The following is a 576,716-nucleotide window of genomic DNA, read 5'->3' as shown; positions in this document are numbered from 1 at the left end:
TGGAGGAAAAGTTGCGAAATCTAGAAGAGAGGTTAACTACCTTGAAAATCATTAAGGAAGGTGAAGAGTTCTTAGACAGAGCAGAATTATCTCTTCATGATTCAGAAAGAGAAGAAATTCGAACTGCACCTGACGAAACAGAGGAATGGAAGCTTGTGACCCACCGAAGCAGGAGGATCGAGAGGCAGTTAGCACCCATACTGCTCAGGAACCAGTACCAGGCTCTCTCGCAGGAGCACCATGAAGAAATACAGCAAGATAAGACTTTGCCAGCAATGAATAACCTTGTAAGCCCTCAGAATCCTCCTGGATGGAGAAAGAAGAATGTTGTGAAGAAAAAACGGAGAGTGGTGGTCATGGGGGATTCCCTGTTAAGAGGAACAGAGGCCGCTATCTGCAGACCAGACATAACCTCAAGAGAAATGTGCTGTCTTCCAGGAGCAAAAATTAAAGATGTGTCTGACAGGATATCAAGACTCTTCAGACCTACAGATCACTACCCATTCCTGCTAATACATGTGGGGACAAATGACACCGCAAGAAAGGACCTGGAAACCATCTGCAGTGACTTTGAAGACTTAGGCAAGAAAGTGAAAGAATTGGGAGCGCAGGTGGTCTTCTCATCCATCCTCCCAGTGGATGGCCATGGAACAATGAGGTGGAATAAGATTCTACAGGTGAACAACTGGCTACGTCGATGGTGCCGTCAACAAGGATTTGGATTTCTGGATCACGGAATGAATTACCTATACGATGGACTACTTGCTAGAGATGGGGTGCACCTTACGAAGACTGGAAAACATGTATTTGGAAGTCGCCTTGCTACACTCATCAGAAGAGCTTTAAACTAGAACAATGTGGGAAGGGAAGCAAAAGGCCAGAAAAAGCCATACAGCTGACAAATACTATTGAGATCTCTGCTACTGGAAGTGGAAAGGAAGAACAAAGACAAAACAATTTAAATAATAAAAATATGGGAGGAAGAGAAACCAATCACAAACTAAAATGTTTTTATACAAATGCACAAAGCATGGGCAACAAACAAGGAGAATTGGAACTACTAATGCAGGAAAAGGAATATGATGTCATTGGAATCACTGAAACTTGGTGGGACGATACACATGATTGGAATAAAAGGCTAAAAGGATACAACTTATTTGCAAGAAACAGACTTGATAAACGAGGAGGAGGTGTTGCATTGTATGTTAGAAAAGCGTATATCTGCACAGAGATGGAAGCTTCAGAGACTGGGAGTTCTGTGGAAACTGTTTGGGTAAGAATACAAGGAGAGAACAACGGAAAGGACACCATTGTAGGCATTTACTACAGGCCACCTGGGCAAGCTGAAGATATGGATGAACTCTTTATGTATCAAATGACCAAGTTCTCCAAAAAATATGACGTAGTGGTCATGGGAGATTTCAACTATCCAGACATTTGTTGGGAATCTCTCTCAAGTAAAACTAACAGGTCAAGCAAATTCTTATCCTCTCTTGCTGACAACTTTATCTTCCAAAAGGTAGGGGAGAAAACAAGGGGATCTGCTACTTTGGATCTAATCCTTATAAACAGGGAGGAAATGGTTGAGGAGGTAAAGGTGGCTGGGACCCTAGGAGGCAGCGATCATGCTATTATAGAATTTTGGATAACTAGAGGAGGAAGACATGTGAAGACTCAAACTTCAAGGTTAGATTTTAGAAAGGCAGATTTTAAGAGACTCAGAAAGAGAATAGGAGGGATCCAATGGCTGGATGTCCTTAAGGACAAAAATGTCCAGGAAGGATGGGAAATTTTTAAAAATGAGATTCTCAAAGCACAATCGTTAACAATCCCGAAAAGTAGGAAGAATGGGAAGCATTTAAGGAAACCAGGATGGATGAACACAGAACTTAAACACATGCTAAAAAGAAAGAAAGAAATGTTTATTAAATGGAAAGAGGGAGGCATATCTAAAGAAGATTATAATGCAGTCTGCAGATCCTGCAGGGCACGTATCAGGTAAGCTAAAGCTGACAATGAATTAAGGCTTGCAAGAGATGTCAAAAGCAATAAAAAAGGATTTTGGGGGTATGTCAAAAGTAAAAGAAAAGTCAAAGATGCTATAGGATTTTTACAGGATGAAAATGGAGAAATGGTAAGAGAGGATGTTGAGAAGGCCGAACTTTTTAATTCCTATTTTGCATCTGTTTTCTCTCAGAAAGAAAATGTAACATCAACTGATCTTCACTGTCCTTTTAAAGGAATAGAGGAATCCAAGTTATCTGTAAACAGAAAGATTGTGAGGGAATATTTAGCTAACATAAATGAGTTCAAGTCACCAGGTCCAGATGAATTACACCCCAGAGTACTGAAGGAGATCGTAGAAGAAATTTTAGAACCACTCTCCATAATCTTTGAAAATTCTTGGAGAACAGGAGAAGTCCCAGAAGACTGGAGAAGAGCAAATGTTGTTCCTATCTTCAAAAAGGGGAAGAAGGTGGACCCAGGGAACTATAGGCCGGTGAGTCTGACTTCTATTCCAGGAAAGATCTTTGAACAAATTATTAAACAACATGTATGTAAGTACATGGATAAGAATGAAGTGATTAACCAGAGTCAGCATGGGTTTGTAACTAACAAGTCATGTCAGACTAACTTAATTTCCTTCTATGACAGAATCACTGACTGTGTGGATCAGGGAAATGCTGTAGATATAGTATATCTTGACTTCAGCAAAGCATTTGACAAAGTATCTCACACCATCCTTATTGAAAAAATGACCAAGTATGCAATGGACCAGGCAACTGTTAGGTGGATTCATAACTGGCTTAGTGATCGGACTCAAAGGGTGGTTGTAAATGGCTTCACATCCAGCTGGATGAATGTCTCAAGTGGGGTACAACAGGGCTCCGTCCTGGGACCTGTATTGTTCAACATCTTTATCAATGATTTAGATGAAGGAATTGAGGGTAAACTGATTAAATTTGCTGATGACACAAAGCTAGGAGGGATAGCTAATACTAGAGAAGAGAGAGAGAGGATTCAAAATGACCTAAATAAACTGGAGCAGTGGGCAGCAACCAACAGAATGGTTTTTAACAGGGAAAAATGCAAAGTACTACATCTGGGCAATAAAAATGAAAAAAGCATATACAGAATGGGAGGAATAGAGCTAAGCAACAGTACATGTGAAAAAGACTTAGGTATACTAATAGATCATAGACTAAACATGAGTCAACAGTGTGATGCAGCAGCAAAAAAGGCAAATACAATTCTGGGATGTATTAACAGAAGCATACAGTCTAGATCACGTGAAGTCATTATCGGTCTTTACTCCTCTTTGGTCAGACCTCATCTGGAATACTGTGTACAGTTTTGGGCACCACATTTTAAAAAAGACATAGACAAACTGGAGCAAGTTCAGAGAAGAGCGACCAGAATGGTGACTGGTCTGCAAACCATGTCCTATGAGGAACGGTTGCAGGATTTGGGAATGTTTAGCTTGCAAAAAAGAAGACTGAGAGGAGACTTAATAGCTGTCTACAAATATGTCAAGGGCTGTCACATTGTAGAAGGATCATCTTTATTCTCATTTGCACAAGGAAAGACTAGAAGCAATGGGATGAAACTAAATGGGAGGAGACACAGATTAGATATTAGAAAAAACTTTTTGACAGTTAGGGTGATTAATGAGTGGAACAGGCTGCCACGAGAGGTGGTGAGATCCCCTTCAATGGACGTCTTCAAACAGAGGCTGGACAGACATCTGTCTGAGATGATCTAGTGAATCCTGCTTTGAGCAGGGGGTTGGACCAGATGACCCAGGAGGTCCCTTCCAACTCTACCATTCCATGATTCTATGATTCTATGATATATCCCACGGGGTAAAATTGAAAAAAGCTGAAAAAATTTTTTTAGACTTAGTCATTTTTCCGGCGTTTATCAGACTTTCAGACAGGGGAAATGTCAGTGAGCGTTCCGATTTCAGTTCCAGTGCGATTCGCCCAATGAGTCCTTGATATTTAGTCGTTTACAGCCAATTTTCTGGATTTTTGAAAATTTCACTTTTTTGTGAAAATATCCACTAAATGAGGGAATAATATGTGTGAGGGTACCCCAGGAGAGTTCCAAATGTGTGTGGGTAGAATATACAGTGCCTACAAGTAGTATTCAACCCCCTGCAGATTTGGCTGGTTTGATAAGATGCAAATAAGTTAGAGCCTTCAAACTGCAAACGAGAGTAGGTTTTATGAACAGAAGCATAAATCTTACAAACCAAAAAGTTATGTTGCTCAGTTGAATTTTATTAAATTTTAAACATAAAAGTGTGGGTCAATTATTATACAACCCCTATGTTTAATATTTTGTGGAATAACCCTTGTTTGCAATTACAGCTAATAATCGTCTTTTATAAGACCTGATCAGGCCGGCACAGGTCTGTGGAGTTATCTTGGCCCACTCCTCCATGCAGATCTTCTCCAAGTTAATTAGGTTCTTTGGGTGTCTCATGTGGACTTTATTCTTGAGCTCCTTCCACAAGTTTTCAATTGGGTTAAGGTCAGGAGACTGACTAGGCCACTCCAACACCTTGACTTTTTCCCTCTTGAACCAGGCCTTGGTTTTCTTGGCTGTGTGCTTTGGGTCGTTGTCTTGTTGGAAGATGAAATTACGACCCATCTTAAGATCCTTGATGGAGGAGCAGAGGTTCTTGGCCAAAATCTCCAGGTAGGCCGTGCTATCCATCTTCCCATGGATGCGGACCAGATGGCCAGGCCCCTTGGCTGAGAAACAGCCCCACAGCATGATGCTGCCACCACCATGCCTGACTGTAGGGATGGTATTCTTGGGGTCATATGCAGTGCCATCCAGTCTCCAAACGTCACGTGTGTGGTTGGCACCAAAGATCTCGATCTTGGTCTCATCAGGCCATAGAACCTTGAACCAGTCTGTCTCAGAGTCCTCCAAGTGATCATGAGCAAACTGTAGACGAGCCTTGACATGACGCTTTGAAAGTAAAGGTACCTTACGGGCTCGTCTGGAACGGAGACCATTGCGGTGGAGTACGTTCCTTATGGTATTGACTGAAACCAATGTCCCCACTGCCATGAGATCTTCCCGGAGCTCCTTCCTTGTTGTCCTTGGGTTAGCCTTGACTCTTCGGACAAGCCTGGCCTCGGCACGGGAGGACACTTTCAAAGGCTGTCCAGGCCGTGGAAGGTTAACAGTAGTTCCATAAGCCTTCCACTTGCGGATGATGCTCCCAACAGTGGAGACAGGTAGGCCCAACTCATTGGAAAGGGTTTTGTAACCCTTGCCAGCCTTGTGACCCTCCACGATCTTGTCTCTGATGGCCTTGGAATGCTCCTTTGTCTTTCCCTTGTTGACCATGTCTGAGTGCTGTTCACAAGTTTGGGGAGGGTCTTAAATAGTCAGAAAAGGCTGACAAAAGAGTTCTTTAATCCACACATGTGAAGCTCATTATTCTTGGTGCCTGAACTACTTCTTAATACTTTAGGGGGACCAAACAGAATTCTTGTGGTTTGAGGGGTTGAATAATAAATGACACTCTGAATTAACTTTTAACGTTTTAAAAAAAAAAAAAAATTTGCTGCAGTGCATTTCCCACTTCCAGGCTGATCTACAGTACAAATGTCACAATGCCAAGTTAATTCCGCATGTGTCAACCAGCTAAATCTGCAGGGGGTTGAATACTACTTGTAGGCACTGTATATCCCACGGGGGTTAAATTGAAAAAAATTGAAAAAAAATTTTTTTGGACTTAGTCATTTTTCTGGCGTTTATCAGACTTTCAGATAGGGGAAATGTCAGTGAGCGTTCCGATTTCAGTTCCAGAGCGATTCGCCCAATGAGTCCTTGATATTTAGTCGTTTTCAGCCAATTTTCTGGATTTTTGAAAATTTCACTTTCTTGTGAAAATATCCACTAAATGAGGGAATAATATGTGTGAGGGTACCCCAGGAGAGTTCCAAATGTGTGTGGGTAGAATATATATCCCACGGGGGTAAAATTGAAAAAAGTTGAAAAATTTTTTTGGACTTAGTCATTTTTCTGGCGTTTATCAGACTTTCAGATAGGGGAAATGTCAATGAGCGTTCAGATTTCAGTTCCAGAGCGATTCACCCAATGAGTCCTTGATATTTAGTCGTTTTCAGCCAATTTTCTGGATTTTTGAAAATTTCACTTTTTTGTGAAAATATCCACTAAATGAGGGAATAATATGTGTGAGGGTACCCCAGGAGAGTTCCAAATGTGTGTGGGTAGAATATATATCCCACGGGGGTAAAATTGAAAAAAGTTGAAAAAAAATTTTTTTGGACTTAGCCATTTTTCCGGCGTTTATCAGACTTTCAGATAGGGGAAATGTCAGTGAGCATTCCGATTTCAGTTCCAGATCGATTGGCCCAATGAGTCCTTGATATTTAGTCGTTTTCAGCCAATTTTCTGGATTTTTGAAAATTTCACTTTTTTGTGAAAATATCCACTAAATGAGGGAATAATATGTGTGAGGGTACCCCAGGAGAGTTCCAAATGTGTGTGGGTAGAATATATATCCCACGGGGGTAAAATTGAAGAAAGTTGAAAACATTTTTTTTTGGACTTAGTCATTTTTCCGGCATTTAGCAGACTTTCAGATAGGGGAAATGTCAGTGAGCGTTCCGATTTCAGTTCCAGAGCGATTCGCCGGATGAGTCCTTGATATTTAGTCGTTTTCAGCCAATTTTCTGGATTTTTGAAAATTTCACTTTTCTGTGAAAATATCCACTAAATGAGGGAATAATATGTGTGAGGGTACCACAGGAGAGTTCCAAATGTGTGTGGGTAGAATATATATTCCATGGGGATAAAATTGAAAAAAGTTCAAAAAAAAATTTTTTTGGACTTAGTCATTTTTCTGGCGTTTATCAGACTTTCCCCCCCCCCACGGGAAATGTCAGTGAGCGTTCCGATTTCAGTTCCAGAGCGATTCGCCCAATGAGTCCTTGATATTTAGTCGTTTTCAGCCAATTTTCTGGATTTTTGAAAATTTCACTTTTTTGTGAAAATATCCACTAAATGAGGGAATAATATGTGTGAGGGTACCACAGGAGAGTTCCAAATGTGTGTGGGTAGAATATATATCCCACGGGGGTAAAATTGAAAAAAGTTGAAAAAAAATTTTTTTGGACTCAGTCATTTTTCTGGCGTTTATCAGACTTTCAGATAGGGGAAATGTCAGTGAGCGTTCTGATTTCAGTTCCAGAGCGATTCGCCCAATGAGTCCTTGATATTTAGCCGTTTTCAGCCAATTTTCTGCATGTTTGAAAATTTCACTTTTTTGTGAAAATATCCACTAAATGAGGGAATAATACGTGTGAGGGTACCCCAGGAGAGTTCCAAATGTGTGTGGGTAGAATATTTATCCCACGGGGGTAAAATTGAAAAAAAATTTTTTTTGGACTTAATCATTTTTCGGGCGTTTATCAGACTTTCAGATAGGGGAAATGTCAGTGAGCATTCCGATTTCAGTTCCAGAGCGATTCGCCCAATGAGTCCTTGTTATTTAGTAATTTTCAGCCAATTTTCTGGATTTTTGAAAATTTCTCTTTTCTGTGTAAATATCCACTAAATGAGGGAAAAATATGTGTGAGGGTACCCCAGGAGAGTTCCAAATGTGTGTGGGTAGAATATATATCCCACGGGGGTAAAATTGAAAAAAGTTGAAAAAATTTTTTTTTTGGACTTAGTCATTTTTCCGGCGTTTATCAGACTTTCAGATCGGGCAAATGTCAGTGAGCGTTCCGATTTTAGTTCCAGAGCGATTCGCCCAATGAGTCCTTGAAATTTAGTCGTTTTCAGCCAGTTTTCTGGATTTTTGAAAATTTCACTTTTTTGTGAAAATATCCAATAAATGAGGGAATAATATGTGTGAGGGTACCCCAGGAGAGTTCCAAATGTGTGTGGGTAGAATATATATCCCACGGGGGTAAAATTAAAAAAAGTTGAAAAAAATTTTTTGGGGACTTAGTCATTTTTCCGGCGTTTATCAGACTTTCAGATAGGGGAAATGTCAGTGAGCATTCCGATTTCAGTTCCAGAGCGATTCGCCCAATGAGTCCTTGATATTTCGTCGTTTTCAGCCAATTTTTCTGGATTTTTGAAAATTTCACTTTTTTGTGAAAATATTCACTAAATGAGGGAATAATATGTGTGAGGGTACCCCAGGAGAGTTCCAAATGTGTGTGGGTAGAATATATATCCCACGGGGGGAAAATTGAAGAAAAGTTGAAAAAAATGTTTTTGGACTCAGTAATTTTTCTGGCGTTTATCAGACTTTCAGAGAGGGGAAATGTCAGTGAGCGTTCCGATTTCAGTTCCAGAGCGATTCGCCCAATGAGTCCTTGATATTTCGTCGTTTTCAGCCAATTTTTCTGGATTTTTGAAAATTTCACTTTTTTGTGAAAATATCCACTAAATGAGGGAATAATACGTGTGAGGGTTCCCCAGGAGAGTTCCAAATGTGTGTGGGTAGAGTATATATCCCACGGGGGTAAAATTGAAAAAAAAATTTTTTTGGACTTAATCATTTTTCCGGCGTTTATCAGACTTTCAGATAGGGGAAATGTCAGTGAGCGTTCCGATTTCAGTTCCAGAGCGATTCGCCCAATGAGTCCTTGTTATTTAGTAATTTTCAGCCAATTTTCTGGATTTTTGAAAATTTCTCTATTCTGTGTAAATATCCACTAAATGAGGGAATAATATGTGTGAGGGTACCCCAGGAGAGTTCCAAATGTGTGTGGGTAGAATATATATCCCACGGGGGTAAAATTGAAAAAAGTTGAAAAAATATTTTTTTTGGACTTAGTCATTTTTCGGGCGTTTATCAGACTTTCAGATAGGGCAAATGTCAGTGAGCGTTCCGATTTCATTTTCAGAGTGATCCTCCCAATGAGTTCTTGATATTTAGTCGTTTTCAGCCAATTTTCTGGATTTTTGAAAATTTCACTTTTTTGTGAAAATATCCACTAAATGAGGGAATAATATGTGTGAGGGTACCCCAGCAGAGTTCCAAATGTCTGTGGGTAGAATATATATCCCACGGGGGTAAAATTGAAAAAAGTTGAAAACATTTTTTTTTGGACTTAGTCATTTTTCCGGCATTTATCAGACTTTCAGATAGGGGAAATGTCAGTGAGCATTCCGATTTCAGTTCCAGAGCGATTTGCCCAATGAGTCCTTGATATTTCGTCGTTTTCAGCCAATTTTTCTGGATTTTTGAAAATTTCACTTTTTTTGTGAAAATATCCACTAAATGAGGGAATAATATGTGTGAGGGTACCCCAGGAGAGTTCCAAATGTGTGTGGGTAGAATATATATCCCACGGGGGTAAAACTGAAAAAAGTTGAAAAACTTTTTTTTTGGACTTAGTCATTTTTCCGGCGTTTATCAGACTTTCAGATAGGGGAAATGTCAGTGAGCGTTCCGATTTCAGTTCCAGAGCGATTCGCCGGATGAGTCCTTGATATTTAGTCGTTCTCACCCAATTTTCTGGATTTTTGAAAATTTCACATTTCTGTGAAAATATCCACTAAATGAGGGAATAATATGTGTGAGGGTACCCCAGGAGAGTTCCAAATGTGTGTGGGTAGAATATATATCCCACGTGGGTAAAATTGAAAAAAGTTGCAAAAAAATTTTTTTGGACTTAGTCATTTTTCCGGCGTTTATCAGACTTTCAGATAGGGGAAATGTCAGTGAGCATTCCGATTTCAGTTCCAGAGCGATTCGCCCAATGAGTCCTTGATATTTAGTCGTTTTCAGCCAATTTTCTGGATTTTTGAAAATTTCACTTTTTTGTTAAAATATCCACTAAATGAGGGAATAATATGTGTGAGGGTACCACAGGAGAGTTCCAAATGTGTGTGGGTAGAATATATATCCCACGGGGGTAAAATTGAAAAAAGTTGAAAAAATATTTTTTTTGGACTTAGTCATTTTTCAGGCGTTTATCAGACTTTCAGATAGGGCAAATGTCAGTGAGCGTTCCGATTTCATTTTCAGAGTGATCCTCCCAATGAGTCCTTGATATTTAGTCGTTTTCAGCCAATTTTCTGGATTTTTGAAAATTTCACTTTTTTGTGAAAATATCCACTAAATGAGGAAATAATATGTGTGAGGGTACCCCAGGAGAGTTCCAAATGTGTGTGGGTAGAATATATATCCCACGGGGGTAAAACTGAAAAAAGTAGAAAAACTTTTTTTTTGGACTTAGTCATTTTTCCGGCGTTTATCAGACTTTCAGATAGGGGAAATGTCAGTGAGCGTTCCGATTTCAGTTCCAGAGCGATTCGCCGGATGAGTCCTTGATATTTAGTCGTTCTCACCCAATTTTCTGGATTTTTGAAAATTTCACATTTCTGTGAAAATATCCACTAAATGAGGGAATAATATGTGTGAGGGTACCCCAGGAGAGTTCCAAATGTGTGTGGGTAGAATATATATCCCACGGGGGTAAAATTGAAAAAAGTTGAAAAAAAATTTTTTTGGACTTAGTCATTTTTCCGGCGTTTATCAGACTTTCAGATAGGGGAAATGTCAGTGAGCATTCCGATTTCAGTTCCAGAGCGATTCGCCCAATGAGTCCTTGATATTTAGTCGTTTTCAGCCAATTTTCTGGATTTTTGAAAATTTCACTTTTTTGTGAAAATATCCACTAAATGAGGGAATAATATGTGTGAGGGTACCACAGGAGAGTTCCAAATGTGTGTGGGTAGAATATATATCCCACAGGGGTAAAATTGAAAAAAAAGTTGAAAAAAAATTTTTTTAGACTCAGTCATTTTTCTGGCGTTTATCAGACTTTCAGATAGGGGAAATGTCAGTGAGCGTTCCGATTTCAGTTCCAGAGCGATTCGCCCAATGAGTCCTTGATATTTAGTCGTTTTCAGCCAATTTTCTGGATTTTTGAAAATTTCACTTTTTTGTGAAAATATCCACTAAATGAGGGAATAATATGTGTGAGGGTACCCCAGGAGAGTTCCAAATGTGTGTGGGTAGAATATATATCCCACGGGGGTAAAATTGAAAAAAGTTGAAAAAAATTTTTTTTTTGACTTAGTCATTTTTCCGGCGTTTATCAGACTTTCAGATAGGGGAAATGTCATTGAGGGTTCCGATTTCAGTTCCAGAGCGATTCGCCGGATGAGTCCTTGATATTTAGTCGTTTTCAGCCAATTTTCTGGATTTTTGAAAATTTCACTTTTCTGTGAAAATATCCACTAAATGAGGGAATAATATGTGTGAGGGTACCCCAGGAGAGTTCCAAATGTGTGTGGGTAGAATATATATCCCACGGGGGTAAAATTGAAAAAAGTTAAAAACATTTTTTTTTGGACTTAGTCATTTTTCCGGCATTTATCAGACTTTCAGATAGGGGAAATGTCAGTGAGCGTTCCGATTCCAGTTCCAGAGCGATTCGCCGGATGAGTCCTTGATATTTAGTCGTTTTCAGCCAATTTTCTGGATTTTTGAAAATTTCACTTTTTTGTGAAAATATCCACTAAATGAGGGAATAATATGTGTGAGGGTACCACAGGAGAGTTCCAAATGTGTGTGGGTAGAATATATATCCCACAGGGGTAAAATTGAAAAAAAGTTGAAAAAAAATTTTTTTGGACACAGTCATTTTTCTGGCGTTTATCAGACTTTCAGATAGGGGAAATGTCAGTGAGCGTTCCGATTTCAGTTCCAGAGCGATTCACCCAATGAGTCCTTGATATTTAGTCGTTTTTAGCCAATTTTCTGGATTTTTGAAAATTTCACTTTTTTGTGAAAATATCCACTAAATGAGGGAATAATATGTGTGAGGGTACCACAGGAGAGTTCCAAATGTGTGTGGGTAGAATATATATCCCACGGGGGTAAAATTGAAAAAAAGTTGAAAAAAAATTTTTTTGGACACAGTCATTTTTCTGGCGTTTATCACACTTTCAGATAGGGGAAATGTCAGTGAGCGTTCCGATTTCAGTTCCAGAGCGATTCGCCCAATGAGTCCTTGTTATTTAGTAATTTTCAGCCAATTTTCTGGATTTTTGAAAATTTCTCTATTCTGTGTAAATATCCACTAAATGAGGGAATAATATGTGTGAGGGTACCCCAGGAGAGTTCCAAATATGTGTGGGTAGAATATATATCCCACGGGGGTAAAATTGAAAAAAGTTGAAAAAATATTTTTTTTGTACTTAGTCATTTTTCGGGCGTTTATCAGACTTTCAGATAGTGCAAATGTCAGTGAGCTTTCCGATTTCATTTTCAGAGTGATCCTCCCAATGAGTCCTTGATATTTAGTCGTTTTCAGCCAATTTTCTGGATTTTTGAAAATTTTACTTTTTTGTGAAAATATCCACTAAATGAGGGAATAATATGTGTGAGGGTACCCCAGGAGAGTTCTAAATGTGTGTGGGTAGAATATATATCCCACGGGGGTAAAATTGAAAAAAGTTTAAAAAAAATTTTTTGGGACTTAGTCATTTTTACGGCGTTTATCAGACTTTCAGATAGGGGAAATGTCAGTGAGCATTCCGATTTCAGTTCCAGAGCGATTCGCCCAATGAGTCCTTGATATTTCGTCGTTTTCAGCCAATTTTTCCGGATTTTTGAAAATTTCACTTTTTTGTGAAAATATCCACTAAATGAGGGAATAATATGTGTGAGGGAACCCCAGGAGAGTTAAAAATGTGTGTGGGTAGAATATATATCCCACGGGGGTAAAATTGAAAAAAGTTGAAAACATTTTTTTTTGGACTTAGTCATTTTTCCGGCATATATCAGACTTTCAGATAGGGGAAATGTCAGTGAGCGTTCCGATTTCAGTTCCAGAGCGATTCGCCCAATGAGTCCTTGATTTTTAGTCGTTTTCAGCCAATTTTCTGTATTTTTGAAAATTTCACTTTTTTGTGAAAATATCCACTAAATGAGGGAATAATATGTGTGAGGGAACCCCAGGAGAGTTCCAAATGTGTGTGGGTAGAATATATATCCCACGGGGGAAAACTGAAAAAAGTTGAAAAATTTTTTTTTTGGACTTAGTCATTTTTCCGGCGTTTATCAGACTTTCAGATAGGGGAAATGTCAGTGAGCGTTCCGATTTCAGATCCAGAGCGATTCGCCGGATGAGTCCTTGATATTTAGTCGTTCTCAGCCAATTTTCTGGATTTTTGAAAATTTCACTTTTCTGTGAAAATATCCACTAAATGAGGGAATAATATGAGTGAGGGTACCCCAGGAGAGTTCCAAATGTGTGTGGGTAGAATATATATCCCACGGGGGTAAAATTGAAAAAAGTTGAAAAAAAATTTTTTTGGACTTAGTCATTTTTCCGGCGTTTATCAGACTTTCAGATAGGGGAAATGTCAGTGAGCATTCCGATTTCAGTTCCAGAGCGATTCGCCCAATGAGTCCTTGATATTTAGTCGTTCTCAGCCAATTTTCTGGATTTTTGAAAATTTCACTTTTTTGTGAAAATATCCACTAAATGAGGGAATAATATGTGTGAGGGTACCACAGGAGAGTTCCAAATGTGTGTGGGTAGAATATATATCCCACAGGGGTAAAATTGAAAAAAAGTTGAAAAAAAATTTTTTTGGACTCAGTCATTTTTCTGGCGTTTATCAGACTTTCAGATAGGGGAAATGTCAGTGAGCGTTCCGATTTCAGTTCCAGAGCGATTCGCCCAATGAGTCCTTGATATTTAGTCGTTTTCAGCCAATTTTCTGGATTTTTGAAAATTTCACTTTTTTGTGAAAATATCCACTAAATGAGGGAATAATATGTGTGAGGGTACCACAGGAGAGTTCCAAATGTGTTTGGGTAGAATATATATCCCACGGGGGTAAAATTGAAGAAAAGTTGAAAAAAAATTTTTTTGGACTCAGTCATTTTTCTGGCGTTTATCAGACTTTCAGATAGGGGAAATGTCAGTGAGCGTTCCGATTTCAGTTCCAGAGCGATTCGCCGGATGAGTCCTTGATATTTAGTCGTTTTCAGCCAATTTTCTGGATTTTTGAAAATTTCACTTTTTTGTGAAAATATCCACTAAATGAGGGCATAATATGTGTGAGGGTACCCCAGGAGAGTTCCAAATGTGTGTGGGTAGAATATATATCCCACGGGGGTAAAATTGAAAAAAAGTTGAAAAAAAATTTTTTTGGACTCAGTCATTTTTCTGGCGTTTATCACACTTTCAGATAGGGGAAATGTCAGTGAGCGTTCCGATTTCAGTTCCAGAGCGATTCACCCAATGAGTCCTTGATATTTAGTCGTTTTCAGCCAATTTTCTGGATTTTTGAAAATTTCACTTTTTTGTGAAAATATCCACTAAATGAGGGAATAATACGTGTGAGGGTACCCCAGGAGAGTTCCAAATGTGTGTGGGTAGAGTATATATCCCACGGGGGTAAAATTGAAAAAAAAATTTTTTTGGACTTAAATTATTTTTCCGGCGTTTATCAGACTTTCAGATAGGGGAAATGTCAGTGAGCGTTCTGATTTCAGTTCCAGAGCGATTCGCCCAATGAGTCCTTGATTTTTAGTCGTTTTCAGCCAATTTTCTGGATTTTTGAAAATTTCACTTTTTTGTGAAAATATCCACTAAATGTGGGAATAATATGTGTGAGGGTACCCCAGGAGAGTTCCAAATGTGTGTGGGTAGAATATATATCCCACGGGGGTAAAATTGAAAAACGTTGAAAACATTTTTTTTTGGACTTAGTCATTTTTCCGGCATTTATCAGACTTTCAGATAGGGGAAATGTCAGTGAGCGTTCCGATTTCAGTTCCAGAGCGATTCGCCCAATGAGTCCTTGATTTTTAGTCATTTTCAGCCAATTTTCTGTATTTTTGAAAATTTCACTTTTTTGTGAAAATATCCACTAAATGAGGGAATAATATGTGTGAGGGTACCCCAGGAGAGTTCCAAATGTGTGTGGGTAGAATATATATCCCACGGGGGTAAAATTGAAAAAAGTTGAAAATATTTTTTTTTGGACTCAGTCATTTTTCCGGCATTTATCAGACTTTCAGATAGGGGAAATGTCAGTGAGCGTTCCGATTTCAGTTCCAGAGCGATTCGCCGGATGAGTCCTTGATATTTAGTCGTTTTCAGCCAGTTTTTCTGGATTTTTGAAAATTTCACTTGTTTGTGAAAATATCCACTAAATGAGGGAGGGTACCCCAGGAGAGTTCCAAATGTGTGTGGGTAGAATATATATCCCACGGGGGTAAAATTGAAGAAAGTTGAAAACATTTTTTTTTGGACTTAGTCATTTTTCCGGCATTTATCAGACTTTCAGATAGGGGAAATGTCAGTGAGCATTCCGATTTCAGTTCCAGAGCGATTCGCCCAATGAGTCCTTGATATTTCGTCGTTTTCAGCCAATTTTTCTGGATTTTTGAAAATTTCACTTTTTTGTGAAAATATCCACTAAATGAGGGAATAATATGTGTGAGGGTACCCCAGGAGAGTTCCAAATGTGTGTGGGTAGAATATATATCCCACGGGGGTAAAATTGAAAAAAGTTGAAAACATTTTTTTTTTACTTAGTCATTTTTCGGCGTTTATCAGACTTTCAGATAGGGGAAATGTCAGTGAGCATTCCGATTTCAGTTCCAGAGCGATTCGCCCAATGAGTCCTTGATATTTCGTCGTTTTCAGCCAATTTTTCTGGATTTTTGAAAATTTCACTTTTTTGTGAAAATATCCACTAAATGAGGGAATAATATGTGTGAGGGTACCCCAGGAGAGTTCCAAATGTGTGTGGGTAGAATATATATCCCACGGGGGTAAAATTGAAAAAAGTTGAAAAAATTTTTTTTTTGGACTTAGTCATTTTTCGGCGTTTATCAGACTTTCAGATAGGGGAAATGTCAGTGAGCATTCCGATTTCAGTTCCAGAGCGATTCGCCCAATGAGTCCTTGATATTTTGTCGTTTTCAGCCAATTTTTCTAGATTTTTGAAAATTTCACTTTTTTGTGAAAATATCCACTAAATGAGGGAATAATATGTGTGAGGGTACCCCAGGAGAGTTCCAAATGTGTGTGGGTAGAATATATATCCCATGGGGGTAAAATTGAAAAAAGTTGAAAACATTTTTTTTTGTACTTAGTCATTTTTCTGGCATTTATCAGACTTTCAGATAGGGGAAATGTCAGTGAGCATTCCGATTTCAGTTCCAGAGCGATTCGCCCAATGAGTCCTTGATTTTTAGTCGTTTTCAGCCAATTTTCTGTATTTTTGAAAATTTCACTTTTTTGTGAAAATATCCACTAAATGAGGGAATAATATGTGTGAGGGTACCCCAGGAGAGTTCCAAATGTGTGTGGGTAGAATATATATCCCACGGGGGTAAAATTGAAAAAAGTTGAAAAAATTTTTTTTTTGGACTTAGTCATTTTTCCGGCGTTTATCAGACTTTCAGATAGGGGAAACGTCAGTGAGCATTCCGATTTCAGTTCCAGAGCGATTCGCCCAATGAGTCCTTGATATTTCGTCGTTTTCAGCCAATTTTCTGGATTTTTGAAAATTTCACTTTTTTGTGAAAATATCCACTAAATGAGGGAATAATATGTGTGAGGGTACCCCAGGAGAGTTCCAAATGTGTGTGGGTAGAATATATATCCCACGGGGGTAAAATTGAAAAAGGTTGAAAAAAATTTTTTTTTGGACTTAGTCATTTTTCGGCGTTTTTCAGACTTTCAGATAGGGGAAATGTCAGTGAGCGTTCCGATTTCAGTTCCAGTGCGATTCGCCCAATGAGTCCTTGATTTTTAGTCGTTTTCAGCCAATTTTCTGTATTTTTGAAAATTTCACTTTTTTTGTGAAAATATCCACTAAATGAGGGAATAATATGTGTGAGGGTACCCCAGGAGAGTTCCAAATGTGTGTGGGTAGAATATATATCCCACGGGGGTAAAATTGAAAAAAGTTGAAAACATTTTTTTTTGGACTTAGTCATTTTTCTGGCGTTTATCAGACTTTCAGATAGGGGAAATGTCAGTGAGCATTCCGATTTCAGTTCTAGAGCGATTCGCCCAATGAGTCCTTGATATTTCGTCGTTTTCAGCCAATTGTTCTGGATTTTTGAAAATTTCACTTTTTTGTGAAAATATCCACTAAATGAGGGAATAATATGTGTGAGGGTACCCCAGGAGAGTTCCAAATGTGTGTGGGTAGAATATATATCCCACGGGGGTAAAATTGAAAAAAGTTGAAAAAAAATTTTTTTGGACTTAGTCATTTTTCCGGCGTTTATCAGACTTTCAGATAGGGGAAATGTCAGTGAGCATTCCGATTTCAGTTCCAGAGCGATTCGCTCAATGAGTCCTTGATATTTCGTCGTTTTCAGCCAATTTTTCTGGATTTTTGAAAATTTCACTTTTTTGTGAAAATATCCACTAAATGAGGGAATAATATGTGTGAGGGTACCCCAGGAGAGTTCCAAATGTGTGTGGGTAGAATATATATCCCACGGGGGTAAAATTGAAAAAAGTTGAAAAAATTTTTTTTTTGGACTTAGTCATTTTTCAGCGTTTATCAGACTTTCAGATATGGGAAATGTCAGTGAGCATTCCGATTTCAGTTCCAGAGCGATTCGCCCAATGAGTCCTTGATATTTCGTCGTTTTCAGCCAATTTTTCTAGATTTTTGAAAATTTCACTTTTTTGTGAAAATATCCACTAAATGAGGGAATAATATGTGTGAGGGTACCCCAGGAGAGTTCCAAATGTGTGTGGGTAGAATATATATCCCACGGGGGTGAAATTGAAAAAAGTTGAAAACATTTTATTTTGGACTTAGTCATTTTTCCGGCATTTATCAGACTTTCAGATAGGGGAAATGTCAGTGAGCGTTCCGATTTCAGTTCCAGAGCGATTCGCCCAATGAGTCCTTGATTTTTAGTCGTTTTCAGCCAATTTTCTGTATTTTTGAAAATTTCACTTTTTTGTGAAAATATCCACTAAATGAAGGAATAATATGTGTGAGGGTACCCCAGGAGAGTTCCAAATGTGTGTGGGTAGAATATATATCCCACGGGGGTAAAATTGAAAAAAGTTGAAAAGAATTTTTTTTTGGACTTATTCATTTTTCGGCGTTTATCAGACTTTCAGATAGGGGAAATGTCAGTGAGCATTCCGATTTCAGTTCCAGAGCGATTCGCCCAATGAGTCCTTGATATTTCGTCGTTTTCAGCCAATTTTTCTAGATTTTTGAAAATTTCACTTTTTTGTGAAAATATCCACTAAATGAGGGAATAATATGTGTGAGGGTACCCCAGGAGAGTTCCAAATGTGTGTGGGTAGAATATATATCCCACGGGAGTAAAATTGAAAAAAGTTTAAAAATTTTTTTTTGGGATTTAGTCATTTTTCCTGCGTTTATCAGACTTTCAGATAGGGGAAATGTCAGTGAGCATTCCGATTTCAGTTCCAGAGCGATTCGCCCAATGAGTCATTGATATTTCGTCGTTTTCAGCCAATTTTTCTAGATTTTTGAAAATTTCACTTTTTTGTGAAAATATCCACTAAATGAGGGAATAATATGTGTGAGGGTACCCCAGGAGAGTTCCAAATGTGTGTGGGTAGAATATATATCCCACGGGGGTAAAATTGAAAAAAGTTGAAAACATTTTTTTTTGGACTTAGTAATTTTTCCTGCATTTATCAGACTTTCAGATAGGGGAAATGTCAGTGAGCGTTCCGATTTCAGTTCCAGAGCGATTCGCCCAATGAGTCCTTGATTTTTAGTCGTTTTCAGCCAATTTTCTGTATTTTTGAAAATTTCACTTTTTTGTCAAAATATCCACTAAATGAGGGAATAATATGTGTGAGGGTACCCCAGGAGAGTTCCAAATGTGTGTGGGTAGAATATATATCCCACGGGGGTAAAATTGAAAAAAGTTGAAAAAAATTTTTTTTTGGACTTAGTCATTTTTCCGGCGTTTATCAGACTTTCAGATAGGGGAAATGTCAGTGAGCATTCCGATTTCAGTTCCAGAGCGATTCGCCCAATGAGTCCTTGATATTTCGTCGTTTTCAGCCAATTTTTCTAGATTTTTGAAAATTTCACTTTTTTGTGAAAATATCCACTAAATGAGGGAATAATATGTGTGAGGGTACCCCAGGAGAGTTCCAAATGTGTGTGGGTAGAATATATATCCCACGGGAGTAAAATTGAAAAAAGTTTAAAAAATTTTTTTTGGGACTTAGTCATTTTTCCGGCGTTTATCAGACTTTCAGATAGCGGAAATGTCAGTGAGCATTCCGATTTCAGTTCCAGAGCGATTCGCCCAATGAGTCCTTGATATTTCGTCGTTTTCAGCCAATTTTTCTGGATTTTTGAAAATTTCACTTTTTTGTGAAAATATCCACTAAATGAGGGAATCATATGTGTGACGGTACCCCAGGAGAGTTCCAAATGTGTGTGGGTAGAATATATATCCCACGGGGGTAAAATTGAAAAAAGTTGAAAAAAATTTTTTTTTGGACTTAGTCATTTTTCGGCGTTTATCAGACTTTCAGATAGGGGAAATGTCAGTGAGCATTCCTATTTCAGTTCCAGAGCGATTCGCCCAATGAGTCCTTGATATTTCGTCGTTTTCAGCCAATTTTTCTAGATTTTTGAAAATTTCACTTTTTTGTGAAAATATCCACTAAATGAGGGAATAATATGTGTGAGGGTACCCCAGGAGAGTTCCAAATGTGTGTGGGTAGAATATATATCCCACGGGAGTAAAATTGAAAAAAGTTTAAAAAAATTTTTTTGGGACTTAGTCATTTTTCCGGCGTTTATCAGACTTTCAGATAGGGGAAATGTCAGTGAGCATTCCGATTTCAGTTCCAGAGCGATTCGCCCAATGAGTCCTTAATATTTCGTCGTTTTCAGCCAATTTTTCTGGATTTTTGAAAATTTCACTTTTTTGTGAAAATATCCACTAAATGAGGGAATAATATGTGTGAGAGTACCCCAGGAGAGTTCCAAATGTGTGTGGGTAGAATATATATCCCACGGGGGTAAAATTGAAAAAAGTTGAAAACATTTTTTTTTGGACTTAGTCATTTTTCCGGCATTTATCAGACTTTCAGATAGGGGAAATGTCAGTGAGCATTCCGATTTCAGTTCCAGAGCGATTCGCCCAATGAGTCCTTGATATTTCGTCGTTTTCAGCCAATTTTTCTAGATTTTTGAAAATTTCACTTTTTTGTGAAAATATCCACTAAATGAGGGAATAATATGTGTGAGAGTACCCCAGGAGAGTTCCAAATGTGTGTGGGTAGAATATATATCCCACGGGGGTAAAATTGAAAAAAGTTGAAAACATTTTTTTTTGGACTTAGTCATTTTTCCGGCATTTATCAGACTTTCAGATAGGGGAAATGTCAGTGAGCGTTCCGATTTCAGTTCCAGAGCAATTCGCCCAATGAGTCCTTGATTTTTAGTCGTTTTCAGCCAATTTTCTGTATTTTTGAAAATTTCACTTTTTTGTGAAAATATCCACTAAATGAGGGAATAATATGTGTGAGGGTACCCCAGGAGAGTTCCAAATGTGTGTGGGTAGAATATATATCCCACGGGAGTAAAATTGAAAAAAGTTTAAAAAAATTTTTTGGGGACTTAGTCATTTTTCCGGCGTTTATCAGACTTTCAGATAGGGGAAATGTCAGTGAGCATTCCGATTTCAGTTCCAGAGCGATTCGCCCAATGAGTCCTTAATATTTCGTCGTTTTCAGCCAATTTTTCTGGATTTTTGAAAATTTCACTTTTTTGTGAAAATATCCACTAAATGAGGGAATAATATGTGTGAGAGTACCCCAGGAGAGTTCCAAATGTGTGTGGGTAGAATATATATCCCACGGGGGTAAAATTGAAAAAAGTTGAAAACATTTTTTTTTGGACTTAGTCATTTTTCCGGCGTTTATCAGACTTTCAGATAGGGGAAATTTCAGTGAGCATTCCGATTTCAGTTCCAGAGCGATTCGCCCAATGAGTCCTTAATATTTCGTCGTTTTCAGCCAATTTTTCTGGATTTTTGAAAATTTCACTTTTTTGTGAAAATATCCACTAAATGAGGGAATAATATGTGTGAGGGTACCCCAGGAGAGTTCCAAATGTGTGTGGGTAGAATATATATCCCACGGGGGTAAAATTGAAAAAAGTTGAAAACATTTTTTTTTGTACTTAGTCATTTTTCCGGCATTTATCAGACTTTCAGATAGGGGAAATGTCAGTGAGCGTTCCGATTTCAGTTCCAGAGCGATTCGCCCAATGAGTCCTTGATTTTTAGTCGTTTTCAGCCAATTTGCTGTATTTTTGAAAATTTCACTTTTTTGTGAAAATATCCACTAAATGAGGGAATAATATGTGTGAGGGTACCCCAGGAGAGTTCCAAATGTGTGTGGGTAGAATATATATCCCACGGGGGTAAAATTGAAAAAAGTTGAAAAAATTTTTTTTTTGGACTTAGTCATTTTTCCGGCGTTTATCAGACTTTCAGATAGGGGAAATGTCAGTGAGCATTCCGATTTCAGTTCCAGAGCGATTCGCCCAATGAGTCCTTGATATTTCGTCGTTTTCAGCCAATTTTTCTGGATTTTTGAAAATTTCACTTTTTTGTGAAAATATCCACTAAATGAGGGAATAATATGTGTGAGGGTACCCCAGGAGAGTTCCAAATGTGTGTGGGTAGAATATATATCCCACGGGGGTAAAATTGAAAAAAGTTGAAAACATTTTTTTTTGGACTTAGTCATTTTTCTGGCGTTTATCAGACTTTCAGATAGGGGAAATGTCAGTGAGCATTCCGATTTCAGTTCCAGAGCGATTCGCCCAATGAGTCCTTGATATTTCGTCGTTTTCAGCCAATTTTTCTGGATTTTTGAAAATTTCACTTTTTTGTGAAAATATCCACTAAATGAGGGAATAATATGTGTGAGGGTACCCCAGGAGAGTTCCAAATATGTGTGGGTAGAATATATATCCCACGGGGGTAAAATTGAAAAAAGTTGAAAACATTTTTTTTTGTACTTAGTCATTTTTCCGGCATTTATCAGACTTTCAGATAGGGGAAATGTCAGTGAGCGTTCCGATTTCAGTTCCAGAGCGATTCGCCCAATGAGTCCTTGATTTTTAGTCGTTTTCAGCCAATTTGCTGTATTTTTGAAAATTTCACTTTTTTGTGAAAATATCCACTAAATGAGGGAATAATATGTGTGAGGGTACCCCAGGAGAGTTCCAAATGTGTGTGGGTAGAATATATATCCCACGGGGGTAAAATTGAAAAAAGTTGAAAAAATTTTTTTTTTGGACTTAGTCATTTTTCCGGCGTTTATCAGACTTTCAGATAGGGGAAATGTCAGTGAGCATTCCGATTTCAGTTCCAGAGCGATTCGCCCAATGAGTCCTTGATATTTCGTCGTTTTCAGCCAATTTTTCTAGATTTTTGAAAATTTCACTTTTTTGTGAAAATATCCACTAAATGAGGGAATAATATGTGTGAGAGTACCCCAGGAGAGTTCCAAATGTGTGTGGGTAGAATATATATCCCACGGGGGTAAAATTGAAAAAAGTTGAAAACATTTTTTTTTGGACTTAGTCATTTTTCCGGCATTTATCAGACTTTCAGATAGGGGAAATGTCAGTGAGCATTCCGATTTCAGTTCCAGAGCGATTCGCCCAATGAGTCCTTGATATTTCGTCGTTTTCAGCCAATTTTTCTAGATTTTTGAAAATTTCACTTTTTTGTGAAAATATCCACTAAATGAGGGAATAATATGTGTGAGAGTACCCCAGGAGAGTTCCAAATGTGTGTGGGTAGAATATATATCCCACGGGGGTAAAATTGAAAAAAGTTGAAAACATTTTTTTTTGGACTTAGTCATTTTTCCGGCATTTATCAGACTTTCAGATAGGGGAAATGTCAGTGAGCGTTCCGATTTCAGTTCCAGAGCAATTCGCCCAATGAGTCCTTGATTTTTAGTCGTTTTCAGCCAATTTTCTGTATTTTTGAAAATTTCACTTTTTTGTGAAAATATCCACTAAATGAGGGAATAATATGTGTGAGGGTACCCCAGGAGAGTTCCAAATGTGTGTGGATAGAATATATATCCCACGGGGGTAAAATTGAAAAAAGTTGAAAACATTTTTTTTTGGACTTAGTCATTTTTCCGGCGTTTATCAGACTTTCAGATAGGGGAAATGTCAGTGAGCATTCCGATTTCAGTTCCAGAGCGATTCGCCCAATGAGTCCTTGATATTTCGTCGTTTTCAGCCAATTTTTCTGGATTTTTGAAAATTTCACTTTTTTGTGAAAATATCCACTAAATGAGGGAATAATATGTGTGAGGGTACCCCAGGAGAGTTCCAAATGTGTGTGGGTAGAATATATATCCCACGGGAGTAAAATTGAAAAAAGTTTAAAAAATTTTTTTTGGACTTAGTCATTTTTCCGGCGTTTATCAGACTTTCAGATAGGGGAAATGTCAGTGAGCATTCCGATTTCAGTTCCAGAGCGATTCGCCCAATGAGTCCTTAATATTTCGTCGTTTTCAGCCAATTTTTCTGGATTTTTGAAAATTTCACTTTTTTGTGAAAATATCCACTAAATGAGGGAATAATATGTGTGAGGGTACCCCAGGAGAGTTCCAAATGTGTGTGGGTAGAATATATATCCCACAGGAGTAAAATTGAAAAAAGTTTAAAAAAATTTTTTGGGGACTTAGTCATTTTTCCGGCGTTTATCAGACTTTCAGATAGGGGAAATGTCAGTGAGCATTCCGATTTCAGTTCCAGAGCGATTCGCCCAATGAGTCCTTAATATTTCGTCGTTTTCAGCCAATTTTTCTGGATTTTTGAAAATTTCACTTTTTTGTGAAAATATCCACTAAATGAGGGAATAATATGTGTGAGAGTACCCCAGGAGAGTTCCAAATGTGTGTGGGTAGAATATATATCCCACGGGGGTAAAATTGAAAAAAGTTGAAAACATTTTTTTTTGGACTTAGTCATTTTTCCGGCGTTTATCAGACTTTCAGATAGGGGAAATTTCAGTGAGCATTCCGATTTCAGTTCCAGAGCGATTCGCCCAATGAGTCCTGGATATTTCGTCGTTTTCAGCCAATTTTTCTGGATTTTTGAAAATTTCACTTTTTTGTGAAAATATCCACTAAATGAGGGAATAATATGTGTGAGGGTACCCCAGGAGAGTTCCAAATGTGTGTGGGTAGAATATATATCCCACGGGAGTAAAATTGAAAAAAGTTTAAAAAATTTTTTTTGGGACTTAGTCATTTTTCCGGCGTTTATCAGACTTTCAGATAGGGGAAATGTCAGTGAGCATTCCGATTTCAGTTCCAGAGCGATTCGCCCAATGAGTCCTTAATATTTCGTCGTTTTCAGCCAATTTTTCTGGATTTTTGAAAATTTCACTTTTTTGTGAAAATATCCACTAAATGAGGGAATAATATGTGTGAGGGTACCCCAGGAGAGTTCCAAATGTGTGTGGGTAGAATATATATCCCACGGGAGTAAAATTGAAAAAAGTTTAAAAAATTTTTTTTGGGATTTAGTCATTTTTCCGGCGTTTCTCAGACTTTCAGATAGGGGAAATGTCAGTGAGCATTCCGATTTCAGTTCCAGAGCGATTCGCCCAATGAGTCCTTAATATTTCGTCGTTTTCAGCCAATTTTTCTGGATTTTTGAAAATTTCACTTTTTTGTGAAAATATCCACTAAATGAGGGAATAATATGTGTGAGGGTACCCCAGGAGAGTTCCAAATGTGTGTGGGTAGAATATATATCCCACGGGGGTAAAATTGAAAAAAGTTGAAAACATTTTTTTTTGTACTTAGTCATTTTTCCGGCGTTTATCAGACTTTCAGATAGGGGAAATGTCAGTGAGCATTCCGATTTCAGTTCCAGAGCGATTCGCCCAATGAGTCCTTGATATTTCGTCGTTTTCAGCCAATTTTTCTAGATTTTTGAAAATTTCACTTTTTTGTGAAAATATCCACTAAATGAGGGAATAATATGTGTGAGGGTACCCCAGGAGAGTTCCAAATGTGTGTGGGTAGAATATATATCCCACGGGAGTAAAATTGAAAAAAGTTTAAAAAATTTTTTTTGGGACTTAGTCATTTTTCCGGCGTTTATCAGACTTTCAGATAGGGGAAATGTCAGTGAGCATTCCGATTTCAGTTCCAGAGCGATTCGCCCATTGAGTCCTTGATATTTCGTCGTTTTCAGCCAATTTTTCTGGATTTTTGAAAATTTCACTTTTTTGTGAAAATATCCACTAAATGAGGGAATCATATGTGTGAGAGTACCCCAGGAGAGTTCCAAATGTGTGTGGGTAGAATATATATCCCACGGGGGTAAAATTGAAAAAAGTTGAAAACATTTTTTTTTGGACTTAGTCATTTTTCCGGCGTTTATCAGACTTTCAGATAGGGGAAATTTCAGTGACCATTCCGATTTCAGTTCCAGAGCGATTCGCCCAATGAGTCCTGGATATTTCGTCGTTTTCAGCCAATTTTTCTGGATTTTTGAAAATTTCACTTTTTTGTGAAAATATCCACTAAATGAGGGAATAATATGTGTGAGGGTACCCCAGGAGAGTTCCAAATGTGTGTGGGTAGAATATATATCCCACGGGAGTAAAATTGAAAAAAGTTTAAAAAATTTTTTTTGGGACTTAGTCATTTTTCCGGCGTTTATCAGACTTTCAGATAGGGGAAATGTCAGTGAGCATTCCGATTTCAGTTCCAGAGCGATTCGCCCAATGAGTCCTTAATATTTCGTCGTTTTCAGCCAATTTTTCTGGATTTTTGAAAATTTCACTTTTTTGTGAAAATATCCACTAAATGAGGGAATAATATGTGTGAGGGTACCCCAGGAGAGTTCCAAATGTGTGTGGGTAGAATATATATCCCACGGGAGTAAAATTGAAAAAAGTTTAAAAATTTTTTTTTGGGATTTAGTCATTTTTCCGGCGTTTCTCAGACTTTCAGATAGGGGAAATGTCAGTGAGCATTCCGATTTCAGTTCCAGAGCGATTCGCCCAATGAGTCCTTAATATTTCGTCGTTTTCAGCCAATTTTTCTGGATTTTTGAAAATTTCACTTTTTTGTGAAAATATCCACTAAATGAGGGAATAATATGTGTGAGGGTACCCCAGGAGAGTTCCAAATGTGTGTGGGTAGAATATATATCCCACGGGGGTAAAATTGAAAAAAGTTGAAAACATTTTTTTTTGTACTTAGTCATTTTTCCGGCGTTTATCAGACTTTCAGATAGGGGAAATGTCAGTGAGCATTCCGATTTCAGTTCCAGAGCGATTCGCCCAATGAGTCCTTGATATTTCGTCGTTTTCAGCCAATTTTTCTAGATTTTTGAAAATTTCACTTTTTTGTGAAAATATCCACTAAATGAGGGAATAATATGTGTGAGGGTACCCCAGGAGAGTTCCAAATGTGTGTGGGTAGAATATATATCCCACGGGAGTAAAATTGAAAAAAGTTTAAAAAATTTTTTTTGGGACTTAGTCATTTTTCCGGCGTTTATCAGACTTTCAGATAGGGGAAATGTCAGTGAGCATTCCGATTTCAGTTCCAGAGCGATTCGCCCATTGAGTCCTTGATATTTCGTCGTTTTCAGCCAATTTTTCTGGATTTTTGAAAATTTCACTTTTTTGTGAAAATATCCACTAAATGAGGGAATCATATGTGTGACGGTACCCCAGGAGAGTTCCAAATGTGTGTGGGTAGAATATATATCCCACGGGGGTAAAATTGAAAAAAGTTGAAAAAAATTTTTTTTTGGACTTAGTCATTTTTCGGCGTTTATCAGACTTTCAGATAGGGGAAATGTCAGTGAGCATTCCTATTTCAGTTCCAGAGCGATTCGCCCAATGAGTCCTTGATATTTCGTCGTTTTCAGCCAATTTTTCTAGATTTTTGAAAATTTCACTTTTTTGTGAAAATATCCACTAAATGAGGGAATAATATGTGTGAGGGTACCCCAGGAGAGTTCCAAATGTGTGTGGGTAGAATATATATCCCACGGGGGTAAAATTGAAAAAAGTTGAAAAAATTTTTTTTTTGGACTTAGTCATTTTTCCGGCGTTTATCAGACTTTCAGATAGGGGAAATGTCAGTGAGCATTCCGATTTCAGTTCCAGAGCGATTCGCCCAATGAGTCCTTGATATTTCGTCGTTTTCAGCCAATTTTTCTAGATTTTTGAAAATTTCACTTTTTTGTGAAAATATCCACTAAATGAGGGAATAATATGTGTGAGAGTACCCCAGGAGAGTTCCAAATGTGTGTGGGTAGAATATATATCCCACGGGGGTAAAATTGAAAAAAGTTGAAAACATTTTTTTTTGGACTTAGTCATTTTTCCGGCATTTATCAGACTTTCAGATAGGGGAAATGTCAGTGAGCATTCCGATTTCAGTTCCAGAGCGATTCGCCCAATGAGTCCTTGATATTTCGTCGTTTTCAGCCAATTTTTCTAGATTTTTGAAAATTTCACTTTTTTGTGAAAATATCCACTAAATGAGGGAATAATATGTGTGAGAGTACCCCAGGAGAGTTCCAAATGTGTGTGGGTAGAATATATATCCCACGGGGGTAAAATTGAAAAAAGTTGAAAACATTTTTTTTTGGACTTAGTCATTTTTCCGGCATTTATCAGACTTTCAGATAGGGGAAATGTCAGTGAGCGTTCCGATTTCAGTTCCAGAGCAATTCGCCCAATGAGTCCTTGATTTTTAGTCGTTTTCAGCCAATTTTCTGTATTTTTGAAAATTTCACTTTTTTGTGAAAATATCCACTAAATGAGGGAATAATATGTGTGAGGGTACCCCAGGAGAGTTCCAAATGTGTGTGGATAGAATATATATCCCACGGGGGTAAAATTGAAAAAAGTTGAAAACATTTTTTTTTGGACTTAGTCATTTTTCCGGCGTTTATCAGACTTTCAGATAGGGGAAATGTCAGTGAGCATTCCGATTTCAGTTCCAGAGCGATTCGCCCAATGAGTCCTTGATATTTCGTCGTTTTCAGCCAATTTTTCTGGATTTTTGAAAATTTCACTTTTTTGTGAAAATATCCACTAAATGAGGGAATAATATGTGTGAGGGTACCCCAGGAGAGTTCCAAATGTGTGTGGGTAGAATATATATCCCACGGGAGTAAAATTGAAAAAAGTTTAAAAAATTTTTTTTGGACTTAGTCATTTTTCCGGCGTTTATCAGACTTTCAGATAGGGGAAATGTCAGTGAGCATTCCGATTTCAGTTCCAGAGCGATTCGCCCAATGAGTCCTTAATATTTCGTCGTTTTCAGCCAATTTTTCTGGATTTTTGAAAATTTCACTTTTTTGTGAAAATATCCACTAAATGAGGGAATAATATGTGTGAGGGTACCCCAGGAGAGTTCCAAATGTGTGTGGGTAGAATATATATCCCACGGGAGTAAAATTGAAAAAAGTTTAAAAAATTTTTTTGGGGACTTAGTCATTTTTCCGGCGTTTATCAGACTTTCAGATAGGGGAAATGTCAGTGAGCATTCCGATTTCAGTTCCAGAGCGATTCGCCCAATGAGTCCTTAATATTTCGTCGTTTTCAGCCAATTTTTCTGGATTTTTGAAAATTTCACTTTTTTGTGAAAATATCCACTAAATGAGGGAATAATATGTGTGAGAGTACCCCAGGAGAGTTCCAAATGTGTGTGGGTAGAATATATATCCCACGGGGGTAAAATTGAAAAAAGTTGAAAACATTTTTTTTTGGACTTAGTCATTTTTCCGGCGTTTATCAGACTTTCAGATAGGGGAAATTTCAGTGAGCATTCCGATTTCAGTTCCAGAGCGATTTGCCCAATGAGTCCTGGATATTTCGTCGTTTTCAGCCAATTTTTCTGGATTTTTGAAAATTTCACTTTTTTGTGAAAATATCCACTAAATGAGGGAATAATATGTGTGAGGGTACCCCAGGAGAGTTCCAAATGTGTGTGGGTAGAATATATATCCCACGGGAGTAAAATTGAAAAAAGTTTAAAAAATTTTTTTTGGGACTTAGTCATTTTTCCGGCGTTTATCAGACTTTCAGATAGGGGAAATGTCAGTGAGCATTCCGATTTCAGTTCCAGAGCGATTCGCCCAATGAGTCCTTAATATTTCGTCGTTTTCAGCCAATTTTTCTGGATTTTTGAAAATTTCACTTTTTTGTGAAAATATCCACTAAATGAGGGAATAATATGTGTGAGGGTACCCCAGGAGAGTTCCAAATGTGTGTGGGTAGAATATATATCCCACGGGAGTAAAATTGAAAAAAGTTTAAAAATTTTTTTTTGGGATTTAGTCATTTTTCCGGCGTTTCTCAGACTTTCAGATAGGGGAAATGTCAGTGAGCATTCCGATTTCAGTTCCAGAGCGATTCGCCCAATGAGTCCTTAATATTTCGTCGTTTTCAGCCAATTTTTCTGGATTTTTGAAAATTTCACTTTTTTGTGAAAATATCCACTAAATGAGGGAATAATATGTGTGAGGGTACCCCAGGAGAGTTCCAAATGTGTGTGGGTAGAATATATATCCCACGGGAGTAAAATTGAAAAAAGTTTAAAAAATTTTTTTTGGGACTTAGTCATTTTTCCGGCGTTTATCAGACTTTCAGATAGGGGAAATGTCAGTGAGCATTCCGATTTCAGTTCCAGAGCGATTCGCCCAATGAGTCCTTAATATTTCGTCGTTTTCAGCCAATTTTTCTGGATTTTTGAAAATTTCACTTTTTTGTGAAAATATCCACTAAATGAGGGAATAATATGTGTGAGGGTACCCCAGGAGAGTTCCAAATGTGTGTGGGTAGAATATATATCCCACGGGAGTAAAATTGAAAAAAGTTTAAAAAAATTTTTTTGGGATTTAGTCATTTTTCCGGCGTTTCTCAGACTTTCAGATAGGGGAAATGTCAGTGAGCATTCCGATTTCAGTTCCAGAGCGATTCGCCCAATGAGTCCTTAATATTTCGTCGTTTTCAGCCAATTTTTCTGGATTTTTGAAAATTTCACTTTTTTGTGAAAATATCCACTAAATGAGGGAATAATATGTGTGAGGGTACCCCAGGAGAGTTCCAAATGTGTGTGGGTAGAATATATATCCCACGGGGGTAAAATTGAAAAAAGTTGAAAACATTTTTTTTTGTACTTAGTCATTTTTCCGGCGTTTATCAGACTTTCAGATAGGGGAAATGTCAGTGAGCATTCCGATTTCAGTTCCAGAGCGATTCGCCCAATGAGTCCTTGATATTTCGTCGTTTTCAGCCAATTTTTCTAGATTTTTGAAAATTTCACTTTTTTGTGAAAATATCCACTAAATGAGGGAATAATATGTGTGAGGGTACCCCAGGAGAGTTCCAAATGTGTGTGGGTAGAATATATATCCCACGGGAGTAAAATTGAAAAAAGTTTAAAAAATTTTTTTTGGGACTTAGTCATTTTTCCGGCGTTTATCAGACTTTCAGATAGGGGAAATGTCAGTGAGCATTTCGATTTCAGTTCCAGAGCGATTCGCCCAATGAGTCCTTGATATTTCGTCGTTTTCAGCCAATTTTTCTGGATTTTTGAAAATTTCACTTTTTTGTGAAAATATCCACTAAATGAGGGAATCATGTGTGTGACGGTACCCCAGGAGAGTTCCAAATGTGTGTGGGTAGAATATATATCCCACGGGGGTAAAATTGAAAAAAGTTGAAAAAAATTTTTTTTTGGACTTAGTCATTTTTCGGCGTTTATCAGACTTTCAGATAGGGGAAATGTCAGTGAGCGTTCCGATTTCAGTTCCAGAGCAATTCGCCCAATGAGTCCTTGATTTTTAGTCGTTTTCAGCCAATTTTCTGTATTTTTGAAAATTTCACTTTTTTGTGAAAATATCCACTAAATGAGGGAATAATATGTGTGAGGGTACCCCAGGAGAGTTCCAAATGTGTGTGGGTAGAATATATATCCCACGGGAGTAAAATTGAAAAAAGTTTAAAAAAATTTTTTTGGGACTTAGTCATTTTTCCGGCGTTTATCAGACTTTCAGATAGGGGAAATGTCAGTGAGCATTCCGATTTCAGTTCCAGAGCGATTCGCCCAATGAGTCCTTAATATTTCGTCGTTTTCAGCCAATTTTTCTGGATTTTTGAAAATTTCACTTTTTTGTGAAAATATCCACTAAATGAGGGAATAATATGTGTGAGAGTACCCCAGGAGAGTTCCAAATGTGTGTGGGTAGAATATATATCCCACGGGGGTAAAATTGAAAAAAGTTGAAAACATTTTTTTTTGGACTTAGTCATTTTTCCGGCATTTATCAGACTTTCAGATAGGGGAAATGTCAGTGAGCATTCCGATTTCAGTTCCAGAGCGATTCGCCCAATGAGTCCTTGATATTTCGTCGTTTTCAGCCAATTTTTCTAGATTTTTGAAAATTTCACTTTTTTGTGAAAATATCCACTAAATGAGGGAATAATATGTGTGAGAGTACCCCAGGAGAGTTCCAAATGTGTGTGGGTAGAATATATATCCCACGGGGGTAAAATTGAAAAAAGTTGAAAACATTTTTTTTTGGACTTAGTCATTTTTCCGGCATTTATCAGACTTTCAGATAGGGGAAATGTCAGTGAGCGTTCCGATTTCAGTTCCAGAGCAATTCGCCCAATGAGTCCTTGATTTTTAGTCGTTTTCAGCCAATTTTCTGTATTTTTGAAAATTTCACTTTTTTGTGAAAATATCCACTAAATGAGGGAATAATATGTGTGAGGGTACCCCAGGAGAGTTCCAAATGTGTGTGGATAGAATATATATCCCACGGGGGTAAAATTGAAAAAAGTTGAAAACATTTTTTTTTGGACTTAGTCATTTTTCCGGCGTTTATCAGACTTTCAGATAGGGGAAATGTCAGTGAGCATTCCGATTTCAGTTCCAGAGCGATTCGCCCAATGAGTCCTTGATATTTCGTCGTTTTCAGCCAATTTTTCTGGATTTTTGAAAATTTCACTTTTTTGTGAAAATATCCACTAAATGAGGGAATAATATGTGTGAGGGTACCCCAGGAGAGTTCCAAATGTGTGTGGGTAGAATATATATCCCACGGGAGTAAAATTGAAAAAAGTTTAAAAAAATTTTTTGGGGACTTAGTCATTTTTCCGGCGTTTATCAGACTTTCAGATAGGGGAAATGTCAGTGAGCATTCCGATTTCAGTTCCAGAGCGATTCGCCCAATGAGTCCTTAATATTTCGTCGTTTTCAGCCAATTTTTCTGGATTTTTGAAAATTTCACTTTTTTGTGAAAATATCCACTAAATGAGGGAATAATATGTGTGAGAGTACCCCAGGAGAGTTCCAAATGTGTGTGGGTAGAATATATATCCCACGGGGGTAAAATTGAAAAAAGTTGAAAACATTTTTTTTTGGCCTTAGTCATTTTTCCGGCGTTTATCAGACTTTCGGATAGGGGAAATTTCAGTGAGCATTCCGATTTCAGTTCCAGAGCGATTCGCCCAATGAGTCCTGGATATTTCGTCGTTTTCAGCCAATTTTTCTGGATTTTTGAAAATTTCACTTTTTTGTGAAAATATCCACTAAATGAGGGATTAATATGTGTGAGGGTACCCCAGGAGAGTTCCAAATGTGTGTGGGTAGAATATATATCCCACGGGAGTAAAATTGAAAAAAGTTTAAAAATTTTTTTTTGGGATTTAGTCATTTTTCCGGCGTTTCTCAGACTTTCAGATAGGGGAAATGTCAGTGAGCATTCCGATTTCAGTTCCAGAGCGATTCGCCCAATGAGTCCTTAATATTTCGTCGTTTTCAGCCAATTTTTCTGGATTTTTGAAAATTTCACTTTTTTGTGAAAATATCCACTAAATGAGGGAATAATATGTGTGAGGGTACCCCAGGAGAGTTCCAAATGTGTATGGGTAGAATATATATCCCACGGGGGTAAAATTGAAAAAAGTTGAAAACATTTTTTTTTGTACTTAGTCATTTTTCCGGCATTTATCAGACTTTCAGATAGGGGAAATGTCAGTGAGCGTTCCGATTTCAGTTCCAGAGCGATTCGCCCAATGAGTCCTTGATTTTTAGTCGTTTTCAGCCAATTTGCTGTATTTTTGAAAATTTCACTTTTTTGTGAAAATATCCACTAAATGAGGGAATAATATGTGTGAGGGTACCCCAGGAGAGTTCCAAATGTGTGTGGGTAGAATATATATCCCACGGGGGTAAAATTGAAAAAAGTTGAAAAAATTTTTTTTTTGGACTTAGTCATTTTTCCGGCGTTTATCAGACTTTCAGATAGGGGAAATGTCAGTGAGCATTCCGATTTCAGTTCCAGAGCGATTCGCCCAATGAGTCCTTGATATTTCGTCGTTTTCAGCCAATTTTTCTGGATTTTTGAAAATTTCACTTTTTTGTGAAAATATCCACTAAATGAGGGAATAATATGTGTGAGGGTACCCCAGGAGAGTTCCAAATGTGTGTGGGTAGAATATATATCCCACGGGGGTAAAATTGAAAAAAGTTGAAAACATTTTTTTTTGGACTTAGTCATTTTTCCGGCGTTTATCAGACTTTCAGATAGGGGAAATGTCAGTGAGCATTCCGATTTCAGTTCCAGAGCGATTCGCCCAATGAGTCCTTGATATTTCGTCGTTTTCAGCCAATTTTTCTAGATTTTTGAAAATTTCACTTTTTTGTGAAAATATCCACTAAATGAGGGAATAATATGTGTGAGGGTACCCCAGGAGAGTTCCAAATGTGTGTGGGTAGAATATATATCCCACGGGAGTAAAATTGAAAAAAGTTTAAAAAAATTTTTTTGGGACTTAGTCATTTTTCCGGCGTTTATCAGACTTTCAGATAGGGGAAATGTCAGTGAGCATTCCGATTTCAGTTCCAGAGCGATTCGCCCAATGAGTCCTTGATATTTCGTCGTTTTCAGCCAATTTTTCTGGATTTTTGAAAATTTCACTTTTTTGTGAAAATATCCACTAAATGAGGGAATAATATGTGTGAGGGTACCCCAGGAGAGTTCCAAATGTGTGTGGGTAGAATATATATCCCACGGGGGTAAAATTGAAAAAAGTTGAAAACATTTTTTTTTGTACTTAGTCATTTTTCCGGCATTTATCAGACTTTCAGATAGGGGAAATGTCAGTGAGCGTTCCGATTTCAGTTCCAGAGCGATTCGCCCAATGAGTCCTTGATTTTTAGTCGTTTTCAGCCAATTTGCTGTATTTTTGAAAATTTCACTTTTTTGTGAAAATATCCACTAAATGAGGGAATAATATGTGTGAGGGTACCCCAGGAGAGTTCCAAATGTGTGTGGGTAGAATATATATCCCACGGGGGTAAAATTGAAAAAAGTTGAAAAAATTTTTTTTTTGGACTTAGTCATTTTTCCGGCGTTTATCAGACTTTCAGATAGGGGAAATGTCAGTGAGCATTCCGATTTCAGTTCCAGAGCGATTCGCCCAATGAGTCCTTGATATTTCGTCGTTTTCAGCCAATTTTTCTAGATTTTTGAAAATTTCACTTTTTTGTGAAAATATCCACTAAATGAGGGAATAATATGTGTGAGGGTACCCCAGGAGAGTTCCAAATGTGTGTGGGTAGAATATATATCCCACGGGGGTAAAATTGAAAAAAGTTGAAAACATTTTTTTTTGGACTTAGTCATTTTTCCGGCGTTTATCAGACTTTCAGATAGGGGAAATGTCAGTGAGCATTCCGATTTCAGTTCCAGAGCGATTCGCCCAATGAGTCCTTGATATTTCGTCGTTTTCAGCCAATTTTTCTAGATTTTTGAAAATTTCACTTTTTTGTGAAAATATCCACTAAATGAGGGAATAATATGTGTGAGGGTACCCCAGGAGAGTTCCAAATGTGTGTGGGTAGAATATATATCCCACGGGAGTAAAATTGAAAAAAGTTTAAAAAAATTTTTTTGGGACTTAGTCATTTTTCCGGCGTTTATCAGACTTTCAGATAGGGGAAATGTCAGTGAGCATTCCGATTTCAGTTCCAGAGCGATTCGCCCAATGAGTCCTTGATATTTCGTCGTTTTCAGCCAATTTTTCTGGATTTTTGAAAATTTCACTTTTTTGTGAAAATATCCACTAAATGAGGGAATAATATGTGTGAGGGTACCCCAGGAGAGTTCCAAATGTGTGTGGGTAGAATATATATCCCACGGGGGTAAAATTGAAAAAAGTTGAAAACATTTTTTTTTGTACTTAGTCATTTTTCCGGCATTTATCAGACTTTCAGATAGGGGAAATGTCAGTGAGCGTTCCGATTTCAGTTCCAGAGCGATTCGCCCAATGAGTCCTTGATTTTTAGTCGTTTTCAGCCAATTTGCTGTATTTTTGAAAATTTCACTTTTTTGTGAAAATATCCACTAAATGAGGGAATAATATGTGTGAGGGTACCCCAGGAGAGTTCCAAATGTGTGTGGGTAGAATATATATCCCACGGGGGTAAAATTGAAAAAAGTTGAAAAAATTTTTTTTTTGGACTTAGTCATTTTTCCGGCGTTTATCAGACTTTCAGATAGGGGAAATGTCAGTGAGCATTCCGATTTCAGTTCCAGAGCGATTCGCCCAATGAGTCCTTGATATTTCGTCGTTTTCAGCCAATTTTTCTAGATTTTTGAAAATTTCACTTTTTTGTGAAAATATCCACTAAATGAGGGAATAATATGTGTGAGAGTACCCCAGGAGAGTTCCAAATGTGTGTGGGTAGAATATATATCCCACGGGGGTAAAATTGAAAAAAGTTGAAAACATTTTTTTTTGGACTTAGTCATTTTTCCGGCATTTATCAGACTTTCAGATAGGGGAAATGTCAGTGAGCATTCCGATTTCAGTTCCAGAGCGATTCGCCCAATGAGTCCTTGATATTTCGTCGTTTTCAGCCAATTTTTCTAGATTTTTGAAAATTTCACTTTTTTGTGAAAATATCCACTAAATGAGGGAATAATATGTGTGAGAGTACCCCAGGAGAGTTCCAAATGTGTGTGGGTAGAATATATATCCCACGGGGGTAAAATTGAAAAAAGTTGAAAACATTTTTTTTTGGACTTAGTCATTTTTCCGGCATTTATCAGACTTTCAGATAGGGGAAATGTCAGTGAGCGTTCCGATTTCAGTTCCAGAGCAATTCGCCCAATGAGTCCTTGATTTTTAGTCGTTTTCAGCCAATTTTCTGTATTTTTGAAAATTTCACTTTTTTGTGAAAATATCCACTAAATGAGGGAATAATATGTGTGAGGGTACCCCAGGAGAGTTCCAAATGTGTGTGGATAGAATATATATCCCACGGGGGTAAAATTGAAAAAAGTTGAAAACATTTTTTTTTGGACTTAGTCATTTTTCCGGCGTTTATCAGACTTTCAGATAGGGGAAATGTCAGTGAGCATTCCGATTTCAGTTCCAGAGCGATTCGCCCAATGAGTCCTTGATATTTCGTCGTTTTCAGCCAATTTTTCTGGATTTTTGAAAATTTCACTTTTTTGTGAAAATATCCACTAAATGAGGGAATAATATGTGTGAGGGTACCCCAGGAGAGTTCCAAATGTGTGTGGGTAGAATATATATCCCACGGGAGTAAAATTGAAAAAAGTTTAAAAAATTTTTTTTGGACTTAGTCATTTTTCCGGCGTTTATCAGACTTTCAGATAGGGGAAATGTCAGTGAGCATTCCGATTTCAGTTCCAGAGCGATTCGCCCAATGAGTCCTTAATATTTCGTCGTTTTCAGCCAATTTTTCTGGATTTTTGAAAATTTCACTTTTTTGTGAAAATATCCACTAAATGAGGGAATAATATGTGTGAGGGTACCCCAGGAGAGTTCCAAATGTGTGTGGGTAGAATATATATCCCACGGGAGTAAAATTGAAAAAAGTTTAAAAAAATTTTTTGGGGACTTAGTCATTTTTCCGGCGTTTATCAGACTTTCAGATAGGGGAAATGTCAGTGAGCATTCCGATTTCAGTTCCAGAGCGATTCGCCCAATGAGTCCTTAATATTTCGTCGTTTTCAGCCAATTTTTCTGGATTTTTGAAAATTTCACTTTTTTGTGAAAATATCCACTAAATGAGGGAATAATATGTGTGAGAGTACCCCAGGAGAGTTCCAAATGTGTGTGGGTAGAATATATATCCCACGGGGGTAAAATTGAAAAAAGTTGAAAACATTTTTTTTTGGACTTAGTCATTTTTCCGGCGTTTATCAGACTTTCAGATAGGGGAAATTTCAGTGAGCATTCCGATTTCAGTTCCAGAGCGATTCGCCCAATGAGTCCTGGATATTTCGTCGTTTTCAGCCAATTTTTCTGGATTTTTGAAAATTTCACTTTTTTGTGAAAATATCCACTAAATGAGGGAATAATATGTGTGAGGGTACCCCAGGAGAGTTCCAAATGTGTGTGGGTAGAATATATATCCCACGGGAGTAAAATTGAAAAAAGTTTAAAAAATTTTTTTTGGGACTTAGTCATTTTTCCGGCGTTTATCAGACTTTCAGATAGGGGAAATGTCAGTGAGCATTCCGATTTCAGTTCCAGAGCGATTCGCCCAATGAGTCCTTAATATTTCGTCGTTTTCAGCCAATTTTTCTGGATTTTTGAAAATTTCACTTTTTTGTGAAAATATCCACTAAATGAGGGAATAATATGTGTGAGGGTACCCCAGGAGAGTTCCAAATGTGTGTGGGTAGAATATATATCCCACGGGAGTAAAATTGAAAAAAGTTTAAAAAATTTTTTTTGGGATTTAGTCATTTTTCCGGCGTTTCTCAGACTTTCAGATAGGGGAAATGTCAGTGAGCATTCCGATTTCAGTTCCAGAGCGATTCGCCCAATGAGTCCTTAATATTTCGTCGTTTTCAGCCAATTTTTCTGGATTTTTGAAAATTTCACTTTTTTGTGAAAATATCCACTAAATGAGGGAATAATATGTGTGAGGGTACCCCAGGAGAGTTCCAAATGTGTGTGGGTAGAATATATATCCCACGGGGGTAAAATTGAAAAAAGTTGAAAACATTTTTTTTTGTACTTAGTCATTTTTCCGGCATTTATCAGACTTTCAGATAGGGGAAATGTCAGTGAGCGTTCCGATTTCAGTTCCAGAGCGATTCGCCCAATGAGTCCTTGATTTTTAGTCGTTTTCAGCCAATTTGCTGTATTTTTGAAAATTTCACTTTTTTGTGAAAATATCCACTAAATGAGGGAATAATATGTGTGAGGGTACCCCAGGAGAGTTCCAAATGTGTGTGGGTAGAATATATATCCCACGGGGGTAAAATTGAAAAAAGTTGAAAAAATTTTTTTTTTGGACTTAGTCATTTTTCCGGCGTTTATCAGACTTTCAGATAGGGGAAATGTCAGTGAGCATTCCGATTTCAGTTCCAGAGCGATTCGCCCAATGAGTCCTTGATATTTCGTCGTTTTCAGCCAATTTTTCTGGATTTTTGAAAATTTCACTTTTTTGTGAAAATATCCACTAAATGAGGGAATAATATGTGTGAGGGTACCCCAGGAGAGTTCCAAATGTGTGTGGGTAGAATATATATCCCACGGGGGTAAAATTGAAAAAAGTTGAAAACATTTTTTTTTGGACTTAGTCATTTTTCCGGCGTTTATCAGACTTTCAGATAGGGGAAATGTCAGTGAGCATTCCGATTTCAGTTCCAGAGCGATTCGCCCAATGAGTCCTTGATATTTCGTCGTTTTCAGCCAATTTTTCTAGATTTTTGAAAATTTCACTTTTTTGTGAAAATATCCACTAAATGAGGGAATAATATGTGTGAGGGTACCCCAGGAGAGTTCCAAATGTGTGTGGGTAGAATATATATCCCACGGGAGTAAAATTGAAAAAAGTTTAAAAAAATTTTTTTGGGACTTAGTCATTTTTCCGGCGTTTATCAGACTTTCAGATAGGGGAAATGTCAGTGAGCATTCCGATTTCAGTTCCAGAGCGATTCGCCCATGAGTCCTTGATATTTCGTCGTTTTCAGCCAATTTTTCTGGATTTTTGAAAATTTCACTTTTTTGTGAAAATATCCACTAAATGAGGGAATAATATGTGTGAGGGTACCCCAGGAGAGTTCCAAATGTGTGTGGGTAGAATATATATCCCACGGGGGTAAAATTGAAAAAAGTTGAAAACATTTTTTTTTGTACTTAGTCATTTTTCCGGCATTTATCAGACTTTCAGATAGGGGAAATGTCAGTGAGCGTTCCGATTTCAGTTCCAGAGCGATTCGCCCAATGAGTCCTTGATTTTTAGTCGTTTTCAGCCAATTTGCTGTATTTTTGAAAATTTCACTTTTTTGTGAAAATATCCACTAAATGAGGGAATAATATGTGTGAGGGTACCCCAGGAGAGTTCCAAATGTGTGTGGGTAGAATATATATCCCACGGGGGTAAAATTGAAAAAAGTTGAAAACATTTTTTTTTGGACTTAGTCATTTTTCCGGCGTTTATCAGACTTTCAGATAGGGGAAATGTCAGTGAGCATTCCGATTTCAGTTCCAGAGCGATTCGCCCAATGAGTCCTTGATATTTCGTCGTTTTCAGCCAATTTTTCTGGATTTTTGAAAATTTCACTTTTTTGTGAAAATATCCACTAAATGAGGGAATAATATGTGTGAGGGTACCCCAGGAGAGTTGCAAATGTGTGTGGGTAGAATATATATCCCACGGGGGTAAAATTGAAAAAAGTTGAAAACATTTTTTTTTGTACTTAGTCATTTTTCCGGCATTTATCAGACTTTCAGATAGGGGAAATGTCAGTGAGCGTTCCGATTTCAGTTCCAGAGCGATTCGCCCAATGAGTCCTTGATTTTTAGTCGTTTTCAGCCAATTTGCTGTATTTTTGAAAATTTCACTTTTTTGTGAAAATATCCACTAAATGAGGGAATAATATGTGTGAGGGTACCCCAGGAGAGTTCCAAATGTGTGTGGGTAGAATATATATCCCACGGGGGTAAAATTGAAAAAAGTTGAAAAAATTTTTTTTTGGGACTTAGTCATTTTTCCGGCGTTTATCAGACTTTCAGATAGGGGAAATGTCAGTGAGCATTCCGATTTCAGTTCCAGAGCGATTCGCCCAATGAGTCCTTGATATTTCGTCGTTTTCAGCCAATTTTTCTGGATTTTTGAAAATTTCACTTTTTTGTGAAAATATCCACTAAATGAGGGAATAATATGTGTGAGGGTACACCAGGAGAGTTCCAAATGTGTGTGGGTAGAATATATATCCCACGGGGGTAAAATTGAAAAAAGTTGAAAACATTTTTTTTTGGACTTATTCATTTTTCCGGCGTTTATCAGACTTTCAGATAGGGGAAATGTCAGTGAGCATTCCGATTTCAGTTCCAGAGCGATTCGCCCAATGAGTCCTTGATATTTCGTCGTTTTCAGCCAATTTTTCTGGATTTTTGAAAATTTCACTTTTTTGTGAAAATATCCACTAAATGAGGGAATAATATGTGTGAGGGTACCCCAGGAGAGTTCCAAATGTGTGTGGGTAGAATATATATCCCATGGGGGTAAAATTGAAAAAAGTTGAAAAAATTTTTTTTTTTGGACTTAGTCATTTTTCGGCGTTTATCAGACTTTCAGATAGGGGAAATGTCAGTGAGCATTCCGATTTCAGTTCCAGAGCGATTCGCCCAATGAGTCCTTGATATTTCGTCGTTTTCAGCCAATTTTTCTAGATTTTTGAAAATTTCACTTTTTTGTGAAAATATCCACTAAATGAGGGAATAATATGTGTGAGGGTACCCCAGGAGAGTTCCAAATGTGTGTGGGTAGAATATATATCCCACGGGAGTAAAACTGAAAAAAGTTCAAAAAAATTTTTTTGGGACTTAGTCATTTTTCCGGCGTTTATCAGACTTTCAGATAGGGGAAATGTCAGTGAGCATTCCGATTTCAGTTCCAGAGCGATTCGCCCAATGAGTCCTTGATATTTCGTCGTTTTCAGCCAATTTTTCTGGATTTTTGAAAATTTCACTTTTTTGTGAAAATATCCACTAAATGAGGGAATAATATGTGTGAGGGTACCCCAGGAGAGTTCCAAATGTGTGTGGGTAGAATATATATCCCACGGGGGTAAAATTGAAAAAAGTTGAAAACATTTTTTTTTGGACTTAGTCATTTTTCCGGCGTTTATCAGACTTTCAGATAGGGGAAATGTCAGTGAGCATTCCGATTTCAGTTCCAGAGCGATTCGCCCAATGAGTCCTTGATATTTCGTCGTTTTCAGCCAATTTTTCTGGATTTTTGAAAATTTCACTTTTTTGTGAAAATATCCACTAAATGAGGGAATAATATGTGTGAGGGTACCCCAGGAGAGTTCCAAATGTGTGTGGGTAGAATATATATCCCACGGGGGTAAAATTGAAAAAAGTTGAAAAAAATTTTTTTTTGGACTTAGTCATTTTTCGGCGTTTATCAGACTTTCAGATAGGGGAAATGTCAGTGAGCATTCCGATTTCAGTTCCAGAGCGATTCGCCCAATGAGTCCTTAATATTTCGTCGTTTTCAGCCAATTTTTCTGGATTTTTGAAAATTTCACTTTTTTGTGAAAATATCCACTAAATGAGGGAATAATATGTGTGAGAGTACCCCAGGAGAGTTCCAAATGTGTGTGGGTAGAATATATATCCCACGGGGGTAAAATTGAAAAAAGTTGAAAACATTTTTTTTTGGACTTAGTCATTTTTCCGGCATTTATCAGACTTTCAGATAGGGGAAATGTCAGTGAGCGTTCCGATTTCTGTTCCAGAGCAATTCGCCCAATGAGTCCTTGATTTTTAGTTGTTTTCAGCCAATTTTCTGTATTTTTGAAAATTTCACTTTTTTGTGAAAATATCCACTAAATGAGGGAATAATATGTGTGAGGGTACCCCAGGAGAGTTCCAAATGTGTGTGGGTAGAATATATATCCCACGGGGGTAAAATTGAAAAAAGTTGAAAACATTTTTTTTGGGACTTAGTCATTTTTCCGGCGTTTATCAGACTTTCAGATAGGGGAAATGTCAGTGAGCATTCCGATTTCAGTTCCAGAGCGATTCGCCCAATGAGTCCTTGATATTTCGTCGTTTTCAGCCAATTTTTCTGGATTTTTGAAAATTTCACTTTTTTGTGAAAATATCCACTAAATGAGGGAATAATATGTGTGAGGGTACCCCAGGAGAGTTCCAAATGTGTGTGGGTAGAATATATATCCCATGGGGGTAAAATTGAAAAAAGTTGAAAAAAAATTTTTTTTTTGGACTTAGTCATTTTTCGGCGTTTATCAGACTTTCAGATAGGGGAAATGTCAGTGAGCATTCCGATTTCAGTTCCAGAGCGATTCGCCCAATGAGTCCTTGATATTTCGTCGTTTTCAGCCAATTTTTCTAGATTTTTGAAAATTTCACTTTTTTGTGAAAATATCCACTAAATGAGGGAATAATATGTGTGAGGGTACCCCAGGAGAGTTCCAAATGTGTGTGGGTAGAATATATATCCCACGGGAGTAAAATTGAAAAAAGTTTAAAAAAATTTTTTTTTGGACTTAGTCATTTTTCGGTGTTTATCACACTTTCAGATAGGGGAAATGTCAGTGAGCATTCCGATTTCAGTTCCAGAGCGATTCGCCCAATGAGTCCTTAATATTTCGTCGTTTTCAGCCAATTTTTCTGGATTTTTGAAAATTTCACTTTTTTGTGAAAATATCCACTAAATGAGGGAATAATATGTGTGAGAGTACCCCAGGAGAGTTCCAAATGTGTGTGGGTAGAATATATATCCCACGGGGGTAAAATTGAAAAAAGTTGAAAACATTTTTTTTTGGACTTAGTCATTTTTCCGGCATTTATCAGACTTTCAGATAGGGGAAATGTCAGGGAGCGTTCCGATTTCTGTTCCAGAGCAATTCGCCCAATGAGTCCTTGATTTTTAGTTGTTTTCAGCCAATTTTCTGTATTTTTGAAAATTTCACTTTTTTGTGAAAATATCCACTAAATGAGGGAATAATATGTGTGAGGGTACCCCAGGAGAGTTCCAAATGTGTGTGGGTAGAATATATATCCCACGGGGGTAAAATTGAAAAAAGTTGAAAACATTTTTTTTTGGACTTAGTCATTTTTCCGGCGTTTATCAGACTTTCAGATAGGGGAAATGTCAGTGAGCATTCCGATTTCAGTTCCAGAGCGATTCGCCCAATGAGTCCTTGATATTTCGTCGTTTTCAGCCAATTTTTCTGGATTTTTGAAAATTTCACTTTTTTGTGAAAATATCCACTAAATGAGGGAATAATATGTGTGAGGGTACCCCAGGAGAGTTCCAAATGTGTGTGGGTAGAATATATATCCCACGGGGGTAAAATTGAAAAAAGTTGAAAACATTTTTTTTTGGACTTAGTCATTTTTCCGGCGTTTATCAGACTTTCAGATAGGGGAAATGTCAGTGAGCATTCCGATGTCAGTTCCAGAGCGATTCGCCCAATGAGTCCTTTATATTTCGTCGTTTTCAGCCAATTTTTCTGGATTTTTGAAAATTTCACTTTTTTGTGAAAATATCCACTAAATGAGGGAATAATATGTGTGAGGGTACCCCAGGAGAGCTCCAAATGTGTGTGGGTAGAATATATATCCCACGGGGGTAAAATTGAAAAAAGTTGAAAAAAATTTTTTTTTGGACTTAGTCATTTTTCGGCGTTTATCAGACTTTCAGATAGGGGAAATGTCAGTGAGCATTCCGATTTCAGTTCCAGAGCGATTCGCCCAATGAGTCCTTAATATTTCGTCGTTTTCAGCCAATTTTCCTGGATTTTTGAAAATTTCACTTTTTTGTGAAAATATCCACTAAATGAGGGAATAATATGTGTGAGAGTACCCCAGGAGAGTTCCAAATGTGTGTGGGTAGAATATATATCCCACGGGGGTAAAATTGAAAAAAGTTGAAAACATTTTTTTTTGGACTTAGTCATTTTTCCGGCATTTATCAGACTTTCAGATAGGGGAAATGTCAGGGAGCGTTCCGATTTCTGTTCCAGAGCAATTCACCCAATGAGTCCTTGATATTTCGTCGTTTTCAGCCAATTTTTCTGGATTTTTGAAAATTTCACTTTTTTGTGAAAATATCCACTAAATGAGGGAATAATATGTGTGAGGGTACCCCAGGAGAGTTCCAAATGTGTGTGGGTAGAATATATATCCCACGGGGGTAAAATTGAAAAAAGTTGAAAACATTTTTTTTTGGACTTAGTCATTTTTCCGGCGTTTATCAGACTTTCAGATAGGTGAAATGTCAGTGAGCATTCCGATGTCAGTTCCAGAGCGATTCGCCCAATGAGTCCTTTATATTTCGTCGTTTTCAGCCAATTTTTCTGGATTTTTGAAAATTTCACTTTTTTGTGAAAATATCCACTAAATGAGGGAATAATATGTGTGAGGGTACCCCAGGAGAGCTCCAAATGTGTGTGGGTAGAATATATATCCCACGGGGGTAAAATTGAAAAAAGTTGAAAAAAATTTTTTTTTGGACTTAGTCATTTTTCCGGCGTTTATCAGACTTTCAGATAGGGGAAATGTCAGTGAGCATTCCGATTTCAGTTCTAGAGCGATTCGCCCAATGAGTCCTTAATATTTCGTCGTTTTCAGCCAATTTTTCTGGATTTTTGAAAATTTCACTTTTTTGTGAAAATATCCACTAAATGAGGGAATAATATGTGTGAGAGTACCCCAGGAGAGTTCCAAATGTGTGTGGGTAGAATATATATCCCACGGGGGTAAAATTGAAAAAAGTTGAAAACATTTTTTTTTGGACTTAGTCATTTTTCCGGCATTTATCAGACTTTCAGATAGGGGAAATGTCAGTGAGCGTTCCGATTTCAGTTCCAGAGCAATTCGCCCAATGAGTCCTTGATTTTTAGTCGTTTTCAGCCAATTTTCTGTATTTTTGAAAATTTCACTTTTTTGTGAAAATATCCACTAAATGAGGGAATAATATGTGTGAGGGTACCCCAGGAGAGTTCCAAATGTGTGTGGGTAGAATATATATCCCACGGGGGTAAAATTGAAAAAAGTTGAAAACATTTTTTTTTTGGACTTAGTCATTTTTCCGGCGTTTATCAGACTTTCAGATAGGGGAAATGTCAGTGAGCATTCCGATTTCAGTTCCAGAGCGATTCGCCCAATGAGTCCTTAATATTTCGTCGTTTTCAGCCAATTTTTCTGGATTTTTGAAAATTTCACTTTTTTGTGAAAATATCCACTAAATGAGGGAATAATATGTGTGAGAGTATCCCAGGAGAGTTCCAAATGCGTGTGGGTAGAATATATATCCCACGGGGGTAAAATTGAAAAAAGTTGAAAACATTTTTTTTTGGACTTAGTCATTTTTCCGGCGTTTATCAGACTTTCAGATAGGGGAAATTTCAGTGAGCATTCCGATTTCAGTTCCAGAGCGATTCGCCCAATGAGTCCTTGATATTTCGTCGTTTTCAGCCAATTTTTCTGGATTTTTGAAAATTTCACTTTTTTGTGAAAATATCCACTAAATGAGGGAATAATATGTGTGAGGGTACCCCAGGAGAGTTCCAAATGTGTGTGGGTAGAATATATATCCCACGGGGGTAAAATTGAAAAAAGTTGAAAACATTTTTTTTTGGACTTAGTCATTTTTCCGGCGTTTATCAGACTTTCAGATAGGGGAAATGTCAGTGAGCATTCCGATTTCAGTTCCAGAGCGATTCGCCCAATGATTCCTTGATATTTTGTCGTTTTCAGCCAATTTTTCTGGATTTTTGAAAATTTCACTTTTTTGTGAAAATATCCACTAAATGAGGGAATAATATGTGTGAGGGTACCCCAGGAGAGTTCCAAATGTGTGTGGGTAGAATATATATCCCACGGGGGTAAAATTGAAAAAAGTTGAAAACATTTTTTTTTGGACTTAGTCATTTTTCCGGCGTTTATCAGACTTTCAGATAGGGGAAATGTCAGTGAGCATACCGATTTCAGTTCCAGAGCGATTCGCCCAATGAGTCCTTGATATTTTGTCGTTTTCAGCCAATTTTTCTACATTTTTGAAAATTTCACTTTTTTGTGAAAATATCCACTAAATGAGGGAATAATATGTGTGAGGGTACCCCAGGAGAGTTCCAAATGTGTGTGGGTAGAATATATTTCCCACGGGAGTAAAATTGAAAAAAGTTTAAAAAATTTTTTTTGGGATTTAGTCATTTTTCCGGCGTTTATCAGACTTTCAGATAGGGGAAATGTCAGTGAGCATTCCGATTTCAGTTCCAGAGCGATTCGCCCAATGAGTCCTTAATATTTCGTCGTTTTCAGCCAATTTTTCTGGATTTTTGAAAATTTCACTTTTTTGTCTAAATATCCACTAAATGAGGGAATAATATGTGTGAGGGTAACCCAGGAGAGTCCCAAATGTGTGTGGGTAGAATATTTATCCCACGGGGGTAAAATTGAGAAAAGTTGAAAACATTTTTTTTGGACTTAGTCATTTTTCCGGCATTTATCAGACTTTCAGATAGGGGAAATGTCAGTGAGCGTTCCGATTTCAGTTCCAGAGCGATTCGCCCAATGAGTCCTTGATTTTTAGTCGTTTTCAGCCAATTTTATGTATTTTTGAAAATTTCACTTTTTTGTGAAAATATCCACTAAATGAGGGAATAATATGTGTGAGGGTACCCCAGGAGAGTTCCAAATGTGTGTGGGTAGAATATATATCCCACGGGGGTAAAATTGAAAAAAGTTGAAAACATTTTTTTTTTGGACTTAGTGATTTTTCCGGCGTTTATCAGACTTTCAGTTAGGGGAAATGTCAGTGAGCATTCTGATTTCAGTTCCAGAGCGATTCGACCAATGAGTCCTTAATATTTCGTCGTTTTCAGCCAATTTTTCTGGATTTTTGAAAATTTCACTTTTTTGTGAAAATATCCGCTAAATGAGGGAATAATATGTGTGAGGGTACCCCAGGAGAGTTCCAAATGTGTGTGGGTAGAATATATTTCCCACGGGAGTAAAATTGAAAAAAGTTTAAAAAATTTTTTTTGGGATTTAGTCATTTTTCCGGCGTTTATCAGACTTTCAGATAGGGGAAATGTCAGTGAGCATTCCGATTTCAGTTCCAGAGCGATTCGCCCAATGAGTCCTTAATATTTCGTCGTTTTCAGCCAATTTTTCTGGATTTTTGAAAATTTCACTTTTTTGTCTAAATATCCACTAAATGAGGGAATAATATGTGTGAGGGTAACCCAGGAGAGTCCCAAATGTGTGTGGGTAGAATATTTATCCCACGGGGGTAAAATTGAGAAAAGTTGAAAACATTTTTTTTGGACTTAGTCATTTTTCCGGCATTTATCAGACTTTCAGATAGGGGAAATGTCAGTGAGCGTTCCGATTTCAGTTCCAGAGCGATTCGCCCAATGAGTCCTTGATTTTTAGTCGTTTTCAGCCAATTTTATGTATTTTTGAAAATTTCACTTTTTTGTGAAAATATCCACTAAATGAGGGAATAATATGTGTGAGGGTACCCCAGGAGAGTTCCAAATGTGTGTGGGTAGAATATATATCCCACGGGGGTAAAATTGAAAAAAGTTGAAAACATTTTTTTTTTGGACTTAGTGATTTTTCCGGCGTTTATCAGACTTTCAGTTAGGGGAAATGTCAGTGAGCATTCTGATTTCAGTTCCAGAGCGATTCGACCAATGAGTCCTTAATATTTCGTCGTTTTCAGCCAATTTTTCTGGATTTTTGAAAATTTCACTTTTTTGTGAAAATATCCGCTAAATGAGGGAATAATATGTGTGAGGGTACCCCAGGAGAGTTCCAAATGTGTGTGGGTAGAATATATATCCCACGGGGGTAAAATTGAAAAAAGTTGAAAACATTTTTTTTTGGACTTAGTCATTTTTCCGGCGTTTATCAGACTTTCAGATAGGGGAAATGTCAGTGAGCATTCCGATTTCAGTTCCAGAGCGATTCGCCCAATGAGTCCTTGATATTTCGTCGTTTTCAGCCAATTTTTCAGGATTTTTGAAAATTTCACTTTTTTGTGAAAATATCCACTAAATGAGGGAATAATATGTGTGAGGGTACCCCAGGAGAGTTCCAAATGTGTGTGGGTAGAATATATATCCCATGGGGGTAAAATTGAAAAAAGTTGAAAACATTTTTTTTTGGACTTAGTCATTTTTCCGGCGTTTATCAGACTTTCAGATAGGGGAAATGTCAGTGAGCATTCCGATGTCAGTTCCAGAGCGATTCGCCCAATGAGTCCTTTATATTTCGTCGTTTTCAGCCAATTTTTCTGGATTTTTGAAAATTTCACTTTTTTGTGAAAATATCCACTAAATGAGGGAATAATATGTGTGAGGGTACCCCAGGAGAGTTCCAAATGTGTGTGGGTAGAATATATATCCCACGGGGGTAAAATTGAAAAAAGTTGAAAACATTTTTTTTTGGACTTAGTCATTTTTCCGGCGTTTATCAGACTTTCAGATAGGTGAAATGTCAGTGAGCATTCCGATATCAGTTCCAGAGCGATTCGCCCAATGAGTCCTTTATATTTCGTCGTTTTCAGCCAATTTTTCTGGATTTTTGAAAATTTCACTTTTTTGTGAAAATATCCACTAAATGAGGGAATAATATGTGTGAGGGTACCCCAGGAGAGCTCCAAATGTGTGTGGGTAGAATATATATCCCACGGGGGTAAAATTGAAAAAAGTTGAAAAAAATTTTTTTTTGGACTTAGTCATTTTTCGGCGTTTATCAGACTTTCAGATAGGGGAAATGTCAGTGAGCATTCCGATTTCAGTTCCAGAGCGATTCGCCCAATGAGTCCTTAATATTTCGTCGTTTTCAGCCAATTTTCCTGGATTTTTGAAAATTTCACTTTTTTGTGAAAATATCCACTAAATGAGGGAATAATATGTGTGAGGGTACCCCAGGAGAGTTCCAAATGTGTGTGGGTAGAATATATATCCCACGGGAGTAAAATTGAAAAAAGTTTAAAAAAATTTTTTTGGGACTTAGTCATTTTTCCGGCGTTTATCAGACTTTCAGATAGGGGAAATGTCAGTGAGCATTCCGATTTCAGTTCTAGAGCGATTCGCCCAATGAGTCCTTAATATTTCGTCGTTTTCAGCCAATTTTTCTGGATTTTTGAAAATTTCACTTTTTTGTGAAAATATCCACTAAATGAGGGAATAATATGTGTGAGAGTACCCCAGGAGAGTTCCAAATGTGTGTGGGTAGAATATATATCCCACGGGGGTAAAATTGAAAAAAGTTGAAAACATTTTTTTTTGGACTTAGTCATTTTTCCGGCATTTATCAGACTTTCAGATAGGGGAAATGTCAGTGAGCGTTCCGATTTCAGTTCCAGAGCAATTCGCCCAATGAGTCCTTGATTTTTAGTCGTTTTCAGCCAATTTTCTGTATTTTTGAAAATTTCACTTTTTTGTGAAAATATCCACTAAATGAGGGAATAATATGTGTGAGGGTACCCCAGGAGAGTTCCAAATGTGTGTGGGTAGAATATATATCCCACGGGGGTAAAATTGAAAAAAGTTGAAAACATTTTTTTTTTGGACTTAGTCATTTTTCCGGCGTTTATCAGACTTTCAGATAGGGGAAATGTCAGTGAGCATTCCGATTTCAGTTCCAGAGCGATTCGCCCAATGAGTCCTTAATATTTCGTCGTTTTCAGCCAATTTTTCTGGATTTTTGAAAATTTCACTTTTTTGTGAAAATATCCACTAAATGAGGGAATAATATGTGTGAGAGTATCCCAGGAGAGTTCCAAATGCGTGTGGGTAGAATATATATCCCACGGGGGTAAAATTGAAAAAAGTTGAAAACATTTTTTTTTGGACTTAGTCATTTTTCCGGCGTTTATCAGACTTTCAGATAGGGGAAATTTCAGTGAGCATTCCGATTTCAGTTCCAGAGCGATTCGCCCAATGAGTCCTTGATATTTCGTCGTTTTCAGCCAATTTTTCTGGATTTTTGAAAATTTCACTTTTTTGTGAAAATATCCACTAAATGAGGGAATAATATGTGTGAGGGTACCCCAGGAGAGTTCCAAATGTGTGTGGGTAGAATATATATCCCACGGGGGTAAAATTGAAAAAAGTTGAAAACATTTTTTTTTGGACTTAGTCATTTTTCCGGCGTTTATCAGACTTTCAGATAGGGGAAATGTCAGTGAGCATTCCGATTTCAGTTCCAGAGCGATTCGCCCAATGATTCCTTGATATTTTGTCGTTTTCAGCCAATTTTTCTGGATTTTTGAAAATTTCACTTTTTTGTGAAAATATCCACTAAATGAGGGAATAATATGTGTGAGGGTACCCCAGGAGAGTTCCAAATGTGTGTGGGTAGAATATATATCCCACGGGGGTAAAATTGAAAAAAGTTGAAAACATTTTTTTTTGGACTTAGTCATTTTTCCGGCGTTTATCAGACTTTCAGATAGGGGAAATGTCAGTGAGCATACCGATTTCAGTTCCAGAGCGATTCGCCCAATGAGTCCTTGATATTTTGTCGTTTTCAGCCAATTTTTCTACATTTTTGAAAATTTCACTTTTTTGTGAAAATATCCACTAAATGAGGGAATAATATGTGTGAGGGTACCCCAGGAGAGTTCCAAATGTGTGTGGGTAGAATATATTTCCCACGGGAGTAAAATTGAAAAAAGTTTAAAAAATTTTTTTTGGGATTTAGTCATTTTTCCGGCGTTTATCAGACTTTCAGATAGGGGAAATGTCAGTGAGCATTCCGATTTCAGTTCCAGAGCAATTCGCCCAATGAGTCCTTGATTTTTAGTCGTTTTCAGCCAATTTTCTGTATTTTTGAAAATTTCACTTTTTTGTGAAAATATCCACTAAATGAGGGAATAATATGTGTGAGGGTACCCCAGGAGAGTTCCAAATGTGTGTGGGTAGAATATATATCCCACGGGGGTAAAATTGAAAAAAGTTGAAAACATTTTTTTTTTGGACTTAGTCATTTTTCCGGCGTTTATCAGACTTTCAGATAGGGGAAATGTCAGTGAGCATTCCGATTTCAGTTCCAGAGCGATTCGCCCAATGAGTCCTTAATATTTCGTCGTTTTCAGCCAATTTTTCTGGATTTTTGAAAATTTCACTTTTTTGTGAAAATATCCACTAAATGAGGGAATAATATGTGTGAGAGTATCCCAGGAGAGTTCCAAATGCGTGTGGGTAGAATATATATCCCACGGGGGTAAAATTGAAAAAAGTTGAAAACATTTTTTTTTGGACTTAGTCATTTTTCCGGCGTTTATCAGACTTTCAGATAGGGGAAATTTCAGTGAGCATTCCGATTTCAGTTCCAGAGCGATTCGCCCAATGAGTCCTTGATATTTCGTCGTTTTCAGCCAATTTTTCTGGATTTTTGAAAATTTCACTTTTTTGTGAAAATATCCACTAAATGAGGGAATAATATGTGTGAGGGTACCCCAGGAGAGTTCCAAATGTGTGTGGGTAGAATATATATCCCACGGGGGTAAAATTGAAAAAAGTTGAAAACATTTTTTTTTGGACTTAGTCATTTTTCCGGCGTTTATCAGACTTTCAGATAGGGGAAATGTCAGTGAGCATTCCGATTTCAGTTCCAGAGCGATTCGCCCAATGATTCCTTGATATTTTGTCGTTTTCAGCCAATTTTTCTGGATTTTTGAAAATTTCACTTTTTTGTGAAAATATCCACTAAATGAGGGAATAATATGTGTGAGGGTACCCCAGGAGAGTTCCAAATGTGTGTGGGTAGAATATATATCCCACGGGGGTAAAATTGAAAAAAGTTGAAAACATTTTTTTTTGGACTTAGTCATTTTTCCGGCGTTTATCAGACTTTCAGATAGGGGAAATGTCAGTGAGCATACCGATTTCAGTTCCAGAGCGATTCGCCCAATGAGTCCTTGATATTTTGTCGTTTTCAGCCAATTTTTCTACATTTTTGAAAATTTCACTTTTTTGTGAAAATATCCACTAAATGAGGGAATAATATGTGTGAGGGTACCCCAGGAGAGTTCCAAATGTGTGTGGGTAGAATATATTTCCCACGGGAGTAAAATTGAAAAAAGTTTAAAAAATTTTTTTTGGGATTTAGTCATTTTTCCGGCGTTTATCAGACTTTCAGATAGGGGAAATGTCAGTGAGCATTCCGATTTCAGTTCCAGAGCGATTCGCCCAATGAGTCCTTAATATTTCGTCGTTTTCAGCCAATTTTTCTGGATTTTTGAAAATTTCACTTTTTTGTCTAAATATCCACTAAATGAGGGAATAATATGTGTGAGGGTAACCCAGGAGAGTCCCAAATGTGTGTGGGTAGAATATTTATCCCACGGGGGTAAAATTGAGAAAAGTTGAAAACATTTTTTTTGGACTTAGTCATTTTTCCGGCATTTATCAGACTTTCAGATAGGGGAAATGTCAGTGAGCGTTCCGATTTCAGTTCCAGAGCGATTCGCCCAATGAGTCCTTGATTTTTAGTCGTTTTCAGCCAATTTTATGTATTTTTGAAAATTTCACTTTTTTGTGAAAATATCCACTAAATGAGGGAATAATATGTGTGAGGGTACCCCAGGAGAGTTCCAAATGTGTGTGGGTAGAATATATATCCCACGGGGGTAAAATTGAAAAAAGTTGAAAACATTTTTTTTTTGGACTTAGTGATTTTTCCGGCGTTTATCAGACTTTCAGTTAGGGGAAATGTCAGTGAGCATTCTGATTTCAGTTCCAGAGCGATTCGACCAATGAGTCCTTAATATTTCGTCGTTTTCAGCCAATTTTTCTGGATTTTTGAAAATTTCACTTTTTTGTGAAAATATCCGCTAAATGAGGGAATAATATGTGTGAGGGTACCCCAGGAGAGTTCCAAATGTGTGTGGGTAGAATATATTTCCCACGGGAGTAAAATTGAAAAAAGTTTAAAAAATTTTTTTTGGGATTTAGTCATTTTTCCGGCGTTTATCAGACTTTCAGATAGGGGAAATGTCAGTGAGCATTCCGATTTCAGTTCCAGAGCGATTCGCCCAATGAGTCCTTAATATTTCGTCGTTTTCAGCCAATTTTTCTGGATTTTTGAAAATTTCACTTTTTTGTCTAAATATCCACTAAATGAGGGAATAATATGTGTGAGGGTAACCCAGGAGAGTCCCAAATGTGTGTGGGTAGAATATTTATCCCACGGGGGTAAAATTGAGAAAAGTTGAAAACATTTTTTTTGGACTTAGTCATTTTTCCGGCATTTATCAGACTTTCAGATAGGGGAAATGTCAGTGAGCGTTCCGATTTCAGTTCCAGAGCGATTCGCCCAATGAGTCCTTGATTTTTAGTCGTTTTCAGCCAATTTTATGTATTTTTGAAAATTTCACTTTTTTGTGAAAATATCCACTAAATGAGGGAATAATATGTGTGAGGGTACCCCAGGAGAGTTCCAAATGTGTGTGGGTAGAATATATATCCCACGGGGGTAAAATTGAAAAAAGTTGAAAACATTTTTTTTTTGGACTTAGTGATTTTTCCGGCGTTTATCAGACTTTCAGTTAGGGGAAATGTCAGTGAGCATTCTGATTTCAGTTCCAGAGCGATTCGACCAATGAGTCCTTAATATTTCGTCGTTTTCAGCCAATTTTTCTGGATTTTTGAAAATTTCACTTTTTTGTGAAAATATCCGCTAAATGAGGGAATAATATGTGTGAGGGTACCCCAGGAGAGTTCCAAATGTGTGTGGGTAGAATATATATCCCACGGGGGTAAAATTGAAAAAAGTTGAAAACATTTTTTTTTGGACTTAGTCATTTTTCCGGCGTTTATCAGACTTTCAGATAGGGGAAATGTCAGTGAGCATTCCGATTTCAGTTCCAGAGCGATTCGCCCAATGAGTCCTTGATATTTCGTCGTTTTCAGCCAATTTTTCTGGATTTTTGAAAATTTCACTTTTTTGTGAAAATATCCACTAAATGAGGGAATAATATGTGTGAGGGTACCCCAGGAGAGTTCCAAATGTGTGTGGGTAGAATATATATCCCACGGGGGTAAAATTGAAAAAAGTTGAAAACATTTTTTTTTGGACTTAGTCATTTTTCCGGCGTTTATCAGACTTTCAGATAGGGGAAATGTCAGTGAGCATTCCGATGTCAGTTCCAGAGCGATTCGCCCAATGAGTCCTTTATATTTCGTCGTTTTCAGCCAATTTTTCTGGATTTTTGAAAATTTCACTTTTTTGTCTAAATATCCACTAAATGAGGGAATAATATGTGTGAGGGTACCCCAGGAGAGTTCCAAATGTGTGTGGGTAGAATATTTATCCCACGGGGGTAAAATTGAGAAAAGTTGAAAACATTTTTTTTGGACTTAGTCATTTTTCCGGCATTTATCAGACTTTCAGATAGGGGAAATGTCAGTGAGCGTTCCGATTTCAGTTCCAGAGCGATTCGCCCAATGAGTCCTTGATTTTTAGTCGTTTTCAGCCAATTTTATGTATTTTTGAAAATTTCACTTTTTTGTGAAAATATCCACTAAATGAGGGAATAATATGTGTGAGGGTACCCCAGGAGAGTTCCAAGTGTGTGTGGGTAGAATATATATCCCACGGGGGTAAAATTGAAAAAAGTTGAAAAAATTTTTTTTTTGGACTTAGTGATTTTTCCGGCGTTTATCAGACTTTCAGATAGGGGAAATGTCAGTGAGCATTCCGATTTCAGTTCCAGAGCGATTCGCCCAATGAGTCCTTAATATTTCGTCGTTTTCAGCCAATTTTTCTGGATTTTTGAAAATTTCACTTTTTTGTGAAAATATCCACTAAATGAGGGAATAATATGTGTGAGAGTACCCCAGGAGAGTTCCAAATGTGTGTGGGTAGAATATATATCCCACGGGGGTAAAATTGAAAAAAGTTGAAAACATTTTTTTTTGGACTTAGTCATTTTTCCGGCGTTTATCAGACTTTCAGATAGGGGAAATTTCAGTGAGCATTCCGATTTCAGTTCCAGAGCGATTCGCCCAATGAGTCCTTGATATTTCGTCGTTTTCAGCCAATTTTTCTGGATTTTTGAAAATTTCACTTTTTTGTGAAAATGTCCACTAAATGAGGGAATAATATGTGTGAGGGTACCCCAGGAGAGTTCCAAATGTGTGTGGGTAGAATATATATCCCACGGGGGTAAAATTGAAAAAAGTTGAAAACATTTTTTTTTGGACTTAGTCATTTTTCCGGCTTTTATCAGACTTTCAGATAGGGGAAATGTCAGTGAGCATTCCGATTTCAGTTCCAGAGCGATTCGCCCAATGAGTCCTTGATATTTTGTCGTTTTCAGCCAATTTTTCTGGATTTTTGAAAATTTCACTTTTTTGTGAAAATATCCACTAAATGAGGGAATAATATGTGTGAGGGTACCCCAGGAGAGTTCCAAATGTGTGTGGGTAGAATATATATCCCACGGGGGTAAAATTGAAAAAAGTTGAAAACATTTTTTTTTGGACTTAGTCATTTTTCCGGCGTTTATCAGACTTTCAGATAGGGGAAATGTCAGTGAGCATTCCGATTTCAGTTCCAGAGCGATTCGCCCAATGAGTCCTTGATATTTTGTCGTTTTCAGCCAATTTTTCTAGATTTTTGAAAATTTCACTTTTTTGTGAAAATATCCACTAAATGAGGGAATAATATGTGTGAGGGTACCCCAGGAGAGTTCCAAATGTGTGTGGGTAGAATATATATCCCACGGGAGTAAAATTGAAAAAAGTTTTAAAAAATTTTTTTGGGATTTAGTCATTTTTCCGGCGTTTATCAGACTTTCAGATAGGGGAAATGTCAGTGAGCATTCCGATTTCAGTTCCAGAGCGATTCGCCCAATGAGTCCTTAATATTTCGTCGTTTTCAGCCAATTTTTCTGGATTTTTGAAAATTTCACTTTTTTGTGAAAATATCCACTAAATGAGGGAATAATATGTGTGAGGGTACCCCAGGAGAGTTCCAAATGTGTGTGGGTAGAATATATATCCAACTGGGGTAAAATTGAAAAAAGTTGAAAACATTTTTTTTTGTACTTAGTCATTTTTCCGGCATTTATCAGACTTTCAGATAGGGGAAATGTCAGTGAGCATTCCGATTTCAGTTACAGAGCGATTCGCCCAATGAGTCCTTGATTTTTAGTCGTTTTCAGCCAATTTTCTGTATTTTTGAAAATTTCACTTTTTTGTGAAAATATCCACTGAATGAGGGAATAATATGTGTGAGGGTACCCCAGGAGAGTTCCAAATGTGTGTGGGTAGAATATATATCCCACGGGGGTAAAATTGGAAAAAGTTGAAAAAATTTTTTTTTTGGACTTAGTCATTTTTCCGGCGTTTATCAGACTTTCAGATAGGGGAAATGTCAGTGAGCATTCCGATTTCAGTTCCAGAGCGATTCGCCCAATGAGTCCTTGATATTTCGTCGTTTTCAGGTAATTTTTCTAGATTTTTGAAAATTTCACTTTTTTGTGAAAATATCCACTAAATGAGGGAATAATATGTGTGAGGGTACCCCAGGAGAGTTCCAAATGTGTGTGGGTAGAATATATATCCCACGGGAGTAAAATTGAAAAAAGTTTAAAAAATTTTTTTTGGGACTTAGTCATTTTTCCGGCGTTTATCAGACTTTCAGATAGGGGAAATGTCAGTGAGCATTCCGATTTCAGTTCCAGAGCGATTCGCCCAATGAGTCCTTAATATTTCGTCGTTTTCAGCCAATTTTTCTGGATTTTTGAAAATTTCACTTTTTTGTGAAAATATCCACTAAATGAGGGAATAATATGTGTGAGAGTACCCCAGGAGAGTTCCAAATGTGTGTGGGTAGAATATATATCCCAAGGGGGTAAAATTGAAAAAAGTAAAAAAAAATTTTTTTTTGGACTTAGTCATTTTTCGGTGTTTATCAGACTTTCAGATAGGGGAAATGTCAGTGAGCATTCCGATTTCAGTTCCAGAGCGATTCGCGCAATGAGTCCTTAATATTTCGTCATTTTCAGCCAATTTTTCTGGATTTTTGAAAATTTCACTTTTTTGTCTAAATATCCACTAAATGAGGGAATAATATGTGTGAGGGTAACCCAGGAGAGTCCCAAATGTGTGTGGGTAGAATATTTATCCCACGGGGGTAAAATTGAGAAAAGTTGAAAACATTTTTTTTGGACTTAGTCATTTTTCCGGCATTTATCAGACTTTCAGATAGGGGAAATGTCAGTGAGCGTTCCGATTTCAGTTCCAGAGCGATTCGCCCAATGAGTCCTTGATTTTTAGTCGTTTTCAGCCAATTTTATGTATTTTTGAAAATTTCACTTTTTTGTGAAAATATCCACTAAATGAGGGAATAATATGTGTGAGGGTACCCCAGGAGAGTTCCAAATGTGTGTGGGTAGAATATATATCCCACGGGGGTAAAATTTAAAAAAGTTGAAAACATTTTTTTTGGACTTAGTCATTTTTCCGGCGTTTATCAGACTTTCAGATAGGGGAAATGTCAGTGAGCATTCCGATTTCAGTTCCAGAGCGATTCGCCCAATGAGTCCTTGATTTTTAGTCGTTTTCAGCCAATTTTCTGGATTTTTGAAAATTTAACTTTTTTGTGAAAATATCCACTAAATGAGGGAATAATATGTGTGAGGGTACCCCAGGAGCGTTCCAAATGTGTGTGGGTAGAATATATATCCCACGGGAGTAAAATTGAAAAAAGTTTAAAAAAAATTTTTTGGGACTTAGTCATTTTTCCGGCGTTTATCAGACTTTCAGATAGGGGAAATGTCAGTGAGCATTCCGATTTCAGTTCCAGAGCGATTCGCCCAATGAGTCCTTAATATTTCGTCGTTTTCAGCCAATTTTTCTGGATTTTTGAAAATTTCACTTTTTTGTGAAAATATCCACTAAATGAGGGAATAATATGTGTGAGGGTACCCCAGGAGAGTTCCAAATGTGTGTGGGTAGAATATATATCCCACGGGGGTAAAATTGAAAAAAGTTGAAAACATTTTTTTTTGGACTTAGTCATTTTTCCGGCGTTTATCAGACTTTCAGATAGGGGAAATGTCAGTGAGCATTCCGATTTCAGTTCCAGAGCGATTCGCCCAATGAGTCCTTAATATTTCGTCGTTTTCAGCCAATTTTTCTGGATTTTTGAAAATTTCACTTTTTTGTCTAAATATCCACTAAATGAGGGAATAATATGTGTGAGGGTACCCCAGGAGAGTTCCAAATGTGTGTGGGTAGAATATTTATCCCACAGGGGTAAAATTGAGAAAAGTTGAAAACATTTTTTTTGGACTTAGTCATTTTTCCGGCATTTATCAGACTTTCAGATAGGGGAAATGTCAGTGAGCGTTCCGATTTCAGTTCCAGAGCGATTCGCCCAATGAGTCCTTAATTTTTAGTCGTTTTCAGCCAATTTTATGTATTTTTGAAAATTTCACTTTTTTGTGAAAATATCCACTAAATGAGGGAATAATATGTGTGAGGGTACCCCAGGAGAGTTCCAAATGTGTGTGGGTAGAATATATATCCCACGGGGGTAAAATTGAAAAAAGTTGAAAAAATTTTTTTTTTGGACTTAGTGATTTTTCCGGCGTTTATCAGACTTTCAGATAGCGGAAATGTCAGTGAGCATTCCGATTTCAGTTCCAGAGCGATTCGCCCAATGAGTCCTTGATATTTCGTCGTTTTCAGCCAATTTTTCTGGATTTTTGAAAATTTCACTTTTTTGTGAAAATATCCACTAAATGAGGGAATAATATGTGTGAGGGTACCCCAGGAGAGTTCCAAATGTGTGTGGGTAGAATATTTATCCCACGGGGGTAAAATTGAGAAAAGTTGAAAACATTTTTTTTTGGACTTAGTGATTTTTCCGGCGTTTATCAGACTTTCAGATAGGGGAAATGTCAGTGAGCATTCCGATTTCAGTTCCAGAGCGATTCGCCCAATGAGTCCTTAATATTTCGTCGTTTTCAGCCAATTTTTCTGGATTTTTGAAAATTTCACTTTTTTGTGAAAATATCCACTAAATGAGGGAATAATATGTGTGAGGGTACCCCAGGAGCGTTCCAAATGTGTGTGGGTAGAATATATATCCCACGGGAGTAAAATTGAAAAAAGTTTAAAAAAAATTTTTTGGGACTTAGTCATTTTTCCGGCGTTTATCAGACTTTCAGATAGGGGAAATGTCAGTGAGCATTCCGATTTCAGTTCCAGAGCGATTCGCCCAATGAGTCCTTAATATTTCGTCGTTTTCAGCCAATTTTTCTGGATTTTTGAAAATTTCACTTTTTTGTGAAAATATCCACTAAATGAGGGAATAATATGTGTGAGGGTACCCCAGGAGAGTTCCAAATGTGTGTGGGTAGAATATATATCCAACGGGGGTAAAATTGAAAAAAGTTGAAAACATTTTTTTTTGTACTTAGTCATTTTTCCGGCATTTATCAGACTTTCAGATAGGGGAAATGTCAGTGAGCATTCCGATTTCAGTTACAGAGCGATTCGCCCAATGAGTCCTTGATTTTTAGTCGTTTTCAGCCAATTTTCTGTATTTTTGAAAATTTCACTTTTTTGTGAAAATATCCACTGAATGAGGGAATAATATGTGTGAGGGTACCCCAGGAGAGTTCCAAATGTGTGTGGGTAGAATATATATCCCACGGGGGTAAAATTGGAAAAAGTTGAAAAAATTTTTTTTTTGGACTTAGTCATTTTTCCGGCGTTTATCAGACTTTCAGATAGGGGAAATGTCAGTGAGCATTCCGATTTCAGTTCCAGAGCGATTCGCCCAATGAGTCCTTGATATTTCGTCGTTTTCAGGTAATTTTTCTAGATTTTTGAAAATTTCACTTTTTTGTGAAAATATCCACTAAATGAGGGAATAATATGTGTGAGGGTACCCCAGGAGAGTTCCAAATGTGTGTGGGTAGAATATATATCCCACGGGAGTAAAATTGAAAAAAGTTTAAAAAATTTTTTTTGGGACTTAGTCATTTTTCCGGCGTTTATCAGACTTTCAGATAGGGGAAATGTCAGTGAGCATTCCGATTTCAGTTCCAGAGCGATTCGCCCAATGAGTCCTTAATATTTCGTCGTTTTCAGCCAATTTTTCTGGATTTTTGAAAATTTCACTTTTTTGTGAAAATATCCACTAAATGAGGGAATAATATGTGTGAGAGTACCCCAGGAGAGTTCCAAATGTGTGTGGGTAGAATATATATCCCACGGGGGTAAAATTGAAAAAAGTTAAAAAAAATTTTTTTTTGGACTTAGTCATTTTTCGGTGTTTATCAGACTTTCAGATAGGGGAAATGTCAGTGAGCATTCCGATTTCAGTTCCAGAGCGATTCGCCCAATGAGTCCTTAATATTTCGTCATTTTCAGCCAATTTTTCTGGATTTTTGAAAATTTCACTTTTTTGTCTAAATATCCACTAAATGAGGGAATAATATGTGTGAGGGTAACCCAGGAGAGTCCCAAATGTGTGTGGGTAGAATATTTATCCCACGGGGGTAAAATTGAGAAAAGTTGAAAACATTTTTTTTGGACTTAGTCATTTTTCCGGCATTTATCAGACTTTCAGATAGGGGAAATGTCAGTGAGCGTTCCGATTTCAGTTCCAGAGCGATTCGCCCAATGAGTCCTTGATTTTTAGTCGTTTTCAGCCAATTTTATGTATTTTTGAAAATTTCACTTTTTTGTGAAAATATCCACTAAATGAGGGAATAATATGTGTGAGGGTACCCCAGGAGAGTTCCAAATGTGTGTGGGTAGAATATATATCCCACGGGGGTAAAATTTAAAAAAGTTGAAAACATTTTTTTTGGACTTAGTCATTTTTCCGGCGTTTATCAGACTTTCAGATAGGGGAAATGTCAGTGAGCATTCCGATTTCAGTTCCAGAGCGATTCGCCCAATGAGTCCTTGATTTTTAGTCGTTTTCAGCCAATTTTCTGGATTTTTGAAAATTTAACTTTTTTGTGAAAATATCCACTAAATGAGGGAATAATATGTGTGAGGGTACCCCAGGAGCGTTCCAAATGTGTGTGGGTAGAATATATATCCCACGGGAGTAAAATTGAAAAAAGTTTAAAAAAAATTTTTTGGGACTTAGTCATTTTTCCGGCGTTTATCAGACTTTCAGATAGGGGAAATGTCAGTGAGCATTCCGATTTCAGTTCCAGAGCGATTCGCCCAATGAGTCCTTAATATTTCGTCGTTTTCAGCCAATTTTTCTGGATTTTTGAAAATTTCACTTTTTTGTGAAAATATCCACTAAATGAGGGAATAATATGTGTGAGGGTACCCCAGGAGAGTTCCAAATGTGTGTGGGTAGAATATATATCCCACGGGGGTAAAATTGAAAAAAGTTGAAAACATTTTTTTTTGGACTTAGTCATTTTTCCGGCATTTATCAGACTTTCAGATAGGGGAAATGTCGGTGAACGTTCCGCTTTCAGTTCCAGAGCGATTCGCCCAATGATTCCTTGATTTTTAGTCGTTTTCAGCCAATTTTCTGTATTTTTGAAAATTTCACTTTTTTGTGAAAATATCCACTAAATGAGGGAATAATATGTGTGAGGGTACCCCAGGAGAGTTCCAAATGTGTGTGGGTAGAATATATATCCCACGGGGGTAAAATTGAAAAAAGTTGAAAAAATTTTTTTTTTGGACTTAGTCATTTTTCCGGCGTTTATCAGACTTTCAGATAGGGGAAATGTCAGTGAGCATTCCGATTTCAGTTCCAGAGCGATTCGCCCAATGAGTCCTTGATATTTCGTCGTTTTCAGCCAATTTTTCTGGATTTTTGAAAATTTCACTTTTTTGTGAAAATATCCACTAAATGAGGGAATAATATGTGTGAGGGTACCCCAGGAGAGTTCCAAATGTGTGTGGGTAGAATATATATCCCACGGGGGTAAAATTGAAAAAAGTTGAAAACATTTTTTTTTGGACTTAGTCATTTTTCCGGCGTTTATCAGACTTTCAGATAGGGGAAATGTCAGTGAGCATTCCGATTTCAGTTCCAGAGCGATTCGCCCAATGAGTCCTTAATATTTCGTCGTTTTCAGCCAATTTTTCTGGATTTTTGAAAATTTCACTTTTTTGTCTAAATATCCACTAAATGAGGGAATAATATGTGTGAGGGTACCCCAGGAGAGTTCCAAATGTGTGTGGGTAGAATATTTATCCCACAGGGGTAAAATTGAGAAAAGTTGAAAACATTTTTTTTGGACTTAGTCATTTTTCCGGCATTTATCAGACTTTCAGATAGGGGAAATATCAGTGAGCGTTCCGATTTCAGTTCCAGAGCGATTCGCCCAATGAGTCCTTGATTTTTAGTCGTTTTCAGCCAATTTTCTGTATTTTTGAACATTTCACTTTTTTGTGAAAATATCCACTAAATGAGGGAATAATATGTGTGAGGGTACCCCAGGAGAGTTCCAAATGTGTGTGGGTAGAATATATATCCCAGGGGGGTAAAATTGAAAAAAGTTGAAAAATTTTTTTTTTTGGACTTAGTCATTTTTCCGGCGTTTATCAGACTTTCAGATAGGGGAAATGTCAGTGAGCATTCCGATTTCAGTTCCAGAGCGATTCGCCCAATGAGTCCTTGATTTTTAGTCGTTTTCAGCCAATTTTCTGGATTTTTGAAAATTTAACTTTTTTGTGAAAATATCCACTAAATGAGGGAATAATATGTGTGAGGGTACCCCAGGAGCGTTCCAAATGTGTGTGGGTAGAATATATATCCCACGGGAGTAAAATTGAAAAAAGTTTAAAAAAAATTTTTTGGGACTTAGTCATTTTTCCGGCGTTTATCAGACTTTCAGATAGGGGAAATGTCAGTGAGCATTCCGATTTCAGTTCCAGAGCGATTCGCCCAATGAGTCCTTAATATTTCGTCGTTTTCAGCCAATTTTTCTGGATTTTTGAAAATTTCACTTTTTTGTCTAAATATCCACTAAATGAGGGAATAATATGTGTGAGGGTACCCCAGGAGAGTTCCAAATGTGTGTGGGTAGAATATTTATCCCACGGGGGTAAAATTGAGAAAAGTTGAAAACATTTTTTTTGGACTTAGTCATTTTTACGGCATTTATCAGACTTTCAGATAGGGGAAATGTCAGTGAGCGTTCCGATTTCAGTTCCAGAGCGATTCGCCCAATGAGTCCTTAATTTTTAGTCGTTTTCAGCCAATTTTATGTATTTTTGAAAATTTCACTTTTTTGTGAAAATATCCACTAAATGAGGGAATAATATGTGTGAGGGTACCCCAGGAGAGTTCCAAATGTGTGTGGGTAGAATATATATCCCACGGGGGTAAAATTGAAAAAAGTTGAAAAAAATTTTTTTTTTGGACTTAGTGATTTTTCCGGCGTTTATCAGACTTTCAGATAGCGGAAATGTCAGTGAGCATTCCGATTTCAGTTCCAGAGCGATTCGCCCAATGAGTCCTTGATATTTCGTCGTTTTCAGCCAATTTTTCTGGATTTTTGAAAATTTCACTTTTTTGTGAAAATATCCACTAAATGAGGGAATAATATGTGTGAGGGTACCCCAGGAGAGTTCCAAATGTGTGTGGGTAGAATATTTATCCCACGGGGGTAAAATTGAGAAAAGTTGAAAACATTTTTTTTTGGACTTAGTGATTTTTCCGGCGTTTATCAGACTTTCAGATAGGGGAAATGTCAGTGAGCATTCCGATTTCAGTTCCAGAGCGATTCGCCCAATGAGTCCTTAATATTTCGTCGTTTTCAGCCAATTTTTCTGGATTTTTGAAAATTTCACTTTTTTGTGAAAATATCCACTAAATGAGGGAATAATATGTGTGAGGGTACCCCAGGAGCGTTCCAAATGTGTGTGGGTAGAATATATATCCCACGGGAGTAAAATTGAAAAAAGTTTAAAAAAAATTTTTTGGGACTTAGTCATTTTTCCGGCGTTTATGAGACTTTCAGATAGGGGAAATGTCAGTGAGCATTCCGATTTCAGTTCCAGAGCGATTCGCCCAATGAGTCCTTAATATTTCGTCGTTTTCAGCCAATTTTTCTGGATTTTTGAAAATTTCACTTTTTTGTCTAAATATCCACTAAATGAGGGAATAATATGTGTGAGGGTACCCCAGGAGAGTTCCAAATGTGTGTGGGTAGAATATTTATCCCACGGGGGTAAAATTGAGAAAAGTTGAAAACATTTTTTTTGGACTTAGTCATTTTTACGGCATTTATCAGACTTTCAGATAGGGGAAATGTCAGTGAGCGTTCCGATTTCAGTTCCAGAGCGATTCGCCCAATGAGTCCTTAATTTTTAGTCGTTTTCAGCCAATTTTATGTATTTTTGAAAATTTCACTTTTTTGTGAAAATATCCACTAAATGAGGGAATAATATGTGTGAGGGTACCCCAGGAGAGTTCCAAATGTGTGTGGGTAGAATATATATCCCACGGGGGTAAAATTGAAAAAAGTTGAAAAAAATTTTTTTTTTGGACTTAGTGATTTTTCCGGCGTTTATCAGACTTTCAGATAGCGGAAATGTCAGTGAGCATTCCGATTTCAGTTCCAGAGCGATTCGCCCAATGAGTCCTTGATATTTCGTCGTTTTCAGCCAATTTTTCTGGATTTTTGAAAATTTCACTTTTTTGTGAAAATATCCACTAAATGAGGGAATAATATGTGTGAGGGTACCCCAGGAGAGTTCCAAATGTGTGTGGGTAGAATATTTATCCCACGGGGGTAAAATTGAGAAAAGTTGAAAACATTTTTTTTTGGACTTAGTGATTTTTCCGGCGTTTATCAGACTTTCAGATAGGGGAAATGTCAGTGAGCATTCCGATTTCAGTTCCAGAGCGATTCGCCCAATGAGTCCTTAATATTTCGTCGTTTTCAGCCAATTTTTCTGGATTTTTGAAAATTTCACTTTTTTGTGAAAATATCCACTAAATGAGGGAATAATATGTGTGAGGGTACCCCAGGAGCGTTCCAAATGTGTGTGGGTAGAATATATATCCCACGGGAGTAAAATTGAAAAAAGTTTAAAAAAAATTTTTTGGGACTTAGTCATTTTTCCGGCGTTTATGAGACTTTCAGATAGGGGAAATGTCAGTGAGCATTCCGATTTCAGTTCCAGAGCGATTCGCCCAATGAGTCCTTAATATTTCGTCGTTTTCAGCCAATTTTTCTGGATTTTTGAAAATTTCACTTTTTTGTCTAAATATCCACTAAATGAGGGAATAATATGTGTGAGGGTACCCCAGGAGAGTTCCAAATGTGTGTGGGTAGAATATTTATCCCACGGGGGTAAAATTGAGAAAAGTTGAAAACATTTTTTTTGGACTTAGTCATTTTTCCGGCATTTATCAGACTTTCAGATAGGGGAAATATCAGTGAGCGTTCCGATTTCAGTTCCAGAGCGATTCGCCCAATGAGTCCTTGATTTTTAGTCGTTTTCAGCCAATTTTCTGTATTTTTGAAAATTTCACTTTTTTGTGAAAATATCCACTAAATGAGGGAATAATATGTGTGAGGGTACCCCAGGAGAGTTCCAAATGTGTGTGGGTAGAATATATATCCCAGGGGGGTAAAATTGAAAAAAGTTGAAAAATTTTTTTTTTTGGACTTAGTCATTTTTCCGGCGTTTATCAGACTTTCAGATAGGGGAAATGTCAGTGAGCATTCCGATTTCAGTTCCAGAGCGATTCGCCCAATGAGTCCTTGATTTTTAGTCGTTTTCAGCCAATTTTCTGGATTTTTGAAAATTTAACTTTTTTGTGAAAATATCCACTAAATGAGGGAATAATATGTGTGAGGGTACCCCAGGAGCGTTCCAAATGTGTGTGGGTAGAATATATATCCCACGGGAGTAAAATTGAAAAAAGTTTAAAAAAAATTTTTTGGGACTTAGTCATTTTTCCGGCGTTTATCAGACTTTCAGATAGGGGAAATGTCAGTGAGCATTCCGATTTCAGTTCCAGAGCGATTCGCCCAATGAGTCCTTAATATTTCGTCGTTTTCAGCCAATTTTTCGAAAATTTCACTTTTTTGTCTAAATATCCACTAAATGAGGGAATAATATGTGTGAGGGTACCCCAGGAGAGTTCCAAATGTGTGTGGGTAGAATATTTATCCCACGGGGGTAAAATTGAGAAAAGTTGAAAACATTTTTTTTGGACTTAGTCATTTTTCCGGCATTTATCAGACTTTCAGATAGGGGAAATGTCAGTGAGCGTTCCGATTTCAGTTCCAGAGCGATTCGCCCAATGAGTCCTTCATTTTTAGTCGTTTTCAGCCAATTTTATGTATTTTTGAAAATTTCACTTTTTTGTGAAAATATCCACTAAATGAGGGAATAATATGTGTGAGGGTACCCCAGGAGAGTTCCAAATGTGTGTGGGTAGAATATATATCCCACGGGGGTAAAATTGAAAAAAGTTGAAAAAAATTTTTTTTTGGACTTACTCATTTTTCCGGCGTTTATCAGACTTTCAGATAGGGGAAATGTCAGTGAGCGTTCCGATTTCAGTTCCAGAGCGATTTGCCGGATAATTCCTTGATATTTAGTTGTTTTCAGCCAATTTTCTGGATTTTTCAAAAAATTTCACTTTTTTGTGAAAATATCCACTAAATGAGGGAATAATATGTGTGAGGGTACCCCAGGAGAGTTCCAAATGTGTGTGGGTAGAATATATATCCCACGGGAGTAAAATTGAAAAAAGTTGAAAAAAATTTTTTTGGGACTTAGTCATTTTTCCGGCGTTTATCAGACTTTCAGATAGGGGAAATGTCAGTGAGCGTTCCGATTTCAGTTCCAGAGCGATTCGCCGGATGATTCCTTGATATTTAGTTGTTTTCAGCCAATTTTCTGGATTTTTGAAAATTTCACTTTTTTGTGAAAATATCCACTAAATGAGGGAATAATATGTGTGAGGGTACCCCAGGAGAGTTCCAAATGTGTGTGGGTAGAATATATATCCCACGGGAGTAAAATTGAAAAAAGTTGAAAAAAATTTTTTTGGGACTTAGTCATTTTTCCGGCGTTTATCAGACTTTCAGATAGGGGAAATGTCAGTGAGCATTCCGATTTCAGTTCCAGAACGATTCGCCCAATGAGTCCTTAATATTTCGTCGTTTTCAGCCAATTTTTCTGGATTTTTGAAAATTTCACTTTTTTGTGAAAATATCCACTAAATGAGGGAATAATATGTGTGAGGGTACCCCAGGAGAGTTCCAAATGTGTGTGGGTAGAATATATATCCCACGGGGGTAAAATTGAAAAAAGTTGAAAACATTTTTTTTTGGACTTAGTCATTTTTCCGGCATTTATCAGACTTTCAGATAGGGGAAATGTCAGTGAGCATTCCGATTTCAGTTCCAGAGCGATTCGCCCAATGAGTCCTTGATTTTTAGTTGTTTTCAGCCAATTTTCTGTATTTTTGAAAATTTCACTTTTTTGTGAAAATATCCACTAAATGAGGGAATAATATGTGTGAGGGTACCCCAGGAGAGTTCCAAATGTGTGTGGGTAGAATATTTATCCCACGGGGGTAAAATTGAGAAAAGTTGAAAACATTTTTTTTGGACTTAGTCATTTTTCCGGCATTTATCAGACTTTCAGATAGGGGAAATGTCAGTGAGCGTTCCGATTTCAGTTCCAGAGCGATTCGCCCAATGAGTCCTTAATTTTTAGTCGTTTTCAGCCAATTTTATGTATTTTTGAAAATTTCACTTTTTTGTGAAAATATCCACTAAATGAGGGAATAATATGTGTGAGGGTACCCCAGGAGAGTTCCAAATGTGTGTGGGTAGAATATATATCCCACGGGGGTAAAATTGAAAAAAGTTGAAAAAAATTTTTTTGGGACTTAGTCATTTTTCCGGCGTTTATCAGACTTTCAGATAGGGGAAATGTCAGTGAGCATTCCGATTTCAGTTCCAGAACGATTCGCCCAATGAGTCCTTAATATTTCGTCGTTTTCAGCCAATTTTTCTGGATTTTTGAAAATTTCACTTTTTTGTGAAAATATCCACTAAATGAGGGAATAATATGTGTGAGGGTACCCCAGGAGAGTTCCAAATGTGTGTGGGTAGAATATTTATCCCACGGGGGTAAAATTGAGAAAAGTTGAAAACATTTTTTTTGGACTTAGTCATTTTTCCGGCATTTATCAGACTTTCAGATAGGGGAAATGTCAGTGAGCGTTCCGATTTCAGTTCCAGAGCGATTCGCCCAATGAGTCCTTAATTTTTAGTCGTTTTCAGCCAATTTTATGTATTTTTGAAAATTTCACTTTTTGTGAAAATATCCACTAAATGAGGGAATAATATGTGTGAGGGTACCCCAGGAGAGTTCCAAATGTGTGTGGGTAGAATATATATCCCACGGGGGTAAAATTGAAAAAAGTTGAAAAAAATTTTTTTTTGGACTTAGTCATTTTTCCGGCGTTTATCAGACTTTCAGATAGGGGAAATGTCAGTGAGCGTTCCGATTTCAGTTCCAGAGCGATTCGCCGGATGATTCCTTGATATTTAGTTGTTTTCAGCCAATTTTCTGGATTTTTGAAAATTTCACTTTTTTGTGAAAATATCCACTAAATGAGGGAATAATATGTGTGAGGGTACCCCAGGAGAGTTCCAAATGTGTGTGGGTAGAATATATATCCCACGGGAGTAAAATTGAAAAAAGTTGAAAAAAATTTTTTTGGGACTTAGTCATTTTTCCGGCGTTTATCAGACTTTCAGATAGGGGAAATGTCAGTGAGCATTCCGATTTCAGTTCCAGAACGATTCGCCCAATGAGTCCTTAATATTTCGTCGTTTTCAGCCAATTTTTCTGGATTTTTGAAAATTTCACTTTTTTGTGAAAATATCCACTAAATGAGGGAATAATATGTGTGAGGGTACCCCAGGAGAGTTCCAAATGTGTGTGGGTAGAATATATATCCCACGGGGGTAAAATTGAAAAAAGTTGAAAACATTTTTTTTTGGACTTAGTCATTTTTCCGGCATTTATCAGACTTTCAGATAGGGGAAATGTCAGTGAGCATTCCGATTTCAGTTCCAGAGCGATTCGCCCAATGAGTCCTTGATTTTTAGTTGTTTTCAGCCAATTTTCTGTATTTTTGAAAATTTCACTTTTTTGTGAAAATATCCACTAAATGAGGGAATAATATGTGTGAGGGTACCCCAGGAGAGTTCCAAATGTGGGTGGGTAGAATATATATCCCACGGGGGTAAAATTTAAAAAAGTTGAAAAAAAATTTTTTTGGACTTAGTCATTTTTCCGGCATTTATCAGACTTTCAGATAGGGGAAATGTCAGTGAGCATTCCGATTTCAGTTCCAGAGCCATTCACCCAATGAGTCCTTGATATTTAGTCGTTTTCAGCCAATTTTCTGGATTTTTGAAAATTTCACTTTTTTTGTGAAAATATCCACTAAATGAGGGAATAATATCTGTGAGGGTACCCCAGGAGAGTTCCAAATGTGTGTGGGTAGAATATATATCCCACGGGGGTAAAATTGAAAAAAGTTGAAAACATTTTTTTTTGGACTTAGTCATTTTTCCGGCATTTATCAGACTTTCAATTAGGGGAAATGTCAGTGAGCGTTCCGATTTCAGTTCCAGAGCGATTCACCCAATGAGTCCTTGATATTTAGTCGTTTTCAGACAATTTTTAGGATTTTTGAAAATTTCACTTTTCTGTGAAAATATCCACTAAATGAGGGAATAATATGTGTGAGGGTACCCCAGTAGAGTTCCAAATGTGTGTGGGTAGAATATATATCCCACGGGGGTAAAATTGAAAAAAGTTGAAAAAAATTTTTTTTTGGACTTAGTCATTTTTCCGGCATTTATCAGACTTTCAGATAGGGGAAATGTCAGTGAGCATTCCGACTTCAGTTCCAGAGCGATTCGCCCAATGAGTCCTTGATTTTTAGTTGTTTTCAGCCAATTTTCTGTATTTTTGAAAATTTCACTTTTTTGTGAAAATATCCACTAAATGAGGGAATAATATGTGTGAGGGTACCCCAGGAGAGTTCCAAATGTGGGTGGGTAGAATATATATCCCACGGGGGTAAAATTGAAAAAAGTTGAAAAAAAATTTTTTTGGACTTAGTCATTTTTCCGGCATTTATCAGACTTTCAGATAGGGGAAATGTCAGTGAGCATTCCGATTTCAGTTCCAGAGCCATTCACCCAATGAGTCCTTGATATTTAGTCGTTTTCAGCCAATTTTCTGGATTTTTGAAAATTTCACTTTTTTTGTGAAAATATCCACTAAATGAGGGAATAATATCTGTGAGGGTACCCCAGGAGAGTTCCAAATGTGTGTGGGTAGAATATATATCCCACGGGGGTAAAATTGAAAAAAGTTGAAAACATTTTTTTTTGGACTTAGTCATTTTTCCGGCATTTATCAGACTTTCAATTAGGGGAAATGTCAGTGAGCGTTCCGATTTCAGTTCCAGAGCGATTCACCCAATGAGTCCTTGATATTTAGTCGTTTTCAGACAATTTTTAGGATTTTTGAAAATTTCACTTTTCTGTGAATATATCCACTAAATAAGGGAATAATATGTGTGAGGGTACCCCAGTAGAGTTCCAAATGTGTGTGGGTAGAATATATATCCCACGGGGGTAAAATTGAAAAAAGTTGAAAAAATATTTTTTTAGACTTAGTCATTTTTCCGGCATTTATCAGACTTTCAGATAGGGGAAATGTCAGTGAGCATTCCAATTTCAGTTCCTGAGCGATTCACCCAATGAGTCCTTGATATTTAGTCGTTTTCAGCCAATTTTCTGGATTTTTGAAAATTTCACTTTTTTGTGAAAATATCCACTAAATGAGGGAATAATATGTGTGAGGGTACCCCAGGAGAGTTCCAAATGTGTGTGGGTAGAATATATATCCCACGGGGGTAAAATTGAAAAAAGTTTAAAAAAATTTTTTTGGGACTTAGTCATTTTTCCAGCGTTTATCAGACTTTCAGATAGGGGAAATGTCAGTGAGCATTCCGATTTCAGTTCCAGAGCGATTCGCCCAATGAGTCCTTGATATTTCGTCGTTTTCAGCCAATTTTTCTGGATTTTTGAAAATTTCACTTTTTTGTGAAAATATCCACTAAATGAGGGAATAATATGTGTGAGGGTACCCCAGGAGAGTTCCAAATGTGTGTGGGTAGAATATATATCCCAGGGGGGTAAAATTGAAAAAAGTTGAAAACATTTTTTTTTTGGACTTAGTCATTTTTCCGCCATTTATCAGACTTTCAGATAGGGGAAATGTCGGTGAACGTTCCGATTTCAGTTCCAGAGCGATTCGCCCAATGATTCCTTGATTTTTAGTCGTTTTCAGCCAATTTTCTGTATTTTTGAAAATTTCACTTTTTTGTGAAAATATCCACTAAATGAGGGAATAATATGTGTGAGGGTACCCCAGGAGAGTTCCAAATGTGTGTGGGTAGAATATATATCCCACGGGGGTAAAATTGAAAAAAGTTGAAAAAATTTTTTTTTTGGACTTAGTCATTTTTCCGGCGTTTATCAGACTTTCAGATAGGGGAAATGTCAGTGAGCATTCCGATTTCAGTTCCAGAGCGATTCGCCCAATGAGTCCTTGATATTTCGTCGTTTTCAGCCAATTTTTCTGGATTTTTGAAAATTTCACTTTTTTGTCTAAATATCCACTAAATGAGGGAATAATATGTGTGAGGGTACCCCAGGAGAGTTCCAAATGTGTGTGGGTAGAATATTTATCCCACGGGGGTAAAATTGAGAAAAGTTGAAAACATTTTTTTTGGACTTAGTCATTTTTCCGGCATTTATCAGACTTTCAGATAGGGGAAATGTCAGTGAGCGTTCCGATTTCAGTTCCAGAGCGATTCGCCCAATGAGTCCTTGATTTTTAGTCGTTTTCAGCCAATTTTATGTATTTTTGAAAATTTCACTTTTTTGTGAAAATATCCACTAAATGAGGGAATAATATGTGTGAGGGTACCCCAGGAGAGTTCCAAATGTGTGTGGGTAGAATATATATCCCACGGGGGTAAAATTGAAAAAAGTTGAAAAAATTTTTTTTTGGACTTAGTCATTTTTCCGGCGTTTATCAGACTTTCAGATAGGGGAAATGTCAGTGAGCATTCCGATTTCAGTTCCAGAGCGATTCGCCCAATGAGTCCTTAATATTTCGTCGTTTTCAGCCAATTTTTCTGGATTTTTGAAAATTTCACTTTTTTGGAAAATATCCGCTAAATGAGGGAATAATATGTGTGAGGGTACCCCAGGAGAGTTCCAAATGTGTGTGGGTAGAATATATATCCCACGGGGGTAAAATTGAAAAAAGTTGAAAAATTTTTTTTTTTGGACTTAGTCATTTTTCCGGCGTTTATCAGACTTTCAGATAGGGGAAATGTCAGTGAGCATTCCGATTTCAGTTCCAGAGCGATTCGCCCAATGAGTCCTTAATATTTCGTCGTTTTCAGCCAATTTTTCTGGATTTTTGAAAATTTCACTTTTTTGTGAAAATATCCACTAAATGAGGGAATAATATGTGTGAGGGTACCCCAGGAGAGTTCCAAATGTGTGTGGGTAGAATATATATCCCAGGGGGGTAAAATTGAAAAAAGTTGAAAACATTTTTTTTTTGGACTTAGTCATTTTTCCGCCATTTATCAGACTTTCAGATAGGGGAAATGTCGGTGAACGTTCCGATTTCAGTTCCAGAGCGATTCGCCCAATGATTCCTTGATTTTTAGTCGTTTTCAGCCAATTTTCTGTATTTTTGAAAATTTCACTTTTTTGTGAAAATATCCACTAAATGAGGGAATAATATGTGTGAGGGTACCCCAGGAGAGTTCCAAATGTGTGTGGGTAGAATATATATCCCACGGGGGTAAAATTGAAAAAAGTTGAAAAAATTTTTTTTTTGGACTTAGTCATTTTTCCGGCGTTTATCAGACTTTCAGATAGGGGAAATGTCAGTGAGCATTCCGATTTCAGTTCCAGAGCGATTCGCCCAATGAGTCCTTGATATTTCGTCGTTTTCAGCCAATTTTTCTGGATTTTTGAAAATTTCACTTTTTTGTCTAAATATCCACTAAATGAGGGAATAATATGTGTGAGGGTACCCCAGGAGAGTTCCAAATGTGTGTGGGTAGAATATTTATCCCACGGGGGTAAAATTGAGAAAAGTTGAAAACATTTTTTTTGGACTTAGTCATTTTTCCGGCATTTATCAGACTTTCAGATAGGGGAAATGTCAGTGAGCGTTCCGATTTCAGTTCCAGAGCGATTCGCCCAATGAGTCCTTGATTTTTAGTCGTTTTCAGCCAATTTTATGTATTTTTGAAAATTTCACTTTTTTGTGAAAATATCCACTAAATGAGGGAATAATATGTGTGAGGGTACCCCAGGAGAGTTCCAAATGTGTGTGGGTAGAATATATATCCCACGGGGGTAAAATTGAAAAAAGTTGAAAAAATTTTTTTTTGGACTTAGTCATTTTTCCGGCGTTTATCAGACTTTCAGATAGGGGAAATGTCAGTGAGCATTCCGATTTCAGTTCCAGAGCGATTCGCCCAATGAGTCCTTAATATTTCGTCGTTTTCAGCCAATTTTTCTGGATTTTTGAAAATTTCACTTTTTTGGAAAATATCCGCTAAATGAGGGAATAATATGTGTGAGGGTACCCCAGGAGAGTTCCAAATGTGTGTGGGTAGAATATATATCCCACGGGGGTAAAATTGAAAAAAGTTGAAAAATTTTTTTTTTTGGACTTAGTCATTTTTCCGGCGTTTATCAGACTTTCAGATAGGGGAAATGTCAGTGAGCATTCCGATTTCAGTTCCAGAGCGATTCGCCCAATGAGTCCTTGATTTTTAGTCGTTTTCAGCCAATTTTATGTATTTTTGAAAATTTCACTTTTTTGTGAAAATATCCACTAAATGAGGGAATAATATGTGTGAGGGTACCCCAGGAGAGTTCCAAATGTGTGTGGGTAGAATATATATCCCACGGGGGTAAAATTGAAAAAAGTTGAAAACATTTTTTTTTGGACTTAGTCGTTTTTCCGGCGTTTATCAGACTTTCAGATAGGGGAAATGTCAGTGAGCATTCCGATTTCAGTTCCAGAGCGATTCGCCCAATGAGTCCTTGATATTTTGTCGTTTTCAGCCAATTTTCTGGATTTTTGAAAATTTCACTTTTTTGTGAAAATATCCACTAAATGAGGGAATAATATGTGTGAGGGTACCCCAGGAGAGTTCCAAATGTGTGTGGGTAGAATATATATCCCACGGGAGTAAAATTGAAAAAAGTTTAAAAAATTTTTTTGGGGACTTAGTCATTTTCCGGCGTTTATCAGACTTTCAGATAGGGGAAATGTCAGTGAGCATTCCGATTTCAGTTCCAGAGCGATTCGCCCAATGAGTCCTTGATATTTCGTCGTTTTCAGCCAATTTTCTGGATTTTTGAAAATTTCACTTTTTTGTGAAAATATCCACTAAATGAGGGAATAATATGTGTGAGGGTACCCCAGGAGAGTTCCAAATGTGTGTGGGTAGAATATATATCCCACGGGAGTAAAATTGAAAAAAGTTTAAAAAATTTTTTTGGGGACTTAGTCATTTTCCGGCGTTTATCAGACTTTCAGATAGGGGAAATGTCAGTGAGCATTCCGATTTCAGTTCCAGAGCGATTCGCCCAATGAGTCCTTAATATTTCGTCGTTTTCAGCCAATTTTTCTGGATTTTTGAAAATTTCACTTTTTTGTCTAAATATCCACTAAATGAGGGAATAATATGTGTGAGGGTACCCCAGGAGAGTTCCAAATGTGTGTGGGTAGAATATTTATCCCACGGGGGTAAAATTGAGAAAAGTTGAAAACATTTTTTTTGGACTTAGTCATTTTTCCGGCATTTATCAGACTTTCAGATAGGGGAAATGTCAGTGAGCGTTCCGATTTCAGTTCCAGAGCGATTCGCCCAATGAGTCCTTGATTTTTAGTCGTTTTCAGCCAATTTTCTGTATTTTTGAAAATTTCACTTTTTTGTGAAAATATCCACTAAATGAGGGAATAATATGTGTGAGGGTACCCCAGGAGAGTTCCAAATGTGTGTGGGTAGAATATATATCCCACGGGAGTAAAATTGAAAAAAGTTTAAAAAAAAATTTTTGGGACTTAGTCATTTTTCCGGCGTTTATCAGACTTTCAGATAGGGGAAATGTCAGTGAGCATTCCGATTTCAGTTCCAGAGCGATTCGCCCAATGAGTCCTTAATATTTCGTCGTTTTCAGCCAATTTTTCTGGATTTTTGAAAATTTCACTTTTTTGTCTAAATATCCACTAAATGAGGGAATAATATGTGTGAGGGTACCCCAGGAGAGTTCCAAATGTGTGTGGGTAGAATATATATCCCACGGGGGTAAAATTGAAAAAAGTTGAAAAAATTTTTTTTTTGGACTTAGTCATTTTTCCGGCGTTTATCAGACTTTCAGATAGGGGAAATGTCAGTGAGCATTCCGATTTCAGTTCCAGAGCGATTCGCCCAATGAGTCCTTGATTTTTAGTCGTTTTCAGCCAATTTTATGTATTTTTGAAAATTTCACTTTTTTGTGAAAATATCCACTAAATGAGGGAATAATATGTGTGAGGGTACCCCAGGAGAGTTCCAAATGTGTGTGGGTAGAATATATATCCCACGGGGGTAAAATTGAAAAAAGTTGAAAACATTTTTTTTTGGACTTAGTCGTTTTTCCGGCGTTTATCAGACTTTCAGATAGGGGAAATGTCAGTGAGCATTCCGATTTCAGTTCCAGAGCGATTCGCCCAATGAGTCCTTGATATTTCGTCGTTTTCAGCCAATTTTCTGGATTTTTGAAAATTTCACTTTTTTGTGAAAATATCCACTAAATGAGGGAATAATATGTGTGAGGGTACCCCAGGAGAGTTCCAAATGTGTGTGGGTAGAATATATATCCCACGGGAGTAAAATTGAAAAAAGTTTAAAAATTTTTTTTGGGGACTTAGTCATTTTCCGGCGTTTATCAGACTTTCAGATAGGGGAAATGTCAGTGAGCATTCCGATTTCAGTTCCAGAGCGATTCGCCCAATGAGTCCTTAATATTTCGTCGTTTTCAGCCAATTTTTCTGGATTTTTGAAAATTTCACTTTTTTGTCTAAATATCCACTAAATGAGGGAATAATATGTGTGAGGGTACCCCAGGAGAGTTCCAAATGTGTGTGGGTAGAATATATATCCCACGGGGGTAAAATTGAAAAAAGTTGAAAAAATTTTTTTTTTGGACTTAGTCATTTTTCCGGCGTTTATCAGACTTTCAGATAGGGGAAATGTCAGTGAGCATTCCGATTTCAGTTCCAGAGCGATTCGCCCAATGAGTCCTTGATATTTCGTCGTTTTCAGCCAATTTTTCTGGATTTTTGAAAATTTCACTTTTTTGTGAAAATATCCACTAAATGAGGGAATAATATGTGTGAGGGTACCCCAGGAGAGTTCCAAATGTGTGTGGGTAGAATATATATCCCACGGGGGTAAAATTGAAAAAAGTTGAAAACATTTTTTTTTGGACTTAGTCATTTTTCCGGCGTTTATCAGACTTTCAGATAGGGGAAATGTCAGTGAGCATTCCGATTTCAGTTCCAGAGCGATTCGCCCAATGAGTACTTGATATTTCGTCGTTTTCAGACAATTTTTCTGGATTTTTGAAAATTTCACTTTTTTGTGAAAATATCCACTAAATGAGGGAATAATATGTGTGAGGGTACCCCAGGAGAGTTCCAAATGTGTGTGGGTAGAATATATATCCCACGGGGGTAAAATTGAAAAAAGTTGAAAAAAATTTTTTTTTGGACTTAGTCATTTTTCGGCGTTTATCAGACTTTCAGATAGGGGAAATGTCAGTGAGCATTCCGATTTCAGTTTCAGAGCGATTCGCCCAATGAGTCCTTGATATTTCGTCGTTTTCAGCCAATTTTTCTAGATTTTTGAAAATTTCACTTTTTTGTGAAAATATCCACTAAATGAGGGAATAATATGTGTGAGGGTACCCCAGGAGAGTTCCAAATGTGTGTGGGTAGAATATATATCCCACGGGAGTAAAATTGAAAAAAGTTTAAAAAAAAATTTTTGGGACTTAGTCATTTTTCCGGCGTTTATCAGACTTTCAGATAGGGGAAATGTCAGTGAGCATTCCGATTTCAGTTCCAGAGCGATTCGCCCAATGAGTCCTTAATATTTCGTCGTTTTCAGCCAATTTTTCTGGATTTTTGAAAATTTCACTTTTTTGTGAAAATATCCACTAAATGAGGGAATAATATGTGTGAGGGTACCCCAGGAGAGTTCCAAATGTGTGTGGGTAGAATATATATCCCACGGGGGTAAAATTGAAAAAAGTTGAAAAAATTTTTTTTTTGGACTTAGTGATTTTTCCGGCGTTTATCAGACTTTCAGATAGGGGAAATGTCAGTGAGCATTCCGATTTCAGTTGCAGAGCGATTCGCCCAATGAGTCCTTGATTTTTAGTCGTTTTCAGCCAATTTTCTGTATTTTTGAAAATTTCACTTTTTTGTGAAAATATCCACTAAATGAGGGAATAATATGTGTGAGGGTACCCCAGGAGAGTTCCAAATGTGTGTGGGTAGAATATATATCCCACGGGGGTAAAATTGAAAAAAGTTGAAAAAATTTTTTTTTTGGAGTTAGTCATTTTTCCGGCGTTTATCAGACTTTCAGATAGGGGAAATGTCAGTGAGCATTCCGATTTCAGTTCCAGAGCGATTCGCCCAATGAGTCCTTGATATTTCGTCGTTTTCAGCCAATTTTTCTGGATTTTTGAAAATTTCACTTTTTTGTGAAAATATCCACTAAATGAGGGAATAATATGTGTGAGGGTACCCCAGGAGAGTTCCAAATGTGTGTGGGTAGAATATATATCCCACGGGGGTAAAATTGAAAAAAGTTGAAAAAAATTTTTTTTTGGACTTAGTCATTTTTCGGCGTTTATCAGACTTTCAGATAGGGGAAATGTCAGTGAGCATTCCGATTTCAGTTCCAGAGCGATTCGCCCAATGAGTCCTTGATTTTTAGTCGTTTTCAGCCAATTTTCTGGATTTTTGAAAATTTCACTTTTTTGTGAAAATATCCACTAAATGAGGGAATAATATGTGTGAGGGTACCCCAGGAGAGTTCCAAATGTGTGTGGGTAGAATATATATCCCACGGGAGTAAAATTGAAAAAAGTTTAAAAAAATTTTTTTGGGACTTAGTCATTTTTCCGGCGTTTATCAGACTTTCAGATAGGGGAAATGTCAGTGAGCATTCCGATTTCAGTTCCAGAGCGATTCGCCCAATGAGTCCTTAATATTTCTTCGTTTTCAGCCAATTTTTCTGGATTTTTGAAAATTTCACTTTTTTGTGAAAATATCCACTAAATGAGGGAATAATATGTGTGAGGGTACCCCAGGAGAGTTCCAAATGTGTGTGGGTAGAATATATATCCCACGGGGGTAAAATTGAAAAAAGTTGAAAACATTTTTTTTTGGACTTAGTCATTTTTCCGGCGTTTATCAGACTTTCAGATAGGGGAAATGTCAGTGAGCATTCCGATTTCAGTTCCAGAGCGATTCGCCCAATGAGTCCTTGATATTTCGTCGTTTTCAGCCAATTTTTCTGGATTTTTGAAAATTTCACTTTTTTGTGAAAATATCCACTAAATGAGGGAATAATATGTGTGAGGGTACCCCAGGAGAGTTCCAAATGTGTGTGGGTAGAATATATATCCCACGGGAGTAAAATTGAAAAAGGTTAAAAAAAAAATTTGGGGGACTTAGTCATTTTTCCGGCGTTTATCAGACTTTCAGATAGGGGAAATGTCAGTGAGCATTCCGATTTCAGTTCCAGAGCGATTCGCCCAATGAGTCCTTAATATTTCGTCGTTTTCAGCCAATTTTTCTGGATTTTTGAAAATTTCACTTTTTTGTCTAAATATCCACTAAATGAGGGAATAATATGTGTGAGGGTACCCCAGGAGAGTTCCAAATGTGTGTGGGTAGAATATTTATCGCACGGGGGTAAAATTGAGAAAAGTTGAAAACATTTTTTTTGGACTTAGTCATTTTTCCGGCATTTATCAGACTTTCAGATAGGGGAAATGTCAGTGAGCGTTCCGATTTCAGTTCCAGAGCGATTCGCCCAATGAGTCCTTGATATTTCGTCGTTTTCAGCCAATTTTTCTGGATTTTTGAAAATTTCACTTTTTTGTGAAAATATCCACTAAATGAGGGAATAATATGTGTGAGGGTACCCCAGGAGAGTTCCAAATGTGTGTGGGTAGAATATATATCCCACGGGGGTAAAATTGAAAAAAGTTGAAAAAAATTTTTTTTTGGACTTAGTCATTTTTCGGCGTTTATCAGACTTTCAGATAGGGGAAATGTCAGTGAGCATTCCGATTTCAGTTTCAGAGCGATTCGCCCAATGAGTCCTTGATATTTCGTCGTTTTCAGCCAATTTTTCTAGATTTTTGAAAATTTCACTTTTTTGTGAAAATATCCACTAAATGAGGGAATAATATGTGTGAGGGTACCCCAGGAGAGTTCCAAATGTGTGTGGGTAGAATATATATCCCACGGGAGTAAAATTGAAAAAAGTTTAAAAAAAAATTTTTGGGACTTAGTCATTTTTCCGGCGTTTATCAGACTTTCAGATAGGGGAAATGTCAGTGAGCATTCCGATTTCAGTTCCAGAGCGATTCGCCCAATGAGTCCTTAATATTTCGTCGTTTTCAGCCAATTTTTCTGGATTTTTGAAAATTTCACTTTTTTGTGAAAATATCCACTAAATGAGGGAATAATATGTGTGAGGGTACCCCAGGAGAGTTCCAAATGTGTGTGGGTAGAATATATATCCCACGGGGGTAAAATTGAAAAAAGTTGAAAAAATTTTTTTTTTGGACTTAGTGATTTTTCCGGCGTTTATCAGACTTTCAGATAGGGGAAATGTCAGTGAGCATTCCGATTTCAGTTCCAGAGCGATTCGCCCAATGAGTCCTTGATTTTTAGTCGTTTTCAGCCAATTTTCTGTATTTTTGAAAATTTCACTTTTTTGTGAAAATATCCACTAAATGAGGGAATAATATGTGTGAGGGTACCCCAGGAGAGTTCCAAATGTGTGTGGGTAGAATATATATCCCACGGGGGTAAAATTGAAAAAAGTTGAAAAAATTTTTTTTTTGGAGTTAGTCATTTTTCCGGCGTTTATCAGACTTTCAGATAGGGGAAATGTCAGTGAGCATTCCGATTTCAGTTCCAGAGCGATTCGCCCAATGAGTCCTTGATATTTCGTCGTTTTCAGCCAATTTTTCTGGATTTTTGAAAATTTCACTTTTATGTGAAAATATCCACTAAATGAGGGAATAATATGTGTGAGGGTACCCCAGGAGAGTTCCAAATGTGTGTGGGTAGAATATATATCCCACGGGGGTAAAATTGAAAAAAGTTGAAAAAAATTTTTTTTTGGACTTAGTCATTTTTCGGCGTTTATCAGACTTTCAGATAGGGGAAATGTCAGTGAGCATTCCGATTTCAGTTCCAGAGCGATTCGCCCAATGAGTCCTTGATTTTTAGTCGTTTTCAGCCAATTTTCTGGATTTTTGAAAATTTCACTTTTTTGTGAAAATATCCACTAAATGAGGGAATAATATGTGTGAGGGTACCCCAGGAGAGTTCCAAATGTGTGTGGGTAGAATATATATCCCACGGGAGTAAAATTGAAAAAAGTTTAAAAAAAATTTTTTGGGACTTAGTCATTTTTCCGGCGTTTATCAGACTTTCAGATAGGGGAAATGTCAGTGAGCATTCTGATTTCAGTTCCAGAGCGATTCGCCCAATGAGTCCTTAATATTTCTTCGTTTTCAGCCAATTTTTCTGGATTTTTGAAAATTTCACTTTTTTGTGAAAATATCCACTAAATGAGGGAATAATATGTGTGAGGGTACCCCAGGAGAGTTCCAAATGTGTGTGGGTAGAATATATATCCCACGGGGGTAAAATTGAAAAAAGTTGAAAACATTTTTTTTTGGACTTAGTCATTTTTCCGGCGTTTATCAGACTTTCAGATAGGGGAAATGTCAGTGAGCATTCCGATTTCAGTTCCAGAGCGATTCGCCCAATGAGTCCTTGATATTTCGTCGTTTTCAGCCAATTTTTCTGGATTTTTGAAAATTTCACTTTTTTGTGAAAATATCCACTAAATGAGGGAATAATATGTGTGAGGGTACCCCAGGAGAGTTCCAAATGTGTGTGGGTAGAATATATATCCCACGGGGGTAAAATTGAAAAAAGTTGAAAAAAATTTTTTTTTGGACTTAGTCATTTTTCGGCGTTTATCAGACTTTCAGATAGGGGAAATGTCAGTGAGCATTCCGATTTCAGTTCCAGAGCGATTCGCCCAATGAGTCCTTGATATTTCGTCGTTTTCAGCCAATTTTTCTAGATTTTTGAAAATTTCACTTTTTTGTGAAAATATCCACTAAATGAGGGAATAATATGTGTGATGGTACCCCAGGAGAGTTCCAAATGTGTGTGGGTAGAATATATATCCCACGGGAGTAAAATTGAAAAAGGTTAAAAAAAAAATTTGGGGGACTTAGTCATTTTTCCGGCGTTTATCAGACTTTCAGATAGGGGAAATGTCAGTGAGCATTCCGATTTCAGTTCCAGAGCGATTCGCCCAATGAGTCCTTAATATTTCGTCGTTTTCAGCCAATTTTTCTGGATTTTTGAAAATTTCACTTTTTTGTCTAAATATCCACTAAATGAGGGAATAATATGTGTGAGGGTACCCCAGGAGAGTTCCAAATGTGTGTGGGTAGAATATTTATCCCACGGGGGTAAAATTGAGAAAAGTTGAAAACATTTTTTTTGGACTTAGTCATTTTTCCGGCATTTATCAGACTTTCAGATAGGGGAAATGTCAGTGAGCGTTCCGATTTCAGTTCCAGAGCGATTCGCCCAATGAGTCCTTGATATTTCGTCGTTTTCAGCCAATTTTTCTGGATTTTTGAAAATTTCACTTTTTTGTGAAAATATCCACTAAATGAGGGAATAATATGTGTGAGGGTACCCCAGGAGAGTTCCAAATGTGTGTGGGTAGAATATATATCCCACGGGGGTAAAATTGAAAAAAGTTGAAAACATTTTTTTTTGGACTTAGTCATTTTTCCGGCGTTTATCAGACTTTCAGATAGGGGAAATGTCAGTGAGCATTCCGATTTCAGTTCCAGAGCGATTCGCCCAATGAGTCCTTGATATTTCGTCGTTTTCAGACAATTTTTCTGGATTTTTGAAAATTTCACTTTTTTGTGAAAATATCCACTAAATGAGGGAATAATATGTGTGAGGGTACCCCAGGAGAGTTCCAAATGTGTGTGGGTAGAATATATATCCCACGGGAGTAAAATTGAAAAAAGTTTAAAAAATTTTTTTTGGGACTTAGTCATTTTTCCGGCGTTTATCAGACTTTCAGATAGGGGAAATGTCAGTGAGCATTCCGATTTCAGTTCCAGAGCGATTCGCCCAATGAGTCCTTAATATTTCGTCGTTTTCTGCCAATTTTTCTGAATTTTTGAAAATTTCACTTTTTTGTGAAAATATCCACTAAATGAGGGAATAATATGTGTGAGGGTACCCCAGGAGAATTCCAAATGTGTGTGGGTAGAATATATATCCCACGGGAGTAAAATTGAAAAAAGTTTAAAAAAATTTTTTTGGGACCTAGTCATTTTTCCGGCGTTTATCAGACTTTCAGATAGGGGAAATGTCAGTGAGCATTCCGATTTCAGTTCCAGAGCGATTCGACCAATGAGTCCTTAATATTTCGTCGTTTTCAGCCAATTTTTCTGGATTTTTGAAAATTTCACTTTTTTGTGAAAATATCCACTAAATGAGGGAATAATATGTGTGAGAGTACCCCAGGAGAGTTCCAAATGTGTGTGGGTAGAATATATATCCCACGGGGGTAAAATTGAAAAAAGTTGAAAACATTTTTTTTTGGACTTAGTCATTTTTCCGGCATTTATCAGACTTTCAGATAGGGGAAATGTCAGTGAGCGTTCCGATTTCAGTTCCAGAGCGATTCGCCCAATGAGTCCTTGATTTTTAGTCGTTTTCAGCCAATTTTCTGTATTTTTGAAAATTTCACTTTTTTGTGAAAATATCCACTAAATGAGGGAATAATATGTGTGAGGGTACCCCAGGAGAGTTCCAAATGTGTGTGGGTAGAATATATATCCCACGAGGGTAAAATTGAAAAAAGTTGAAAAAATTTTTTTTTTGGACTTAGTCATTTTTCCGGCGTTTATCAGACTTTCAGATAGGGGAAATGTCAGTGAGCATTCCGATTTCAGTTCCAGAGCGATTCGCCCAATGAGTCCTTGATATTTCGTCGTTTTCAGCCAATTTTTCTAGATTTTTGAAAATTTCACTTTTTTTGTGAAAATATCCACTAAATGAGGGAATAATATGTGTGAGGGTACCCCAGGAGAGTTCCAAATGTGTGTGGGTAGAATATATATCCCACGGGGGTAAAATTGAAAAAAGTTGAAAAAAATTATTTTTTTTTGGACTTAGTCATTTTTCCAGCGTTTACCAGACTTTCAGATAGGGGAAATGTCAGTGAGCATTCCGATTTCAGTTCCAGAACGATTTGCCCAATGAGTCCTTGATATTTCGTCGTTTTCAGCCAATTTTCTGGATTTTTGAAAATTTCAATTTTTTGTGAAAATATCCACTAAATGAGGGAATAATATGTGTGAGAGTACCCCAGGAGAGTTCAGAATGTGTGTGGGTAGAATATATATCCCACGGGGGTAAAATTGAAAAAAGTTGAAAAAAATTTTTTTTTTGGACTTAGTCATTTTTCCGGCGTTTATCAGACTTTCAGATAGGGGAAATGTCAGTGAGCATTCCGATTTCAGTTCCAGAGCGATTCGCCCAATGAGTCCTTGATATTTCGTCGTTTTCAGCCAATTTTTCTGGATTTTTGAAAATTTCACTTTTTTTGTGAAAATATCCACTAAATGAGGGAATAATATGTGTGAGGGTACCCCAGGAGAGTTCCAAATGTGTGTGGGTAGAATATATATCCCACGGGGGTAAAATTGAAAAAAGTTGAAAAAAATTTTTTTTTGGACTTAGTCATTTTTCGGCGTTTATCAGACTTTCAGATAGGGGAAATGTCAGTGAGCATTCCGATTTCAGTTCCAGAGCGATTCGCCCAATAAGTCCTTGATATTTCGTCGTTTTCAGCCAATTTTTCTAGATTTTTGAAAATTTCACTTTTTTGTGAAAATATCCACTAAATGAGGGAATAATATGTGTGATGGTACCCCAGGAGAGTTCCAAATGTGTGTGGGTAGAATATATATCCCACGGGAGTAAAATTGAAAAAGGTTAAAAAAAAAATTTGGGGGACTTAGTCATTTTTCCGGCGTTTATCACACTTTCAGATAGGGGAAATGTCAGTGAGCATTCCGATTTCAGTTCCAGAGCGATTCGCCCAATGAGTCCTTAATATTTCGTCGTTTTCAGCCAATTTTTCTGGATTTTTGAAAATTTCACTTTTTTGTCTAAATATCCACTAAATGAGGGAATAATATGTGTGAGGGTACCCCAGGAGAGTTCCAAATGTGTGTGGGTAGAATATTTATCCCACGGGGGTAAAATTGAGAAAAGTTGAAAACATTTTTTTTGGACTTAGTCATTTTTCCGGCATTTATCAGACTTTCAGATAGGGGAAATGTCAGTGAGCATTCCGATTTCAGTTCCAGAGCGATTTGCCCAATGAGTCCTTGATTTTTAGTCGTTTTCAGCCAATTTTATGTATTTTTGAAAATTTCACTTTTTTGTGAAAATATCCACTAAATGAGGGAATAATATGTGTGAGGGTACCCCAGGAGAGTTCCAAATGTGTGTGGGTAGAATATATATCCCACGGGGGTAAAATTGAAAAAAGTTGAAAAAAATTTTTTTTTTGGACTTAGTCATTTTTCCGGCGTTTATCAGAGTTTCAGATAGGGGAAATGTCAGTGACCATTCCGATTTCAGTTTCAGAGCGATTTGCCCAATGAGTCCTTGATATTTAGTTGTTTTCAGCCAATTTTCTGGATTTTTGAAAATTTCAATTTTTTGTGAAAATATCCACTAAATGAGGGAATAATATGTGTGAGAGTACCCCAGGAGTGTTCCGAATGTGTGTGGGTAGAATATATATCCCACGGGGGTAAAATTGAAAAAAGTTGAAAAACATTTTTTTTTTTACTTAGTCATTTTTCCGGCGTTTATCAGACTTTCAGATAGGGGAAATGTCAGTGAGCATTCCGATTTCAGTTCCAGAGCAATTTGCCCAATGAGTCCTTGATATTTAGTCATTTTCAGCCAATTTTCTGGATTTTTGAAAATTTCAATTTTTTGTGAAAATATCCACTAAATGAGGGAATAATAAGTGTGAGGGAACCCCAGGAGAGTTCCAAATGTGTGTGGGTAGAATAGATATCCCACGGGGGTAAAATTTTAAAAAGTTGAAAAAATTTTTTTTTTTGGACTTAGTCATTTTTCCGGCGTTTATCAGACTTTCAGATAGGGGAAATGTCAGTGAGCATTCCGATTTCAGTTCCAGAGCGATTTGCCCAATGAGTCCTTGATATTTCGTTGTTTTCAGCCAATTTTCTGGATTTTTGAAAATTTCAATTTTTTGTGAAAATATCCACTAAATGAGGGAATAATATGTGTGAGAGTACCCCAGGAGAGTTCCGAATGTGTGTGGGTAGAATATATATCCCACGGGGGTAAAATTGAAAAAAAATTTTTTTTTTGGACTTAGTCATTTTTCCAGCGTTTACCAGACTTTCAGATAGGGGAAAGGTCAGTGAGCATTCCGATTTCAGTTCCAGAGCGATTCGGCCAATGAGTCCTTGATATTTAGTCGTTTTCAACCAATTTTCTGGATTTTTGAAAATTTAACTTTTTTGTGAAAATATCCACTAAATGAGGGAGTAATATGTGTGAGGGTACCCCAGGAGAGATCAGAATGTGTGTGGGTAGAATATATATCCCACGGGGGTAAAATTGAAAAAAGTTGAAAAAATTTTTTTTTTTAACTTAGTCATTTTTCTGGCGTTTATCAGACTTTCAGATAGGGGAAATGTCAGTGAGTGTTCCGATTTCAGTTCCAGAGCGATTCGCCCAATGAGTCCTTGATATTTATTCGTTTTCAGCCAATATTTTGGATTTTTGGAAATTTCACTTTTTTGTGAAAATATCCACTAAATGAGGGAATAATATGTGTGAGGGTACCCCAGGAGAGTTCCAAATGTGTGTAGGTAGAATATATATCCCACGGGGGTAAAATTGAAAAAAGGTGAAAAAAATTTTTTTTTTGGACTTAGTCATTTTTCCGGCGTTTATCAGACTTTCAGATAGGGGAAATGTCAGTGAGCATTCCGATTTCAGTTCCAGAGCGATTTGCCCAATGAGTCCTTGATATTTAGTCGTTTTCAGCCAATTTTCTGGATTTTTGAAAATTTCAATTTTTTGTGAAAATATCCACTAAATGAGGGAATAATATGTGTGAGAGTACCCCAGGAGAGTTCCGAATGTGTGTGGGTAGAATATATATCCCACGGGGGTAAAATTGAAAAAAGTTGAAAAAAATTTTTTTTTGGGACTTAGTCATTTTTCCAGCGTTTATCAGACTTTCAGAGAGGGGAAATGTCAGTGAGCGTTCCGATTTGAGTTCCAGAGCGATTCGGCCAATGAGTCCTTGATATTTAGTCGTTTTCAGCCAATTTTCTGGATTTTTGAAAATTTCAATTTTTTGTGAAAATATCCACTAAATGAGGGAATAATATGTGTGAGAGTACCCCAGGAGAGTTCCAAATGTGTGTGGGTAGAATAGATATCCCACGGGGGTAAAATTGAAAAAAGTTTAAAAAAATTTTTTTTTTTGGACTTAGTAATTTTTCCGGCGTTTATCATACTTTCAGATAGGGGAAATGTCAGTGAGTGTTCCGATTTCAGTTCCAGAGCGATTCGCCCAATGAGTCCTTAATATTTCGTCGTTTTCAGCCAATTTTTCTGGATTTTTGAAAATTTCACTTTTTTGTCTAAATATCCACTAAATGAGGGAATAATATGTGTGAGGGTACCCCAGGAGAGTTCCAAATGTGTGTGGGTAGAATATTTATCCCACGGGGGTAAAATTGAGAAAAGTTGAAAACATTTTTTTTGGACTTAGTCATTTTTCCGGCATTTATCAGACTTTCAGATAGGGGAAATGTCAGTGAGCATTCCGATTTCAGTTCCAGAGCGATTTGCCCAATGAGTCCTTGATATTTCGTCGTTTTCAGCCAATTTTCTGGTTTTTTGAAAATTTCAATTTTTTGTGAAAATATCCACTAAATGAGGGAATAATATGTGTGAGAGTACCCCAGGAGAGTTCCGAATGTGTGTGGGTAGAATATATATCCCACGGGGGTAAAATTGAAAAAAGTTGAAAAAAATTTTTTTTTTGGACTTAGTCATTTTTCCAGCGTTTATCAGACTTTCAGAGAGGGGAAATGTCAGTGAGCGTTCCGATTTGAGTTCCAGAGCGATTCGGCCAATGAGTCCTTGATATTTAGTCGTTTTCAACCAATTGTCTGGATTTTTGACAATTTCACTTTTTTGTGAAAATATCCACTAAATGAGGGAATAATATGTGTGAGAGTACCCCAGGAGAGTTCCGAATGTGTGTGGGTAGAATATATATCCCACGGGGGTAAAATTGAAAAAAGTTGAAAAAAATTTTTTTTTTAACTTAGTCATTTTTCCGGCGTTTATCAGACTTTCAGATAGGGGAAATGTCAGTGAGCATTCCGATTTCAGTTCCAGAGCGATTTGCCCAATGAGTCCTTGATATTTAGTCGTTTTCAGCCAATTTTCTGGATTTTTGACAATTTCCCTTTTTTGCGAAAATATCCACTAAATGAGGGAATAATAAGTGTGAGAGTACCCCAGGAGAGTTCAGAATGTGTGTGGGTAGAATATATATCCCACGGGGGTAAAATTGAAAAAAGTTGAAAAAATTTTTTTTTTTGGACTTAGTCATTTTTCCGGCGTTTATCAGACTTTCAGATAGGGGAAATGTCAGTGAGCATTCCGATTTCAGTTCCAGAGCGATTTGCCCAATGAGTCCTTGATATTTAGTCGTTTTCAGCCAATTTTATGGATTTTTGAAAATTTCACCTTTTTGTGAAAATATCCACTAAATGAGGGAATAATATGTGTGAGAGTACCCCAGGAGAGTTCCGAATGTGTGTGGGTAGAATATATATCCCACGGGGGTAAAATAGAAAAAAGTTGAAAAACATTTTTTTTTTTACTTAGTCATTTTTCCGGCGTTTATCAGACTTTCAGATAGGGGAAATGTCAGTGAGCATTCCGATTTCAGTTCCAGAGCGATTTGCCCAATGAGTCCTTGATATTTCGTCGTTTTCAGCCAATTTTCTGGATTTTTGAAAATTTCACTTTTTTGTGAAAATATCCACTAAATGAGGGAATAATAAGTGTGAGAGTAACCCAGGAGAGTTCAGAATGTGTGTGGGTAGAATATATATCCCACGGGGGTAAAATTGAAAAAAGTTGAAAAAAATTTTTTTTTTGGACTTAGTCATTTTTCCGGCGTTTATCAGACTTTCAGATAGGGGAAATGTCAGTGAGCATTCCGATTTCAGTTCCAGAGCGATTTGCCCAATGAGTCCTTGATATTTAGTCGTTTTCATCCAATTTTCTGGATTTTTGAAAATTTCAATTTTTTTTGAAAATATCCACTAAATGAGGGAATAATAAGTGTGAGGGTACCCCAGGAGAGTTCCAAATGTGTGTGGGTAGAATATATATCCCATGGGGGTAAAATTGAAAAAAGTTGAAAAAAAATTTTTTTTTGGACTTAGTCATTTTTCCGGCGTTTATCAGACTTTTAGATAGGGGAAATGTCAGTGAGCATTCCGATTTCAGTTCCAGAGCGATTTGCCCAATCAGTCCTTGATATTTAGTCGTTTTCAGCCAATTTTCTGGATTTTTGAAAATTTCAATTTTTTGTGAAAATATCCACTAAATGAGGGAATAATATGTGTGAGAGTACCCCAGGAGAGTTCCGAATGTGTGTGGGTAGAATATATATCCCACGGGGGTAAAATTGAAAAAAGTTGAAAAAAATTTTTTTTTTGGACTTAGTCATTTTTCCAGCGTTTATCAGACTTTCAGAGAGGGGAAATGTCAGTGAGCGTTCCGATTTGAGTTCCAGAGCGATTCGGCCAATGAGTCCTTGATATTTAGTCGTTTTCAACCAATTGTCTGGATTTTTGACAATTTCACTTTTTTGTGAAAATATCCACTAAATGAGGGAATAATATGTGTGAGAGTACCCCAGGAGAGTTCCGAATGTGTGTGGGTAGAATATATATCCCACGGGGGTAAAATTGAAAAAAGTTGAAAAAAATTTTTTTTTTAACTTAGTCATTTTTCCGGCGTTTATCAGACTTTCAGATAGGGGAAATGTCAGTGAGCATTCCGATTTCAGTTCCAGAGCGATTTGCCCAATGAGTCCTTGATATTTAGTCGTTTTCAGCCAATTTTCTGGATTTTTGACAATTTCACTTTTTTGCGAAAATATCCACTAAATGAGGGAATAATATGTGTGAGAGTACCCCAGGAGAGTTCCGAATGTGTGTGGGTAGAATATATATCCCACGGGGGTAAAATTGAAAAAAGTTGAAAAAAATTTTTTTTTGGACTTAGTCATTTTTCCGGCGTTTATCAGACTTACAGATAGGGGAAATGTCAGTGAGCGTTCCGATTTCAGTTCCAGAGCAATTTGCCCAATGAGTCCTTGATATTTAGTCGTTTTCAGCCAATTTTCTGGATTTTTGAAAATTTCAATTTTTTGTGAAAATATCCACTAAATGAGGGAATAATAAGTGTGAGAGTACCCCAGGAGAGTTCAGAATGTGTGTGGGTAGAATATATATCCCACGGGGGTAAAATTGAAAAAAGTTGAAAAAATTTTTTTTTTTGGACTTAGTCATTTTTCCGGCGTTTATCAGACTTTCAGATAGGGGAAATGTCAGTGAGCATTCCGATTTCAGTTCCAGAGCGATTTGCCCAATGAGTCCTTGATATTTAGTCGTTTTCAGCCAATTTTATGGATTTTTGAAAATTTCACCTTTTTGTGAAAATATCCACTAAATGAGGGAATAATATGTGTGAGAGTACCCCAGGAGAGTTCCGAATGTGTGTGGGTAGAATATATATCCCACGGGGGTAAAATAGAAAAAAGTTGAAAAACATTTTTTTTTTTACTTAGTCATTTTTCCGGCGTTTATCAGACTTTCAGATAGGGGAAATGTCAGTGAGCATTCCGATTTCAGTTCCAGAGCGATTTGCCCAATGAGTCCTTGATATTTAGTCGTTTTCATCCAATTTTCTGGATTTTTGAAAATTTCAATTTTTTTTGAAAATATCCACTAAATGAGGGAATAATAAGTGTGAGGGTACCCCAGGAGAGTTCCAAATGTGTGTGGGTAGAATATATATCCCACGGGGGTAAAATTGAAAAAAGTTGAAAAAAAATTTTTTTTTGGACTTAGTCATTTTTCCGGCGTTTATCAGACTTTTAGATAGGGGAAATGTCAGTGAGCATTCCGATTTCAGTTCCAGAGCGATTTGCCCAATCAGTCCTTGATATTTAGTCGTTTTCAGCCAATTTTCTGGATTTTTGAAAATTTCAATTTTTTGTGAAAATATCCACTAAATGAGGGAATAATATGTGTGAGAGTACCCCAGGAGAGTTCCGAATGTGTGTGGGTAGAATATATATCCCACGGGGGTAAAATTGAAAAAAGTTGAAAAAAATTTTTTTTTTGGACTTAGTCATTTTTCCAGCGTTTATCAGACTTTCAAATGGGGAAATGTCAGTGAGCGTTCCGATTTCAGTTCCAGAGCGATTTGCCCAATGAGTCCTTGATATTTAGTCGTTTTCATCCAATTTTCTGGATTTTTGAAAATTTCAATTTTTTGTGAAAATATCCACTAAATGAGGGAATAATAAGTGTGAGGGTACCCCAGGAGAGTTCCAAATGTGTGTGGGTAGAATATATATCCCACGGGGGTAAAATTGAAAAAAGTTGAAAAACATTTTTTTTTTTACTTAGTCATTTTTCCTGCGTTTATCAGACTTTCAGATAGGGGAAATGTCAGTGAGCATTCCGATTTCAGTTCCAGAGCGATTTGCCCAATGAGTCCTTGATATTTAGTCGTTTTCAGCCAACTTTCTGGATTTTTGAAAATTTCACTTTTTTGTGAAAATATCCACTAAATGAGGGAATAATAAGTGTGAGAGTACCCCAGGAGAGTTCAGAATTTGTGTGGGTAGAATATATATCCCACGGGGGTAAAATTGAAAAAAAATTTTTTTTTGACTTAGTCATTTTTCCGGCGTTTATCAGATTTTCAGATTGGGGAAATGTCAGTGAGCGTTCCGATTTCAGTTCCAGAGCGATTCGGACAATGAGTCCTTGATATTTAGTTGTTTTCAGTTAATTGTCTGGATTTTTGACAATTTCACTTTTTTGTGAAAATATCCACTAAATGAGGGAATAATATGTGTGAGAGTACCCCAGGAGAGTTCCGAATGTGTGTGGGTAGAATATATATCCCACGGGGGTAAAATTGAAAAAAGTTGAAAAAAATTTTTTTTTTGACTTAGTCATTTTTCCGGCGTTTATCAGATTTTCAGATTGGGGAAATGTCAGTGAGCGTTCCGATTTCAGTTCCAGAGCGATTCGCCCCATGAGTCCTTGATATTTGGTCGTTTTCAGCCAATTTTCTGGATTTTTGAAAATTTCACTTTTTTGTGAAAATATCCACTAAATGAGGGAATAATAAGTGTGAGAGTACCCCAGGAGAGTTCAGAATGTGTGTGGGTAGAATATATATCCCACGGGGGTAAAATTGAAAAAAGTTGAAAAAAATTTTTTTTTTGGACTTAGTCATTTTTCCGGCGTTTATCAGACTTTCAGATAGGGGAAATGTCAGTGAGCATTCCGATTTCAGTTCCAGAGCGATTTGCCCAATGAGTCCTTGATATTTAGTCGTTTTCAGCCAATTTTATGGATTTTTGAAAATTTCACTTTTTTGTGAAAATATCCACTAAATGAGGGAATAATATGTGTGAGAGTACCCCAGGAGAGTTCCGAATGTGTGTGGGTAGAATATATATCCCACGGGGGTAAAATTGAAAAAAGTTGAAAAACATTTTTTTTTTTACTTAGTCATTTTTCCGGCGTTTATCAGACTTTCAGATAGGGGAAATGTCAGTGAGCATTCCGATTTCAGTTCCAGAGCGATTTGCCCAATGAGTCCTTGATATTTCGTCGTTTTCAGCCAATTTTCTGGATTTTTGAAAATTTCACTTTTTTGTGAAAATATCCACTAAATGAGGGAATAATAAGTGTGAGAGTACCCCAGGAGAGTTCAGAATTTGTGTGGGTAGAATATATATCCCACGGGGGTAAAATTGAAAAAAGTTGAAAAAAATTTTTTTTTTGGACTTAGTCATTTTTCCGGCGTTTATCAGACTTTCAGATAGGGGAAATGTCAGTGAGCATTCCGATTTCAGTTCCAGAGCGATTTGCCCAATGAGTCCTTGATATTTAGTCGTTTTCATCCAATTTTCTGGATTTTTGAAAATTTCAATTTTTTTTGAAAATATCCACTAAATGAGGGAATAATAAGTGTGAGGGTACCCCAGGAGAGTTCCAAATGTGTGTGGGTAGAATATATATCCCACGGGGGTAAAATTGAAAAAAGTTGAAAAAAATTTTTTTTTTGGACTTAGTCATTTTTCCGGCGTTTATCAGACTTTTAGATAGGGGAAATGTCAGTGAGCATTCCGATTTCAGTTCCAGAGCGATTTGCCCAATGAGTCCTTGATATTTAGTCGTTTTCAGCCAATTTTCTGGATTTTTGAAAATTTCAATTTTTTGTGAAAATATCCACTAAATGAGGGAATAATAAGTATGAGGGTACCCCAGGAGAGTTCCAAATGTGTGTGGGTAGAATATATATCCCACGGGGGTAAAATTGAAAAAAGTTGAAAAACATTTTTTTTTTTACTTAGTCATTTTTCCGGCGTTTATCAGACTTTCAGATAGGGGAAATGTCAGTGAGCATTCCGATTTCAGTTTCAGAGTGATTTGCCCAATGAGTCCTTGATATTTCGTCGTTTTCAGCCAATTTTCTGGATTTTTGAAAATTTCACTTTTTTGTGAAAATATCCACTAAATGAGGGAATAATAAGTGTGAGAGTACCCCAGGAGAGTTCCGAATGTGTGTGGGTAGAATATATATCCCACGCGGGTAAAATTGAAAAAAGTTGAAAAAAATTTTTTTTTTGGACTTAGTTATTTTTCCGGCGTTTATCAGACTTTCAGATAGGGGAAATGTCAGTGAGCATTCCGATTTCAGTTCCAGAGCGATTTGCCCAATGAGTCCTTGATATTTAGTCGTTTTCAGCCAATTTTCTGGATTTTTGAAAATTTCAATTTTTTGTGAAAATATCCACTAAATGAGGGAATAATAAGTATGAGGGTACCCCAGGAGAGTTCCAAATGTGTGTGGGTAGAATATATATCCCACGGGGGTAAAATTGAAAAAAGTTGAAAAACATTTTTTTTTTTTACTTAGTCATTTTTCCGGCGTTTATCAGACTTTTAGATAGGGGAAATGTCAGTGAGCATTCCGATTTCAGTTCCAGAGCGATTTGCCCAATCAGTCCTTGATATTTAGTCGTTTTCAGCCAATTTTCTGGATTTTTGAAAATTTCAATTTTTTGTGAAAATATCCACTAAATGAGGGAATAATATGTGTGAGAGTACCCCAGGAGAGTTCCGAATGTGTGTGGGTAGAATATATATCCCACGGGGGTAAAATTGAAAAAAGTTGAAAAAAATTTTTTTTTTGGACTTAGTCATTTTTCCAGCGTTTATCAGACTTTCAGATAGGGGAAATGTCAGTGAGCATTCCGATTTCAGTTCCAGAGCGATTTGCCCAATGAGTCCTTGATATTTAGTTGTTTTCAGCCAATTTTCTGGATTTTTGACAATTTCACTTTTTTGTGAAAATATCCACTAAATGAGGGAATAATATGTGTGAGAGTACCCCAGGAGAGTTCCGAATGTGTGTGGGTAGAATATATATCCCACGGGGGTAAAATTGAAAAAAGTTGAAAAAAATTTTTTTTTTGACTTAGTCATTTTTCCGGCGTTTATCAGATTTTCAGATTGGGGAAATGTCAGTGAGCGTTCCGATTTCAGTTCCAGAGCGATTCGCCCCATGAGTCCTTGATATTTAGTCGTTTTCAGCCAATTTTCTGGATTTTTGAAAATTTCAATTTTTTGTGAAAATATCCACTAAATGAGGGAATAATATGTGTGAGAGTACCCCAGGAGAGTTCCGAATGTGTGTGGGTAGAATATATATCCCACGGGGGTAAAATTGAAAAAAGTTGAAAAAAATTTTTTTTTTGGACTTAGTCATTTTTCCAGCGTTTATCAGACTTTCAAATGGGGAAATGTCAGTGAGCGTTCCGATTTCAGTTCCAGAGCGATTTGCCCAATGAGTCCTTGATATTTAGTCGTTTTCATCCAATTTTCTGGATTTTTGAAAATTTCAATTTTTTGTGAAAATATCCACTAAATGAGGGAATAATAAGTGTGAGGGTACCCCAGGAGAGTTCCAAATGTGTGTGGGTAGAATATATATCCCACGGGGGTAAAATTGAAAAAAGTTGAAAAACATTTTTTTTTTTACTTAGTCATTTTTCCTGCGTTTATCAGACTTTCAGATAGGGGAAATGTCAGTGAGCATTCCGATTTCAGTTCCAGAGCGATTTGCCCAATGAGTCCTTGATATTTAGTCGTTTTCAGCCAACTTTCTGGATTTTTGAAAATTTCACTTTTTTGTGAAAATATCCACTAAATGAGGGAATAATAAGTGTGAGAGTACCCCAGGAGAGTTCAGAATTTGTGTGGGTAGAATATATATCCCACGGGGGTAAAATTGAAAAAAAATTTTTTTTTGACTTAGTCATTTTTCCGGCGTTTATCAGATTTTCAGATTGGGGAAATGTCAGTGAGCGTTCCGATTTCAGTTCCAGAGCGATTTGCCCAATGAGTCCTTGATATTTAGTCGTTTTCAGCCAATATTTTGGATTTTTGAAAATTTCACTATTTTGTGAAAATATCCACAAAATGAGGGAATAATATGCGTGAGGGTACCCCAGGAGAGATCCAAATGTGTGTGGGTAGAATATATATCCCAAGGGGGTAAAATTGAAAAAAGTTGAAAAAAAATTTTTTTTTTGGACTTAGTAATTTTTCCGGCGTTTCTCAGACTTTCAGATAGGGGAAATGTCAGTGAGCGTTCCGATTTCAGTTCCAGAGCGATTCGGACAATGAGTCCTTGATATTTAGTTGTTTTCAGTTAATTGTCTGGATTTTTGACAATTTCACTTTTTTGTGAAAATATCCACTAAATGAGGGAATAATAAGTGTGAGAGTACCCCAGGAGAGTTCAGAATGTGTGTGGGTAGAATATATATCCCACGGGGGTAAAATTGAAAAAAGTTGAAAAAAATTTTTTTTTTGGACTTAGTCATTTTTCCGGCGTTTATCAGACTTTCAGATAGGGGAAATGTCAGTGAGCATTCCGATTTCAGTTCCAGAGCGATTTGCCCAATGAGTCCTTGATATTTAGTCGTTTTCAGCCAATTTTATGGATTTTTGAAAATTTCACTTTTTTGTGAAAATATCCACTAAATGAGGGAATAATATGTGTGAGAGTACCCCAGGAGAGTTCCGAATGTGTGTGGGTAGAATATATATCCCACGGGGGTAAAATTGAAAAAAGTTGAAAAACATTTTTTTTTTTACTTAGTCATTTTTCCGGCGTTTATCAGACTTTCAGATAGGGGAAATGTCAGTGAGCATTCCGATTTCAGTTCCAGAGCGATTTGCCCAATGAGTCCTTGATATTTCGTCGTTTTCAGCCAATTTTCTGGATTTTTGAAAATTTCACTTTTTTGTGAAAATATCCACTAAATGAGGGAATAATAAGTGTGAGAGTACCCCAGGAGAGTTCAGAATTTGTGTGGGTAGAATATATGTCCCACGGGGGTAAAATTGAAAAAAGTTGAAAAAAATTTTTTTTTTGGACTTAGTCATTTTTCCGGCGTTTATCAGACTTTCAGATAGGGGAAATGTCAGTGAGCATTCCGATTTCAGTTCCAGAGCGATTTGCCCAATGAGTCCTTGATATTTAGTCGTTTTCATCCAATTTTCTGGATTTTTGAAAATTTCAATTTTTTTTTAAAATATCCACTAAATGAGGGAATAATAAGTGTGAGGGTACCCCAGGAGAGTTCCAAATGTGTGTGGGTAGAATATTTATCCCACGGGGGTAAAATTGAAAAAAGTTGAAAAAAATTTTTTTTTTGGACTTAGTCATTTTTCCGGCGTTTATCAGACTTTTAGATAGGGGAAATGTCAGTGAGCATTCCGATTTCAGTTCCAGAGCGATTTGCCCAATGAGTCCTTGATATTTAGTCGTTTTCAGCCAATTTTCTGGATTTTTGAAAATTTCAATTTTTTGTGAAAATATCCACTAAATGAGGGAATAATAAGTATGAGGGTACCCCAGGAGAGTTCCAAATGTGTGTGGGTAGAATATATATCCCACGGGGGTAAAATTGAAAAAAGTTGAAAAACATTTTTTTTTTTACTTAGTCATTTTTCCGGCGTTTATCAGACTTTCAGATAGGGGAAATGTCAGTGAGCATTCCGATTTCAGTTTCAGAGTGATTTGCCCAATGAGTCCTTGATATTTCGTCGTTTTCAGCCAATTTTCTGGATTTTTGAAAATTTCACTTTTTTGTGAAAATATCCACTAAATGAGGGAATAATAAGTGTGAGAGTACCCCAGGAGAGTTCCGAATGTGTGTGGGTAGAATATATATCCCACGGGGGTAAAATTGAAAAAAGTTGAAAAACATTTTTTTTTTTACTTAGTCATTTTTCCGGCGTTTATCAGACTTTCAGATAGGGGAAATGTCAGTGAGCATTCTGATTTCAGTTCCAGAGCGATTCGGCCAATGAGTCCTTGATATTTAGTTGTTTTCAGCCAATTTTCTGGATTTTTGACAATTTCACTTTTTTGTGAAAATATCCACTAAATGAGGGAATAATATGTGTGAGAGTACCCCAGGAGAGTTCCGAATGTGTGTGGGTAGAATATATATCCCACGGGGGTAAAATTGAAAAAAGTTGAAAAAAATTTTTTTTTTGGACTTAGTCATTTTTCCAGCGTTTATCAGACTTTCAAATGGGGAAATGTCAGTGAGCGTTCCGATTTCAGTTCCAGAGCGATTTGCCCAATGAGTCCTTGATATTTAGTCGTTTTCATCCAATTTTCTGGATTTTTGAAAATTTCAATTTTTTGTGAAAATATCCACTAAATGAGGGAATAATAAGTGTGAGGGTACCCCAGGAGAGTTCCAAATGTGTGTGGGTAGAATATATATCCCACGGGGGTAAAATTGAAAAAAGTTGAAAAACATTTTTTTTTTTACTTAGTCATTTTTCCTGCGTTTATCAGACTTTCAGATAGGGGAAATGTCAGTGAGCATTCCGATTTCAGTTCCAGAGCGATTTGCCCAATGAGTCCTTGATATTTAGTCGTTTTCAGCCAACTTTCTGGATTTTTGAAAATTTCACTTTTTTGTGAAAATATCCACTAAATGAGGGAATAATAAGTGTGAGAGTACCCCAGGAGAGTTCAGAATTTGTGTGGGTAGAATATATATCCCACGGGGGTAAAATTGAAAAAAAATTTTTTTTTGACTTAGTCATTTTTCCGGCGTTTATCAGATTTTCAGATTGGGGAAATGTCAGTGAGCGTTCCGATTTCAGTTCCAGAGCGATTTGCCCAATGAGTCCTTGATATTTAGTCGTTTTCAGCCAATATTTTGGATTTTTGAAAATTTCACTATTTTGTGAAAATATCCACAAAATGAGGGAATAATATGCGTGAGGGTACCCCAGGAGAGATCCAAATGTGTGTGGGTAGAATATATATCCCAAGGGGGTAAAATTGAAAAAAGTTGAAAAAAAATTTTTTTTTTGGACTTAGTAATTTTTCCGGCGTTTCTCAGACTTTCAGATAGGGGAAATGTCAGTGAGCGTTCCGATTTCAGTTCCAGAGCGATTCGGACAATGAGTCCTTGATATTTAGTTGTTTTCAGTTAATTGTCTGGATTTTTGACAATTTCACTTTTTTGTGAAAATATCCACTAAATGAGGGAATAATATGTGTGAGAGTACCCCAGGAGAGTTCCGAATGTGTGTGGGTAGAATATATATCCCACGGGGGTAAAATTGAAAAAAGTTGAAAAAAATTTTTTTTTTGACTTAGTCATTTTTCCGGCGTTTATCAGATTTTCAGATTGGGGAAATGTCAGTGAGCGTTCCGATTTCAGTTCCAGAGCGATTCGCCCCATGAGTCCTTGATATTTAGTCGTTTTCAGCCAATTTTCTGGATTTTTGAAAATTTCACTTTTTTGTGAAAATATCCACTAAATGAGGGAATAATAAGTGTGAGAGTACCCCAGGAGAGTTCAGAATGTGTGTGGGTAGAATATATATCCCACGGGGGTAAAATTGAAAAAAGTTGAAAAAAATTTTTTTTTGGACTTAGTCATTTTTCCGGCGTTTATCAGACTTTCAGATAGGGGAAATGTCAGTGAGCATTCCGATTTCAGTTCCAGAGCGATTTGCCCAATGAGTCCTTGATATTTAGTCGTTTTCAGCCAATTTTATGGATTTTTGAAAATTTCACTTTTTTGTGAAAATATCCACTAAATGAGGGAATAATATGTGTGAGAGTACCCCAGGAGAGTTCCGAATGTGTGTGGGTAGAATATATATCCCACGGGGGTAAAATTGAAAAAAGTTGAAAAACATTTTTTTTTTTACTTAGTCATTTTTCCGGCGTTTATCAGACTTTCAGATAGGGGAAATGTCAGTGAGCATTCCGATTTCAGTTCCAGAGCGATTTGCCCAATGAGTCCTTGATATTTCGTCGTTTTCAGCCAATTTTCTGGATTTTTGAAAATTTCACTTTTTTGTGAAAATATCCACTAAATGAGGGAATAATAAGTGTGAGAGTACCCCAGGAGAGTTCAGAATTTGTGTGGGTAGAATATATATCCCACGGGGGTAAAATTGAAAAAAGTTGAAAAAAAATTTTTTTTTTGGACTTAGTCATTTTTCCGGCGTTTATCAGACTTTCAGATAGGGGAAATGTCAGTGAGCATTCCGATTTCAGTTCCAGAGCGATTTGCCCAATGAGTCCTTGATATTTAGTCGTTTTCAGCCAATTTTCTGGATTTTTGAAAATTTCAATTTTTTGTGAAAATATCCACTAAATGAGGGAATAATAAGTATGAGGGTACCCCAGGAGAGTTCCAAATGTGTGTGGGTAGAATATATATCCCACGGGGGTAAAATTGAAAAAAGTTGAAAAACATTTTTTTTTTTTACTTAGTCATTTTTCCGGCGTTTATCAGACTTTCAGATAGGGGAAATGTCAGTGAGCATTCCGATTTCAGTTCCAGAGCGATTTGCCCAATGAGTCCTTGATATTTCGTCGTTTTCAGCCAATTTTCTGGATTTTTGAAAATTTCACTTTTTTGTGAAAATATCCACTAAATGAGGGAATAATAAGTGTGAGAGTACCCCAGGAGATTTCAGAATTTGTGTGGGTAGAATATATATCCCACGGGGGTAAAATTGAAAAAAGTTGAAAAACATTTTTTTTTTTACTTAGTCATTTTTCCGGCGTTTATCAGACTTTCAGATAGGGGAAATGTCAGTGAGCATTCTGATTTCAGTTCCAGAGCGATTCGGCCAATGAGTCCTTGATATTTAGTTGTTTTCAGCCAATTTTCTGGATTTTTGACAATTTCACTTTTTTGTGAAAATATCCACTAAATGAGGGAATAATATGTGTGAGAGTACCCCAGGAGAGTTCCGAATGTGTGTGGGTAGAATATATATCCCACGGGGGTAAAATTGAAAAAAAAATTTGTTTTTGGACTTAGTCATTTTTCCAGCGTTTACCAGACTTTCAGATAGGGGAAATGTCAGTGAGCGTTCCGATTTCAGTTCCAGAGCGATTCGCCCAATGAGTCCTTGATATTTAGTCGTTTTCATCCAATTTCCTGGATTTTTGAAAATTTAAATTTTTTGTGAAAATATCCACTAAATGAGGGAATAATAAGTGTGAGGGTACCCCAGGAGAGTTCCAAATGTGTGTGGGTAGAATATATATCCCACGGGGGTAAAATTGAAAAAAGTTGAAAAACATTTTTTTTTTGACTTAGTCATTTTTCCGGCGTTTATCAGACTTTCAGATAGGGGAAATGTCAGTGAGCATTCCGATTTCAGTTCCAGAGCGATTTGCCCAATGAGTCCTTGATATTTCGTCGTTTTCAGCCAATTTTCTGGATTTTTGAAAATTTCAATTTTTTTGTGAAAATATCCACTAAATGAGGGAATAATATGTGTGAGAGTACCCCAGGAGAGTTCCGAATGTGTGTGGGTAGAATATATATCCCACAGGGGTAAAATTGAAAAAAGTTGAAAAAAAATTTTTTGTTTGGACTTAGTCATTTTTCCAGCGTTTACCAGACTTTCAGATAGGGGAAATGTCAGTGAGCGTTCCGATTTCAGTTCCAGAGCGATTCGCCCAATGAGTCCTTGATATTTAGTCGTTTACAGCCAATATTTTGGATTTTTGAAAATTTCACTTTTTTGTGAAAATATCCACTAAATGAGGGAATAATATGTGTGAGGGTACCCCAGGAGAGTTCCAAATGTGTGTGGGTAGAATATATATCCCACGGGGGTAAAATTGAAAAAAGTTGAAAAACATTTTTTTTTTTACTTAGTCATTTTTCCGGCGTTTATCAGACTTTCAGATAGGGGAAATGTCAGTGAGCATTCCGATTTCAGTTCCAGAGCGATTCGGCCAATGAGTCCTTGATATTTAGTTGTTTTCAGCCAATTTTCTGGATTTTTGACAATTTCACTTTTTTGTGAAAATATCCACTAAATGAGGGAATAATATGTGTGAGAGTACCCCAGGAGAGTTCCGAATGTGTGTGGGTAGAATACATATCCCACGGGGGTAAAATTGAAAAAAGTTGAAAAAAATTTTTTTTTTTGGACTTAGTCATTTTTCCAGCGTTCATCAGACTTTCAGATAGGGGAAATGTCAGTGAGCGTTCCGATTTCAGTTCCAGAGCGATTTGCCCAATGAGTCCTTGATATTTAGTCGTTTTCATCCAATTTTCTGGATTTTTGAAAATTTCAATTTTTTGTGAAAATATCCACTAAATGAGGGAATAATAAGTGTGAGGGTACCCCAGGAGAGTTCCAAATGTGTGTGGGTAGAATATATATCCCACGGGGGTAAAATTGAAAAAAGTTGAAAAACATTTTTTTTTTTACTTAGTCATTTTTCCGGCGTTTATCAGACTTTCAGATAGGGGAAATGTCAGTGAGCATTCCGATTTCAGTTCCAGAGCGATTCGGCCAATGAGTCCTTGATATTTAGTTGTTTTCAGCCAATTTTCTGGATTTTTGACAATTTCACTTTTTTGTGAAACTATCCACTAAATGAGGGAATAATATGTGTGAGAGTACCCCAGGAGAGTTCCGAATGTGTGTGGGTAGAATATATATCCCACGGGGGTAAAATTGAAAAAAGTTGAAAAAAATTTTTTTTTTTGGACTTAGTCATTTTTCCAGCGTTTACCAGACTTTCAGATAGGGGAAATGTCAGTGAGCGTTCCGATTTCAGTTCCAGAGCGATTCGCCCAATGAGTCCTTGATATTTAGTCGTTTTCATCCAATTTCCTGGATTTTTGAAAATTTCAATTTTTTGTGAAAATATCCACTAAATGAGGGAATAATAAGTGTGAGAGTACCCCAGGAGAGTTCCGAATGTGTGTGGGTAGAATATATATCCCACGCGGGTAAAATTGAAAAAAGTTGAAAAAAATTTTTTTTTTGGACTTCGTTATTTTTCCGGCGTTTATCAGACTTTCAGATAGGGGAAATGTCAGTGAGCATTCCGATTTCAGTTCCAGAGCGATTTGCCCAATGAGTCCTTGATATTTAGTCGTTTTCAGCCAATTTTCTGGATTTTTGAAAATTTCAATTTTTTGTGAAAATATCCACTAAATGAGGGAATAATAAGTATGAGGGTACCCCAGGAGAGTTCCAAATGTGTGTGGGTAGAATATATATCCCACGGGGGTAAAATTGAAAAAAGTTGAAAAACATTTTTTTTTTTTACTTAGTCATTTTTCCGGCGTTTATCAGACTTTCAGATAGGGGAATTGTCAGTGAGCATTCCGATTTCAGTTCCAGAGCGATTTGCCCAATGAGTCCTTGATATTTCGTCGTTTTCAGCCAATTTTCTGGATTTTTGAAAATTTCACTTTTTTGTGAAAATATCCACTAAATGAGGGAATAATAAGTGTGAGAGTACCCCAGGAGATTTCAGAATTTGTGTGGGTAGAATATATATCCCACGGGGGTAAAATTGAAAAAAGTTGAAAAACATTTTTTTTTTTACTTAGTCATTTTTCCGGCGTTTATCAGACTTTCAGATAGGGGAAATGTCAGTGAGCATTCTGATTTCAGTTCCAGAGCGATTCGGCCAATGAGTCCTTGATATTTAGTTGTTTTCAGCCAATTTTCTGGATTTTTGACAATTTCACTTTTTTGTGAAAATATCCACTAAATGAGGGAATAATATGTGTGAGAGTACCCCAGGAGAGTTCCGAATGTGTGTGGGTAGAATATATATCCCACGGGGGTAAAATTGAAAAAAAAATTTGTTTTTGGACTTAGTCATTTTTCCAGCGTTTACCAGACTTTCAGATAGGGGAAATGTCAGTGAGCGTTCCGATTTCAGTTCCAGAGCGATTCGCCCAATGAGTCCTTGATATTTAGTCGTTTTCATCCAATTTCCTGGATTTTTGAAAATTTCAATTTTTTGTGAAAATATCCACTAAATGAGGGAATAATAAGTGTGAGAGTACCCCAGGAGAGTTCCGAATGTGTGTGGGTAGAATATATATCCCACGCGGGTAAAATTGAAAAAAGTTGAAAAAAATTTTTTTTTTGGACTTCGTTATTTTTCCGGCGTTTATCAGACTTTCAGATAGGGGAAATGTCAGTGAGCATTCCGATTTCAGTTCCAGAGCGATTTGCCCAATGAGTCCTTGATATTTAGTCGTTTTCAGCCAATTTTCTGGATTTTTGAAAATTTCAATTTTTTGTGAAAATATCCACTAAATGAGGGAATAATAAGTATGAGGGTACCCCAGGAGAGTTCCAAATGTGTGTGGGTAGAATATATATCCCACGGGGGTAAAATTGAAAAAAGTTGAAAAACATTTTTTTTTTTTACTTAGTCATTTTTCCGGCGTTTATCAGACTTTCAGATAGAGGAAATGTCAGTGAGCATTCCGATTTCAGTTCCAGAGCGATTTGCCCAATGAGTCCTTGATATTTCGTCGTTTTCAGCCAATTTTCTGGATTTTTGAAAATTTCACTTTTTTGTGAAAATATCCACTAAATGAGGGAATAATAAGTGTGAGAGTACCCCAGGAGATTTCAGAATTTGTGTGGGTAGAATATATATCCCACGGGGGTAAAATTGAAAAAAGTTGAAAAACATTTTTTTTTTTACTTAGTCATTTTTCCGGCGTTTATCAGACTTTCAGATAGGGGAAATGTCAGTGAGCATTCTGATTTCAGTTCCAGAGCGATTCGGCCAATGAGTCCTTGATATTTAGTTGTTTTCAGCCAATTTTCTGGATTTTTGACAATTTCACTTTTTTGTGAAAATATCCACTAAATGAGGGAATAATATGTGTGAGAGTACCCCAGGAGAGTTCCGAATGTGTGTGGGTAGAATATATATCCCACGGGGGTAAAATTGAAAAAAAAATTTGTTTTTGGACTTAGTCATTTTTCCAGCGTTTACCAGACTTTCAGATAGGGGAAATGTCAGTGAGCGTTCCGATTTCAGTTCCAGAGCGATTCGCCCAATGAGTCCTTGATATTTAGTCGTTTTCATCCAATTTCCTGGATTTTTGAAAATTTAAATTTTTTGTGAAAATATCCACTAAATGAGGGAATAATAAGTGTGAGGGTACCCCAGGAGAGTTCCAAATGTGTGTGGGTAGAATATATATCCCACGGGGGTAAAATTGAAAAAAGTTGAAAAACATTTTTTTTTTGACTTAGTCATTTTTCCAGCGTTTACCAGACTTTCAGATAGGGGAAATGTCAGTGAGCGTTCCGATTTCAGTTCCAGAGCGATTCGCCCAATGAGTCCTTGATATTTAGTCGTTTACAGCCAATATTTTGGATTTTTGAAAATTTCACTTTTTTGTGAAAATATCCACTAAATGAGGGAATAATATGTGTGAGGGTACCCCAGGAGAGTTCCAAATGTGTGTGGGTAGAATATATATCCCACGGGGGTAAAATTGAAAAAAGTTGAAAAACATTTTTTTTTTTACTTAGTCATTTTTCCGGCGTTTATCAGACTTTCAGATAGGGGAAATGTCAGTGAGCATTCCGATTTCAGTTCCAGAGCGATTCGGCCAATGAGTCCTTGATATTTAGTTGTTTTCAGCCAATTTTCTGGATTTTTGACAATTTCACTTTTTTGTGAAAATATCCACTAAATGAGGGAATAATATGTGTGAGGGTACCCCAGGAGAGTTCCAAATGTGTGTGGGTAGAATATATATCCCACGGGGGTAAAATTGAAAAAAGTTGAAAAAAAATTTTTTTTTTGGACTTAGTCATTTTTCCAGCGTTTACCAGACTTTCAGATAGGGGAAATGTCAGTGAGCGTTCCGATTTCAGTTCCAGAGCGATTCGCCCAATGAGTCCTTGATATTTAGTCGTTTTCATCCAATTTCCTGGATTTTTGAAAATTTCAATTTTTTGTGAAAATATCCACTAAATGAGGGAATAATAAGTGTGAGGGTACCCCAGGAGAGTTCCAAATGTGTGTGGGTAGAATATATATCCCACGGGGGTAAAATTGAAAAAAGTTGAAAAAAATTTTTTTTTGGACTTAGTCATTTTTCCGGCGTTTATCAGACTTACAGATAGGGGAAATGTCAGTGAGCGTTCCGATTTCAGTTCCAGAGCAATTTGCCCAATGAGTCCTTGATATTTAGTCGTTTTCAGCCAATTTTCTGGATTTTTGAAAATTTCAATTTTTTGTGAAAATATCCACTAAATGAGGGAATAATAAGTGTGAGAGTACCCCAGGAGAGTTCAGAATGTGTGTGGGTAGAATATATATCCCACGGGGGTAAAATTGAAAAAAGTTGAAAAAATTTTTTTTTTTGGACTTAGTCATTTTTCCGGCGTTTATCAGACTTTCAGATAGGGGAAATGTCAGTGAGCATTCCGATTTCAGTTCCAGAGCGATTTGCCCAATGAGTCCTTGATATTTAGTCGTTTTCAGCCAATTTTATGGATTTTTGAAAATTTCACCTTTTTGTGAAAATATCCACTAAATGAGGGAATAATATGTGTGAGAGTACCCCAGGAGAGTTCCGAATGTGTTTGGGTAGAATATATATCCCACGGGGGTAAAATAGAAAAAAGTTGAAAAACATTTTTTTTTTTTTGCTTAGTCATTTTTCCGGCGTTTATCAGACTTTCAGATAGGGGAAATGTCAGTGAGCATTCCGATTTCAGTTCCAGAGCGATTTGCCCAATGAGTCCTTGATATTTAGTCGTTTTCAGCCAATTTTCTGGATTTTTGAAAATTTCAATTTTTTGTGAAAATATCCACTAAATGAGGGAATAATATGTGTGAGAGTACCCCAGGAGAGTTCCGAATGTGTGTGGGTAGAATATATATCCCACGGGGGTAAAATTGAAAAAAGTTGAAAAAAATTTTTTTTTTGGACTTAGTCATTTTTCCAGCGTTTATCAGACTTTCAGATAGGGGAAATGTCAGTGAGCATTCCGATTTCAGTTCCAGAGCGATTTGCCCAATGAGTCCTTGATATTTCGTCGTTTTCAGCCAATTTTCTGGATTTTTGAAAATTTCAATTTTTTGTGAAAATATCCACTAAATGAGGGAATAATATGTGTGAGAGTACCCCAGGAGAGTTCCGAATGTGTGTGGGTAGAATAGATATACCACGGGGGTAAAATTGAAAAAAGTTGAAAAATTTTTTTTTTTTTCGACTTAGTAATTTTTCCGGCGTTTATCATACTTTCAGATAGGGGAAATGTCAGTGAGCATTCCGATTTCAGTTCCAGAGCGATTCGGCCAATGAGTCCTTGATATTTAGTTGTTTTCAGCCAATTTTCTGGATTTTTGACAATTTCACTTTTTTGTGAAAATATCCACTAAATGAGGGAATAATATGTGTGAGAGTACCCCAGGAGAGTTCCGAATGTGTGTGGGTAGAATATATATCCCACGGGGGTAAAATTGAAAAAAGTTGAAAAAAATTTTTTTTTTGACTTAGTCATTTTTCCGGCGTTTATCAGATTTTCAGATTGGGGAAATGTCAGTGAGCGTTCCGATTTCAGTTCCAGAGCGATTCGCCCCATGAGTCCTTGATATTTAGTCGTTTTCAGCCAATTTTCTGGATTTTTGAAAATTTCACTTTTTTGTGAAAATATCCACTAAATGAGGAAATAATATGGGTGAGGTTACCCCAGGAGAGTTCCAAATGTGTGTGGGTAGAATATATATCCCACGGGGGTAAAATTGAAAAAAGTTGAAAAAAATTTTTTTTTTGGACTTAGTCATTTTTCCAGCGTTTATCAGACTTTCAAATGGGGAAATGTCAGTGAGCGTTCCGATTTCAGTTCCAGAGCGATTTGCCCAATGAGTCCTTGATATTTAGTCGTTTTCATCCAATTTTCTGGATTTTTGAAAATTTCAATTTTTTGTGAAAATATCCACTAAATGAGGGAATAATAAGTGTGAGGGTACCCCAGGAGAGTTCCAAATGTGTGTGGGTAGAATATATATCCCACGGGGGTAAAATTGAAAAAAGTTGAAAAACATTTTTTTTTTTACTTAGTCATTTTTCCTGCGTTTATCAGACTTTCAGATAGGGGAAATGTCAGTGAGCGTTCCGATTTCAGTTCCAGAGCGATTCGCCCCATGAGTCCTTAATATTTAGTCGTTTTCAGCCAATTTTCTGGATTTTTGAAAATTTCACTTTTTTGTGAAAATATCCACTAAATGAGGGAATAATAAGTGTGAGAGTACCCCAGGAGAGTTCAGAATGTGTGTGGGTAGAATATATATCCCACGGGGGTAAAATTGAAAAAAGTTGAAAAAAATTTTTTTTTTGGACTTAGTCATTTTTCCGGCGTTTATCAGACTTTCAGATAGGGGAAATGTCAGTGAGCATTCCGATTTCAGTTCCAGAGCGATTTGCCCAATGAGTCCTTGATATTTAGTCGTTTTCAGCCAATTTTATGGATTTTTGAAAATTTCACTTTTTTGTGAAAATATCCACTAAATGAGGGAATAATATGTGTGAGAGTACCCCAGGAGAGTTCCGAATGTGTGTGGGTAGAATATATATCCCACGGGGGTAAAATTGAAAAAAGTTGAAAAACATTTTTTTTTTTACTTAGTCATTTTTCCGGCGTTTATCAGACTTTCAGATAGGGGAAATGTCAGTGAGCATTCCGATTTCAGTTCCAGAGCGATTTGCCCAATGAGTCCTTGATATTTCGTCGTTTTCAGCCAATTTTCTGGATTTTTGAAAATTTCACTTTTTTGTGAAAATATCCACTAAATGAGGGAATAATAAGTGTGAGAGTACCCCAGGAGAGTTCAGAATTTGTGTGGGTAGAATATATATCCCACGGGGGTAAAATTGAAAAAAGTTGAAAAAAATTTTTTTTTTGGACTTAGTCATTTTTCCGGCGTTTATCAGACTTTCAGATAGGGGAAATGTCAGTGAGCATTCCGATTTCAGTTCCAGAGCGATTTGCCCAATGAGTCCTTGATATTTAGTCGTTTTCATCCAATTTTCTGGATTTTTGAAAATTTAAATTTTTTTTGAAAATATCCACTAAATGAGGGAATAATAAGTGTGAGGGTACCCCAGGAGAGTTCCAAATGTGTGTGGGTAGAATATATATCCCACGGGGGTAAAATTGAAAAAAGTTGAAAAAAATTTTTTTTTTGGACTTAGTCATTTTTCCGGCGTTTATCAGACTTTTAGATAGGGGAAATGTCAGTGAGCATTCCGATTTCAGTTCCAGAGCGATTTGCCCAATGAGTCCTTGATATTTAGTCGTTTTCAGCCAATTTTCTGGATTTTTGAAAATTTCAATTTTTTGTGAAAATATCCACTAAATGAGGGAATAATAAGTATGAGGGTACCCCAGGAGAGTTCCAAATGTGTGTGGGTAGAATATATATCCAACGGGGGTAAAATTGAAAAAAGTTGAAAAACATTTTTTTTTTTACTTAGTCATTTTTCCGGCGTTTATCAGACTTTCAGATAGGGGAAATGTCAGTGAGCATTCCGATTTCAGTTTCAGAGTGATTTGCCCAATGAGTCCTTGATATTTCGTCGTTTTCAGCCAATTTTCTGGATTTTTGAAAATTTCACTTTTTTGTGAAAATATCCACTAAATGAGGGAATAATAAGTGTGAGAGTACCCCAGGAGAGTTCCGAATGTGTGTGGGTAGAATATATATCCCACGCGGGTAAAATTGAAAAAAGTTGAAAAAAATTTTTTTTTTGGACTTAGTCATTTTTCCGGCGTTTATCAGACTTTCAGATAGGGGAAATGTCAGTGAGCATTCCGATTTCAGTTCCAGAGCGATTTGCCCAATGAGTCCTTGATATTTAGTCGTTTTCAGCCAATTTTCTGGATTTTTGAAAATTTCAATTTTTTGTGAAAATATCCACTAAATGAGGGAATAATAAGTATGAGGGTACCCCAGGAGAGTTCCAAATGTGTGTGGGTAGAATATATATCCCACGGGGGTAAAATTGAAAAAAGTTGAAAAACATTTTTTTTTTTTACTTAGTCATTTTTCCGGCGTTTATCAGACTTTCAGATAGGGGAAATGTCAGTGAGCATTCCGATTTCAGTTCCAGAGCGATTTGCCCAATGAGTCCTTGATATTTCGTCGTTTTCAGCCAATTTTCTGGATTTTTGAAAATTTCACTTTTTTGTGAAAATATCCACTAAATGAAGGGAATAATAAGTGTGAGAGTACCCCAGGAGATTTCAGAATTTGTGTGGGTAGAATATATATCCCACGGGGGTAAAATTGAAAAAAGTTGAAAAACATTTTTTTTTTTACTTAGTCATTTTTCCGGCGTTTATCAGACTTTCAGATAGGGGAAATGTCAGTGAGCATTCTGATTTCAGTTCCAGAGCGATTCGGCCAATGAGTCCTTGATATTTAGTTGTTTTCAGCCAATTTTCTGGATTTTTGACAATTTCACTTTTTTGTGAAAATATCCACTAAATGAGGGAATAATATGTGTGAGAGTACCCCAGGAGAGTTCCGAATGTGTGTGGGTAGAATATATATCCCACGGGGGTAAAATTGAAAAAAAAATTTGTTTTTGGACTTAGTCATTTTTCCAGCGTTTACCAGACTTTCAGATAGGGGAAATGTCAGTGAGCGTTCCGATTTCAGTTCCAGAGCGATTCGCCCAATGAGTCCTTGATATTTAGTCGTTTACAGCCAATATTTTGGATTTTTGAAAATTTCACTTTTTTGTGAAAATATCCACTAAATGAGGGAATAATATGTGTGAGGGTACCCCAGGAGAGTTCCAAATGTGTGTGGGTAGAATATATATCCCACGGGGGTAAAATTGAAAAAAGTTGAAAAACATTTTTTTTTTTACTTAGTCATTTTTCCGGCGTTTATCAGACTTTCAGATAGGGGAAATGTCAGTGAGCATTCCGATTTCAGTTCCAGAGCGATTCGGCCAAGGAGTCCTTGATATTTAGTTGTTTTCAGCCAATTTTCTGGATTTTTGACAATTTCACTTTTTTGTGAAAATATCCACTAAATGAGGGAATAATATGTGTGAGAGTACCCCAGGAGAGTTCCGAATGTGTGTGGGTAGAATACATATCCCACGGGGGTAAAATTGAAAAAAGTTGAAAAACATTTTTTTTTTTACTTAGTCATTTTTCCTGCGTTTATCAGACTTTCAGATAGGGGAAATGTCAGTGAGCGTTCCGATTTCAGTTCCAGAGCGATTCGCCCCATGAGTCCTTAATATTTAGTCGTTTTCAGCCAATTTTCTGGATTTTTGAAAATTTCACTTTTTTGTGAAAATATCCACTAAATGAGGGAATAATAAGTGTGAGAGTACCCCAGGAGAGTTCAGAATGTGTGTGGGTAGAATATATATCCCACGGGGGTAAAATTGAAAAAAGTTGAAAAAAATTTTTTTTTTGGACTTAGTCATTTTTCCGGCGTTTATCAGACTTTCAGATAGGGGAAATGTCAGTGAGCATTCCGATTTCAGTTCCAGAGCGATTTGCCCAATGAGTCCTTGATATTTAGTCGTTTTCAGCCAATTTTATGGATTTTTGAAAATTTCACTTTTTTGTGAAAATATCCACTAAATGAGGGAATAATATGTGTGAGAGTACCCCAGGAGAGTTCCGAATGTGTGTGGGTAGAATATATATCCCACGGGGGTAAAATTGAAAAAAGTTGAAAAACATTTTTTTTTTTACTTAGTCATTTTTCCGGCGTTTATCAGACTTTCAGATAGGGGAAATGTCAGTGAGCATTCCGATTTCAGTTCCAGAGCGATTTGCCCAATGAGTCCTTGATATTTCGTCGTTTTCAGCCAATTTTCTGGATTTTTGAAAATTTCACTTTTTTGTGAAAATATCCACTAAATGAGGGAATAATAAGTGTGAGAGTACCCCAGGAGAGTTCAGAATTTGTGTGGGTAGAATATATATCCCACGGGGGTAAAATTGAAAAAAGTTGAAAAAAATTTTTTTTTTGGACTTAGTCATTTTTCCGGCGTTTATCAGACTTTCAGATAGGGGAAATGTCAGTGAGCATTCCGATTTCAGTTCCAGAGCGATTTGCCCAATGAGTCCTTGATATTTAGTCGTTTTCATCCAATTTTCTGGATTTTTGAAAATTTAAATTTTTTTTGAAAATATCCACTAAATGAGGGAATAATAAGTGTGAGGGTACCCCAGGAGAGTTCCAAATGTGTGTGGGTAGAATATATATCCCACGGGGGTAAAATTGAAAAAAGTTGAAAAAAATTTTTTTTTTGGACTTAGTCATTTTTCCGGCGTTTATCAGACTTTTAGATAGGGGAAATGTCAGTGAGCATTCCGATTTCAGTTCCAGAGCGATTTGCCCAATGAGTCCTTGATATTTAGTCGTTTTCAGCCAATTTTCTGGATTTTTGAAAATTTCAATTTTTTGTGAAAATATCCACTAAATGAGGGAATAATAAGTATGAGGGTACCCCAGGAGAGTTCCAAATGTGTGTGGGTAGAATATATATCCAACGGGGGTAAAATTGAAAAAAGTTGAAAAACATTTTTTTTTTTACTTAGTCATTTTTCCGGCGTTTATCAGACTTTCAGATAGGGGAAATGTCAGTGAGCATTCCGATTTCAGTTTCAGAGTGATTTGCCCAATGAGTCCTTGATATTTCGTCGTTTTCAGCCAATTTTCTGGATTTTTGAAAATTTCACTTTTTTGTGAAAATATCCACTAAATGAGGGAATAATAAGTGTGAGAGTACCCCAGGAGAGTTCCGAATGTGTGTGGGTAGAATATATATCCCACGCGGGTAAAATTGAAAAAAGTTGAAAAAAATTTTTTTTTTGGACTTAGTCATTTTTCCGGCGTTTATCAGACTTTCAGATAGGGGAAATGTCAGTGAGCATTCCGATTTCAGTTCCAGAGCGATTTGCCCAATGAGTCCTTGATATTTAGTCGTTTTCAGCCAATTTTCTGGATTTTTGAAAATTTCAATTTTTTGTGAAAATATCCACTAAATGAGGGAATAATAAGTATGAGGGTACCCCAGGAGAGTTCCAAATGTGTGTGGGTAGAATATATATCCCACGGGGGTAAAATTGAAAAAAGTTGAAAAACATTTTTTTTTTTTACTTAGTCATTTTTCCGGCGTTTATCAGACTTTCAGATAGGGGAAATGTCAGTGAGCATTCCGATTTCAGTTCCAGAGCGATTTGCCCAATGAGTCCTTGATATTTCGTCGTTTTCAGCCAATTTTCTGGATTTTTGAAAATTTCACTTTTTTGTGAAAATATCCACTAAATGAAGGGAATAATAAGTGTGAGAGTACCCCAGGAGATTTCAGAATTTGTGTGGGTAGAATATATATCCCACGGGGGTAAAATTGAAAAAAGTTGAAAAACATTTTTTTTTTTACTTAGTCATTTTTCCGGCGTTTATCAGACTTTCAGATAGGGGAAATGTCAGTGAGCATTCTGATTTCAGTTCCAGAGCGATTCGGCCAATGAGTCCTTGATATTTAGTTGTTTTCAGCCAATTTTCTGGATTTTTGACAATTTCACTTTTTTGTGAAAATATCCACTAAATGAGGGAATAATATGTGTGAGAGTACCCCAGGAGAGTTCCGAATGTGTGTGGGTAGAATATATATCCCACGGGGGTAAAATTGAAAAAAAAATTTGTTTTTGGACTTAGTCATTTTTCCAGCGTTTACCAGACTTTCAGATAGGGGAAATGTCAGTGAGCGTTCCGATTTCAGTTCCAGAGCGATTCGCCCAATGAGTCCTTGATATTTAGTCGTTTACAGCCAATATTTTGGATTTTTGAAAATTTCACTTTTTTGTGAAAATATCCACTAAATGAGGGAATAATATGTGTGAGGGTACCCCAGGAGAGTTCCAAATGTGTGTGGGTAGAATATATATCCCACGGGGGTAAAATTGAAAAAAGTTGAAAAACATTTTTTTTTTTACTTAGTCATTTTTCCGGCGTTTATCAGACTTTCAGATAGGGGAAATGTCAGTGAGCATTCCGATTTCAGTTCCAGAGCGATTCGGCCAAGGAGTCCTTGATATTTAGTTGTTTTCAGCCAATTTTCTGGATTTTTGACAATTTCACTTTTTTGTGAAAATATCCACTAAATGAGGGAATAATATGTGTGAGAGTACCCCAGGAGAGTTCCGAATGTGTGTGGGTAGAATACATATCCCACGGGGGTAAAATTGAAAAAAGTTGAAAAACATTTTTTTTTTTACTTAGTCATTTTTCCGGCGTTTATCAGACTTTCAGATAGGGGAAATGTCAGTGAGCGTTCCGATTTCAGTTCCAGAGCGATTCGCCCAATGAGTCCTTGATATTTAGTCGTTTTCATCCAATTTCCTGGATTTTTGAAAATTTCAATTTTTTGTGAAAATATCCACTAAATGAGGGAATAATAAGTGTGAGGGTACCCCAGGAGAGTTCCAAATGTGTGTGGGTAGAATATGTATCCCACGGGGGTAAAATTGAAAAAAGTTGAAAAACATTTTTTTTTTTACTTAGTCATTTTTCCGGCGTTTATCAGACTTTCAGATAGGGAAAATGTCAGTGAGCATTCCGATTTCAGTTCCAGAGCGATTTGCCCAATGAGTCCTTGATATTTAGTCGTTTTCAGCCAATTTTCTGGATTTTTGAAAATTTCAATTTTTTGTGAAAATATCCACTAAATGAGGGAATAATATGTGTGAGAGTACCCCAGGAGAGTTCCAAATGTGTGTGGGTAGAATATATATCCCACGGGGGTAAAATTGAAAAAAGTTGAAAAACATTTTTTTTTTTACTTAGTCATTTTTCCGGCGTTTATCAGACTTTCAGATAGGGGAAATGTCAGTGAGCATTCCGATTTCAGTTTCAGAGTGATTTGCCTAATGAGTCCTTGATATTTCGTCGTTTTCAGCCAATTTTCTGGATTTTTGAAAATTTCACTTTTTTGTGAAAATATCCACTAAATGAGGGAATAATAAGTGTGAGAGTACCCCAGGAGAGTTCAGAATTTGTGTGGGTAGAATATATATCCCACGGGGGTAAAATTGAAAAAAGTTGAAAAAAATTTTTTTTTTGGACTTAGTCATTTTTCCGGCGTTTATCAGACTTTCAGATAGGGGAAATGTCAGTGAGCATTCCGATTTCAGTTCCAGAGCGATTTGCCCAATGAGTCCTTGATATTTAGTCGTTTTCAGCCAATTTTCTGGATTTTTGAAAATTTCAATTTTTTGTGAAAATATCCACTAAATGAGGGAATAATATGTGTGAGAGTACCCCAGGAGAGTTCCAAATGTGTGTGGGTAGAATATATATCCCACGGGGGTAAAATTGAAAAAAGTTGAAAAACATTTTTTTTTTACTTAGTCATTTTTCCGGCGTTTATCAGACTTTCAGATAGGGGAAATGTCAGTGATAATTCCGATTTCAGTTCCAGAGCGATTTGCCCAATGAGTCCTTGATATTTAGTTGTTTTCAGCCAATTTTCTGGATTTTTGACAATTTCACTTTTTTGTGAAAATATCCACTAAATGAGGGAATAATATGTGTGAGAGTACCCCAGGAGAGTTCCGAATGTGTGTGGGTAGAATATATATCCCACGGGGGTAAAATTGAAAAAAAATTTTTTTTTTGGACTTAGTCATTTTTCCAGCGTTTACCAGACTTTCAGATAGGGGAAATGTCAGTCAGCGTTCCGATTTCAGTTCCAGAGCGATTCGCCCAATGAGTCCTTGATATTTAGTCGTTTTCAGCCAATTTTCTGGATTTTTGAAAATTTCAATTTTTTGTGAAAATATCCACTAAATGAGGGAATAATATGTGTGAGAGTACCCCAGGAGAGTTCCGAATGTGTGTGGGTAGAATATATATCCCACGGGGGTAAAATTGAAAAAAGTTGAAAAAAATTTTTTTTTTGACTTAGTCATTTTTCCAGCGTTTACCAGACTTTCAGATAGGGGAAATGTCAGTGAGCGTTCCGATTTCAGTTCCAGAGCGATTCGCCCAATGAGTCCTTGATATTTAGTCGTTTACAGCCAATATTTTGGATTTTTGAAAATTTCACTTTTTTGTGAAAATATCCACTAAATGAGGGAATAATATGTGTGAGGGTACCCCAGGAGAGTTCCAAATGTGTGTGGGTAGAATATATATCCCACGGGGGTAAAATTGAAAAAAGTTGAAAAACATTTTTTTTTTTACTTAGTCATTTTTCCGGCGTTTATCAGACTTTCAGATAGGGGAAATGTCAGTGAGCATTCCGATTTCAGTTCCAGAGCGATTCGGCCAATGAGTCCTTGATATTTAGTTGTTTTCAGCCAATTTTCTGGATTTTTGACAATTTCACTTTTTTGTGAAAATATCCACTAAATGAGGGAATAATATGTGTGAGAGTACCCCAGGAGAGTTCCGAATGTGTGTGGGTAGAATATATATCCCACGGGGGTAAAATTGAAAAAAGTTGAAAAAAAATTTTTTTTTTGGACTTAGTCATTTTTCCAGCGTTCATCAGACTTTCAGATAGGGGAAATGTCAGTGAGCGTTCCGATTTCAGTTCCAGAGCGATTTGCCCAATGAGTCCTTGATATTTAGTCGTTTTCATCCAATTTTCTGGATTTTTGAAAATTTCAATTTTTTGTGAAAATATCCACTAAATGAGGGAATAATAAGTGTGAGGGTACCCCAGGAGAGTTCCAAATGTGTGTGGGTAGAATATATATCCCACGGGGGTAAAATTGAAAAAAGTTGAAAAACATTTTTTTTTTTACTTAGTCATTTTTCCGGCGTTTATCAGACTTTCAGATAGGGAAAATGTCAGTGAGCATTCCGATTTCAGTTCCAGAGCGATTTGCCCAATGAGTCCTTGATATTTAGTCGTTTTCAGCCAATTTTCTGGATTTTTGAAAATTTCAATTTTTTGTCAAAATATCCACTAAATGAGGGAATAATATGTGTGAGAGTACCCCAGGAGAGTTCCAAATGTGTGTGGGTAGAATATATATCCCACGGGGGTAAAATTGAAAAAAATTGAAAAACATTTTTTTTTTTACTTAGTCATTTTTCCGGCGTTTATCAGACTTTCAGATAGGGGAAATGTCAGTGAGCATTCCGATTTCAGTTTCAGAGTGATTTGCCCAATGAGTCCTTGATATTTCGTCGTTTTCAGCCAATTTTCTGGATTTTTGAAAATTTCACTTTTTTGTGAAAATATCCACTAAATGAGGGAATAATAAGTGTGAGAGTACCCCAGGAGAGTTCAGAATTTGTGTGGGTAGAATATATATCCCACGGGGGTAAAATTGAAAAAAGTTGAAAAAAATTTTTTTTTTGGACTTAGTCATTTTTCCGGCGTTTATCAGACTTTCAGATAGGGGAAATGTCAGTGAGCATTCCGATTTCAGTTCCAGAGCGATTTGCCCAATGAGTCCTTGATATTTAGTCGTTTTCAGCCAATTTGCTGGATTTTTGAAAATTTCACTTTTTTGTGAAAATATCCACTAAATGAGGGAATAATAAGTGTGAGGGAACCCCAGGAGAGTTCCAAATGTGTGTGGGTAGAATAGATATCCCACGGGGGTAAAATTGAAAAAAGTTGAAAAAAATTTTTTTTTTTGGACTTAGTCATTTTTCCGGCGTTTATCAGACTTTCAGATAGGGGAAATGTCATTGAGCATTCCGATTTCAGTTCCAGAGCAATTTGCCCAATGAGTCCTTGATATTTCGTCGGTTTCAGCCAATTTTCTGGATTTTTGAAAATTTCAATTTTTTGTGAAAATATCCACTAAATGAGGGAATAATATGTGTGAGGGTACCCCAGGAGAGTTCCAAATGTGTGTGGGTAGAATATATATCCCACCGAGGTAAAATTGAAAAAAGTTGAAAAAAAATTTTTTTTGGACTTAGTCATTTTTACGTCGTTTATCAGACTTTCAGATAGGGGAAATGTCAGTGAGCATTCTGATTTCAGTTCCAGAGCGATTCGGCCAATGAGTCCTTGATATTTAGTTGTTTTCAGCCAATTTTCTGGATTTTTGACAATTTCACTTTTTTGTGAAAATATCCACTAAATGAGGGAATAATATGTGTGAGAGTACCCCAGGAGAGTTCCGAATGTGTGTGGGTAGAATATATATCCCACGGGGGTAAAATTGAAAAAAAATTTTTTTTTTGGACTTAGTCATTTTTCCGGCGTTTATCAGTCTTTCAGATAGGGGAAATGTCAGTGAGCATTCCGATTTCAGTTCCAGAGCGATTTGCCCAATGAGTCCTTGATATTTAGTCGTTTTCAGCCAATTTTCTGGATTTTTGAAAATTTCAATTTTTTGTGAAAATATCCACTAAATGAGGGAATAATATGTGTGAGAGTACCCCAGGAGAGTTCCAAATGTGTGTGGGTAGAATATATATCCCACGGGGGTAAAATTGAAAAAAGTTGAAAAACATTTTTTTTTTTACTTAGTCATTTTTCCGGCGTTTATCAGACTTTCAGATAGGGGAAATGTCAGTGAGCATTCCGATTTCAGTTCCAGAGCGATTTGCCCAATGAGTCCTTGATATTTAGTCGTTTTCAGCCAATTTGCTGGATTTTTGAAAATTTCACTTTTTTGTGAAAATATCCACTAAATGAGGGAATAATAAGTGTGAGGGAACCCCAGGAGAGTTCCAAATGTGTGTGGGTAGAATTGATATCCCACGGGGGTAAAATTGAAAAAAGTTGAAAAAAATTTTTTTTTTTGGACTTAGTCATTTTTCCGGCGTTTATCAGACTTTCAGATAGGGGAAATGTCATTGAGCATTCCGATTTCAGTTCCAGAGCAATTTGCCCAATGAGTCCTTGATATTTCGTCGGTTTCAGCCAATTTTCTGGATTTTTGAAAATTTCATTTTTTTGTGAAAATATCCACTAAATGAGGGAATAATATGTGTGAGGGTACCCCAGGAGAGTTCCAAATGTGTGTGGGTAGAATATATATCCCACCGAGGTAAAATTGAAAAAAGTTGAAAAAAAATTTTTTTTGGACTTAGTCATTTTTACGGCGTTTATCAGACTTTCAGATAGGGGAAATGTCAGTGAGCATTCTGATTTCAGTTCCAGAGCGATTCGGCCAATGAGTCCTTGATATTTAGTTGTTTTCAGCCAATTTTCTGGATTTTTGACAATTTCACTTTTTTGTGAAAATATCCACTAAATGAGGGAATAATATGTGTGAGAGTACCCCAGGAGAGTTCCGAATGTGTGTGGGTAGAATATATATCCCACGGGGGTAAAATTGAAAAAAAATTTTTTTTTTGGACTTAGTCATTTTTCCAGCGTTTACCAGACTTTCAGATAGGGGAAATGTCAGTCAGCGTTCCGATTTCATTTCCAGAGCGATTCGCCCAATGAGTCCTTGATATTTAGTCGTTTTCAGCCAATTTTCTGGATTTTTGAAAATTTCAATTTTTTGTGAAAATATCCACTAAATGAGGGAATAATATGTGTGAGAGTACCCCAGGAGAGTTCCGAATGTGTGTGGGTAGAATATATATCCCACGGGGGTAAAATTGAAAAAAGTTGAAAAAAAAATTTTTTTTTGGACTTAGTCATTTTTCCAGCGTTTACCAGACTTTCAGATAGGGGAAATGTCAGTGAGCGTTCCGATTTCAGTTCCAGAGCGATTCGCCCAATGAGTCCTTGATATTTAGTCGTTTTCATCCAATTTCCTGGATTTTTGAAAATTTCAATTTTTTTGTGAAAATATCCACTAAATGAGGGAATAATATGTGTGAGAGTACCCCAGGAGAGTTCCGAATGTGTGTGGGTAGAATATATATCCCACGGGGGTAAAATTGAAAAAAGTTGAAAAAAATTTTTTTTTTTGGACTTAGTCATTTTTCCAGCGTTCATCAGACTTTCAGATAGGGGAAATGTCAGTGAGCGTTCCGATTTCAGTTCCAGAGCGATTTGCCCAATGAGTCCTTGATATTTAGTCGTTTTCATCCAATTTTCTGGATTTTTGAAAATTTCAATTTTTTGTGAAAATATCCACTAAATGAGGGAATAATAAGTGTGAGGGTACCCCAGGAGAGTTCCAAATGTGTGTGGGTAGAATATATATCCCACGGGGGTAAAATTGAAAAAAGTTGAAAAACATTTTTTTTTTTACTTAGTCATTTTTTCAGCGTTTACCAGACTTTCAGATAGGGGAAATGTCAGTGAGCGTTCCGATTTCAGTTCCAGAGCGATTCGCCCAATGAGTCCTTGATATTTAGTCGTTTTCATCCAATTTCCTGGATTTTTGAAAATTTCAATTTTTTGTGAAAATATCCACTAAATGAGGGAATAATAAGTGTGAGGGTACCCCAGGAGAGTTCCAAATGTGTGTGGGTAGAATATATATCCCACGGGGGTAAAATTGAAAAAAGTTGAAAAACATTTTTTTTTTTACTTAGTCATTTTTCCGGCGTTTATCAGACTTTCAGATAGGGAAAATGTCAGTGAGCATTCCGATTTCAGTTCCAGAGCGATTTGCCCAATGAGTCCTTGATATTTAGTCGTTTTCATCCAATTTTCTGGATTTTTGAAAATTTCAATTTTTTGTGAAAATATCCACTAAATGAGGGAATAATAAGTGTGAGAGTACCCCAGGAGAGTTCAGAATGTGTGTGGGTAGAATATATATCCCACGGGGGTAAAATTGAAAAAAGTTGAAAAAAAATTTTTTTTTTGGACTTAGTCATTTTTCCAGCGTTTACCAGACTTTCAGACAGGGGAAATGTCAGTGAGCGTTCCGATTTCAGTTCCAGAGCGATTCGCCCAATGAGTCCTTGATATTTAGTTGTTTTCATCCAATTTTCTGGATTTTTGAAAATTTCAATTTTTTGTGAAAATATCCACTAAATGAGGGAATAATAAGTGTGAGGGTACCCCAGGAGAGTTCCAAATGTGTGTGGGTAGAATATATATCCCACGGGGGTAAAATTGAAAAAAGTCGAAAAACATTTTTTTTTTTGGACTTAGTCATTTTTCCGGCGTTTATCAGACTTTCAGATAGGGGAAATGTCATTGAGCATTCCGATTTCAGTTCCAGAGCAATTTGCCCAATGAGTCCTTGATATTTCGTCGGTTTCAGCCAATTTTCTGGATTTTTGAAAATTTCAATTTTTTGTGAAAATATCCACTAAATGAGGGAATAATATGTGTGAGGGTACCCCAGGAGAGTTCCAAATGTGTGTGGGTAGAATATATATCCCACCGAGGTAAAATTGAAAAAAGTTGAAAAAAAATTTTTTTTGGACTTAGTCATTTTTACGTCGTTTATCAGACTTTCAGATAGGGGAAATGTCAGTGAGCATTCTGATTTCAGTTCCAGAGCGATTCGGCCAATGAGTCCTTGATATTTAGTTGTTTTCAGCCAATTTTCTGGATTTTTGACAATTTCACTTTTTTGTGAAAATATCCACTAAATGAGGGAATAATATGTGTGAGAGTACCCCAGGAGAGTTCCGAATGTGTGTGGGTAGAATATATATCCCACGGGGGTAAAATTGAAAAAAAATTTTTTTTTTGGACTTAGTCATTTTTCCGGCGTTTATCAGTCTTTCAGATAGGGGAAATGTCAGTGAGCATTCCGATTTCAGTTCCAGAGCGATTTGCCCAATGAGTCCTTGATATTTAGTCGTTTTCAGCCAATTTTCTGGATTTTTGAAAATTTCAATTTTTTGTGAAAATATCCACTAAATGAGGGAATAATATGTGTGAGAGTACCCCAGGAGAGTTCCAAATGTGTGTGGGTAGAATATATATCCCACGGGGGTAAAATTGAAAAAAGTTGAAAAACATTTTTTTTTTTACTTAGTCATTTTTCCGGCGTTTATCAGACTTTCAGATAGGGGAAATGTCAGTGAGCATTCCGATTTCAGTTCCAGAGCGATTTGCCCAATGAGTCCTTGATATTTAGTCGTTTTCAGCCAATTTGCTGGATTTTTGAAAATTTCACTTTTTTGTGAAAATATCCACTAAATGAGGGAATAATAAGTGTGAGGGAACCCCAGGAGAGTTCCAAATGTGTGTGGGTAGAATTGATATCCCACGGGGGTAAAATTGAAAAAAGTTGAAAAAAATTTTTTTTTTTGGACTTAGTCATTTTTCCGGCGTTTATCAGACTTTCAGATAGGGGAAATGTCATTGAGCATTCCGATTTCAGTTCCAGAGCAATTTGCCCAATGAGTCCTTGATATTTCGTCGGTTTCAGCCAATTTTCTGGATTTTTGAAAATTTCATTTTTTTGTGAAAATATCCACTAAATGAGGGAATAATATGTGTGAGGGTACCCCAGGAGAGTTCCAAATGTGTGTGGGTAGAATATATATCCCACCGAGGTAAAATTGAAAAAAGTTGAAAAAAAATTTTTTTTGGACTTAGTCATTTTTACGGCGTTTATCAGACTTTCAGATAGGGGAAATGTCAGTGAGCATTCTGATTTCAGTTCCAGAGCGATTCGGCCAATGAGTCCTTGATATTTAGTTGTTTTCAGCCAATTTTCTGGATTTTTGACAATTTCACTTTTTTGTGAAAATATCCACTAAATGAGGGAATAATATGTGTGAGAGTACCCCAGGAGAGTTCCGAATGTGTGTGGGTAGAATATATATCCCACGGGGGTAAAATTGAAAAAAAATTTTTTTTTTGGACTTAGTCATTTTTCCAGCGTTTACCAGACTTTCAGATAGGGGAAATGTCAGTCAGCGTTCCGATTTCATTTCCAGAGCGATTCGCCCAATGAGTCCTTGATATTTAGTCGTTTTCAGCCAATTTTCTGGATTTTTGAAAATTTCAATTTTTTGTGAAAATATCCACTAAATGAGGGAATAATATGTGTGAGAGTACCCCAGGAGAGTTCCGAATGTGTGTGGGTAGAATATATATCCCACGGGGGTAAAATTGAAAAAAGTTGAAAAAAAAATTTTTTTTTGGACTTAGTCATTTTTCCAGCGTTTACCAGACTTTCAGATAGGGGAAATGTCAGTGAGCGTTCCGATTTCAGTTCCAGAGCGATTCGCCCAATGAGTCCTTGATATTTAGTCGTTTTCATCCAATTTCCTGGATTTTTGAAAATTTCAATTTTTTTGTGAAAATATCCACTAAATGAGGGAATAATATGTGTGAGAGTACCCCAGGAGAGTTCCGAATGTGTGTGGGTAGAATATATATCCCACGGGGGTAAAATTGAAAAAAGTTGAAAAAAATTTTTTTTTTTGGACTTAGTCATTTTTCCAGCGTTCATCAGACTTTCAGATAGGGGAAATGTCAGTGAGCGTTCCGATTTCAGTTCCAGAGCGATTTGCCCAATGAGTCCTTGATATTTAGTCGTTTTCATCCAATTTTCTGGATTTTTGAAAATTTCAATTTTTTGTGAAAATATCCACTAAATGAGGGAATAATAAGTGTGAGGGTACCCCAGGAGAGTTCCAAATGTGTGTGGGTAGAATATATATCCCACGGGGGTAAAATTGAAAAAAGTTGAAAAACATTTTTTTTTTTACTTAGTCATTTTTTCAGCGTTTACCAGACTTTCAGATAGGGGAAATGTCAGTGAGCGTTCCGATTTCAGTTCCAGAGCGATTCGCCCAATGAGTCCTTGATATTTAGTCGTTTTCATCCAATTTCCTGGATTTTTGAAAATTTCAATTTTTTGTGAAAATATCCACTAAATGAGGGAATAATAAGTGTGAGGGTACCCCAGGAGAGTTCCAAATGTGTGTGGGTAGAATATATATCCCACGGGGGTAAAATTGAAAAAAGTTGAAAAACATTTTTTTTTTTACTTAGTCATTTTTCCGGCGTTTATCAGACTTTCAGATAGGGAAAATGTCAGTGAGCATTCCGATTTCAGTTCCAGAGCGATTTGCCCAATGAGTCCTTGATATTTAGTCGTTTTCATCCAATTTTCTGGATTTTTGAAAATTTCAATTTTTTGTGAAAATATCCACTAAATGAGGGAATAATAAGTGTGAGAGTACCCCAGGAGAGTTCAGAATGTGTGTGGGTAGAATATATATCCCACGGGGGTAAAATTGAAAAAAGTTGAAAAAAAATTTTTTTTTTGGACTTAGTCATTTTTCCAGCGTTTACCAGACTTTCAGACAGGGGAAATGTCAGTGAGCGTTCCGATTTCAGTTCCAGAGCGATTCGCCCAATGAGTCCTTGATATTTAGTTGTTTTCATCCAATTTTCTGGATTTTTGAAAATTTCAATTTTTTGTGAAAATATCCACTAAATGAGGGAATAATAAGTGTGAGGGTACCCCAGGAGAGTTCCAAATGTGTGTGGGTAGAATATATATCCCACGGGGGTAAAATTGAAAAAAGTCGAAAAACATTTTTTTTTTGACTTAGTCATTTTTCCGGCGTTTATCAGACTTTCAGACAGGGGAAATGTCAGTGAGCATTCCGATTTCAGTTCCAGAGCGATTCGCCCAATGAGTCCTTAATATTTCGTCGTTTTCAGCCAATTTTTCTGGATTTTTGAAAATTTCACTTTTTTGTCTAAATATCCACTAAATGAGGGATTTTTGAAAATTTCACTTTTTTTGTGAAAATATCCACTAAATGAGGGAATAATATGTGTGAGGGTACCCCAGGAGAGTTCCAAATGTATGTGGGTAGAATATATATCCCACGGGGGTAAAATTGAAAAAAGTTGAAAACATTTTTTTTTGGACTTAGTCATTTTTCCGGCGTTTATCAGACTTTCAGATAGGGGAAATGTCAGTGAGCATTCCGATTTCAGTTCCAGAGCGATTCGCCCAATGAGTCCTTGATATTTCGTCGTTTTCAGCCAATTTTTCTGGATTTTTGAAAATTTCACTTTTTTGTGAAAATATCCACTAAATGAGGGAATAATATGTGTGAGGGTACCCCAGGAGAGTTCCAAATGTGTGTGGGTAGAATATATATCCCACGGGGGTAAAATTGAAAAAAGTTGAAAACATTTTTTTTTGGACTTAGTCATTTTTCCGGCATTTATCAGACTTTCAGATAGGGGAAATGTCAGTAAGCGTTCCGATTTCAGTTCCAGAGCGATTCGCCCAATGAGTCCTTGATATTTCGTCGTTTTCAGCCAATTTTCTGGATTTTTGAAAATTTCACTTTTTTGTGAAAATATCCACTAAATGAGGGAATAATATGTGTGAGGGTACCCCAGGAGAGTTCCAAATGTGTGTGAGTAGAATATATATCCCACGGGGGTAAAATTGAAAAAAGTTGAAAAAAATTTTTTTTTTGGACTTAGTCATTTTTCGACGTTTATCAGACTTTCAGATAGGGGAAATGTCAGTGAGCATTCCGATTTCAGTTCCAGAGCGATTCGCCCAATGAGTCCTTAATATTTCGTCGTTTTCAGCCAATTTTTCTGGATTTTTGAAAATTTCACTTTTTTGTGAAAATATCCACTAAATGAGGGAATAATATGTGTGAGAGTACCCCAGGAGAGTTCCAAATGTGTGTGGGTAGAATATATATCCCACGGGGGTAAAATTGAAAAAAGTTGAAAACATTTTTTTTTGGACTTAGTCATTTTTCCGGCATTTATCAGACTTTCAGATAGGGGAAATGTCAGTGAGCGTTCCGATTTCAGTTCCAGAGCTATTCGCCCAATGAGTCCTTGATTTTTAGTCGTTTTCAGCCAATTTTCAGTATTTTTGAAAATTTCACTTTTTTGTGAAAATATCCACTAAATGAGGGAATAATATGTGTGAGGGTACCCCAGGAGAGTTCCAAATGTGTGTGGGTAGAATATATATCCCACGGGGGTAAAATTGAAAAAAGTTGAAAAAAATTTTTTTTTGGAATTAGTCATTTTTCCGGCGTTTATCAGACTTTCAGATAGGGGAAATGTCAGTGAGCATTCCGATTTCAGTTCCAGAGCGATTCGCCCAATGAGTCCTTGATATTTCGTCGTTTTCAGCCAATTTTTCTGGATTTTTGAAAATTTCACTTTTTTTGTGAAAATATCCACTAAATGAGGGAATAATATGTGTGAGGGTACCCCAGGAGAGTTCCAAATGTATGTGGGTAGAATATATATCCCACGGGGGTAAAATTGAAAAAAGTTGAAAACATTTTTTTTTGGACTTAGTCATTTTTCCGGCGTTTATCAGACTTTCAGATAGGGGAAATGTCAGTGAGCATTCCGATTTCAGTTCCAGAGCGATTCGCCCAATGAGTCCTTGATATTTCGTCGTTTTCAGCCAATTTTTCTGGATTTTTGAAAATTTCACTTTTTTGTGAAAATATCCACTAAATGAGGGAATAATATGTGTGAGGGTACCCCAGGAGAGTTCCAAATGTGTGTGGGTAGAATATATATCCCACGGGGGTAAAATTGAAAAAAGTTGAAAAAAATTTTTTTTTGGACTTAGTCATTTTTCCGGCGTTTATCAGACTTTCAGATAGGGGAAATGTCAGTGAGCATTCCGATTTCAGTACCAGAGCGATTCGCCCAATGAGTCCTTAATATTTCGTCGTTTTCAGCCAATTTTTCTGGATTTTTGAAAATTTCACTTTTTTGTGAAAATATCCACTAAATGAGGGAATAATATGTGTGAGAGTACCCCAGGAGAGTTCCAAATGTGTGTGGGTAGAATATATATCCCACGGGGGTAAAATTGAAAAAAGTTGAAAACATTTTTTTTTGGATTTAGTCATTTTTCCGGCATTTATCAGACTTTCAGATAGGGGAAATGTCAGTGAGCGTTCCGATTTCAGTTCCAGAGCGATTCGCCCAATGAGTCCTTGATTTTTAGTCGTTTTCAGCCAATTTTCTGTATTTTTGAAAATTTCACTTTTTTGTGAAAATATCCACTAAATGAGGGAATAATATGTGTGAGGGTACCCCAGGAGAGTTCCAAATCTGTGTGGGTAGAATATATATCCCACGGGGGTAAAATTGAAAAAAGTTGAAAAAATTTTTTTTTTGGACTTAGTCATTTTTCGGCGTTTATCAGACTTTCAGATAGGGGAAATGTCAGTGAGCATTCCGATTTCAGTTCCAGAGCGATTCGCCCAATGAGTCCTTGATATTTCGTCGTTTTCAACCAATTTTTCTGGATTTTTGAAAATTTCACTTTTTTGTGAAAATATCCACTAAATGAGGGAATAATATGTGTGATGGTACCCCAGGAGAGTTCCAAATGTGTGTGGGTAGAATATATATCCCACGGGGGTAAAATTGAAAAAAGTAAAAAAAAATTTTTTTTTGGACTTAGTCATTTTTCGGCGTTTATCAGACTTTCAGATAGGGGAAATGTCAGTGAGCATTCCGATTTCAGTTCCAGAGCGATTCGCCCAATGAGTCCTTGATTTTTAGTCGTTTTCAGCCAATTTTCTGTATTTTTGAAAATTTCACTTTTTTGTGAAAATATCCACTAAATGAGGGAATAATATGTGTGAGGGTACCCCAGGAGAGTTACAAATGTGTGTGGGTAGAATATTTATCCCACGGGGGTAAAATTGAGAAAAGTTGAAAACATTTTTTTTGGACTTAGTCATTTTTCCGGCATTTATCAGACTTTCAGATAGGGGAAATGTCAGTGAGCGATCCGATTTCAGTTCCAGAGCGATTCGCCCAATGAGTCCTTGATTTTTAGTCGTTTTCAGCCAATTTTATGTATTTTTGAAAATTTCACTTTTTTGTGAAAATATCCACTAAATGAGGGAATAATATGTGTGAGGGTACCCCAGGAGAGTTCCAAATGTGTGCGGGTAGAATATATATCCCACGGGGGTAAAATTGAAAAAAGTTGAAAAAATTTTTTTTTTGGACTTAGTGATTTTTCCGGCGTTTATCAGACTTTCAGATAGGGGAAATGTCAGTAAGCGTTCCGATTTCAGTTCCAGAGCGATTCGCCCAATGAGTCCTTGATATTTCGTCGTTTTCAGCCAATTTTCTGGATTTTTGAAAATTTCACTTTTTTGTGAAAATATCCACTAAATGAGGGAATAATATGTGTGAGGGTACCCCAGGAGAGTTCCAAATGTGTGTGAGTAGAATATATATCCCACGGGGGTAAAATTGAAAAAAGTTGAAAAAAATTTTTTTTTTGGACTTAGTCATTTTTCGACGTTTATCAGACTTTCAGATAGGGGAAATGTCAGTGAGCATTCCGATTTCAGTTCCAGAGCGATTCGCCCAATGAGTCCTTAATATTTCGTCGTTTTCAGCCAATTTTTCTGGATTTTTGAAAATTTCACTTTTTTGTGAAAATATCCACTAAATGAGGGAATAATATGTGTGAGAGTACCCCAGGAGAGTTCCAAATGTGTGTGGGTAGAATATATATCCCACGGGGGTAAAATTGAAAAAAGTTGAAAACATTTTTTTTTGGACTTAGTCATTTTTCCGGCATTTATCAGACTTTCAGATAGGGGAAATGTCAGTGAGCGTTCCGATTTCAGTTCCAGAGCTATTCGCCCAATGAGTCCTTGATTTTTAGTCGTTTTCAGCCAATTTTCAGTATTTTTGAAAATTTCACTTTTTTGTGAAAATATCCACTAAATGAGGGAATAATATGTGTGAGGGTACCCCAGGAGAGTTCCAAATGTGTGTGGGTAGAATATATATCCCACGGGGGTAAAATTGAAAAAAGTTGAAAAAAATTTTTTTTTGGAATTAGTCATTTTTCCGGCGTTTATCAGACTTTCAGATAGGGGAAATGTCAGTGAGCATTCCGATTTCAGTTCCAGAGCGATTCGCCCAATGAGTCCTTGATATTTCGTCGTTTTCAGCCAATTTTTCTGGATTTTTGAAAATTTCACTTTTTTTGTGAAAATATCCACTAAATGAGGGAATAATATGTGTGAGGGTACCCCAGGAGAGTTCCAAATGTATGTGGGTAGAATATATATCCCACGGGGGTAAAATTGAAAAAAGTTGAAAACATTTTTTTTTGGACTTAGTCATTTTTCCGGCATTTATCAGACTTTCAGATAGGGGAAATGTCAGTAAGCGTTCCGATTTCAGTTCCAGAGCGATTCGCCCAATGAGTCCTTGATATTTCGTCGTTTTCAGCCAATTTTCTGGATTTTTGAAAATTTCACTTTTTTGTGAAAATATCCACTAAATGAGGGAATAATATGTGTGAGGGTACCCCAGGAGAGTTCCAAATGTGTGTGAGTAGAATATATATCCCACGGGGGTAAAATTGAAAAAAGTTGAAAAAAATTTTTTTTTTGGACTTAGTCATTTTTCGACGTTTATCAGACTTTCAGATAGGGGAAATGTCAGTGAGCATTCCGATTTCAGTTCCAGAGCGATTCGCCCAATGAGTCCTTAATATTTCGTCGTTTTCAGCCAATTTTTCTGGATTTTTGAAAATTTCACTTTTTTGTGAAAATATCCACTAAATGAGGGAATAATATGTGTGAGAGTACCCCAGGAGAGTTCCAAATGTGTGTGGGTAGAATATATATCCCACGGGGGTAAAATTGAAAAAAGTTGAAAACATTTTTTTTTGGACTTAGTCATTTTTCCGGCATTTATCAGACTTTCAGATAGGGGAAATGTCAGTGAGCGTTCCGATTTCAGTTCCAGAGCTATTCGCCCAATGAGTCCTTGATTTTTAGTCGTTTTCAGCCAATTTTCAGTATTTTTGAAAATTTCACTTTTTTGTGAAAATATCCACTAAATGAGGGAATAATATGTGTGAGGGTACCCCAGGAGAGTTCCAAATGTGTGTGGGTAGAATATATATCCCACGGGGGTAAAATTGAAAAAAGTTGAAAAAAATTTTTTTTTGGAATTAGTCATTTTTCCGGCGTTTATCAGACTTTCAGATAGGGGAAATGTCAGTGAGCATTCCGATTTCAGTTCCAGAGCGATTCGCCCAATGAGTCCTTGATATTTCGTCGTTTTCAGCCAATTTTTCTGGATTTTTGAAAATTTCACTTTTTTTGTGAAAATATCCACTAAATGAGGGAATAATATGTGTGAGGGTACCCCAGGAGAGTTCCAAATGTATGTGGGTAGAATATATATCCCACGGGGGTAAAATTGAAAAAAGTTGAAAACATTTTTTTTTGGACTTAGTCATTTTTCCGGCGTTTATCAGACTTTCAGATAGGGGAAATGTCAGTGAGCATTCCGATTTCAGTTCCAGAGCGATTCGCCCAATGAGTCCTTGATATTTCGTCGTTTTCAGCCAATTTTTCTGGATTTTTGAAAATTTCACTTTTTTGTGAAAATATCCACTAAATGAGGGAATAATATGTGTGAGGGTACCCCAGGAGAGTTCCAAATGTGTGTGGGTAGAATATATATCCCACGGGGGTAAAATTGAAAAAAGTTGAAAAAAATTTTTTTTTGGACTTAGTCATTTTTCCGGCGTTTATCAGACTTTCAGATAGGGGAAATGTCAGTGAGCATTCCGATTTCAGTACCAGAGCGATTCGCCCAATGAGTCCTTAATATTTCGTCGTTTTCAGCCAATTTTTCTGGATTTTTGAAAATTTCACTTTTTTGTGAAAATATCCACTAAATGAGGGAATAATATGTGTGAGAGTACCCCAGGAGAGTTCCAAATGTGTGTGGGTAGAATATATATCCCACGGGGGTAAAATTGAAAAAAGTTGAAAACATTTTTTTTTGGATTTAGTCATTTTTCCGGCATTTATCAGACTTTCAGATAGGGGAAATGTCAGTGAGCGTTCCGATTTCAGTTCCAGAGCGATTCGCCCAATGAGTCCTTGATTTTTAGTCGTTTTCAGCCAATTTTCTGTATTTTTGAAAATTTCACTTTTTTGTGAAAATATCCACTAAATGAGGGAATAATATGTGTGAGGGTACCCCAGGAGAGTTCCAAATCTGTGTGGGTAGAATATATATCCCACGGGGGTAAAATTGAAAAAAGTTGAAAAAATTTTTTTTTTGGACTTAGTCATTTTTCGGCGTTTATCAGACTTTCAGATAGGGGAAATGTCAGTGAGCATTCCGATTTCAGTTCCAGAGCGATTCGCCCAATGAGTCCTTGATATTTCGTCGTTTTCAACCAATTTTTCTGGATTTTTGAAAATTTCACTTTTTTGTGAAAATATCCACTAAATGAGGGAATAATATGTGTGATGGTACCCCAGGAGAGTTCCAAATGTGTGTGGGTAGAATATATATCCCACGGGGGTAAAATTGAAAAAAGTAAAAAAAAATTTTTTTTTGGACTTAGTCATTTTTCGGCGTTTATCAGACTTTCAGATAGGGGAAATGTCAGTGAGCATTCCGATTTCAGTTCCAGAGCGATTCGCCCAATGAGTCCTTGATTTTTAGTCGTTTTCAGCCAATTTTCTGTATTTTTGAAAATTTCACTTTTTTGTGAAAATATCCACTAAATGAGGGAATAATATGTGTGAGGGTACCCCAGGAGAGTTACAAATGTGTGTGGGTAGAATATTTATCCCACGGGGGTAAAATTGAGAAAAGTTGAAAACATTTTTTTTGGACTTAGTCATTTTTCCGGCATTTATCAGACTTTCAGATAGGGGAAATGTCAGTGAGCGATCCGATTTCAGTTCCAGAGCGATTCGCCCAATGAGTCCTTGATTTTTAGTCGTTTTCAGCCAATTTTATGTATTTTTGAAAATTTCACTTTTTTGTGAAAATATCCACTAAATGAGGGAATAATATGTGTGAGGGTACCCCAGGAGAGTTCCAAATGTGTGCGGGTAGAATATATATCCCACGGGGGTAAAATTGAAAAAAGTTGAAAAAATTTTTTTTTTGGACTTAGTGATTTTTCCGGCGTTTATCAGACTTTCAGATAGGGGAAATGTCAGTGAGCATTCCGATTTCAGTTCCAGAGCGATTCGCCCAATGAGTCCTTAATATTTCGTCGTTTTCAGCCAATTTTTCTGGATTTTTGAAAATTTCACTTTTTTGTGAAAATATCCGCTAAATGAGGGAATAATATGTGTGAGGGTACCCCAGGAGAGTTCCAAATGTGTGTGGGTAGAATATATATCCCACGTGGGTAAAATTGAAAAAAGTTGAAAACATTTTTTTTTGGACTTAGTCATTTTTCCGGCATTTATCAGACTTTCAGATAGGGGAAATGTCAGTGAGCGTTCCGATTTCAGTTCCAGAGCGATTCGCCCAATGAGTCCTTGATTTTTAGTCGTTTTCAGCCAATTTTCTGTATTTTTGAAAATTTCACTTTTTTGTGAAAATATCCACTAAATGAGGGAATAACATGTGTGAGGGTACCCCAAGAGAGTTCCAAATGTGTGTGGGTAGAATATATATCCCACGGGAGTAAAATTGAAAAAAGTTTAAAAAAAAATTTTTGGGACTTAGTCATTTTTCCGGCGTTTATCAGACTTTCAGATAGGGGAAATGTCAGTGAGCGTTCCGATTTCAGTTCCAGAGCGATTCGCCCAATGAGTCCTTGATATTTCGTCGTTTTCAGCCAATTTTCTGGATTTTTGAAAATGTCACTTTTTTGTGAAAATATCCACTAAATGAGGGAATAATATGTGTGAGGGTACCCCAGGAGAGTTCCAAATGTGTGTGGGTAGAATATATATCCCACGGGGGTAAAATTGAAAAAAGTAAAAAAAAATTTTTTTTTGGACTTAGTCATTTTTCGGCGTTTATCAGACTTTCAGATAGGGGAAATGCCAGTGAGCATTCCGATTTCAGTTCCAGAGCGATTCGCCCAATGAGTCCTTGATATTTCGTCGTTTTCAGCCAATTTTTCTGGATTTTTGAAAATTTCACTTTTTTGTGAAAATATCCACTAAATGAGGGAATAATATGTGTGAGGGTACCCCAGGAGAGTTCCAAATGTGTGTGGGTAGAATATATATCCCACGGGAGTAAAATTGAAAAAAGTTTAAAACATTTTTTTTTGGACTTAGTCATTTTTCCGGCGTTTATCAGACTTTCAGATAGGGGAAATGTCAGTGAGCGTTCCGATTTCAGTTCCAGAGCGATTCGCCCAATGAGTCCTTGATATTTCGTCGTTTTCAGCCAATTTTTCTGGATTTTTGAAAATTTCACTTTTTTGTGAAAATATCCACTAAATGAGGGAATAATATGTGTGAGGGTACCCCAGGAGAGTTCCAAATGTGTGTGAGTAGAATATATATCCCACGGGGGTAAAATTGAAAAAAGTTGAAAAAAATTTTTTTTTTGGACTTAGTCATTTTTCGACGTTTATCAGACTTTCAGATAGGGGAAATGTCAGTGAGCATTCCGATTTCAGTTCCAGAGCGATTCGCCCAATGAGTCCTTAATATTTCGTCGTTTTCAGCCAATTTTTCTGGATTTTTGAAAATTTCACTTTTTTGTGAAAATATCCACTAAATGAGGGAATAATATGTGTGAGAGTACCCCAGGAGAGTTCCAAATGTGTGTGGGTAGAATATATATCCCACGGGGGTAAAATTGAAAAAAGTTGAAAACATTTTTTTTTGGACTTAGTCATTTTTCCGGCATTTATCAGACTTTCAGATAGGGGAAATGTCAGTGAGCGTTCCGATTTCAGTTCCAGAGCGATTCGCCCAATGAGTCCTTGATATTTCGTCGTTTTCAGCCAATTTTTCTAGATTTTTGAAAATTTCACTTTTTTGTGAAAATATCCACTAAATGAGGGAATAATATGTGTGAGGGTACCCCAGGAGAGTTCCAAATGTGTGTGGGTAGAATATATATCCCACGGGAGTAAAATTGAAAAAAGTTTAAAAAAATTTTTTTGGGACTTAGTCATTTTTCCGGCGTTTATCAGACTTTCAGATAGGGGAAATGTCAGTGAGCATTCCGATTTCAGTTCCAGAGCGATTCGCCCAATGAGTCCTTCATATTTCGTCGTTTTCAGCCAATTTTTCTGGATTTTTGAAAATTTCACTTTTTTGTGAAAATATCCGCTAAATGAGGGAATAATATGTGTGAGGGTACCCCAGGAGAGTTCCAAATGTGTGTGGGTAGAATATATATCCCACGGGGGTAAAATTGAAAAAAGTTGAAAACATTTTTTTTTGGACTTAGTCATTTTTCCGGCATTTATCAGACTTTCAGATAGGGGAAATGTCAGTGAGCGTTCCGATTTCAGTTCCAGAGCGATTCACCCAATGAGTCCTTGATTTTTAGTCGTTTTCAGCCAATTTTCTGTATTTTTGAAAATTTCACTTTTTTGTGAAAATATCCACTAAATGAGGGAATAATATGTGTGAGGGTACCCCAGGAGAGTTCCAAATGTGTGTGGGTAGAATATATATCCCAGGGGGGTAAAATTGAAAAAAGTTGAAAAATTTTTTTTTTTGGACTTAGTCATTTTTCCGGCGTTTATCAGACTTTCAGATAGAGGAAATGTCAGTGAGCATTCCGATTTCAGTTCCAGAGCGATTCGCCCAATGAGTCCTTAATATTTCGTCGTTTTCAGCCAATTTTTCTGGATTTTTGAAAATTTCACTTTTTTGTGAAAATATCCACTAAATGAGGGAATAATATGTGTGAGGGTACCCCAGGAGAGTTCCAAATGTGTGTGGGTAGAATATATATCCCACGGGGGTAAAATTGAAAAAAGTTGAAAACATTTTTTTTTGGACTTAGTCATTTTTCCGGCATTTATCAGACTTTCAGATAGGGGAAATGTCAGTGAGCGTTCCGATTTCAGTTCCAGAGCGATTCGCCCAATGTGTCCTTGATATTTCGTCGTTTTCAGCCAATTTTCTGGATTTTTGAAAATTTCACTTTTTTGTGAAAATATCCACTAAATGAGGGAATAATATGTGTGAGGGTACCCCAGGAGAGTTCCAAATGTGTGTGGGTAGAATATATATCCCACGGGGGTAAAATTGAAAAAAGTTGAAAAAAAATTTTTTTGGGACTTAGTCATTTTTCGGCGTTTATCAGACTTTCAGATAGGGGAAATGTCAGTGAGCATTCCGATTTCAGTTCCAGAGCGATTCGCCCAATGAGTCCTTGATATTTCGTCGTTTTCAGCCAATTTTTCTAGATTTTTGAAAATTTCACTTTTTTTGTGAAAATATCCACTAAATGAGGGAAAAATATGTGTGAGGGTACCCCAGGAGAGTTCCAAATGTGTGTGGGTAGAATATATATCCCACGGGAGTAAAATTGAAAAAAGTTTAAAAAATTTTTTTTGGGACTTCGTCATTTTTCCGGCGTTTATCAGACTTTCAGATAGGGGAAATGTCAGTGAGCATTCCGATTTCAGTTCCAGAGCGATTCGCCCAATGAGTCCTTGATATTTCGTCGTTTTCAGCCAATTTTTCTAGATTTTTGAAAATTTCACTTTTTTGTGAAAATATCCACTAAATGAGGGAATAATATGTGTGAGGGTACCCCAGGAGAGTTCCAAATGTGTGTGGGTAGAATATATATCCCACGGGGGTAAAATTGAAAAAAGTTGAAAAAAAATTTTTTTGGGACTTAGTCATTTTTCGGCGTTTATCAGACTTTCAGATAGGGGAAATGTCAGTGAGCATTCCGATTTCAGTTCCAGAGCGATTCGCCCAATGAGTCCTTGATATTTCGTCGTTTTCAGCCAATTTTTCTAGATTTTTGAAAATTTCACTTTTTTTGTGAAAATATCCACTAAATGAGGGAAAAATATGTGTGAGGGTACCCCAGGAGAGTTCCAAATGTGTGTGGGTAGAATATATATCCCACGGGAGTAAAATTGAAAAAAGTTTAAAAAATTTTTTTTGGGACTTCGTCATTTTTCCGGCGTTTATCAGACTTTCAGATAGGGGAAATGTCAGTGAGCATTCCGATTTCAGTTCCAGAGCGATTCGCCCAATGAGTCCTTAATATTTCGTCGTTTTCAGCCAATTTTTCTGGATTTTTGAAAATTTCACTTTTTTGTCTAAATATCCACTAAATGAGGGAATAATATGTGTGAGGGTACCCCAGGAGAGTTCCAAATGTGTGTGGGTAGAATATTTATCCCACGGGGGTAAAATTGAGAAAAGTTGAAAACATTTTTTTTGGACTTAGTCATTTTTCCGGCATTTATCAGACTTTCAGATAGGGGAAATGTCAGTGAGCGATCCGATTTCAGTTCCAGAGCGATTCGCCCAATGAGTCCTTGATTTTTAGTCGTTTTCAGCCAATTTTCTGTATTTTTGAAAATTTCACTTTTTTGTGAAAATATCCACTAAATGAGGGAATAATATGTGTGAGGGTACCCCAGGAGAGTTCCAAATGTGTGTGGGTAGAATATATATCCCAGGGGGGTAAAATTGAAAAAAGTTGAAAAATTTTTTTTTTTGGACTTAGTCATTTTTCCGGCGTTTATCAGACTTTCAGATAGAGGAAATGTCAGTGAGCATTCCGATTTCAGTTCCAGAGCGATTCGCCCAATGAGTCCTTAATAGTTCGTCGTTTTCAGCCAATTTTTCTGGATTTTTGAAAATTTCACTTTTTTGTGAAAATATCCACTAAATGAGGGAATAATATGTGTGAGGGTACCCCAGGAGAGTTACAAATGTGTGTTGGTAGAATATATATCCCACGGGAGTAAAATTGAAAAAAGTTAAAAAAAATTTTTTGGGGACTTAGTCATTTTTCCGGCGTTTATCAGACTTTCAGATAGGGGAAATGTCAGTGAGCATTCCGATTTCAGTTCCAGAGCGATTCGCCCAATGAGTCCTTAATATTTCGTCGTTTTCAGCCAATTTTTCTGGATTTTTGAAAATTTCACTTTTTTTGTGAAAATATCCACTAAATGAGGGAATAATATGTGTGAGGGTACCCCAGGAGAGTTCCAAATGTATGTGGGTAGAATATATATCCCACGGGGGTAAAATTGAAAAAAGTTGAAAACATTTTTTTTTGGACTTAGTCATTTTTCCGGCGTTTATCAGACTTTCAGAAAGGGGAAATGTCAGTGAGCATTCCGATTTCAGTTCCAGAGCGATTCGCCCAATGAGTCCTTGATATTTCGTCGTTTTCAGCCAATTTTTCTGGATTTTTGAAAATTTCACTTTTTTGTGAAAATATCCACTAAATGAGGGAATAATATGTGTGAGGGTACCCCAGGAGAGTTCCAAATGTGTGTGGGTAGAATATATATCCCACGGGGGTAAAATTGAAAAAAGTTGAAAAAAATTTTTTTTTGGACTTAGTCATTTTTCCGGCGTTTATCAGACTTTCAGATAGGGGAAATGTCAGTGAGCATTCCGATTTCAGTTCCAGAGCGATTCGCCCAATGAGTCCTTAATATTTCGTCGTTTTCAGCCAATTTTTCTGGATTTTTGAAAATTTCACTTTTTTGTGAAAATATCCACTAAATGAGGGAATAATATGTGTGAGGGTACCCCAGGAGAGTTCCAAATGTATGTGGGTAGAATATATATCCCACGGGGGTAAAATTGAAAAAAGTTGAAAACATTTTTTTTTGGACTTAGTCATTTTTCCGGCGTTTATCAGACTTTCAGATAGGGGAAATGTCAGTGAGCATTCCGATTTCAGTTCCAGAGCGATTCGCCCAATGAGTCCTTGATATTTCGTCGTTTTCAGCCAATTTTTCTGGATTTTTGAAAATTTCACTTTTTTGTGAAAATATCCACTAAATGAGGGAATAATATGTGTGAGGGTACCCCAGGAGAGTTCCAAATGTGTGTGGGTAGAATATTTATCCCACGGGGGTAAAATTGAGAAAAGTTGAAAACATTTTTTTTGGACTTAGTCATTTTTCCGGCATTTATCAGACTTTCAGATAGGGGAAATGTCAGTGAGCGATCCGATTTCAGTTCCAGAGCGATTCGCCCAATGAGTCCTTGATTTTTAGTCGTTTTCAGCCAATTTTCTGTATTTTTGAAAATTTCACTTTTTTGTGAAAATATCCACTAAATGAGGGAATAATATGTGTGAGGGTACCCCAGGAGAGTTCCAAATCTGTGTGGGTAGAATATATATCCCAGGGGGGTAAAATTGAAAAAAGTTGAAAAATTTTTTTTTTTGGACTTAGTCATTTTTCCGGCGTTTATCAGACTTTCAGATAGAGGAAATGTTAGTGAGCATTCCGATTTCAGTTCCAGAGCGATTCGCCCAATGAGTCCTTAATAGTTCGTCGTTTTCAGCCAATTTTTCTGGATTTTTGAAAATTTCACTTTTTTGTGAAAATATCCACTAAATGAGGGAATAATATGTGTGAGGGTACCCCAGGAGAGTTACAAATGTGTGTTGGTAGAATATATATCCCACGGGAGTAAAATTGAAAAAAGTTAAAAAAATTTTTTTGGGGACTTAGTCATTTTTCCGGCGTTTATCAGACTTTCAGATAGGGGAAATGTCAGTGAGCATTCCGATTTCAGTTCCAGAGCGATTCGCCCAATGAGTCCTTGATATTTCGTCGTTTTCAGCCAATTTTTCTGGATTTTTGAAAATTTCACTTTTTTGTGAAAATATCCACTAAATGAGGGAATAATATGTGTGAGGGTACCCCAGGAGAGTTCCAAATGTGTGTGGGTAGAATATATATCCCACGGGGGTAAAATTGAAAAAAGTTGAAAAAAATTTTTTTTTGGACTTAGTCATTTTTCCGGCGTTTATCAGACTTTCAGATAGGGGAAATGTCAGTGAGCATTCCGATTTCAGTTCCAGAGCGATTCGCCCAATGAGTCCTTAATATTTCGTCGTTTTCAGCCAATTTTTCTGGATTTTTGAAAATTTCACTTTTTTGTGAAAATATCCACTAAATGAGGGAATAATATGTGTGAGAGTACCCCAGGAGAGTTCCAAATGTGTGTGGGTAGAATATATATCCCACGGGGGTAAAATTGAAAAAAGTTGAAAACATTTTTTTTTGGACTTAGTAATTTTTCCGGCATTTATCAGACTTTCAGATAGGGGAAATGTCAGTGAGCGTTCCGATTTCAGTTCCAGAGCGATTCGCCCAATGAGTCCTTGATTTTTAGTCGTTTTCAGCCAATTTTCTGTATTTTTGAAAATTTCACTTTTTTGTGAAAATATCCACTAAATGAGGGAATAATATGTGTGAGGGTACCCCAGGAGAGTTCCAAATGTGTGTGGGTAGAATATATATCCCACGGGGGTAAAATTGAAAAAAGTTGAAAAAAATTTTTTTTTGGAATTAGTCATTTGTCCGGCGTTTATCAGACTTTCAGATAGGGGAAATTTCAGTGAGCATTCCGATTTCAGTTCCAGAGCGATTCGCCCAATGAGTCCTTGATATTTCGTCGTTTTCAGCCAATTTTTCTGGATTTTTGAAAATTTCACTTTTTTTGTGAAAATATCCACTAAATGAGGGAATAATATGTGTGAGGGTACCCCAGGAGAGTTCCAAATGTATGTGGGTAGAATATATATCCCACGGGGGTTAAATTGAAAAAAGTTGAAAACATTTTTTTTTGGACTTAGTCATTTTTCCGGCGTTTATCAGACTTTCAGATAGGGGAAATGTCAGTGAGCATTCCGATTTCAGTTCCAGAGCGATTCGCCCAATGAGTCCTTAATATTTCGTCGTTTTCAGCCAATTTTTCTGGATTTTTGAAAATTTCACTTTTTTGTGAAAATATCCACTAAATGAGGGAATAATATGTGTGAGAGTACCCCAGGAGAGTTCCAAATGTGTGTGGGTAGAATATATATCCCACGGGGGTAAAATTGAAAAAAGTTGAAAACATTTTTTTTTGGACTTAGTCATTTTTCCGGCATTTATCAGACTTTCAGATAGGGGAAATGTCAGTGAGCGTTCCGATTTCAGTTCCAGAGCGATTCGCCCAATGAGTCCTTGATTTTTAGTCGTTTTCAGCCAATTTTCTGTATTTTTGAAAATTTCACTTTTTTGTGAAAATATCCACTAAATGAGGGAATAATATGTGTGAGGGTACCCCAGGAGAGTTCCAAATGTGTGTGGGTAGAATATATATCCCACGGGGGTAAAATTGAAAAAAGTTGAAAAAATTTTTTTTTTGGACTTAGTCATTTTTCGGCGTTTATCAGACTTTCAGATAGGGGAAATGTCAGTGAGCATTCCGATTTCAGTTCCAGAGCGATTCGCCCAATGAGTCCTTGATATTTCGTCGTTTTCAGCCAATTTTTCTGGATTTTTGAAAATTTCACTTTTTTGTGAAAATATCCACTAAATGAGGGAATAATATGTGTGAGGGTACCCCAGGAGAGTTCCAAATGTGTGTGGGTAGAATATATATCCCACGGGGGTAAAATTGAAAAAAGTAAAAAAAAATTTTTTTTTGGACTTAGTCATTTTTCGGCGTTTATCAGACTTTCAGATAGGGGAAATGTCAGTGAGCATTCCGATTTCAGTTCCAGAGCGATTCGCCCAATGAGTCCTTGATTTTTAGTCGTTTTCAGCCAATTTTCTGTATTTTTGAAAATTTCACTTTTTTGTGAAAATATCCACTAAATGAGGGAATAATATGTGTGAGGGTACCCCAGGAGAGTTACAAATGTGTGTGGGTAGAATATTTATCCCACGGGGGTAAAATTGAGAAAAGTTGAAAACATTTTTTTTGGACTTAGTCATTTTTCCGGCATTTATCAGACTTTCAGATAGGGGAAATGTCAGTGAGCGATCCGATTTCAGTTCCAGAGCGATTCGCCCAATGAGTCCTTGATTTTTAGTCGTTTTCAGCCAATTTTATGTATTTTTGAAAATTTCACTTTTTTGTGAAAATATCCACTAAATGAGGGAATAATATGTGTGAGGGTACCCCAGGAGATTTACAAATGTGTGTGGGTAGAATATATATCCCACGGGGGTAAAATTGAAAAAAGTTGAAAAAATTTTTTTTTTGGACTTAGTGATTTTTCCGGCGTTTATCAGACTTTCAGATAGGGGAAATGTCAGTGAGCATTCCGATTTCAGTTCCAGAGCGATTCGCCCAATGAGTCCTTAATATTTCGTCGTTTTCAGCCAATTTTTCTGGATTTTTGAAAATTTCACTTTTTTGTGAAAATATCCGCTAAATGAGGGAATAATATGTGTGAGGGTACCCCAGGAGAGTTCCAAATGTGTGTGGGTAGAATATATATCCCACGGGGGTAAAATTGAAAAAAGTAAAAAAAAATTTTTTTTTGGACTTAGTCATTTTTCGGCGTTTATCAGACTTTCAGATAGGGGAAATGCCAGTGAGCATTCCGATTTCAGTTCCAGAGCGATTCGCCCAATGAGTCCTTGATATTTCGTCGTTTTCAGCCAATTTTTCTAGATTTTTGAAAATTTCACTTTTTTGTGAAAATATCCACTAAATGAGGGAATAATATGTGTGAGGGTACCCCAGGAGAGTTCCAAATGTGTGTGGGTAGAATATATATCCCACGGGAGTAAAATTGAAAAAAGTTGAAAACATTTTTTTTTGGACTTAGTCATTTTTCCGGCATTTATCAGACTTTCAGATAGGGGAAATGTCAGTGAGCGTTCCGATTTCAGTTCCAGAGCGATTCACCCAATGAGTCCTTGATTTTTAGTCGTTTTCAGCCAATTTTCTGTATTTTTGAAAATTTCACTTTTTTGTGAAAATATCCACTAAATGAGGGAATAATATGTGTGAGGGTACCCCAGGAGAGTTCCAAATGTGTGTGGGTAGAATATATATCCCAGGGGGGTAAAATTGAAAAAAGTTGAAAAATTTTTTTTTTTGGACTTAGTCATTTTTCCGGCGTTTATCAGACTTTCAGATAGAGGAAATGTCAGTGAGCATTCCGATTTCAGTTCCAGAGCGATTCGCCCAATGAGTCTTTAATATTTCGTCGTTTTCAGCCAATTTTTCTGGATTTTTGAAAATTTCACTTTTTTGTGAAAATATCCACTAAATGAGGGAATAATATGTGTGAGGGTACCCCAGGAGAGTTCCAAATGTGTGTGGGTAGAATATACATCCCACGGGGGTAAAATTGAAAAAAGTTGAAAACATTTTTTTTTGGACTTAGTCATTTTTCCGGCATTTATCAGACTTTCAGATAGGGGAAATGTCAGTGAGCGTTCCGATTTCAGTTCCAGAGCGATTCGCCCAATGAGTCCTTGATATTTCGTCGTTTTCAGCCAATTTTCTGGATTTTTGAAAATTTCACTTTTTTGTGAAAATATCCACTAAATGAGGGAATAATATGTGTAAGGGTACCCCAGGAGAGTTCCAAATGTGTGTGGGTAGAATATATATCCCAGGGGGGTAAAATTGAAAAAAGTTGAAAAATTTTTTTTTTTGGACTTAGTCATTTTTCCGGCGTTTATCAGACTTTCAGATAGAGGAAATGTCAGTGAGCATTCCGATTTCAGTTCCAGAGCGATTCGCCCAATGAGTCCTTGATATTTCGTCGTTTTCAGCCAATTTTTCTGGATTTTTGAAAATTTCACTTTTTTGTGAAAATATCCACTAAATGAGGGAATAATATGTGTGAGGGTACCCCAGGAGAGTTCCAAATGTGTGTGGGTAGAATATATATCCCACGGGGGTAAAATTGAAAAAAGTTGAAAAAAATTTTTTTTTGGACTTAGTCATTTTTCGGCGTTTATCAGACTTTCAGATAGGGGAAATGTCATTGAGCATTCCGATTTCAGTTCCAGAGCGATTCGCCCAATGAGTCCTTGATATTTCGTCGTTTTCAGCCAATTTTTCTGGATTTTTGAAAATTTCACTTTTTTGTGAAAATATCCACTAAATGAGGGAATAATATGTGTGAGGGTACCCCAGGAGAGTTCCAAATGTGTGTGGGTAGAATATATATCCCACGGGGGTAAAATTGAAAAAAGTTGAAAACATTTTTTTTTGGACTTAGTCATTTTTCCGGCATTTATCAGACTTTCAGATAGGGGAAATGTCAGTGAGCGTTCCGATTTCAGTTCCAGAGCGATTCGCCCAATGAGTCCTTGATATTTCGTCGTTTTCAGCCAATTTTCTGGATTTTTGAAAATGTCACTTTTTTGTGAAAATATCCACTAAATGAGGGAATAATATGTGTGAGGGTACCCCAGGAGAGTTCCAAATGTGTGTGGGTAGAATATATATCCCACGGGGGTAAAATTGAAAAAAGTTGAAAAAAAATTTTTTTTGGACTTAGTCATTTTTCGGCGTTTATCAGACTTTCAGATAGGGGAAATGTCAGTGAGCATTCCGATTTCAGTTCCAGAGCGATTCGCCCAATGAGTCCTTGATATTTCGTCGTTTTCAGCCAATTTTTCTAGATTTTTGAAAATTTCACTTTTTTTGTGAAAATATCCACTAAATGAGGGAAAAATATGTGTGAGGGTACCCCAGGAGAGTTCCAAATGTGTGTGGGTAGAATATATATCCCACGGGAGTAAAATTGAAAAAAGTTTAAAAAATTTTTTTGGGGACTTCGTCATTTTTCCGGCGTTTATCAGACTTTCAGATAGGGGAAATGTCAGTGAGCATTCCGATTTCAGTTCCAGAGCGATTCGCCCAATGAGTCCTTAATATTTCGTCGTTTTCAGCCAATTTTTCTGGATTTTTGAAAATTTCACTTTTTTGTCTAAATATCCACTAAATGAGGGAATAATATGTGTGAGGGTACCCCAGGAGAGTTCCAAATGTGTGTGGGTAGAATATTTATCCCACGGGGGTAAAATTGAGAAAAGTTGAAAACATTTTTTTTGGACTTAGTCATTTTTCCGGCATTTATCAGACTTTCAGATAGGGGAAATGTCAGTGAGCGATCCGATTTCAGTTCCAGAGCGATTCGCCCAATGAGTCCTTGATTTTTAGTCGTTTTCAGCCAATTTTCTGTATTTTTGAAAATTTCACTTTTTTGTGAAAATATCCACTAAATGAGGGAATAATATGTGTGAGGGTACCCCAGGAGAGTTCCAAATGTGTGTGGGTAGAATATATATCCCAGGGGGGTAAAATTGAAAAAAGTTGAAAAATTTTTTTTTTTGGACTTAGTCATTTTTCCGGCATTTATCAGACTTTCAGATAGGGGAAATGTCAGTGAGCGATCCGATTTCAGTTCCAGAGCGATTCGCCCAATGAGTCCTTGATTTTTAGTCGTTTTCAGCCAATTTTCTGTATTTTTGAAAATTTCACTTTTTTGTGAAAATATCCACTAAATGAGGGAATAATATGTGTGAGGGTACCCCAGGAGAGTTCCAAATGTGTGTGGGTAGAATATATATCCCAGGGGGGTAAAATTGAAAAAAGTTGAAAAATTTTTTTTTTTGGACTTAGTCATTTTTCCGGCGTTTATCAGACTTTCAGATAGGGGAAATGCCAGTGAGCATTCCGATTTCAGTTCCAGAGCGATTCGCCCAATGAGTCCTTGATATTTCGTCGTTTTCAGCCAATTTTTCTAGATTTTTGAAAATTTCACTTTTTTGTGAAAATATCCACTAAATGAGGGAATAATATGTGTGAGGGTACCCCAGGAGAGTTCCAAATGTGTGTGGGTAGAATATATATCCCACGGGAGTAAAATTGAAAAAAGTTGAAAACATTTTTTTTTGGACTTAGTCATTTTTCCGGCATTTATCAGACTTTCAGATAGGGGAAATGTCAGTGAGCGTTCCGATTTCAGTTCCAGAGCGATTCACCCAATGAGTCCTTGATTTTTAGTCGTTTTCAGCCAATTTTCTGTATTTTTGAAAATTTCACTTTTTTGTGAAAATATCCACTAAATGAGGGAATAATATGTGTGAGGGTACCCCAGGAGAGTTCCAAATGTGTGTGGGTAGAATATATATCCCAGGGGGGTAAAATTGAAAAAAGTTGAAAAATTTTTTTTTTTGGACTTAGTCATTTTTCCGGCGTTTATCAGACTTTCAGATAGAGGAAATGTCAGTGAGCATTCCGATTTCAGTTCCAGAGCGATTCGCCCAATGAGTCCTTAATAGTTCGTCGTTTTCAGCCAATTTTTCTGGATTTTTGAAAATTTCACTTTTTTGTGAAAATATCCACTAAATGAGGGAATAATATGTGTGAGGGTACCCCAGGAGAGTTACAAATGTGTGTTGGTAGAATATATATCCCACGGGAGTAAAATTGAAAAAAGTTAAAAAAATTTTTTTTGGGACTTAGTCATTTTTCCGGCGTTTATCAGACTTTCAGATAGGGGAAATGTCAGTGAGCATTCCGATTTCAGTTCCAGAGCGATTCGCCCAATGAGTCCTTAATATTTCGTCGTTTTCAGCCAATTTTTCTGGATTTTTGAAAATTTCACTTTTTTGTGAAAATATCCACTAAATGAGGGAATAATATGTGTGAGGGTACCCCAGGAGAGTTCCAAATGTGTGTGGGTAGAATATATATCCCACGGGGGTAAAATTGAAAAAAGTTGAAAAAAATTTTTTTTTGGACTTAGTCATTTTTCGGCGTTTATCAGACTTTCAGATAGGGGAAATGTCATTGAGCATTCCGATTTCAGTTCCAGAGCGATTCGCCCAATGAGTCCTTAATATTTCGTCGTTTTCAGCCAATTTTTCTGGATTTTTGAAAATTTCACTTTTTTGTCTAAATATCCACTAAATGAGGGAATAATATGTGTGAGGGTACCCCAGGAGAGTTCCAAATGTGTGTGGGTAGAATATTTATCCCACGGGGGTAAAATTGAGAAAAGTTGAAAACATTTTTTTTGGACTTAGTCATTTTTCCGGCATTTATCAGACTTTCAGATAGGGGAAATGTCAGTGAGCGATCCGATTTCAGTTCCAGAGCGATTCGCCCAATGAGTCCTTGATTTTTAGTCGTTTTCAGCCAATTTTCTGTATTTTTGAAAATTTCACTTTTTTGTGAAAATATCCACTAAATGAGGGAATAATATGTGTGAGGGTACCCCAGGAGAGTTCCAAATGTGTGTGGGTAGAATATATATCCCAGGGGGGTAAAATTGAAAAAAGTTGAAAAATTTTTTTTTTTGGACTTAGTCATTTTTCCGGCGTTTATCAGACTTTCAGACAGAGGAAATGTCAGTGAGCATTCCGATTTCAGTTCCACAGCGATTCGCCCAATGAGTCCTTAATAGTTCGTCGTTTTCAGCCAATTTTTCTGGATTTTTGAAAATTTCACTTTTTTGTGAAAATATCCACTAAATGAGGGAATAATATGTGTGAGGGTACCCCAGGAGAGTTCCAAATGTGTGTGGGTAGAATATATATCCCACGGGGGTAAAATTGAAAAAAGTTGAAAAAATTTTTTTTTTGGACTTAGTCATTTTTCGGCGTTTATCAGACTTTCAGATAGGGGAAATGTCATTGAGCATTCCGATTTCAGTTCCAGAGCGATTCTCCCAATGAGTCCTTAATATTTCGTCGTTTTCAGCCAATTTTTCTGGATTTTTGAAAATTTCACTTTTTTGTGAAAATATCCACTAAATGAGGGAATAATATGTGTGAGAGTACCCCAGGAGAGTTCCAAATGTGTGTGGGTAGAATATATATCCCACGGGGGTAAAATTGAAAAAAGTTGAAAACATTTTTTTTTGGACTTAGTCATTTTTCCGGCATTTATCAGACTTTCAGATAGGGGAAATGTCAGTGAGCGTTCCGATTTCAGTTCCAGAGCGATTCGCCCAATGAGTCCTTGATATTTCGTCGTTTGCAGCCAATTTTCTGTATTTTTGAAAATTTCACTTTTTTGTGAAAATATCCACTAAATGAGGGAATAATATGTGTGAGGGTACCCCAGGAGAGTTCCAAATGTGTGTGGGTAGAATATATATCCCACGGGGGTAAAATTGAAAAAAGTTGAAAACATTTTTTTTTGGACTTAGTCATTTTTCCGGCATTTATCAGACTTTCAGATAGGGGAAATGTCAGTGAGCGTTCCGATTTCAGTTCCAGAGCGATTCGCCCAATGAGTCCTTGATATTTCGTCGTTTTCAGCCAATTTTCTGGATTTTTGAAAATGTCACTTTTTTGTGAAAATATCCACTAAATGAGGGAATAATATGTGTGAGGGTACCCCAGGAGAGTTCCAAATGTGTGTGGGTAGAATATATATCCCACGGGGGTAAAATTGAAAAAAGTAAAAAAAAATTTTTTTTTGGACTTAGTCATTTTTTGGCGTTTATCAGACTTTCAGATAGGGGAAATGTCAGTGAGCATTCCGATTTCAGTTCCAGAGCGATTCGCCCAATGAGTCCTTGATATTTCGTCGTTTTCAGCCAATTTTTCTAGATTTTTGAAAATTTCACTTTTTTTGTGAAAATATCCACTAAATGAGGGAAAAATATGTGTGAGGGTACCCCAGGAGAGTTCCAAATGTGTGTGGGTAGAATATATATCCCACGGGGGTAAAATTGAAAAAAGTTTAAAAAATTTTTTTTGGGACTTAGTCATTTTTCCGGCGTTTATCAGACTTTCAGATAGGGGAAATGTCAGTGAGCATTCCGATTTCAGTTCCAGAGCGATTCGCCCAATGAGTCCTTAATATTTCGTCGTTTTCAGCCAATTTTTCTGGATTTTTGAAAATTTCACTTTTTTGTGAAAATATCCACTAAATGAGGGAATAATATGTGTGAGGGTACCCCAGGAGAGTTCCAAATGTGTGTGGGTAGAATATATATCCCACGGGAGTAAAATTGAAAAAAGTTTAAAAAAATTTTTTTGGGACTTAGTCATTTTTCCGGCGTTTATCAGACTTTCAGATAGGGGAAATGTCAGTGAGCATTCCGATTTCAGTTCCAGAGCGATTCGCCCAATGAGTCCTTGATATTTCGTCGTTTTCAGCCAATTTTTCTGGATTTTTGAAAATTTCACTTTTTTGTGAAAATATCCACTAAATGAGGGAATAATATGTGTGAGGGTACCCCAGGAGAGTTCCAAATGTGTGTGGGTAGAATATATATCCCAGGGGGGTAAAATTGAAAAAAGTTGAAAAATTTTTTTTTTTGGACTTAGTCATTTTTCCGGCGTTTATCAGACTTTCAGATAGGGGAAATGCCAGTGAGCATTCCGATTTCAGTTCCAGAGCGATTCGCCCAATGAGTCCTTGATATTTCGTCGTTTTCAGCCAATTTTTCTAGATTTTTGAAAATTTCACTTTTTTGTGAAAATATCCACTAAATGAGGGAATAATATGTGTGAGGGTACCCCAGGAGAGTTCCAAATGTGTGTGGGTAGAATATATATCCCACGGGAGTAAAATTGAAAAAAGTTGAAAACATTTTTTTTTGGACTTAGTCATTTTTCCGGCATTTATCAGACTTTCAGATAGGGGAAATGTCAGTGAGCGTTCCGATTTCAGTTCCAGAGCGATTCACCCAATGAGTCCTTGATTTTTAGTCGTTTTCAGCCAATTTTCTGTATTTTTGAAAATTTCACTTTTTTGTGAAAATATCCACTAAATGAGGGAATAATATGTGTGAGAGTACCCCAGGAGAGTTCCAAATGTGTGTGGGTAGAATATATATCCCACGGGGGTAAAATTGAAAAAAGTTGAAAACATTTTTTTTTGGACTTAGTCATTTTTCCGGCATTTATCAGACTTTCAGATAGGGGAAATGTCAGTGAGCGTTCCGATTTCAGTTCCAGAGCGATTCGCCCAATGAGTCCTTGATATTTCGTCGTTTGCAGCCAATTTTCTGTATTTTTGAAAATTTCACTTTTTTGTGAAAATATCCACTAAATGAGGGAATAATATGTGTGAGGGTACCCCAGGAGAGTTCCAAATGTGTGTGGGTAGAATATATATCCCACGGGGGTAAAATTGAAAAAAGTTGAAAACATTTTTTTTTGGACTTAGTCATTTTTGCGGCATTTATCAGACATTCAGATAGGGGAAATGTCAGTGAGCGTTCCGATTTCAGTTCCAGAGCGATTCGCCCAATGAGTCCTTGATATTTCGTCGTTTTCAGCCAATTTTCTGGATTTTTGAAAATGTCACTTTTTTGTGAAAATATCCACTAAATGAGGGAATAATATGTGTGAGGGTACCCCAGGAGACTTCCAAATGTGTGTGGGTAGAATATATATCCCACGGGAGTAAAATTGAAAAAAGTTTAAAAAATTTTTTTTGGGACTTAGTCATTTTTCCGGCGTTTATCAGACTTTCAGATAGGGGAAATGTCAGTGAGCATTCCGATTTCAGTTCCAGAGCGATTCGCCCAATGAGTCCTTGATTTTTAGTCGTTTTCAGCCAATTTTTCTGTATTTTTGAAAATTTCACTTTTTTGTGAAAATATCCACTAAATGAGGGAATAATATGTGTGAGGGTACCCCAGGAGAGTTCCAAATGTGTGTGGGTAGAATATATATCCCACGGGGGTAAAATTGAAAAAAGTTGAAAACATTTTTTTTTGGACTTAGTCATTTTTCCGGCATTTATCAGACTTTCAGATAGGGGAAATGTCAGTGAGCGTTCCGATTTCAGTTCCAGAGCGATTCGCCCAATGAGTCCTTGATATTTCGTCGTTTGCAGCCAATTTTCTGTATTTTTTAAAATTTCACTTTTTTGTGAAAATATCCACTAAATGAGGGAATAATATGTGTGAGGGTACCCCAGGAGAGTTCCAAATGTGTGTGGGTAGAATATATATCCCACGGGGGTAAAATTGAAAAAAGTTGAAAACATTTTTTTTTGGACTTAGTCATTTTTCCGGCATTTATCAGACTTTCAGATAGGGGAAATGTCAGTGAGCGTTCCGATTTCAGTTCCAGAGCGATTCGCCCAATGAGTCCTTGATATTTCGTCGTTTTCAGCCAATTTTCTGGATTTTTGAAAATGTCACTTTTTTGTGAAAATATCCACTAAATGAGGGAATAATATGTGTGAGGGTACCCCAGGAGAGTTCCAAATGTGTGTGGGTAGAATATATATCCCACGGGGGTAAAATTGAAAAAAGTAAAAAAAAATTTTTTTTTGGACTTAGTCATTTTTTGGCGTTTATCAGACTTTCAGATAGGGGAAATGTCAGTGAGCATTCCGATTTCAGTTCCAGAGCGATTCGCCCAATGAGTCCTTGATATTTCGTCGTTTTCAGCCAATTTTTCTAGATTTTTGAAAATTTCACTTTTTTTGTGAAAATATCCACTAAATGAGGGAAAAATATGTGTGAGGGTACCCCAGGAGAGTTCCAAATGTGTGTGGGTAGAATATATATCCCACGGGGGTAAAATTGAAAAAAGTTTAAAAAATTTTTTTTGGGACTTAGTCATTTTTCCGGCGTTTATCAGACTTTCAGATAGGGGAAATGTCAGTGAGCATTCCGATTTCAGTTCCAGAGCGATTCGCCCAATGAGTCCTTAATATTTCGTCGTTTTCAGCCAATTTTTCTGGATTTTTGAAAATTTCACTTTTTTGTGAAAATATCCACTAAATGAGGGAATAATATGTGTGAGGGTACCCCAGGAGAGTTCCAAATGTGTGTGGGTAGAATATATATCCCACGGGAGTAAAATTGAAAAAAGTTTAAAAAAATTTTTTTGGGACTTAGTCATTTTTCCGGCGTTTATCAGACTTTCAGATAGGGGAAATGTCAGTGAGCATTCCGATTTCAGTTCCAGAGCGATTCGCCCAATGAGTCCTTGATATTTCGTCGTTTTCAGCCAATTTTTCTGGATTTTTGAAAATTTCACTTTTTTGTGAAAATATCCACTAAATGAGGGAATAATATGTGTGAGGGTACCCCAGGAGAGTTCCAAATGTGTGTGGGTAGAATATATATCCCAGGGGGGTAAAATTGAAAAAAGTTGAAAAATTTTTTTTTTTGGACTTAGTCATTTTTCCGGCGTTTATCAGACTTTCAGATAGGGGAAATGCCAGTGAGCATTCCGATTTCAGTTCCAGAGCGATTCGCCCAATGAGTCCTTGATATTTCGTCGTTTTCAGCCAATTTTTCTAGATTTTTGAAAATTTCACTTTTTTGTGAAAATATCCACTAAATGAGGGAATAATATGTGTGAGGGTACCCCAGGAGAGTTCCAAATGTGTGTGGGTAGAATATATATCCCACGGGAGTAAAATTGAAAAAAGTTGAAAACATTTTTTTTTGGACTTAGTCATTTTTCCGGCATTTATCAGACTTTCAGATAGGGGAAATGTCAGTGAGCGTTCCGATTTCAGTTCCAGAGCGATTCACCCAATGAGTCCTTGATTTTTAGTCGTTTTCAGCCAATTTTCTGTATTTTTGAAAATTTCACTTTTTTGTGAAAATATCCACTAAATGAGGGAATAATATGTGTGAGGGTACCCCAGGAGAGTTCCAAATGTGTGTGGGTAGAATATATATCCCAGGGGGGTAAAATTGAAAAAAGTTGAAAAATTTTTTTTTTTGGACTTAGTCATTTTTCCGGCGTTTATCAGACTTTCAGATAGAGGAAATGTCAGTGAGCATTCCGATTTCAGTTCCAGAGCGATTCGCCCAATGAGTCCTTAATAGTTCGTCGTTTTCAGCCAATTTTTCTGGATTTTTGAAAATTTCACTTTTTTGTGAAAATATCCACTAAATGAGGGAATAATATGTGTGAGGGTACCCCAGGAGAGTTACAAATGTGTGTTGGTAGAATATATATCCCACGGGAGTAAAATTGAAAAAAGTTAAAAAAAATTTTTTTGGGACTTAGTCATTTTTCCGGCGTTTATCAGACTTTCAGATAGGGGAAATGTCAGTGAGCATTCCGATTTCAGTTCCAGAGCGATTCGCCCAATGAGTCCTTAATATTTCGTCGTTTTCAGCCAATTTTTCTGGATTTTTGAAAATTTCACTTTTTTGTGAAAATATCCACTAAATGAGGGAATAATATGTGTGAGGGTACCCCAGGAGAGTTCCAAATGTGTGTGGGTAGAATATATATCCCACGGGGGTAAAATTGAAAAAAGTTGAAAAAATTTTTTTTTTGGACTTAGTCATTTTTCGGCGTTTATCAGACTTTCAGATAGGGGAAATGTCATTGAGCATTCCGATTTCAGTTCCAGAGCGATTCTCCCAATGAGTCCTTAATATTTCGTCGTTTTCAGCCAATTTTTCTGGATTTTTGAAAATTTCACTTTTTTGTGAAAATATCCACTAAATGAGGGAATAATATGTGTGAGAGTACCCCAGGAGAGTTCCAAATGTGTGTGGGTAGAATATATATCCCACGGGGGTAAAATTGAAAAAAGTTGAAAACATTTTTTTTTGGACTTAGTCATTTTTCCGGCATTTATCAGACTTTCAGATAGGGGAAATGTCAGTGAGCGTTCCGATTTCAGTTCCAGAGCGATTCGCCCAATGAGTCCTTGATATTTCGTCGTTTGCAGCCAATTTTCTGTATTTTTGAAAATTTCACTTTTTTGTGAAAATATCCACTAAATGAGGGAATAATATGTGTGAGGGTACCCCAGGAGAGTTCCAAATGTGTGTGGGTAGAATATATATCCCACGGGGGTAAAATTGAAAAAAGTTGAAAACATTTTTTTTTGGACTTAGTCATTTTTCCGGCATTTATCAGACTTTCAGATAGGGGAAATGTCAGTGAGCGTTCCGATTTCAGTTCCAGAGCGATTCGCCCAATGAGTCCTTGATATTTCGTCGTTTTCAGCCAATTTTCTGGATTTTTGAAAATGTCACTTTTTTGTGAAAATATCCACTAAATGAGGGAATAATATGTGTGAGGGTACCCCAGGAGACTTCCAAATGTGTGTGGGTAGAATATATATCCCACGGGAGTAAAATTGAAAAAAGTTTAAAAAATTTTTTTTGGGACTTAGTCATTTTTCCGGCGTTTATCAGACTTTCAGATAGGGGAAATGTCAGTGAGCATTCCGATTTCAGTTCCAGAGCGATTCGCCCAATGAGTCCTTGATTTTTAGTCGTTTTCAGCCAATTTTTCTGTATTTTTGAAAATTTCACTTTTTTGTGAAAATATCCACTAAATGAGGGAATAATATGTGTGAGGGTACCCCAGGAGAGTTCCAAATGTGTGTGGGTAGAATATATATCCCACGGGCGTAAAATTGAAAAAAGTTGAAAAAATTTTTTTTTTGGACTTAGTCATTTTTCCGGCGTTTATCAGACTTTCAGATAGGGGAAATTTCAGTGAGCATTCCGATTTCAGTTCCAGAGCGATTCGCCCACTGAGTCCTTGATATTTCGTCGTTTTCAGCCAATTTTTCTGGATTTTTGAAAATTTCACTTTTTTGTGAAAATATCCACTAAATGAAGGAATAATATGTGTGAGGGTACCCCAGGAGAGTTCCAAATGTGTGTGGGTAGAATATATATCCCACGGGAGTAAAATTGAAAAAAGTTTAAAAAAATTTTTTTGGGACTTAGTCATTTTTCCGGCGTTTATCAGACTTTCAGATAGGGGAAATGTCAGTGAGCATTCCGATTTCAGTTCCAGAGCGATTCGCCCAATGAGTCCTTGATATTTCGTCGTTTTCAGCCAATTTTTCTGGATTTTTGAAAATTTCACTTTTTTGTGAAAATATCCACTAAATGAGGGAATAATATGTGTGAGGGTACCCCAGGAGAGTTCCAAATGTGTGTGGGTAGAATATATATCCCACGGGGGTAAAATTGAAAAAAGTAAAAAAAAATTTTTTTTTTGGACTTAGTCATTTTTCGGCGTTTATCAGACTTTCAGATAGGGGAAATGTCAGTGAGCATTCCGATTTCAGTTCCAGAGCGATTCGCCCAATGAGTCCTTGATTTTTAGTCGTTTTCAGCCAATTTTCTGTATTTTTGAAAATTTCACTTTTTTGTGAAAATATCCACTAAATGAGGGAATAATATATGTGAGGGTACCCCAGGAGAGTTACAAATGTGTGTGGGTAGAATATTTATCCCACGGGGGTAAAATTGAGAAAAGTTGAAAACATTTTTTTTGGACTTAGTCATTTTTCCGGCATTTATCAGACTTTCAGATAGGGGAAATGTCAGTGAGCGATCCGATTTCAGTTCCAGAGCGATTCGCCCAATGAGTCCTTGATTTTTAGTCGTTTTCAGCCAATTTTATGTATTTTTGAAAATTTCACTTTTTTGTGAAAATATCCGCTAAATGAGGGAATAATATGTGTGAGGGTACCCCAGGAGAGTTCCAAATGTGTGTGGGTAGAATATATATCCCACGGGGGTAAAATTGAAAAAAGTTGAAAACATTTTTTTTTGGACTTAGTCATTTTTCCGGCATTTATCAGACTTTCAGATAGGGGAAATGTCAGTGAGCGATCCGATTTCAGTTCCAGAGCGATTCGCCCAATGAGTCCTTGATTTTTAGTCGTTTTCAGCCAATTTTCTGTATTTTTGAAAATTTCACTTTTTTGTGAAAATATCCACTAAATGAGGGAATAATATGTGTGAGGGTACCCCAGGAGAGTTCCAAATGTGTGTGGGTAGAATATATATCCCACGGGAGTAAAATTGAAAAAAGTTTAAAAAAATTTTTTTGGGACTCAGTCATTTTTCCGGCGTTTATCAGACTTTCAGATAGGGGAAATGTCAGTGAGCATTCCGATTTCAGTTCCAGAGCGATTCGCCCAATGAGTCCTTCATATTTCGTCGTTTTCAGCCAATTTTTCTGGATTTTTGAAAATTTCACTTTTTTGTGAAAATATCCGCTAAATGAGGGAATAATATGTGTGAGGGTACCCCAGGAGAGTTCCAAATGTGTGTGGGTAGAATATATATCCCACGGGGGTAAAATTGAAAAAAGTTGAAAACATTTTTTTTTGGACTTAGTCATTTTTCCGGCATTTATCAGACTTTCAGATAGGGGAAATGTCAGTGAGCGATCCGATTTCAGTTCCAGAGCGATTCGCCCAATGAGTCCTTGATTTTTAGTCGTTTTCAGCCAATTTTCTGTATTTTTGAAAATTTCACTTTTTTGTGAAAATATCCACTAAATGAGGGAATAATATGTGTGAGGGTACCCCAGGAGAGTTCCAAATGTGTGTGGGTAGAATATATATCCCACGGGAGTAAAATTGAAAAAAGTTTAAAAAAATTTTTTTGGGACTCAGTCATTTTTCCGGCGTTTATCAGACTTTCAGATAGGGGAAATGTCAGTGAGCATTCCGATTTCAGTTCCAGAGCGATTCGCCCAATGAGTCCTTCATATTTCGTCGTTTTCAGCCAATTTTTCTGGATTTTTGAAAATTTCACTTTTTTGTGAAAATATCCGCTAAATGAGGGAATAATATGTGTGAGGGTACCCCAGGAGAGTTCCAAATGTGTGTGGGTAGAATATATATCCCACGGGGGTAAAATTGAAAAAAGTTGAAAACATTTTTTTTTGGACTTAGTCATTTTTCCGGCATTTATCAGACTTTCAGATAGGGGAAATGTCAGTGAGCGTTCCGATTTCAGTTCCAGAGCGATTCACCCAATGAGTCCTTGATTTTTAGTCGTTTTCAGCCAATTTTCTGTATTTTTGAAAATTTCACTTTTTTGTGAAAATATCCACTAAATGAGGAAATAATATGTGTGAGGGTAACCCAGGAGAGTTCCAAATGTGTGTGGGTAGAATATATATCCCACGGGAGTAAAATTGAAAAAAGTTTAAAAAATTTTTTTTGGGACTTAGTCATTTTTCCGGCGTTTATCAGACTTTCAGATAGGGGAAATGTCAGTGAGCATTCCGATTTCAGTTCCAGAGCGATTCGCCCAATGAGTCCTTAATATTTCGTCGTTTTCAGCCAATTTTTCTGGATTTTTCAAAATTTCACTTTTTTGTCTAAATATCCACTAAATGAGGGAATAATATGTGTGAGGGTACCCCAGGAGAGTTCCAAATGTGTGTGGGTAGAATATTTATCCCACGGGGGTAAAATTGAGAAAAGTTGAAAACATTTTTTTTGGACTTAGTCATTTTTCCGGCATTTATCAGACTTTCAGATAGGGGAAATGTCAGTGAGCGATCCGATGTCAGTTCCAGAGCGATTCGCCCAATGAGTCCTTGATTTTTAGTCGTTTTCAGCCAATTTTCTGTATTTTTGAAAATTTCACTTTTTTGTGAAAATATCCACTAAATGAGGGAATAATATGTGTGAGGGTACCCCAGGAGAGTTCCAAATGTGTGTGGGTAGAATATATATCCCAGGGGGGTAAAATTGAAAAAAGTTGAAAAATTTTTTTTTTTGGACTTAGTCATTTTTCCGGCGTTTATCAGACTTTCAGATAGAGGAAATGTCAGTGAGCATTCCGATTTCAGTTCCAGAGCGATTCGCCCAATGAGTCCTTAATATTTCGTCGTTTTCAGCCAATTTTTCTGGATTTTTGAAAATTTCACTTTTTTGTGAAAATATCCACTAAATGAGGGAATAATATGTGTGAGGGTACCCCAGGAGAGTTACAAATGTGTGTGGGTAGAATATATATCCCACGGGGGTAAAATTGAAAAAAGTTGAAAACATTTTTTTTTGGACTTAGTCATTTTTCCGGCATTTATCAGACTTTCAGATAGGGGAAATGTCAGTGAGCGTTCCGATTTCAGTTCCAGAGCGATTCGCCCAATGAGTCCTTGATATTTCGTCGTTTTCAGCCAATTTTCTGGATTTTTGAAAATTTCACTTTTTTGTGAAAATATCCACTAAATGAGGGAATAATATGTGTGAGGGTACCCCAGGAGAGTTCCAAATGTGTGTGGGTAGAATATATATCCCACGGGGGTAAAATTGAAAAAAGTTGAAAAAAAATTTTTTTTGGACTTAGTCATTTTTCGGCGTTTATCAGACTTTCAGATAGGGGAAATGTCAGTGAGCGTTCCGATTTCAGTTCCAGAGCGATTCGCCCAATGAGTCCTTGATATTTCGTCGTTTTCAGCCAATTTTCTGGATTTTTGAAAATTTCACTTTTTTGTGAAAATATCCACTAAATGAGGGAATAATATGTGTGAGGGTACCCCAGGAGAGTTCCAAATGTGTGTGGGTAGAATATATATCCCACGGGGGTAAAATTGAAAAAAGTTGAAAAAAAATTTTTTTTGGACTTAGTCATTTTTCGGCGTTTATCAGACTTTCAGATAGGGGAAATGTCAGTGAGCATTCCGATTTCAGTTCCAGAGCGATTCGCCCAATGAGTCCTTAATATTTCGTCGTTTTCAGCCAATTTTTCTGGATTTTTGAAAATTTCACTTTTTTGTGAAAATATCCACTAAATGAGGGAATAATATGTGTGAGGGTACCCCAGGAGAGTTCCAAATGTGTGTGGGTAGAATATATATCCCACGGGGGTAAAATTGAAAAAAGTTGAAAACATTTTTTTTTGGACTTAGTCATTTTTCCGGCATTTATCAGACTTTCAGATAGGGGAAATGTCAGTGAGCGTTCCGATTTCAGTTCCAGAGCGATTCGCCCAATGAGTCCTTGATATTTCGTCGTTTTCAGCCAATTTTCTGGATTTTTGAAAATTTCACTTTTTTGTGAAAATATCCACTAAATGAGGAAATAATATGTGTGAGGGTAACCCAGGAGAGTTCCAAATGTGTGTGGGTAGAATATATATCCCACGGGAGTAAAATTGAAAAAAGTTTAAAAAATTTTTTTTGGGACTTAGTCATTTTTCCGGCGTTTATCAGACTTTCAGATAGGGGAAATGTCAGTGAGCATTCCGATTTCAGTTCCAGAGCGATTCGCCCAATGAGTCCTTAATATTTCGTCGTTTTCAGCCAATTTTTCTGGATTTTTGAAAATTTCACTTTTTTGTGAAAATATCCACTAAATGAGGGAATAATATGTGTGAGGGTACCCCAGGAGAGTTCCAAATGTGTGTGGGTAGAATATATATCCCACGGGGGTAAAATTGAAAAAAGTTGAAAACATTTTTTTTTGGACTTAGTCTTTTTTCCGGCATTTATCAGACTTTCAGATAGGGGAAATGTCAGTGAGCGTTCCGATTTCAGTTCCAGAGCGATTCGCCCAATGAGTCATTGATTTTTAGTCGTTTTCAGCCAATTTTCTGTATTTTTGAAAATTTCACTTTTTTGTGAAAATATCCACTAAATGAGGGAATAATATGTGTGAGGGTACCCCAGGAGAGTTCCAAATGTGTGTGGATAGAATATATATCCCACGGGGGTAAAATTGAAAAAAGTTGAAAAAATTTTTTTTTTGGACTTAGTCATTTTTCGGCGTTTATCAGACTTTCAGATAGGGGAAATGTCAGTGAGCATTCCGATTTCAGTTCCAGAGCAATTCGCCCAATGAGTCATTGATTTTTAGTCGTTTTCAGCCAATTTTCTGTATTTTTGAAAATTTCACTTTTTTGTGAAAATATCCACTAAATGAGGGAATAATATGTGTGAGGGTACCCCAGGAGAGTTCCAAATGTGTGCGGGTAGAATATATATCCCACGGGGGTAAAATTGAAAAAAGTTGAAAAAAATTTTTTTTTGGACTTAGTCATTTTTCCGGCGTTTATCAGACTTTCAGATAGGGGAAATGTCAGTGAGCATTCCGATTTCAGTTCCAGAGCGATTCGCCCAATGAGTCCTTGATATTTCGTCGTTTTCAGCCAATTTTTCTGGATTTTTGAAAATTTCACTTTTTTGTGAAAATATCCACTAAATGAGGGAATAATATGTGTGAGGGTACCCCAGGAGAGTTCCAAATGTGTGTGGGTAGAATATATATCCCACGGGGGTAAAATTGAAAATAGTTGAAAACATTTTTTTTTGGACTTAGTCATTTTTCCGGCGTTTATCAGACTTTCAGATAGGGGAAATGTCAGTGAGCATTCCGATTTCAGTTCCAGAGCGATTCGCCCAATGAGTCCTTGATATTTCGTCGTTTTCAGCCAATTTTTCTGGATTTTTGAAAATTTCACTTTTTTGTGAAAATATCCACTAAATGAGGGAATAATATATGTGAGGGTACCCCAGGAGAGTTCCAAATGTGTGTGGGTAGAATATATATCCCACGGGGGTAAAATTGAAAAAAGTTGAAAACATTTTTTTTTGGACTTAGTCATTTTTCCGGCATTTATCAGACTTTCAGATAGGGGAAATGTCAGTGAGCGTTCCGATTTCAGTTCCAGAGCGATTCGCCCAATGAGTCCTTGATATTTCGTCGTTTTCAGCCAATTTTCTGGATTTTTGAAAATTTCACTTTTTTGTGAAAATATCCACTAAATGAGGAAATAATATGTGTGAGGGTAACCCAGGAGAGTTCCAAATGTGTGTGGGTAGAATATATATCCCACGGGAGTAAAATTGAAAAAAGTTTAAAAAATTTTTTTTGGGACTTAGTCATTTTTCCGGCGTTTATCAGACTTTCAGATAGGGGAAATGTCAGTGAGCATTCCGATTTCAGTTCCAGAGCGATTCGCCCAATGAGTCCTTAATATTTCGTCGTTTTCAGCCAATTTTTCTGGATTTTTGAAAATTTCACTTTTTTGTGAAAATATCCACTAAATGAGGGAATAATATGTGTGAGGGTACCCCAGGAGAGTTCCAAATGTGTGTGGGTAGAATATATATCCCACGGGGGTAAAATTGAAAAAAGTTGAAAACATTTTTTTTTGGACTTAGTCGTTTTTCCGGCGTTTATCAGACTTTCAGATAGGGGAAATGTCAGTGAGCATTCCGATTTCAGTTCCAGAGCGATTCGCCCAATGAGTCCTTGATATTTCGTCGTTTTCAGCCAATTTTTCTGGATTTTTGAAAATTTCACTTTTTTTGTGAAAATATCCACTAAATGAGGGAATAATATGTGTGAGGGTACCCCAGGAGAGTTCCAAATGTTTGTGGGTAGAATATATATCCCACGGGGGTAAAATTGAAAAAAGTTGAAAACATTTTTTTTTGGACTTAGTCTTTTTTCCGGCATTTATCAGACTTTCAGATAGGGGAAATGTCAGTGAGCGTTCCGATTTCAGTTCCAGAGCGATTCGCCCAATGAGTCATTGATTTTTAGTCGTTTTCAGCCAATTTTCTGTATTTTTGAAAATTTCACTTTTTTGTGAAAATATCCACTAAATGAGGGAATAATATGTGTGAGGGTACCCCAGGAGAGTTCCAAATGTGTGCGGGTAGAATATACATCCCACGGGGGTAAAATTGAAAAAAGTTGAAAAAATTTTTTTTTTGGACTTAGTCATTTTTCCGGCGTTTATCAGACTTTCAGATAGGGGAAATGTCAGTGAGCATTCCGATTTCAGTTCCAGAGCGATTCGCCCAATGAGTCCTTGATATTTCGTCGTTTTCAGCCAATTTTCTGGATTTTTGAAAATTTCACTTTTTTGTGAAAATATCCACTAAATGAGGGAATAATATGTGTGAGGGTACCCCAGGAGAGTTCCAAATGTGTGTGGGTAGAATATATATCCCACGGGGGTAAAATTGAAAAAAGTTGCAAAAAAATTTTTTTTGGACTTAGTCATTTTTCGGCGTTTATCAGACTTTCAGATAGGGGAAATGTCAGTGAGCATTCCGATTTCAGTTCCAGAGCGATTCGCCCAATGAGTCCTTGATATTTCGTCGTTTTCAGCCAATTTTTCTAGATTTTTGAAAATTTCACTTTTTTTGTGAAAATATCCACTAAATGAGGGAAAAATATGTGTGAGGGTACCCCAGGAGAGTTCCAAATGTGTGTGGGTAGAATATATATCCCACGGGAGTAAAATTGAAAAAAGTTTAAAAAATTTTTTTTGGGACTTAGTCATTTTTCCGGCATTTATCAGACTTTCAGATAGGGGAAATGTCAGTGAGCGTTCCGATTTCAGTTCCAGAGCGATTCGCCCAATGAGTCCTTAATATTTCGTCGTTTTCAGCCAATTTTTCTGGATTTTTGAAAATTTCACTTTTTTGTGAAAATATCCACTAAATGAGGGAATAATATGTGTGAGGGTACCCCAGGAGAGTTCCAAATGTGTGTGGGTAGAATATATATCCCACGGGGGTAAAATTGAAAAAAGTTGAAAACATTTTTTTTTGGACTTAGACTTTTTTCCGGCATTTATCAGACTTTCAGATAGGGGAAATGTCAGTGAGCGTTCCGATTTCAGTTCCAGAGCGATTCGCCCAATGAGTCCTTGATATTTCGTCGTTTTCAGCCAATTTTTCTGGATTTTTGAAAATTTCACTTTTTTGTGAAAATATCCACTAAATGAGGGAATAATATGTGTGAGGGTACCCCAGGAGAGTTCCAAATGTGTGTGGGTAGAATATATATCCCACGGGGGTAAAATTGAAAAAAGTTGAAAACATTTTTTTTTGGACTTAGTCATTTTTCTGGCGTTTATCAGACTTTCAGATAGGGGAAATGTCAGTGAGCATTCCGATTTCAGTTCCAGAGCGATTCGCCCAATGAGTCCTTGATATTTCGTCGTTTTCAGCCAATTTTTCTGTATTTTTGAAAATTTCACTTTTTTGTGAAAATATCCACTAAATGAGGGAATAATATGTGTGAGGGTACCCCAGGAGAGTTCCAAATGTGTGTGGGTAGAATATATATCCCACGGGGGTAAAATTGAAAAAAGTTGAAAACATTTTTTTTTGGACTTAGTCATTTTTCCGGCGTTTATCAGACTTTCAGATAGGGGAAATGTCAGTGAGCATTCCGATTTCAGTTCCAGAGCGATTCGCCCAATGAGTCCTTGATATTTCGTCGTTTTCAGCCAATTTTTCTGGATTTTTGAAAATTTCACTTTTTTTGTGAAAATATCCACTAAATGAGGGAATAATATGTGTGAGGGTACCCCAGGAGAGTTCCAAATGTGTGTGGGTAGAATATATATCCCACGGGGGTAAAATTGAAAAAAGTTGAAAACATTTTTTTTTGGACTTAGTCTTTTTTCCGGCATTTATCAGACTTTCAGATAGGGGAAATGTCAGTGAGCGTTCCGATTTCAGTTCCAGAGCGATTCGCCCAATGAGTCCTTGATATTTCGTCGTTTTCAGCCAATTTTCTGTATTTTTGAAAATTTCACTTTTTTGTGAAAATATCCACTAAATGAGGGAATAATATGTGTGAGGGTACCCCAGGAGAGTTCCAAATGTGTGTGGGTAGAATATATATCCCACGGGGGTAAAATTGAAAAAAGTTGAAAAAATTTTTTTTTTGGACTTAGTCATTTTTCCGGCGTTTATCAGACTTTCAGATAGGGGAAATGTGGGAAATGTCAGTGAGCATTCCGATTTCAGTTCCAGAGCGATTCGCCCAATGAGTCCTTGATATTTCGTCGTTTTCAGCCAATTTTTCTGGATTTTTGAAAATTTCACTTTTTTGTGAAAATATCCACTAAATGAGGGAATAATATGTGTGAGGGTACCCCAGGAGAGTTCCAAATGTGTGTGGGTAGAATATATATCCCACGGGGGTAAAATTGAAAAAAGTTGAAAACATTTTTTTTTGGACTTAGTCATTTTTCCGGCGTTTATCAGACTTTCAGATAGGGGAAATGTCAGTGAGCATTCCGATTTCAGTTCCAGAGCGATTCGCCCAATGAGTCCTTGATATTTCATCGTTTTCAGCCAATTTTTCTGGATTTTTGAAAATTTCACTTTTTTGTGAAAATATCCACTAAATGAGGGAATAATATGTGTGAGGGTACCCCAGGAGAGTTCCAAATGTGTGTGGGTAGAATATATATCCCACGGGGGTAAAATTGAAAAAAGTTGAAAACATTTTTTTTTGGACTTAGTCATTTTTCCGGCGTTTATCAGACTTTCAGATAGGGGAAATGTCAGTGAGCATTCCGATTTCAGTTCCAGAGCGATTCGCCCAATGAGTCCTTGATATTTCGTCGTTTTCAGCCAATTTTTCTGGATTTTTGAAAATTTCACTTTTTTGTGAAAATATCCACTAAATGAGGGAATAATATGTGTGAGGGTACCCCAGGAGAGTTCCAAATGTGTGTGGGTAGAATATATATCCCACGGGGGTAAAATTGAAAAAAGTTGAAATCATTTTTTTTTGGACTTAGTCATTTTTCCGGCGTTTATCAGACTTTCAGATAGGGGAAATGTCAGTGAGCATTCCGATTTCAGTTCCAGAGCGATTCGCCCAATGAGTCCTTGATATTTCGTCGTTTTCAGCCAATTTTTCTGGATTTTTGAAAATTTCACTTTTTTTGTGAAAATATCCACTAAATGAGGGAATAATATGTGTGAGGGTACCCCAGGAGAGTTCCAAATGTGTGTGGGTAGAATATATATCCCACGGGGGTAAAATTGAAAAAAGTTGAAAATATTTTTTTTTGGACTTAGTCTTTTTTCCGGCATTTATCAGACTTTCAGATAGGGGAAATGTCAGTGAGCGTTCCGATTTCAGTTCCAGAGCGATTCGCCCAATGAGTCATTGATTTTTAGTCGTTTTCAGCCAATTTTCTGTATTTTTGAAAATTTCACTTTTTTGTGAAAATATCCACTAAATTAGGGAATAATATGTGTGAGGGTACCCCAGGAGAGTTCCAAATGTGTGTGGGTAGAATATATATCCCACGGGGGTAAAATTGAAAAAAGTTGAAAAAAATTTTTTTTTGGACTTAGTCATTTTTCCGGCGTTTATCAGACTTTCAGATAGGGGAAATGTCAGTGAGCATTCCGATTTCAGTTCCAGAGCGATTCGCCCAATGAGTCCTTGATATTTCGTCGTTTTCAGCCAATTTTTCTGGATTTTTGAAAATTTCACTTTTTTGTGAAAATATCCACTAAATGAGAGAATAATATGTGTGAGGGTACCCCAGGAGAGTTCCAAATGTGTGTGGGTAGAATATATATCCCACGGGGGTAAAATTGAAAAAAGTTGAAAACATTTTTTTTTGGACTTAGTAATTTTTCCGGCGTTTATCAGACTTTCAGATAGGGGAAATGTCAGTGAGCATTCCGATTTCAGTTCCAGAGCGATTCGCCCAATGAGTCCTTGATATTTCGTCGTTTTCAGCCAATTTTTCTGGATTTTTGAAAATTTCACTTTTTTGTGAAAATATCCACTAAATGAGGGAATAATATGTGTGAGGGTACCCCAGGAGAGTTCCAAATGTGTGTGGGTAGAATATATATCCCACGGGGGTAAAATTGAAAAAAGTTGAAAACATTTTTTTTTGGACTTAGTCATTTTTCCGGCGTTTATCAGACTTTCAGATAGGGGAAATGTCAGTGAGCATTCCGATTTCAGTTCCAGAGCGATTCGCCCAATGAGTCCTTGATATTTCGTCGTTTTCAGCCAATTTTTCTGGATTTTTGAAAATTTCACTTTTTTGTGAAATATCCACTAAATGAGGGAATAATATGTGTGAGGGTACCCCAGGAGAGTTCCAAATGTGTGTGGGTAGAATATATATCCCACGGGAGTAAAATTGAAAAAAGTTTAAAAAAATTTTTTTGGGACTTAGTCATTTTTCCGGCGTTTATCAGACTTTCAGATAGGGGAAATGTCAGTGAGCATTCCGATTTCAGTTCCAGAGCGATTCGCCCAATGAGTCTTTAATATTTCGTCGTTTTCAGCCAATTTTTTCTGGATTTTTGAAAATTTCACTTTTTTGTGAAAATATCCACTAAATGAGGGAATAATATGTGTGAGGGTACCCCAGGAGAGTTCCAAATGTGTATGGGTAGAATATATATCCCACGGGAGCTAAATTGAAAAAAGTTTTAAAAAAATTTTTTGGGACTTAGTCATTTTTCCGGCGTTTATCAGACTTTCAGATAGGGGAAATGTCAGTGAGCATTCCGATTTCAGTTCCAGAGCGATTCGCCCAATGAGTCCTTAATATTTCGTCGTTTTCAGCCAATTTTTCTGGATTTTTGAAAATTTCACTTTTTTGTGAAAATATCCACTAAATGAGGGAATAATATGTGTGAGGGTACCCCAGGAGAGTTCCAAATGTGTGTGGGTAGAATATATATTTTTCCGGCATTTATCAGACTTTCAGATAGGGGAAATGTCAGTGAGCGTTCCGATTTCAGTTCCAGAGCGATTCGCCCAATGAGTCCTTGATTTTTAGTCGTTTTCAGCCAATTTTCTGTATTTTTGAAAATTTCACTTTTTTGTGAAAATATCCACTAAATGAGGGAATAATATGTGTGAGGGTACCCCAGGAGAGTTCCAAATGTGTGTGGGTAGAATATATATCCCACGGGGGTAAAATTGAAAAAAGTTGAAAACATTTTTTTTCGGACTTAGTCATTTTTCCGGCATTTATCAGACTTTCAGATAGGGGAAATGTCAGTGAGCGTTCCGATTTCAGTTCCAGAGCGATTCGCCCAATGAGTCCTTGATTTTTAGTCATTTTCAGCCAATTTTCTGTATTTTTGAAAATTTCACTTTTTTGAGAAAATATCCACTAAATGAGGGAATAATATGTGTGAGGGTACCCCAGGAGAGTTCCAAATGTGTGTGGGTAGAATATATATCCCACGGGGGTAAAATTGAAAAAAGTTGAAAAAAATTTTTTTTTGGACTTAGTCATTTTTCCGGCGTTTATCAGACTTTCAGATAGGGGAAATGTCAGTGAGCATTCCGATTTCAGTTCCAGAGCGATTCGCCCAATGAGTCCTTAATATTTCGTCGTTTTCAGCCAATTTTTCTGGATTTTTGAAAATTTCACTTTTTTGTGAAAATATCCACTAAATGAGGGAATAATATGTGTGAGGGTACCCCAGGAGAGTTCCAAATGTGTGTGGGTAGAATATATATCCCACGGGGGTAAAATTGAAAAAAGTTGAAAACATTTTTTTTTGGACTTAGTCATTTTTCCGGCATTTATCAGACTTTCAGATAGGGGAAATGTCAGTGAGCATTCCGATTTCAGTTGCAGAGCGATTCGCCCAATGAGTCCTTGATATTTCGTCGTTTTCAGCCAATTTTTCTGGATTTTTGAAAATTTCACTTTTTTGTGAAAATATCCACTAAATGAGGGAATAATATGTGTGAGGGTACCCCAGGAGAGTTCCAAATGTGTGTGGGTAGAATATATATCCCACGGGAGTAAAATTGAAAAAAGTTTTAAAAAAATTTTTTGGGACTTAGTCATTTTTCCGGCGTTTATCAGACTTTCAGATAGGGGAAATGTCAGTGAGCATTCCGATTTCAGTTCCAGAGCGATTCGCCCAATGAGTCCTTAATATTTTGTCGTTTTCAGCCAATTTTTTTGGATTTTTGAAAATTTCACTTTTTTGTCTAAATATCCACTAAATGAGGGAATAATATGTGTGAGGGTACCCCAGGAGAGTTCCAAATGTGTGTGGGTAGAATATTTATCCCACGGGGGTAAAATTGAGAAAAGTTGAAAACAATTTTTTTTGGACTTAGTCATTTTTCCGGCATTTATCAGACTTTCAGATAGGGGAAATGTCAGTGAGCGTTCCGATTTCAGTTCCAGAGCGATTCGCCCAATGAGTCCTTGATTTTTAGTCATTTTCAGCCAATTTTCTGTATTTTTGAAAATTTCACTTTTTTGTGAAAATATCCACTAAATGAGGGAATAATATGTGTGAGGGTACCCCAGGAGAGTTCCAAATGTGTGTGGGTAGAATATATATCCCACGGGGGTAAAATTGAAAAAAGTTGAAAAAAATTTTTTTTTGGACTTAGTCATTTTTCCGGCGTTTATCAGACTTTCAGATAGGGGAAATGTCAGTGAGCATTCCGATTTCAGTTCCAGAGCGATTCGCCCAATGAGTCCTTAATATTTCGTTGTTTTCAGCCAATTTTTCTGGATTTTTGAAAATTTCACTTTTTTGTGAAAATATCCACTAAATGAGGGAATAATATGTGTGAGGGTACCCCAGGAGAGTTCCAAATGTGTGTGGGTAGAATATATATCCCACGGGGGTAAAATTGAAAAAAGTTGAAAAAAAATTTTTTTTGGACTTAGTCATTTTTCTGGCGTTTATCAGACTTTCAGATAGGGGAAATGTCAGTGAGCATTCCAATTTCAGTTCCAGAGCGATTCGCCCAATGAGTCCTTAATATTTCGTCGTTTTCAGCCAATTTTTCTGGATTTTTGAAAATTTCACTTTTTTGTGAAAATATCCACTAAATGAGGGAATAATATGTGTGAGGGTACCCCAGGAGAGTTCCAAATGTGTGTGGGTAGAATATATATCCCACGGGGGTAAAATTGAAAAAAGTTGAAAACATTTTTTTTTGGACTTAGTCATTTTTCCGGCATTTATCAGACTTTCAGATAGGGGAAATGTCAGTGAGCGTTCCGATTTCAGTTCCAGAGTGATTCGCCCAATGAGTCCTTGATTTTTAGTCGTTTTCAGCCAATTTTCTGTATTTTTGAAAATTTCACTTTTTTGTGAAAATATCCACTAAATGAGGGAATAATATGTGTGAGGGTACCCCAGGAGAGTTCCAAATGTGTGTGGGTAGAATATATATCCCACGGGAGTAAAATTGAAAAAAGTTTAAAAAAAATTTTTTGGGACTTAGTCATTTTTCCGGCGTTTATCAGACTTTCAGATAGGGGAAATGTCAGTGAGCATTCCGATTTCAGTTCCAGAGCGATTCGCCCAATGAGTCCTTAATATTTCGTCGTTTTCAGCCAATTTTTTCTGGATTTTTGAAAATTTCACTTTTTTGTGAAAATATCCACTAAATGAGGGAATAATATGTGTGAGGGTACCCCAGGAGAGTTCCAAATGTGTATGGGTAGAATATATATCCCACGGGAGCTAAATTGAAAAAAGTTTTAAAAAAATTTTTTGGGACTTAGTCATTTTTCCGGCGTTTATCAGACTTTCAGATAGGGGAAATGTCAGTGAGCATTCCGATTTCAGTTCCAGAGCGATTCGCCCAATGAGTCCTTAATATTTCGTCGTTTTCAGCCAATTTTTCTGGATTTTTGAAAATTTCACTTTTTTGTGAAAATATCCACTAAATGAGGGAATAATATGTGTGAGGGTACCCCAGGAGAGTTCCAAATGTGTGGGGGTAGAATATATATTTTTCCGGCATTTATCAGACTTTCAGATAGGGGAAATGTCAGTGAGCGTTCCGATTTCAGTTCCAGAGCCATTCGCCCAATGAGTCCTTGATTTTTAGTCGTTTTCAGCCAATTTTCTGTATTTTTGAAAATTTCACTTTTTTGTGAAAATATCCACTAAATGAGGGAATAATATGTGTGAGGGTACCCCAGGAGAGTTCCAAATGTGTGTGGGTAGAATATATATCCCACGGGGGTAAAATTGAAAAAAGTTGAAAACATTTTTTTTTGGACTTAGTCATTTTTCCGGCATTTATCAGACTTTCAGATAGGGGAAATGTCAGTGAGCGTTCCGATTTCAGTTCCAGAGCGATTCGCCCAATGAGTCCTTGATTTTTAGTCATTTTCAGCCAATTTTCTGTATTTTTGAAAATTTCACTTTTTTGAGAAAATATCCACTAAATGAGGGAATAATATGTGTGAGGGTACCCCAGGAGAGTTCCAAATGTGTGTGGGTAGAATATATATCCCACGGGGGTAAAATTGAAAAAAGTTGAAAAAAATTTTTTTTTGGACTTAGTCATTTTTCCGGCGTTTATCAGACTTTCAGATAGGGGAAATGTCAGTGAGCATTCCGATTTCAGTTCCAGAGCGATTCGCCCAATGAGTCCTTAATATTTTGTCGTTTTCAGCCAATTTTTCTGGATTTTTGAAAATTTGACTTTTTTGTCTAAATATCCACTAAATGAGGGAATAATATGTGTGAGGGTACCCCAGGAGAGTTCCAAATGTGTATGGGTAGAATATTTATCCCACGGGGGTAAAATTGAGAAAAGTTGAAAACATTTTTTTTTGGACTTAGTCATTTTTCCGGCATTTATCAGACTTTCAGATAGGGGAAATGTCAATGAGCGTTCCGATTTCAGTTCCAGAGCGATTCGCCCAATGAGTCCTTAATATTTCGTTGTTTTCAGCCAATTTTTCTGGATTTTTGAAAATTTCACTTTTTTGTGAAAATATCCACTAAATGAGGGAATAATATGTGTGAGGGTACCCCAGGAGAGTTCCAAATGTGTGTGGGTAGAATATATATCCCACGGCAGTAAAATTGAAAAAAGTTTAAAAAAATTTTTTTGGGACTTAGTCATTTTTCCGGCGTTTATCAGACTTTCAGATAGGGGAAATGTCAGTGAGCATTCCGATTTCAGTTCCAGAGCGATTCGCCCAATGAGTCCTTAATATTTCGTCGTTTTCAGCCAATTTTTCTGGATTTTTGAAAATTTCACTTTTTTGTGAAAATATCCACTAAATGAGGGAATAATATGTGTGAGGGTACCCCAGGAGAGTTCCAAATGTGTGTGGGTAGAATAAATGTCCCACGGGGGTAAAATTGAAAAAAGTTGAAAACATTTTTTTTTGGACTTAGTCATTTTTCCGGCATTTATCAGACTTTCAGATAGGGGAAATGTCAGTGAGCATTCCGATTTCAGTTGCAGAGCGATTCGCCCAATGAGTCCTTGATATTTCGTCGTTTTCAGCCAATTTTTCTGGATTTTTGAAAATTTCACTTTTTTGTGAAAATATCCACTAAATGAGGGAATAATATGTGTGAGGGTACCCCAGGAGAGTTCCAAATGTGTGTGGGTAGAATATATATCCCACGGGAGTAAAATTGAAAAAAGTTTAAAAAAATTTTTTTGGGACTTAGTCATTTTTCCGGCGTTTATCAGACTTTCAGATAGGGGAAATGTCAGTGAGCATTCCGATTTCAGTTCCACAGCGATTCGCCCAATGAGTCCTTAATATTTCGTCGTTTTCAGCCAATTTTTCTGGATTTTTGAAAATTTCACTTTTTTGTGAAAATATCCACTAAATGAGGGAATAATATGTGTGAGGGTACCCCAGGAGAGTTCCAAATGTGTGTGGGTAGAATATATATCGCACGGGGGTAAAATTGAAAAAAGTTGAAAACATTTTTTTTTGGACTTAGTCATTTTTCCGGCATTTATCAGACTTTCAGATAGGGGAAATGTCAGTGAGCATTCCGATTTCAGTTGCAGAGCGATTCGCCCAATGAGTCCTTAATATTTTGTCGTTTTCAGCCAATTTTTTTGGATTTTTGAAAATTTCACTTTTTTGTCTAAATATCCACTAAATGAGGGAATAATATGTGTGAGGGTACCCCAGGAGAGTTCCAAATGTGTGTGGGTAGAATATTTATCCCACGGGGGTAAAATTGAGAAAAGTTGAAAACAATTTTTTTTGGACTTAGTCATTTTTCCGGCATTTATCAGACTTTCAGATAGGGGAAATGTCAGTAAGCGTTCCGATTTCAGTTCCAGAGCGATTCGCCCAATGAGTCCTTGATTTTTAGTCATTTTCAGCCAATTTTCTGTATTTTTGAAAATTTCACTTTTTTGTGAAAATATCCACTAAATGAGGGAATAATATGTGTGAGGGTACCCCAGGAGAGTTCCAAATGTGTGTGGGTAGAATATATATCCCACGGGGGTAAAATTGAAAAAAGTTGAAAAAAATTTTTTTTTGGACTTAGTCATTTTTCCGGCGTTTATCAGACTTTCAGATAGGGGAAATGTCAGTGAGCATTCCGATTTCAGTTCCAGAGCGATTCGCCCAATGAGTCCTTAATATTTCGTTGTTTTCAGCCAATTTTTCTGGATTTTTGAAAATTTCACTTTTTTGTGAAAATATCCACTAAATGAGGGAATAATATGTGTGAGGGTACCCCAGGAGAGTTCCAAATGTGTGTGGGTAGAATATATATCCCACGGGGGTAAAATTGAAAAAAGTTGAAAACATTTTTTTTTGGACTTAGTCATTTTTCCGGCATTTATCAGACATTCAGATAGGGGAAATGTCAGTGAGCGTTCCGATTTCAGTTCCAGAGCGATTCGCCCAATGAGTCCTTGATTTTTAGTCGTTTTCAGCCAATTTTCTGTATTTTTGAAAATTTCACTTTTTTGTGAAAATATCCACTAAATGAGGGAATAATATGTGTGAGGGTACCCCAGGAGAGTTCCAAATGTGTATGGGTAGAATATATATCCCACGGGAGTAAAATTGAAAAAAGTTTAAAAAAAATTTTTTGGGACTTAGTCATTTTTCCGGCGTTTATCAGACTTTCAGATAGGGGAAATGTCAGTGAGCATTCCGATTTCAGTTCCAGAGCGATTCGCCCAATGAGTCCTTAATATTTCGTCGTTTTCAGCCAATTTTTCTGGATTTTTGAAAATTTCACTTTTTTTGTGAAAATATCCACTAAATGAGGGAATAATATGTGTGAGGGTACCCCAGGAGAGTTCCAAATGTGTGTGGGTAGAATATATATCCCACGGGGGTAAAATTGAAAAAAGTTGAAAACATTTTTTTTTGGACTTAGTCATTTTTCCGGCAGTTATCAGACTTTCAGATAGGGGAAATGTCAGTGAGCATTCCGATTTCAGTTCCAGAGCGATTCGCCCAATGAGTCCTTAATATTTTGTCGTTTTCAGCCAATTTTTCTGGATTTTTGAAAATTTGACTTTTTTGTCTAAATATCCACTAAATGAGGGAATAATATGTGTGAGGGTACCGCAGGAGAGTTCCAAATGTGTATGGGTAGAATATTTATCCCACGGGGGTAAAATTGAGAAAAGTTGAAAACATTTTTTTTTGGACTTAGTCATTTTTCCGGCATTTATCAGACTTTCAGATAGGGGAAATGTCAATGAGCGTTCCGATTTCAGTTCCAGAGCGATTCGCCCAATGAGCCCTTAATATTTCGTCGTTTTCAGCCAATTTTTCTGGATTTTTGAAAATTTCACTTTTTTGTGAAAATATCCACTAAATGAGGGAATAATATGTGTGAGGGTACCCCAGGAGAGTTCCAAATGTGTGTGGGTAGAATATATATCCCACGGGGGTAAAATTGAAAAAAGTTGAAAAAAAATTTTTTTTGGACTTAGTCATTTTTCCGGCGTTTATCAGACTTTCAGATAGGGGAAATGTCAATGAGCATTCCGATTTCAGTTCCAGAGCGATTCGCCCAATGAGTCCTTAATATTTCGTTGTTTTCAGCCAATTTTTCTGGATTTTTGAAAATTTCACTTTTTTGTGAAAATATCCACTAAATGAGGGAATAATATGTGTGAGGGTACCCCAGGAGAGTTCCAAATGTGTGTGGGTAGAATATATATCCCACGGCAGTAAAATTGAAAAAAGTTTAAAAAAATTTTTTTGGGACTTAGTCATTTTTCCGGCGTTTATCAGACTTTCAGATAGGGGAAATGTCAGTGAGCATTCCGATTTCAGTTCCAGAGCGATTCGCCCAATGAGTCCTTAATATTTCGTCGTTTTCAGCCAATTTTTCTGGATTTTTGAAAATTTCACTTTTTTGTGAAAATATCCACTAAATGAGGGAATAATATGTGTGAGGGTACCCCAGGAGAGTTCCAAATGTGTGTGGGTAGAATAAATGTCCCACGGGGGTAAAATTGAAAAAAGTTGAAAACATTTTTTTTTGGACTTAGTCATTTTTCCGGCATTTATCAGACTTTCAGATAGGGGAAATGTCAGTGAGCATTCCGATTTCAGTTGCAGAGCGATTCGCCCAATGAGTCCTTGATATTTCGTCGTTTTCAGCCAATTTTTCTGGATTTTTGAAAATTTCACTTTTTTGTGAAAATATCCACTAAATGAGGGAATAATATGTGTGAGGGTACCCCAGGAGAGTTCCAAATGTGTGTGGGTAGAATATATATCCCACGGGAGTAAAATTGAAAAAAGTTTAAAAAAATTTTTTTGGGACTTAGTCATTTTTCCGGCGTTTATCAGACTTTCAGATAGGGGAAATGTCAGTGAGCATTCCGATTTCAGTTCCACAGCGATTCGCCCAATGAGTCCTTAATATTTCGTCGTTTTCAGCCAATTTTTCTGGATTTTTGAAAATTTCACTTTTTTGTGAAAATATCCACTAAATGAGGGAATAATATGTGTGAGGGTACCCCAGGAGAGTTCCAAATGTGTGTGGGTAGAATATATATCGCACGGGGGTAAAATTGAAAAAAGTTGAAAACATTTTTTTTTGGACTTAGTCATTTTTCCGGCATTTATCAGACTTTCAGATAGGGGAAATGTCAGTGAGCATTCCGATTTCAGTTGCAGAGCGATTCGCCCAATGAGTCCTTGATATTTCGTCGTTTTCAGCCAATTTTTCTGGATTTTTGAAAATTTCACTTTTTTGTGAAAATATCCACTAAATGAGGGAATAATATGTGTGAGGGTACCCCAGGAGAGTTCCAAATGTGTGTGGGTAGAATATATATCCCACGGGAGTAAAATTGAAAAAAGTTTTAAAAAAATTTTTTGGGACTTAGTCATTTTTCCGGCGTTTATCAGACTTTCAGATAGGGGAAATGTCAGTGAGCATTCCGATTTCAGTTCCAGAGCGATTCGCCCAATGAGTCCTTAATATTTTGTCGTTTTCAGCCAATTTTTTTGGATTTTTGAAAATTTCACTTTTTTGTCTAAATATCCACTAAATGAGGGAATAATATGTGTGAGGGTACCCCAGGAGAGTTCCAAATGTGTGTGGGTAGAATATTTATCCCACGGGGGTAAAATTGAGAAAAGTTGAAAACAATTTTTTTTGGACTTAGTCATTTTTCCGGCATTTATCAGACTTTCAGATAGGGGAAATGTCAGTAAGCGTTCCGATTTCAGTTCCAGAGCGATTCGCCCAATGAGTCCTTGATTTTTAGTCATTTTCAGCCAATTTTCTGTATTTTTGAAAATTTCACTTTTTTGTGAAAATATCCACTAAATGAGGGAATAATATGTGTGAGGGTACCCCAGGAGAGTTCCAAATGTGTGTGGGTAGAATATATATCCCACGGGGGTAAAATTGAAAAAAGTTGAAAAAAATTTTTTTTTGGACTTAGTCATTTTTCCGGCGTTTATCAGACTTTCAGATAGGGGAAATGTCAGTGAGCATTCCGATTTCAGTTCCAGAGCGATTCGCCCAATGAGTCCTTAATATTTCGTTGTTTTCAGCCAATTTTTCTGGATTTTTGAAAATTTCACTTTTTTGTGAAAATATCCACTAAATGAGGGAATAATATGTGTGAGGGTACCCCAGGAGAGTTCCAAATGTGTGTGGGTAGAATATATATCCCACGGGGGTAAAATTGAAAAAAGTTGAAAACATTTTTTTTTGGACTTAGTCATTTTTCCGGCATTTATCAGACATTCAGATAGGGGAAATGTCAGTGAGCGTTCCGATTTCAGTTCCAGAGCGATTCGCCCAATGAGTCCTTGATTTTTAGTCGTTTTCAGCCAATTTTCTGTATTTTTGAAAATTTCACTTTTTTGTGAAAATATCCACTAAATGAGGGAATAATATGTGTGAGGGTACCCCAGGAGAGTTCCAAATGTGTATGGGTAGAATATATATCCCACGGGAGTAAAATTGAAAAAAGTTTAAAAAAAATTTTTTGGGACTTAGTCATTTTTCCGGCGTTTATCAGACTTTCAGATAGGGGAAATGTCAGTGAGCATTCCGATTTCAGTTCCAGAGCGATTCGCCCAATGAGTCCTTAATATTTCGTCGTTTTCAGCCAATTTTTCTGGATTTTTGAAAATTTCACTTTTTTTGTGAAAATATCCACTAAATGAGGGAATAATATGTGTGAGGGTACCCCAGGAGAGTTCCAAATGTGTGTGGGTAGAATATATATCCCACGGGGGTAAAATTGAAAAAAGTTGAAAACATTTTTTTTTGGACTTAGTCATTTTTCCGGCAGTTATCAGACTTTCAGATAGGGGAAATGTCAGTGAGCATTCCGATTTCAGTTCCAGAGCGATTCGCCCAATGAGTCCTTAATATTTTGTCGTTTTCAGCCAATTTTTCTGGATTTTTGAAAATTTGACTTTTTTGTCTAAATATCCACTAAATGAGGGAATAATATGTGTGAGGGTACCCCAGGAGAGTTCCAAATGTGTATGGGTAGAATATTTATCCCACGGGGGTAAAATTGAGAAAAGTTGAAAACATTTTTTTTTGGACTTAGTCATTTTTCCGGCATTTATCAGACTTTCAGATAGGGGAAATGTCAATGAGCATTCCGATTTCAGTTCCAGAGCGATTCGCCCAATGAGTCCTTAATATTTCGTTGTTTTCAGCCAATTTTTCTGGATTTTTGAAAATTTCACTTTTTTGTGAAAATATCCACTAAATGAGGGAATAATATGTGTGAGGGTACCCCAGGAGAGTTCCAAATGTGTGTGGGTAGAATATATATCCCACGGGGGTAAAATTGAAAAAAGTTGAAAACATTTTTTTTTGGACTTAGTCATTTTTCCGGCATTTATCAGACTTTCAGATAGGGGAAATGTCAGTGAGCGTTCCGATTTCAGTTCCAGAGCGATTCGCCCAATGAGTCCTTGATTTTTAGTCGTTTTCAGCCAATTTTCTGTATTTTTGAAAATTTCACTTTTTTGTGAAAATATCCACTAAATGAGGGAATAATATGTGTGAGGGTACCCCAGGAGAGTTCCAAATGTGTGTGGGTAGAATATATATCCCACGGCAGTAAAATTGAAAAAAGTTGAAAAAAATTTTTTTGGGACTTAGTCATTTTTCCGGCGTTTATCAGACTTTCAGATAGGGGAAATGTCAGTGAGCATTCCGATTTCAGTTCCAGAGCGATTCGCCCAATGAGTCCTTAATATTTCGTCGTTTTCAGCCAATTTTTCTGGATTTTTGAAAATTTCACTTTTTTGTGAAAATATCCACTAAATGAGGGAATAATATGTGTGAGGGTACCCCAGGAGAGTTCCAAATGTGTATGGGTAGAATATATATCCCACGGGAGTAAAATTGAAAAAAGTTTAAAAAAAATTTTTTGGGACTTAGTCATTTTTCCGGCGTTTATCAGACTTTCAGATAGGGGAAATGTCAGTGAGCATTCCGATTTCAGTTCCAGAGCGATTCGCCCAATGAGTCCTTAATATTTCGTCGTTTTCAGCCAATTTTCTGGATTTTTGAAAATTTCACTTTTTTTGTGAAAATATCCACTAAATGAGGGAATAATATGTGTGAGGGAACCCCAGGAGAGTTCCAAATGTGTGTGGGTAGAATATATATCCCACGGGGGTAAAATTGAAAAAAGTTGAAAACATTTTTTTTTGGACTTAGTCATTTTTCCGGCAGTTATCAGACTTTCAGATAGGGGAAATGTCAGTGAGCATTCCGATTTCAATTCCAGAGCGATTCGCCCAATGAGTCCTTAATATTTTGTCGTTTTCAGCCAATTTTTCTGGATTTTTGAAAATTTGACTTTTTTGTCTAAATATCCACTAAATGAGGGAATAATATGTGTGAGAGTACCCCAGGAGAGTTCCAAATGTGTATGGGTAGAATATTTATCCCACGGGGGTAAAATTGAGAAAAGTTGAAAACATTTTTTTTTGGACTTAGTCATTTTTCCGGCATTTATCAGACTTTCAGATAGGGGAAATGTCAGTGAGCGTTCCGATTTCAGTTCCAGAGCGATTCGCCCAATGAGACCTTGATTTTTAGTCATTTTCAGCCAATTTTCTGTATTTTTGAAAATTTCACTTTTTTGTGAAAATATCCACTAAATGAGGGAATAATATGTGTGAGGGTACCCCAGGAGAGTTCCAAATGTGTGTGGGTAGAATATATATCCCACGGGGGTAAAATTGAAAAAAGTTGAAAAATTTTTTTTGTTGGACTTAGTCATTTTTCCGGCGTTTATCAGACTTTCAGATAGGGGAAATGTCAGTGAGCATTCCGATTTCAGTTGCAGAGCGATTCGCCCAATGAGTCCTTGATATTTCGTCGTTTTCAGCCAATTTTTCTGGATTTTTGAAAATTTCACTTTTTTGTGAAAATATCCACTAAATGAGGGAATAATATGTGTGAGGGTACCCCAGGAGAGTTCCAAATGTGTGTGGGTAGAATATATATCCCACGGGGGTAAAATTGAAAAAAGTTGAAAACATTTTTTTTTGGACTTAGTCATTTTTCCGGCATTTATCAGACTTTCAGATAGGGGAAATGTCAGTGAGCGTTCCGATTTCAGTTCCAGAGCGATTCGCCCAATGAGTCCTTGATTTTTAGTCGTTTTCAGCCAATTTTCTGTATTTTTGAAAATTTCACTTTTTTGTGAAAATATCCACTAAATGAGGGAATAATATGTGTGAGGGTACCCCAGGAGAGTTCCAAATGTGTATGGGTAGAATATATATCCCACGGGAGTAAAATTGAAAAAAGTTTAAAAAAAATTTTTTGGGACTTAGTCATTTTTCCGGCGTTTATCAGACTTTCAGATAGGGGAAATGTCAGTGAGCATTCCGATTTCAGTTCCAGAGCGATTCGCCCAATGAGTCCTTAATATTTCGTCGTTTTCAGGAAATTTTTCTGGATTTTTGAAAATTTCACTTTTTTTGTGAAAATATCCACTAAATGAGGGAATAATATGTGTGAGGGTACCCCAGGAGAGTTCCAAATGTGTGTGGGTAGAATATATATCCCACGGGGGTATAATTGAAAAAAGTTGAAAACATTTTTTTTTGGACTTAGTCATTTTTCCGGCAGTTATCAGACTTTCAGATAGGGGAAATGTCAGTGAGCATTCCGATTTCAGTTCCAGAGCGATTCGCCCAATGAGTCCTTAATATTTTGTCGTTTTCAGCCAATTTTTCTGGATTTTTGAAAATTTGACTTTTTTGTCTAAATATCCACTAAATGAGGGAATAATATGTGTGAGGGTACCCCAGGAGAGTTCCAAATGTGTATGGGTAGAATATTTATCCCACGGGGGTAAAATTGAGAAAAGTTGAAAACATTTTTTTTTGGACTTAGTCATTTTTCCGGCATTTATCAGACTTTCAGATAGGGGAAATGTCAGTGAGCGTTCCGATTTCAGTTCCAGAGCGATTCGCCCAATGAGTCCTTAATATTTCGTCATTTTCAGCCAATTTTTCTGGATTTTTGAAAATTTCACTTTTTTGTGAAAATATCCACTAAATGAGGGAATAATATGTGTGAGGGTACCCCAGGAGAGTTCCAAATGTGTGTGGGTAGAATATATATCCCACGGGGGTAAAATTGAAAAAAGTTGAAAAAAATTTTTTTTTGGACTTAGTCATTTTTCCGGCGTTTATCAGACTTTCAGATAGGGGAAATGTCAATGAGCATTCCGATTTCAGTTCCAGAGCGATTCGCCCAATGAGTCCTTAATATTTCGTTGTTTTCAGCCAATTTTTCTGGATTTTTGAAAATTTCACTTTTTTGTGAAAATATCCACTAAATGAGGGAATAATATGTGTGAGGGTACCCCAGGAGAGTTCCAAATGTGTGTGGGTAGAATATATATCCCACGGGGGTAAAATTGAAAAAAGTTGAAAACATTTTTTTTTGGACTTAGTCATTTTTCCGGCATTTATCAGACTTTCAGATAGGGGAAATGTCAGTGAGCGTTCCGATTTCAGTTCCAGAGCGATTCGCCCAATGAGTCCTTGATTTTTAGTCGTTTTCAGCCAATTTTCTGTATTTTTGAAAATTTCACTTTTTTGTGAAAATATCCACTAAATGAGGGAATAATATGTGTGAGGGTACCCCAGGAGAGTTCCAAATGTGTGTGGGTAGAATATGTATCCCACGGCAGTAAAATTGAAAAAAGTTGAAAAAAATTTTTTTGGGACTTAGTCATTTTTCCGGCGTTTATCAGACTTTCAGATAGGGGAAATGTCAGTGAGCATTCCGATTTCAGTTCCAGAGCGATTCGCCCAATGAGTCCTTAATATTTCGTCGTTTTCAGCCAATTTTTCTGGATTTTTGAAAATTTCACTTTTTTGTGAAAATATCCACTAAATGAGGGAATAATATGTGTGAGGGTACCCCAGGAGAGTTCCAAATGTGTATGGGTAGAATATATATCCCACGGGAGTAAAATTGAAAAAAGTTTAAAAAAATTTTTTTGGGACTTAGTCATTTTTCCGGCGTTTATCAGACTTTCAGATAGGGGAAATGTCAGTGAGCATTCCGATTTCAGTTCCAGAGCGATTCGCCCAATGAGTCCTTAATATTTCGTCGTTTTCAGCCAATTTTCTGGATTTTTGAAAATTTCACTTTTTTTGTGAAAATATCCACTAAATGAGGGAATAATATGTGTGAGGGTACCCCAGGAGAGTTCCAAATGTGTGTGGGTAGAATATATATCCCACGGGGGTAAAATTGAAAAAAGTTGAAAACATTTTTTTTTGGACTTAGTCATTTTTCCGGCAGTTATCAGACTTTCAGATAGGGGAAATGTCAGTGAGCATTCCGATTTCAATTCCAGAGCGATTCGCCCAATGAGTCCTTAATATTTTGTCGTTTTCAGCCAATTTTTCTGGATTTTTGAAAATTTGACTTTTTTGTCTAAATATCCACTAAATGAGGGAATAATATGTGTGAGAGGACCCCAGGAGAGTTCCAAATGTGTATGGGTAGAATATTTATCCCACGGGGGTAAAATTGAGAAAAGTTGAAAACATTTTTTTTTGGACTTAGTCATTTTTCCGGCATTTATCAGACTTTCAGATAGGGGAAATGTCAGTGAGCGTTCCGATTTCAGTTCCAGAGCGATTCGCCCAATGAGACCTTGATTTTTAGTCATTTTCAGCCAATTTTCTGTATTTTTGAAAATTTCACTTTTTTGTGAAAATATCCACTAAATGAGGGAATAATATGTGTGAGGGTACCCCAGGAGAGTTCCAAATGTGTGTGGGTAGAATATATATCCCACGGGGGTAAAATTGAAAAAAGTTGAAAAAAATTTTTTGTTGGACTTAGTCATTTTTCCGGCGTTTATCAGACTTTCAGATAGGGGAAATGTCAGTGAGCATTCCGATTTCAGTTGCAGAGCGATTCGCCCAATGAGTCCTTGATATTTCGTCGTTTTCAGCCAATTTTTCTGGATTTTTGAAAATTTCACTTTTTTGTGAAAATATCCACTAAATGAGGGAATAATATGTGTGAGGGTACCCCAGGAGAGTTCCAAATGTGTGTGGGTAGAATATATATCCCACGGGAGTAAAATTGAAAAAAGTTTAAAAAAAATTTTTTGGGACTTAGTCATTTTTCCGGCGTTTATCAGACTTTCAGATAGGGGAAATGTCAGTGAGCATTCCGATTTCAGTTGCAGAGCGATTCGCCCAATGAGTCCTTGATATTTCGTCGTTTTCAGCCAATTTTCTGGATTTTTGAAAATTTCACTTTTTTGTGAAAATATCCACTAAATGAGGGAATAATATGTGTGAGGGTACCCCAGGAGAGTTCCAAATGTGTGTGGGTAGAATATATATCCCACGGGAGTAAAATTGAAAAAAGTTTAAAAAAAATTTTTTGGGACTTAGTCATTTTTCCGGCGTTTATCAGACTTTCAGATAGGGGAAATGTCAGTGAGCATTCCGATTTCAGTTCCAGAGCGATTCGCCCAATGAGTCCTTAATATTTCGTCGTTTTCAGCCAATTTTTCTGGATTTTTGAAAATTTCACTTTTTTGTGAAAATATCCACTAAATGAGGGAATAATATGTGTGAGGGTACCCCAGGAGAGTTCCAAATGTGTGTGGGTAGAATATATATCCCACGGGGGTAAAATTGAAAAAAGTTGAAAACATTTTTTTTTTGGACTTAGTCATTTTTCCGGCATTTATCAGACTTTCAGATAGGGGAAATGTCAGTGAGCGTTCCGATTTCAGTTCCAGAGCGATTCGCCCAATGAGTCCTTGATTTTTAGTCGTTTTCAGCCAATTTTCTGTATTTTTGAAAATTTCACTTTTTTGTGAAAATATCCACTAAATGAGGGAATAATATGTGTGAGGGTACCCCAGGAGAGTTCCAAATGTGTGTGGGTAGAATATATATCCCACGGCAGTAAAATTGAAAAAAGTTTAAAAAAATTTTTTTGGGACTTAGTCATTTTTCCGGCGTTTATCAGACTTTCAGATAGGGGAAATGTCAGTGAGCATTCCGATTTCAGTTCCAGAGCGATTCGCCCAATGAGTCCTTAATATTTCGTCGTTTTCAGCCAATTTTTCTGGACTTTTGAAAATTTCACTTTTTTGTGAAAATATCCACTAAATGAGGGAATAATATGTGTGAGGGTACCCCAGGAGAGTTCCAAATGTGTATGGGTAGAATATATATCCCACGGGAGTAAAATTGAAAAAAGTTTAAAAAAAATTTTTTGGGACTTAGTCATTTTTCCGGCGTTTATCAGACTTTCAGGTAGGGGAAATGTCAGTGAGCATTCCGATTTCAGTTCCAGAGCGATTCGCCCAATGAGTCCTTAATATTTCGTCGTTTTCAGCCAATTTTTCTGGATTTTTGAAAATTTCACTTTTTTTGTGAAAATATCCACTAAATGAGGGAATAATATGTGTGAGGGTACCCCAGGAGAGTTCCAAATGTGTGTGGGTAGAATATATATCCCACGGGGGTAAAATTGAAAAAAGTTGAAAACATTTTTTTTTGGACTTAGTCATTTTTCCGGCAGTTATCAGACTTTCAGATAGGGGAAATGTCAGTGAGCATTCCGATTTCAGTTCCAGAGCGATTCGCCCAATGAGTCCTTAATATTTTGTCGTTTTCAGCCAATTTTTCTGGATTTTTGAAAATTTGACTTTTTTGTCTAAATATCCACTAAATGAGGGAATAATATGTGTGAGGGTACCCCAGGAGAGTTCCAAATGTGTATGGGTAGAATATTTATCCCACGGGGGTAAAATTGAGAAAAGTTGAAAACATTTTTTTTTGGACTTAGTCATTTTTCCGGCATTTATCAGACTTTCAGATAGGGGAAATGTCAGTGAGCGTTCCGATTTCAGTTCCAGAGCGATTCGCCCAATGAGACCTTGATTTTTAGTCATTTTCAGCCAATTTTCTGTATTTTTGAAAATTTCACTTTTTTGTGAAAATATCCACTAAATGAGGGAATAATATGTGTGAGGGTACCCCAGGAGAGTTCCAAATGTGTGTGGGTAGAATATATATCCCACGGGGGTAAAATTGAAAAAAGTTGAAAAAAATTTTTTGTTGGACTTAGTCATTTTTCCGGCGTTTATCAGACTTTCAGATAGGGGAAATGTCAGTGAGCATTCCGATTTCAGTTGCAGAGCGATTCGCCCAATGAGTCCTTGATATTTCGTCGTTTTCAGCCAATTTTTCTGGATTTTTGAAAATTTCACTTTTTTGTGAAAATATCCACTAAATGAGGGAATAATATGTGTGAGGGTACCCCAGGAGAGTTCCAAATGTGTGTGGGTAGAATATATATCCCACGGGAGTAAAATTGAAAAAAGTTTAAAAAAAATTTTTTGGGACTTAGTCATTTTTCTGGCGTTTATCAGACTTTCAGATAGGGGAAATGTCAGTGAGCATTCCGATTTCAGTTGCAGAGCGATTCGCCCAATGAGTCCTTGATATTTCGTCGTTTTCAGCCAATTTTCTGGATTTTTGAAAATTTCACTTTTTTGTGAAAATATCCACTAAATGAGGGAATAATATGTGTGAGGGTACCCCAGGAGAGTTCCAAATGTGTGTGGGTAGAATATATATCCCACGGGAGTAAAATTGAAAAAAGTTTAAAAAAAATTTTTTGGGACTTAGTCATTTTTCCGGCGTTTATCAGACTTTCAGATAGGGGAAATGTCAGTGAGCATTCCGATTTCAGTTCCAGAGCGATTCGCCCAATGAGTCCTTAATATTTCGTCGTTTTCAGCCAATTTTTCTGGATTTTTGAAAATTTCACTTTTTTGTGAAAATATCCACTAAATGAGGGAATAATATGTGTGAGGGTACCCCAGGAGAGTTCCAAATGTGTGTGGGTAGAATATATATCCCACGGGGGTAAAATTGAAAAAAGTTGAAAACATTTTTTTTTTGGACTTAGTCATTTTTCCGGCATTTATCAGACTTTCAGATAGGGGAAATGTCAGTGAGCGTTCCGATTTCAGTTCCAGAGCGATTCGCCCAATGAGTCCTTGATTTTTAGTCGTTTTCAGCCAATTTTCTGTATTTTTGAAAATTTCACTTTTTTGCGAAAATATCCACTAAATGAGGGAATAATATGTGTGAGGGTACCCCAGGAGAGTTCCAAATGTGTGTGGGTAGAATATATATCCCACGGGGGTAAAATTGAAAAAAGTTGAAAAAAATTTTTGTTGGACTTAGTCATTTTTCCGGCGTTTATCAGACTTTCAGATAGGGGAAATGTCAGTGAGCATTCCGATTTCAGTTGCAGAGCGATTCGCCCAATGAGTCCTTGATATTTTGTCGTTTTCAGCCAATTTTTCTGGATTTTTGAAAATTTCACTTTTTTGTGAAAATATCCACTAAATGAGGGAATAATATGTGTGAGGGTACCCCAGGAGAGTTCCAAATGTGTGTGGGTAGAATATATATCCCACGGGAGTAAAATTGAAAAAAGTTTAAAAAAAATTTTTTGGGACTTAGTCATTTTTCCGGCGTTTATCAGACTTTCAGATAGGGGAAATGTCAGTGAGCATTCCGATTTCAGTTGCAGAGCGATTCGCCCAATGAGTCCTTGATATTTCGTCGTTTTCAGCCAATTTTCTGGATTTTTGAAAATTTCACTTTTTTGTGAAAATATCCACTAAATGAGGGAATAATATGTGTGAGGGTACCCCAGGAGAGTTCCAAATGTGTGTGGGTAGAATATATATCCCACGGGAGTAAAATTGAAAAAAGTTTAAAAAAAATTTTTTGGGACTTAGTCATTTTTCCGGCGTTTATCAGACTTTCAGATAGGGGAAATGTCAGTGAGCATTCCGATTTCAGTTCCAGAGCGATTCGCCCAATGAGTCCTTAATATTTCGTCGTTTTCAGCCAATTTTTCTGGATTTTTGAAAATTTCACTTTTTTGTGAAAATATCCACTAAATGAGGGAATAATATGTGTGAGGGTACCCCAGGAGAGTTCCAAATGTGTGTGGGTAGAATATATATCCCACGGGGGTAAAATTGAAAAAAGTTGAAAACATTTTTTTTTTGGACTTAGTCATTTTTCCGGCATTTATCAGACTTTCAGATAGGGGAAATGTCAGTGAGCGTTCCGATTTCAGTTCCAGAGCGATTCGCCCAATGAGTCCTTGATTTTTAGTCGTTTTCAGCCAATTTTCTGTATTTTTGAAAATTTCACTTTTTTGCGAAAATATCCACTAAATGAGGGAATAATATGTGTGAGGGTACCCCAGGAGAGTTCCAAATGTGTGTGGGTAGAATATATATCCCACGGGAGTAAAATTGAAAAAAGTTTAAAAAAAATTTTTTGGGACTTAGTCATTTTTCCGGCGTTTATCAGACTTTCAGATAGGGGAAATATCAGTGAGCATTCCGATTTCAGTTGCAGAGCGATTCGCCCAATGAGTCCTTGATATTTCGTCGTTTTCAGCCAATTTTTCTGGATTTTTGAAAATTTGACTTTTTTGTCTAAATATCCACTAAATGAGGGAATAATATGTGTGAGGGTACCCCAGGAGAGTTCCAAATGTGTATGGGTAGAATATTTATCCCACGGGGGTAAAATTGAGAAAAGTTGAAAACATTTTTTTTTGGACTTAGTCATTTTTCCGGCATTTATCAGACTTTCAGATAGGGGAAATGTCAGTGAGCGTTCCGATTTCAGTTCCAGAGCGATTCGCCCAATGAGACCTTGATTTTTAGTCATTTTCAGCCAATTTTCTGTATTTTTGAAAATTTCACTTTTTTGTGAAAATATCCACTAAATGAGGGAATAATATGTGTGAGGGTACCCCAGGAGAGTTCCAAATGTGTGTGGGTAGAATATATATCCCACGGGGGTAAAATTGAAAAAAGTTGAAAAAAATTTTTTGTTGGACTTAGTCATTTTTCCGGCGTTTATCAGACTTTCAGATAGGGGAAATGTCAGTGAGCATTCCGATTTCAGTTGCAGAGCGATTCGCCCAATGAGTCCTTGATATTTCGTCGTTTTCAGCCAATTTTTCTGGATTTTTGAAAATTTCACTTTTTTGTGAAAATATCCACTAAATGAGGGAATAATATGTGTGAGGGTACCCCAGGAGAGTTCCAAATGTGTGTGGGTAGAATATATATCCCACGGGAGTAAAATTGAAAAAAGTTTAAAAAAAATTTTTTGGGACTTAGTCATTTTTCCGGCGTTTATCAGACTTTCAGATAGGGGAAATGTCAGTGAGCATTCCGATTTCAGTTGCAGAGCGATTCGCCCAATGAGTCCTTGATATTTCGTCGTTTTCAGCCAATTTTCTGGATTTTTGAAAATTTCACTTTTTTGTGAAAATATCCACTAAATGAGGGAATAATATGTGTGAGGGTACCCCAGGAGAGTTCCAAATGTGTGTGGGTAGAATATATATCCCACGGGAGTAAAATTGAAAAAAGTTTAAAAAAAATTTTTTGGGACTTAGTCATTTTTCCGGCGTTTATCAGACTTTCAGATAGGGGAAATGTCAGTGAGCATTCCGATTTCAGTTCCAGAGCGATTCGCCCAATGAGTCCTTAATATTTCGTCGTTTTCAGCCAATTTTTCTGGATTTTTGAAAATTTCACTTTTTTGTGAAAATATCCACTAAATGAGGGAATAATATGTGTGAGGGTACCCCAGGAGAGTTCCAAATGTGTGTGGGTAGAATATATATCCCACGGGGGTAAAATTGAAAAAAGTTGAAAACATTTTTTTTTTGGACTTAGTCATTTTTCCGGCATTTATCAGACTTTCAGATAGGGGAAATGTCAGTGAGCGTTCCGATTTCAGTTCCAGAGCGATTCGCCCAATGAGTCCTTGATTTTTAGTCGTTTTCAGCCAATTTTCTGTATTTTTGAAAATTTCACTTTTTTGCGAAAATATCCACTAAATGAGGGAATAATATGTGTGAGGGTACCCCAGGAGAGTTCCAAATGTGTGTGGGTAGAATATATATCCCACGGGGGTAAAATTGAAAAAAGTTGAAAAAAATTTTTTGTTGGACTTAGTCATTTTTCCGGCGTTTATCAGACTTTCAGATAGGGGAAATGTCAGTGAGCATTCCGATTTCAGTTGCAGAGCGATTCGCCCAATGAGTCCTTGATATTTCGTCGTTTTCAGCCAATTTTTCTGGATTTTTGAAAATTTCACTTTTTTGTGAAAATATCCACTAAATGAGGGAATAATATGTGTGAGGGTACCCCAGGAGAGTTCCAAATGTGTGTGGGTAGAATATATATCCCACGGGAGTAAAATTGAAAAAAGTTTAAAAAAAATTTTTTGGGACTTAGTCATTTTTCCGGCGTTTATCAGACTTTCAGATAGGGGAAATGTCAGTGAGCATTCCGATTTCAGTTGCAGAGCGATTCGCCCAATGAGTCCTTGATATTTCGTCGTTTTCAGCCAATTTTCTGGATTTTTGAAAATTTCACTGTTTTGTGAAAATATCCACTAAATGAGGGAATAATATGTGTGAGGGTACCCCAGGAGAGTTCCAAATGTGTGTGGGTAGAATATATATCCCACGGGAGTAAAATTGAAAAAAGTTTAAAAAAAATTTTTTGGGACTTAGTCATTTTTCCGGCGTTTATCAGACTTTCAGATAGGGGAAATGTCAGTGAGCATTCCGATTTCAGTTCCAGAGCGATTCGCCCAATGAGTCCTTAATATTTCGTCGTTTTCAGCCAATTTTTCTGGATTTTTGAAAATTTCACTTTTTTGTGAAAATATCCACTAAATGAGGGAATAATATGTGTGAGGGTACCCCAGGAGAGTTCCAAATGTGTGTGGGTAGAATATATATCCCACGGGGGTAAAATTGAAAAAAGTTGAAAACATTTTTTTTTTGGACTTAGTCATTTTTCCGGCATTTATCAGACTTTCAGATAGGGGAAATGTCAGTGAGCATTCCGATTTCAGTTCCAGAGCGATTCGCCCAATGAGTCCTTAATATTTCGTCGTTTTCAGCCAATTTTTCTGGATTTTTGAAAATTTCACTTTTTTGTGAAAATATCCACTAAATGAGGGAATAATATGTGTGAGGGTACCCCAGGAGAGTTCCAAATGTGTATGGGTAGAATATATATCCCACGGGAGTAAAATTGAAAAAAGTTTAAAAAAATTTTTTTGGGACTTAGTCATTTTTCCGGCGTTTATCAGACTTTCAGATAGGGGAAATGTCAGTGAGCATTCCGATTTCAGTTCCAGAGCGATTCGCCCAATGAGTCCTTAATATTTCGTCGTTTTCAGCCAATTTTTCTGGATTTTTGAAAATTTCACTTTTTTTGTGAAAATATCCACTAAATGAGGGAATAATATGTGTGAGGGTACCCCAGGAGAGTTCCAAATGTGTGTGGGTAGAATATATATCCCACGGGAGTAAAATTGAAAAAAGTTTAAAAAAAATTTTTTGGGACTTAGTCATTTTTCCGGCGTTTATCAGACTTTCAGATAGGGGAAATGTCAGTGAGCATTCCGATTTCAGTTGCAGAGCGATTCGCCCAATGAGTCCTTGATATTTCGTCGTTTTCAGCCAATTTTCTGGATTTTTGAAAATTTCACTTTTTTGTGAAAATATCCACTAAATGAGGGAATAATATGTGTGAGGGTACCCCAGGAGAGTTCCAAATGTGTGTGGGTAGAATATATATCCCACGGGAGTAAAATTGAAAAAAGTTTAAAAAAAATTTTTTGGGACTTAGTCATTTTTCCGGCGTTTATCAGACTTTCAGATAGGGGAAATGTCAGTGAGCATTCCGATTTCAGTTCCAGAGCGATTCGCCCAATGAGTCCTTAATATTTCGTCGTTTTCAGCCAATTTTTCTGGATTTTTGAAAATTTCACTTTTTTGTGAAAATATCCACTAAATGAGGGAATAATATGTGTGAGGGTACCCCAGGAGAGTTCCAAATGTGTGTGGGTAGAATATATATCCCACGGGGGTAAAATTGAAAAAAGTTGAAAACATTTTTTTTTTGGACTTAGTCATTTTTCCGGCATTTATCAGACTTTCAGATAGGGGAAATGTCAGTGAGCGTTCCGATTTCAGTTCCAGAGCGATTCGCCCAATGAGTCCTTGATTTTTAGTCGTTTTCAGCCAATTTTCTGTATTTTTGAAAATTTCACTTTTTTGCGAAAATATCCACTAAATGAGGGAATAATATGTGTGAGGGTACCCCAGGAGAGTTCCAAATGTGTGTGGGTAGAATATATATCCCACGGGGGTAAAATTGAAAAAAGTTGAAAAAAATTTTTTGTTGGACTTAGTCATTTTTCCGGCGTTTATCAGACTTTCAGATAGGGGAAATGTCAGTGAGCATTCCGATTTCAGTTGCAGAGCGATTCGCCCAATGAGTCCTTGATATTTCGTCGTTTTCAGCCAATTTTTCTGGATTTTTGAAAATTTCACTTTTTTGTGAAAATATCCACTAAATGAGGGAATAATATGTGTGAGGGTACCCCAGGAGAGTTCCAAATGTGTGTGGGTAGAATATATATCCCACGGGAGTAAAATTGAAAAAAGTTTAAAAAAAATTTTTTGGGACTTAGTCATTTTTCCGGCGTTTATCAGACTTTCAGATAGGGGAAATGTCAGTGAGCATTCCGATTTCAGTTGCAGAGCGATTCGCCCAATGAGTCCTTGATATTTCGTCGTTTTCAGCCAATTTTCTGGATTTTTGAAAATTTCACTGTTTTGTGAAAATATCCACTAAATGAGGGAATAATATGTGTGAGGGTACCCCAGGAGAGTTCCAAATGTGTGTGGGTAGAATATATATCCCACGGGAGTAAAATTGAAAAAAGTTTAAAAAAAATTTTTTGGGACTTAGTCATTTTTCCGGCGTTTATCAGACTTTCAGATAGGGGAAATGTCAGTGAGCATTCCGATTTCAGTTCCAGAGCGATTCGCCCAATGAGTCCTTAATATTTCGTCGTTTTCAGCCAATTTTTCTGGATTTTTGAAAATTTCACTCTTTTGTGAAAATATCCACTAAATGAGGGAATAATATGTGTGAGGGTACCCCAGGAGAGTTCCAAATGTGTGTGGGTAGAATATATATCCCACGGGGGTAAAATTGAAAAAAGTTGAAAACATTTTTTTTTTGGACTTAGTCATTTTTCCGGCATTTATCAGACTTTCAGATAGGGGAAATGTCAGTGAGCATTCCGATTTCAGTTCCAGAGCGATTCGCCCAATGAGTCCTTAATATTTCGTCGTTTTCAGCCAATTTTTCTGGATTTTTGAAAATTTCACTTTTTTGTGAAAATATCCACTAAATGAGGGAATAATATGTGTGAGGGTACCCCAGGAGAGTTCCAAATGTGTATGGGTAGAATATATATCCCACGGGAGTAAAATTGAAAAAAGTTTAAAAAAATTTTTTTGGGACTTAGTCATTTTTCCGGCGTTTATCAGACTTTCAGATAGGGGAAATGTCAGTGAGCATTCCGATTTCAGTTCCAGAGCGATTCGCCCAATGAGTCCTTAATATTTCGTCGTTTTCAGCCAATTTTTCTGGATTTTTGAAAATTTCACTTTTTTTGTGAAAATATCCACTAAATGAGGGAATAATATGTGTGAGGGTACCCCAGGAGAGTTCCAAATGTGTGTGGGTAGAATATATATCCCACGGGAGTAAAATTGAAAAAAGTTTAAAAAAAATTTTTTGGGACTTAGTCATTTTTCCGGCGTTTATCAGACTTTCAGATAGGGGAAATGTCAGTGAGCATTCCGATTTCAGTTGCAGAGCGATTCGCCCAATGAGTCCTTGATATTTCGTCGTTTTCAGCCAATTTTCTGGATTTTTGAAAATTTCACTTTTTTGTGAAAATATCCACTAAATGAGGGAATAATATGTGTGAGGGTACCCCAGGAGAGTTCCAAATGTGTGTGGGTAGAATATATATCCCACGGGAGTAAAATTGAAAAAAGTTTTAAAAAAATTTTTTGGGACTTAGTCATTTTTCCGGCGTTTATCAGACTTTCAGATAGGGGAAATGTCAGTGAGCATTCCGATTTCAGTTCCAGAGCGATTCGCCCAATGAGTCCTTAATATTTCGTCGTTTTCAGCCAATTTTTCTGGATTTTTGAAAATTTCACTTTTTTGTGAAAATATCCACTAAATGAGGGAATAATATGTGTGAGGGTACCCCAGGAGAGTTCCAAATGTGTGTGGGTAGAATATATATCCCACGGGGGTAAAATTGAAAAAAGTTGAAAACATTTTTTTTTTGGACTTAGTCATTTTTCCGGCATTTATCAGACTTTCAGATAGGGGAAATGTCAGTGAGCGTTCCGATTTCAGTTCCAGAGCGATTCGCCCAATGAGTCCTTGATTTTTAGTCGTTTTCAGCCAATTTTCTGTATTTTTGAAAATTTCACTTTTTTGCGAAAATATCCACTAAATGAGGGAATAATATGTGTGAGGGTACCCCAGGAGAGTTCCAAATGTGTGTGGGTAGAATATATATCCCACGGGGGTAAAATTGAAAAAAGTTGAAAAAAATTTTTTGTTGGACTTAGTCATTTTTCCGGCGTTTATCAGACTTTCAGATAGGGGAAATGTCAGTGAGCATTCCGATTTCAGTTGCAGAGCGATTCGCCCAATGAGTCCTTGATATTTCGTCGTTTTCAGCCAATTTTTCTGGATTTTTGAAAATTTCACTTTTTTGTGAAAATATCCACTAAATGAGGGAATAATATGTGTGAGGGTACCCCAGGAGAGTTCCAAATGTGTGTGGGTAGAATATATATCCCACGGGAGTAAAATTGAAAAAAGTTTAAAAAAAATTTTTTGGGACTTAGTCATTTTTCCGGCGTTTATCAGACTTTCAGATAGGGGAAATGTCAGTGAGCATTCCGATTTCAGTTGCAGAGCGATTCGCCCAATGAGTCCTTGATATTTCGTCGTTTTCAGCCAATTTTCTGGATTTTTGAAAATTTCACTGTTTTGTGAAAATATCCACTAAATGAGGGAATAATATGTGTGAGGGTACCCCAGGAGAGTTCCAAATGTGTGTGGGTAGAATATATATCCCACGGGAGTAAAATTGAAAAAAGTTTAAAAAAAATTTTTTGGGACTTAGTCATTTTTCCGGCGTTTATCAGACTTTCAGATAGGGGAAATGTCAGTGAGCATTCCGATTTCAGTTCCAGAGCGATTCGCCCAATGAGTCCTTAATATTTCGTCGTTTTCAGCCAATTTTTCTGGATTTTTGAAAATTTCACTTTTTTGTGAAAATATCCACTAAATGAGGGAATAATATGTGTGAGGGTACCCCAGGAGAGTTCCAAATGTGTGTGGGTAGAATATATATCCCACGGGGGTAAAATTGAAAAAAGTTGAAAACATTTTTTTTTTGGACTTAGTCATTTTTCCGGCATTTATCAGACTTTCAGATAGGGGAAATGTCAGTGAGCGTTCCGATTTCAATTCCAGAGCGATTCGCCCAATGAGTCCTTGATTTTTAGTCGTTTTCAGCCAATTTTCTGTATTTTTGAAAATTTCACTTTTTTGCGAAAATATCCACTAAATGAGGGAATAATATGTGTGAGGGTACCCCAGGAGAGTTCCAAATGTGTGTGGGTAGAATATATATCCCACGGGAGTAAAATTGAAAAAAGTTTAAAAAAAATTTTTTGGGACTTAGTCATTTTTCCGGCGTTTATCAGACTTTCAGATAGGGGAAATGTCAGTGAGCATTCCGATTTCAGTTCCAGAGCGATTCGCCCAATGAGTCCTTAATATTTCGTCGTTTTCAGCCAATTTTTCTGGATTTTTGAAAATTTCACTTTTTTGTGAAAATATCCACTAAATGAGGGAATAATATGTGTGAGGGTACCCCAGGAGAGTTCCAAATGTGTGTGGGTAGAATATATATCCCACGGGGGTAAAATTGAAAAAAGTTGAAAACATTTTTTTTTTGGACTTAGTCATTTTTCCGGCATTTATCAGACTTTCAGATAGGGGAAATGTCAGTGAGCGTTCCGATTTCAGTTCCAGAGCGATTCGCCCAATGAGTCCTTGATTTTTAGTCGTTTTCAGCCAATTTTCTGTATTTTTGAAAATTTCACTTTTTTGCGAAAATATCCACTAAATGAGGGAATAATATGTGTGAGGGTACCCCAGGAGAGTTCCAAATGTGTGTGGGTAGAATATATATCCCACGGGAGTAAAATTGAAAAAAGTTTAAAAAAAATTTTTTGGGACTTAGTCATTTTTCCGGCGTTTATCAGACTTTCAGATAGGGGAAATGTCAGTGAGCATTCCGATTTCAGTTGCAGAGCGATTCGCCCAATGAGTCCTTGATATTTCGTCGTTTTCAGCCAATTTTCTGGATTTTTGAAAATTTCACTGTTTTGTGAAAATATCCACTAAATGAGGGAATAATATGTGTGAGGGTACCCCAGGAGAGTTCCAAATGTGTGTGGGTAGAATATATATCCCACGGGAGTAAAATTGAAAAAAGTTTAAAAAAAATTTTTTGGGACTTAGTCATTTTTCCGGCGTTTATCAGACTTTCAGATAGGGGAAATGTCAGTGAGCATTCCGATTTCAGTTCCAGAGCGATTCGCCCAATGAGTCCTTAATATTTCGTCGTTTTCAGCCAATTTTTCTGGATTTTTGAAAATTTCACTTTTTTGTGAAAATATCCACTAAATGAGGGAATAATATGTGTGAGGGTACCCCAGGAGAGTTCCAAATGTGTGTGGGTAGAATATATATCCCACGGGGGTAAAATTGAAAAAAGTTGAAAACATTTTTTTTTTGGACTTAGTCATTTTTCCGGCATTTATCAGACTTTCAGATAGGGGAAATGTCAGTGAGCGTTCCGATTTCAATTCCAGAGCGATTCGCCCAATGAGTCCTTGATTTTTAGTCGTTTTCAGCCAATTTTCTGTATTTTTGAAAATTTCACTTTTTTGCGAAAATATCCACTAAATGAGGGAATAATATGTGTGAGGGTACCCCAGGAGAGTTCCAAATGTGTGTGGGTAGAATATATATCCCACGGGAGTAAAATTGAAAAAAGTTTAAAAAAAATTTTTTGGGACTTAGTCATTTTTCCGGCGTTTATCAGACTTTCAGATAGGGGAAATGTCAGTGAGCATTCCGATTTCAGTTCCAGAGCGATTCGCCCAATGAGTCCTTAATATTTCGTCGTTTTCAGCCAATTTTTCTGGATTTTTGAAAATTTCACTTTTTTGTGAAAATATCCACTAAATGAGGGAATAATATGTGTGAGGGTACCCCAGGAGAGTTCCAAATGTGTATGGGTAGAATATATATCCCACGGGAGTAAAATTGAAAAAAGTTTTAAAAAATTTTTTTGGGACTTAGTCATTTTTCCGGCGTTTATCAGACTTTCAGATAGGGGAAATGTCAGTGAGCATTCCGATTTCAGTTCCAGAGCGATTCGCCCAATGAGTCCTTAATATTTCGTCGTTTTCAGCCAATTTTTCTGGATTTTTGAAAATTTCACTTTTTTTGTGAAAATATCCACTAAATGAGGGAATAATATGTGTGAGGGTACCCCAGGAGAGTTCCAAATGTGTGTGGGTAGAATATATATCCCACGGGGGTAAAATTGAAAAAAGTTGAAAACATTTTTTTTTGGACTTAGTCATTTTTCCGGCATTTATCAGACTTTCAGATAGGGGAAATGTCAGTGAGCGTTCCGATTTCAGTTCCAGAGCGATTCGACCAATGAGTCCTTGATTTTTAGTCGTTTTCAGCCAATTTTCTGTATTTTTGAAAATTTCACTTTTTTGTGAAAATATCCACTAAATGAGGGAATAATATGTGTGATTGTACCCCAGGAGAGTTCCAAATGTGTGTGGGTAGAATATATATCCCACGGGAGTAAAATTGAAAAAAGTTTAAAAAAAATTTTTTGGGACTTAGTCATTTTTCCGGCGTTTATCAGACTTTCAGATAGGGGAAATGTCAGTGAGCATTCCGATTTCAGTTCCAGAGCGATTCGCCCAATGAGTCCTTAATATTTCGTCGTTTTCAGCCAATTTTTCTGGATTTTTGAAAATTTCACTTTTTTGTGAAAATATCCACTAAATGAGGGAATAATATGTGTGAGGGTACCCCAGGAGAGTTCCAAATGTGTGTGGGTAGAATATATATCCCACGGGGGTAAAATTGAAAAAAGTTGAAAAAAATTTTTTTTTGGACTTAGTCATTTTTCCGGCGTTTATCAGACTTTCAGATAGGGGAAATGTCAATGAGCATTCCGATTTCAGTTCCAGAGCGATTCGCCCAATGAGTCCTTAATATTTCGTTGTTTTCAGCCAATTTTTCTGGATTTTTGAAAATTTCACTTTTTTGTGAAAATATCCATTAAATGAGGGAATAATATGTGTGAGGGTACCCCAGGAGAGTTCCAAATGTGTGTGGGTAGAATATATATCCCACGGGGGTAAAATTGAAAAAAGTTGAAAACATTTTTTTTAGGACTTAGTCATTTTTCCGGCATTTATCAGACTTTCAGATAGGGGAAATGTCAGTGAGCGTTCCGATTTCAGTTCCAGAGCGATTCGCCCCATGAGTCCTTGATTTTTAGTCGTTTTCAGCCAATTTTCTGTATTTTTGAAAATTTCACTTTTTTGCGAAAATATCCACTAAATGAGGGAATAATATGTGTGAGGGTACCCCAGGAGAGTTCCAAATGTGTGTGGGTAGAATATATATCCCACGGGAGTAAAATTGAAAAAAGTTTAAAAAAATTTTTTTGGGACTTAGTCATTTTTCCGGCGTTTATCAGACTTTCAGATAGGGGAAATGTCAGTGAGCATTCCGATTTCAGTTCCAGAGCGATTCGCCCAATGAGTCCTTAATATTTCGTCGTTTTCAGCCAATTTTTCTGGATTTTTGAAAATTTCACTTTTTTGTGAAAATATCCACTAAATGAGGGAATAATATGTGTGAGGGTACCCCAGGAGAGTTCCAAATGTGTATGGGTAGAATATATATCCCACGGGGGTAAAATTGAAAAAAGTTGAAAACATTTTTTTTTTGGACTTAGTCATTTTTCCGGCATTTATCAGACTTTCAGATAGGGGAAATGTCAGTGAGCGTTCCTATTTCAGTTCCAGAGCGATTCGCCCAATGAGTCCTTGATTTTTAGTCGTTTTCAGCCAATTTTCTGTATTTTTGAAAATTTCACTTTTTTGCGAAAATATCCACTAAATGAGGGAATAATATGTGTGAGGGTACCCCAGGAGAGTTCCAAATGTGTGTGGGTAGAATATATATCCCACGGGGGTAAAATTGAAAAAAGTTGAAAAAAATTTTTTGTTGGACTTAGTCATTTTTCCGGCGTTTATCAGACTTTCAGATAGGGGAAATGTCAGTGAGCATTCCGATTTCAGTTGCAGAGCGATTCGCCCAATGAGTCCTTGATATTTCGTCGTTTTCAGCCAATTTTTCTGGATTTTTGAAAATTTCACTTTTTTGTGAAAATATCCACTAAATGAGGGAATAATATGTGTGAGGGTACCCCAGGAGAGTTCCAAATGTGTGTGGGTAGAATATATATCCCACGGGAGTAAAATTGAAAAAAGTTTAAAAAAAATTTTTTGGGACTTAGTCATTTTTCCGGCGTTTATCAGACTTTCAGATAGGGGAAATGTCAGTGAGCATTCCGATTTCAGTTGCAGAGCGATTCGCCCAATGAGTCCTTGATATTTCGTCGTTTTCAGCCAATTTTCTGGATTTTTGAAAATTTCACTGTTTTGTGAAAATATCCACTAAATGAGGGAATAATATGTGTGAGGGTACCCCAGGAGAGTTCCAAATGTGTGTGGGTAGAATATATATCCCACGGGAGTAAAATTGAAAAAAGTTTAAAAAAAATTTTTTGGGACTTAGTCATTTTTCCGGCGTTTATCAGACTTTCAGATAGGGGAAATGTCAGTGAGCATTCCGATTTCAGTTCCAGAGCGATTCGCCCAATGAGTCCTTAATATTTCGTCGTTTTCAGCCAATTTTTCTGGATTTTTGAAAATTTCACTTTTTTGTGAAAATATCCACTAAATGAGGGAATAATATGTGTGAGGGTACCCCAGGAGAGTTCCAAATGTGTGTGGGTAGAATATATATCCCACGGGGGTAAAATTGAAAAAAGTTGAAAACATTTTTTTTTTGGACTTAGTCATTTTTCCGGCATTTATCAGACTTTCAGATAGGGGAAATGTCAGTGAGCGTTCCGATTTCAATTCCAGAGCGATTCGCCCAATGAGTCCTTGATTTTTAGTCGTTTTCAGCCAATTTTCTGTATTTTTGAAAATTTCACTTTTTTGCGAAAATATCCACTAAATGAGGGAATAATATGTGTGAGGGTACCCCAGGAGAGTTCCAAATGTGTGTGGGTAGAATATATATCCCACGGGAGTAAAATTGAAAAAAGTTTAAAAAAAATTTTTTGGGACTTAGTCATTTTTCCGGCGTTTATCAGACTTTCAGATAGGGGAAATGTCAGTGAGCATTCCGATTTCAGTTCCAGAGCGATTCGCCCAATGAGTCCTTAATATTTCGTCGTTTTCAGCCAATTTTTCTGGATTTTTGAAAATTTCACTTTTTTGTGAAAATATCCACTAAATGAGGGAATAATATGTGTGAGGGTACCCCAGGAGAGTTCCAAATGTGTATGGGTAGAATATATATCCCACGGGAGTAAAATTGAAAAAAGTTTTAAAAAATTTTTTTGGGACTTAGTCATTTTTCCGGCGTTTATCAGACTTTCAGATAGGGGAAATGTCAGTGAGCATTCCGATTTCAGTTCCAGAGCGATTCGCCCAATGAGTCCTTAATATTTCGTCGTTTTCAGCCAATTTTTCTGGATTTTTGAAAATTTCACTTTTTTTGTGAAAATATCCACTAAATGAGGGAATAATATGTGTGAGGGTACCCCAGGAGAGTTCCAAATGTGTGTGGGTAGAATATATATCCCACGGGGGTAAAATTGAAAAAAGTTGAAAACATTTTTTTTTGGACTTAGTCATTTTTCCGGCATTTATCAGACTTTCAGATAGGGGAAATGTCAGTGAGCGTTCCGATTTCAGTTCCAGAGCGATTCGACCAATGAGTCCTTGATTTTTAGTCGTTTTCAGCCAATTTTCTGTATTTTTGAAAATTTCACTTTTTTGTGAAAATATCCACTAAATGAGGGAATAATATGTGTGATTGTACCCCAGGAGAGTTCCAAATGTGTGTGGGTAGAATATATATCCCACGGGAGTAAAATTGAAAAAAGTTTAAAAAAAATTTTTTGGGACTTAGTCATTTTTCCGGCGTTTATCAGACTTTCAGATAGGGGAAATGTCAGTGAGCATTCCGATTTCAGTTCCAGAGCGATTCGCCCAATGAGTCCTTAATATTTCGTCGTTTTCAGCCAATTTTTCTGGATTTTTGAAAATTTCACTTTTTTGTGAAAATATCCACTAAATGAGGGAATAATATGTGTGAGGGTACCCCAGGAGAGTTCCAAATGTGTGTGGGTAGAATATATATCCCACGGGGGTAAAATTGAAAAAAGTTGAAAAAAATTTTTTTTTGGACTTAGTCATTTTTCCGGCGTTTATCAGACTTTCAGATAGGGGAAATGTCAATGAGCATTCCGATTTCAGTTCCAGAGCGATTCGCCCAATGAGTCCTTAATATTTCGTTGTTTTCAGCCAATTTTTCTGGATTTTTGAAAATTTCACTTTTTTGTGAAAATATCCATTAAATGAGGGAATAATATGTGTGAGGGTACCCCAGGAGAGTTCCAAATGTGTGTGGGTAGAATATATATCCCACGGGGGTAAAATTGAAAAAAGTTGAAAACATTTTTTTTAGGACTTAGTCATTTTTCCGGCATTTATCAGACTTTCAGATAGGGGAAATGTCAGTGAGCGTTCCGATTTCAGTTCCAGAGCGATTCGCCCCATGAGTCCTTGATTTTTAGTCGTTTTCAGCCAATTTTCTGTATTTTTGAAAATTTCACTTTTTTGCGAAAATATCCACTAAATGAGGGAATAATATGTGTGAGGGTACCCCAGGAGAGTTCCAAATGTGTGTGGGTAGAATATATATCCCACGGGAGTAAAATTGAAAAAAGTTTAAAAAAATTTTTTTGGGACTTAGTCATTTTTCCGGCGTTTATCAGACTTTCAGATAGGGGAAATGTCAGTGAGCATTCCGATTTCAGTTCCAGAGCGATTCGCCCAATGAGTCCTTAATATTTCGTCGTTTTCAGCCAATTTTTCTGGATTTTTGAAAATTTCACTTTTTTGTGAAAATATCCACTAAATGAGGGAATAATATGTGTGAGGGTACCCCAGGAGAGTTCCAAATGTGTATGGGTAGAATATATATCCCACGGGAGTAAAATTGAAAAAAGTTTAAAAAAAATTTTTTGGGACTTAGTCATTTTTCCGGCGTTTATCAGACTTTCAGATAGGGGAAATGTCAGTGAGCATTCCGATTTCAGTTCCAGAGCGATTCGCCCAATGAGTCCTTAATATTTCGTCCTTTTCAGCCAATTTTTCTGGATTTTTTAAAATTTCACTTTTTTTGTGAAAAGATCCACTAAATGAGGGAATAATATGTGTGAGGGTACCCCAGGAGAGTTCCAAATGTGTGTGGGTAGAATATATATCCCACGGGGGTAAAATTGAAAAAAGTTGAAAACATTTTTTTTTGGACTTAGTCATTTTTCCGGCATTTATCAGACTTTCAGATAGGGGAAATGTCAGTGAGCGTTCCGATTTCAGTTCCAGAGCGATTCGACCAATGAGTCCTTGATTTTTAGTCGTTTTCAGCCAATTTTCTGTATTTTTGAAAATTTCACTTTTTTGTGAAAATATCCACTAAATGAGGGAATAATATGTGTGATTGTACCCCAGGAGAGTTCCAAATGTGTGTGGGTAGAATATATATCCCACGGGAGTAAAATTGAAAAAAGTTTAAAAAAAATTTTTTGGGACTTAGTAATTTTTCCGGCGTTTATCAGACTTTCAGATAGGGGAAATGTCAGTGAGCATTCCGATTTCAGTTCCAGAGCGATTCGCCCAATGAGTCCTTAATATTTCGTCGTTTTCAGCCAATTTTTCTGGATTTTTGAAAATTTCACTTTTTTGTGAAAATATCCACTAAATGAGGGAATAATATGTGTGAGGGTACCCCAGGAGAGTTCCAAATGTGTGTGGGTAGAATATATATCCCACGGGGGTAAAATTGAAAAAAGTTGAAAAAAATTTTTTTTTGGACTTAGTCATTTTTCCGGCGTTTATCAGACTTTCAGATAGGGGAAATGTCAATGAGCATTCCGATTTCAGTTCCAGAGCGATTCGCCCAATGAGTCCTTAATATTTCGTTGTTTTCAGCCAATTTTTCTGGATTTTTGAAAATTTCACTTTTTTGTGAAAATATCCATTAAATGAGGGAATAATATGTGTGAGGGTACCCCAGGAGAGTTCCAAATGTGTGTGGGTAGAATATATATCCCACGGGGGTAAAATTGAAAAAAGTTGAAAACATTTTTTTTAGGACTTAGTCATTTTTCCGGCATTTATCAGACTTTCAGATAGGGGAAATGTCAGTGAGCGTTCCGATTTCAGTTCCAGAGCGATTCGCCCCATGAGTCCTTGATTTTTAGTCGTTTTCAGCCAATTTTCTGTATTTTTGAAAATTTCACTTTTTTGCGAAAATATCCACTAAATGAGGGAATAATATGTGTGAGGGTACCCCAGGAGAGTTCCAAATGTGTGTGGGTAGAATATATATCCCACGGGAGTAAAATTGAAAAAAGTTTAAAAAAATTTTTTTGGGACTTAGTCATTTTTCCGGCGTTTATCAGACTTTCAGATAGGGGAAATGTCAGTGAGCATTCCGATTTCAGTTCCAGAGCGATTCGCCCAATGAGTCCTTAATATTTCGTCGTTTTCAGCCAATTTTTCTGGATTTTTGAAAATTTCACTTTTTTGTGAAAATATCCACTAAATGAGGGAATAATATGTGTGAGGGTACCCCAGGAGAGTTCCAAATGTGTATGGGTAGAATATATATCCCACGGGAGAAAAAATTGAAAAAAGTTTAAAAAAAATTTTTTGGGACTTAGTCATTTTTCCGGCGTTTATCAGACTTTCAGATAGGGGAAATGTCAGTGAGCATTCCGATTTCAGTTCCAGAGCGATTCGCCCAATGAGTCCTTAATATTTCGTCCTTTTCAGCCAATTTTTCTGGATTTTTTAAAATTTCACTTTTTTTGTGAAAAGATCCACTAAATGAGGGAATAATATGTGTGAGGGTACCCCAGGAGAGTTCCAAATGTGTGTGGGTAGAATATATATCCCACGGGGGTAAAATTGAAAAAAGTTGAAAACATTTTTTTTTGGACTTAGTCATTTTTCCGGCATTTATCAGACTTTCAGATAGGGGAAATGTCAGTGAGCGTTCCGATTTCAGTTCCAGAGCGATTCGACCAATGAGTCCTTGATTTTTAGTCGTTTTCAGCCAATTTTCTGTATTTTTGAAAATTTCACTTTTTTGTGAAAATATCCACTAAATGAGGGAATAATATGTGTGATTGTACCCCAGGAGAGTTCCAAATGTGTGTGGGTAGAATATATATCCCACGGGAGTAAAATTGAAAAAAGTTTAAAAAAAATTTTTTGGGACTTAGTAATTTTTCCGGCGTTTATCAGACTTTCAGATAGGGGAAATGTCAGTGAGCATTCCGATTTCAGTTCCAGAGCGATTCGCCCAATGAGTCCTTAATATTTCGTCGTTTTCAGCCAATTTTTCTGGATTTTTGAAAATTTCACTTTTTTGTGAAAATATCCACTAAATGAGGGAATAATATGTGTGAGGGTACCCCAGGAGAGTTCCAAATGTGTGTGGGTAGAATATATATCCCACGGGGGTAAAATTGAAAAAAGTTGAAAAAAATTTTTTTTTGGACTTAGTCATTTTTCCGGCGTTTATCAGACTTTCAGATAGGGGAAAAGTCAATGAGCATTCCGATTTCAGTTCCAGAGCGATTCGCCCAATGAGTCCTTAATATTTCGTTGTTTTCAGCCAATTTTTCTGGATTTTTGAAAATTTCACTTTTTTGTGAAAATATCCACTAAATGAGGGAATAATATGTGTGAGGGTACCCCAGGAGAGTTCCAAATGTGTGTGGGTAGAATATATATCCCACGGGGGTAAAATTGAAAAAAGTTGAAAACATTTTTTTTTGGACTTAGTCATTTTTCCGGCATTTATCAGACTTTCAGATAGGGGAAATGTCAGTGAGCGTTCCGATTTCAGTTCCAGAGCGATTCGCCCAATGAGTCCTTGATTTTTAGTCGTTTTCAACCAATTTTCTGTATTTTTGAAAATTTCACTTTTTTGCGAAAATATCCACTAAATGAGGGAATAATATGTGTGAGGGTACCCCAGGAGAGTTCCAAATGTGTGTGGGTAGAATATATATCCCACGGGAGTAAAATTGAAAAAAGTTTAAAAAAATTTTTTTGGGACTTAGTCATTTTTCCGGCGTTTATCAGACTTTCAGATAGGGGAAATGTCAGTGAGCATTCCGATTTCAGTTCCAGAGCGATTCGCCCAATGAGTCCTTAATATTTCGTCGTTTTCAGCCAATTTTTCTGGATTTTTGAAAATTTCACTTTTTTGTGAAAATATCCACTAAATGAGGGAATAATATGTGTGAGGGTACCCCAGGAGAGTTCCAAATGTGTATGGGTAGAATATATATCCCACGGGAGTAAAATTGAAAAAAGTTTAAAAAAAATTTTTTGGGACTTAGTCATTTTTCCGGCGTTTATCAGACTTTCAGATAGGGGAAATGTCAGTGAGCATTCCGATTTCAGTTCCAGAGCGATTCGCCCAATGAGTCCTTAATATTTCGTCGTTTTCAGCCAATTTTTCTGGATTTTTGAAAATTTCACTTTTTTTGTGAAAATATCCACTAAATGAGGGAATAATATGTGTGAGGGTACCCCAGGAGAGTTCCAAATGTGTGTGGGTAGAATATATATCCCACGGGGGTAAAATTGAAAAAAGTTGAAAACATTTTTTTTTGGACTTAGTCATTTTTCCGGCATTTATCAGACTTTCAGATAGGGGAAATGTCAGTGAGCGTTCCGATTTCAGTTCCAGAGCGATTCGACCAATGAGTCCTTGATTTTTAGTCGTTTTCAGCCAATTTTCTGTATTTTTGAAAATTTCACTTTTTTGTGAAAATATCCACTAAATGAGGGAATAATATGTGTGATTGTACCCCAGGAGAGTTCCAAATGTGTGTGGGTAGAATATATATCCCACGGGGGTAAAATTGAAAAAAGTTGAAAACATTTTTTTTTGGACTTAGTCATTTTTCCGGCGTTTATCAGACTTTCAGATAAGGGAAATGTCAGTGAGCATTCCGATTTCAGTTCCAGAGCGATTCGCCCAATGAGTCCTTAATATTTTGTCGTTTTCAGCCAATTTTTCTGGATTTTTGAAAATTTCACTTTTTTGTCTAAATATCCACTAAATGAGGGAATAATATGTGTGAGGGTACCCCAGGAGAGTTCCAAATGTGTGTGGGTAGAATATATATCCCACGGGGGTAAAATTGAAAAAAGTTGAAAACATTTTTTTTTGGACTTAGTCATTTTTCCGGCGTTTATCAGACTTTCAGATAGGGGAAATGTCAGTGAGCATTCCGATTTCAGTTCCAGAGCGATTCGCCCAATGAGTCCTTAATATTTCGTCGTTTTCAGCCAATTTTTCTGGATTTTTGAAAATTTCACTTTTTTGTGAAAATATCCACTAAATGAGGGAATAATATGTGTGAGGGTACCCCAGGAGAGTTCCAAATGTGTGTGGGTAGAATATATATCCCACGGGGGTAAAATTGAAAAAAGTTGAAAAAAATTTTTTTTTGGACTTAGTCATTTTTCCGGCGTTTATCAGACTTTCAGATAGGGGAAATGTCAATGAGCATTCCGATTTCAGTTCCAGAGCGATTCGCCCAATGAGTCCTTAATATTTCGTTGTTTTCAGCCAATTTTTCTGGATTTTTGAAAATTTCACTTTTTTGTGAAAATATCCACTAAATGAGGGAATAATATGTGTGAGGGTACCCCAGGAGAGTTCCAAATGTGTGTGGGTAGAATATATATCCCACGGGGGTAAAATTAAAAAAAGTTGAAAACATTTTTTTTTGGACTTAGTCATTTTTCCGGCATTTATCAGACTTTCAGATAGGGGAAATGTCAGTGAGCGTTCCGATTTCAGTTCCAGAGCGATTCGCCCAATGAGTCCTTGATTTTTAGTCGTTTTCAGCCAATTTTCTGTATTTTTGAAAATTTCACTTTTTTGCGAAAATATCCACTAAATGAGGGAATAATATGTGTGAGGGTACCCCAGGAGAGTTACAAATGTGTGTGGGTAGAATATATATCCCACGGGAGTAAAATTGAAAAAAGTTTAAAAAAATTTTTTTGGGACTTAGTCATTTTTCCGGCGTTTATCAGACTTTCAGATAGGGGAAATGTCAGTGAGCATTCCGATTTCAGTTCCAGAGCGATTCGCCCAATGAGTCCTTAATATTTCGTCGTTTTCAGCCAATTGTTCTGGATTTTTGAAAATTTCACTTTTTTGTGAAAATATCCACTAAATGAGGGAATAATATGTGTGAGGATACCCCAGGAGAGTTCCAAATGTGTGTGGGTAGAATATATATCCCACGGGGGTAAAATTGAAAAAAGTTGAAAAAAATTTTTTTTTGGACTTAGTCATTTTTCCGGCGTTTATCAGACTTTCAGATAGGGGAAATGTCAATGAGCATTCCGATTTCAGTTCCAGAGCGATTCGCCCAATGAGTCCTTAATATTTCGTTGTTTTCAGCCAATTTTTCTGGATTTTTGAAAATTTCACTTTTTTGTGAAAATATCCACTAAATGAGGGAATAATATGTGTGAGGGTACCCCAGGAGAGTTCCAAATGTGTGTGGGTAGAATATATATCCCACGGGGGTAAAATTGAAAAAAGTTGAAAACATTTTTTTTTGGACTTAGTCATTTTTCCGGCATTTATCAGACTTTCAGATAGGGGAAATGTCAGTGAGCGTTCCGATTTCAGTTCCAGAGCGATTCGCCCAATGAGTCCTTGATTTTTAGTCGTTTTCAGCCAATTTTCTGTATTTTTGAAAATTTCACTTTTTTGCGAAAATATCCACTAAATGAGGGAATAATATGTGTGAGGGTACCCCAGGAGAGTTCCAAATGTGTGTGGGTAGAATATATATCCCACGGGAGTAAAATTGAAAAAAGTTTAAAAAAATTTTTTTGGGACTTTATCATTTTTCCGGCGTTTATCAGACTTTCAGATAGGGGAAATGTCAGTGAGCGTTCCGATTTCAGTTCCAGAGCGATTCGCCCAATGAGTCCTTGATTTTTAGTCGTTTTCAGCCAATTTTCTGTATTTTTGAAAATTTCACTTTTTTGCGAAAATATCCACTAAATGAGGGAATAATATGTGTGAGGGTACCCCAGGAGAGTTACAAATGTGTGTGGGTAGAATATATATCCCACGGGAGTAAAATTGAAAAAAGTTTAAAAAAATTTTTTTGGGACTTAGTCATTTTTCCGGCGTTTATCAGACTTTCAGATAGGGGAAATGTCAGTGAGCATTCCGATTTCAGTTCCAGAGCGATTCGCCCAATGAGTCCTTAATATTTCGTCGTTTTCAGCCAATTGTTCTGGATTTTTGAAAATTTCACTTTTTTGTGAAAATATCCACTAAATGAGGGAATAATATGTGTGAGGGTACCCCAGGAGAGTTCCAAATGTGTGTGGGTAGAATATATATCCCACGGGGGTAAAATTGAAAAAAGTTGAAAAAAATTTTTTTTTGGACTTAGTCATTTTTCCGGCGTTTATCAGACTTTCAGATAGGGGAAATGTCAATGAGCATTCCGATTTCAGTTCCAGAGCGATTCGCCCAATGAGTCCTTAATATTTCGTTGTTTTCAGCCAATTTTTCTGGATTTTTGAAAATTTCACTTTTTTGTGAAAATATCCACTAAATGAGGGAATAATATGTGTGAGGGTACCCCAGGAGAGTTCCAAATGTGTGTGGGTAGAATATATATCCCACGGGGGTAAAATTGAAAAAAGTTGAAAACATTTTTTTTTGGACTTAGTCATTTTTCCGGCATTTATCAGACTTTCAGATAGGGGAAATGTCAGTGAGCGTTCCGATTTCAGTTCCAGAGCGATTCGCCCAATGAGTCCTTGATTTTTAGTCGTTTTCAGCCAATTTTCTGTATTTTTGAAAATTTCACTTTTTTGCGAAAATATCCACTAAATGAGGGAATAATATGTGTGAGGGTACCCCAGGAGAGTTCCAAATGTGTGTGGGTAGAATATATATCCCACGGGAGTAAAATTGAAAAAAGTTTAAAAAAATTTTTTTGGGACTTAGTCATTTTTCCGGCGTTTATCAGACTTTCAGATAGGGGAAATGTCAGTGAGCGTTCCGATTTCAGTTCCAGAGCGATTCGCCCAATGAGTCCTTGATTTTTAGTCGTTTTCAGCCAATTTTCTGTATTTTTGAAAATTTCACTTTTTTGCGAAAATATCCACTAAATGAGGGAATAATATGTGTGAGGGTACCCCAGGAGAGTTACAAATGTGTGTGGGTAGAATATATATCCCACGGGGGTAAAATTGAAAAAAGTTGAAAACATTTTTTTTTGGACTTAGTCATTTTTCCGGCATTTATCAGACTTTCAGATAGGGGAAATGTCAGTGAGCGTTCCGATTTCAGTTCCAGAGCGATTCGCCCAATGAGTCCTTGATTTTTAGTCGTTTTCAGCCAATTTTCTGTATTTTTGAAAATTTCACTTTTTTGCGAAAATATCCACTAAATGAGGGAATAATATGTGTGAGGGTACCCCAGGAGAGTTCCAAATGTGTGTGGGTAGAATATATATCCCACGGGAGTAAAATTGAAAAAAGTTTAAAAAAATTTTTTTGGGACTTTATCATTTTTCCGGCGTTTATCAGACTTTCAGATAGGGGAAATGTCAGTGAGCGTTCCGATTTCAGTTCCAGAGCGATTCGCCCAATGAGTCCTTGATTTTTAGTCGTTTTCAGCCAATTTTCTGTATTTTTGAAAATTTCACTTTTTTGCGAAAATATCCACTAAATGAGGGAATAATATGTGTGAGGGTACCCCAGGAGAGTTACAAATGTGTGTGGGTAGAATATATATCCCACGGGAGTAAAATTGAAAAAAGTTTAAAAAAATTTTTTTGGGACTTAGTCATTTTTCCGGCGTTTATCAGACTTTCAGATAGGGGAAATGTCAGTGAGCATTCCGATTTCAGTTCCAGAGCGATTCGCCCAATGAGTCCTTAATATTTCGTCGTTTTCAGCCAATTGTTCTGGATTTTTGAAAATTTCACTTTTTTGTGAAAATATCCACTAAATGAGGGAATAATATGTGTGAGGGTACCCCAGGAGAGTTCCAAATGTGTGTGGGTAGAATATATATCCCACGGGGGTAAAATTGAAAAAAGTTGAAAAAAATTTTTTTTTGGACTTAGTCATTTTTCCGGCGTTTATCAGACTTTCAGATAGGGGAAATGTCAATGAGCATTCCGATTTCAGTTCCAGAGCGATTCGCCCAATGAGTCCTTAATATTTCGTTGTTTTCAGCCAATTTTTCTGGATTTTTGAAAATTTCACTTTTTTGTGAAAATATCCACTAAATGAGGGAATAATATGTGTGAGGGTACCCCAGGAGAGTTCCAAATGTGTGTGGGTAGAATATATATCCCACGGGGGTAAAATTGAAAAAAGTTGAAAACATTTTTTTTTGGACTTAGTCATTTTTCCGGCATTTATCAGACTTTCAGATAGGGGAAATGTCAGTGAGCGTTCCGATTTCAGTTCCAGAGCGATTCGCCCAATGAGTCCTTGATTTTTAGTCGTTTTCAGCCAATTTTCTGTATTTTTGAAAATTTCACTTTTTTGCGAAAATATCCACTAAATGAGGGAATAATATGTGTGAGGGTACCCCAGGAGAGTTCCAAATGTGTGTGGGTAGAATATATATCCCACGGGAGTAAAATTGAAAAAAGTTTAAAAAAATTTTTTTGGGACTTAGTCATTTTTCCGGCGTTTATCAGACTTTCAGATAGGGGAAATGTCAGTGAGCGTTCCGATTTCAGTTCCAGAGCGATTCGCCCAATGAGTCCTTGATTTTTAGTCGTTTTCAGCCAATTTTCTGTATTTTTGAAAATTTCACTTTTTTGCGAAAATATCCACTAAATGAGGGAATAATATGTGTGAGGGTACCCCAGGAGAGTTACAAATGTGTGTGGGTAGAATATATATCCCACGGGAGTAAAATTGAAAAAAGTTTAAAAAAATTTTTTTGGGACTTAGTCATTTTTCCGGCGTTTATCAGACTTTCAGATAGGGGAAATGTCAGTGAGCATTCCGATTTCAGTTCCAGAGCGATTCGCCCAATGAGTCCTTAATATTTCGTCGTTTTCAGCCAATTTTTCTGGATTTTTGAAAATTTCACTTTTTTGTGAAAATATCCACTAAATGAGGGAATAATATGTGTGAGGGTACCCCAGGAGAGTTCCAAATGTGTGTGGGTAGAATAGATATCCCACGGGGGTAAAATTGAAAAAAGTTGAAAAAAATTTTTTTTGGGACTTAGTCATTTTTCCGGCGTTTATCAGACTTTCAGATAGGGGAAATGTCAATGAGCATTCCGATTTCAGTTCCAGAGCGATTCGCCCAATGAGTCCTTAATATTTCGTTGTTTTCAGCCAATTTTTCTGGATTTTTGAAAATTTCACTTTTTTGTGAAAATATCCACTAAATGAGGGAATAATATGTGTGAGGGTACCCCAGGAGAGTTCCAAATGTGTGTGGGTAGAATATATATCCCACGGGGGTAAAATTGAAAAAAGTTGAAAACATTTTTTTTTGGACTTAGTCATTTTTCCGGCATTTATCAGACTTTCAGATAGGGGAAATGTCAGTGAGCGTTCCGATTTCAGTTCCAGAGCGATTCGCCCAATGAGTCCTTGATTTTTAGTCGTTTTCAGCCAATTTTCTGTATTTTTGAAAATTTCACTTTTTTGCGAAAATATCCACTAAATGAGGGAATAATATGTGTGAGGGTACCCCAGGAGAGTTCCAAATGTGTGTGGGTAGAATATATATCCCACGGGAGTAAAATTGAAAAAAGTTTAAAAAAATTTTTTTGGGACTTAGTCATTTTTCCGGCGTTTATCAGACTTTCAGATAGGGGAAATGTCAGTGAGCATTCCGATTTCAGTTCCAGAGCGATTCGCCCAATGAGTCCTTAATATTTCGTCGTTTTCAGCCAATTTTTCTGGATTTTTGAAAATTTCACTTTTTTGTGAAAATATCCACTAAATGAGGGAATAATATGTGTGAGGGTACCCCAGGAGAGTTCCAAATGTGTATGGGTAGAATATATATCCCACGGGAGTAAAATTGAAAAAAGTTTAAAAAAAATTTTTTGGGACTTAGTCATTTTTCCGGCGTTTATCAGACTTTCAGATAGGGGAAATGTCAGTGAGCATTCCGATTTCAGTTCCAGAGCGATTCGCCCAATGAGTCCTTAATATTTCGTCGTTTTCAGCCAATTTTTCTGGATTTTTGAAAATTTCACTTTTTTTGTGAAAATATCCACTAAATGAGGGAATAATATGTGTGAGGGTACCCCAGGAGAGTTCCAAATGTGTGTGGGTAGAATATATATCCCACGGGGGTAAAATTGAAAAAAGTTGAAAACATTTTTTTTTGGACTTAGTCATTTTTCCGGCATTTATCAGACTTTCAGATAGGGGAAATGTCAGTGAGCGTTCCGATTTCAGTTCCAGAGCGATTCGACCAATGAGTCCTTGATTTTTAGTCGTTTTCAGCCAATTTTCTGTATTTTTGAAAATTTCACTTTTTTGTGAAAATATCCACTAAATGAGGGAATAATATGTGTGATTGTACCCCAGGAGAGTTCCAAATGTGTGTGGGTAGAATATATATCCCACGGGGGTAAAATTGAAAAAAGTTGAAAACATTTTTTTTTGGACTTAGTCATTTTTCCGGCGTTTATCAGACTTTCAGATAAGGGAAATGTCAGTGAGCATTCCGATTTCAGTTCCAGAGCGATTCGCCCAATGAGTCCTTAATATTTTGTCGTTTTCAGCCAATTTTTCTGGATTTTTGAAAATTTCACTTTTTTGTCTAAATATCCACTAAATGAGGGAATAATATGTGTGAGGGTACCCCAGGAGAGTTCCAAATGTGTGTGGGTAGAATATATATCCCACGGGGGTAAAATTGAAAAAAGTTGAAAACATTTTTTTTTGGACTTAGTCATTTTTCCGGCGTTTATCAGACTTTCAGATAGGGGAAATGTCAGTGAGCATTCCGATTTCAGTTCCAGAGCGATTCGCCCAATGAGTCCTTAATATTTCGTCGTTTTCAGCCAATTTTTCTGGATTTTTGAAAATTTCACTTTTTTGTGAAAATATCCACTAAATGAGGGAATAATATGTGTGAGGGTACCCCAGGAGAGTTCCAAATGTGTGTGGGTAGAATATATATCCCACGGGGGTAAAATTGAAAAAAGTTGAAAAAATTTTTTTTTGGGACTTAGTCATTTTTCCGGCGTTTATCAGACTTTCAGATAGGGGAAATGTCAATGAGCATTCCGATTTCAGTTCCAGAGCGATTCGCCCAATGAGTCCTTGATTTTTAGTCGTTTTCAGCCAATTTTCTGTATTTTTGAAAATTTCACTTTTTTGCGAAAATATCCACTAAATGAGGGAATAATATGTGTGAGGGTACCCCAGGAGAGTTCCAAATGTGTGTGGGTAGAATATATATCCCACGGGAGTAAAATTGAAAAAAGTTTAAAAAAATTTTTTTGGGACTTAGTCATTTTTCCGGCGTTTATCAGACTTTCAGATAGGGGAAATGTCAGTGAGCGTTCCGATTTCAGTTCCAGAGCGATTCGCCCAATGAGTCCTTGATTTTTAGTCGTTTTCAGCCAATTTTCTGTATTTTTGAAAATTTCACTTTTTTGCGAAAATATCCACTAAATGAGGGAATAATATGTGTGAGGGTACCCCAGGAGAGTTACAAATGTGTGTGGGTAGAATATATATCCCACGGGAGTAAAATTGAAAAAAGTTTAAAAAAATTTTTTTGGGACTTAGTCATTTTTCCGGCGTTTATCAGACTTTCAGATAGGGGAAATGTCAGTGAGCATTCCGATTTCAGTTCCAGAGCGATTCGCCCAATGAGTCCTTAATATTTCGTCGTTTTCAGCCAATTTTTCTGGATTTTTGAAAATTTCACTTTTTTGTGAAAATATCCACTAAATGAGGGAATAATATGTGTGAGGGTACCCCAGGAGAGTTCCAAATGTGTGTGGGTAGAATATATATCCCACGGGGGTAAAATTGAAAAAAGTTGAAAAAAATTTTTTTTGGGACTTAGTCATTTTTCCGGCGTTTATCAGACTTTCAGATAGGGGAAATGTCAATGAGCATTCCGATTTCAGTTCCAGAGCGATTCGCCCAATGAGTCCTTAATATTTCGTTGTTTTCAGCCAATTTTTCTGGATTTTTGAAAATTTCACTTTTTTGTGAAAATATCCACTAAATGAGGGAATAATATGTGTGAGGGTACCCCAGGAGAGTTCCAAATGTGTGTGGGTAGAATATATATCCCACGGGGGTAAAATTGAAAAAAGTTGAAAACATTTTTTTTTGGACTTAGTCATTTTTCCGGCATTTATCAGACTTTCAGATAGGGGAAATGTCAGTGAGCGTTCCGATTTCAGTTCCAGAGCGATTCGCCCAATGAGTCCTTGATTTTTAGTCGTTTTCAGCCAATTTTCTGTATTTTTGAAAATTTCACTTTTTTGCGAAAATATCCACTAAATGAGGGAATAATATGTGTGAGGGTACCCCAGGAGAGTTACAAATGTGTGTGGGTAGAATATATATCCCACGGGAGTAAAATTGAAAAAAGTTTAAAAAAATTTTTTTGGGACTTAGTCATTTTTCCGGCGTTTATCAGACTTTCAGATAGGGGAAATGTCAGTGAGCATTCCGATTTCAGTTCCAGAGCGATTCGCCCAATGAGTCCTTAATATTTCGTCGTTTTCAGCCAATTGTTCTGGATTTTTGAAAATTTCACTTTTTTGTGAAAATATCCACTAAATGAGGGAATAATATGTGTGAGGGTACCCCAGGAGAGTTCCAAATGTGTGTGGGTAGAATATATATCCCACGGGGGTAAAATTGAAAAAAGTTGAAAAAAATTTTTTTTTGGACTTAGTCATTTTTCCGGCGTTTATCAGACTTTCAGATAGGGGAAATGTCAATGAGCATTCCGATTTCAGTTCCAGAGCGATTCGCCCAATGAGTCCTTAATATTTCGTTGTTTTCAGCCAATTTTTCTGGATTTTTGAAAATTTCACTTTTTTGTGAAAATATCCACTAAATGAGGGAATAATATGTGTGAGGGTACCCCAGGAGAGTTCCAAATGTGTGTGGGTAGAATATATATCCCACGGGGGTAAAATTGAAAAAAGTTGAAAACATTTTTTTTTGGACTTAGTCATTTTTCCGGCATTTATCAGACTTTCAGATAGGGGAAATGTCAGTGAGCGTTCCGATTTCAGTTCCAGAGCGATTCGCCCAATGAGTCCTTGATTTTTAGTCGTTTTCAGCCAATTTTCTGTATTTTTGAAAATTTCACTTTTTTGCGAAAATATCCACTAAATGAGGGAATAATATGTGTGAGGGTACCCCAGGAGAGTTCCAAATGTGTGTGGGTAGAATATATATCCCACGGGAGTAAAATTGAAAAAAGTTTAAAAAAATTTTTTTGGGACTTAGTCATTTTTCCGGCGTTTATCAGACTTTCAGATAGGGGAAATGTCAGTGAGCGTTCCGATTTCAGTTCCAGAGCGATTCGCCCAATGAGTCCTTGATTTTTAGTCGTTTTCAGCCAATTTTCTGTATTTTTGAAAATTTCACTTTTTTGCGAAAATATCCACTAAATGAGGGAATAATATGTGTGAGGGTACCCCAGGAGAGTTACAAATGTGTGTGGGTAGAATATATATCCCACGGGAGTAAAATTGAAAAAAGTTTAAAAAAATTTTTTTGGGACTTAGTCATTTTTCCGGCGTTTATCAGACTTTCAGATAGGGGAAATGTCAGTGAGCATTCCGATTTCAGTTCCAGAGCGATTCGCCCAATGAGTCCTTAATATTTCGTCGTTTTCAGCCAATTTTTCTGGATTTTTGAAAATTTCACTTTTTTGTGAAAATATCCACTAAATGAGGGAATAATATGTGTGAGGGTACCCCAGGAGAGTTCCAAATGTGTGTGGGTAGAATATATATCCCACGGGGGTAAAATTGAAAAAAGTTGAAAAAAATTTTTTTTGGGACTTAGTCATTTTTCCGGCGTTTATCAGACTTTCAGATAGGGGAAATGTCAATGAGCATTCCGATTTCAGTTCCAGAGCGATTCGCCCAATGAGTCCTTAATATTTCGTTGTTTTCAGCCAATTTTTCTGGATTTTTGAAAATTTCACTTTTTTGTGAAAATATCCACTAAATGAGGGAATAATATGTGTGAGGGTACCCCAGGAGAGTTCCAAATGTGTGTGGGTAGAATATATATCCCACGGGGGTAAAATTGAAAAAAGTTGAAAACATTTTTTTTTGGACTTAGTCATTTTTCCGGCATTTATCAGACTTTCAGATAGGGGAAATGTCAGTGAGCGTTCCGATTTCAGTTCCAGAGCGATTCGCCCAATGAGTCCTTAATATTTCGTCGTTTTCAGCCAATTTTTCTGGATTTTTGAAAATTTCACTTTTTTGCGAAAATATCCACTAAATGAGGGAATAATATGTGTGAGGGTACCCCAGGAGAGTTCCAAATGTGTGTGGGTAGAATATATATCCCACGGGAGTAAAATTGAAAAAAGTTTAAAAAAATTTTTTTGGGACTTAGTCATTTTTCCGGCGTTTATCAGACTTTCAGATAGGGGAAATGTCAATGAGCATTCCGATTTCAGTTCCAGAGCGATTCGCCCAATGAGTCCTTAATATTTCGTCGTTTTCAGCCAATTTTTCTGGATTTTTGAAAATTTCACTTTTTTGTGAAAATATCCACTAAATGAGGGAATAATATGTGTGAGGGTACCCCAGGAGAGTTCCAAATGTGTGTGGGTAGAATATATATCCCACGGGGGTAAAATTGAAAAAAGTTGAAAAAAATTTTTTTTGGGACTTAGTCATTTTTCCGGCGTTTATCAGACTTTCAGATAGGGGAAATGTCAATGAGCATTCCGATTTCAGTTCCAGAGCGATTCGCCCAATGAGTCCTTAATATTTCGTTGTTTTCAGCCAATTTTTCTGGATTTTTGAAAATTTCACTTTTTTGTGAAAATATCCACTAAATGAGGGAATAATATGTGTGAGGGTACCCCAGGAGAGTTCCAAATGTGTGTGGGTAGAATATATATCCCACGGGGGTAAAATTGAAAAAAGTTGAAAACATTTTTTTTTGGACTTAGTCATTTTTCCGGCATTTATCAGACTTTCAGATAGGGGAAATGTCAGTGAGCGTTCCGATTTCAGTTTCAGAGCGATTCGCCCAATGAGTCCTTGATTTTTAGTCGTTTTCAGCCAATTTTCTGTATTTTTGAAAATTTCACTTTTTTGCGAAAATATCCACTAAATGAGGGAATAATATGTGTGAGGGTACCCCAGGAGAGTTCCAAATGTGTGTGGGTAGAATATATATCCCACGGGAGTAAAATTGAAAAAAGTTTAAAAAAATTTTTTTGGGACTTAGTCATTTTTCCGGCGTTTATCAGACTTTCAGATAGGGGAAATGTCAGTGAGCAATCCGATTTCAGTTCCAGAGCGATTCGCCCAATGAGTCCTTAATATTTCGTCGTTTTCAGCCAATTGTTCTGGATTTTTGAAAATTTCACTTTTTTGTGAAAATATCCACTAAATGAGGGAATAATATGTGTGAGGGTACCCCAGGAGAGTTCCAAATGTGTGTGGGTAGAATATATATCCCACGGGGGTAAAATTGAAAAAAGTTGAAAAAAATTTTTTTTTGGACTTAGTCATTTTTCCGGCGTTTATCAGACTTTCAGATAGGGGAAATGTCAATGAGCATTCCGATTTCAGTTCCAGAGCGATTCGCCCAATGAGTCCTTAATATTTCGTTGTTTTCAGCCAATTTTTCTGGATTTTTGAAAATTTCACTTTTTTGTGAAAATATCCACTAAATGAGGGAATAATATGTGTGAGGGTACCCCAGGAGAGTTCCAAATGTGTGTGGGTAGAATATATATCCCACGGGGGTAAAATTGAAAAAAGTTGAAAACATTTTTTTTTGGACTTAGTCATTTTTCCGGCATTTATCAGACTTTCAGATAGGGGAAATGTCAGTGAGCGTTCCGATTTCAGTTCCAGAGCGATTCGCCCAATGAGTCCTTGATTTTTAGTCGTTTTCAGCCAATTTTCTGTATTTTTGAAAATTTCACTTTTTTGCGAAAATATCCACTAAATGAGGGAATAATATGTGTGAGGGTACCCCAGGAGAGTTCCAAATGTGTGTGGGTAGAATATATATCCCACGGGAGTAAAATTGAAAAAAGTTTAAAAAAATTTTTTTGGGACTTAGTCATTTTTCCGGCGTTTATCAGACTTTCAGATAGGGGAAATGTCAGTGAGCATTCCGATTTCAGTTCCAGAGCGATTCGCCCAATGAGTCCTTAATATTTCGTCGTTTTCAGCCAATTTTTCTGGATTTTTGAAAATTTCACTTTTTTGTGAAAATATCCACTAAATGAGGGAATAATATGTGTGAGGGTACCCCAGGAGAGTTCCAAATGTGTATGGGTAGAATATATATCCCACGGGAGTAAAATTGAAAAAAGTTTAAAAAAAATTTTTTGGGACTTAGTCATTTTTCCGGCGTTTATCAGACTTTCAGATAGGGGAAATGTCAGTGAGCATTCCGATTTCAGTTCCAGAGCGATTCGCCCAATGAGTCCTTAATATTTCGTCGTTTTCAGCCAATTTTTCTGGATTTTTGAAAATTTCACTTTTTTTGTGAAAATATCCACTAAATGAGGGAATAATATGTGTGAGGGTACCCCAGGAGAGTTCCAAATGTGTGTGGGTAGAATATATATCCCACGGGGGTAAAATTGAAAAAAGTTGAAAACATTTTTTTTTGGACTTAGTCATTTTTCCGGCATTTATCAGACTTTCAGATAGGGGAAATGTCAGTGAGCGTTCCGATTTCAGTTCCAGAGCGATTCGCCCAATGAGTCCTTGATTTTTAGTCGTTTTCAGCCAATTTTCTGTATTTTTGAAAATTTCACTTTTTTGCGAAAATATCCACTAAATGAGGGAATAATATGTGTGAGGGTACCCCAGGAGAGTTCCAAATGTGTGTGGGTAGAATATATATCCCACGGGAGTAAAATTGAAAAAAGTTTAAAAAAATTTTTTTGGGACTTAGTCATTTTTCCGGCGTTTATCAGACTTTCAGATAGGGGAAATGTCAGTGAGCATTCCGATTTCAGTTCCAGAGCGATTCGCCCAATGAGTCCTTAATATTTCGTCGTTTTCAGCCAATTTTTCTGGATTTTTGAAAATTTCACTTTTTTGTGAAAATATCCACTAAATGAGGGAATAATATGTGTGAGGGTACCCCAGGAGAGTTCCAAATGTGTATGGGTAGAATATATATCCCACGGGAGTAAAATTGAAAAAAGTTTAAAAAAAATTTTTTGGGACTTAGTCATTTTTCCGGCGTTTATCAGACTTTCAGATAGGGGAAATGTCAGTGAGCATTCCGATTTCAGTTCCAGAGCGATTCGCCCAATGAGTCCTTAATATTTCGTCGTTTTCAGCCAATTTTTCTGGATTTTTGAAAATTTCACTTTTTTTGTGAAAATATCCACTAAATGAGGGAATAATATGTGTGAGGGTACCCCAGGAGAGTTCCAAATGTGTGTGGGTAGAATATATATCCCACGGGGGTAAAATTGAAAAAAGTTGAAAACATTTTTTTTTGGACTTAGTCATTTTTCCGGCATTTATCAGACTTTCAGATAGGGGAAATGTCAGTGAGCGTTCCGATTTCAGTTCCAGAGCGATTCGACCAATGAGTCCTTGATTTTTAGTCGTTTTCAGCCAATTTTCTGTATTTTTGAAAATTTCACTTTTTTGTGAAAATATCCACTAAATGAGGGAATAATATGTGTGATTGTACCCCAGGAGAGTTCCAAATGTGTGTGGGTAGAATATATATCCCACGGGGGTAAAATTGAAAAAAGTTGAAAACATTTTTTTTTGGACTTAGTCATTTTTCCGGCGTTTATCAGACTTTCAGATAAGGGAAATGTCAGTGAGCATTCCGATTTCAGTTCCAGAGCGATTCGCCCAATGAGTCCTTAATATTTTGTCGTTTTCAGCCAATTTTTCTGGATTTTTGAAAATTTCACTTTTTTGTCTAAATATCCACTAAATGAGGGAATAATATGTGTGAGGGTACCCCAGGAGAGTTCCAAATGTGTGTGGGTAGAATATATATCCCACGGGGGTAAAATTGAAAAAAGTTGAAAACATTTTTTTTTGGACTTAGTCATTTTTCCGGCGTTTATCAGACTTTCAGATAGGGGAAATGTCAGTGAGCATTCCGATTTCAGTTCCAGAGCGATTCGCCCAATGAGTCCTTAATATTTCGTCGTTTTCAGCCAATTTTTCTGGATTTTTGAAAATTTCACTTTTTTGTGAAAATATCCACTAAATGAGGGAATAATATGTGTGAGGGTACCCCAGGAGAGTTCCAAATGTGTGTGGGTAGAATATATATCCCACGGGAGTAAAATTGAAAAAAGTTGAAAAAAATTTTTTTTTGGACTTAGTCATTTTTCCGGCGTTTATCAGACTTTCAGATAGGGGAAATGTCAATGAGCATTCCGATTTCAGTTCCAGAGCGATTCGCCCAATGAGTCCTTAATATTTCGTTGTTTTCAGCCAATTTTTCTGGATTTTTGAAAATTTCACTTTTTTGTGAAAATATCCACTAAATGAGGGAATAATATGTGTGAGGGTACCCCAGGAGAGTTCCAAATGTGTGTGGGTAGAATATATATCCCACGGGGGTAAAATTGAAAAAAGTTGAAAACATTTTTTTTTGGACTTAGTCATTTTTCCGGCATTTATCAGACTTTCAGATAGGGGAAATGTCAGTGAGCGTTCCGATTTCAGTTCCAGAGCGATTCGCCCAATGAGTCCTTGATTTTTAGTCGTTTTCAGCCAATTTTCTGTATTTTTGAAAATTTCACTTTTTTGCGAAAATATCCACTAAATGAGGGAATAATATGTGTGAGGGTACCCCAGGAGAGTTACAAATGTGTGTGGGTAGAATATATATCCCACGGGAGTAAAATTGAAAAAAGTTTAAAAAAATTTTTTTGGGACTTAGTCATTTTTCCGGCGTTTATCAGACTTTCAGATAGGGGAAATGTCAGTGAGCATTCCGATTTCAGTTCCAGAGCGATTCGCCCAATGAGTCCTTAATATTTCGTCGTTTTCAGCCAATTGTTCTGGATTTTTGAAAATTTCACTTTTTTGTGAAAATATCCACTAAATGAGGGAATAATATGTGTGAGGGTACCCCAGGAGAGTTCCAAATGTGTGTGGGTAGAATATATATCCCACGGGGGTAAAATTGAAAAAAGTTGAAAAAAATTTTTTTTTGGACTTAGTCATTTTTCCGGCGTTTATCAGACTTTCAGATAGGGGAAATGTCAATGAGCATTCCGATTTCAGTTCCAGAGCGATTCGCCCAATGAGTCCTTAATATTTCGTTGTTTTCAGCCAATTTTTCTGGATTTTTGAAAATTTCACTTTTTTGTGAAAATATCCACTAAATGAGGGAATAATATGTGTGAGGGTACCCCAGGAGAGTTCCAAATGTGTGTGGGTAGAATATATATCCCACGGGGGTAAAATTGAAAAAAGTTGAAAACATTTTTTTTTGGACTTAGTCATTTTTCCGGCATTTATCAGACTTTCAGATAGGGGAAATGTCAGTGAGCGTTCCGATTTCAGTTCCAGAGCGATTCGCCCAATGAGTCCTTGATTTTTAGTCGTTTTCAGCCAATTTTCTGTATTTTTGAAAATTTCACTTTTTTGCGAAAATATCCACTAAATGAGGGAATAATATGTGTGAGGGTACCCCAGGAGAGTTCCAAATGTGTGTGGGTAGAATATATATCCCACGGGAGTAAAATTGAAAAAAGTTTAAAAAAATTTTTTTGGGACTTAGTCATTTTTCCGGCGTTTATCAGACTTTCAGATAGGGGAAATGTCAGTGAGCGTTCCGATTTCAGTTCCAGAGCGATTCGCCCAATGAGTCCTTGATTTTTAGTCGTTTTCAGCCAATTTTCTGTATTTTTGAAAATTTCACTTTTTTGCGAAAATATCCACTAAATGAGGGAATAATATGTGTGAGGGTACCCCAGGAGAGTTACAAATGTGTGTGGGTAGAATATATATCCCACGGGAGTAAAATTGAAAAAAGTTTAAAAAAATTTTTTTGGGACTTAGTCATTTTTCCGGCGTTTATCAGACTTTCAGATAGGGGAAATGTCAGTGAGCATTCCGATTTCAGTTCCAGAGCGATTCGCCCAATGAGTCCTTAATATTTCGTCGTTTTCAGCCAATTTTTCTGGATTTTTGAAAATTTCACTTTTTTGTGAAAATATCCACTAAATGAGGGAATAATATGTGTGAGGGTACCCCAGGAGAGTTCCAAATGTGTGTGGGTAGAATATATATCCCACGGGGGTAAAATTGAAAAAAGTTGAAAAAAATTTTTTTTGGGACTTAGTCATTTTTCCGGCGTTTATCAGACTTTCAGATAGGGGAAATGTCAATGAGCATTCCGATTTCAGTTCCAGAGCGATTCGCCCAATGAGTCCTTAATATTTCGTTGTTTTCAGCCAATTTTTCTGGATTTTTGAAAATTTCACTTTTTTGTGAAAATATCCACTAAATGAGGGAATAATATGTGTGAGGGTACCCCAGGAGAGTTCCAAATGTGTGTGGGTAGAATATATATCCCACGGGGGTAAAATTGAAAAAAGTTGAAAACATTTTTTTTTGGACTTAGTCATTTTTCCGGCATTTATCAGACTTTCAGATAGGGGAAATGTCAGTGAGCGTTCCGATTTCAGTTCCAGAGCGATTCGCCCAATGAGTCCTTGATTTTTAGTCGTTTTCAGCCAATTTTCTGTATTTTTGAAAATTTCACTTTTTTGCGAAAATATCCACTAAATGAGGGAATAATATGTGTGAGGGTACCCCAGGAGAGTTACAAATGTGTGTGGGTAGAATATATATCCCACGGGAGTAAAATTGAAAAAAGTTTAAAAAAATTTTTTTGGGACTTAGTCATTTTTCCGGCGTTTATCAGACTTTCAGATAGGGGAAATGTCAGTGAGCATTCCGATTTCAGTTCCAGAGCGATTCGCCCAATGAGTCCTTAATATTTCGTCGTTTTCAGCCAATTGTTCTGGATTTTTGAAAATTTCACTTTTTTGTGAAAATATCCACTAAATGAGGGAATAATATGTGTGAGGGTACCCCAGGAGAGTTCCAAATGTGTGTGGGTAGAATATATATCCCACGGGGGTAAAATTGAAAAAAGTTGAAAAAAATTTTTTTTTGGACTTAGTCATTTTTCCGGCGTTTATCAGACTTTCAGATAGGGGAAATGTCAATGAGCATTCCGATTTCAGTTCCAGAGCGATTCGCCCAATGAGTCCTTAATATTTCGTTGTTTTCAGCCAATTTTTCTGGATTTTTGAAAATTTCACTTTTTTGTGAAAATATCCACTAAATGAGGGAATAATATGTGTGAGGGTACCCCAGGAGAGTTCCAAATGTGTGTGGGTAGAATATATATCCCACGGGGGTAAAATTGAAAAAAGTTGAAAACATTTTTTTTTGGACTTAGTCATTTTTCCGGCATTTATCAGACTTTCAGATAGGGGAAATGTCAGTGAGCGTTCCGATTTCAGTTCCAGAGCGATTCGCCCAATGAGTCCTTGATTTTTAGTCGTTTTCAGCCAATTTTCTGTATTTTTGAAAATTTCACTTTTTTGCGAAAATATCCACTAAATGAGGGAATAATATGTGTGAGGGTACCCCAGGAGAGTTCCAAATGTGTGTGGGTAGAATATATATCCCACGGGAGTAAAATTGAAAAAAGTTTAAAAAAATTTTTTTGGGACTTAGTCATTTTTCCGGCGTTTATCAGACTTTCAGATAGGGGAAATGTCAGTGAGCATTCCGATTTCAGTTCCAGAGCGATTCGCCCAATGAGTCCTTAATATTTCGTCGTTTTCAGCCAATTTTTCTGGATTTTTGAAAATTTCACTTTTTTGCGAAAATATCCACTAAATGAGGGAATAATATGTGTGAGGGTACCCCAGGAGAGTTCCAAATGTGTGTGGGTAGAATATATATCCCACGGGAGTAAAATTGAAAAAAGTTTAAAAAAATTTTTTTGGGACTTAGTCATTTTTCCGGCGTTTATCAGACTTTCAGATAGGGGAAATGTCAATGAGCATTCCGATTTCAGTTCCAGAGCGATTCGCCCAATGAGTCCTTAATATTTCGTCGTTTTCAGCCAATTTTTCTGGATTTTTGAAAATTTCACTTTTTTGTGAAAATATCCACTAAATGAGGGAATAATATGTGTGAGGGTACCCCAGGAGAGTTCCAAATGTGTGTGGGTAGAATATATATCCCACGGGGGTAAAATTGAAAAAAGTTGAAAAAAATTTTTTTTGGGACTTAGTCATTTTTCCGGCGTTTATCAGACTTTCAGATAGGGGAAATGTCAATGAGCATTCCGATTTCAGTTCCAGAGCGATTCGCCCAATGAGTCCTTAATATTTCGTTGTTTTCAGCCAATTTTTCTGGATTTTTGAAAATTTCACTTTTTTGTGAAAATATCCACTAAATGAGGGAATAATATGTGTGAGGGTACCCCAGGAGAGTTCCAAATGTGTGTGGGTAGAATATATATCCCACGGGGGTAAAATTGAAAAAAGTTGAAAACATTTTTTTTTGGACTTAGTCATTTTTCCGGCATTTATCAGACTTTCAGATAGGGGAAATGTCAGTGAGCGTTCCGATTTCAGTTTCAGAGCGATTCGCCCAATGAGTCCTTGATTTTTAGTCGTTTTCAGCCAATTTTCTGTATTTTTGAAAATTTCACTTTTTTGCGAAAATATCCACTAAATGAGGGAATAATATGTGTGAGGGTACCCCAGGAGAGTTCCAAATGTGTGTGGGTAGAATATATATCCCACGGGAGTAAAATTGAAAAAAGTTTAAAAAAATTTTTTTGGGACTTAGTCATTTTTCCGGCGTTTATCAGACTTTCAGATAGGGGAAATGTCAGTGAGCATTCCGATTTCAGTTCCAGAGCGATTCGCCCAATGAGTCCTTAATATTTCGTCGTTTTCAGCCAATTGTTCTGGATTTTTGAAAATTTCACTTTTTTGTGAAAATATCCACTAAATGAGGGAATAATATGTGTGAGGGTACCCCAGGAGAGTTCCAAATGTGTGTGGGTAGAATATATATCCCACGGGGGTAAAATTGAAAAAAGTTGAAAAAAATTTTTTTTTGGACTTAGTCATTTTTCCGGCGTTTATCAGACTTTCAGATAGGGGAAATGTCAATGAGCATTCCGATTTCAGTTCCAGAGCGATTCGCCCAATGAGTCCTTAATATTTCGTTGTTTTCAGCCAATTTTTCTGGATTTTTGAAAATTTCACTTTTTTGTGAAAATATCCACTAAATGAGGGAATAATATGTGTGAGGGTACCCCAGGAGAGTTCCAAATGTGTGTGGGTAGAATATATATCCCACGGGGGTAAAATTGAAAAAAGTTGAAAACATTTTTTTTTGGACTTAGTCATTTTTCCGGCATTTATCAGACTTTCAGATAGGGGAAATGTCAGTGAGCGTTCCGATTTCAGTTCCAGAGCGATTCGCCCAATGAGTCCTTGATTTTTAGTCGTTTTCAGCCAATTTTCTGTATTTTTGAAAATTTCACTTTTTTGCGAAAATATCCACTAAATGAGGGAATAATATGTGTGAGGGTACCCCAGGAGAGTTCCAAATGTGTGTGGGTAGAATATATATCCCACGGGAGTAAAATTGAAAAAAGTTTAAAAAAATTTTTTTGGGACTTAGTCATTTTTCCGGCGTTTATCAGACTTTCAGATAGGGGAAATGTCAGTGAGCGTTCCGATTTCAGTTCCAGAGCGATTCGCCCAATGAGTCCTTGATTTTTAGTCGTTTTCAGCCAATTTTCTGTATTTTTGAAAATTTCACTTTTTTGCGAAAATATCCACTAAATGAGGGAATAATATGTGTGAGGGTACCCCAGGAGAGTTACAAATGTGTGTGGGTAGAATATATATCCCACGGGAGTAAAATTGAAAAAAGTTTAAAAAAATTTTTTTGGGACTTAGTCATTTTTCCGGCGTTTATCAGACTTTCAGATAGGGGAAATGTCAGTGAGCATTCCGATTTCAGTTCCAGAGCGATTCGCCCAATGAGTCCTTAATATTTCGTCGTTTTCAGCCAATTTTTCTGGATTTTTGAAAATTTCACTTTTTTGTGAAAATATCCACTAAATGAGGGAATAATATGTGTGAGGGTACCCCAGGAGAGTTCCAAATGTGTGTGGGTAGAATATATATCCCACGGGGGTAAAATTGAAAAAAGTTGAAAAAAATTTTTTTTGGGACTTAGTCATTTTTCCGGCGTTTATCAGACTTTCAGATAGGGGAAATGTCAATGAGCATTCCGATTTCAGTTCCAGAGCGATTCGCCCAATGAGTCCTTAATATTTCGTTGTTTTCAGCCAATTTTTCTGGATTTTTGAAAATTTCACTTTTTTGTGAAAATATCCACTAAATGAGGGAATAATATGTGTGAGGGTACCCCAGGAGAGTTCCAAATGTGTGTGGGTAGAATATATATCCCACGGGGGTAAAATTGAAAAAAGTTGAAAACATTTTTTTTTGGACTTAGTCATTTTTCCGGCATTTATCAGACTTTCAGATAGGGGAAATGTCAGTGAGCGTTCCGATTTCAGTTCCAGAGCGATTCGCCCAATGAGTCCTTGATTTTTAGTCGTTTTCAGCCAATTTTCTGTATTTTTGAAAATTTCACTTTTTTGCGAAAATATCCACTAAATGAGGGAATAATATGTGTGAGGGTACCCCAGGAGAGTTACAAATGTGTGTGGGTAGAATATATATCCCACGGGAGTAAAATTGAAAAAAGTTTAAAAAAATTTTTTTGGGACTTAGTCATTTTTCCGGCGTTTATCAGACTTTCAGATAGGGGAAATGTCAGTGAGCATTCCGATTTCAGTTCCAGAGCGATTCGCCCAATGAGTCCTTAATATTTCGTCGTTTTCAGCCAATTGTTCTGGATTTTTGAAAATTTCACTTTTTTGTGAAAATATCCACTAAATGAGGGAATAATATGTGTGAGGGTACCCCAGGAGAGTTCCAAATGTGTGTGGGTAGAATATATATCCCACGGGGGTAAAATTGAAAAAAGTTGAAAAAAATTTTTTTTTGGACTTAGTCATTTTTCCGGCGTTTATCAGACTTTCAGATAGGGGAAATGTCAATGAGCATTCCGATTTCAGTTCCAGAGCGATTCGCCCAATGAGTCCTTAATATTTCGTTGTTTTCAGCCAATTTTTCTGGATTTTTGAAAATTTCACTTTTTTGTGAAAATATCCACTAAATGAGGGAATAATATGTGTGAGGGTACCCCAGGAGAGTTCCAAATGTGTGTGGGTAGAATATATATCCCACGGGGGTAAAATTGAAAAAAGTTGAAAACATTTTTTTTTGGACTTAGTCATTTTTCCGGCATTTATCAGACTTTCAGATAGGGGAAATGTCAGTGAGCGTTCCGATTTCAGTTCCAGAGCGATTCGCCCAATGAGTCCTTGATTTTTAGTCGTTTTCAGCCAATTTTCTGTATTTTTGAAAATTTCACTTTTTTGCGAAAATATCCACTAAATGAGGGAATAATATGTGTGAGGGTACCCCAGGAGAGTTCCAAATGTGTGTGGGTAGAATATATATCCCACGGGAGTAAAATTGAAAAAAGTTTAAAAAAATTTTTTTGGGACTTAGTCATTTTTCCGGCGTTTATCAGACTTTCAGATAGGGGAAATGTCAGTGAGCATTCCGATTTCAGTTCCAGAGCGATTCGCCCAATGAGTCCTTAATATTTCGTCGTTTTCAGCCAATTTTTCTGGATTTTTGAAAATTTCACTTTTTTGCGAAAATATCCACTAAATGAGGGAATAATATGTGTGAGGGTACCCCAGGAGAGTTCCAAATGTGTGTGGGTAGAATATATATCCCACGGAAGTAAAATTGAAAAAAGTTTAAAAAAATTTTTTTGGGACTTAGTCATTTTTCCGGCGTTTATCAGACTTTCAGATAGGGGAAATGTCAATGAGCATTCCGATTTCAGTTCCAGAGCGATTCGCCCAATGAGTCCTTAATATTTCGTCGTTTTCAGCCAATTTTTCTGGATTTTTGAAAATTTCACTTTTTTGTGAAAATATCCACTAAATGAGGGAATAATATGTGTGAGGGTACCCCAGGAGAGTTCCAAATGTGTGTGGGTAGAATATATATCCCACGGGGGTAAAATTGAAAAAAGTTGAAAAAAATTTTTTTTGGGACTTAGTCATTTTTCCGGCGTTTATCAGACTTTCAGATAGGGGAAATGTCAATGAGCATTCCGATTTCAGTTCCAGAGCGATTCGCCCAATGAGTCCTTAATATTTCGTTGTTTTCAGCCAATTTTTCTGGATTTTTGAAAATTTCACTTTTTTGTGAAAATATCCACTAAATGAGGGAATAATATGTGTGAGGGTACCCCAGGAGAGTTCCAAATGTGTGTGGGTAGAATATATATCCCACGGGGGTAAAATTGAAAAAAGTTGAAAACATTTTTTTTTGGACTTAGTCATTTTTCCGGCATTTATCAGACTTTCAGATAGGGGAAATGTCAGTGAGCGTTCCGATTTCAGTTTCAGAGCGATTCGCCCAATGAGTCCTTGATTTTTAGTCGTTTTCAGCCAATTTTCTGTATTTTTGAAAATTTCACTTTTTTGCGAAAATATCCACTAAATGAGGGAATAATATGTGTGAGGGTACCCCAGGAGAGTTCCAAATGTGTGTGGGTAGAATATATATCCCACGGGAGTAAAATTGAAAAAAGTTTAAAAAAATTTTTTTGGGACTTAGTCATTTTTCCGGCGTTTATCAGACTTTCAGATAGGGGAAATGTCAGTGAGCATTCCGATTTCAGTTCCAGAGCGATTCGCCCAATGAGTCCTTAATATTTCGTCGTTTTCAGCCAATTGTTCTGGATTTTTGAAAATTTCACTTTTTTGTGAAAATATCCACTAAATGAGGGAATAATATGTGTGAGGGTACCCCAGGAGAGTTCCAAATGTGTGTGGGTAGAATATATATCCCACGGGGGTAAAATTGAAAAAAGTTGAAAAAAATTTTTTTTTGGACTTAGTCATTTTTCCGGCGTTTATCAGACTTTCAGATAGGGGAAATGTCAATGAGCATTCCGATTTCAGTTCCAGAGCGATTCGCCCAATGAGTCCTTAATATTTCGTTGTTTTCAGCCAATTTTTCTGGATTTTTGAAAATTTCACTTTTTTGTGAAAATATCCACTAAATGAGGGAATAATATGTGTGAGGGTACCCCAGGAGAGTTCCAAATGTGTGTGGGTAGAATATATATCCCACGGGGGTAAAATTGAAAAAAGTTGAAAACATTTTTTTTTGGACTTAGTCATTTTTCCGGCATTTATCAGACTTTCAGATAGGGGAAATGTCAGTGAGCGTTCCGATTTCAGTTCCAGAGCGATTCGCCCAATGAGTCCTTGATTTTTAGTCGTTTTCAGCCAATTTTCTGTATTTTTGAAAATTTCACTTTTTTGCGAAAATATCCACTAAATGAGGGAATAATATGTGTGAGGGTACCCCAGGAGAGTTACAAATGTGTGTGGGTAGAATATATATCCCACGGGAGTAAAATTGAAAAAAGTTTAAAAAAATTTTTTTGGGACTTAGTCATTTTTCCGGCGTTTATCAGACTTTCAGATAGGGGAAATGTCAGTGAGCGTTCCGATTTCAGTTCCAGAGCGATTCGCCCAATGAGTCCTTGATTTTTAGTCGTTTTCAGCCAATTTTCTGTATTTTTGAAAATTTCACTTTTTTGCGAAAATATCCACTAAATGAGGGAATAATATGTGTGAGGGTACCCCAGGAGAGTTCCAAATGTGTGTGGGTAGAATATATATCCCACGGGAGTAAAATTGAAAAAAGTTTAAAAAAATTTTTTTGGGACTTAGTCATTTTTCCGGCGTTTATCAGACTTTCAGATAGGGGAAATGTCAGTGAGCGTTCCGATTTCAGTTCCAGAGCGATTCGCCCAATGAGTCCTTGATTTTTAGTCGTTTTCAGCCAATTTTCTGTATTTTTGAAAATTTCACTTTTTTGCGAAAATATCCACTAAATGAGGGAATAATATGTGTGAGGGTACCCCAGGAGAGTTACAAATGTGTGTGGGTAGAATATATATCCCACGGGAGTAAAATTGAAAAAAGTTTAAAAAAATTTTTTTGGGACTTAGTCATTTTTCCGGCGTTTATCAGACTTTCAGATAGGGGAAATGTCAGTGAGCATTCCGATTTCAGTTCCAGAGCGATTCGCCCAATGAGTCCTTAATATTTCGTCGTTTTCAGCCAATTTTTCTGGATTTTTGAAAATTTCACTTTTTTGTGAAAATATCCACTAAATGAGGGAATAATATGTGTGAGGGTACCCCAGGAGAGTTCCAAATGTGTGTGGGTAGAATATATATCCCACGGGGGTAAAATTGAAAAAAGTTGAAAAAAATTTTTTTTGGGACTTAGTCATTTTTCCGGCGTTTATCAGACTTTCAGATAGGGGAAATGTCAATGAGCATTCCGATTTCAGTTCCAGAGCGATTCGCCCAATGAGTCCTTAATATTTCGTTGTTTTCAGCCACTTTTTCTGGATTTTTGAAAATTTCACTTTTTTGTGAAAATATCCACTAAATGAGGGAATAATATGTGTGAGGGTACCCCAGGAGAGTTCCAAATGTGTGTGGGTAGAATATATATCCCACGGGGGTAAAATTGAAAAAAGTTGAAAACATTTTTTTTTGGACTTAGTCATTTTTCCGGCATTTATCAGACTTTCAGATAGGGGAAATGTCAGTGAGCGTTCCGATTTCAGTTCCAGAGCGATTCGCCCAATGAGTCCTTAATATTTCGTCGTTTTCAGCCAATTGTTCTGGATTTTTGAAAATTTCACTTTTTTGTGAAAATATCCACTAAATGAGGGAATAATATGTGTGAGGGTACCCCAGGAGAGTTCCAAATGTGTGTGGGTAGAATATATATCCCACGGGGGTAAAATTGAAAAAAGTTGAAAAAAATTTTTTTTTGGACTTAGTCATTTTTCCGGCGTTTATCAGACTTTCAGATAGGGGAAATGTCAATGAGCATTCCGATTTCAGTTCCAGAGCGATTCGCCCAATGAGTCCTTAATATTTCGTTGTTTTCAGCCAATTTTTCTGGATTTTTGAAAATTTCACTTTTTTGTGAAAATATCCACTAAATGAGGGAATAATATGTGTGAGGGTACCCCAGGAGAGTTCCAAATGTGTGTGGGTAGAATATATATCCCACGGGGGTAAAATTGAAAAAAGTTGAAAACATTTTTTTTTGGACTTAGTCATTTTTCCGGCATTTATCAGACTTTCAGATAGGGGAAATGTCAGTGAGCGTTCCGATTTCAGTTCCAGAGCGATTCGCCCAATGAGTCCTTGATTTTTAGTCGTTTTCAGCCAATTTTCTGTATTTTTGAAAATTTCACTTTTTTGCGAAAATATCCACTAAATGAGGGAATAATATGTGTGAGGGTACCCCAGGAGAGTTCCAAATGTGTGTGGGTAGAATATATATCCCACGGGAGTAAAATTGAAAAAAGTTTAAAAAAATTTTTTTGGGACTTAGTCATTTTTCCGGCGTTTATCAGACTTTCAGATAGGGGAAATGTCAGTGAGCATTCCGATTTCAGTTCCAGAGCGATTCGCCCAATGAGTCCTTAATATTTCGTCGTTTTCAGCCAATTTTTCTGGATTTTTGAAAATTTCACTTTTTTGCGAAAATATCCACTAAATGAGGGAATAATATGTGTGAGGGTACCCCAGGAGAGTTCCAAATGTGTGTGGGTAGAATATATATCCCACGGGAGTAAAATTGAAAAAAGTTTAAAAAAATTTTTTTGGGACTTAGTCATTTTTCCGGCGTTTATCAGACTTTCAGATAGGGGAAATGTCAATGAGCATTCCGATTTCAGTTCCAGAGCGATTCGCCCAATGAGTCCTTAATATTTCGTCGTTTTCAGCCAATTTTTCTGGATTTTTGAAAATTTCACTTTTTTGTGAAAATATCCACTAAATGAGGGAATAATATGTGTGAGGGTACCCCAGGAGAGTTCCAAATGTGTGTGGGTAGAATATATATCCCACGGGGGTAAAATTGAAAAAAGTTGAAAAAAATTTTTTTTGGGACTTAGTCATTTTTCCGGCGTTTATCAGACTTTCAGATAGGGGAAATGTCAATGAGCATTCCGATTTCAGTTCCAGAGCGATTCGCCCAATGAGTCCTTAATATTTCGTTGTTTTCAGCCAATTTTTCTGGATTTTTGAAAATTTCACTTTTTTGTGAAAATATCCACTAAATGAGGGAATAATATGTGTGAGGGTACCCCAGGAGAGTTCCAAATGTGTGTGGGTAGAATATATATCCCACGGGGGTAAAATTGAAAAAAGTTGAAAACATTTTTTTTTGGACTTAGTCATTTTTCCGGCATTTATCAGACTTTCAGATAGGGGAAATGTCAGTGAGCGTTCCGATTTCAGTTTCAGAGCGATTCGCCCAATGAGTCCTTGATTTTTAGTCGTTTTCAGCCAATTTTCTGTATTTTTGAAAATTTCACTTTTTTGCGAAAATATCCACTAAATGAGGGAATAATATGTGTGAGGGTACCCCAGGAGAGTTCCAAATGTGTGTGGGTAGAATATATATCCCACGGGAGTAAAATTGAAAAAAGTTTAAAAAAATTTTTTTGGGACTTAGTCATTTTTCCGGCGTTTATCAGACTTTCAGATAGGGGAAATGTCAGTGAGCATTCCGATTTCAGTTCCAGAGCGATTCGCCCAATGAGTCCTTAATATTTCGTCGTTTTCAGCCAATTGTTCTGGATTTTTGAAAATTTCACTTTTTTGTGAAAATATCCACTAAATGAGGGAATAATATGTGTGAGGGTACCCCAGGAGAGTTCCAAATGTGTGTGGGTAGAATATATATCCCACGGGGGTAAAATTGAAAAAAGTTGAAAAAAATTTTTTTTGGGACTTAGTCATTTTTCCGGCGTTTATCAGACTTTCAGATAGGGGAAATGTCAATGAGCATTCCGATTTCAGTTCCAGAGCGATTCGCCCAATGAGTCCTTAATATTTCGTTGTTTTCAGCCAATTTTTCTGGATTTTTGAAAATTTCACTTTTTTGTGAAAATATCCACTAAATGAGGGAATAATATGTGTGAGGGTACCCCAGGAGAGTTCCAAATGTGTGTGGGTAGAATATATATCCCACGGGGGTAAAATTGAAAAAAGTTGAAAACATTTTTTTTTGGACTTAGTCATTTTTCCGGCATTTATCAGACTTTCAGATAGGGGAAATGTCAGTGAGCGTTCCGATTTCAGTTCCAGAGCGATTCGCCCAATGAGTCCTTGATTTTTAGTCGTTTTCAGCCAATTTTCTGTATTTTTGAAAATTTCACTTTTTTGCGAAAATATCCACTAAATGAGGGAATAATATGTGTGAGGGTACCCCAGGAGAGTTACAAATGTGTGTGGGTAGAATATATATCCCACGGGAGTAAAATTGAAAAAAGTTTAAAAAAATTTTTTTGGGACTTAGTCATTTTTCCGGCGTTTATCAGACTTTCAGATAGGGGAAATGTCAGTGAGCATTCCGATTTCAGTTCCAGAGCGATTCGCCCAATGAGTCCTTAATATTTCGTCGTTTTCAGCCAATTGTTCTGGATTTTTGAAAATTTCACTTTTTTGTGAAAATATCCACTAAATGAGGGAATAATATGTGTGAGGGTACCCCAGGAGAGTTCCAAATGTGTGTGGGTAGAATATATATCCCACGGGGGTAAAATTGAAAAAAGTTGAAAAAAATTTTTTTTTGGACTTAGTCATTTTTCCGGCGTTTATCAGACTTTCAGATAGGGGAAATGTCAATGAGCATTCCGATTTCAGTTCCAGAGCGATTCGCCCAATGAGTCCTTAATATTTCGTTGTTTTCAGCCAATTTTTCTGGATTTTTGAAAATTTCACTTTTTTGTGAAAATATCCACTAAATGAGGGAATAATATGTGTGAGGGTACCCCAGGAGAGTTCCAAATGTGTGTGGGTAGAATATATATCCCACGGGGGTAAAATTGAAAAAAGTTGAAAACATTTTTTTTTGGACTTAGTCATTTTTCCGGCATTTATCAGACTTTCAGATAGGGGAAATGTCAGTGAGCGTTCCGATTTCAGTTCCAGAGCGATTCGCCCAATGAGTCCTTGATTTTTAGTCGTTTTCAGCCAATTTTCTGTATTTTTGAAAATTTCACTTTTTTGCGAAAATATCCACTAAATGAGGGAATAATATGTGTGAGGGTACCCCAGGAGAGTTCCAAATGTGTGTGGGTAGAATATATATCCCACGGGAGTAAAATTGAAAAAAGTTTAAAAAAATTTTTTTGGGACTTAGTCATTTTTCCGGCGTTTATCAGACTTTCAGATAGGGGAAATGTCAGTGAGCATTCCGATTTCAGTTCCAGAGCGATTCGCCCAATGAGTCCTTAATATTTCGTCGTTTTCAGCCAATTTTTCTGGATTTTTGAAAATTTCACTTTTTTGCGAAAATATCCACTAAATGAGGGAATAATATGTGTGAGGGTACCCCAGGAGAGTTCCAAATGTGTGTGGGTAGAATATATATCCCACGGGGGTAAAATTGAAAAAAGTTGAAAAAAATTTTTTTTGGGACTTAGTCATTTTTCCGGCGTTTATCAGACTTTCAGATAGGGGAAATGTCAATGAGCATTCCGATTTCAGTTCCAGAGCGATTCGCCCAATGAGTCCTTAATATTTCGTTGTTTTCAGCCAATTTTTCTGGATTTTTGAAAATTTCACTTTTTTGTGAAAATATCCACTAAATGAGGGAATAATATGTGTGAGGGTACCCCAGGAGAGTTCCAAATGTGTGTGGGTAGAATATATATCCCACGGGGGTAAAATTGAAAAAAGTTGAAAACATTTTTTTTTGGACTTAGTCATTTTTCCGGCATTTATCAGACTTTCAGATAGGGGAAATGTCAGTGAGCGTTCCGATTTCAGTTTCAGAGCGATTCGCCCAATGAGTCCTTGATTTTTAGTCGTTTTCAGCCAATTTTCTGTATTTTTGAAAATTTCACTTTTTTGCGAAAATATCCACTAAATGAGGGAATAATATGTGTGAGGGTACCCCAGGAGAGTTCCAAATGTGTGTGGGTAGAATATATATCCCACGGGAGTAAAATTGAAAAAAGTTTAAAAAAATTTTTTTGGGACTTAGTCATTTTTCCGGCGTTTATCAGACTTTCAGATAGGGGAAATGTCAGTGAGCATTCCGATTTCAGTTCCAGAGCGATTCGCCCAATGAGTCCTTAATATTTCGTCGTTTTCAGCCAATTTTTCTGGATTTTTGAAAATTTCACTTTTTTGTGAAAATATCCACTAAATGAGGGAATAATATGTGTGAGGGTACCCCAGGAGAGTTCCAAATGTGTATGGGTAGAATATATATCCCACGGGAGTAAAATTGAAAAAAGTTTAAAAAAAATTTTTTGGGACTTAGTCATTTTTCCGGCGTTTATCAGACTTTCAGATAGGGGAAATGTCAGTGAGCATTCCGATTTCAGTTCCAGAGCGATTCGCCCAATGAGTCCTTAATATTTCGTCGTTTTCAGCCAATTTTTCTGGATTTTTGAAAATTTCACTTTTTTTGTGAAAATATCCACTAAATGAGGGAATAATATGTGTGAGGGTACCCCAGGAGAGTTCCAAATGTGTGTGGGTAGAATATATATCCCACGGGGGTAAAATTGAAAAAAGTTGAAAACATTTTTTTTTGGACTTAGTCATTTTTCCGGCATTTATCAGACTTTCAGATAGGGGAAATGTCAGTGAGCGTTCCGATTTCAGTTCCAGAGCGATTCGACCAATGAGTCCTTGATTTTTAGTCGTTTTCAGCCAATTTTCTGTATTTTTGAAAATTTCACTTTTTTGTGAAAATATCCACTAAATGAGGGAATAATATGTGTGATTGTACCCCAGGAGAGTTCCAAATGTGTGTGGGTAGAATATATATCCCACGGGGGTAAAATTGAAAAAAGTTGAAAACATTTTTTTTTGGACTTAGTCATTTTTCCGGCGTTTATCAGACTTTCAGATAAGGGAAATGTCAGTGAGCATTCCGATTTCAGTTCCAGAGCGATTCGCCCAATGAGTCCTTAATATTTTGTCGTTTTCAGCCAATTTTTCTGGATTTTTGAAAATTTCACTTTTTTGTCTAAATATCCACTAAATGAGGGAATAATATGTGTGAGGGTACCCCAGGAGAGTTCCAAATGTGTGTGGGTAGAATATATATCCCACGGGGGTAAAATTGAAAAAAGTTGAAAACATTTTTTTTTGGACTTAGTCATTTTTCCGGCGTTTATCAGACTTTCAGATAGGGGAAATGTCAGTGAGCATTCCGATTTCAGTTCCAGAGCGATTCGCCCAATGAGTCCTTAATATTTCGTCGTTTTCAGCCAATTTTTCTGGATTTTTGAAAATTTCACTTTTTTGTGAAAATATCCACTAAATGAGGGAATAATATGTGTGAGGGTACCCCAGGAGAGTTCCAAATGTGTGTGGGTAGAATATATATCCCACGGGGGTAAAATTGAAAAAAGTTGAAAAAAATTTTTTTTTGGACTTAGTCATTTTTCCGGCGTTTATCAGACTTTCAGATAGGGGAAATGTCAATGAGCATTCCGATTTCAGTTCCAGAGCGATTCGCCCAATGAGTCCTTAATATTTCGTTGTTTTCAGCCAATTTTTCTGGATTTTTGAAAATTTCACTTTTTTGTGAAAATATCCACTAAATGAGGGAATAATATGTGTGAGGGTACCCCAGGAGAGTTCCAAATGTGTGTGGGTAGAATATATATCCCACGGGGGTAAAATTGAAAAAAGTTGAAAACATTTTTTTTTGGACTTAGTCATTTTTCCGGCATTTATCAGACTTTCAGATAGGGGAAATGTCAGTGAGCGTTCCGATTTCAGTTCCAGAGCGATTCGCCCAATGAGTCCTTGATTTTTAGTCATTTTCAGCCAATTTTCTGTATTTTTGAAAATTTCTCTTTTTTGCGAAAATATCCACTAAATGAGGGAATAATATGTGTGAGGGTACCCCAGGAGAGTTCCAAATGTGTGTGGGTAGAATATATATCCCACGGGAGTAAAATTGAAAAAAGTTTAAAAAAATTTTTTTGGGACTTAGTCATTTTTCCGGCGTTTATCAGACTTTCAGATAGGGGAAATGTCAGTGAGCATTCCGATTTCAGTTCCAGAGCGATTCGCCCAATGAGTCCTTAATATTTCGTCGTTTTCAGCCAATTTTTCTGGATTTTTGAAAATTTCACTTTTTTGTGAAAATATCCACTAAATGAGGGAATAATATGTGTGAGGGTACCCCAGGAGAGTTCCAAATGTGTATGGGTAGAATATATATCCCACGGGAGTAAAATTGAAAAAAGTTTAAAAAAAATTTTTTGGGACTTAGTCATTTTTCCGGCGTTTATCAGACTTTCAGATAGGGGAAATGTCAGTGAGCATTCCGATTTCAGTTCCAGAGCGATTCGCCCAATGAGTCCTTAATATTTCGTCGTTTTCAGCCAATTTTTCTGGATTTTTGAAAATTTCACTTTTTTTGTGAAAATATCCACTAAATGAGGGAATAATATGTGTGAGGGTACCCCAGGAGAGTTCCAAATGTGTGTGGGTAGAATATATATCCCACGGGGGTAAAATTGAAAAAAGTTGAAAACATTTTTTTTTGGACTTAGTCATTTTTCCGGCATTTATCAGACTTTCAGATAGGGGAAATGTCAGTGAGCGTTCCGATTTCAGTTCCAGAGCGATTCGCCCAATGAGTCCTTAATATTTTGTCGTTTTCAGCCAATTTTTCTGGATTTTTGAAAATTTCACTTTTTTTGTGAAAATATCCACTAAATGAGGGAATAATATGTGTGAGGGTACCCCAGGAGAGTTCCAAATGTGTGTGGGTAGAATATATATCCCACGGGGGTAAAATTGAAAAAAGTTGAAAACATTTTTTTTTGGACTTAGTCATTTTTCCGGCATTTATCAGACTTTCAGATAGGGGAAATGTCAGTGAGCGTTCCGATTTCAGTTCCAGAGCGATTCGACCAATGAGTCCTTGATTTTTAGTCGTTTTCAGCCAATTTTCTGTATTTTTGAAAATTTCACTTTTTTGTGAAAATATCCACTAAATGAGGGAATAATATGTGTGATTGTACCCCAGGAGAGTTCCAAATGTGTGTGGGTAGAATATATATCCCACGGGAGTAAAATTGAAAAAAGTTTAAAAAAAATTTTTTGGGACTTAGTCATTTTTCCGTCGTTTATCAGACTTTCAGATAGGGGAAATGTCAGTGAGCATTCCGATTTCAGTTCCAGAGCGATTCGCCCAATGAGTCCTTAATATTTCGTCGTTTTCAGCCAATTTTTCTGGATTTTTGAAAATTTCACTTTTTTGTGAAAATATCCACTAAATGAGGGAATAATATGTGTGAGGGTACCCCAGGAGAGTTCCAAATGTGTGTGGGTAGAATATATATCCCACGGGGGTAAAATTGAAAAAAGTTGAAAAAAATTTTTTTTTGGACTTAGTCATTTTTCCGGCGTTTATCAGACTTTCAGATAGGGGAAATGTCAATGAGCATTCCGATTTCAGTTCCAGAGCGATTCGCCCAATGAGTCCTTAATATTTCGTTGTTTTCAGCCAATTTTTCTGGATTTTTGAAAATTTCACTTTTTTGTGAAAATATCCACTAAATGAGGGAATAATATGTGTGAGGGTACCCCAGGAGAGTTCCAAATGTGTGTGGGTAGAATATATATCCCACGGGGGTAAAATTGAAAAAAGTTGAAAACATTTTTTTTTGGACTTAGTCATTTTTCCGGCATTTATCAGACTTTCAGATAGGGGAAATGTCAGTGAGCGTTCCGATTTCAGTTCCAGAGCGATTCGCCCAATGAGTCCTTGATTTTTAGTCGTTTTCAGCCAATTTTCTGTATTTTTGAAAATTTCTCTTTTTTGCGAAAATATCCACTAAATGAGGGAATAATATGTGTGAGGGTACCCCAGGAGAGTTCCAAATGTGTGTGGGTAGAATATATATCCCACGGGAGTAAAATTGAAAAAAGTTTAAAAAAATTTTTTTGGGACTTAGTCATTTTTCCGGCGTTTATCAGACTTTCAGATAGGGGAAATGTCAGTGAGCATTCCGATTTCAGTTCCAGAGCGATTCGCCCAATGAGTCCTTAATATTTCGTCGTTTTCAGCCAATTTTTCTGGATTTTTGAAAATTTCACTTTTTTGTGAAAATATCCACTAAATGAGGGAATAATATGTGTGAGGGTACCCCAGGAGAGTTCCAAATGTGTATGGGTAGAATATATATCCCACGGGAGTAAAATTGAAAAAAGTTTAAAAAAAATTTTTTGGGACTTAGTCATTTTTCCGGCGTTTATCAGACTTTCAGATAGGGGAAATGTCAGTGAGCATTCCGATTTCAGTTCCAGAGCGATTCGCCCAATGAGTCCTTAATATTTCGTCGTTTTCAGCCAATTTTTCTGGATTTTTGAAAATTTCACTTTTTTTGTGAAAATATCCACTAAATGAGGGAATAATATGTGTGAGGGTACCCCAGGAGAGTTCCAAATGTGTGTGGGTAGAATATATATCCCACGGGGGTAAAATTGAAAAAAGTTGAAAACATTTTTTTTTGGACTTAGTCATTTTTCCGGCATTTATCAGACTTTCAGATAGGGGAAATGTCAGTGAGCGTTCCGATTTCAGTTCCAGAGCGATTCGCCCAATGAGTCCTTAATATTTTGTCGTTTTCAGCCAATTTTTCTGGATTTTTGAAAATTTCACTTTTTTTGTGAAAATATCCACTAAATGAGGGAATAATATGTGTGAGGGTACCCCAGGAGAGTTCCAAATGTGTGTGGGTAGAATATATATCCCACGGGGGTAAAATTGAAAAAAGTTGAAAACATTTTTTTTTGGACTTAGTCATTTTTCCGGCATTTATCAGACTTTCAGATAGGGGAAATGTCAGTGAGCGTTCCGATTTCAGTTCCAGAGCGATTCGACCAATGAGTCCTTGATTTTTAGTCGTTTTCAGCCAATTTTCTGTATTTTTGAAAATTTCACTTTTTTGTGAAAATATCCACTAAATGAGGGAATAATATGTGTGATTGTACCCCAGGAGAGTTCCAAATGTGTGTGGGTAGAATATATATCCCACGGGAGTAAAATTGAAAAAAGTTTAAAAAAAATTTTTTGGGACTTAGTCATTTTTCCGTCGTTTATCAGACTTTCAGATAGGGGAAATGTCAGTGAGCATTCCGATTTCAGTTCCAGAGCGATTCGCCCAATGAGTCCTTAATATTTCGTCGTTTTCAGCCAATTTTTCTGGATTTTTGAAAATTTCACTTTTTTGTGAAAATATCCACTAAATGAGGGAATAATATGTGTGAGGGTACCCTAGGAGAGTTCCAAATGTGTGTGGGTAGAATATATATCCCACGGGGGTAAAATTGAAAAAAGTTGAAAAAAATTTTTTTTTGGACTTAGTCATTTTTCCGGCGTTTATCAGACTTTCAGATAGGGGAAATGTCAATGAGCATTCCGATTTCAGTTCCAGAGCGATTCGCCCAATGAGTCCTTAATATTTCGTTGTTTTCAGCCAATTTTTCTGGATTTTTGAAAATTTCACTTTTTTGTGAAAATATCCATTAAATGAGGGAATAATATGTGTGAGGGTACCCCAGGAGAGTTCCAAATGTGTGTGGGTAGAATATATATCCCACGGGGGTAAAATTGAAAAAAGTTGAAAACATTTTTTTTTGGACTTAGTCATTTTTCCGGCATTTATCAGACTTTCAGATAGGGGAAATGTCAGTGAGCGTTCCGATTTCAGTTCCAGAGCGATTCGCCCAATGAGTCCTTAATATTTCGTTGTTTTCAGCCAATTTTTCTGGATTTTTGAAAATTTCACTTTTTTGTGAAAATATCCACTAAATGAGGGAATAATATGTGTGAGGGTACCCCAGGAGAGTTCCAAATGTGTGTGGGTAGAATATATATCCCACGGGGGTAAAATTGAAAAAAGTTGAAAACATTTTTTTTTGGACTTAGTCATTTTTCCGGCATTTATCAGACTTTCAGATAGGGGAAATGTCAGTGAGCGTTCCGATTTCAGTTCCAGAGCGATTCGCCCAATGAGTCCTTGATTTTTAGTCGTTTTCAGCCAATTTTCTGTATTTTTGAAAATTTCACTTTTTTGCGAAAATATCCACTAAATGAGGGAATAATATGTGTGAGGGTACCCCAGGAGAGTTCCAAATGTGTGTGGGTAGAATATATATCCCACGGGAGTAAAATTGAAAAAAGTTTAAAAAAATTTTTTTGGGACTTAGTCATTTTTCCGGCGTTTATCAGACTTTCAGATAGGGGAAATGTCAGTGAGCATTCCGATTTCAGTTCCAGAGCGATTCGCCCAATGAGTCCTTAATATTTCGTCGTTTTCAGCCAATTTTTCTGGATTTTTGAAAATTTCACTTTTTTGTGAAAATATCCACTAAATGAGGGAATAATATGTGTGAGGGTACCCCAGGAGAGTTCCAAATGTGTATGGGTAGAATATATATCCCACGGGAGTAAAATTGAAAAAAGTTTAAAAAAAATTTTTTGGGACTTAGTCATTTTTCCGGCGTTTATCAGACTTTCAGATAGGGGAAATGTCAGTGAGCATTCCGATTTCAGTTCCAGAGCGATTCGCCCAATGAGTCCTTAATATTTCGTCGTTTTCAGCCAATTTTTCTGGATTTTTGAAAATTTCACTTTTTTTGTGAAAATATCCACTAAATGAGGGAATAATATGTGTGAGGGTACCCCAGGAGAGTTCCAAATGTGTGTGGGTAGAATATATATCCCACGGGGGTAAAATTGAAAAAAGTTGAAAACATTTTTTTTTTGACTTAGTCATTTTTCCGGCATTTATCAGACTTTCAGATAGGGGAAATGTCAGTGAGCGTTCCGATTTCAGTTCCAGAGCGATTCGACCAATGAGTCCTTGATTTTTAGTCGTTTTCAGCCACTTTTCTGTATTTTTGAAAATTTCACTTTTTTGTGAAAATATCCACTAAATGAGGGAATAATATGTGTGATTGTACCCCAGGAGAGTTCCAAATGTGTGTGGGTAGAATATATATCCCACGGGGGTAAAATTGAAAAAAGTTGAAAACATTTTTTTTTGGACTTAGTCATTTTTCCGGCGTTTATCAGACTTTCAGATAAGGGAAATGTCAGTGAGCATTCCGATTTCAGTTCCAGAGCGATTCGCCCAATGAGTCCTTAATATTTTGTCGTTTTCAGCCAATTTTTCTGGATTTTTGAAAATTTCACTTTTTTGTCTAAATATCCACTAAATGAGGGAATAATATGTGTGAGGGTACCCCAGGAGAGTTCCAAATGTGTGTGGGTAGAATATATATCCCACGGGGGTAAAATTGAAAAAAGTTGAAAACATTTTTTTTTGGACTTAGTCATTTTTCCGGCGTTTATCAGACTTTCAGATAGGGGAAATGTCAGTGAGCATTCCGATTTCAGTTCCAGAGCGATTCGCCCAATGAGTCCTTAATATTTCGTCGTTTTCAGCCAATTTTTCTGGATTTTTGAAAATTTCACTTTTTTGTGAAAATATCCACTAAATGAGGGAATAATATGTGTGAGGGTACCCCAGGAGAGTTCCAAATGTGTGTGGGTAGAATATATATCCCACGGGGGTAAAATTGAAAAAAGTTGAAAAAAATTTTTTTTTGGACTTAGTCATTTTTCCGGCGTTTATCAGACTTTCAGATAGGGGAAATGTCAATGAGCATTCCGATTTCAGTTCCAGAGCGATTCGCCCAATGAGTCCTTAATATTTCGTTGTTTTCAGCCAATTTTTCTGGATTTTTGAAAATTTCACTTTTTTGTGAAAATATCCACTAAATGAGGGAATAATATGTGTGAGGGTACCCCAGGAGAGTTCCAAATGTGTGTGGGTAGAATATATATCCCACGGGGGTAAAATTGAAAAAAGTTGAAAACATTTTTTTTTGGACTTAGTCATTTTTCCGGCATTTATCAGACTTTCAGATAGGGGAAATGTCAGTGAGCGTTCCGATTTCAGTTCCAGAGCGATTCGCCCAATGACTCCTTGATTTTTTGTCGTTTTCAGCCAATTTTCTGTATTTTTGAAAATTTCACTTTTTTGCGAAAATATCCACTAAATGAGGGAATAATATGTGTGAGGGTACCCCAGGAGAGTTCCAAATGTGTGTGGGTAGAATATATATCCCACGGGAGTAAAATTGAAAAAAGTTTAAAAAAATTTTTTTGGGACTTAGTCATTTTTCCGGCGTTTATCAGACTTTCAGATAGGGGAAATGTCAGTGAGCATTCCGATTTCAGTTCCAGAGCGATTCGCCCAATGAGTCCTTAATATTTCGTCGTTTTCAGCCAATTTTTCTGGATTTTTGAAAATTTCACTTTTTTGTGAAAATATCCACTAAATGAGGGAATAATATGTGTGAGGGTACCCCAGGAGAGTTCCAAATGTGTATGGGTAGAATATATATCCCACGGGAGTAAAATTGAAAAAAGTTTAAAAAAAAATTTTTGGGACTTAGTCATTTTTCCGGCGTTTATCAGACTTTCAGATAGGGGAAATGTCAGTGAGCATTCCGATTTCAGTTCCAGAGCGATTCGCCCAATGAGTCCTTAATATTTCGTCGTTTTCAGCCAATTTTTCTGGATTTTTGAAAATTTCACTTTTTTTGTGAAAATATCCACTAAGTGAGGGAATAATATGTGTGATGGTACCCCAGGAGAGTTCCAAATGTGTGTGGGTAGAATATATATCCCACGGGGGTAAAATTGAAAAAAGTTGAAAACATTTTTTTTTGGACTTAGTCATTTTTCCGGCATTTATCAGACTTTCAGATAGGGGAAATGTCAGTGAGCGTTCCGATTTCAGTTCCAGAGCGATTCGCCCAATGAGTCCTTAATATTTCGTTGTTTTCAGCCAATTTTTCTGGATTTTTGAAAATTTCACTTTTTTGTGAAAATATCCACTAAATGAGGGAATAATATGTGTGAGGGTACCCCAGGAGAGTTCCAAATGTGTGTGGGTAGAATATATATCCCACGGGGGTAAAATTGAAAAAAGTTGAAAACATTTTTTTTTGGACTTAGTCATTTTTCCGGCATTTATCAGACTTTCAGATAGGGGAAATGTCAGTGAGCGTTCCGATTTCAGTTCCAGAGCGATTCGCCCAATGAGTCCTTGATTTTTAGTCGTTTTCAGCCAATTTTCTGTATTTTTGAAAATTTCACTTTTTTGCGAAAATATCCACTAAATGAGGGAATAATATGTGTGAGGGTACCCCAGGAGAGTTCCAAATGTGTGTGGGTAGAATATATATCCCACGGGAGTAAAATTGAAAAAAGTTTAAAAAAATTTTTTTGGGACTTAGTCATTTTTCCGGCGTTTATCAGACTTTCAGATAGGGGAAATGTCAGTGAGCATTCCGATTTCAGTTCCAGAGCGATTCGCCCAATGAGTCCTTAATATTTCGTCGTTTTCAGCCAATTTTTCTGGATTTTTGAAAATTTCACTTTTTTGTGAAAATATCCACTAAATGAGGGAATAATATGTGTGAGGGTACCCCAGGAGAGTTCCAAATGTGTATGGGTAGAATATATATCCCACGGGAGTAAAATTGAAAAAAGTTTAAAAAAAATTTTTTGGGACTTAGTCATTTTTCCGGCGTTTATCAGACTTTCAGATAGGGGAAATGTCAGTGAGCGTTCCGATTTCAGTTCCAGAGCGATTCGACCAATGAGTCCTTGATTTTTAGTCGTTTTCAGCCACTTTTCTGTATTTTTGAAAATTTCACTTTTTTGTGAAAATATCCACTAAATGAGGGAATAATATGTGTGATTGTACCCCAGGAGAGTTCCAAATGTGTGTGGGTAGAATATATATCCCACGGGGGTAAAATTGAAAAAAGTTGAAAACATTTTTTTTTGGACTTAGTCATTTTTCCGGCGTTTATCAGACTTTCAGATAAGGGAAATGTCAGTGAGCATTCCGATTTCAGTTCCAGAGCGATTCGCCCAATGAGTCCTTAATATTTTGTCGTTTTCAGCCAATTTTTCTGGATTTTTGAAAATTTCACTTTTTTGTCTAAATATCCACTAAATGAGGGAATAATATGTGTGAGGGTACCCCAGGAGAGTTCCAAATGTGTGTGGGTAGAATATATATCCCACGGGGGTAAAATTGAAAAAAGTTGAAAACATTTTTTTTTGGACTTAGTCATTTTTCCGGCGTTTATCAGACTTTCAGATAGGGGAAATGTCAGTGAGCATTCCGATTTCAGTTCCAGAGCGATTCGCCCAATGAGTCCTTAATATTTCGTCGTTTTCAGCCAATTTTTCTGGATTTTTGAAAATTTCACTTTTTTGTGAAAATATCCACTAAATGAGGGAATAATATGTGTGAGGGTACCCCAGGAGAGTTCCAAATGTGTGTGGGTAGAATATATATCCCACGGGGGTAAAATTGAAAAAAGTTGAAAAAAATTTTTTTTTGGACTTAGTCATTTTTCCGGCGTTTATCAGACTTTCAGATAGGGGAAATGTCAATGAGCATTCCGATTTCAGTTCCAGAGCGATTCGCCCAATGAGTCCTTAATATTTCGTTGTTTTCAGCCAATTTTTCTGGATTTTTGAAAATTTCACTTTTTTGTGAAAATATCCACTAAATGAGGGAATAATATGTGTGAGGGTACCCCAGGAGAGTTCCAAATGTGTGTGGGTAGAATATATATCCCACGGGGGTAAAATTGAAAAAAGTTGAAAACATTTTTTTTTGGACTTAGTCATTTTTCCGGCATTTATCAGACTTTCAGATAGGGGAAATGTCAGTGAGCGTTCCGATTTCAGTTCCAGAGCGATTCGCCCAATGACTCCTTGATTTTTTGTCGTTTTCAGCCAATTTTCTGTATTTTTGAAAATTTCACTTTTTTGCGAAAATATCCACTAAATGAGGGAATAATATGTGTGAGGGTACCCCAGGAGAGTTCCAAATGTGTGTGGGTAGAATATATATCCCACGGGAGTAAAATTGAAAAAAGTTTAAAAAAATTTTTTTGGGACTTAGTCATTTTTCCGGCGTTTATCAGACTTTCAGATAGGGGAAATGTCAGTGAGCATTCCGATTTCAGTTCCAGAGCGATTCGCCCAATGAGTCCTTAATATTTCGTCGTTTTCAGCCAATTTTTCTGGATTTTTGAAAATTTCACTTTTTTGTGAAAATATCCACTAAATGAGGGAATAATATGTGTGAGGGTACCCCAGGAGAGTTCCAAATGTGTATGGGTAGAATATATATCCCACGGGAGTAAAATTGAAAAAAGTTTAAAAAAAAATTTTTGGGACTTAGTCATTTTTCCGGCGTTTATCAGACTTTCAGATAGGGGAAATGTCAGTGAGCATTCCGATTTCAGTTCCAGAGCGATTCGCCCAATGAGTCCTTAATATTTCGTCGTTTTCAGCCAATTTTTCTGGATTTTTGAAAATTTCACTTTTTTTGTGAAAATATCCACTAAGTGAGGGAATAATATGTGTGATGGTACCCCAGGAGAGTTCCAAATGTGTGTGGGTAGAATATATATCCCACGGGGGTAAAATTGAAAAAAGTTGAAAACATTTTTTTTTGGACTTAGTCATTTTTCCGGCATTTATCAGACTTTCAGATAGGGGAAATGTCAGTGAGCGTTCCGATTTCAGTTCCAGAGCGATTCGCCCAATGAGTCCTTAATATTTTGTCGTTTTCAGCCAATTTTTCTGGATTTTTGAAAATTTCACTTTTTTTGTGAAAATATCCACTAAATGAGGGAATAATATGTGTGAGGGTACCCCAGGAGAGTTCCAAATGTGTGTGGGTAGAATATATATCCCACGGGGGTAAAATTGAAAAAAGTTGAAAACATTTTTTTTTGGACTTAGTCATTTTTCCGGCATTTATCAGACTTTCAGATAGGGGAAATGTCAGTGAGCGTTCCGATTTCAGTTCCAGAGCGATTCGACCAATGAGTCCTTGATTTTTAGTCGTTTTCAGCCAATTTTCTGTATTTTTGAAAATTTCACTTTTTTGTGAAAATATCCACTAAATGAGGGAATAATATGTGTGATTGTACCCCAGGAGAGTTCCAAATGTGTGTGGGTAGAATATATATCCCACGGGAGTAAAATTGAAAAAAGTTTAAAAAAATGTTTTTGGGACTTAGTCATTTTTCCGGCGTTTATCAGACTTTCAGATAGGGGAAATGTCAGTGAGCATTCCGATTTCAGTTCCAGAGCGATTCGCCCAATGAGTCCTTAATATTTCGTCGTTTTCAGCCAATTTTTCTGGATTTTTGAAAATTTCACTTTTTTGTGAAAATATCCACTAAATGAGGGAATAATATGTGTGAGGGTACCCCAGGAGAGTTCCAAATGTGTGTGGGTAGAATATATATCCCACGGGGGTAAAATTGAAAAAAGTTGAAAAAAATTTTTTTTTGGACTTAGTCATTTTTCCGGCGTTTATCAGACTTTCAGATAGGGGAAATGTCAATGAGCATTCCGATTTCAGTTCCAGAGCGATTCGCCCAATGAGTCCTTAATATTTCGTTGTTTTCAGCCAATTTTTCTGGATTTTTGAAAATTTCACTTTTTTGTGAAAATATCCATTAAATGAGGGAATAATATGTGTGAGGGTACCCCAGGAGAGTTCCAAATGTGTGTGGGTAGAATATATATCCCACGGGGGTAAAATTGAAAAAAGTTGAAAACATTTTTTTTTGGACTTAGTCATTTTTCCGGCATTTATCAGACTTTCAGATAGGGGAAATGTCAGTGAGCGTTCCGATTTCAGTTCCAGAGCGATTCGCCCAATGAGTCCTTAATATTTCGTTGTTTTCAGCCAATTTTTCTGGATTTTTGAAAATTTCACTTTTTTGTGAAAATATCCACTAAATGAGGGAATAATATGTGTGAGGGTACCCCAGGAGAGTTCCAAATGTGTGTGGGTAGAATATATATCCCACGGGGGTAAAATTGAAAAAAGTTGAAAACATTTTTTTTTGGACTTAGTCATTTTTCCGGCATTTATCAGACTTTCAGATAGGGGAAATGTCAGTGAGCGTTCCGATTTCAGTTCCAGAGCGATTCGACCAATGAGTCCTTGATTTTTAGTCGTTTTCACCACTTTTCTGTATTTTTGAAAATTTCACTTTTTTGTGAAAATATCCACTAAATGAGGGAATAATATGTGTGATTGTACCCCAGGAGAGTTCCAAATGTGTGTGGGTAGAATATATATCCCACGGGGGTAAAATTGAAAAAAGTTGAAAACATTTTTTTTTGGACTTAGTCATTTTTCCGGCGTTTATCAGACTTTCAGATAAGGGAAATGTCAGTGAGCATTCCGATTTCAGTTCCAGAGCGATTCGCCCAATGAGTCCTTAATATTTTGTCGTTTTCAGCCAATTTTTCTGGATTTTTGAAAATTTCACTTTTTTGTCTAAATATCCACTAAATGAGGGAATAATATGTGTGAGGGTACCCCAGGAGAGTTCCAAATGTGTGTGGGTAGAATATATATCCCACGGGGGTAAAATTGAAAAAAGTTGAAAACATTTTTTTTTGGACTTAGTCATTTTTCCGGCGTTTATCAGACTTTCAGATAGGGGAAATGTCAGTGAGCATTCCGATTTCAGTTCCAGAGCGATTCGCCCAATGAGTCCTTAATATTTCGTCGTTTTCAGCCAATTTTTCTGGATTTTTGAAAATTTCACTTTTTTGTGAAAATATCCACTAAATGAGGGAATAATATGTGTGAGGGTACCCCAGGAGAGTTCCAAATGTGTGTGGGTAGAATATATATCCCACGGGGGTAAAATTGAAAAAAGTTGAAAAAAATTTTTTTTTGGACTTAGTCATTTTTCCGGCGTTTATCAGACTTTCAGATAGGGGAAATGTCAATGAGCATTCCGATTTCAGTTCCAGAGCGATTCGCCCAATGAGTCCTTAATATTTCGTTGTTTTCAGCCAATTTTTCTGTATTTTTGAAAATTTCACTTTTTTGTGAAAATATCCATTAAATGAGGGAATAATATGTGTGAGGGTACCCCAGGAGAGTTCCAAATGTGTGTGGGTAGAATATATATCCCACGGGGGTAAAATTGAAAAAAGTTGAAAACATTTTTTTTTGGACTTAGTCATTTTTCCGGCGTTTATCAGACTTTCAGATAAGGGAAATGTCAGTGAGCATTCCGATTTCAGTTCCAGAGCGATTCGCCCAATGAGTCCTTAATATTTTGTCGTTTTCAGCCAATTTTTCTGGATTTTTGAAAATTTCACTTTTTTGTCTAAATATCCACTAAATGAGGGAATAATATGTGTGAGGGTACCCCAGGAGAGTTCCAAATGTGTGTGGGTAGAATATATATCCCACGGGGGTAAAATTGAAAAAAGTTGAAAACATTTTTTTTTGGACTTAGTCATTTTTCCGGCGTTTATCAGACTTTCAGATAGGGGAAATGTCAGTGAGCATTCCGATTTCAGTTCCAGAGCGATTCGCCCAATGAGTCCTTAATATTTCGTCGTTTTCAGCCAATTTTTCTGGATTTTTGAAAATTTCACTTTTTTGTGAAAATATCCACTAAATGAGGGAATAATATGTGTGAGGGTACCCCAGGAGAGTTCCAAATGTGTGTGGGTAGAATATATATCCCACGGGGGTAAAATTGAAAAAAGTTGAAAAAAATTTTTTTTTGGACTTAGTCATTTTTCCGGCGTTTATCAGACTTTCAGATAGGGGAAATGTCAATGAGCATTCCGATTTCAGTTCCAGAGCGATTCGCCCAATGAGTCCTTAATATTTCGTTGTTTTCAGCCAATTTTTCTGGATTTTTGAAAATTTCACTTTTTTGTGAAAATATCCACTAAATGAGGGAATAATATGTGTGAGGGTACCCCAGGAGAGTTCCAAATGTGTGTGGGTAGAATATATATCCCACGGGGGTAAAATTGAAAAAAGTTGAAAACATTTTTTTTTGGACTTAGTCATTTTTCCGGCATTTATCAGACTTTCAGATAGGGGAAATGTCAGTGAGCGTTCCGATTTCAGTTCCAGAGCGATTCGCCCAATGAGTCCTTGATTTTTAGTCGTTTTCAGCCAATTTTCTGTATTTTTGAAAATTTCACTTTTTTGCGAAAATATCCACTAAATGAGGGAATAATATGTGTGAGGGTACCCCAGGAGAGTTCCAAATGTGTGTGGGTAGAATATATATCCCACGGGAGTAAAATTGAAAAAAGTTTAAAAAAATTTTTTTGGGACTTAGTCATTTTTCCGGCGTTTATCAGACTTTCAGATAGGGGAAATGTCAGTGAGCATTCCGATTTCAGTTCCAGAGCGATTCGCCCAATGAGTCCTTAATATTTTGTCGTTTTCAGCCAATTTTTCTGGATTTTTGAAAATTTCACTTTTTTGTCTAAATATCCACTAAATGAGGGAATAATATGTGTGAGGGTACCCCAGGAGAGTTCCAAATGTGTGTGGGTAGAATATATATCCCACGGGGGTAAAATTGAAAAAAGTTGAAAACATTTTTTTTTGGACTTAGTCATTTTTCCGGCGTTTATCAGACTTTCAGATAGGGGAAATGTCAGTGAGCATTCCGATTTCAGTTCCAGAGCGATTCGCCCAATGAGTCCTTAATATTTCGTCGTTTTCAGCCAATTTTTCTGGATTTTTGAAAATTTCACTTTTTTGTGAAAATATCCACTAAATGAGGGAATAATATGTGTGAGGGTACCCCAGGAGAGTTCCAAATGTGTGTGGGTAGAATATATATCCCACGGGGGTAAAATTGAAAAAAGTTGAAAACATTTTTTTTTGGACTTAGTAATTTTTCCGGCATTTATCAGACTTTCAGATAGGGGAAATGTCAGTGAGCGTTCCGATTTCAGTTCCAGAGCGATTCGCCCAATGAGTCCTTGATTTTTAGTCGTTTTCAGCCAATTTTCTGTATTTTTGAAAATTTCACTTTTTTGCGAAAATATCCACTAAATGAGGGAATAATATGTGTGAGGGTACCCCAGGAGAGTTCCAAATGTGTGTGGGTAGAATATATATCCCACGGGAGTAAAATTGAAAAAAGTTTAAAAAAATTTTTTTGGGACTTAGTCATTTTTCCGGCGTTTATCAGACTTTCAGATAGGGGAAATGTCAGTGAGCATTCCGATTTCAGTTCCAGAGCGATTCGCCCAATGAGTCCTTAATATTTCGTCGTTTTCAGCCAATTTTTCTGGATTTTTGAAAATTTCACTTTTTTGTGAAAATATCCACTAAATGAGGGAATAATATGTGTGAGGGTACCCCAGGAGAGTTCCAAATGTGTATGGGTAGAATATATATCCCACGGGAGTAAAATTGAAAAAAAATTAAAAAAATTTTTTTGGGACTTAGTCATTTTTCCGGCGTTTATCAGACTTTCAGATAGGGGAAATGTCAGTGAGCATTCCGATTTCAGTTCCAGAGCGATTCGCCCAATGAGTCCTTAATATTTTGTCGTTTTCAGCCAATTTTTCTGGATTTTTGAAAATTTCACTTTTTTGTCTAAATATCCACTAAATGAGGGAATAATATGTGTGAGGGTACCCCAGGAGAGTTCCAAATGTGTGTGGGTAGAATATATATCCCACGGGGGTAAAATTGAAAAAAGTTGAAAACATTTTTTTTTGGACTCAGTCATTTTTCCGGCGTTTATCAGACTTTCAGATAGGGGAAATGTCAGTGAGCATTCCGATTTCAGTTCCAGAGCGATTCGCCCAATGAGTCCTTAATATTTCGTCGTTTTCAGCCAATTTTTCTGGATTTTTGAAAATTTCACTTTTTTGTGAAAATATCCACTAAATGAGGGAATAATATGTGTGAGGGTACCCCAGGAGAGTTCCAAATGTGTATGGGTAGAATATATATCCCACGGGAGTAAAATTGAAAAAAGTTTAAAAAAAAATTTTTGGGACTTAGTCATTTTTCCGGCGTTTATCAGACTTTCAGATAGGGGAAATGTCAGTGAGCATTCCGATTTCAGTTCCAGAGCGGTTCGCCCAATGAGTCCTTAATATTTCGTCGTTTTCAGCCAATTTTTCTGGATTTTTGAAAATTTCACTTTTTTTGTGAAAATATCCACTAAATGAGGGAATAATATGTGTGAGGGTACCCCAGGAGAGTTCCAAATGTGTGTGGGTAGAATATATATCCCACGGGGGTAAAATTGAAAAAAGTTGAAAACATTTTTTTTTGGACTTAGTCATTTTTCCGGCATTTATCAGACTTTCAGATAGGGGAAATGTCAGTGAGCGTTCCGATTTCAGTTCCAGAGCGATTCGCCCAATGAGTCCTTAATATTTCGTCGTTTTCAGCCAATTTTTCTGGATTTTTGAAAATTTCACTTTTTTGTGAAAATATCCACTAAATGAGGGAATAATATGTGTGAGGGTACCCCAGGAGAGTTCCAAATGTGTGTGGGTAGAATATATATCCCACGGGGGTAAAATTGAAAAAAGTTGAAAAAAATTTTTTTTTGGACTTAGTCATTTTTCCGGCGTTTATCAGACTTTCAGATAGGGGAAATGTCAATGAGCATTCCGATTTCAGTTCCAGAGCGATTCGCCCAATGAGTCCTTAATATTTCGTTGTTTTCAGCCAATTTTTCTGGATTTTTGAAAATTTCACTTTTTTTGTGAAAATATCCACTAAATGAGGGAATAATATGTGTGAGGGTACCCCAGGAGAGTTCCAAATGTGTGTGGGTAGAATATATATCCCACGGGGGTAAAATTGAAAAAAGTTGAAAACATTTTTTTTTGGACTTAGTCATTTTTCCGGCATTTATCAGACTTTCAGATAGGGGAAATGTCAGTGAGCGTTCCGATTTCAGTTCCAGAGCGATTCGACCAATGAGTCCTTGATTTTTAGTCGTTTTCAGCCAATTTTCTGTATTTTTGAAAATTTCACTTTTTTGTGAAAATATCCACTAAATGAGGGAATAATATGTGTGATTGTACCCCAGGAGAGTTCCAAATGTGTGTGGGTAGAATATATATCCCACGGGAGTAAAATTGAAAAAAGTTTAAAAAAAATTTTTTGGGACTTAGTCATTTTTCCGGCGTTTATCAGACTTTCAGATAGGGGAAATGTCAGTGAGCATTCCGATTTCAGTTCCAGAGCGATTCGCCCAATGAGTCCTTAATATTTCGTCGTTTTCAGCCAATTTTTCTGGATTTTTGAAAATTTCACTTTTTTGTGAAAATATCCACTAAATGAGGGAATAATATGTGTGAGGGTACCCCAGGAGAGTTCCAAATGTGTGTGGGTAGAATATATATCCCACGGGGGTAAAATTGAAAAAAGTTGAAAAAAATTTTTTTTTGGACTTAGTCATTTTTCCGGCGTTTATCAGACTTTCAGATAGGGGAAATGTCAATGAGCATTCCGATTTCAGTTCCAGAGCGATTCGCCCAATGAGTCCTTAATATTTCGTTGTTTTCAGCCAATTTTTCTGGATTTTTGAAAATTTCACTTTTTTGTGAAAATATCCATTAAATGAGGGAATAATATGTGTGAGGGTACCCCAGGAGAGTTCCAAATGTGTGTGGGTAGAATATATATCCCACGGGGGTAAAATTGAAAAAAGTTGAAAACATTTTTTTTTGGACTTAGTCATTTTTCCGGCATTTATCAGACTTTCAGATAGGGGAAATGTCAGTGAGCGTTCCGATTTCAGTTCCAGAGCGATTCGCCCAATGAGTCCTTGATTTTTAGTCGTTTTCAGCCAATTTTCTGTATTTTTGAAAATTTCACTTTTTTGCGAAAATATCCACTAAATGAGGGAATAATATGTGTGAGGGTACCCCAGGAGAGTTCCAAATGTGTGTGGGTAGAATATATATCCCACGGGAGTAAAATTGAAAAAAGTTTAAAAAAATGTTTTTGGGACTTAGTCATTTTTCCGGCGTTTATCAGACTTTCAGATAGGGGAAATGTCAGTGAGCATTCCGATTTCAGTTCCAGAGCGATTCGCCCAATGAGTCCTTAATATTTCGTCGTTTTCAGCCAATTTTTCTGGATTTTTGAAAATTTCACTTTTTTGTGAAAATATCCACTAAATGAGGGAATAATATGTGTGAGGGTACCCCAGGAGAGTTCCAAATGTGTATGGGTAGAATATATATCCCACGGGAGTAAAATTGAAAAAAGTTTAAAAAAAATTTTTTGGGACTTAGTCATTTTTCCGGCGTTTATCAGACTTTCAGATAGGGGAAATGTCAGTGAGCATTCCGATTTCAGTTCCAGAGCGATTCGCCCAATGAGTCCTTAATATTTCGTCCTTTTCAGCCAATTTTTCTGGATTTTTTAAAATTTCACTTTTTTTGTGAAAATATCCACTAAATGAGGGAATAATATGTGTGAGGGTACCCCAGGAGAGTTCCAAATGTGTGTGGGTAGAATATATATCCCACGGGGGTAAAATTGAAAAAAGTTGAAAACATTTTTTTTTGGACTTAGTCATTTTTCCGGCATTTATCAGACTTTCAGATAGGGGAAATGTCAGTGAGCGTTCCGATTTCAGTTCCAGAGCGATTCGACCAATGAGTCCTTGATTTTTAGTCGTTTTCAGCCAATTTTCTGTATTTTTGAAAATTTCACTTTTTTGTGAAAATATCCTCTAAATGAGGGAATAATATGTGTGATTGTACCCCAGGAGAGTTCCAAATGTGTGTGGGTAGAATATATATCCCACGGGAGTAAAATTGAAAAAAGTTTAAAAAAATTTTTTTGGGACTTAGTCATTTTTCCGGCGTTTATCAGACTTTCAGATAGGGGAAATGTCAGTGAGCATTCCGATTTCAGTTCCAGAGCGATTCGCCCAATGAGTCCTTAATATTTCGTCGTTTTCAGCCAATTTTTCTGGATTTTTGAAAATTTCACTTTTTTGTGAAAATATCCACTAAATGAGGGAATAATATGTGTGAGGGTACCCCAGGAGAGTTCCAAATGTGTGTGGGTAGAATATATATCCCACGGGGGTAAAATTGAAAAAAGTTGAAAACATTTTTTTTTGGACTTAGTCATTTTTCCGGCATTTATCAGACTTTCAGATAGGGGAAATGTCAGTGAGCGTTCCGATTTCAGTTCCAGAGCGATTCGCCCAATGAGTCCTTGATTTTTATTCGTTTTCAGCCAATTTTCTGTATTTTTGAAAATTTCACTTTTTTGCGAAAATATCCACTAAATGAGGGAATAATATGTGTGAGGGTACCCCAGGAGAGTTCCAAATGTGTGTGGGTAGAATATATATCCCACGGGAGTAAAATTGAAAAAAGTTTAAAAAAATTTTTTTGGGACTTAGTCATTTTTCCGGCGTTTATCAGACTTTCAGATAGGGGAAATGTCAGTGAGCATTCCGATTTCAGTTCCAGAGCGATTCGCCCAATGAGTCCTTAATATTTCGTCGTTTTCAGCCAATTTTTCTGGATTTTTGAAAATTTCACTTTTTTTGTGAAAATATCCACTAAATGAGGGAATAATATGTGTGAGGGTACCCCAGGAGAGTTCCAAATGTGTGTGGGTAGAATATATATCCCACGGGGGTAAAATTGAAAAAAGTTGAAAACATTTTTTTTTGGACTTAGTCATTTTTCCGGCATTTATCAGACTTTCAGATAGGGGAAATGTCAGTGAGCGTTCCGATTTCAGTTCCAGAGCGATTCGACCAATGAGTCCTTGATTTTTAGTCGTTTTCAGCCAATTTTCTGTATTTTTGAAAATTTCACTTTTTTGTGAAAATATCCTCTAAATGAGGGAATAATATGTGTGATTGTACCCCAGGAGAGTTCCAAATGTGTGTGGGTAGAATATATATCCCACGGGAGTAAAATTGAAAAAAGTTTAAAAAAAATTTTTTGGGACTTAGTCATTTTTCCGGCGTTTATCAGACTTTCAGATAGGGGAAATGTCAGTGAGCATTCCGATTTCAGTTCCAGAGCGATTCGCCCAATGAGTCCTTAATATTTCGTCGTTTTCAGCCAATTTTTCTGGATTTTTGAAAATTTCACTTTTTTGTGAAAATATCCACTAAATGAGGGAATAATATGTGTGAGGGTACCCCAGGAGAGTTCCAAATGTGTGTGGGTAGAATATATATCCCACGGGGGTAAAATTGAAAAAAGTTGAAAACATTTTTTTTTGGACTTAGTCATTTTTCCGGCATTTATCAGACTTTCAGATAGGGGAAATGTCAGTGAGCGTTCCGATTTCAGTTCCAGAGCGATTCGACCAATGAGTCCTTGATTTTTAGTCGTTTTCAGCCAATTTTCTGTATTTTTGAAAATTTCACTTTTTTGTGAAAATATCCTCTAAATGAGGGAATAATATGTGTGATTGTACCCCAGGAGAGTTCCAAATGTGTGTGGGTAGAATATATATCCCACGGGAGTAAAATTGAAAAAAGTTTAAAAAAAATTTTTTGGGACTTAGTCATTTTTCCGGCGTTTATCAGACTTTCAGATAGGGGAAATGTCAGTGAGCATTCCGATTTCAGTTCCAGAGCGATTCGCCCAATGAGTCCTTAATATTTCGTCGTTTTCAGCCAATTTTTCTGGATTTTTGAAAATTTCACTTTTTTGTGAAAATATCCACTAAATGAGGGAATAATATGTGTGAGGGTACCCCAGGAGAGTTCCAAATGTGTGTGGGTAGAATATATATCCCACGGGGGTAAAATTGAAAAAAGTTGAAAACATTTTTTTTTGGACTTAGTCATTTTTCCGGCATTTATCAGACTTTCAGATAGGGGAAATGTCAGTGAGCGTTCCGATTTCAGTTCCAGAGCGATTCGCCCAGTGAGTCCTTGATTTTTATTCGTTTTCAGCCAATTTTCTGTATTTTTGAAAATTTCACTTTTTTGCGAAAATATCCACTAAATGAGGGAATAATATGTGTGAGGGTACCCCAGGAGAGTTCCAAATGTGTGTGGGTAGAATATATATCCCACGGGAGTAAAATTGAAAAAAGTTTAAAAAAATTTTTTTGGGACTTAGTCATTTTTCCGGCGTTTATCAGACTTTCAGATAGGGGCAATGTCAGTGAGCATTCCGATTTCAGTTCCAGAGCGATTCGCCCAATGAGTCCTTAATATTTCGTCGTTTTCAGCCAATTTTTCTGGATTTTTGAAAATTTCACTTTTTTGTGAAAATATCCACTAAATGAGGGAATAATATGTGTGAGGGTACCCCAGGAGAGTTCCAAATGTGTATGGGTAGAATATATATCCCACGGGAGTAAAATTGAAAAAAGTTTAAAAAAAATTTTTTGGGACTTAGTCATTTTTCCGGCGTTTATCAGACTTTCAGATAGGGGAAATGTCAGTGAGCATTCCGATTTCAGTTCCAGAGCGATTCGCCCAATGAGTCCTTAATATTTCGTCGTTTTCAGCCAATTTTTCTGGATTTTTGAAAATTTCACTTTTTTTGTGAAAATATCCACTAAATGAGGGAATAATATGTGTGAGGGTACCCCAGGAGAGTTCCAAATGTGTGTGGGTAGAATATATATCCCACGGGGGTAAAATTGAAAAAAGTTGAAAACATTTTTTTTTGGACTTAGTCATTTTTCCGGCGTTTATCAGACTTTCAGATAAGGGAAATGTCAGTGAGCATTCCGATTTCAGTTCCAGAGCGATTCGCCCAATGAGTCCTTAATATTTTGTCGTTTTCAGCCAATTTTTCTGGATTTTTGAAAATTTCACTTTTTTGTCTAAATATCCACTAAATGAGGGAATAATATGTGTGAGGGTACCCCAGGAGAGTTCCAAATGTGTGTGGGTAGAATATATATCCCACGGGGGTAAAATTGAAAAAAGTTGAAAACATTTTTTTTTGGACTTAGTCATTTTTCCGGCGTTTATCAGACTTTCAGATAGGGGAAATGTCAGTGAGCATTCCGATTTCAGTTCCAGAGCGATTCGCCCAATGAGTCCTTAATATTTCGTCGTTTTCAGCCAATTTTTCTGGATTTTTGAAAATTTCACTTTTTTGTGAAAATATCCACTAAATGAGGGAATAATATGTGTGAGGGTACCCCAGGAGAGTTCCAAATGTGTGTGGGTAGAATATATATCCCACGGGGGTAAAATTGAAAAAAGTTGAAAAAAATTTTTTTTTGGACTTAGTCATTTTTCCGGCGTTTATCAGACTTTCAGATAGGGGAAATGTCAATGAGCATTCCGATTTCAGTTCCAGAGCGATTCGCCCAATGAGTCCTTAATATTTCGTTGTTTTCAGCCAATTTTTCTGGATTTTTGAAAATTTCACTTTTTTGTGAAAATATCCACTAAATGAGGGAATAATATGTGTGAGGGTACCCCAGGAGAGTTCCAAATGTGTGTGGGTAGAATATATATCCCACGGGGGTAAAATTGAAAAAAGTTGAAAACATTTTTTTTTGGACTTAGTCATTTTTCCGGCATTTATCAGACTTTCAGATAGGGGAAATGTCAGTGAGCGTTCCGATTTCAGTTCCAGAGCGATTCGCCCAATGAGTCCTTGATTTTTAGTCGTTTTCAGCCAATTTTCTGTATTTTTGAAAATTTCACTTTTTTGCGAAAATATCCACTAAATGAGGGAATAATATGTGTGAGGGTACCCCAGGAGAGTTCCAAATGTGTGTGGGTAGAATATATATCCCACGGGAGTAAAATTGAAAAAAGTTTAAAAAAATTTTTTTGGGACTTAGTCATTTTTCCGGCGTTTATCAGACTTTCAGATAGGGGAAATGTCAGTGAGCATTCCGATTTCAGTTCCAGAGCGATTCGCCCAATGAGTCCTTAATATTTCGTCGTTTTCAGCCAATTTTTCTGGATTTTTGAAAATTTCACTTTTTTGTGAAAATATCCACTAAATGAGGGAATAATATGTGTGAGGGTACCCCAGGAGAGTTCCAAATGTGTATGGGTAGAATATATATCCCACGGGAGTAAAATTGAAAAAAAATTAAAAAAAATTTTTTGGGACTTAGTCATTTTTCCGGCGTTTATCAGACTTTCAGATAGGGGAAATGTCAGTGAGCATTCCGATTTCAGTTCCAGAGCGATTCGCCCAATGAGTCCTTAATATTTTGTCGTTTTCAGCCAATTTTTCTGGATTTTTGAAAATTTCACTTTTTTGTCTAAATATCCACTAAATGAGGGAATAATATGTGTGAGGGTACCCCAGGAGAGTTCCAAATGTGTGTGGGTAGAATATATATCCCACGGGGGTAAAATTGAAAAAAGTTGAAAACATTTTTTTTTGGACTCAGTCATTTTTCCGGCGTTTATCAGACTTTCAGATAGGGGAAATGTCAGTGAGCATTCCGATTTCAGTTCCAGAGCGATTCGCCCAATGAGTCCTTAATATTTTGTCGTTTTCAGCCAATTTTTCTGGATTTTTGAAAATTTCACTTTTTTGTCTAAATATCCACTAAATGAGGGAATAATATGTGTGAGGGTACCCCAGGAGAGTTCCAAATGTGTGTGGGTAGAATATATATCCCACGGGGGTAAAATTGAGAAAAGTTGAAAACATTTTTTTTTGGACTTAGTCATTTTTCCTGCATTTATCAGACTTTCAGATAGGGGAAATGTCAGTGAGCATTCCGATTTCAGTTCCAGAGCGATTCGCCCAATGAGTCCTTGATTTTTAGTCATTTTCAGCCAATTTTCTGTATTTTTGAAAATTTCACTTTTTTGTGAAAATATCCACTAAATGAGGGAATAATATGTGTGAGGGTACCCCAGGAGAGTTCCAAATGTGTGTGGGTAGAATATATATCCCACGGGGGTAAAATTGAAAAAAGTTGAAAACATTTTTTTTTGGACTTAGTCATTTTTCCGGCGTTTATCAGACTTTCAGATAGGGGAAATGTCAGTGAGCGTTCCGATTTCAGTTCCAGAGCGATTCGCCCAATGAGTCCTTGATATTTCGTCGTTTTCAGCCAATTTTTCTGGATTTTTGAAAATTTCACTTTTTTGTGAAAATATCCACTAAATGAGGGAATAATATGTGTGAGGGTACCCCAGGAGAGTTCCAAATGTGTGTGGGTAGAATATATATCCCACGGGAGTAAAATTGAAAAAAGTTTAAAAAAATTTTTTTGGGACTTAGTCATTTTTCCGGCGTTTATCAGACTTTCAGATAGGGGAAATGTCAGTGAGCATTCCGATTTCAGTTCCAGAGCGATTCGCCCAATGAGTCCTTAATATTTCGTCGTTTTCAGCCAATTTTTCTGGATTTTTGAAAATTTCACTTTTTTGTCTAAATATCCTCTAAATGAGGGAATAATATGTGTGAGGGTACCCCAGGAGAGTTCCAAATGTGTGTGGGTAGAATATTTATCCCACGGGGGTAAAATTGAGAAAAGTTGAAAACATTTTTTTTTGGACTTAGTAATTTTTCCGGCATTTATCAGACTTTCAGATAGGGGAAATGTCAGTGAGCGTTCCGATTTCAGTTCCAGAGCGATTCGCCCAATGAGTCCTTGATTTTTAGTCGTTTTCAGCCAATTTTCTGTATTTTTGAAAATTTCACTTTTTTGTGAAAATATCCACTAAATGAGGGAATAATATGTGTGAGGGTACCCCAGGAGAGTTCCAAATGTGTGTGGGTACAATATATATCCCACGGGGGTAAAATTGAAAAAAGTTGAAAACATTTTTTTTTGGACTTAGTCATTTTTCCGGCGTTTATCAGACTTTCAGATAGGGGAAATGTCAGTGAGCATTCCGATTTCAGTTCCAGAGCGATTCGCCCAATGAGTCCTTAATATTTCGTCGTTTTCAGCCAATTTTTCTGGATTTTTGAAAATTTCACTTTTTTGTGAAAATATCCACTAAATGAGGGAATAATATGTGTGAGGGTACCCCAGGAGAGTTCCAAATGTGTGTGGGTAGAATATATATCCCACGGGGGTAAAATTGAAAAAAGTTGAAAACATTTTTTTTTGGACTTAGTCATTTTTCCGGCGTTTATCAGACTTTCAGATAGGGGAAATGTCAGTGAGCATTCCGATTTCAGTTCCAGAGCGATTCGCCCAATGAGTCCTTAATATTTCGTCGTTTTCAGCCAATTTTTCTGGATTTTTGAAAATTTCACTTTTTTGTGAAAATATCCACTAAATGAGGGAATAATATGTGTGAGGGTACCCCAGGAGAGTTCCAAATGTGTGTGGGTAGAATATATATCCCACGGGAGTAAAATTGAAAAAAGTTTTAAAAAATTTTTTTGGGACTTAGTCATTTTTCCGGCGTTTATCAGACTTTCAGATACGGGAAATGTCAGTGAGCATTCCGATTTCAGTTCCAGAGCGATTCGCCCAATGAGTCCTTAATATTTCGTCGTTTTCAGCCAATTTTTCTGTATTTTTGAAAATTTCACTTTTTTGTGAAAATATCCACTAAATGAGGGAATAATATGTGTGAGGGTACCCCAGGAGAGTTCCAAATGTGTGTGGGTAGAATATATATCCCACGGGGGTAAAATTAAGAAAAGTTGAAAACATTTTTTTTTGGACTTAGTCATTTTTCCGGCATTTATCAGACTTTCAGATAGGGGAAATGTCAGTGAGCGTTCCGATTTCAGTTCCAGAGCGATTCGCCCAATGAGTCCTTGATTTTTAGTCGTTTTCAGCCAATTTTCTGTATTTTTGAAAATTTCACTTTTTTGTGAAAATATCCACTAAATGAGGGAATAATATGTGTGAGGGTACCCCAGGAGAGATCCAAATGTGTGTGGGTAGAATATATATCCCACGGGGGTAAAATTGAAAAAAGTTGAAAACATTTTTTTTTGGACTTAGTCATTTTTCCGGCGTTTATCAGACTTTCAGATAGGGGAAATGTCAGTGAGCATTCCGATTTCAGTTCCAGAGCGATTCGCCCAATGAGTCCTTAATATTTCGTCGTTTTCAGCCAATTTTTCTGGATTTTTGAAAATTTCACTTTTTTGTGAAAATATCCACTAAATGAGGGAATAATATGTGTGAGGGTACCCCAGGAGAGTTCCAAATGTGTGTGGGTAGAATATATATCCCACGGGGGTAAAATTGAGAAAAGTTGAAAACATTTTTTTTTGGACTTAGTCATTTTTCCGGCATTTATCAGACTTTCAGATAGGGGAAATGTCAGTGAGCGTTCCGATTTCAGTTCCAGAGCGATTCGCCCAATGAGTCCTTGATTTTTAGTCGTTTTCAGCCAATTTTCTGTATTTTTGAAAATTTCACTTTTTTGTGAAAATATCCACTAAATGAGGGAATAATATGTGTGAGGGTACCCCAGGAGAGTTCCAAATGTGTGTGGGTAGAATATATATCCCACGGGGGTAAAATTGAAAAAAGTTGAAAAAAATTTTTTTTTGGACTTAGTCATTTTTCCGGCGTTTATCAGACTTTCAGATAGGGGAAATGTCAGTGAGCATTCCGATTTCAGTTCCAGAGCGATTCGCCCAATGAGTCCTTAATATTTCGTCATTTTCAGCCAATTTTTCTGGATTTTTGAAAATTTCACTTTTTTGTGAAAATATCCACTAAATGAGGGAATAATATGTGTGAGGGTACCCCAGGAGAGTTCCAAATGTGTGTGGGTAGAATATATATCCCACGGGGGTAAAATTGAAAAAAGTTGAAAACATTTTTTTTTGGACTTAGTCATTTTTCCGGCGTTTATCAGACTTTCAGATAGGGGAAATGTCAGTGAGCGTTCCGATTTCAGTTCCAGAGCGATTCGCCCAATGAGTCCTTGATATTTCGTCGTTTTCAGCCAATTTTTCTGGATTTTTGAAAATTTCACTTTTTTGTGAAAATATCCACTAAATGAGGGAATAATATGTGTGAGGGTACCCCAGGAGAGTTCCAAATGTGTGTGGGTAGAATATATATCCCACGGGGGTAAAATTGAAAAAAGTTGAAAAAATTTTTATTTTGGACTTAGTCATTTTTCCGGCGTTTATCAGACTTTCAGATAGGGGAAATGTCAGTGAGCATTCCGATTTCAGTTCCAGAGCGATTCGCCCAATGAGTCCTTAATATTTCGTCGTTTTCAGCCAATTTTTCTGGATTTTTGAAAATTTCACTTTTTTGTGAAAATATCCACTAAATGAGGGAATAATATGTGTGAGGGTACCCCAGGAGAGTTCCAAATGTGTGTGGGTAGAATATATATCCCACGGGAGTAAAATTGAAAAAAGTTTAAAAAAAATTTTTTGGGACTTAGTCATTTTTCCGGCGTTTATCAGACTTTCAGATAGGGGAAATGTCAGTGAGCATTCCGATTTCAGTTCCAGAGCGATTCGCCCAATGAGTCCTTAATATTTCGTCGTTTTCAGCCAATTTTTCTGGATTTTTGAAAATTTCACTTTTTTGTAAAAATATCCACTAAATGAGGGAATAATATGTGTGAGGGTACCCCAGGAGAGTTCCAAATGTGTGTGGGTAGAATATATATCCCACGGGGGTAAAATTGAAAAAAGTTGAAAACATTTTTTTTTGGACTTAGTCATTTTTCCGGCATTTATCAGACTTTCAGATAGGGGAAATGTCAGTGAGCGTTCCGATTTCAGTTCCAGAGCGATTCGCCCAATGAGTCCTTGATTTTTAGTCGTTTTCAGCCAATTTTCTGTATTTTTGAAAATTTCACTTTTTTGTGAAAATATCCACTAAATGAGGGAATAATATGTGTGAGGGTACCCCAGGAGAGTTCCAAAGGTGTGTGGGTAGAATATATATCCCACGGGGGTAAAATTGAAAAAAGTTGAAAACATTTTTTTTTGGACTTAGTCATTTTTCCGGCGTTTATCAGACTTTCAGATAGGGGAAATGTCAGTGAGCATTCCGATTTCAGTTCCAGAGCGATTCGCCCAATGAGTCCTTAATATTTTGTCATTTTCAGCCAATTTTTCTGGATTTTTGAAAATTTCACTTTTTTGTCTAAATATCCTCTAAATGAGGGAATAATATGTGTGAGGGTACCCCAGGAGAGTTCCAAATGTGTGTGGGTAGAATATTTATCCCACGGGGGTAAAATTGAGAAAAGTTGAAAACATTTTTTTTTGGACTTAGTAATTTTTCCGGCATTTATCAGACTTTCAGATAGGGGAAGTGTCAGTGAGCGTTCCGATTTCAGTTCCAGAGCGATTCGCCCAATGAGTCCTTGATTTTTAGTCGTTTTCAGCCAATTTTCTGTATTTTTGAAAATTTCACTTTTTTGTGAAAATATCCACTAAATGAGGGAATAATATGTGTGAGGGTACCCCAGGAGAGTTCCAAATGTGTGTGGGTAGAATATATATCCCACGGGGGTAAAATTGAAAAAAGTTGAAAACATTTTTTTTTGGACTTAGTCATTTTTCCGGCGTTTATCAGACTTTCAGATAGGGGAAATGTCAGTGAGCATTCCGATTTCAGTTCCAGAGCGATTCGCCCAATGAGTCCTTAATATTTCGTCGTTTTCAGCCAATTTTTCTGGATTTTTGAAAATTTCACTTTTTTGTGAAAATATCCACTAAATGAGGGAATAATATGTGTGAGGGTACCCCAGGAGAGTTCCAAATGTGTGTGGGTAGAATATATATCCCACGGGGGTAAAATTGAAAAAAGTTGAAAACATTTTTTTTTGGACTTAGTCATTTTTCCGGCGTTTATCAGACTTTCAGATAGGGGAAATGTCAGTGAGCATTCCGATTTCAGTTCCAGAGCGATTCGCCCAATGAGTCCTTAATATTTCGTCGTTTTCAGCCAATTTTTCTGGATTTTTGAAAATTTCACTTTTTTGTGAAAATATCCACTAAATGAGGGAATAATATGTGTGAGGGTACCCCAGGAGAGTTCCAAATGTGTGTGGGTAGAATATATATCCCACCGGGGTAAAATTAAGAAAAGTTGAAAACATTTTTTTTTGGACTTAGTCATTTTTCCGGCGTTTATCAGACTTTCAGATAGGGGAAATGTCAGTGAGCATTCCGATTTCAGTTCCAGAGCGATTCGCCCAATGAGTCCTTAATATTTCGTCGTTTTCAGCCAATTTTTCTGGATTTTTGAAAATTTCACTTTTTTGTGAAAATATCCACTAAATGAGGGAATAATATGTGTGAGGGTACCCCAGGAGAGTTCCAAATGTGTGTGGGTAGAATATATATCCCACGGGGGTAAAATTGAAAAAAGTTGAAAACATTTTTTTTTGGACTTAGTAATTTTTCCGGCGTTTATCAGACTTTCAGATAGGGGAAATGTCAGTGAGCATTCCGATTTCAGTTCCAGAGCGATTCGCCCAATGAGTCCTTGATATTTCGTCGTTTTCAGCCAATTTTTCTGGAATTTTGAAAATTTCACTTTTTTGTGAAAATATCCACTAAATGAGGGAATAATATGTGTGAGGGTACCCCAGGAGAGTTCCAAATGTGTGTGGGTAGAATATATATCCCACGGGAGTAAAATTGAAAAAAGTTTAAAAAAATTTTTTGGGACTTAGTCATTTTTCCAGCGTTTATCAGACTTTCAGATAGGGGAAATGTCAGTAAGCATTCCGATTTCAGTTCCAGAGCGATCCGCCCAATGAGTCCTTAATATTTCGTCGTTTTCAGCCAATTTTTCTGGATTTTTGAAAATTTCACTTTTTTGTGAAAATATCCACTAAATGAGGGAATAATATGTGTGAGGGTACCCCAGGAGAGTTCCAAATGTGTGTGGGTAGAATATATATCCCACGGGGGTAAAATTGAAAGAAGTTGAAAACATTTTTTTTTGGACTTAGTCATTTTTCCGGCATTTATTAGACTTTCAGATAGGGGAAATGTCAGTGAGCGTTCCGATTTCAGTTCCAGAGCGATTCGCCCAATGAGTCCTTGATTTTTAGTCGTTTTCAGCCAATTTTCTGTATTTTTGAAAATTTCACTTTTTTGTGAAAATATCCACTAAATGAGGGAATAATATGTGTGAGGGTACCCCAGGAGAGTTCCAAATGTGTGTGGGTAGAATATATATCCCACAGGGGTAAAATTGAAAAAAGTTGTAAAAAAATTTTTTTTCGACTTAGTCATTTTTCCGGCGTTTATCAGACTTTCAGATAGGGGAAATGTCAGTGAGCATTCCGATTTCAGTTCCAGAGCGATTCGCCCAATGAGTCCTTGATATTTCGTCGTTTTCAGCCAATTTTTCTGGATTTTTGAAAATTTCACTTTTTTGTGAAAATATCCACTAAATGAGGGAATAATATGTGTGAGGGTACCCCAGGAGAGTTCCAAATGTGTGTGGGTAGAATATATATCCCACGGGGGTAAAATTGAGAAAAGTTGAAAACATTTTTTTTTGGACTTAGTCATTTTTCCGGCATTTATCAGACTTTCAGATAGGGGAAATGTCAGTGAGCGTTCCGATTTCAGTTCCAGAGCGATTCGCCCAATGAGTCCTTGATTTTTAGTCGTTTTCAGCCAATTTTCTGTATTTTTGAAAATTTCACTTTTTTGTGAAAATATCCACTAAATGAGGGAATAATATGTGTGAGGGTACCCCAGGAGAGTTCCAAATGTGTGTGGGTAGAATATATATCCCACGGGGGTAAAATTGAAAAAAGTTGAAAAAAATTTTTTTTTGGACTTAGTCATTTTTCCGGCGTTTATCAGACTTTCAGATAGGGGAAATGTCAGTGAGCATTCCGATTTCAGTTCCAGAGCGATTCGCCCAATGAGTCCTTAATATTTCGTCATTTTCAGCCAATTTTTCTGGATTTTTGAAAATTTCACTTTTTTGTGAAAATATCCACTAAATGAGGGAATAATATGTGTGAGGGTACCCCAGGAGAGTTCCAAATGTGTGTGGGTAGAATATATATCCCACGGGGGTAAAATTGAAAAAAGTTGAAAAAAATTTTTTTTTGGACTTAGTCATTTTTCCGGCGTTTATCAGACTTTCAGATAGGGGAAATGTCAGTGAGCATTCCGATTTCAGTTCCAGAGCGATTCGCCCAATGAGTCCTTAATATTTCGTCGTTTTCAGCCAATTTTTCTGGATTTTTGAAAATTTCACTTTTTTGTGAAAATATCCACTAAATGAGGGAATAATATGTGTGAGGGTACCCCAGGAGAGTTCCAAATGTGTGTGGGTAGAATATATATCCCACGGGAGTAAAATTGAAAAAAGTTTAAAAAAAATTTTTTTGGACTTAGTCATTTTTCCGGCGTTTATCAGACTTTCAGATAGGGGAAATGTCAGTGAGCATTCCGATTTCAGTTCCAGAGCGATTCGCCCAATGAGTCCTTAATATTTTGTCGTTTTCAGCCAATTTTTCTGGATTTTTGAAAATTTCACTTTTTTGTCTAAATATCCTCTAAATGAGGGAATAATATGTGTGAGGGTACCCCAGGAGAGTTCCAAATGTGTGTGGGTAGAATATTTATCCCACGGGGGTAAAATTGAGAAAAGTTGAAAACATTTTTTTTTGGACTTAGTAATTTTTCCGGCATTTATCAGACTTTCAGATAGGGGAAATGTCAGTGAGCGTTTCGATTTCAGTTCCAGAGCGATTCGCCCAATGAGTCCTTGATTTTTAGTCGTTTTCAGCCAATTTTCTGTATTTTTGAAAATTTCACTTTTTTGTGAAAATATCCACTAAATGAGGGAATAATATGTGTGAGGGTACCCCAGGAGAGTTCCAAATGTGTGTGGGTAGAATATATATCCCACGGGGGTAAAATTGAAAAAAGTTGAAAACATTTTTTTTTGGACTTAGTCATTTTTCCGGCGTTTATCAGACTTTCAGATAGGGGAAATGTCAGTGAGCATTCCGATTTCAGTTCCAGAGCGATTCGCCCAATGAGTCCTTAATATTTCGTCGTTTTCAGCCAATTTTTCTGGATTTTTGAAAATTTCACTTTTTTGTGAAAATATCCACTAAATGAGGGAATAATATGTGTGAGGGTACCCCAGGAGAGTTCCAAATGTGTGTGGGTAGAATATATATCCCACGGGGGTAAAATTAAGAAAAGTTGAAAACATTTTTTTTTGGACTTAGTCATTTTTCCGGCATTTATTAGACTTTCAGATAGGGGAAATGTCAGTGAGCGTTCCGATTTCAGTTCCAGAGCGATTCGCCCAATGAGTCCTTGATTTTTAGTCGTTTTCAGCCAATTTTCTGTATTTTTGAAAATTTCACTTTTTTGTGAAAATATCCACTAAATGAGGGAATAATATGTGTGAGGGTACCCCAGGAGAGTTCCAAATGTGTGTGGGTAGAATATATATCCCACAGGGGTAAAATTGAAAAAAGTTGTAAAAAAATTTTTTTTCGACTTAGTCATTTTTCCGGCGTTTATCAGACTTTCAGATAGGGGAAATGTCAGTGAGCATTCCGATTTCAGTTCCAGAGCGATTCGCCCAATGAGTCCTTGATATTTCGTCGTTTTCAGCCAATTTTTCTGAATTTTTGAAAATTTCACTTTTTTGTGAAAATATCCACTAAATGAGGGAATAATATGTGTGAGGGTACCCCAGGAGAGTTCCAAATGTGTGTGGGTAGAATATATATCCCACGGGGGTAAAATTAAGAAAAGTTGAAAACATTTTTTTTTGGTCTTAGTCATTTTTCCGGCATTTATCAGACTTTCAGATAGGGGAAATGTCAGTGAGCGTTCCGATTTCAGTTCCAGAGCGATTCGCCCAATGAGTCCTTGATTTTTAGTCGTTTTCAGCCAATTTTCTGTATTTTTGAAAATTTCACTTTTTTGTGAAAATATCCACTAAATGAGGGAATAATATGTGTGAGGGTACCCCAGGAGAGTTCCAAATGTGTGTGGGTAGAATATATATCCCACGGGGGTAAAATTGAAAAAAGTTGAAAAAAATTTTTTTTTGGACTTAGTCATTTTTCCGGCGTTTATCAGACTTTCAGATAGGGGAAATGTCAGTGAGCATTCCGATTTCAGTTCCAGAGCGATTCGCCCAATGAGTCCTTAATATGTCGTCGTTTTCAGCCAATTTTTCTGGATTTTTGAAAATTTCACTTTTTTGTGAAAATATCCACTAAATGAGGGAATAATATGTGTGAGGGTACCCCAGGAGAGTTCCAAATGTGTGTGGGTAGAATATATATCCCACGGGGGTAAAATTGAAAAAAGTTGAAAACATTTTTTTTTGGACTTAGTAATTTTTCCGGCGTTTATCAGACTTTCAGATAGGGGAAATGTCAGTGAGCATTCCGATTTCAGTTCCAGAGCGATTCGCCCAATGAGTCCTTGATATTTCGTCGTTTTCAGCCAATTTTTCTGGAATTTTGAAAATTTCACTTTTTTGTGAAAATATCCACTAAATGAGGGAATAATATGTGTGAGGGTACCCCAGGAGAGTTCCAAATGTGTGTGGGTAGAATATATATCCCACAGGAGTAAAATTGAAAAAAGTTTTAAAAAATTTTTTTGTGACTTAGTCATTTTTCCGGCGTTTATCAGACTTTCAGATAGGGGAAATGTCAGTGAGCATTCCGATTTCAGTTCCAGAGCGATTCGCCCAATGAGTCCTTAATATTTCGTCGTTTTCAGCCAATTTTCTGTATTTTTGAAAATTTCACTTTTTTGTGAAAATATCCACTAAATGAGGGAATAATATGTGTGAGGGTACCCCAGGAGAGTTCCAAATGTGTGTGGGTAGAATATATATCCCACGGGGGTAAAATTGAGAAAAGTTGAAAACATTTTTTTTTGGACTTAGTCATTTTTCCGGCATTTATCAGACTTTCAGATAGGGGAAATGTCAGTGAGCGTTCCGATTTCAGTTCCAGAGCGATTCGCCCAATGAGTCCTTGATTTTTAGTCGTTTTCAGCCAATTTTCTGTATTTTTGAAAATTTCACTTTTTTGTGAAAATATCCACTAAATGAGGGAATAATATGTGTGAGGGTACCCCAGGAGAGTTCCAAATGTGTGTGGGTAGAATATATATCCCACGGGGGTAAAATTGAAAAAAGTTGAAAAAAAATTTTTTTTGGACTTAGTCATTTTTCCGGCGTTTATCAGACTTTCAGATAGGGGAAATGTCAGTGAGCATTCCGATTTCAGTTCCAGAGCGATTCGCCCAATGAGTCCTTAATATTTCGTCATTTTCAGCCAATTTTTCTGGATTTTTGAAAATTTCACTTTTTTGTGAAAATATCCACTAAATGAGGGAATAATATGTGTGAGGGTACCCCAGGAGAGTTCCAAATGTGTGTGGGTAGAATATATATCCCACGGGGGTAAAATTGAAAAAAGTTGAAAAAAATTTTTTTTTGGACTTAGTCATTTTTCCGGCGTTTATCAGACTTTCAGATAGGGGAAATGTCAGTGAGCATTCCGATTTCAGTTCCAGAGCGATTCGCCCAATGAGTCCTTAATATGTCGTCGTTTTCAGCCAATTTTTCTGGATTTTTGAAAATTTCACTTTTCTGTGAAAATATCCACTAAATGAGGGAATAATATGTGTGAGGGTACCCCAGGAGAGTTTCAAATGTGTGTGGGTAGAATATATATCCCACGGGGGTAAAATTGAAAAAAGTTGAAAACATTTTTTTTTGGACTTAGTAATTTTTCCGGCGTTTATCAGACTTTCAGATAGGGGAAATGTCAGTGAGCATTCCGATTTCAGTTCCAGAGCGATTCGCCCAATGAGTCCTCGATATTTCGTCGTTTTCAGCCAATTTTTCTGGAATTTTGAAAATTTCACTTTTTTGTGAAAATATCCACTAAATGAGGGAATAATATGTGTGAGGGTACCCCAGGAGAGTTCCAAATGTGTGTGGGTAGAATATATATCCCACAGGAGTAAAATTGAAAAAAGTTTTAAAAATTTTTTTTGTGACTTAGTCATTTTTCCGGCGTTTATCAGACTTTCAGATAGGGGAAATGTCAGTGAGCATTCCGATTTCAGTTCCAGAGCGATTCGCCCAATGAGTCCTTAATATTTCGTCGTTTTCAGCCAATTTTTCTGGATTTTTGAAAATTTCACTTTTTTGTGAAAATATCCACTAAATGAGGGAATAATATGTGTGAGGGTACCCCAGGAGAGTTCCAAATGTGTGTGGGTAGAATATATATCCCACGGGGGTAAAATTGAGAAAAGTTGAAAACATTTTTTTTTGGACTTAGTCATTTTTCCGGCATTTATCAGACTTTCAGATAGGGGAAATGTCAGTGAGCGTTCCGATTTCAGTTCCAGAGCGATTCGCCCAATGAGTCCTTGATTTTTAGTCGTTTTCAGCCAATTTTCTGTATTTTTGAAAATTTCACTTTTTTGTGAAAATATCCACTAAATGAGGGAATAATATGTGTGAGGGTACCCTAGGAGAGTTCCAAATGTGTGTGGGTAGAATATATATCCCACGGGGGTAAAATTGAAAAAAGTTGAAAAAAAATTTTTTTTGGACTTAGTCATTTTTCCGGCGTTTATCAGACTTTCAGATAGGGGAAATGTCAGTGAGCATTCCGATTTCAGTTCCAGAGCGATTCGCCCAATGAGTCCTTAATATTTCGTCATTTTCAGCCAATTTTTCTGGATTTTTGAAAATTTCACTTTTTTGTGAAAATATCCACTAAATGAGGGAATAATATGTGTGAGGGTACCCCAGGAGAGTTCCAAATGTGTGTGGGTAGAATATATATCCCACGGGGGTAAAATTGAAAAAAGTTGAAAAAAATTTTTTTTTGGACTTAGTCATTTTTCCGGCGTTTATCAGACTTTCAGATAGGGGAAATGTCAGTGAGCATTCCGATTTCAGTTCCAGAGCGATTCGCCCAATGAGTCCTTAATATTTCGTCGTTTTCAGCCAATTTTTCTGGATTTTTGAAAATTTCACTTTTTTGTGAAAATATCCACTAAATGAGGGAATAATATGTGTGAGGGTACCCCAGGAGAGTTCCAAATGTGTGTGGGTAGAATATATATCCCACGGGGGTAAAATTAAGAAAAGTTGAAAACATTTTTTTTTGGACTTAGTCATTTTTCCGGCATTTATCAGACTTTCAGATAGGGGAAATGTCAGTGAGCGTTCCGATTTCAGTTCCAGAGCGATTCGCCCAATGAGTCCTTGATTTTTAGTCGTTTTCAGCCAATTTTCTGTATTTTTGAAAATTTCACTTTTTTGTGAAAATATCCACTAAGTGAGGGAATAATATGTGTGAGGGTACCCCAGGAGAGTTCCAAATGTGTGTGGGTAGAATATATATCCCACGGGGGTAAAATTGAAAAAAGTTGAAAAAAATTTTTTTTTGGACTTAGTCATTTTTCCGGCGTTTATCAGACTTTCAGATAGGGGAAATGTCAGTGAGCATTCCGATTTCAGTTCCAGAGCGATTCGCCCAATGAGTCCTTAATATTTCGTCGTTTTCAGCCAATTTTTCTGGATTTTTGAAAATTTCACTTTTTTGTGAAAATATCCACTAAATGAGGGAATAATATGTGTGAGGGTACCCCAGGAGAGTTCCAAATGTGTGTGGGTAGAATATATATCCCACGGGGGTAAAATTGAAAAAAGTTGAAAACATTTTTTTTTGGACTTAGTCATTTTTCCGGCGTTTATCAGACTTTCAGATAGGGGAAATGTCAGTGAGCATTCCGATTTCAGTTCCAGAGCGATTCGCCCAATGAGTCCTTAATATTTCGTCGTTTTCAGCCAATTTTTCTGGATTTTTGAAAATTTCACTTTTTTGTGAAAATATCCACTACATGAGGGAATAATATGTGTGAGGGTACCCCAGGAGAGTTCCAAATGTGTGTGGGTAGAATATATATCCCACGGGGGTAAAATTAAGAAAAGTTGAAAACATTTTTTTTTGGACTTAGTCATTTTTCCGGCGTTTATCAGACTTTCAGATAGGGGAAATGTCAGTGAGCATTCCGATTTCAGTTCCAGAGCGATTCGCCCAATGAGTCCTTAATATTTCGTCGTTTTCAGCCAATTTTTCTGGATTTTTGAAAATTTCACTTTTTTGTGAAAATATCCACTAAATGAGGGAATAATATGTGTGAGGGTACCCCAGGAGAGTTCCAAATGTGTGTGGGTAGAATATATATCCCACGGGAGTAAAATTGAAAAAAGTTTAAAAAAAATTTTTTTGGACTTAGTCATTTTTCCGGCGTTTATCAGACTTTCAGATAGGGGAAATGTCAGTGAGCATTCCGATTTCAGTTCCAGAGCGATTCGCCCAATGAGTCCTTAATATTTTGTCGTTTTCAGCCAATTTTTCTGGATTTTTTAAAATTTCACTTTTTTGTCTAAATATCCTCTAAATGAGGGAATAATATGTGTGAGGGTACCCCAGGAGAGTTCCAAATGTGTGTGGGTAGAATATTTATCCCACGGGGGTAAAATTGAGAAAAGTTGAAAACATTTTTTTTTGGACTTAGTAATTTTTCCGGCATTTATCAGACTTTCAGATAGGGGAAATGTCAGTGAGCGTTTCGATTTCAGTTCCAGAGCGATTCGCCCAATGAGTCCTTGATTTTTAGTCGTTTTCAGCCAATTTTCTGTATTTTTGAAAATTTCACTTTTTTGTGAAAATATCCACTAAATGAGGGAATAATATGTGTGAGGGTACCCCAGGAGAGTTCCAAATGTGTGTGGATAGAATATATATCCCACGGGGGTAAAATTGAAAAAAGTTGAAAACATTTTTTTTTGGACTTAGTCATTTTTCCGGCGTTTATCAGACTTTCAGATAGGGGAAATGTCAGTGAGCATTCCGATTTCAGTTCCAGAGCGATTCGCCCAATGAGTCCTTAATATTTCGTCGTTTTCAGCCAATTTTTCTGGATTTTTGAAAATTTCACTTTTTTGTGAAAATATCCACTAAATGAGGGAATAATATGTGTGAGGGTACCCCAGGAGAGTTCCAAATGTGTGTGGGTAGAATATATATCCCACGGGGGTAAAATTAAGAAAAGTTGAAAACATTTTTTTTTGGACTTAGTCATTTTTCCGGCATTTATCAGACTTTCAGATAGGGGAAATGTCAGTGAGCGTTCCGATTTCAGTTCCAGAGCGATTCGCCCAATGAGTCCTTGATTTTTAGTCGTTTTCAGCCAATTTTCTGTATTTTTGAAAATTTCACTTTTTTGTGAAAATATCCACTAAATGAGGGAATAATATGTGTGAGGGTACCCCAGGAGAGTTCCAAATGTGTGTGGGTAGAATATATATCCCACGGGGGTAAAATTGAAAAAAGTTGAAAAAAATTTTTTTTTGGACTTAGTCATTTTTCCGGCGTTTATCAGACTTTCAGATAGGGGAAATGTCAGTGAGCATTCCGATTTCAGTTCCAGAGCGATTCGCCCAATGAGTCCTTAATATTTCGTCGTTTTCAGCCAATTTTTCTGGATTTTTGAAAATTTCACTTTTTTGTGAAAATATCCACTAAATGAGGGAATAATATGTGTGAGGGTACCCCAGGAGAGTTCCAAATGTGTGTGGGTAGAATATATATCCCACGGGGGTAAAATTGAAAAAAGTTGAAAACATTTTTTTTTGGACTTAGTCATTTTTCCGGCGTTTATCAGACTTTCAGATAGGGGAAATGTCAGTGAGCATTCCGATTTCAGTTCCAGAGCGATTCGCCCAATGAGTCCTTAATATTTCGTCGTTTTCAGCCAATTTTTCTGGATTTTTGAAAATTTCACTTTTTTGTGAAAATATCCACTAAATGAGGGAATAATATGTGTGAGGGTACCCCAGGAGAGTTCCAAATGTGTGTGGGTAGAATATATATCCCACGGGGGTAAAATTAAGAAAAGTTGAAAACATTTTTTTTTGGACTTAGTCATTTTTCCGGCATTTATCAGACTTTCAGATAGGGGAAATGTCAGTGAGCGTTCCGATTTCAGTTCCAGAGCGATTCGCCCAATGAGTCCTTGATTTTTAGTCGTTTTCAGCCAATTTTCTGTATTTTTGAAAATTTCACTTTTTTGTGAAAATATCCACTAAATGAGGGAATAATATGTGTGAGGGTACCCCAGGAGAGTTCCAAATGTGTGTGGGTAGAATATATATCCCACGGGGGTAAAATTGAAAAAAGTTGAAAACATTTTTTTTTGGACTTAGTCATTTTTCCGGCGTTTATCAGACTTTCAGATAGGGGAAATGTCAGTGAGCATTCCGATTTCAGTTCCAGAGCGATTCGCCCAATGAGTCCTTAATATTTCGTCGTTTTCAGCCAATTTTTCTGGATTTTTGAAAATTTCACTTTTTTGTGAAAATATCCACTAAATGAGGGAATAATATGTGTGAGGGTACCCCAGGAGAGTTCCAAATGTGTGTGGGTAGAATATATATCCCACGGGGGTAAAATTAAGAAAAGTTGAAAACATTTTTTTTTGGACTTAGTCATTTTTCCGGCATTTATCAGACTTTCAGATAGGGGAAATGTCAGTGAGCGTTCCGATTTCAGTTCCAGAGCGATTCGCCCAATGAGTCCTTGATTTTTAGTCGTTTTCAGCCAATTTTCTGTATTTTTGAAAATTTCACTTTTTTGTGAAAATATCCACTAAATGAGGGAATAATATGTGTGAGGGTACCCCAGGAGAGTTCCAAATGTGTGTGGGTAGAATATATATCCCACGGGGGTAAAATTGAAAAAAGTTGAAAAAAATTTTTTTTTGGACTTAGTCATTTTTCCGGCGTTTATCAGACTTTCAGATAGGGGAAATGTCAGTGAGCATTCCGATTTCAGTTCCAGAGCGATTTGCCCAATGAGTCCTTAATATTTCGTCGTTTTCAGCCAATTTTTCTGGATTTTTGAAAATTTCACTTTTTTGTGAAAATATCCACTAAATGAGGGAATAATATGTGTGAGGGTACCCCAGGAGAGTTCCAAATGTGTGTGGGTAGAATATATATCCCACGGGGGTAAAATTGAAAAAAGTTGAAAACATTTTTTTTTGGACTTAGTAATTTTTCCGGCGTTTATCAGACTTTCAGATAGGGGAAATGTCAGTGAGCATTCCGATTTCAGTTCCAGAGCGATTCGCCCAATGAGTCCTTGATATTTCGTCGTTTTCAGCCAATTTTTCTGGAATTTTGAAAATTTCACTTTTTTGTGAAAATATCCACTAAATGAGGGAATAATATGTGTGAGGGTACCCCAGGAGAGTTCCAAATGTGTGTGGGTAGAATATATATCCCACGGGGGTAAAATTGAAAAAAGTTGAAAAAAAATTTTTTTTGGACTTAGTCATTTTTCCGGCGTTTATCAGACTTTCAGATAGGGGAAATGTCAGTGAGCATTCCGATTTCAGTTCCAGAGCGATTCGCCCAATGAGTCCTTAATATTTCGTCATTTTCAGCCAATTTTTCTGGATTTTTGAAAATTTCACTTTTTTGTGAAAATATCCACTAAATGAGGGAATAATATGTGTGAGGGTACCCCAGGAGAGTTCCAAATGTGTGTGGGTAGAATATATATCCCACGGGGGTAAAATTGAAAAAAGTTGAAAAAAATTTTTTTTTGGACTTAGTCATTTTTCCGGCGTTTATCAGACTTTCAGATAGGGGAAATGTCAGTGAGCATTCCGATTTCAGTTCCAGAGCGATTCGCCCAATGAGTCCTTAATATGTCGTCGTTTTCAGCCAATTTTTCTGGATTTTTGAAAATTTCACTTTTTTGTGAAAATATCCACTAAATGAGGGAATAATATGTGTGAGGGTACCCCAGGAGAGTTCCAAATGTGTGTGGGTAGAATATATATCCCACGGGGGTAAAATTGAAAAAAGTTGAAAACATTTTTTTTTGGACTTAGTAATTTTTCCGGCGTTTATCAGACTTTCAGATAGGGGAAATGTCAGTGAGCATTCCGATTTCAGTTCCAGAGCGATTCGCCCAATGAGTCCTTGATATTTCGTCGTTTTCAGCCAATTTTTCTGGAATTTTGAAAATTTCACTTTTTTGTGAAAATATCCACTAAATGAGGGAATAATATGTGTGAGGGTACCCCAGGAGAGTTCCAAATGTGTGTGGGTAGAATATATATCCCACAGGAGTAAAATTGAAAAAAGTTTTAAAAAATTTTTTTGTGACTTAGTCATTTTTCCGGCGTTTATCAGACTTTCAGATAGGGGAAATGTCAGTGAGCATTCCGATTTCAGTTCCAGAGCGATTCGCCCAATGAGTCCTTAATATTTCGTCGTTTTCAGCCAATTTTTCTGGATTTTTGAAAATTTCACTTTTTTGTGAAAATATCCACTAAATGAGGGAATAATATGTGTGAGGGTACCCCAGGAGAGTTCCAAATGTGTGTGGGTAGAATATATATCCCACGGGGGTAAAATTGAGAAAAGTTGAAAACATTTTTTTTTGGACTTAGTCATTTTTCCGGCATTTATCAGACTTTCAGATAGGGGAAATGTCAGTGAGCGTTCCGATTTCAGTTCCAGAGCGATTCGCCCAATGAGTCCTTGATTTTTAGTCGTTTTCAGCCAATTTTCTGTATTTTTGAAAATTTCACTTTTTTGTGAAAATATCCACTAAATGAGGGAATAATATGTGTGAGGGTACCCCAGGAGAGTTCCAAATGTGTGTGGATAGAATATATATCCCACGGGGGTAAAATTGAAAAAAGTTGAAAAAAAATTTTTTTTGGACTTAGTCATTTTTCCGGCGTTTATCAGACTTTCAGATAGGGGAAATGTCAGTGAGCATTCCGATTTCAGTTCCAGAGCGATTCGCCCAATGAGTCCTTAATATTTCGTCATTTTCAGCCAATTTTTCTGGATTTTTGAAAATTTCACTTTTTTGTGAAAATATCCACTAAATGAGGGAATAATATGTGTGAGGGTACCCCAGGAGAGTTCCAAATGTGTGTGGGTAGAATATATATCCCACGGGGGTAAAATTGAAAAAAGTTGAAAAAAATTTTTTTTTGGACTTAGTCATTTTTCCGGCGTTTATCAGACTTTCAGATAGGGGAAATGTCAGTGAGCATTCCGATTTCAGTTCCAGAGCGATTCGCCCAATGAGTCCTTAATATTTCGTCGTTTTCAGCCAATTTTTCTGGATTTTTGAAAATTTCACTTTTTTGTGAAAATATCCACTAAATGAGGGAATAATATGTGTGAGGGTACCCCAGGAGAGTTCCAAATGTGTGTGGGTAGAATATATATCCCACGGGGGTAAAATTAAGAAAAGTTGAAAACATTTTTTTTTGGACTTAGTCATTTTTCCGGCATTTATCAGACTTTCAGATAGGGGAAATGTCAGTGAGCGTTCCGATTTCAGTTCCAGAGCGATTCGCCCAATGAGTCCTTGATTTTTAGTCGTTTTCAGCCAATTTTCTGTATTTTTGAAAATTTCACTTTTTTGTGAAAATATCCACTAAATGAGGGAATAATATGTGTGAGGGTACCCCAGGAGAGTTCCAAATGTGTGTGGGTAGAATATATATCCCACGGGGGTAAAATTGAAAAAAGTTGAAAAAAATTTTTTTTTGGACTTAGTCATTTTTCCGGCGTTTATCAGACTTTCAGATAGGGGAAATGTCAGTGAGCATTCCGATTTCAGTTCCAGAGCGATTCGCCCAATGAGTCCTTAATATTTCGTCGTTTTCAGCCAATTTTTCTGGATTTTTGAAAATTTCACTTTTTTGTGAAAATATCCACTAAATGAGGGAATAATATGTGTGAGGGTACCCCAGGAGAGTTCCAAATGTGTGTGGGTAGAATATATATCCCACGGGGGTAAAATTGAAAAAAGTTGAAAACATTTTTTTTTGGACTTAGTCATTTTTCCGGCGTTTATCAGACTTTCAGATAGGGGAAATGTCAGTGAGCATTCCGATTTCAGTTCCAGAGCGATTCGCCCAATGAGTCCTTAATATTTCGTCGTTTTCAGCCAATTTTTCTGGATTTTTGAAAATTTCACTTTTTTGTGAAAATATCCACTACATGAGGGAATAATATGTGTGAGGGTACCCCAGGAGAGTTCCAAATGTGTGTGGGTAGAATATATATCCCACGGGGGTAAAATTAAGAAAAGTTGAAAACATTTTTTTTTGGACTTAGTCATTTTTCCGGCGTTTATCAGACTTTCAGATAGGGGAAATGTCAGTGAGCATTCCGATTTCAGTTCCAGAGCGATTCGCCCAATGAGTCCTTAATATTTCGTCGTTTTCAGCCAATTTTTCTGGATTTTTGAAAATTTCACTTTTTTGTGAAAATATCCACTAAATGAGGGAATAATATGTGTGAGGGTACCCCAGGAGAGTTCCAAATGTGTGTGGGTAGAATATATATCCCACGGGAGTAAAATTGAAAAAAGTTTAAAAAAATTTTTTTTGGACTTAGTCATTTTTCCGGCGTTTATCAGACTTTCAGATAGGGGAAATGTCAGTGAGCATTCCGATTTCAGTTCCAGAGCGATTCGCCCAATGAGTCCTTAATATTTTGTCGTTTTCAGCCAATTTTTCTGGATTTTTTAAAATTTCACTTTTTTGTCTAAATATCCTCTAAATGAGGGAATAATATGTGTGAGGGTACCCCAGGAGAGTTCCAAATGTGTGTGGGTAGAATATTTATCCCACGGGGGTAAAATTGAGAAAAGTTGAAAACATTTTTTTTTGGACTTAGTAATTTTTCCGGCATTTATCAGACTTTCAGATAGGGGAAATGTCAGTGAGCGTTTCGATTTCAGTTCCAGAGCGATTCGCCCAATGAGTCCTTGATTTTTAGTCGTTTTCAGCCAATTTTCTGTATTTTTGAAAATTTCACTTTTTTGTGAAAATATCCACTAAATGAGGGAATAATATGTGTGAGGGTACCCCAGGAGAGTTCCAAATGTGTGTGGGTAGAATATATATCCCACGGGGGTAAAATTGAAAAAAGTTGAAAACATTTTTTTTTGGACTTAGTCATTTTTCCGGCGTTTATCAGACTTTCAGATAGGGGAAATGTCAGTGAGCATTCCGATTTCAGTTCCAGAGCGATTCGCCCAATGAGTCCTTAATATTTCGTCGTTTTCAGCCAATTTTTCTGGATTTTTGAAAATTTCACTTTTTTGTGAAAATATCCACTAAATGAGGGAATAATATGTGTGAGGGTACCCCAGGAGAGTTCCAAATGTGTGTGGGTAGAATATATATCCCACGGGGGTAAAATTAAGAAAAGTTGAAAACATTTTTTTTTGGACTTAGTCATTTTTCCGGCATTTATCAGACTTTCAGATAGGGGAAATGTCAGTGAGCGTTCCGATTTCAGTTCCAGAGCGATTCGCCCAATGAGTCCTTGATTTTTAGTCGTTTTCAGCCAATTTTCTGTATTTTTGAAAATTTCACTTTTTTGTGAAAATATCCACTAAATGAGGGAATAATATGTGTGAGGGTACCCCAGGAGAGTTCCAAATGTGTGTGGGTAGAATATATATCCCACGGGGGTAAAATTGAAAAAAGTTGAAAAAAATTTTTTTTTGGACTTAGTCATTTTTCCGGCGTTTATCAGACTTTCAGATAGGGGAAATGTCAGTGAGCATTCCGATTTCAGTTCCAGAGCGATTCGCCCAATGAGTCCTTAATATTTCGTCGTTTTCAGCCAATTTTTCTGGATTTTTGAAAATTTCACTTTTTTGTGAAAATATCCACTAAATGAGGGAATAATATGTGTGAGGGTACCCCAGGAGAGTTCCAAATGTGTGTGGGTAGAATATATATCCCACGGGGGTAAAATTGAAAAAAGTTGAAAACATTTTTTTTTGGACTTAGTCATTTTTCCGGCGTTTATCAGACTTTCAGATAGGGGAAATGTCAGTGAGCATTCCGATTTCAGTTCCAGAGCGATTCGCCCAATGAGTCCTTAATATTTCGTCGTTTTCAGCCAATTTTTCTGGATTTTTGAAAATTTCACTTTTTTGTGAAAATATCCACTAAATGAGGGAATAATATGTGTGAGGGTACCCCAGGAGAGTTCCAAATGTGTGTGGGTAGAATATATATCCCACGGGGGTAAAATTAAGAAAAGTTGAAAACATTTTTTTTTGGACTTAGTCATTTTTCCGGCATTTATCAGACTTTCAGATAGGGGAAATGTCAGTGAGCGTTCCGATTTCAGTTCCAGAGCGATTCGCCCAATGAGTCCTTGATTTTTAGTCGTTTTCAGCCAATTTTCTGTATTTTTGAAAATTTCACTTTTTTGTGAAAATATCCACTAAATGAGGGAATAATATGTGTGAGGGTACCCCAGGAGAGTTCCAAATGTGTGTGGGTAGAATATATATCCCACGGGGGTAAAATTGAAAAAAGTTGAAAACATTTTTTTTTGGACTTAGTCATTTTTCCGGCGTTTATCAGACTTTCAGATAGGGGAAATGTCAGTGAGCATTCCGATTTCAGTTCCAGAGCGATTCGCCCAATGAGTCCTTAATATTTCGTCGTTTTCAGCCAATTTTTCTGGATTTTTGAAAATTTCACTTTTTTGTGAAAATATCCACTAAATGAGGGAATAATATGTGTGAGGGTACCCCAGGAGAGTTCCAAATGTGTGTGGGTAGAATATATATCCCACGGGGGTAAAATTAAGAAAAGTTGAAAACATTTTTTTTTGGACTTAGTCATTTTTCCGGCATTTATCAGACTTTCAGATAGGGGAAATGTCAGTGAGCGTTCCGATTTCAGTTCCAGAGCGATTCGCCCAATGAGTCCTTGATTTTTAGTCGTTTTCAGCCAATTTTCTGTATTTTTGAAAATTTCACTTTTTTGTGAAAATATCCACTAAATGAGGGAATAATATGTGTGAGGGTACCCCAGGAGAGTTCCAAATGTGTGTGGGTAGAATATATATCCCACGGGGGTAAAATTGAAAAAAGTTGAAAAAAATTTTTTTTTGGACTTAGTCATTTTTCCGGCGTTTATCAGACTTTCAGATAGGGGAAATGTCAGTGAGCATTCCGATTTCAGTTCCAGAGCGATTCGCCCAATGAGTCCTTAATATTTCGTCGTTTTCAGCCAATTTTTCTGGATTTTTGAAAATTTCACTTTTTTGTGAAAATATCCACTAAATGAGGGAATAATATGTGTGAGGGTACCCCAGGAGAGTTCCAAATGTGTGTGGGTAGAATATATATCCCACGGGGGTAAAATTGAAAAAAGTTGAAAACATTTTTTTTTGGACTTAGTCATTTTTCCGGCGTTTATCAGACTTTCAGATAGGGGAAATGTCAGTGAGCATTCCGATTTCAGTTCCAGAGCGATTCGCCCAATGAGTCCTTAATATTTCGTCGTTTTCAGCCAATTTTTCTGGATTTTTGAAAATTTCACTTTTTTGTGAAAATATCCACTAAATGAGGGAATAATATGTGTGAGGGTACCCCAGGAGAGTTCCAAATGTGTGTGGGTAGAATATATATCCCACGGGGGTAAAATTAAGAAAAGTTGAAAACATTTTTTTTTGGACTTAGTCATTTTTCCGGCATTTATCAGACTTTCAGATAGGGGAAATGTCAGTGAGCGTTCCGATTTCAGTTCCAGAGCGATTCGCCCAATGAGTCCTTGATTTTTAGTCGTTTTCAGCCAATTTTCTGTATTTTTGAAAATTTCACTTTTTTGTGAAAATATCCACTAAATGAGGGAATAATATGTGTGAGGGTACCCCAGGAGAGTTCCAAATGTGTGTGGGTAGAATATATATCCCACGGGGGTAAAATTGAAAAAAGTTGAAAACAATTTTTTTTGGACTTAGTAATTTTTCCGGCGTTTATCAGACTTTCAGATAGGGGAAATGTCAGTGAGCATTCCGATTTCAGTTCCAGAGCGATTCGCCCAATGAGTCCTTGATATTTCGTCGTTTTCAGCCAATTTTTCTGGAATTTTGAAAATTTCACTTTTTTGTGAAAATATCCACTAAATGAGGGAATAATATGTGTGAGGGTACCCCAGGAGAGTTCCAAATGTGTGTGGGTAGAATATATATCCCACGGGGGTAAAATTGAAAAAAGTTGAAAACATTTTTTTTTGGACTTAGTCATTTTTCCGGCGTTTATCAGACTTTCAGATAGGGGAAATGTCAGTGAGCATTCCGATTTCAGTTCCAGAGCGATTCGCCCAATGAGTCCTTAATATTTCGTCGTTTTCAGCCAATTTTTCTGGATTTTTGAAAATTTCACTTTTTTGTGAAAATATCCACTAAATGAGGGAATAATATGTGTGAGGGTACCCCAGGAGAGTTCCAAATGTGTGTGGGTAGAATATATATCCCACGGGGGTAAAATTAAGAAAAGTTGAAAACATTTTTTTTTGGACTTAGTCATTTTTCCGGCATTTATCAGACTTTCAGATAAGGGAAATGTCAGTGAGCGTTCCGATTTCAGTTCCATAGCGATTCGCCCAATGAGTCCTTGATTTTTAGTCGTTTTCAGCCAATTTTCTGTATTTTTGAAAATTTCACTTTTTTGTGAAAATATCCACTAAATGAGGGAATAATATGTGTGAGGGTACCCCAGGAGAGTTCCAAATGTGTGTGGGTAGAATATATATCCCACGGGGGTAAAATTGAAAAAAGTTGAAAAAAATTTTTTTTTGGACTTAGTCATTTTTCCGGCGTTTATCAGACTTTCAGATAGGGGAAATGTCAGTGAGCATTCCGATTTCAGTTCCAGAGCGATTCGCCCAATGAGTCCTTAATATTTCGTCGTTTTCAGCCAATTTTTCTGGATTTTTGAAAATTTCACTTTTTTGTGAAAATATCCACTAAATTAGGGAATAATATGTGTGAGGGTACCCCAGGAGAGTTCCAAATGTGTGTGGGTAGAATATATATCCCACGGGGGTAAAATTGAAAAAAGTTGAAAACATTTTTTTTTGGACTTAGTCATTTTTCCGGCGTTTATCAGACTTTCAGATAGGGGAAATGTCAGTGAGCATTCCGATTTCAGTTCCAGAGCGATTCGCCCAATGAGTCCTTAATATTTCGTCGTTTTCAGCCAATTTTTCTGGATTTTTGAAAATTTCACTTTTTTGTGAAAATATCCACTAAATGAGGGAATAATATGTGTGAGGGTACCCCAGGAGAGTTCCAAATGTGTGTGGGTAGAATATATATCCCACGGGGGTAAAATTAAGAAAAGTTGAAAACATTTTTTTTTGGACTTAGTCATTTTTCCGGCATTTATCAGACTTTCAGATAGGGGAAATGTCAGTGAGCGTTCCGATTTCAGTTCCAGAGCGATTCGCCCAATGAGTCCTTGATTTTTAGTCGTTTTCAGCCAATTTTCTGTATTTTTGAAAATTTCACTTTTTTGTGAAAATATCCACTAAATGAGGGAATAATATGTGTGAGGGTACCCCAGGAGAGTTCCAAATGTGTGTGGGTAGAATATATATCCCACGGGGGTAAAATTGAAAAAAGTTGAAAACATTTTTTTTTGGACTTAGTAATTTTTCCGGCGTTTATCAGACTTTCAGATAGGGGAAATGTCAGTGAGCATTCCGATTTCAGTTCCAGAGCGATTCGCCCAATGAGTCCTTGATATTTCGTCGTTTTCAGCCAATTTTTCTGGAATTTTGAAAATTTCACTTTTTTGTGAAAATATCCACTAAATGAGGGAATAATATGTGTGAGGGTACCCCAGGAGAGTTCCAAATGTGTGTGGGTAGAATATATATCCCACGGGGGTAAAATTGAAAAAAGTTGAAAACATTTTTTTTTGGACTTAGTCATTTTTCCGGCGTTTATCAGACTTTCAGATAGGGGAAATGTCAGTGAGCATTCCGATTTCAGTTCCAGAGCGATTCGCCCAATGAGTCCTTAATATTTCGTCGTTTTCAGCCAATTTTTCTGGATTTTTGAAAATTTCACTTTTTTGTGAAAATATCCACTAAATGAGGGAATAATATGTGTGAGGGTACCCCAGGAGAGTTCCAAATGTGTGTGGGTAGAATATATATCCCACGGGGGTAAAATTAAGAAAAGTTGAAAACATTTTTTTTTGGACTTAGTCATTTTTCCGGCATTTATCAGACTTTCAGATAGGGGAAATGTCAGTGAGCGTTCCGATTTCAGTTCCATAGCGATTCGCCCAATGAGTCCTTGATTTTTAGTCGTTTTCAGCCAATTTTCTGTATTTTTGAAAATTTCACTTTTTTGTGAAAATATCCACTAAATGAGGGAATAATATGTGTGAGGGTACCCCAGGAGAGTTCCAAATGTGTGTGGGTAGAATATATATCCCACGGGGGTAAAATTGAAAAAAGTTGAAAAAAATTTTTTTTTGGACTTAGTCATTTTTCCGGCGTTTATCAGACTTTCAGATAGGGGAAATGTCAGTGAGCATTCCGATTTCAGTTCCAGAGCGATTCGCCCAATGAGTCCTTAATATTTCGTCGTTTTCAGCCAATTTTTCTGGATTTTTGAAAATTTCACTTTTTTGTGAAAATATCCACTAAATTAGGGAATAATATGTGTGAGGGTACCCCAGGAGAGTTCCAAATGTGTGTGGGTAGAATATATATCCCACGGGGGTAAAATTGAAAAAAGTTGAAAACATTTTTTTTTGGACTTAGTCATTTTTCCGGCGTTTATCAGACTTTCAGATAGGGGAAATGTCAGTGAGCATTCCGATTTCAGTTCCAGAGCGATTCGCCCAATGAGTCCTTAATATTTCGTCGTTTTCAGCCAATTTTTCTGGATTTTTGAAAATTTCACTTTTTTGTGAAAATATCCACTAAATGAGGGAATAATATGTGTGAGGGTACCCCAGGAGAGTTCCAAATGTGTGTGGGTAGAATATATATCCCACGGGGGTAAAATTAAGAAAAGTTGAAAACATTTTTTTTTGGACTTAGTCATTTTTCCGGCATTTATCAGACTTTCAGATAGGGGAAATGTCAGTGAGCGTTCCGATTTCAGTTCCAGAGCGATTCGCCCAATGAGTCCTTGATTTTTAGTCGTTTTCAGCCAATTTTCTGTATTTTTGAAAATTTCACTTTTTTGTGAAAATATCCACTAAATGAGGGAATAATATGTGTGAGGGTACCCCAGGAGAGTTCCAAATGTGTGTGGGTAGAATATATATCCCACGGGGGTAAAATTGAAAAAAGTTGAAAACATTTTTTTTTGGACTTAGTCATTTTTCCGGCGTTTATCAGACTTTCAGATAGGGGAAATGTCAGTGAGCATTCCGATTTCAGTTCCAGAGCGATTCGCCCAATGAGTCCTTGATATTTCGTCGTTTTCAGCCAATTTTTCTGGAATTTTGAAAATTTCACTTTTTTGTGAAAATATCCACTAAATGAGGGAATAATATGTGTGAGGGTACCCCAGGAGAGTTCCAAATGTGTGTGGGTAGAATATATATCCCACGGGGGTAAAATTGAAAAAAGTTAAAAACATTTTTTTTTGGACTTAGTCATTTTTCCGGCGTTTATCAGACTTTCAGATAGGGGAAATGTCAGTGAGCATTCCGATTTCAGTTCCAGAGCGATTCGCCCAATGAGTCCTTAATATTTCGTCGTTTTCAGCCAATTTTTCTGGATTTTTGAAAATTTCACTTTTTTGTGAAAATATCCACTAAATGAGGGAATAATATGTGTGAGGGTACCCCAGGAGAGTTCCAAATGTGTGTGGGTAGAATATATATCCCACGGGGGTAAAATTAAGAAAAGTTGAAAACATTTTTTTTTGGACTTAGTCATTTTTCCGGCATTTATCAGACTTTCAGATAGGGGAAATGTCAGTGAGCGTTCCGATTTCAGTTCCATAGCGATTCGCCCAATGAGTCCTTGATTTTTAGTCGTTTTCAGCCAATTTTCTGTATTTTTGAAAATTTCACTTTTTTGTGAAAATATCCACTAAATGAGGGAATAATATGTGTGAGGGTACCCCAGGAGAGTTCCAAATGTGTGTGGGTAGAATATATATCCCACGGGGGTAAAATTGAAAAAAGTTGAAAAAAATTTTTTTTTGGACTTAGTCATTTTTCCGGCGTTTATCAGACTTTCAGATAGGGGAAATGTCAGTGAGCATTCCGATTTCAGTTCCAGAGCGATTCGCCCAATGAGTCCTTAATATTTCGTCGTTTTCAGCCAATTTTTCTGGATTTTTGAAAATTTCACTTTTTTGTGAAAATATCCACTAAATTAGGGAATAATATGTGTGAGGGTACCCCAGGAGAGTTCCAAATGTGTGTGGGTAGAATATATATCCCACGGGGGTAAAATTGAAAAAAGTTGAAAACATTTTTTTTTGGACTTAGTCATTTTTCCGGCGTTTATCAGACTTTCAGATAGGGGAAATGTCAGTGAGCATTCCGATTTCAGTTCCAGAGCGATTCGCCCAATGAGTCCTTAATATTTCGTCGTTTTCAGCCAATTTTTCTGGATTTTTGAAAATTTCACTTTTTTGTGAAAATATCCACTAAATGAGGGAATAATATGTGTGAGGGTACCCCAGGAGAGTTCCAAATGTGTGTGGGTAGAATATATATCCCACGGGGGTAAAATTAAGAAAAGTTGAAAACATTTTTTTTTGGACTTAGTCATTTTTCCGGCATTTATCAGACTTTCAGATAGGGGAAATGTCAGTGAGCGTTCCGATTTCAGTTCCAGAGCGATTCGCCCAATGAGTCCTTGATTTTTAGTCGTTTTCAGCCAATTTTCTGTATTTTTGAAAATTTCACTTTTTTGTGAAAATATCCACTAAATGAGGGAATAATATGTGTGAGGGTACCCCAGGAGAGTTCCAAATGTGTGTGGGTAGAATATATATCCCACGGGGGTAAAATTGAAAAAAGTTGAAAACATTTTTTTTTGGACTTAGTAATTTTTCCGGCGTTTATCAGACTTTCAGATAGGGAAAATTGTCAGTGAGCATTCCGATTTCAGTTCCAGAGCGATTCGCCCAATGAGTCCTTGATATTTCGTCGTTTTCAGCCAATTTTTCTGGAATTTTGAAAATTTCACTTTTTTGTGAAAATATCCACTAAATGAGGGAATAATATGTGTGAGGGTACCCCAGGAGAGTTCCAAATGTGTGTGGGTAGAATATATATCCCACGGGGGTAAAATTGAAAAAAGTTGAAAACATTTTTTTTTGGACTTAGTCATTTTTCCGGCGTTTATCAGACTTTCAGATAGGGGAAATGTCAGTGAGCATTCCGATTTCAGTTCCAGAGCGATTCGCCCAATGAGTCCTTAATATTTCGTCGTTTTCAGCCAATTTTTCTGGATTTTTGAAAATTTCACTTTTTTGTGAAAATATCCACTAAATGAGGGAATAATATGTGTGAGGGTACCCCAGGAGAGTTCCAAATGTGTGTGGGTAGAATATATATCCCACGGGGGTAAAATTAAGAAAAGTTGAAAACATTTTTTTTTGGACTTAGTCATTTTTCCGGCATTTATCAGACTTTCAGATAGGGGAAATGTCAGTGAGCGTTCCGATTTCAGTTCCATAGCGATTCGCCCAATGAGTCCTTGATTTTTAGTCGTTTTCAGCCAATTTTCTGCATTTTTGAAAATTTCACTTTTTTGTGAAAATATCCACTAAATGAGGGAATAATATGTGTGAGGGTACCCCAGGAGAGTTCCAAATGTGTGTGGGTAGAATATATATCCCACGGGGGTAAAATTGAAAAAAGTTGAAAAAAATTTTTTTTTGGACTTAGTCATTTTTCCGGCGTTTATCAGACTTTCAGATAGGGGAAATGTCAGTGAGCATTCCGATTTCAGTTCCAGAGCGATTCGCCCAATGAGTCCTTAATATTTCGTCGTTTTCAGCCAATTTTTCTGGATTTTTGAAAATTTCACTTTTTTGTGAAAATATCCACTAAATTAGGGAATAATATGTGTGAGGGTACCCCAGGAGAGTTCCAAATGTGTGTGGGTAGAATATATATCCCACGGGGGTAAAATTGAAAAAAGTTGAAAAAAATTTTTTTTTGGACTTAGTCATTTTTCCGGCGTTTATCAGACTTTCAGATAGGGGAAATGTCAGTGAGCATTCCGATTTCAGTTCCAGAGCGATTCGCCCAATGAGTCCTTAATATTTCGTCATTTTCAGCCAATTTTTCTGGATTTTTGAAAATTTCACTTTTTTGTGAAAATATCCACTAAATGAGGGAATAATATGTGTGAGGGTACCCCAGGAGAGTTCCAAATGTGTGTGGGTAGAATATATATCCCACGGGGGTAAAATTGAAAAAAGTTGAAAAAAATTTTTTTTTGGACTTAGTCATTTTTCCGGCGTTTATCAGACTTTCAGATAGGGGAAATGTCAGTGAGCATTCCGATTTCAGTTCCAGAGCGATTCGCCCAATGAGTCCTTAATATTTCGTCGTTTTCAGCCAATTTTTCTGGATTTTTGAAAATTTCACTTTTTTGTGAAAATATCCACTAAATGAGGGAATAATATGTGAGGGTACCCCGGGAGAGTTCCAAATGTGTGTGGGTAGAATATATATCCCACGGGAGTAAAATTGAAAAAAGTTTAAAAAAATTTTTTTGGGACTTAGTCATTTTTCCGGCGTTTATCAGACTTTCAGATAGGGGAAATGTCAGTGAGCATTCCGATTTCAGTTCCAGAGCGATTCGCCCAATGAGTCCTTAATATTTCGTCGTTTTCAGCCAATTTTTCTGGATTTTTGAAAATTTCACTTTTTTGTAAAAATATCCACTAAATGAGGGAATAATATGTGTGAGGGTACCCCAGGAGAGTTCCAAATGTGTGTGGGTAGAATATATATCCCACGGGGGTAAAATTGAAAAAAGTTGAAAACATTTTTTTTTGGACTTAGTCATTTTTCCGGCATTTATCAGACTTTCAGATAGGGGAAATGTCAGTGAGCGTTCCGATTTCAGTTCCAGAGCGATTCGCCCAATGAGTCCTTGATTTTTAGTCGTTTTCAGCCAATTTTCTGTATTTTTGAAAATTTCACTTTTTTGTGAAAATATCCACTAAATGAGGGAATAATATGTGTGAGGGTACCCCAGGAGAGTTCCAAAGGTGTGTGGGTAGAATATATATCCCACGGGGGTAAAATTGAAAAAAGTTGAAAACATTTTTTTTTGGACTTAGTCATTTTTCCGGCGTTTATCAGACTTTCAGATAGGGGAAATGTCAGTGAGCATTCCGATTTCAGTTCCAGAGCGATTCGCCCAATGAGTCCTTAATATTTTGTCGTTTTCAGCCAATTTTTCTTTATTTTTGAAAATTTCACTTTTTTGTCTAAATATCCTCTAAATGAGGGAATAATATGTGTGAGGGTACCCCAGGAGAGTTCCAAATGTGTGTGGGTAGAATATTTATCCCACGGGGGTAAAATTGAGAAAAGTTGAAAACATTTTTTTTTGGACTTAGTAATTTTTCCGGCATTTATCAGACTTTCAGATAGGGGAAATGTCAGTGAGCATTTCGATTTCAGTTCCAGAGCGATTCGCCCAATGAGTCCTTGATTTTTAGTCGTTTTCAGCCAATTTTCTGTATTTTTGAAAATTTCACTTTTTTGTGAAAATATCCACTAAATGAGGGAATAATATGTGAGGGTACCCCAGGAGAGTTCCAAATGTGTGTGGGTAGAATATATATCCCACGGGAGTAAAATTGAAAAAAGTTTAAAAAAATTTTTTTTTGGACTTAGTCATTTTTCCGGCGTTTATCAGACTTTCAGATAGGGGAAATGTCAGTGAGCATTCCGATTTCAGTTCCAGAGCGATTCGCCCAATGAGTCCTTAATATTTCGTCGTTTTCAGCCAATTTTTCTGGATTTTTGAAAATTTCACTTTTTTGTGAAAATATCCACTAAATGAGGGAATAATATGTGTGAGGGTACCCCAGGAGAGTTCCAAATGTGTGTGGGTAGAATATATATCCCACGGGGGTAAAATTAAGAAAAGTTGAAAACATTTTTTTTTGGACTTAGTCATTTTTCCGGCATTTATCAGACTTTCAGATAGGGGAAATGTCAGTGAGCGTTCCGATTTCAGTTCCAGAGCGATTCGCCCAATGAGTCCTTGATTTTTAGTCGTTTTCAGCCAATTTTCTGTATTTTTGAAAATTTCACTTTTTTGTGAAAATATCCACTAAATGAGGGAATAATATGTGTGAGGGTACCCCAGGAGAGTTCCAAATGTGTGTGGGTAGAATATATATCCCACGGGGGTAAAATTGAAAAAAGTTGAAAAAAATTTTTTTTTGGACTTAGTCATTTTTCCGGCGTTTATCAGACTTTCAGATAGGGGAAATGTCAGTGAGCATTCCGATTTCAGTTCCAGAGCGATTCGCCCAATGAGTCCTTAATATTTCGTCGTTTTCAGCCAATTTTTCTGGATTTTTGAAAATTTCACTTTTTTGTGAAAATATCCACTAAATGAGGGAATAATATGTGTGAGGGTACCCCAGGAGAGTTCCAAATGTGTGTGGGTAGAATATATATCCCACGGGGGTAAAATTGAAAAAAGTTGAAAACATTTTTTTTTGGACTTAGTCATTTTTCCGGCGTTTATCAGACTTTCAGATAGGGGAAATGTCAGTGAGCATTCCGATTTCAGTTCCAGAGCGATTCGCCCAATGAGTCCTTAATATTTCGTCGTTTTCAGCCAATTTTTCTGGATTTTTGAAAATTTCACTTTTTTGTGAAAATATCCACTAAATGAGGGAATAATATGTGTGAGGGTACCCCAGGAGAGTTCCAAATGTGTGTGGGTAGAATATATATCCCACGGGGGTAAAATTAAGAAAAGTTGAAAACATTTTTTTTTGGACTTAGTCATTTTTCCGGCATTTATCAGACTTTCAGATAGGGGAAATGTCAGTGAGCGTTCCGATTTCAGTTCCAGAGCGATTCGCCCAATGAGTCCTTGATTTTTAGTCGTTTTCAGCCAATTTTCTGTATTTTTGAAAATTTCACTTTTTTGTGAAAATATCCACTAAATGAGGGAATAATATGTGTGAGGGTACCCCAGGAGAGTTCCAAATGTGTGTGGGTAGAATATATATCCCACGGGAGTAAAATTGAAAAAAGTTTTAAAAAATTTTTTTGGGACTTAGTCATTTTTCCAGCGTTTATCAGACTTTCAGATAGGGGAAATGTCAGTGAGCATTCCGATTTCAGTTCCAGAGCGATTCGCCCAATGAGTCCTTGATTTTTAGTCGTTTTCAGCCAATTTTCTGTATTTTTGAAAATTTCACTTTTTTGTGAAAATATCCACTAAATGAGGGAATAATATGTGTGAGGGTACCCCAGGAGAGTTCCAAATGTGTGTGGGTAGAATATATATCCCACAGGGGTAAAATTGAAAAAAGTTGTAAAAAATTTTTTTTTCGACTTAGTCATTTTTCCGGCGTTTATCAGACTTTCAGATAGGGGAAATGTCAGTGAGCATTCCGATTTCAGTTCCAGAGCGATTCGCCCAATGAGTCCTTGATATTTCGTCGTTTTCAGCCAATTTTTCTGGATTTTTGAAAATTTCACTTTTTTGTGAAAATATCCACTAAATGAGGGAATAATATGTGTGAGGGTACCCCAGGAGAGTTCCAAATGTGTGTGGGTAGAATATATATCCCACGGGGGTAAAATTGAAAAAAGTTGAAAACATATTTTTTTGGACTTAGTCATTTTTCCGGCGTTTATCAGACTTTCAGATAGGGGAAATGTCAGTGAGCGTTCCGATTTCAGTTCCAGAGCGATTCGCCCAATGAGTCCTTGATTTTTAGTCGTTTTCAGCCAATTTTCTGTATTTTTGAAAATTTCACTTTTTTGTGAAAATATCCACTAAATGAGGGAATAATATGTGTGAGGGTACCCCAGGAGAGTTTCAAATGTGTGTGGGTAGAATATATATCCCACGGGTGTAAAATTGAAAAAAGTTGAAAAAAATTTTTTTTTGGACTTAGTCATTTTTCTGGCGTTTATCAGACTTTCAGATAGGGGAAATGTCAGTGAGCATTCCGATTTCAGTTCCAGAGCGATTCGCCCAATGAGTCCTTAATATTTCGTCGTTTTCAGCCAATTTTTCTGGATTTTTGAAAATTTCACTTTTTTGTGAAAATATCCACTAAATGAGGGAATAATATGTGTGAGGGTACCCCAGGAGAGTTCCAAATGTGTGTGGGTAGAATATATATCCCACGGGGGTAAAATTGAAAAAAGTTGAAAACATTTTTTTTTGGACTTAGTCATTTTTCCGGCATTTATCAGACTTTCAGATAGGGGAAATGTCAGTGAGCGTTCCGATTTCAGTTCCAGAGCGATTCGCCCAATGAGTCCTTGATTTTTAGTCGTTTTCAGCCAATTTTCTGTATTTTTGAAAATTTCACTTGTTTGTGAAAATATCCACTAAATGAGGGAATAATATGTGTGAGGGTACCCCAGGAGAGTTCCAAATGTGTGTGGGTAGAATATATATCCCACGGGTGTAAAATTGAAAAAAGTTGAAAAAAATTTTTTTTTGGACTTAGTCATTTTTCCGGCGTTTAGCAGACTTTCAGATAGGGGAAATGTCAGTGAGCATTCCGATTTCAGTTCCAGAGCGATTCGCCCAATGAGTCCTTGATATTTCGTCGTTTTCAGCCAATTTTTCTGGATTTTTGAAAATTTCACTTTTTTGTGAAAATATCCACTAAATTAGGGAATAATATGTGTGAGGGTACCCCAGGAGAGTTCCAAATGTGTGTGGGTAGAATATATATCCCACGGGGGTAAAATTGAAAAAAGTTGAAAACATTTTTTTTTGGACTTAGTCATTTTTCCGGCGTTTATCAGACTTTCAGATAGGGGAAATGTCAGTGAGCATTCCGATTTCAGTTCCAGAGCGATTCGCCCAATGAGTCCTTAATATTTTGTCGTTTTCAGCCAATTTTTCTGGATTTTTGAAAATTTCACTTTTTTGTGAAAATATCCACTAAATGAGGGAATAATATGTGTGAGGGTACCCCAGGAGAGTTCCAAATGTGTGTGGGTAGAATATATATCCCACGGGGGTAAAATTAAGAAAAGTTGAAAACATTTTTTTTTGGACTTAGTCATTTTTCCGGCATTTATCAGACTTTCAGATAGGGGAAATGTCAGTGAGCGTTCCGATTTCAGTTCCATAGCGATTCGCCCAATGAGTCCTTGATTTTTAGTCGTTTTCAGCCAATTTTCTGCATTTTTGAAAATTTCACTTTTTTGTGAAAATATCCACTAAATGAGGGAATAATATGTGTGAGGGTACCCCAGGAGAGTTCCAAATGTGTGTGGGTAGAATATATATCCCACGGGGGTAAAATTGAAAAAAGTTGAAAAAAATTTTTTTTTGGACTTAGTCATTTTTCCGGCGTTTATCAGACTTTCAGATAGGGGAAATGTCAGTGAGCATTCCGATTTCAGTTCCAGAGCGATTCGCCCAATGAGTCCTTGATTTTTAGTCGTTTTCAGCCAATTTTCTGTATTTTTGAAAATTTCACTTTTTTGTGAAAATATCCACTAAATGAGGGAATAATATGTGTGAGGGTACCCCAGGAGAGTTCCAAATGTGTGTGGGTAGAATATATATCCCACGGGTGTAAAATTGAAAAAAGTTGAAAAAAATTTTTTTTTGGACTTAGTCATTTTTCTGGCGTTTATCAGACTTTCAGATAGGGGAAATGTCAGTGAGCATTCCGATTTCAGTTCCAGAGCGATTCGCCCAATGAGTCCTTAATATTTCGTCGTTTTCAGCCAATTTTTCTGGATTTTTGAAAATTTCACTTTTTTGTGAAAATATCCACTAAATAAGGGAATAATATGTGTGAGGGTACCCCAGGAGAGTTCCAAATGTGTGTGGGTAGAATATATATCCCACGGGGGTAAAATTGAAAAAAGTTGAAAACATTTTTTTTTGGACTTAGTCATTTTTCCGGCATTTATCAGACTTTCAGATAGGGGAAATGTCAGTGAGCGTTCCGATTTCAGTTCCAGAGCGATTCGCCCAATGAGTCCTTGATTTTTAGTCGTTTTCAGCCAATTTTCTGTATTTTTGAAAATTTCACTTTTTTGTGAAAATATGCACTAAATGAGGGAATAATATGTGTGAGGGTACCCCAGGAGAGTTCCAAATGTGTGTGGGTAGAATATATATCCCACGGGGGTAAAATTGAAAAAAGTTGAAAACATTTTTTTTTGGACTTAGTCATTTTTCCGGCGTTTATCAGACTTTCAGATAGGGGAAATGTCAGTGAGCATTCCGATTTCAGTTCCAGAGCGATTCGCCCAATGAGTCCTTAATATTTTGTCGTTTTCAGCCAATTTTTCTGGATTTTTGAAAATTTCACTTTTTTGTCTAAATATCCACTAAATGAGGGAATATTATGTGTGAGGGTACCCCAGGAGAGTTCCAAATGTGTGTGGGTAGAATATTTATCCCACGGGGGTAAAATTGAGAAAAGTTGAAAACATTTTTTTTTGGACTTAGTCATTTTTCCGGCATTTATCAGACTTTCAGATAGGGGAAATGTCAGTGAGCGTTCCGATTTCAGTTCCAGAGCGATTCGCCCAATGAGTCCTTGATTTTTAGTCGTTTTCAGCCAATTTTCTGTATTTTTGAAAATTTCACTTTTTTGTGAAAATATCCACTAAATGAGGGAATAATATGTGTGAGGGTACCCCAGGAGAGTTCCAAATGTGTGTGGGTAGAATATATATCCCACGGGTGTAAAATTGAAAAAAGTTGAAAAAAATTTTTTTTTGGACTTAGTCATTTTTCTGGCGTTTATCAGACTTTCAGATAGGGGAAATGTCAGTGAGCATTCCGATTTCAGTTCCAGAGCGATTCGCCCAATGAGTCCTTAATATTTCGTCGTTTTCAGCCAATTTTTCTGGATTTTTGAAAATTTCACTTTTTTGTGAAAATATCCACTAAATGAGGGAATAATATGTGTGAGGGTACCCCAGGAGAGTTCCAAATGTGTGTGGGTAGAATATATATCCCACGGGGGTAAAATTGAAAAAAGTTGAAAACATTTTTTTTTGGACTTAGTCATTTTTCCGGCATTTATCAGACTTTCAGATAGGGGAAATGTCAGTGAGCGTTCCGATTTCAGTTCCAGAGCGATTCGCCCAATGAGTACTTGATTTTTAGTCGTTTTCAGCCAATTTTCTGTATTTTTGAAAATTTCACTTTTTTGTGAAAATATCCACTAAATGAGGGAATAATATGTGTGAGGGTACCCCAGGAGAGTTCCAAATGTGTGTGGGTAGAATATATATCCCACGGGTGTAAAATTGAAAAAAGTTGAAAAAAATTTTTTTTTGGACTTAGTCATTTTTCTGGCGTTTATCAGACTTTCAGATAGGGGAAATGTCAGTGAGCATTCCGATTTCAGTTCCAGAGCGATTCGCCCAATGAGTCCTTAATATTTCGTCGTTTTCAGCCAATTTTTCTGGATTTTTGAAAATTTCACTTTTTTGTGAAAATATCCACTAAATGAGGGAATAATATGTGTGAGGGTACCCCAGGAGAGTTCCAAATGTGTGTGGGTAGAATATATATCCCACGGGTGTAAAATTGAAAAAAGTTGAAAAAAATTTTTTTTTGGACTTAGTCATTTTTCCGGCGTTTAGCAGACTTTCAGATAGGGGAAATGTCAGTGAGCATTCCGATTTCAGTTCCAGAGCGATTCGCCCAATGAGTCCTTGATATTTCGTCGTTTTCAGCCAATTTTTCTGGATTTTTGAAAATTTCACTTTTTTGTGAAAATATCCACTAAATTAGGGAATAATATGTGTGAGGGTACCCCAGGAGAGTTCCAAATGTGTGTGGGTAGAATATATATCCCACGGGGGTAAAATTGAAAAAAGTTGAAAACATTTTTTTTTGGACTTAGTCATTTTTCCGGCGTTTATCAGACTTTCAGATAGGGGAAATGTCAGTGAGCATTCCGATTTCAGTTCCAGAGCGATTCGCCCAATGAGTCCTTAATATTTTGTCGTTTTCAGCCAATTTTTCTGGATTTTTGAAAATTTCACTTTTTTGTCTAAATATCCACTAAATGAGGGAATATTATGTGTGAGGGTACCCCAGGAGAGTTCCAAATGTGTGTGGGTAGAATATTTATCCCACGGGTGTAAAATTGAAAAAAGTTGAAAAAAATTTTTTTTTGGACTTAGTCATTTTTCTGGCGTTTATCAGACTTTCAGATAGGGGAAATGTCAGTGAGCATTCCGATTTCAGTTCCAGAGCGATTCGCCCAATGAGTCCTTAATATTTCGTCGTTTTCAGCCAATTTTTCTGGATTTTTGAAAATTTCACTTTTTTGTGAAAATATCCACTAAATGAGGGAATAATATGTGTGAGGGTACCCCAGGAGAGTTCCAAATGTGTGTGGGTAGAATATATATCCCACGGGGGTAAAATTGAAAAAAGTTGAAAACATTTTTTTTTGGACTTAGTCATTTTTCCGGCATTTATCAGACTTTCAGATAGGGGAAATGTCAGTGAGCGTTCCGATTTCAGTTCCAGAGTGATTCGCCCAATGAGTCCTTGATTTTTAGTCGTTTTCAGCCAATTTTCTGTATTTTTGAAAATTTCACTTTTTTGTGAAAATATGCACTAAATGAGGGAATAATATGTGTGAGGGTACCCCAGGAGAGTTCCAAATGTGTGTGGGTAGAATATATATCCCACGGGAGTAAAATTGAAAAAAGTTGAAAAAATTTTTTTTTTGGACTTAGTCATTTTTCCGGCGTTTATCAGACTTTCAGATAGGGGAAATGTCAGTGAGCATTCCGATTTCAGTTCCAGAGCGATTCGCCCAATGAGTCCTTAATATTTTGTCGTTTTCAGCCAATTTTTCTGGATTTTTGAAAATTTCACTTTTTTGTGAAAATATCCACTAAATGAGGGAATAATATGTGTGAGGGTACCCCAGGAGAGTTCCAAATGTGTGTGGGTAGAATATATATCCCACGGGAGTAAAATTGAAAAAAGTTTAAAAAATTTTTTTTGGGACTTAGTCATTTTTCCGGCGTTTATCAGACTTTCAGATAGGGGAAATGTCAGTGAGCATTCCGATTTCAGTTCCAGAGCGATTCGCCCAATGAGTCCTTAATATTTCGTCGTTTTCAGCCAATTTTCTGTATTTTTGAAAATTTCACTTTTTTGTGAAACTATCCACTAAATGAGGGAATAATATGTGTGAGGGTACCCCAGGAGAGTTCCAAATGTGTGTGGGTAGAATATATATCCCACGTGGGTAAAATTGAAAAAAGTTGAAAACATTTTTTTTTGGACTTAGTCATTTTTCCGGCGTTTATCAGACTTTCAGATAGGGGAAATGTCAGTGAGCATTCCAATTTCAGTTCCAGAGCGATTCGCCCAATGAGTCCTTAATATTTTGTCGTTTTCAGCCAATTTTTCTGGATTTTTGAAAATTTCACTTTTTTGTCTAAATATCCACTAAATGAGGGAATATTATGTGTGAGGGTACCCCAGGAGAGTTCCAAATGTGTGTGGGTAGAATATTTATCCCACGGGGGTAAAATTGAGAAAAGTTGAAAACATTTTTTTTTGGACTTAGTCATTTTTCCGGCATTTATCAGACTTTCAGATAGGGGAAATGTCAGTGAGCGTTCCGATTTCAGTTCCAGAGCGATTCGCCCAATGAGTCCTTGATTTTTAGTCGTTTTCAGCCAATTTTCTGTATTTTTGAAAATTTCACTTTTTTGTGAAAATATCCACTAAATGAGGGAATAATATGTGTGAGGGTACCCCAGGAGAGTTCCAAATGTGTGTGGGTAGAATATATATCCCACGGGTGTAAAATTGAAAAAAGTTGAAAAAAATTTTTTTTTGGACTTAGTCATTTTTCTGGCGTTTATCAGACTTTCAGATAGGGGAAATGTCAGTGAGCATTCCGATTTCAGTTCCAGAGCGTTTCGCCCAATGAGTCCTTAATATTTCGTCGTTTTCAGCCAATTTTTCTGGATTTTTGAAAATTTCACTTTTTTGTGAAAATATCCACTAAATGAGGGAATAATATGTGTGAGGGTACCCCAGGAGAGTTCCAAATGTGTGTGGGTAGAATATATATCCCACGGGGGTAAAATTGAAAAAAGTTGAAAACATTTTTTTTTGGACTTAGTCATTTTTCCGGCATTTATCAGACTTTCAGATAGGGGAAATGTCAGTGAGCGCTCTGATTTCAGTTCCAGAGCGATTCGCCCAATGAGTCCTTGATTTTTAGTCGTTTTCAGCCAATTTTCTGTATTTTTGAAAATTTCACTTTTTTGTGAAAATATGCACTAAATGAGGGAATAATATGTGTGAGGGTACCCCAGGAGAGTTCCAAATGTGTGTGGGTAGAATATATATCCCACGGGGGTAAAATTGAAAAAAGTTGAAAAAATTTTTTTTTTGGACTTAGTCATTTTTCCGGCGTTTATCAGACTTTCAGATAGGGGAAATGTCAGTGAGCATTCCGATTTCAGTTCCAGAGCGATTCGCCCAATTAGTCCTTAATATTTTGTCGTTTTCAGCCAATTTTTCTGGATTTTTGAAAATTTCACTTTTTTGTGAAAATATCCACTAAATGAGGGAATAATATGTGTGAGCGTACCCCAGGAGAGTTCCAAATGTGTGTGGGTAGAATATATATCCCACGGGGGTAAAATTGAAAAAAGTTGAAAACATTTTTTTTTGGACTTAGTCATTTTTCCGGCGTTTATCAGACTTTCAGATAGGGGAAATGTCAGTGAGCATTCCGATTTCAGTTCCAGAGCGATTCGCCCAATGAGTCCTTAATATTTTGTCGTTTTCAGCCAATTTTTCTGGATTTTTGAAAATTTCACTTTTTTGTGAAAATATCCACTAAATGAGGGAATAATATGTGTGAGGGTACCCCAGGAGAGTTCCAAATGTGTGTGGGTAGAATATATATCCCACGGGAGTAAAATTGAAAAAAGTTTAAAAAATTTTTTTTGGGACTTAGTCATTTTTCCGGCGTTTATCAGACTTTCAGATAGGGGAAATGTCAGTGAGCATTCCGATTTCAGTTCCAGAGCGATTCGCCCAATGAGTCCTTAATATTTCGTCGTTTTCAGCCAATTTTCTGTATTTTTGAAAATTTCACTTTTTTGTGAAAATATCCACTAAATGAGGGAATAATATGTGTGAGGGTACCCCAGGAGAGTTCCAAATGTGTGTGGGTAGAATATATATCCCACGTGGGTAAAATTGAAAAAAGTTGAAAACATTTTTTTTTGGACTTAGTCATTTTTCCGGCGTTTATCAGACTTTCAGATAGGGGAAATGTCAGTGAGCATTCCAATTTCAGTTCCAGAGCGATTCGCCCAATGAGTCCTTAATATTTTGTCGTTTTCAGCCAATTTTTCTGGATTTTTGAAAATTTCACTTTTTTGTCTAAATATCCACTAAATGAAGGAATATTATGTGTGAGGGTACCCCAGGAGAGTTCCAAATGTGTGTGGGTAGAATATTTATCCCACGGGGGTAAAATTGAGAAAAGTTGAAAACATTTTTTTTTGGACTTAGTCATTTTTCCGGCATTTATCAGACTTTCAGATAGGGGAAATGCCAGTGAGCGTTCCGATTTCAGTTCCAGAGCGATTCGCCCAATGAGTCCTTGATTTTTAGTCGTCTTCAGACAATTTTCTGTATTTTTGAAAATTTCACTTTTTTGTGAAAATATCCACTAAATGAGGGAATAATATGTGTGAGGGTACCCCAGGAGAGTTCCAAATGTGTGTGGGTAGAATATATATCCCACGGGGGTAAAATTGAAAAAAGTTGAAAAAAATTTTTTTGTGGACTTAGTCATTTTTCCGGCGTTTATCAGACTTTCAGATAGGGGAAATGTCAGTGAGCATTCCGATTTCAGTTCCAGAGCGATTCGCCCAATGAGTCCTTGATATTTCGTCGTTTTCAGCCAATTTTTCTGGATTTTTGAAAATTTCACTTTTTTGTGAAAATATCCACTAAATGAGGGAATAATATGTGTGAGGGTACCCCAGGAGAGTTCCAAATGTGTGTGGGTAGAATATATATCCCACGGGAGTAAAATTGAAAAAAGTTTAAAAAAAATTTTTTGGGACTTAGTCATTTTTCCGGCGTTTATCAGACTTTCAGATAGGGGAAATGTCAGTGAGCATTCCGATTTCAGTTCCAGAGCGATTCGCCCAATGAGTCCTTGATATTTCGTCGTTTTCAGCCAATTTTTCTGTATTTTTGAAAATTTCACTTTTTTGTGAAAATATCCACTAAATGAGGGAATAATATGTGTGAGGGTACCCCAGGAGAGTTCCAAATGTGTGTGGGTAGAATATATATCCCACGGGGGTAAAATTGAAAAAAGTTGAAAACATTTTTTTTTGGACTTAGTCATTTTTCCGGCGTTTATCAGACTTTCAGATAGGGGAAATGTCAGTGAGCATTCCGATTTCAGTTCCAGAGCGATTCGCCCAATGAGTCCTTAATATTTTGTCGTTTTCAGCCAATTTTTCTGGATTTTTGAAAATTTCACTTTTTTGTCTAAATATCCACTAAATGAGGGAATATTATGTGTGAGGGTACCCCAGGAGAGTTCCAAATGTGTGTGGGTAGAATATTTATCCCACGGGGGTAAAATTGAGAAAAGTTGAAAACATTTTTTTTTGGACTTAGTCATTTTTCCGGCATTTATCAGACTTTCAGATAGGGGAAATGTCAGTGAGCGTTCCGATTTCAGTTCCACAGCGATTCGCCCAATGAGTCCTTGATTTTTAGTCGTTTTCAGCCAATTTTCTGTATTTTTGAAAATTTCACTTTTTTGTGAAAATATCCACTAAATGAGGGAATAATATCTGTGAGGGCACCCCAGGAGAGTTCCAAATGTGTGTGGGTAGAATATATATCCCACGGGGGTAAAATTGAAAAAAGTTGAAAAAATTTTTTTTTTGGACTTAGTCATTTTTCCGGCGTTTAGCAGACTTTCAGATAGGGGAAATGTCAGTGAGCATTCCGATTTCAGTTCCAGAGCGATTCGCCCAATGAGTCCTTGATATTTCGTCGTTTTCAGCCAATTTTTCTGGATTTTTGAAAATTTCACTTTTTTGTGAAAATATCCACTAAATGAGGGAATAATATGTGTGAGGGTACCCCAGGAGAGTTCCAAATGTGTGTGGGTAGAATATATATCCCACGGGGGTAAAATTGAAAAAAGTTTAAAAAAATTTTTTTTTGGACTTAGTCATTTTTCCGGCGTTTATCAGACTTTCAGATAGGGGAAATGTCAGTGAGCATTCCGATTTCAGTTCCAGAGCGATTCGCCCAATGAGTCCTTGATATTTCGTCGTTTTCAGCCAATTTTTCTGTATTTTTGAAAATTTCACTTTTTTGTGAAAATATCCACTAAATGAGGGAATAATATGTGTGAGGGTACCCCAGGAGAGTTCCAAATGTGTGTGGGTAGAATATATATCCCACGGGGGTAAAATTGAAAAAAGTTGAAAACATTTTTTTTTGGACTTAGTCATTTTTCCGGCATTTATCAGACTTTCAGATAGGGGAAATGTCAGTGAGCGTTCCGATTTCAGTTCCACAGCGATTCGCCCAATGAGTCCTTGATTTTTAGTCGTTTTCAGCCAATTTTCTGTATTTTTGAAAATTTCACTTTTTTGTGAAAATATCCACTAAATGAGGGAATAATATCTGTGAGGGCACCCCAGGAGAGTTCCAAATGTGTGTGGGTAGAATATATATCCCACGGGGGTAAAATTGAAAAAAGTTGAAAAAATTTTTTTTTTGGACTTAGTCATTTTTCCGGCGTTTAGCAGACTTTCAGATAGGGGAAATGTCAGTGAGCATTCCGATTTCAGTTCCAGAGCGATTCGCCCAATGAGTCCTTGATATTTCGTCGTTTTCAGCCAATTTTTCTGGATTTTTGAAAATTTCACTTTTTTGTGAAAATATCCACTAAATGAGGGAATAATATGTGTGAGGGTACCCCAGGAGAGTTCCAAATGTGTGTGGGTAGAATATATATCCCACGGGGGTAAAATTGAAAAAAGTTGAAAAAAATTTTTTTTTGGACTTAGTCATTTTTCCGGCGTTTATCAGACTTTCAGATAGGGGAAATGTCAGTGAGCATTCCGATTTCAGTTCCAGAGCGATTCGCCCAATGAGTCCTTGATATTTCGTCGTTTTCAGCCAATTTTTCTGTATTTTTGAAAATTTCACTTTTTTGTGAAAATATCCACTAAATGAGGGAATAATATGTTTGAGGGTACCCCAGGAGAGTTCCAAATGTGTGTGGGTAGAATATATATCCCACGGGAGTAAAATTGAAAAAAGTTTAAAAAAATTTTTTTGGGACTTAGTCATTTTTCCGGCGTTTATCAAACTTTCAGATAGGGGAAATGTCAGTGAGCATTCCGATTTCAGTTCCAGAGCAATTCGCCCAATGAGTCCTTAATATTTCGTCGTTTTCAGCCAATTTTTCTGGATTTTTGAAAATTTCACTTTTTTGTGAAAATATCCACTAAATGAGGGAATAATATGTGTGAGGGTACACCAGGAGAGTTCCAAATGTGTGTGGGTAGAATATATATCCCACGGGAGTAAAATTGAAAAAAGTTTAAAAAAATTTTTTTGGGACTTAGTCATTTTTCCGGCGTTTATCTGACTTTCAGATAGGGGAAATGTCAGTGAGCTTTCCGATTTCAGTTCCAGAGTGATTCGCCCAATGAGTCCTTAATATTTCGTCGTTTTCAGCCAATTTTCTGTATTTTTGAAAATTTCACTTTTTTGTGAAAATATCCACTAAATGAGGGAATAATATGTGTGAGGGTACCCCAGGAGAGTTCCAAATGTGTGTGGGTAGAATATATATCCCACGGGAGTAAAATTGAAAAAAGTTTTAAAAAATTTTTTTGGGACTTAGTCATTTTTCCGGCGTTTATCAGACTTTCAGATAGGGGAAATGTCAGTGAGCTTTCCGATTTCAGTTCCAGAGTGATTCGCCCAATGAGTCCTTAATATTTCGTCGTTTTCAGCCAATTTTCTGTATTTTTGAAAATTTCACTTTTTTGTGAAAATATCCACTAAATGAGGGAATAATATGTGTGAGGGTACCCCAGGAGAGTTCCAAATGTGTGTGGGTAGAATATATATCCCACGGGGGTAAAATTGAAAAAAGTTGAAAACATTTTTTTTTGGACTTAGTCATTTTTCCGGCGTTTATCAGACTTTCAGATAGGGGAAATGTCAGTGAGCATTCCGATTTCAGTTCCAGAGCGATTCGCCCAATGAGTCCTTAATATTTCGTCGTTTTCAGCCAATTTTTCTGGATTTTTGAAAATTTCACTTTTTTGTGAAAATATCCACTAAATGAGGGAATAATATGTGTGAGGGTACCCCAGGAGAGTTCCAAATGTGTGTGGGTAGAATATATATCCCACGGGAGTAAAATTGAAAAAAGTTTAAAAAAATTTTTTTGGGACTTAGTCATTTTTCCGGCGTTTATCAGACTTTCAGATAGGGGAAATGTCAGTGAGCTTTCCGATTTCAGTTCCAGAGTGATTCGCCCAATGAGTCCTTAATATTTCGTCGTTTTCAGCCAATTTTCTGTATTTTTGAAAATTTCACTTTTTTGTGAAAATATCCACTAAATGAGGGAATAATATGTGTGAGGGTACCCCAGGAGAGTTCCAAATGTGTGTGGGTAGAATATATATCCCACGGGGGTAAAATTGAAAAAAGTTGAAAACATTTTTTTTTGGACTTAGTCATTTTTCCGGCGTTTATCAGACTTTCAGATAGGGGAAATGTCAGTGAGCATTCCGATTTCAGTTCCAGAGCGATTCGCCCAATGAGTCCTTAATATTTCGTCGTTTTCAGCCAATTTTTCTGGATTTTTGAAAATTTCACTTTTTTGTGAAAATATCCACTAAATGAGGGAATAATATGTGTGAGGGTACCCCAGGAGAGTTCCAAATGTGTGTGGGTAGAATATATATCCCACGGGAGTAAAATTGAAAAAAGTTTAAAAAAATTTTTTTGGGACTTAGTCATTTTTCCGGCGTTTATCAGACTTTCAGATAGGGGAAATGTCAGTGAGCTTTCCGATTTCAGTTCCAGAGTGATTCGCCCAATGAGTCCTTAATATTTCGTCGTTTTCAGCCAATTTTCTGTATTTTTGAAAATTTCACTTTTTTGTGAAAATATCCACTAAATGAGGGAATAATATGTGTGAGGGTACCCCAGGAGAGTTCCAAATGTGTGTGGGTAGAATATATATCCCACGGGGGTAAAATTGAAAAAAGTTGAAAACATTTTTTTTTGGACTTAGTCATTTTTCCGGCGTTTATCAGACTTTCAGATAGGGGAAATGTCAGTGAGCATTCCGATTTCAGTTCCAGAGCGATTCGCCCAATGAGTTCTTAATATTTTGTCGTTTTCAGCCAATTTTTCTGGATTTTTGAAAATTTCACTTTTTTGTCTAAATATCCACTAAATGAGGGAATATTATGTGTGAGGGTACCCCAGGAGAGTTCCAAATGTGTGTGGGTAGAATATTTATCCCACGGGGGTAAAATTGAGAAAAGTTGAAAACATTTTTTTTTGGACTTAGTCATTTTTCCGGCATTTATCAGACTTTCAGATAGGGGAAATGTCAGTGAGCGTTCCGATTTCAGTTCCAGAGCGATTCGCCCAATGAGTCCTTGATTTTTAGTCGTTTTCAGCCAATTTTCTGTATTTTTGAAAATTTCACTTTTTTGTGAAAATATCCACTAAATGAGGGAATAATATCTGTGAGGGCACCCCAGGAGAGTTCCAAATGTGTGTGGGTAGAATATATATCCCACGGGGGTAAAATTGAAAAAAGTTGAAAAAATTTTTTTTTTGGACTTAGTCATTTTTCCGGCGTTTAGCAGACTTTCAGATAGGGGAAATGTCAGTGAGCATTCCGATTTCAGTTCCAGAGCGATTCGCCCAATGAGTCCTTGATATTTCGTCGTTTTCAGCCAATTTTTCTGGATTTTTGAAAATTTCACTTTTTTGTGAAAATATCCACTAAATGAGGGAATAATATGTGTGAGGGTACCCCAGGAGAGTTCCAAATGTGTGTGGGTAGAATATATATCCCACGGGAGTAAAATTGAAAAAAGTTTAAAAAAAATTTTTTGGGACTTAGTCATTTTTCCGGCGTTTATCAGACTTTCAGATAGGGGAAATGTCAGTGTGCATTCCGATTTCAGTTCCAGAGCGATTCGCCCAATGAGTCCTTGATATTTCGTCGTTTTCAGCCAATTTTTCTGTATTTTTGAAAATTTCACTTTTTTGTGAAAATATCCACTAAATGAGGGAATAATATGTGTGAGGGTACCCCAGGAGAGTTCCAAATGTGTGTGGGTAGAATATATATCCCACGGGGGTAAAATTGAAAAAAGTTGAAAACATTTTTTTTTGGACTTAGTCATTTTTCCGGCGTTTATCAGACTTTCAGATAGGGGAAATGTCAGTGAGCATTCCGATTTCAGTTCCAGAGCGATTCGCCCAATGAGTCCTTAATATTTTGTCGTTTTCAGCCAATTTTTCTGGATTTTTGAAAATTTCACTTTTTTGTCTAAATATCCACTAAATGAGGGAATATTATGTGTGAGGGTACCCCAGGAGAGTTCCAAATGTGTGTGGGTAGAATATTTATCCCACGGGGGTAAAATTGAGAAAAGTTGAAAACATTTTTTTTTGGACTTAGTCATTTTTCCGGCATTTATCAGACTTTCAGATAGGGGAAATGTCAGTGAGCGTTCCGATTTCAGTTCCACAGCGATTCGCCCAATGAGTCCTTGATTTTTAGTCGTTTTCAGCCAATTTTCTGTATTTTTGAAAATTTCACTTTTTTGTGAAAATATCCACTAAATGAGGGAATAATATCTGTGAGGGCACCCCAGGAGAGTTCCAAATGTGTGTGGGTAGAATATATATCCCACGGGGGTAAAATTGAAAAAAGTTGAAAAAATTTTTTTTTTGGACTTAGTCATTTTTCCGGCGTTTAGCAGACTTTCAGATAGGGGAAATGTCAGTGAGCATTCCGATTTCAGTTCCAGAGCGATTCGCCCAATGAGTCCTTGATATTTCGTCGTTTTCAGCCAATTTTTCTGGATTTTTGAAAATTTCACTTTTTTGTGAAAATATCCACTAAATGAGGGAATAATATGTGTGAGGGTACCCCAGGAGAGTTCCAAATGTGTGTGGGTAGAATATATATCCCACGGGGGTAAAATTGAAAAAAGTTTAAAAAAATTTTTTTTTGGACTTAGTCATTTTTCCGGCGTTTATCAGACTTTCAGATAGGGGAAATGTCAGTGAGCATTCCGATTTCAGTTCCAGAGCGATTCGCCCAATGAGTCCTTGATATTTCGTCGTTTTCAGCCAATTTTTCTGTATTTTTGAAAATTTCACTTTTTTGTGAAAATATCCACTAAATGAGGGAATAATATGTGTGAGGGTACCCCAGGAGAGTTCCAAATGTGTGTGGGTAGAATATATATCCCACGGGGGTAAAATTGAAAAAAGTTGAAAACATTTTTTTTTGGACTTAGTCATTTTTCCGGCATTTATCAGACTTTCAGATAGGGGAAATGTCAGTGAGCGTTCCGATTTCAGTTCCACAGCGATTCGCCCAATGAGTCCTTGATTTTTAGTCGTTTTCAGCCAATTTTCTGTATTTTTGAAAATTTCACTTTTTTGTGAAAATATCCACTAAATGAGGGAATAATATCTGTGAGGGCACCCCAGGAGAGTTCCAAATGTGTGTGGGTAGAATATATATCCCACGGGGGTAAAATTGAAAAAAGTTGAAAAAATTTTTTTTTTGGACTTAGTCATTTTTCCGGCGTTTAGCAGACTTTCAGATAGGGGAAATGTCAGTGAGCATTCCGATTTCAGTTCCAGAGCGATTCGCCCAATGAGTCCTTGATATTTCGTCGTTTTCAGCCAATTTTTCTGGATTTTTGAAAATTTCACTTTTTTGTGAAAATATCCACTAAATGAGGGAATAATATGTGTGAGGGTACCCCAGGAGAGTTCCAAATGTGTGTGGGTAGAATATATATCCCACGGGGGTAAAATTGAAAAAAGTTGAAAAAAATTTTTTTTTGGACTTAGTCATTTTTCCGGCGTTTATCAGACTTTCAGATAGGGGAAATGTCAGTGAGCATTCCGATTTCAGTTCCAGAGCGATTCGCCCAATGAGTCCTTGATATTTCGTCGTTTTCAGCCAATTTTTCTGTATTTTTGAAAATTTCACTTTTTTGTGAAAATATCCACTAAATGAGGGAATAATATGTTTGAGGGTACCCCAGGAGAGTTCCAAATGTGTGTGGGTAGAATATATATCCCACGGGAGTAAAATTGAAAAAAGTTTAAAAAAATTTTTTTGGGACTTAGTCATTTTTCCGGCGTTTATCAAACTTTCAGATAGGGGAAATGTCAGTGAGCATTCCGATTTCAGTTCCAGAGCAATTCGCCCAATGAGTCCTTAATATTTCGTCGTTTTCAGCCAATTTTTCTGGATTTTTGAAAATTTCACTTTTTTGTGAAAATATCCACTAAATGAGGGAATAATATGTGTGAGGGTACACCAGGAGAGTTCCAAATGTGTGTGGGTAGAATATATATCCCACGGGAGTAAAATTGAAAAAAGTTTAAAAAAATTTTTTTGGGACTTAGTCATTTTTCCGGCGTTTATCTGACTTTCAGATAGGGGAAATGTCAGTGAGCTTTCCGATTTCAGTTCCAGAGTGATTCGCCCAATGAGTCCTTAATATTTCGTCGTTTTCAGCCAATTTTCTGTATTTTTGAAAATTTCACTTTTTTGTGAAAATATCCACTAAATGAGGGAATAATATGTGTGAGGGTACCCCAGGAGAGTTCCAAATGTGTGTGGGTAGAATATATATCCCACGGGAGTAAAATTGAAAAAAGTTTTAAAAAATTTTTTTGGGACTTAGTCATTTTTCCGGCGTTTATCAGACTTTCAGATAGGGGAAATGTCAGTGAGCTTTCCGATTTCAGTTCCAGAGTGATTCGCCCAATGAGTCCTTAATATTTCGTCGTTTTCAGCCAATTTTCTGTATTTTTGAAAATTTCACTTTTTTGTGAAAATATCCACTAAATGAGGGAATAATATGTGTGAGGGTACCCCAGGAGAGTTCCAAATGTGTGTGGGTAGAATATATATCCCACGGGGGTAAAATTGAAAAAAGTTGAAAACATTTTTTTTTGGACTTAGTCATTTTTCCGGCGTTTATCAGACTTTCAGATAGGGGAAATGTCAGTGAGCATTCCGATTTCAGTTCCAGAGCGATTCGCCCAATGAGTCCTTAATATTTCGTCGTTTTCAGCCAATTTTTCTGGATTTTTGAAAATTTCACTTTTTTGTGAAAATATCCACTAAATGAGGGAATAATATGTGTGAGGGTACCCCAGGAGAGTTCCAAATGTGTGTGGGTAGAATATATATCCCACGGGAGTAAAATTGAAAAAAGTTTAAAAAAATTTTTTTGGGACTTAGTCATTTTTCCGGCGTTTATCAGACTTTCAGATAGGGGAAATGTCAGTGAGCTTTCCGATTTCAGTTCCAGAGTGATTCGCCCAATGAGTCCTTAATATTTCGTCGTTTTCAGCCAATTTTCTGTATTTTTGAAAATTTCACTTTTTTGTGAAAATATCCACTAAATGAGGGAATAATATGTGTGAGGGTACCCCAGGAGAGTTCCAAATGTGTGTGGGTAGAATATATATCCCACGGGGGTAAAATTGAAAAAAGTTGAAAACATTTTTTTTTGGACTTAGTCATTTTTCCGGCGTTTATCAGACTTTCAGATAGGGGAAATGTCAGTGAGCATTCCGATTTCAGTTCCAGAGCGATTCGCCCAATGAGTCCTTAATATTTCGTCGTTTTCAGCCAATTTTTCTGGATTTTTGAAAATTTCACTTTTTTGTGAAAATATCCACTAAATGAGGGAATAATATGTGTGAGGGTACCCCAGGAGAGTTCCAAATGTGTGTGGGTAGAATATATATCCCACGGGAGTAAAATTGAAAAAAGTTTAAAAAAATTTTTTTGGGACTTAGTCATTTTTCCGGCGTTTATCAGACTTTCAGATAGGGGAAATGTCAGTGAGCTTTCCGATTTCAGTTCCAGAGTGATTCGCCCAATGAGTCCTTAATATTTCGTCGTTTTCAGCCAATTTTCTGTATTTTTGAAAATTTCACTTTTTTGTGAAAATATCCACTAAATGAGGGAATAATATGTGTGAGGGTACCCCAGGAGAGTTCCAAATGTGTGTGGGTAGAATATATATCCCACGGGGGTAAAATTGAAAAAAGTTGAAAACATTTTTTTTTGGACTTAGTCATTTTTCCGGCGTTTATCAGACTTTCAGATAGGGGAAATGTCAGTGAGCATTCCGATTTCAGTTCCAGAGCGATTCGCCCAATGAGTTCTTAATATTTTGTCGTTTTCAGCCAATTTTTCTGGATTTTTGAAAATTTCACTTTTTTGTCTAAATATCCACTAAATGAGGGAATATTATGTGTGAGGGTACCCCAGGAGAGTTCCAAATGTGTGTGGGTAGAATATTTATCCCACGGGGGTAAAATTGAGAAAAGTTGAAAACATTTTTTTTTGGACTTAGTCATTTTTCCGGCATTTATCAGACTTTCAGATAGGGGAAATGTCAGTGAGCGTTCCGATTTCAGTTCCAGAGCGATTCGCCCAATGAGTCCTTGATTTTTAGTCGTTTTCAGCCAATTTTCTGTATTTTTGAAAATTTCACTTTTTTGTGAAAATATCCACTAAATGAGGGAATAATATCTGTGAGGGCACCCCAGGAGAGTTCCAAATGTGTGTGGGTAGAATATATATCCCACGGGGGTAAAATTGAAAAAAGTTGAAAAAATTTTTTTTTTGGACTTAGTCATTTTTCCGGCGTTTAGCAGACTTTCAGATAGGGGAAATGTCAGTGAGCATTCCGATTTCAGTTCCAGAGCGATTCGCCCAATGAGTCCTTGATATTTCGTCGTTTTCAGCCAATTTTTCTGGATTTTTGAAAATTTCACTTTTTTGTGAAAATATCCACTAAATGAGGGAATAATATGTGTGAGGGTACCCCAGGAGAGTTCCAAATGTGTGTGGGTAGAATATATATCCCACGGGGGTAAAATTGAAAAAAGTTGAAAAAAATTTTTTTTTGGACTTAGTCATTTTTCCGGCGTTTATCAGACTTTCAGATAGGGGAAATGTCAGTGAGCATTCCGATTTCAGTTCCAGAGCGATTCGCCCAATGAGTCCTTGATATTTCGTCGTTTTCAGCCAATTTTTCTGTATTTTTGAAAATTTCACTTTTTTGTGAAAATATCCACTAAATGAGGGAATAATATGTTTGAGGGTACCCCAGGAGAGTTCCAAATGTGTGTGGGTAGAATATATATCCCACGGGAGTAAAATTGAAAAAAGTTTAAAAAAAATTTTTGGGACTTAGTCATTTTTCCGGCGTTTATCAGACTTTCAGATAGGGGAAATGTCAGTGAGCATTCCGATTTCAGTTCCAGAGCGATTCGCCCAATGAGTCCTTAATATTTCGTCGTTTTCAGCCAATTTTTCTGGATTTTTGAAAATTTCACTTTTTTGTGAAAATATCCACTAAATGAGGGAATAATATGTGTGAGGGTACCCCAGGAGAGTTCCAAATGTGTGTGGGTAGAATATATATCCCACGGGAGTAAAATTGAAAAAAGTTTAAAAAAATTTTTTTGGGACTTAGTCATTTTTCCGGCGTTTATCAGACTTTCAGATAGGGGAAATGTCAGTGAGCTTTCCGTTTTCAGTTCCAGAGTGATTCGCCCAATGAGTCCTTAATATTTCGTCGTTTTCAGCCAATTTTCTGTATTTTTGAAAATTTCACTTTTTTGTGAAAATATCCACTAAATGAGGGAATAATATGTGTGAGGGTACCCCAGGAGAGTTCCAAATGTGTGTGGGTAGAATATATATCGCACGGGAGTAAAATTGAAAAAAGTTTAAAAAAATTTTTTTGGGACTTAGTCATTTTTCCGGCGTTTATCAGACTTTCAGATAGGGGAAATGTCAGTGAGCTTTCCGATTTCAGTTCCAGAGTGATTCGCCCAATGAGTCCTTAATATTTCGTCGTTTTCAGCCAATTTTCTGTATTTTTGAAAATTTCACTTTTTTGTGAAAATATCCACTAAATGAGGGAATAATATGTGTGAGGGTACCCCAGGAGAGTTCCAAATGTGTGTGGGTAGAATATATATCCCACGGGGGTAAAATTGAAAAAAGTTGAAAACATTTTTTTTTGGACTTAGTCATTTTTCCGGCGTTTATCAGACTTTCAGATAGGGGAAATGTCAGTGAGCATTCCGATTTCAGTTCCAGAGCGATTCGCCCAATGAGTCCTTAATATTTCGTGGTTTTCAGCCAATTTTTCTGGATTTTTGAAAATTTCACTTTTTTGTGAAAATATCCACTAAATGAGGGAATAATATGTGTGAGGGTACCCCAGGAGAGTTCCAAATGTGTGTGGGTAGAATATATATCCCACGGGAGTAAAATTGAAAAAAGTTTAAAAAAATTTTTTTGGGACTTAGTCATTTTTCCGGCGTTTATCAGACTTTCAGATAGGGGAAATGTCAGTGAGCTTTCCGATTTCAGTTCCAGAGTGATTCGCCCAATGAGTCCTTAATATTTCGTCGTTTTCAGCCAATTTTCTGTATTTTTGAAAATTTCACTTTTTTGTGAAAATATCCACTAAATGAGGGAATAATATGTGTGAGGGTACCCCAGGAGAGTTCCAAATGTGTGTGGGTAGAATATATATCCCACGGGGGTAAAATTGAAAAAAGTTGAAAACATTTTTTTTTGGACTTAGTCATTTTTCCGGCGTTTATCAGACTTTCAGATAGGGGAAATGTCAGTGAGCATTCCGATTTCAGTTCCAGAGCGATTCGCCCAATGAGTCCTTAATATTTCGTCGTTTTCAGCCAATTTTTCTGGATTTTTGAAAATTTCACTTTTTTGTGAAAATATCCACTAAATGAGGGAATAATATGTGTGAGAGTACCCCAGGAGAGTTCCAAATGTGTGTGGGTAGAATATATATCCCACGGGAGTAAAATTGAAAAAAGTTTAAAAAAATTTTTTTGGGACTTAGTCATTTTTCCGGCGTTTATCAGACTTTCAGATAGGGGAAATGTCAGTGAGCTTTCCGATTTCAGTTCCAGAGTGATTCGCCCAATGAGTCCTTAATATTTCGTCGTTTTCAGCCAATTTTCTGTATTTTTGAAAATTTCACTTTTTTGTGAAAATATCCACTAAATGAGGGAATAATATGTGTGAGGGTACCCCAGGAGAGTTCCAAATGTGTGTGGGTAGAATATATATCCCACGGGGGTAAAATTGAAAAAAGTTGAAAACATTTTTTTTTGGACTTAGTCATTTTTCCGGCGTTTATCAGACTTTCAGATAGGGGAAATGTCAGTGAGCATTCCGATTTCAGTTCCAGAGCGATTCGCCCAATGAGTTCTTAATATTTTGTCGTTTTCAGCCAATTTTTCTGGATTTTTGAAAATTTCACTTTTTTGTCTAAATATCCACTAAATGAGGGAATATTATGTGTGAGGGTACCCCAGGAGAGTTCCAAATGTGTGTGGGTAGAATATTTATCCCACGGGGGTAAAATTGAGAAAAGTTGAAAACATTTTTTTTTGGACTTAGTCATTTTTCCGGCATTTATCAGACTTTCAGATAGGGGAAATGTCAGTGAGCGTTCCGATTTCAGTTCCAGAGCGATTCGCCCAATGAGTCCTTGATTTTTAGTCGTTTTCAGCCAATTTTCTGTATTTTTGAAAATTTCACTTTTTTGTGAAAATATCCACTAAATGAGGGAATAATATCTGTGAGGGCACCCCAGGAGAGTTCCAAATGTGTGTGGGTAGAATATATATCCCACGGGGGTAAAATTGAAAAAAGTTGAAAAAATTTTTTTTTTGGACTTAGTCATTTTTCCGGCGTTTAGCAGACTTTAAGATAGGGGAAATGTCAGTGAGCATTCCGATTTCAGTTCCAGAGCGATTCGCCCAATGAGTCCTTGATATTTCGTCGTTTTCAGCCAATTTTTCTGGATTTTTGAAAATTTCACTTTTTTGTGAAAATATCCACTAAATGAGGGAATAATATGTGTGAGGGTACCCCAGGAGAGTTCCAAATGTGTGTGGGTAGAATATATATCCCACGGGGGTAAAATTGAAAAAAGTTGAAAAAAATTTTTTTTTGGACTTAGTCATTTTTCCGGCGTTTATCAGACTTTCAGATAGGGGAAATGTCAGTGAGCATTCCGATTTCAGTTCCAGAGCGATTCGCCCAATGAGTCCTTGATATTTCGTCGTTTTCAGCCAATTTTTCTGGATTTTTGAAAATTTCACTTTTTTGTGAAAATATCCACTAAATGAGGGAATAATATGTGTGAGGGTACCCCAGGAGAGTTCCAAATGTGTGTGGGTAGAATATATATCCCACGGGAGTAAAATTGAAAAAAGTTTAAAAAAATTTTTTTGGGACTTAGTCATTTTTCCGGCGTTTATCAGACTTTCAGATAGGGGAAATGTCAGTGAGCTTTCCGTTTTCAGTTCCAGAGTGATTCGCCCAATGAGTCCTTAATATTTCGTCGTTTTCAGCCAATTTTCTGTATTTTTGAAAATTTCACTTTTTTGTGAAAATATCCACTAAATGAGGGAATAATATGTGTGAGGGTACCCCAGGAGAGTTCCAAATGTGTGTGGGTAGAATATATATCGCACGGGAGTAAAATTGAAAAAAGTTTAAAAAAATTTTTTTGGGACTTAGTCATTTTTCCGGCGTTTATCAGACTTTCAGATAGGGGAAATGTCAGTGAGCTTTCCGATTTCAGTTCCAGAGTGATTCGCCCAATGAGTCCTTAATATTTCGTCGTTTTCAGCCAATTTTCTGTATTTTTGAAAATTTCACTTTTTTGTGAAAATATCCACTAAATGAGGGAATAATATGTGTGAGGGTACCCCAGGAGAGTTCCAAATGTGTGTGGGTAGAATATATATCCCACGGGGGTAAAATTGAAAAAAGTTGAAAACATTTTTTTTTGGACTTAGTCATTTTTCCGGCGTTTATCAGACTTTCAGATAGGGGAAATGTCAGTGAGCATTCCGATTTCAGTTCCAGAGCGATTCGCCCAATGAGTCCTTAATATTTTGTCGTTTTCAGCCAATTTTTCTGGATTTTTGAAAATTTCACTTTTTTGTCTAAATATCCACTAAATGAGGGAATATTATGTGCGAGGGTACCCCAGGAGAGTTCCAAATGTGTGTGGGTAGAATATTTATCCCACGGGGGTAAAATTGAGAAAAGTTGAAAACATTTTTTTTTGGACTTAGTCATTTTTCCGGCATTTATCAGACTTTCAGATAGGGGAAATGTCAGTGAGCGTTCCGATTTCAGTTCCAGAGCGATTCGCCCAATGAGTCCTTGATTTTTAGTCGTTTTCAGCCAATTTTCTGTATTTTTGAAAATTTCACTTTTTTGTGAAAATATCCACTAAATGAGGGAATAATATGTGTGAGGGTATCCCAGGAGAGTTCCAAATGTGTGTGGGTAGAATATATATCCCACGGGTGTAAAATTGAAAAAAGTTGAAAAAAATTTTTTTTTGGACTTAGTCATTTTTCTGGCGTTTATCAGACTTTCAGATAGGGGAAATGTCAGTGAGCGTTCCGATTTCAGTTCCAGAACGATTCGCCCAATGAGTCCTTGATTTTTAGTCGTTTTCAGCCAATTTTCTGTATTTTTGAAAATTTCACTTTTTTGTGAAAATATCCACTAAATGAGGGAATAATATCTGTGAGGGCACCCCAGGAGAGTTCCAAATGTGTGTGGGTAGAATATATATCCCACGGGGGTAAAATTGAAAAAAGTTGAAAAAATTTTTTTTTTGGACTTAGTCATTTTTCCGGCGTTTAGCAGACTTTCAGATAGGGGAAATGTCAGTGAGCATTCCGATTTCAGTTCCAGAGCGATTCGCCCAATGAATCCTTGATATTTCGTCGTTTTCAGACAATTTTTCTGGATTTTTGAAAATTTCACTTTTTTGAGAAAATATCCACTAAATTAGGGAATAATATGTGTGAGGGTAACCCAGGAGAGTTCCAAATGTGTGTGGGTAGAATATATATCCCACGGGGGTAAAATTGAAAAAAGTTGAAAAAAATTTTTTTTTGGACTTAGTCATTTTTCCGGCGTTTATCAGACTTTCAGATAGGGGAAATGTCAGTGAGCATTCCGATTTCAGTTCCAGAGCGATTCGCCCAATGAGTCCTTGATATTTCGTCGTTTTCAGCCAATTTTTCTGGATTTTTGAAAATTTCACTTTTTTGTGAAAATATCCACTAAATGAGGGAATAATATGTTTGAGGGTACCCCAGGAGAGTTCCAAATGTGTGTGGGTAGAATATATATCCCACGGGAGTAAAATTGAAAAAAGTTTAAAAAAAATTTTTTGGGACTTAGTCATTTTTCCGGCGTTTATCAGACTTTCAGATAGGGGAAATGTCAGTGAGCATTCCGATTTCAGTTCCAGAGCGATTCGCCCAATGAGTCCTTAATATTTCGTCGTTTTCAGCCAATTTTTCTGGATTTTTGAAAATTTCACTTTTTTGTGAAAATATCCACTAAATGAGGGAATAATATGTGTGAGGGTACCCCAGGAGAGTTCCAAATGTGTGTGGGTAGAATATATATCCCACGGGAGTAAAATTGAAAAAAGTTTAAAAAAATTTTTTTGGGACTTAGTCATTTTTCCGGCGTTTAGCAGACTTTCAGATAGGGGAAATGTCAGTGAGCATTCCGATTTCAGTTCCAGAGCGATTCGCCCAATGAGTCCTTGATATTTCGTCGTTTTCAGCCAATTTTTCTGGATTTTTGAAAATTTCACTTTTTTGTGAAAATATCCACTAAATTAGGGAATAATATGTGTGAGGGTACCCCAGGAGAGTTCCAAATGTGTGTGGGTAGAATATATATCCCACGGGGGTAAAATTGAAAAAAGTTGAAAACATTTTTTTTTGGACTTAGTCATTTTTCCGGCGTTTATCAGACTTTCAGATAGGGGAAATGTCAGTGAGCATTCCGATTTCAGTTCCAGAGCGATTCGCCCAATGAGTCCTTAATATTTTGTCGTTTTCAGCCAATTTTTCTGGATTTTTGAAAATTTCACTTTTTTGTCTAAATATCCACTAAATGAGGGAATATTATGTGTGAGGGTACCCCAGGACAGTTCCAAATGTGTGTGGGTAGAATATTTATCCCACGGGGGTAAAATTGAGAAAAGTTGAAAACATTTTTTTTTGGACTTAGTCATTTTTCCGGCATTTATCAGACTTTCAGATAGGGGAAATGTCAGTGAGCGTTCCGATTTCAGTTCCAGAGCGATTCGCCCAATGAGTCCTTGATTTTTAGTCGTTTTCAGCCAATTTTCTGTATTTTTGAAAATTTCACTTTTTTGTGAAAATATCCACTAAATGAGGGAATAATATGTGTGAGGGTACCCCAGGAGAGTTCCAAATGTGTGTGGGTAGAATATATATCCCACGGGTGTAAAATTGAAAAAAGTTGAAAAAAATTTTTTTTTGGACTTAGTCATTTTTCTGGCGTTTATCACACTTTCAGATAGGGGAAATGTCAGTGAGCATTCCGATTTCAGTTCCAGAGCGATTCGCCCAATGAGTCCTTAATATTTCGTCGTTTTCAGCCAATTTTTCTGGATTTTTGAAAATTTCACTTTTTTGTGAAAATATCCACTAAATGAGGGAATAATATGTGTGAGGGTACCCCAGGAGAGTTCCAAATGTGTGTGGGTAGAATATATATCCCACGGGTGTAAAATTGAAAAAAGTTGAAAAAAATTTTTTTTTGGACTTAGTCATTTTTCCGGCGTTTAGCAGACTTTCAGATAGGGGAAATGTCAGTGAGCATTCCGATTTCAGTTCCAGAGCGATTCGCCCAATGAGTCCTTGATATTTCGTCGTTTTCAGCCAATTTTTCTGGATTTTTGAAAATTTCACTTTTTTGTGAAAATATCCACTAAATTAGGGAATAATATGTGTGAGGGTACCCCAGGAGAGTTCCAAATGTGTGTGGGTAGAATATATATCCCACGGGGGTAAAATTGAAAAAAGTTGAAAACATTTTTTTTTGGACTTAGTCATTTTTCCGGCGTTTATCAGACTTTCAGATAGGGGAAATGTCAGTGAGCATTCCGATTTCAGTTCCAGAGCGATTCGCCCAATGAGTCCTTAATATTTTGTCGTTTTCAGCCAATTTTTCTGGATTTTTGAAAATTTCACTTTTTTGTCTAAATATCCACTAAATGAGGGAATATTATGTGTGAGGGTACCCCAGGAGAGTTCCAAATGTGTGTGGGTAGAATATTTATCCCACGGGGGTAAAATTGAGAAAAGTTGAAAACATTTTTTTTTGGACTTAGTCATTTTTCCGGCATTTATCAGACTTTCAGATAGGGGAAATGTCAGTGAGCGTTCCGATTTCAGTTCCAGAGCGATTCGCCCAATGAGTCCTTGATTTTTAGTCGTTTTCAGCCAATTTTCTGTATTTTTGAAAATTTCACTTTTTTGTGAAAATATCCACTAAATGAGGGAATAATATGTGTGAGGGTACCCCAGGAGAGTTCCAAATGTGTGTGGGTAGAATATATATCCCACGGGTGTAAAATTGAAAAAAGTTGAAAAAAATTTTTTTTTGGACTTAGTCATTTTTCTGGCGTTTATCAGACTTTCAGATAGGGGAAATGTCAGTGAGCATTCCGATTTCAGTTCCAGAGCGATTCGCCCAATGAGTCCTTAATATTTCGTCGTTTTCAGCCAATTTTTCTGGATTTTTGAAAATTTCACTTTTTTGTGAAAATATCCACTAAATGAGGGAATAATATGTGTGAGGGTACCCCAGGAGAGTTCCAAATGTGTGTGGGTAGAATATATATCCCACGGGGGTAAAATTGAAAAAAGTTGAAAACATTTTTTTTTGGACTTAGTCATTTTTCCGGCATTTATCAGACTTTCAGATAGGGGAAATGTCAGTGAGCGTTCCGATTTCAGTTCCAGAGCGATTCGCCCAATGAGTCCTTGATTTTTAGTCGTTTTCAGCCAATTTTCTGTATTTTTGAAAATTTCACTTTTTTGTGAAAATATGCACTAAATGAGGGAATAATATGTGTGAGGGTACCCCAGGAGAGTTCCAAATGTGTGTGGGTAGAATATATATCCCACGGGGGTAAAATTGAAAAAAGTTGAAAACATTTTTTTTTGGACTTAGTCATTTTTCCGGCGTTTATCAGACTTTCAGATAGGGGAAATGTCAGTGAGCATTCCGATTTCAGTTCCAGAGCGATTCGCCCAATGAGTCCTTAATATTTTGTTGTTTTCAGCCAATTTTTCTGGATTTTTGAAAATTTCACTTTTTTGTCTAAATATCCACTAAATGAGGGAATATTATGTGTGAGGGTACCCCAGGAGAGTTCCAAATGTGTGTGGGTAGAATATTTATCCCACGGGGGTAAAATTGAGAAAAGTTGAAAACATTTTTTTTTGGACTTAGTCATTTTTCCGGCATTTATCAGACTTTCAGATAGGGGAAATGTCAGTGAGCGTTCCGATTTCAGTTCCAGAGCGATTCGCCCAATGAGTCCTTGATTTTTAGTCGTTTTCAGCCAATTTTCTGTATTTTTGAAAATTTCACTTTTTTGTGAAAATATCCACTAAATGAGGGAATAATATGTGTGAGGGTACCCCAGGAGAGTTCCAAATGTGTGTGGGTAGAATATATATCCCACGGGTGTAAAATTGAAAAAAGTTGAAAAAAATTTTTTTTTGGACTTAGTCATTTTTCTGGCGTTTATCAGACTTTCAGATAGGGGAAATGTCAGTGAGCATTCCGATTTCAGTTTCAGAGCGATTCGCCCAATGAGTCCTTAATATTTCGTTGTTTTCAGCCAATTTTTCTGGATTTTTGAAAATTTCACTTTTTTGTCTAAATATCCACTAAATGAGGGAATATTATGTGTGAGGGTACCCCAGGAGAGTTCCAAATGTGTGTGGGTAGAATATTTATCCCACGGGGGTAAAATTGAGAAAAGTTGAAAACATTTTTTTTTGGACTTAGTCATTTTTCCGGCATTTATCAGACTTTCAGATAGGGGAAATGTCAGTGAGCGTTCCGATTTCAGTTCCAGAGCGATTCGCCCAATGAGTCCTTGATTTTTAGTCGTTTTCAGCCAATTTTCTGTATTTTTGAAAATTTCACTTTTTTGTGAAAATATCCACTAAATGAGGGAATAATATGTGTGAGGGTACCCCAGGAGAGTTCCAAATGTGTGTGGGTAGAATATATATCCCACGGGTGTAAAATTGAAAAAAGTTGAAAAAAATTTTTTTTTGGACTTAATCATTTTTCTGGCGTTTATCAGACTTTCAGATAGGGGAAATGTCAGTGAGCATTCCGATTTCAGTTCCAGAGCGATTCGCCCAATGAGTCCTTAATATTTCGTCGTTTTCAGCCAATTTTTCTGGATTTTTGAAAATTTCACTTTTTTGTGAAAATATCCACTAAATGAGGGAATAATATGTGTGAGGGTACCCCAGGAGAGTTCCAAATGTGTGTGGGTAGAATATATATCCCACGGGGGTAAAATTGAAAAAAGTTGAAAACATTTTTTTTTGGACTTAGTCATTTTTCCGGCATTTATCAGACTTTCAGATAGGGGAAATGTCAGTGAGCGTTCCGATTTCAGTTCCAGAGCGATTCGCCCAATGAGTCCTTGATTTTTAGTCGTTTTCAGCCAATTTTCTGTATTTTTGAAAATTTCACTTTTTTGTGAAAATATGCACTAAATGAGGGAATAATATGTGTGAGGGTACCCCAGGAGAGTTCCAAATGTGTGTGGGTAGAATATATATCCCACGGGGGTAAAATTGAAAAAAGTTGAAAACATTTTTTTTTGGACTTAGTCATTTTTCCGGCGCTTATCAGACTTTCAGATAGGGGAAATGTCAGTGAGCATTCCGATTTCAGTTCCAGAGCGATTCGCCCAATGAGTCCTTAATATTTTGTCGTTTTCAGCCAATTTTTCAGGATTTTTGAAAATTTCACTTTTTTGTGAAAATATCCACTAAATGAGGGAATAATATGTGTGAGGGTACCCCAGGAGAGTTCCAAATGTGTGTGGGTAGAATATATATCCCACGGGAGTAAAATTGAAAAAAGTTTAAAAAAAATTTTTTGGGACTTAGTCATTTTTCCGGCGTTTATCAGACTTTCAGATAGGGGAAATGTCAGTGAGCATTCCGATTTCAGTTCCAGAGCGATTCGCCCAATGAGTCCTTAATATTTCGTCGTTTTCAGCCAATTTTTCTGGATTTTTGAAAATTTCACTTTTTTGTGAAAATATCCACTAAATGAGGGAATAATATGTGTGAGGGTACCCCAGGAGAGTTCCAAATGTGTGTGGGTAGAATATATATCCCACGGGGGTAAAATTGAAAAAAGTTGAAAAAAAAATTTTTTGGACTCAGTCATTTTTCTGGCGTTTATCAGACTTTCAGATAGGGGAAATGTCAGTGAGCATTCCGATTTCAGTTCCAGAGCGATTCGCCCAATGAGTCCTTGATATTTCGTCGTTTTCAGCCAATTTTCTGTATTTTTGAAAATTTCACTTTTTTGTGAAAATATCCACTAAATGAGGGAATAATATGTGTGAGGGTACCCCAGGAGAGTTCCAAATGTGTGTGGGTAGAATATATATCCCACGGGAGTAAAATTGAAAAAAGTTTAAAAAAAATTTTTTGGGACTTAGTCATTTTTCCGGCGTTTATCAGACTTTCAGATAGGGGAAATGTCAGTGAGCATTCCGCTTTCAGTTCCAGAGCGATTCGCCCAATGAGTCCTTAATATTTCGTCGTTTTCAGCCAATTTTTCTGGATTTTTGAAAATTTCACTTTTTTGTGAAAATATCCACTAAATGAGGGAATAATATGTGTGAGGGTACCCCAGGAGAGTTCCAAATGTGTGTGGGTAGAATATATATCCCACGGGGGTAAAATTGAAAAAAGTTGAAAAAAAAATTTTTTGGACTCAGTCATTTTTCTGGCGTTTATCAGACTTTCAGATAGGGGAAATGTCAGTGAGCATTCCGATTTCAGTTCCAGAGCGATTCGCCCAATGAGTCCTTGATATTTCGTCGTTTTCAGCCAATTTTCTGTATTTTTGAAAATTTCACTTTTTTGTGAAAATATCCACTAAATGAGGGAATAATATGTGTGAGGGTACCCCAGGAGAGTTCCAAATGTGTGTGGGTAGAATATATATCCCACGGGAGTAAAATTGAAAAAAGTTTAAAAAATTTTTTTTGGGACTTAGTCATTTTTCCGGCGTTTATCAGACTTTCAGATAGGGGAAATGTCAGTGAGCATTCCGATTTCAGTTCCAGAGCGATTCGCCCAATGAGTCCTTAATATTTCGTCGTTTTCAGCCAATTTTTCTGGATTTTTGAAAATTTCACTTTTTTGTGAAAATATCCACTAAATGAGGGAATAATATGTGTGAGGGTACCCCAGGAGAGTTCCAAATGTGTGTGGGTAGAATATATATCCCACGGGAGTAAAATTGAAAAAAGTTTAAAAAAATTTTTTTGGGACTTAGTCATTTTTCCGGCGTTTATCAGACTTTCAGATAGGGGAAATGTCAGTGAGCATTCCGATTTCAGTTCCAGAGCGATTCGCCCAATGAGTCCTTAATATTTCGTCGTTTTCAGCCAATTTTCTGTATTTTTGAAAATTTCACTTTTTTGTGAAAATATCCACTAAATGAGGGAATAATATGTGTGAGGGTACCCCAGGAGAGTTCCAAATGTGTGTGGGTAGAATATTTATCCCACGGGGGTAAAATTGAGAAAAGTTGAAAACATTTTTTTTTGGACTTAGTCATTTTTCCGGCATTTATCAGACTTTCAGATAGGGGAAATGTCAGTGAGCGTTCCGATTTCAGTTCCAGAGCGATTCGCCCAATGAGTCCTTGATTTTTAGTCGTTTTCAGCCAATTTTCTGTATTTTTGAAAATTTCACTTTTTTGTGAAAATATCCACTAAATGAGGGAATAATATGTGTGAGGGTACCCCAGGAGAGTTCCAAATGTGTGTGGGTAGAATATATATCCCACGGGTGTAAAATTGAAAAAAGTTGAAAAAAATTTTTTTTTGGACTTAATCATTTTTCTGGCGTTTATCAGACTTTCAGATAGGGGAAATGTCAGTGAGCATTCCGATTTCAGTTCCAGAGCGATTCGCCCAATGAGTCCTTAATATTTCGTCGTTTTCAGCCAATTTTTCTGGATTTTTGAAAATTTCACTTTTTTGTGAAAATATCCACTAAATGAGGGAATAATATGTGTGAGGGTACCCCAGGAGAGTTCCAAATGTGTGTGGGTAGAATATATATCCCACGGGGGTAAAATTGAAAAAAGTTGAAAACATTTTTTTTTGGACTTAGTCATTTTTCCGGCATTTATCAGACTTTCAGATAGGGGAAATGTCAGTGAGCGTTCCGATTTCAGTTCCAGAGCGATTCGCCCAATGAGTCCTTTATTTTTAGTCGTTTTCAGCCAATTTTCTGTATTTTTGAAAATTTCACTTTTTTGTGAAAATATGCACTAAATGAGGGAATAATATGTGTGAGGGTACCCCAGGAGAGTTCCAAATGTGTGTGGGTAGAATATATATCCCACGGGGGTAAAATTGAAAAAAGTTGAAAACATTTTTTTTTGGACTTAGTCATTTTTCCGGCGCTTATCAGACTTTCAGATAGGGGAAATGTCAGTGAGCATTCCGATTTCAGTTCCAGAGCGATTCGCCCAATGAGTCCTTAATATTTTGTCGTTTTCAGCCAATTTTTCAGGATTTTTGAAAATTTCACTTTTTTGTGAAAATATCCACTAAATGAGGGAATAATATGTGTGAGGGTACCCCAGGAGAGTTCCAAATGTGTGTGGGTAGAATATATATCCCACGGGAGTAAAATTGAAAAAAGTTTAAAAAAAATTTTTTGGGACTTAGTCATTTTTCCGGCGTTTATCAGACTTTCAGATAGGGGAAATGTCAGTGAGCATTCCGATTTCAGTTCCAGAGCGATTCGCCCAATGAGTCCTTAATATTTCGTCGTTTTCAGCCAATTTTTCTGGATTTTTGAAAATTTCACTTTTTTGTGAAAATATCCACTAAATGAGGGAATAATATGTGTGAGGGTACCCCAGGAGAGTTCCAAATGTGTGTGGGTAGAATATATATCCCACGGGGGTAAAATTGAAAAAAGTTGAAAAAAAAATTTTTTGGACTCAGTCATTTTTCTGGCGTTTATCAGACTTTCAGATAGGGGAAATGTCAGTGAGCATTCCGATTTCAGTTCCAGAGCGATTCGCCCAATGAGTCCTTGATATTTCGTCGTTTTCAGCCAATTTTCTGTATTTTTGAAAATTTCACTTTTTTGTGAAAATATCCACTAAATGAGGGAATAATATGTGTGAGGGTACCCCAGGAGAGTTCCAAATGTGTGTGGGTAGAATATATATCCCACGGGAGTAAAATTGAAAAAAGTTTAAAAAAAATTTTTTGGGACTTAGTCATTTTTCCGGCGTTTATCAGACTTTCAGATAGGGGAAATGTCAGTGAGCATTCCGCTTTCAGTTCCAGAGCGATTCGCCCAATGAGTCCTTAATATTTCGTCGTTTTCAGCCAATTTTTCTGGATTTTTGAAAATTTCACTTTTTTGTGAAAATATCCACTAAATGAGGGAATAATATGTGTGAGGGTACCCCAGGAGAGTTCCAAATGTGTGTGGGTAGAATATATATCCCACGGGGGTAAAATTGAAAAAAGTTGAAAAAAAAATTTTTTGGACTCAGTCATTTTTCTGGCGTTTATCAGACTTTCAGATAGGGGAAATGTCAGTGAGCATTCCGCTTTCAGTTCCAGAGCGATTCGCCCAATGAGTCCTTGATATTTCGTCGTTTTCAGCCAATTTTCTGTATTTTTGAAAATTTCACTTTTTTGTGAAAATATCCACTAAATGAGGGAATAATATGTGTGAGGGTACCCCAGGAGAGTTCCAAATGTGTGTGGGTAGAATATATATCCCACGGGAGTAAAATTGAAAAAAGTTTAAAAAATTTTTTTTGGGACTTAGTCATTTTTCCGGCGTTTATCAGACTTTCAGATAGGGGAAATGTCAGTGAGCATTCCGATTTCAGTTCCAGAGCGATTCGCCCAATGAGTCCTTAATATTTCGTCGTTTTCAGCCAATTTTTCTGGATTTTTGAAAATTTCACTTTTTTGTGAAAATATCCACTAAATGAGGGAATAATATGTGTGAGGGTACCCCAGGAGAGTTCCAAATGTGTGTGGGTAGAATATATATCCCACGGGAGTAAAATTGAAAAAAGTTTAAAAAAATTTTTTTGGGACTTAGTCATTTTTCCGGCGTTTATCAGACTTTCAGATAGGGGAAATGTCAGTGAGCATTCCGATTTCAGTTCCAGAGCGATTCGCCCAATGAGTCCTTAATATTTCGTCGTTTTCAGCCAATTTTCTGTATTTTTGAAAATTTCACTTTTTTGTGAAAATATCCACTAAATGAGGGAATAATATGTGTGAGGGTACCCCAGGAGAGTTCCAAATGTGTGTGGGTAGAATATATATCCCACGGGGGTAAAATTGAAAAAAGTTGAAAACATTTTTTTTTGGACTTAGTCATTTTTCCGGCGTTTATCAGACTTTCAGATAGGGGAAATGTCAGTGAGCATTCCGATTTCAGTTCCAGAGCGATTCGCCCAATGAGTCCTTAATATTTTGTCGTTTTCAGCCAATTTTTCTGGATTTTTGAAAATTTCACTTTTTTGTCTAAATATCCACTAAATGAGGGAATAATATGTGTGAGGGTACCCCAGGAGAGTTCCAAATGTGTGTGGGTAGAATATATATCCCACGGGGGTAAAATTGAAAAAAGTTGAAAAAATTTTTTTTTTCGACTTAGTCATTTTTCCGGCGTTTATCAGACTTTCAGATAGGGGAAATGTCAGTGAGCATTCCGATTTCAGTTCCAGAGCGATTCGCCCAATGAGTCCTTAATATTTCGTCGTTTTCAGCCAATTTTTCTGGATTTTTGAAAATTTCACTTTTTTGTGAAAATATCCACTAAATGAGGGAATAATATGTGTGAGGGTACCCCAGGAGAGTTCCAAATGTGTGTGGGTAGAATATATATCCCACGGGGGTAAAATTGAAAAAAGTTGAAAAAAATTTTTTTTTGGACTTAGTCATTTTTCCGGCGTTTATCAGACTTTCAGATAGGGGAAATGTCAGTGAGCATTCCGATTTCAGTTCCAGAGCGATTCGCCCAATGAGTCCTTGATATTTCGTCGTTTTCAGCCAATTTTTCTGGATTTTTGAAAATTTCACTTTTTTGTGAAAATATCCACTAAATGAGGGAATAATATGTGTGAGGGTACCCCAGGAGAGTTCCAAATGTGTGTGGGTAGAATATATATCCCACGGGAGTAAAATTGAAAAAAGTTTAAAAAAAATTTTTTGGGACTTAGTCATTTTTCCGGCGTTTATCAGACTTTCAGATAGGGGAAATGTCAGTGAGCATTCCGATTTCAGTTCCAGAGCGATTCGCCCAATGAGTCCTTGATATTTCGTCGTTTTCAGCCAATTTTTCTGTATTTTTGAAAATTTCACTTTTTTGTGAAAATATCCACTAAATGAGGGAATATTATGTGTGAGGGTACCCCAGGAGAGTTCCAAATGTGTGTGGGTAGAATATTTATCCCACGGGGGTAAAATTGAGAAAAGTTGAAAACATTTTTTTTTGGACTTAGTCATTTTTCCGGCATTTATCAGACTTTCAGATAGGGGAAATGTCAGTGAGCGTTCCGATTTCAGTTCCAGAGCGATTCGCCCAATGAGTCCTTGATTTTTAGTCGTTTTCAGCCAATTTTCTGTATTTTTGAAAATTTCACTTTTTTGTGAAAATATCCACTAAATGAGGGAATAATATGTGTGAGGGTACCCCAGGAGAGTTCCAAATGTGTGTGGGTAGAATATATATCCCACGGGGGTAAAATTGAAAAAAGTTGAAAACATTTTTTTTTGGACTTAGTCATTTTTCCGGCGTTTATCAGACTTTCAGATAGGGGAAATGTCAGTGAGCATTCCGATTTCAGTTCCAGAGCGATTCGCCCAATGAGTCCTTAATATTTTGTCGTTTTCAGCCAATTTTTCTGGATTTTTGAAAATTTCACTTTTTTGTCTAAATATCCACTAAATGAGGGAATAATATGTGTGAGGGTACCCCAGGAGAGTTCCAAATGTGTGTGGGTAGAATATATATCCCACGGGTGTAAAATTGAAAAAAGTTGAAAAAAATTTTTTTTTGGACTTAGTCATTTTTCCGGCGTTTATCAGACTTTCAGATAGGGGAAATGTCAGTGAGCATTCCGATTTCAGTTCCAGAGCGATTCGCCCAATGAGTCCTTAATATTTCGTCGTTTTCAGCCAATTTTTCTGGATTTTTGAAAATTTCACTTTTTTGTGAAAATATCCACTAAATGAGGGAATAATATGTGTGAGGGTACCCCAGGAGAGTTCCAAATGTGTGTGGGTAGAATATATATCCCACGGGGGTAAAATTGAAAAAAGTTGAAAACATTTTTTTTTGGACTTAGTCATTTTTCCGGCATTTATCAGACTTTCAGATAGGGGAAATGTCAGTGAGCGTTCCGATTTCAGTTCTAGAGCGATTCGCCCAATGAGTCCTTGATTTTTAGTCGTTTTCAGCCAATTTTCTATATTTTTGAAAATTTCACTTTTTTGTGAAAATATCCACTAAATGAGGGAATAATATGTGTGAGGGTACCCCAGGAGAGTTCCAAATGTGTGTGGGTAGAATATATATCCCACGGGGGTAAAATTGAAAAAAGTTGAAAAAAATTTTTTTTTGGACTTAGTCATTTTTCCGGCGTTTAGCAGACTTTCAGATAGGGGAAATGTCAGTGAGAATTCCGATTTCAGTTCCAGAGCGATTCGCCCAATGAGTCCTTGATATTTCGTCGTTTTCAGCCAATTTTTCTGGATTTTTGAAAATTTCACTTTTTTGTGAAAATATCCACTAAATGAGGGAATAATATGTGTGAGGGTACCCCAGGAGAGTTCCAAATGTGTGTGGGTAGAATATATATCCCACGGGGGTAAAATTGAAAAAAGTTGAAAACATTTTTTTTTGGACTTAGTCATTTTTCCGGCGTTTATCAGACTTTCAGATAGGGGAAATGTCAGTGAGCATTCCGATTTCAGTTCCAGAGCGATTCGCCCAATGAGTCCTTAATATTTTGTCGTTTTCAGCCAATTTTTCTGGATTTTTGAAAATTTCACTTTTTTGTCTAAATATCCACTAAATGAGGGAATAATATGTGTGAGGGTACCCCAGGAGAGTTCCAAATGTGTGTGGGTAGAATATATATCCCACGGGTGTAAAATTGAAAAAAGTTGAAAAAAATTTTTTTTTGGACTTAGTCATTTTTCCGGCGTTTATCAGACTTTCAGATAGGGGAAATGTCAGTGAGCATTCCGATTTCAGTTCCAGAGCGATTCGCCCAATGAGTCCTTAATATTTCGTCGTTTTCAGCCAATTTTTCTGGATTTTTGAAAATTTCACTTTTTTGTGAAAATATCCACTAAATGAGGGAATAATATGTGTGAGGGTACCCCAGGAGAGTTCCAAATGTGTGTGGGTAGAATATATATCCCACGGGGGTAAAATTGAAAAAAGTTGAAAACATTTTTTTTTGGACTTAGTCATTTTTCCGGCATTTATCAGACTTTCAGATAGGGGAAATGTCAGTGAGCGTTCCGATTTCAGTTCTAGAGCGATTCGCCCAATGAGTCCTTGATTTTTAGTCGTTTTCAGCCAATTTTCTATATTTTTGAAAATTTCACTTTTTTGTGAAAATATCCACTAAATGAGGGAATAATATGTGTGAGGGTACCCCAGGAGAGTTCCAAATGTGTGTGGGTAGAATATATATCCCACGGGGGTAAAATTGAAAAAAGTTGAAAACATTTTTTTTTGGACTTAGTCATTTTTCCGGCATTTATCAGACTTTCAGATAGGGGAAATGTCAGTGAGCGTTCCGATTTCAGTTCTAGAGCGATTCGCCCAATGAGTCCTTGATTTTTAGTCGTTTTCAGCCAATTTTCTATATTTTTGAAAATTTCACTTTTTTGTGAAAATATCCACTAAATGAGGGAATAATATGTGTGAGGGTACCCCAGGAGAGTTCCAAATGTGTGTGGGTAGAATATATATCCCACGGGGGTAAAATTGAAAAAAGTTGAAAAAAATTTTTTTTTGGACTTAGTCATTTTTCCGGCGTTTAGCAGACTTTCAGATAGGGGAAATGTCAGTGAGAATTCCGATTTCAGTTCCAGAGCGATTCGCCCAATGAGTCCTTGATATTTCGTCGTTTTCAGCCAATTTTTCTGGATTTTTGAAAATTTCACTTTTTTGTGAAAATATCCACTAAATGAGGGAATAATATGTGTGAGGGTACCCCAGGAGAGTTCCAAATGTGTGTGGGTAGAATATATATCCCACGGGGGTAAAATTGAAAAAAGTTGAAAACATTTTTTTTTGGACTTAGTCATTTTTCCGGCGTTTATCAGACTTTCAGATAGGGGAAATGTCAGTGAGCATTCCGATTTCAGTTCCAGAGCGATTCGCCCAATGAGTCCTTAATATTTCGTCGTTTTCAGCCAATTTTTCTGGATTTTTGAAAATTTCACTTTTTTGTGAAAATATCCACTAAATGAGGGAATAATATGTGTGAGGGTACCCCAGGAGAGTTCCAAATGTGTGTGGGTAGAATATATATCCCACGGGGGTAAAATTGAAAAAAGTTGAAAACATTTTTTTTTGGACTTAGTCATTTTTCCGGCATTTATCAGACTTTCAGATAGGGGAAATGTCAGTGAGCGTTCCGATTTCAGTTCTAGAGCGATTCTCCCAATGAGTCCTTGATTTTTAGTCGTTTTCAGCCAATTTTCTATATTTTTGAAAATTTCACTTTTTTGTGAAAATATCCACTAAATGAGGGAATAATATGTGTGAGGGTACCCCAGGAGAGTTCCAAATGTGTGTGGGTAGAATATATATCCCACGGGGGTAAAATTGAAAAAAGTTGAAAAAAATTTTTTTTTGGACTTAGTCATTTTTCCGGCGTTTAGCAGACTTTCAGATAGGGGAAATGTCAGTGAGCATTCCGATTTCAGTTCCAGAGCGATTCGCCCAATGAGTCCTTGATATTTCGTCGTTTTCAGCCAATTTTTCTGGATTTTTGAAAATTTCACTTTTTTGTGAAAATATCCACTAAATGAGGGAATAATATGTGTGAGGGTACCCCAGGAGAGTTCCAAATGTGTGTGGGTAGAATATATATCCCACGGGAGTAAAATTGAAAAAAGTTTAAAAAAATTTTTTTGGGACTTAGTCATTTTTCCGGCGTTTATCAGACTTTCAGATAGGGGAAATGTCAGTGAGCATTCCGATTTCAGTTCCAGAGCGATTCGCCCAATGAGTCCTTAATATTTCGTCGTTTTCAGCCAATTTTTCTGGATTTTTGAAAATTTCACTTTTTTGTGAAAATATCCACTAAATGAGGGAATAATATGTGTGAGGGTACCCCAGGAGAGTTCCAAATGTGTGTGGGTAGAATATATATCCCACGGGAGTAAAATTGAAAAAAGTTTAAAAAAATTTTTTTGGGACTTAGTCATTTTTCCGGCGTTTATCAGACTTTCAGATAGGGGAAATGTCAGTGAGCATTCCGATTTCAGTTCCAGAGCGATTCGCCCAATGAGTCCTTAATATTTCGTCGTTTTCAGCCAATTTTCTGTATTTTTGAAAATTTCACTTTTTTGTGAAAATATCCACTAAATGAGGGAATAATATGTGTGAGGGTACCCCAGGAGAGTTCCAAATGTGTGTGGGTAGAATATATATCCCACGGGGGTAAAATTGAAAAAAGTTGAAAACATTTTTTTTTGGACTTAGTCATTTTTCCGGCGTTTATCAGACTTTCAGATAGGGGAAATGTCAGTGAGCATTCCGATTTCAGTTCCAGAGCGATTCGCCCAATGAGTCCTTAATATTTCGTCGTTTTCAGCCAATTTTCTGTATTTTTGAAAATTTCACTTTTTTGTGAAAGTATCCACTAAATGAGGGAATAATATGTGTGAGGGTACCCCAGGAGAGTTCCAAATGTGTGTGGGTAGAATATATATCCCACGGGGGTAAAATTGAAAAAAGTTGAAAACATTTTTTTTTGGACTTAGTCATTTTTCCGACGTTTATCAGACTTTCAGATAGGGGAAATGTCAGTGAGCATTCCGATTTCAGTTCCAGAGCGATTCGCCCAATGAGTCCTTAATATTTTGTCGTTTTCAGCCAATTTTTCTGGATTTTTGAAAATTTCACTTTTTTGTCTAAATATCCACTAAATGAGGGAATAATATGTGTGAGGGTACCCCAGGAGAGTTCCAAATGTGTGTGGGTAGAATATATATCCCACGGGTGTAAAATTGAAAAAAGTTGAAAAAAATTTTTTTTTGGACTTAGTCATTTTTCCGGCGTTTATCAGACTTTCAGATAGGGGAAATGTCAGTGAGCATTCCGATTTCAGTTCCAGAGCGATTCGCCCAATGAGTCCTTAATATTTCGTCGTTTTCAGCCAATTTTTCTGGATTTTTGAAAATTTCACTTTTTTGTGAAAATATCCACTAAATGAGGGAATAATATGTGTGAGGGTACCCCAGGAGAGTTCCAAATGTGTGTGGGTAGAATATATATCCCACGGGGGTAAAATTGAAAAAAGTTGAAAACATTTTTTTTTGGACTTAGTCATTTATCCGGCATTTATCAGACTTTCAGATAGGGGAAATGTCAGTGAGCGTTCCGATTTCAGTTCTAGAGCGATTCGCCCAATGAGTCCTTGATTTTTAGTCGTTTTCAGCCAATTTTCTATATTTTTGAAAATTTCACTTTTTTGTGAAAATATCCACTAAATGAGGGAATAATATGTGTGAGGGTACCCCAGGAGAGTTCCAAATGTGTGTGGGTAGAATATATATCCCACGGGGGTAAAATTGAAAAAAGTTGAAAAAATTTTTTTTTGGACTTAGTCATTTTTCCGGCGTTTAGCAGACTTTCAGATAGGGGAAATGTCAGTGAGCATTCCGATTTCAGTTCCAGAGCGATTCGCCCAATGAGTCCTTGATATTTCGTCGTTTTCAGCCAATTTTTCTGGATTTTTGAAAATTTCACTTTTTTGTGAAAATATCCACTAAATGAGGGAATAATATGTGTGAGGGTACCCCAGGAGAGTTCCAAATGTGTGTGGGTAGAATATATATCCCACGGGAGTAAAATTGAAAAAAGTTTAAAAAATTTTTTTTGGGACTTAGTCATTTTTCCGGCGTTTATCAGACTTTCAGATAGGGGAAATGTCAGTGAGCATTCCGATTTCAGTTCCAGAGCGATTCGCCCAATGAGTCCTTAATATTTCGTCGTTTTCAGCCAATTTTTCTGGATTTTTGAAAATTTCACTTTTTTGTGAAAATATCCACTAAATGAGGGAATAATATGTGTGAGGGTACCCCAGGAGAGTTCCAAATGTGTGTGGGTAGAATATATATCCCACGGGGGTAAAATTGAAAAAAGTTGAAAACATTTTTTTTTGGACTTAGTCATTTTTCCGGCATTTATCAGACTTTCAGATAGGGGAAATGTCAGTGAGCGTTCCGATTTCAGTTCTAGAGCGATTCGCCCAATGAGTCCTTGATTTTTAGTCGTTTTCAGCCAATTTTCTATATTTTTGAAAATTTCACTTTTTTGTGAAAATATCCACTAAATGAGGGAATAATATGTGTGAGGGTACCCCAGGAGAGTTCCAAATGTGTGTGTGTAGAATATATATCCCACGGGGGTAAAATTGAAAAAAGTTGAAAAAATTTTTTTTTGGACTTAGTCATTTTTCCGGCGTTTAGCAGACTTTCAGATAGGGGAAATGTCAGTGAGCATTCCGATTTCAGTTCCAGAGCGATTCGCCCAATGAGTCCTTGATATTTCGTCGTTTTCAGCCAATTTTTCTGGATTTTTGAAAATTTCACTTTTTTGTGAAAATATCCACTAAATGAGGGAATAATATGTGTGAGGGTACCCCAGGAGAGTTCCAAATGTGTGTGGGTAGAATATATATCCCACGGGAGTAAAATTGAAAAAAGTTTAAAAAATTTTTTTTGGGACTTAGTCATTTTTCCGGCGTTTATCAGACTTTCAGATAGGGGAAATGTCAGTGAGCATTCCGATTTCAGTTCCAGAGCGATTCGCCCAATGAGTCCTTAATATTTAGTCGTTTTCAGCCAATTTTCTGTATTTTTGAAAATTTCACTTTTTTGTGAAAATATCCACTAAATGAGGGAATAATATGTGTGAGGGTACCCCAGGAGAGTTCCAAATGTGTGTGGGTAGAATATATATCCCACGGGAGTAAAATTGAAAAAAGTTGAAAAAATTTTTTTGGGACTTAGTCATTTTTCCGGCGTTTATCAGACTTTCAGATAGGGGAAATGTCAGTGAGCATTCCGATTTCAGTTCCAGAGCGATTCGCCCAATGAGTCCTTAATATTTTGTCGTTTTCAGCCAATTTTCTGTATTTTTGAAAATTTCACTTTTTTGTGAAAATATCCACTAAATGAGGGAATAATATGTGTGAGGGTACCCCAGGAGAGTTCCAAATGTGTGTGGGTAGAATATATATCCCACGGGGGTAAAATTGAAAAAAGTTGAAAACATTTTTTTTTGGACTTAGTCATTTTTCCGGCATTTATCAGACTTTCAGATAGGGGAAATGTCAGTGAGCGTTCCGATTTCAGTTCCAGAGCGATTCGCCCAATGAGTCCTTGATTTTTAGTCGTTTTCAGCCAATTTTCTGTATTTTTGAAAATTTCACTTTTTTGTGAAAATATCCACTAAATGAGGGAATAATATGTGTGAGGGTACCCCAGGAGAGTTCCAAATGTGTGTGGGTAGAATATATATCCCACGGGGGTAAAATTGAAAAAAGTTGAAAAAATTTTTTTTTTGGACTTAGTCATTTTTCCGGCGTTTATCATACTTTCAGATAGGGGAAATGTCAGTGAGCATTCCGATTTCAGTTCCAGAGCGATTCGCCCAATGAGTCCTTGATATTTCGTCGTTTTCAGCCAATTTTTCTGGATTTTTGAAAATTTCACTTTTTTGTGAAAATATCCACTAAATGAGGGAATAATATGTGTGAGGGTACCCCAGGAGAGTTCCAAATGTGTGTGGGTAGAATTTATATCCCACGGGGGTAAAATTGAAAAAAGTTGAAAACATTTTTTTTTGGACTTAGTCATTTTTCCGGCGTTTATCAGACTTTCAGATAGGGGAAATGTCAGTGAGCATTCCGATTTCAGTTCCAGAGCGATTCGCCCAATGAGTCCTTGATATTTCGTCGTTTTCAGCCAATTTTTCTGGATTTTTGAAAATTTCACTTTTTTGTGAAAATATCAACTAAATGAGGGAATAATATGTGTGAGGGTACCCCAGGAGAGTTCCAAATGTGTGTGGGTAGAATATATATCCCACGGGGGTAAAATTGAAAAAAGTTGAAAAAAATTTTTTTTTGGACTTAGTCATTTTTCCGGCGTTTATCAGACTTTCAGATAGGGGAAATGTCAGTGAGCATTCCAATTTCAGTTCCAGAGCGATTAGCCCAATGAGTCCTTGATATTTCGTCGTTTTCAGCCAATTTTTCTGGATTTTTGAAAATTTCACTTTTTTGTGAAAATATCCACTAAATGAGGGAATAATATGTGTGAGGGTACCCCAGGAGAGTTCCAAATGTGTGTGGGTAGAATATATATCCCACAGGAGTAAAATTGAAAAAAGTTTAAAAAAATTTTTTTGGGACTTAGTCATTTTTCCGGCGTTTATCAGACTTTCAGATAGGGGAAATGTCAGTGAGCATTCCGATTTCAGTTCCAGAGCGATTCGCCCAATGAGTCCTTAATATTTCGTCGTTTTCAGCCAATTTTTCTGGATTTTTGAAAATTTCACTTTTTTGTGAAAATATCCACTAAATGAGGGAATAATATGTGTGAGGGTACCCCAGGAGAGTTCCAAATGTGTGTGGGTAGAATATATATCCCACGGGTGTAAAATTGAAAAAAGTTGAAAAAAATTTTTTTTTGGACTTAGTCATTTTTCCGGCGTTTATCAGACTTTCAGATAGGGGAAATGTCAGTGAGCATTCCGATTTCAGTTCCAGAGCGATTCGCCCAATGAGTCCTTAATATTTCGTCGTTTTCAGCCAATTTTTCTGGATTTTTGAAAATTTCACTTTTTTGTGAAAATATCCACTAAATGAGGGAATAATATGTGTGAGGGTACCCCAGGAGAGTTCCAAATGTGTGTGGGTAGAATATATATCCCACGGGGGTAAAATTGAAAAAAGTTGAAAACATTTTTTTTTGGACTTAGTCATTTTTCCGGCATTTATCAGACTTTCAGATAGGGGAAATGTCAGTGAGCGTTCCGATTTCAGTTCTAGAGCGATTCGCCCAATGAGTCCTTGATTTTTAGTCGTTTTCAGCCAATTTTCTATATTTTTGAAAATTTCACTTTTTTGTGAAAATATCCACTAAATGAGGGAATAATATGTGTGAGGGTACCCCAGGAGAGTTCCAAATGTGTGTGTGTAGAATATATATCCCACGGGGGTAAAATTGAAAAAAGTTGAAAAAATTTTTTTTTGGACTTAGTCATTTTTCCGGCGTTTAGCAGACTTTCAGATAGGGGAAATGTCAGTGAGCATTCCGATTTCAGTTCCAGAGCGATTCGCCCAATGAGTCCTTGATATTTCGTCGTTTTCAGCCAATTTTTCTGGATTTTTGAAAATTTCACTTTTTTGTGAAAATATCCACTAAATGAGGGAATAATATGTGTGAGGGTACCCCAGGAGAGTTCCAAATGTGTGTGGGTAGAATATATATCCCACGGGAGTAAAATTGAAAAAAGTTGAAAAAAAATTTTTTGGGACTTAGTCATTTTTCCGGCGTTTATCAGACTTTCAGATAGGGGAAATGTCAGTGAGCATTCCGATTTCAGTTCCAGAGCGATTCGCCCAATGAGTCCTTAATATTTTGTCGTTTTCAGCCAATTTTCTGTATTTTTGAAAATTTCACTTTTTTGTGAAAATATCCACTAAATGAGGGAATAATATGTGTGAGGGTACCCCAGGAGAGTTCCAAATGTGTGTGGGTAGAATATATATCCCACGTGGGTAAAATTGAAAAAAGTTGAAAACATTTTTTTTTGGACTTAGTCATTTTTCCGGCATTTATCAGACTTTCAGATAGGGGAAATGTCAGTGAGCGTTCCGATTTCAGTTCCAGAGCGATTCGCCCAATGAGTCCTTGATTTTTAGTCGTTTTCAGCCAATTTTCTGTATTTTTGAAAATTTCACTTTTTTGTGAAAATATCCACTAAATGAGGGAATAATATGTGTGAGGGTACCCCAGGAGAGTTCCAAATGTGTGTGGGTAGAATATATATCCCACGGGGGTAAAATTGAAAAAAGTTGAAACAATTTTTTTTTTGGACTTAGTCATTTTTCCGGCGTTTATCATACTTTCAGATAGGGGAAATGTCAGTGAGCATTCCGATTTCAGTTCCAGAGCGATTCGCCCAATGAGTCCTTGATATTTCGTCGTTTTCAGCCAATTTTTCTGGATTTTTGAAAATTTCACTTTTTTGTGAAAATATCCACTAAATGAGGGAATAATATGTGTGAGGGTACCCCAGGAGAGTTCCAAATGTGTGTGGGTAGAATTTATATCCCACGGGGGTAAAATTGAAAAAAGTTGAAAACATTTTTTTTGGACTTAGTCATTTTTCCGGCGTTTATCAGACTTTCAGATAGGGGAAATGTCAGTGAGCATTCCGATTTCAGTTCCAGAGCGATTCGCCCAATGAGTCCTTGATATTTCGTCGTTTTCAGCCAATTTTTCTGGATTTTTGAAAATTTCACTTTTTTGTGAAAATATCCACTAAATGAGGGAATAATATGTGTGAGGGTACCCCAGGAGAGTTCCAAATGTGTGTGGGTAGAATATATATCCCACGGGGGTAAAATTGAAAAAAGTTGAAAAAAATTTTTTTTTGGACTTAGTCATTTTTCCGGCGTTTATTAGACTTTCAGATAGGGGAAATGTCAGTGAGCATTCCAATTTCAGTTTCAGAGCGATTAGCCCAATGAGTCCTTGATATTTCGTCGTTTTCAGCCAATTTTTCTGGATTTTTGAAAATTTCACTTTTTTGTGAAAATATCCACTAAATGAGGGAATAATATGTGTGAGGGTACCCCAGGAGAGTTCCAAATGTGTGTGGGTAGAATATATATCCCACAGGAGTAAAATTGAAAAAAGTTTAAAAAAATTTTTTTGGGACTTAGTCATTTTTCCGGCGTTTATCAGACTTTCAGATAGGGGAAATGTCAGTGAGCATTCCGATTTCAGTTCCAGAGCGATTCGCCCAATGAGTCCTTAATATTTCGTCGTTTTCAGCCAATTTTTCTGGATTTTTGAAAATTTCACTTTTTTGTGAAAATATCCACTAAATGAGGGAATAATATGTGTGAGGGTACCCCAGGAGAGTTCCAAATGTGTGTGGGTAGAATATATATCCCACGGGAGTAAAATTGAAAAAAGTTTAAAAAAATTTTTTGGGACTTTGTCATTTTTCCAGCGTTTATCAGACTTTCAGATAGGGGAAATGTCAGTGAGCATTCCGATTTCAGTTCCAGAGCGATTCGCCCAATGAGTCCTTAATATTTTGTCGTTTTCAGCCAATTTTCTGTATTTTTGAAAATTTCACTTTTTTGTGAAAATATCCACTAAATGAGGGAATAATATGTGTGAGGGTACCCCAGGAGAGTTCCAAATGTGTGTGGGTAGAATATATATCCCACGGGGGTAAAATTGAAAAAAGTTGAAAACATTTTTTTTTGGACTTAGTCATTTTTCCGGCATTTATCAGACTTTCAGATAGGGGAAATGTCAGTGAGCGTTCCGATTTCAGTTCCAGAGCGATTCGCCCAATGAGTCCTTGATTTTTAGTCGTTTTCAGCCAATTTTCTGTATTTTTGAAAATTTCACTTTTTTGTGAAAATATGCACTAAATGAGGGAATAATATGTGTGAGGGTACCCCAGGAGAGTTCCAAATGTGTGTGGGTAGAATATATATCCCACGGGGGTAAAATTGAAAAAAGTTGAAAAAATTTTTTTTTTGGACTTAGTCATTTTTCCGGCGTTTATCATACTTTCAGATAGGGGAAATGTCAGTGAGCATTCCGATTTCAGTTCCAGAGCGATTCGCCCAATGAGTCCTTGATATTTCGTCGTTTTCAGCCAATTTTTCTGGATTTTTGAAAATTTCACTTTTTTGTGAAAATATCCACTAAATGAGGGAATAATATGTGTGAGGGTACCCCAGGAGAGTTCCAAATGTGTGTGGGTAGAATTTATATCCCACGGGGGTAAAATTGAAAAAAGTTGAAAACATTTTTTTTTGGACTTAGTCATTTTTCCGGCGTTTATCAGACTTTCAGATAGGGGAAATGTCAGTGAGCATTCCGATTTCAGTTCCAGAGCGATTCGTCCAATGAGTCCTTGATATTTCGTCGTTTTCAGCCAATTTTTCTGGATTTTTGAAAATTTCACTTTTTTGTGAAAATATCCACTAAATGAGGGAATAATATGTGTGAGGGTACCCCAGGAGAGTTCCAAATGTGTGTGGGTAGAATATATATCCCACAGGAGTAAAATTGAAAAAAGTTTAAAAAAATTTTTTTGGGACTTAGTCATTTTTCCGGCGTTTATCAGACTTTCAGATAGGGGAAATGTCAGTGAGCATTCCGATTTCAGTTCCAGAGCGATTCGCCCAATGAGTCCTTAATATTTCGTCGTTTTCAGCCAATTTTTCTGGATTTTTGAAAATTTCACTTTTTTGTGAAAATATCCACTAAATGAGGGAATAATATGTGTGAGGGTACCCCAGGAGAGTTCCAAATGTGTGTGGGTAGAATATATATCCCACGGGAGTAAAATTGAAAAAAGTTTAAAAAAATTTTTTGGGACTTTGTCATTTTTCCAGCGTTTATCAGACTTTCAGATAGGGGAAATGTCAGTGAGCATTCCGATTTCAGTTCCAGAGCGATTCGCCCAATGAGTCCTTAATATTTTGTCGTTTTCAGCCAATTTTCTGTATTTTTGAAAATTTCACTTTTTTGTGAAAATATCCACTAAATGAGGGAATAATATGTGTGAGGGTACCCCAGGAGAGTTCCAAATGTGTGTGGGTAGAATATATATCCCACGGGGGTAAAATTGAAAAAAGTTGAAAACATTTTTTTTTGGACTTAGTCATTTTTCCGGCATTTATCAGACTTTCAGATAGGGGAAATGTCAGTGAGCGTTCCGATTTCAGTTCCAGAGCGATTCGCCCAATGAGTCCTTGATTTTTAGTCGTTTTCAGCCAATTTTCTGTATTTTTGAAAATTTCACTTTTTTGTGAAAATATGCACTAAATGAGGGAATAATATGTGTGAGGGTACCCCAGGAGAGTTCCAAATGTGTGTGGGTAGAATATATATCCCACGGGGGTAAAATTGAAAAAAGTTGAAAAAATTTTTTTTTTGGACTTAGTCATTTTTCCGGCGTTTATCATACTTTCAGATAGGGGAAATGTCAGTGAGCATTCCGATTTCAGTTCCAGAGCGATTCGCCCAATGAGTCCTTGATATTTCGTCGTTTTCAGCCAATTTTTCTGGATTTTTGAAAATTTCACTTTTTTGTGAAAATATCCACTAAATGAGGGAATAATATGTGTGAGGGTACCCCAGGAGAGTTCCAAATGTGTGTGGGTAGAATTTATATCCCACGGGGGTAAAATTGAAAAAAGTTGAAAACATTTTTTTTTGGACTTAGTCATTTTTCCGGCGTTTATCAGACTTTCAGATAGGGGAAATGTCAGTGAGCATTCCGATTTCAGTTCCAGAGCGATTCGTCCAATGAGTCCTTGATATTTCGTCGTTTTCAGCCAATTTTTCTGGATTTTTGAAAATTTCACTTTTTTGTGAAAATATCCACTAAATGAGGGAATAATATGTGTGAGGGTACCCCAGGAGAGTTCCAAATGTGTGTGGGTAGAATATATATCCCACAGGAGTAAAATTGAAAAAAGTTTAAAAAAATTTTTTTGGGACTTAGTCATTTTTCCGGCGTTTATCAGACTTTCAGATAGGGGAAATGTCAGTGAGCATTCCGATTTCAGTTCCAGAGCGATTCGCCCAATGAGTCCTTAATATTTCGTCGTTTTCAGCCAATTTTTCTGGATTTTTGAAAATTTCACTTTTTTGTGAAAATATCCACTAAATGAGGGAATAATATGTGTGAGGGTACCCCAGGAGAGTTCCAAATGTGTGTGGGTAGAATATATATCCCACGGGAGTAAAATTGAAAAAAGTTTAAAAAAATTTTTTGGGACTTTGTCATTTTTCCAGCGTTTATCAGACTTTCAGATAGGGGAAATGTCAGTGAGCATTCCGATTTCAGTTCCAGAGCGATTCGCCCAATGAGTCCTTAATATTTCGTCGTTTTCAGCCAATTTTTCTGGATTTTTGAAAATTTCACTTTTTTGTGAAAATATCCACTAAATGAGGGAATAATATGTGTGAGGGTACCCCAGGAGAGTTCCAAATGTGTGTGGGTAGAATATATATCCCACGGGGGTAAAATTGAAAAAAGTTGAAAACATTTTTTTTTGGACTTAGTCATTTTTCCGGCGTTTATCAGACTTTCAGATAGGGGAAATGTCAGTGAGCATTCCGATTTCAGTTCCAGAGCGATTCGCCCAATGAGTCCTTAATATTTTGTCGTTTTCAGCCAATTTTTCTGGATTTTTGAAAATTTCACTTTTTTGTCTAAATATCCACTAAATGAGGGAATAATATGTGTGAGGGTACCCCAGGAGAGTTCCAAATGTGTGTGGGTAGAATATATATCCCACGGGGGTAAAATTGAAAAAAGTTGAAAAAAATTTTTTTTTGGACTTAGTCATTTTTCCGGCGTTTATCAGACTTTCAAATAGGGGAAATGTCAGTGAGCATTCCAATTTCAGTTCCAGAGCGATTAGCCCAATGAGTCCTTGATATTTCGTCGTTTTCAGCCAATTTTTCTGGATTTTTGAAAATTTCACTTTTTTGTGAAAATATCCACTAAATGAGGGAATAATATGTGTGAGGGTACCCCAGGAGAGTTCCAAATGTGTGTGGGTAGAATATATATCCCACAGGAGTAAAATTGAAAAAAGTTTAAAAAAATTTTTTTGGGACTTAGTCATTTTTCCGGCGTTTATCAGACTTTCAGATAGGGGAAATGTCAGTGAGCATTCCGATTTCAGTTCCAGAGCGATTCGCCCAATGAGTCCTTAATATTTCGTCGTTTTCAGCCAATTTTTCTGGATTTTTGAAAATTTCACTTTTTTGTGAAAATATCCACTAAATGAGGGAATAATATGTGTGAGGGTACCCCAGGAGAGTTCCAAATGTGTGTGGGTAGAATATATATCCCACGGGAGTAAAATTGAAAAAAGTTTAAAAAAATTTTTTGGGACTTTGTCATTTTTCCAGCGTTTATCAGACTTTCAGATAGGGGAAATGTCAGTGAGCATTCCGATTTCAGTTCCAGAGCGATTCGCCCAATGAGTCCTTAATATTTCGTCGTTTTCAGCCAATTTTTCTGGATTTTTGAAAATTTCACTTTTTTGTGAAAATATCCACTAAATGAGGGAATAATATGTGTGAGGGTACCCCAGGAGAGTTCCAAATGTGTGTGGGTAGAATATATATCCCACAGGAGTAAAATTGAAAAAAGTTTAAAAAAATTTTTTTGGGACTTAGTCATTTTTCCGGCGTTTATCAGACTTTCAGATAGGGGAAATGTCAGTGAGCATTCCGATTTCAGTTCCAGAGCGATTCGCCCAATGAGTCCTTAATATTTCGTCGTTTTCAGCCAATTTTTCTGGATTTTTGAAAATTTCACTTTTTTGTGAAAATATCCACTAAATGAGGGAATAATATGTGTGAGGGTACCCCAGGAGAGTTCCAAATGTGTGTGGGTAGAATATATATCCCACGGGGGTAAAATTGAAAAAAGTTGAAAACATTTTTTTTTGGACTTAGTCATTTTTCCGGCATTTATCAGACTTTCAGATAGGGGAAATGTCAGTGAGCGTTCCGATTTCAGTTCTAGAGCGATTCGCCCAATGAGTCCTTGATTTTTAGTCGTTTTCAGCCAATTTTCTATATTTTTGAAAATTTCACTTTTTTGTGAAAATATCCACTAAATGAGGGAATAATATGTGTGAGGGTACCCCAGGAGAGTTCCAAATGTGTGTGGGTAGAATATATATCCCACGGGGGTAAAATTGAAAAAAGTTGAAAAAAATTTTTTTTTGGACTTAGTCATTTTTCCGGCGTTTAGCAGACTTTCAGATAGGGGAAATGTCAGTGAGCATTCCGATTTTAGTTCCAGAGCGATTCGCCCAATGAGTCCTTGATATTTCGTCGTTTTCAGCCAATTTTTCTGGATTTTTGAAAATTTCACTTTTTTGTGAAAATATCCACTAAATGAGGGAATAATATGTGTGAGGGTACCCCAGGAGAGTTCCAAATGTGTGTGGGTAGAATATATATCCCACGGGAGTAAAATTGAAAAAAGTTTAAAAAAATTTTTTTGGGACTTAGTCATTTTTCCGGCGTTTATCAGACTTTCAGATAGGGGAAATGTCAGTGAGCATTCCGATTTCAGTTCCAGAGCGATTCGCCCAATGAGTCCTTAATATTTCGTCGTTTTCAGCCAATTTTTCTGGATTTTTGAAAATTTCACTTTTTTGTGAAAATATCCACTAAATGAGGGAATAATATGTGTGAGGGTACCCCAGGAGAGTTCCAAATGTGTGTGGGTAGAATATATATCCCACGGGAGTAAAATTGAAAAAAGTTTAAAAAAGTTTTTTGGGACTTAGTCATTTTTCCGGCGTTTATCAGACTTTCAGATAGGGGAAATGTCAGTGAGCATTCCGATTTCAGTTCCAGAGCGATTCGCCCAATGAGTCCTTAATATTTCGTCGTTTTCAGCCAATTTTCTGTATTTTTGAAAATTTCACTTTTTTGTGAAAATATCCACTAAATGAGGGAATAATATGTGTGAGGGTACCCCAGGAGAGTTCCAAATGTGTGTGGGTAGAATATATATCCCACGGGTGTAAAATTGAAAAAAGTTGAAAAAAATTTTTTTTTGGACTTAGTCATTTTTCTGGCGTTTATCAGACTTTCAGATAGGGGAAATGTCAGTGAGCATTCCGATTTCAGTTCCAGAGCGATTCGCCCAATGAGTCCTTAATATTTCGTCGTTTTCAGCCAATTTTTCTGGATTTTTGAAAATTTCACTTTTTTGTGAAAATATCCACTAAATGAGGGAATAATATGTGTGAGGGTACCCCAGGAGAGTTCCAAATGTGTGTGGGTAGAATATATATCCCACGGGGGTAAAATTGAAAAAAGTTGAAAACATTTTTTTTTGGACTTAGTCATTTTTCCGGCATTTATCAGACTTTCAGATAGGGGAAATGTCAGTGAGCGTTCCGATTTCAGTTCCAGAGCGATTCGCCCAATGAGTCCTTGATTTTTAGTTGTTTTCAGCCAATTTTCTGTATTTTTGAAAATTTCACTTTTTTGTGAAAATATGCACTAAATGAGGGAATAATATGTGTGAGGGTACCCCAGGAGAGTTCCAAATGTGTGTGGGTAGAATATATATCCCACGGGGGTAAAATTGAAAAAAGTTGAAAAAATTTTTTTTTTGGACTTAGTCATTTTTCCGGCGTTTATCATACTTTCAGATAGGGGAAATGTCAGTGAGCATTCCGATTTCAGTTCCAGAGCGATTCGCCCAATGAGTCCTTGATATTTCGTCGTTTTCAGCCAATTTTTCTGGATTTTTGAAAATTTCACTTTTTTCTGAAAATATCCACTAAATGAGGGAATAATATGTGTGAGGGTACCCCAGGAGAGTTCCAAATGTGTGTGGGTAGAATTTATATCCCACGGGGGTAAAATTGAAAAAAGTTGAAAACTTTTTTTTTTGGACTTAGTCATTTTTCCGGCGTTTATCAGACTTTCAGATAGGGGAAATGTCAGTGAGCATTCCGATTTCAGTTCCTAAGCGATTCGCCCAATGAGTCCTTGATATTTCGTCGTTTTCAGCCAATTTTTCTGGATTTTTGAAAATTTCACTTTTTTGTGAAAATATCCACTAAATGAGGGAATAATATGTGTGAGGGTACCCCAGGAGAGTTCCAAATGTGTGTGGGTAGAATATATATCCCACGGGGGTAAAATTGAAAAAAGTTGAAAAAAATTTTTTTTTGGACTTAGTCAATTTTCCGGCGTTTATCAGACTTTCAGATAGGGGAAATGTCAGTGAGCATTCCGATTTCAGTTCCAGAGCGATTCGCCCAATGAGTCCTTAATATTTCGTCGTTTTCAGCCAATTTTTCTGGATTTTTGAAAATTTCACTTTTTTGTGAAAATATCCACTAAATGAGGGAATAATATGTGTGAGGGTACCCCAGGAGAGTTCCAAATGTGTGTGGGTAGAATATATATCCCACGGGAGTAAAATTGAAAAAAGTTTAAAAAAATTTTTTGGGACTTTGTCATTTTTCCAGCGTTTATCAGACTTTCAGATAGGGGAAATGTCAGTGAGCATTCCGATTTCAGTTCCAGAGCGATTCGCCCAATGAGTCCTTAATATTTTGTCGTTTTCAGCCAATTTTCTGTATTTTTGAAAATTTCACTTTTTTGTGAAAATATCCACTAAATGAGGGAATAATATGTGTGAGGGTACCCCAGGAGAGTTCCAAATGTGTGTGGGTAGAATATATATCCCACGGGGGTAAAATTGAAAAAAGTTGAAAACATTTTTTTTTGGACTTAGTCATTTTTCCGGCATTTATCAGACTTTCAGATAGGGGAAATGTCAGTGAGCGTTCCGATTTCAGTTCCAGAGCGATTCGCCCAATGAGTCCTTGATTTTTAGTCGTTTTCAGCCAATTTTCTGTATTTTTGAAAATTTCACTTTTTTGTGAAAATATGCACTAAATGAGGGAATAATATGTGTGAGGGTACCCCAGGAGAGTTCCAAATGTGTGTGGGTAGAATATATATCCCACGGGGGTAAAATTGAAAAAAGTTGAAAAAATTTTTTTTTTGGACTTAGTCATTTTTCCGGCGTTTATCATACTTTCAGATAGGGGAAATGTCAGTGAGCATTCCGATTTCAGTTCCAGAGCGATTCGCCCAATGAGTCCTTGATATTTCGTCGTTTTCAGCCAATTTTTCTGGATTTTTGAAAATTTCACTTTTTTGTGAAAATATCCACTAAATGAGGGAATAATATGTGTGAGGGTACCCCAGGAGAGTTCCAAATGTGTGTGGGTAGAATTTATATCCCACGGGGGTAAAATTGAAAAAAGTTGAAAACATTTTTTTTTGGACTTAGTCATTTTTCCGGCGTTTATCAGACTTTCAGATAGGGGAAATGTCAGTGAGCATTCCGATTTCAGTTCCAGAGCGATTCGTCCAATGAGTCCTTGATATTTCGTCGTTTTCAGCCAATTTTTCTGGATTTTTGAAAATTTCACTTTTTTGTGAAAATATCCACTAAATGAGGGAATAATATGTGTGAGGGTACCCCAGGAGAGTTCCAAATGTGTGTGGGTAGAATATATATCCCACGGGGGTAAAATTGAAAAAAGTTGAAAAAAATTTTTTTTTGGACTTAGTCATTTTTCCGGCGTTTATCAGACTTTCAGATAGGGGAAATGTCAGTGAGCATTCCAATTTCAGTTCCAGAGCGATTAGCCCAATGAGTCCTTGATATTTCGTCGTTTTCAGCCAATTTTTCTGGATTTTTGAAAATTTCACTTTTTTGTGAAAATATCCACTAAATGAGGGAATAATATGTGTGAGGGTACCCCAGGAGAGTTCCAAATGTGTGTGGGTAGAATATATATCCCACAGGAGTAAAATTGAAAAAAGTTTAAAAAATTTTTTTTGGGACTTAGTCATTTTTCCGGCGTTTATCAGACTTTCAGATAGGGGAAATGTCAGTGAGCATTCCGATTTCAGTTCCAGAGCGATTCGCCCAATGAGTCCTTAATATTTCGTCGTTTTCAGCCAATTTTTCTGGATTTTTGAAAATTTCACTTTTTTGTGAAAATATCCACTAAATGAGGGAATAATATGTGTGAGGGTACCCCAGGAGAGTTCCAAATGTGTGTGGGTAGAATATATATCCCACGGGAGTAAAATTGAAAAAAGTTTAAAAAAATTTTTTGGGACTTTGTCATTTTTCCAGCGTTTATCAGACTTTCAGATAGGGGAAATGTCAGTGAGCATTCCGATTTCAGTTCCAGAGCGATTCGCCCAATGAGTCCTTAATATTTCGTCGTTTTCATCCAATTTTTCTGGATTTTTGAAAATTTCACTTTTTTGTGAAAATATCCACTAAATGAGGGAATAATATGTGTGAGGGTACCCCAGGAGAGTTCCAAATGTGTGTGGGTAGAATATATATCCCACGGGGGTAAAATTGAAAAAAGTTGAAAACATTTTTTTTTGGACTTAGTCATTTTTCCGGCGTTTATCAGACTTTCAGATAGGGGAAATGTCAGTGAGCATTCCGATTTCAGTTCCAGAGCGATTCGCCCAATGAGTCCTTAATATTTTGTCGTTTTCAGCCAATTTTTCTGGATTTTTGAAAATTTCACTTTTTTGTCTAAATATCCACTAAATGAGGGAATAATATGTGTGAGGGTACCCCAGGAGAGTTCCAAATGTGTGTGGGTAGAATATATATCCCACTGGGGTAAAATTGAAAAAAGTTGAAAAAAATTTTTTTTTGGACTTAGTCATTTTTCCGGCGTTTATCAGACTTTCAAATAGGGGAAATGTCAGTGAGCATTCCAATTTCAGTTCCAGAGCGATTCGCCCAATGAGTCCTTAATATTTCGTCGTTTTCAGCCAATTTTTCTGGATTTTTGAAAATTTCACTTTTTTGTGAAAATATCCACTAAATGAGGGAATAATATGTGTGAGGGTACCCCAGGAGAGTTCCAAATGTGTGTGGGTAGAATATATATCCCACGGGGGTAAAATTGAAAAAAGTTGAAAACATTTTTTTTTGGACTTAGTCATTTTTCCGGCATTTATCAGACTTTCAGATAGGGGAAATGTCAGTGAGCGTTCCGATTTCAGTTCTAGAGCGATTCGCCCAATGAGTCCTTGATTTTTAGTCGTTTTCAGCCAATTTTCTATATTTTTGAAAATTTCACTTTTTTGTGAAAATATCCACTAAATGAGGGAATAATATGTGTGAGGGTACCCCAGGAGAGTTCCAAATGTGTTTGGGTAGAATATATATCCTACGGGGGTAAAATTGAAAAAAGTTGAAAAAATTTTTTTTTTGGACTTAGTCATTTTTCCGGCGTTTAGCAGACTTTCAGATAGGGGAAATGTCAGTGAGCATTCCGATTTCAGTTCCAGAGCGATTCGCCCAATGAGTCCTTGATATTTCGTCGTTTTCAGCCAATTTTTCTGGATTTTTGAAAATTTCACTTTTTTGTGAAAATATCCACTAAATGAGGGAATAATATGTGTGAGGGTACCCCAGGAGAGTTCCAAATGTGTGTGGGTAGAATATATATCCCACAGGAGTAAAATTGAAAAAAGTTTAAAAAAATTTTTTTGGGACTTAGTCATTTTTCCGGCGTTTATCAGACTTTCAGATAGGGGAAATGTCAGTGAGCATTCCGATTTCAGTTCCAGAGCGATTCGCCCAATGAGTCCTTAATATTTCGTCGTTTTCAGCCAATTTTTCTGGATTTTTGAAAATTTCACTTTTTTGTGAAAATATCCACTAAATGAGGGAATAATATGTGTGAGGGTACCCCAGGAGAGTTCCAAATGTGTGTGGGTAGAATATATATCCCACGGGGGTAAAATTGAAAAAAGTTGAAAACATTTTTTTTTGGACTTAGTCATTTTTCCGGCATTTATCAGACTTTCAGATAGGGGAAATGTCAGTGAGCGTTCCGATTTCAGTTCTAGAGCGATTCGCCCAATGAGTCCTTGATTTTTAGTCGTTTTCAGCCAATTTTCTATATTTTTGAAAATTTCACTTTTTTGTGAAAATATCCACTAAATGAGGGAATAATATGTGTGAGGGTACCCCAGGAGAGTTCCAAATGTGTGTGGGTAGAATATATATCCCACGGGGGTAAAATTGAAAAAAGTTGAAAAAAATTTTTTTTTGGACTTAGTCATTTTTCCGGCGTTTAGCAGACTTTCAGATAGGGGAAATGTCAGTGAGCATTCCGATTTTAGTTCCAGAGCGATTCGCCCAATGAGTCCTTGATATTTCGTCGTTTTCAGCCAATTTTTCTGGATTTTTGAAAATTTCACTTTTTTGTGAAAATATCCACTAAATGAGGGAATAATATGTGTGAGGGTACCCCAGGAGAGTTCCAAATGTGTGTGGGTAGAATATATATCCCACGGGAGTAAAATTGAAAAAAGTTTAAAAAAATTTTTTTGGGACTTAGTCATTTTTCCGGCGTTTATCAGACTTTCAGATAGGGGAAATGTCAGTGAGCATTCCGATTTCAGTTCCAGAGCGATTCGCCCAATGAGTCCTTAATATTTCGTCGTTTTCAGCCAATTTTTCTGGATTTTTGAAAATTTCACTTTTTTGTGAAAATATCCACTAAATGAGGGAATAATATGTGTGAGGGTACCCCAGGAGAGTTCCAAATGTGTGTGGGTAGAATATATATCCCACGGGAGTAAAATTGAAAAAAGTTTAAAAAAGTTTTTTGGGACTTAGTCATTTTTCCGGCGTTTATCAGACTTTCAGATAGGGGAAATGTCAGTGAGCATTCCGATTTCAGTTCCAGAGCGATTCGCCCAATGAGTCCTTAATATTTCGTCGTTTTCAGCCAATTTTCTGTATTTTTGAAAATTTCACTTTTTTGTGAAAATATCCACTAAATGAGGGAATAATATGTGTGAGGGTACCCCAGGAGAGTTCCAAATGTGTGTGGGTAGAATATATATCCCACGGGTGTAAAATTGAAAAAAGTTGAAAAAAATTTTTTTTTGGACTTAGTCATTTTTCTTGCTTTTATCAGACTTTCAGATAGGGGAAATGTCAGTGAGCATTCCGATTTCAGTTCCAGAGCGATTCGCCCAATGAGTCCTTAATATTTCGTCGTTTTCAGCCAATTTTTCTGGATTTTTGAAAATTTCACTTTTTTGTGAAAATATCCACTAAATGAGGGAATAATATGTGTGAGGGTACCCCAGGAGAGTTCCAAATGTGTGTGGGTAGAATATATATCCCACGGGGGTAAAATTGAAAAAAGTTGAAAACATTTTTTTTTGGACTTAGTCATTTTTCCGGCATTTATCAGACTTTCAGATAGGGGAAATGTCAGTGAGCGTTCCGATTTCAGTTCCAGAGCGATTCGCCCAATGAGTCCTTGATTTTTAGTTGTTTTCAGCCAATTTTCTGTATTTTTGAAAATTTCACTTTTTTGTGAAAATATGCACTAAATGAGGGAATAATATGTGTGAGGGTACCCCAGGAGAGTTCCAAATGTGTGTGGGTAGAATATATATCCCACGGGGGTAAAATTGAAAAAAGTTGAAAAAATTTTTTTTTTGGACTTAGTCATTTTTCCGGCGTTTATCATACTTTCAGATAGGGGAAATGTCAGTGAGCATTCCGATTTCAGTTCCAGAGCGATTCGCCCAATGAGTCCTTGATATTTCGTCGTTTTCAGCCAATTTTTCTGGATTTTTGAAAATTTCACTTTTTTGTGAAAATATCCACTAAATGAGGGAATAATATGTGTGAGGGTACCCCAGGAGAGTTCCAAATGTGTGTGGGTAGAATTTATATCCCACGGGGGTAAAATTGAAAAAAGTTGAAAACTTTTTTTTTTGGACTTAGTCATTTTTCCGGCGTTTATCAGACTTTCAGATAGGGGAAATGTCAGTGAGCATTCCGATTTCAGTTCCAGAGCGATTCGCCCAATGAGTCCTTAATATTTCGTCGTTTTCAGCCAATTTTTCTGGATTTTTGAAAATTTCACTTTTTTGTGAAAATATCCACTAAATGAGGGAATAATATGTGTGAGGGTACCCCAGGAGAGTTCCAAATATGTGTGGGTAGAATATATATCCCACGGGAGTAAAATTGAAAAAAGTTTAAAAAAATTTTTTGGGACTTTGTCATTTTTCCAGCGTTTATCAGACTTTCAGATAGGGGAAATGTCAGTGAGCATTCCGATTTCAGTTCCAGAGCGATTCGCCCAATGAGTCCTTAATATTTCGTCGTTTTCAGCCAATTTTTCTGGATTTTTAAAAATTTCACTTTTTTGTGAAAATATCCACTAAATGAGGGAATAATATGTGTGAGGGTACCCCAGGAGAGTTCCAAATGTGTGTGGGTAGAATATATATCCCACGGGGGTAAAATTGAAAAAAGTTGAAAACATTTTTTTTTGGACTTAGTCATTTTTCCGGCGTTTATCAGACTTTCAGATAGGGGAAATGTCAGTGAGCATTCCGATTTCAGTTCCAGAGCGATTCGCCCAATGAGTCCTTAATATTTCGTCGTTTTCAGCCAATTTTTCTGGATTTTTGAAAATTTCACTATTTTGTGAAAATATCCACTAAATGAGGGAATAATATGTGTGAGGGTACCCCAGGAGAGTTCCAAATGTGTGTGGGTAGAATATATATCCCATGGGAGTAAAATTGAAAAAAGTTTAAAAAAATTTTTTTGGGACTTTGTCATTTTTCCAGCGTTTATCAGACTTTCAGATAGGGGAAATGTCAGTGAGCATTCCGATTTCAGTTCCAGAGCGATTCGCCCAATGAGTCCTTAATATTTCGTCGTTTTCAGCCAATTTTTCTGGATTTTGAAAATTTCACTTTTTTGTGAAAATATCCACTAAATGAGGGAATAATATGTGTGAGGGTACCCCAGGAGAGTTCCAAATGTGTGTGGGTAGAATATATATCCCACGGGGGTAAAATTGAAAAAAGTTGAAAACATTTTTTTTTTGGACTTAGTCATTTTTCCGGCATTTATCAGACTTTCAGATAGGGGAAATGTCAGTGAGCATTCCGATTTCAGTTCCAGAGCGATTCGCCCAATGAGTCCTTGATATTTCGTCGTTTTCAGCCAATTTTTCTGGATTTTTGAAAATTTCACTTTTTTGTGAAAATATCCACTAAATGAGGGAATAATATGTGTGAGGGTACCCCAGGAGAGTTCCAAATGTGTGTGGGTAGAATATATATCCCACGGGGGTAAAATTGAAAAAAGTTGAAAACATTTTTTTTTGGACTTAGTCATTTTTCCGGCGTTTATCAGACTTTCAGATAGGGGAAATGTCAGTGAGCATTCCGATTTCAGTTCCAGAGTGATTCGCCCAATGAGTCCTTAATATATTGTCGTTTTCAGCCAATTTTTCTGGATTTTTGAAAATTTCACTTTTTTGTGAAAATATCCACTAAATGAGGGAATAATATGTGTGAGGGTACCCCAGGAGAGTTCCAAATGTGTGTGGGTAGAATATATATCCCACGGGGGTAAAATTGAAAAAAGTTGAAAACATTTTTTTTTGGACTTATTCATTTTTCCGGCATTTATCAAACTTTCAGATAGGGGAAATGTCAGTGAGCGTTCCGATTTCAGTTCCAGAGCGATTCGCCCAATGAGTCCTTGATTTTTAGTCGTTTTCAGCCAATTTTCTGTATTTTTGAAAATTTCACTTTTTTGTGAAAATATCCACTAAATGAGGGAATAATATGTGTGAGGGTACCCCAGGAGAGTTCCAAATGTGTGTGGGTAGAATATATATCCCACGGGGGTAAAATTGAAAAAAGTTGAAAACATTTTTTTTTTGGACTTAGTCATTTTTCCGGCGTTTATCAGACTTTCAGATAGGGGAAATGTCAGTGAGCATTCCGATTTCAGTTCCAGAGCGATTCGCCCAATGAGTCCTTGATATTTCGTCGTTTTCAGCCAATTTTTCTGGATTTTTGAAAATTTCACTTTTTTGTGAAAATATCCACTAAATGAGGGAATAATATGTGTGAGGGTACCCCAGGAGAGTTCCAAATGTGTGTGGGTAGAATATATATCCCACGGGGGTAAAATTGAAAAAAGTTGAAAACATTTTTTTTTGGACTTAGTCATTTTTCCGGCGTTTATCACACTTTCAGATATGGGAAATGTCAGTGAGCATTCCGATTTCAGTTCCAGAGCGATTTGCCCAATGAGTCCTTAATATTTTGTCGTTTACAGACAATTTTTCTGGATTTTTGAAAATTTCACTTTTTTGTCTAAATATCCACTAAATGAGGGAATAATATGTGTGAGGGTACCCCACGAGAGTTCCAAATGTGTGTGGGTAGAATATTTATCCCACGGGGGTAAAATTGAGAAAAGTTGAAAACATTTTTTTTTGGACTTAGTCATTTTTCCGGCATTTATCAAACTTTCAGATAGGGGAAATGTCAGTGAGCGTTCCGATTTCAGTTCCAGAGCGATTCGCCCAATGAGTCCTTGATTTTTAGTCATTTTCAGCCAATTTTCTGTATTTTTGAAAATTTCACTTTTTTGTGAAAATATCCACTAAATGAGGGAATAATATGTGTGAGGGTACCCCAGGAGACTTCCAAATGTGTGTGGGTAGAATATATATCCCACGGGGGTAAAATTGAAAAAAGTTGAAAAAATTTTTTTTTTTGGACTTAGTGATTTTTCCGGCGTTTATCAGACTTTCAGATAGGGGAAATGTCAGTGAGCATTCCGATTTCAGTTCCAGAGCGATTCGCCCAATGAGTCCTTAATATTTCGTCGTTTTCAGCCAATTTTTCTGGATTTTTGAAAATTTCACTTTTTTGTGAAAATATCCACTAAATGAGGGAATAATATGTGTGAGGGTACCCCAGGAGAGTTCCAAATGTGTGTGGGTAGAATATATATCCCACGGGGGTAAAATTGAAAAAAGTTGAAAACATTTTTTTTTGGACTTAGTCATTTTTCCGGCATTTATCAGACTTTCAGATAGGGGAAATGTTAGTGAGCGTTCCGATTTCAGTTCCAGAGCGATTCGCCCAATGAGTCCTTAATATTTTGTCGTTTACAGACAATTTTTCTGGATTTTTGAAAATTTCACTTTTTTGTCTAAATATCCACTAAATGAGGGAATAATATGTGTGAGGGTACCCCAGGAGAGTTCCAAATGTGTGTGGGTAGAATATTTATCCCACGGGGGTAAAATTGAGAAAAGTTGAAAACATTTTTTTTTGGACTTAGTCATTTTTCCGGCATTTATCAGACTTTCAGATAGGGGAAATGTCAGTGAGCGTTCCGATTTCAGTTCCAGAGCGATTCGCCCAATGAGTCTTTGATTTTTAGTCGTTTTCAGCCAATTTTCTGTATTTTTGAAAATTTCACTTTTTTTGTGAAAATATCCACTAAATGAGGGAATAATATGTGTGAGGGTACCCCAGGAGAGTTCCAAATGTGTGTGGGTAGAATATATATCCCACGGGGGTAAAATTGAAAAAAGTTGAAAACATTTTTTTTTGGACTTAGTCATTTTTCCGGCGTTTATCACACTTTCAGATATGGGAAATGTCAGTGAGCATTCCGATTTCAGTTCCAGAGCGATTTGCCCAATGAGTCCTTAATATTTTGTCGTTTACAGACAATTTTTCTGGATTTTTGAAAATTTCACTTTTTTGTGAAAATATCCACTAAATGAGGGAATAATATGTGTGAGGGTACCCCAGGAGAGTTCCAAATGTGTGTGGGTAGAATATATATCCCACGGGGGTAAAATTGAAAAAAGTTGAAAACATTTTTTTTTGGACTTAGTCATTTTTCCGGCATTTATCAGACTTTCAGATAGGGGAAATGTTAGTGAGCGTTCCGATTTCAGTTCCAGAGCGATTCGCCCAATGAGTCCTTAATATTTTGTCGTTTACAGACAATTTTTCTGGATTTTTGAAAATTTCACTTTTTTGTCTAAATATCCACTAAATGAGGGAATAATATGTGTGAGGGTACCCCAGGAGAGTTCCAAATGTGTGTGGGTAGAATATTTATCCCTCGGGGGTAAAATTGAGAAAAGTTGAAAACATTTTTTTTTGGACTTAGTCATTTTTCCGGCATTTATCAGACTTTCAGATAGGGGAAATGTCAGTGAGCGTTCCGATTTCAGTTCCAGAGCGATTCGCCCAATGAGTCCTTGATTTTTAGTCGTTTTCAGCCAATTTTCTGTATTTTTGAAAATTTCACTTTTTTGTGAAAATATCCACTAAATGAGGGAATAATATGTGTGAGGGTACCCCAGGAGAGTTCCAAATGTGTGTGGGTAGAATATATATCCCACGGGGGTAAAATTGAAAAAAGTTGAAAAAATTTTTTTTTTGGACTTAGTCATTTTTCCGGCGTTTATCAGACTTTCAGATAGGGGAAATGACAGTGAGCATTCCAATTTCAGTTCCAGAGCGATTCGCCCAATGAGTCCTTGATATTTCGTCGTTTTCAGCCAATTTTTCTGGATTTTTGAAAATTTCACTTTTTTGTGAAAATATCCACTAAATGAGGGAATAATATGTGCGAGGGTACCCCAGGAGAGTTCCAAATGTGTGTGGGTAGAATATATATCCCACGGGGGTAAAATTGAAAAAAGTAGAAAACATTTTTTTTTGGACTTAGTCATTTTTCCGGCGTTTATCAGACTTTCAGATAGGGGAAATGTCAGTGAGCATTCCGATTTCAGTTCCAGAGTGATTCGCCCAATGAGTCCTTGATATTTCGTCGTTTTCAGCCAATTTTTCTGGATTTTTGAAAATTTCACTTTTTTGTGAAAATATCCACTAAATAAGGGAATAATGTGTGTGAGGGTACCCCAGGAGAGTTCCAAATGTGTGTGGGTAGAATATATATCCCACGGGAGTAAAATTGAAAAAAGTTTAAAAAAAATTTTTTGGGACTTAGTCATTTTTCCGGCGTTTATCAGACTTTCAGATAGGGGAAATGTCAGTGAGCATTCCGATTTCAGTTCCAGAGCGATTCGCCCAATGAGTCCTTAATATTTCGTCGTTTTCAGCCAATTTTTCTGGATTTTTGAAAATTTCACTTTTTTGTGAAAATATCCACTAAATGAGGGAATAATATGTGTGAGGGTACCCCAGGAGAGTTCCAAATGTGTGTGGGTAGAATATATATCCCACGGGAGTAAAATTGAAAAAAGTTTAAAAAAAATTTTTTGGGACTTAGTCATTTTTCCAGCGTTTATCAGACTTTCAGATAGGGGAAATGTCAGTGAGCATTCCGATTTCAGTTCCAGAGCGATTCGCCCAATGAGTCCTTGATATTTCGTCGTTTTCAGCCAATTTTTCTGGATTTTTGAAAATTTCACTTTTTTGTGAAAATATCCACTAAATGAGGGAATAATATGTGTGAGGGTACCCCAGGAGAGTTCCAAATGTGTGTGGGTAGAATATATATCCCACGGGGGTAAAACTGAAAAAAGTTGAAAACATTTTTTTTTGGACTTAGTCATTTTTCCGGCATTTATCAGACTTTCAGATAGGGGAAATGTCAGTGAGCGTTCCGATTTCAGTTCCAGAGCGATTCGCCCAATGAGTCCTTGATTTTTAGTCGTTTTCAGCCAATTTTCTGTATTTTTGAAAATTTCACTTTTTTGTGAAAATATCCACTAAATGAGGGAATAATATGTGTGAGGGTACCCCAGGAGAGTTCCAAATGTGTGTGGGTAGAATATATATCCCACGGGGGTAAAATTGAAAAAAGTTGAAAACATTTTTTTTTTGGACTTAGTCATTTTTCCGGCGTTTATCAGACTTTCAGATAGGGGAAATGTCAGTGAGCATTCCGATTTCAGTTCCAGAGCGATTCGCCCAATGAGTCCTTGATATTTCGTCGTTTTCAGCCAATTTTTCTGGATTTTTGAAAATTTCACTTTTTTGTGAAAATATCCACTAAATGAGGGAATAATATGTGTGAGGGTACCCCAGGAGAGTTCCAAATGTGTGTGGGTAGAATATATGTCCCACGGGGGTAAAATTGAAAAAAGTTGAAAACATTTTTTTTTGGACTTAGTCATTTTTCCGGCGTTTATCACACTTTCAGATAGGGGAAATGTCAGTGAGCGTTCCGATTTCAGTTCCAGAGCGATTCGCCCAATGAGTCCTTGATTTTTAGTCATTTTCAGCCAATTTTCTGTATTTTTGAAAATTTCACTTTTTTGTGAAAATATCCACTAAATGAGGGAATAATATGTGTGAGGGTACCCCAGGAGAGTTCCAAATGTGTGTGGGTAGAATATATATCCCACGGGGGTAAAATTGAAAAAAGTTGAAAAAATTTTTTTTTTGGACTTAGTGATTTTTCCGGCGTTTATCAGACTTTCAGATAGGGGAAATGACAGTGAGCATTCCGATTTCAGTTCCAGAGCGATTCGCCCAATGAGTCCTTAATATTTCGTCGTTTTCAGCCAATTTTTCTGGATTTTTGAAAATTTCACTTTTTTGTGAAAATATCCACTAAATGAGGGAATAATATGTGTGAGGGTACCCCAGGAGAGTTCCAAATGTGTGTGGGTAGAATATATATCCCACGGGGGTAAAATTGAAAAAAGTTGAAAACATTTTTTTTTGGACTTAGTCATTTTTCCGGCATTTATCAGACTTTCAGATAGGGGAAATGTTAGTGAGCGTTCCGATTTCAGTTCCAGAGCGATTCGCCCAATGAGTCCTTAATATTTTGTCGTTTACAGACAATTTTTCTGGATTTTTGAAAATTTCACTTTTTTGTCTAAATATCCACTAAATGAGGGAATAATATGTGTGAGGGTACCCCAGGAGAGTTCCAAATGTGTGTGGGTAGAATATTTATCCCACGGGGGTAAAATTGAGAAAAGTTGAAAACATTTTTTTTTGGACTTAGTCATTTTTCCGGCATTTATCAGACTTTCAGATAGGGGAAATGTCAGTGAGCGTTCCGATTTCAGTTCCAGAGCGATTCGCCCAATGAGTCCTTGATTTTTAGTCGTTTTCAGCCAATTTTCTGTATTTTTGAAAATTTCACTTTTTTGTGAAAATATCCACTAAATGAGGGAATAATATGTGTGAGGGTACCCCAGGAGAGTTCCAAATGTGTGTGGGTAGAATATATATCCCACGGGGGTAAAATTGAAAAAAGTTGAAAACATTTTTTTTTTGGACTTAGTCATTTTTCCGGCGTTTATCAGACTTTCAGATAGGGGAAATGTCAGTGAGCATTCCGATTTCAGTTCCAGAGCGATTCGCCCAATGAGTCCTTGATATTTCGTCGTTTTCAGCCAATTTTTCTGGATTTTTGAAAATTTCACTTTTTTGTGAAAATATCCACTAAATGAGGGAATAATATGTGTGAGGGTACCCCAGGAGAGTTCCAAATGTGTGTGGGTAGAATATATATCCCACGGGGGTAAAATTGAAAAAAGTTGAAAAAATTTTTTTTTGGACTTAGTGATTTTTCCGGCGTTTATCAGACTTTCAGATAGGGGAAATGTCAGTGAGCATTCCGATTTCAGTTCCAGAGCGATTCGCCCAATGAGTCCTTAATATTTCGTCGTTTTCAGCCAATTTTTCTGGATTTTTGAAAATTTCACTTTTTTGTGAAAATATCCACTAAATGAGGAAATAATATGTGTGAGGGTACCCCAGGAGAGTTCCAAATGTGTGTGGGTAGAATATATATCCCACGGGGGTAAAATTGAAAAAAGTTGAAAACATTTTTTTTTGGACTTAGTCATTTTTCCGGCATTTATCAGACTTTCAGATAGGGGAAATGTTAGTGAGCGTTCCGATTTCAGTTCCAGAGCGATTCGCCCAATGAGTCCTTAATATTTTGTCGTTTACAGACAATTTTTCTGGATTTTTGAAAATTTCACTTTTTTGTCTAAATATCCACTAAATGAGGGAATAATATGTGTGAGGGTACCCCAGGAGAGTTCCAAATGTGTGTGGGTAGAATATTTATCCCACGGGGGTAAAATTGAGAAAAGTTGAAAACATTTTTTTTTGGACTTAGTCATTTTTCCGGCATTTATCAGACTTTCAGATAGGGGAAATGTCAGTGAGCGTTCCGATTTCAGTTCCAGAGCGATTCGCCCAATGAGTCCTTGATTTTTAGTCGTTTTCAGCCAATTTTCTGTATTTTTGAAAATTTCACTTTTTTGTGAAAATATCCACTAAATGAGGGAATAATATGTGTGAGGGTACCCCAGGAGAGTTCCAAATGTGTGTGGGTAGAATATATATCCCACGGGGGTAAAATTGAAAAAAGTTGAAAAAAATTTTTTTTTGGACTTAGTCATTTTTCCGGCGTTTATCAGACTTTCAGATAGGGGAAATGACAGTGAGCATTCCAATTTCAGTTCCAGAGCGATTCGCCCAATGAGTCCTTGATATTTCGTCGTTTTCAGCCAATTTTTCTGGATTTTTGAAAATTTCACTTTTTTGTGAAAATATCCACTAAATGAGGGAATAATATGTGCGAGGGTACCCCAGGAGAGTTCCAAATGTGTGTGGGTAGAATATATATCCCACGGGGGTAAAATTGAAAAAAGTAGAAAACATTTTTTTTTGGACTTAGTCATTTTTCCGGCGTTTATCAGACTTTCAGATAGGGGAAATGTCAGTGAGCATTCCGATTTCAGTTCCAGAGCGATTCGCCCAATGAGTCCTTGATATTTCGTCGTTTTCAGCCAATTTTTCTGGATTTTTGAAAATTTCACTTTTTTGTGAAAATATCCACTAAATGAGGGAATAATGTGTGTGAGGGTACCCCAGGAGAGTTCCAAATGTGTGTGGGTAGAATATATATCCCACGGGAGTAAAATTGAAAAAAGTTTAAAAAAAATTTTTTGGGACTTAGTCATTTTTCCGGCGTTTATCAGACTTTCAGATAGGGGAAATGTCAGTGAGCATTCCGATTTCAGTTCCAGAGCGATTCGCCCAATGAGTCCTTAATATTTCGTCGTTTTCAGCCAATTTTTCTGGATTTTTGAAAATTTCACTTTTTTGTGAAAATATCCACTAAATGAGGGAATAATATGTGTGAGGGTACCCCAGGAGAGTTCCAAATGTGTGTGGGTAGAATATATATCCCACGGGAGTAAAATTGAAAAAAGTTTAAAAAAAATTTTTTGGGACTTAGTCATTTTTCCGGCGTTTATCACACTTTCAGATATGGGAAATGTCAGTGAGCATTCCGATTTCAGTTCCAGAGCGATTTGCCCAATGAGTCCTTAATATTTTGTCGTTTACAGACAATTTTTCTGGATTTTTGAAAATTTCACTTTTTTGTCTAAATATCCACTAAATGAGGGAATAATATGTGTGAGGGTACCCCAGGAGAGTTCCAAATGTGTGTGGGTAGAATATTTATCCCACGGGGGTAAAATTGAGAAAAGTTGAAAACATTTTTTTTTGGACTTAGTCATTTTTCCGGCATTTATCAGACTTTCAGATAGGGGAAATGTCAGTGAGCGTTCCGATTTCAGTTCCAGAGCGATTCGCCCAATGAGTCCTTGATTTTTAGTCGTTTTCAGCCAATTTTCTGTATTTTTGAAAATTTCACTTTTTTGTGAAAATATCCACTAAATGAGGGAATAATATGTGTGAGGGTACCCCAGGAGAGTTCCAAATGTGTGTGGGTAGAATATATATCCCACGTGGGTAAAATTGAAAAAAGTTGAAAAAATTTTTTTTTTGGACTTAGTGATTTTTCCGGCGTTTTTCAGACTTTCAGATAGGGGAAATGTCAGTGAGCATTCCGATTTCAGTTCCAGAGCGATTCGCCCAATGAGTCCTTAATATTTCGTCGTTTTCAGCCAATTTTTCTGGATTTTTGAAAATTTCACTTTTTTGTGAAAATATCCACTAAACGAGGGAATAATATGTGTGAGGGTACCCCAGGAGAGTTCCAAATGTGTGTGGGTAGAATATATATCCCACGGGGGTAAAACTGAAAAAAGTTGAAAACATTTTTTTTTGGACTTAGTCATTTTTCCGGCATTTATCAGACTTTCAGATAGGGGAAATGTCAGGGAGCGTTCCGATTTCAGTTCCAGAGCGATTCGCCCAATGAGTCCTTGATTTTTAGTCGTTTTCAGCCAATTTTCTGTATTTTTGAAAATTTCACTTTTTTGTGAAAATATCCACTAAATGAGGGAATAATATGTGTGAGGGTACCCCAGGAGAGTTCCAAATGTGTGTGGGTAGAATATATATCCCACGGGGGTAAAATTGAAAAAAGTTGAAAACATTTTTTTTTTGGACTTAGTCATTTTTCCGGCGTTTATCAGACTTTCAGATAGGGGAAATGTCAGTGAGCATTCCGATTTCAGTTCCAGAGCGATTCGCCCAATGAGTCCTTGATATTTCGTCGTTTTCAGCCAATTTTTCTGGATTTTTGAAAATTTCACTTTTTTGTGAAAATATCCACTAAATGAGGGAATAATATGTGTGAGGGTACCCCAGGAGAGTTCCAAATGTGTGTGGGTAGAATATATATCCCACGGGAGTAAAATTGAAAAAAGTTTAAAAAAAATTTTTTGGGACTTAGTCATTTTTCCGGCGTTTATCACACTTTCAGATATGGGAAATGTCAGTGAGCATTCCGATTTCAGTTCCAGAGCGATTTGCCCAATGAGTCCTTAATATTTTGTCGTTTACAGACAATTTTTCTGGATTTTTGAAAATTTCACTTTTTTGTCTAAATATCCACTAAATGAGGGAATAATATGTGTGAGGGTACCCCAGGAGAGTTCCAAATGTGTGTGGGTAGAATATTTATCCCACGGGGGTAAAATTGAGAAAAGTTGAAAACATTTTTTTTTGGACTTAGTCATTTTTCCGGCATTTATCAGACTTTCAGATAGGGGAAATGTCAGTGAGCGTTCCGATTTCAGTTCCAGAGCGATTCGCCCAATGAGTCCTTGATTTTTAGTCGTTTTCAGCCAATTTTCTGTATTTTTGAAAATTTCACTTTTTTGTGAAAATATCCACTAAATGAGGGAATAATATGTGTGAGGGTACCCCAGGAGAGTTCCAAATGTGTGTGGGTAGAATATATATCCCACGTGGGTAAAATTGAAAAAAGTTGAAAAAATTTTTTTTTTGGACTTAGTGATTTTTCCGGCGTTTTTCAGACTTTCAGATAGGGGAAATGTCAGTGAGCATTCCGATTTCAGTTCCAGAGCGATTCGCCCAATGAGTCCTTAATATTTCGTCGTTTTCAGCCAATTTTTCTGGATTTTTGAAAATTTCACTTTTTTGTGAAAATATCCACTAAATGAGGGAATAATATGTGTGAGGGTACCCCAGGAGAGTTCCAAATGTGTGTGGGTAGAATATATATCCCACGGGGGTAAAACTGAAAAAAGTTGAAAACATTTTTTTTTGGACTTAGTCATTTTTCCGGCATTTATCAGACTTTCAGATAGGGGAAATGTCAGGGAGCGTTCCGATTTCAGTTCCAGAGCGATTCGCCCAATGAGTCCTTGATTTTTAGTCGTTTTCAGCCAATTTTCTGTATTTTTGAAAATTTCACTTTTTTGTGAAAATATCCACTAAATGAGGGAATAATATGTGTGAGGGTACCCCAGGAGAGTTCCAAATGTGTGTGGGTAGAATATATATCCCACGGGGGTAAAATTGAAAAAAGTTGAAAACATTTTTTTTTTGGACTTAGTCATTTTTCCGGCGTTTATCAGACTTTCAGATAGGGGAAATGTCAGTGAGCATTCCGATTTCAGTTCCAGAGCGATTCGCCCAATGAGTCCTTGATATTTCGTCGTTTTCAGCCAATTTTTCTGGATTTTTGAAAATTTCACTTTTTTGTGAAAATATCCACTAAATGAGGGAATAATATGTGTGAGGGTACCCCAGGAGAGTTCCAAATGTGTGTGGGTAGAATATATATCCCACGGGGGTAAAATTGAAAAAAGTTGAAAACATTTTTTTTTGGACTTAGTCATTTTTCCGGCGTTTATCACACTTTCAGATATGGGAAATGTCAGTGAGCATTCCGATTTCAGTTCCAGAGCGATTTGCCCAATGAGTCCTTAATATTTTGTCGTTTACAGACAATTTTTCTGGATTTTTGAAAATTTCACTTTTTTGTCTAAATATCCACTAAATGAGGGAATAATATTTGTGAGGGTACCCCAGGAGAGTTCCAAATGTGTGTGGGTAGAATATTTATCCCACGGGGGTAAAATTGAGAAAAGTTGAAAACATTTTTTTTTGGACTTAGTCATTTTTCCGGCATTTATCAGACTTTCAGATAGGGGAAATGTCAGTGAGCGTTCCGATTTCAGTTCCAGAGCGATTCGCCCAATGAGTCCTTGATTTTTAGTCGTTTTCAGCCAATTTTTCTGGATTTTTGAAAATTTCACTTTTTTGTGAAAATATCCACTAAATGAGGGAATAATGTGTGTGAGGGTACCCCAGGAGAGTTCCAAATGTGTGTGGGTAGATTATATATCCCACGGGGGTAAAATTGAAAAAAGTTGAAAAAAATTTTTTTTTGGACTTAGTCATTTTTCCGGCGTTTATCAGACTTTCAGATAGGGGAAATGTCAGTGAGCATTCCGATTTCAGTTCCAGAGCGATTCGCCCAATGAGTCCTTGATATTTCGTCGTTTTCAGCCAATTTTTCTGGATTTTTGAAAATTTCACTTTTTTGTGAAAATATCCACTAAATGAGGGAATAATATGTGTGAGGGTACCCCAGGAGAGTTCCAAATGTGTGTGGGTAGAATATATATCCCACGGGAGTAAAATTGAAAAAAGTTTAAAAAATTTTTTTTGGGACTTAGTCATTTTTCCGGCGTTTATCAGACTTTCAGATAGGGGAAATGTCAGTGAGCGTTCCGATTTCAGTTACAGAGCGATTCGCCCAATGAGTCCTTGATTTTTAGTCGTTTTCAGCCAATTTTCTGTATTTTTGAAAATTTCACTTTTTTGTGAAAATATCCACTAAATGAGGGAATAATATGTGTGAGGGTACCCCAGGAGAGTTCCAAATGTGTGTGGGTAGAATATATATCCCACGGGGGTAAAATTGAAAAAAGTTGAAAACATTTTTTTTTGGACTTAGTCATTTTTCCGGCATTTATCAGACTTTCAGATAGGGGAAATGTCAGTGAGCGTTCCGATTTCAGTTCCAGAGCGATTCGCCCAATGAGTCCTTGATTTTTAGTCGTTTTCAGCCAATTTTCTGTATTTTTGAAAATTTTACTTTTTTGTGAAAATATCCACTAAATGAGGGAATAATATGTGTGAGGGTACCCCAGGAGAGTTCCAAATGTGTGTGGGTAGAATATATATCCCACGGGGGTAAAATTGAAAAAAGTTGAAAAAATTTTTTTTTGGACTTAGTCATTTTTCCGGCGTTTATCAGACTTTCAGATAGGGGAAATGTCAGTGAGCATTCCAATTTCAGTTCCAGAGCGATTCGCCCAATGAGTCCTTGATATTTCGTCGTTTTCAGCCAATTTTTCTGGATTTTTGAAAATTTCACTTTTTTGTGAAAATATCCACTAAATGAGGGAATAATATGTGTGAGGGTATCCAAGGAGAGTTCCAAATGTGTGTGGGTAGAATATATATCCCACGGGGGTAAAATTGAAAAAAGTAGAAAACATTTTTTTTTGGACTTAGTCATTTTTCCGGCGTTTATCAGACTTTCAGATAGGGGAAATGTCAGTGAGCATTCCGATTTCAGTTCTAGAGCGATTCGCCCAATGAGTCCTTGATATTTCGTCGTTTTCAGCCAATTTTTCTGGATTTTTGAAAATTTCACTTTTTTGTGAAAATATCCACTAAATGAGGGAATAATATGTGTGAGGGTACCCCAGGAGAGTTCCAAATGTGTGTGGGTAGAATATATATCCCACGGGGGTAAAATTGAAAAAAGTTGAAAACATTTTTTTTTGGACTTAGTCATTTTTCCGGCGTTTATCACACTTTCAGATATGGGAAATGTCAGTGAGCATTCCGATTTCAGTTCCAGAGCGATTTGCCCAATGAGTCCTTAATATTTTGTCGTTTACAGACAATTTTTCTGGATTTTTGAAAATTTCACTTTTTTGTCTAAATATCCACTAAATGAGGGAATAATATTTGTGAGGGTACCCCAGGAGAGTTCCAAATGTGTGTGGGTAGAATATTTATCCCACGGGGGTAAAATTGAGAAAAGTTGAAAACATTTTTTTTTGGACTTAGTCATTTTTCCGGCATTTATCAGACTTTCAGATAGGGGAAATGTCAGTGAGCGTTCCGATTTCAGTTCCAGAGCGATTCGCCCAATGAGTCCTTGATTTTTAGTCGTTTTCAGCCAATTTTTCTGGATTTTTGAAAATTTCACTTTTTTGTGAAAATATCCACTAAATGAGGGAATAATGTGTGTGAGGGTACCCCAGGAGAGTTCCAAATGTGTGTGGGTAGATTATATATCCCACGGGGGTAAAATTGAAAAAAGTTGAAAAAAATTTTTTTTTGGACTTAGTCATTTTTCCGGCGTTTATCAGACTTTCAGATAGGGGAAATGTCAGTGAGCATTCCGATTTCAGTTCCAGAGCGATTCGCCCAATGAGTCCTTGATATTTCGTCGTTTTCAGCCAATTTTTCTGGATTTTTGAAAATTTCACTTTTTTGTGAAAATATCCACTAAATGAGGGAATAATATGTGTGAGGGTACCCCAGGAGAGTTCCAAATGTGTGTGGGTAGAATATATATCCCACGGGAGTAAAATTGAAAAAAGTTTAAAAAATTTTTTTTGGGACTTAGTCATTTTTCCGGCGTTTATCAGACTTTCAGATAGGGGAAATGTCAGTGAGCATTCCGATTTCAGTTCCAGAGCGATTCGCCCAATGAGTCCTTAATATTTTGTCGTTTTCAGCCAATTTTTCTGGATTTTTGAAAATTTCACTTTTTTGTGAAAATATCCACTAAATGAGGGAATAATATGTGTGAGGGTACCCCAGGAGAGTTCCAAATGTGTGTGGGTAGAATATATATCTCACGGGGGTAAAATTGAAAAAAGTTGAAAACATTTTTTTTTGGACTTAGTCATTTTTCCGGCATTTATCAGACTTTCAGATAGGGGAAATGTCAGTGAGCGTTCCGATTTCAGTTACACAGCGATTCGCCCAATGAGTCCTTGATTTTTAGTCGTTTTCAGCCAATTTTCTGTATTTTTGAAAATTTCACTTTTTTGTGAAAATATCCACTAAATGAGGGAATAATATGTGTGAGGGTACCCCAGGAGAGTTCCAAATGTGTGTGGGTAGAATATATATCCCACGGGGGTAAAATTGAAAAAAGTTGAAAACATTTTTTTTTGGACTTAGTCATTTTTCCAGCATTTATCAGACTTTCAGATAGGGGAAATGTCAGTGAGCGTTCCGATTTCAGTTCCAGAGCGATTCGCCCAATGAGTCCTTGATTTTTAGTCGTTTTCAGCCAATTTTCTGTATTTTTGAAAATTTTACTTTTTTGTGAAAATATCCACTAAATGAGGGAATAATATGTGTGAGGGTACCCCAGGAGAGTTCCAAATGTGTGTGGGTAGAATATATATCCCACGGGGGTAAAATTGAAAAAAGTTGAAGAAATTTTTTTTTGGACTTAGTCATTTTTCCGGCGTTTATCAGACTTTCAGATAGGGGAAATGTCAGTGAGCATTCCAATTTCAGTTCCAGAGCGATTCGCCCAATGAGTCCTTGATATTTCGTCGTTTTCAGCCAATTTTTCTGGATTTTTGAAAATTTCACTTTTTTGTGAAAATATCCACTAAATGAGGGAATAATATGTGTGAGGGTATCCAAGGAGAGTTCCAAATGTGTGTGGGTAGAATATATATCCCACGGGGGTAAAATTGAAAAAAGTAGAAAACATTTTTTTTTGGACTTAGTCATTTTTCCGGCGTTTATCAGACTTTCAGATAGGGGAAATGTCAGTGAGCATTCCGATTTCAGTTCTAGAGCGATTCGCCCAATGAGTCCTTGATATTTCGTCGTTTTCAGCCAATTTTTCTGGATTTTTGAAAATTTCACTTTTTTGTGAAAATATCCACTAAATGAGGGAATAATATGTGTGAGGGTACCCCAGGAGAGTTCCAAATGTGTGTGGGTAGAATATATATCCCACGGGAGTAAAATTGAAAAAAGTTTAAAAATTTTTTTTTGGGACTTAGTCATTTTTCCGGCGTTTATCAGACTTTCAGATAGGGGAAATGTCAGTGAGCGTTCCGATTTCAGTTACAGAGCGATTCGCCCAATGAGTCCTTGATTTTTAGTCGTTTTCAGCCAATTTTCTGGATTTTTGAAAATTTCACTTTTTTGTGAAAATATCCACTAAATGAGGGAATAATATGTGTGAGGGTACCCCAGGAGAGTTCCAAATGTGTGTGGGTAGAATATATATCCCACGGGGGTAAAATTGAAAAAAGTTGAAAACATTTTTTTTTTGGACTTAGTCATTTTTCCGGCGTTTATCAGACTTTCAGATAGGGGAAATGTCAGTGAGCATTCCGATTTCAGTTCCAGAGCGATTCGCCCAATGAGTCCTTGATATTTCGTCGTTTTCAGCCAATTTTTCTGTATTTTTGAAAATTTCACTTTTTTGTGAAAATATCCACTAAATGAGGGAATAATATGTGTGAGGGTACCCCAGGAGAGTTCCAAATGTGTGTGGGTAGAATATATATCCCACGGGGGTAAAATTGAAAAAAGTAGAAAACATTTTTTTTTGGACTTAGTCATTTTTCCGGCGTTTATCAGACTTTCAGATAGGGGAAATGTCAGTGAGCATTCCGATTTCAGTTCCAGAGCGATTCGCCCAATGAGTCCTTGATATTTCGTCGTTTTCAGCCAATTTTTCTGGATTTTTGAAAATTTCACTTTTTTGTGAAAATATCCACTAAATGAGGGAATAATGTGTGTGAGGGTACCCCAGGAGAGTTCCAAATGTGTGTGGGTAGATTATATATCCCACGGGAGTAAAATTGAAAAAAGTTTAAAAAACTTTTTTTGGGACTTAGTCATTTTTCCGGCGTTTATCAGACTTTCAGATAGGGGAAATGTCAGTGAGCATTCCGATTTCAGTTCCAGAGCGATTCGCCCAATGAGTCCTTAATATTTTGTCGTTTTCAGCCAATTTTTCTGGATTTTTGAAAATTTCACTTTTTTGTGAAAATATCCACTAAATGAGGGAATAATATGTGTGAGGGTACCCCAGGAGAGTTCCAAATGTGTGTGGGTAGAATATATATCCCACGGGGGTAAAATTGAAAAAAGTTGAAAACATTTTTTTTTGGACTTAGTCATTTTTCCAGCATTTATCAGACTTTCAGATAGGGGAAATGTCAGTGAGCGTTCCGGTTTCAGTTACAGAGCGATTCGCCCAATGAGTCCTTGATTTTTAGTCGTTTTCAGCCAATTTTCTGTATTTTTGAAAATTTCACTTTTTTGTGAAAATATCCACTAAATGAGGGAATAATATGTGTGAGGGTACCCCAGGAGAGTTCCAAATGTGTGTGGGTAGAATATATATCCCACGGGGGTAAAATTGAAAAAAGTTGAAAACATTTTTTTTTTGGACTTAGTCATTTTTCCGGCGTTTATCAGACTTTCAGATAGGGGAAATGTCAGTGAGCATTCCGATTTCAGTTCCAGAGCGATTCGCCCAATGAGTCCTTGATATTTCGTCGTTTTCAGCCAATTTTTCTGTATTTTTGAAAATTTCACTTTTTTGTGAAAATATCCACTAAATGAGGGAATAATATGTGTGAGGGTACCCCAGGAGAGTTCCAAATGTGTGTGGGTAGAATATATATCCCACGGGGGTAAAATTGAAAAAAGTTGAAAAAAATTTTTTTTTGGACTTAGTCATTTTTCCGGCGTTTATCAGACTTTCAGATAGGGGAAATGACAGTGAGCATTCCAATTTCAGTTCCAGAGCGATTCGCCCAATGAGTCCTTGATATTTCGTCGATTTCAGCCAATTTTTCTGGATTTTTGAAAATTTCACTTTTTTGTGAAAATATCCACTAAATGAGGGAATAATATGTGCGAGGGTACCCCAGGAGAGTTCCAAATGTGTGTGGGTAGAATATATATCCCACGGGGGTAAAATTGAAAAAAGTAGAAAACATTTTTTTTTGGACTTAGTCATTTTTCCGGCGTTTATCAGACTTTCAGATAGGGGAAATGTCAGTGAGCATTCCGATTTCAGTTCCAGAGCGATTCGCCCAATGAGTCCTTGATATTTCGTCGTTTTCAGCCAATTTTTCTGGATTTTTGAAAATTTCACTTTTTTGTGAAAATATCCACTAAATGAGGGAATAATGTGTGTGAGGGTACCCCAGGAGAGTTCCAAATGTGTGTGGGTAGAATATATATCCCACGGGAGTAAAATTGAAAAAAGTTTAAAAAAAATTTTTTGGGACTTAGTCATTTTTCCGGCGTTTATCAGACTTTCAGATAGGGGAAATGTCAGTGAGCATTCCGATTTCAGTTCCAGAGCGATTCGCCCAATGAGTCCTTAATATTTCGTCGTTTTCAGCCAATTTTTCTGGATTTTTGAAAATTTCACTTTTTTGTGAAAATATCCACTAAATGAGGGAATAATATGTGTGAGGGTACCCCAGGAGAGTTCCAAATGTGTGTGGGTAGAATATATATCCCACGGGAGTAAAATTGAAAAAAGTTTAAAAAAAATTTTTTGGGACTTAGTCATTTTTCCGGCGTTTATCACACTTTCAGATATGGGAAATGTCAGTGAGCATTCCGATTTCAGTTCCAGAGCGATTTGCCCAATGAGTCCTTAATATTTTGTCGTTTACAGACAATTTTTCTGGATTTTTGAAAATTTCACTTTTTTGTCTAAATATCCACTAAATGAGGGAATAATATGTGTGAGGGTACCCCAGGAGAGTTCCAAATGTGTGTGGGTAGAATATTTATCCCACGGGGGTAAAATTGAGAAAAGTTGAAAACATTTTTTTTTGGACTTAGTCATTTTTCCGGCATTTATCAGACTTTCAGATAGGGGAAATGTCAGTGAGCGTTCCGATTTCAGTTCCAGAGCGATTCGCCCAATGAGTCCTTGATTTTTAGTCGTTTTCAGCCAATTTTCTGTATTTTTGAAAATTTCACTTTTTTGTGAAAATATCCACTAAATGAGGGAATAATATGTGTGAGGGTACCCCAGGAGAGTTCCAAATGTGTGTGGGTAGAATATATATCCCACGTGGGTAAAATTGAAAAAAGTTGAAAAAATTTTTTTTTTGGACTTAGTGATTTTTCCGGCGTTTTTCAGACTTTCAGATAGGGGAAATGTCAGTGAGCATTCCGATTTCAGTTCCAGAGCGATTCGCCCAATGAGTCCTTAATATTTCGTCGTTTTCAGCCAATTTTTCTGGATTTTTGAAAATTTCACTTTTTTGTGAAAATATCCACTAAATGAGGGAATAATATGTGTGAGGGTACCCCAGGAGAGTTCCAAATGTGTGTGGGTAGAATATATATCCCACGGGGGTAAAACTGAAAAAAGTTGAAAACATTTTTTTTTGGACTTAGTCATTTTTCCGGCATTTATCAGACTTTCAGATAGGGGAAATGTCAGGGAGCGTTCCGATTTCAGTTCCAGAGCGATTCGCCCAATGAGTCCTTGATTTTTAGTCGTTTTCAGCCAATTTTCTGTATTTTTGAAAATTTCACTTTTTTGTGAAAATATCCACTAAATGAGGGAATAATATGTGTGAGGGTACCCCAGGAGAGTTCCAAATGTGTGTGGGTAGAATATATATCCCACGGGGGTAAAATTGAAAAAAGTTGAAAACATTTTTTTTTTGGACTTAGTCATTTTTCCGGCGTTTATCAGACTTTCAGATAGGGGAAATGTCAGTGAGCATTCCGATTTCAGTTCCAGAGCGATTCGCCCAATGAGTCCTTGATATTTCGTCGTTTTCAGCCAATTTTTCTGGATTTTTGAAAATTTCACTTTTTTGTGAAAATATCCACTAAATGAGGGAATAATATGTGTGAGGGTACCCCAGGAGAGTTCCAAATGTGTGTGGGTAGAATATATATCCCACGGGGGTAAAATTGAAAAAAGTTGAAAACATTTTTTTTTGGACTTAGTCATTTTTCCGGCGTTTATCACACTTTCAGATATGGGAAATGTCAGTGAGCATTCCGATTTCAGTTCCAGAGCGATTTGCCCAATGAGTCCTTAATATTTTGTCGTTTACAGACAATTTTTCTGGATTTTTGAAAATTTCACTTTTTTGTCTAAATATCCACTAAATGAGGGAATAATATTTGTGAGGGTACCCCAGGAGAGTTCCAAATGTGTGTGGGTAGAATATTTATCCCACGGGGGTAAAATTGAGAAAAGTTGAAAACATTTTTTTTTGGACTTAGTCATTTTTCCGGCATTTATCAGACTTTCAGATAGGGGAAATGTCAGTGAGCGTTCCGATTTCAGTTCCAGAGCGATTCGCCCAATGAGTCCTTGATTTTTAGTCGTTTTCAGCCAATTTTTCTGGATTTTTGAAAATTTCACTTTTTTGTGAAAATATCCACTAAATGAGGGAATAATGTGTGTGAGGGTACCCCAGGAGAGTTCCAAATGTGTGTGGGTAGATTATATATCCCACGGGGGTAAAATTGAAAAAAGTTGAAAAAAATTTTTTTTTGGACTTAGTCATTTTTCCGGCGTTTATCAGACTTTCAGATAGGGGAAATGTCAGTGAGCATTCCGATTTCAGTTCCAGAGCGATTCGCCCAATGAGTCCTTGATATTTCGTCGTTTTCAGCCAATTTTTCTGGATTTTTGAAAATTTCACTTTTTTGTGAAAATATCCACTAAATGAGGGAATAATATGTGTGAGGGTACCCCAGGAGAGTTCCAAATGTGTGTGGGTAGAATATATATCCCACGGGAGTAAAATTGAAAAAAGTTTAAAAAATTTTTTTTGGGACTTAGTCATTTTTCCGGCGTTTATCAGACTTTCAGATAGGGGAAATGTCAGTGAGCATTCCGATTTCAGTTCCAGAGCGATTCGCCCAATGAGTCCTTAATATTTTGTCGTTTTCAGCCAATTTTTCTGGATTTTTGAAAATTTCACTTTTTTGTGAAAATATCCACTAAATGAGGGAATAATATGTGTGAGGGTACCCCAGGAGAGTTCCAAATGTGTGTGGGTAGAATATATATCCCACGGGGGTAAAATTGAAAAAAGTTGAAAACATTTTTTTTTGGACTTAGTCATTTTTCCGGCATTTATCAGACTTTCAGATAGGGGAAATGTCAGTGAGCGTTCCGATTTCAGTTCCAGAGCGATTCGCCCAATGAGTCCTTGATTTTTAGTCGTTTTCAGCCAATTTTCTGTATTTTTGAAAATTTTACTTTTTTGTGAAAATATCCACTAAATGAGGGAATAATATGTGTGAGGGTACCCCAGGAGAGTTCCAAATGTGTGTGGGTAGAATATATATCCCACGGGGGTAAAATTGAAAAAAGTTGAAAAAATTTTTTTTTGGACTTAGTCATTTTTCCGGCGTTTATCAGACTTTCAGATAGGGGAAATGTCAGTGAGCATTCCAATTTCAGTTCCAGAGCGATTCGCCCAATGAGTCCTTGATATTTCGTCGTTTTCAGCCAATTTTTCTGGATTTTTGAAAATTTCACTTTTTTGTGAAAATATCCACTAAATGAGGGAATAATATGTGTGAGGGTACCCAAGGAGAGTTCCAAATGTGTGTGGGTAGAATATATATCCCACGGGGGTAAAATTGAAAAAAGTAGAAAACATTTTTTTTTGGACTTAGTCATTTTTCCGGCGTTTATCAGACTTTCAGATAGGGGAAATGTCAGTGAGCATTCCGATTTCAGTTCTAGAGCGATTCGCCCAATGAGTCCTTGATATTTCGTCGTTTTCAGCCAATTTTTCTGGATTTTTGAAAATTTCACTTTTTTGTGAAAATATCCACTAAATGAGGGAATAATATGTGTGAGGGTACCCCAGGAGAGTTCCAAATGTGTGTGGGTAGAATATATATCCCACGGGGGTAAAATTGAAAAAAGTAGAAAACATTTTTTTTTGGACTTAGTCATTTTTCCGGCGTTTATCAGACTTTCAGATAGGGGAAATGTCAGTGAGCATTCCGATTTCAGTTCCAGAGCGATTCGCCCAATGAGTCCTTGATATTTCGTCGTTTTCAGCCAATTTTTCTGGATTTTTGAAAATTTCACTTTTTTGTGAAAATATCCACTAAATGAGGGAATAATGTGTGTGAGGGTACCCCAGGAGAGTTCCAAATGTGTGTGGGTAGATTATATATCCCACGGGAGTAAAATTGAAAAAAGTTTAAAAAACTTTTTTTGGGACTTAGTCATTTTTCCGGCGTTTATCAGACTTTCAGATAGGGGAAATGTCAGTGAGCATTCCGATTTCAGTTCCAGAGCGATTCGCCCAATGAGTCCTTAATATTTTGTCGTTTTCAGCCAATTTTTCTGGATTTTTGAAAATTTCACTTTTTTGTCTAAATATCCACTAAATGAGGGAATAATATGTGTGAGGGTACCCCAGGAGAGTTCCAAATGTGTGTGGGTAGAATATTTATCCCACGGGGGTAAAATTGAGAAAAGTTGAAAACATTTTTTTTTGGACTTAGTCATTTTTCCGGCATTTATCAGACTTTCAGATAGGGGAAATGTCAGTGAGCGTTCCGATTTCAGTTCCAGAGCGATTCGCCCAATGAGTCCTTGATTTTTAGTCGTTTTCAGCCAATTTTCTGTATTTTTGAAAATTTCACTTTTTTGTGAAAATATCCACTAAATGAGGGAATAATATGTGTGAGGGTACCCCAGGAGAGTTCCAAATGTGTGTGGGTAGAATATATATCCCACGTGGGTAAAATTGAAAAAAGTTGAAAAAATTTTTTTTTTGGACTTAGTGATTTTTCCGGCGTTTTTCAGACTTTCAGATAGGGGAAATGTCAGTGAGCATTCCGATTTCAGTTCCAGAGCGATTCGCCCAATGAGTCCTTAATATTTCGTCGTTTTCAGCCAATTTTTCTGGATTTTTGAAAATTTCACTTTTTTGTGAAAATATCCACTAAATGAGGGAATAATATGTGTGAGGGTACCCCAGGAGAGTTCCAAATGTGTGTGGGTAGAATATATATCCCACGGGGGTAAAACTGAAAAAAGTTGAAAACATTTTTTTTTGGACTTAGTCATTTTTCCGGCATTTATCAGACTTTCAGATAGGGGAAATGTCAGGGAGCGTTCCGATTTCAGTTCCAGAGCGATTCGCCCAATGAGTCCTTGATTTTTAGTCGTTTTCAGCCAATTTTCTGTATTTTTGAAAATTTCACTTTTTTGTGAAAATATCCACTAAATGAGGGAATAATATGTGTGAGGGTACCCCAGGAGAGTTCCAAATGTGTGTGGGTAGAATATATATCCCACGGGGGTAAAATTGAAAAAAGTTGAAAACATTTTTTTTTTGGACTTAGTCATTTTTCCGGCGTTTATCAGACTTTCAGATAGGGGAAATGTCAGTGAGCATTCCGATTTCAGTTCCAGAGCGATTCGCCCAATGAGTCCTTGATATTTCGTCGTTTTCAGCCAATTTTTCTGGATTTTTGAAAATTTCACTTTTTTGTGAAAATATCCACTAAATGAGGGAATAATATGTGTGAGGGTACCCCAGGAGAGTTCCAAATGTGTGTGGGTAGAATATATATCCCACGGGGGTAAAATTGAAAAAAGTTGAAAACATTTTTTTTTGGACTTAGTCATTTTTCCGGCGTTTATCACACTTTCAGATATGGGAAATGTCAGTGAGCATTCCGATTTCAGTTCCAGAGCGATTTGCCCAATGAGTCCTTAATATTTTGTCGTTTACAGACAATTTTTCTGGATTTTTGAAAATTTCACTTTTTTGTCTAAATATCCACTAAATGAGGGAATAATATTTGTGAGGGTACCCCAGGAGAGTTCCAAATGTGTGTGGGTAGAATATTTATCCCACGGGGGTAAAATTGAGAAAAGTTGAAAACATTTTTTTTTGGACTTAGTCATTTTTCCGGCATTTATCAGACTTTCAGATAGGGGAAATGTCAGTGAGCGTTCCGATTTCAGTTCCAGAGCGATTCGCCCAATGAGTCCTTGATTTTTAGTCGTTTTCAGCCAATTTTTCTGGATTTTTGAAAATTTCACTTTTTTGTGAAAATATCCACTAAATGAGGGAATAATGTGTGTGAGGGTACCCCAGGAGAGTTCCAAATGTGTGTGGGTAGATTATATATCCCACGGGGGTAAAATTGAAAAAAGTTGAAAAAAATTTTTTTTTGGACTTAGTCATTTTTCCGGCGTTTATCAGACTTTCAGATAGGGGAAATGTCAGTGAGCATTCCGATTTCAGTTCCAGAGCGATTCGCCCAATGAGTCCTTGATATTTCGTCGTTTTCAGCCAATTTTTCTGGATTTTTGAAAATTTCACTTTTTTGTGAAAATATCCACTAAATGAGGGAATAATATGTGTGAGGGTACCCCAGGAGAGTTCCAAATGTGTGTGGGTAGAATATATATCCCACGGGGGTAAAATTGAAAAAAGTTGAAAAAATTTTTTTTTGGACTTAGTCATTTTTCCGGCGTTTATCAGACTTTCAGATAGGGGAAATGTCAGTGAGCATTCCAATTTCAGTTCCAGAGCGATTCGCCCAATGAGTCCTTGATATTTCGTCGTTTTCAGCCAATTTTTCTGGATTTTTGAAAATTTCACTTTTTTGTGAAAATATCCACTAAATGAGGGAATAATATGTGTGAGGGTACCCAAGGAGAGTTCCAAATGTGTGTGGGTAGAATATATATCCCACGGGGGTAAAATTGAAAAAAGTAGAAAACATTTTTTTTTGGACTTAGTCATTTTTCCGGCGTTTATCAGACTTTCAGATAGGGGAAATGTCAGTGAGCATTCCGATTTCAGTTCTAGAGCGATTCGCCCAATGAGTCCTTGATATTTCGTCGTTTTCAGCCAATTTTTCTGGATTTTTGAAAATTTCACTTTTTTGTGAAAATATCCACTAAATGAGGGAATAATATGTGTGAGGGTACCCCAGGAGAGTTCCAAATGTGTGTGGGTAGAATATATATCCCACGGGAGTAAAATTGAAAAAAGTTTAAAAATTTTTTTTTGGGACTTAGTCATTTTTCCGGCGTTTATCAGACTTTCAGATAGGGGAAATGTCAGTGAGCATTCCGATTTCAGTTCCAGAGCGATTCGCCCAATGAGTCCTTAATATTTTGTCGTTTTCAGCCAATTTTTCTGGATTTTTGAAAATTTCACTTTTTTGTGAAAATATCCACTAAATGAGGGAATAATATGTGTGAGGGTACCCCAGGAGAGTTCCAAATGTGTGTGGGTAGAATATATATCCCACGGGGGTAAAATTGAAAAAAGTTGAAAACATTTTTTTTTGGACTTAGTCATTTTTCCGGCATTTATCAGACTTTCAGATAGGGGAAATGTCAGTGAGCGTTCCGATTTCAGTTACAGAGCGATTCGCCCAATGAGTCCTTGATTTTTAGTCGTTTTCAGCCAATTTTCTGTATTTTTGAAAATTTCACTTTTTTGTGAAAATATCCACTAAATGAGGGAATAATATGTGTGAGGGTACCCCAGGAGAGTTCCAAATGTGTGTGGGTAGAATATATATCCCACGGGGGTAAAATTGAAAAAAGTTGAAAACATTTTTTTTTTGGACTTAGTCATTTTTCCGGCGTTTATCAGACTTTCAGATAGGGGAAATGTCAGTGAGCATTCCGATTTCAGTTCCAGAGCGATTCGCCCAATGAGTCCTTGATATTTCGTCGTTTTCAGCCAATTTTTCTGTATTTTTGAAAATTTCACTTTTTTGTGAAAATATCCACTAAATGAGGGAATAATATGTGTGAGGGTACCCCAGGAGAGTTCCAAATGTGTGTGGGTAGAATATATATCCCACGGGGGTAAAATTGAAAAAAGTAGAAAACATTTTTTTTTGGACTTAGTCATTTTTCCGGCGTTTATCAGACTTTCAGATAGGGGAAATGTCAGTGAGCATTCCGATTTCAGTTCCAGAGCGATTCGCCCAATGAGTCCTTGATATTTCGTCGTTTTCAGCCAATTTTTCTGGATTTTTGAAAATTTCACTTTTTTGTGAAAATATCCACTAAATGAGGGAATAATGTGTGTGAGGGTACCCCAGGAGAGTTCCAAATGTGTGTGGGTAGATTATATATCCCACGGGAGTAAAATTGAAAAAAGTTTAAAAAACTTTTTTTGGGACTTAGTCATTTTTCCGGCGTTTATCAGACTTTCAGATAGGGGAAATGTCAGTGAGCATTCCGATTTCAGTTCCAGAGCGATTCGCCCAATGAGTCCTTAATATTTTGTCGTTTTCAGCCAATTTTTCTGGATTTTTGAAAATTTCACTTTTTTGTGAAAATATCCACTAAATGAGGGAATAATATGTGTGAGGGTACCCCAGGAGAGTTCCAAATGTGTGTGGGTAGAATATATATCCCACGGGGGTAAAATTGAAAAAAGTTGAAAACATTTTTTTTTGGACTTAGTCATTTTTCCAGCATTTATCAGACTTTCAGATAGGGGAAATGTCAGTGAGCGTTCCGATTTCAGTTCCAGAGCGATTCGCCCAATGAGTCCTTGATTTTTAGTCGTTTTCAGCCAATTTTCTGTATTTTTGAAAATTTCACTTTTTTGTGAAAATATCCACTAAATGAGGGAATAATATGTGTGAGGGTACCCCAGGAGAGTTCCAAATGTGTGTGGGTAGAATATATATCCCACGGGGGTAAAATTGAAAAAAGTTGAAAAAATTTTTTTTTTGGACTTAGTCATTTTTCCGGCGTTTATCAGACTTTCAGATAGGGGAAATGTCAGTGAGCATTCCGATTTCAGTTCCAGAGCGATTCGCCCAATGAGTCCTTGATATTTCGTCGTTTTCAGCCAATTTTTCTGGATTTTTGAAAATTTCACTTTTTTGTGAAAATATCCACTAAATGAGGGAATAATATGTGTGAGGGTACCCCAGGAGAGTTCCAAATGTGTGTGGGTAGAATATATATCCCACGGGGGTAAAATTGAAAAAAGTTGAAAACATTTTTTTCTGGACTTAGTCATTTTTCCGGCATTTATCAGACTTTCAGATAGGGGAAATGTCAGTGAGCGTTCCGATTTCAGTTCCAGAGCGATTCGCCCAATGAGTCCTTGATTTTTAGTCGTTTTCAGGCAATTTTCTGTATTTTTGAAAATTTCACTTTTTTGTGAAAATATCCACTAAATGAGGGAATAATATGTGTGAGGGTACCCCAGGAGAGTTCCAAATGTGTGTGGGTAGAATATATATCCCACGGGGGTAAAATTGAAAAAAGTTGAAAACATTTTTTTTTTGGACTTAGTCATTTTTCCGGCGTTTATCAGACTTTCAGATAGGGGAAATGTCAGTGAGCATTCCGATTTCAGTTCCAGAGCGATTCGCCCAATGAGTCCTTGATATTTCGTCGTTTTCAGCCAATTTTTCTGGATTTTTGAAAATTTCACTTTTTTGTGAAAATATCCACTAAATGAGGGAATAATATGTGTGAGGGTACCCCACGAGAGTTCCAAATGTGTGTGGGTAGAATATATATCCCACGGGGGTAAAATTGAAAAAAGTTGAAAACATTTTTTTTTGGACTTAGTCATTTTTCCGGCGTTTATCAGACTTTCAGATATGGTAAATGTCAGTGAGCATTCCGATTTCAGTTCCAGAGCGATTTGCCCAATGAGTCCTTAATATTTTGTCGTTTTCAGACAATTTTTCTGGATTTTTGAAAATTTCACTTTTTTGTCTAAATATCCACTAAATGAGGGAATAATATGTGTGAGGGTACCCCAGGAGAGTTCCAAATGTGTGTGGGTAGAATATTTATCCCACGGGGGTAAAATTGAGAAAAGTTGAAAACATTTTTTTTTGGACTTAGTCATTTTTCCGGCATTTATCAGACTTTCAGATAGGGGAAATGTCAGTGAGCGTTCCGATTTCAGTTCCAGAGCGATTCGCCCAATGAGTCCTTGATTTTTAGTCGTTTTCAGCCAATTTTCTGTATTTTTGAAAATTTCACTTTTTTGTGAAAATATCCACTAAATGAGGGAATAATATGTGTGAGGGTACCCCAGGAGAGTTCCAAATGTGTGTGGGTAGAATATATATCCCACGGGGGTAAAATTGAAAAAAGTTGAAAAAATTTTTTTTTTGGACTTAGTGATTTTTCCGGCGTTTATCAGACTTTCAGATAGGGGAAATGTCAGTGAGCATTCCGATTTCAGTTCCAGAGCGATTCGCCCAATGAGTCCTTAATATTTCGTCGTTTTCAGCCAATTTTTCTGGATTTTTGAAAATTTCACTTTTTTGTGAAAATATCCACTAAATGAGGGAATAATATGTGTGAGGGTACCCCAGGAGAGTTCCAAATGTGTGTGGGTAGAATATATATCCCACGGGGGTAAAATTGAAAAAAGTTGAAAACATTTTTTTTTGGACTTAGTCATTTTTCCGGCATTTATCAGACTTTCAGATAGGGGAAATGTCAGTGAGTGTTCCGATTTCAGTTCCAGAGCGATTCTCCCAATGAGTCCTTGATTTTTAGTCGTTTTCAGCCAATTTTCTGTATTTTTGAAAATTTCACTTTTTTGTGAAAATATCCACTAAATGAGGGAATAATATGTGTGAGGGTACCCCAGGAGAGTTCCAAATGTGTGTGGGTAGAATATATATCCCACGGGGGTAAAATTGAAAAAAGTTGAAAACATTTTTTTTTGGACTTAGTCATTTTTCCGGCGTTTATCAGACTTTCAGATATGGGAAATGTCAGTGAGCATTCCGATTTCAGTTCCAGAGCGATTTGCCCAATGAGTCCTTAATATTTTGTCGTTTTCAGACAATTTTTCTGGATTTTTGAAAATTTCACTTTTTTGTCTAAATATCCACTAAATGAGGGAATAATATGTGTGAGGGTACCCCAGGAGAGTTCCAAATGTGTGTGGGTAGAATATTTATCCCACGGGGGTAAAATTGAGAAAAGTTGAAAACATTTTTTTTTGGACTTAGTCATTTTTCCGGCATTTATCAGACTTTCAGATAGGGGAAATGTCAGTGAGCGTTCCGATTTCAGTTCCAGAGCGATTCGCCCAATGAGTCCTTGATTTTTAGTCGTTTTCAGCCAATTTTCTGTATTTTTGAAAATTTCACTTTTTTGTGAAAATATCCACTAAATGAGGGAATAATATGTGTGAGGGTACCCCAGGAGAGTTCCAAATGTGTGTGGGTAGAATATATATCCCACGGGGGTAAAATTGAAAAAAGTTGAAAAAAATTTTTTTTTGGACTTAGTGATTTTTCCGGCATTTATCAGACTTTCAGATAGGGGAAATGTCAGTGAGCGTTCCGATTTCAGTTCCAGAGCGATTCGCCCAATGAGTCCTTGATTTTTAGTCGTTTTCAGCCAATTTTCTGTATTTTTGAAAATTTCACTTTTTTGTGAAAATATCCACTAAATGAGGGAATAATATGTGTGAGGGTACCCCAGGAGAGTTCCAAATGTGTGTGGGTAGAATATATATCCCACGGGGGTAAAATTGAAAAAAGTAGAAAACATTTTTTTTTGGACTTAGTCATTTTTCCGGCGTTTATCAGACTTTCAGATAGGGGAAATGTCAGTGAGCATTCCAATTTCAGTTCCAGAGCGATTCGCCCAATGAGTCCTTGATATTTCGTCGTTTTCAGCCAATTTTTCTGGATTTTTGAAAATTTCACTTTTTTGTGAAAATATCCACTAAATGAGGGAATAATATGTGTGAGGGTACCCAAGGAGAGTTCCAAATGTGTGTGGGTAGAATATATATCCCACGGGGGTAAAATTGAAAAAAGTAGAAAACATTTTTTTTTGGACTTAGTCATTTTTCCGGCGTTTATCAGACTTTCAGATAGGGGAAATGTCAGTGAGCATTCCGATTTCAGTTCCAGAGCGATTCGCCCAATGAGTCCTTGATATTTCGTCGTTTTCAGCCAATTTTTCTGGATTTTTGAAAATTTCACTTTTTTGTGAAAATATCCACTAAATGAGGGAATAATATGTGTGAGGGTACCCCAGGAGAGTTCCAAATGTGTGTGGGTAGAATATATATCCCACGGGAGTAAAATTGAAAAAAGTTTAAAAATTTTTTTTTGGGACTTAGTCATTTTTCCGGCGTTTATCAGACTTTCAGATAGGGGAAATGTCAGTGAGCATTCCGATTTCAGTTCCAGAGCGATTCGCCCAATGAGTCCTTAATATTTTGTCGTTTTCAGCCAATTTTTCTGGATTTTTGAAAATTTCACTTTTTTGTGAAAATATCCACTAAATGAGGGAATAATATGTGTGAGGGTACCCCAGGAGAGTTCCAAATGTGTGTGGGTAGAATATATATCCCACGGGGGTAAAATTGAAAAAAGTTGAAAACATTTTTTTTTGGACTTAGTCATTTTTCCGGCATTTATCAGACTTTCAGATAGGGGAAATGTCAGTGAGCGTTCCGATTTCAGTTACAGAGCGATTCGCCCAATGAGTCCTTGATTTTTAGTCGTTTTCAGCCAATTTTCTGTATTTTTGAAAATTTCACTTTTTTGTGAAAATATCCACTAAATGAGGGAATAATATGTGTGAGGGTACCCCAGGAGAGTTCCAAATGTGTGTGGGTAGAATATATATCCCACGGGGGTAAAATTGAAAAAAGTTGAAAACATTTTTTTTTTGGACTTAGTCATTTTTCCGGCGTTTATCAGACTTTCAGATAGGGGAAATGTCAGTGAGCATTCCGATTTCAGTTCCAGAGCGATTCGCCCAATGAGTCCTTGATATTTCGTCGTTTTCAGCCAATTTTTCTGGATTTTTGAAAATTTCACTTTTTTGTGAAAATATCCACTAAATGAGGGAATAATATGTGTGAGGGTACCCCAGGAGAGTTCCAAATGTGTGTGGGTAGAATATATATCCCACGGGGGTAAAATTGAAAAAAGTAGAAAACATTTTTTTTTGGACTTAGTCATTTTTCCGGCGTTTATCAGACTTTCAGATAGGGGAAATGTCAGTGAGCATTCCGATTTCAGTTCCAGAGCGATTCGCCCAATGAGTCCTTGATATTTCGTCGTTTTCAGCCAATTTTTCTGTATTTTTGAAAATTTCACTTTTTTGTGAAAATATCCACTAAATGAGGGAATAATGTGTGTGAGGGTACCCCAGGAGAGTTCCAAATGTGTGTGGGTAGATTATATATCCCACGGGAGTAAAATTGAAAAAAGTTTAAAAAATTTTTTTTGGGACTTAGTCATTTTTCCGGCGTTTATCAGACTTTCAGATAGGGGAAATGTCAGTGAGCATTCCGATTTCAGTTCCACAGCGATTCGCCCAATGAGTCCTTAATATTTTGTCGTTTTCAGCCAATTTTTCTGGATTTTTGAAAATTTCACTTTTTTGTGAAAATATCCACTAAATGAGGGAATAATATGTGTGAGGGTACCCCAGGAGAGTTCCAAATGTGTGTGGGTAGAATATATATCCCACGGGGGTAAAATTGAAAAAAGTTGAAAACATTTTTTTTTGGACTTAGTCATTTTTCCGGCGTTTATCAGACTTTCAGATAGGGGAAATGTCAGTGAGCATTCCGATTTCAGTTCCAGAGCGATTCGCCCAATGAGTCCTTAATATTTTGTCGTTTTCAGCCAATTTTTCTGGATTTTTGAAAATTTCACTTTTTTGTGAAAATATCCACTAAATGAGGGAATAATATGTGTGAGGGTACCCCAGGAGAGTTCCAAATGTGTGTGGGTAGAATATATATCCCACGGGGGTAAAATTGAAAAAAGTTGAAAACATTTTTTTTTGGACTTAGTCATTTTTCCGGCGTTTATCAGACTTTCAGATATGGGAAATGTCAGTGAGCATTCCGATTTCAGTTCCAGAGCGATTTGCCCAATGAGTCCTTAATATTTTGTCGTTTTCAGACAATTTTTCTGGATTTTTGAAAATTTCACTTTTTTGTCTAAATATCCACTAAATGAGGGAATAATATGTGTGAGGGTACCCCAGGAGAGTTCCAAATGTGTGTGGGTAGAATATTTATCCCACGGGGGTAAAATTGAGAAAAGTTGAAAACATTTTTTTTTGGACTTAGTCATTTTTCCGGCATTTATCAGACTTTCAGATAGGGGAAATGTCAGTGAGCGTTCCGATTTCAGTTCCAGAGCGATTCGCCCAATGAGTCCTTGATTTTTAGTCGTTTTCAGCCAATTTTCTGTATTTTTGAAAATTTCACTTTTTTGTGAAAATATCCACTAAATGAGGGAATAATATGTGTGAGGGTACCCCAGGAGAGTTCCAAATGTGTGTGGGTAGAATATATATCCCACGGGGGTAAAATTGAAAAAAGTTGAAAAAAATTTTTTTTTGGACTTAGTGATTTTTCCGGCATTTATCAGACTTTCAGATAGGGGAAATGTCAGTGAGCGTTCCGATTTCAGTTCCAGAGCGATTCGCCCAATGAGTCCTTGATTTTTAGTCGTTTTCAGCCAATTTTCTGTATTTTTGAAAATTTCACTTTTTTGTGAAAATATCCACTAAATGAGGGAATAATATGTGTGAGGGTACCCCAGGAGAGTTCCAAATGTGTGTGGGTAGAATATATATCCCACGGGGGTAAAATTGAAAAAAGTAGAAAACATTTTTTTTTGGACTTAGTCATTTTTCCGGCGTTTATCAGACTTTCAGATAGGGGAAATGTCAGTGAGCATTCCAATTTCAGTTCCAGAGCGATTCGCCCAATGAGTCCTTGATATTTCGTCGTTTTCAGCCAATTTTTCTGGATTTTTGAAAATTTCACTTTTTTGTGAAAATATCCACTAAATGAGGGAATAATATGTGTGAGGGTACCCAAGGAGAGTTCCAAATGTGTGTGGGTAGAATATATATCCCACGGGGGTAAAATTGAAAAAAGTAGAAAACATTTTTTTTTGGACTTAGTCATTTTTCCGGCGTTTATCAGACTTTCAGATAGGGGAAATGTCAGTGAGCATTCCGATTTCAGTTCCAGAGCGATTCGCCCAATGAGTCCTTGATATTTCGTCGTTTTCAGCCAATTTTTCTGGATTTTTGAAAATTTCACTTTTTTGTGAAAATATCCACTAAATGAGGGAATAATATGTGTGAGGGTACCCCAGGAGAGTTCCAAATGTGTGTGGGTAGAATATATATCCCACGGGAGTAAAATTGAAAAAAGTTTAAAAATTTTTTTTTGGGACTTAGTCATTTTTCCGGCGTTTATCAGACTTTCAGATAGGGGAAATGTCAGTGAGCATTCCGATTTCAGTTCCAGAGCGATTCGCCCAATGAGTCCTTAATATTTTGTCGTTTTCAGCCAATTTTTCTGGATTTTTGAAAATTTCACTTTTTTGTGAAAATATCCACTAAATGAGGGAATAATATGTGTGAGGGTACCCCAGGAGAGTTCCAAATGTGTGTGGGTAGAATATATATCCCACGGGGGTAAAATTGAAAAAAGTTGAAAACATTTTTTTTTGGACTTAGTCATTTTTCCGGCATTTATCAGATTTTCAGATAGGGGAAATGTCAGTGAGCGTTCCGATTTCAGTTACAGAGCGATTCGCCCAATGAGTCCTTGATTTTTAGTCGTTTTCAGCCAATTTTCTGTATTTTTGAAAATTTCACTTTTTTGTGAAAATATCCACTAAATGAGGGAATAATATGTGTGAGGGTACCCCAGGAGAGTTCCAAATGTGTGTGGGTAGAATATATATCCCACGGGGGTAAAATTGAAAAAAGTTGAAAACATTTTTTTTTTGGACTTAGTCATTTTTCCGGCGTTTATCAGACTTTCAGATAGGGGAAATGTCAGTGAGCATTCCGATTTCAGTTCCAGAGCGATTCGCCCAATGAGTCCTTGATATTTCGTCGTTTTCAGCCAATTTTTCTGGATTTTTGAAAATTTCACTTTTTTGTGAAAATATCCACTAAATGAGGGAATAATATGTGTGAGGGTACCCCAGGAGAGTTCCAAATGTGTGTGGGTAGAATATATATCCCACGGGGGTAAAATTGAAAAAAGTAGAAAACATTTTTTTTTGGACTTAGTCATTTTTCCGGCGTTTATCAGACTTTCAGATAGGGGAAATGTCAGTGAGCATTCCGATTTCAGTTCCAGAGCGATTCGCCCAATGAGTCCTTGATATTTCGTCGTTTTCAGCCAATTTTTCTGTATTTTTGAAAATTTCACTTTTTTGTGAAAATATCCACTAAATGAGGGAATAATGTGTGTGAGGGTACCCCAGGAGAGTTCCAAATGTGTGTGGGTAGATTATATATCCCACGGGAGTAAAATTGAAAAAAGTTTAAAAAATTTTTTTTGGGACTTAGTCATTTTTCCGGCGTTTATCAGACTTTCAGATAGGGGAAATGTCAGTGAGCATTCCGATTTCAGTTCCAGAGCGATTCGCCCAATGAGTCCTTAATATTTTGTCGTTTTCAGCCAATTTTTCTGGATTTTTGAAAATTTCACTTTTTTGTGAAAATATCCACTAAATGAGGGAATAATATGTGTGAGGGTACCCCAGGAGAGTTCCAAATGTGTGTGGGTAGAATATATATCCCACGGGGGTAAAATTGAAAAAAGTTGAAAACATTTTTTTTTGGACTTAGTCATTTTTCCAGCATTTATCAGACTTTCAGATAGGGGAAATGTCAGTGAGCGTTCCGATTTCAGTTCCAGAGCGATTCGCCCAATGAGTCCTTGATTTTTAGTCGTTTTCAGCCAATTTTCTGTATTTTTGAAAATTTCACTTTTTTGTGAAAATATCCACTAAATGAGGGAATAATATGTGTGAGGGTACCCCAGGAGAGTTCCAAATGTGTGTGGGTAGAATATATATCCCACGGGGGTAAAATTGAAAAAAGTTGAAAAAATTTTTTTTTTGGACTTAGTCATTTTTCCGGCGTTTATCAGACTTTCAGATAGGGGAAATGTCAGTGAGCATTCCGATTTCAGTTCCAGAGCGATTCGCCCAATGAGTCCTTGATATTTCGTCGTTTTCAGCCAATTTTTCTGGATTTTTGAAAATTTCACTTTTTTGTGAAAATATCCACTAAATGAGGGAATAATATGTGTGAGGGTACCCCAGGAGCGTTCCAAATGTGTGTGGGTAGAATATATATCCCACGGGGGTAAAATTGAAAAAAGTTGAAAACATTTTTTTCTGGACTTAGTCATTTTTCCGGCATTTATCAGACTTTCAGATAGGGGAAATGTCAGTGAGCGTTCCGATTTCAGTTCCAGAGCGATTCGCCCAATGAGTCCTTGATTTTTAGTCGTTTTCAGGCAATTTTCTGTATTTTTGAAAATTTCACTTTTTTGTGAAAATATCCACTAAATGAGGGAATAATATGTGTGAGGGTACCCCACGAGAGTTCCAAATGTGTGTGGGTAGAATATATATCCCACGGGGGTAAAATTGAAAAAAGTTGAAAACATTTTTTTTTGGACTTAGTCATTTTTCCGGCGTTTATCAGACTTTCAGATATGGTAAATGTCAGTGAGCATTCCGATTTCAGTTCCAGAGCGATTTGCCCAATGAGTCCTTAATATTTTGTCGTTTTCAGACAATTTTTCTGGATTTTTGAAAATTTCACTTTTTTGTCTAAATATCCACTAAATGAGGGAATAATATGTGTGAGGGTACCCCAGGAGAGTTCCAAATGTGTGTGGGTAGAATATTTATCCCACGGGGGTAAAATTGAGAAAAGTTGAAAACATTTTTTTTTGGACTTAGTCATTTTTCCGGCATTTATCAGACTTTCAGATAGGGGAAATGTCAGTGAGCGTTCCGATTTCAGTTCCAGAGCGATTCGCCCAATGAGTCCTTGATTTTTAGTCGTTTTCAGCCAATTTTCTGTATTTTTGAAAATTTCACTTTTTTGTGAAAATATCCACTAAATGAGGGAATAATATGTGTGAGGGTACCCCAGGAGAGTTCCAAATGTGTGTGGGTAGAATATATATCCCACGGGGGTAAAATTGAAAAAAGTTGAAAAAATTTTTTTTTTGGACTTAGTGATTTTTCCGGCGTTTATCAGACTTTCAGATAGGGGAAATGTCAGTGAGCATTCCGATTTCAGTTCCAGAGCGATTCGCCCAATGAGTCCTTAATATTTCGTCGTTTTCAGCCAATTTTTCTGGATTTTTGAAAATTTCACTTTTTTGTGAAAATATCCACTAAATGAGGGAATAATATGTGTGAGGGTACCCCAGGAGAGTTCCAAATGTGTGTGGGTAGAATATATATCCCACGGGGGTAAAATTGAAAAAAGTTGAAAACATTTTTTTTTGGACTTAGTCATTTTTCCGGCATTTATCAGACTTTCAGATAGGGGAAATGTCAGTGAGCGTTCCGATTTCAGTTCCAGAGCGATTCGCCCAATGAGTCCTTGATTTTTAGTCGTTTTCAGCCAATTTTCTGTATTTTTGAAAATTTCACTTTTTTGTGAAAATATCCACTAAATGAGGGAATAATATGTGTGAGGGTACCCCAGGAGAGTTCCAAATGTGTGTGGGTAGAATATATATCCCACGGGGGTAAAATTGAAAAAAGTAGAAAACATTTTTTTTTGGACTTAGTCATTTTTCCGGCGTTTATCAGACTTTCAGATAGGGGAAATGTCAGTGAGCATTCCGATTTCAGTTCCAGAGCGATTCGCCCAATGAGTCCTTGATATTTCGTCGTTTTCAGCCAATTTTTCTGGACTTTTGAAAATTTCACTTTTTTGTGAAAATATCCACTAAATGAGGGAATAATATGTGTGAGGGTACCCCAGGAGAGTTCCAAATGTGCGTGGGTAGAATATATATCCCACGGGGGTAAAATTGAAAAAAGTTGAAAACATTTTTTTTTGGACTTAGTCATTTTTCCGGCATTTATCAGACTTTCAGATAGGGGAAATGTCAGTGAGCGTTCCGATTTCAGTTCCAGAGCGATTCGCCCAATGAGTCCTTGATTTTTAGTCGTTTTCAGCCAATTTTCTGTATTTTTGAAAATTTCACTTTTTTGTGAAAATATCCACTAAATGAGGGAATAATATGTGTGAGGGTACCCCAGGAGAGTTCCAAATGTGTGTGGGTAGAATATATATCCCACGGGGGTAAAATTGAAAAAAGTTGAAAACATTTTTTTTTTGGACTTAGTCATTTTTCCGGCGTTTATCAGACTTTCAGATGTCAGTGAGCATTCCGATTTCAGTTCCAGAGCGATTCGCCCAATGAGTCCTTAATATTTTGTCGTTTTCAGCCAATTTTTCTGGATTTTTGAAAATTTCACTTTTTTGTGAAAATATCCACTAAATGAGGGAATAATATGTGTGAGGGTACCCCAGGAGAGTTCCAAATGTGTGTGGGTAGAATATATATCCCACGGGGGTAAAATTGAAAAAAGTAGAAAACATTTTTTTTTTGGACTTAGTCATTTTTCCGGCGTTTATCAGACTTTCAGATAGGGGAAATGTCAGTCAGCATTCCGATTTCAGTTCCAGAGCGATTCGCCCAATGAGTCCTTGATATTTCGTCGTTTTCAGCCAATTTTTCTGGATTTTTGAAAATTTCACTTTTTTGTGAAAATATCCACTAAATGAGGGAATAATATGTGTGAGGGTACCCCAGGAGAGTTCCAAATGTGTGTGGGTAGAATATATATCCCACGGGGGTAAAATTGAAAAAAGTAGAAAACATTTTTTTTTTGGACTTAGTCATTTTTCCGGCGTTTATCAGAATTTCAGATAGGGGAAATGTCAGTCAGCATTCCGATTTCAGTTCCAGAGCGATTCGCCCAATGAGTCCTTGATATTTCGTCGTTTTCAGCCAATTTTTCTGGATTTTTGAAAATTTCACTTTTTTGTGAAAATATCCACTAAATGAGGGAATAATATGTGTGAGGGTACCCCAGGAGAGTTCCAAATGTGTGTGGGTAGAATATTTATCCCACGGGGGTAAAATTGAAAAAAGTTGAAAACATTTTTTTTTGGACTTAGTCATTTTTCCGGCGTTTATCAGACTTTCAGATAGGGGAAATGTCAGTGAGCATTCCGATTTCAGTTCCAGAGCGATTCGCCCAATGAGTCCTTAATATTTCGTCGTTTTCAGCCAATTTTTCTGGATTTTTGAAAATTTCACTTTTTTGTGAAAATATCCACTAAATGAGGGAATAATATGTGTGAGGGTACCCCAGGAGAGTTCCAAATGTGTGTGGGTAGAATATATATCCCACGGGGGTAAAATTGAAAAAAGTAGAAAACATTTTTTTTTTGGACTTAGTCATTTTTCCGGCGTTTATCAGACTTTCAGATAGGGGAAATGTCAGTCAGCATTCCGATTTCAGTTCCAGAGCGATTCGCCCAATGAGTCCTTGATATTTCGTCGTTTTCAGCCAATTTTTCTGGATTTTTGAAAATTTCACTTTTTTGTGAAAATATCCACTAAATGAGGGAATAATATGTGTGAGGGTACCCCAGGAGAGTTCCAAATGTGTGTGGGTAGAATATATATCCCACGGGGGTAAAATTGAAAAAAGTAGAAAACATTTTTTTTTTTGGACTTAGTCATTTTTCCGGCGTTTATCAGAATTTCAGATAGGGGAAATGTCAGTCAGCATTCCGATTTCAGTTCCAGAGCGATTCGCCCAATGAGTCCTTGATATTTCGTCGTTTTCAGCCAATTTTTCTGGATTTTTGAAAATTTCACTTTTTTGTGAAAATATCCACTAAATGAGGGAATAATATGTGTGAGGGTACCCCAGGAGAGTTCCAAATGTGTGTGGGTAGAATATTTATCCCACGGGGGTAAAATTGAAAAAAGTTGAAAACATTTTTTTTTGGACTTAGTCATTTTTCCGGCGTTTATCAGACTTTCAGATAGGGGAAATGTCAGTGAGCATTCCGATTTCAGTTCCAGAGCGATTCGCCCAATGAGTCCTTAATATTTCGTCGTTTTCAGCCAATTTTTCTGGATTTTTGAAAATTTCACTTTTTTGTGAAAATATCCACTAAATGAGGGAATAATATGTGTGAGGGTACCCCAGGAGAGTTCCAAATGTGTGTGGGTAGAATATATATCCCTCGGGGGTAAAATTGAAAAAAGTTGAAAACATTTTTTTTTGGACTTAGTCATTTTTCCGGCATTTATCAGACTTTCAGATAGGGGAAATGTCAGTGAGCGTTCCGATTTCAGTTCCAGAGCGATTCGCCCAATGAGTCCTTGATTTTTAGTCGTTTTCAGCCAATTTTCTGTATTTTTGAAAATTTCACTTTTTTGTGAAAATATCCACTAAATGAGGGAATAATATGTGTGAGGGTACCCCAGGAGAGTTCCAAATGTGTGTGGGTAGAATATATATCCCACGGGGGTAAAATTGAAAAAAGTTGAAAAAAATTTTTTTTTGGACTTAGTCATTTTTCCGGCGTTTATCAGACTTTCAGATAGGGGAAATGTCAGTCAGCATTCCGATTTCAGTTCCAGAGCGATTCGCCCAATGAGTCCTTGATATTTCGTCGTTTTCAGCCAATTTTTCTGGATTTTTGAAAATTTCACTTTTTTGTGAAAATATCCACTAAATGAGGGAATAATATGTGTGAGGGTACCCCAGGAGAGTTCCAAATGTGTGTGGGTAGAATATTTATCCCACGGGGGTAAAATTGAGAAAAGTTGAAAACATTTTTTTTTGGACTTAGTCATTTTTCCGGCATTTATCAGACTTTCAGATAGGGGAAATGTCAGTGAGCTTTCCGATTTCAGTTCCAGAGCGATTCGCCCAATGAGTCCTTGATTTTTAGTCGTTTTCAGCCAATTTTCTGTATTTTTGAAAATTTCACTTTTTTGTGAAAATATCCACTAAATGAGGGAATAATATGTGTGAGGGTACCCCAGGAGAGTTCCAAATGTGTGTGGGTAGAATATATATCCCACGGGGGTAAAATTGAAAAAAGTTGAAAAAAAATTTTTTTTGGACTTAGTCATTTTTCCGGCGTTTATCAGACTTTCAGATAGGGGAAATGTCAGTGAGCATTCCGATTTCAGTTCCAGAGCGATTCGCCCAATGAGTCCTTGATATTTCGTCGTTTTCAGCCAATTTTTCTGGATTTTTGAAAATTTCACTTTTTTGTGAAAATATCCACTAAATGAGGGAATAATATGTGTGAGGGTACCCCAGGAGAGTTCCAAATGTGTGTGGGTAGAATATATATCCCACGGGAGTAAAATTGAAAAAAGTTTAAAAAATTTTTTTTGGGACTTAGTCATTTTTCCGGCGTTTATCAGACTTTCAGATAGGGGAAATGTCAGTGAGCATTCCGATTTCAGTTCCAGAGCGATTCGCCCAATGAGTCCTTAATATTTTGTCGTTTTCAGCCAATTTTTCTGGATTTTTGAAAATTTCACTTTTTTGTGAAAATATCCACTAAATGAGGGAATAATATGTGTGAGGCTACCCCAGGAGAGTTCCAAATGTGTGTGGGTAAATATATGTCCCACGGGGGTAAAATTGAAAAAAGTTGAAAACATTTTTTTTTGGACTTAGTCATTTTTCCGGCATTTATCAGACTTTCAGATAGGGGAAATGTCAGTGAGCGTTCCGATTTCAGTTCCAGAGCGATTCGCCAAATGAGTCCTTGATTTTTAGTCGTTTTCAGCCAATTTTCTGTATTTTTGAAAATTTCACGTTTTTGTGAAAATATCCACTAAATGAGGGAATAATATGTGTGAGGGTACCCCAGGAGAGTTCCAAATGTGTGTGGGTACAATATATATCCCACGGGGGTAAAATTGAAAAAAGTTGAAAACATTTTTTTTTGGACTTAGTCATTTTTCCGGCGTTTATCAGACTTTCAGATAGGGGAAATGTCAGTGAGCATTCCGATTTCAGTTCCAGAGCGATTCGCCCAATGAGTCCTTAATATTTTGTCGTTTTCAGCCAATTTTTCTGGATTTTTGAAAATTTCACTTTTTTGTCTAAATATCCACTAAATGAGGGAATAATATGTGTGAGGGTACCCCAGGAGAGTTCCAAATGTGTGTGGGTAGAATATTTATCCCACGGGGGTAAAATTGAGAAAAGTTGAAAACATTTTTTTTTGGACTTAGTCATTTTTCCGGCATTTATCAGACTTTCAGATAGGGGAAATGTCAGTGAGCTTTCCGATTTCAGTTCCAGAGCGATTCGCCCAATGAGTCCTTGATTTTTAGTCGTTTTCAGCCAATTTTCTGTATTTTTGAAAATTTCACTTTTTTGTGAAAATATCCACTAAATGAGGGAATAATATGTGTGAGGGTACCCCAGGAGAGTTCCAAATGTGTGTGGGTAGAATATATATCCCACGGGGGTAAAATTGAAAAAAGTTGAAAAAAAATTTTTTTTGGACTTAGTCATTTTTCCGGCGTTTATCAGACTTTCAGATAGGGGAAATGTCAGTGAGCATTCCGATTTCAGTTCCAGAGCGATTCGCCCAATGAGTCCTTAATATTTTGTCGTTTTCAGCCAATTTTTCTGGATTTTTGAAAATTTCACTTTTTTGTGAAAATATCCACTAAATGAGGGAATAATATGTGTGAGGGTACCCCAGGAGAGTTCCAAATGTGTGTGGGTAGAATATATATCCCACGGGAGTAAAATTGAAAAAAGTTTAAAAAATTTTTTTTGGGACTTAGTCATTTTTCCGGCGTTTATCAGACTTTCAGATAGGGGAAATGTCAGTGAGCATTCCGATTTCAGTTCCAGAGCGATTCGCCCAATGAGTCCTTAATATTTTGTCGTTTTCAGCCAATTTTTCTGGATTTTTGAAAATTTCACTTTTTTGTGAAAATATCCACTAAATGAGGGAATAATATGTGTGAGGGTACCCCAGGAGAGTTCCAAATGTGTGTGGGTAAAATATATATCCCACGGGGGTAAAATTGAAAAAAGTTGAAAACATTTTTTTTTGGACTTAGTCATTTTTCTGGCGTTTATCAGACTTTCAGATAGGGGAAATGTCAGTGAGCATTCCGATTTCAGTTCCAGAGCGATTCGCCCAATGAGTCCTTAATATTTTGTCGTTTTCAGCCAATTTTTCTGGATTTTTGAAAATTTCACTTTTTTGTCTAAATATCCACTAAATGAGGGAATAATATGTGTGAGGGTACCCCAGGAGAGTTCCAAATGTGTGTGGGTAGAATATTTATCCCACGGGGGTAAAATTGAAAAAAGTTGAAAACATTTTTTTTTGGACTTAGTCATTTTTCCGGCATTTATCAGACTTTCAGATAGGGGAAATGTAAGTGAGCTTTCCGATTTCAGTTCCAGAGCGATTCGCCCAATGAGTCCTTGATTTTTAGTCGTTTTCAGCCAATTTTCTGTATTTTTGAAAATTTCACTTTTTTGTGAAAATATCCACTAAATGAGGGAATAATATGTGTGAGGGTACCCCAGGAGAGTTCCAAATGTGTGTGGGTAGAATATATATCCCACGGGGGTAAAATTGAAAAAAGTTGAAAACATTTTTTTTTGGACTTAGTCATTTTTCCGGCATCTATCAGACTTTCAGATAGGGGAAATGTCAGTGAGCGTTCCGATTTCAGTTCCAGAGCGATTCGCCCAATGAGTCCTTGATTTTTAGTCGTTTTCAGCCAATTTTCTGTATTTTTGAAAATTTCACTTTTTTGTGAAAATATCCACTAAATGAGGGAATAATATGTGTGAGGGTACCCCAGGAGAGTTCCAAATGTGTGTGGGTAGAATATATATCCCACGGGGGTAAAATTGAAAAAAGTTGAAAACATTTTTTTTTTGGACTTAGTCATTTTTCCGGCGTTTATCAGACTTTCAGATAGGGGAAATGTCAGTGAGCATTCCGATTTCAGTTCCAGAGCGATTCGCCCAATGAGTCCTTGATATTTCGTCGTTTTCAGCCAATTTTTCTGGATTTTTGAAAATTTCACTTTTTTGTGAAAATATCCACTAAATGAGGGAATAATATGTGTGAGGGTACCCCAGGAGAGTTCCAAATGTGTGTGGGTAGAATATATATCCCACGGGAGTAAAATTGAAAAAAGTTTAAAAATTTTTTTTTGGGACTTAGTCATTTTTCCGGCGTTTATCAGACTTTCAGATAGGGGAAATGTCAGTGAGCATTCCGATTTCAGTTCCAGAGCGATTCTCCCAATGAGTCCTTAATATTTTGTCGTTTTCAGCCAATTTTTCTGGATTTTTGAAAATTTCACTTTTTTGTGAAAATATCCACTAAATGAGGGAATAATATGTGTGAGGGTACCCCAGGAGAGTTCCAAATGTGTGTGGGTAGAATATATATCCCACGGGGGTAAAATTGAAAAAAGTAGAAAACATTTTTTTTTGGACTTAGTCATTTTTCCGGCGTTTATCAGACTTTCAGATAGGGGAAATGTCAGTGAGCATTCCGATTTCAGTTCCAGAGCGATTCGCCCAATGAGTCCTTGATTTTTAGTCGTTTTCAGCCAATTTTCTGTATTTTTGAAAATTTCACTTTTTTGTGAAAATATCCACTAAATAAGGGAATAATATGTGTGAGGGTACCCCAGGAGAGTTCCAAATGTGTGTGGGTAGAATATATATCCCACGGGGGTAAAATTGAAAAAAGTTGAAAAAATTTTTTTTTTGGACTTATTCATTTTTCCGGCGTTTATCAGACTTTCAGATAGGGGAAATGTCAGTGAGCATTCCGATTTCAGTTCCAGAGCGATTCGCCCAATGAGTCCTTAATATTTCGTCGTTTTCAGCCAATTTTTCTGGATTTTTGAAAATTTCACTTTTTTGTGAAAATATCCACTAAATGAGGGAATAATATGTGTGAGGGTACCCCAGGAGAGTTCCAAATGTGTGTGGGTAGAATATATATCCCACGGGGGTAAAATTGAAAAAAGTTGAAAACATTTTTTTTTGGACTTAGTCATTTTTCCGGCATTTATCAGACTTTCAGATAGGGGAAATGTCAGTGAGCGTTCCGATTTCAGTTCCAGAGCGATTCGCCCAATGAGTCCTTAATATTTCGTCGTTTTCAGCCAATTTTTCAGGATTTTTGAAAATTTCCCTTTTTTGTGAAAATATCCACTAAATGAGGGAATAATATGTGTGAGGGTACCCCAGGAGAGTTCCAAATGTGTGTGGGTAGAATATATATCCCACGGGGGTAAAATTGAAAAAAGTTGAAAACATTTTTTTTTGGACTTAGTCATTTTTCCGGCATTTATCAGACTTTCAGATAGGGGAAATGTCAGTGAGCGTTCCGATTTCAGTTCCAGAGCGATTCGCCCAATGAGTCCTTGATTTTTAGTCGTTTTCAGCCAATTTTCTGTATTTTTGAAAATTTCACTTTTTTGTGAAAATATCCACTAAATGAGGGAATAATATGTGTGAGGGTACCCCAGGAGAGTTCCAAATGTGTGTGGGTAGAATATATATCCCACGGGGGTAAAATTGAAAAAAGTTGAAAAAATTTTTTTTGGACTTAGTCATTTTTCCGGCGTTTATCAGACTTTCAGATAGGGGAAATGTCAGTGAGCATTCCGATTTCAGTTCCAGAGCGATTCGCCCAATGAGTCCTTGATATTTCGTCGTTTTCAGCCAATTTTTCTGGATTTTTGAAAATTTCACTTTTTTGTGAAAATATCCACTAAATGAGGGAGTAATATGTGTGAGGGTACCCCAGGAGAGTTCCAAATGTGTGTGGGTAGAATATATATCCCACGGGGGTAAAATTGAAAAAAGTAGAAAACATTTTTTTTTGGACTTAGTCATTTTTCCGGCGTTTATCAGACTTTCAGATAGGGGAAATGTCAGTGAGCATTCCGATTTCAGTTCCAGAGCGATTCGCCCAATGAGTCCTTGATATTTCGTCGTTTTCAGCCAATTTTTCTGGATTTTTGAAAATTTCACTTTTTTGTGAAAATATCCACTAAATGAGGGAATAATATGTGTGAGGGTACCCCAGGAGAGTTCCAAATGTGTGTGGGTAGAATATATATCCCACGGGAGTAAAATTGAAAAAAGTTTAAAAATTTTTTTTTGGGACTTAGTCATTTTTCCGGCGTTTATCAGACTTTCAGATAGGGGAAATGTCAGTGAGCATTCCGATTTCAGTTCCAGAGCGATTCGCCCAATGAGTCCTTAATATTTTGTCGTTTTCAGCCAAGTTTTCTGGATTTTTGAAAATTTCACTTTTTTGTGAAAATATCCACTAAATGAGGGAATAATATGTGTGAGGGTACCCCAGGAGAGTTCCAAATGTGTGTGGGTAGAATATATATCCCACGGGGGTAAAATTGAAAAAAGTAGAAAACATTTTTTTTTGGACTTAGTCATTTTTCCGGCGTTTATCAGACTTTCAGATAGGGGAAATGTCAGTGAGCATTCCGATTTCAGTTCCAGAGCGATTCGCCCAATGAGTCCTTGATTTTTAGTCGTTTTCAGCCAATTTTCTGTATTTTTGAAAATTTCACTTTTTTGTGAAAATATCCACTAAATGAGGGAATAATATGTGTGAGGGTACCCCAGGAGAGTTCCAAATGTGTGTGGGTAGAATATATATCCCACGGGGGTAAAATTGAAAAAAGTTGAAAACATTTTTTTTTGGACTTAGTCATTTTTCCGGCGTTTATCAGACTTTCAGATAGGGGAAATGTCAGTGAGCATTCCGATTTCAGTTCCAGAGCGATTCTCCCAATGAGTCCTTAATATTTTGTCGTTTTCAGCCAATTTTTCTGGATTTTTGAAAATTTCACTTTTTTGTGAAAATATCCACTAAATGAGGGAATAATATGTGTGAGGGTACCCCAGGAGAGTTCCAAATGTGTGTGGGTAGAATATATATCCCACGGGGGTAAAATTGAAAAAAGTAGAAAACATTTTTTTTTGGACTTAGTCATTTTTCCGGCGTTTATCAGACTTTCAGATAGGGGAAATGTCAGTGAGCATTCCGATTTCAGTTCCAGAGCGATTCGCCCAATGAGTCCTTGATTTTTAGTCGTTTTCAGCCAATTTTCTGTATTTTTGAAAATTTCACTTTTTTGTGAAAATATCCACTAAATAAGGGAATAATATGTGTGAGGGTACCCCAGGAGAGTTCCAAATGTGTGTGGGTAGAATATATATCCCACGGGGGTAAAATTGAAAAAAGTTGGAAACATTTTTTTTTTGGACTTAGTCATTTTTCCGGCGTTTATCAGACTTTCAGATAGGGGAAATGTCAGTGAGCATTCCGATTTCAGTTCCAGAGCGATTCTCCCAATGAGTCCTTAATATTTTGTCATTTTCAGCCAATTTTTCTGGATTTTTGAAAATTTCACTTTTTTGTGAAAATATCCACTAAATGAGGGAATAATATGTGTGAGGGTACCCCAGGAGAGTTCCAAATGTGTGTGGGTAGAATATATATCCCACGGGGGTAAAATTGAAAAAAGTAGAAAACATTTTTTTTTGGACTTAGTCATTTTTCCGGCGTTTATCAGACTTTCAGATAGGGAAAATGTCAGTGAGCATTCCGATTTCAGTTCCAGAGCGATTCGCCCAATGAGTCCTTAATATTTCGTCGTTTTCAGCCAATTTTTCTGGATTTTTGAAAATTTCACTTTTTTGTGAAAATATCCACTAAATGAGGGAATAATATGTGTGAGGGTACCCCAGGAGAGTTCCAAATGTGTGTGGGTAGAATATATATCCCACGGGGGTAAAATTGAAAAAAGTAGAAAACATTTTTTTTTGGACTTAGTCATTTTTCCGGCGTTTATCAGACTTTCAGATAGGGGAAATGTCAGAGAGCATTCCGATTTCAGTTCCAGAGCGATTCGCCCAATGAGTCCTTAATATTTCGTCGTTTTCAGCCAATTTTTCTGGATTTTTGAAAATTTCACTTTTTTGTGAAAATATCCACTAAATGAGGGAATAATATGTGTGAGGGTACCCCAGGAGAGTTCCAAATGTGTGTGGGTAGAATATATATCCCAAGGGGGTAAAATTGAAAAAAGTTGAAAACATTTTTTTTTGGACTTAGTCATTTTTCCGGCATTTATCAGACTTTCAGATAGGGGAAATGTCAGTGAGAGTTCCGATTTCAGTTCCAGAGCGATTCGCCCAATGAGTCCTTAATATTTCGTCGTTTTCAGCCAATTTTTCTGGATTTTTGAAAATTTCACTTTTTTGTGAAAATATCCACTAAATGAGGGAATAATATGTGTGAGGGTACCCCAGGAGAGTTCCAAATGTGTGTGGGTAGAATATATATCCCACGGGGGTAAAATTGAAAAAAGTTGAAAACATTTTTTTTTGGACTTAGTCATTTTTCCGGCATTTATCAGACTTTCAGATAGGGGAAATGTCAGTGAGCGTTCCGATTTCAGTTCCAGAGCGATTCGCCCAATGAGTCCTTGATTTTTAGTCGTTTTCAGCCAATTTTCTGTATTTTTGAAAATTTCACTTTTTTGTGAAAATATCCACTAAATGAGGGAATAATATGTGTGAGGGTACCCCAGGAGAGTTCCAAATGTGTGTGGGTAGAATATATATCCCACGGGGGTAAAATTGAAAAAAGTTGAAAAAATTTTTTTTTGGACTTAGTCATTTTTCCGGCATTTATCAGACTTTCAGATAGGGGAAATGTCAGTGAGCATTCCGATTTCAGTTCCAGAGCGATTCGCCCAATGAGTCCTTGATATTTCGTCGTTTTCAGCCAATTTTTCTGGATTTTTGAAAATTTCACTTTTTTGTGAAAATATCCACTAAATGAGGGAATAATATGTGTGAGGGTACCCCAGGAGAGTTCCAAATGTGTGTGGGTAGAATATATATCCCACGGGAGTAAAATTGAAAAAAGTTTAAAAAATTTTTTTTGGGACTTAGTCATTTTTCCGGCGTTTATCAGACTTTCAGATAGGGGAAATGTCAGTGAGCATTCCGATTTCAGTTCCAGAGCGATTCGCCCAATGAGTCCTTAATATTTTGTCGTTTTCAGCCAATTTTTCTGGATTTTTGAAAATTTCACTTTTTTGTGAAAATATCCACTAAATGAGGGAATAATATGTGTGAGGCTACCCCAGGAGAGTTCCAAATGTGTGTGGGTAAATATATGTCCCACGGGGGTAAAATTGAAAAAAGTTGAAAACATTTTTTTTTGGACTTAGTCATTTTTCCGGCATTTATCAGACTTTCAGATAGGGGAAATGTCAGTGAGCGTTCCGATTTCAGTTCCAGAGCGATTCGCCAAATGAGTCCTTGATTTTTAGTCGTTTTCAGCCAATTTTCTGTATTTTTGAAAATTTCACGTTTTTGTGAAAATATCCACTAAATGAGGGAATAATATGTGTGAGGGTACCCCAGGAGAGTTCCAAATGTGTGTGGGTACAATATATATCCCACGGGGGTAAAATTGAAAAAAGTTGAAAACATTTTTTTTTGGACTTAGTCATTTTTCCGGCGTTTATCAGACTTTCAGATAGGGGAAATGTCAGTGAGCGTTCCGATTTCAGTTCCAGAGCGATTCGCCCAATGAGTCCTTAATATTTCGTCGTTTTCAGCCAATTTTTCTGGATTTTTGAAAATTTCCCTTTTTTGTGAAAATATCCACTAAATGAGGGAATAATATGTGTGAGGGTACCCCAGGAGAGTTCCAAATGTGTGTGGGTAGAATATATATCCCACGGGGGTAAAATTGAAAAAAGTTGAAAACATTTTTTTTTGGACTTAGTCATTTTTCCGGCATTTATCAGACTTTCAGATAGGGGAAATGTCAGTGAGCGTTCCAATTTCAGTTCCAGAGCGATTCGCCCAATGAGTCCTTGATTTTTAGTCGTTTTCAGCCAATTTTCTGTATTTTTGAAAATTTCACTTTTTTGTGAAAATATCCACTAAATGAGGGAATAATATGTGTGAGGGTACCCCAGGAGAGTTCCAAATGTGTGTGGGTAGAATATATATCCCACGGGGGTAAAATTGAAAAAAGTTGAAAAAATTTTTTTTGGACTTAGTCATTTTTCCGGCGTTTATCAGACTTTCAGATAGGGGAAATGTCAGTGAGCATTCCGATTTCAGTTCCAGAGCGATTCGCCCAATGAGTCCTTGATATTTCGTCGTTTTCAGCCAATTTTTCTGGATTTTTGAAAATTTCACTTTTTTGTGAAAATATCCACTAAATGAGGGAATAATATGTGTGAGGGTACCCCAGGAGAGTTCCAAATGTGTGTGGGTAGAATATATATCCCACGGGGGTAAAATTGAAAAAAGTAGAAAACATTTTTTTTTGGACTTAGTCATTTTTCCGGCGTTTATCAGACTTTCAGATAGGGGAAATGTCAGTGAGCATTCCGATTTCAGTTCCAGAGCGATTCGCCCAATGAGTCCTTGATATTTCGTCGTTTTCAGCCAATTTTTCTGGATTTTTGAAAATTTCACTTTTTTGTGAAAATATCCACTAAATGAGGGAATAATATGTGTGAGGGTACCCCAGGAGAGTTCCAAATGTGTGTGGGTAGAATATATATCCCACGGGAGTAAAATTGAAAAAAGTTTAAAAATTTTTTTTTGGGACTTAGTCATTTTTCCGGCGTTTATCAGACTTTCAGATAGGGGAAATGTCAGTGAGCATTCCGATTTCAGTTCCAGAGCGATTCGCCCAATGAGTCCTTAATATTTTGTCGTTTTCAGCCAATTTTTCTGGATTTTTGAAAATTTCACTTTTTTGTGAAAATATCCACTAAATGAGGGAATAATATGTGTGAGGGTACCCCAGGAGAGTTCCAAATGTGTGTGGGTAGAATATATATCCCACGGGGGTAAAATTGAAAAAAGTAGAAAACATTTTTTTTTGGACTTAGTCATTTTTCCGGCGTTTATCAGACTTTCAGATAGGGGAAATGTCAGTGAGCATTCCGATTTCAGTTCCAGAGCGATTCGCCCAATGAGTCCTTGATTTTTAGTCGTTTTCAGCCAATTTTCTGTATTTTTGAAAATTTCACTTTTTTGTGAAAATATCCACTAAATGAGGGAATAATATGTGTGAGGGTACCCCAGGAGAGTTCCAAATGTGTGTGGGTACAATATATATCCCACGGGGGTAAAATTGAAAAAAGTTGAAAACATTTTTTTTTGGACTTAGTCATTTTTCCGGCGTTTATCAGACTTTCAGATAGGGGAAATGTCAGTGAGCATTCCGATTTCAGTTCCAGAGCGATTCTCCCAATGAGTCCTTAATATTTTGTCGTTTTCAGCCAATTTTTCTGGATTTTTGAAAATTTCACTTTTTTGTGAAAATATCCACTAAATGAGGGAATAATATGTGTGAGGGTACCCCAGGAGAGTTCCAAATGTGTGTGGGTAGAATATATATCCCACGGGGGTAAAATTGAAAAAAGTAGAAAACATTTTTTTTTGGACTTAGTCATTTTTCCGGCGTTTATCAGACTTTCAGATAGGGGAAATGTCAGTGAGCATTCCGATTTCAGTTCCAGAGCGATTCGCCCAATGAGTCCTTGATTTTTAGTCGTTTTCAGCCAATTTTCTGTATTTTTGAAAATTTCACTTTTTTGTGAAAATATCCACTAAATAAGGGAATAATATGTGTGAGGGTACCCCAGGAGAGTTCCAAATGTGTGTGGGTAGAATATATATCCCACGGGGGTAAAATTGAAAAAAGTTGGAAAAATTTTTTTTTTGGACTTAGTCATTTTTCCGGCGTTTATCAGACTTTCAGATAGGGGAAATGTCAGTGAGCATTCCGATTTCAGTTCCAGAGCGATTCTCCCAATGAGTCCTTAATATTTTGTCATTTTCAGCCAATTTTTCTGGATTTTTGAAAATTTCACTTTTTTGTGAAAATATCCACTAAATGAGGGAATAATATGTGTAAGGGTACCCCAGGAGAGTTCCAAATGTGTGTGGGTAGAATATATATCCCACGGGGGTAAAATTGAAAAAAGTAGAAAACATTTTTTTTTGGACTTAGTCATTTTTCCGGCGTTTATCAGACTTTCAGATAGGGAAAATGTCAGTGAGCATTCCGATTTCAGTTCCAGAGCGATTCGCCCAATGAGTCCTTAATATTTCGTCGTTTTCAGCCAATTTTTCTGGATTTTTGAAAATTTCACTTTTTTGTGAAAATATCCACTAAATGAGGGAATAATATGTGTGAGGGTACCCCAGGAGAGTTCCAAATGTGTGTGGGTAGAATATATATCCCACGGGGGTAAAATTGAAAAAAGTAGAAAACATTTTTTTTTGGACTTAGTCATTTTTCCGGCGTTTATCAGACTTTCAGATAGGGGAAATGTCAGAGAGCATTCCGATTTCAGTTCCAGAGCGATTCGCCCAATGAGTCCTTAATATTTCGTCGTTTTCAGCCAATTTTTCTGGATTTTTGAAAATTTCACTTTTTTGTGAAAATATCCACTAAATGAGGGAATAATATGTGTGAGGGTACCCCAGGAGAGTTCCAAATGTGTGTGGGTAGAATATATATCCCACGGGGGTAAAATTGAAAAAAGTTGAAAACATTTTTTTTTGGACTTAGTCATTTTTCCGGCATTTATCAGACTTTCAGATAGGGGAAATGTCAGTGAGAGTTCCGATTTCAGTTCCAGAGCGATTCGCCCAATGAGTCCTTAATATTTCGTCGTTTTCAGCCAATTTTTCTGGATTTTTGAAAATTTCACTTTTTTGTGAAAATATCCACTAAATGAGGGAATAATATGTGTGAGGGTACCCCAGGAGAGTTCCAAATGTGTGTGGGTAGAATATATATCCCACGGGGGTAAAATTGAAAAAAGTTGAAAACATTTTTTTTTGGACTTAGTCATTTTTCCGGCATTTATCAGACTTTCAGATAGGGGAAATGTCAGTGAGCATTCCGATTTCAGTTCCAGAGCGATTCGCCCAATGAGTCCTTGATATTTCGTCGTTTTCAGCCAATTTTTCTGGATTTTTGAAAATTTCACTTTTTTGTGAAAATATCCACTAAATGAGGGAATAATATGTGTGAGGGTACCCCAGGAGAGTTCCAAATGTGTGTGGGTAGAATATATATCCCACGGGAGTAAAATTGAAAAAAGTTTAAAAAATTTTTTTTGGGACTTAGTCATTTTTCCGGCGTTTATCAGACTTTCAGATAGGGGAAATGTCAGTGAGCATTCCGATTTCAGTTCCAGAGCGATTCGCCCAATGAGTCCTTAATATTTTGTCGTTTTCAGCCAATTTTTCTGGATTTTTGAAAATTTCACTTTTTTGTGAAAATATCCACTAAATGAGGGAATAATATGTGTGAGGCTACCCCAGGAGAGTTCCAAATGTGTGTGGGTAAATATATGTCCCACGGGGGTAAAATTGAAAAAAGTTGAAAACATTTTTTTTTGGACTTAGTCATTTTTCCGGCATTTATCAGACTTTCAGATAGGGGAAATGTCAGTGAGCGTTCCGATTTCAGTTCCAGAGCGATTCGCCAAATGAGTCCTTGATTTTTAGTCGTTTTCAGCCAATTTTCTGTATTTTTGAAAATTTCACGTTTTTGTGAAAATATCCACTAAATGAGGGAATAATATGTGTGAGGGTACCCCAGGAGAGTTCCAAATGTGTGTGGGTACAATATATATCCCACGGGGGTAAAATTGAAAAAAGTTGAAAACATTTTTTTTTGGACTTAGTCATTTTTCCGGCGTTTATCAGACTTTCAGATAGGGGAAATGTCAGTGAGCATTCCGATTTCAGTTCCAGAGCGATTCGCCCAATGAGTCCTTGATATTTCGTCGTTTTCAGCCAATTTTTCTGGATTTTTGAAAATTTCACTTTTTTTTGAAAATATCCACTAAATGAGGGAATAATATGTGTGAGGGTACCCCAGGAGAGTTCCAAATGTGTGTGGGTAGAATATATATCCAACGGGAGTAAAATTGAAAAAAGTTAAAAAAAAATTTTTTTGGGACTTAGTCATTTTTCCGGCGTTTATCAGACTTTCAGATAGGGGAAATGTCAGTGAGCATTCCGATTTCAGTTCCAGAGCGATTCGCCCAATGAGTCCTTGATTTTTAGTCGTTTTCAGCCAATTTTCTGTATTTTTGAAAATTTCACTTTTTTGTGAAAATATCCACTAAATGAGGGAATAATATGTGTGAGGGTACCCCAGGAGAGTTCCAAATGTGTGTGGGTAGAATATATATCCCACGGGGGTAAAATTGAAAAAAGTTGAAAACATTTTTTTTTGGACTTAGTCATTATTCCGGCATTTATCAGACTTTCAGATAGGGGAAATGTCAGTGAGCGTTCCGATTTCAGTTCCAGAGCGATTCGCCCAATGAGTCCTTGATTTTTAGTCGTTTTCAGCCAATTTTCTGTATTTTTGAAAATTTCACTTTTTTGTGAAAATATCCACTAAATGAGGGAATAATATGTGTGAGGGTACCCCAGGAGAGTTCCAAATGTGTGTGGGTAAAATATATATCCCACGGGGGTAAAATTGAAAAAAGTTGAAAACATTTTTTTTTGGACTTAGTCATTTTTCCGGCGTTTATCAGACTTTCAGATAGGGGAAATGTCAGTCAGCATTCCGATTTCAGTTCCAGAGCGATTCGCCCAATGAGTCCTTGATATTTCGTCGTTTTCAGCCAATTTTTCTGGATTTTTGAAAATTTCACTTTTTTGTGAAAATATCCACTAAATGAGGGAATAATATGTGTGAGGGTACCCCAGGAGAGTTCCAAATGTGTGTGGGTAGAATATATATCCCAAGGGGGTAAAATTGAAAAAAGTTGAAAACATTTTTTTATGGACTTAGTCATTTTTCCGGTGTTTATCAGACTTTCAGATAGGGGAAATGTCAGTGAGCATTCCGATTTCAGTTCCAGAGCGATTCGCCCAATGAGTCCTTGATATTTCGTCGTTTTCAGCCAATTTTTCAGGATTTTTGAAAATTTCACTTTTTTGTGAAAATATCCACTAAATGAGGGAATAATATGTGTGAGGGTACCCCAGGAGAGTTCCAAATGTGTGTGGGTAGAATATATATCCCACGGGGGTAAAATTGAAAAAAGTTGAAAAAATTTTTTTTGGGACTTAGTCATTTTTCCGGCGTTTATCAGACTTTCAGATAGGGGAAATGTCAGTGAGCATTCCGATTTCAGTTCCAGAGCGATTCGCCCAATGAGTCCTTAATATTTCGTCGTTTTCAGCCAATTTTTCTGGATTTTTGAAAATTTCACTTTTTTGTCTAAATATCCACTAAATGAGGGAATAATATGTGTGAGGGTACCCCAGGAGAGTTCCAAATGTGTGTGGGTAGAATATATATCCCACGGGGGTAAAAATGAAAAAAGTTGAAAACATTTTTTTTTGGACTTAGTCATTTTTCCGGCATTTATCAGACTTTCAGATAGGGGAAATGTCAGTGAGCGTTCCGATTTCAGTTCCAGAGCGATTCGGCCAATGAGTCCTTGATTTTTAGTAGTTTTCAGCCAATTTTCTGTATTTTTGAAAATTTCACTTTTTTGTGAAAATATCCACTAAATGAGGGAATAATATGTGTGAGGGTACCCCAGGAGAGTTCCAAATGTGTGTGGGTAGAATATATTTCCCACGGGAGTAAAATTGAAAAAAGTTTTAAAAAAAATTTTTGGGACTTAGTCATTTTTCCAGCGTTTATCAGACTTTCAGATAGGGGAAATGTCAGTGAGCATTCCGATTTCAGTTCCAGAGCGATTCGCCCAATGAGTCCTTAATATTTCGTCGTTTTCAGCCAATTTTTCTGGATTTTTGAAAATTTCACTTTTTTGTCTAAATATCCACTAAATGAGGGAATAATATGTGTGAGGGTACCCCAGGAGAGTTCCAAATGTGTGTGGGTAGAATATATATCCCACGGGGGTAAAAATGAAAAAAGTTGAAAACATTTTTTTTTGGACTTAGTCATTTTTCCGGCATTTATCAGACTTTCAGATAGGGGAAATGTCAGTGAGCGTTCCGATTTCAGTTCCAGAGCGATTCGGCCAATGAGTCCTTGATTTTTAGTCGTTTTCAGCCAATTTTCTGTATTTTTGAAAATTTCACTTTTTTGTGAAAATATCCACTAAATGAGGGAATAATATGTGTGAGGGTACCCCAGGAGAGTTCCAAATGTGTGTGGGTAGAATATATATCCCACGGGGGTAAAATTGAAAAAAGTTGAAAAAAATTTTTTTTTGGACTTAGTCATTTTTCCGGCATTTATCAGACTTTCAGGTAGGGGAAATGTCAGTGAGCATTCCGATTTCAGTTCCAGAGCGATTCGTCCAATGAGTCCTTGATATTTCGTCGTTTTCAGCAATTTTTTCTGGATTTTTGAAAATTTCACTTTTTTGTGAAAATATCCACTAAATGAGGGAATAATATGTGTGAGGGTACCCCAGGAGAGTTCCAAATGTGTGTGGGTAGAATATATATCCCAAGGGGGTAAAATTGAAAAAAGTTGAAAACATTTTTTTTTGGACTTAGTCATTTTTCCGGCGTTTATCAGACTTTCAGATAGGGGAAATGTCAGTGAGCATTCCGATTTCAGTTCCAGAGCGATTCGCCCAATGAGTCCTTAATATTTTGTCGTTTTCAGCCAATTTTTCTGGATTTTTGAAAATTTCACTTTTTTGTGAAAATATCCACTAAATGAGGGAATAATATGTGTGAGGCTACCCCAGGAGAGTTCCAAATGTGTGTGGGTAGAATATATGTCCCACGGGGGTAAAATTGAAAAAAGTTGAAAACATTTTTTTTTGGACTTAGTCATTTTTCCGGCATTTATCAGACTTTCAGATAGGGGAAATGTCAGTGAGCGTTCCGATTTCAGTTCCAGAGCGATTCGCCAAATGAGTCCTTGATTTTTAGTCGTTTTCAGCCAATTTTCTGTATTTTTGAAAATTTCACGTTTTTGTGAAAATATCCACTAAATGAGGGAATAATATGTGTGAGGGTACCCCAGGAGAGTTCCAAATGTGTGTGGGTACAATATATATCCCACGGGGGTAAAATTGAAAAAAGTTGAAAACATTTTTTTTTGGACTTAGTCATTTTTCCGGCGTTTATCAGACTTTCAGATAGGGGAAATGTCAGTCAGCATTCCGATTTCAGTTCCAGAGCGATTCGCCCAATGAGTCCTTGATATTTCGTCGTTTTCAGCCAATTTTTCTGGATTTTTGAAAATTTCACTTTTTTGTGAAAATATCCACTAAATGAGGGAATAATATGTGTGAGGGTACCCCAGGAGAGTTCCAAATGTGTGTGGGTAGAATATATATCCCAAGGGGGTAAAATTGAAAAAAGTTGAAAACATTTTTTTATGGACTTAGTCATTTTTCCGGCGTTTATCAGACTTTCAGATAGGGGAAATGTCAGTGAGCATTCCGATTTCAGTTCCAGAGCGATTCGCCCAATGAGTCCTTGATATTTCGTCGTTTTCAGCCAATTTTTCAGGATTTTTGAAAATTTCACTTTTTTGTGAAAATATCCACTAAATGAGGGAATAATATGTGTGAGGGTACCCCAGGAGAGTTCCAAATGTGTGTGGGTAGAATATATATCCCACGGGGGTAAAAATGAAAAAAGTTGAAAACATTTTTTTTTGGACTTAGTCATTTTTCCGGCATTTATCAGACTTTCAGATAGGGGAAATGTCAGTGAGCGTTCCGATTTCAGTTCCAGAGCGATTCGGCCAATGAGTCCTTGATTTTTAGTAGTTTTCAGCCAATTTTCTGTATTTTTGAAAATTTCACTTTTTTGTGAAAATATCCACTAAATGAGGGAATAATATGTGTGAGGGTACCCCAGGAGAGTTCCAAATGTGTGTGGGTAGAATATATTTCCCACGGGAGTAAAATTGAAAAAAGTTTTAAAAAAAATTTTTGGGACTTAGTCATTTTTCCAGCGTTTATCAGACTTTCAGATAGGGGAAATGTCAGTGAGCATTCCGATTTCAGTTCCAGAGCGATTCGCCCAATGAGTCCTTAATATTTCGTCGTTTTCAGCCAATTTTTCTGGATTTTTGAAAATTTCACTTTTTTGTCTAAATATCCACTAAATGAGGGAATAATATGTGTGAGGGTACCCCAGGAGAGTTCCAAATGTGTGTGGGTAGAATATATGTCCCACGGGGGTAAAATTGAAAAAAGTTGAAAACATTTTTTTTTGGACTTAGTCATTTTTCCGGCATTTATCAGACTTTCAGATAGGGGAAATGTCAGTGAGCGTTCCGATTTCAGTTCCAGAGCGATTCGCCAAATGAGTCCTTGATTTTTAGTCGTTTTCAGCCAATTTTCTGTATTTTTGAAAATTTCACGTTTTTGTGAAAATATCCACTAAATGAGGGAATAATATGTGTGAGGGTACCCCAGGAGAGTTCCAAATGTGTGTGGGTACAATATATATCCCACGGGGGTAAAATTGAAAAAAGTTGAAAACATTTTTTTTTGGACTTAGTCATTTTTCCGGCGTTTATCAGACTTTCAGATAGGGGAAATGTCAGTCAGCATTCCGATTTCAGTTCCAGAGTGATTCGCCCAATGAGTCCTTGATATTTCGTCGTTTTCAGCCAATTTTTCTGGATTTTTGAAAATTTCACTTTTTTGTGAAAATATCCACTAAATGAGGGAATAATATGTGTGAGGGTACCCCAGGAGAGTTCCAAATGTGTGTGGGTAGAATATATATCCTAAGGGGGTAAAATTGAAAAAAGTTGAAAACATTTTTTTATGGACTTAGTCATTTTTCCGGCGTTTATCAGACTTTCAGATAGGGGAAATGTCAGTGAGCATTCCGATTTCAGTTCCAGAGCGATTCGCCCAATGAGTCCTTGATATTTCGTCGTTTTCAGCCAATTTTTCAGGATTTTTGAAAATTTCACTTTTTTGTGAAAATATCCACTAAATGAGGGAATAATATGTGTGAGGGTACCCCAGGAGAGTTCCAAATGTGTGTGGGTAGAATATATATCCCACGGGGGTAAAATTGAAAAAAGTTGAAAAAATTTTTTTTGGGACTTAGTCATTTTTCCGGCGTTTATCAGACTTTCAGATAGGGGAAATGTCAGTGAGCATTCCGATTTCAGTTCCAGAGCGATTCGCCCAATGAGTCCTTAATATTTCGTCGTTTTCAGCCAATTTTTCTGGATTTTTGAAAATTTCACTTTTTTGTCTAAATATCCACTAAATGAGGGAATAATATGTGTGAGGGTACCCCAGGAGAGTTCCAAATGTGTGTGGGTAGAATATATATCCCACGGGGGTAAAAATGAAAAAAGTTGAAAACATTTTTTTTTGGACTTAGTCATTTTTCCGGCATTTATCAGACTTTCAGATAGGGGAAATGTCAGTGAGCGTTCCGATTTCAGTTCCAGAGCGATTCGGCCAATGAGTCCTTGATTTTTAGTAGTTTTCAGCCAATTTTCTGTATTTTTGAAAATTTCACTTTTTTGTGAAAATATCCACTAAATGAGGGAATAATATGTGTGAGGGTACCCCAGGAGAGTTCCAAATGTGTGTGGGTAGAATATATTTCCCACGGGAGTAAAATTGAAAAAAGTTTTAAAAAAAATTTTTGGGACTTAGTCATTTTTCCAGCGTTTATCAGACTTTCAGATAGGGGAAATGTCAGTGAGCATTCCGATTTCAGTTCCAGAGCGATTCGCCCAATGAGTCCTTAATATTTCGTCGTTTTCAGCCAATTTTTCTGGATTTTTGAAAATTTCACTTTTTTGTCTAAATATCCACTAAATGAGGGAATAATATGTGTGAGGGTACCCCAGGAGAGTTCCAAATGTGTGTGGGTAGAATATATATCCCACGGGGGTAAAAATGAAAAAAGTTGAAAACATTTTTTTTTGGACTTAGTCATTTTTCCGGCATTTATCAGACTTTCAGATAGGGGAAATGTCAGTGAGCGTTCCGATTTCAGTTCCAGAGCGATTCGGCCAATGAGTCCTTGATTTTTAGTCGTTTTCAGCCAATTTTCTGTATTTTTGAAAATTTCACTTTTTTGTGAAAATATCCACTAAATGAGGGAATAATATGTGTGAGGGTACCCCAGGAGAGTTCCAAATGTGTGTGGGTAGAATATATATCCCACGGGGGTAAAATTGAAAAAAGTTGAAAAAAATTTTTTTTTGGACTTAGTCATTTTTCCGGCATTTATCAGACTTTCAGGTAGGGGAAATGTCAGTGAGCATTCCGATTTCAGTTCCAGAGCGATTCGTCCAATGAGTCCTTGATATTTCGTCGTTTTCAGCCAATTTTTCTGGATTTTTGAAAATTTCACTTTTTTGTGAAAATATCCACTAAATGAGGGAATAATATGTGTGAGGGTACCCCAGGAGAGTTCCAAATGTGTGTGGGTAGAATATATATCCCAAGGGGGTAAAATTGAAAAAAGTTGAAAACATTTTTTTTTGGACTTAGTCATTTTTCCGGCGTTTATCAGACTTTCAGATAGGGGAAATGTCAGTGAGCATTCCGATTTCAGTTCCAGAGCGATTCGCCCAATGAGTCCTTAATATTTTGTCGTTTTCAGCCAATTTTTCTGGATTTTTGAAAATTTCACTTTTTTGTGAAAATATCCACTAAATGAGGGAATAATATGTGTGAGGCTACCCCAGGAGAGTTCCAAATGTGTGTGGGTAGAATATATGTCCCACGGGGGTAAAATTGAAAAAAGTTGAAAACATTTTTTTTTGGACTTAGTCATTTTTCCGGCATTTATCAGACTTTCAGATAGGGGAAATGTCAGTGAGCGTTCCGATTTCAGTTCCAGAGCGATTCGCCAAATGAGTCCTTGATTTTTAGTCGTTTTCAGCCAATTTTCTGTATTTTTGAAAATTTCACGTTTTTGTGAAAATATCCACTAAATGAGGGAATAATATGTGTGAGGGTACCCCAGGAGAGTTCCAAATGTGTGTGGGTACAATATATATCCCACGGGGGTAAAATTGAAAAAAGTTGAAAACATTTTTTTTTGGACTTAGTCATTTTTCCGGCGTTTATCAGACTTTCAGATAGGGGAAATGTCAGTCAGCATTCCGATTTCAGTTCCAGAGTGATTCGCCCAATGAGTCCTTGATATTTCGTCGTTTTCAGCCAATTTTTCTGGATTTTTGAAAATTTCACTTTTTTGTGAAAATATCCACTAAATGAGGGAATAATATGTGTGAGGGTACCCCAGGAGAGTTCCAAATGTGTGTGGGTAGAATATATATCCTAAGGGGGTAAAATTGAAAAAAGTTGAAAACATTTTTTTATGGACTTAGTCATTTTTCCGGCGTTTATCAGACTTTCAGATAGGGGAAATGTCAGTGAGCATTCCGATTTCAGTTCCAGAGCGATTCGCCCAATGAGTCCTTGATATTTCGTCGTTTTCAGCCAATTTTTCAGGATTTTTGAAAATTTCACTTTTTTGTGAAAATATCCACTAAATGAGGGAATAATATGTGTGAGGGTACCCCAGGAGAGTTCCAAATGTGTGTGGGTAGAATATATATCCCACGGGGGTAAAATTGAAAAAAGTTGAAAAAATTTTTTTTGGGACTTAGTCATTTTTCCGGCGTTTATCAGACTTTCAGATAGGGGAAATGTCAGTGAGCATTCCGATTTCAGTTCCAGAGCGATTCGCCCAATGAGTCCTTAATATTTCGTCGTTTTCAGCCAATTTTTCTGGATTTTTGAAAATTTCACTTTTTTGTCTAAATATCCACTAAATGAGGGAATAATATGTGTGAGGGTACCCCAGGAGAGTTCCAAATGTGTGTGGGTAGAATATATATCCCACGGGGGTAAAAATGAAAAAAGTTGAAAACATTTTTTTTTGGACTTAGTCATTTTTCCGGCATTTATCAGACTTTCAGATAGGGGAAATGTCAGTGAGCGTTCCGATTTCAGTTCCAGAGCGATTCGGCCAATGAGTCCTTGATTTTTAGTCGTTTTCAGCCAATTTTCTGTATTTTTGAAAATTTCACTTTTTTGTGAAAATATCCACTAAATGAGGGAATAATATGTGTGAGGGTACCCCAGGAGAGTTCCAAATGTGTGTGGGTAAAATATATATCCCACGGGGGTAAAATTGAAAAAAGTTGAAAACATTTTTTTTTGGACTTAGTCATTTTTCCGGCGTTTATCAGACTTTCAGATAGGGGAAATGTCAGTGAGCATTCCGATTTCAGTTCCAGAGCGATTCGCCCAATGAGTCCTTGATATTTCGTCGTTTTCAGCCAATTTTTCTGGATTTTTGAAAATTTCACTTTTTTGTGAAAATATCCACTAAATGAGGGAATAATATGTGTGAGGGTACCCCAGAAGAGTTCCAAATGTGTGTGGGTAGAATATATATCCCAAGGGGGTAAAATTGAAAAAAGTTGAAAACATTTTTTTTTGGACTTAGTCATTTTTTCGGCGTTTATCAGACTTTCAGATAGGGGAAATGTCAGTGAGCATTCCGATTTCAGTTCCAGAGCGATTCGCCCAATGAGTCCTTGATATTTCGTCGTTTTCAGCCAATTTTTCTGGATTTTTGAAAATTTCACTTTTTTGTGAAAATATCCACTAAATGAGGGAATAATATGTGTGAGGGTACCCCAGGAGAGTTCCAAATGTGTGTGGGTAGAATATATATCCCACGGGGGTAAAATTGAAAAAAGTTGAAAAAATTTTTTTTGGGACTTAGTCATTTTTCCGGCGTTTATCAGACTTTCAGATAGGGGAAATGTCAGTGAGCATTCCGATTTCAGTTCCAGAGCGATTCGCCCAATGAGTCCTTGATATTTTGTCGTTTTCAGCCAATTTTTCTGGATTTTTGAAAATTTCACTTTTTTGTGAAAATATCCACTAAATGAGGGAATAATATGTGTGAGGGTACCCCAGGAGAGTACCAAATGTGTGTGGGTAGAATATATTTCCCACGGGAGTAAAATTGAAAAAAGTTTTAAAAAAAATTTTTGGGACTTAGTCATTTTTCCAGCGTTTATCAGACTTTCAGATAGGGGAAATGTCAGTGAGCATTCCGATTTCAGTTCCAGAGCGATTCATAGAATCATAGAATCATAGAATTGTAGAGTTGGAAGGGACCTCCTGGGTCATCTGGTCCAACCCCCTGCTCAAAGCAGGATTCACTAGATCATCTCAGACAGATGTCTGTCCAGCCTCTGTTTGAAGACGTCCATTGAAGGGGAACTCACCACCTCTCGTGGCAGCCTGTTCCACTCATTAATCACCCTAACTGTCAAAAAGTTTTTTCTAATATCTAATCTGTGTCTCCTCCCATTTAGTTTCATCCCATTGCTTCTAGTCTTTCCTTGTGCAAATGAGAATAAAGATGATCCTTCTACAATGTGACAGCCCTTGACATATTTGTAGACAGCTATTAAGTCTCCTCTCAGTCTTCTTTTTTGCAAGCTAAACATTCCCAAATCCTGCAACCGTTCCTCATAGGACATGGTTTGCAGACCAGTCACCATTCTGGTCGCTCTTCTCTGAACTTGCTCCAGTTTGTCTATGTCTTTTTTAAAATGTGGTGCCCAAAACTGTACACAGTATTCCAGATGAGGTCTGACCAAAGAGGAGTAAAGACTGATAATGACTTCACGTGATCTAGACTGTATGCTTCTGTTAATACATCCCAGAATTGTATTTGCCTTTTTTGCTGCTGCATCACACTGTTGACTCATGTTCAGTCTATGATCTATTAGTATACCTAAGTCTTTTTCACATGTACTGTTGCTTAGCTCTATTCCTCCCATTCTGTATATGCTTTTTTCATTTTTATTGCCCAGATGTAGTACTTTGCATTTTTCCCTGTTAAAAACCATTCTGTTGGTTGCTGCCCACTGCTCCAGTTTATTTAGGTCTTTTTGAATCCTCTCTCTCTCTTCTCTAGTATTAGCTATCCCTCCTAGCTTTGTGTCATCAGCAAATTTAATCAGTTTACCCTCAATTCCTTCATCTAAATCATTGATAAAGATGTTGAACAATACAGGTCCCAGGACGGAGCCCTGTGGTACCCCACTTGAGACATTCATCCAGCTGGATGTGAAGCCATTTACAACCACCCTTTGAGTCCGATCACTAAGCCAGTTATGAATCCACCTAACAGTTGCCTGGTCCATTGCATACTTGGTCATTTTTTCAATAAGGATGGTGTGAGATACTTTGTCAAATGCTTTGCTGAAGTCAAGATATACTATATCTACAGCATTTCCCTGATCCACCCAGTCAGTGATTCTGTCATAGAAGGAAATTAAGTTAGTCTGACATGACTTGTTAGTTACAAACCCATGCTGACTCTGGTTAATCACTTCATTCTTATCCATGTACTTACATACATGTTGTTTAATAATTTGTTCAAAGATCTTTCCTGGTATAGAAGTCAGACTCACCGGCCTATAGTTCCCTGGGTCCACCTTCTTCCCCTTTTTGAAGATAGGAACAACATTTGCTCTTCTCCAGTCTTCTGGGACTTCTCCTGTTCTCCAAGAATTTTCAAAGATTATGGAGAGTGGTTCTAAAATTTCTTCTACGATCTCCTTCAGTACTCTGGGGTGTAATTCATCTGGACCTGGAGACTTGAACTCATTCGCCCAATGAGTCCTTAATATTTCGTCGTTTTCAGCCAATTTTTCTGGATTTTTGAAAATTTCACTTTTTTGTCTAAATATCCACTAAATGAGGGAATAATATGTGTGAGGGTACCCCAGGAGAGTTCCAAATGTGTGTGGGTAGAATATATATCCCACGGGGGTAAAAATGAAAAAAGTTGAAAACATTTTTTTTTGGACTTAGTCATTTTTCCGGCATTTATCAGACTTTCAGATAGGGGAAATGTCAGTGAGCGTTCCGATTTCAGTTCCAGAGCGATTCGGCCAATGAGTCCTTGATTTTTAGTCGTTTTCAGCCAATTTTCTGTATTTTTGAAAATTTCACTTTTTTGTGAAAATATCCACTAAATGAGGGAATAATATGTGTGAGGGTACCCCAGGAGAGTTCCAAATGTGTGTGGGTAGAATATATATCCCACGGGGGTAAAATTGAAAAAAGTTGAAAAAAATTTTTTTTTGGACTTAGTCATTTTTCCGGCGTTTATCAGACTTTCAGATAGGGGAAATGTCAGTGAGCATTCCGATTTCAGTTCCAGAGCGATTCGCCCAATGAGTCCTTGATATTTCGTCGTTTTCAGCCAATTTTTCTGGATTTTTGAAAATTTCACTTTTTTGTGAAAATATCCACTAAATGAGGGAATAATATGTGTGAGGGTACCCCAGGAGAGTTCCAAATGTGTGTGGGTAGAATATATATCCCACGGGGGTAAAATTGAAAAAAGTTGAAAAAATTTTTTTTGGGACTTAGTCATTTTTCCGGCGTTTATCAGACTTTCAGATAGGGGAAATGTCAGTGAGCATTCCGATTTCAGTTCCAGAGCGATTCGCCCAATGAGTCCTTGATATTTCGTCGTTTTCAGCCAATTTTTCTGGATTTTTGAAAATTTCACTTTTTTGTGAAAATATCCACTAAATGAGGGAATAATATGTGTGAGGGTACCCCAGGAGAGTTCCAAATGTGTGTGGGTAGAATATATTTCCCACGGGAGTAAAATTGAAAAAAGTTTTAAAAAAATTTTTGGGACTTAGTCATTTTTCCAGCGTTTATCAGACTTTCAGATAGGGGAAATGTCAGTGAGCATTCCGATTTCAGTTCCAGAGCGATTCGCCCAATGAGTCCTTAATATTTCGTCGTTTTCAGCCAATTTTTCTGGATTTTTGAAAATTTCACTTTTTTGTCTAAATATCCACTAAATGAGGGAATAATATGTGCGAGGGTACCCCAGGAGAGTTCCAAATGTGTGTGGGTAGAATATATATCCCACGGGGGTAAAAATGAAAAAAGTTGAAAACATTTTTTTTTGGACTTAGTCATTTTTCCGGCATTTATCAGACTTTCAGATAGGGGAAATGTCAGTGAGCGTTCCGATTTCAGTTCCAGAGCGATTCGGCCAATGAGTCCTTGATTTTTAGTCGTTTTCAGCCAATTTTCTGTATTTTTGAAAATTTCACTTTTTTGTGAAAATATCCACTAAATGAGGGAATAATATGTGTGAGGGTACCCCAGGAGAGTTCCAAATGTGTGTGGGTAGAATATATATCCCACGGGGGTAAAATTGAAAAAAGTTGAAAAATTTTTTTTTTGGGACTTAGTCATTTTTCCGGCGTTTATCAGACTTTCAGATAGGGGAAATGTCAGTGAGCATTCCGATTTCAGTTCCAGAGCGATTCGCCCAATGAGTCATTGATATTTCGTCGTTTTCAGCCAATTTTTCTGGATTTTTGAAAATTTCACTTTTTTGTGAAAATATCCACTAAATGAGGGAATAATATGTGTGAGGGTACCCCAGGAGAGTTCCAAATGTGTGTGGGTAGAATATATATCCCACGGGGGTAAAATTGAAAAAAGTTGAAAACATATTTTTTGGGCTTAGTCATATTTCCGGCATTTATCAGACTTTCAGATAGGGGAAATGTCAGTGAGCGTTCCAATTTCAGTTCCAGAGCGATTCGCCCAATGAGTCCTTGATTTTTAGTCGTTTTCAGCCAATTTTCTGTATTTTTGAAAATTTCACTTTTTTGTGAAAATATCCACTAAATGAGGGAATAATATGTGTGAGGGTACCCCAGGAGAGTTCCAAATGTGTGTGGGTAAAATATATATCCCACGGGGGTAAAATTGAAAAAAGTTGAAAACATTTTTTTTTGGACTTAGTCATTTTTCCGGCGTTTATCAGACTTTCAGATAGGGGAAATGTCAGTGAGCATTCCGATTTCAGTTCCAGAGCGATTCGCCCAATGAGTCCTTGATATTTCGTCGTTTTCAGCCAATTTTTCTGGATTTTTGAAAATTTCACTTTTTTGTGAAAATATCCACTAAATGAGGGAATAATATGTGTGAGGGTACCCCAGGAGAGTTCCAAATGTGTGTGGGTAGAATATATATCCCAAGGGGGTAAAATTGAAAAAAGTTGAAAACATTTTTTTTTGGACTTAGTCATTTTTCCGGCGTTTATCAGACTTTCAGATAGGGGAAATGTCAGTGAGCATTCCGATTTCAGTTCCAGAGCGATTCGCCCAATGAGTCCTTGATATTTCGTCGTTTTCAGCCAATTTTTCTGGATTTTTGAAAATTTCACTTTTTTGTGAAAATATCCACTAAATGAGGGAATAATATGTGTGAGGGTACCCCAGGAGAGTTCCAAATGTGTGTGGGTAGAATACATATCCCACGGGGGTAAAATTGAAAAAAGTTGAAAAAAATTTTTTTGGGACTTAGTCATTTTTCCGGCGTTTATCAGACTTTCAGATAGGGGAAATGTCAGTGAGCATTCCGATTTCAGTTCCAGAGCGATTCGCCCAATGAGTCCTTGATATTTCGTCGTTTTCAGCCAATTTTTCTGGATTTTTGAAAATTTCACTTTTTTGTGAAAATATCCACTAAATGAGGGAATAATATGTGTGAGGGTACCCCAGGAGAGTTCCAAATGTGTGTGGGTAGAATATATTTCCCACGGGAGTAAAATTGAAAAAAGTTTAAAAAAAAATTTTTGGGACTTAGTCATTTTTCCAGCGTTTATCAGACTTTCAGATAGGGGAAATGTCAGTGAGCATTCCGATTTCAGTTCCAGAGCGATTCGCCCAATGAGTCCTTAATATTTCGTCGTTTTCAGCCAATTTTATTGGATTTTTGAAAATTTCACTTTTTTGTCTAAATATCCACTAAATGAGGGAATAATATGTGTGAGGGTACCCCAGGAGAGTTCCAAATGTGTGTGGGTAGAATATATATCCCACGGGGGTAAAATTGAAAAAAGTTGAAAAAAATTTTTTTTTGGACTTAGTCATTTTTCCGGCATTTATCAGACTTTCAGATAGGGGAAATGTCAGTGAGCATTCCGATTTCAGTTCCAGAGCGATTCGCCCAATGAGTCCTTGATATTTCGTCGTTTTCAGCCAATTTTTCTGGATTTTTGAAAATTTCATTTTTTGTGAAAATATCCACTAAATGAGGGAATAATATGTGTGAGGGTACCCCAGGAGAGTTCCAAATGTGTGTGGGTAGAATATATATCCCACGGGGGTAAAATTGAAAAAAGTTGAAAAATTTTTTTTTTGGGACTTAGTCATTTTTCCGGCGTTTATCAGACTTTCAGATAGGGGAAATGTCAGTGAGCATTCCGATTTCAGTTCCAGAGCGATTCGCCCAATGAGTCATTGATATTTCGTCGTTTTCAGCCAATTTTTCTGGATTTTTGAAAATTTCACTTTTTTGTGAAAATATCCACTAAATGAGGGAATAATATGTGTGAGGGTACCCCAGGAGAGTTCCAAATGTGTGTGGGTAGAATATATATCCCACGGGGGTAAAATTGAAAAAAGTTGAAAACATTTTTTTTTGGACTTAGTCATTTTTCCGGCATTTATCAGACTTTCAGATAGGGGAAATGTCAGTGAGCGTTCCAATTTCAGTTCCAGAGCGATTCGCCCAATGAGTCCTTGATTTTTAGTCGTTTTCAGCCAATTTTCTGTATTTTTGAAAATTTCACTTTTTTGTGAAAATATCCACTAAATGAGGGAATAATATGTGTGAGGGTACCCCAGGAGAGTTCCAAATGTGTGTGGGTAAAATATATATCCCACGGGGGTAAAATTGAAAAAAGTTGAAAACATTTTTTTTTGGACTTAGTCATTTTTCCGGCGTTTATCAGACTTTCAGATAGGGGAAATGTCAGTGAGCATTCCGATTTCAGTTCCAGAGCGATTCGCCCAATGAGTCCTTGATATTTCGTCGTTTTCAGCCAATTTTTCTGGATTTTTGAAAATTTCACTTTTTTGTGAAAATATCCACTAAATGAGGGAATAATATGTGTGAGGGTACCCCAGGAGAGTTCCAAATGTGTGTGGGTAGAATATATATCCCAAGGGGGTAAAATTGAAAAAAGTTGAAAACATTTTTTTTTGGACTTAGTCATTTTTCCGGCGTTTATCAGACTTTCAGATAGGGGAAATGTCAGTGAGCATTCCGATTTCAGTTCCAGAGCGATTCGCCCAATGAGTCCTTGATATTTCGTCGTTTTCAGCCAATTTTTCTGGATTTTTGAAAATTTCACTTTTTTGTGAAAATATCCACTAAATGAGGGAATAATATGTGTGAGGGTACCCCAGGAGAGTTCCAAATGTGTGTGGGTAGAATATATATCCCACGGGGGTAAAATTGAAAAAAGTTGAAAAAAATTTTTTTGGGACTTAGTCATTTTTCCGGCGTTTATCAGACTTTCAGATAGGGGAAATGTCAGTGAGCATTCCGATTTCAGTTCCAGAGCGATTCGCCCAATGAGTCCTTGATATTTCGTCGTTTTCAGCCAATTTTTCTGGATTTTTGAAAATTTCACTTTTTTGTGAAAATATCCACTAAATGAGGGAATAATATGTGTGAGGGTACCCCAGGAGAGTTCCAAATGTGTGTGGGTAGAATATATTTCCCACGGGAGTAAAATTGAAAAAAGTTTAAAAAAAATTTTTTGGGACTTAGTCATTTTTCCAGCGTTTATCAGACTTTCAGATAGGGGAAATGTCAGTGAGCATTCCGATTTCAGTTCCAGAGCGATTCGCCCAATGAGTCCTTAATATTTCGTCGTTTTCAGCCAATTTTTCTGGATTTTTGAAAATTTCACTTTTTTGTCTAAATATCCACTAAATGAGGGAATAATATGTGTGAGGGTACCCCAGGAGAGTTCCAAATGTGTGTGGGTAGAATATATATCCCACGGGGGTAAAAATGAAAAAAGTTGAAAACATTTTTTTTTGGACTTAGTCATTTTTCCGGCATTTATCAGACTTTCAGATAGGGGAAATGTCAGTGAGCGTTCCGATTTCAGTTCCAGAGCGATTCGGCCAATGAGTCCTTGATATTTCGTCGTTTTCAGCCAATTTTTCTGGATTTTTGAAAATTTCACTTTTTTGTGAAAATATCCACTAAATGAGGGAATAATATGTGTGAGGGTACCCCAGGAGAGTTCCAAATGTGTGTGGGTAGAATATATATCCCACGGGGGTAAAATTGAAAAAAGTTGAAAAAATTTTTTTTGGGACTTAGTCATTTTTCCGGCGTTTATCAGACTTTCAGATAGGGGAAATGTCAGTGAGCATTCCGATTTCAGTTCCAGAGCGATTCGCCCAATGAGTCATTGATATTTCGTCGTTTTCAGCCAATTTTTCTGGATTTTTGAAAATTTCACTTTTTTGTGAAAATATCCACTAAATGAGGGAATAATATGTGTGAGGGTACCCCAGGAGAGTTCCAAATGTGTGTGGGTAGAATATATTTCCCACGGGAGTAAAATTGAAAAAAGTTTAAAAAAAATTTTTTGGGACTTAGTCATTTTTCCAGCGTTTATCAGACTTTCAGATAGGGGAAATGTCAGTGAGCATTCCGATTTCAGTTCCAGAGCGATTCGCCCAATGAGTCCTTAATATTTCGTCGTTTTCAGCCAATTTTTCTGGATTTTTGAAAATTTCACTTTTTTGTCTAAATATCCACTAAATGAGGGAATAATATGTGTGAGGGTACCCCAGGAGAGTTCCAAATGTGTGTGGGTAGAATATATATCCCACGGGGGTAAAAATGAAAAAAGTTGAAAACATTTTTTTTTGGACTTAGTCATTTTTCCGGCATTTATCAGACTTTCAGATAGGGGAAATGTCAGTGAGCGTTCCGATTTCAGTTCCAGAGCGATTCGGCCAATGAGTCCTTGATCTTTCGTCGTTTTCAGCCAATTTTTCTGGATTTTTGAAAATTTCACTTTTTTGTGAAAATATCCACTAAATGAGGGAATAATATGTGTGAGGGTACCCCAGGAGAGTTCCAAATGTGTGTGGGTAGAATATATATCCCACGGGGGTAAAATTGAAAAAAGTTGAAAACATTTTTTTTTGGACTTAGTCATTTTTCCGGCATTTATCAGACTTTCAGATAGGGGAAATGTCAGTGAGCGTTCCAATTTCAGTTCCAGAGCGATTCGCCCAATGAGTCCTTGATTTTTAGTCGTTTTCAGCCAATTTTCTGTATTTTTGAAAATTTCACTTTTTTGTGAAAATATCCACTAAATGAGGGAATAATATGTGTGAGGGTACCCCAGGAGAGTTCAAAATGTGTGTGGGTAAAATATATATCCCACGGGGGTAAAATTGAAAAAAGTTGAAAACATTTTTTTTTGGACTTAGTCATTTTTCCGGCGTTTATCAGACTTTCAGATAGGGGAAATGTCAGTGAGCATTCCGATTTCAGTTCCAGAGCGATTCGCCCAATGAGTCCTTGATATTTCGTCGTTTTCAGCCAATTTTTCTGTATTTTTGAAAATTTCACTTTTTTGTGAAAATATCCACTAAATGAGGGAATAATATGTGTGAGGGTACCCCAGGAGAGTTCCAAATGTGTGTGGGTAGAATATATATCCCAAGGGGGTAAAATTGAAAAAAGTTGAAAACATTTTTTTTTGGACTTAGTCATTTTTCCGGCGTTTATCAGACTTTCAGATAGGGGAAATGTCAGTGAGCATTCCGATTTCAGTTCCAGAGCGATTCGCCCAATGAGTCATTGATATTTCGTCGTTTTCAGCCAATTTTTCTGGATTTTTGAAAATTTCACTTTTTTGTGAAAATATCCACTAAATGAGGGAATAATATGTGTGAGGGTACCCCAGGAGAGTTCTAAATGTGTGTGGGTAGAATATATATCCCACGGGGGTAAAATTGAAAAAAGTTGAAAACATTTTTTTTGGACTTAGTCATTTTTCCGGCGTTTATCAGACTTTCAGATAGGGGAAATGTCAGTGAGTATTCCGATTTCAGTTCCAGAGCGATTCGCCCAATGAGTCCTTGATATTTCGTCGTTTTCAGCCAATTTTTCTGGATTTTTGAAAATTTCACTTTTTTGTGAAAATATCCACTAAATGAGGGAATAATATGTGTGAGGGTACCCCAGGAGAGTTCCAAATGTGTGTGGGTAGAATATATATCCCACGGGGGTAAAAATGAAAAAAGTTGAAAACATTTTTTTTTGGACTTAGTCATTTTTCCGGCATTTATCAGACTTTCAGATAGGGGAAATGTCAGTGAGCGTTCCAATTTCAGTTCCAGAGCGATTCGCCCAATGAGTCCTTGATTTTTAGTCGTTTTCAGCCAATTTTCTGTATTTTTGAAAATTTCACTTTTTTGTGAAAATATCCACTAAATGAGGGAATAATATGTGTGAGGGTACCCCAGGAGAGTTCCAAATGTGTGTGGGTAGAATATATTTCCCACGGGAGTAAAATTGAAAAAAGTTTAAAAAAAAATTTTTGGGACTTAGTCATTTTTCCAGCGTTTATCAGACTTTCAGATAGGGGAAATGTCAGTGAGCATTCCGATTTCAGTTCCAGAGCGATTCGCCCAATGAGTCCTTAATATTTCGTCGTTTTCAGCCAATTTTTCTGGATTTTTGAAAATTTCACTTTTTTGTCTAAATATCCACTAAATGAGGGAATAATATGTGTGAGGGTACCCCAGGAGAGTTCCAAATGTGTGTGGGTAGAATATATATCCCACGGGGGTAAAAATGAAAAAAGTTGAAAACATTTTTTTTTGGACTTAGTCATTTTTCCGGCATTTATCAGACTTTCAGATAGGGGAAATGTCAGTGAGCGTTCCAATTTCAGTTCCAGAGCGATTCGCCCAATGAGTCCTTGATTTTTAGTCGTTTTCAGCCAATTTTCTGTATTTTTGAAAATTTCACTTTTTTGTGAAAATATCCACTAAATGAGGGAATAATATGTGTGAGGGTACCCCAGGAGAGTTCCAAATGTGTGTGGGTAGAATATATATCCCACGGGGGTAAAATTGAAAAAAGTTGAAAAAAATTTTTTTGGGACTTAGTCATTTTTCCGGCGTTTATCAGACTTTCAGATAGGGGAAATGTCAGTGAGCATTCCGATTTCAGTTCCAGAGCGATTCGCCCAATGAGTCCTTGATATTTCGTCGTTTTCAGCCAATTTTTCTGGATTTTTGAAAATTTCACTTTTTTGTGAAAATATTCACTAAATGAGGGAATAATATGTGTGAGGGTACCCCAGGAGAGTTCCAAATGTGTGTGGGTAGAATATATTTCCCACGGGAGTAAAATTGAAAAAAGTTTAAAAAAAAATTTTTGGGACTTAGTCATTTTTCCAGCGTTTATCAGACTTTCAGATAGGGGAAATGTCAGTGAGCATTCCGATTTCAGTTCCAGAGCGATTCGCCCAATGAGTCCTTAATATTTCGTCGTTTTCAGCCAATTTTATTGGATTTTTGAAAATTTCACTTTTTTGTCTAAATATCCACTAAATGAGGGAATAATATGTGTGAGGGTACCCCAGGAGAGTTCCAAATGTGTGTGGGTAGAATATATATCCCACGGGGGTAAAAATGAAAAAAGTTGAAAACATTTTTTTTTGGACTTAGTCATTTTTCCGGCATTTATCAGACTTTCAGATAGGGGAAATGTCAGTGAGCGTTCCGATTTCAGTTCCAGAGCGATTCGGCCAATGAGTCCTTGATTTTTAGTCGTTTTCAGCCAATTTTCTGTATTTTTGAAAATTTCACTTTTTTGTGAAAATATCCACTAAATGAGGGAATAATATGTGTGAGGGTACCCCAGGAGAGTTCCAAATGTGTGTGGGTAGAATATATATCCCACGGGGGTAAAATTGAAAAAAGTTGAAAAAAATTTTTTTTTGGACTTAGTCATTTTTCCGGCATTTATCAGACTTTCAGATAGGGGAAATGTCAGTGAGCATTCCGATTTCAGTTCCAGAGCGATTCGCCCAATGAGTCCTTGATATTTCGTCGTTTTCAGCCAATTTTTCTGGATTTTTGAAAATTTCACTTTTTTGTGAAAATATCCACTAAATGAGGGAATAATATGTGTGAGGGTACCCCAGGAGAGTTCCAAATGTGTGTGGGTAGAATATATATCCCACGGGGGTAAAATTGAAAAAAGTTGAAAAATTTTTTTTTTGGGACTTAGTCATTTTTCCGGCGTTTATCAGACTTTCAGATAGGGGAAATGTCAGTGAGCATTCCGATTTCAGTTCCAGAGCGATTCGCCCAATGAGTCATTGATATTTCGTCGTTTTCAGCCAATTTTTCTGGATTTTTGAAAATTTCACTTTTTTGTGAAAATATCCACTAAATGAGGGAATAATATGTGTGAGGGTACCCCAGGAGAGTTCCAAATGTGTGTGGGTAGAATATATATCCCACGGGGGTAAAATTGAAAAAAGTTGAAGACATTTTTTTTTGGACTTAGTCATTTTTCCGGCATTTATCAGACTTTCAGATAGGGGAAATGTCAGTGAGCGTTCCAATTTCAGTTCCAGAGCGATTCGCCCAATGAGTCCTTGATTTTTAGTCGTTTTCAGCCAATTTTCTGTATTTTTGAAAATTTCACTTTTTTGTGAAAATATCCACTAAATGAGGGAATAATATGTGTGAGGGTACCCCAGGAGAGTTCCAAATGTGTGTGGGTAAAATATATATCCCACGGGGGTAAAATTGAAAAAAGTTGAAAACATTTTTTTTTGGACTTAGTCATTTTTCCGGCGTTTATCAGACTTTCAGATAGGGGAAATGTCAGTGAGCATTCCGATTTCAGTTCCAGAGCGATTCGCCCAATGAGTCCTTGATATTTCGTCGTTTTCAGCCAATTTTTCTGGATTTTTGAAAATTTAACTTTTTTGTGAAAATATCCACTAAATGAGGGAATAATATGTGTGAGGGTACCCCAGGAGAGTTCCAAATGTGTGTGGGTAGAATATATATCCCAAGGGGGTAAAATTGAAAAAAGTTGAAAACATTTTTTTTTGGACTTAGTCATTTTTCCGGCGTTTATCAGACTTTCAGATAGGGGAAATGTCAGTGAGCATTCCGATTTCAGTTCCAGAGCGATTCGCCCAATGAGTCCTTGATATTTCGTCGTTTTCAGCCAATTTTTCTGGATTTTTGAAAATTTCACTTTTTTGTGAAAATATCCACTAAATGAGGGAATAATATGTGTGAGGGTACCCCAGGAGAGTTCCAAATGTGTGTGGGTAGAATATATATCCCACGGGGGTAAAATTGAAAAAAGTTGAAAAAAATTTTTTTGGGACTTAGTCATTTTTCCGGCGTTTATCAGACTTTCAGATAGGGGAAATGTCAGTGAGCATTCCGATTTCAGTTCCAGAGCGATTCGCCCAATGAGTCCTTGATATTTCGTCGTTTTCAGCCAATTTTTCTGGATTTTTGAAAATTTCACTTTTTTGTGAAAATATCCACTAAATGAGGGAATAATATGTGTGAGGGTACCCCAGGAGAGTTCCAAATGTGTGTGGGTAGAATATATTTCCCACGGGAGTAAAATTGAAAAAAGTTTAAAAAAAATGTTTTGGGACTTAGTCATTTTTCCAGCGTTTATCAGACTTTCAGATAGGGGAAATGTCAGTGAGCATTCCGATTTCAGTTCCAGAGCGATTCGCCCAATGAGTCCTTAATATTTCGTCGTTTTCAGCCAATTTTTCTGGATTTTTGAAAATTTCACTTTTTTGTCTAAATATCCACTAAATGAGGGAATAATATGTGTGAGGGTACCCCAGGAGAGTTCCAAATGTGTGTGGGTAGAATATATATCCCACGGGGGTAAAAATGAAAAAAGTTGAAAACATTTTTTTTTGGACTTAGTCATTTTTCCGGCATTTATCAGACTTTCAGATAGGGGAAATGTCAGTGAGCGTTCCGATTTCAGTTCCAGAGCGATTCGGCCAATGAGTCCTTGATATTTCGTCGTTTTCAGCCAATTTTTCTGGATTTTTGAAAATTTCACTTTTTTGTGAAAATATCCACTAAATGAGGGAATAATATGTGTGAGGGTACCCCAGGAGAGTTCCAAATGTGTGTGGGTAGAATATATATCCCACGGGGGTAAAATTGACAAAAGTTGAAAAAATTTTTTTTGGGACTTAGTCATTTTTCCGGCGTTTATCAGACTTTCAGATAGGGGAAATGTCAGTGAGCATTCCGATTTCAGTTCCAGAGCGATTCGCCCAATGAGTCATTGATATTTCGTCGTTTTCAGCCAATTTTTCTGGATTTTTGAAAATTTCACTTTTTTGTGAAAATATCCACTAAATGAGGGAATAATATGTGTGAGGGTACCCCAGGAGAGTTCCAAATGTGTGTGGGTAGAATATATATCCCACGGGGGTAAAATTGAAAAAAGTTGAAAACATTTTTTTTTGGACTTAGTCATTTTTCCGGCATTTATCAGACTTTCAGATAGGGGAAATGTCAGTGAGCGTTCCAATTTCAGTTCCAGAGCGATTCGCCCAATGAGTCCTTGATTTTTAGTCGTTTTCAGCCAATTTTCTGTATTTTTGAAAATTTCACTTTTTTGTGAAAATATCCACTAAATGAGGGAATGATATGTGTGAGGGTACCCCAGGAGAGTTCCAAATGTGTGTGGGTAAAATATATATCCCACGGGGGTAAAATTGAAAAAAGTTGAAAACATTTTTTTTTGGACTTAGTCATTTTTCCGGCGTTTATCAGACTTTCAGATAGGGGAAATGTCAGTGAGCATTCCGATTTCAGTTCCAGAGCGATTCGCCCAATGAGTCCTTGATATTTCGTCGTTTTCAGCCAATTTTTCTGTATTTTTGAAAATTTCACTTTTTTGTGAAAATATCCACTAAATGAGGGAATAATATGTGTGAGGGTACCCCAGGAGAGTTCCAAATGTGTGTGGGTAGAATATATATCCCAAGGGGGTAAAATTGAAAAAAGTTGAAAACATTTTTTTTTGGACTTAGTCATTTTTCCGGCGTTTATCAGACTTTCAGATAGGGGAAATGTCAGTGAGCATTCCGATTTCAGTTCCAGAGCGATTCGCCCAATGAGTCCTTGATATTTCGTCGTTTTCAGCCAATTTTTCTGGATTTTTGAAAATTTCACTTTTTTGTGAAAATATCCACTAAATGAGGGAATAATATGTGTGAGGGTACCCCAGGAGAGTTCCAAATGTGTGTGGGTAGAATATATATCCCACGGGGGTAAAATTGAAAAAAGTTGAAAACATTTTTTTTTGGACTTAGTCATTTTTCCGGCATTTATCAGACTTTCAGATAGGGGAAATGTCAGTGAGCGTTCCAATTTCAGTTCCAGAGCGATTCGCCCAATGAGTCCTTGATTTTTAGTCGTTTTCAGCCAATTTTCTGTATTTTTGAAAATTTCACTTTTTTGTGAAAATATCCACTAAATGAGGGAATAATATGTGTGAGGGTACCCCAGGAGAGTTCCAAATGTGTGTGGGTAAAATATATATCCCACGGGGGTAAAATTGAAAAAAGTTGAAAACATTTTTTTTTGGACTTAGTCATTTTTCCGGCGTTTATCAGACTTTCAGATAGGGGAAATGTCAGTGAGCATTCCGATTTCAGTTCCAGAGCGATTCGCCCAATGAGTCCTTGATATTTCGTCGTTTTCAGCCAATTTTTCTGGATTTTTGAAAATTTCACTTTTTTGTGAAAATATCCACTAAATGAGGGAATAATATGTGTGAGGGTACCCCAGGAGAGTTCCAAATGTGTGTGGGTAGAATATATATCCCACGGGGGTAAAATTGAAAAAAGTTGAAAAAATTTTTTTTGGGACTTAGTCATTTTTCCGGCGTTTATCAGACTTTCAGATAGGGGAAATGTCAGAGAGCATTCCGATTTCAGTTCCAGAGCGATTCGCCCAATGAGTCATTGATATTTCGTCGTTTTCAGCCAATTTTTCTGGATTTTTGAAAATTTCACTTTTTTGTGAAAATATCCACTAAATGAGGGAATAATATGTGTGAGGGTACCCCAGGAGAGTTCCAAATGTGTGTGGGTAGAATATATATCCCACGGGGGTAAAATTGAAAAAAGTTGAAAACATTTTTTTTTGGACTTAGTCATTTTTCCGGCGTTTATCAGACTTTCAGATAGGGGAAATGTCAGTGAGTATTCCGATTTCAGTTCCAGAGCGATTCGCCCAATGAGTCCTTGATATTTCGTCGTTTTCAGCCAATTTTTCTGGATTTTTGAAAATTTCACTTTTTTGTGAAAATATCCAATAAATGAGGGAATAATATGTGTGAGGGTACCCCAGGAGAGTTCCAAATGTGTGTGGGTAGAATATATTTCCCACGGGAGTAAAATTGAAAAAAGTTTAAAAAAAAATTTTTGGGACTTAGTCATTTTTCCAGCGTTTATCAGACTTTCAGATAGGGGAAATGTCAGTGAGCATTCCGATTTCAGTTCCAGAGCGATTCGCCCAATGAGTCCTTGATATTTCGTCTTTTTCAGCCAATTTTTCTGGATTTTTGAAAATTTCACTTTTTTGTGAAAATATCCACTAAATGAGGGAATAATATGTGTGAGGTTACCCCAGGAGAGTTCCAAATGTGTGTGGGTAGAATATATATCCCAAGGGGGTAAAATTGAAAAAAGTTGAAAACATTTTTTTTTGGACTTAGTCATTTTTCCGGCGTTTATCAGACTTTCAGATAGGGGAAATGTCAGTGAGCATTCCGATTTCAGTTCCAGAGCGATTCGCCCAATGAGTCCTTGATATTTCGTCGTTTTCAGCCAATTTTTCTGGATTTTTGAAAATTTCACTTTTTTGTGAAAATATCCACTAAATGAGGGAATAATATGTGTGAGGGTACCCCAGGAGAGTTCCAAATGTGTGTGGGTAGAACATATATCCCACGGGGGTAAAATTGAAAAAAGTTGAAAAAATTTTTTTTGGGACTTAGTCATTTTTCCGGCGTTTATCAGACTTTCAGATAGGGGAAATGTCAGTGAGCATTCCGATTTCAGTTCCAGAGCGATTCGCCCAATGAGTCCTTGATATTTCGTCGTTTTCAGCCAATTTTTCTGGATTTTTGAAAATTTCACTTTTTTGTGAAAATATCCACTAAATGAGGGAATAATATGTGTGAGGGTACCCCAGGAGAGTTCCAAATGTGTGTGGGTAGAATATATATCCCACGGGGGTAAAATTGAAAAAAGTTGAAAAAATTTTTTTTGGGACTTAGTCATTTTTCCGGCGTTTATCAGACTTTCAGATAGGGGAAATGTCAGAGAGCATTCCAATTTCAGTTCCAGAGTGATTCGCCCAATGAGTCATTGATATTTCGTCGTTTTCAGCCAATTTTTCTGGATTTTTGAAAATTTCACTTTTTTGTGAAAATATCCACTAAATGAGGGAATAATATGTGTGAGGGTACCCCAGGAGAGTTCCAAATGTGTGTGGGTAGAATATATATCCCACGGGGGTAAAATTGAAAAAAGTTGAAAACATTTTTTTTTGGACTTAGTCATTTTTCCGGCGTTTATCAGACTTTCAGATAGGGGAAATGTCAGTGAGTATTCCGATTTCAGTTCCAGAGCGATTCGCCCAATGAGTCCTTGATATTTCGTCGTTTTCAGCCAATTTTTCTGGATTTTTGAAAATTTCACTTTTTTGTGAAAATATCCACTAAATGAGGGAATAATATGTGTGAGGGTACCCCAGGAGAGTTCCAAATGTGTGTGGGTAGAATATATATCCCACGGGGGTAAAATTGAAAAAAGTTGAAAAAATTTTTTTTGGGACTTAGTCATTTTTCCGGCGTTTATCAGACTTTCAGATAGGGGAAATGTCAGTGAGCATTCCGATTTCAGTTCCAGAGCGATTCGCCCAATGAGTCCTTGATATTTCGTCGTTTTCAGCCAATTTTTCTGGATTTTTGAAAATTTCACTTTTTTGTGAAAATATCCACTAAATGAGGGAATAATATGTGTGAGGGTACCCCAGGAGAGTTCCAAATGTGTGTGGGTAGAATATATATCCCACGGGGGTAAAATTGAAAAAAGTTGAAAAAATTTTTTTTGGGACTTAGTCATTTTTCCGGCGTTTATCAGACTTTCAGATAGGGGAAATGTCAGTGAGCATTCCGATTTCAGTTCCAGAGCGATTCGCCCAATGAGTCCTTGATATTTCGTCGTTTTCAGCCAATTTTTCTGGATTTTTGAAAATTTCACTTTTTTGTGAAAATATCCACTAAATGAGGGAATAATATGTGTGAGGGTACCCCAGGAGAGTTCCAAATGTGTGTGGGTAGAATATATATCCCACGGGGGTAAAATTGAAAAAAGTTGAAAAAATTTTTTTTGGGACTTAGTCATTTTTCCGGCGTTTATCAGACTTTCAGATAGGGGAAATGTCAGAGAGCATTCCAATTTCAGTTCCAGAGTGATTCGCCCAATGAGTCATTGATATTTCGTCGTTTTCAGCCAATTTTTCTGGATTTTTGAAAATTTCACTTTTTTGTGAAAATATCCACTAAATGAGGGAATAATATGTGTGAGGGTACCCCAGGAGAGTTCCAAATGTGTGTGGGTAGAATATATATCCCACGGGGGTAAAATTGAAAAAAGTTGAAAACATTTTTTTTTGGACTTAGTCATTTTTCCGGCGTTTATCAGACTTTCAGATAGGGGAAATGTCAGTGAGTATTCCGATTTCAGTTCCAGAGCGATTCGCCCAATGAGTCCTTGATATTTCGTCGTTTTCAGCCAATTTTTCTGGATTTTTGAAAATTTCACTTTTTTGTGAAAATATCCACTAAATGAGGGAATAATATGTGTGAGGGTACCCCAGGAGAGTTCCAAATGTGTGTGGGTAGAATATATATCCCACGGGGGTAAAATTGAAAAAAGTTGAAAAAATTTTTTTTGGGACTTAGTCATTTTTCCGGCGTTTATCAGACTTTCAGATAGGGGAAATGTCAGTGAGCATTCCGATTTCAGTTCCAGAGCGATTCGCCCAATGAGTCCTTGATATTTCGTCGTTTTCAGCCAATTTTTCTGGATTTTTGAAAATTTCACTTTTTTGTGAAAATATCCACTAAATGAGGGAATAATATGTGTGAGGGTACCCCAGGAGAGTTCCAAATGTGTGTGGGTAGAATATATATCCCACGGGGGTAAAATTGAAAAAAGTTGAAAACATTTTTTTTTGGACTTAGTCATTTTTCCGGCGTTTATCAGACTTTCAGATAGGGGAAATGTCAGTGAGTATTCCGATTTCAGTTCCAGAGCGATTCGCCCAATGACTCCTTGATATTTCGTCGTTTTCAGCCAATTTTTCTGGATTTTTGAAAATTTCACTTTTTTGTGAAAATATCCACTAAATGAGGGAATAATATGTGTGAGGGTACCCCAGGAGAGTTCCAAATGTGTGTGGGTAGAATATATTTCCCACGGGAGTAAAATTGAAAAAAGTTTAAAAAAAAATTTTTGGGACTTAGTCATTTTTCCAGCGTTTATCAGACTTTCAGATAGGGGAAATGTCAGTGAGCATTCCGATTTCAGTTCCAGAGCGATTCACCCAATGAGTCCTTAATATTTCGTCGTTTTCAGCCAATTTTTCTGGATTTTTGAAAATTTCACTTTTTTGTCAAAATATCCACTAAATGAGGGAGTAATATGTGTGAGGGTACCCCAGGAGAGTTCCAAATGTGTGTGGGTAGAATATATATCCCACGGGGGTAAAAATGAAAAAAGTTGAAAACATTTTTTTTTGGACTTAGTCATTTTTCCGGCGTTTATCAGACTTTCAGATAGGGGAAATGTCAGTGAGCATTCCGATTTCAGTTCCAGAGCGATTCGCCCAATGAGTCCTTGATATTTCGTCGTTTTCAGCCAATTTTTCTGGATTTTTGAAAATTTCACTTTTTTGTGAAAATATCCACTAAATGAGGGAATAATATGTGTGAGGTTACCCCAGGAGAGTTCCAAATGTGTGTGGGTAGAATATATATCCCAAGGGGGTAAAATTGAAAAAAGTTGAAAACATTTTTTTTTGGACTTAGTCATTTTTCCGGCGTTTATCAGACTTTCAGATAGGGGAAATGTCAGTGAGCATTCCGATTTCAGTTCCAGAGCGATTCGCCCAATGAGTCCTTGATATTTCGTCGTTTTCAGCCAATTTTTCTGGATTTTTGAAAATTTCACTTTTTTGTGAAAATATCCACTAAATGAGGGAATAATATGTGTGAGGGTACCCCAGGAGAGTTCCAAATGTGTGTGGGTAGAATATATATCCCACGGGGGTAAAATTGAAAAAAGTTGAAAAAATTTTTTTTGGGACTTAGTCATTTTTCCGGCGTTTATCAGACTTTCAGATAGGGGAAATGTCAGTGAGCATTCCGATTTCAGTTCCAGAGCGATTCGCCCAATGAGTCCTTAATATTTTGTCGTTTTCAGACAATTTTTCTGGATTTTTGAAAATTTCACTTTTTTGTCTAAATATCCACTAAATGAGGGAATAATATGTGTGAGGGTACCCCAGGAGAGTTCCAAATGTGTGTGGGTAGAATATTTATCCCACGGGGGTAAAATTGAAAAAAGTTGAAAACATTTTTTTTTGGACTTAGTCATTTTTCCGGCATTTATCAGACTTTCATATAGGGGAAATGTCAGTGAGCGTTCTGATTTCAGTTCCAGAGCGATTCGCCCAATGAGTCCTTGATTTTTAGTCGTTTTCAGCCCATTTTCTGTATTTTTGAAAATTTCACTTTTTTGTGAAAATATCCACTAAATGAGGGAATAATATGTGTGAGGGTACCCCAGTTGAGTTCCAAATGTGTGTGGGTAGAATATATATCCCACGGGGGTAAAATTGAAAAAAGTTGAAAAAATTTTTTTTTTGGACTTAGTCATTTTTCCGGCGTTTATCAGACTTTCAGATAGGGGAAATGTCAGTGAGCATTCCGATTTCAGTTCCAGAGCGATTCGCCCAATGAGTCCTTGATATTTCGTCGTTTTCAGCCAATTTTTCTGGATTTTTGAAAATTTCACTTTTTTGTGAAAATATCCACTAAATGAGGGAATAATATGTGTGAGGGTACCCCAGGAGAGTTCCAAATGTGTGTGGGTAGAATATATATCCCACGGGGGTAAAATTGAAAAAAGTTGAAAAATTTTTTTTTGGGACTTAGTCATTTTTCCGGCGTTTATCAGACTTTCAGATAGGGGAAATGTCAGTGAGCATTCCGATTTCAGTTCCAGAGCGATTCGCCCAATGAGTCATTGATATTTCGTCGTTTTCAGCCAATTTTTCTGGATTTTTGAAAATTTCACTTTTTTGTGAAAATATCCACTAAATGAGGGAATAATATGTGTGAGGGTACCCCAGGAGAGTTCCAAATGTGTGTGGGTAGAATATATATCCCACGGGGGTAAAATTGAAAAAAGTTGAAAACATTTTTTTTTGGACTTAGTCATTTTTCCGGCATTTATCAGACTTTCAGATAGGGGAAATGTCAGTGAGCGTTCCGATTTCAGTTCCAGAGCGATTCGCCCAATGAGTCCTTGATTTTTAGTCGTTTTCAGCCAATTTTCTGTATTTTTGAAAATTTCACTTTTTTGTGAAAATATCCACTAAATGAGGGAATACTATGTGTGAGGGTACCCCAGGAGAGTTCCAAATGTGTGTGGGTAGAATATATATCCCACGGGGGTAAAATTGAAAAAAGTTGAAAACATTTTTTTTTGGACTTAGTCATTTTTCTGGCGTTTATCAGACTTTCAGATATGGGAAATGTCAGTGAGCATTCCGATTTCAGTTCCAGAGCGATTCGCCCAATGAGTCCTTAATATTTTGTCGTTTTCAGACAATTTTTCTGGATTTTTGAAAATTTCACTTTTTTGTCTAAATATCCACTAAATGAGGGAATAATATGTGTGAGGGTACCCCAGGAGAGTTCCAAATGTGTGTGGGTAGAATATTTATCCCACGGGGGTAAAATTGAAAAAAGTTGAAAACATTTTTTTTTGGACTTAGTCATTTTTCCGGCATTTATCAGACTTTCATATAGGGGAAATGTCAGTGAGCGTTCTGATTTCAGTTCCAGAGCGATTCGCCCAATGAGTCCTTGATTTTTAGTCGTTTTCAGCCCATTTTCTGTATTTTTGAAAATTTCACTTTTTTGTGAAAATATCCACTAAATGAGGGAATAATATGTGTGAGGGTACCCCAGTTGAGTTCCAAATGTGTGTGGGTAGAATATATATCCCACGGGGGTAAAATTGAAAAAAGTTGAAAAAATTTTTTTTTTGGACTTAGTCATTTTTCCGGCGTTTATCAGACTTTCAGATAGGGGAAATGTCAGTGAGCATTCCGATTTCAGTTCCAGAGCGATTCGCCCAATGAGTCCTTGATATTTCGTCGTTTTCAGCCAATTTTTCTGGATTTTTGAAAATTTCACTTTTTTGTGAAAATATCCACTAAATGAGGGAATAATATGTGTGAGGGTACCCCAGGAGAGTTCCAAATGTGTGTGGGTAGAATATATATCCCACGGGGGTAAAATTGAAAAAAGTTGAAAAATTTTTTTTTGGGACTTAGTCATTTTTCCGGCGTTTATCAGACTTTCAGATAGGGGAAATGTCAGTGAGCATTCCGATTTCAGTTCCAGAGCGATTCGCCCAATGAGTCATTGATATTTCGTCGTTTTCAGCCAATTTTTCTGGATTTTTGAAAATTTCACTTTTTTGTGAAAATATCCACTAAATGAGGGAATAATATGTGTGAGGGTACCCCAGGAGAGTTCCAAATGTGTGTGGGTAGAATATATATCCCACGGGAGTAAAATTGAAAAAAGTAAAAAAAAAATTTTTTGGGACTTAGTCATTTTTCCGGCGTTTATCAGACTTTCAGATAGGGGAAATGTCAGTGAGCATTCCGATTTCAGTTCCAGAGCGATTCGCCCAATGAGTCCTTAATATTTCGTCGTTTTCAGCCAATTTTTCTGTATTTTTGAAAATTTTACTTTTTTGTGAAAATATCCACTAAATGAGGGAATAATATGTGTGAGGGTACCCCAGGAGAGTTCCAAATGTGTGTGGGTAGAATATATATCCCACGGGGGTAAAATTGAAAAAAGTTGAAAACATTTTTTTTTGGACTTAGTCATTTTTCCGGCATTTATCAGACTTTCAGATAGGGGAAATGTCAGTGAGCGTTCCGATTTCAGTTCCAGAGCGATTCGCCCAATGAATCCTTGATTTTTAGTCGTTTTCAGCCAATTTTCTGTATTTTTGAAAATTTCACTTTTTTGTGAAAATATCCACTAAATGAGGGAATACTATGTGTGAGGGTACCCCAGGAGAGTTCCAAATGTGTGTGGGTAGAATATATATCCCACGGGGGTAAAATTGAAAAAAGTTGAAAACATTTTTTTTTGGACTTAGTCATTTTTCTGGCGTTTATCAGACTTTCAGATATGGGAAATGTCAGTGAGCATTCCGATTTCAGTTCCAGAGCGATTCGCCCAATGAGTCCTTAATATTTTGTCGTTTTCAGACAATTTTTCTGGATTTTTGAAAATTTCACTTTTTTGTCTAATTATCCACTAAATGAGGGAATAATATGTGTGAGGGTACCCCAGGAGAGTTCCAAATGTGTGTGGGTAGAATATTTATCCCACGGGGGTAAAATTGAAAAAAGTTGAAAACATTTTTTTTTGGACTTAGTCATTTTTCCGGCATTTATCAGACTTTCATATAGGGGAAATGTCAGTGAGCGTTCTGATTTCAGTTCCAGAGCGATTCGCCCAATGAGTCCTTGATTTTTAGTCGTTTTCAGCCCATTTTCTGTATTTTTGAAAATTTCACTTTTTTGTGAAAATATCCACTAAATGAGGGAATAATATGTGTGAGGGTACCCCAGGAGAGTTCCAAATGTGTGTGGGTAGAATATATATCCCACGGGGGTAAAATTGAAAAAAGTTGAAAAAATTTTTTTTTTGGACTTAGTCATTTTTCCGGCGTTTATCAGACTTTCAGATAGGGGAAATGTCAGGGAGCATTCCGATTTCAGTTCCAGAGCGATTCGCCCAATGAGTCCTTGATATTTCGTCGTTTTCAGCCAATTTTTCTGGATTTTTGAAAATTTCACTTTTTTGTGAAAATATCCACTAAATGAGGGAATAATATGTGTGAGGGTACCCCAGGAGAGTTCCAAATGTGTGTGGGTAGAATATATATCCCACGGGGGTAAAATTGAAAAAAGTTGAAAAAAATTTTTTTTTGGTCTTAGTCATTTTTCCGGCGTTTATCAGACTTTCAAATAGGGGAAATGTCAGTGAGCATTCCGATTTCAGTTCCAGAGCGATTCGCCCAATGAGTCCTTGATATTTCGTCGTTTTCAGCCAATTTTTCTGGATTTTTGAAAATTTCACTTTTTTGTGAAAATATCCACTAAATGAGGGAATAATATGTGTGAGGGTACCCCAGGAGAGTTCCAAATGTGTGTGGGTAGAATATATATCCCACGGGAGTAAAATTGAAAAAAGTTAAAAAAAAATTTTTTGGGACTTAGTCATTTTTCCGGCGTTTATCAGACTTTCAGATAGGGGAAATGTCAGTGAGCATTCCGATTTCAGTTCCAGAGCGATTCGCCCAATGAGTCCTTAATATTTCGTCGTTTTCAGCCAATTTTCTGGATTTTTGAAAATTTCACTTTTTTGTGAAAATATCCACTAAATGAGGGAATAATATGTGTGAGGGTACCCCAGGAGAGTTCCAAATGTGTGTGGGTAGAATATATATCCCACGGGGGTAAAATTGAAAAAAGTTGAAAACATTTTTTTTTGGACTTAGTCATTTTTCCGGCATTTATCAGACTTTCAGATAGGGGAAATGTGAGTGAGCGTTCCGATTTCAGTTCCAGAGTGATTCGCCCAATGAGTCCTTGATTTTTAGTCGTTTTCAGCCAATTTTCTGGATTTTTGAAAATTTCACTTTTTTGTGAAAATATCCACTAAATGAGGGAATAATATGTGTGAGGGTACCCCAGGAGAGTTCCAAATGTGTGTGGGTAAAATATATATCCCACGGGGGTAAAATTGAAAAAAGTTGAAAACATTTTTTTTTGGACTTAGTCATTTTTCCGGCGTTTATCAGACTTTCAGATAGGGGAAATGTCAGTGAGCATTCCGATTTCAGTTCCAGAGCGATTCGCCCAATGAGTCCTTAATATTTTGTCGTTTTCAGCCAATTTTTCTGGATTTTTGAAAATTTCACTTTTTTGTCTAAATATCCACTAAATGAGGGAATAATATGTGTGAGGGTACCCCAGGAGAGTTCCATATGTGTGTGGGTAGAATATTTATCCCACGGGGGTAAAATTGAGAAAAGTTGAAAACATTTTTTTTTGGACTTAGTCATTTTTCCGGCATTTATCAGACTTTCAGATAGGGGAAATGTCAGTGAGCGTTCCGATTTCAGTTCCAGAGCGATTCGCCCAATGAGTCCTTGATTTTTAGTCGTTTTCAGCCAATTTTCTGTATTTTTGAAAATTTCACTTTTTTGTGAAAATATCCACTAAATGAGGGAATAATATGTGTGAGGGTACCCCAGGAGAGTTCCAAATGTGTGTGGGTAGAATATATATCCCACGGGGGTAAAATTGAAAAAAGTTGAAAAAAATTTTTTTTTGGACTTAGTCATTTTTCCGGCGTTTATCAGACTTTCAGATAGGGGAAATGTCAGTGAGCATTCCGATTTCAGTTCCAGAGTGATTCGCCCAATGAGTCCTTAATATTTCGTCGTTTTCAGCCAATTTTTCTGGATTTTTGAAAATTTCACTTTTTTGTGAAAATATCCACTAAATGAGGGAATAATATGTGTGAGGGTACCCCAGGAGAGTTCCAAATGTGTGTGGGTAGAATATATATCCCACGGGGGTAAAATTGAAAAAAGTTGAAAACATTTTTTTTTGGACTTAGTCATTTTTCCGGCATCTATCAGACTTTCAGATAGGGGAAATGTCAGTGAGCATTCCGATTTCAGTTCCAGAGCGATTCGCCCAATGAGTCCTTCATTTTTAGTCGTTTTCAGCCAATTTTCTGTATTTTTGAAAATTTCACTTTTTTGTGAAAATATCCACTAAATGAGGGAATAATATGTGTGAGGGTACCCCAGGAGAGTTCCAAATGTGTGTGGGTAGAATATATATCCCACGGGGGTAAAATTGAAAAAAGTTGAAAAAATTTTTTTGGGGACTTAGTCATTTTTCCGGCGTTTATCAGACTTTCAGATAGGGGAAATGTCAGTGAGCATTCCGATTTCAGTTCCAGAGCGATTCGCCCAATGAGTCCTTGATGTTTCGTCGTTTTCAGCCAATTTTTCTGTATTTTTGAAAATTTCACTTTTTTGTGAAAATATCCACTAAATGAGGGAATAATATGTGTGAGGGTACCCCAGGAGAGTTCCAAATGTGTGTGGGTAGAATATATTTCCCACGGGAGTAAAATTGAAAAAAGTTTAAAAAAAATTTTTTGGGACTTAGTCATTTTTCCGGCGTTTATCAGACTTTCAGATATGGGAAATGTCAGTGAGCATTCCGATTTCAGTTCCAGAGCGATTCGCCCAATGAGTCCTTAATATTTTGTCGTTTTCAGACAATTTTTCTGGATTTTTGAAAATTTCACTTTTTTGTCTAAATATCCACTAAATGAGGGAATAATATGTGTGAGGGTACCCCAGGAGAGTTCCAAATGTGTGTGGGTAGAATATTTATCCCACGGGGGTAAAATTGAGAAAAGTTGAAAACATTTTTTTTTGGACTTAGTCATTTTTCCGGCATTTATCAGACTTTCAGATAGGGGAAATGTCAGTGAGCGTTCCGATTTCAGTTCCAGAGCGATTCGCCCAATGAGTCCTTGATTTTTAGTCGTTTTCAGCCAATTTTCTGTATTTTTGAAAATTTCACTTTTTTGTGAAAATATCCACTAAATGAGGGAATAATATGTGTGAGGGTACCCCAGGAGAGTTCCAAATGTGTGTGGGTAGAATATATATCCCACGGGGGTAAAATTGAAAAAAGTTGAAAACATTTTTTTTTGGACTTAGTCATTTTTCCGGCTTTTATCAGACTTTCAGATATGGGAAATGTCAGTGAGCATTCCGATTTCAGTTCCAGAGCGATTCGCCCAATGAGTCCTTAATATTTTGTCGTTTTCAGACAATTTTTCTGGATTTTTGAAAATTTCACTTTTTTGTCTAAATATCCACTAAATGAGGGAATAATATGTGTGAGGGTACCCCAGGAGAGTTCCAAATGTGTGTGGGTAGAATATTTATCCCACGGGGGTAAAATTGAGAAAAGTTGAAAACATTTTTTTTTGGACTTAGTCATTTTTCCGGCGTTTATCAGACTTTCAGATAGGGGAAATGTCAGTGAGCGTTCCGATTTCAGTTCCAGAGCGATTCGCCCAATGAGTCCTTCATTTTTAGTCGTTTTCAGCCAATTTTCTGTATTTTTGAAAATTTCACTTTTTTGTGAAAATATCCACTAAATGAGGGAATAATATGTGTGAGGGTACCCCAGGAGAGTTCCAAATGTGTGTGGGTAGAATATATATCCCACGGGGGTAAAATTGAAAAAAGTTGAAAAAATTTTTTTGGGGACTTAGTCATTTTTCCGGCGTTTATCAGACTTTCAGATAGGGGAAATGTCAGTGAGCATTCCGATTTCAGTTCCAGAGCGATTCGCCCAATGAGTCCTTGATGTTTCGTCGTTTTCAGCCAATTTTTCTGTATTTTTGAAAATTTCACTTTTTTGTGAAAATATCCACTAAATGAGGGAATAATATGTGTGAGGGTACCCCAGGAGAGTTCCAAATGTGTGTGGGTAGAATATATTTCCCACGGGAGTAAAATTGAAAAAAGTTTAAAAAAAATTTTTTGGGACTTAGTCATTTTTCCGGCGTTTATCAGACTTTCAGATATGGGAAATGTCAGTGAGCATTCCGATTTCAGTTCCAGAGCGATTCGCCCAATGAGTCCTTAATATTTTGTCGTTTTCAGACAATTTTTCTGGATTTTTGAAAATTTCACTTTTTTGTCTAAATATCCACTAAATGAGGGAATAATATGTGTGAGGGTACCCCAGGAGAGTTCCAAATGTGTGTGGGTAGAATATTTATCCCACGGGGGTAAAATTGAGAAAAGTTGAAAACATTTTTTTTTGGACTTAGTCATTTTTCCGGCATTTATCAGACTTTCAGATAGGGGAAATGTCAGTGAGCGTTCCGATTTCAGTTCCAGAGCGATTCGCCCAATGAGTCCTTGATTTTTAGTCGTTTTCAGCCAATTTTCTGTATTTTTGAAAATTTCACTTTTTTGTGAAAATATCCACTAAATGAGGGAATAATATGTGTGAGGGTACCCCAGGAGAGTTCCAAATGTGTGTGGGTAGAATATATATCCCACGGGGGTAAAATTGAAAAAAGTTGAAAACATTTTTTTTTGGACTTAGTCATTTTTCCGGCTTTTATCAGACTTTCAGATATGGGAAATGTCAGTGAGCATTCCGATTTCAGTTCCAGAGCGATTCGCCCAATGAGTCCTTAATATTTTGTCGTTTTCAGACAATTTTTCTGGATTTTTGAAAATTTCACTTTTTTGTCTAAATATCCACTAAATGAGGGAATAATATGTGTGAGGGTACCCCAGGAGAGTTCCAAATGTGTGTGGGTAGAATATTTATCCCACGGGGGTAAAATTGAGAAAAGTTGAAAACATTTTTTTTTGGACTTAGTCATTTTTCCGGCGTTTATCAGACTTTCAGATAGGGGAAATGTCAGTGAGCGTTCCGATTTCAGTTCCAGAGCGATTCGCCCAATGAGTCCTTGATTTTTAGTCGTTTTCAGCCAATTTTTCTGGATTTTTGAAAATTTCACTTTTTTGTGAAAATATCCACTAAATGAGGGAATAATATGTGTGAGGGTACCCCAGGAGAGTTCCAAATGTGTGTGGGTAGAATATATATCCCACGGGGGTAAAATTGAAAAAAAGTTGAAAACATTTTTTTTTGGACTTAGTCATTTTTCCGGCATTTATCAGACTTTCAGATAGGGGAAATGTGAGTGAGCGTTCGGATTTCAGTTCCAGAGCGATTCGCCCAATGAGTCCTTGATTTTTAGTCGTTTTCAGCCAATTTTCTGTATTTTTGAAAATTTCACTTTTTTGTGAAAATATCCACTAAATGAGGGAATACTATGTGTGAGGGTACCCCAGGAGAGTTCCAAATGTGTGTGGGTAGAATATATATCCCACGGGGGTAAAATTGAAAAAAGTTGAAAACATTTTTTTTTGGACTTAGTCATTTTTCTGGCGTTTATCAGACTTTCAGATATGGGAAATGTCAGTGAGCATTCCGATTTCAGTTCCAGAGCGATTCGCCCAATGAGTCCTTAATATTTTGTCGTTTTCAGACAATTTTTCTGGATTTTTGAAAATTTCACTTTTTTGTCTAAATATCCACTAAATGAGGGAATAATATGTGTGAGGGTACCCCAGGAGAGTTCCAAATGTGTGTGGGTAGAATATTTATCCCACGGGGGTAAAATTGAAAAAAGTTGAAAACATTTTTTTTTGGACTTAGTCATTTTTCCGGCATTTATCAGACTTTCATATAGGGGAAATGTCAGTGAGCGTTCTGATTTCAGTTCCAGAGCGATTCGCCCAATGAGTCCTTGATTTTTAGTCGTTTTCAGCCCATTTTCTGTATTTTTGAAAATTTCACTTTTTTGTGAAAATATCCACTAAATGAGGGAATAATATGTGTGAGGGTACCCCAGGAGAGTTCCAAATGTGTGTGGGTAGAATATATATCCCACGGGGGTAAAATTGAAAAAAGTTGAAAAAATTTTTTTTTTGGACTTAGTCATTTTTCCGGCGTTTATCAGACTTTCAGATAGGGGAAATGTCAGGGAGCATTCCGATTTCAGTTCCAGAGCGATTCGCCCAATGAGTCCTTGATATTTCGTCGTTTTCAGCCAATTTTTCTGGATTTTTGAAAATTTCACTTTTTTGTGAAAATATCCACTAAATGAGGGAATAATATGTGTGAGGGTACCCCAGGAGAGTTCCAAATGTGTGTGGGTAGAATATATATCCCACGGGGGTAAAATTGAAAAAAGTTGAAAAAAATTTTTTTTTGGTCTTAGTCATTTTTCCGGCGTTTATCAGACTTTCAAATAGGGGAAATGTCAGTGAGCATTCCGATTTCAGTTCCAGAGCGATTCGCCCAATGAGTCCTTGATATTTCGTCGTTTTCAGCCAATTTTTCTGGATTTTTGAAAATTTCACTTTTTTGTGAAAATATCCACTAAATGAGGGAATAATATGTGTGAGGGTACCCCAGGAGAGTTCCAAATGTGTGTGGGTAGAATATATATCCCACGGGGGTAAAATTGAAAAAAGTTGAAAAAAATTTTTTTTTGGACTTAGTCATTTTTCCGGCGTTTATCAGACTTTCAGATAGGGGAAATGTCAGTGAGCATTCCGATTTCAGTTCCAGAGTGATTCGCCCAATGAGTCCTTAATATTTCGTCGTTTTCAGCCAATTTTTCTGGATTTTTGAAAATTTCACTTTTTTGTGAAAATATCCACTAAATGAGGGAATAATATGTGTGAGGGTACCCCAGGAGAGTTCCAAATGTGTGTGGGTAGAATATATATCCCACGGGGGTAAAATTGAAAAAAGTTGAAAACATTTTTTTTTGGACTTAGTCATTTTTCCGGCATCTATCAGACTTTCAGATAGGGGAAATGTCAGTGAGCATTCCGATTTCAGTTCCAGAGCGATTCGCCCAATGAGTCCTTCATTTTTAGTCGTTTTCAGCCAATTTTCTGTATTTTTGAAAATTTCACTTTTTTGTGAAAATATCCACTAAATGAGGGAATAATATGTGTGAGGGTACCCCAGGAGAGTTCCAAATGTGTGTGGGTAGAATATATATCCCACGGGGGTAAAATTGAAAAAAGTTGAAAAAATTTTTTTGGGGACTTAGTCATTTTTCCGGCGTTTATCAGACTTTCAGATAGGGGAAATGTCAGTGAGCATTCCGATTTCAGTTCCAGAGCGATTCGCCCAATGAGTCCTTGATGTTTCGTCGTTTTCAGCCAATTTTTCTGGATTTTTGAAAATTTCACTTTTTTGTGAAAATATCCACTAAATGAGGGAATAATATGTGTGAGGGTACCCCAGGAGAGTTCCAAATGTGTGTGGGTAGAATATATTTCCCACGGGAGTAAAATTGAAAAAAGTTTAAAAAAAATTTTTTGGGACTTAGTCATTTTTCCGGCGTTTATCAGACTTTCAGATATGGGAAATGTCAGTGAGCATTCCGATTTCAGTTCCAGAGCGATTCGCCCAATGAGTCCTTAATATTTTGTCGTTTTCAGACAATTTTTCTGGATTTTTGAAAATTTCACTTTTTTGTCTAAATATCCACTAAATGAGGGAATAATATGTGTGAGGGTACCCCAGGAGAGTTCCAAATGTGTGTGGGTAGAATATTTATCCCACGGGGGTAAAATTGAGAAAAGTTGAAAACATTTTTTTTTGGACTTAGTCATTTTTCCGGCATTTATCAGACTTTCAGATAGGGGAAATGTCAGTGAGCGTTCCGATTTCAGTTCCAGAGCGATTCGCCCAATGAGTCCTTGATTTTTAGTCGTTTTCAGCCAATTTTCTGTATTTTTGAAAATTTCACTTTTTTGTGAAAATATCCACTAAATGAGGGAATAATATGTGTGAGGGTACCCCAGGAGAGTTCCAAATGTGTGTGGGTAGAATATATATCCCACGGGGGTAAAATTGAAAAAAGTTGAAAACATTTTTTTTTGGACTTAGTCATTTTTCCGGCTTTTATCAGACTTTCAGATATGGGAAATGTCAGTGAGCATTCCGATTTCAGTTCCAGAGCGATTCGCCCAATGAGTCCTTAATATTTTGTCGTTTTCAGACAATTTTTCTTGATTTTTGAAAATTTCACTTTTTTGTCTAAATATCCACTAAATGAGGGAATAATATGTGTGAGGGTACCCCAGGAGAGTTCCAAATGTGTGTGGGTAGAATATTTATCCCACGGGGGTAAAATTGAGAAAAGTTGAAAACATTTTTTTTTGGACTTAGTCATTTTTCCGGCGTTTATCAGACTTTCAGATAGGGGAAATGTCAGTGAGCGTTCCGATTTCAGTTCCAGAGCGATTCGCCCAATGAGTCCTTGATTTTTAGTCGTTTTCAGCCAATTTTTCTGGATTTTTGAAAATTTCACTTTTTTGTGAAAATATCCACTAAATGAGGGAATAATATGTGTGAGGGTACCCCAGGAGAGTTCCAAATGTGTGTGGGTAGAATATATATCCCACGGGGGTAAAATTGAAAAAAAGTTGAAAACATTTTTTTTTGGACTTAGTCATTTTTCCGGCATTTATCAGACTTTCAGATAGGGGAAATGTGAGTGAGCGTTCGGATTTCAGTTCCAGAGCGATTCGCCCAATGAGTCCTTGATTTTTAGTCGTTTTCAGCCAATTTTCTGTATTTTTGAAAATTTCACTTTTTTGTGAAAATATCCACTAAATGAGGGAATAATATGTGTGAGGGTACCCCAGGAGAGTTCCAAATGTGTGTGGGTAGAATATATATCCCACGGGGGTAAAATTGAAAAAAGTTGAAAACATTTTTTTTTGGACTTAGTCATTTTTCCGGCATTTATCAGACTTTCAGATAGGGGAAATGTCAGTGAGCGTTCCGATTTCAGTTCCAGAGCGATTCGCCCAATGAGTCCTTGATTTTTAGTCGTTTTCAGCCAATTTTCTGTATTTTTGAAAATTTCACTTTTTTGTGAAAATATCCACTAAATGAGGGAATAATATGTGTGAGGGTACCCCAGGAGAGTTCCAAATGTGTGTGGGTAGAATATATATCCCACGGGGGTAAAATTGAAAAAAGTTGAAAACATTTTTTTTTGGACTTAGTCATTTTTCCGGCGTTTATCAGACTTTCAGATAGGGGAAATGTCAGTGAGCATTCCGATTTCAGTTCCAGAGTGATTCGCCCAATGAGTCCTTAATATTTTGTCGTTTTCAGCCAATTTTTCTGGATTTTTGAAAATTTCACTTTTTTGTCTAAATATCAACTAAATGAGGGAATAATATGTGTGAGGGTACCCCAGGAGAGTTCCAAATGTGTGTGGGTAGAATATTTATCCCACGGGGGTAAAATTGAGAAAAGTTGAAAACATTTTTTTTTGGACTTAGTCATTTTTCCGGCATTTATCAGACTTTCAGATAGGGGAAATGTCAGAGAGCGCTCCGATTTCAGTTCCAGAGCGATTCGCCCAATGAGTCCTTGATTTTTAGTCGTTTTCAGCCAATTTTCTGTATTTTTGAAAATTTCACTTTTTTGTGAAAATATCCACTAAATGAGGGAATAATATGTGTGAGGGTACCCCAGGAGAGTTCCAAATGTGTGTGGGTAGAATATATATCCCACGGGGGTAAAATTGAAAAAAGTTGAAAAAAAATTTTTTTTGGACTTAGTCATTTTTCCGGCGTTTATCAGACTTTCAGATAGGGGAAATGTCAGTGAGCATTCCGATTTCAGTTCCAGAGCGATTCGCCCAATGAGTCCTTGATATTTCGTCGTTTTCAGCCAATTTTTCAGGATTTTTGAAAATTTCACTTTTTTGTGAAAATATCCACTAAATGAGGGAATAATATGTGTGAGGGTACCCCAGGAGAGTTCCAAATGTGTGTGGGTAGAATATATATCCCACGGGGGTAAAATTGAAAAAAGTTGAAAAAATTTTTTTTTGGGTCTTAGTCATTTTTCCGGCGTTTATCAGACTTTCAGATAGGGGAAATGTCAGTGAGCATTCCGATTTCAGTTCCAGAGCGATTCGCCCAATGAGTCCTTGATATTTCGTCGTTTTCAGCCAATTTTTCTGGATTTTTGAAAATTTCACTTTTTTGTGAAAATATCCACTAAATGAGGGAATAATATGTGTGAGGGTACCCCAGGAGAGTTCCAAATGTGTGTGGGTAGAATATATATCCCACGGGGGTAAAATTGAAAAAAGTTGAAAAAAATTTTTTTTGGGTCTTAGTCATTTTTCCGGCGTTTATCAGACTTTCAGATAGGGGAAATGTCAGTGAGCATTCCGATTTCAGTTCCAGAGCGATTCGCCCAATGAGTCCTTGATATTTCGTCGTTTTCAGCCAATTTTTCTGGATTTTTGAAAATTTCACTTTTTTGTGAAAATATCCACTAAATGAGGGAATAATATGTGTGAGGGTACCCCAGGAGAGTTCCAAATGTGTGTGGGTAGAATATATATCCCACGGGAGTAAAATTGAAAAAAGTTGAAAACATTTTTTTTTGGACTTAGTCATTTTTCCGGCATCTATCAGACTTTCAGATAGGGGAAATGTCAGTGAGCGTTTCGATTTCAGTTTCAGAGCGATTCGCCCAATGAGTCCTTGATTTTTAGTCGTTTTCAGCCAATTTTCGGTATTTTTGAAAATTTCACTTTTTTGTGAAAATATCCACTAAATGAGGGAATAATATGTGTGAGGGTACCCCAGGAGAGTTCCAAATGTGTGTGGGTAGAATATATATCCCACGGGGGTAAAATTGAAAAAAGTTGAAAAAATTTTTTTGGGGACTTAGTCATTTTTCCGGCGTTTATCAGACTTTCAGATATGGGAAATGTCAGTGAGCATTCCGATTTCAGTTCCAGAGCGATTCGCCCAATGAGTCCTTGATATTTCGTCGTTTTCAGCCAATTTTTCTGGATTTTTGAAAATTTCACTTTTTTGTGAAAATATCCACTAAATGAGGGAATAATATGTGTGAGGGTACCCCAGGAGAGTCCCAAATGTGTGTGGGTAGAATATATATCCCACGGGGGTAAAATTGAAAAAAGTTGAAAACATTTTTTTTTGGACTTAGTCATTTTTCCGGCGTTTATCAGACTTTCAGATAGGGGAAATGTCAGTGAGCATTCCGATTTCAGTTCCAGAGCGATTCGCCCAATGAGTCCTTGATATTTCGTCGTTTTCAGCCAATTTTTCTGGATTTTTGAAAATTTTACTTTTTTGTGAAAATATCCACTAAATGAGGGAATAATATGTGTGAGGGTACCCCAGGAGAGTTCCAAATGTGTGTGGGTAGAATATATTTCCCACGCGAGTAAAATTGAAAAAAGTTTAAAAAAAAATTTTTGGGACTTAGTCATTTTTCCGGCGTTTTTCAGACTTTCAGATATGGGAAATGTCAGTGAGCATTCCGATTTCAGTTCCAGAGCGATTCGCCCAATGAGTCCTTAATATTTTGTCGTTTTCAGACAATTTTTCTGGATTTTTGAAAATTTCACTTTTTTGTCTAAATATCCACTAAATGAGGGAATAATATGTGTGAGGGTACCCCAGGAGAGTTCCAAATGTGTGTGGGTAGAATATTTATCCCACGGGGGTAAAATTGAGAAAAGTTGAAAACATTTTTTTTTGGACTTAGTCATTTTTCCGGCATTTATCAGACTTTCAGATAGGGGAAATGTCAGTGAGCGTTCCGATTTCAGTTCCAGAGCGATTCGCCCAATGAGTCCTTGATTTTTAGTCGTTTTCAGCCAATTTTCTGTATTTTTGAAAATTTCACTTTTTTGTGAAAATATCCACTAAATGAGGGAATAATATGTGTGAGGGTACCCCAGGAGAGTTCCAAATGTGTGTGGGTAGAATATATATCCCACGGGGGTAAAATTGAAAAAAGTTGAAAACATTTTTTTTTGGACTTAGTCATTTTTCCGGCGTTTATCAGACTTTCAGATATGGGAAATGTCAGTGAGCATTCCGATTTCAGTTCCAGAGCGATTCGCCCAATGAGTCCTTGATATTTCGTCGTTTTCAGCCAATTTTTCTGGATTTTTGAAAATTTCACTTTTTTGTGAAAATATCCACTAAATGAGGGAATAATATGTGTGAGGGTACCCCAGGAAAGTTCCAAATGTGTGTGGGTAGAATATATATCCCACGGGGGTAAAATTGAAAAAAGTTGAAAAAAATTTTTTTTTGGACTTAGTCATTTTTCCGGCGTTTATCAGACTTTCAGATAGGGGAAATGTCAGTGAGCATTCCGATTTCAGTTCCAGAGCGATTCGCCCAATGAGTCCTTGATATTTCGTCGTTTTCAGCCAATTTTTCTGAATTTTTGAAAATTTCACTTTTTTGTGAAAATATCCACTAAATGAGGGAATAATATGTGTGAGGGTACCCCAGGAGAGTTCCAAATGTGTGTGGGTAGAATATATATCCCACGGGAGTAAAATTGAAAAAAGTTTAAAAAATTTTTTTTGGGACTTAGTCATTTTTCCGGCGTTTATCAGACTTTCAGATAGGGGAAATGTCAGTGAGCATTCCGATTTCAGTTCCAGAGCGATTCGCCCAATGAGTCCTTAATATTTTGTCGTTTTCAGCCAATTTTTCTGGATTTTTGAAAATTTCACTTTTTTGTGAAAATATCCACTAAATGAGGGAATAATATGTGTGAGGGTACCCCAGGAGAGTTCCAAATGTGTGTGGGTAGAATATATATCCCACGGGGGTAAAATTGAAAAAAAGTTGAAAACATTTTTTTTTGGACTTAGTCATTTTTCCGGCATTTATCAGACTTTCAGATAGGGGAAATGTCAGTGAGCGTTCCGATTTCAGTTCCAGAGCGATTCGCCCAATGAGTCCTTGATTTTTAGTCGTTTTCAGCCAATTTTCTGTATTTTTGAAAATTTCACTTTTTTGTGAAAATATCCACTAAATGAGGGAATAATATGTGTGAGGGTACCCCAGGAGAGTTCCAAATGTGTGTGGGTAGAATATATATCCCACGGGGGTAAAATTGAAAAAAGTTGAAAAAAAAGTTTTTTTTCGACTTAGTCATTTTTCCGGCGTTTATCAGACTTTCAGATAGGGGAAATGTCAGTGAGCATTCCGATTTCAGTTCCAGAGCGATTCGCCCAATGAGTCCTTGATATTTCGTCGTTTTCAGCCAATTTTTCTGGATTTTTGAAAATTTCACTTTTTTGTGAAAATATCCACTAAATGAGGGAATAATATGTGTGAGGGTACCCCAGGAGAGTTCCAAATGTGTGTGGGTAGAATATATATCCCACGGGGGTAAAATTGAAAAAAGTTGAAAACATTTTTTTTTGGACTTAGTCATTTTTCCGGCATTTATCAGACTTTCAGATAAGGGAAATGTCAGTGAGCGTTCCGATTTCAGTTCCAGAGCGATTCGCCCAATGAGTCCTTGATTTTTAGTCGTTTTCAGCCAATTTTCTGTATTTTTGAAAATTTCACTTTTTTGTGAAAATATCCACTAAATGAGGGAATAATATGTGTGAGGGTACCCCAGGAGAGTTCCAAATGTGTGTGGGTAGAATATATATCCCACGGGGGTAAAATTGAAAAAAGTTGAAAACATTTTTTTTTGGACTTAGTCATTTTTCCGGCATTTATCAGACTTTCAGATAGGGGAAATGTCAGTGAGCGTTCCGATTTCAGTTCCAGAGCGATTCGCCCAATGAGTCCTTGATTTTTAGTCGTTTTCAGCCAATTTTCTGTATTTTTGAAAATTTCACTTTTTTGTGAAAATATCCACTAAATGAGGGAATAATATGTGTGAGGGTACCCCAGGAGAGTTCCAAATGTGTGTGGGTAGAATATATATCCCACGGGGGTAAAATTGAAAAAAGTTGAAAACATTTTTTTTTGGACTTAGTCATTTTTCCGGCGTTTATCAGACTTTCAGATAGGGGAAATGTCAGTGAGCATTCCGATTTCAGTTCCAGAGTGATTTGCCCAATGAGTCCTTAATATTTTGTCGTTTTCAGCCAATTTTTCTGGATTTTTGAAAATTTCACTTTTTTGTCTAAATATCCACTAAATGAGGGAATAATATGTGTGAGGGTACCCCAGGAGAGTTTCAAATGTGTGTGGGTAGAATATTTATCCCACGGGGGTAAAATTGAGAAAAGTTGAAAACATTTTTTTTTGGACTTAGTCATTTTTCCGGCATTTATCAGACTTTCAGATAGGGGAAATGTCAGAGAGCGCTCCGATTTCAGTTCCAGAGCGATTCACCCAATGAGTCCTTGATTTTTAGTCGTTTTCAGCCAATTTTCTGTATTTTTGAAAATTTCACTTTTTTGTGAAAATATCCACTAAATGAGGGAATAATATGTGTGAGGGTACCCCAGGAGAGTTCCAAATGTGTGTGGGTAGAATATATATCCCACGGGGGTAAAATTGAAAAAAGTTGAAAAAAAATTTTTTTTGGACTTAGTCATTTTTCCGGCGTTTATCAGACTTTCAGATAGGGGAAATGTCAGTGAGCATTCCGATTTCAGTTCCAGAGCGATTCGCCCAATGAGTCCTTGATATTTCGTCGTTTTCAGCCAATTTTTCTGGATTTTTGAAAATTTCACTTTTTTGTGAAAATATCCACTAAATGAGGGAATAATATGTGTGAGGGTACCCCAGGAGAGTTCCAAATGTGTGTGGGTAGAATATATATCCCACGGGGGTAAAATTGAAAAAAGTTGAAAACATTTTTTTTTGGACTTAGTCATTTTTCCGGCGTTTATCAGACTTTCAGATAGGGGAAATGTCAGTGAGCATTCCGATTTCAGTTCCAGAGTGATTCGCCCAATGAGTCCTTAATATTTTGTGGTTTTCAGCCAATTTTTCTGGATTTTTGAAAATTTCACTTTTTTGTCTAAATATCCACTAAATGAGGGAATAATATGTGTGAGGGTACCCCAGGAGAGTTCCAAATGTGTGTGGGTAGAATATTTATCCCACGGGGGTAAAATTGAGAAAAGTTGAAAACATTTTTTTTTGGACTTAGTCATTTTTCCGGCATTTATCAGACTTTCAGATAGGGGAAATGTCAGAGAGCGCTCCGATTTCAGTTCCAGAGCGATTCACCCAATGAGTCCTTGATTTTTAGTCGTTTTCAGCCAATTTTCTGTATTTTTGAAAATTTCACTTTTTTGTGAAAATATCCACTAAATGAGGGAATAATATGTGTGAGGGTACCCCAGGAGAGTTCCAAATGTGTGTGGGTAGAATATATATCCCACGGGGGTAAAATTGAAAAAAGTTGAAAAAAAATTTTTTTTGGACTTAGTCATTTTTCCGGCGTTTATCAGACTTTCAGATAGGGGAAATGTCAGTGAGCATTCCGATTTCAGTTCCAGAGCGATTCGCCCAATGAGTCCTTGATATTTCGTCGTTTTCAGCCAATTTTTCTGGATTTTTGAAAATTTCACTTTTTTGTGAAAATATCCACTAAATGAGGGAATAATATGTGTGAGGGTACCCCAGGAGAGTTCCAAATGTGTGTGGGTAGAATATATATCCCACGGGGGTAAAATTGAAAAAAGTTGAAAACATTTTTTTTTGGACTTAGTCATTTTTCCGGCGTTTATCAGACTTTCAGATAGGGGAAATGTCAGTGAGCATTCCGATTTCAGTTCCAGAGCGATTCGCCCAATGAGTCCTTGATATTTCGTCGTTTTCAGCCAATTTTTCTGTATTTTTGAAAATTTCACTTTTTTGTGAAAATATCCACTAAATGAGGGAATAATATGTGTGAGGGTACCCCAGGAGAGTTCCAAATGTGTGTGGGTAGAATATATATCCCACGGGGGTAAAATTGAAAAAAGTTGAAAAAAATTTTTTTTGGGTCTTAGTCATTTTTCCGGCGTTTATCAGACTTTCAGATAGGGGAAATGTCAGTGAGCATTCCGATTTCAGTTCCAGAGCGATTCGCCCAATGAGTCCTTGATATTTCGTCTTTTTCAGCCAATTTTTCTGGATTTTTGAAAATTTCACTTTTTTGTGAAAATATCCACTAAATGAGGGAATAATATGTGTGAGGGTACCCCAGGAGAGTTCCAAATGTGTGTGGGTAGAATATATATCCCACGGGAGTAAAATTGAAAAAAGTTAAAAAAAATTTTTTTGGGACTTAGTCATTTTTTTCGGCGTTTATCAGACTTTCAGATAGGGGAAATGTCAGTGAGCATTCCGATTTCAGTTCCAGAGCGATTCGCCCAATGAGTCCTTGATTTTTAGTCGTTTTCAGCCAATTTTCTGGATTTTTGAAAATTTCACTTTTTTGTGAAAATATCCACTAAATGAGGGAATAATATGTGTGAGGGTACCCCAGGAGAGTTCCAAATGTGTGTGGGTAAAATATATATCCCACGGGGGTAAAATTGAAAAAAGTTGAAAACATTTTTTTTTGGACTTAGTCATTTTTCCGGCGTTTATCAGACTTTCAGATAGGGGAATGTCAGTGAGCATTCCGATTTCAGTTCCAGAGCGATTCGCCCAATGAGTCCTTAATATTTTGTCGTTTTCAGCCAATTTTTCTGGATTTTTGAAAATTTCACTTTTTTGTCTAAATATCCACTAAATGCGGGAATAATATGTGTGAGGGTACCCCAGGAGAGTTCCAAATGTGTGTGGGTAGAATATTTATCCCACGGGGGTAAATTTGAGAAAAGTTGAAAACATTTTTTTTTGGACTTAGTCATTTTTCCGGCATTTATCAGACTTTCAGATAGGGGAAATGTCAGTGAGCGTTCCGATTTCAGTTCCAGAGCGATTCGCCCAATGAGTCCTTGATTTTTAGTCGTTTTCAGCCAATTTTCTGTATTTTTGAAAATTTCACTTTTTTGTGAAAATATCCACTAAATGAGGGAATAATATGTGTGAGGGTACCCCAGGAGAGTTCCAAATGTGTGTGGGTAGAATATATATCCCACGGGGGTAAAATTGAAAAAAGTTGAAAACATTTTTTTTTGGACTTAGTCATTTTTCCGGCATCTATCAGACTTTCAGATAGGGGAAATGTCAGTGAGCGTTCCGATTTCAGTTCCAGAGCGATTCGCCCAATGAGTCCTTGATATTTCGTCGTTTTCAGCCAATTTTTCTGGATTTTTGAAAATTTCACTTTTTTGTGAAAATATCCACTAAATGAGGGAATAATATGTGTGAGGGTACCCCAGGAGAGTTCCAAATGTGTGTGGGTAGAATATATATCCCACGGGGGTAAAATTGAAAAAAGTTGAAAAAAATTTTTTTTGGGTCTTAGTCATTTTTCCGGCGTTTATCAGACTTTCAGATAGGGGAAATGTCAGTGAGCATTCCGATTTCAGTTCCAGAGCGATTCGCCCAATGAGTCCTTGATATTTCGTCTTTTTCAGCCAATTTTTCTGGATTTTTGAAAATTTCACTTTTTTGTGAAAATATCCACTAAATGAGGGAATAATATGTGTGAGGGTACCCCAGGAGAGTTCCAAATGTGTGTGGGTAGAATATATATCCCACGGGAGTAAAATTGAAAAAAGTTAAAAAAAATTTTTTTGGGACTTAGTCATTTTTTTCGGCGTTTATCAGACTTTCAGATAGGGGAAATGTCAGTGAGCATTCCGATTTCAGTTCCAGAGCGATTCGCCCAATGAGTCCTTAATATTTCGTCGTTTTCAGCCAATTTTCTGGATTTTTGAAAATTTCACTTTTTTGTGAAAATATCCACTAAATGAGGGAATAATATGTGTGAGGGTACCCCAGGAGAGTTCCAAATGTGTGTGGGTAGAATATATATCCCACGGGGGTAAAATTGAAAAAAGTTGAAAACATTTTTTTTTGGACTTAGTCATTTTTCCGGCATTTATCAGACTTTCATATAGGGGAAATGTCAGTGAGCGTTCCGATTTCAGTTCCAGAGCGATTCGCCCAATGAGTCCTTGATTTTTAGTCGTTTTCAGCCAATTTTCTGTATTTTTGAAAATTTCACTTTTTTGTGAAAATATCCACTAAATGAGGGAATAATATGTGTGAGGGTACCCCAGGAGAGTTCCAAATGTGTGTGGGTAGAATATATATCCCACGGGGGTAAAATTGAAAAAAGTTGAAAACATTTTTTTTTGGACTTAGTCATTTTTCCGGCGTTTATCAGACTTTCAGATAGGGGAAATGTCAGTGAGCATTCCGATTTCAGTTCCAGAGCGATTCGCCCAATGAGTCCTTGATATTTCGTCGTTTTCAGCCAATTTTTCTGGATTTTTGAAAATTTCACTTTTTTGTGAAAATATCCACTAAATGAGGGAATAATATGTGTGAGGGTACCCCAGGAGAGTTCCAAATGTGTGTGGGTAGAATATATATCCCACGGGAGTAAAATTGAAAAAAGTTTAAAAAATTTTTGGGACTTAGTCATTTTTCCGGCGTTTATCAGACTTTCAGATAGGGGAAATGTCAGTGAGCATTCCGATTTCAGTTCCAGAGCGATTTGCCCAATGAGTCCTTAATATTTTGTCGTTTTCAGCCAATTTTTCTGGATTTTTGAAAATTTCACTTTTTTGTGAAAATATCCACTAAATGAGGGAATAATATGTGTGAGGGTACCCCAGGAGAGTTCCAAATGTGTGTGGGTAGAATATATATCCCACGGGGGTAAAATTGAAAAAAAGTTGAAAACATTTTTTTTTGGACTTAGTCATTTTTCCGGCATTTATCAGACTTTCAGATAGGGGAAATGTCAGTGAGCGTTCCGATTTCAGTTCCAGAGCGATTCGCCCAATGAGTCCTTGATTTTTAGTCGTTTTCAGCCAATTTTCTGTATTTTTGAAAATTTCACTTTTTTGTGAAAATATCCACTAAATGAGGGAATAATATGTGTGAGGGTACCCCAGGAGAGTTCCAAATGTGTGTGGGTAGAATATATATCCCACGGGGGTAAAATTGAAAAAAGTTGAAAACATTTTTTTTTGGACTTAGTCATTTTTCCGGCGTTTATCAGACTTTCAGATATGGGAAATGTCAGTGAGCATTCCGATTTCAGTTCCAGAGCGATTCGCCCAATGAGTCCTTAATATTTTGTCGTTTTCAGCCAATTTTTCTGGATTTTTGAAAATTTCACTTTTTTGTCTAAATATCCACTAAATGAGGGAATAATATGTGTGAGGGTACCCCAGGAGAGTTCCAAATGTGTGTGGGTAGAATATTTATCCCACGGGGGTAAAATTGAGAAAAGTTGAAAACATTTTTTTTTGGACTTAGTCATTTTTCCGGCATTTATCAGACTTTCAGATAGGGGAAATGTCAGTGAGCGTTCCGATTTCAGTTCCAGAGCGATTCGCCCAATGAGTCCTTGATTTTTAGTCGTTTTCAGCCAATTTTTCTGGATTTTTGAAAATTTCACTTTTTTGTGAAAATATCCACTAAATGAGGGAATAATATGTGTGAGGGTACCCCAGGAAAGTTCCAAATGTGTGTGGGTAGAATATATATCCCACGGGGGTAAAATTGAAAAAAGTTTAAAAAAATTTTTTTTTGGACTTAGTCATTTTTCCGGCGTTTATCAGACTTTCAGATAGGGGAAATGTCAGTGAGCATTCCGATTTCAGTTCCAGAGCGATTCGCCCAATGAGTCCTTGATATTTCGTCGTTTTCAGCCAATTTTTTTGGATTTTTGAAAATTTCACTTTTTTGTGAAAATATCCACTAAATGAGGGAATAATATGTGTGAGGGTACCCCAGGAGAGTTCCAAATGTGTGTGGGTAGAATATATATCCCACGGGGGTAAAATTGAAAAAAAGTTGAAAACATTTTTTTTTGGACTTAGTCATTTTTCCGGCATTTATCAGACTTTCAGATAGGGGAAATGTCAGTGAGCGTTCCGATTTCAGTTCCAGAGCGATTCGCCCAATGAGTCCTTGGTTTTTAGTCGTTTTCAGCCAATTTTCTGTATTTTTGAAAATTTCACTTTTTTGTGAAAATATCCACTAAATGAGCGAATAATATGTGTGAGGGTACCCCAGGAGAGTTCCAAATGTGTGTGGGTAGAATATATATCCCACGGGGGTAAAATTGAAAAAAGTTGAAAACATTTTTTTTTGGACTTAGTCATTTTTCCGGCGTTTATCAGACTTTCAGATAGGGGAAATGTCAGTGAGCATTCCGATTTCAGTTCCAGAGCGATTCGCCCAATGAGTCCTTAATATTTTGTCGTTTTCAGACAATTTTTCTGGATTTTTGAAAATTTCACTTTTTTGTCTAAATATCCACTAAATGAGGGAATAATATGTGTGAGGGTACCCCAGGAGAGTTCCAAATGTGTGTGGGTAGAATATTTATCCCACGGGGGTAAAATTGAGAAAAGTTGAAAACATTTTTTTTTGGACTTAGTCATTTTTCTGGCATTTATCAGACTTTCAGATAGGGGAAATGTCAGTGAGCGTTCCGATTTCAGTTCCAGAGCGATTCGCCCAATGAGTCCTTGATTTTTAATCGTTTTCAGCCAATTTTCTGTATTTTTGAAAATTTCACTTTTTTGTGAAAATATCCACTAAATGAGGGAATAATATGTGTGAGGGTACCCCAGGAGAGTTCCAAATGTGTGTGGGTAGAATATATATCCCACGGGGGTAAAATTGAAAAAAGTTGAAAACATTTTTTTTTGGACTTAGTCATTTTTCCGGCGTTTATCAGACTTTCAGATATGGGAAATGTCAGTGAGCATTCCGATTTCAGTTCCAGAGCGATTCGCCCAATGAGTCCTTAATATTTTGTCGTTTTCAGACAATTTTTCTGGATTTTTGAAAATTTCACTTTTTTGTCTAAATATCCACTAAATGAGGGAATAATATGTGTGAGGGTACCCCAGGAGAGTTCCAAATGTGTGTGGGTAGAATATTTATCCCACGGGGGTAAAATTGAGAAAAGTTGAAAACATTTTTTTTTGGACTTAGTCATTTTTCCGGCATTTATCAGACTTTCAGATAGGGGAAATGTCAGTGAGCGTTCCGATTTCAGTTCCAGAGCGATTCGCCCAATGAGTCCTTGATTTTTAGTCGTTTTCAGCCAATTTTCTGTATTTTTGAAAATTTCACTTTTTTGTGAAAATATCCACTAAATGAGGGAATAATATGTGTGAGGGTACCCCAGGAGAGTTCCAAATGTGTGTGGGTAGAATATATATCCCACGGGGGTAAAATTGAAAAAAGTTGAAAACATTTTTTTTTGGACTTAGTCATTTTTCCGGCGTTTATCAGACTTTCAGATATGGGAAATGTCAGTGAGCATTCCGATTTCAGTTCCAGAGCAATTCGCCCAATGAGTCCTTAATATTTTGTCGTTTTCAGACAATTTTTCTGGATTTTTGAAAATTTCACTTTTTTGTCTAAATATCCACTAAATGAGGGAATAATATGTGTGAGGGTACCCCAGGAGAGTTCCAAATGTGTGTGGGTAGAATATTTATCCCACGGGGGTAAAATTGAGAAAAGTTGAAAACATTTTTTTTTGGACTTAGTCATTTTTCCGGCATTTATCAGACTTTCAGATAGGGGAAATGTCAGTGAGCATTCCGATTTCAGTTCCAGAGCGATTCGCCCAATGAGTCCTTGATTTTTAGTCGTTTTCAGCCAATTTTCTGTATTTTTGAAAATTTCACTTTTTTGTGAAAATATCCACTAAATGAGGGAATAATATGTGTGAGGGTACCCCAGGAGAGTTCCAAATGTGTGTGGGTAGAATATATATCCCACGGGGGTAAAATTGAAAAAAGTTGAAAAAATTTTTTTTTTGGACTTAGTCATTTTTCCGGCGTTTATCAGACTTTCAGATAGGGGAAATGTCAGTGAGCATTCCGATTTCAGTTCCAGAGCGATTCGCCCAATGAGTCCTTGATATTTCGTCGTTTTCAGCCAATTTTTCTGGATTTTTGAAAATTTCACTTTTTTGTGAAAATATCCACTAAATGAGGGAATAATATGTGTGAGGGTACCCCAGGAAAGTTCCAAATGTGTGTGGGTAGAATATATATCCCACGGGGGTAAAATTGAAAAAAGTTGAAAAAAATTTTTTTTTGGACTTAGTCATTTTTCCGGCGTTTATCAGACTTTCAGATAGGGGAAATGTCAGTGAGCATTCCGATTTCAGTTCCAGAGCGATTCGCCCAATGAGTCCTTGATATTTCGTCGTTTTCAGCCAATTTTTCTGGATTTTTGAAAATTTCACTTTTTTGTGAAAATATCCACTAAATGAGGGAATAATATGTGTGAGGGTACCCCAGGAGAGTTCCAAATGTGTGTGGGTAGAATATATATCCCACGGGAGTAAAATTGAAAAAAGTTTAAAAAATTTTTTTTGGGACTTAGTCATTTTTCCGGCGTTTATCAGACTTTCAGATAGGGGAAATGTCACTGAGCATTCAGATTTCAGTTCCAGAGCGATTCGCCCAATGAGTCCTTAATATTTTGTCGTTTTCAGCCAATTTTTCTGGATTTTTGAAAATTTCACTTTTTTGTGAAAATATCCACTAAATGAGGGAATAATATGTGTGAGGGTACCCCAGGAGAGTTCCAAATGTGTGTGGGTAGAATATATATCCCACGGGGGTAAAATTGAAAAAAAGTTGAAAACATTTTTTTTTGGACTTAGTCATTTTTCCGACATTTATCAGACTTTCAGATAGGGGAAATGTCAGTGAGCGTTCCGATTTCAGTTCCAGAGCGATTCGCCCAATGAGTCCTTGATTTTTAGTCGTTTTCAGCCAATTTTCTGTATTTTTGAAAATTTCACTTTTTTGTGAAAATATCCACTAAATGAGGGAATAATATGTGTGAGGGTACCCCAGGAGAGTTCCAAATGTGTGTGGGTAGAATATATATCCCACGGGGGTAAAATTGAAAAAAGTTGAAAACATTTTTTTTTGGACTTAGTCATTTTTCCGGCATTTATCAGACTTTCAGATAGGGGAAATGTCAGTGAGCGTTCCGATTTCAGTTCCAGAGCGATTCGCCCAATGAGTCCTTGATTTTTAGTCGTTTTCAGCCAATTTTCTGTATTTTTGAAAATTTCACTTTTTTGTGAAAATATCCACTAAATGAGGGAATAATATGTGTGAGGGTACCCCAGGAGAGTTCCAAATGTGTGTGGGTAGAATATATATTCCACGGGGGTAAAATTGAAAAAAGTTGAAAACATTTTTTTTTGGACTTAGTCATTTTTCCGGCGTTTATCAGACTTTCAGATAGGGGAAATGTCAGTGAGCATTCCGATTTCAGTTCCAGAGTGATTCGCCCAATGAGTCCTTAATATTTTGTCGTTTTCAGCCAATTTTTCTGGATTTTTGAAAATTTCACTTTTTTGTCTAAATATCCACTAAATGAGGGAATAATATGTGTGAGGGTACCCCAGGAGAGTTCCAAATGTGTGTGGGTAGAATATTTATCCCACGGGGGTAAAATTGAGAAAAGTTGAAAACATTTTTTTTTGGACTTAGTCATTTTTCTGGCATTTATCAGACTTTCAGATAGGGGAAATGTCAGAGAGCGCTCCGATTTCAGTTCCAGAGCGATTCGCCCAATGAGTCCTTGATTTTTTGTCGTTTTCAGCCAATTTTCTGTATTTTTGAAAATTTCACTTTTTTGTGAAAATATCCACTAAATGAGGGAATAATATGTGTGAGGGTACCCCAGGAGAGTTCCAAATGTGTGTGGGTAGAATATATATCCCACGGGGGTAAAATTGAAAAAAGTTGAAAAAAAATTTTTTTTGGACTTAGTCATTTTTCCGGCGTTTATCAGACTTTCAGATAGGGGAAATGTCAGTGAGCATTCCGATTTCAGTTCCAGAGCGATTCGCCCAATGAGTCCTTGATATTTCGTCGTTTTCAGCCAATTTTTCTGGATTTTTGAAAATTTCACTTTTTTGTGAAAATATCCACTAAATGAGGGAATAATATGTGTGAGGGTACCCCAGGAGAGTTCCAAATGTGTGTGGGTAGAATATATATCCCACGGGAGTAAAATTGAAAAAAGTTTAAAAAATTTTTTTTGGGACTTAGTCATTTTTCCGGCGTTTATCAGACTTTCAGATAGGGGAAATGTCACTGAGCATTCAGATTTCAGTTCCAGAGCGATTCGCCCAATGAGTCCTTAATATTTTGTCGTTTTCAGCCAATTTTTCTGGATTTTTGAAAATTTCACTTTTTTGTGAAAATATCCACTAAATGAGGGAATAATATGTGTGAGGGTACCCCAGGAGAGTTCCAAATGTGTGTGGGTAGAATATATATCCCACGGGGGTAAAATTGAAAAAAAGTTGAAAACATTTTTTTTTGGACTTAGTCATTTTTCCGACATTTATCAGACTTTCAGATAGGGGAAATGTCAGTGAGCGTTCCGATTTCAGTTCCAGAGCGATTCGCCCAATGAGTCCTTGATTTTTAGTCGTTTTCAGCCAATTTTCTGTATTTTTGAAAATTTCACTTTTTTGTGAAAATATCCACTAAATGAGGGAATAATATGTGTGAGGGTACCCCAGGAGAGTTCCAAATGTGTGTGGGTAGAATATATATCCCACGGGGGTAAAATTGAAAAAAGTTGAAAACATTTTTTTTTGGACTTAGTCATTTTTCCGGCATTTATCAGACTTTCAGATAGGGGAAATGTCAGTGAGCGTTCCGATTTCAGTTCCAGAGCGATTCGCCCAATGAGTCCTTGATTTTTAGTCGTTTTCAGCCAATTTTCTGTATTTTTGAAAATTTCACTTTTTTGTGAAAATATCCACTAAATGAGGGAATAATATGTGTGAGGGTACCCCAGGAGAGTTCCAAATGTGTGTGGGTAGAATATATATTCCACGGGGGTAAAATTGAAAAAAGTTGAAAACATTTTTTTTTGGACTTAGTCATTTTTCCGGCGTTTATCAGACTTTCAGATAGGGGAAATGTCAGTGAGCATTCCGATTTCAGTTCCAGAGTGATTCGCCCAATGAGTCCTTAATATTTTGTCGTTTTCAGCCAATTTTTCTGGATTTTTGAAAATTTCACTTTTTTGTCTAAATATCCACTAAATGAGGGAATAATATGTGTGAGGGTACCCCAGGAGAGTTCCAAATGTGTGTGGGTAGAATATTTATCCCACGGGGGTAAAATTGAGAAAAGTTGAAAACATTTTTTTTTGGACTTAGTCATTTTTCTGGCATTTATCAGACTTTCAGATAGGGGAAATGTCAGAGAGCGCTCCGATTTCAGTTCCAGAGCGATTCGCCCAATGAGTCCTTGATTTTTTGTCGTTTTCAGCCAATTTTCTGTATTTTTGAAAATTTCACTTTTTTGTGAAAATATCCACTAAATGAGGGAATAATATGTGTGAGGGTACCCCAGGAGAGTTCCAAATGTGTGTGGGTAGAATATATATCCCACGGGGGTAAAATTGAAAAAAGTTGAAAAAAAATTTTTTTTGGACTTAGTCATTTTTCCGGCGTTTATCAGACTTTCAGATAGGGGAAATGTCAGTGAGCATTCCGATTTCAGTTCCAGAGCGATTCGCCCAATGAGTCCTTAATATTTCGTCGTTTTCAGCCAATTTTTCTGGATTTTTGAAAATTTCACTTTTTTGTGAAAATATCCACTAAATGAGGGAATAATATGTGTGAGTGTACCCCAGGAGAGTTCCAAATGTGTGTGGGTAGAATATATATCCCACGGGGGTAAAATTGAAAAAAGTTGAAAAAATTTTTTTTTTTGGACTTAGTGATTTTTCCGGCATTTATCAGACTTTCAGATAGGGGAAATGTCAGTGAGCGTTCCGATTTCAGTTCCAGAGCGATTCGCCCAATGAGTCCTTGATTTTTAGTCGTTTTCAGCCAATTTTCTGTATTTTTGAAAATTTCACTTTTTTGTGAAAATATGAACTAAATGAGGGAATAATATGTGTGAGGGTACCCCAGGAGAGTTCCAAATGTGTGTGGGTAGAATATATATCCCACGGGGGTAAAATTGAAAAAAGTTGAAAAAAATTTTTTTTTGGACTTAGTCATTTTTCCGGCGTTTATCAGACTTTCAGATAGGGGAAATGTCAGTGAGCATTCCGATTTCAGTTCCAGAGCGATTCGCCCAATGAGTCGTTAATATTTCGTCGTTTTCAGCCAATTTTTCTGGATTTTTGAAAATTTCACTTTTTTGTGAAAATATCCACTAAATGAGGGAATAATATGTGTGAGGGTACCCCTGGAGAGTTCCAAATGTGTTTGGGTAGAATATATATCCCACGGGGGTAAAATTGAAAAAAGTTGAAAACATTTTTTTTTGGACTTAGTCATTTTTCCGGCATTTATCAGACTTTCAGATAGGGGAAATGTCAGTGAGCGTTCCGATTTCAGTTCCAGAGCGATTTGCCCAATAAGTCCTTGATATTTAGTCGTTTTCAGCCAATTTTCTAGATTTTTGAAAATTTCACTTTTTTGTGAAAATATCCACTAAATGAGGGAATAATATGTGTGAGGGTACCCCAGGAGAGTTCCAAATGTGGGTGGGTAGAATATATATCCCACGGGGGTAAAATTGAAAAAAGTTGAAAAAATATTTTTTTAGACTTAGTCATTTTTCCGGCATTTATCAGACTTTCAGATAGGGGAAATGTCAGTGAGCATTCCGATTTCAGTTCCAGAGCGATTCACCCAATGAGTCCTTGATATTTAGTCGTTTTCAGCCAATTTTCTGGATTTTTGAAAATTTCACTTTTTTGTGAAAATATCCACTAAATGAGGGAATAATATGTGTGAGGGTACCCCAGGAGAGTTCCAAATGTGTGTGGGTAGAATATATATCCCACGGGGGTAAAATTGAAAAAAGTTGAAAAAAATTTTTTTTTGGACTTAGTCATTTTTCCGGCGTTTATCAGACTTTCAGATAGGGGAAATGTCAGTGAGCATTCCGATTTCAGTTCCAGAGCGATTCACCCAATGAGTCCTTGATATTTAGTCGTTTTCAGCCAATTTTCTGGATTTTTGAAAATTTCACTTTTTTGTGAAAATATCCACTAAATGAGGGAATAATATGTGTGAGGGTACCCCAGGAGAGTTCCAAATGTGTGTGGGTAGAATATATATCCCACGGGGGTAAAATTGAAAAAAGTTGAAAACATTTTTTTTTGGACTTAGTCATTTTTCCGGCATTTATTAGACTTTCAGATAGGGGAAATGTCAGTGAGCGTTCCGATTTCAGTTCCAGAGCGATTTGCCTAATGAGTCCTTGATTTTTAGTCGTTTTCAGCAAATTTTCTGGATTTTTGAAAATTTCACTTTTTTGTGAAAAAATCCACTAAATGAGGTAATAATATGTGTGAGGGTATCCCAGGAGAGTTCCAAATGTGTGTGGGTAGAATATATATCCCACGGGGGTAAAATTGAAAAAAGTTGAAAAAAATTTTTTTTTTGGACTTAGTCATTTTTCCGGCGTTTATCAGACTTTCAGATAGGGGAAATGTCAGTGAGCATTCCGATTTCAGTTCCAGAGCGATTCGCCCAATGAGTCCTTGATATTTCGTCGTTTTCAGCCAATTTTTCTGGATTTTTGAAAATTTCACTTTTTTGTGAAAATATCCACTAAATGAGGGAATAATATGTGTGAGGGTACCCCAGGAGAGTTCCAAATGTGTGTGGGTAGAATATATATCCCACGGGGGTAAAATTGAAAAAAGTTGAAAACATTTTTTTTTGGACTTAGTCATTTTTCCGGCATTTATCAGACTTTCAGATAGGGGAAATGTCAGTGAGCATTCCGATTTCAGTTCCAGAGCGATTCGCCCAATGAGTCCTTGATTTTTAGTCGTTTTCAGCCAATTTTCTGTATTTTTGAAAATTTCACTTTTTTTGTGAAAATATCCACTAAATGAGGGAATAATATGTGTGAGGGTACCCCAGGAGAGTTCCAAATGTGTGTGGGTAGAATATATATCCCACGGGGGTAAAATTGAAAAAAGTTGAAAACATTTTTTTTTGGACTTAGTCATTTTTCCGGCGTTTATCAGACTTTCAGATAGGGGAAATGTCAGTGAGCATTCCGATTTCAGTTCCAGAGCGATTCGCCCAATGAGTCCTTAATATTTTGTCGTTTTCAGCCAATTTTTCTGGATTTTTGAAAATTTCACTTTTTTGTCTAAATATCCACTAAATGAGGGAATAATATGTGTGAGGGTACCTCAGGAGAGTTCCAAATGTGTGTGGGTAGAATATTTATCCCACGGGGGTAAAATTGAGAAAAGTTGAAAACATTTTTTTTTGGACTTAGTCATTTTTCCGGCGTTTATCAGACTTTCAGATAGGGGAAATGTCAGTGAGCATTCCGATTTCAGTTCCAGAATGATTCGCCCAATGAGTCCTTGATATTTCGTCGTTTTCAGCCAATTTTTCTGGATTTTTGAAAATTTAACTTTTTTGTGAAAATATCCACTAAATGAGGGAATAATATGTGTGAGGGTACCCCAGGAGAGTTCCAAATGTGTGTGGGTAGAATATGTATCCTACGGGGGTAAAATTGAAAAAAGTTGAAAACATTTTATTTTGGACTTAGTCATTTTTCCGGCATTTATCAGACTTTCAGATAGGGGAAATGTCAGTGAGCGTTCCGATTTCATTTCCAGAGCGATTCGCCCAATGAGTCCTTGATGTTTAGTCGTTTTCAGCCAATTTTCTGTATTTTTGAAAATTTCACTTTTTTGTGAAAATATCCACTAAATGAGGGAATAATATGTGTGAGGGTACCCCAGGAGAGTTCCAAATGTGTGTGGGTAGAATATATATCCCACGGGGGTAAAATTGAAAAAAGTTGAAAACATTTTTTTTTGGACTTAGTCATTTTTCCGGCATTTATTAGACTTTCAGATCGGGGAAATGTCAGTGAGCGTTCCGATTTCAGTTCCAGAGCGATTTGCCTAATGAGTCCTTAATATTTCGTCGTTTTCAGCCAATTTTTCTGGATTTTTGAAAATTTCACTTTTTTGTGAAAATATCCACTAAATGAGGGAATAATATGTGTGAGGGTACCCCAGGAGAGTTCCAAATGTGTGTGGGTAGAATATTTATCCCACGGGGGTAAAATTGAGAAAAGTTGAAAACATTTTTTTTTGGACTTAGTCATTTTTCCGGCATTTATCAGACTTTCAGATAGGGGAAATGTCAGTGAGCGTTCCGATTTCAGTTCCAGAGCGATTCGCCCAATGAGTCCTTGATTTTTAGTCGTTTTCAGCCAATTTTCTGTATTTTTGAAAATTTCACTTTTTTGTGAAAATATCCACTAAATGAGGGAATAATATGTGTGAGGGTACCCCAGGAGAGTTCCAAATGTGTGTGGGTAGAATATATATCCCACGGGGGTAAAATTGAAAAAAGTTGAAAAAATTTTTTTTTTGGACTTAGTGATTTTTCCGGCATTTATCAGACTTTCAGATAGGGGAAATGTCAGTGAGCGTTCCGATTTCAGTTCCAGAGCGATTCGCCCAATGAGTCCTTGATTTTTAGTCGTTTTCAGCCAATTTTCTGTATTTTTGAAAATTTCACTTTTTTGTGAAAATATCCACTAAATGAGGGAATAATATGTGTGAGGGTACCCCAGGAGAGTTCCAAATGTGTGTGGGTAGAATATATATCCCACGGGGGTAAAATTGAAAAAAGTTGAAAAAATTTTTTTTTTGGACTTAGTCATTTTTCCGGCGTTTATCAGACTTTCAGATAGGGGAAATGTCAGTGAGCATTCCGATTTCAGTTCCAGAGCGATTCGCCCAATGAGTCCTTGATTTTTAGTCGTTTTCAGCCAATTTTCTGTATTTTTGAAAATTTCACTTTTTTGGGAAAATATCCACTAAATGAGGGAATAATATGTGTGAGGGTACCCCAGGAGAGTTCCAAATGTGTGTGGGTAGAATATATATCCCACGGGGGTAAAATTGAAAAAAGTTGAAAAAAATTTTTTTTTGGACTTAGTGATTTTTCCGGCGTTTATCAGACTTTCAGATAGGGGAAATGTCAGTGAGCATTCCGATTTCAGTTCCAGAGCGATTCGCCCAATGAGTCCTTGATATTTCGTCGTTTTCAGCCAATTTTTCTGGATTTTTGAAAATTTCACTTTTTTGTGAAAATATCCACTAAATGAGGGAATAATATGTGTGAGGGTACCCCAGGAGAGTTCCAAATGTGTGTGGGTAGAATATATATCCCACGGGGGTAAAATTGAAAAAAGTTGAAAACATTTTTTTTTGGACTTAGTCATTTTTCCGGCATTTATCAGACTTTCAGATAGGGGAAATGTCAGTGAGCGTTCCGATTTCAGTTCCAGAGCGATTCGCCCAATGAGTCCTTGATGTTTAGTCGTTTTCAGCCACTTTTCTGTATTTTTGAAAATTTCACTTTTTTGTGAAAATATCCACTAAATGAGGGAATAATATGTGTGAGGGTACCCCAGGAGAGTTCCAAATGTGTGTGGGTAGAATATATATCCCACGGGGGTAAAATTGAAAAAAGTTGAAAACATTTTTTTTTGGACTTAGTCATTTTTCCGGCATTTATTAGACTTTCAGATCGGGGAAATGTCAGTGAGCGTTCCGATTTCAGTTCCAGAGCGATTTGCCTAATGAGTCCTTGATTTTTAGTCGTTTTCAGCCAATTTTCTGGATTTTTGAAAATTTCACTTTTTTGTGAAAAAATCCACTAAATGAGGTAATAATATGTGTGAGGGTACCCCAGGAGAGTTCCAAATGTGTGTGGGTAGAATATATATCCCACGGGAGTAAAATTGAAAAAAGTTTAAAAAAATTTTTTGGGACTTAGTCATTTTTCCGGCGTTTATCAGACTTTCAGATAGGGGAAATGTCAGTGAGCATTCCGATTTCAGTTCCAGAGCGATTCGCCCAATGAGTCCTTAATATTTCGTCGTTTTCAGCCAATTTTTCTGGATTTTTGAAAATTTCACTTTTTTGTGAAAATATCCACTAAATGAGGGAATAATATGTGTGAGGGTACCCCAGGAGAGTTCCAAATGTGTGTGGGTAGAATATTTATCCCACGGGGGTAAAATTGAGAAAAGTTGAAAACATTTTTTTTTGGACTTAGTCATTTTTCCGGCATTTATCAGACTTTCAGATAGGGGAAATGTCAGTGAGCGTTCCGATTTCAGTTCCAGAGCGATTCGCCCAATGAGTCCTTGATTTTTAGTCGTTTTCAGCCAATTTTCTGTATTTTTGAAAATTTCACTTTTTTGTGAAAATATCCACTAAATGAGGGAATAATATGTGTGAGGGTACCCCAGGAGAGTTCCAAATGTGTGTGGGTAGAATATATATCCCACGGGGGTAAAATTGAAAAAAGTTGAAAAAATTTTTTTTTTGGACTTAGTGATTTTTTCGGCGTTTATCAGACTTTCAGATAGGGGAAATGTCAGTGAGCATTCCGATTTCAGTTCCAGAGCGATTCGCCCAATGAGTCCTTGATATTTCGTCGTTTTCAGCCAATTTTTCTGGATTTTTGAAAATTTCACTTTTTTGTGAAAATATCCACTAAATGAGGGAATAATATGTGTGAGGGTACCCCAGGAGAGTTCCAAATGTGTGTGGGTAGAATATATATCCCACGGGGGTAAAATTGAAAAAAGTTGAAAACATTTTTTTTTGGACTTAGTCATTTTTCCGGCATTTATCAGACTTTCAGATAGGGGAAATGTCAGTGAGCGTTCCGATTTCAGTTCCAGAGCGATTTGCCCAATAAGTCCTTGATATTTAGTCGTTTTCAGCCAATTTTCTAGATTTTTGAAAATTTCACTTTTTTGTGAAAATATCCACTAAATGAGGGAATAATATGTGTGAGGGTACCCCAGGAGAGTTCCAAATGGGGGTGGGTAGAATATATATCCCACGGGGGTAAAATTGAAAAAAGTTGAAAAAATATTTTTTTAGACTTAGTCATTTTTCCGGCATTTATCAGACTTTCAGATAGGGGAAATGTCAGTGAGCATTCCGATTTCAGTTCCAGAGCGATTCACCCAATGAGTCCTTGATATTTAGTCGTTTTCAGCCAATTTTCTGGATTTTTGAAAATTTCACTTTTTTGTGAAAATATCCACTAAATGAGGGAATAATATGTGTGAGGGTACCACAGGAGAGTTCCAAATGTGTGTGGGTAGAATATATATCCCACGGGGGTAAAATTGAAAAAAGTTGAAAAAAATTTTTTTTTGGACTTAGTCATTTTTCCGGCGTTTATCAGACTTTCAGATAGGGGAAATGTCAGTGAGCATTCCGATTTCAGTTCCAGAGCGATTCACCCAATGAGTCCTTGATATTTAGTCGTTTTCAGCCAATTTTCTGGATTTTTTAAAATTTCACTTTTTTGTGAAAATATCCACTAAATGAATGAATAATATGAGTGAGGGTACCACAGGAGAGTTCCAAATGTGTGTGGGAAGAATATATATCCCACGGGGGTAAAATTGAAAAAAGTTGAAAAAAATTTTTTTTTGGACTTAGTCATTTTTCCGGCGTTTATCAGACTTTCAGATAGGGGAAATGTCAGTGAGCATTCCGATTTCAGTTCCAGAGCGATTCGCTCAATGAGTCCTTGATATTTCGTCGTTTTCAGCCAATTTTTCTGGATTTTTGAAAATTTCACTTTTTTGTGAAAATATCCACTAAATGAGGGAATAATATGTGTGAGGGTACCCCAGGAGAGTTCCAAATGTGTGTGGGTAGAATATATATCCCACGGGGGTAAAATTGAAAAAAGATGAAAAAAATTTTTTTTTGGACTTCGTCATTTTTCCGGCGTTTATCAGACTTTCAGATAGGGGAAATGTCAGTGAGGATTCCGATTTCAGTTCCAGAATGATTCGCCCAATGAGTCCTTGATATTTCGTCGTTTTCAGCCAATTTTTCTGGATTTTTGAAAATTTCACTTTTTTGTGAAAAAATCCACTAAATGAGGTAATAATATGTGTCAGGGTATCCCAGGAGAGTTCCAAATGTGTGTGGGTAGAATATATATCCCACGGGGGTAAAATTGAAAAAAGTTGAAAAAAATTTTTTTTTTGGACTTAGTCATTTTTCCGGCGTTTATCAGACTTTCAGATAGGGGAAATGTCAGTGAGCAATCCGATTTCAGTTCCAGAGCGATTCGCCCAATGAGTCCTTGATATTTCGTCGTTTTCAGCCAATTTTTCTGGATTTTTGAAAATTTCACTTTTTTGTGAAAATATCCACTAAATGAGGGAATAATATGTGTGAGGGTACCCCAGGAGAGTTCCAAATGTGTGTGGGTAGAATATATATCCCACGGGAGTAAAATTGAAAAAAGTTTAAAAAATTTTTTTTGGGACTTAGTCATTTTTCCGGCGTTTATCAGACTTTCAGATAGGGGAAATGTCAGTGAGCATTCCGATTTCAGTTCCAGAGCGATTCGCCTAATGAGTCCTTAATATTTTGTCGTTTTCAGCCAATTTTTCTGGATTTTTGAAAATTTCACTTTTTTGTGAAAATATCCACTAAATGAGGGAATAATATGTGTGAGGGTACCCCAGGAGAGTTCCAAATGTGTGTGGGTAGAATATATATCCCACGGGGGTAAAATTGAAAAAAGTTGAAAACATTTTTTTTTGGACTTAGTCATTTTTCCGGCATTTATCAGACTTTCAGATAGGGGAAATGTCAGTGAGCGTTCCGATTTCAGTTCCAGAGCGATTCGCCCAATGAGTCCTTGATTTTTAGTCGTTTTCAGCCAATTTTCTGTATTTTTGAAAATTTCACTTTTTTTGTGAAAATATCCACTAAATGAGGGAATAATATGTGTGAGGGTACCCCAGGAGAGTTCCAAATGTGTGTGGGTAGAATATATATCCCACGGGGGTAAAATTGAAAAAAGTTGAAAACATTTTTTTTTGGACTTAGTCATTTTTCCGGCGTTTATCAGACTTTCAGATAGGGGAAATGTCAGTGAGCATTCCGATTTCAGTTCCAGAGCGATTCGCCCAATGAGTCCTTAATATTTTGTCGTTTTCAGCCAATTTTTCTGGATTTTTAAAAATTTCACTTTTTTGTCTAAATATCCACTAAATGAGGGAATAATATGTGTGAGGGTACCCCAGGAGAGTTCCAAATGTGTGTGGGTAGAATATTTATCCCACGGGGGTAAAATTGAGAAAAGTTGAAAACATTTTTTTTTGGACTTAGTCATTTTTCCGGCGTTTATCAGACTTTCAGATAGGGAAAATGTCAGTGAGCATTCCGATTTCAGTTCCAGAATGATTCGCCCAATGAGTCCTTGATATTTCGTCGTTTTCAGCCAATTTTTCTGGATTTTTGAAAATTTAACTTTTTTGTGAAAATATCCACTAAATGAGGGAATAATATGTGTGAGGGTACCCCAGGAGAGTTCCAAATGTGTGTGGGTAGAATATGTATCCTACGGGGGTAAAATTGAAAAAAGTTGAAAACATTTTATTTTGGACTTAGTCATTTTTCCGGCATTTATCAGACTTTCAGATAGGGGAAATGTCAGTGAGCGTTCCGATTTCAGTTCCAGAGCGATTCGCCCAATGAGTCCTTGATATTTAGTCGTTTTCAGCCAATTTTCTGTATTTTTGAAAATTTCACTTTTTTGTGAAAATATCCACTAAATGAGGGAATAATATGTGTGAGGGTACCCCAGGAGAGTTCCAAATGTGTGTGGGTAGAATATATATCCCACGGGGGTAAAATTGAAAAAAGTTGAAAACATTTTTTTTTGGACTTAGTCATTTTTCCGGCATTTATTAGACTTTCAGATAGGGGAAATGTCAGTGAGTGTTCCGATTTCAGTTCCAGAGCGATTTGCCTAATGAGTCCTTGATTTTTAGTCGTTTTCAGCCAATTTTCTGGATTTTTGAAAATTTCACTTTTTTGTGAAAAAATCCACTAAATGAGGTAATAATATGTGTGAGGGTATCCCAGGAGAGTTCCAAATGTGTGTGGGTAGAATATATATCCCACGGGGGTAAAATTGAAAAAAGTTGAAAAAAATTTTTTTTTGGACTTAGTCATTTTTCCGGCGTTTATCAGACTTTCAGATAGGGGAAATGTCAGTGAGCATTCCGATTTCAGTTCCAGAGCGATTCGCCCAATGAGTCCTTGATATTTCGTCGTTTTCAGCCAATTTTTCTGGATTTTTGAAAATTTCACTTTTTTGTGAAAATATCCACTAAATGAGGGAATAATATGTGTGAGGGTACCCCAGGAGAGTTCCAAATGTGTGTGGGTAGAATATATATCCCACGGGAGTAAAATTGAAAAAAGTTTAAAAAATTTTTTTTGGGACTTAGTCATTTTTCCGTCGTTCATCAGACTTTCATATAGGGGAAATGTCAGTGAGCATTCCGATTTCAGTTCCAGAGCGATTCGCCCAATGAGTCCTTAATATTTTGTCGATTTCAGCCAATTTTTCTGGATTTTTGAAAATTTCACTTTTTTGTGAAAATATCCACTAAATGAGGGAATAATATGTGTGAGGGTACCCCAGGAGAGTTCCAAATGTGTGTGGGTAGAATATATATCCCACGGGGGTAAAATTGAAAAAAGTTGAAAACATTTTTTTTTGGACTTAGTCATTTTTCCGGCATTTATCAGACTTTCAGATAGGGGAAATGTCAGTGAGCGTTCCGATTTCAGTTCCAGAGCGATTCACCCAATGAGTCCTTGATTTTTAGTCGTTTTCAGCCAATTTTCTGTATTTTTGAAAATTTCACTTTTTTGTGAAAATATCCACTAAATGAGGGAATAATATGTGTGAGGGTACCCCAGGAGAGTTCCAAATGTGTGTGGGTAGAATATATATCCCACGGGGTTAAAATTGAAAAAAGTTGAAAACATTTTTTTTTGGACTTAGTCATTTTTCCGGCGTTTATCAGACTTTCAGATAGGGGAAATGTCAGTGAGCATTCCGATTTCAGTTCCAGAGCGATTCGCCCAATGAGTCCTTAATATTTTGTCCTTTTCAGCCAATTTTTCTGGATTTTTGAAAATTTCACTTTTTTGTCTAAATATCCACTAAATGAGGGAATAATATGTGTGAGGGTACCCCAGGAGAGTTCCAAATGTGTGTGGGTAGAATATTTATCCCACGGGGGTAAAATTGAGAAAAGTTGAAAACATTTTTTTTTGGACTTAGTCATTTTTCCGGCGTTTATCAGACTTTCAGATAGGGGAAATGTCAGTGAGCATTCCGATTTCAGTTCCAGAGCGATTCGCCCAATGAGTCCTTGATATTTCGTCGTTTTCAGCCAATTTTTCTGGATTTTTGAAAATTTCACTTTTTTGTGAAAATATCCACTAAATGAGGGAATAATATGTGTGAGGGTACCCCAGGAGAGTTCCAAATGTGTGTGGGTAGAATATATATCCCACGGGGGTAAAATTGAAAAAAGTTGAAAACATTTTTTTTTGGACTTAGTCATTTTTCCGGCGTTTATCAGACTTTCAGATAGGGGAAATGTCAGTGAGCATTCCGATTTCAGTTCCAGAGCGATTCGCCCAATGAGTCCTTGATATTTCGTCGTTTTCAGCCAATTTTTCTGGATTTTTGAAAATTTCACTTTTTTGTGAAAATATCCACTAAATGAGGGAATAATATGTGTGAGGGTACCCCAGGAGAGTTCCAAATGTGTGTGGGTAGAATATATATCCCACGGGAGTAAAATTGAAAAAAGTTTAAAAAAATTTTTTTGGGACTTAGTCATTTTTCCGGCGTTTATCAGACTTTCAGATAGGGGAAATGTCAGTGAGCATTCCGATTTCAGTTCCAGAGCGATTCGCCCAATGAGTCCTTAATATTTTGTCGATTTCAGCCAATTTTTCTGGATTTTTGAAAATTTCACTTTTTTGTGAAAATATCCACTAAATGAGGGAATAATATGTGTGAGGGTACCCCAGGAGAGTTCCAAATGTGTGTGGGTAGAATATATATCCCACGGGGGTAAAATTGAAAAAAGTTGAAAACATTTTTTTTTGGACTTAGTCATTTTTCCGGCATTTATCAGACTTTCAGATAGGGGAAATGTCAGTGAGCGTTCCGATTTCAGTTCCAGAGCGATTCGCCCAATGAGTCCTTGATTTTTAGTCGTTTTCAGCCAATTTTCTGTATTTTTGAAAATTTCACTTTTTTGTGAAAATATCCACTAAATGAGGGAATAATATGTGTGAGGGTACCCCAGGAGAGTTCCAAATGTGTGTGGGTAGAATATATATCCCACGGGGGTAAAATTGAAAAAAGTTGAAAACATTTTTTTTTGGACTTAGTCATTTTTCCGGCGTTTATCAGACTTTCAGATAGGGGAAATGTCAGTGAGCATTCCGATTTCAGTTCCAGAGCGATTCGCCCAATGAGTCCTTAATATTTTGTCCTTTTCAGCCAATTTTTCTGGATTTTTGAAAATTTCACTTTTTTGTCTAAATATCCACTAAATGAGGGAATAATATGTGTGAGGGTACCCCAGGAGAGTTCCAAATGTGTGTGGGTAGAATATTTATCCCACGGGGGTAAAATTGAGAAAAGTTGAAAACATTTTTTTTTGGACTTAGTCATTTTTCCGGCGTTTATCAGACTTTCAGATAGGGGAAATGTCAGTGAGCATTCCGATTTCAGTTCCAGAGCGATTCGCCCAATGAGTCCTTGATATTTCGTCGTTTTCAGCCAATTTTTCTGGATTTTTGAAAATTTCACTTTTTTGTGAAAATATCCACTAAATGAGGGAATAATATGTGTGAGGGTACCCCAGGAGAGTTCCAAATGTGTGTGGGTAGAATATATATCCCACGGGGGTAAAATTGAAAAAAGTTGAAAACATTTTTTTTTGGACTTAGTCATTTTTCCGGCGTTTATCAGACTTTCAGATAGGGGAAATGTCAGTGAGCATTCCGATTTCAGTTCCAGAGCGATTCGCCCAATGAGTCCTTGATATTTCGTCGTTTTCAGCCAATTTTTCTGGATTTTTGAAAATTTCACTTTTTTGTGAAAATATCCACTAAATGAGGGAATAATATGTGTGAGGGTACCCCAGGAGAGTTCCAAATGTGTGTGGGTAGAATATATATCCCACGGGAGTAAAATTGAAAAAAGTTTAAAAAAATTTTTTTGGGACTTAGTCATTTTTCCGGCGTTTATCAGACTTTCAGATAGGGGAAATGTCAGTGAGCATTCCGATTTCAGTTCCAGAGCGATTCGCCCAATGAGTCCTTAATATTTCGTCGTTTTCAGCCAATTTTTCTGGATTTTTTAAAATTTCACTTTTTTGTGAAAATATCCACTAAATGAGGGAATAATATGTGTGAGGGTACCCCAGGAGAGTTCCAAATGTGTGTGGGTAGAATATTTATCCCACGGGGGTAAAATTGAGAAAAGTTGAAAACATTTTTTTTTGGACTTAGTCATTTTTCCGGCATTTATCAGACTTTCAGATAGGGGAAATGTCAGTGAGCGTTCCGATTTCAGTTCCAGAGCGATTCGCCCAATGAGTCCTTGATTTTTAGTCGTTTTCAGCCAATTTTCTGTATTTTTGAAAATTTCACTTTTTTGTGAAAATATCCACTAAATGAGGGAATAATATGTGTGAGGGTACCCCAGGAGAGTTCCAAATGTGTGTGGGTAGAATATATATCCCACGGGTTTAAAATTGAAAAAAGTTGAAAAAATTTTTTTTTGGACTTAGTCATTTTTCCGGCGTTTATCAGACTTTCAGATAGGGGAAATGTCAGTGAGCATTCCGATTTCAGTTCCAGAGCGATTCGCCCAATGAGTCCTTGATATTTCGTCGTTTTCAGCCAATTTTTCTGGATTTTTGAAAATTTCACTTTTTTGTGAAAATATCCACTAAATGAGGGAATAATATGTGTGAGGGTACCCCAGGAGAGTTCCAAATGTGTGTGGGTAGAATATATATCCCACGGGAGTAAAATTGAAAAAAGTTTAAAAAATTTTTTTTGGGACTTAGTCATTTTTCCGGCGTTTATCAGACTTTCAGATAGGGGAAATGTCAGTGAGCATTCCGATTTCAGTTCCAGAGCGATTCGCCCAATGAGTCCTTAATATTTTGTCGTTTTCAGCCAATTTTTCTGGATTTTTGAAAATTTCACTTTTTTGTCTAAATATCCACTAAATGAGGGAATAATATGTGTGAGGGTACCCCAGGAGAGTTCCAAATGTGTGTGGGTAGAATATTTATCCCACGGGGGTAAAATTGAGAAAAGATGAAAACATTTTTTTTTGGACTTAGTCATTTTTCCGGCATTTATCAGACTTTCAGATAGGGGAAATGTCAGTGAGCGTTCCGATTTCAGTTCCAGAGCGATTCGCCCAATGAGTCCTTGATTTTTAGTCATTTTCAGCCAATTTTCTGTATTTTTATAAATTTCACTTTTTTGTGAAAATATCCACTAAATGAGGGAATAATATGTGTGAGGGTACCCCAGGAGAGTTCCAAATGTGTGTGGGTAGAATATATATCCCACGGGGGTAAAATTGAAAAAAGTTGAAAACATTTTTTTTTGGACTTAGTCATTTTTCCGGCATTTATCAGACTTTCAGATAGGGGAAATGTCAGTGAGCGTTCCGATTTCAGTTCCAGAGCGATTTGCCCAATAAGTCCTTGATATTTAGATGTTTTCAGCCAATTTTCTAGATTTTTGAAAATTTCACTTTTTTGTGAAAATATCCACTAAATGAGGGAATAATATGTGTGAGGGTACCCCAGGAGAGTTCCAAATGTGGGTGGGTAGAATATATATCCCACGGGGGTAAAATTGAAAAAAGTTGAAAACATTTTTTTTTGGACTTAGTCATTTTTCCGCCATTTATCAGACTTTCAGATAGGGGAAATGTCAGTGAGCGTTCCGATTTCAGTTCCAGAGCGATTTGCCCAATGAGTCCTTGATATTTAGTCGTTTTCAGCCAATTTTCTGGATTTTTGAAAATTTCACTTTTTTGTGAAAATATCCACTAAATGAGGGAATAATATGTGTGAGGGTACCCCAGGAGAGTTCCAAATGTGTGTGGGTAGAATATATATCCCACGGGGGTAAAATTGAAAAAAGTTTAAAAAAAAATTTTTGGGACTTAGTCATTTTTCCGGCGTTTATCAGACTTTCAGATAGGGGAAATGTCAGTGAGCATTCCGATTTCAGTTCCAGAGCGATTCGCCCAATGAGTCCTTGATATTTAGTCGTTTTCAGCCAATTTTTCTGGATTTTTGAAAATTTCACTTTTTTGTGAAAATATCCACTAAATGAGGGAATAATATGTGTGAGGGTACCCCAGGAGAGTTCCAAATGTGTGTGGGTAGAATATATATCCCACGGGGGTAAAATTGAGAAAAGATGAAAACATTTTTTTTTGGACTTAGTCATTTTTCCGGCATTTATCAGACTTTCAGATAGGGGAAATGTCAGTGAGCGTTCCGATTTCAGTTCCAGAGCGATTCGCCCAATGAGTCCTTGATTTTTAGTCATTTTCAGCCAATTTTCTGTATTTTTGAAAATTTCACTTTTTTGTGAAAATATCCACTAAATGAGGGAATAATATGTGTGAGGGTACCCCAGGAGAGTTCCAAATGTGTGTGGGTAGAATATATATCCCACGGGGGTAAAATTGAAAAAAGTTGAAAACATTTTTTTTTGGACTTAGTCATTTTTCCGGCATTTATCAGACTTTCAGATAGGGGAAATGTCAGTGAGCATTCCGATTTCAGTTCCAGAGCGATTTGCCCAATAAGTCCTTGATATTTAGTTGTTTTCAGCCAATTTTCTAGATTTTTGAAAATTTCACTTTTTTGTGAAAATATCCACTAAATGAGGGAATAATATGTGTGAGGGTACCCCAGGAGAGTTCCAAATGTGGGTGGGTAGAATATATATCCCACGGGGGTAAAATTGAAAAAAGTTGAAAAAAATTTTTTTTTGGACTTAGTCATTTTTCCGGCGTTTATCAGACTTTCAGATAGGGGAAATGTCAGTGAGCATTCCGATTTCAGTTCCAGAGCGATTCACCCAATGAGTCCTTGATATTTAGTCGTTTTCAGCCAATTTTCTGGATTTTTTAAAATTTCACTTTTTTGTGAAAATATCCACTAAATGAATGAATAATATGAGTGAGGGTACCACAGGAGAGTTCCAAATGTGTGTGGGAAGAATATATATCCCACGGGGGTAAAATTGAAAAAAGTTGAAAAAAATTTTTTTTTGGACTTAGTCATTTTTCCGGCGTTTATCAGACTTTCAGATAGGGGAAATGTCAGTGAGCATTCCGATTTCAGTTCCAGAGCGATTCGCTCAATGAGTCCTTGATATTTCGTCGTTTTCAGCCAATTTTTCTGGATTTTTGAAAATTTCACTTTTTTGTGAAAATATCCACTAAATGAGGGAATAATATGTGTGAGGGTACCCCAGGAGAGTTCCAAATGTGTGTGGGTAGAATATATATCCCACGGGGGTAAAATTGAAAAAAGATGAAAAAAATTTTTTTTTGGACTTCGTCATTTTTCCGGCGTTTATCAGACTTTCAGATAGGGGAAATGTCAGTGAGGATTCCGATTTCAGTTCCAGAATGATTCGCCCAATGAGTCCTTGATATTTCGTCGTTTTCAGCCAATTTTTCTGGATTTTTGAAAATTTCACTTTTTTGTGAAAAAATCCACTAAATGAGGTAATAATATGTGTCAGGGTATCCCAGGAGAGTTCCAAATGTGTGTGGGTAGAATATATATCCCACGGGGGTAAAATTGAAAAAAGTTGAAAAAAATTTTTTTTTTGGACTTAGTCATTTTTCCGGCGTTTATCAGACTTTCAGATAGGGGAAATGTCAGTGAGCAATCCGATTTCAGTTCCAGAGCGATTCGCCCAATGAGTCCTTGATATTTCGTCGTTTTCAGCCAATTTTTCTGGATTTTTGAAAATTTCACTTTTTTGTGAAAATATCCACTAAATGAGGGAATAATATGTGTGAGGGTACCCCAGGAGAGTTCCAAATGTGTGTGGGTAGAATATATATCCCACGGGAGTAAAATTGAAAAAAGTTTAAAAAATTTTTTTTGGGACTTAGTCATTTTTCCGGCGTTTATCAGACTTTCAGATAGGGGAAATGTCAGTGAGCATTCCGATTTCAGTTCCAGAGCGATTCGCCTAATGAGTCCTTAATATTTTGTCGTTTTCAGCCAATTTTTCTGGATTTTTGAAAATTTCACTTTTTTGTGAAAATATCCACTAAATGAGGGAATAATATGTGTGAGGGTACCCCAGGAGAGTTCCAAATGTGTGTGGGTAGAATATATATCCCACGGGGGTAAAATTGAAAAAAGTTGAAAACATTTTTTTTTGGACTTAGTCATTTTTCCGGCATTTATCAGACTTTCAGATAGGGGAAATGTCAGTGAGCGTTCCGATTTCAGTTCCAGAGCGATTCGCCCAATGAGTCCTTGATTTTTAGTCGTTTTCAGCCAATTTTCTGTATTTTTGAAAATTTCACTTTTTTTGTGAAAATATCCACTAAATGAGGGAATAATATGTGTGAGGGTACCCCAGGAGAGTTCCAAATGTGTGTGGGTAGAATATATATCCCACGGGGGTAAAATTGAAAAAAGTTGAAAACATTTTTTTTTGGACTTAGTCATTTTTCCGGCGTTTATCAGACTTTCAGATAGGGGAAATGTCAGTGAGCATTCCGATTTCAGTTCCAGAGCGATTCGCCCAATGAGTCCTTAATATTTTGTCGTTTTCAGCCAATTTTTCTGGATTTTTGAAAATTTCACTTTTTTGTCTAAATATCCACTAAATGAGGGAATAATATGTGTGAGGGTACCCCAGGAGAGTTCCAAATGTGTGTGGGTAGAATATTTATCCCACGGGGGTAAAATTGAGAAAAGTTGAAAACATTTTTTTTTGGACTTAGTCATTTTTCCGGCGTTTATCAGACTTTCAGATAGGGGAAATGTCAGTGAGCATTCCGATTTCAGTTCCAGAATGATTCGCCCAATGAGTCCTTGATATTTCGTCGTTTTCAGCCAATTTTTCTGGATTTTTGAAAATTTAACTTTTTTGTGAAAATATCCACTAAATGAGGGAATAATATGTGTGAGGGTACCCCAGGAGAGTTCCAAATGTGTGTGGGTAGAATATGTATCCTACGGGGGTAAAATTGAAAAAAGTTGAAAACATTTTATTTTGGACTTAGTCATTTTTCCGGCATTTATCAGACTTTCAGATAGGGGAAATGTCAGTGAGCGTTCCGATTTCAGTTCCAGAGCGATTCGCCCAATGAGTCCTTGATATTTAGTCGTTTTCAGCCAATTTTCTGTATTTTTGAAAATTTCACTTTTTTGTGAAAATATCCACTAAATGAGGGAATAATATGTGTGAGGGTACCCCAGGAGAGTTCCAAATGTGTGTGGGTAGAATATATATCCCACGGGGGTAAAATTGAAAAAAGTTGAAAACATTTTTTTTTGGACTTAGTCATTTTTCCGGCATTTATTAGACTTTCAGATAGGGGAAATGTCAGTGAGTGTTCCGATTTCAGTTCCAGAGCGATTTGCCTAATGAGTCCTTGATTTTTAGTCGTTTTCAGCCAATTTTCTGGATTTTTGAAAATTTCACTTTTTTGTGAAAATATCCACTAAATGAGGGAATAATATGTGTGAGGGTACCCCAGGAGAGTTCCAAATGTGTGTGGGTAGAATATATATCCCACGGGTTTAAAATTGAAAAAAGTTGAAAAAATTTTTTTTTGGACTTAGTCATTTTTCCGGCGTTTATCAGACTTTCAGATAGGGGAAATGTCAGTGAGCATTCCGATTTCAGTTCCAGAGCGATTCGCCCAATGAGTCCTTGATATTTCGTCGTTTTCAGCCAATTTTTCTGGATTTTTGAAAATTTCACTTTTTTGTGAAAATATCCACTAAATGAGGGAATAATATGTGTGAGGGTACCCCAGGAGAGTTCCAAATGTGTGTGGGTAGAATATATATCCCACGGGAGTAAAATTGAAAAAAGTTTAAAAAATTTTTTTTGGGACTTAGTCATTTTTCCGGCGTTTATCAGACTTTCAGATAGGGGAAATGTCAGTGAGCATTCCGATTTCAGTTCCAGAGCGATTCGCCCAATGAGTCCTTAATATTTTGTCGTTTTCAGCCAATTTTTCTGGATTTTTGAAAATTTCACTTTTTTGTCTAAATATCCACTAAATGAGGGAATAATATGTGTGAGGGTACCCCAGGAGAGTTCCAAATGTGTGTGGGTAGAATATTTATCCCACGGGGGTAAAATTGAGAAAAGATGAAAACATTTTTTTTTGGACTTAGTCATTTTTCCGGCATTTATCAGACTTTCAGATAGGGGAAATGTCAGTGAGCGTTCCGATTTCAGTTCCAGAGCGATTCGCCCAATGAGTCCTTGATTTTTAGTCATTTTCAGCCAATTTTCTGTATTTTTATAAATTTCACTTTTTTGTGAAAATATCCACTAAATGAGGGAATAATATGTGTGAGGGTACCCCAGGAGAGTTCCAAATGTGGGTGGGTAGAATATATATCCCACGGGGGTAAAATTGAAAAAAGTTGAAAACATTTTTTTTTGGACTTAGTCATTTTTCCGCCATTTATCAGACTTTCAGATAGGGGAAATGTCAGTGAGCGTTCCGATTTCAGTTCCAGAGCGATTTGCCCAATGAGTCCTTGATATTTAGTCGTTTTCAGCCAATTTTCTGGATTTTTGAAAATTTCACTTTTTTGTGAAAATATCCACTAAATGAGGGAATAATATGTGTGAGGGTACCCCAGGAGAGTTCCAAATGTGTGTGGGTAGAATATATATCCCACGGGGGTAAAATTGAAAAAAGTTTAAAAAAAAATTTTTGGGACTTAGTCATTTTTCCGGCGTTTATCAGACTTTCAGATATCGGAAATGTCAGTGAGCATTCCGATTTCAGTTCCAGAGCGATTCGCCCAATGAGTCCTTGATATTTAGTCGTTTTCAGCCAATTTTTCTGGATTTTTGAAAATTTCACTTTTTTGTGAAAATATCCACTAAATGAGGGAATAATATGTGTGAGGGTACCCCAGGAGAGTTCCAAATGTGTGTGGGTAGAATATATATCCCACGGGGGTAAAATTGAGAAAAGATGAAAACATTTTTTTTTGGACTTAGTCATTTTTCCGGCATTTATCAGACTTTCAGATAGGGGAAATGTCAGTGAGCGTTCCGATTTCAGTTCCAGAGCGATTCGCCCAATGAGTCCTTGATTTTTAGTCATTTTCAGCCAATTTTCTGTATTTTTGAAAATTTCACTTTTTTGTGAAAATATCCACTAAATGAGGGAATAATATGTGTGAGGGTACCCCAGGAGAGTTCCAAATGTGTGTGGGTAGAATATATATCCCACGGGGGTAAAATTGAAAAAAGTTGAAAACATTTTTTTTTGGACTTAGTCATTTTTCCGGCATTTATCAGACTTTCAGATAGGGGAAATGTCAGTGAGCGTTCCGATTTCAGTTCCAGAGCGATTTGCCCAATAAGTCCTTGATATTTAGTTGTTTTCAGCCAATTTTCTAGATTTTTGAAAATTTCACTTTTTTGTGAAAATATCCACTAAATGAGGGAATAATATGTGTGAGGGTACCCCAGGAGAGTTCCAAATGTGGGTGGGTAGAATATATATCCCACGGGGGTAAAATTGAAAAAAGTTGAAAAAAATTTTTTTTTGGACTTAGTCATTTTTCCGGCGTTTATCAGACTTTCAGATAGGGGAAATGTCAGTGAGCATTCCGATTTCAGTTCCAGAGCGATTCACCCAATGAGTCCTTGATATTTAGTCGTTTTCAGCCAATTTTCTGGATTTTTTAAAATTTCACTTTTTTGTGAAAATATCCACTAAATGAATGAATAATATGAGTGAGGGTACCACAGGAGAGTTCCAAATGTGTGTGGGAAGAATATATATCCCACGGGGGTAAAATTGAAAAAAGTTGAAAAAAATTTTTTTTTTGACTTAGTCATTTTTCCGGCGTTTATCAGACTTTCAGATAGGGGAAATGTCAGTGAGCATTCCGATTTCAGTTCCAGAGCGATTCGCTCAATGAGTCCTTGATATTTCGTCGTTTTCAGCCAATTTTTCTGGATTTTTGAAAATTTCACTTTTTTGTGAAAATATCCACTAAATGAGGGAATAATATGTGTGAGGGTACCCCAGGAGAGTTCCAAATGTGTGTGGGTAGAATATATATCCCACGGGGGTAAAATTGAAAAAAGATGAAAAAAATTTTTTTTTGGACTTCGTCATTTTTCCGGCGTTTATCAGACTTTCAGATAGGGGAAATGTCAGTGAGGATTCCGATTTCAGTTCCAGAATGATTCGCCCAATGAGTCCTTGATATTTCGTCGTTTTCAGCCAATTTTCTGGATTTTTGAAAATTTCACTTTTTTGTGAAAAATCCACTAAATGAGGTAATAATATGTGTCAGGGTATCCCAGGAGAGTTCCAAATGTGTGTGGGTAGAATATATATCCCACGGGGGTAAAATTGAAAAAAGTTGAAAAAAATTTTTTTTTTGGACTTAGTCATTTTTCCGGCGTTTATCAGACTTTCAGATAGGGGAAATGTCAGTGAGCAATCCGATTTCAGTTCCAGAGCGATTCGCCCAATGAGTCCTTGATATTTCGTCGTTTTCAGCCAATTTTTCTGGATTTTTGAAAATTTCACTTTTTTGTGAAAATATCCACTAAATGAGGGAATAATATGTGTGAGGGTACCCCAGGAGAGTTCCAAATGTGTGTGGGTAGAATATATATCCCACGGGAGTAAAATTGAAAAAAGTTTAAAAAATTTTTTTTGGGACTTAGTCATTTTTCCGGCGTTTATCAGACTTTCAGATAGGGGAAATGTCAGTGAGCATTCCGATTTCAGTTCCAGAGCGATTCGCCTAATGAGTCCTTAATATTTTGTCGTTTTCAGCCAATTTTTCTGGATTTTTGAAAATTTCACTTTTTTGTGAAAATATCCACTAAATGAGGGAATAATATGTGTGAGGGTACCCCAGGAGAGTTCCAAATGTGTGTCGGTAGAATATATATCCCACGGGGGTAAAATTGAAAAAAGTTGAAAACATTTTTTTTTGGACTTAGTCATTTTTCCGGCATTTATCAGACTTTCAGATAGGGGAAATGTCAGTGAGCGTTCCGATTTCAGTTCCAGAGCGATTCGCCCAATGAGTCCTTGATTTTTAGTCGTTTTCAGCCAATTTTCTGTATTTTTGAAAATTTCACTTTTTTTGTGAAAATATCCACTAAATGAGGGAATAATATGTGTGAGGGTACCCCAGGAGAGTTCCAAATGTGTGTGGGTAGAATATATATCCCACGGGGGTAAAATTGAAAAAAGTTGAAAACATTTTTTTTTGGACTTAGTCATTTTTCCGGCGTTTATCAGACTTTCAGATAGGGGAAATGTCAGTGAGCATTCCGATTTCAGTTCCAGAGCGATTCGCCCAATGAGTCCTTAATATTTTGTCGTTTTCAGCCAATTTTTCTGGATTTTTGAAAATTTCACTTTTTTGTCTAAATATCCACTAAATGAGGGAATAATATGTGTGAGGGTACCCCAGGAGAGTTCCAAATGTGGGTGGGTAGAATATATATCCCACGGGGGTAAAATTGAAAAAAGTTGAAAAAAATTTTTTTTTGGACTTAGTCATTTTTCCGGCGTTTATCAGACTTTCAGATAGGGGAAATGTCAGTGAGCATTCCGATTTCAGTTCCAGAGCGATTCACCCAATGAGTCCTTGATATTTAGTCGTTTTCAGCCAATTTTCTGGATTTTTTAAAATTTCACTTTTTTGTGAAAATATCCACTAAATGAATGAATAATATGAGTGAGGGTACCACAGGAGAGTTCCAAATGTGTGTGGGAAGAATATATATCCCACGGGGGTAAAATTGAAAAAAGTTGAAAAAAATTTTTTTTTGGACTTAGTCATTTTTCCGGCGTTTATCAGACTTTCAGATAGGGGAAATGTCAGTGAGCATTCCGATTTCAGTTCCAGAGCGATTCGCTCAATGAGTCCTTGATATTTCGTCGTTTTCAGCCAATTTTTCTGGATTTTTGAAAATTTCACTTTTTTGTGAAAATATCCACTAAATGAGGGAATAATATGTGTGAGGGTACCCCAGGAGAGTTCCAAATGTGTGTGGGTAGAATATATATCCCACGGGGGTAAAATTGAGAAAAGATGAAAACATTTTTTTTTGGACTTAGTCATTTTTCCGGCATTTATCAGACTTTCAGATAGGGGAAATGTCAGTGAGCGTTCCGATTTCAGTTCCAGAGCGATTCGCCCAATGAGTCCTTGATTTTTAGTCATTTTCAGCCAATTTTCTGTATTTTTGAAAATTTCACTTTTTTGTGAAAATATCCACTAAATGAGGGAATAATATGTGTGAGGGTACCCCAGGAGAGTTCCAAATGTGTGTGGGTAGAATATATATCCCACGGGGGTAAAATTGAAAAAAGTTGAAAACATTTTTTTTTGGACTTAGTCATTTTTCCGGCATTTATCAGACTTTCAGATAGGGGAAATGTCAGTGAGCGTTCCGATTTCAGTTCCAGAGCGATTTGCCCAATAAGTCCTTGATATTTAGTTGTTTTCAGCCAATTTTCTAGATTTTTGAAAATTTCACTTTTTTGTGAAAATATCCACTAAATGAATGAATAATATGAGTGAGGGTACCACAGGAGAGTTCCAAATGTGTGTGGGAAGAATATATATCCCACGGGGGTAAAATTGAAAAAAGTTGAAAAAAATTTTTTTTTGGACTTAGTCATTTTTCCGGCGTTTATCAGACTTTCAGATAGGGGAAATGTCAGTGAGCATTCCGATTTCAGTTCCAGAGCGATTCGCTCAATGAGTCCTTGATATTTCGTCGTTTTCAGCCAATTTTTCTGGATTTTTGAAAATTTCACTTTTCTGTGAAAAAATCCACTAAATGAGGTAATAATATGTGTCAGGGTATCCCAGGAGAGTTCCAAATGTGTGTGGGTAGAATATATATCCCACGGGGGTAAAATTGAAAAAAGTTGAAAAAAATTTTTTTTTTGGACTTAGTCATTTTTCCGGCGTTTATCAGACTTTCAGATAGGGGAAATGTCAGTGAGCAATCCGATTTCAGTTCCAGAGCGATTCGCCCAATGAGTCCTTGATATTTCGTCGTTTTCAGCCAATTTTTCTGGATTTTTGAAAATTTCACTTTTTTGTGAAAATATCCACTAAATGAGGGAATAATATGTGTGAGGGTACCCCAGGAGAGTTCCAAATGTGTGTGGGTAGAATATATATCCCACGGGAGTAAAATTGAAAAAAGTTTAAAAAATTTTTTTTGGGACTTAGTCATTTTTCCGGCGTTTATCAGACTTTCAGATAGGGGAAATGTCAGTGAGCATTCCGATTTCAGTTCCAGAGCGATTCGCCTAATGAGTCCTTAATATTTTGTCGTTTTCAGCCAATTTTTCTGGATTTTTGAAAATTTCACTTTTTTGTGAAAATATCCACTAAATGAGGGAATAATATGTGTGAGGGTACCCCAGGAGAGTTCCAAATGTGTGTGGGTAGAATATATATCCCACGGGGGTAAAATTGAAAAAAGTTGAAAACATTTTTTTTTGGACTTAGTCATTTTTCCGGCATTTATCAGACTTTCAGATAGGGGAAATGTCAGTGAGCGTTCCGATTTCAGTTCCAGAGCGATTCGCCCAATGAGTCCTTGATTTTTAGTCGTTTTCAGCCAATTTTCTGTATTTTTGAAAATTTCACTTTTTTTGTGAAAATATCCACTAAATGAGGGAATAATATGTGTGAGGGTACCCCAGGAGAGTTCCAAATGTGTGTGGGTAGAATATATATCCCACGGGGGTAAAATTGAAAAAAGTTGAAAACATTTTTTTTTGGACTTAGTCATTTTTCCGGCGTTTATCAGACTTTCAGATAGGGGAAATGTCAGTGAGCATTCCGATTTCAGTTCCAGAGCGATTCGCCCAATGAGTCCTTAATATTTTGTCGTTTTCAGCCAATTTTTCTGGATTTTTGAAAATTTCACTTTTTTGTCTAAATATCCACTAAATGAGGGAATAATATGTGTGAGGGTACCCCAGGAGAGTTCCAAATGTGTGTGGGTAGAATATTTATCCCACGGGGGTAAAATTGAGAAAAGTTGAAAACATTTTTTTTTGGACTTAGTCATTTTTCCGGCGTTTATCAGACTTTCAGATAGGGGAAATGTCAGTGAGCATTCCGATTTCAGTTCCAGAATGATTCGCCCAATGAGTCCTTGATATTTCGTCGTTTTCAGCCAATTTTTCTGGATTTTTGAAAATTTCACTTTTTTGTGAAAATATCCACTAAATGAGGGAATAATATGTGTGAGGGTACCCCAGGAGAGTTCCAAATGTGTGTGGGTAGAATATGTATCCTACGGGGGTAAAATTGAAAAAAGTTGAAAACATTTTATTTTGGACTTAGTCATTTTTCCGGCATTTATCAGACTTTCAGATAGGGGAAATGTCAGTGAGCGTTCCGATTTCAGTTCCAGAGCGATTTGCCCAATAAGTCCTTGATATTTAGATGTTTTCAGCCAATTTTCTAGATTTTTGAAAATTTCACTTTTTTGTGAAAATATCCACTAAATGAGGGAATAATATGTGTGAGGGTACCCCAGGAGAGTTCCAAATGTGGGTGGGTAGAATATATATCCCACGGGGGTAAAATTGAAAAAAGTTGAAAACATTTTTTTTTGGACTTAGTCATTTTTCCGCCATTTATCAGACTTTCAGATAGGGGAAATGTCAGTGAGCGTTCCGATTTCAGTTCCAGAGCGATTTGCCCAATGAGTCCTTGATATTTAGTCGTTTTCAGCCAATTTTCTGGATTTTTGAAAATTTCACTTTTTTGTGAAAATATCCACTAAATGAGGGAATAATATGTGTGAGGGTACCCCAGGAGAGTTCCAAATGTGTGTGGGTAGAATATATATCCCACGGGGGTAAAATTGAAAAAAGTTTAAAAAAAAATTTTTGGGACTTAGTCATTTTTCCGGCGTTTATCAGACTTTCAGATAGGGGAAATGTCAGTGAGCATTCCGATTTCAGTTCCAGAGCGATTCGCCCAATGAGTCCTTGATATTTAGTCGTTTTCAGCCAATTTTTCTGGATTTTTGAAAATTTCACTTTTTTGTGAAAATATCCACTAAATGAGGGAATAATATGTGTGAGGGTACCCCAGGAGAGTTCCAAATGTGTGTGGGTAGAATATATATCCCACGGGGGTAAAATTGAGAAAAGATGAAAACATTTTTTTTTGGACTTAGTCATTTTTCCGGCATTTATCAGACTTTCAGATAGGGGAAATGTCAGTGAGCGTTCCGATTTCAGTTCCAGAGCGATTCGCCCAATGAGTCCTTGATTTTTAGTCATTTTCAGCCAATTTTCTGTATTTTTGAAAATTTCACTTTTTTGTGAAAATATCCACTAAATGAGGGAATAATATGTGTGAGGGTACCCCAGGAGAGTTCCAAATGTGTGTGGGTAGAATATATATCCCACGGGGGTAAAATTGAAAAAAGTTGAAAACATTTTTTTTTGGACTTAGTCATTTTTCCGGCATTTATCAGACTTTCAGATAGGGGAAATGTCAGTGAGCGTTCCGATTTCAGTTCCAGAGCGATTTGCCCAATAAGTCCTTGATATTTAGTTGTTTTCAGCCAATTTTCTAGATTTTTGAAAATTTCACTTTTTTGTGAAAATATCCACTAAATGAGGGAATAATATGTGTGAGGGTACCCCAGGAGAGTTCCAAATGTGGGTGGGTAGAATATATATCCCACGGGGGTAAAATTGAAAAAAGTTGAAAAAAATTTTTTTTTGGACTTAGTCATTTTTCCGGCGTTTATCAGACTTTCAGATAGGGGAAATGTCAGTGAGCATTCCGATTTCAGTTCCAGAGCGATTCACCCAATGAGTCCTTGATATTTAGTCGTTTTCAGCCAATTTTCTGGATTTTTTAAAATTTCACTTTTTTGTGAAAATATCCACTAAATGAATGAATAATATGAGTGAGGGTACCACAGGAGAGTTCCAAATGTGTGTGGGAAGAATATATATCCCACGGGGGTAAAATTGAAAAAAGTTGAAAAAAATTTTTTTTTGGACTTAGTCATTTTTCCGGCGTTTATCAGACTTTCAGATAGGGGAAATGTCAGTGAGCATTCCGATTTCAGTTCCAGAGCGATTCGCTCAATGAGTCCTTGATATTTCGTCGTTTTCAGCCAATTTTTCTGGATTTTTGAAAATTTCACTTTTTTGTGAAAATATCCACTAAATGAGGGAATAATATGTGTGAGGGTACCCCAGGAGAGTTCCAAATGTGTGTGGGTAGAATATATATCCCACGGGGGTAAAATTGAGAAAAGATGAAAACATTTTTTTTTGGACTTAGTCATTTTTCCGGCATTTATCAGACTTTCAGATAGGGGAAATGTCAGTGAGCGTTCCGATTTCAGTTCCAGAGCGATTCGCCCAATGAGTCCTTGATTTTTAGTCATTTTCAGCCAATTTTCTGTATTTTTGAAAATTTCACTTTTTTGTGAAAATATCCACTAAATGAGGGAATAATATGTGTGAGGGTACCCCAGGAGAGTTCCAAATGTGTGTGGGTAGAATATATATCCCACGGGGGTAAAATTGAAAAAAGTTGAAAACATTTTTTTTTGGACTTAGTCATTTTTCCGGCATTTATCAGACTTTCAGATAGGGGAAATGTCAGTGAGCGTTCCGATTTCAGTTCCAGAGCGATTTGCCCAATAAGTCCTTGATATTTAGTTGTTTTCAGCCAATTTTCTAGATTTTTGAAAATTTCACTTTTTTGTGAAAATATCCACTAAATGAGGGAATAATATGTGTGAGGGTACCCCAGGAGAGTTCCAAATGTGGGTGGGTAGAATATATATCCCACGGGGGTAAAATTGAAAAAAGTTGAAAAAAATTTTTTTTTGGACTTAGTCATTTTTCCGGCGTTTATCAGACTTTCAGATAGGGGAAATGTCAGTGAGCATTCCGATTTCAGTTCCAGAGCGATTCACCCAATGAGTCCTTGATATTTAGTCGTTTTCAGCCAATTTTCTGGATTTTTTAAAATTTCACTTTTTTGTGAAAATATCCACTAAATGAATGAATAATATGAGTGAGGGTACCACAGGAGAGTTCCAAATGTGTGTGGGAAGAATATATATCCCACGGGGGTAAAATTGAAAAAAGTTGAAAAAAATTTTTTTTTGGACTTAGTCATTTTTCCGGCGTTTATCAGACTTTCAGATAGGGGAAATGTCAGTGAGCATTCCGATTTCAGTTCCAGAGCGATTCGCTCAATGAGTCCTTGATATTTCGTCGTTTTCAGCCAATTTTTCTGGATTTTTGAAAATTTCACTTTTTTGTGAAAATATCTACTAAATGAGGGAATAATATGTGTGAGGGTACCCCAGGAAAGTTCCAAATGTGTGTGGGTAGAATATATATCCCACGGGGGTAAAATTGAAAAAAGTTTAAAAAAATTTTTTTGGGACTTAGTCATTTTTCCAGCGTTTATCAGACTTTCAGATAGGGGAAAAGTCAGTGAGCATTCCGATTTCAGTTCCAGAGCGATTCGCCCAATGAGTCCTTGATATTTCGTCGTTTTCAGCCAATTTTTCTGGATTTTTGAAAATTTCACTTTTTTGTGAAAATATCCACTAAATGAGGGAATAATATGTGTGAGGGTACCCCAGGAGAGTTCCAAATGTGTGTGGGTAGAATATATATCCCACGGGGGTAAAATTGAAAAAAGTTGAAAACATTTTTTTTTTAACTTAGTCATTTTTCCGGCATTTATTAGACTTTCAGATAGGGGAAATGTCAGTGAGCGTTCCGATTTCAGTTCCAGAGCGATTCGCCTAATGAGTCCTTGATTTTTAGTCGTTTTCAGACAATTTTCTGGATTTTTGAAAATTTCACTTTTTTGTGAAAATATCCACTAAATGAGGGAATAATATGTGTGAGGGTACCCCAGGAGAGTTCCAAATGTGGGTGGGTAGAATATATATCCCACGGGGGTAAAATTGGAAAAAGTTGAAAAAATATTTTTTTAGACTTAGTCATTTTTCCGGCATTTATCAGACTTTCAGATAGGGGAAATGTCAGTGAGCATTCCGATTTCAGTTCCTGAGCGATTCACCCAATGAGTCCTTGATATTTAGTCGTTTTCAGCCAATTTTCTGGATTTTTGAAAATTTCACTTTTTTGTGAAAATATCCACTAAATGAGGGAATAATATGTGTGAGGGTACCCCAGGAGAGTTCCAAATGTGTGTGGGTAGAATATATATCCCACGGGGGTAAAATTGAAAAAAGTTGAAAAAAAATTTTTTTTTGGACTTAGTCATTTTTCCAGCGTTTATCAGACTTTCAGATAGGGGAAATGTCAGTGAGCATTCCGATTTCAGTTCCAGAGCGATTCGCCCAATGAGTCCTTGATATTTCGTCGTTTTCAGCCAATTTTTCTGGATTTTTGAAAATTTCACTTTTTTGTGAAAATATCCACTAAATGAGGGAGTAATATGTGTGAGGGTACCCCAGGAGAGTTCCAAATGTGTGTGGGTAGAATATATATCCCACGGGGGTAAAATTGAAAAAAGTTGAAAACATTTTTTTTTGGACTTAGTCATTTTTCCGGCATTTATCAGACTTTCAGATAGGGGAAATGTCAGTGAGCGTTCCGATTTCAGTTCCAGAGCGATTCGCCCAATGAGTCCTTGATATTTAGTCGTTTTCAGCCAATTTTCTGTATTTTTGAAAATTTCACTTTTTTGTGAAAATATCCACTAAATGAGGGAATAATATGTGTGAGGGTACCCCAGGAGAGTTCCAAATGTGTGTGGGTAGAATATATATCCCACGGGGGTAAAATTGAAAAAAGTTGAAAACATTTTTTTTTAACTTAGTCATTTTTCCGGCATTTATTAGACTTTCAGATAGGGGAAATGTCAGTGAGCGTTCCGATTTCAGTTCCAGAGCGATTCGCCTAATGAGTCCTTGATTTTTAGTCGTTTTCAGACAATTTTCTGGATTTTTGAAAATTTCACTTTTTTGTGAAAATATCCACTAAATGAGGGTTTAATATGTGTGAGGGTACCCCAGGAGAGTTCCAAATGTGGGTGGGTAGAATATATATCCCACGGGGGTAAAATTGGAAAAAGTTGAAAAAATATTTTTTTAGACTTAGTCATTTTTCCGGCATTTATCAGACTTTCAGATAGGGGAAATGTCAGTGAGCATTCCGATTTCAGTTCCTGAGCGATTCACCCAATGAGTCCTTGATATTTAGTCGTTTTCAGCCAATTTTCTGGATTTTTGAAAATTTCACTTTTTTGTGAAAATATCCACTAAATGAGGGAATAATATGTGTGAGGGTACCCCAGGAGAGTTCCAAATGTGTGTGGGTAGAATATATATCCCACGGGGGTAAAATTGAAAAAAGTTGAAAAAAAATTTTTTTTTGGACTTAGTCATTTTTCCAGCGTTTATCAGACTTTCAGATAGGGGAAATGTCAGTGAGCATTCCGATTTCAGTTCCAGAGCGATTCGCCCAATGAGTCCTTGATATTTCGTCGTTTTCAGCCAATTTTTCTGGATTTTTGAAAATTTCACTTTTTTGTGAAAATATCCACTAAATGAGGGAGTAATATGTGTGAGGGTACCCCAGGAGAGTTCCAAATGTGTGTGGGTAGAATATATATCCCACGGGGGTAAAATTGAAAAAAGTTGAAAACATTTTTTTTTGGACTTAGTCATTTTTCCGGCATTTATCAGACTTTCAGATAGGGGAAATGTCAGTGAGCGTTCCGATTTCAGTTCCAGAGCGATTCGCCCAATGAGTCCTTGATATTTAGTCGTTTTCAGCCAATTTTCTGTATTTTTGAAAATTTCACTTTTTTGTGAAAATATCCACTAAATGAGGGTTTAATATGTGTGAGGGTACCCCAGGAGAGTTCCAAATGTGGGTGGGTAGAATATATATCCCACGGGGGTAAAATTGGAAAAAGTTGAAAAAATATTTTTTTAGACTTAGTCATTTTTCCGGCATTTATCAGACTTTCAGATAGGGGAAATGTCAGTGAGCATTCCGATTTCAGTTCCTGAGCGATTCACCCAATGAGTCCTTGATATTTAGTCGTTTTCAGCCAATTTTCTGGATTTTTGAAAATTTCACTTTTTTGTGAAAATATCCACTAAATGAGGGAATAATATGTGTGAGGGTACCCCAGGAGAGTTCCAAATGTGTGTGGGTAGAATATATATCCCACGGGGGTAAAATTGAAAAAAGTTGAAAAAAAATTTTTTTTTGGACTTAGTCATTTTTCCAGCGTTTATCAGACTTTCAGATAGGGGAAATGTCAGTGAGCATTCCGATTTCAGTTCCAGAGCGATTCGCCCAATGAGTCCTTGATATTTCGTCGTTTTCAGCCAATTTTTCTGGATTTTTGAAAATTTCACTTTTTTGTGAAAATATCCACTAAATGAGGGAGTAATATGTGTGAGGGTACCCCAGGAGAGTTCCAAATGTGTGTGGGTAGAATATATATCCCACGGGGGTAAAATTGAAAAAAGTTGAAAACATTTTTTTTTGGACTTAGTCATTTTTCCGGCATTTATCAGACTTTCAGATAGGGGAAATGTCAGTGAGCGTTCCGATTTCAGTTCCAAAGCGATTCGCCCAATGAGTCCTTGATATTTAGTCGTTTTCAGCCAATTTTCTGTATTTTTGAAAATTTCACTTTTTTGTGAAAATATCCACTAAATGAGGGAATAATATGTGTGAGGGTACCCCAGGAGAGTTCCAAATGTGTGTGGGTAGAATATATATCCCACGGGGGTAAAATTGAAAAAAGTTGAAAACATTTTTTTTTAACTTAGTCATTTTTCCGGCATTTATTAGACTTTCAGATAGGGGAAATGTCAGTGAGCGTTCCGATTTCAGTTCCAGAGCGATTCGCCTAATGAGTCCTTGATTTTTAGTCGTTTTCAGACAATTTTCTGGATTTTTGAAAATTTCACTTTTTTGTGAAAATATCCACTAAATGAGGGTTTAATATGTGTGAGGGTACCCCAGGAGAGTTCCAAATGTGGGTGGGTAGAATATATATCCCACGGGGGTAAAATTGGAAAAAGTTGAAAAAATATTTTTTTAGACTTAGTCATTTTTCCGGCATTTATCAGACTTTCAGATAGGGGAAATGTCAGTGAGCATTCCGATTTCAGTTCCTGAGCGATTCACCCAATGAGTCCTTGATATTTAGTCGTTTTCAGCCAATTTTCTGGATTTTTGAAAATTTCACTTTTTTGTGAAAATATCCACTAAATGAGGGAATAATATGTGTGAGGGTACCCCAGGAGAGTTCCAAATGTGTGTGGGTAGAATATATATCCCACGGGGGTAAAATTGAAAAAAGTTGAAAAAAAATTTTTTTTTGGACTTAGTCATTTTTCCAGCGTTTATCAGACTTTCAGATAGGGGAAATGTCAGTGAGCATTCCGATTTCAGTTCCAGAGCGATTCGCCCAATGAGTCCTTGATATTTCGTCGTTTTCAGCCAATTTTTCTGGATTTTTGAAAATTTCACTTTTTTGTGAAAATATCCACTAAATGAGGGAGTAATATGTGTGAGGGTACCCCAGGAGAGTTCCAAATGTGTGTGGGTAGAATATATATCCCACGGGGGTAAAATTGAAAAAAGTTGAAAACATTTTTTTTGGACTTAGTCATTTTTCCGGCATTTATCAGACTTTCAGATAGGGGAAATGTCAGTGAGCGTTCCGATTTCAGTTCCAGAGCGATTCGCCCAATGAGTCCTTGATATTTAGTCGTTTTCAGCCAATTTTCTGTATTTTTGATAATTTCACTTTTTTGTGAAAATATCCACTAAATGAGGGTTTAATATGTGTGAGGGTACCCCAGGAGAGTTCCAAATGTGGGTGGGTAGAATATATATCCCACGGGGGTAAAATTGGAAAACGTTGAAAAAATATTTTTTTAGACTTAGTCATTTTTCCGGCATTTATCAGACTTTCAGATAGGGGAAATGTCAGTGAGCATTCCGATTTCAGTTCCTGAGCGATTCACCCAATGAGTCCTTGATATTTAGTCGTTTTCAGCCAATTTTCTGGATTTTTGAAAATTTCACTTTTTTGTGAAAATATCCACTAAATGAGGGAATAATATGTGTGAGGGTACCCTAGGAAAGTTCCAAATGTGTGTGGGTAGAATATATATCCCACGGGGGTAAAATTGAAAAAAGTTTAAAAAAATTTTTTGGGGACTTAGTCATTTTTCCAGCGTTTATCAGACTTTCAGATAGGGGAAATGTCAGTGAGCATTCCGATTTCAGTTCCAGAGCGATTCGCCCAATGAGTCCTTGATATTTCGTCGTTTTCAGCCAATTTTTCTGGATTTTTGAAAATTTCACTTTTTTGTGAAAATATCCACTAAATGAGGGAATAATATGTGTGAGGGTACCCCAGGAGAGTTCCAAATGTGTGTGGGTAGAATATATATCCCACGGGGGTAAAATTGAAAAAAGTTGAAAAAAAATTTTTTTTTGGACTTAGTCATTTTTCCAGCGTTTATCAGACTTTCAGATAGGGGAAATGTCAGTGAGCATTCCGATTTCAGTTCCAGAGCGATTCGCCCAATGAGTCCTTGATATTTCGTCGTTTTCAGCCAATTTTTCTGGATTTTTGAAAATTTCACTTTTTTGTGAAAATATCCACTAAATGAGGGAGTAATATGTGTGAGGGTACCCCAGGAGAGTTCCAAATGTGTGTGGGTAGAATATATATCCCACGGGGGTAAAATTGAAAAAAGTTGAAAACATTTTTTTTTGGACTTAGTCATTTTTCCGGCATTTATCAGACTTTCAGATAGGGGAAATGTCAGTGAGCGTTCCGATTTCAGTTCCAAAGCGATTCGCCCAATGAGTCCTTGATATTTAGTCGTTTTCAGCCAATTTTCTGTATTTTTGAAAATTTCACTTTTTTGTGAAAATATCCACTAAATGAGGGAATAATATGTGTGAGGGTACCCCAGGAGAGTTCCAAATGTGTGTGGGTAGAATATATATCCCACGGGGGTAAAATTGAAAAAAGTTGAAAACATTTTTTTTTAACTTAGTCATTTTTCCGGCATTTATTAGACTTTCAGATAGGGGAAATGTCAGTGAGCGTTCCGATTTCAGTTCCAGAGCGATTCGCCTAATGAGTCCTTGATTTTTAGTCGTTTTCAGACAATTTTCTGGATTTTTGAAAATTTCACTTTTTTGTGAAAATATCCACTAAATGAGGGTTTAATATGTGTGAGGGTACCCCAGGAGAGTTCCAAATGTGGGTGGGTAGAATATATATCCCACGGGGGTAAAATTGGAAAAAGTTGAAAAAATATTTTTTTAGACTTAGTCATTTTTCCGGCATTTATCAGACTTTCAGATAGGGGAAATGTCAGTGAGCATTCCGATTTCAGTTCCTGAGCGATTCACCCAATGAGTCCTTGATATTTAGTCGTTTTCAGCCAATTTTCTGGATTTTTGAAAATTTCACTTTTTTGTGAAAATATCCACTAAATGAGGGAATAATATGTGTGAGGGTACCCCAGGAGAGTTCCAAATGTGTGTGGGTAGAATATATATCCCACGGGGGTAAAATTGAAAAAAGTTGAAAAAAAATTTTTTTTTGGACTTAGTCATTTTTCCAGCGTTTATCAGACTTTCAGATAGGGGAAATGTCAGTGAGCATTCCGATTTCAGTTCCAGAGCGATTCGCCCAATGAGTCCTTGATATTTCGTCGTTTTCAGCCAATTTTTCTGGATTTTTGAAAATTTCACTTTTTTGTGAAAATATCCACTAAATGAGGGAGTAATATGTGTGAGGGTACCCCAGGAGAGTTCCAAATGTGTGTGGGTAGAATATATATCCCACGGGGGTAAAATTGAAAAAAGTTGAAAACATTTTTTTTTGGACTTAGTCATTTTTCCGGCATTTATCAGACTTTCAGATAGGGGAAATGTCAGTGAGCGTTCCGATTTCAGTTCCAGAGCGATTCGCCCAATGAGTCCTTGATATTTAGTCGTTTTCAGCCAATTTTCTGTATTTTTGAAAATTTCACTTTTTTGTGAAAATATCCACTAAATGAGGGTTTAATATGTGTGAGGGTACCCCAGGAGAGTTCCAAATGTGGGTGGGTAGAATATATATCCCACGGGGGTAAAATTGGAAAAAGTTGAAAAAATATTTTTTTAGACTTAGTCATTTTTCCGGCATTTATCAGACTTTCAGATAGGGGAAATGTCAGTGAGCATTCCGATTTCAGTTCCTGAGCGATTCACCCAATGAGTCCTTGATATTTAGTCGTTTTCAGCCAATTTTCTGGATTTTTGAAAATTTCACTTTTTTGTGAAAATATCCACTAAATGAGGGAATAATATGTGTGAGGGTACCCTAGGAAAGTTCCAAATGTGTGTGGGTAGAATATATATCCCACGGGGGTAAAATTGAAAAAAGTTTAAAAAAATTTTTTGGGGACTTAGTCATTTTTCCAGCGTTTATCAGACTTTCAGATAGGGGAAATGTCAGTGAGCATTCCGATTTCAGTTCCAGAGCGATTCGCCCAATGAGTCCTTGATATTTCGTCGTTTTCAGCCAATTTTTCTGGATTTTTGAAAATTTCACTTTTTTGTGAAAATATCCACTAAATGAGGGAATAATATGTGTGAGGGTACCCCAGGAGAGTTCCAAATGTGTGTGGGTAGAATATATATCCCACGGGGGTAAAATTGAAAAAAGTTGAAAAAAAATTTTTTTTTGGACTTAGTCATTTTTCCAGCGTTTATCAGACTTTCAGATAGGGGAAATGTCAGTGAGCATTCCGATTTCAGTTCCAGAGCGATTCGCCCAATGAGTCCTTGATATTTCGTCGTTTTCAGCCAATTTTTCTGGATTTTTGAAAATTTCACTTTTTTGTGAAAATATCCACTAAATGAGGGAGTAATATGTGTGAGGGTACCCCAGGAGAGTTCCAAATGTGTGTGGGTAGAATATATATCCCACGGGGGTAAAATTGAAAAAAGTTGAAAACATTTTTTTTTGGACTTAGTCATTTTTCCGGCATTTATCAGACTTTCAGATAGGGGAAATGTCAGTGAGCGTTCCGATTTCAGTTCCAAAGCGATTCGCCCAATGAGTCCTTGATATTTAGTCGTTTTCAGCCAATTTTCTGTATTTTTGAAAATTTCACTTTTTTGTGAAAATATCCACTAAATGAGGGAATAATATGTGTGAGGGTACCCCAGGAGAGTTCCAAATGTGTGTGGGTAGAATATATATCCCACGGGGGTAAAATTGAAAAAAGTTGAAAACATTTTTTTTTAACTTAGTCATTTTTCCGGCATTTATTAGACTTTCAGATAGGGGAAATGTCAGTGAGCGTTCCGATTTCAGTTCCAGAGCGATTCGCCTAATGAGTCCTTGATTTTTAGTCGTTTTCAGACAATTTTCTGGATTTTTGAAAATTTCACTTTTTTGTGAAAATATCCACTAAATGAGGGTTTAATATGTGTGAGGGTACCCCAGGAGAGTTCCAAATGTGGGTGGGTAGAATATATATCCCACGGGGGTAAAATTGGAAAAAGTTGAAAAAATATTTTTTTAGACTTAGTCATTTTTCCGGCATTTATCAGACTTTCAGATAGGGGAAATGTCAGTGAGCATTCCGATTTCAGTTCCTGAGCGATTCACCCAATGAGTCCTTGATATTTAGTCGTTTTCAGCCAATTTTCTGGATTTTTGAAAATTTCACTTTTTTGTGAAAATATCCACTAAATGAGGGAATAATATGTGTGAGGGTACCCCAGGAGAGTTCCAAATGTGTGTGGGTAGAATATATATCCCACGGGGGTAAAATTGAAAAAAGTTGAAAAAAAATTTTTTTTTGGACTTAGTCATTTTTCCAGCGTTTATCAGACTTTCAGATAGGGGAAATGTCAGTGAGCATTCCGATTTCAGTTCCAGAGCGATTCGCCCAATGAGTCCTTGATATTTCGTCGTTTTCAGCCAATTTTTCTGGATTTTTGAAAATTTCACTTTTTTGTGAAAATATCCACTAAATGAGGGAGTAATATGTGTGAGGGTACCCCAGGAGAGTTCCAAATGTGTGTGGGTAGAATATATATCCCACGGGGGTAAAATTGAAAAAAGTTGAAAACATTTTTTTTTGGACTTAGTCATTTTTCCGGCATTTATCAGACTTTCAGATAGGGGAAATGTCAGTGAGCGTTCCGATTTCAGTTCCAGAGCGATTCGCCCAATGAGTCCTTGATATTTAGTCGTTTTCAGCCAATTTTCTGTATTTTTGAAAATTTCACTTTTTTGTGAAAATATCCACTAAATGAGGGTTTAATATGTGTGAGGGTACCCCAGGAGAGTTCCAAATGTGGGTGGGTAGAATATATATCCCACGGGGGTAAAATTGGAAAAAGTTGAAAAAATATTTTTTTAGACTTAGTCATTTTTCCGGCATTTATCAGACTTTCAGATAGGGGAAATGTCAGTGAGCATTCCGATTTCAGTTCCTGAGCGATTCACCCAATGAGTCCTTGATATTTAGTCGTTTTCAGCCAATTTTCTGGATTTTTGAAAATTTCACTTTTTTGTGAAAATATCCACTAAATGAGGGAATAATATGTGTGAGGGTACCCTAGGAAAGTTCCAAATGTGTGTGGGTAGAATATATATCCCACGGGGGTAAAATTGAAAAAAGTTTAAAAAAATTTTTTGGGGACTTAGTCATTTTTCCAGCGTTTATCAGACTTTCAGATAGGGGAAATGTCAGTGAGCATTCCGATTTCAGTTCCAGAGCGATTCGCCCAATGAGTCCTTGATATTTCGTCGTTTTCAGCCAATTTTTCTGGATTTTTGAAAATTTCACTTTTTTGTGAAAATATCCACTAAATGAGGGAATAATATGTGTGAGGGTACCCCAGGAGAGTTCCAAATGTGTGTGGGTAGAATATATATCCCACGGGGGTAAAATTGAAAAAAGTTTAAAAAAAATTTTTTTTTGGACTTAGTCATTTTTCCAGCGTTTATCAGACTTTCAGATAGGGGAAATGTCAGTGAGCATTCCGATTTCAGTTCCAGAGCGATTCGCCCAATGAGTCCTTGATATTTCGTCGTTTTCAGCCAATTTTTCTGGATTTTTGAAAATTTCACTTTTTTGTGAAAATATCCACTAAATGAGGGAATAATATGTGTGAGGGTACCCCAGGAGAGTTCCAAATGTGTGTGGGTAGAATATATATCCTACGGGGGTAAAATTGAAAAAAGTTGAAAACATTTTTTTTTGGACTTAGTCATTTTTCCGGCGTTTATCAGACTTTCAGATAGGGGAAATGTCAGTGAGCGTTCCGATTTCAGTTCCAGAGCGATTCGCCCAATGAGTCCTTGATATTTAGTCGTTTTCAGCCAATTTTCTGGATTTTTGAAAATTTCACTTTTTTGTGAAAATATCCACTAAATGAGGGAATAATATGTGTGAGGGTACCCCAGGAGAGTTCCAAATGTGTGTGGGTAGAATATATATCCCACGGGGGTAAAATTGAAATAAGTTGAAAAAAAATTTTTTTTTGGACTTAGTCATTTTTCCAGCGTTTATCAGACTTTCAGATAGGGGAAATGTCAGTGAGCATTCCGATTTCAGTTCCAGAGCGATTCGCCCAATGAGTCCTTGATATTTCGTCGTTTTCAGCCAATTTTTCTGGATTTTTGAAAATTTCACTTTTTTGTGAAAATATCCACTAAATGAGGGAGTAATATGTGTGAGGGTACCCCAGGAGAGTTCCAAATGTGTGTGGGTAGAATATATATCCCACGGGGGTAAAATTGAAAAAAGTTGAAAACATTTTTTTTTGGACTTAGTCATTTTTCCGGCATTTATCAGACTTTCAGATAGGGGAAATGTCAGTGAGCGTTCCGATTTCAGTTCCAGAGCGATTCGCCTAATGAGTCCTTGATTTTTAGTCGTTTTCAGACAATTTTCTGGATTTTTGAAAATTTCACTTTTTTGTGAAAATATCCACTAAATGAGGGTTTAATATGTGTGAGGGTACCCCAGGAGAGTTCCAAATGTGGGTGGGTAGAATATATATCCCACGGGGGTAAAATTGGAAAAAGTTGAAAAAATATTTTTTTTTGGACTTAGTCATTTTTCCAGCGTTTATCAGACTTTCAGATAGGGGAAATGTCAGTGAGCATTCCGATTTCAGTTCCAGAGCGATTCGCCCAATGAGTCCTTGATATTTCGTCGTTTTCAGCCAATTTTTCTGGATTTTTGAAAATTTCACTTTTTTGTGAAAATATCCACTAAATGAGGGAGTAATATGTGTGAGGGTACCCCAGGAGAGTTCCAAATGTGTGTGGGTAGAATATATATCCCACGGGGGTAAAATTGAAAAAAGTTGAAAACATTTTTTTTTGGACTTAGTCATTTTTCCGGCATTTATCAGACTTTCAGATAGGGGAAATGTCAGTGAGCGTTCCGATTTCAGTTCCAGAGCGATTCGCCCAATGAGTCCTTGATATTTAGTCGTTTTCAGCCAATTTTCTGTATTTTTGAAAATTTCACTTTTTTGTGAAAATATCCACTAAATGAGGGAATAATATGTGTGAGGGTACCCCAGGAGAGTTCCAAATGTGTGTGGGTAGAATATATATCCCACGGGGGTAAAATTGAAAAAAGTTGAAAACATTTTTTTTTAACTTAGTCATTTTTCCGGCATTTATTAGACTTTCAGATAGGGGAAATGTCAGTGAGCGTTCCGATTTCAGTTCCAGAACGATTCGCCTAATGAGTCCTTGATTTTTAGTCGTTTTCAGACAATTTTCTGGATTTTTGAAAATTTCACTTTTTTGTGAAAATATCCACTAAATGAGGGTTTAATATGTGTGAGGGTACCCCAGGAAAGTTCCAAATGTGTGTGGGTAGAATATATATCCCACGGGGGTAAAATTGAAAAAAGTTTAAAAAAAATTTTTTTTTGGACTTAGTCATTTTTCCAGCGTTTATCAGACTTTCAGATAGGGGAAATGTCAGTGAGCATTCCGATTTCAGTTCCAGAGCGATTCGCCCAATGAGTCCTTGATATTTCGTCGTTTTCAGCCAATTTTTCTGGATTTTTGAAAATTTCACTTTTTTGTGAAAATATCCACTAAATGAGGGAATAATATGTGTGAGGGTACCCCAGGAGAGTTCCAAATGTGTGTGGGTAGAATATATATCCCACGGGGGTAAAATTGAAAAAAGTTGAAAACATTTTTTTTTGGATTTAGTCATTTTTCCGGCATTTCTCAGACTTTCAGATAGGGGAAATGTCAGTGAGCGTTCCGATTTCAGTTCCAGAGCGATTCGCCCAATGAGACCTTGATATTTAGTCGTTTTCAGCCAATTTTCTGTTTTTTTGAAAATTTCACTTTTTTGTGAAAATATCCACTAAATGAGGGAATAATATGTGTGAGGGTACCCCAGGAGAGTTCCAAATGTGTGTGGGTAGAATATATATCCTACGGGGGTAAAATTGAAAAAAGTTGAAAACATTTTTTTTTGGACTTAGTCATTTTTCCGGCATTTCTCAGACTTTCAGATAGGGGAAATGTCAGTGAGCGTTCCGATTTCAGTTCCAGAGCGATTCGCCCAATGAGACCTTGATATTTAGTCGTTTTCAGCCAATTTTCTGTTTTTTTGAAAATTTCACTTTTTTGTGAAAATATCCACTAAATGAGGGAATAATATGTGTGAGGGTACCCCAGGAGAGTTCCAAATGTGTGTGTATAGAATATATATCCCACGGGGGTAAAATTGAAAAAAGTTAAAAACATTTTTTTTTGGACTTAGTCATTATTCCGGCATTTATTAGACTTTCAGATAGGGGAAATGTCAGTGAGCGTTCCGATTTCAGTTCCAGAGCGATTCGCCTAATGAGTCCTTGATTTTTAGTCGTTTTCAGCCAATTTTCTGGATTTTTGAAAATTTCACTTTTTTGTGAAAATATCCACTAAATGAGGGAATAATATGTGTGAGGGTACCCCAGGAGAGTTCCAAATGTGTGTGGGTAGAATATATATCCCACGGGGGTAAAATTGAAAAAAGTTTAAAAAAATTTTTTTGGGACTTAGTCATTTTTCCGGCGTTTATCAGACTTTCAGATAGGGGAAATGTCAGTGAGCATTCCGATTTCAGTTCCAGAGCGATTCGCCCAATGAGTCCTTGATATTTAGTCGTTTTCAGCCAATTTTTCTGGATTTTTGAAAATTTCACTTTTTTGTGAAAATATCCACTAAATGAGGGAATAATATGTGTGAGGGTACCCCAGGAGAGTTCCAAATGTGTGTGGGTAGAATATATATCCTACGGGGGTAAAATTGAAAAAAGTTGAAAACATTTTTTTTTGGACTTAGTCATTTTTCCGGCATTTATCAGACTTTCAGATAGGGGAAATGTCAGTGAGCGTTCCGATTTCAGTTCCAGAGCGATTCGCCCAATGAGTCCTTGATATTTAGTCGTTTTCAGCCAATTTTCTGTATTTTTGAAAATTTCACTTTTTTGTGAAAATATCCACTAAATGAGGGAATAATATGTGTGAGGGTACCCCAGGAGAGTTCCAAATGTGTGTGGGTAGAATATATATCCCACGGGGGTAAAATTGAAAAAAGTTGAAAACATTTTTTTTTGGACTTAGTCATTTTTCCGGCATTTCTCAGACTTTCAGATAGGGGAAATGTCAGTGAGCGTTCCGATTTCAGTTCCAGAGCGATTCGCCCAATGAGACCTTGATATTTAGTCGTTTTCAGCCAATTTTCTGTTTTTTTGTAAATTTCACTTTTTTGTGAAAATATCCACTAAATGAGGGAATAATATGTGTGAGGGTACCCCAGGAGAGTTCCAAATGTGTGTGGGTAGAATATATATCCTACGGGGGTAAAATTGAAAAAAGTTGAAAACATTTTTTTTTGGACTTAGTCATTTTTCCGGCATTTCTCAGACTTTCAGATAGGGGAAATGTCAGTGAGCGTTCCGATTTCAGTTCCAGAGCGATTCGCCCAATGAGACTTTGATATTTAGTCGTTTTCAGCCAATTTTCTGGATTTTTGAAAATTTCACTTTTTTTGTGAAAATATCCACTAAATGAGGGAATAATATGTGTGAGGGTACCCCAGGAGAGTTCCAAATGTGTGTGGGTAGAATATATATCCCACGGGGGTAAAATTGAAAAAAGTTTAAAAAAATTTTATTGGGACTTAGTCATTTTTCCGGCGTTTATCAGACTTTCAGATAGGGGAAATGTCAGTGAGCATTCCGATTTCAGTTCCAGAGCGATTCGCCCAATGAGTCCTTGATATTTAGTCGTTTTCAGCCAATTTTTCTGGATTTTTGAAAATTTCACTTTTTTGTGAAAATATCCACTAAATGAGGGAATAATATGTGTGAGGGTACCCCAGGAGAGTTCCAAATGTGTGTGGGTAGAATATATATCCCACGGGGGTAAAATTGAAAAAAGTTTAAAAAAAATTTTTTTTTGGACTTAGTCATTTTTCCAGCGTTTATCAGACTTTCAGATAGGGGAAATGTCAGTGAGCATTCCGATTTCAGTTCCAGAGCGATTCGCCCAATGAGTCCTTGATATTTCGTCGTTTTCAGCCAATTTTTCTGGATTTTTGAAAATTTCACTTTTTTGTGAAAATATCCACTAAATGAGGGAGTAATATGTGTGAGGGTACCCCAGGAGAGTTCCAAATGTGTGTGGGTAGAATATATATCCCACGGGGGTAAAATTGAAAAAAGTTGAAAACATTTTTTTTTGGACTTAGTCATTTTTCCGGCATTTATCAGACTTTCAGATAGGGGAAATTTCAGTGAGCGTTCCGATTTCAGTTCCAGAGCGATTCGCCCAATGAGTCCTTGATATTTAGTCGTTTTCAGCCAATTTTCTGTATTTTTGAAAATTTCACTTTTTTGTGAAAATATCCACTAAATGAGGGAATAATATGTGTGAGGGTACCCCAGGAGAGTTCCAAATGTGTGTGGGTAGAATATATATCCCACGGGGGTAAAATTGAAAAAAGTTGAAAACATTTTTTTTTAACTTAGTCATTTTTCCGGCATTTATTAGACTTTCAGATAGGGGAAATGTCAGTGAGCGTTCCGATTTCAGTTCCAGAACGATTCGCCTAATGAGTCCTTGATTTTTAGTCGTTTTCAGACAATTTTCTGGATTTTTGAAAATTTCACTTTTTTGTGAAAATATCCACTAAATGAGGGTTTAATATGTGTGAGGGTACCCCAGGAGAGTTCCAAATGTGGGTGGGTAGAATATATATCCCACGGGGGTAAAATTGGAAAAAGTTGAAAAAATATTTTTTTAGACTTAGTCATTTTTCCGGCATTTATCAGACTTTCAGATAGGGGAAATGTCAGTGAGCATTCCGATTTCAGTTCCTGAGCGATTCACCCAATGAGTCCTTGATATTTAGTCGTTTTCAGCCAATTTTCTGGATTTTTGAAAATTTCACTTTTTTGTGAAAATATCCACTAAATGAGGGAATAATATGTGTGAGGGTACCCCAGGAAAGTTCCAAATGTGTGTGGGTAGAATATATATCCCACGGGGGTAAAATTGAAAAAAGTTTAAAAAAATTTTTTTGGGACTTAGTCATTTTTCCGGCGTTTATCAGACTTTCAGATAGGGGAAATGTCAGTGAGCATTCCGATTTCAGTTCCAGAGCGATTCGCCCAATGAGTCCTTGATATTTAGTCGTTTTCAGCCAATTTTTCTGGATTTTTGAAAATTTCACTTTTTTGTGAAAATATCCACTAAATGAGGGAATAATATGTGTGAGGGTACCCCAGGAGAGTTCCAAATGTGTGTGGGTAGAATATATATCCCACGGGGGTAAAATTGAAAAAAGTTTAAAAAAAATTTTTTTTTGGACTTAGTCATTTTTCCAGCGTTTATCAGACTTTCAGATAGGGGAAATGTCAGTGAGCATTCCGATTTCAGTTCCAGAGCGATTCGCCCAATGAGTCCTTGATATTTCGTCGTTTTCAGCCAATTTTTCTGGATTTTTGAAAATTTCACTTTTTTGTGAAAATATCCACTAAATGAGGGAGTAATATGTGTGAGGGTACCCCAGGAGAGTTCCAAATGTGTGTGGGTAGAATATATATCCCACGGGGGTAAAATTGAAAAAAGTTGAAAACATTTTTTTTTGGACTTAGTCATTTTTCCGGCATTTATCAGACTTTCAGATAGGGGAAATTTCAGTGAGCGTTCCGATTTCAGTTCCAGAGCGATTCGCCCAATGAGTCCTTGATATTTAGTCGTTTTCAGCCAATTTTCTGTATTTTTGAAAATTTCACTTTTTTGTGAAAATATCCACTAAATGAGGGAATAATATGTGTGAGGGTACCCCAGGAGAGTTCCAAATGTGTGTGGGTAGAATATATATCCCACGGGGGTAAAATTAAAAAAAGTTGAAAACATTTTTTTTTAACTTAGTCATTTTTCCGGCATTTATTAGACTTTCAGATAGGGGAAATGTCAGTGAGCGTTCCGATTTCAGTTCCAGAACGATTCGCCTAATGAGTCCTTGATTTTTAGTCGTTTTCAGACAATTTTCTGGATTTTTGAAAATTTCACTTTTTTGTGAAAATATCCACTAAATGAGGGTTTAATATGTGTGAGGGTACCCCAGGAGAGTTCCAAATGTGGGTGGGTAGAATATATATCCCACGGGGGTAAAATTGGAAAAAGTTGAAAAAATATTTTTTTAGACTTAGTCATTTTTCCGGCATTTATCAGACTTTCAGATAGGGGAAATGTCAGTGAGCATTCCGATTTCAGTTCCTGAGCGATTCACCCAATGAGTCCTTGATATTTAGTCGTTTTCAGCCAATTTTCTGGATTTTTGAAAATTTCACTTTTTTGTGAAAATATCCACTAAATGAGGGAATAATATGTGTGAGGGTACCCCAGGAAAGTTCCAAATGTGTGTGGGTAGAATATATATCCCACGGGGGTAAAATTGAAAAAAGTTTAAAAAAAATTTTTTTTTGGACTTAGTCATTTTTCCAGCGTTTATCAGACTTTCAGATAGGGGAAATGTCAGTGAGCATTCCGATTTCAGTTCCAGAGCGATTCGCCCAATGAGTCCTTGATATTTCGTCGTTTTCAGCCAATTTTCTGGATTTTTGAAAATTTCACTTTTTTGTGAAAATATCCACTAAATGAGGGAATAATATGTGTGAGGGTACCCCAGGAGAGTTCCAAATGTGTGTGGGTAGAATATATATCCCACGGGGGTAAAATTGAAAAAAGTTGAAAACATTTTTTTTTGGATTTAGTCATTTTTCCGGCATTTCTCAGACTTTCAGATAGGGGAAATGTCAGTGAGCGTTCCGATTTCAGTTCCAGAGCGATTCGCCCAATGAGACCTTGATATTTAGTCGTTTTCAGCCAATTTTCTGTTTTTTTGAAAATTTCACTTTTTTGTGAAAATATCCACTAAATGAGGGAATAATATGTGTGAGGGTACCCCAGGAGAGTTCCAAATGTGTGTGGATAGAATATATATCCCACGGGGGTAAAATTGAAAAAAGTTAAAAACATTTTTTTTTGGACTTAGTCATTATTCCGGCATTTATTAGACTTTCAGATAGGGGAAATGTCAGTGAGCGTTCCGATTTCAGTTCCAGAGCGATTCGCCTAATGAGTCCTTGATTTTTAGTCGTTTTCAGCCAATTTTCTGGATTTTTGAAAATTTCACTTTTTTGTGAAAATATCCACTAAATGAGGGAATAATATGTGTGAGGGTACCCCAGGAGAGTTCCAAATGTGTGTGGGTAGAATATATATCCCACGGGGGTAAAATTGAAAAAAGTTTAAAAAAATTTTTTTGGGACTTAGTCATTTTTCCGGCGTTTATCAGACTTTCAGATAGGGGAAATGTCAGTGAGCATTCCGATTTCAGTTCCAGAGCGATTCGCCCAATGAGTCCTTGATATTTAGTCGTTTTCAGCCAATTTTTCTGGATTTTTGAAAATTTCACTTTTTTGTGAAAATATCCACTAAATGAGGGAATAATATGTGTGAGGGTACCCCAGGAGAGTTCCAAATGTGTGTGGGTAGAATATATATCCCACGGGGGTAAAATTGAAAAAAGTTTAAAAAAAATTTTTTTTTGGACTTAGTCATTTTTCCAGCGTTTATCAGACTTTCAGATAGGGGAAATGTCAGTGAGCATTCCGATTTCAGTTCCAGAGCGATTCGCCCAATGAGTCCTTGATATTTCGTCGTTTTCAGCCAATTTTTCTGGATTTTTGAAAATTTCACTTTTTTGTGAAAATATCCACTAAATGAGGGAGTAATATGTGTGAGGGTACCCCAGGAGAGTTCCAAATGTGTGTGGGTAGAATATATATCCCACGGGGGTAAAATTGAAAAAAGTTGAAAACATTTTTTTTTGGACTTAGTCATTTTTCCGGCATTTATCAGACTTTCAGATAGGGGAAATGTCAGTGAGCGTTCCGATTTCAGTTCCAGAGCGATTCGCCCAATGAGTCCTTGATATTTAGTCGTTTTCAGCCAATTTTCTGTATTTTTGAAAATTTCACTTTTTTGTGAAAATATCCACTAAATGAGGGAATAATATGTGTGAGGGTACCCCAGGAGAGTTGCAAATGTGTGTGGGTAGAATATATATCCCACGGGGGTAAAATTGAAAAAAGTTGAAAACATTTTTTTTTAACTTAGTCATTTTTCCGGCATTTATTAGACTTTCAGATAGGGGAAATGTCAGTGAGCGTTCCGATTTCAGTTCCAGAGCGATTCGCCTAATGAGTCCTTGATTTTTAGTCGTTTTCAGACAATTTTCTGGATTTTTGAAAATTTCACTTTTTTGTGAAAATATCCACTAAATGAGGGAGTAATATGTGTGAGGGTACCCCAGGAAAGTTCCAAATGTGTGTGGGTAGAATATATATCCCACGGGGGTAAAATTGAAAAAAGTTTAAAAAAATTTTTTGGGGACTTAGTCATTTTTCCAGCGTTTATCAGACTTTCAGATAGGGGAAATGTCAGTGAGCATTCCGATTTCAGTTCCAGAGCGATTCGCCCAATGAGTCCTTGATATTTCGTCGTTTTCAGCCAATTTTTCTGGATTTTTGAAAATTTCACTTTTTTGTGAAAATATCCACTAAATGAGGGAATAATATGTGTGAGGGTACCCCAGGAGAGTTCCAAATGTGTGTGGGTAGAATATATATCCCACGGGGGTAAAATTGAAAAAAGTTTAAAAAAAATTTTTTTTTGGACTTAGTCATTTTTCCAGCGTTTATCAGACTTTCAGATAGGGGAAATGTCAGTGAGCATTCCGATTTCAGTTCCAGAGCGATTCGCCCAATGAGTCCTTGATATTTCGTCGTTTTCAGCCAATTTTTCTGGATTTTTGAAAATTTCACTTTTTTGTGAAAATATCCACTAAATGAGGGAATAATATGTGTGAGGGTACCCCAGGAGAGTTCCAAATGTGTGTGGGTAGAATATATATCCTACGGGGGTAAAATTGAAAAAAGTTGAAAACATTTTTTTTTGGCCTTAGTCATTTTTCCGGCATTTATCAGACTTTCAGATAGGGGAAATGTCAGTGAGCGTTCCGATTTCAGTTCCAGAGCGATTCGCCCAATGAGTCCTTGATATTTAGTCGTTTTCAGCCAATTTTCTGTATTTTTGAAAATTTCACTTTTTTGTGAAAATATCCACTAAATGAGGGAATAATATGTGTGAGGGTACCCCAGGAGAGTTCCAAATGTGTGTGGGTAGAATATATATCCCACGGGGGTAAAATTGAAAAAAGTTGAAAACATTTTTTTTTGGACTTAGTCATTTTTCCGGCATTTCTCAGACTTTCAGATAGGGGAAATGTCAGTGAGCATTCCGATTTCAGTTCCAGAGCGATTCGCCCAATGAGTCCTTGATATTTCGTCGTTTTCAGCCAATTTTTCTGGATTTTTGAAAATTTCACTTTTTTGTGAAAATATCCACTAAATGAGGGAGTAATATGTGTGAGGGTACCCCAGGAGAGTTCCAAATGTGTGTGGGTAGAATATATATCCCACGGGGGTAAAATTGAAAAAAGTTGAAAACATTTTTTTTTGGACTTAGTCATTTTTCCGGCATTTATCAGACTTTCAGATAGGGGAAATTTCAGTGAGCGTTCCGATTTCAGTTCCAGAGCGATTCGCCCAATGAGTCCTTGATATTTAGTCGTTTTCAGCCAATTTTCTGTATTTTTGAAAATTTCACTTTTTTGTGAAAATATCCACTAAATGAGGGAATAATATGTGTGAGGGTACCCCAGGAGAGTTCCAAATGTGTGTGGGTAGAATATATATCCCACGGGGGTAAAATTAAAAAAAGTTGAAAACATTTTTTTTTAACTTAGTCATTTTTCCGGCATTTATTAGACTTTCAGATAGGGGAAATGTCAGTGAGCGTTCCGATTTCAGTTCCAGAACGATTCGCCTAATGAGTCCTTGATTTTTAGTCGTTTTCAGACAATTTTCTGGATTTTTGAAAATTTCACTTTTTTGTGAAAATATCCACTAAATGAGGGTTTAATATGTGTGAGGGTACCCCAGGAGAGTTCCAAATGTGGGTGGGTAGAATATATATCCCACGGGGGTAAAATTGGAAAAAGTTGAAAAAATATTTTTTTAGACTTAGTCATTTTTCCGGCATTTATCAGACTTTCAGATAGGGGAAATGTCAGTGAGCATTCCGATTTCAGTTCCTGAGCGATTCACCCAATGAGTCCTTGATATTTAGTCGTTTTCAGCCAATTTTCTGGATTTTTGAAAATTTCACTTTTTTGTGAAAATATCCACTAAATGAGGGAATAATATGTGTGAGGGTACCCCAGGAAAGTTCCAAATGTGTGTGGGTAGAATATATATCCCACGGGGGTAAAATTGAAAAAAGTTTAAAAAAAATTTTTTTTTGGACTTAGTCATTTTTCCAGCGTTTATCAGACTTTCAGATAGGGGAAATGTCAGTGAGCATTCCGATTTCAGTTCCAGAGCGATTCGCCCAATGAGTCCTTGATATTTCGTCGTTTTCAGCCAATTTTCTGGATTTTTGAAAATTTCACTTTTTTGTGAAAATATCCACTAAATGAGGGAATAATATGTGTGAGGGTACCCCAGGAGAGTTCCAAATGTGTGTGGGTAGAATATATATCCCACGGGGGTAAAATTGAAAAAAGTTGAAAACATTTTTTTTTGGATTTAGTCATTTTTCCGGCATTTCTCAGACTTTCAGATAGGGGAAATGTCAGTGAGCGTTCCGATTTCAGTTCCAGAGCGATTCGCCCAATGAGACCTTGATATTTAGTCGTTTTCAGCCAATTTTCTGTTTTTTTGAAAATTTCACTTTTTTGTGAAAATATCCACTAAATGAGGGAATAATATGTGTGAGGGTACCCCAGGAGAGTTCCAAATGTGTGTGGATAGAATATATATCCCACGGGGGTAAAATTGAAAAAAGTTAAAAACATTTTTTTTTGGACTTAGTCATTATTCCGGCATTTATTAGACTTTCAGATAGGGGAAATGTCAGTGAGCGTTCCGATTTCAGTTCCAGAGCGATTCGCCTAATGAGTCCTTGATTTTTAGTCGTTTTCAGCCAATTTTCTGGATTTTTGAAAATTTCACTTTTTTGTGAAAATATCCACTAAATGAGGGAATAATATGTGTGAGGGTACCCCAGGAGAGTTCCAAATGTGTGTGGGTAGAATATATATCCCACGGGGGTAAAATTGAAAAAAGTTTAAAAAAATTTTTTTGGGACTTAGTCATTTTTCCGGCGTTTATCAGACTTTCAGATAGGGGAAATGTCAGTGAGCATTCCGATTTCAGTTCCAGAGCGATTCGCCCAATGAGTCCTTGATATTTAGTCGTTTTCAGCCAATTTTTCTGGATTTTTGAAAATTTCACTTTTTTGTGAAAATATCCACTAAATGAGGGAATAATATGTGTGAGGGTACCCCAGGAGAGTTCCAAATGTGTGTGGGTAGAATATATATCCCACGGGGGTAAAATTGAAAAAAGTTTAAAAAAAATTTTTTTTTGGACTTAGTCATTTTTCCAGCGTTTATCAGACTTTCAGATAGGGGAAATGTCAGTGAGCATTCCGATTTCAGTTCCAGAGCGATTCGCCCAATGAGTCCTTGATATTTCGTCGTTTTCAGCCAATTTTTCTGGATTTTTGAAAATTTCACTTTTTTGTGAAAATATCCACTAAATGAGGGAGTAATATGTGTGAGGGTACCCCAGGAGAGTTCCAAATGTGTGTGGGTAGAATATATATCCCACGGGGGTAAAATTGAAAAAAGTTGAAAACATTTTTTTTTGGACTTAGTCATTTTTCCGGCATTTATCAGACTTTCAGATAGGGGAAATGTCAGTGAGCGTTCCGATTTCAGTTCCAGAGCGATTCGCCCAATGAGTCCTTGATATTTAGTCGTTTTCAGCCAATTTTCTGTATTTTTGAAAATTTCACTTTTTTGTGAAAATATCCACTAAATGAGGGAATAATATGTGTGAGGGTACCCCAGGAGAGTTGCAAATGTGTGTGGGTAGAATATATATCCCACGGGGGTAAAATTGAAAAAAGTTGAAAACATTTTTTTTTAACTTAGTCATTTTTCCGGCATTTATTAGACTTTCAGATAGGGGAAATGTCAGTGAGCGTTCCGATTTCAGTTCCAGAGCGATTCGCCTAATGAGTCCTTGATTTTTAGTCGTTTTCAGACAATTTTCTGGATTTTTGAAAATTTCACTTTTTTGTGAAAATATCCACTAAATGAGGGAGTAATATGTGTGAGGGTACCCCAGGAAAGTTCCAAATGTGTGTGGGTAGAATATATATCCCACGGGGGTAAAATTGAAAAAAGTTTAAAAAAATTTTTTGGGGACTTAGTCATTTTTCCAGCGTTTATCAGACTTTCAGATAGGGGAAATGTCAGTGAGCATTCCGATTTCAGTTCCAGAGCGATTCGCCCAATGAGTCCTTGATATTTCGTCGTTTTCAGCCAATTTTTCTGGATTTTTGAAAATTTCACTTTTTTGTGAAAATATCCACTAAATGAGGGAATAATATGTGTGAGGGTACCCCAGGAGAGTTCCAAATGTGTGTGGGTAGAATATATATCCCACGGGGGTAAAATTGAAAAAAGTTTAAAAAAAATTTTTTTTTGGACTTAGTCATTTTTCCAGCGTTTATCAGACTTTCAGATAGGGGAAATGTCAGTGAGCATTCCGATTTCAGTTCCAGAGCGATTCGCCCAATGAGTCCTTGATATTTCGTCGTTTTCAGCCAATTTTTCTGGATTTTTGAAAATTTCACTTTTTTGTGAAAATATCCACTAAATGAGGGAATAATATGTGTGAGGGTACCCCAGGAGAGTTCCAAATGTGTGTGGGTAGAATATATATCCTACGGGGGTAAAATTGAAAAAAGTTGAAAACATTTTTTTTTGGCCTTAGTCATTTTTCCGGCATTTATCAGACTTTCAGATAGGGGAAATGTCAGTGAGCGTTCCGATTTCAGTTCCAGAGCGATTCGCCCAATGAGTCCTTGATATTTAGTCGTTTTCAGCCAATTTTCTGTATTTTTGAAAATTTCACTTTTTTGTGAAAATATCCACTAAATGAGGGAATAATATGTGTGAGGGTACCCCAGGAGAGTTCCAAATGTGTGTGGGTAGAATATATATCCCACGGGGGTAAAATTGAAAAAAGTTGAAAACATTTTTTTTTGGACTTAGTCATTTTTCCGGCATTTCTCAGACTTTCAGATAGGGGAAATGTCAGTGAGCGTTCCGATTTCAGTTCCAGAGCGATTCGCCCAATGAGACCTTGATATTTAGTCGTTTTCAGCCAATTTTCTGTTTTTTTGTAAATTTCACTTTTTTGTGAAAATATCCACTAAATGAGGGAATAATATGTGTGAGGGTACCCCAGGAGAGTTCCAAATGTGTGTGGGTAGAATATATATCCTACGGGGGTAAAATTGAAAAAAGTTGAAAACATTTTTTTTTGGACTTAGTCATTTTTCCGGCATTTCTCAGACTTTCAGATAGGGGAAATGTCAGTGAGCGTTCCGATTTCAGTTCCAGAGCGATTCGCCCAATGAGACCTTGATATTTAGTCGTTTTCAGCCAATTTTCTGGATTTTTGAAAATTTCACTTTTTTGTGAAAATATCCACTAAATGAGGGAATAATATGTGTGAGGGTACCCCAGGAGAGTTCCAAATGTGTGTGGGTAGAATATATATCCCACGGGGGTAAAATTGAAAAAAGTTTAAAAAAATTTTTTTGGGACTTAGTCATTTTTCCGGCGTTTATCAGACTTTCAGATAGGGGAAATGTCAGTGAGCATTCCGATTTCAGTTCCAGAGCGATTCGCCCAATGAGTCCTTGATATTTAGTCGTTTTCAGCCAATTTTTCTGGATTTTTGAAAATTTCACTTTTTTGTGAAAATATCCACTAAATGAGGGAATAATATGTGTGAGGGTACCCCAGGAGAGTTCCAAATGTGTGTGGGTAGAATATATATCCCACGGGGGTAAAATTGAAAAAAGTTTAAAAAAAATTTTTTTTTGGACTTAGTCATTTTTCCAGCGTTTATCAGACTTTCAGATAGGGGAAATGTCAGTGAGCATTCCGATTTCAGTTCCAGAGCGATTCGCCCAATGAGTCCTTGATATTTCGTCGTTTTCAGCCAATTTTTCTGGATTTTTGAAAATTTCACTTTTTTGTGAAAATATCCACTAAATGAGGGAGTAATATGTGTGAGGGTACCCCAGGAGAGTTCCAAATGTGTGTGGGTAGAATATATATACCACGGGGGTAAAATTGAAAAAAGTTGAAAACATTTTTTTTTAACTTAGTCATTTTTCCGGCATTTATTAGACTTTCAGATAGGGGAAATGTCAGTGAGCGTTCCGATTTCAGTTCCAGAGCGATTCGCCTAATGAGTCCTTGATTTTTAGTCGTTTTCAGACAATTTTCTGGATTTTTGAAAATTTCACTTTTTTGTGAAAATATCCACTAAATGAGGGTTTAATATGTGTGAGGGTACCCCAGGAGAGTTCCAAATGTGGGTGGGTAGAATATATATCCCACGGGGGTAAAATTGGAAAAAGTTGAAAAAATATTTTTTTAGACTTAGTCATTTTTCCGGCATTTATCAGACTTTCAGATAGGGGAAATGTCAGTGAGCATTCCGATTTCAGTTCCTGAGCGATTCACCCAATGAGTCCTAGATATTTAGTCGTTTTCAGCCAATTTTCTGGATTTTTGAAAATTTCACTTTTTTGTGAAAATATCCACTAAATGAGGGAATAATATGTGTGAGGGTACCCCAGGAAAGTTCCAAATGTGTGTGGGTAGAATATATATCCCACGGGGGTAAAATCGAAAAAAGTTTAAAAAAATTTTTTTGGGACTTAGTCATTTTTCCAGCGTTTATCAGACTTTCAGATAGGGGAAATGTCAGTGAGCATTCCGATTTCAGTTCCAGAGCGATTCGCCCAATGAGTCCTTGATATTTCGTCGTTTTCAGCCAATTTTTCTGGATTTTTGAAAATTTCACTTTTTTGTAAAAATATCCACTAAATGAGGGAATAATATGTGTGAGGATACCCCAGGAGAGTTCCAAATGTGTGTGGGTAGAATATATATCCCACGGGGGTAAAATTGAAAAAAGTTTAAAAAAAATTTTTTTTGGGACTTAGTCATTTTTCCGGCATTTCTCAGACTTTCAGATAGGGGAAATGTCAGTGAGCGTTCCGATTTCAGTTCCAGAGCGATTCGCCCAATGAGACCTTGATATTTAGTCGTTTTCAGCCAATTTTCTGGATTTTTGAAAATTTCACTTTTTTGTGAAAATATCCACTAAATGAGGGAATAATATGTGTGAGGGTACCCCAGGAGAGTTCCAAATGTGTGTGGGTAGAATATATATCCCACGGGGGTAAAATTGAAAAAAGTTTAAAAAAATTTTTTTGGGACTTAGTCATTTTTCCGGCGTTTATCAGACTTTCAGATAGGGGAAATGTCAGTGAGCATTCCGATTTCAGTTCCAGAGCGATTCGCCCAATGAGTCCTTGATATTTAGTCGTTTTCAGCCAATTTTTCTGGATTTTTGAAAATTTCACTTTTTTGTGAAAATATCCACTAAATGAGGGAATAATATGTGTGAGGGTACCCCAGGAGAGTTCCAAATGTGTGTGGGTAGAATATATATCCCACGGGGGTAAAATTGAAAAAAGTTTAAAAAAAATTTTTTTTTGGACTTAGTCATTTTTCCAGCGTTTATCAGACTTTCAGATAGGGGAAATGTCAGTGAGCATTCCGATTTCAGTTCCAGAGCGATTCGCCCAATGAGTCCTTGATATTTCGTCGTTTTCAGCCAATTTTTCTGGATTTTTGAAAATTTCACTTTTTTGTGAAAATATCCACTAAATGAGGGAGTAATATGTGTGAGGGTACCCCAGGAGAGTTCCAAATGTGTGTGGGTAGAATATATATCCCACGGGGGTAAAATTGAAAAAAGTTGAAAACATTTTTTTTTGGACTTAGTCATTTTTCCGGCATTTATCAGACTTTCAGATAGGGGAAATTTCAGTGAGCGTTCCGATTTCAGTTCCAGAGCGATTCGCCCAATGAGTCCTTGATATTTAGTCGTTTTCAGCCAATTTTCTGTATTTTTGAAAATTTCACTTTTTTGTGAAAATATCCACTAAATGAGGGAATAATATGTGTGAGGGTACCCCAGGAGAGTTCCAAATGTGTGTGGGTAGAATATATATCCCACGGGGGTAAAATTGAAAAAAGTTGAAAACATTTTTTTTTAACTTAGTCATTTTTCCGGCATTTATTAGACTTTCAGATAGGGGAAATGTCAGTGAGCGTTCCGATTTCAGTTCCAGAGCGATTCGCCTAATGAGTCCTTGATTTTTAGTCGTTTTCAGACAATTTTCTGGATTTTTGAAAATTTCACTTTTTTGTGAAAATATCCACTAAATGAGGGTTTAATATGTGTGAGGGTACCCCAGGAGAGTTCCAAATGTGGGTGGGTAGAATATATATCCCACGGGGGTAAAATTGGAAAAAGTTGAAAAAATATTTTTTTAGACTTAGTCATTTTTCCGGCATTTATCAGACTTTCAGATAGGGGAAATGTCAGTGAGCATTCCGATTTCAGTTCCTGAGCGATTCACCCAATGAGTCCTAGATATTTAGTCGTTTTCAGCCAATTTTCTGGATTTTTGAAAATTTCACTTTTTTGTGAAAATATCCACTAAATGAGGGAATAATATGTGTGAGGGTACCCCAGGAAAGTTCCAAATGTGTGTGGGTAGAATATATATCCCACGGGGGTAAAATTGAAAAAAGTTTAAAAAAATTTTTTTGGGACTTAGTCATTTTTCCAGCGTTTATCAGACTTTCAGATAGGGGAAATGTCAGTGAGCATTCCGATTTCAGTTCCAGAGCGATTCGCCCAATGAGTCCTTGATATTTCGTCGTTTTCAGCCAATTTTTCTGGATTTTTGAAAATTTCACTTTTTTGTAAAAATATCCACTAAATGAGGGAATAATATGTGTGAGGATACCCCAGGAGAGTTCCAAATGTGTGTGGGTAGAATATATATCCCACGGGGGTAAAATTGAAAAAAGTTTAAAAAAAATTTTTTTTGGGACTTAGTCATTTTTCCGGCATTTCTCAGACTTTCAGATAGGGGAAATGTCAGTGAGCGTGCCGATTTCAGTTCCAGAGCGATTCGCCCAATGAGACCTTGATATTTAGTCGTTTTCAGCCAATTTTCTGTTTTTTTGAAAATTTCACTTTTTTGTGAAAATATCCACTAAATGAGGGAATAATATGTGTGAGGGTACCCCAGGAGAGTTCCAAATGTGTGTGGGTAGAATATATATCCCACGGGGGTAAAATTGAAAAAAGTTAAAAACATTTTTTTTTGGACTTAGTCATTATTCCGGCATTTATTAGACTTTCAGATAGGGGAAATGTCAGTGAGCGTTCCGATTTCAGTTCCAGAGCGATTCGCCTAATGAGTCCTTGATTTTTAGTCGTTTTCAGCCAATTTTCTGGATTTTTGAAAATTTCACTTTTTTGTGAAAATATCCACTAAATGAGGGAATAATATGTGTGAGGGTACCCAAGGAGAGTTCCAAATGTGTGTGGGTAGAATATATATCCCACGGGGGTAAAATTGAAAAAAGTTTAAAAAAAATTTTTTGGGACTTAGTCATTTTTCCGGCGTTTATCAGACTTTCAGATAGGGGAAATGTCAGTGAGCATTCCGATTTCAGTTCCAGAGCGATTCGCCCAATGAGTCCTTGATATTTAGTCGTTTTCAGCCAATTTTTCTGGATTTTTGAAAATTTCACTTTTTTGTGAAAATATCCACTAAATGAGGGAATAATATGTGTGAGGGTACCCCAGGAGAGTTCCAAATGTGTGTGGGTAGAATATATATCCCACGGGGGTAAAATTGAAAAAAGTTGAAAACATTTTTTTTTTAACTTAGTCATTTTTCCGGCATTTATTAGACTTTCAGATAGGGGAAATGTCAGTGAGCGTTCCGATTTCAGTTCCAGAGCGATTCGCCTAATGAGTCCTTGATTTTTAGTCGTTTTCAGACAATTTTCTGGATTTTTGAAAATGTCACTTTTTTGTGAAAATATCCACTAAATGAGGGAATAATATGTGTGAGGGTACCCCAGGAGAGTTCCAAATGTGGGTGGGTAGAATATATATCCCACGGGGGTAAAATTGAAAAAAGTTGAAAAAATATTTTTTTAGACTTAGTCATTTTTCCGGCATTTATCAGACTTTCAGATAGGGGAAATGTCAGTGAGCATTCCGATTTCAGTTCCAGAGCGATTCGCCCAATGAGTCCTTGATATTTCGTCGTTTTCAGCCAATTTTTCTGGATTTTTGAAAATTTCACTTTTTTGTGAAAATATCCACTAAATGAGGGAATAATATGTGTGAGGGTACCCCAGGAGAGTTCCAAATGTGTGTGGGTAGAATATATATCCTACGGGGGTAAAATTGAAAAAAGTTGAAAACATTTTTTTTTGGACTTAGTCATTTTTCCGGCATTTCTCAGACTTTCAGATAGGGGAAATGTCAGTGAGCGTTCCGATTTCAGTTCCAGAGCGATTCGCCTAATGAGTCCTTGATTTTTAGTCGTTTTCAGCCAATTTTCTGGATTTTTGACAATTTCACTTTTTTGTGAAAATATTCACTAAATGAGGGAATAATATGTGTGAGGGTACCCCAGGAGAGTTCCAAATGTGTGTGGGTAGAATATATATCCCACGGGGGTAAAATTGAAAAAAGTTTAAAAAAAAATTTTTGGGACTTAGTCATTTTTCCGGCGTTTATCAGACTTTCAGATAGGGGAAATGTCAGTGAGCATTCCGATTTCAGTTCCAGAGCGATTCGCCCAATGAGTCCTTGATATTTAGTCGTTTTCAGCCAATTTTTCTGGATTTTTGAAAATTTCACTTTTTTGTGAAAATATCCACTAAATGAGGGAGTAATATGTGTGAGGGTACCCCAGGAGAGTTCCAAATGTGTGTGGGTAGAATATATATCCCACGGGGGTAAAATTGAAAAAAGTTGAAAACATTTTTTTTTGGACTTAGTCATTTTTCCGGCATTTATCAGACTTTCAGAAAGGGGAAATGTCAGTAAGCGTTCCGATTTCAGTTCCAGAGCGATTCGCCAAATGAGTCCTTGATATTTAGTTGTTTTCAGCCAATTTTCTGTATTTTTGAAAATTTCACTTTTTTGTGAAAATATCCACTAAATGAGGGAAAAATATGTGTGAGGGTACCCCAGGAGAGTTCCAAATGTGTGTGGGTAGAATATATATCCCACGGGGGTAAAATTGAAAAAAGTTGAAAACATTTTTTTTTTAACTTAGTCATTTTTCCGGCATTTATTAGACTTTCAGATAGGGGAAATGTCAGTGAGCGTTCCGATTTCAGTTCCAGAGCGATTCGCCTAATGAGTCCTTGATTTTTAGTCGTTTTCAGCCAATTTTCTGTATTTTTGAAAATTTCACTTTTTTGTGAAAATATCCACTAAATGAGGGAATAATATGTGTGAGGGTACCCCAGGAGAGTTCCAAATGTGTGTGGGTAGAATATATATCCCACGGGGGTAAAATTGAAAAAAGTTTAAAACATTTTTTTTTGGACTTAGTCATTATTCCGGCATTTATTAGACTTTCAGATAGGGGAAATGTCAGTGAGCGTTCCGATTTCAGTTCCAGAGCGATTCGCCTAATGAGTCCTTGATTTTTAGTCGTTTTCAGCCAATTTTCTGGATTTTTGACAATTTCACTTTTTTGTGAAAATATCCACTAAATGAGGGAATAATATGTGTGAGGGTACCCCAGGAGAGTTCCAAATGTGTGTGGGTAGAATATATATCCCACGGGGGTAAAATTGAAAAAAGTTTAAAAAAAAATTTTTGGGACTTAGTCATTTTTCCGGCGTTTATCAGACTTTCAGATAGGGGAAATGTCAGTGAGCATTCCGATTTCAGTTCCAGAGCGATTCGCCCAATGAGTCCTTGATATTTAGTCGTTTTCAGCCAATTTTTCTGGATTTTTGAAAATTTCACTTTTTTGTGAAAATATCCACTAAATGAGGGAATAATATGTGTGAGGGTACCCCAGGAGAGTTCCAAATGTGTGTGGGTAGAATATATATCCCACGGGGGTAAAATTGAAAAAAGTTGAAAACATTTTTTTTTGGACTTAGTCATTTTTCAGGCATTTATCAGACTTTCAGATAGGGGAAATGTCAGTGAGCGTTCCGATTTCAGTTCCAGAGCGATTCGCCCAATGAGTCCTTGATATTTAGCCGTTTTCAGCCAATTTTCTGTATTTTTGAAAATTTCACTTTTTTGTGAAAATATCCACTAAATGAGGGAATAATATCTGTGAGGGTACCCCAGGAGAGTTCCAAATGTGGGTGGGTAGAATATATATCCCACGGGGGTAAAATTGAAAAAAGTTGAAAAAATATTTTTTTAGACTTAGTCATTTTTCCGGCATTTATCAGAATTTCAGATAGGGGAAATGTCAGTGAGCATTCCGATTTCAGTTCCTGAGCGATTCACCCAATGAGTCCTTGATATTTAGTCGTTTTCAGCCAATTTTCTGGATTTTTGAAAATTTCACTTTTTTGTGAAAATATCCACTAAATGAGGGAATAATATGTGTGAGGGTACCCCAGGAGAGTTCCAAATGTGTGTGGGTAGAATATATATCCCACGGGGGTAAAATTGAAAAAAGTTTAAAAAAATTTTTTTGGGACTTAGTCGTTTTTCCAGCGTTTATCAGACTTTCAGATAGGGGAAATGTCAGTGAGCATTCCGATTTCAGTTCCAGAGCGATTCGCCCAATGAGTCCTTGATATTTCGTCGTTTTCAGCCAATTTTTCTGGATTTTTGAAAATTTCACTTTTTTGTGAAAATATCCACTAAATGAGGGAATAATATGTGTGAGGGTACCCCAGGAGAGTTCCAAATGTGTGTGGGTAGAATATATATCCCACGGGGGTAAAATTGAAAAAAGTTGAAAAAATTTTTTTTTGGGACTTAGTCATTTTTCCGGCGTTTATCAGACTTTCAGATAGGGGAAATGTCAGTGAGCGTTCCGATTTCAGTTCCAGAGCGATTCGCCGGATGAGTCCTTGATATTTAGTCGTTTTCAGCCAATTTTCTGGATTTTTGAAAATTTCACTTTTCTGTGAAAATATCCACTAAATGAGGGAATAATATGTGTGAGGGTACCCCAGGAGAGTTCCAAATGTGTGTGGGTAGAATATATATCCCACGGGGGTAAAATTGAAAAAAGTTGAAAACATTTTTTTTTGGACTTAGTCATTTTTCTGGCATTTATCAGACTTTCAGATAGGGGAAATGTCAGTGAGCATTCCGATTTCAGTTCCAAAGCGATTCTCCCAATGAGTCCTTGATATTTCGTCGTTTTCAGCCAATTTTTCTGGATTTTTGAAAATTTCACTTTTTGTGAAAATATCCACTAAATGAGGGAATAATATGTGTGAGGGTACCCCAGGAGAGTTCCAAATGTGTGTGGGTAGAATATATATCCCACGGGGGTAAAATTGAAAAAAGTTGAAAACATTTTTTTTTTAACTTAGTCATTTTTCCGGCATTTATTAGACTTTCAGATAGGGGAAATGTCAGTGAGCGTTCCGATTTCAGTTCCAGAGCGATTCGCCTAATGAGTCCTTGATTTTTAGTCGTTTTCAGACAATTTTCTGGATTTTTGAAAATTTCACTTTTTTGTGAAAATATCCACTAAATGAGGGAATAATATGTGTGAGGGTACCCCAGGAGAGTTCCAAATGTGTGTGGGTAGAATATATATCCCACGGGGGTAAAATTGAAAAAAGTTAAAAAAAAAATTTTGGGGACTTAGTCATTTTTCCGGCGTTTATCAGACTTTCAGATAGGGGAAATGTCAGTGAGCATTCCGATTTCAGTTCCAGAGCGATTCGCCCAATGAGTCCTTGATATTTAGTCGTTTTCAGCCAATTTTTCTGGATTTTTGAAAATTTCACTTTTTTGTGAAAATATCCACTAAATGAGGGAATAATATGTGTGAGGGTACCCCAGGAGAGTTCCAAATGTGTGTGGGTAGAATATATATCCCACGGGGGTAAAATTGAAAAAAGTTGAAAACATTTTTTTTTGGACTTAGTCATTTTTCAGGCATTTATCAGACTTTCAGATAGGGGAAATGTCAGTGAGCGTTCCGATTTCAGTTCCAGAGCGATTCGCCCAATGAGTCCTTGATATTTAGCCGTTTTCAGCCAATTTTCTGTATTTTTGAAAATTTCACTTTTTTGTGAAAATATCCACTAAATGAGGGAATAATATCTGTGAGGGTACCCCAGGAGAGTTCCAAATGTGGGTGGGTAGAATATATATCCCACGGGGGTAAAATTGAAAAAAGTTGAAAAAATATTTTTTTAGACTTAGTCATTTTTCCGGCATTTATCAGAATTTCAGATAGGGGAAATGTCAGTGAGCATTCCGATTTCAGTTCCTGAGCGATTCACCCAATGAGTCCTTGATATTTAGTCGTTTTCAGCCAATTTTCTGGATTTTTGAAAATTTCACTTTTTTGTGAAAATATCCACTAAATGAGGGAATAATATGTGTGAGGGTACCCCAGGAGAGTTCCAAATGTGTGTGGGTAGAATATATATCCCACGGGGGTAAAATTGAAAAAAGTTTAAAAAAATTTTTTTGGGACTTAGTCGTTTTTCCAGCGTTTATCAGACTTTCAGATAGGGGAAATGTCAGTGAGCATTCCGATTTCAGTTCCAGAGCGATTCGCCCAATGAGTCCTTGATATTTCGTCGTTTTCAGCCAATTTTTCTGGATTTTTGAAAATTTCACTTTTTTGTGAAAATATCCACTAAATGAGGGAATAATATGTGTGAGGGTACCCCAGGAGAGTTCCAAATGTGTGTGGGTAGAATATATATCCCACGGGGGTAAAATTGAAAAAAGTTGAAAAAATTTTTTTTTGGGACTTAGTCATTTTTCCGGCGTTTATCAGACTTTCAGATAGGGGAAATGTCAGTGAGCGTTCCGATTTCAGTTCCAGAGCGATTCGCCGGATGAGTCCTTGATATTTAGTCGTTTTCAGCCAATTTTCTGGATTTTTGAAAATTTCACTTTTCTGTGAAAATATCCACTAAATGAGGGAATAATATGTGTGAGGGTACCCCAGGAGAGTTCCAAATGTGTGTGGGTAGAATATATATCCCACGGGGGTAAAATTGAAAAAAGTTGAAAACATTTTTTTTTGGACTTAGTCATTTTTCTGGCATTTATCAGACTTTCAGATAGGGGAAATGTCAGTGAGCATTCCGATTTCAGTTCCAAAGCGATTCTCCCAATGAGTCCTTGATATTTCGTCGTTTTCAGCCAATTTTTCTGGATTTTTGAAAATTTCACTTTTTGTGAAAATATCCACTAAATGAGGGAATAATATGTGTGAGGGTACCCCAGGAGAGTTCCAAATGTGTGTGGGTAGAATATATATCCCACGGGGGTAAAATTGAAAAAAGTTGAAAACATTTTTTTTTTAACTTAGTCATTTTTCCGGCATTTATTAGACTTTCAGATAGGGGAAATGTCAGTGAGCGTTCCGATTTCAGTTCCAGAGCGATTCGCCTAATGAGTCCTTGATTTTTAGTCGTTTTCAGACAATTTTCTGGATTTTTGAAAATTTCACTTTTTTGTGAAAATATCCACTAAATGAGGGAATAATATGTGTGAGGGTACCCCAGGAGAGTTCCAAATGTGGGTGGGTAGAATATATATCCCACGGGGGTAAAATTGAAAAAAGTTGAAAAAATATTTTTTTAGACTTAGTCATTTTTCCGGCATTTATCAGACTTTCAGATAGGGGAAATGTCAGTGAGCATTCCGATTTCAGTTCCAGAGCGATTCGCCCAATGAGTCCTTGATATTTCGTCGTTTTCAGCCAATTTTTCTGGATTTTTGAAAATTTCACTTTTTTGTGAAAATATCCACTAAATGAGGGAACAATATGTGTGAGGGTACCCCAGGAGAGTTCCAAATGTGTGTGGGTAGAATATATATCCTACGGGGGTAAAATTGAAAAAAGTTGAAAACATTTTTTTTTGGACTTAGTCATTTTTCCGGCATTTCTCAGACTTTCAGATAGGGGAAATGTCAGTGAGCGTTCCGATTTCAGTTCCAGAGCGATTCGCCCAATGAGTCCTTGATATTTAGTCGTTTTCAGCCAATTTTCTGTATTTTTGAAAATTTCACTTTTTTGTGAAAATATCCACTAAATGAGGGAATAATATGTGTGAGGGTACCCCAGGAGAGTTCCAAATGTGTGTGGGTAGAATATATATCCCACGGGGGTAAAATTGAAAAAAGTTAAAAACATTTTTTTTTGGACTTAGTCATTATTCCGGCATTTATTAGACTTTCAGATAGGGGAAATGTCAGTGAGCGTTCCGATTTCAGTTCCAGAGCGATTCGCCTAATGAGTCCTTGATTTTTAGTCGTTTTCAGCCAATTTTCTGGATTTTTGACAATTTCACTTTTTTGTGAAAATATTCACTAAATGAGGGAATAATATGTGTGAGGGTACCCCAGGAGAGTTCCAAATGTGTGTGGGTAGAATATATATCCCACGGGGGTAAAATTGAAAAAAGTTTAAAACATTTTTTTTTAACTTAGTCATTTTTCCGGCATTTATTAGACTTTCAGATAGGGGAAATGTCAGTGAGCGTTCCGATTTCAGTTCCAGAGCGATTCGCCTAATGAGTCCTTGATTTTTAGTCGTTTTCAGACAATTTTCTGGATTTTTGAAAATTTCACTTTTTTGTGAAAATATCCACTAAATGAGGGTTTAATATGTGTGAGGGTACCCCAGGAGAGTTCCAAATGTGGGTGGGTAGAATATATATCCCACGGGGGTAAAATTGGAAAAAGTTGAAAAAATATTTTTTTAGACTTAGTCATTTTTCTGGCATTTATCAGACTTTCAGATAGGGGAAATGTCAGTGAGCATTCCGATTTCAGTTCCTGAGCGATTCACCCAATGAGTCCTTGATATTTAGTCGTTTTCAGCCAATTTTCTGGATTTTTGAAAATTTCACTTTTTTGTGAAAATATCCACTAAATGAGGGAATAATATGTGTGAGGGTACCCCAGGAGAGTTCCAAATGTGTGTGGGTAGAATATATATCCCACGGGGGTAAAATTGAAAAAAGTTTAAAAAAAATTTTTTTTTGGACTTAGTCATTTTTCCAGCGTTTATCAGACTTTCAGATAGGGGAAATGTCAGTGAGCATTCCGATTTCAGTTCCAGAGCGATTCGCCCAATGAGTCCTTGATATTTCGTCGTTTTCAGCCAATTTTTCTGGATTTTTGAAAATTTCACTTTTTTGTGAAAATATCCACTAAATGAGGGAGTAATATGTGTGAGGGTACCCCAGGAGAGTTCCAAATGTGTGTGGGTAGAATATATATCCTACGGGGGTAAAATTGAAAAAAGTTGAAAACATTTTTTTTTGGACTTAGTCATTTTTCCGGCATTTCTCAGACTTTCAGATAGGGGAAATGTCAGTGAGCGTTCCGATTTCAGTTCCAGAGCGATTCGCCCAATGAGTCCTTGATATTTAGTCGTTTTCAGCCAATTTTCTGTATTTTTGAAAATTTCACTTTTTTGTGAAAATATCCACTAAATGAGGGAATAATATGTGTGAGGGTACCCCAGGAGAGTTCCAAATGTGTGTGGGTAGAATATATATCCTACGGGGGTAAAATTGAAAAAAGTTTAAAACATTTTTTTTTGGACTTAGTCATTTTTCCGGCATTTCTCAGACTTTCAGATAGGGGAAATGTCAGTGAGCGTTCCGATTTCAGTTCCAGAGCGATTCGCCTAATGAGTCCTTGATTTTTAGTCGTTTTCAGCCAATTTTCTGGATTTTTGAAAATTTCCCTTTTTTGTGAAAATATCCACTAAATGAGGGAATAATATGTGTGAGGGTACCCCAGGAGAGTTCCAAATGTGTGTGGGTAGAATATATATCCCACGGGGGTAAAATTGAAAAAAGTTTAAAAAAAATTTTTTGGGACTTAGTCATTTTTCCGGCGTTTATCAGACTTTCAGATAGGGGAAATGTCAGTGAGCATTCCGATTTCAGTTCCAGAGCGATTCGCCCAATGAGTCCTTGATATTTATTCGTTTTCAGCCAATTTTTCTGGATTTTTGAAAATTTCACTTTTTTGTGAAAATATCCACTAAATGAGGGAATAATATGTGTGAGGGTACCCCAGGAGAGTTCCAAATGTGTGTGGGTAGAATATATATCCCACAGGGGTAAAATTGAAAAAAGTTTAAAAAAATTTTTTGGGGACTTAGTCATTTTTCCAGCGTTTATCAGACTTTCAGATAGGGGAAATGTCAGTGAGCATTCCGATTTCAGTTCCAGAGCGATTCGCCCAATGAGTCCTTGATATTTCGTCGTTTTCAGCCAATTTTTCTGGATTTTTGAAAATTTCACTTTTTTGTGAAAATATCCACTAAATGAGGGAATAATATGTGTGAGGGTACCCCAGGAGAGTTCCAAATGTGTGTGGGTAGAATATATATCCTACGGGGGTAAAATTGAAAAAAGTTGAAAACATTTTTTTTTGGACTTAGTCATTTTTCCGGCATTTATCAGACTTTCAGATAGGGGAAATGTCAGTGAGCGTTCCGATTTCAGTTCCAGAGCGATTCGCCCAATGAGTCCTTGATATTTAGTCGTTTTCAGCCAATTTTCTGTATTTTTGAAAATTTCACTTTTTTGTGAAAATATCCACTAAATGAGGGAATAATATGTGTGAGGGTACCCCAGGAGAGTTCCAAATGTGTGTGGGTAGAATATATATCCCACGGGGGTAAAATTGAAAAAAGTTAAAAACATTTTTTTTTGGACTTAGTCATTATTCCGGCATTTATTAGACTTTCAGATAGGGGAAATGTCAGTGAGCGTTCCGATTTCAGTTCCAGAGCGATTCACCTAATGAGTCCTTGATTTTTAGTCGTTTTCAGCCAATTTTCTGGATTTTTGAAAATTTCACTTTTTTGTGAAAATATCCACTAAATGAGGGAATAATATGTGTGAGGGTACCCCAGGAGAGTTCCAAATGTGTTTGGGTAGAATATATATCCCACGGGGGTAAAATTGAAAAAAGTTGAAAACATTTTTTTTTGGACTTAGTCATTTTTCCGGCATTTATCAGACTTTCAGATAGGTGAAATGTCAGTGAGCGTTCCGATTTCAGTTCCAGAGCGATTCGCCCAATGAGTCTTTGATATTTAGTCGTTTTCAGCCAATTTTATGGATTTTTGAAAATTTCACTTTTCTGTGAAAATATCCACTAAATGAGAGAAATTTGTGAGGGTACCCCAGGAGAGTTCCAAATGTGTGTGGGTAGAATATATATCCCACGGGGGTAAAATTGAAAAAAGTTGAAAAAAATTTTTTTGGACTTAGTCGTTTTTCCAGCGTTTATCAGACTTTCAGATAGGGGAAATGTCAGTGAGCATTCCGATTTCAGTTCCAGAGCGATTCGCCGGATGAGTCCTTGATATTTAGTCGTTTTCAGCCAATTTTCTGGATTTTTGAAAATTTCACTTTTCTGTGAAAATATCCACTAAATGAGGGAATAATATGTGTGAGGGTACCCCAGGAGAGTTCCAAATGTGGGTGGGTAGAATATATATCCCACGGGGGTAAAATTGAAAAAAGTTGAAAAAATATTTTTTTAGACTTAGTCATTTTTCCGGCATTTATCAGACTTTCAGATAGGGGAAATGTCAGTGAGCATTCCGATTTCAGTTCCTGAGCGATTCACCCAATGAGTCCTTGATATTTAGTCGTTTTCAGCCAATTTTCTGGATTTTTGAAAATTTCACTTTTTTGTGAAAATATCCACTAAATGAGGGAATAATATGTGTGAGGGTACCCCAGGAGAGTTCCAAATGTGTGTGGGTAGAATATATATCCCACGGGGGTAAAATTGAAAAAAGTTTAAAAAAATTTTTTTGGGACTTAGTCGTTTTTCCAGCGTTTATCAGACTTTCAGATAGGGGAAATGTCAGTGAGCATTCCGATTTCAGTTCCAGAGCGAATCGCCCAATGAGTCCTTGATATTTCGTCGTTTTCAGCCAATTTTTCTGGATTTTTGAAAATTTCACTTTTTTGTGAAAATATCCACTAAATGAGGGAATAATATGTGTGAGGGTACCCCAGGAGAGTTCCAAATGTGTGTGGGTAGAATATATATCCCACGGGGGTAAAATTGAAAAAAGTTGAAAAAATTTTTTTTTGGGACTTAGTCATTTTTCCGGCGTTTATCAGACTTTCAGATAGGGGAAATGTCAGTGAGCGTTCCGATTTCAGTTCCAGAGCGATTCGCCGGATGAGTCCTTGATATTTAGTCGTTTTCAGCCAATTTTCTGGATTTTTGAAAATTTCACTTTTCTGTGAAAATATCCACTAAATGAGGGAATAATATGTGTGAGGGTACCCCAGGAGAGTTCCAAATGTGTGTGGGTAGAATATATATCCCACGGGGGTAAAATTGAAAAAAGTTGAAAACATTTTTTTTTGGACTTAGTCATTTTTCTGGCATTTATCAGACTTTCAGATAGGGGAAATGTCAGTGAGCATTCCGATTTCAGTTCCAGAGCGATTCTCCCAATGAGTCCTTGATATTTCGTCGTTTTCAGCCAATTTTTCTGGATTTTTGAAAATTTCACTTTTTGTGAAAATATCCACTAAATGAGGGAATAATATGTGTGAGGGTACCCCAGGAGAGTTCCAAATGTGTGTGGGTAGAATATATATCCTACGGGGGTAAAATTGAAAAAAGTTGAAAACATTTTTATTTGGACTTAGTCATTTTTCCGGCATTTCTCAGACTTTCAGATAGGGGAAATGTCAGTGAGCGTTCCGATTTCAGTTCCAGAGCGATTCGCCCAATGAGTCCTTGATATTTAGTCGTTTTCAGCCAATTTTCTGTATTTTTGAAAATTTCACTTTTTTGTGAAAATATCCACTAAATGAGGGAATAATATGTGTGAGGGTACCCCAGGAGAGTTCCAAATGTGTGTGGGTAGAATATATATCCCACGGGGGTAAAATTGAAAAAAGTTAAAAACATTTTTTTTTGGACTTAGTCATTATTCTGGCATTTATTAGACTTTCAGATAGGGGAAATGTCAGTGAGCGTTCCGATTTCAGTTCCAGAGCGATTCGCCTAATGAGTCCTTGATTTTTAGTCGTTTTCAGCCAATTTTCTGGATTTTTGAAAATTTCACTTTTTTGTGAAAATATCCACTAAATGAGGGAATAATATGTGTGAGGGTACCCCAGGAGAGTTCCAAATGTGTGTGGGTAGAATATATATCCCACGGGGGTAAAATTGAAAAAAGTTTAAAAAAAATTTTTTGGGACTTAGTCATTTTTCCGGCGTTTATCAGACTTTCAGATAGGGGAAATGTCAGTGAGCATTCCGATTTCAGTTCCAGAGCGATTCGCCCAATGAGTCCTTGATATTTAGTCGTTTTCAGCCAATTTTTCTGGATTTTTGAAAATTTCACTTTTTTGTGAAAATATCCACTAAATGAGGGAATAATATGTGTGAGGGTACCCCAGGAGAGTTCCAAATGTGTGTGGGTAGAATATATATCCCACAGGGGTAAAATTGAAAAAAGTTTAAAAAAATTTTTTGGGGACTTAGTCATTTTTCCAGCGTTTATCAGACTTTCAGATAGGGGAAATGTCAGTGAGCATTCCGATTTCAGTTCCAGAGCGATTCGCCCAATGAGTCCTTGATATTTCGTCGTTTTCAGCCAATTTTTCTGGATTTTTGAAAATTTCACTTTTTTGTGAAAATATCCACTAAATGAGGGAATAATATGTGTGAGGGTACCCCAGGAGAGTTCCAAATGTGTGTGGGTAGAATATATATCCTACGGGGGTAAAATTGAAAAAAGTTGAAAACATTTTTTTTTGGACTTAGTCATTTTTCCGGCATTTATCAGACTTTCAGATAGGGGAAATGTCAGTGAGCGTTCCGATTTCAGTTCCAGAGCGATTCGCCCAATGAGTCCTTGATATTTAGTCGTTTTCAGCCAATTTTCTGTATTTTTGAAAATTTCACTTTTTTGTGAAAATATCCACTAAATGAGGGAATAATATGTGTGAGGGTACCCCAGGAGAGTTCCAAATGTGTGTGGGTAGAATATATATCCCACGGGGGTAAAATTGAAAAAAGTTAAAAACATTTTTTTTTGGACTTAGTCATTATTCCGGCATTTATTAGACTTTCAGATAGGGGAAATGTCAGTGAGCGTTCCGATTTCAGTTCCAGAGCGATTCGCCTAATGAGTCCTTGATTTTTAGTCGTTTTCAGCCAATTTTCTGGATTTTTGAAAATTTCACTTTTTTGTGAAAATATCCACTAAATGAGGGAATAATATGTGTGAGGGTACCCCAGGAGAGTTCCAAATGTGTGTGGGTAGAATATATATCCCACGGAGGTAAAATTGAAAAAAGTTGAAAACATTTTTTTTTGGACTTAGTCATTTTTCCGGCATTTATCAGACTTTCAGATAGGTGAAATGTCAGTGAGCGTTCCGATTTCAGTTCCAGAGCGATTCGCCCAATGAGTCTTTGATATTTAGTCGTTTTCAGCCAATTTTATGGATTTTTGAAAATTTCACTTTTCTGTGAAAATATCCACTAAATGAGAGAAATTTGTGAGGGTACCCCAGGAGAGTTCCAAATGTGTGTGGGTAGAATATATATCCCACAGGGGTAAAATTGAAAAAAGTTGAAAAAAATTTTTTTGGACTTAGTCGTTTTTCCAGCGTTTATCAGACTTTCAGATAGGGGAAATGTCAGTGAGCATTCCGATTTCAGTTCCAGAGCGATTCGCCGGATGAGTCCTCGATATTTAGTCGTTTTCAGCCAATTTTCTGGATTTTTGAAAATTTCACTTTTCTGTGAAAATATCCACTAAATGAGGGAATAATATGTGTGAGGGTACCCCAGGAGAGTTCCAAATGTGTGTGGGTAGAATATATATCCTACGGGGGTAAAATTGAAAAAAGTTGAAAACATTTTTTTTTGGACTTAGTCATTTTTCCGGCATTTATCAGACTTTCAGATAGGGGAAATGTCAGTGAGCGTTCCGATTTCAGTTCCAGAGCGATTCGCCCAATGAGTCCTTGATATTTAGTCGTTTTCAGCCAATTTTCTGTATTTTTGAAAATTTCACTTTTTTGTGAAAATATCCACTAAATGAGGGAATAATATGTGTGAGGGTACCCCAGGAGAGTTCCAAATGTGTGTGGGTAGAATATATATCCCACGGGGGTAAAATTGAAAAAAGTTAAAAACATTTTTTTTTGGACTTAGTCATTAATCCGGCATTTATTAGACTTTCAGATAGGTGAAATGTCAGTGAGCGTTCCGATTTCAGTTCCAGAGCGATTCGCCTAATGAGTCCCTGATTTTTAGTCGTTTTCAGCCAATTTTCTGGATTTTTGAAAATTTCACTTTTTTGTGAAAATATCCACTAAATGAGGGAATAATATGTGTGAGGGTACCCCAGGAGAGTTCCAAATGTGTGTGGGTAGAATATATATCCCACGGGGGTAAAATTGAAAAAAGTTGAAAACATTTTTTTTTGGACTTAGTAATTTTTCCGGCATTTATCAGACTTTCAGATAGGTGAAATGTCAGTGAGCGTTCCGATTTCAGTTCCAGAGCGATTCGCCCAATGAGTCTTTGATATTTAGTCGTTTTCAGCCAATTTTATGGATTTTTGAAAATTTCACTTTTCTGTGAAAATATCCACTAAATGAGAGAAATTTGTGAGGGTACCCCAGGAGAGTTCCAAATGTGTGTGGGTAGAATATATATCCCACGGGGGTAAAATTGAAAAAAGTTGAAAAAAATTTTTTTTTGGACTTACTCATTTTTCCGGCGTTTATCAGACTTTCAGATAGGGGAAATGTCAGTGAGCGTTCCGATTTCAGTTCCAGAGCGATTTGCCGGATGATTCCTTGATATTTAGATGTTTTCAGTCAATTTTCTGGATTTTTCAAAAAATTTCACTTTTTTGTGAAAATATCCACTAAATGAGGGAATAATATGTGTGAGGGTACCCCAGGAGAGTTCCAAATGTGTGTGGGTAGAATATATATCCCACGGGAGTAAAATTGAAAAAAGTTTAAAAAAATTTTTTGGGACTTAGTCATTTTTCCGGCGTTTATCAGACTTTCAGATAGGGGAAATGTCAGTGAGCATTCCGATTTCAGTTCCAGAGCGATTCGCCCAATGAGTCCTTGATTTTTAGTTGTTTTCAGCCAATTTTCTGTATTTTTGAAAATTTCACTTTTTTGTGAAAATATCCACTAAATGAGGGAATAATATCTGTGAGGGTACCCCAGGAGAGTTCCAAATGTGTGTGGGTAGAATATATATCCCACGGGGGTAAAATTGAAAAAAGTTGAAAACATTTTTTTTTGGACTTAGTCATTTTTCCGGCGTTTATCAGACTTTCAGATAGGGGAAATGTCAGTGAGCATTCCGATTTCAGTTCCAGAGCGATTCGCCCAATGAGTCCTTGATATTTCGTCGTTTTCAGCCAATTTTTCTGGATTTTTGAAAATTTCACTTTTTTGTGAAAATATCCACTAAATGAGGGAATAATATGTGTGAGGGTACCCCAGGAGAGTTCCAAATGTGTGTGGGTAGAATATATATCCCACGGGGTAAAATTGAAAAAAGTTGAAAACATTTTTTTTTGGACTTAGTCATTTTTCCGGCATTTATCAGACTTTCAGATAGGGGAAATATCAGTGAGCGTTCCGATTTCAGTTCCAGAGCGATTCGCCCAATGAGTCTTTGATATTTAGTCGTTTTCAGCCAATTTTATGGATTTTTGAAAATTTCACTTTTCTGTGAAAATATCCACTAAATGAGAGAAATTTGTGAGGGTACCCCAGGAGAGTTCCAAATGTGTGTGGGTAGAATATATATCCCACGGGGGTAAAATTCAAAAAAGTTGAAAACATTTTTTTTTGGACTTAGTCATTTTTCCGGCATTTATCAGACTTTCAGATAGGGGAAATGTCAGTGAGCATTCCGATTTCAGTTCCAGAGCGATTCGCCCAATGAGTCCTTGATTTTTAGTTGTTTTCAGACAATTTTCTGTATTTTTGAAAATTTCACTTTTTTGTGAAAATATCCACTAAATGAGGGAATAATATGTGTGAGGGTACCCCAGGAGAGTTCCAAACGTGGGTGGGTAGAATATATATCCCACGGGGGTAAAATTGAAAAAAGTTGAAAAAATATTTTTTTAGACTTAGTCATTTTTCCGGCATTTATCAGACTTTCAGATAGGGGAAATGTCAGTGAGCATTCCGATTTCAGTTCCTGAGCGATTCACCCAATGAGTCCTTGATATTTAGTCGTTTTCAGCCAATTTTCTGGATTTTTGAAAATTTCACTTTTTTGTGAAAATATCCACTAAATGAGGGAATAATATGTGTGAGGGTACCCCAGGAGAGTTCCAATTGTGTGTGGGTAGAATATATATCCCACGGGGGTAAAATTGAAAAAAGTTTAAAAAATTTTTTTTGGGACTTAGTAATTTTTCCAGCGTTTATCAGACTTTCAGATAGGGGAAATGTCAGTGAGCATTCCGATTTCAGTTCCAGAGCGATTCGCCCAATGAGTCCTTGATATTTAGTCGTTTTCAGCCAATTTTCTGGATTTTTGAAAATTTCACTTTTTTGTGAAAATATCCACTAAATGAGGGAATAATATCTGTGAGGATACCCCAGGAGAGTTCAAAATGTGTGTGGGTAGAATATATATCCCACGGGGGTAAAATTGAAAAAAGTTGAAAACATTTTTTTTTGGACTTAGTCATTTTTCCGGCGTTTATCAGACTTTCAGATAGGGGAAATGTCAGTGAGCATTCCGATTTCAGTTCCAGAGCGATTCGCCCAATGAGTCCTTGATTTTTAGCTGTTTTCAGCCAATTTTCTGTATTTTTGAAAATTTCACTTTTTTGTGGAAATATCCACTAAATGAGGGAATAATATGTGTGAGGGTACCCCAGGAGAGTTCCAAACGTGGGTGGGTAGAATATATATCCCACGGGGGTAAAATTGAAAAAAGTTGAAAAAATATTTTTTTAGACTTAGTCATTTTTCCGGCATTTATCAGACTTTCAGATAGGGGAAATGTCAGTGAGCATTCCGATTTCAGTTCCTGAGCGATTCACCCAATGAGTCCTTGATATTTAGTCGTTTTCAGCCAATTTTCTGGATTTTTGAAAATTTCACTTTTTTGTGAAAATATCCACTAAATGAGGGAATAATATGTGTGAGGGTACCCCAGGAGAGTTCCAATTGTGTGTGGGTAGAATATATATCCCACGGGGGTAAAATTGAAAAAAGTTTAAAAAATTTTTTTTGGGACTTAGTAATTTTTCCAGCGTTTATCAGACTTTCAGATAGGGGAAATGTCAGTGAGCATTCCGATTTCAGTTCCAGAGCGATTCGCCCAATGAGTCCTTGATATTTCGTCGTTTTCAGCCAATTTTTCTGGATTTTTGAAAATTTCACTTTTTTGTGAAAATATCCACTAAATGAGGGAATAATATGTGTGAGGGTACCCCAGGAGAGTTCCAAATGTGTGTGGGTAGAATACATATCCCACGGGGGTAAAATTGAAAAAAGTTAAAAACATTTTTTTTTGGACTTAGTCATTATTCCGGCATTTATTAGACTTTCAGATAGGGGAAATGTCAGTGAGCGTTCCGATTTCAGTTCCAGAGCGATTCGCCTAATGAGTCCTTGATTTTTAGTCGTTTTCAGCCAATTTTCTGGATTTTTGAAAATTTCACTTTTTTGTGAAAATATCCACTAAATGAGGGAATAATATGTGTGAGGGTACCCCAGGAGAGTTCCAAATGTGTGTGGGTAGAATATATATCCCACGGGGGTAAAATTGAAAAAAGTTGAAAACATTTTTTTTTGGACTTAGTCATTTTTCCGGCATTTATCAGACTTTCAGATAGGGGAAATGTCAGTGAGCGTTCCGATTTCAGTTCCAGAGCGATTCGCCCAATGAGTCTTTGATATTTAGTCGTTTTCAGCCAATTTTATGGATTTTTAAAAATTTCACTTTTCTGTGAAAATATCCACTAAATGAGAGAAATTTGTGAGGGTACCCCAGGAGAGTTCCAAATGTGTGTGGGTAGAATATATATCCCACGGGAGTAAAATTGAAAAAAGTTTAAAAAATTTTTTTGGGACTTAGTCATTTTTCCGGCGTTTATCAGACTTTCAGATAGGGGAAATGTCAGTGAGCATTCCGATTTCAGTTCCAGAGCGATTCGCCGGATGAGTCCTTGATATTTAGTCGTTTTCAGCCAATTTTCTTGATTTTTGAAAATTTCACTTTTCTGTGAAAATATCCACTAAATGAGGGAATAATATGTGTGAGGGTACCCCAGGAGAGTTCCAAATGTGTGTGGGTAGAATATATATCCCACGGGGGTAAAATTGAAAAAAGTTGAAAACATTTTTTTTTGGACTTAGTCATTTTTCCGGCATTTATCAGACTTTCAGATAGGGGAAATGTCAGTGAGCATTCCGATTTCAGTTCCAGAGCGATTCGCCCAATGAGTCCTTGATTTTTAGTTGTTTTCAGCCAATTTTCTGTATTTTTGAAAATTTCACTTTTTTGTGAAAATATCCACTAAATGAGGGAATAATATGTGTGAGGGTACCCCAGGAGAGTTCCAAATGTGGGTGGGTAGAATATATATCCCACGGGGGTAAAATTGAAAAAAGTGGAAAAAAAATTTTTTTGGACTTAGTCATTTTTCCGGCATTTATCAGACTTTCAGATAGGGGAAATGTCAGTGAGCATTCCGATTTCAGTTCCAGAGCCATTCACCCAATGAGTCCTTGATATTTAGTTGTTTTCAGCCAATTTTCTGGATTTTTGAAAATTTCACTTTTTTGTGAAAATATCCACTAAATGAGGGAATAATATCTGTGAGGGTACCCCAGGAGAGTTCCAAATGTGTGTGGGTAGAATATATATCCCACGGGGGTAAAATTGAAAAAAGTTGAAAACATTTTTTTTTGGACTTAGTCATTTTTCCGGCGTTTATCAGACTTTCAGATAGGGGAAATGTCAGTGAGCATTCCGATTTCAGTTCCAGAGCGATTCGCCCAATGAGTCCTTGATATTTCGTCGTTTTCAGCCAATTTTTCTGGATTTTTGAAAATTTCACTTTTTTGTGAAAATATCCACTAAATGAGGGAATAATATGTGTGAGGGTACCCCAGGAGAGTTCCAAATGTGTGTGGGTAGAATATATATCCCACGGGGGTAAAATTGAAAAAAGTTGAAAAAATTTTTTTTTTGGACTTAGTCATTTTTCCGGCGTTTATCAGACTTTCAGATAGGGGAAATGTCAGTGAGCATTCCGATTTCAGTTCCAGAGCGATTCGCCGGATGAGTCCTTGATATTTAGTCGTTTTCAGCCAATTTTCTGGATTTTTGAAAATTTCACTTTTCTGTGAAAATATCCACTAAATAAGGGAATAATATGTGTGAGGGTACCCCAGGAGAGTTCCAAATGTGTGTGGGTAGAATATATATCCCACGGGGGTAAAATTGAAAAAAGTTGAAAACATTTTTTTTTGGACTTAGTCATTTTTCCGGCATTCATCAGACTTTCAGATAGGGGAAATGTCAGTGAACGTTCCGATTTCAGTTCCAGAGCGATTCGCCCAATGAGTCCTTGATTTTTAGCTGTTTTCAGCCAATTTTCTGTATTTTTGAAAATTTCACTTTTTTGTGGAAATATCCACTAAATGAGGGAATAATATGTGTGAGGGTACCCCAGGAGAGTTCCAAATGTGGGTGGGTAGAATATATATCCCACGGGGGTAAAATTGAAAAAAGTTTAAAAAAAATTTTTTGGGACTTAGTAATTTTTCCAGCGTTTATCAGACTTTCAGATAGGGGAAATGTCAGTGAGCATTCCGATTTCAGTTCCAGAGCGATTCGCCCAATGAGTCCTTGATATTTCGTCGTTTTCAGCCAATTTTTCTGGATTTTTGAAAATTTCACTTTTTTGTGAAAATATCCACTAAATGAGGGAATAATATGTGTGAGGGTACCCCAGGAGAGTTCCAAATGTGGGTGGGTAGAATATATATCCCACGGGGGTAAAATTGAAAAAAGTTGAAAAAATATTTTTTTAGACTTAGTCATTTTTCCGGCATTTATCAGACTTTCAGATAGGGGAAATGTCAGTGAGCATTCCGATTTCAGTTCCTGAGCGATTCACCCAATGAGTCCTTGATATTTAGTCGTTTTCAGCCAATTTTCTGGATTTTTGAAAATTTCACTTTTTTGTGAAAATATCCACTAAATGAGGGAATAATATGTGTGAGGGTACCCCAGGAGAGTTCCAAATGTGTGTGGGTAGAATATATATCCCACGGGGGTAAAATTGAAAAAAGTTTAAAAAATTTTTTTTGGGACTTAGTCGTTTTTCCAGCGTTTATCAGACTTTCAGATAGGGGAAATGTCAGTGAGCATTCCGATTTCAGTTCCAGAGCGAATCGCCCAATGAGTCCTTGATATTTCGTCGTTTTCAGCCAATTTTTCTGGATTTTTGAAAATTTCACTTTTTTGTGAAAATATCCACTAAATGAGGGAATAATATGTGTGAGGGTACCCCAGGAGAGTTCCAAATGTGTGTGGGTAGAATATATATCCCACGGGGGTAAAATTGAAAAAAGTTGAAAACATTTTTTTTTGGACTTAGTCATTTTTCTGGCATTTATCAGACTTTCAGATAGGGGAAATGTCAGTGAGCATTCCGATTTCAGTTCCAGAGCGATTCTCCCAATGAGTCCTTGATATTTTGTCGTTTTCAGCCAATTTTTCTGGATTTTTGAAAATTTCACTTTTTGTGAAAATATCCACTAAATGAGGGAATAATATGTGTGAGGGTACCCCAGGAGAGTTCCAAATGTGTGTGGGTAGAATATATATCCTACGGGGGTAAAATTGAAAAAAGTTGAAAACATTTTTTTTTGGACTTAGTCATTTTTCCGGCATTTCTCAGACTTTCAGATAGGGGAAATGTCAGTGAGCGTTCCGATTTCCGTTCCAGAGCGATTCGCCTAATGAGTCCTTGATTTTTAGTCGTTTTCAGCCAATTTTCTGGATTTTTGAAAATTTCACTTTTTTGTGAAAATATCCACTAAATGAGGGAATAATATGTGTGAGGGTACCCCAGGAGAGTTCCAAATGTGTGTGGGTAGAATATATATCCCACGGGGGTAAAATTGAAAAAAGTTTAAAAAAAATTTTTTGGGACTTAGTCATTTTTCCGGCGTTTATCAGACTTTCAGATAGGGGAAATGTCAGTGAGCATTCTGATTTCAGTTCCAGAGCGATTCGCCCAATGAGTCCTTGATATTTAGTCGTTTTCAGCCAATTTTTCTGGATTTTTGAAAATTTCACTTTTTTGTGAAAATATCCACTAAATGAGGGAATAATATGTGTGAGGGTACCCCAGGAGAGTTCCAAATGTGTGTGGGTAGAATATATATCCCACAGGGGTAAAATTGAAAAAAGTTTAAAAAAATTTTTTGGGGACTTAGTCATTTTTCCAGCGTTTATCAGACTTTCAGATAGGGGAAATGTCAGTGAGCGTTCCGATTTCAGTTCCAGAGCGATTCGCCCAATGAGTCCTTGATATTTAGTCGTTTTCAGCCAATTTTCTGTATTTTTGAAAATTTCACTTTTTTGTGAAAATATCCACTAAATCAGGGAATAATATGTGTGAGGGTACCCCAGGAGAGTTCCAAATGTGTGTGGGTAGAATATATATCCCACGGGGGTAAAATTGAAAAAAGTTAAAAACATTTTTTTTTGGACTTAGTCATTATTCCGGCATTTATTAGACTTTCAGATAGGGGAAATGTCAGTGAGCGTTCCGATTTCAGTTCCAGAGCGATTCGCCTAATGAGTCCTTGATTTTTAGTCGTTTTCAGCCAATTTTCTGGATTTTTGAAAATTTCACTTTTTTGTGAAAATATCCACTAAATGAGGGAATAATATGTGTGAGGGTACCCCAGGAGAGTTCCAAATGTGTGTGGGTAGAATATATATCCCACGGGGGTAAAATTGAAAAAAGTTGAAAACATTTTTTTTTGGACTTAGTCATTTTTCCGGCATTTATCAGACTTTCAGATAGGTGAAATGTCAGTGAGCGTTCCGATTTCAGTTCCAGAGCGATTCGAACAATGAGTCTTTGATATTTAGTCGTTTTCAGCCAATTTTATGGATTTTTGAAAATTTCACTTTTCTGTGAAAATATCCACTAAATGAGAGAAATTTGTGAGGGTACCCCAGGAGAGTTCCAAATGTGTGTGGGTAGAATATATATCCCACGGGGGTAAAATTGAAAAAAGTTGAAAAAAATTTTTTTGGACTTAGTCGTTTTTCCAGCGTTTATCAGACTTTCAGATAGGGGAAATGTCAGTGAGCGTTCCGATTTCAGTTCCAGAGCGATTCGCCCAATGAGTCCTTGATATTTAGTCGTTTTCAGCCAATTTTCTGTATTTTTGAAAATTTCACTTTTTTGTGAAAATATCCACTAAATGAGGGAATAATATGTGTGAGGGTACCCCAGGAGAGTTCCAAATGTGTGTGGGTAGAATATATATCCCACGGGGGTAAAATTGAAAAAAGTTAAAAACATTTTTTTTTGGACTTAGTCATTAATCCGGCATTTATTAGACTTTCAGATAGGTGAAATGTCAGTGAGCGTTCCGATTTCAGTTCCAGAGCGATTCGCCTAATGAGTCCCTGATTTTTAGTCGTTTTCAGCCAATTTTCTGGATTTTTGAAAATTTCACTTTTTTGTGAAAATATCCACTAAATGAGGGAATAATATGTGTGAGGGTACCCCAGGAGAGTTCCAAATGTGTGTGGGTAGAATATATATCCCACGGGGGTAAAATTGAAAAAAGTTGAAAACATTTTTTTTTGGACTTAGTCATTTTTCCGGCATTTATCAGACTTTCAGATAGGGGAAATGTCAGTGAGCGTTCTGTTTTCAGTTCCAGAGCGATTCGCCCAATGAGTCCTTGATTTTTAGTCGTTTTCAGCCAATTTTCTGTATTTTTGAAAATTTCACTTTTTTGTGAAAATATCCACTAAATGAGGGAATAATATGTGTGAGGGTACCCCAGTAGAGTTCCAAATGTGTGTGGGTAGAATATATATCCCACGGGAGTAAAATTGAAAAAAGTTTAAAAAATTTTTTTGGGACTTAGTCATTTTTCCGGCGTTTATCAGACTTTCAGATAGGGGAAATGTCAGTGAGCATTCCGATTTCAGTTCCAGAGCGATTCGCCGGATGAGTCCTTGATATTTAGTCGTTTTCAGCCAATTTTCTTGATTTTTGAAAATTTCACTTTTCTGTGAAAATATCCACTAAATGAGGGAATAATATGTGTGAGGGTACCCCAGGAGAGTTCCAAATGTGTGTGGGTAGAATATATATCCCACGGGGGTAAAATTGAAAAAAGTTGAAAACATTTTTTTTTGGACTTAGTCATTTTTCCGGCATTTATCAGACTTTCAGATAGGGGAAATGTCAGTGAGCATTCCGATTTCAGTTCCAGAGCGATTCGCCCAATGAGTCCTTGATTTTTAGTTGTTTTCAGCCAATTTTCTGTATTTTTGAAAATTTCACTTTTTTGTGAAAATATCCACTAAATGAGGGAATAATATGTGTGAGGGTACCCCAGGAGAGTTCCAAATGTGGGTGGGTAGAATATATATCCCACGGGGGTAAAATTGAAAAAAGTGGAAAAAAAATTTTTTTGGACTTAGTCATTTTTCCGGCATTTATCAGACTTTCAGATAGGGGAAATGTCAGTGAGCATTCCGATTTCAGTTCCAGAGCCATTCACCCAATGAGTCCTTGATATTTAGTTGTTTTCAGCCAATTTTCTGGATTTTTGAAAATTTCACTTTTTTGTGAAAATATCCACTAAATGAGGGAATAATATCTGTGAGGGTACCCCAGGAGAGTTCCAAATGTGTGTAGGTAGAATATATATCCCACGGGGGTAAAATTGAAAAAAGTTGAAAACATTTTTTTTTGGACTTAGTCATTTTTCCGGCGTTTATCAGACTTTCAGATAGGGGAAATGTCAGTGAGCATTCCGATTTCAGTTCCAGAGCGATTCGCCCAATGAGTCCTTGATATTTCGTCGTTTTCAGCCAATTTTTCTGGATTTTTGAAAATTTCACTTTTTTGTGAAAATATCCACTAAATGAGGGAATAATATGTGTGAGGGTACCCCAGGAGAGTTCCAAATGTGTGTGGGTAGAATATATATCCCACGGGGGTAAAATTGAAAAAAGTTGAAAAAATTTTTTTTTTGGACTTAGTCATTTTTCCGGCGTTTATCAGACTTTCAGATAGGGGAAATGTCAGTGAACGTTACGATTTCAGTTCCAGAGCGATTCGCCCAATGAGTCCTTGATTTTTAGCTGTTTTCAGCCAATTTTCTGTATTTTTGAAAAATTCACTTTTTTGTGGAAATATCCACTAAATGAGGGAATAATATGTGTGAGGGTACCCCAGGAGAGTTCCAAATGTGGGTGGGTAGAATATATATCCCACGGGGGTAAAATTGAAAAAAGTTGAAAAAATATTTTTTTAGACTTAGTCATTTTTCCTTCATTTATCAGACTTTCAGATAGGGGAAATGTCAGTGAGCATTCCGATTTCAGTTCCTGAGCGATTCACCCAATGAGTCCTTGATATTTAGTCGTTTTCAGCCAATTTTCTGGATTTTTGAAAATTTCACTTTTTTGTGAAAATATCCACTAAATGAGGGAATAATATGTGTGAGGGTACCCCAGGAGAGTTCCAAATGTGTGTGGGTAGAATATATATCCCACGGGGGTAAAATTGAAAAAAGTTTAAAAAAAATTTTTTGGGACTTAGTAATTTTTCCAGCGTTTATCAGACTTTCAGATAGGGGAAATGTCAGTGAGCTTTCCGATTTCAGTTCCAGAGCGATTCGCCCAATGAGTCCTTGATATTTCGTCGTTTTCAGCCAATTTTTCTGGATTTTTGAAAATTTCACTTTTTTGTGAAAATATCCACTAAATGAGGGAATAATATGTGTGAGGGTACCCCAGGAGAGTTCCAAATGTGTGTGGGTAGAACACATATCCCACGGGGGTAAAATTGAAAAAAGTTAAAAACATTTTTTTTTGGACTTAGTCATTATTCCGGCATTTATTAGACTTTCAGATAGGGGAAATGTCAGTGAGCATTCCGATTTCAGTTCCAGAGCGATTCGCCTAATGAGTCCTTGATTTTTAGTCGTTTTCAGCCAATTTTCTGGATTTTTGAAAATTTCACTTTTTTGTGAAAATATCCACTAAATGAGGGAATAATATGTGTGAGGGTACCTCAGGAGAGTTCCAAATGTGTGTCGGTAGAATATATATCCCACGGGGGTAAAATTGAAAAAAGTTGAAAACATTTTTTTTTGGACTTAGTCATTTTTCCGGCATTTATCACACTTTCAGATAGGGGAAATGTCAGTGAGCGTTCCGATTTCAGTTCCAGAGCGATTCGCCCAATGAGTCTTTGATATTTAGTCGTTTTCAGCCAATTTTATGGATTTTTGAAAATTTCACTTTTCTGTGAAAATATCCACTAAATGAGAGAAATTTGTGAGGGTACCCCAGGAGAGTTCCAAATGTGTGTGGGTAGAATATATATCCCACGGGGGTAAAATTGAAAAAAGTTGAAAAAAATTTTTTTTTGGACTTACTCATTTTTCCGGCGTTTATCAGACTTTCAGATAGGGGAAATGTCAGTGAGCGTTCCGATTTCAGTTCCAGAGCGATTTGCCGGATGATTCCTTGATATTTAGATGTTTTCAGCCAATTTTCTGGATTTTTCAAAAAATTTCACTTTTTTGTGAAAATATCCACTAAATGAGGGAATAATATGTGTGAGGGTACCCCAGGAGAGTTCCAAATGTGTGTGGGTAGAATATATATCCCACGGGAGTAAAATTGAAAAAAGTTTAAAAATTTTTTTTGGGACTTAGTCATTTTTCCGGCGTTTATCAGACTTTCAGATAGGGGAAATGTCAGTGAGCATTCCGATTTCAGTTCCAGAGCGATTCGCCCAATGAGTCCTTGATTTTTAGTTGTTTTCAGCCAATTTTCTGTATTTTTGAAAATTTCACTTTTTTGTGAAAATATCCACTAAATGAGGGAATAATATGTGTGAGGGTACCCCAGGAGAGTTCCAAATGTGGGTGGGCAGAATATATATCCCACGGGGGTAAAATTGAAAAAAGTGGAAAAAAAATTTTTTTGGACTTAGTCATTTTTCCGGCATTTATCAGACTTTCAGATAGGGGAAATGTCAGTGAGCATTCCGATTTCAGTTCCAGAGCCATTCACCCAATGAGTCCTTGATATTTAGTCGTTTTCAGCCAATTTTCTGGATTTTTGAAAATTTCACTTTTTTGTGAAAATATCCACTAAATGAGGGAATAATATCTGTGAGGGTACCCCAGGAGAGTTCCAAATGTGTGTGGGTAGAATATATATCCCACGGGGGTAAAATTGAAAAAAGTTGAAAACATTTTTTTTTGGACTTAGTCATTTTTCCGGCGTTTATCAGACTTTCAGATAGGGGAAATGTCAGTGAGCATTCCGATTTCAGTTCCAGAGCGATTCGCCCAATGAGTCCTTGATATTTCGTCGTTTTCAGCCAATTTTTCTGGATTTTTGAAAATTTCACTTTTTTGTGAAAATATCCACTAAATGAGGGAATAATATGTGTGAGGGTACCCCAGGAGAGTTCCAAATGTGTGTGGGTAGAATATATATCCCACGGGGGTAAAATTGAAAAAAGTTGAAAAAAATTTTTTTTGGACTTAGTCATTTTTCCGGCGTTTATCAGACTTTCAGATAGGGGAAATGTCAGTGAGCATTCCGATTTCAGTTCCAGAGCGATTCGCCGGATGAGTCCTTGATATTTAGTCGTTTTCAGCCAATTTTCTGGATTTTTGAAAATTTCACTTTTCTGTGAAAATATCCACTAAATAAGGGAATAATATGTGTGAGGGTACCCCAGGAGAGTTCCAAATGTGTGTGGGTAGAATATATATCCCACGGGGGTAAAATTGAAAAAAGTTGAAAACATTTTTTTTTGGACTTAGTCATTTTTCCGGCATTCATCAGACTTTCAGATAGGGGAATTGTCAGTGAACGTTCCGATTTCAGTTCCAGAGCGATTCGCCCAATGAGTCCTTGATTTTTAGCTGTTTTCAGCCAATTTTCTGTATTTTTGAAAATTTCACTTTTTTGTGGAAATATCCACTAAATGAGGGAATAATATGTGTGAGGGTACCCCAGGAGAGTTCCAAATGTGGGTGGGTAGAATATATATCCCACGGGGGTAAAATTGAAAAAAGTTGAAAAAATATTTTTTTAGACTTAGTCATTTTTCCGGCATTTATCAGACTTTCAGATAGGGGAAATGTCAGTGAGCGTTCTGTTTTCAGTTCCAGAGCGATTCGCCCAATGAGTCCTTGATTTTTAGTCGTTTTCAGCCAATTTTCTGTATTTTTGAAAATTTCACTTTTTTGTGAAAATATCCACTAAATGAGGGAATAATATGTGTGAGGGTACCCCAGGAGAGTTCCAAATGTGTGTGGGTAGAATATATATCCCACGGGGGTAAAATTGAAAAAAGTTGAAAAAAATTTTTTTTTGGACTTACTCATTTTTCCGGCGTTTATCAGACTTTCAGATAGGGGAAATGTCAGTGAGCGTTCCGATTTCAGTTCCAGAGCGATTTGCCGGATGATTCCTTGATATTTAGTTGTTTTCAGCCAATTTTCTGGATTTTTCAAAAAATTTCACTTTTTTGTGAAAATATCCACTAAATGAGGGAATAATATGTGTGAGGGTACCCCAGGAGAGTTCCAAATGTGTGTGGGTAGAATATATATCCCACGGGAGTAAAATTGAAAAAAGTTTAAAAAATTTTTTTGGGACTTAGTCATTTTTCCGGCGTTTATCAGACTTTCAGATAGGGGAAATGTCAGTGAGCATTCCGATTTCAGTTCCAGAGCGATTCGCCCAATGAGTCCTTAATATTTCGTCGTTTTCAGCCAATTTTTCTGGATTTTTGAAAATTTCACTTTTTTGTGAAAATATCCACTAAATGAGGGAATAATATGTGTGAGGGTACCCCAGGAGAGTTCCAAATGTGTGTGGGTAGAATATATATCCCACGGGGGTAAAATTGAAAAAAGTTGAAAAAAAATTTTTTTTGGACTTAGTCATTTTTCCGGCGTTTATCAGACTTTCAGATAGGGGAAATGTCAGTGAGCATTCCGATTTCAGTTCCAGAGCGATTCGCCCAATGAGTCCGTGATATTTAGTCATTTTCAGCCAATTTTCTGTATTTTTGAAAATTTCACTTTTTTGTGAAAATATCCACTAAATGAGGGAATAATATGTGTGAGGGTACCCCAGGAGAGTTCCAAATGTGTGTGGGTAGAATATATATCCCACGGGGGTAAAATTGAAAAAAGTTAAAAACATTTTTCTTTTTACTTAGTCATTATTCCGGCATTTATTAGACTTTCAGATAGGGGAAATGTCAGTGAGCGTTCCGATTTCAGTTCCAGAGCGATTCGCCTAATGAGTCCTTGATTTTTAGTCGTTTTCAGCCAATTTTCTGGATTTTTGAAAATTTCACTTTTTTGTGAAAATATCCACTAAATGAGGGAATAATATGTGTGAGGGTATCCCAGGAGAGTTCCAAATGTGTGTGGGTCGAATATATATCCCACGGGGGTAAAATTGAAAAAAGTTGAAAACATTTTTTTTTGGACTTAGTCATTTTTCCGGCATTTATCAGACTTTCAGATAGGGGAAATGTCAGTGAGCGTTCCGATTTCAGTTCCAGAGCGATTCGCCCAATAAGTCTTTGATATTTATTCGTTTTCAGCCAATTTTATGGATTTTTGAAAATTTCACTTTTCTGTGAAAATATCCACTAAATAAGAGAAATTTGTGAGGGTACCCCAGGAGAGTTCCAAATGTGTGTGAGTAGAATATATATCCCACGGGGGTAAAATTGAAAAAGGTTGAAAACATTTTTTTTTGGACTTAGTCATTTTTCCGGCATTTATCAGACTTTCAGATAGGGGAAATGTCAGTGAGCGTTCTGTTTTCAGTTCCAGAGCGATTCGCCCAATGAGTCCTTGATTTTTAGTCGTTTTCAGCCAATTTTCTGTATTTTTGAAAATTTCACTTTTTTGTGAAAATATCCACTAAATGAGGGAATAATATGTGTGAGGGTACCTCAGGAGAGTTCCAAATGTGTGTGGGTAGAATATATATCCCACGGGGGTAAAATTGAAAAAAGTTGAAAAAAATTTTTTTTTGGACTTACTCATTTTTCCGGCGTTTATCAGACTTTCAGATAGGGGAAATGTCAGTGAGCGTTCCGATTTCAGTTCCAGAGCGATTTGCCGGATGATTCCTTGATATTTAGTTGTTTTCAGCCAATTTTCTGGATTTTTGAAAATTTCACTTTTTTGTGAAAATATCCACTAAATGAGGGAATAATATGTGTGAGGGTACCCCAGGAGAGTTCCAAATCTGTGTGGGTAGAATATATATCCCACGGGGGTAAAATAGAAAAAAGTTGAAAACATTTTTTTTTGGACTTAGTCATTTTTCCGGCATTTATCAGACTTTCAGATAGGTGAAATGTCAGTGAGCATTCCGATTTCAGTTCCAGAGCGATTCGCCGGATGAGTCCTTGATATTTAGTCGTTTTCAGCCAATTTTCTGGATTTTTGAAAATTTCACTTTTCTGTGAAAATATCCACTAAATAAGGGAATAATATGTGTGAGGGTACCCCAGGAGAGTTCCAAATGTGTGTGGGTAGAATATATATCCCACGGGGGTAAAATTGAAAAAAGTTGAAAACATTTTTTTTTGGACTTAGTCATTTTTCCGGCATTCATCAGACTTTCAGATAGGGGAATTGTCAGTGAACGTTCCGATTTCAGTTCCAGAGCGATTCGCCCAATGAGTCCTTGATTTTTAGCTGTTTTCAGCCAATTTTCTGTATTTTTGAAAATTTCACTTTTTTGTGGAAATATCCACTAAATGAGGGAATAATATGTGTGAGGGTACCCCAGGAGAGTTCCAAATGTGGGTGGGTAGAATATATATCCCACGGGGGTAAAATTGAAAAAAGTTGAAAAAATATTTTTTTAGACTTAGTCATTTTTCCGGCATTTATCAGACTTTCAGATAGGGGAAATGTCAGTGAGCATTCCGATTTCAGTTCCTGAGCGATTCACCCAATGAGTCCTTGATATTTAGTAGTTTTCAGCCAATTTTCTGGATTTTTGAAAATTTCACTTTTTTGTGAAAATATCCACTAAATGAGGGAATAATATGTGTGAGGGTACCCAAGGAGAGTTCCAAATGTGTGTGGGTAGAATATATATCCCACGGGGGTAAAATTGAAAAAAGTTGAAAACATTTTTTTTTGGACTTAGTCATTTTTCCGGCATTTATCAGACTTTCAGATAGGGGAAATGTCAGTGAGCGTTCTGTTTTCAGTTCCAGAGCGATTCGCCCAATGAGTCCTTGATTTTTAGTCGTTTTCAGCCAATTTTCTGTATTTTTGAAAATTTCACTTTTTTGTGAAAATATCCACTAAATGAGGGAATAATATGTGTGAGGGTACCCCAGGAGAGTTCCAAATGTGTGTGGGTAGAATATATATCCCACGGGGGTAAAATTGAAAAAAGTTGAAAAAAATTTTTTTTTGGACTTACTCATTTTTCCGGCGTTTATCAGACTTTCAGATAGGGGAAATGTCAGTGAGCATTCCGATTTCAGTTCCAGAGCGATTCGCCCAATGAGTCCTTAATATTTCGTCGTTTTCAGCCAATTTTTCTGGATTTTTGAAAATTTCACTTTTTTGTGAAAATATCCACTAAATGAGGGAATAATATGTGTGAGGGTACCCCAGGAGAGTTCCAAATGTGTGTGGGTAGAATATATATCCCACGGGGGTAAAATTGAAAAAAGTTGAAAAAAAATTTTTTTTGGACTTAGTCATTTTTCCTGCGTTTATCAGACTTTCAGATAGGGGAAATGTCAGTGAGCATTCCGATTTCAGTTCCAGAGCGATTCGCCCAATGAGTCCGTGATATTTAGTCGTTTTCAGCCAATTTTCTGTATTTTTGAAAATTTCACTTTTTTGTGAAAATATCCACTAAATGAGGGAATAATATGTGTGAGGGTACCCCAGGAGAGTTCCAAATGTGTGTGGGTAGAATATATATCCCACGGGGGTAAAATTGAAAAAAGTTAAAAACATTTTTTTTTTTACTTAGTCATTATTCCGGCATTTATTAGACTTTCAGATAGGGGAAATGTCAGTGAGCGTTCCGATTTCAGTTCCAGAGCGATTCGCCTAATGAGTCCTTGATTTTTAGTTGTTTTCAGCCAATTTTCTGGATTTTTGAAAATTTCACTTTTTTGTGAAAATATCCACTAAATGAGGGAATAATATGTGTGAGGGTATCCCAGGAGAGTTCCAAATGTGTGTGGGTAGAATATATATCCCACGGGGGTAAAATTGAAAAAAGTTGAAAACATTTTTTTTTGGACTTAGTCATTTTTCCGGCATTTATCAGACTTTCAGATAGGGGAAATGTCAGTGAGCGTTCCGATTTCAGTTCCAGAGCGATTCGCCCAATAAGTCTTTGATATTTATTCGTTTTCAGCCAATTTTATGGATTTTTGAAAATTTCACTTTTCTGTGAAAATATCCACTAAATAAGAGAAATTTGTGAGGGTACCCCAGGAGAGTTCCAAATGTGTGTGGGTAGAATATATATCCCACGGGGGTAAAATTGAAAAAAGTTGAAAACATTTTTTTTTGGACTTAGTCATTTTTCCGGCATTTATCAGACTTTCAGATAGGGGAAATGTCAGTGAGCGTTCTGTTTTCAGTTCCAGAGCGATTCGCCCAATGAGTCCTTGATTTTTAGTCGTTTTCAGCCAATTTTCTGTATTTTTGAAAATTTCACTTTTTTGTGAAAATATCCACTAAATGAGGGAATAATATGTGTGAGGGTACCCCAGGAGAGTTCCAAATGTGGGTGGGTAGAATATATATCCCACGGGGGTAAAATTGAAAAAAGTTGAAAAAAAATTTTTTTGGACTTAGTCATTTTTCCGGCATTTATCAGACTTTCAGATAGGGGAAATGTTAGTGAGCATTCCGATTTCAGTTCCAGAGCGATTCGCCCAATGAGTCCTTGATATTTCGTCGTTTTCAGCCAATTTTTCTGGATTTTTGAAAATTTCACTTTTTTGTGAAAATATCCACTAAATGAGGGAATAATATGTGTGAGGGTACCCCAGGAGAGTTCCAAATGTGTGTGGGTAGTATATATATCCCACGGGGGTAAAATTGAAAAAAGTTGAAAAAAATTTTTTTTTGGACTTAGTCATTTTTCCGGCGTTTATCAGACTTTCAGATAGGGGAAATGTCAGTGAGCATTCCGATTTCAGTTCCAGAGCAATTCGCCGGATGAGTCCTTGATATTTAGTCGTTTTCAGCCAATTTTCTGGATTTTTGAAAATTTCACTTTTCTGTGAAAATATCCACTAAATGAGGGAATAATATGTGTGTGGGTACCCCAGGAGAGTTCCAAATGTGTGTGGGTAGAATATATATCCCACGGGGGTAAAATTGAAAAAAGTTGAAAACATTTTTTTTTGGACTTAGTCATTTTTCCGGCATTCATCAGACTTTCAGATAGGGGAAATGTCAGTGAACGTTCCGATTTCAGTTCCAGAGCGACTCGCCCAATGAGTCCTTGATTTTTAGCTGTTTTCAGCCAATTTTCTGTATTTTTGAAAATTTCACTTTTTTGTGAAAATATCCACTAAATGAGGGAATAATATGTGTGAGGGTACCCAGGAGAGTTCCAAATGTGTGTGGGTAGAATATATATCCCACGGGGGTAAAATTGAAAAAAGTTGGAAAAAATTTTTTTTTGGACTTAGTCATTTTTCCGGCATTTATCAGACTTTCAGATAGGGGAAATGTCAGTGAGCATTCCGATTTCAGTTCCAGAGCCATTCACCCAATGAGTCCTTGATATTTAGTCGTTTTCAGCCAATTTTCTGGATTTTTGAAAATTTCACTTTTTTGTGAAAATATCCACTAAATGAGGGAATAATATCTGTGAGGGTACCACAGGAGAGTTCCAAATGTGTGTGGGTAGAATATATATCCCACGGGGGTAAAATTGAAAAAAGTTGAAAACATTTTTTTTTGGACTTAGTCATTTTTCCGGCGTTTATCAGACTTTCAGATAGGGGAAATGTCAGTGAGCATTCCGATTTCAGTTCCAGAGCGATTCGCCCAATGAGTCCTTGATATTTCGTCGTTTTCAGCCAATTTTTCTGGATTTTTGAAAATGTCACTTTTTTGTGAAAATATCCACTAAATGAGGGAATAATATGTGTGAGGGTACCCCAGGAGAGTTCCAAATGTGTGTGGGTAGTATATATATCCCACGGGGGTAAAATTGAAAAAAGTTGAAAAAAATTTTTTTTTGGACTTAGTCATTTTTCCGGCGTTTATCAGACTTTCAGATAGGGGAAATGTCAGTGAGCATTCCGATTTCAGTTCCAGAGCGATTCGCCGGATGAGTCCTTGATATTTAGTCGTTTTCAGCCAATTTTCTGGATTTTTGAAAATTTCACTTTTCTGTGAAAATATCCACTAAATGAGGGAATAATATGTGTGAGGGTACCCCAGGAGAGTTCCAAATGTGTGTGGGCAGAATATATATCCCACGGGGGTAAAATTGAAAAAAGTTGAAAACATTTTTTTTTGGACTTAGTCATTTTTCCGGCGTTTATCAGACTTTCAGATAGGGGAAATGTCAGTGAGCATTCCGATTTCAGTTCCAGAGCGATTCGCCCAATGAGTCCTTGATATTTCGTCGTTTTCAGCCAATTTTTCTGGATTTTTGAAAATTTCACTTTTTTGTGAAAATATCCACTAAATGAGGGAATAATATGTGTGAGGGTACCCCAGGAGAGTTCCAAATGTGTGTGGGTAGAATATATATCCCACGGGGGTAAAATTGAAAAAAGTTAAAAACATTTTTTTTTTTACTTAGTCATTATTCCGGCATTTATTAGACTTTCAGATAGGGGAAATGTCAGTGAGCGTTCCGATTTCAGTTCCAGAGCGATTCGCCTAATGAGTCCTTGATTTTTAGTCGTTTTCAGCCAATTTTCTGGATTTTTGAAAATTTCACTTTTTTGTGAAAATATCCACTAAATGAGGGAATAATATGTGTGAGGGTATCCCAGGAGAGTTCCAAATGTGTGTGGGTAGAATATATATCCCACGGGGGTAAAATTGAAAAAAGTTGAAAACATTTTTTTTTGGACTTAGTCATTTTTCCGGCATTTATCAGACTTTCAGATAGGGGAAATGTCAGTGAGCGTTCCGATTTCAGTTCCAGAGCGATTCGCCCAATAAGTCTTTGATATTTATTCGTTTTCAGCCAATTTTATGGATTTTTGAAAATTTCACTTTTCTGTGAAAATATCCACTAAATAAGAGAAATTTGTGAGGGTACCCCAGGAGAGTTCCAAATGTGTGTGGGTAGAATATATATCCCACGGGGGTAAAATTGAAAAAAGTTGAAAAATTTTTTTTTGGACTTAGTCATTTTTCCGGCATTTATCAGACTTTCAGATAGGGGAAATGTCAGTGAGCGTTCTGTTTTCAGTTCCAGAGCGATTCGCCCAATGAGTCCTTGATTTTTAGTCGTTTTCAGCCAATTTTCTGTATTTTTGAAAATTTCACTTTTTTGTGAAAATATCCACTAAATGAGGGAATAATATGTGTGAGGGTACCCCAGGAGAGTTCCAAATGTGTGTGGGTAGAATATATATCCCACGGGGGTAAAATTGAAAAAAGTTGAAAAAAATTTTTTTTTGGACTTACTCATTTTTCCGGCGTTTATCAGACTTTCAGATAGGGGAAATGTCAGTGAGCGTTCCGATTTCAGTTCCAGAGCGATTTGCCGGATGATTCCTTGATATTTAGTTGTTTTCAGCCAATTTTCTGGATTTTTGAAAATTTCACTTTTTTGTGAAAATATCCACTAAATGAGGGAATAATATGTGTGAGGGTACCCCAGGAGAGTTCCAAATCTGTGTAGGTAGAATATATATCCCACGGGGGTAAAATAGAAAAAAGTTGAAAACATTTTTTTTTGGACTTAGTCATTTTTCCGGCATTTATCAGACTTTCAGATAGGGGAAATGTCAGTGAGCATTCCGATTTCAGTTCCAGAGCGATTCGCCCAATGAGTCCTTGATTTTTAGTTGTTTTCAGCCAATTTTCTGTATTTTTGAAAATTTCACTTTTTTGTGAAAATATCCACTAAATGAGGGAATAATATGTGTGAGGGTACCCCAGGAGAGTTCCAAATGTGGGTGGGTAGAATATATATCCCACGGGGGTAAAATTGAAAAAAGTTTAAAAAAAATTTTTTTGGACTTAGTCATTTTTCCGGCATTTATCAGACTTTCAGATAGGGGAAATGTCAGTGAGCATTCCGATTTCAGTTCCAGAGCCATTCACCCAATGAGTCCTTGATATTTAGTCGTTTTCAGCCAATTTTCTGGATTTTTGAAAATTTCACTTTTTTGTGAAAATATCCACTAAATGAGGGAATAATATCTGTGAGGGTACCCCAGGAGAGTTCCAAATGTGTGTGGGTAGAATATATATCCCACGGAGGTAAAATTGAAAAAAGTTGAAAACATTTTTTTTTGGACTTAGTCATTTTTCCGGCGTTTATCAGACTTTCAGATAGGGGAAATGTTAGTGAGCATTCCGATTTCAGTTCCAGAGCGATTCGCCCAATGAGTCCTTGATATTTCGTCGTTTTCAGCCAATTTTTCTGGATTTTTGAAAATTTCACTTTTTTGTGAAAATATCCACTAAATGAGGGAATAATATGTGTGAGGGTACCCCAGGAGAGTTCCAAATGTGTGTGGGTAGAATATATATCCCACGGGGGTAAAATTGAAAAAAGTTGAAAACATTTTTTTTTGGACTTAGTCATTTTTCCGGCATTCATCAGACTTTCAGATAGGGGAAATGTCAGTGAACGTTCCGATTTCAGTTCCAGAGCGATTCGCCCAATGAGTCCTTGATTTTTAGCTGTTTTCAGCCAATTTTCTGTATTTTTGAAAATTTCACTTTTTTGTGAAAATATCCACTAAATGAGGGAATAATATGTGTGAGGGTACCCAGGAGAGTTCCAAATGTGTGTGGGTAGAATATATATCCCACGGGGGTAAAATTGAAAAAAGTTGGAAAAAATTTTTTTTTGGACTTAGTCATTTTTCCGGCGTTTATCAGACTTTCAGATAGGGGAAATGTCAGTGAGCATTCCGATTTCAGTTCCAGAGCGATTCGCCCAATGAGTCCTTGATATTTAGTCGTTTTCAGCCAATTTTCTGGATTTTTGAAAATTTCACTTTTTTGTGTAAATATCCACTAAATGAGGGAATAATATGTGTGAGGGTACCCCAGGAGAGTTCCAAATGTGGGTGGGTAGAATATATATCCCACGGGGGTAAAATTGAAAAAAGTTGAAAAAAAATTTTTTTGGACTTAGTCATTTTTCCGGCATTTATCAGACTTTCAGATAGGGGAAATGTCAGTGAGCATTCCGATTTCAGTTCCAGAGCCATTCACCCAATGAGTCCTTGATATTTAGTCGTTTTCAGCCAATTTTCTGGATTTTTGAAAATTTCACTTTTTTGTGAAAATATCCACTAAATGAGGGAATAATATGTGTGAGGGTACCCAGGAGAGTTCCAAATGTGTGTGGGTAGAATATATATCCCACGGGGGTAAAATTGAAAAAAGTTGAAAACATTTTTTTTTGGACTTAGTCATTTTTCCGGCGTTTATCAGACTTTCAGATAGGGGAAATGTCAGTGAGCATTCCGATTTCAGTTCCAGAGCGATTCGCCCAATGAGTCCTTGATATTTCGTCGTTTTCAGCCAATTTTTCTGGATTTTTGAAAATTTCACTTTTTTGTGAAAATATCCACTAAATGAGGGAATAATATGTGTGAGGGTACCCCAGGAGAGTTCCAAATGTGTGTGGGTAGAATATATATCCCACGGGGGTAAAATTGAAAAAAATTGAAAAAAATTTTTTTTTGGACTTAGTCATTTTTCCGACATTTATCAGACTTTCAGATAGGGGAAATGTCAGTGAGCGTTCCGATTTCAATTCCATTGCGATTCGCCGGATGAGTCCTTGATATTTCGTCGTTTTCAGCCAATTTTTCTGGATTTTTGAAAATTTCACTTTTTTGTGAAAATATCCACTAAATGAGGGAATAATATGTGTGAGGGTACCCCAGGAGAGTTCCAAATGTGTGTGGGTAGAATATATATCCCACGGGGGTAAAATTGAAAAAAGTTGAAAAAAATTTTTTTTTTTTTACTTAGTCATTTTTCCGACATTTATCAGACTTTCAGATAGGGGAAATGTCAGTGAGCATTCCGATTTCAGTTCCAGAGCGATTCGCCCAATGAGTCCTTGATATTTCGTCGTTTTCAGCCAATTTTTCTGGATTTTTGAAAATTTCACTTTTTTGTGAAAATATCCACTAAATGAGGGAATAATATGTGTGAGGGTACCCCAGGAGAGTTCCAAATGTGGGTGGGTAGAATATATATCCCACGGGGGTAAAATTGAAAAAAGTTGAAAAAATATTTTTTTAGACTTAGTCATTTTTCCGGCATTTATCAGACTTTCAGATAGGGGAAATGTCAGTGAGCATTCCGATTTCAGTTCCATAGCGATTCACCCAATGAGTCCTTGATATTTAGTCGTTTTCAGCCAATTTTCTGGATTTTTGAAAATTTCACTTTTTTGTGAAAATATCCACTAAATGAGGGAATAATATGTGTGAGGGTACCACAGGAGAGTTCCAAATGTGTGTGGGTAGAATATATATCCCACGGGGGTAAAATTGAAAAAAGTTGAAAAAAATATTTTTTTGGACTTAGTCAATTTTCCGGCGTTTATCAGACTTTCAGATAGGGGAAATTTCAGTGAGCGTTCCAATTTCAGTTCCAGAGCGATTCGCCGGATGAGTCCTTGATAGTTAGTCGTTTTCAGCCAATTTTCTGGATTTTTGAAAATTTCACTTTTTTGTGAAAATATCCACTAAATGAGGGAATAATTTATGTGAGGGTACCACAGGAGAGTTCCAAATGTGTGTGGGTAGAATATATATCCCACGGGGGTAAAATTGAAAAAAGTTGAAAAAAAATTTTTTTGGACTCAGTCATTTTTCTGGCGTTTATCAGACTTTCAGATAGGGGAAATGTCAGTGAGCATTCCGATTTCAGTTCCAGAGCGATTCGCCCAATGAGTCCTTGATATTTCGTCGTTTTCAGCCAATTTTTCTGGATTTTTGAAAATTTCACTTTTTTGTGAAAATATCCACTAAATGAGGGAATAATATGTGTGAGGGTACCCCAGGAGAGTTCCAAATGTGTGTGGGTAGAATATATATCCCACGGGGGTAAAATTGAAAAAAGTTGAAAACATTTTTTTTTGGACTTAGTCATTTTTCCGGCATTTATCAGACTTTCAGATAGGGGAAATGTCAGTGAGCGTTCCGATTTCAGTTCCAGAGCGATTTGCCCAATAAGTCCTTGATATTTAGTGGTTTTCAGCCAATTTTCTGGATTTTTGAAAATTTCACTTTTTTGTGAAAATATCCACTAAATGAGGGAATAATATGTGTGAGGGTACCCCAGGAGAGTTCCAAATGTGGGTGGGTAGAATATATATCCCACGGGGGTAAAATTGAAAAAAGTTGAAAAAATGTTTTTTTAGACTTAGTCATTTTTCCGGCATTTATCAGACTTTCAGATAGGGGAAATGTTAGTGAGCATTCCGATTTCAGTTCCAGAGCGATTCACCCAATGAGTCCTTGATATTTAGTCGTTTTCAGCCAATTTTCTGGATTTTTGAAAATTTCACTTTTTTGTGAAAATATCCACTAAATGAGGGAATAATATATGTGAGGGTACCACAGGAGAGTTCCAAATGTGTGTGGGTAGAATATATATCCCACGGGGGTAAAATTGAAAAAAGTTGAAAAAAAATTTTTTTGGACTCAGTCATTTTTCTGGCGTTTATCATACTTTCAGATAGGGGAAATGTCAGTGAGCGTTCCGATTTCAGTTCCAGAGCGATTAGTCCAATGAGTCCTTGATATTTAGTCGTTTTCAGCCAATTTTCTGGATTTTTGAAAATTTCACTTTTTTGTGTAAATATCCACTAAATGAGGGAATAATATGTGTGAGGGTACCCCAGGAGAGTTCCAAATGTGTGTGGGTAGAATATATATCCCACGGGGGTAAAATTGAAAAAAGTTGAAAAAAATTTTTTTTTGGACTTAGTCATTTTTCCGGCGTTTATCAGACTTTCAGATAGAGGAAATGTCAGTGAGCATTCCGATTTCAGTTCCAGAGCGATTCACCCAATGAGTCCTTGATATTTAGTCGTTTTCAGCCAATTTTCTGGATTTTTGAAAATTTCACTTTTTTGTGAAAATATCCACTAAATGAGGGAATAATATGTGTGAGGGTACCCCAGGAGAGTTCCAAATGTGGGTGGGTAGAATATATATCCCACGGGGGTAAAATTGAAAAAAGTTGAAAAAATATTTTTTTAGACTTAGTCATTTTTCCGGCATTTATCAGACTTTCAGATAGGGGAAATGTCAGTGAGCATTCCGATTTCAGTTCCAGAGCGATTCACCCAATGAGTCCTTGATATTTAGTCGTTTTCATCCAATTTTCTGGATTTTTGAAAATTTCACTTTTTTGTGAAAATATCCACTAAATGAGGGAATAATATGTGTGAGGGTACCACAGGAGAGTTCCAAATGTGTGTGGGTAGAATATATATCCCACGGGGGTAAAATTGAAAAAAGTTGAAAAAAAAATTTTTTGGACTCAGTCATTTTTCTGGCGTTTATCAGACTTTCAGATAGGGGAAATGTCAGTGAGCATTCCGATTTCAGTTCCAGAGCGATTCGCCCAATGAGTCCTTGAAATTTCGTCGTTTTCAGCCAATTTTTCTGGATTTTTGAAAATTTCACTTTTTTGTGAAAATATCCACTAAATGAGGGAATAATATGTGTGGGGGTACCCCAGGAGAGTTCCAAATGTGGGTGGGTAGAATATATATCCCACGGGGGTAAAATTGAAAAAAGTTGAAAAAATATTTTTTTAGACTTAGTCATTTTTCCGGCATTTATCAGACTTTCAGATAGGGGAAATGTCAGTGAGCATTCCAATTTCAGTTCCAGAGCGATTCGCCGGATGAGTCCTTGATATTTAGTCGTTTTCAGCCAATTTTCTGGATTTTTGAAAATTTCACTTTTCTGTGAAAATATCCACTAAATAAGGGAATAATATGTGTGAGGGTACCCCAGGAGAGTTCCAAATGTGTGTGGGTAGAATATATATCCCACGGGGGTAAAATTGAAAAAAGTTGAAAAAATATTTTTTTAGACTTAGTCATTTTTCCGGCATTTATCAGACTTTCAGATAGGGGAAATGTCAGTGAGCATTCCGATTTCAGTTCCATAGCGATTCACCCAATGAGTCCTTGATATTTAGTCGTTTTCAGCCAATTTTCTGGATTTTTGAAAATTTCACTTTTTTGTGAAAATATCCACTAAATGAGGGAATAATATGTGTGAGGGTACCCCAGGAGAGTTCCAAATGTGGGTGGGTAGAATATATATCCCACGGGGGTAAAATTGAAAAAAGTTGAAAAAATATTTTTTTAGACTTAGTCATTTTTCCGGCATTCATCAGACTTTCAGATAGGGGAAATGTCAGTGAGCGTTCCGATTTCAGTTCCAGAGCGATTCGCCCAATGAGTCCTTGATTTTTAGTTGTTTTCAGCCAATTTTCTGTATTTTTGAAAATTTCACTTTTTTGTGAAAATATCCACTAAATGAGGGAATAATATGTGTGAGGGTACCCCAGGAGAGTTCCAAATGTGGGTGGGTAGAATATATATCCCACGGGGGTAAAATTGAAAAAAGTTGAAAACATTTTTTTTTGGACTTAGTCATTTTTCCGGCATTTATCAGACTTTCAGATAGGGGAAATGTCAGTGAGCGTTCCGATTTCAGTTCCAGAGCGATTTGCCCAATAAGTCCTTGATATTTAGTGGTTTTCAGCCAATTTTCTGGATTTTTGAAAATTTCACTTTTTTGTGAAAATATCCACTAAATGAGGGAATAATATGTGTGAGGGTACCCCAGGAGAGTTCCAAATGTGGGTGGGTAGAATATATATCCCACAGGGGTAAAATTGAAAAAAGTTGAAAAAATATTTTTTTAGACTTAGTCATTTTTCCGGCATTTATCAGACTTTCAGATAGGGGAAATGTCAGTGAGCATTCTGATTTCAGTTCCAGAGCGATTCACCCAATGAGTCCTTGATATTTAGTCGTTTTCAGCCAATTTTCTGGATTTTTGAAAATTTCACTTTTTTGTGAAAATATCCACTAAATGAGGGAATAATATATGTGAGGGTACCACAGGAGAGTTCCAAATGTGTGTGGGTAGAATATATATCCCACGGGGGTAAAATTGAAAAAAGTTGAAAAAAAATTTTTTTGGACTCAGTCATTTTTCTGGCGTTTATCATACTTTCAGATAGGGGAAATGTCAGTGAGCGTTCCGATTTCAGTTCCAGAGCGATTAGTCCAATGAGTCCTTGATATTTAGTCGTTTTCAGCCAATTTTCTGGATTTTTGAAAATTTCACTTTTTTGTGTAAATATCCACTAAATGAGGGACTAATATGTGTGAGGGTACCCCAGGAGAGTTCCAAATGTGTGTGGGTAGAATATATATCCCACGGGGGTAAAATTGAAAAAAGTTGAAAAAAATTTTTTTTTGGACTTAGTCATTTTTCCGGCGTTTATCAGACTTTCAGATAGGGGAAATGTCAGTGAGCATTCCGATTTCAGTTCCAGAGCGATTCACCCAATGAGTCCTTGATATTTAGTCGTTTTCAGCCAATTTTCTGGATTTTTGAAAATTTCACTTTTTTGTGAAAATATCCACTAAATGAGGGAATAATATGTGTGAGGGTACCCCAGGAGAGTTCCAAATGTGGGTGGGTAGAATATATATCCCACGGGGGTAAAATTGAAAAAAGTTGAAAAAATATTTTTTTAGACTTAGTCATTTTTCCGGCATTTATCAGACTTTCAGATAGGGGAAATGTCAGTGAGCATTCCGATTTCAGTTCCATAGCGATTCACCCAATGAGTCCTTGATAGTCGTTTTCAGCCAATTTTCTGGATTTTTGAAAATTTCACTTTTCTGTGAAAATATCCACTAAATGAGGGAATAATATGTGTGAGGGTACCCAAGGAGAGTTCCAAATGTGTGTGGGTAGAATATATATCCCACGGGGGTAAAATTGAAAAAAGTTGAAAAAAATATTTTTTTGGACTTAGTCATTTTTCCGGCATTTATCAGACTTTCAGATAGGAGAAATTTCAGTGAGCGTTCCAATTTCAGTTCCAGAGCAATTCGCCGGATGAGTCCTTGATAGTTAGTCGTTTTCAGCCAATTTTCTGGATTTTTGAAAATTTCACTTTTTTCTGAAAATATCCACTAAATGAGGGAATAATATGTGTGAGGGTACCCCAGGAGAGTTCCAAATGTGTGTGGGTAGAATATATATCCCACGGGGGTAAAATTGAAAAAAGTTGAAAAAAATATTTTTTTGGACTTAGTCATTTTTCCGGCGTTTAACAGACTTTCAGATAGGGGAAATGTCAGTGAGCGTTCCGATTTCAGTTCCAGAGTGATTTGCCCAATAAGTCCTTGATATTTAGTGGTTTTCAGCCAATTTTCTGGATTTTTGAAAATTTCACTTTTTTGTGAAAATATCCACTAAATGAGGGAATAATATGTGTGAGGGTACCCCTGGAGAGTTCCAAATGTGGGTGGGTAGAATATATATCCCACGGGGGTAAAATTGAAAAAAGTTGAAAAAATATTTTTTTAGACTTAGTCATTTTTCCGGCATTTATCAGACTTTCAGATAGGGGAAATGTCAGTGAGCATTCCGATTTCAGTTCCAGAGCGATTCACCCAATGAGTCCTTGATATTTAGTCGTTTTCAGCCAATTTTCTGGATTTTTGAAAATTTCACTTTTTTGTGAAAATATCCACTAAATGAGGGAATAATATGTGTGAGGGTACCACAGGAGAGTTCCAAATGTGTGTGGGTAGAATATATATCCCACGGGGGTAAAATTGAAAAAAGTTGAAAAAAAAATTTTTTGGACTCAGTCATTTTTCTGGCATTTATCAGACTTTCAGATAGGGGAAATGTCAGTGAGCATTCCGATTTCAGTTCCAGAGCGATTCGCCCAATGAGTCCTTGATATTTCGTCGTTTTCAGCCAATTTTTCTGAATTTTTGAAAATTTCACTTTTTTGTGAAAATATCCACTAAATGAGGGAATAATATGTGTGAGGGTACCCCAGGAGAGTTCCAAATGTGTGTGGGTAGAATATATATCCCACGGGGGTAAAATTGAAAAAAGTTGAAAAAAAAATTTTTTGGACTCAGTCATTTTTCTGGCGTTTATCAGACTTTCAGATAGGGGAAATGTCAGTGAGCATTCCGATTTCAGTTCCAGAGCGATTCGCCCAATGAGTCCTTGATATTTCGTCGTTTTCAGCCAATTTTTCTGGATTTTTGAAAATTTCACTTTTTTGTGAAAATATCCACTAAATGAGGGAATAATATGTGTGAGGGTACCCCAGGAGAGTTCCAAATGTGGGTGGGTAGAATATATATCCCACGGGGGTAAATTTGAAAAAAGTTGAAAAAATATTTTTTTAGACTTAGTCATTTTTCCGGCATTTATCAGACTTTCAGATAGGGGAAATGTCAGTGAGCATTCCGATTTCAGTTCCATAGCGATTCACCCAATGAGTCCTTGATATTTAGTAGTTTTCAGCCAATTTTCTGGATTTTTGAAAATTTCACTTTTTTGTGAAAATATCCACTAAATGAGGGAATAATATGTGTGAGGGTACCCCAGGAGAGTTCCAAATGTGTGTGGGTAGAATATATATCCCACGGGGGTAAAATTGAAAAAAGTTGAAAAAAATATTTTTTTGGACTTAGTCATTTTTCCGGCGTTTATCAGACTTTCAGATAGGGGAAATTTCAGTGAGCGTTCCAATTTCAGTTCCAGAGCGATTCGCCGGATGAGTCCTTGATAGTTAGTCGTTTTCAGCCAATTTTCTGGATTTTTGAAAATTTCACTTTTCTGTGAAAATATCCACTAAATGAGGGAATAATATGTGTGAGGGTACCCCAGGAGAGTTCCAAATGTGTGTGGGTAGAATATATATCCCACGGGGGTAAAATTGAAAAAAGTTGAAAACATTTTTTTTTGGACTTAGTCATTTTTCTGGCATTTATCAGACTTTTAGATAGGGGAAATGTCAGTGAGCGTTCTGATTTCAGTTCCAGAGCGATTTGCCCAATAAGTCCTTGATATTTAGTTGTTTTCAGCCAATTTTCTGGATTTTTGAAAATTTCACTTTTTTGTGAAAATATCCACTAAATGAGGGAATAATATGTGTGAGGGTACCCCAGGAGAGTTCCAAATGTGGGTGGGTAGAATATATATCCCACGGGGGTAAAATTGAAAAAAATTGAAAAAAATTTTTTTTTGGACTTAGTCATTTTTCCGACATTTATCAGACTTTCAGATAGGGGAAATGTCAGTGAGTGTTCCGATTTCAATTCCAGAGCGATTCGCCGGATGAGTCCTTGATATTTCGTCGTTTTCAGCCAATTTTTCTGGATTTTTGAAAATTTCACTTTTTTGTGAAAATATCCACTAAATGAGGGAATAATATGTGTGAGGGTACCCCAGGAGAGTTCCAAATGTGGGTGGGTAGAATATATATACCACGGGGGTAAAATTGAAAAAAGTTGAAAAAAAATTTTTTTGGACTCAGTCATTTTTCTGGCGTTTATCATACTTTCAGATAGGGGAAATGTCAGTGAGCGTTCCGATTTCAGTTCCAGAGCGATTAGTCCAATGAGTCCTTGATATTTAGTCGTTTTCAGCCAATTTTCTGGATTTTTGAAAATTTCACTTTTTTGTGTAAATATCCACTAAATGAGGGACTAATATGTGTGAGGGTACCCCAGGAGAGTTCCAAATGTGTGTGGGTAGAATATATATCCCACGGGGGTAAAATTGAAAAAAGTTGAAAAAAATTTTTTTTTGGACTTAGTCATTTTTCCGGCGTTTATCAGACTTTCAGATAGGGGAAATGTCAGTGAGCATTCCGATTTCAGTTCCAGAGCGATTCACCCAATCAGTCCTTGATATTTAGTCGTTTTCAGCCAATTTTCTGGATTTTTGAAAATTTCACTTTTTTGTGAAAATATCCACTAAATGAGGGAATAATATGTGTGAGGGTACCCCAGGAGAGTTCCAAATGTGGGTGGGTAGAATATATATCCCACGGGGGTAAAATTGAAAAAAGTTGAAAAAATATTTTTTTAGACTTAGTCATTTTTCCGGCATTTATCAGACTTTCAGATAGGGGAAATGTCAGTGAGCATTCCGATTTCAGTTCCAGAGCGATTCACCCAATGAGTCCTTGATATTTAGTCGTTTTCAGCCAATTTTCTGGATTTTTGAAAATTTCACTTTTTTGTGAAAATATCCACTAAATGAGGGAATAATATGTGTGAGGGTACCACAGGAGAGTTCCAAATGTGTGTGGGTAGAATATATATCCCACGGGGGTAAAATTGAAAAAAGTTGAAAAAAAAATTTTTTGGACTCAGTCATTTTTCTGGCGTTTATCAGACTTTCAGATAGGGGAAATGTCAGTGAGCATTCCGATTTCAGTTCCAGAGCGATTCGCCCAATGAGTCCTTGATATTTCGTCGTTTTCAGCCAATTTTCTGGATTTTTGAAAATTTCACTTTTTTCTGAAAATATCCACTAAATGAGGGAATAATATGTGTGAGGGTACCCCAGGAGAGTTCCAAATGTGGGTGGGTAGAATATATATCCCACGGGGGTAAATTTGAAAAAAGTTGAAAAAATATTTTTTTAGACTTAGTCATTTTTCCGGCATTTATCAGACTTTCAGATAGGGGAAATGTCAGTGAGCATTCCGATTTCAGTTCCATAGCGATTCACCCAATGAGTCCTTGATAGTCGTTTTCAGCCAATTTTCTGGATTTTTGAAAATTTCACTTTTCTGTGAAAATATCCACTAAATGAGGGAATAATATGTGTGAGGGTACCCCAGGAGAGTTCCAAATGTGTGTGGGTAGAAAATATATCCCACGGGGGTAAAATTGAAAAAAGTTGAAAACATTTTTTTTTTGACTTAGTCATTTTTCCGGGATTTATCAGACTTTCAGATAGGGGAAATGTCAGTGAGCGTTCCGATTTCAGTTCCAGAGCGATTTCCAAAATAAGTACTTGATATTTAGTGGTTTTCAGCCAATTTTCTGGATTTTTGAAAATTTCACTTTTTTGTGAAAATATCCACTAAATGAGGGAATAATATGTGTGAGGGTACCACAGGAGAGTTCCAAATGTGTGTGGGTAGAATATATATCCCACGGGGGTAAAATTGAAAAAAGTTGAAAAAAATATTTTTTTGGACTTAGTCATTTTTCCGGCATTTATCAGACTTTCAGATAGGGGAAATTTCAGTGAGCGTTCCAATTTCAGTTCCAGAGCGATTCGCCGGATGAGTCCTTGATAGTTAGTCGTTTTCAGCCAATTTTCTGGATTTTTGAAAATTTCACTTTTTTGTGAAAATATCCACTAAATGAGGGAATAATATGTGTGAGGGTACCCCTGGAGAGTTCCAAATGTGGGTGGGTAGAATATATATCCCACGGGGGTAAAATTGAAAAAAGTTGAAAAAATATTTTTTTAGACTTAGTCATTTTTCCGGCATTTATCAGACTTTCAGATAGGGGAAATGTCAGTGAGCATTCCGATTTCAGTTCCAGAGCGATTCACCCAATGAGTCCTTGATATTTAGTCGTTTTCAGCCAATTTTCTGGATTTTTGAAAATTTCACTTTTTTGTGAAAATATCCACTAAATGAGGGAATAATATGTGTGAGGGTACCACAGGAGAGTTCCAAATGTGTGTGGGTAGAATATATATCCCACGGGGGTAAAATTGAAAAAAGTTGAAAAAAAAATTTTTTGGACTCAGTCATTTTTCTGGCATTTATCAGACTTTCAGATAGGGGAAATGTCAGTGAGCATTCCGATTTCAGTTCCAGAGCGATTCGCCCAATGAGTCCTTGATATTTCGTCGTTTTCAGCCAATTTTTCTGAATTTTTGAAAATTTCACTTTTTTGTGAAAATATCCACTAAATGAGGGAATAATATGTGTGAGGGTACCCCAGGAGAGTTCCAAATGTGTGTGGGTAGAATATATATCCCACGGGGGTAAAATTGAAAAAAGTTGAAAAAAAAATTTTTTGGACTCAGTCATTTTTCTGGCGTTTATCAGACTTTCAGATAGGGGAAATGTCAGTGAGCATTCCGATTTCAGTTACAGAGCGATTCGCCCAATGAGTCCTTGATATTTCGTCGTTTTCAGCCAATTTTTCTGGATTTTTGAAAATTTCACTTTTTTGTGAAAATATCCACTAAATGAGGGAATAATATGTGTGAGGGTACCCCAGGAGAGTTCCAAATGTGGGTGGGTAGAATATATATCCCACGGGGGTAAATTTGAAAAAAGTTGAAAAAATATTTTTTTAGACTTAGTCATTTTTCCGGCATTTATCAGACTTTCAGATAGGGGAAATGTCAGTGAGCATTCCGATTTCAGTTCCATAGCGATTCACCCAATGAGTCCTTGATATTTAGTAGTTTTCAGCCAATTTTCTGGATTTTTGAAAATTTCACTTTTTTGTGAAAATATCCACTAAATGAGGGAATAATATGTGTGAGGGTACCCCAGGAGAGTTCCAAATGTGTGTGGGTAGAATATATATCCCACGGGGGTAAAATTGAAAAAAGTTGAAAAAAATATTTTTTTGGACTTAGTCATTTTTCCGGCGTTTATCAGACTTTCAGATAGGGGAAATTTCAGTGAGCGTTCCAATTTCAGTTCCAGAGCGATTCGCCGGATGAGTCCTTGATAGTTAGTCGTTTTCAGCCAATTTTCTGGATTTTTGAAAATTTCACTTTTCTGTGAAAATATCCACTAAATGAGGGAATAATATGTGTGAGGGTACCCCAGGAGAGTTCCAAATGTGTGTGGGTAGAATATATATCCCACGGGGGTAAAATTGAAAAAAGTTGAAAACATTTTTTTTTGGACTTAGTCATTTTTCCGGCATTTATCAGACTTTTAGATAGGGGAAATGTCAGTGAGCGTTCTGATTTCAGTTCCAGAGCGATTTGCCCAATAAGTCCTTGATATTTAGTGGTTTTCAGCCAATTTTCTGGATTTTTGAAAATTTCACTTTTTTGTGAAAATATCCACTAAATGAGGGAATAATATGTGTGAGGGTACCCCAGGAGAGTTCCAAATGTGGGTGGGTAGAATATATATCCCACGGGTGTAAAATTGAAAAAAGTTGAAAAAATATTTTTTTAGACTTAGTCATTTTTCCGGCATTTATCAGACTTTCAGATAGGGGAAATGTCAGTGAGCATTCCGATTTCAGTTCCAGAGCGATTCACCCAATGAGTCCTTGATATTTAGTCGTTTTCAGCCAATTTTCTGGATTTTTGAAAATTTCACTTTTTTGTGAAAATATCCACTAAATGAGGGAATAATATATGTGAGGGTACCACAGGAGAGTTCCAAATGTGTGTGGGTAGAATATATATCCCACGGGGGTAAAATTGAAAAAAGTTGAAAAAAAAATTTTTTGGACTCAGTCATTTTTCGGGCGTTTATCAGACTTTCAGATAGGGGAAATGTCAGTGAGCATTCCGATTTCAGTTCCACAGCGATTCGCCCAATGAGTCCTTGATATTTCGTCGTTTTCAGCCAATTTTTCTGGATTTTTGAAAATTTCACTTTTTTGTGAAAATATCCACTAAATGAGGGAATAATATGTGTGAGGGTACCCCAGGAGAGTTCCAAATGTGTGTGGGTAGAATATATATCCCACGGGGGTAAAATTGAAAAAAGTTGAAAAAATATTTTTTTAGACTTAGTCATTTTTCCGGCGTTTATCAGACTTTCAGATAGGTGAAATGTCAGTGAGCGTTCCGATTTCAGTTCCAGAGTGATTTGCCCAATAAGTCCTTGATATGTAGTGGTTTTCAGCCAATTTTCTGGATTTTTGAAAATTTCACTTTTTTGTGAAAATATCCACTAAATGAGGGAATAATATGTGTGAGGGTACCCCAGGAGAGTTCCAAATGTGGGTGGGTAGAATATATATCCCACGGGGGTAAAATTGAAAAAAGTTGAAAAAATATTTTTTTAGACTTAGTCATTTTTCCGGCATTTATCAGACTTTCAGATAGGGGAAATGTCAGTGAGCATTCCGATTTCAGTTCCAGAGCGATTCACGCAATGAGTCCTTGATATTTAGTCGTTTTCAGCCAATTTTCTGGATTTTTGAAAATTTCACTTTTTTGTGAAAATATCCACTAAATGAGGGAATAATATGTGTGAGGGTACCACAGGAGAGTTCCAAATGTGTGTGGGTAGAATATATATCCCACGGGGGTAAAATTGAAAAAAGTTGAAAAAAAAATTTTTTGGACTCAGTCATTTTTCTGGCATTTATCAGACTTTCAGATACGGGAAATGTCAGTGAGCATTCCGATTTCAGTTCCAGAGCGATTCGCCCAATGAGTCCTTGATATTTCGTCGTTTTCAGCCAATTTTTCTGAATTTTTGAAAATTTCACTTTTTTGTGAAAATATCCACTAAATGAGGGAATAATATGTGTGAGGGTACCCCAGGAGAGTTCCAAATGTGGGTGGGTAGAATATATATCCCACGGGGGTAAAATTGAAAAAAGTTGAAAAAAATATTTTTTTGGACTTAGTCATTTTTCCGGCGTTTATCAGACTTTCAGATAGGGGAAATTTCAGTGAGCGTTCCAATTTCAGTTCCAGAGCGATTCGCCGGATGAATCCTTGATAGTTAGTCGTTTTCAGCCAATTTTCTGGATTTTTGAAAATTTCACTTTTCTGTGAAAATATCCACTAAATGAGGGAATAATATGTGTGAGGGTACCCCAGGAGAGTTCCAAATGTGTGTGGGTAGAATATATATCCCACGGGGGTAAAATTGAAAAAAGTTGAAAACATTTTTTTTTGGACTTAGTCATTTTTCCGGCATTTATCAGACTTTCAGATAGGGGAAATGTCAGTGAGCGTTCCGATTTCAGTTCCAGAGCGATTTGCCCAATAAGTCCTTGATATTTAGTGGTTTTCAGCCAATTTTCTGGATTTTTGAAAATTTCACTTTTTTGTGAAAATATCCACTAAATGAGGGAATAATATGTGTGAGGGTACCCCAGGAGAGTTCCAAATGTGGGTGGGTAGAATATATATCCCACGGGGGTAAAATTGAAAAAAGTTGAAAAAAATATTTTTTTGGACTTAGTCATTTTTCCGGCGTTTATCAGACTTTCAGATAGGGGAAATTTCAGTGAGCGTTCCAATTTCAGTTCCAGAGCGATTCGCCGGATGAATCCTTGATAGTTAGTCGTTTTCAGCCAATTTTCTGGATTTTTGAAAATTTCACTTTTCTGTGAAAATATCCACTAAATGAGGGAATAATATGTGTGAGGGTACCCCAGGAGAGTTCCAAATGTGTGTGGGTAGAATATATATCCCACGGGGGTAAAATTGAAAAAAGTTGAAAACATTTTTTTTTGGACTTAGTCATTTTTCCGGCATTTATCAGACTTTCAGATAGGGGAAATGTCAGTGAGCGTTCCGATTTCAGTTCCAGAGCGATTTGCCCAATAAGTCCTTGATATTTAGTGGTTTTCAGCCAATTTTCTGGATTTTTGAAAATTTCACTTTTTTGTGAAAATATCCACTAAATGAGGGAATAATATGTGTGAGGGTACCCCAGGAGAGTTCCAAATGTGGGTGGGTAGAATATATATCCCACGGGGGTAAAATTGAAAAAAGTTGAAAAAATATTTTTTTAGACTTAGTCATTTTTCCGGCATTTATCAGACTTTCAGATAGGGGAAATGTCAGTGAGCATTCCGATTTCAGTTCCAGAGCGATTCGCCCAATGAGTCCTTGATATTTCATCGTTTTCAGCCAATTTTTCTGGATTTTTGAAAATTTCACTTTTTTGTGAAAATATCCACTAAATGAGGGAATAATATGTGTGAGGGTACCCCAGGAGAGTTCCAAATGTGGGTGGGTAGAATATATATCCCACGGGGGTAAAATTGAAAAAAGTTGAAAAAATATTTTTTTAGACTTAGTCATTTTTCCGGCATTTATCAGACTTTCACATAGGGGAAATGTCAGTGAGCATTCCGATTTCAGTTCCATAGCGATTCACCCAATGAGTCCTTGATATTTAGTAGTTTTCAGCCAATTTTCTGGATTTTTGAAAATTTCACTTTTTTGTGAAAATATCCACTAAATGAGGGAATAATATGTGTGAGGGTACCCCAGGAAAGTTCCAAATGTGTGTGGGTAGAATATATATCCCACGGGGGTAAAATTGAAAAAAGTTGAAAACATTTTTTTTTGGACTTAGTCATTTTTCCGGCATTTATCAGACTTTCAGATAGGGGAAATGTCAGTGAGCGTTCCGATTTCAGTTCCAGAGCGATGTGCCCAATAAGTCCTTGATATTTAGTCGATTTCAGCCAATTTTCTGGATTTTTGAAAATTTCACTTTTTTGTGAAAATATCCACTAAATGAGGGAATAATATGTGTGAGGGTACCCCAGGAGAGTTCCAAATGTGGGTGGGTAGAATATATATCCCACGGGGGTAAAATTGAAAAAAGTTGAAAAAATATTTTTTTAGACTTAGTCATTTTTCCGGCATTTGTCAGACTTTCAGATAGGGGAAATGTCAGTGAGCGTTCCGATTTCAGTTCCACAGCGATTCGCCCAATGAGTCCTTGATTTTTAGTCTTTTTCAGCCAAATTTCTGTATTTTTGAAAATTTCACTTTTTTGTGAAAATATCCACTAAATGAGGGAATAATATGTGTGAGGGTACCCCAGGAGAGTTCCAAATGTGTGTGGGTAGAATATATATCCCACGGGAGTAAAATTGAAAAAAGTTTAAAAAAAATTTTTTGGGACTTAGTCATTTTTCCGGCATTTATCAGACTTTCAGATAGGGGAAATGTCAGTGAGCATTCCGATTTCAGTTCCAGAGCGATTCACCCTATGAGTCCTTGATATTTAGTCGTTTTCAGCCAATTTTCTGGATTTTTGAAAATTTCACTTTTTTGTGAAAATATCCACTAAATGAGGGAATAATATGTGTGAGGGTACCACAGGAGAGTTCCAAATGTGTGTGGGTAGAATATATATCCCACGGGGGTAAAATTGAAAAAAGTTGAAAAATTTTTTTTTGGACTTAGTCATTTTTCCGGCGGTTATCAGACTTTCAGATAGGGGAAATGTCAGTGAGCATTCCGATTTCAGTTCCAGAGCGATTCGCCGGATGAGTCCTTGATATTTCGTCGTTTTAAGCCAATTTTCTGGATTTTTGAAAATTTCACTTTTTTGTGAAAATATCCACTAAATGAGGGAATAATATGTGTGAGGGTACCCCAGGAGAGTTCCAAATGTGTGTGGGTAGAATATATATCCCACGGGGGTAAAATTTAAAAAAGTTGAAAAAAAATTTTTTTTGGACTTAGTCATTTTTCCGGCGTTTATCAGACTTTCAGATAGGGGAAATGTCAGTGAGCGTTCCGATTTCAGTTCCAGAGCAATTCGCCGGATGCGTCCTTGATATTTAGTCGTTTTCAGCCAATTTTCTGTATTTTTGAAAATTTCACTTTTTTGTGAAAATATCCACTAAATGAGGGAATAATATGTGTGAGGGTACCCCAGGAGAGTTCCAAATGTGTGTGGGTAGAATATATATCCCACGGGAGTAAAATTGAAAAAAGTTTAAAAAAAATTTTTGGGACTTAGTCATTTTTCCGGCGTTTATCAGACTTTCAGATAGGGGAAATGTCAGTGAGCATTCCGATTTCAGTTCCAGAGCGATTCACCCTATGAGTCCTTGATATTTAGTCGTTTTCAGCCAATTTTCTGGATTTTTGAAAATTTCACTTTTTTGTGAAAATATCCACTAAATGAGGGAATAATATGTGTGAGGGTACCCCAGGAGAGTTCCAAATGTGTGTGGGTAGAATATATATCCCACGGGGGTAAAATTGAAAAAAGTTGAAAAAATATTTTTTTAGACTTAGTCATTTTTCCGGCATTTATCAGACTTTCAGATAGGGGAAATGTCAGTGAGCATTCCGATTTCAGTTCCAGAGCGATTCACCCTATGAGTCCTTGATATTTAGTCGTTTTCAGCCAATTTTCTGGATTTTTGAAAATTTCACTTTTTTGTGAAAATAACCACTAAATGAGGGAATAATATGTGTGAGGGTACCACAGGAGAGTTCCAAATGTGTGTGGGTAGAATATATATCCCACGGGGGTAAAATTGAAAAAAGTTGAAAAAAAAAATTTTTGGACTCAGTCATTTTTCTGGCGTTTATCAGACTTTCAGATAGGGGAAATGTCAGTGAGCATTCCGATTTCAGTTCCAGAGCGATTCGCCCAATGAGTCCTTGATATTTCGTCGTTTTCAGCCAATTTTCTGTATTTTTGAAAATTTCACTTTTTTGTGAAAATATCCACTAAATGAGGGAATAATATGTGTGAGGGTACCCCAGGAGAGTTCCAAATGTGTGTGGGTAGAATATATATCCCACGGGGGTAAAATTGAAAAAAGTTGAAAACATTTTTTTTTGGACTTAGTCATTTTTCCGGCGTTTATCAGACTTTCAGATAGGGGAAATGTCAGTGAGCATTCCGATTTCAGTTCCAGAGCGATTCGCCCAAAGAGTCCTTGATATTTCGTCGTTTTCAGCCAATTTTCTGGATTTTTGAAAATTTCACTTTTTTTGTGAAAATATCCACTAAATGAGGGAATAATATGTGTGAGGGTACCCCAGGAGAGTTCCAAATGTGTGTGGGTAGAATATATATCCCACGGGGGTAAAATTGAAAAAAGTTGAAAAAATATTTTTTTAGACTTAGTCATTTTTCCGGCATTTGTCAGACTTTCAGATAGGGGAAATGTCAGTGAGCATTCCGATTTCAGTTCCAGAGCGATTCACCCTATGAGTCCTTGATATTTCGTCGTTTTCAGCCAATTTTCTGTATTTTTGAAAATTTCACTTTTTTGTGAAAATATCCACTAAATGAGGGAATAATATGTGTGAGGGTACCCCAGGAGAGTTCCAAATGTGTGTGGGTAGAATATATATCCCACGGGAGTAAAATTGAAAAAAGTTTAAAAAAAATTTTTTGGGACTTAGTCATTTTTCCGGCGTTTATCAGACTTTCAGATACGGGAAATGTCAGTGAGCATTCCGATTTCAGTTCCAGAGCGATTCACCCTATGAGTCCTTGATATTTAGTCGTTTTCAGCCAATTTTCTGGATTTTTGAAAATTTCACTTTTTTGTGAAAATATCCACTAAATGAGGGAATAATATGTGTGAGGGTACCACAGGAGAGTTCCAAATGTGTGTGGGTAGAATATATATCCCACGGGGGTAAAATTGAAAAAAGTTGAAAACATTTTTTTTTGGACTTAGTCATTTTTCCGGCGGTTATCAGACTTTCAGATAGGGGAAATGTCAGTGAGCATTCCGATTTCAGTTCCAGAGCGATTCGCCGGATGAGTCCTTGATATTTCGTCGTTTTAAGCCAATTTTCTGGATTTTTGAAAATTTCACTTTTTTGTGAAAATATCCACTAAATGAGGGAATAATATGTGTGAGGGTACCCCAGGAGAGTTCCAAATGTGTGTGGGTAGAATATATATCCCACGGGGGTAAAATTTAAAAAAGTTGAAAAAAAATTTTTTTTGGACTTAGTCATTTTTCCGGCGTTTATCAGACTTTCAGATAGGGGAAATGTCAGTGAGCGTTCCGATTTCAGTTCCAGAGCAATTCGCCGGATGCGTCCTTGATATTTAGTCGTTTTCAGCCAATTTTCTGTATTTTTGAAAATTTCACTTTTTTGTGAAAATATCCACTAAATGAGGGAATAATATGTGTGAGGGTACCCCAGGAGAGTTCCAAATGTGTGTGGGTAGAATATATATCCCACGGGAGTAAAATTGAAAAAAGTTAAAAAAAAATTTTTGGGACTTAGTCATTTTTCCGGCGTTTATCAGACTTTCAGATAGGGGAAATGTCAGTGAGCATTCCGATTTCAGTTCCAGAGCGATTCACCCTATGAGTCCTTGATATTTAGTCGTTTTCAGCCAATTTTCTGGATTTTTGAAAATTTCACTTTTTTGTGAAAATATCCACTAAATGAGGGAATAATATGTGTGAGGGTACCCCAGGAGAGTTCCAAATGTGTGTGGGTAGAATATATATCCCACGGGGTTAAAATTGAAAAAAGTTGAAAACATTTTTTTTTGGACTTAGTCATTTTTCCGGCATTTATCAGACTTTCAGATAGGGGAAATGTCAGTGAGCGTTCCGATTTCAGTTCCAGAGCGATTTGCCCAATAAGTCCTTGATATTTAGTCGATTTCAGCCAATTTTCTGGATTTTTGAAAATTTCACTTTTTTGTGAAAATATCCACTAAATGAGGGAATAATATGTGTGAGGGTACCCCAGGAGAGTTCCAAATGTGGGTGGGTAGAATATATATCCCACGGGGGTAAAATTGAAAAAAGTTGAAAAAATATTTTTTTAGACTTAGTCATTTTTCCGGCATTTATCAGACTTTCAGATAGGGGAAATGTCAGTGAGCATTCCGATTTCAGTTCCAGAGCGATTCACCCTATGAGTCCTTGATATTTATTCGTTTTCAGCCAATTTTCTGGATTTTTGAAAATTTCACTTTTTTGTGAAAATATCCACTAAATGAGGGAATAATATGTGTGAGGGTACCACAGGAGAGTTCCAAATGTGTGTGGGTAGAATATATATCCCACGGGGGTAAAATTGAAAAAAGTTGAAAAAAAAAATTTTTGGACTCAGTCATTTTTCTGGCGTTTATCAGACTTTCAGATAGGGGAAATGTCAGTGAGCATTCCGATTTCAGTTCCAGAGCGATTCGCCCAATGAGTCCTTGATATTTCGTCGTTTTCAGCCAATTTTCTGTATTTTTGAAAATTTCACTTTTTTGTGAAAATATCCACTAAATGAGGGAATAATTTGTGTGAGGGTACCCCATGAGAGTTCCAAATGTGTGTGGGTAGAATATATATCCCACGGGGGTAAAATTGAAAAAAGTTGAAAACATTTTTTTTTGGACTTAGTCATTTTTCCGGCGTTTATCAGACTTTCAGATAGGGGAAATGTCAGTGAGCATTCCGATTTCAGTTCCAGAGCGATTCGCCCAATGAGTCCTTGATATTTCGTCGTTTTCAGCCAATTTTCTGTATTTTTGAAAATTTCACTTTTTTGTGAAAATATCCACTAAATGAGGGAATAATATGTGTGAGGGTACCCCAGGAGAGTTCCAAATGTGTGTGGGTAGAATATATATCCCACGGGGGTAAAATTGAAAAAAGTTGAAAACATTTTTTTTTGGACTTAGTCATTTTTCCGGCATTTATCAGACTTTCAGATACGGGAAATGTCAGTGAGCGTTCCGATTTCAGTTCCACAGCGATTCGCCCAATGAGTCCTTGATTTTTAGTCTTTTTCAGCCAAATTTCTGTATTTTTGAAAATTTCACTTTTTTGTGAAAATATCCACTAAATGAGGGAATAATATGTGTGAGGGTACCCCAGGAGAGTTCCAAATGTGTGTGGGTAGAATATATATCCCACGGGAGTAAAATTGAAAAAAGTTTAAAAAAATTTTTTTGGGACTTAGTCATTTTTCCGGCGTTTATCAGACTTTCAGATAGGGGAAATGTCAGTGAGCATTCCGATTTCAGTTCCAGAGCGATTCGCCCAAAGAGTCCTTGATATTTCGTCGTTTTCAGCCAATTTTCTGGATTTTTGAAAATTTCACTTTTTTTGTGAAAATATCCACTAAATGAGGGAATAATATGTGTGAGGGTACCCCAGGAGAGTTCCAAATGTGTGTGGGTAGAATATATATCCCACGGGGGTAAAATTGAAAAAAGTTGAAAAAATATTTTTTTAGACTTAGTCATTTTTCCGGCATTTGTCAGACTTTCAGATAGGGGAAATGTCAGTGAGCATTCCGATTTCAGTTCCAGAGCGATTCACCCTATGAGTCCTTGATATTTCGTCGTTTTCAGCCAATTTTCTGTATTTTTGAAAATTTCACTTTTTTGTGAAAATATCCACTAAATGAGGGAATAATATGTGTGAGGGTACCCCAGGAGAGTTCCAAATGTGTGTGGGTAGAATATATATCCCACGGGAGTAAAATTGAAAAAAGTTTAAAAAAAATTTTTTGGGACTTAGTCATTTTTCCGGCGTTTATCAGACTTTCAGATACGGGAAATGTCAGTGAGCATTCCGATTTCAGTTCCAGAGCGATTCACCCTATGAGTCCTTGATATTTAGTCGTTTTCAGCCAATTTTCTGGATTTTTGAAAATTTCACTTTTTTGTGAAAATATCCACTAAATGAGGGAATAATATGTGTGAGGGTACCACAGGAGAGTTCCAAATGTGTGTGGGTAGAATATATATCCCACGGGGGTAAAATTGAAAAAAGTTGAAAACATTTTTTTTTGGACTTAGTCATTTTTCCGGCGGTTATCAGACTTTCAGATAGGGGAAATGTCAGTGAGCATTCCGATTTCAGTTCCAGAGCGATTCGCCGGATGAGTCCTTGATATTTCGTCGTTTTAAGCCAATTTTCTGGATTTTTGAAAATTTCACTTTTTTGTGAAAATATCCACTAAATGAGGGAATAATATGTGTGAGGGTACCCCAGGAGAGTTCCAAATGTGTGTGGGTAGAATATATATCCCACGGGGGTAAAATTTAAAAAAGTTGAAAAAAAATTTTTTTTGGACTTAGTCATTTTTCCGGCGTTTATCAGACTTTCAGATAGGGGAAATGTCAGTGAGCGTTCCGATTTCAGTTCCAGAGCAATTCGCCGGATGCGTCCTTGATATTTAGTCGTTTTCAGCCAATTTTCTGTATTTTTGAAAATTTCACTTTTTTGTGAAAATATCCACTAAATGAGGGAATATTATGTGTGAGGGTACCCCAGGAGAGTTCCAAATGTGTGTGGGTAGAATATATATCCCACGGGAGTAAAATTGAAAAAAGTTAAAAAAAAATTTTTGGGACTTAGTCATTTTTCCGGCGTTTATCAGACTTTCAGATAGGGGAAATGTCAGTGAGCATTCCGATTTCAGTTCCAGAGCGATTCACCCTATGAGTCCTTGATATTTAGTCGTTTTCAGCCAATTTTCTGGATTTTTGAAAATTTCACTTTTTTGTGAAAATATCCACTAAATGAGGAAATAATATGTGTGAGGGTACCCCAGGAGAGTTCCAAATGTGTGTGGGTAGAATATATATCCCACGGGGTTAAAATTGAAAAAAGTTGAAAACATTTTTTTTTGGACTTAGTCATTTTTCCGGCATTTATCAGACTTTCAGATAGGGGAAATGTCAGTGAGCGTTCCGATTTCAGTTCCAGAGCGATTTGCCCAATAAGTCCTTGATATTTAGTCGATTTCAGCCAATTTTCTGGATTTTTGAAAATTTCACTTTTTTGTGAAAATATCCACTAAATGAGGGAATAATATGTGTGAGGGTACCCCAGGAGAGTTCCAAATGTGGGTGGGTAGAATATATATCCCACGGGGGTAAAATTGAAAAAAGTTGAAAAAATATTTTTTTAGACTTAGTCATTTTTCCGGCATTTATCAGACTTTCAGATAGGGGAAATGTCAGTGAGCATTCCGATTTCAGTTCCAGAGCGATTCACCCTATGAGTCCTTGATATTTATTCGTTTTCAGCCAATTTTCTGGATTTTTGAAAATTTCACTTTTTTGTGAAAATATCCACTAAATGAGGGAATAATATGTGTGAGGGTACCACAGGAGAGTTCCAAATGTGTGTGGGTAGAATATATATCCCACGGGGGTAAAATTGAAAAAAGTTGAAAAAAAAAATTTTTGGACTCAGTCATTTTTCTGGCGTTTATCAGACTTTCAGATAGGGGAAATGTCAGTGAGCATTCCGATTTCAGTTCCAGAGCGATTCGCCCAATGAGTCCTTGATATTTCGTCGTTTTCAGCCAATTTTCTGTATTTTTGAAAATTTCACTTTTTTGTGAAAATATCCACTAAATGAGGGAATAATTTGTGTGAGGGTACCCCATGAGAGTTCCAAATGTGTGTGGGTAGAATATATATCCCACGGGGGTAAAATTGAAAAAAGTTGAAAACATTTTTTTTTGGACTTAGTCATTTTTCCGGCGTTTATCAGACTTTCAGATAGGGGAAATGTCAGTGAGCATTCCGATTTCAGTTCCAGAGCGATTCGCCCAAAGAGTCCTTGATATTTCGTCGTTTTCAGCCAATTTTCTGGATTTTTGAAAATTTCACTTTTTTTGTGAAAATATCCACTAAATGAGGGAATAATATGTGTGAGGGTACCCCGGGAGAGTTCCAAATGTGTGTGGGTAGAATATATATCCCACGGGGGTAAAATTGAAAAAAGTTGAAAAAATATTTTTTTAGACTTAGTCATTTTTCCGGCATTTGTCAGACTTTCAGATAGGGGAAATGTCAGTGAGCATTCCGATTTCAGTTCCAGAGCGATTCACCCTATGAGTCCTTGATATTTCGTCGTTTTCAGCCAATTTTCTGGATTTTTGAAAATTTCACTTTTTTGTGAAAATATCCACTAAATGAGGGAATAATATGTGTGAGGGTACCCCAGGAGAGTTCCAAATGTGTGTGGGTAGAATATATATCCCACGGGAGTAAAATTGAAAAAAGTTTAAAAAAAATTTTTTGGGACTTAGTCATTTTTCCGGCGTTTATCAGACTTTCAGATACGGGAAATGTCAGTGAGCATTCCGATTTCAGTTCCAGAGCGATTCACCCTATGAGTCCTTGATATTTAGTCGTTTTCAGCCAATTTTCTGGATTTTTGAAAATTTCACTTTTTTGTGAAAATATCCACTAAATGAGGGAATAATATGTGTGAGGGTACCACAGGAGAGTTCCAAATGTGTGTGGGTAGAATATATATCCCACGGGGGTAAAATTGAAAAAAGTTGAAAACATTTTTTTTTGGACTTAGTCATTTTTCCGGCGGTTATCAGACTTTCAGATAGGGGAAATGTCAGTGAGCATTCCGATTTCAGTTCCAGAGCGATTCGCCGGATGAGTCCTTGATATTTCGTCGTTTTAAGCCAATTTTCTGGATTTTTGAAAATTTCACTTTTTTGTGAAAATATCCACTAAATGAGGGAATAATATGTGTGAGGGTACCCCAGGAGAGTTCCAAATGTGTGTGGGTAGAATATATATCCCACGGGGGTAAAATTTAAAAAAGTTGAAAAAAAATTTTTTTTGGACTTAGTCATTTTTCCGGCGTTTATCAGACTTTCAGATAGGGGAAATGTCAGTGAGCGTTCCGATTTCAGTTCCAGAGCAATTCGCCGGATGCGTCCTTGATATTTAGTCGTTTTCAGCCAATTTTCTGTATTTTTGAAAATTTCACTTTTTTGTGAAAATATCCACTAAATGAGGGAATAATATGTGTGAGGGTACCCCAGGAGAGTTCCAAATGTGTGTGGGTAGAATATATATCCCACGGGAGTAAAATTGAAAAAAGTTAAAAAAAAATTTTTGGGACTTAGTCATTTTTCCGGCGTTTATCAGACTTTCAGATAGGGGAAATGTCAGTGAGCGTTCCGATTTCAGTTCCAGAGCGATTCGCCGGATGCGTCCTTGATATTTAGTCGTTTTCAGCCAATTTTCTGGATTTTTGAAAATTTCACTTTTCTGTGAAAATATCCACTAAATGAGGGAATAATATGTGTGAGGGTACCCCAGGAGAGTTCCAAATGTGTGTGGGTAGAATATATATCCCACGGGGGTAAAATTGAAAAAAGTTGAAAACATTTTTTTTTGGACTTACTCATTTTTCCGACATTTATCAGTCTTTCAGATAGGGGAAATGTCAGTGAGCGTTCCGATTTCAGTTCCAGAGTGATTTGCCCAATAAGTCCTTGATATTTAGTCGATTTCAGCCAATTTTCTGGATTTTTGAAAATTTCACTTTTTGTGAAAATATCCACTAAATGAGGGAATAATATGTGTGAGGGTACCCCAGGAGAGTTCCAAATGTGGGTGGGTAGAATATATATCCCACGGGGGTAAAATTGAAAAAAGTTGAAAAAATATTTTTTTAGACTTAGTCATTTTTCCGGCATTTATCAGACTTTCAGATAGGGGAAATATCAGTGAGCATTCCGTTTTCAGTTCCAGAGCGATTCACCCTATGAGTCCTTGATATTTAGTCGTTTTCAGCCAATTTTCTGGATTTTTGAAAATTTCACTTTTTTGTGAAAATATCCACTAAATGAGGGAATAGTATGTGTGAGGGTACCACAGGAGAATTTCAAATGTGTGTGGGTAGAATATATATCCCACGGGGGTAAAATTGAAAAAAGTTGAAAAAAAAATTTTTTGGACTCAGTCATTTTTCTGGCGTTTATCAGACTTTCAGATAGGGGAAATGTCAGTGAGCATTCCGATTTCAGTTCCAGAGCGATTCACCCAATGAGTCCTTGATATTTCGTCGTTTTCAGCCAATTTCCTGTATTTTTGAAAATTTCACTTTTTTGTGAAAATATCCACTAAATGAGGGAATAATATGTGTGAGGGTACCCCAGGAGAGTTCCAAATGTGTGTGGGTAGAATATATATCCCACGGGAGTAAAATTGAAAAAAGTTTAAAAAAATTTTTTTGGGACTTAGTCATTTTTCCGGCGTTTATCAGACTTTCAGATAGGGGAAATGTCAGTGAGCATTCCGATTTCAGTTCCAGAGCGATTGGCCCAAAGAGTCCTTGATATTTCGTCGTTTTAAGCCAATTTTCTGGATTTTTGAAAATTTCACTTTTTTGTGAAAATATCCACTAAATGAGGGAATAATATGTGTGAGGGTACCCCAGGAGAGTTCCAAATGTGTGTGGGTAGAATATATATCCCACGGGGGTAAAATTGAAAAGAGTTGAAAAAATATTTTTTTTGGACTTAGTCATTTTTCCGGCGTTTAGCAGACTTTCAGATAGGGGAAATGTCAGTGAGCATTCCGATTTCAGTTCCAGAGCGATTCGCCCAATGAGTCCTTGATATTTCGTCGTTTTCAGCCAATTTTCTGGATTTTTGAAAATTTCACTTTTCTGTGAAAATATCCACTAAATGAGGGAATAATATGTGTGAGGGTACCCCAGGAGAGTTCCAAATGTGTGTGGGTAGAATATATATCCCACGGGGGTAAAATTGAAAAAAGTGGAAAACATTTTTTTTTGGACTTAGTCATTTTTCCGGCATTTATCAGACTTTCAGATAGGGGAAATGTCAGTGAGCGTTCCGATTTCAGTTCCAGAGCGATTTGCCCTATGTGTCCTTGATATTTAGTCGATTTCAGCCAATTTTCTGGATTTTTGAAAATTTCACTTTTTTGTGAAAATATCCACTAAATGAGGGAATAATATGTGTGAGGGTACCACAGGAGAGTTCCAAATGAGGGAATAATATGTGTGAGGGTACCCCAGGAGAGTTCCAAATGTGGGTGGGTAGAATATATATCCCACGGGGGTAAAATTGAAAAAAGTTGATATTTAGGGTACCACAGGAGAGTTCCAAATGTGTGTCGGTAGAATATATATCCCACGGGGGTAAAATTGAAAAAAGTTGAAAAGAAAATTTTTTGGACTCATTCATTTTTCTGGCGTTTATCAGACTTTCAGATAGGGGAAATGTCAGTGAGCATTCCGATTTCAGTTCCAGAGCGATTCGCCCAATGAATCCATGATATTTCGTCGTTTTCAGCCAATTTTTCTGGATTTTTGAAAATTTCACTTTTTTGTGAAAATATCCACTAAATAAGGGAATAATATGTGTGAGGGTACCCCAGGAGAGTTCCAAATGTGTGTGGGTAGAATATATATCCCACGGGGGTAAAATTGAAAAAAGTTGAAAACATTTTTTTTTGGACTTAGTCATTTTTCCGGCATTCATCAGACTTTCAGATAGGGTAAATGTCAGTGAGCGTTCCGATTTCAGTTCCAGAGCGATTCGCCCAATGAGTCCTTGATTTTTAGTTGTTTTCAGTCAATTTTCTGTATTTTTTGAAAATTTCACTTTTTTGTGAAAATATCCACTAAATGAGGGAATAATATGTGTGAGTGTACCCCAGTAGAGTTCCAAATGTGTGTGGGTAGAACATATATCCCACGGGGGTAAAATTGAAAAAAGTTGAAAACATTTTTTTTTGGACTTAGTCATTTTTCCGGCATTTATCAGACTTTCAGATAGGGGAAATGTCAGTGAGCATTCTGATTTCAGTTCCACAGCGATTCGCCCAATGAGTCCTTGATATTTCGTCGTTTTCAGCCAATTTTCTGGATTTTTGAAAATTTCACTTTTCTGTGAAAATATCCACTAAATGAGGGAATAATATGTGTGAGGGTACCCCAGGA

This window comes from Phyllobates terribilis, unplaced genomic scaffold (genome assembly GCF_046119375.1).
Source record: "Phyllobates terribilis strain yellow unplaced genomic scaffold, ASM4611937v1 Scaffold_7__3_contigs__length_470593459, whole genome shotgun sequence".
NCBI classification, from domain to species: domain Eukaryota; kingdom Metazoa; phylum Chordata; class Amphibia; order Anura; family Dendrobatidae; genus Phyllobates; species Phyllobates terribilis.
This window is presented reverse-complemented; position numbering follows the sequence as displayed.